This window comes from Schistocerca piceifrons, chromosome 1, assembly GCF_021461385.2.
Source record: "Schistocerca piceifrons isolate TAMUIC-IGC-003096 chromosome 1, iqSchPice1.1, whole genome shotgun sequence".
NCBI lineage: Eukaryota > Metazoa > Arthropoda > Insecta > Orthoptera > Acrididae > Schistocerca > Schistocerca piceifrons.
In genome coordinates, this window is record NC_060138.1 from 763,954,844 (window position 1) to 764,530,461 (window position 575,618).

Genomic DNA, 575,618 nt, shown 5'->3' on the forward strand with positions numbered 1-575,618 from the left:
GCAGTACGGGATACAAATTTAATGTGTGCAGACTTCTTCGCCTTCCCTAGCACTAGTAATCCTATCCTTCAGTTGACCTACGTAGATCTATTGAAGTACCGGATACAAATTTTACAGGTGTCGCATTTTTCGCATCCGCTACTACTAGCATCCTATTCTTCAGTTGGTACTAGTACTAGCAAAGGCGAAAAGACCGACATACGTAGAATTTGCCACCCATACATCAGATGACCAATATATATCAAAGGAAGAAAAGGATACTAATGCTAGCATCCTGTACCTCAGATGAACTACGCGAAGGCGAAAAAAAGCAACATAAACAAAATGTGTATCTCACACTTCAGTTGACCTGTATAGGATATTAGTGCTAGCGAAGACGAAAAATGGTGAGTGACGTAAGATTTATATCTCGTCTTTAGTTAACCTATATAGGTACAGGATGCCAATGATGCATATGTCGCTTTTTTCTTCTTTGCTAGCACTATAATTCGTTCAACATAAGACTAAACCTGATGTAAACATTGTACTTGTAGGAACCGCCTGGTGACACAACGAAATCGCACAGTGGCCTTTGGCGTTTATTCTGTAAAGAATGTTATTTACGATGTGTTTATTCCTTGGTTTTGTTCTAGCGGTATGCCGCCTCTTTTTATATATGTTGAGTTTGGTATTGTTCCAGTGTTCAACGACATGCAAAAATAAAGTTATATTCTTGAACGCATTACTCTCTCTCGAAAATAATTATTAATTAGCCTCAGTGGCTTTAGTAGTGACCCCAAACACTGAACAAGAAAATTACGATGTACAAACAAGAGAATTCAGCGACTTCAGAAAGTTCACGGAGGAATGAAGAGATGCAGCTGGTGAACCTTCAAGAACGTGAACAACTGAAGCACTGAAGTTAGCATTGGAGACGCCTATACTCCAACGTCAAACACGCGTGCGGCCGTACAAACCAACACCCCGAAGGAAAACATGCAGCACGTAAAAATTCGAACACGGCAGTTCCTGCCGGACAAACTGCAGCTATGGTTTGCAATGATTGAGCTCACGTTTGCCCAAAGTAAGATCCACCATGATCAGACGAAGTTCACGATAACGGTGAATGTGCTGGATGCTAGTGCAGCAACCGCAGCAAAAGATGTAATACTCCGGTCTCCAGCAACGACCGTTCGCGGCGTTGAAAAATGTATTAATGCATTACTCGCCAGAATGCGTAAACCGTTAAATCGACGCATACGACAGGTGCTTAAAGAAGAAGCTACTGCTGACAGGACACCGTCGGAAATTTGAAGTATTTGCGCTGTATCGTCAACGCAGAAAAATTCTCAGATGCGACGCTCAAACACATCTGGCTAGATCAATTATCAAGCACGGTAAAAGCCGCACTAGTAACTCGTGAAAAAGACAATATGCAGAACCTCTTGCAGAAAGCAGACAAAGTCCATGAGACCATAGGCAAACCACAGATGGCTTGCAGGGCAGTCTTTAACGGGGAAGAAGCTTCAGAAGTGATAGCAGCAATACAGAAGACTCAGCATACGGACGTCAACAAAATAATGCAAGAACTAACAAGACAGATGACATTATTGCAGCAACGTGTTCAAAATGGTTCAAATGGCTCTGAGCACTATGGGACTCAACTTCTGAGGTCATTAGTCCCCTAGAACTTAGAACTAGTTAAACCTAACTAACCTAAGGACATCACAAACATCCATGCCCGAGGCAGGATTCGAACCTGCGATCGTAGCGGTCTTGCGGTTCCAGAGTGCAGCGCCTTTAACCGCACGGCCACTTCGGCCGGCGCAGCAACGGGTCTCACAATCCTTACAGAACGGAAACAGCAAGGCCAACGGCGAAATTCAACAAGGACGGGTATGTTGGTACCATCAACGCTTCGCGGGCAGAGCAACAATGTGTTCGCAGCCATGTGTGTACCCAAACGTGAGCGGCGGTCAGCAGTAGGCGCAGCGGGCCGCGGTAACACAGAAACGCGCCTTGCAACAACGAGGTGAGATCGACGCAAAATACGGACGGGTAAGTAACATCAATAATTTTCTTACCACCTCCAAACGGCTTTAGTTCAGAGATTTCAAGTCGAACCGTTGCTGCCTAACAGACTCGGGATCTGATCTGAGTGTGCTCCTCTTTACTGACTATCAAGGAACGGATGGCACTCCACTGATGCAATTAACTGCAGCAAATAAGTCGCCCATTGTTGCTCATGGCACACGTAAAATCGAAGTCGCTTTAGGTTTCTCACAAAGCTGTTAGTGGACCTTCATTCTGGCAGAGGTGCCAGAGGCGATATTGGGTTCAAATGGCTCTGAGCACTATGGGACTTAACTTCTGAGGTCATCAGTCTCCTAGAACTTAGAACTACTTAAATCTAACTAACCTAAAGACATCACACACATCCATGCCCGAGGCAGGATTCGAACCTGCGACCGTAGCGGTCGCGCTGTTCCAGACTGCAGCGTATAGAACCGCTCGGCCACTCCGGCCGGCAGGATACTGGGTGCAGACTTTCTTTGTGAAATGCACATTACTGTAGATCTTGCTAATGCACAGATTAAGTGCAATCAAGAGACAGTAGATGGCATCACAGAACGTAACACTTACCGCGCTGGCACTGTGAGACCGAGTGAGGTGGTGCAGTGGTTAGCACACTGGACTCACATTCGGGAGGACGACGGTTCAATCCCGCGTCCAGCCATCCAGATTTAGGTTTTCCGTGATTTCGCTAAATCACTCCAGGCAAATGCCAGGATGGTTCCTTTGAAAGGGCACGGCCGACTTCCTTCCGTAATCCGATGAGACCGATGACCTCGCTGTCTGGTCTCCTCCCCCAAAAACAACCCAACGCATAACAGTGACGCGGTGTCATAAGCCGTAAATGATAATAGGGTCGCAGAAAAATCCGCAGTAACTCACAAAACTGTACACCACATTTACACCACGGCCAGTCAGCCAACACATCAACGACCGCGCAGTTTAGCACCCAATCGGTATGTGGCAGCAAAAGCAGAATTCGGGGCATTACTGGCATTAGGTGTCATGCGTAGATCAGACAGCCCATGGGCGTCACCCATACATTTGGCGAAGAAAAAAGATGGGTCGTGGAGACTATGTGGCAATTACAGGAAGTTAAACGCACGTACTAGACCAGATCGTTACCCAGTGCCTAATATTCGCGTTTTCACAAATCAATTAGCTGGGGCAACGATCTTTAGCATTATTGATTGTAAAAATGCTTATCACCAGATACCGGTCGCAGAAGAAGACATACCGAAAACAGCAGTTACAACACCTATCGGTTTATTCGAATATGTCCGAATGCCATTCGGGTTAAAGAACGCAGCTCAAACATGGCAACGATTTATTGATGAAATGCTGGGCGGGTTGAAAGGATGCTTCGCTTATTTTGATGATACATTAATTTCATCAACGACGGCAGAAGCACACGAGAAGCAACTGTCCGCAGTGTTCGCCCGCATAAACCAGTACGGGATAGTAGCCAACAAAGCAAAATGCGAACTGCGAAAACGGTAAGTGACGTTTCTAGGATATGAAGTTTCGGCGGAGGGCATACGCCCGCGAGAGGACAAGGTAGCAGTAATCGACAAATTGAACCGCCCCGAGACTTACCATTAACTCAGAAAATTTTTAGGTGCGGTAAATTTCTATAGACAGCATTTGCCGCTAGCTACACTAGTACAAGCGCCCTTGACAGACGCTCTCGCAGGTAAAAATGCAAATGGCAAACGACCGTTGCAATGGAACGTGGGCATGGAGAGAGCATTTCAACACATAAAGCAGTACTCATTACTTAGCCGGTAGCAAAAGCACCTCTGTCAATAGTAGTCGATGCCAGCCAAGACGCGTTGGGAGCCGCACTGCACCAGAAAGTAAACGACAAATGGCAGCCTTTGGGTTTTTTCCTCACGAAAACTTACAGACCCACAAAGAAAATGGAGTGCGTACGACAGAGAACTATTAGCGATATATGAAGCTATCCGGTACTTTCGCCCGTATGTAGAGGCAAGAGCATTTGCTGTATACACCGACCATAAACCAACAAGCAGGATAACTGTTCGCCATGTCAGTTTCGCCGCTTAGAATATATCAGTCAATTTCCTACATATATCAAGCATATAAAGGAAGCCGAAAACATAGTCGCTGATTTCCTGTTGCGGGTCTTGGTTATTTCACAAACCACAGACTACAATAAATTAGCTGCAGCATAAGCTAATGACGCACAACTCCAACAGTACTTACAGGACATAAGAACCTGACTTCAGTTAAAATTGATCTAGCCAGCGGGCACGAATGTGAAGATATGGTGCGATATAGCTACGAACAAACCCAGGCCTTTCATCCCAAGGCAACCACGGAAAGAGGTTTCCGACAGCATTCACGGACTCAGTCATCCAGGTAGCAGAGCATCTATCAAACTACTCACGGAACGTTTTGTCTGGCCGAGTATAAGGAAGGATTGCCGTGGTTGGGTAACAACATGCATGCTGTGCCAAAGAAACAAGATTGAACTGCATGTACATAAAACAGTTGGAGATTTTCCCCCAGCAACAAAGAGGTTATCCCACGTTCATTTGGACATTTTGTCTGGCCGAGTATAAGGAAGGATTGCCGTGGTTGGGTAACAACATGCATAAGGTGCCAAAGAAACAAGATTGAACGGCATATACATAAGACAGTTGGAGATTTTCCCCCAGCAACAAAGAGGTTATCCCACGTTCATTTGGCCATTGTGGGCGCTCTACCACCTTCGTAAGGCTACAAGTATTTGTTGACATTGGTGGACCAGTGTACAAGATGGGCAGAAGCTTCTCTACTGTCGGAAATTTCAGCTGAGGTGGTAGCTCGAGTATTTTGGGCTTCTTGGATCTTCCGTTTTGAATGTCCACTATACGTGACAACTGATCAAGGACGACAATTTGAATCCACTTTGTTCCAACAATTAGCCAAGCTCTGTGGATTCTGACGTCACCGCACAACCGCTTATCACACAGCGAGCAATGGCTTGGTTGAGCGGTGGCACAGGACATTAAAGACAGCATTGATGTGCCATAAGGACAGCTGGACTTCAGCGTTGCCAGTGGTGCTGCTAGGTCTTCGAACTGCCTGCAGATCAGACCTAGATGCATCCACGGCTGAACTGGTTTACGGAGTGAACCTCAGGCTGCCGTCAGAATTTTTCGTTGAACCGACAGAGGCAACAGCGGGCGACATGCCTTCCGTCTAACAACAAATCCGCAACCACATGGCACAGCTATGACCGACACCTGGTTCTCGATATGGTACCAACATGCCAATCGTTCACAACCAGCTTAGCGATTGTCCTTACGTGTGGCTGAGGACAGACGCTGTATACTGGGTCGTATAAAGTACTCGCAAGAGATGAACATGTGCTGCAGATAAATCATGACGGGAAGCAACAAACAGTTTCCACTGAGAAAGTTAAACTGGCGCACATGTGGCCACCAGTTGACGAAGAAAATCAAGACACCACTAAAGAACCACCGCCTATACAATATGACGAGGAAGTGTTGCCCGCAGAGAGCAACACGCCAAGCCAGAAGCAGGAAACCACACCGGAAGACCCACAGTTCTCAGAGAAGCGCTCTAGGGCGGGCAGAGTTATAAAATACAACTATCCTTATGTGCCACGAGCTCTGTTCTACAAAGGGGGGGAAGGGGGGGGGGGCTGTGTAGGAACCGCCTGGTGACACAACGAAATCGCACAATGGCCTTTGGCGTTTATTCTGTGAAGAATGTTATTTACGATGTATTTATTCTTTGGTTTTGTTCTAGCGCTATGCCATCTCTTCTTATATATCTTGGTTTCGGCATTGTTCCTGTGTTCAACGACATGCAAAAGTAAAGTTATATTCTTGAACGCATTACCCTCTGTCGAACATAATTATTAATTAGCCTCAGTGGCTTTACGCTATGTATTCTTCCGCGTTTGCTGGAACCTCATTGGATTTCCGTTTCACATGGGACTGCAGCCAGTCTGTCTCGAGTTCTGTCAAGTACAATAATAAGGGTACGTTTTGTGCTGTGCGTTACGCGCATCGACTTAGCGATAATACGGGACAACAGCTTTACCGGCGCATCAGCCGGCCAATGAGTACAGTTAGCCCACAGTGACGTGGCCAGCTGCAGTTCACACGTACAAAGAGACGAGTAGAGGAGCAATACAGCTTCGAGTGTCATTTAATTTTTAAGCAAAATGAAACAATACACTACAGATCTCCCACAACACGCTCCTTACACGACTAGACGAAAACTGCAACACGTTATCGTTTTTAGCTAATGTACTATTGTGATTAAAAACAAGAATGATGAAAATTCCTGACTTACTCATAGGGTAATTTTTCTGCATAAGCTATGTGTAACGTAAGAGAGTACTGAAGGACTTCAGCGTATAGTTAAATGTTGAAGCCATTGAAGGTGTTACAGTCAGTCGTCTGGTAATCTCTTAGCTCCTTCCTTATTCGAATCCGAGAAATACACTTCCGTTCTGGAAGTGGTACCTGCTACACTGATAACGAGCCTATCAATAACAGTATCAACGAAGCCAACCAGATGCAGCATTTTCTCTTCTTTTATGACGAGCCGTTCTATGTCCCATCAGCGTTCGGCAGTGACATGTGAAAAAGCTGTGTGCGTTAGTTCCAGTAAGTCTGGCACCATAACAGTCTTGTTACTTCTCGGGCCAAATCCTGCAGCTTGATTCGAAATCAGTCCTGTTGGGTTCATATTGCAATGGTACAGTAGCAAATGTAAAAATGCAGCATTTGAATGGTGTTCTCGATGCTGTGAAAATGATTCTTTTTCATGTTTCTACGATACTTATCTACCTCTGCGGTATAAAACGATGGACATAGCCCAAATAAAGAGGATTTGGTTTTTCATTTTTGCCTTAAAAATTGAATTGTTATGTTTTCTTAATTTAAACAACTTTTGTGAGCAGTCATTCATAAAACACCGATAATGAAGAATTTGTATTTGAAATGGAAACAGGAATTTCGCATCCAGTATGTAATTACAAACAAGAAGTGGTGTATTATTCATAAAAAATGATGGTGGCTTTTATACTTATGTAATGTAGGTATTTAAAATTGAACGAGAAAAAATTATACTGGTGAGATTTCAACCAACGCACGATTTACTGTACATAGTTCACATTTCATTATGCTACATCTACATCTACATGCACTGATCCTCAACACTATCTGTAATTGAGACAAAACTTTTGTGTTGAGCCATCAAGTACTCTGAAATTTGCTTTTTGTCACTTTTGCTAAACAGAAAATTTTCCTACCTTTTTTAATATTTCTATTTACAGCTGAAATCATCGATGCAGTAACTGTTTTATGATCGCTGATTCCCTGTTCTGCGTTAACTGTTTCAAATAGTTCAGGTCTGTTTGTCACCAGAGGGTCTAATATGTTATCGCCCTGAGTCAGTTCTCTGTTTAACTGCTCAAGGTAGTTTTCAGACAAAGCATTTAAAAAAATTTCACTGGATTCTTTGTCCCTGCCACCCATTATAAACGTTTGAGTCTCCCAGTCTATATCCGGCAAATTAAAAACTCCACCCAGAACTATAACATGGTGGGGAAATTTACTCGAAATATTTTCCAAATTTTTCTTCAGGTGCTCTGCCACAACAGCTGCTGAGCCAGGGGGCCTATAGGGACATCCAATTACTATGTTTGAGCCTGCTTTAACCGTGACCTTCACCCAAATTATTTCACATTTTGGATCTCCGTCACTTTCCTTCGATACTATTGCACTTTTTATCGCTATAAACACGCCTCCCCCTTCACTGTCCAGCCTGTCTCTGTGGTATACATTCCAATCTGAGTTTAGAATTTCATTACTGTTTACATTTGGTTTCACCAGCTTTCTGTCCCTAGTACTATGTGGGCATTGTGACCGTTCATTAATGAGAGAAGTTCTGGGACCTTCCTATAGATGCTCCTGCAGTTTACTATTACCACATTAATATTGTTATTCCCTGTTGCGTTTTGCCTACTACTACCTTGCCGCGTCGCAGGAGGCGTCTTGTCAGGCCACGGGGGGGAATTCTCTAACCTAAAAAACCCACATGTGCATTCCACACGTACTCCGCTACCCTTGCAGCCGCTTCCTGCGTGTAGTGCAAGCCTGACCTATTCTGGGGGACCCTACATTTCTCCACCCGATAGTGGAGGTCGAGAAATTTGCACCCCAGATCTCTGCAGAATTGTCTGAGCCTCTGGTTTAAGCCTTCCACTTGGCTCCAAACCAGAGGACCGCGATCGGATCTGGGAACGATACTACAAATAGTTAGCTCAGATTCCACCCTGCGAGCGAGGCTTTCCGCCTTCACCAACTCCGCCAACTGCCTGTATGAACTGAGAATGACCTCTGAACCCAGATGGTAGGAGTCATTGGAACCGACATGAGCAACAATTTGCAGTTGGGTGCAGCCAGTTCTCTCTATCGCCGCCGGCAGGGCCTCCTCCACATCTCAGATGAAACCCCCCAGCAAGCAGAAAGAGTGAACACTGGCCTTCTTCCCCGACCTTTCTGCTATTTCCCTAAGGGGCTCCATCACCCGCCTAACGTTGGAGCTCAAATCACTAATAAACCCCTCCCCCTGTGTGCCTGCTCAGACCTTGCTGAAGGAGCAGCCACATGCCCATTCACAGGTTGAGCGGGCGATGCCATACGGCCAGCCTCCACATTGACCCTCCGCCTCGTGCGCCGCGAACGCCACTGAATCCGCCATTCCCCTTGGGGAGAGGGTGGCCCAACCACGCCCAGACAGTGGGTGAAGCATGTAACACCTGGGGTGTACCATGAGATGCACCAGATTCCCCACTGCAGCTACACTCCCAGGCAGCAGCCTGAAGACGGCTGACCGTGGCCTTCAAAACGTTCAGCTGTTCGCGCACAGTGGCCAGCTCCTCCTGCGTCCGCACACAGCAGTCACACATCCTATCCATCCTAAGAAATCAATTTACTGTAGAGAGTTAATCAACTTTTAACTAGACTGCTAATTCACTAAAGGCGGCTGATAGCTGACTAAACTGTGGTTACTAGACACTTCTTGTTGAAGACAATGAAAATAGCACTACCTGTCTCTGGACTGTATTTAAAACAAACACTAGCACTACTGGCACTATAGCTGACAAAAGGAACTCTCTCTGACTGTATTCAAAACAGACACGAAATCTATGGAACATTATTACTAGCACTCGAATATTAAAGCTTCCTAAAAGCAAAAACACACGGAAGAAGAAGTGACAAGTAAGAAAAATACAGTTAATACTTAAATTAACGTAGCTCGCTGCACAGCAGACGTGATGCAGACAGCAGTTACGACGACACTGACACTACTGGCACGCTACCGACTTCGCTACACATTCAATCTAGATAGATTGATTAACTGTCGTATATACAACGGTGGTAAAGCTTCGAAGCCGGTTATCTTAGTAAATTTATGTGAAACATTAAGAACAGCCTATTTCTCAGCACTTTTTAACCGTGTTCTTCGCGCGTGTTTCACTACAGAACAGAAAGCAGCCTCAGTCATTTTCATACTGCGCATTAACAACGCGACAATCAGAGCACAACACTGCAGAGGCTGTGACTGTACACGATTTTTGAAATAAGAACTACGTAGCTAAAGCGTGATTAAGAAAAAAGTTGATGACTGTTAATACATCTGAGTATCGTAAAGTTCCATTTAACGTAACTTAGTAATAACATATCTAATACATCAGTAGGACCTACTTCCAAGAGCGTAACACCACCAGCTTACGCGCGCTGTGGCTTGTGACCAATCATCGTATTTGTGTTTGTTTACATCAGGTTTATTCTTATGATGAACCGATTATAGTATCTTATTCTTCAGTTGACCTACGTAGGTCGACTGAAGTAAGGGATACGATTTTTTCGTATATAGGTCTTTTCGCCTTCGATAGGACTAGTGTCGACTGAAATATATCATAGTAATACTAGTGCTAGCGAAGGCGAAAAAAATGTGACAATTGTAAAATTTTTATTGTGTTTGCAGTTGACAAACCCATTTCATAGGAATAGCTAAATCCACACCTACAAACGAAAATCAAAAAGTAAAAATTGTCCAGACTGAAAAACAATTGTTCCAAAATTTCTAAAACTCACTAAGAATGAAAATGAGTATCGACTGAATTGGAACGAACAGATGATTTAAATTAACACAAGCTACAAAAATCGTACACAATGTCTAGCCTTGTCTTCTAAAAACACATATATTTATTTCAATTTACAGTGATGACACCTCGCCACATTAGATAACGGGTTTATTATCTTTTTTTTTATTTTTTTTATTTGGCCTGTGAGTGTGTACTCAATTTAGCCATCGGCAACACAGTGACAATGTACACATAATTGAAGGTTTATTATCTATGGCTCTAAAACAAAGACTTAAGTATCTATGAGAAAACTAAGACGTCTTTTGTCAAAGCCGACGGGTTGTAGCCTATTCTTCAGTTGACCCCACTTACGTCTTCGTTCTCTACTATACACGCTACCCCTGCAAGATGCAAGCCATTCGAGTCCAATAAATGTCATTTCCGTACAAATATGGACCCCAGGATCCACTTATATAAGCTACCGTGTTGTGTCTGTGCACTTCATGCCCAAAAGTAGTTGAAAATCACCCGCGATGAAAACAGTTGAGGACAGCTATGCGAGCATAGACCATATACATGGTCTGTTGTCTATGCATGCGAATTGAGATCCAGTGACCTTAATTGACGTGACGTGACGTGACGTGACGGACAGTGTGAATACATCTGACATGTTCCACACCCAGGAGGATTCACTCTTTTATGGGTCTATGGAATGAATAATTAATCTAATCTAATCTCATCTAAACGGTGCCGTGACATGGAGGTGCTGTGATGGCCAGTGTGAACTGGCCTGACTACTCCGTCAAAACTTTCAAACCTTGACGTGATCTGACGTGACGGACAGTGTGAGTGACGCCATTTGGAATCCATTGTGGGCTGTTTTACGTGACGTGACGTGACATGACGTGACAGTTAATTTAAAGTTACTGTAAATTGGCCTTGAGGCAGTGAAGTGCACTGATCTTATATTCAGGATGAAGTAGTTGGCTGTATCCGGCCACTCTGATTTATGTTTTCCGCGGTTTTCCTAAAGAATTTCGGGCAAGTACTGCGATGGGCGACCACCTGTCCTATCCTCATAAAAGTGTTCTTCCTTCTTATAAATTCTGTGTGCGAGCGTGCATGTATATGTTTGTGTTCAGCTACTTATTTTCTTTGAATTATGAGAAATTCTTAATTATTGTGAGATGATCCCTGCATAAATCATAAAACAGTCATGTACAGTATCTTTGGTCACCAGTGATTGCTAAATATAAATATTAAAAGCAGACGCGCTACGAACAGATGTGCTTGTGCTAGCAGTCAATAATGTTGGTGTTGTGGTATGGATAGGAAACAACTGCATTTGGGTTGACGTAGTTGATGTTAATGCAGTATGGTACTAAGTACATGACATTTTGATATACTATGGGTAGTGCAGATAGATGTCTGCAGTTTTCTCGCTGTTATCTTGGAACTCTTTTTAAGGATGTACAACCCTCTTTTGTACCATCCATTAATTTTCGGCAACTAACCACTGCAGAAACAAGACGAAATGCGCATACAGGTAAACTGTACTTATTAATCGTGCGGTTAAATGAAAGGAGGAACTGTTAATTTATGGCCACTTACGCAGGGCTAAATGTTTCATTAGTGCATTTTTCACACTATCGTTGCACCAAATAACCATCTATCCATTTTTAGCGGAAGTTTAAGACTGTTTAGACGCTGTAGGTTAGAGAGATCCTGTTACTTTAGGAGTCTATTTTCGATACGATACAACATTGTGACTTGGGGTCGTCGTAATTAGTCTGCCATGCATTTTATAGTGGCTTGCAAAATATAAGTATAGACACACGCAATACAGCAAAAATATTAAAGCATCAAAAATCTGGTCGATTATGCTTGATGCGGCGTTCAGTAAAGTCTTTACATATGTACACTTACTCATTCACACGTTCGTGATCCTTAAATACCAACATGAAAGGGAGCCTTCAGGAATGTGAAGCAAGTTATATATTAACAGCCACAATTAGCTGTTTATGTAAAGTGTCCTAACAACATATCACCAGTGCTATCTATTCACACTGACATTTATGATACGTCCTCGAAATTTACTTAGTAACCCCAGTCTTGCTTAACCCTATCTGTCTTAACCCAATGTCACATTGCTACTAAACCGTCATAAATTTTACTGCTACAGATTTATTCAATGGAAGTCACATTTTAGAGATTAAGCATTAGTTAATTATAGTTATTACATCACCAGTGGTATGTTTCATACCAAATTAAGTACAAAATACCTTGTTTTTATACTCTGCTGTAAACGGAAATTTTAGGAGTGTTTAGTAATCTAGGGCTAAACTCGGTATATTTTGGGATACCACAGGGTGCTATTTGCTGCAAGATTATGCAAAAATATCAAAATAATTGTGTAATTTAGATGTAAATGGAAAGAAATGATGGAAGAACAGTAGATTCTTATATTTAGAAAGAAGTAGGTTCAATTGCCAGTACTTGCTGAATGGTGAGAAACAATGTTTTTTATGTGGTACAATAATACACACCCTGGGTGAAACATAAAACCCATCAGTACACTTTACATGGGAATACCACATGCTGGCTGAGCATAAAAGTGCCAATTTACACTGCCAATTATGAAAACCTGTACATATATTTTTATTCTGAACAGTCACCAGTAAGAAATGAGGAAGTCTTCCTCAGAATTGAGGAAGAAATGAATAACTTATTTGGAAAATACTGACTAGGAGAAGAGGCATGTTAGACATCTGTGAAGAGCTACTGTGGTGCAGGAGAGAGTTGTAGGATAAAAGAATTGTCATGCACAGCAGAGCCATAGTTGGGGACATAAGGTGCAAGTGCTACTCTGTGATGAAGAGATTGGCTTGGGAAAGCAATTTGTGGTGACAGGCATCAGATCTGTCAGAAGACTGATAGCTAAAAACAAATAATCTTGAGCTCTGGTGATGCACTTCTTGTTGATTTGGATAGTCATGAGGAAAGGCCAACCTCTATTCAAAATTCAGTCTCATTCTCAGTGTAAAGTATGTGCTCAAGGTGTGAATTAGTGCATAGGTGATACACTTGATGTTATACATCCTGGACGAGCAGGCAGCTGCACATGTTGTTACAGGTATTTAGGTAATTGAGGCCGTGCCCTGAGACTTTCCTTTCATATTTGTATTATTGAAGAAAACTATAATTTTTGAAGTAGGCCTAAACAAAGTTAAAGGATTTCTCACTGACATTCAAATAGAAAAAAACAACAGAGCACAGAAGGGTCAGGCTGCAGCCTTAGGCAAAAGCAGAGTAATTCTCATCTTATAAAAAACTCAAACAGTCTCTTCAGTTGGAGGTATGGACATTCATCATGATCTTCCCTAGTAGTGTTAGTCACTGCCGCATCAAATGGTGGAGGGATGGAAGGGATGACAGCTGTCAAAATGTCACCAGTACCATCAGTGCCTGCATTTTGACATCTGTCACTCCTTTCTCGGGGGGGAGGGGGGGGGGGATATTGCTCCTGTAGAGCCTGGCTACCTCTGGATGGCATATTTGCAGTGATGAGAAGACCCTCACCCTGTAGGCTGAAGGTCTCGCTAGGGCCTTCACAGACAGGCACTGTCCCCCAAGCCTAGACCACGGACAGAGTTCCCATGCCATATCCTCACACGCCTCTAATCCTCCCACCACCCCAAAAATCAGTACCTGATATCAGCCTGGACGCCAATAACCAAACCGTATCCTTCATCTGAGCTTTGATTATTTGCCATCATGCCCAAAAATAAGGGGCATCCTGCTTAAGGTCCTTCCCTTCCCCCGCCCCCCCCTCCCTCCCTCCCAAATGTGTTATTCTGATGTCCAACCTACACAACATTCTGGTTCATCCCTAAGCCATTCCCAACCCCTTGTCAGACATATACTATCCCTATGAAAGACCCAGGAACAAGACCTGCCCAGTCCACCCGACCAGCACTTCCTACTCTAGTCCTGTCACGGGCTTATCCTATCCCATCAGAGGCAGGGCCACGTGTGAAAGTAGTCATGTCATATACTAGCTGTGCTGCAATCACTGCAGAGCTTTTTATGTTGATATGACAACCAACCAGCTAACCATTGGAATGAATGGCCACTGCCAAACTGTACTCGAGAACAGAGATGACCACTCAGTGGCATGACATGCAGTTGAGCACAACTTGCTCAAGTTTATTGGTTGCTTCACAACTCAGGCCATCTGGATCCTTCCTTCCATCACCAGCTTTTCTTAATTTCGCAGATGGGAGTTCAGCCTACAACACATCCTTTGCTGTCTTAACCCTCCTTGCCTCAATGTACGTTAACCCAAGATGCCCCATACCCTCTAGCCAACAGTTTCCCCTTCCTCTTTCCTGTCCGGCCCCTCCAAATCCACAATTCCAAATGACCATCATGTGCCGCCCCCCCCCCCCCCCCGGCACTGGTACTTGTGTAGCCCATGCACCTGCCACCCCTCCTTCCCACATGCCTAGCCAGAAAACCTGCTGCCTCCCACCAAGCTGCAAGCTACATGCCCCCAACCTTTCTTCCTGCCTCCTGCTCCTCTCTCTACCCACTGCACCTGGCAACAAATTTTCTTTTTCCTTTGTGTGTGCCTTTCGACATCCCAGAGCATCTACCATTCTGTAAGTGGTCTCCTTTATCCTTAAGTATTCACAGTCCAGCAGAATTTTCCTCACTATATAAATGTGAATTAGGATTTCTATAGTTTTCAGAAACCACTTCAGGCAAATGCTTTGTTATTTCCTATGATAAGGCAAAGTCTCATGCCTTTTTGCATCCTCTTTGAACAGTCCTCATGCTCAGTGTCTTAGAACCTTCCTTCAAATTACTCTTAAACAAATTCACACTTGAACTCTCAGGTCTATGTGTGACTGATTAACAGTTTTCTTGTGGGCATTAATCTGAGTTGTCATTTCCATTTTATGCACAATATTTTGATTGTGAAAATATTGTGCATAAAGTGGAGACAATCATGTGGCTGAACACTTTTAAGTACAACATACACATTTTTAACCTATCTTCTTCTTCTTCACTTAGCGCATCGATGGCTACTGTCCACAAGCATGTATTTTTTAAATGTTTTTTGTAATTTTAATTAATTTCCACGCCCATTTTGATATGTTTAGAATTATTGTATTTTGAAATTACCTCTTGCCCAAAATATAGAAAATTATTTCTCTGTGAATAGAAAGAAGAAAGTATTGTTTAATGTTGCAGCCACTGGTGATTTTCCATCTAAATATAATCCCAAAGATGTGGAAACTGGTCGATACGATTGGTGGATGAAACATAACTGTTTCTCATTAGTGGAAACTCCTCGTGTGCCATTCAGTATTCTTTTACCACCTCCAAATGTAACTGGAACTCTACATCTTGGTCATGTTCTAACAACAACTGTACAAGATGTTTTTGCCAGGTGGTAAGTGCTTACTGAACCTGTTTATTTTTGAGATTATTGGTATATTACATCGATAGAGCTGTGGGCTCATCATGAAGTCTTATTATTGGTGCTGTTGTTAATTATACACTTAAAATATGAATCACTTGTTGCCATTAAAAATTAATTAAATGAAGGAATATATGAGGTTCAACATAATGGCTGTTCATAATAGGTAGTAGCAGAAAAATAATGTCCGTTAATAAAAATTGACAGAGTGAGTGTAAGCAGGAAAAGAAGAAAAATTAACCAAAAAACGTAAATGGGAGAGGTTGAAGAATGAGTAGAAGGGTAACAGGACAAAAAAGTCAAAAGAAGAATTTTTATAGTCAAGAAGAATATAAATTCATAAGTTGAAGAAAAAAATGAAGACTTGCAGAAAAAATGATGGATTGAAAAGGATAGGAATAAATATTACAGAAAAATATGTCGTCATAAAATGACATTCTATAATAATAAGGCTAATGGAGTGTTATCTTTCCAGATTTGATTATGTTTATCTGCAAAATATTGAAAACTACAAATAAAAATAGCAGCTAGATATTAATATCTGTTAGTGTATCCTGATAAATGTATCCATCTCTACAGTGAATCTTGACACAACAGGGGCTTAGTGCTAAACTCATCTCTAACAGTGACGGTCTGCATCTCATGAGCACTTCCCCAAATGTGTCCAGAAACAAATTTTTTGTGTTATTTTGAGTTCAGTGGTAGTTCCTTTACTCAGTGGTAAAGGAGGACTTCTGTCTGTAGCCTGATGTTATTTGGACAGTGAATTTGTAATATCAAGTCTTATTTCGTGGTTATGGTAGTGTCAAAAATTTCTGGGATTTGTTTTGACATTGTGGTAAGTAAACTTTAATATTGGTAACAAATATAATTTAAAAATTAGTTTATCATTTATGGTTTGTTTCACTGTTATTCAGTTTTTTAGAAAAAGTCAAAGAATTATGTCTATGCAAAGAAATACACACCAGAAGAAGCACTGTAGTTGTTGTTTGCACTACCTAGCGATCCTGAGGACTCTAAAACAGAAAGTGATAGAGCTACAGAAGATGAATTCGATTTAGACATTGTGCAGGACCCTGATCCTTGTTTGGTTCCACAGCCCGATATCAATAATAGAGTAAATGGTTCTTGTGCTCTTCTGCTGATGGTGCCATAAGTGCAGAAGAAGAGCCATTGACAGAAGATGAATGATCTGATAACACTTCTGTTTTTGCCTTGCTTGATGTTCTTACATAACAAGAACCAGTTGTCGACCACCCATTGACACAGCACCGAGAAAGACTCCTTCCCTTCTTTATTTGCGACTCAGATGTTAGAGCATGTTGTTCAGCAGACAAATCTGATTCAGAGCAATTCAAACAAAAAGGTGACAAACAACTGGACAAGTTTACCTATAGACGAGTTACAGGTCTGGATTGGAATGAATATCTTGATGGGTATCATTGTGTTGTGAGGAATGATGACTACTGGAGTTCAGAACCTGCTTTAGGTCAGCCTTATATATTGCAGCCTGTGACTCTAAACGTTTCAGAAATTTGTGTGAAAATATTCACATAAATGACAATATGCAGAATCCTCCAAGAGGGCATCTGAACAATGATAAACTTCATAAGGTCAGATCTCCGATAATCTTTCTGAACAACACAGTTCGTAGGCCTTACATTGCCAGTGAATTATTGGTTGTGGATGAAAGCAAGATACCTTTCAATGGAAGGACATCATTCAAGTGGTACATACGTTTGAAACCAGTCAAACAAGGATACAAGACGTGGTGTTTAGCAGGCCCAACAACAGGCTATGTCACACAATTTGATATTAACACAGGAAAATCAGACAATGGATCTAGAGAAAATTCTCAGGGAGAGTGTGTAGTCATTAGCCTAACCGAAGACCTGAAACACAATAACATTGTGGTAACATTTGACAACTTCTACACCACTATGAATCTAGCGCAAATGTTATTGAACAATGGCATATATTCTATAGGCATTGTAAGAACAAACCAGAAGGGGCCACCTCCAATGATTAAAGATAAATGAACCATGAAAAGAGGAGAATTCAAGTTCCAGTGCAAACGTGGTATTGCAACTATAAAATGGATGGACATAAAACCTGTCGCTATTCTGACAACTTTGGATAACCCTAGAGACACCAGATTTGTCTCAAGGAAGAATAAGTATGGTACTGCAAGCAATATTACTTGTCCAAAAGCTGTAGCAACATTCAATAATGTAATGGAAGGCATAGATCACTTCTACCAATTTGGAGACCATTATGCAACTGGTCGACATTCTCTTAAGAGGTGGCATTGGATTCTCTACTTCCTACTAGACATGATGATTGTAAGTGCATTTCTATTGTACAATAACTGATACAGGACAAGGAGGACATGAAAATCAATTGAACTTTTCACAAAACAGTTAATAGATGGGTTCACATCCTGCATAAAGAAAGGCTGACCAGTAACCCTGCTAACCAAAATGAACACTGTACCAGATGATGTTTGACTGGCGAAAGTAGGAGATCACATGCCTATTTTGGGAAAAACATACAGACAGTTCTGAAAGTGTTCTAAGAAAGTTAAAGACAAGAGAATAAAATACGTTTGCTGCTCCTAAAAAGTGTCCCTGTGTATTGAACTATTTTTGTGGCAGTTTCATGGAAAATAAAGAGGATTGTGACAGCCATTTGAACATTTGTTTGAGAAAGAAATATTGCTTGTAAATGAGCATTAAATTGATCATGCTGAATATAAACCACTTGTAAACTTGAAATGTAATTATTTTTTAAATAAAGTAAAAGAAAACACAAATAAAATGAAAAACACTATTTATTATTTTTTTATGTGTAATGGCAACACACAATAGCTCACAAAAGGGAAGTGGGAAATCCATTTACCATCATAGCTTTAATAGCTCACAAAGGTGTCATGGTGATATATGTACTACCACAGTTTTTGGTCCTAAATCACAAAAATAAAATTATCAAAAAATAAATATAGTCAGTTGATCACAGTTCTAATACTATAGCAAACAAAATATCTTCGCTAAATTGCTACAAAAAATGCGTCCGTGTAAGGGTTAGTGTTACACCACAAGAAGAAGCCACACATTGGCAGTTCAGGGGATCTTGGAGCCCATAAATGGCACGGTTTTTTAAAATTATACAGTTTCTGAGCAGTTGGAGTGCAGCAGCCATCAATATTCATGCTGTGTGACAAGCTGATCCATTGTGCTGAAACATCCATTGTCAGTAATTAGTGTAAATATCTAGGTTTTGTGCAACAGTGTTTAAAGCATGACGACATAGCTATCCAGTGTGACTGTAGTTGCAAGGCTATTCTTGTCCTCAAAAAAATAAGTGCCTATTGCGCCCTATGTTGATACAGCACACCACACTGTAACCTTGGTGCTGTGTAACGGACATAGATGCAGCTGAGTTAGGTTTTCTTCTGCCCAGTAATGAACATTTTGTTCATTAACAAATCCATTAAGACACAAAAGGGCTTTGTGCAGCACCCACAGGTTGTCAACAAACTGATTGTCGTTGTTTACCTTTTCAAGCATTTATCAAAAAGCTTTCATAGGGCAAGCACCTTGCCGCTACCCCAAGTATACATGTTAACTATCTGGCAAGATGGTGTGAGCTGGTTTCTATACATCACAAGTTTCAGAAGTTCTCATTTCTCAAATGACCCTATGCAATAGATATTCAGTCAACAACAGTTTCTCGTGTATTTTAATCTGAATTCACTACTACTACTACTACTACTACTACTACTACTACTAATAATAATAATAATAATAATAATGATAATGATAATGATAATAATAATGATAATAATAACAACAATAATAACAATAGACTCATTAAGTCCTTTCTGGTCCTGCCTTGCTCTGAACCCACTATCCAACATGCTAAATAATACAAATAATGGATACAATATTACTGGAACATACCCACACAAAATCACACATTTGCTATACATGGATGATCTAAAACTACTGGCAGCAACAAATCAACAACTCAACCAATTACTAAAGATAACAGAAGTAGTCAGCAATGATATAAATATGGCTTTTGGAACAGACAAATGTAAGAAAAATAGCATAGTCAAGGGAAAACACACTTAACAGGAAGATTACATATTGGATAACCACAGCGACTGCATAGAAGTGATGGAAAAAACAGATGCCTATAAATATCTAGGATACAGACAAAAAAATAGGAATAGATAATACAAATATTAAAGAAGAACTAAAAGAATAATATAGACAAAGACTAACAAAAATACTGAAAACAGAATTGACAGCAAGAAACAAGACAAAAGCTATAAATACTTATGCTATAGCAATATTGACCTACTCATTTGGAGTAGTGAAATGGAGTAACACAGACCTAGAAGCACTCAATACACTTACACGATCACAATGCCACAAATATAGAATACATCACATACATTCAGCAACAGAAAGATTCACATTAAGCAGAAAGGAAGGAGAAAGGGGATTTATCGACATAAAAAAACCTACATTATGGACAGATAGACAATTTAAGAAAATTCTTTCTAGAACGAGCAGAAACTAGCAAAATACACAAAGCAATCACTCATTTAAATACATCGGCTACACCACTGCAATTTCATAACCACTTCTACAACCCTTTAGATCACATAACATCAACAGATACGAAGAAAGTAAATTGGAAAAAGAAAACACTACATGGCAAGCACCCGTATCATCTAACACAGCCACACATCGATCAAGACGCATCCAACACATGGCTAAGAAAAGGCAATATATACAATGAGATGGAAGGATTCATGATTGCAATACAGGATCAAACAATAAACACCAGATATTACAGTAAGCATATTATTAAAGATCCCAGTACCACAACAGATAAATGCAGACTTTGCAAACAACAAAAAGAAACAGTAGATCACATCACAAGCGGGTGTACAATACTAGCAAATACAGAATAGCCCAGAAGACAGGACAATGTAGCAAAAATAATACATCAACAGCTTGCCTTACAACATAAACTTATAAAACGACACGTTCCCACATACAAGTATGCACCACAAAATGTACTGGAGAATGATGAATACAAATTATACTGGAACAGAACCATTATAACAGATAAAACAACACCACATAACAAACCTGACATCATACTCACCAATAAAAAGAAGAAATTAACACAACTAATCCAAATATCCATACCCAATACAACAAATATACTAAAGAAAACAGGAGAAAAAATTGAAAAATACATCCAACTGGCTGAGGAAGTCAAGGACATGTGGCATCAGGATAAAGTTGACATTATACCAATTATACTATCAACTACAGGAGTCATACCACACAATATCCACCAGTACATAAATGCAATACAGCTACATCCAAACTTATATATACAACTACAGAAATCCGTAATTATTGATACATGTTCAATTACCCGAAAGTTCCTAAATGCAATATAACATATACCATACAGTTAAAAGGAAGTCACGCTTGATCAAGGTCCACGTCACTTTCCATTTTTGACCAGACATAACATCTGAGAAAAGAAAGAAATAATAATAGTATGAGCATGGGATCACTAATGGAGAATTGTTACCCTTGGCTTTCCATACAGAAATCAGGACCTTTATATTAGAACAGAGTCACATAACTAAGCTAATGGCAGGAGTTAGTAATGCTAGGTATGTTGGCTTCAGCCTTTTACCTTTGCTAGGTATGTTGGCTTCAGCCTTTTACCTTTTTTTTTCTCCTCATATGGGCTGAATTGTTTTCTACCCACATCATTGCAAAATAAACTGAGAGAAATCTATGTCGCCCGAATGGAAAAACAGTTTTCATGTTTGATAGTGCGATTATGTGCAGAGCCATCATAGAAACTCAATTCTTAAGCCAAAATAATGTATTTTATAGCACAAAGCACTGATTTGACATTGGGAGAAATGATAGGTCCTCTGCTAAGAATACAAGGATTTTCACAACTCACCTAAAACAGAGACTTCATACAAGGTCCTTCCACCCACCTCCTACCGAGCGAGGTGGCGCAGTGGTTAGCACACTGGACTCGCATTCGGGAGGACGACGGTTCAATCCCGTCTCCAGCCATCCTGATTTAGGTTTTCCGTGGTTTCCCTAAATCGTTTCAGGCAAATGCCGGGATGGTTTCTTTGAAAGGGCACGGCCGATTTCCTTCCCAATCCTTCCCAAACCCGAGCTTGCGCTCCGTCTCTAATGACCTCGTTGTCGACGGGACGTTAAACACTAACCACCCCCCCACCCACCTCCTGCCCCCCTCTCGTGCCCTTCCCCCAAATTGTTTCCCACTTCTCAAACTTGTTACTGCATGGGATTTGTAGATTATGGAGATATGTTCCATTTGTGGAGGAGAAACTGTGTCTTTATGGCATAGATGTAGCATATGACAAGACCTTTTGTGTAATATTTTTATATTGTTATTCCTTCTGATTATCCCACACAGAAGCTGCAAACTAAGGTTTTTCAGTTAATTTAAATCTGCAGTGGTTCAGCAGAAAAATCTGTATTCAGAGCAATTCCAACAAAAACGGCTGTCTGGCCAGACTGTAAGTGAGGCGACAAACAGGTGGACAAGTTTATCTGTAGATGTGTTACAGGCCTGGATTGGAATAAATATCTTGATGGATATCATTGTGTTGTGAAGATTGGTGCACTTGGTTGTTGCTTGTTTTTTACTTTGGGTTAGTTCTGTGCTTTTGAGTGATGTCCAGTCCATTTGCAGTAGAAATAGAGAAATATGAGCTCAAATGCAGACTAATTATAAAATGCATGTTACCAGACTTGGAATTCGCGCTGTTGAAGGTTTTGTCAATAAGGAAAACTGCAAACCCTTGAAAATGTATCAGAGGATTTTTTAATGTAAAAAACTGCAATTTGTCTGCAGCATTGCCATTCATGCTGACAGTCTATAGATCAGCAAGATTCTGTTGTTTGACTGGGCTGTCTGAGTGCTGGGAAGGGGGCACTTGCTTCTAGAAAGTATAGGATGCAGTGATATTGTCGTCAGGTAACCAGGATGTGTCCTGTGGCAAACTGTGGACCGAACCACATTGTGTCGTGCACAGTGGTGTCATAAATGAAAGGTAGTGGCTTCAGTTTAATATGTAATAAATAAACAAATATTCTGGAGAGCATTTCAGGATACGAAAATGAAAGGAATCACAAATAATGTGACAGAAATGTAAATCAGGCATGTTCAACATTTAATGAAGAAGATCGTTACAATGACCTTAATTGTAAGTAGATTATAATCTGTAAAAATGATCACAAGTAGTAATGGGATAAAATGAATGCAACTACAAATTAGATGAGTATGCTAATCAGTGATCACTATATGTAACAATCAGCAAATTGCAATGCAGCACTGAGGAATCAAGACACAATGTAAACACACAACATTAAGTGTTACAACTTTCTATAATGCACTTTTGCTGAGTGAGGTGGCACAGTGGTTAGCACACTGGACTTGTATTTGGAAGGAAGACGGTTCAATCCTCACATCCGGCCATCATGATTTAGATTTTCTGTGATTTCCCTAAATTTCTTCAGGCAAATGCTGGGATTCCTTTGAAAGCGCATGGCCGATTTCCTTCCCCATCCTTCCCTAATTCGAGCTTGTGCTGCATCTCTAATTACCTCATTGTTGACGGGGTGTTAAACACCAGTCTCCTCCTTCCTACTTAAAACATACTTTTGTCTTTTCTATGCAGTACCTTCATTGCTTGGGATCATTTATAAGCACAACTTAGATTCATCTTTGACACAGAAATATGTGAAATTGGCATCTGGAAAATGTGTTCACAATCTACCCAGCCTGCCACTGTGACTGAGCTATTCTAGGCACTTCAGTCCGGAAACGTGCGACTGCTGTGGTTGCAGGTTCGAAGCCTGCCTCGGGCATGGATGTGTGTGATGTCCTTAGGTTAGTTAGGTATAAGTAGTTCTAAGTTCTAGGGGATGTTAAGTCCCATAGTGCTCAGAGCCATTTGAACCACAATCTACCCACAGAAAGAAAACATCTGACAGGTAGCAGAAGCATTTTCAAATAAAGTTTAAAGATATTTCCCCTTAACAACTGCTACACCATAGAGGCAACCTTGTACACACACACACACACACACACACACACACACACACACACACACACACACCCCCCCTCTCTTTAAAGCTGTGTTGTGCTGGCTGGCTGAATACACAAGCAGGGACTCCAGTAATCCAGGTTGATAGTTGTGAAACGTTGTGTCAACTGGAATGTGAGAAAGGGAGCTCTAATTCAGTTTCTGCACAACATTCTTTGTGGACATGACCACTAGCCAGCTATCTACTTGAATGAATAGCCACCGCCAAACTGTAGCATAGAGCAAAGTTGACTAACCAGTGCCAGAACGTGCTGCTATACCTGTACTCGTCCGTGAACATAACCTGGGACCACTGTTCCAATGACCATGTACTGTGTTCTTGACACCAGGCTTTACGGGCTATCCTGTGACAGGGGTCAGTGAAATGCACCTTGCAGGTCTCTGGGCGAATAAATCATGTCTGTTCAGTCGTCTGTAGACTGTGTGTTTGAAGACAACAGTTCAAGTAAGGTCTCGAGCAAAGCTACCTATAGTACTCCGTGGCCGTCTGTAGGCCCTGATACTGAGATATCGGTCTTATTGTGGTGTTGCACACTGTGGACATTCCGTACTGTAGCTCCTGGACACATTTCCTGTCTGTTGGAATCATTGCCATAATCTTGAGATCACACTTTGTGGCACATGGAGGGCCCGTGCTACAACCTGCTGTGTTTGACCAGCCTCCAGTCGCCTAGTATTCTACCCCTCACAACATCATCAATATGTGTTCTTTGAGCCATTTTCAACACACACTCACCATTAGCATGTCTGAAAACGTCTGCACACTTAGTCGTTGCACCATGCTCTGACATGCACCAACACACCTCTGCGTATGTGCACTGCTGCCAGCATCACCATGCGACGACTGCAGGTCAAATGCACCACATGGTCATACCCCGAGGTGATTTAAGCCCGCGAACTGCCCACCAGAGCGTTTTTCACCATTTACCAGCATTATCCTTAATTTATGAGCATGAGTGTACATCAAAACATTTACTGTGAATATGATCTATGCACACATAACTAATTAGTGAACTACACATTTCATATGTAATTTGTAAAGGAGGATATCGGTTTTGGTTTACACAATTTCACAAGAGAAAAGAACTATTAACATTGAGTGTTGATCCAAAAAGTCTATGAAGTCTTAGGAAATGTTTTCAGATTAAAGTTTCATAGAAATCATGTATAGTCTTGCTAGTCTGATGCCTGTCTTTTTAATTCAGTATCACACTGTTCTGACATGAATGCTATTTGAATGTTGTGCAGAGGCAGTTGAATTTAGTGAAACTAAACTTCAAATTGTTGTTGTTTATAGGTCCCCTAACTCCAACTTGAGCATTTCTGCTCAAGCTAGAGAGGGTTCTTGATTCACTTTGTAGGAAGTACCAGAAATTAGTTATATTTTGTGACTTCAATATAAATTTTGTAGGTGATGGTGCAAGAAAAAGGATGTTGGTAGATGTCCTAAATTCACATGATCTGATTCAGACTGTGTTTTTTTCAACAAGGGTGCAGGAGAACAGTAGCACAGCCATAGACAATATTTTTATTCATTCTTCATTACTAGATGGGAATTCTGCTAGTAAAAGGGTGAATGGCCTTTCAGACCATGATACACAAATTTTAACACTAAAAGACTTTTTTTTTTTTGGTCATCAGTCTACTGACTGGTTTGATGCGGCCCGCCACGAGTTCCTTTCCTGTGCTAACCTCTTCATCTCAGAGTAGCACTTGCAACCTACATCCTCAATTATTTGCTTGACGTATTACAATCTCTGTCTTCCTCTACAGTTTTTGCCCTCTACAGCTCCCTCTAGCACCATGGAAGTCATTCCCTCATGTCTTAGCAGATGTCCTATCATCCTGTCCCTTCTCCTTATCAGTGTTTTCCACATATTCCTTTCCTCTCCGATTCTGCGTAGAACCTCCTCATTCCTTACCTTATCAGTCCACCTAATTTTCAACATTCGTCTATAGCACCACATCTCAAATGCTTCGATTCTCTTCTGTTCCGGTTTTCCCACAGTCCATGTTTCACTACCATACAATGCTGTACTCCAGACATTCATCCTCAGAAATTTCTTCCTCAAATTAAGGCCGGTATTTGATATTAGTAGACTTCTCTTGGCCAGAAATGTCTTTTTTGCCATAGCGAGTCTGCTTTTGATGTCCTCCTTGCTCCATCCGTCATTGGTTATTTTACTGCCTAGGTAGCAGAATTCCTTAACTTCATTGACTTCGTGACCATCAATCCTGATGTTAAGTTTCTCGCTGTTCTCATTTCTACTACTTCTCATTACCTTCGTCTTTCTCCGATTTACTCTCAAACCATACTGTGTACTCATTACACTGTTCATTCCGTTCAGCAGATCATTTAATTCTTCTTCACTTTCACTTAGGATAGCAATGTCATCAGCAAATCGTATCATTGATATCCTTTCACCTTGTATTTTAATTCCACCCCTGAACCTTTCTTTTATTTCCATCATTGCTTCCTCGATGTACAGATTGAAGAGTAGGGGCGAAAGGCTACAGCCTTGTCTTAACCCTTCTTAATACGAGCACTTCGTTCTTGATCGTCCACTCGTATTATTCACTCTTGGTTGTTGTACACATTGTATATGACCCGTCTCTCCTTATAGCTTACCCCTACTTTTTTCAGAATCTCGAACAGCTTACACCATTTCATATTGTCGAACGCTTTTTCCAGGTCAACAAATCCTATGAAAGTGTCTTGATTTTTCTTTAGCCTTGCTTCCATTATTAGCCGTAACGTCAGAATTGCCTCTCTCGTCCCTTTACTTTTCCTAAAGCCAAACTGATCGTCAACTAGCGCATTCTCAATTTTCTTTTCTGTTCTTCTGTGTATTATTCTTGTAAGCAGCTTCGATGCATGAGCTGTTAAGCTGATTGTGCGATAATTCTCGCACTTGTCAGCTCTTGCCTTCTTCGGAATTGTGTGGATGATGCTTTTCCGAAAGTCAGATGGTATATCACCAGACTCATATATTCTACACACCAACGTGAATAGTCGTTTTGTTGCCACTTCCCCCAATGATTTTAGAAATTCTGATGGAATGTTATCCATCCCTTCTGCCTTATTTGACTGTAAGTCCTCCAAAGCTCTTTTAAATTCCGATTCTAATACTGGATCCCCTATCTCTTCTAAATCGACTCCTGTCTTCATCAGACAAATCTTCACCCTCATAGAGGCTTTCAATGTATTCTTTCCACCTATCTGCTCTCTCCTCTGCATTTAACAGTGGAATTCCCGTTGCACTCTTAATGTTACCACCGTTGCTTTTAATGTCACCAAAGATTGTTTTGACTTTCCTGTATGCTGAGTCTGTCTTTCCGACAATCATATCTTTTTCGATGTCTTCACATTTTTCCTGCAGCCATTTCGTCTTAGCTTCCCTGCACTTCCTATTTATTTCATTCCTCAGCGACTTGTATTTCTGTATTCCTGATTTTCCTGGAACATGTTTGTACTTCCTCCTTTCATCAATCAACTGAAGTATTTCTTCTGTTACCCATGGTTTCTTCACAGCTACCTTCTTTGTACCTATGTTTTCCTTCCCAACTTCTGTGATGGCCCTTTTTAGAGATGTCCATTCCTCTTCAACTGTACTGCCTACTGCGCTATTCCTTATTGCTGTATCTATAGCGTTAGAGAACTTCAAACGTATCTCATCATTCCTTAGTACTTCCATATCCCACTTCTTTGCATATTGATTCTTCCTGACTAATGTCTTGAACTTCAGCCTACTCTTCATCACTACTATATTGTGATCTAAGTCTATACCTGCTCCTGGGTACACCTTACAATCCAGTATCTGATTTCGGAATCTCTGTCTGACCATGATGTAATCTAATTGAAATCTTCCCGTATCTCCCAGCCTTTTCCAAGTATACCTCCTCCTCTTGTGATTCTTGAACAGGGTATTTGCTATTACTAGCTGAAACTTGTTACAGAACTCGGTTAGTCTTTCTCCTCTTTCATTCCTTGTCCCAAGCCCATATTCTCCTGTAACCTTTTCTTCTACTCCTTCCCTAACAACTGCATTCCAGTCGCCCATGACTATTAGATTTTTGTCCCCCTTTACATACTGCATTACCCTTTCAATATCCTCATACACTTTCTCTATCTGTTCATCTTCAGCTTGCGACGTCGGCATGTATACCTGAACTATCGTTGTCGGTGTTGGTCTGCTGTCGATTCTGATTAGAAAAACCCGGTCACTGAACTGTTCACAGTAACACACCCTCTGCCCTACCTTCCTATTCATAATGAATCCTACACCTGTTATACCATTTTCTGCTGCTGTTGATATTACCCAATACTCATCTGACCAGAAATCCTTGTCTTCCTTCAACTTCACTTCACTGACCCCTACTATATCTAGATTGAGCCTTTGCATTTCCCTTTTCAGATTTTCTAGTTTCCCTACCACGTTCAAGCTTCTGACATTCCACACCCCGACTCGTAGAACGTTATCCTTTCGTAGATTATTCAATCTTTTTCTCATGGTAACCTCCCCCTTGGCAGTCCCCTCCCGGAGATCCGAATGGGGGACTATTCTGGAATTTTTTGCCAATGGAGAGATCACATGACACTTCTTCAATTACAGGCCACATGTCCTGTGGATACACGTTACGTGTCTTTAATGCAGTGGTTTCCGTTGCCTTCTGCATCCTCATGTCGTTGATCATTGCTGATTCTTCCGCCTTTAGGGGCAATTTCCCACCCCTAGGACAAGAGAGTGACCTGAACCTCTATCCGCTCCTCCGCTCTCTTTGACAAGGCCGTTGGCAGAATGAGGCTGACTTCTTATGCCGGAAGTCTTTGGCAGCCAATGCTGATTATTTATCAAAATGTAGGCAGTGGCGGCGATCGAACCCGGGACCGAGGACGTTTTGATTATGAATCAAAGACGCCACCCCTAGACCACGTAGTTCACTTAGTACTCAAATAAATGTCACATTTAATTACAAACTATGTAGGAACGTTAATCCAACAGCAATAGAGAGCTTTTTAAACCTTGTCAAGAAACAAGAATGGCAGGTGTTTATAGTGCCAATAACATAGATGATAAATATAATGCTTTCCTTAACACATTTCTCATGCTCTTTGAGAGTTGCTTTACATTAGAACTTTCTAAATGGGGTACTAGCAATAATAGACAGCCCAGGTGGCTGACTAGTGGGATAAGGATATCTTTTAGAACAAAGCGGGAATTATATCAAAGTGTTAGAAGTAGTCACAATCAAGCTCCAGTAGCCCATTACAAACAGTATTGTAAGGTGCTTAAAATGTAATTAAGAAGGCAAAGAGTATGTGCTATGCAAATAGAATAGCTAATTCACTGGATAAAATTAAAACCATATGGTCATTTGTGAAGGACGTGTCTGGTCAGCAGCACAAGGTTGATGATATAAAGTCAGTTCGCAGTAAAAATATTTCTGTTACTGATAAATCAGATATACATACAGTATTTAACAATCTTTTCTGAGCATTGCTGGTGAATTAAATAAAAATTTAGTTTCTACAGTGAATCATATGACTTTCTTGGCAAATCCGTTTCCGAGATTGATGTCTGAAATACTGCTCTGTGATACAGACAAGAGGGAGATTCAGTCAATAATTAAATCACTGGAGACTAAGGACTATCTTGGATATGATGGAGTGCCTAGCAGAATATTAAAGAACTGTGCTGCACATGTTAGCCCAGTATTTAGCCATAATTGTAATTTTTCCTTTAGGAATGGTCAGTTTCCTGAACAATTAAAGTAGTCAGTAGTAAAGCCGCTTTATAAAAAGGGAGAAAGGGATAATGTAGATAATTTTAGACCTATTTCTATGCCGTCAGTGTTTGCAAAATTTAGTGAAAAGGCTGTGTATGTAAGTATAATTGATCATTTTATATCACACGATTTGCTGTTAAATGTACAGTTCCGCTTTAGAAGCCATTTAATAGCTGAAAATGCTATATTCTCTTTTCTCTGTGAGGGTCTGGATGAGTTAAACAAAAGGTTTCAAATGCTAGCGTATTTTTTGAACTGATTGTGTTGATCACAAAATATTCCTCCAGAAGTTGGACTATTATGGAATATGGGGAATAGCTCACAATTGGTTCACCTCTTACTTTAGCAACAGACAGCAAAAGATCATTATTCACAATGTTCAGAATGGCTGTGATTTGGGGTGTTAGTGGGGTACAGTCAAGTGGGGGGGTGGGGGTGGGGGTGGGGGGTGGGGGTGCCCCAAGGATCAGTGTTGAGGCCACTCCTGTCCTTATTTATATAAATGATATGCCCTCTAGTATTACGGGTAACTCTAAAATACTCTGTTTGCTGATGACACTAGCTTGGTAGTAAAGGATGTTGTGTGCAACATTGGCTCGGTTTCAAATAATGCAGTATTTGACCTAAGTTCATGGATCGTAGAAAATAAACTAACACCAAATCGCAGTAAGACCCAGTTTTTACAGTTTCCAACTGACAGCTCAACAAAACCCAAAGTTTTAATTTTACAGAATGGGTATATGATTAGTGAAACTGAATAGTTCAAATTTCTGGGTGTTCAGATAGATAGTAAGCTGTCATAGAAAGCCCACATTCAGGATCTTGTTCAAAGAATTAATGCTGCCATTTTTATTATTTGAATGGTATCTGAAGTGAGTGATCGTTTGACATGAAAATTAGTCTAGTTTGCTTATTTTTATTCACTTCTGTCATATGGTATTATATTTTGGGGTAACTGTTCCCACTCTAAAAGGATATTTTTGGCTCAGAAATGGGCGGTTCGGGCAATAAGTGGTGTAAGTTCACAAACCTCTTGTCAACCCCTGTTCACGAGTCTGGGTATTTTGACATTGGCCTCTCAATATATATATTCCTTACTGTCATTTCTTGTTAACAATATTAGCTTATTCCCAAGAATAAGCAGCTTTCACACAGTTCCAGAAATCAGACCTGCATTTGGATTGGACTTGCTTAATTCTTGCGCAGAAAGGTGTGAAGTATACTGCTGCATCCATTTTCAATAAGCTACCACTCGAATTAAAAAATCTTAGCAGTAATCCACGCGCTTTCGAATTGAAACTAAAGAGTTTCCTCATGGGTCACTCCATCTATTCTGTCGAGGAGTTCCTTGAAAAATTAAGCTGATTCTTATTGTGTTGTTGATTGTGTTTACTTAAACTTATGGACTGACTTTTTTGTGGGTTCGTGAACATTTATTTTTATCTGTTATTACTTTTATGTTGTAATTTCATATATTGACACATTCCATGACCTTGGAGATTTGCTCCTCAATTTGGTACTACAGAACTTGATGTGTAAATAAATAAATTAATTAATTAACCATACATGACTCAGAGAATCAGTATTCACAATGCACAGTTAGGCAAAAATATCTCAATTTTCTTCTAGATGTGGTATGCTTGCAAACCATGTTTTAAATTTGGTATGTGATTTCCTTAGAATGTGTAGTATAGGTTTCATTGAGCCTCCACATTGTGAAGTTAATTAATGTTAATTACATTTATTAATTATGAAATATTTTTTGCATTCACAATCAACAACAAATGAAAGGATTAGATGTGTCAGCTGTATGAAGTTCAATTGCATTTATTACAGTTGTTTCATTTCCTAAAAATATGCCAGTAGTTTATTTCCTCCATACTTTACCAAACAGATAATTTCTTTCCATCCCATGCTACGACAAAGAAAAGGTAAAACAATAACTTGCCTGTTGTGTTAATTCTCAGGGTCACTTTTTCAAGATTTGGTTATTGCTGATAGTGAAACAGATCATTGGCAGGCAGACTTTTACTGGAGTTCATTAGTACCTTTACCAGGTGATGACTTGTTGGCATGTTGAATGGCTACACATAGAAACTGGCCAGAAGGTCCAGTAGGGAGGTGTTAAAGCAGTGGTTGGATGGTGTGTGGAGGTAGATGGTTCTGACAGACACTGTGCTCAGAACCAAAGTATTGAGCAACCTCTAACCAGTATTTGAAATGCTTCACGTCAGCTCTATTGGTGAAATGTCTCACACTGGTTTTATCATTTCCTGAATGTTATACAAAAATTGGATTGGGCCTGTCCATCCTTTTGATGGTCCAGATTGGAGTCTTCATATCACCATTGGAATTATTTGGTTGCAACTCTTACTGCTGTTCCACGACTCTTTTCATGTGTCTAAAGACTTGTACTCACTAAGAATGTTCCTCTCTAGAAGCATTTCTTCGTAATCTTGAGTACTGTTTAGTTTTTCTGATATCAGCAAAATTACATGTCCTGCTGAACCATCAATTTTTCAGGTCCTTTTGATAGCCTCCATTGTACATTACTTTAACTTAGTCAACATGTGCTGAATGCTCATCTGGTCCACTTCATCCCACAATAGCTGAGGATAGTTTGGAAGCATTCCTGACATTGTCAAATACCTTGCTCACTCACTCTGTCTGTTAGTCCAGATGACTTAGCATCACATCAGGTGTAAACATCACGAAAGTTTATATACCCTAGAAAAATGCAGCAATTGCAGTGTTGTTTAAAGTCAAAGTTTCATAAAATTAAAGGTCTCTCTGATCTTGTCTTTCCCAAAGCAACTCTTTCAAGTTGAATACCTAAAGAAACATGGGGATGTTTTTGTTTGAAGTGACACATTAAACTTGCTTTAATGTGAGTTAAAAGGCATTTCTCCATTCATTATTGTCGAAGAAAAGATTGATAAAGCAGTACAGCACTTTGGCTTGTAAAAATGTAATAATGGTGTTTCCAAAGAAGACAGGCGTGAATATTATCAATGCACAAGTTTGCAAAATATTGAAATGAGTTATTTACAGAAGAATAGGAAGACTGGTAAGTTTTGATGATAACAAAGATGAGTTTGAATTTTGGAGAAATGCTGTAACATGCAAGACAGTGCTGACCCTAAGACATGTCACAGAAGGTAAGTAGAAGAAATACAAACTGAAATTTATAGCAGCCTACATTTAGAAAAGGCTTTTGACAATGTTGACTTGAAAGCACACTTTGAAACTCAAAAGGTAGAAGAAATAAAATAAATGGAGTGAAAGGGGAAGGGGAAGCTTCTGTTGGGACAGGGTTGTAGCCTATCCCCAATGTTATTCAGACTGTATATTGAGTGCACCAATCAACACACATTCTTGAACGCAGCACTACACAGTAGACAACTGTTGTGTGCTCCAATGTTGACCTAGTGACATAATCAATTATGATTGCAGTGTGCTTGAGGTCATCAAATTTAGATTGTGGATCAAATAAAATGTGTTGCCTGGTCAGATGCACCATATTTCTTGTTACACAATGTTGGAGGTTGTGTCTGATTAAGCTGTCATCCAGTTGGAGCAGTATTGTGCCAAGGGGACATTGCCATGGGCTTCCATGGGACATAGTGATAATAACTGAAGACATCATGACAGCCGTGGCCCCCATGAACATTATTCACATCATTACATGCTTGATGTCTTCCCTAATGATGATGGCATCTTTCAGAAGGAACGGTCTGTGTTACAAGTTCATACTCATGCTACAGTTGTTTGAGGAGCATTGTAGTAACTTCACATTGATGTCTTTGCCACCAAATCTGCATGATCTGAATCTTGTCAGAACCATCCACTCGTACTAAAACTCCAGAAATGTCTCAGTTAAGCCAATGAGTCTGTAGATGGTGATATGAGGGGTATAACGGGCCACACTTTCCCACCCCAGTTTTGCAGTAATTAAGCCAGTCTGTCCTTGAACTGACTTAGTGAGCCGCCACATAGAAATTCTTACTACCTGTTGTGTGGAGATGCTCTTGTAGTTTTATGTCCACTTGCAGAGCCGTCGCAGTGTCATCAAATTCTGAAAGTGCAGTAGTTGGGATGCCATTATGGTATGTTCATTTAAGAAACTCTGTAAAATGAACTTGTTCACACCGATTATAAGCTATCTATTAATGGCCAAGAGCATGGTCTATTGCATGACTAGATCAAAAGGCATCCATACAATTTTTATATTTACATAAGATCATACACATGCCAAAGTTATTCATTTATTAATATCAACATTTCCCAGCGTTACAAAATTATTGAAATATAGTACTTATGACCTGTATACTCCTTAGGAGGCAAAAGGAAATTTTGTTAGCAAATATTTATTAATAACAATTACTTGATTCACACCAGAATAAATGTACTTTCCCTACATATCTCATTGCTGACGTGAGCGATTGCCTTGGCACCTCATCCCACTGGCTCTGAAAGTGCCAGGTGGCCTCTCCTAGCCAGCGTGTGAACCTACCGTTCACGCCTGACTGCAGTGCTGATACATAGCTAATAAAGTAAAATGTGCTCTTATCTACAAGTAAGGAGTGCCTTACAACCTGATGTAACTCATGTGAAATGCTATCATGCATCAGATCTTTGCCCTAAAACTCATAATTTACAGAATAGCAATGAATGAAAACCTAGTTAATGATTATAGTTCTTCTAATACTATAGCTGACAGATAAAATGAATCCCAAAGCATGGTCCTGCCTTGAGGATAATGCATAACTGCATGTCACATGCAAATCGATATTTGTTTCCTGTATTACTATGTTCTCATCTCTATCCATTATTGAATGGTTACTGATGGTGTCTAACCATATTATGAAAAGAAAAGTTGCCACTCACCATATAGCAGAGATGCTGAGTCGCAGATAGGCACAACAAAAAGACTGTCACAATATAAGCTTTCACTCACTTTAAAGTGTGGCCCCAGCTGCCAGAGGCTGCAGTTGTGTGTGTGTGCGAGTTGCATTTGTGCACATGAGCTTTTGTGTGTGTGTGTGTGTGTGTGTGTGTGTGTGTGTGTGTGTGTGTGTGTGTGTGTGTGGTTTGTCTATTTTCAAAAAAGGCCTTATTGGCCAAAAGCTTATATTGTGACAGTCTTTTTGTTGTGCCTATCTGTGACTCAGCATCTCCTCAATTTGGTGAGTGACAACTTTCCTTTTGATAATATTGCTACATTCCATCCTGGATTTTCCATTGTTTGATTACAGACAGCATGTCATTGATTATTTTCAAATTTACACACTACAACAGTTTATACAAATGGTGAAATTCATTTGTCCAAAAACATGTTCAGCTGTGCTGTAAGAAATCATATCTCAATAAAAATGGTCATTTAAAAGTATAATTGCTTCTCATACCTGAACTACAATCATAAACAGACTTGTCGATTATGGCGACCATTTTGCATTGTCGAATTTACAAGTATTTTGTTAAAACACATTCTTCTCTTTTTATGTTATTCTGCATTTTCATCATATTTTTTTTGTTCAGAATAGAGTAGATTTTTCACTTTATTAACAGAGAACAATGTTATACTGTTTTTCGTGTTCTGTTGTCACGTTATCTTTTTCTTATAGGCACAGAATGAGTGGGAGACCTGTTGTATGGATTCCAGGAATGGATCATGCAGGAATTGCTACTCAAGTCGTGGTAGAGAAAATACTTTGGCAAAATGTAAAGAAATCAAGACATGATATTGGTAGACAAAGATTTTGTGAAGAAGTTGCACTCTGGAAAGATGAGAAGAAACTGAAAATTAAACATCAGCTTAAAAAAATTGGAGCTTCATTAGACTGGTCGCGTGAATTTTTTACACTGGATGCTGTAAGTGTAGTAATATAGAGGAGTATGTTGTTTCCCTCCCAGTGAAGGTTTAACATTAATGATGTTTTACAGAAACAGTCATCTGCAGTTGTGGAAGCTTTCATACAGCTGTACAATAATGGACTAATATATAGGAATGAAGCCTTAGTAAACTGGTCTTGCAGTTTACAGACAGCAATATCTGATATTGAAGTGGATCATCAGTTGATAGAAGGGCGAACTAAGGTCATTGTTCCCAACTGTGAGGAACCTGTGGAATTTGGTGTGCTTCATAACTTTGCATATCAGATTTGTGGGACAGGTGCGTAGAATTAACATAAGTTACTGCTCTGGATTAAATTCCTGTGGTGTTAAAAGAGAATAATTACTCTTCAACAATATTATGAAAAGAGTGGTTGCTACTCGTCATACAGTGGAGATGCTGAGTTGCAGATAGGCACAACAAAAAGACTGTCAGAAAGTGGGTTTTTGCCCTACAAGTCCTTTATTGAAAAACACACACACACAAAAACCAAGGTTTCCAGCCACTAAAACCAGACTGCCAATCAGTGACCAGAGACTGTGGTCGTGCATGTGCATGTGTGCGTGGGCGTGCATTTGTGTATTTTCGACGAAGGCCTTGGTAGCTCACTTTCTGGTTGTCTTTTTGTTGTGCCTATCTGCAACTCAGCATCTCCGCTTTATGGTGAATAGCAACTACCCTTTTCATAATATTGTTACATTCCATCCTGTCATATTAATTGTGCCTGTGGTACATAAATGTGACGACAGTAATAACAATTATGATGAACTCGTGTAGAATATGGCCTGGTGCAAGTCTGTTTTAAATGACACCACTGGCTTGACTTGTATGTCATGTGTTAAGTGTAATTCTCAATGTAGGTGATTGTAACGGTGTGTGCATAAAGCAGTGTATTGCTTGTGAAGTTGTTATAGAGATAAGGTAGAAGCTCAAACCACAGGGCTGGTTCTTAGCTTCCATGTCTTGAATAGCATCAAGGGACACACAAACTTAATGTAGCCATCCAGTGGCCAGATCATCATCATCAATAATTTAATGTGCCCCCGCTCCTAAAAAGATTGTGGAGAGGTTTGGCTTTTGATCCAGAACACTGATGAAATCATGGTGACACCTCAGAAGTACATGTGTGATGGGCCTAGTGCCACAAGATATTACATCACCTGCTTCCTTTCTTATGCTGCAGTTCCCACCTCTGACTATACCAAATCCTCTTTCTTTCTTGTGGTGGTAGCTTTCGATGTTGACCTAGGTATTTCCATAGGTTCTTCTTTCTTTCGCCGTTGTCTTCATTCTTTTTCCTTACATCAGCTTTTCAGGTGAAGTAATTTTGTTCCCCTTCTGGGTTTGACCACCATACTGAAATTTTTCCTCTTGTTGGGTCTGACTGGAGAACACCTCAAATAGTGCTGTTGCCTATAGTGTTGATGACTGTCTGTGCACAGTAACTATGTAGACTCATACGTGCTTAAAAGTCAATGCTGTAGCCAGTTTGACAAGGTGGGCTTATTATGTACCCCTTTTGGTAGAGGCCCCTGACAGAACCAGGGTGACTCTTCTAATGCCTGAGCTGTAGCTCCCCATGCATGCCAAGAAGTACATGCTTGACTTCAGAGGTATCAAGATGGCTGTCGTGCCATATAATGTTTGCTGTGGCTAAATCATGCACATGCGGAGAGTCCTGGATTGGAATATCTGGTATCAGGGTGGATGTTTCACTCATAAGCTATATCAGATTGAACCAACACAATGGTTATTCTGATTCGACCTTCTCAAAAGACAGGTTTAGATATTTCGGTGTGGACAATGAAAATTCCATTGCTTTCCCCATGATTGCTATCCCATAGGGAGAGGGATAAACCAGACAAGTCAGAGTGAAATGGTTTATTCAGTATCTGGCATGTACTAGAACAGATGGAGATACTTTAACAGTGACAAAACCACAGAAGGCAAATTTGGACGAGTCAACTTTTGGGAAAAATGTGCAGTGGATCACTACTGATTAAGGTCCCCTCTGCTACACAGTGTCGAGCTCCACAGGCATTTGAATGACTGGGTGAAATACCAGTGACCACAGTCCCACATAAAACTTTGAGTGTAGCGCAGGGAGTTAGACTTCAGACAGACGAAGAGCTCCTACCTTATCTCGAATAGCGAGGTACACATTTCGTCTGATACATACAAGAAGTCCCAAGGATATCCAAAGGCACTTTCATCTTACACTTTGAAGGAAATGTCCTCCCAGAAAAAGTCAGTTAGGGTGTACAGATGTGACATGAAACCTTATGTCCCACAGCCTATGAATTGTTTCGAATGTTTAAGCTTTATTCATGTGCCAACCCGGTGCAGCAGCAATACTGTGGATGATCACTCCACGATCCTTGAGTGTTACTCAAAGACTACATCTACTCAGTATCTGCATTGGACTCAAATGTGTCTTTCCTTCGCAAAGGTGAGATAGTATGAACATCCTAATCCTTAAGTCATGCATCGAAAGTCTCTTGACAATTTCCAACCAATTAACCTCATCAACATGCTTTGTGCAAACTGCTTGAAAAGATGATTGCCCATAAATTATGTTGGGTTCTTGAATCTTGGGACCTATTGTTCCCCCTATCAGTATGTTTTCCAGGAGGGACGATCCTCAACCTACTATCTGGTAGGTTGAAAACGGTAATCCAACAGGCGTTTTCAAAATATTATCACAATACTGCTTAGTCCCATCACATTTTACTTACCCTCCATGACTGTGACTTTCAAGGCTCCCCACAAAATTTTGTCAGTTTTTATCCCACTGGGTGTTCTGGATTAGAGATGGTACTTCACTCAGCTTTCCTTGGATCCAACTAACAGTGTTCCTCAGGGTTTTGTGCCAATTGTCACTCTTCTTCATCACCCTCAATGGGCTAATGACCTCTGCCCTGTTCATCTCCGTGCTGTACATTGGCGACTTTTGCATTTGTTACAGCTCCCACTCCGTATCCATATTCATCAACTAAAGACTAGCTGCATGCGGAAGCTTAATGCCCTTTATTTCCTTGCCCAACCTCTTGGGGTGTGTATTGTGCTACTCTTCTCCATATTTACTGGGCCTTGGTCTTGTCTCAGCTGCACTGCGGTTGCCAGATTTATGGTTCGACAGACCCTTCAGCTTTGAAATTGTTAGACCCAGTTTGTCATTATGGCATTCGAGTGACCACTGGTGCCTTCCAGTCTAGTTCTGTTGACAGTCTCCTTGCTGAAGTGGGAATCTTCCCTCTTCAGCTACAGTGGTATCAACTATTGCCCACTTATACAGTCACCATCCAAGAGTGTGCTCATTATCCTATGTACTGCTTTCTTCTTGCATACGAGGTGCATCAAATTCCTAATGCCTGCCTTCAGGTGGGATTACTATTTGCAATGTGCCTCGCAACCTTTTGCTGGGGCTACACACACACACACACACACACACACACACACACCTGTTTGTTGTCCCCATGACCTTTCAGCATCTGTTCCTTTCAGTTCTCCAAGAGTATCAAGGTACTACTGTCATTCACACTGATGGCTGTAAAACCATGGATAGAATGGGACATGCTTTTACATCTTCCATCAGTCAGGAACAACGTTCAGAACATCTAGTGTTTTTACAGTAGAATTGATAGCCATCAGCAGTGCCCTAAATTTTTTTTTAATCAAGCCTCCCTTGACTGTGTTTTAATTTGCAGTAAGTACATGAGCAGTCTCACTGTTATCATCCTGTGATGTCTATTATTCATGATGTTCCCTCTGGCTTCAGTCATATTGGCTGATCAGTTGTCTTTCTGTGGGTCCCAGGTCTTTCTGTGGGTCCCAGGTCATGTGGGTATCCCAGGGAATGAAATGGCCAACTGTGTTTAGCTAGAGAAGTGATTACCCACATCACATTCACTTTGATGATCCTAGGTTTGGATTTGCAGGTGTAAGTAAGGTTTCTGCTCACTCATAGATTGAACGACATATAGTGGTCTACTGCCCCCTCTAATATACTCTTCACTCTGCACTATCGAGGAGACTACTGCTGCATGGCACTCCTCTCCTGCTCCTTCCGGAAGGAATTCATCATTCTGTACTGTTTAGGTGTTGGTCATACCAGCCTAACCAATAGTTTTATTTCATACACACATTAAAAAAGTTTTGCATCACCTCGGTTCTGAGAGTTCCACAACCTGCACAGAAAATTGGAATAGAGATCAACGTAAATTTCATTTCCGCCCTTTTTATTGCTCATGAAAACCATGCATTGCATGTTGTACTACCATACCGAAAGACCTTCAGAGGTGGTGGTCTAGATTGCTGTACACACCGGTGCCTCTTAATACCCAGTAGCACGTCCTCTCGCATTGATGCATGCCTATATTCATCGTGGCATACTATCCACAAGTTCATCAAGGCACTGTTGGCCCAGATCGTCCCATTCCTCAACGACAATTTGGTATAGATCCCTCAGAGTGGTTGGTGGGTCACATTGTCCATAAACAGCCCTTTTCAATCCATCCCAGGTATGTCCATAGGGTTCATGTCTGGAGAACATGCTGGCCACTCTAGTCAAGCGATGTCGTTATCCTGAAGGAAGTCATTCACAAGATGTGCACAATGAGGGCGTGAACTGTCGTCCAATATGCTGCCGATATGGTTTCACTAACGGTCAGAGGATGGCATTTACGTATCGTACAGCCATTACAGAACCTTCCATGACCACCAGCGATGTACGTCTGCCTCACATAATGCCAGCCCTGTTCAGCAGGGAAGCTGCGCTTGCTGGACAGTGTGTTTAATGTGTTCAGCCTGACCGGGTTGCCTCCGAACACATCTCCAATGATTATCTAGTTGAAGGCATATGTGACGTTCATCAGTGAAAAGAACATGATGCCAATCCTGAGTGGTCCCTTCAGCATGTTGTTGGGCACATCTGTACCACACTGCATGGTGTCATGGGTTAAAGATGGATCTCGCCATGGACGTTGGGAGTGAAGTTGCACATCATGCAGCCTATTGCACACAGTTTGAGTCATAAAACATCATCATGTGGCTGCACGAAAAGCATTATTCAACGTGGTGGCGTTGCTGTCAGGGCTCCTCTGATCCATAATCCATAGGTAGCAGTCATCCACTGTAGAAGTAGCCCTTGGGCAGCCTGAGCACAGCATGTCATCGACAGTTCCTATCTCTCTGTATCTCCTCCATGTCCGAGCAACATCGCTTCGGTTCACTCCAAGACACCTCGACACTTCCCTTGTTGAGAGCACTTCCTGTATCAAAGTAACAATGCGGACATGATCGAACTGCGGTATTGACCATCTAGGCATGGTTGAACTACAGACACCACAAGCTGTGTACCTGGTTCGTGGTGGAATGACTGGAATTGATTGGCTGTCGGACACCCTCCATGTAATAGGTGCTGTTCATGCATGGTTGCTTACATCTTTGGGTGGGTTTAGTGACATCTCTAAACAGTCAAAGGGACTGTGTCTGCTATACAATATCCACAGTCAATGTCTATCTTCAGGAGTTCTGGGAACCAGGGTGGTGGAAAACTTTTTTGGATGTGTGTATAATGAACCTCGCCCACATTGTAGTTGTGGAGCCATGTGGACAGTAGTTCATATCCTGCTGGAATGGCCCCCTCCTTCAGACTCTCCATGCTAAGTGTGGTTTTCTGAATTCTTTGCCCCTAGTATGGTGGATGGTTCACGAAAAGTTCAACTGGTTCTCTGTTTTGTCTGTCAAAGTGGTTTTTATTCTCAGATATAATGTTTTATGCTACCTTCGGGGCGGGAGTGGGGTGGTTGGAGTTGAGGTATCTCCTGCTACGTGTTGGGTCTGGGGGATCCTCAACCCTACTTCTTTGCCAGCTGTTGCTTTCATACCTCATTTACTCTCCTTTAAGTGCTTCTAGATGCTGTTTGCCTCTTGTTTGGGCACACCCTAATTTGCACTGTAGGGGCTGCACTCTGTGAAACAGTGGGTGCTGTTTTAATGCCTTGTCTCACAAGGATCACAGTTGAGGCAGCTGTGAATGGGATGGCTCCTATTGCATGTAGAGCTCCAGGGACACCTATCTGCTTCCTTATCTATTTCTCTCGTCTTGTTTTTATTATTGATGGTCCAAGTGATGTCCATTACATTTTTAGCCTTCTCACTTTTACTGTTCTAATGACCTGACTGGAAAGCATTCTTTGCTCTGTAATTGTGCTCGCCCTTAATTGGTTTGGTGGTGGTCAGGTATGGGTGGGGTTTCTCTTGCCATAAGTGAGCCCTGGGAGACTTCTCATCTGCTCTGACTTACACACCAGTCTGATACATATACAACCACATAAATTGTAAATAATTTAGGCGTAAAGGAGAACACTCACTGAATAGCAGAAGCATTGTGTCATTGACAGGCACACACAAAATGGAAAAACCTGCTAGCTTTCAGAGTGAAACCTTTCAGGACCCATAGTACAAAACACACACACCACACCACACCATGTCTGCGCCCCTACAAATTGCCAGATGGATGCACAACGCTGTTATTGCAGTTCAGCAAAGGACTAAGTGGGGTAGGAGTTCTGTCAGGTGGGTTGGGTAAAGGGAGAAACAGGCAGGAGGCAGGAAGAAGTGTTGGAGACGGGGGGGACGGGGGGGGGGGGGGGGGGGGGGTTAGCTAGTTGCTTGGAGAGAGACAAGCAGTTTGCTGCTTAGAAATACAGGAGGGAGGGGTGGCAGGTTTATGGGCTAGACATGCACTAGGCATGTGATGAAAAAGTGCCGGAGCGGGTGGGGAGCAGTGCATGATGAAGCTGATGTGGAGTTGTGAATTGGAAAAGGCTGTTAGGACAGAGAGGGGGGGGGGGGGGGACTGTTTGATGGAGGGTGTGGGGTAATGAAGATTGAGGTGAGGAGTGCACTCTTCCCCAACTGTTTCCCTTTCCTCTGTCCTATCACCATCTTCCAAGTCATGTCTCCATATGATGTTCTTTGAGTATCAGTCCCCACTGCCTCCAGTAGCTGTGTCTAATGTTCAAAGCCTATACAACTGTCACCGCTTCCTCATTCCTAGCCAGAAAATGGATACGTAGGTGGATGTAATAGTAGAAGTGAAATAAGATGAATAAAATGCTGCAAGGCTGGGGGAAAAGTGTTTTAGATAACCTGTTTAGTTCTATCCGTTTACAGCATCCAATGAAATATTCATGGTATTATTAAAGATTACTCTTATAGTGTCAACAATGTTCTTGCAAAATTTCCAGTAAGTTTTTTTTTGCCACACCGGAAACTATTCTAGGTATGAAGTTTGGCTCATGAGTGTGGAGGAAAGTTAATTTTTAATGTTTATGTCTCAACATACAAAATTTCATTGTGTGCTGGGTAGTAAATGCACTTTGCAGATGATGAACACACATTTGTTGTTTCATGATGGCAATAACTGAGAAAGTGGGAAGACAAGTACAAACTAAAATAGTTACATACAGGATTGGGTATTTTTTCCCAGTACCAGGAGATGGAAAACATACAGAAATCATTGTCCATGCCCTTAGATTGTTTGTGTGCAGCTGTCCTGCAGGAGAATTTTCAGCTTTATGGAGAGTCTGATGAAATGCGGAATGTACTGAAAACAGAATAGGTGACAGTAGACAAAGTTGATAATTCTGATGTAGATGGATAATAAATCAGATTCTTGCAAAAAAACCAACACACATGATTTTGGCACATCGCAACTCCAATTAGACAACAGGCTCAAAACTTATTCAAGGCCTCAACTATCTTTCATCATGTCCTGAACTGAGGAATACCTCCTCAAAAGTTTTCCTCCTGGTTCACTTCAACTGTTTCTGACCCAAGATATCTTTCTTCCTCTGCCCACAAAACACATGCCATTGACTACTGACATCTCTGAATTTTACTTATGTTAACTCTCTTTATACAGCTTTCAATCTTGCAATTCTTTTGCTTCTTTATACCATAGATCCAGGGCTCCCCCTGCTTCTGTTCTTCCCTCCACCATTTGTCATTGTTCTCATCTCATTCTCTCCTCTCCCCTTTCCTTCCACTAATTGTGTGCTTCTGCCTGCCACATACATCAGTTATGTTTTGTCCCCATGACATTCAGTACTCATTACCATTTATGGGTCCATTCTGCGAACTTAAATGGTTGGATTATTTTCTGGTAGTGAAACTTTAATTGTATCTACTTTTGGATTATGATATAGCTACATCACTTTCAGAATTTAGATATCGATATATTAGAATATGTTCTTCTTTCCTTTGAATAAGGTACTGTGGCTTGGAAATCTACAGTAGAAGCTGAATGAAATTTGATCTGACTAATAGGTAGCAGTTAAAAACATATTTCTTAATTTCAAAACTGTTTGCAGAGTCCCTTCAGCCCCTTTTTCCTGTTTGTATTTCAGATGAAGAGATAATTGTATCAACAACAAGAATTGAAACCATGCTTGGTGATGTAGCTGTTGCTGTACACCCTGAAGATCCCAGATACCATCATGTAATTGGTAAAGAAGTTTGGCATCCTTTTAGGGAAGAGAAAATTCCAGTCATAAGTGATGATTTTGTAGATCCTGAATTCGGAACAGGTATTCAAATCATAGGATTGTAAAATTTTGTAGTTTTAATAGTATTTTTTAGGAAAGTTGTGGTAGAATATTAATACTTGTGTATTGAAGTAGACCATTTATCGAAACGCAGAAGCATTGAGTCATTGACAGGTCCTCTTTCTTTCCTTCTTTCTTTTTGTGTGTGTCTGTTGATGATTCAGTGATTTATAATAGTCAGAAGTCTTTGATAATCCATAACAAGAGTCAAAATATGATTTCAAAAGGGAAAAAAATTGTGATGCATATTGTCTGAATGCATTAATTCAGTGCTGCAACCATTTTCAATCAAATTAGTATTCGACTTATTTCTCAAAAGGAGAATACTTGAAAGGGTGGTGTCTTGGTTCAAGATGATAGCATAACTTAATTTACCATCAAGAAATAGCTCTGAAATGTAATACTACCCCTTTTTCTTACTTTTTGGTCCAAGTACATTTGGATGAATCAGGTTAGAGGGAGGAGAAATGGGCTCTTAGGTATTCAGCATTGCCTAACTCAGTCCACTTTGAGCTCTGGGAGCATCTGGATGACTGTTTCAAGTGAGCCTGAAGGTAGTGCATGTCACAAAACAGTGTAGAGTCAGTACTTGAACAATTACATATGATAAAGTTCTTTGTTAAACTCAACAAAAGTCTTGCCAATACCTGACAAGGCTTATAGGTAACTCGAGGGGGAAGAAGAAATGGACAATGAATGTAATACTGAGTGGCTGGCAATCAGCAAAAGTAACAAAAAAGTGTTTCATGTTTGTGATCTTTTGAACAATAGCTATTGAATCAGCATGTAGATGATAGCAGAGTCTCTCATTATTGCAAAAAATAACAGTGCTCAATATTGTTAGTTATAGTTTGAACATGCAGAAAGTATGTGAGAAGTTGGGCCTCAAATGGTTGCCTTATGACTCCAGGAACAACCAAGTGTCTATCGAGTGTGACTTTTGGAATGTGTTCAAATTTAATCTCATTTTTTGTATACAGTAATAACCAGTGATGAAACATGTAAACAGGTTACAAAGTGCCAGATTTCAGAATGGCACATATCAGAGCCCCTCATCCCAAGGAGGCAAGAACAAACAATTTGAAACCTGAAACCATAAATTGTTATCTTTTTTTTTCACTGTAACAGTGTGACTCAGAAAGAAATTGTATCATAAGAACATACAATTGATGCTTCTAACTACATAGATATGATGGATGGATTAAAGAGTGTCCAGAAAGTGTTGCAATTAAATCACTAAAAATTTTTATTGAAAGGGTTGTTACTAATGTGAAAGAAGGTTGGCGATACCTGGCAGCTGCACCATAACAGTGCTCCCTATTACATCATTCTCTCTTTATATGTGTTGGAGTTCCTGACAGAGCCTGCATTGGCAGTGCTGCTTCGGCTCCCTTACTGTCCTGACCAACAATTGGCGGACTTTTTCCCAGGAATCAAAACCAGTGTGAAAGAAGTCCATTTTGTGAACATCAAAGTGATTCAAACAAATGATACAAAGGTTGTAAATGAGGTTCTTGCCAATGCCTTAAGGGGTGTCTACAGTGCATGGTGGAATTGCTAGAAAAATGCATGGATGTTAAGAGGGCTGCTTTGAAGAAATTTAAATGTTTATAGTGATATGCTGAGTAAAAATATAATAGACCTGCTTTCCAGACAAACCTCATATAGTATTGATTAAAAGACTGCTCTATATAAATCATCTTTTTCTGAATCATGTATTAAGCACTAATTTTCATCCTGACTTAAGAAATTAACATTCCAGGTGCTGTCAAAATCACTCCAGCACATGACCGTACTGACTATGAAGTAAGCAGGCGACATGATTTGCCAGTGTTGAAAATAATATCAGAAGATGGAAAGCTAAATGGAAATTGTGGCAAGTTTGCTGTAAGTTCAAATTATTTTTAAAGTGAAAGTTCACTGTCTTTTAACATGGAAGATACAGATTTTTCTGTTGTAACTTGTTTGTTTCTCTTACAGGGGATTGGAAGATTTAATTTTAGAAGAATGCTAGTTACTGAACTAGAAAAAAGGAATTTGCTGCGCAGTAGCAGTGATCACAAAATGCAAGTTCCATTTTGTAGTCGGTCAGGTGATGTTGTAGAGTTCATACTGAAACCACAGTGGTATGTTATGAACTGCTTGCATTTATTTCTACTATAGTTCATAACAAACTGTACTTCCACATAAACTGCATTTATAATACAGGTATATTAATTGTCAGGAAATGGCGGAGAGAGCTGTTCTTGCTGTACGTGAAGGAAGACTGAAAATAGAACCTCAAAGCTTTGAAAGAGTCTGGTTCACTTATTTGGAGAATATTCGGTATGTATTACATTGCTGTTTAAAGACTGTACATCTAAATCAGTACCACTGGGTTTCTTTTTTTGTACCCATGCCTATGTGAACAGTCTTCTAATCAGAAATATCCAGCATATATATAATTAAGGTATTTCCACTTGTTGATCATGATTTGAAGTAAAATCCTATCCATTCCTTGTGCAACTCTCTGCAACGAGATTGTGATTTACTTTTTTGTGAATTTCCAATCGCTTTACTTTTTTTGTTCACTTTCTTTCAAAGAAATGTGTGAATTTTTTACGGTCTCTATATTACATCTACATCTGTACTCTCAAAGTCACTTTACAGTGTGTGGTGGTGTGTATTTTGTGTAGCAGTGGCACTTCCCTCTTTTCCTGTTCCAGTCACATATGGTTTGCGGCAAGACCAATTGCTGCTAAGCCTCGATGGGGGCTTGACTCTTATAATTTTATCTTCGTGGTCTTTTCACGAGATATTCATTTTAGGAAGCAATATATTGGCTGACTCTTCAAGGAATGAAAGCTCTTGGAACTTTAACAGTAGACCATACTGTGATGCAGAACATCTGTCTTGCAGTGTCTGCCAGTGGAGTTTGCTGAACTTATCAGTGATGCTTTTGTGCTTTCTAAATGAACCTCTAATGAAATGTGCTGCTCATCCATGTATCTTCTCTATTTCCTTTATCAGTCCTATCTGGTACAGATCCTAGAGCAATATTCAGGTATTGGACAAAATAGTGTTTTATAAGGTACCTCCTTTGTGAGTGACTACATTTTCTGTGGATTCTTCTAATGAATCATGGTCTGGAATCTGCCTTACTTGTGATTAATTTTATGTGGTCATTCCACTTCAAATTGCTCCTTACACTTAATCGTGTATATTTTAGTGAAGTAACTGCTTTCAATGGTTGTTATGCAATCAAGAAGTCATACAATAAAGGGTCTTTCTGTCTGTGTATTCACAATACATTACATTTATCTGTGTTGGAGGACAATTGCCACTGCTAGCACAAATTGCCAGTCCTCTGCAAATCTTTCTGCATTTCGCTACAATTTTCTGTTGTAACGACTTCTCTGTGTACAATGGCATCATCCGAAAAAAGCCTCATGGGGCTTCCAAAGCCATCTAATAGGTCATTTATATGTATTTTGAAAAATAATGAAATGAAATGAAGTGATTGTGTGGGATTGATGGCCGGAAGGCCCCATCCAGGGAAGTTTGGGTGCCAGGTGCAAGTCTTATTTCATGTGGCGCCACATTGGGTGGATTGTGCATTGGTAATGGTGATATGATGATGAGGACAACACAACACCCAGTCCACAGGCAGAGAAAATCTCCAACCCAGCCGGGTATTGAACCCAGGCCCACTGCATGGTAGGCAAACACATTATCAATCTGTTAAGCAGGTGGACTTTAAAGTAGCGATGCTATAACACTCCCCTGGAGTGCACCCGAAGTAACCCCCCCACCCCCACGCAGGGGCTCACCAGTGTTTGGCAGGTTCGTGCTTGGCTACCATGGGGCCACAGCCTTTGCAGCGTTTTTCACTTTCGTGCTGCATGTCTAGACTCAGCCTCTTGCTATTCTTTTTACCCTCCCTTGGGGAACATGTGTAGGATGTTATTGGAAATGTTCTGCATTGTCTGTCGCTAACATAAGAACAGTCTCACCTTTGTTTTTCACTCCCTTTTCCTTCCTTCGTTTCCCCTCTCCTCTTGTTCCTCTACTTTGGCATTTTAGGTTCTGCTTTTTCTTCTTCCTCCCTGTGCTCTCCTGAAGGCTGGCCCATGCGTCTGACGCACAACAGGTGACTGGGTAACACATAATTCCCAGTCCCGGGTCAACAGGTAGGGTTCGCACATATCCCCTAGTACAGGCCAGGCCCAGGGAGGGGTGATTACCTGAGCTGCAACCTTCCCAAATTGTCGATTGGTCCCTCTGTCAGATGTTCGGGAGCTGTGACCTGAGGAGTGAACATTCACCTAAGCTGGGTGCATCCCCTTGTCAAGGGAGCCCCCAGTTGCAAGGTGTGTGCCATCCATTAGAGATTCTGCCAATCATGGGAGATTTTCTCGCAGTGAGTCAATCATCTTCCAGTCAATGTCTACAAAACGTGAACGTAATGAGGCTAATGATTCCCACTGCACCACGGTTCACCATTATTCAGAAAGGTATTGATGCAATTGCTGGCCCTGTGAAATCCTGCTCTCATTTATGTAAAGGCATTTTGCTTTTGGAGACTGCTTCTGATTCTTGAGCATGACAACTGCTTGCTGCCTCACTTCTCCATGGCTACCCTGTTTGTGTCGAGGCCCATAGAACTTTGAATTCTTCCCGTGATGTAATTTATGCCAGGCTGCTCAACAGACTAACAGAGGCCGAAATCCAATCTTACCTCTCTGATCAGGGTGTCATTGCCGTCCATCGTAATGAAAAAAGTAGATTCCTCCTTAGTGCCCACCCACACTCTTTTCCTCACCTTTGATAGAGTGGTGCTGCCGTCCAAGATTAAAGCAGGCTATGAAATTATCACAGTTTGGCCGTACATTCCGAACCCGATGCACTGCTACCAGTGTCATCGTTTCAACTACTCTTGATCTTGAGCGTCTTGTCAGCACCCAGCCAGATGTGTAACCTGTGGTAGGGATGCACATGAGGGCAATTGTCCCCCCCCCCCCTCCCCCCCTCCCCCACTGTGCAACAAACCACTGAACTCTCGCCTCAAGGGACGAAGCCACCAGCTACACAACCAGTAGGCAGGAAAGGACGGAAGGAGTACTCCCGTGAAGACTTCCTCCAACCCTCCAGCCAAACACGACCCAAGTCTTCCTCTAACCAGAAAGGCTCGAAGAAGTCCACCAAAGGCAAACGGTCTTCTCCTTTGCCAACTCGAAGATCCTGTTCGGTGGTGTCGCCACGTGGTACCTTAGCCTGGCCGGCCTCTGCGTTGCCGATGCGCACCACCAATTGTTTTTCAGCGTTGGACTCCTTGGACCGACCGCACAAGCAAGCCGAAGCTTCTGTGGACCCCCATGGAGCAGGATCCTCCAGTTTCTGTGCCTTGTGGTAGTGACTCTACACCGGCTGTCACTTGGTGGCTGCCGATTTGACACCCCTACATCTCTTCCTCCTCATGACTGTCCTCCCATGGAACTTTCTCGGCCTTTGGTCCCACAAAGAGGATTTACAGCTGCTTTTAGCATCACAGCATCCCCTTGTACTCTGCCTTCAGGACCGAGCGAGGTGGCGCAGTGGTTAGCACACTGGACTCGCATTCGGGAGGACGACGGTTCAATCCCGTCTCCGGCCATCCTGATTTAGGTTTTCCGTGATTTCCCTAAATCGTTTCAGGCGAATGCCGAGATGGTTCCTTTGAAAGGGCACGGCCGATTTCCTTCCCAATCCTTCCCTAACCCGAGCTCGTGCTCCGTCTCTAATGACCTCGTTGTCGACGGGACGTTAAACACTAACCACCACCACCTCTGCCTTCAGGAAACAAAATTGTGCCCTCATGACTGCTGTGGGCTTTCACATTACTTACCAATTCGCTTTTACCTTCCACCTGAGGTCAGCATTCCATCTCATGGGGGTGTCATGCTGCTCATATGGGATGACATTCATAGTCAACCCATCTCCCTGACTACCCATCTTCAAGCTATTGCAGTTCACCTTTTCCTTCCCTGCCTGACTTTTTCCATCTGTACCATTGATGTACCTCCATCATTCAATGTCACCAGGGCAGACTTCCTTCATCTTATGGGGCAGCTACCTCCCCCATTCCCCCCATTTTTGCTACTCAGTGGCTTTATTGTGCATCATACCCTTTGGGGGTTCTCCCAGGACCTAACAGAGAGGTGCCCTCTTGGCTGACCTTCTTAACAAACTTAACCTCTTATGCCTCAACTCAGGAGCACCCACTTTTCCTTTCTGACTCCTCGCACACCTATTCCCATTTGGACTATCCTTTTGCACTGCCCAGCTTGCCCATCGTCTTGAGTGGTCTGTTCTTTCTGACACCTACTTGAGCAACCATTTCCTGTGTGTTCTCCGTATGCTGACTCCTACCCCATCCACATGCACACCCAAATTGCAGCTTACTAAGGCAGCTTTACCTGGCGACCTTTGAAGAACAAGATTTCCCCAGTTGTGATGACCAGGTGGACTACCTCACCAATGTTATCCTTACTGCTGCAGAATGTTCCATTCATTGTACTTCCTCTTTACCACATCATGTCCCTTGGTGGACTGAGGTATGCCACGATGCAATTCGCGCATGGAGACATGCTCTCTGCATTTTTAACTGTCATCCTATGATGGCAACTTGTATTCATTATAAACAGATACATGCAAAGTGTTGTCTCATTCCTATGTTATCGTGGACCCTATTGCTGTTTCCAACACCTTGTGCCACCATTTTGTGAAAGTTTCGAGCTCTTCCCACTTCCACCTGCCTTCCTCCATCGGAAACCAGTGGAGGCGGCTCAGGCGATACCCTTCTCTTCTCCAAATTGCGACTGCTACAATGCTGCCTTTACTTTGAGAGAACTCTATCATGCTCTCAGTTTATCCCGATCCTCCATCCCAGGGCTTGACGCCATCCACATTCAGATGTTGCAGCATCTTTCTCTTGTGGGCAAGCACTTTGTACAACCACATCTGCACGTTTTGCGGACTCTGGTGTGAAGCCACCATCATACCCATACCTAAGCCCGATAAGGACAAAAACCTTCCTCGTATCTACCGCCCCATCTCTCTTACCAGCTGTGTTTGCGAGGTGATGGAACGTATGATTCATGTCCAGCTGGTGTGGTGGCTTGAGTCTCGCAATTTATTGATGGATTCACAGTGTGGATTTTGAGCATGGCATTCTGCAGTTGACCATCTTGTTACTTTGTTCACCCATGTTATGAATGGTTTTCTGCAGAAATCCCAGACTGTGGCCATGTTTTTCGATTTGGAGAAGATGTACGACACCTGCTGGAGAACTGGTATCCTTTGTACTCTTTACACATGGGGATTCCTTGGGTGCCTGCCCTGTTTCCTTCAGGCATTTTTACAAGATCAAGTTTTCAAGGTGCATGTGGGTTCTGCCTTGTCGGACATCTTTATCCAGGAAAATGATGTGCCTCAGTGTTCCGTCCTGAGTGTCGTCCTCTTTGCTATTGCCATTAACCCTATCATGGCCTGTCTCCCACTGGGCATCTCCGGCTCCCTTTTTGTTGAAAATTTTGCCATCTATTGCAGTTCTCCAAGGACCTGTCTCACTGAGCGGCATTTTCAGCAGTGTCTTGATCATCTTTACTCCTGGAACATTGACAATGGCTTTCGCTTTTTCACTGACAAAACCGTCTGTATGAATTTCTGGCGACGCAAGTGGTTTCTCCTACCACCTTTACATCTTGGGCCTGTTGCCCTTCCATTCGGTGAAATTACGAAATTCCTGGGGCTCGTGCTCGATAGGAATCTCTCTCGGTCCTCCCATGTATCTTACCTGGCAGCCTGCTGTTCCTCAATCTCCTACCTGTCCTCAATGTTACTTCTGAGGTACTGATCGAACCACCCTCCTCAGTTTGCCCCAGTCCCTTGTCCATTCGAAACTCGACTATGGGTGCTTTATGAGTCTTCATGCCCATCCCTATTAAGCCATCTCAACACTAGCCATTATAGTGGCATCTATTTGGCCACGGGTGTCTTTTACACCAGCCCAGTTGAGTCTGTATACTGAAGCTGCTGAACTACCACTGTCCTACGGCCGTGACTTTCTCCTCAGGAGGTATGCATGCTGTTTATCTGCCATGCGTGCCCACCGATTCTATGCCTCCATCTTTGATGATTCCTTTGATCGTCAGTATGGGCTGGTCCTCCTCCTTCTCTGTTACCTCCTGGAGTCTGCTTTCGGCACTTGCTACGGCGGCTTAACTTCACACTACCTGCACCTTTCCCAGTGGGTGTGAACCCTTCACCACCTTGGCTTCGTGAAGTGGCCCATGTTAACCTCAGCCTTCATTCGGTTCCTAAGGAGACTACTCCAGCCTCGGTCTATCACCTTCAGTTTCATGACCTTCGCATGTAACTTTACGATAGTATCTTTGTATATACTGATGGCTCTCGGACGGACCGTGGGGTCAGGCGTGCCTTCGTCATTGGTACCCATGTCTTTCGATATCAGTTTCCAGCACATTCCTCAGTATTTACAGCCGAGCTCTTCGTTTTGTATCAGGCCACGGAGTACATCCGGTGACACAGACTTTTCAATTGTGTACTATGCTCGGACTCACTCAGTGCCCTTCAAAGTCTATGTGCGGCGTACATTGCCCATCCCTTAGTGCAGCATGTCCAGGAAAACTGTCAACTGCTCACTCTTGGTGAATCCAGTGTGATGTTTCTGTGGGTTCCTGGTCATGTCGGTCTGCCAGGAACTGAGGCTGCTGACACTGCTGCCATAGCTGCAGTCCTCATACCTCAGCCCACAAGTACCTCTATTCCCTCTGATAATCTCTCTGTGTGGCCATCTGTCAGGGGGTGGTGTCCCTTTTGCATCGTCAATGGTCCTCCCTTCAGGGGAATAAGCTCCGGCTTATTAAGCCTCTCCCAGTGGCTTGGACGACCTCCTTCCTGCCCTCCCACCGGGAGGAGGTTAATTTAACTTGGCTGTGTATTGGGCACTGCCTTTTTAGCCATCGTCATTTGCTAAGTGGCGCTACCCCCACCACTTTGTGCACATTGCACTCATGTTTTAACTGTCCGCCACTTCCTGACGGCTGTCTGAGTTCTCGACCGTTTTAGCAAATGACGCATGGGCTGTTGATTGCATCTTACTTTTTATCCGCCAAAGCAATATGGTGAAGCCCATTTAATTTTTAGTTTTGGGCCTCCGTTTCTGTATGGTGTCTTTTTTTAGACCTTTTCCCACGTGCCTGTTTTTAGCTGTCTTCCATTACGTCAGTTGGGACCGATGTGTAGTCATTTTTTAACTCCTCTCTGTCTTTATGTTCTGTAGTTTTGACTTGGGGGATTATGGCTCCAGTTGTTTTTGCACCCTAAAGCAAAACAAAACCAAACCAACCTGAAGTTACTTTTATGTTTGAAGACTTCTGTCTGTTTAGAATGACATGCTGTGTTCTGTTTGCCAGAAACTCTTCAATCCAATCACACAGTTGGTCTGATATTCCATACACTCGTATTTTGTTCATTAGGCAGCAGCATGGATCTGTATCGAATGCCTTGCAGAAGTCAGGGTACATCGGATCTACCTAGGCGCCTGTCTCTGCTGCTTTGTGTCTCTTGTGGATGAGCAGAGTGAGCTGGGTTTCACATGATCGTTGTTTTCGGAACCCATATTGGTTCCTAAAGAGATTTTTGGCCTCCAGAAATGTCATAAAATGTGAACATAAAACATTCCAAAATCCTACAACATACCGACATCATAGATACAGGTCTATAGTTTTACACATCTGTTTGATGACCCTTCTTGAAAATGAGAATGATCTGTGAATATTTCCTATCCTCGGGAACACTTTGCTCCTCTGGAGCCCTACGGTTCACTGCTGTTAGTAGAGGGCAAAGCTCTTTCGTATACTGTTTGTGGAATTGAATTGTATCTTGTGAGGTCCAGTGGTGTTTCCTCTGTTGAGCAATTTAAGTTGCTTTTCTATCCCTTGGTAACTTATTTTGATATCTGTCATTTTGTCATTCATCTGACAATTTAAAGGAGCGGCTACATGTGATCTTCCTCTGTGAAACAGTTTTGGAAACAGACATTTTGTATTTCGATCTTTTCTGTGACTTTTCTGTTTCAGTGCCATTGTGGTCACGGAGCATCTAGATAAATGGCTTTGGACTATGTACTGATTTCATGTAAGACTAGAACTTTTTAGGATTTTTTGTCAAGTTGGTGGTGAGAGTTTTACTGTCATATTTGTTGAATGCTTCATGCCTAACCCTCCTTACACTAATTTTGGTTTTGTTAAGTTTTTGTTTGTCTGTGAGGCTGTAGCTACATTTAAATTTGCAGTTAAGCTCTTTGCTTTTGCAACAGTTTCCAAATGTGGTTATCAAACTACAGTGGGTCTTTACCATCCCTCACAGTTAAGTTCGGTACATGTTTGTCTAAAACATATTGTACAGTGCTCTTGAAATTTGTCCATTGATGCTCATCATTGTCAGTGCTGGATGTAGAATTTTTGTGATGAGCTGTCAGATAATTTGAAGTCTGCCCTTGCTAAACTGAGAGATCTTTCTGCCTTTCTTTGTATTCCTATTTACAGCCATATTAAATGATGCTGTAATGGCCTTATGATCACTGATTCCCTGTTGTATGTTAACTGAGTCGAAAAAATCAGGTCTGTTTGGCACCAACAGGTCTAAAATGTTATCTTCATGAGTCAGTTCCCTGATTAACTGCTAAAGGTAGTTTTCAGAGAAGACATGTAGAACTGTTTCCCAAGATTCTCTGTCCCTACTACCTGTCCAAATCATTTCAGTCTCCCAGTCTATAGCTGGTAAGTTAAAAGCTCCACCCAAAACTATAACATGAGTAGTAAATTTACACAAAATACGTCTCCCATCTTCACCAGATGGCATGGCCTGTGAAGCAGACATTGAAATCGAATCTGTTATGTGTAGCAGCATGTTCTACCACTGAGTGTTCAACTCTTCTCTTGGCCACAGTTTGCTAGTGCCCATTCCTTTGAGTGGCCGCTAGTTGGTGGTCGTGCCTACATAAAATTCTGTGCAGAAATTACAGCAGAGCTGATACGGGGTATAACTGCTGTCATAGATGATCGTGCCTCTGATAGTCGGATAGAATAAGATAATGCTGTGACTGGACTGGATTAGGACGTATTGGGTAGGAGTACCAAACAGTTCCTAAATTTGGGTCTTCCACCTGTACAACAAGGGATTGGGAGTAGGTAGGGAGCACGGATGAACTAGGATAATGCACAGATTGTGGATAGGTTTTTCATTTCAGGGCTCAATGATAAGTACTTGAAGCACTAGCAATGGATGTTGTCAACTTGTTCCAGTCTGGCATGGTATTTGGTGATGAGAGAGATGCTTCTTTGTATTTGGTTCCTGTAAAAAGGGGGGGGGGGTGAGGGGGTGAGATTGGAGGATTAAGACCATATGTTAAAATATATAGGGAATTCTGTTTGCAGACTAGGTATGGTAGTACCGCCTGTCTGTGAAAGCCATTGCCCAGTACGCTGAAGATGTGAACAGTATTTCTGTGGTAGGATTTAAGCCAGTGGTACCATGAAAAAATATACGCTGAGGTGACAAAATCATGAAATACCTCCTAATATTGTGTCAGATCTCCTTTTGCCCAGCACAGTGCAGCATTTCGATGTGGCATGGACTCAACAAGACATTGGAAGTCTCCTGCAGAAATATTGAGACATGCTGCCTCTGCAGCAGTACATAACTGCAAAAGTGTACATGAGTTGACCTCTCGATTGTGTCCCATAAATGTTTAATTGGATACATGTTGGGTGATATAGTTGGCCAAACCACTTGCTCCATTTGTCCGGAATGTTCTTCAAATCAATTGCCAACAGTTGTGGTCTGGTGACATGGCGCATTGTCATTGATAAAAGTTCTATCATTGTTTGGACACATGATGTCTATGGGACACATGATGTCTGTGAATGGCTACAAATGGTCTCCAAGTAGTCAAACATCCAGAGGACCCAGTCCATTCCATGTAAATACAGCCCACACCATTATTGAACCACCACCATCTTGCACAGTGCCATGTTAACAGCTTGGGTCCATGGCTTTGTGGGGTCTGCACCACACTTGAACCCTACCATCAACTTTTATCAACTAAAATTGGGACTCCTCTGAGCAGTCTAGTTTTCCAGTCATCTAGGGTCCAACTACTATGGTCTTGAGCCTAGAAGAGGCACTACAGGTGATTATGTGCTGTTAGCAAAGGTACTTGCATCGGTCATCTACTACCGTAATTTATTAATGCCAAATTTCGCCACTCTGTCCTAAGGGATACGTTCATCAAACATCCCACATTTATTATTCAGTCTTGACGTAAACAATTTTTATACAGTACAGGAAAATTGAACTGACCAATTAATGATGGCTGCTACAGTGTTACTGTACATGATATAGTTTGATCACTAATATCGCCAGTGAGCTGACACCAAACACTAGTTACTCAAAGTCTTCAAACTTCTACTAGGGCAGAAGTAGGAAGTGAGCCACTGCTCCACAAAAGCTTTGCAGATAATGGTCACTGGTATTTTGCATAAAATGGATAAATATATCCTCATGCAAGATGTTACATCCTTAGTGTATCTTTGTGTATGTGGAGCTTTGCTGGGACAAGTTGCCTGCAGAGTTTACAGTCTGCATGAGAGGAAGCAGGTCTGGTTCAGTGATCAACATTTTGTTCCATGTAACTCACAGCTGATATCCTGGAAGGATCCAAAATGTAGATTCACAGTTATTGAGTAATAAGTTTTTTGCCAATTTTTGGTGTTGTAGTGGATGGATATCGCTCCGCCTATGGTGGTTGTTTTTGATTCATCACTCCTAAAAGCAAACTGTACTATATCATAAGCTACTCTCTTGTGGGAGGTGAACATTTTTAATCAGTCACATTATTCACAGTAGTAGATCTCATTCAGATAGCTTTGAGAATGTTTTCTCCTCTCCTAATCACATGGTTTTCCTTTAAGTCTCTCTTTCTACTGATGGGCTCTCTGATACACCAGGGACATTGCAGGCCAACAGGACATAAAACAACTGTTCATATATGGCCAGTTATTTGTAGACACGAGTGTGACTGAACAAGTAAAAACTCAATTCACCTGCAATTATAGGCTTTGGTAATCACATTTCAATTCATTTTTATGTTGGTTGAATAAAATACAGGAAGCATCTTTGGGGAGTAGAATCTACTCTTATTCTTTCCTTTTCTAGTTTTCCCACGGTCCGTCTTTTACTATCATACAATGCTGTGCTGCAAATGTACATTCTCTGAAATTTCTTCTTCAAATCAAGGCCTGTGTTTGACACTACAAGGTGTACAACTTTGCTTCCGCCATTTCTTTTCCCACAACATTTGAGGCTTTAATGAAACAAAATGGTTACATATGTATCATTCGAAGTATTTTCCATTGCTGGCTACTACTTTCTCCCATCTTTTGGGCAGTGTATGAATCCCGTGTCGAAAAAATTGTTCATCTTCTGAAGTGATCCATGAATCGATCCAATTTGTGACTTCTTCATGAGATCGGAAGTGTTGGTCAACCAGGCCGTGGGCCATTGATCTAAACAGGTGATAGTCAGAGGGAGCAATGTCTGGAGAATACAGTGGGTGAGATAGGACTTCCCATTTTAATGTTTCCAAATACGTTTTGACCTCTTTTGCACTGTAGAGTCGAGCATTTTCATGCTGCAAAATCACTTTATCATGCCTCTTGCTGTATTGCGGCCATATGTCTTTTAATGCTCTGCTCAAACGCATTAATTGTGTTCGATAATGAGCATCTGTGATTGTTTCACTTGGTTTTAACACCTCATAGTACACAATGCCGAGCTGGTCCCACCAAATGCGGAGCATGATCTTGGAGTCGTGAATATTTGGTTTGGCCATCGACGTGGAAGCATGGCCGGGATATCCCCATGATTTTTTGCATTTGGTGTTGTGGTAATGAACCTATTTTTCGCCCCCAGTTACAGTGCGATGCAGAAATCCCTTCCGTTTTTGCCTCTGAAGCAACTGTTCACAAACAAACAAACGCTGTTCAACGTCTCTTGGTTTCAGCTCACACGGGATCCAAGTTGCTTCTTTCTGAAGACATTTTGAAATGGCTTGCTGTGTCACTCCCACTAATTGTGCCAATTCCTCTTGAGTTTGATGCGAGTCTTCACTGAGCAATGTCTCCAATCCTGCATCTTCGAAAGCATTCTCTCTTCCATCACTATACCGGTCTACGACATTAAAATCACTATTCTTGAAACATTGAAACCAGTCACAACATGTTCTTCCACTAATAACATCCTTCATATTGAAATGAAACAGTAATACATCCTGTAAATGACGAGAATTAGGCTTGTGAACTGACATTTTCAATCAAGAACAACTTTATGATGTAGACACAGATCGACTAATGTTTGAATGATGTTATGTTGACCGAGGTCCAAGCTAACTGCCTGATGTCTGCGATCTGTTTCTTTTGACCGCTACTTACTGTTGTCGCCAGCTATCGGCAAACGGTGGAAGCAAAGTTATACACCTTGAAGTTCACTCCACTTAATCAGAAATGCCCTTCCTGCAGTGCTAGTCTGCTTTTGATATCCTCCATGCTCCATCTTTAATTGGTTATGTTGCTGCCTAGATAACAGAATTCCTTAACTTCATCTATTTCTTGACCATCAATTCTGATGTTAAGTTTCTCACTGTTCTCACTCCTGTTACTTCTCATTACTTCTATCTTTCTTTGATTTATTCTCAGTCCATATTCTGCACTCATTAGACTGTTTATTCCGTTTAGCAGATCCTTTTAATTCTTTTTTGCTGTCACTGAGGATAGCAATGTCATCAGCGAACCTTATCATTGATACCCTTTCACCTTGAATTTTAGTTCTACTCTTGAACCTTTCTTTTATTTCCATTAATGTATAGATTGAATAGTAATGGTGAAAGACTACATCCCTGTCTTAAACCCTTTTTAATCCAAGCACTTCGTTCTTGGTCTTCCACTCTTATTATTCCCTCTTGTCTCTTGTACACATTGTATACTATCCATCTTTCCCTATATCAAACCCCAATTTTCCTCAGAATTTTGAACATCTTGCACACCATTTTACATTGTTGAATGCTTTTTCTAATTTGGCAAATCCTATGAATGTGTCTTGATTTTTCTTTAGCCTTGCTTCCATTATCAATGGTAACATTAGAATTGGCTCTCTGGTGCCTTTACCTTTCCTAAAGCCAAACTGATCATCATTTAACACATCCTCACTTTTCTTTTCCAATCTTACGTATTATTCTTGGCAGCAACTATGATGCACAAGCTTTTATGCTGATAGTGTGGTAATTCTTGCACTTTTTGGCTCTTGCAGTCTTTAGAATTGTGTGGCTGGTATTTTTCCTAAAGGCAAATAGTATATATTGCTAGTCTCTCACATTCTGCACACTGTAGTGGTATATGTTGCTATAAGCATAGTATCACGTCTCTCTTTCCTTTTACTAGACCAATGAAAGATGTGCATGTGAAAAACATGATTTAATTAGTAGAAGAGTAAAATACATCTACTGTGCCCAGGTTTGTTGGAATTTATGTGCAGATATGAGAGAGAAAAATGCAGACACAGCACAGGAAGTGACGACAGATCTGTAATTTGGACTGGCCAGTGAGAGATCATTTAGACTTTGCAGTCATGTTTAGGGGGTGCTGTGGACTCCAAAGAAGAAAGGCACATGACAATGGTAAACGCTAATGAAAAAATAAGTGGTATTATACAGAGACTATTCCAGGGCTGTCTTGAGTAAAGTACTGACTTACGGTTTTGGTGAAACACTGAAGCATCATGTATGAACTTCTTGTCTGAAAAGCTTTTTTAATGATCATGTGCTGGGAGCTGATAACTTATTTGAATATAGAAGAATTATGGAAACCATGTTTTGCGATTTCTTGGTGCGTTATTTAAATGTAGAAGCTTTCTTATAGGCCTTGCCACTCTGCAATTGGAAACAGAGTCATCTGTTAAATACATGGGACTGCATAGCAGGAGCACAACATCAAGAGAAAACAAGATGGTGACCAGGAAATTCAGAAAAGAAGGTAGCTGTTTATACATGGAAATGAGTAAAGACGTGACATCTTTCTATATATCGGTCACTAAAAGTTAACCCACAATAAGACAAACACCTCAACACCAATGTGAATAATCGTTTTGTTTCCATCTCCCCCAATGATTTTAGGAATTCCAGTGGATTGTTATCTATCCCTTCTGCCATATTTGGTCTTAAGTCTTCCAAAGCACCTTTAAATTTTGATTAAAATAGTAGATCCTCAGTCTTCTCTATATCGATTCCTGTTTCTTCTTCTATCACATCAGACAAATCTTCTCCCTCATAGATGCCTTCAGTGCACTCTTTCCACCTACCCACTCTTGGTTAAGTCCCATAAGATTTCACACACACTATCCACTCTCTCTTCTGCGTTTAACAGTGGAATTCCTGTTGCACTCTTAATGTTATCACCCTTGCTTTTCATTTCATTGATGGTTGCTTTGACTTTTCTGTATGCTGGGTCAGTCCTTCTGATAGACATGTCTTTTTTTGATTTCTTCACCTTTTTTATGCAGTCATTTCATCTTAGCTTCCCTGCACTTCATATTTATTTCATTCCTCAGTGACTTGTACTTCTGTATTCCTGAATTTCTCTAAATATTTTTGTACTTCTGTCTTTCACTCACTGACTGAAGTATTTCTTCTGGTGCTCATGGTTTCTTTGCAGTTTCCTTCTTTGTACCTATATTTTTCTTTTCAATTTCTGTGATTGCCCTTTTTAGCAGTGTCTATTTCTCTTCAACCGAGCTGCCTACTGAACTGTTCTTTATCACAGTATCTATAGCCTCAGAGAACTTCAAACATAACTCTTCATTTCTTAGTAGTTCTGTATCCCACGTCTTTCTAAATTGAATCTTCCTGTCTGGTCTGTTAAATTTCAGCCTACTCTTCATCAATACTAAATTGTGATCCAATTCTATACCTGCTCCTGGGTTCGCCTTACAATCCAGTATCTGATTTCAGAATCTCTTTCTGAGCATGATGTAATGTAACTGGAATCTTCCCTTATCTCCCTGCCTTTTCCAAGTATACCTCCTCCTCTTGTCCTCTTGAACAGAGTATTTGCTATTATCAGCTGACATTTATTGCAGAACTCAATTAATCTTTCTCACTCCCAGAACCAAGCCCATATTTTCCTATAACACTTTCTTCTATTCCTTCCTCTACAACCGCATTCCAGTCCCACATTACTATTATATTTTCATCTCCCTTTATGTACGGAATTACTCGTTCAATATCCTCATGTACTTTCTCTATCTTTTTATCTTCAGCTTGTGAGGTCGACATGTACCTGAACTACTGTTGTCATGTTGGTTTGCTATTGATTCTGATGAGAACAGCCCTATCACTGAACTGTTTACAGGAACTCACTCTCTGCCCTATTCATAAGGAATTCTACATACCATTTTCTGCTGCTGCTGATATTACCCTATACTCATCTGACCATAAATCCTTGTCTTCTTTCATTTTGCATGACTGACCCTCACTATTTCTAGATTGAAACTTTATCTGTCCTTTTTTCTTTTGTGAGATTTCAATTTTTTTGTCCTGAAGTACATTGTTAATTTTTACCCGATAAATTGCTTTTGTTTGAGTTTAAAAACACTCAAATCTTCATTGTGTTTGGAGCCACAGATTGTGGTGCGGGTCCTCTTAACAGCTACTGTTAAAATAACTTTGAATGTGACGATATGTAAATTAAGAACATTGCTCCCTCCTGTTGTGTGAAATGTTACAGAGAATCAATTGGGATGCCTTAATTAGCCCTTTTGTTTTTCATAATCTTTGCCATTCTTATTTGGAATTTGGTTAAGTCTGTAGTTTGTCAACTACAAACTTTTTTTAACTAACTCTTCCAAGGTTACACTTTATTTCTTTATTTATTTGATCATAACTAGTTTTAAGGTTGAAGTCCCATTATCACATCCTCATGCTTGCTGAAGACTGATACAAGCTGTCTTTGTACTATCTGGTCCAAGAACCAGATCACATCTGACATGCCTCTCCTCACTGTCTGACTGTTCACTAGTGAGGAGAGACATGTTAGTTTTGATCCGACTTGTACATCTGTTGGGTAGCATGATAGCTTATGTCAGCTTTCAGCAAGCACGAGCATGTGATAATGGAATTTCAACATTGAAACTTGTTACCAGGTAAATAAAGAGATGAACTGTAGCTGTGAAATAGCTATTTCCGGAAAGCGATTCAAAATGCCCGACTAGGTGTGAACTACACAAGGAAAAAGAAAAATGATGGGTGAAAGAGAATTGGTATTCCAAGAAAAACTTAGATGCTGGACAAAACTGCACAGTCACACTGAGTTCAGGGACAGGGGAAGAACAGTTAGATTTAATTATGTGCTTTTTCCATTGCCGATAGTGGCAATCTATCATTGTGATATGGAACATTTCAGTTAGTTTACATTTGTAAAACAGTTTTTCAGTAAAATATTCTGATCATATACATGGCTATCATTTACATTAATCTTAAGATGCCACCTTTAGAACAGAGTGGAATTTATAGGGTTTCTTGCAATTTGTGTGGTAAACTTTATATGTAGGTCAATCAAGTAGGTCTATAACTACTAGACTGAACATGAAAGAAATTGGGGACTGAAAAAGAAATATTTCACCTTTGCTGAATATGCTCAGAATGAATGTCATTCTTGCAATATTAAATGTAATGTTCCCATACAGGAACTAAAGACAGAAAACTAATGCTATTCGAAATTCCAGGTATCAATAAACACCAATCAAAACTAAGGACTTAATTCTCAGTGGTCAAATACTGTTCCATTATTCACCCTTACTAAAGTAACAGCAGCCAGTTAATATTTTTCTCACTGTACGACAATGTGTTGTTGTAAATAGTGTAATTTTTTACCCAACCGTAATCCATTGATTCATTCCTTCCCTTTGTTGCGCGGCCATTTTTTTGACCTCTTCATCATATTCACCAGTCAGTTTGTCAATGTAACATAGTTGTCTGTGGAGTTACTCATTTGTGTACCATTTTTGTCCTTTACACTCTTATATTTTTTATCTTTTATGAAGGTTATTCAAATGAAAACCTCAAAAGTGCTATAATTTTTAATTGTCACAATGAAAAAAAAACTTAAATGTCATTTTTCGACTTAGTCTCCCTGATGTTGAAGCTTTTTATTCCACCTCTTTGGACGTGCATAGATACCATGTTGAAAGACTTCTTTTGGTTGTTTGTGTATCACAGTTTTCACATCTTCATCATTTCTGAATTCCTGCTTCCCATTTCTTTATTGAGTACAATGAACAGGTAAAAGTCTCTAGGGTGAGAACCGGCTAAATAAGAAGGATGTGCCAAACATTCAAATTTAATTTCTTGAATAGTCTCAACTGTCTTACAGGCTGTACGCGGTTAGATATTTTACTTTGTCATTCCGTCATGCCATTTCTTTGTTTTTCATAGTTGACTCTGTCCCCACATAATTTATACTTTTCACAACACTGCCTGTCATAGTGTATCCCACTCTTTGTTTGCAGACTTCATCTCTTCTTTTGACAGATTGTTAACTCGAAATATGTGTGAAATTGGGTATCAATATATCACTGAAATGAACTACATTTACTGTGGATAACTTTGGCAACAATGGTAAAAGTGCCTAAAGAATCTAACTTAAATGGTCATGTCACCTGTAAATTATCTGACACATTATCTGTGGCAACAGTAAGAACTAAATGTACAGACAGTGAAGAGAGGTTTTGACAAAGAAGAGAAAGGAAACAGCTGTGTCATTTTTGAAGAAAGCATTGCAGCGTTGATCTTATGATTAAGGAAGTACATCTGAATCCTAAATCTGGGCAGTTGTATGAGAATTTAAAATTCGATCAAAAACAAATTGTATAGTCTCACTATGTTCGTTATTTTGAGTAAAACTCTCAGGAGAGAGAATACTCTTAAGACGGTTATCATAACTGCATAACAGTGTCCCACAGCAGGTTTATTGCATGCTCCACTGGTAGTCTGATTACCAATCATTTCAAATTTCCTTTTTCTCAGTTAAATATGACAACACTCAGAATTCTGAGTTAAATATACTTGCAGAGATAATGGCTATAATCAGAATGTGCACAAATAAAGTTTTCCTCATTAATTAGGCAGATTATGATGCTTCAGGAGTTATAGGATTGTGTTTGATGACAAGTTTGAACAATGAAATGATGAGTAGTTCATTAGCTTTTATTTTGTTCGAGAGTATCAAGACTTGATTCCCACTCAGGATCTTCTAATTTTGCTCTCCTTTTTTTTCAAGTGATGTATTTGAATGCTGGTATACTGATGAGGACTTAACATGATAAATACAGGTATACTGTAACTTTTGTGATTGAAATTTTGCGTTTCATAATCAGAGGTTTAATACTTCATATCTATCTTCACAGTCTCTTGGTTTTTCACAAATTCCTCAGACTGTATTGTCTTAAGAAATAACTATGCTGTTTACCAGTTCCCTTATTTTTGTTTTATCCTTATACATTATCATAAGATGCTATTTATTTGTTTTCTCTTTTCTCGCACACGGGCGCGCGTGCTCACGTGTGTGTGTGTGTGTGTGTGTGTGTGTGTGTGTGTGTGTGTCAGTCAGGATCTGTGACAAATTTTCACTGTTACAAACTGGGCATTACATAAAATGAAATAACAAACTCTCCTTAATCTGGCTGGAAAAAAAAAAAGATAATGGAATGAAGCTGAATTAAACCAGGTGATGCTGAGGAGGTTACATTAGGAAATCAGACAATAAAACTAGCAGATGAGTCTAGCCAAAGTAGAGAAGATGCCACTGGCAGTGGGAAGAAAAGTGTTTCTAAAAAAGAGAAATATTTTAGTGTCTAATATTAATTTAAGTATTTGAAAGTTGCTTCTGAAAGTATTTGTCTAGAGAGACAATAAGAGAATAGAAGCTTCTGAAATGTGGTGCTACAGAAGATGGCTGAAAAGTAGGTTGGTAGACCAGGTAACTAATGAAGAGGGACTGAATTCAAATTGGGGAGACAAGAAATTTATATCACAACTTGTCGGTCAGGGGAAGGGATTGGTTGACGGGACACATTTTGAGGCATCAAGTATTAGTCAGTTTTGTAATGTGAACATGTTTGTGTATGGGGGGAAAGTGGTGGGGTGGTGATATTGTAGGTGGAGACCATGGCCTCACTACATTAAGCAGGTTAAGTGGATGAAGGTTTCAATAGTTATGTAGAAATGAAGAGGCTTGCACAGGATACACTAGGATGGAGAGCTGTATCAAACCAGACATTGAACTGAAGGTAACAACAACAACAACATTCATTACATTATGTTTGTTTATGTTTAGGATCAGCTGTCAGTCTTTGCACCAGGCACCAATCATGTGCAAGCCTCTATGCAAGTTGTAGCACATTTCTAAACTTGTCATTTTCCTGCACACAACTGCATTATGTGTGAACAGACTCATAGGGGAACAGGTAATGCACCGGGTTGTTTATATACTGCTGCCCATTAAAACTGCAGCACGATGTAGATGGCATGCAACAAATGTCAAAGAAGTATGCTAAATGCATGGATATGTAAATGATTAGCATTTCAACATAATTGCCAAAAGTAGATAGGATAATGCCATCAACATTCTGTATATAAGGAAAGAATGCACAGCAAGTTTCTCGTATAAGAATCACAGGTTGGTGTTGTTTGTGAGAAGATAATGTTACGCCTTGTGTAAGGAGGAGAAATATACGCAACCACGCCACAATTATATGCAAATATGGGAACTGTGGGGCCAGGAGAGACATACTCAGCACCATGCAGGATCTCAGCAGCCCCACTTAACATGTCCAAGAAGACAGAGCTTTTGTTTGTTTGGCTGTGAAGGTTTATACAACTATGTCATATAGCCTGAAGAAGGAAAATGGCTTGCTTGCTGTTAGACAAGTATCCACACGGATGATGTAACAACTTCTCGAGTGCCATGGACTATCGGTGTGATGACCATTTTTGAGCTTCCCTTGACACATCAGCAGAGAGAGGCGTACTGACAATGTTACACCCAACGATAGCACTGGTTATAGTAATGAAACCAAGTCATCTTTTCAGCCCATGTCTTGGTTCTGTGTATATCATGATGATGAATGTATTTGTTTCTGGAGGATTTGGGGAGAACGAGTGTTACCCGAGTACATTCATCTTCGTCACAAGAGTCCAGCATTTGGCATGATGACATGGAGTGCCATTGAGTATACACATAGCTGGTTATTTGGACAGCAACCATTATATTTCTGAAGTGTTACAGCTGGTAGCCATGCCCTACCTTTGAGGTCATGGTGACATTACGATTATGTATTATAGCAAAAGACTACATGTTGTCCTTTCCGTTCTGAACTACCACAACCAGCGGGTACTTGGCAGTTGCCCTGGCTAGCACATTCTCTAGATCTGTCACCCATTGAAAACTTCTGGTTATGAGTCGCCAAGAGACCAGCATGCCACTACTTCACAGCTACTTTGTTGATGAACTCTGACATAGACTTGAAGTAGCATGGAATGACATGCCCCTATCCGTAATCCAAACTTAGTTCAACTTGATGTCTAGCTGGGTTAGATCTGTCCCTGCTTTATCCCAAATTATTACAAATTTAATCAAATATTCTTCCTACTGTAATATGTATACACCCAGTAAGAAAAAATTCATTATTTGCTATCCTCCCAAGTATTACAGTTCTGATGGTCAGTAGTGTATATATATTACTTTGTATGAAAATTGAAGGAATTATATGAATCACTCCAAAATTGAAGGATGTGTATAACAGTGGAACCATAATAAGTGACTAAGAGTACACAGAGATGGCATGCACATAGGCCCAGCAGCTTCCTCTTTTGTGTGTGGACAGGCCATTGTTACATCACACTCAGTTGGTGTAAAGCACTCAAACCACATGAAAACATGAGCATTCAAATGATGTGAAAACATGCAAGCAAGTGCAGATATGCCTCGTCAGTGTAAAAGGACACGGTATCAGTATCTGAGTGAGTTTGAACGGAGTTGAATGATTGGTCTCTGGGAAATGGGTTTGTTGTACTGTGACATTGTGACTTGTCCAGTGTGTGTGTGTGTGTGTGTGTGTGTGTGTGTGTGTGTGTGTGTTGTGTGTGTGTGTGTGTGTAAACAGTAGCTAGAAGGCAGCTGTACGCAGCGGTGAGAGGATACCAGACCACACAATTTGACCACAGCACAAAATAACTGCCATCTTGTCCATATGACTGTAACCAATGGAACAGCCTTGTCCACAATGTTGATTTGAAGTTGGAGCACTGCAGTAGATGTGAACATGCCTGTGCCAATAGTTCAATGCTTTCTGCTGAGGACTGGACTTCTGCAATGCATGCCATTGTGTTGGTTTCCATTGACCACAAACCATCAATGCCTACTATGGTTGACTGAATGTCATCAGTGGCATGGTAAATGGAAAAATTTAGTGTTTTTGGATGAGTACTGCTTCACTGTATGTGATGTCCTCCTTCAGAGGACAATGGGTATCACTGCTGGTCTGCCATGGATGTTTTCCTGACATGTCATCTATGGAATATGCCTGGGATATGGCCTACTGGCAACTTGTTTGTTTTGGCCCTCTTGCAACCACTTGTCCAGGTTCTTTTTGATTCCATGCCACAACATCCAGAGACTCAGATTGCAGCATGTGGCAGCTTGACACTATACTGAATTCTACAGTCAGAGTGCTTGTACAGTTATGTAATTCTAATAGCTTGTGTATTGTCATGTCCCTAAATGTGGAATTAATTTCACTGTAATCATATATCTTCTCCTTACTGTTGCAATTTTAACAAATTGTAATGTATCATGAACTGCAGCAGCACTATCTCTACCTTGAAATATTCCACACAGTACCTTTGCTTCTGACAATGTCTCTCAGTTACGAACAATACTTGAATTCAGTTTTCTTAATTGATCAAGGTGGCACAGTGGTAAGACACTGGGCAAATTTAGGTTTTCCTTGGTTTCTTTGAATGCCAGAATGGGTACTTTCAAAGGGCTGTGCCAATTTCCTTCTCCATCTTTCCCCAGTCCAAGCTCGTGCTCCATTACTAATAACCACATTTTCAGTGGTGCATTGAACTGTAATATTCCTTGCTTCTTTGTACTAATAAATCTCCAATCAATCATGTATTTGTTCAGATATTCTGTTGGTCTTATTTTGTTCATTAGTCACTGCTGCAAAATGATATCAAAGGCTTTATTAAAATCAAGAAACTCAGCATCAGCTTGAAACATTGGTCTTGCGGAACCTCAAGTTTATTGGGATGATCTGCACTCTGTGACGTATGTGGGTTCTTCCCGTATGTTATGTTTTTCTTCTCTCATAGATAACCAAATATTTTTCCCATTTTTTTTTTTTTTTTCAATACATTTGTCTGCTGGCATATAACACCTGCAGGAAAATATCAAATTCTTATTTACATTGGATTTAACTGGAATTTACTGTTCAGGCTATTGGCTGTTCTGATTCCATTGGTGTAATTACTTTTCATAGGACACTCATAATTAAAAGTAGCAACTAATTGGTGTTTATAACATAGTGCACTATATGCAAAACTTTAGGATGTGATACCTTCTTCTTCTTCTTCTTCTCCTTCTTCTTCTCCTCCTCTCCTCTTTTTTTGAAAGGTGACCTACACCACCTGAAAGTTAAATATTCAGACTTTCCTGTAAAGTATTTACATTATCTTCAGCAATAATTAGCATCAAAGATTACAAACATACTCATTTTTGTCACAGATTTTGTAATAACCACTTTTTGTTTCCTAACGTGGGCTACATATTGTTGTTACCTTAATTTTTCTGTACAGTATACAATATGGTCTTCTTTAATGTAAACAAGGGGATTCACATTGTGTAAGGATAATAATGACACAACATTTTTCAAAATTTTTGATGAACAATGTGTGTATATATCAAAAACACATTAGGCCTTGTAGTTTATCAAAAACATTAAAATCCAAGATAGCCAAATTTCAAAGCATTATATTGTTTGTGAGCAGTTGCAAAGGGTCACAGAGTATGTCTGTCTAGGTCAACTGCTAAATATGAAAGGAGAAGTAAAACCAGAAATATTTTGACATATTGAAATAGACTGGTTATCTTATGGAAAATAAGCTTCAGCATTGAAGGCTTAAGAATTGGCCAAGATGAAGAAAACAATTTTTGACCAGTAATAATTGACTAGTAACGACATATGGCTTTGAGACATGGACAGAAAATGAATTCATTTTTAGAGAACTAATAGAAGCCCAAAGAGAAATGGGAAAATGGAAGACAGAAAGATAGTAATTGATGTTAGACAGACAACAAAGGTCAGTGACATAATGGAAAGAGTGAATACTTTGAAGAGGCAGGGGGCTGGTCGAGTTTCTCAAAGAAAAGTTTGCAGGTGGTCAAAACACACTCAACTGGGACCCTAAAAACACCAAAATGAAGAACACTGGACAGATGGGACTGAGACTTAAGCCACATTGAATTACCAATGGAAATCTCAAGATTGGCAGAAATGGAAGAAAATGCAGGGATCCTATGTTGCACATGACTTAGAGGCCACATCACAAACTGATCGAATTGGCTGATGATGATCTTGGTTTCTAAATGATGCCTGTTTATAAATGGTTGGATGTCAGCCAGCATTGGCAGTTTGTAGTGTGAAATTACACAAGTAACATCTATGTGGGTGTGCTCTCTGTGTTGACTCATGCCACAATTATGAACATTATACATGCAAAAATACATGCACCGACAACTGCAAAACTCAGTAATATTGAAGTGTAAAGACTTTTAAGTGATTACAGGGCCTCTAATTAACCAACATTGTGACAGAAGTGCATTGCGGTTGACAGGTACTGTGAAATGTTGTTATACTGGAACTAATGATTGTTGGATATGATGGGTCTAATTATGTGCTGACTTAAATGAACTATTGCAGTGTACTTATATCTGATGAACTACTAAAGGATTATGCTAAGTGCAAACTGTGTCGTGTTTCTGTAACTGTGAACACTGTTTTTGTGCCGTGAAAGAACAATTAACTTCACCACTGGTTAGTTACTGTTGGTATTATGGGACATGATCCAGATATCTGTGCTAATAACTTTTTGTAGTGTAAAAGCTGGTCACTGCAATTAATAACTGAACTTTGAAAGGAATAAAATGTGGCAGTGTCAACCAAAATATTGTGTGTTTGCTAATTTAGAAGCCAGACCCACTAATATTCTGCCACACAAACAATTGCTTGTTAGGAGTATCTCCCTCTCTCGGTTTGCTCTCCTGACATATTATGTGTACTGATGATATTTTTGGCTTGTATATGGTTTCACTTGGTTTAGTTCTTTGTATGTTAGAACACTCGCTGTTGACAACATGCTACAGCCCAGGCAGACAGCTGTTATTACCCCATTTGGAGATGATGCTTGTAAAACTGGTCTCCACAAATGAGTTGTAATAGATGCAGCAATGAGTCTGGCTTACATGTGTATTGGTTGTGTTGCATTATCATGGATGACTGGTTTATGTAATTATGGCGGCTGCTGCTGCAAATACAGCAGCAGCAGCAGCAGCGGCAACAGCATACTGAGCTTCTGCAAGTGTGGGCATCTCGAGAGCAACCATGGCAACATGTGCCACCCCACCTACCCCCACCCCCCTACCCCTCCTTTCTGGCATACTTACAGAGGCGGAACAGCTACCTGAAACATTTATTGCTCTACTGCAAGATAAGAAGAGTTAGTGACCCTGTAGTTTTAATTGCAATCCTCCTTTCTTAGTGTTCCTTTCTTTGTAATTTTGTGCAAGAGCTTTGCTCACATGTAGACTCCACTTTGTTGAAGTTTGATGAGTTTAGTATGGTGTTGACTGCATATTTTAGTGTGAATCGCTTGTTGTGGCAGTGCGCCTTATGTTCAGTCAGTGATGAAAGAGTTAACAAGTCAAACGCAGAATGGATGGCAACGTTACAGGGTTTGTCTAGAGATGGTAAGTTTGATTGTAGTCAGTTTGGCATATCTAATGTGGATTTCTTTGTCTGTGATGTAATTATTTGATTAGATCTAGATAAGTCGTTTCAGACGAAGTCCTTAGTCATTTGACCCATCCCTGGCTGATGTGACACAGTTCACCTGGTCATATGAGCTGTCTGTGGAGGCCCAGGAAGCCTTTGTTGATGAGTGCCACAAAGCGGAAGTGGATTGTAGTTCCTCCTCTAGTACGTTGTCAGATGACTCAGCAGGGTCTCGTTTACTAGGGGCAGATACGCCCAGGCCACCCTTAGTTGTCCAAAAGCAGACTCACTGCCACTCTGTTAAGGAACTTAGTGAAGATGGCATTAGGAATAAGCTTTTCCCACATTGGACTGGCCTTCACATGAAAGGCACTGTGGTTGTCATAATTCCTGGCCCAGTACGGCAGACAGTAATGGCCATCCCTTCTTGGCACTGGTGGGAAGTCAGTTAGATTATAGGGCTTGCGCCAGTTGCCACAACCCCCGTAAGTGACAGAAATGTCCACATTTAAATAAAATTTGTTTCAAGTGCAGCCAAAGTGGCCACATTGCTGCTGTCCGTGTTTCGCATTGTAATGACACGGTATTAACCAATTGGCTATTAGTTCACATATTTAGCAAACAGCTGATAAGCTTGTGTTGCAATTGTCTATTTGGGGAACCACAGATGAGTTCTGGGGCTGCAGTCTAATTGATCAGTTTGGCTATATATCATGAACTGGGTACACCATAACAAGCAGTTAACAAAACAGTAGTTTCCTGCAGTTGCTAATGAATACCGTCAAGAGTTGAACTGGTTGTGGCAGCATAATATAAGAATGCGGAGGGCCAAGTAACATTATTAGTGGTTGAGTCTACTTTGGCATAAAATATTTTTGAATTGGATGATTTTTCAGTATTTGATTTCCAAAGTATTGCATAATGTTAATTTAGCACCCCAGTCATTCCTTTTCATGGCCTCACGTTGCTTTTTGAGTCCCATAAACAGCTGTGTGAGCCAACATTGGGTAAAGCAAGGGATTTTCTGGCTCTAGCTCACATTCAGCTTAAGATGTCTACAACTTGTATGCAGCTTCATGCTTGTCTTATGCCATTGCCAAGAGAAAGATGTAGTTAAAGCTGAATTAGACAGACTATGGGAATTAGGAGTGGATCAGTGGGCAGTGCCGTTAGTAGTGGTTAGAAAAGCCAATGGGGTAGTTCAGTTGTTTGGCAATTTTACAGTCACAATTAATGCCCAGAGTGAGGTGGAAATGTATTCAATTCAGTCTCTCACACCAAGGAGTTCGTGGTCAGGTTGTGTTGGCTGGTGGACAACATCTTTTGAAGATTGATTGGAGTTTCCCCTCGATGCTAAGTCACAGCATTTGCTCATTATTAATTCAATGTTTGGCCTCTATCAGTTTGCCAGATTGCCTTTGGTATTGCAGCAGCCCCATGATTTTTTTAGCATTCTATAGAGGAGAGAGTTTGCTTTATCTCAAAGTGTGCAACTTATGTAGCTAGTTTGTCACAGGTGCCACGAGGAAAGAACATTTGCAAAACTTAACAGGGAGTGCTGCTTCAGGCACCAGTGAACAGTGGTCTTTATTGTAAGTTGCAAAAGTGTATGTTTTCTGCACCCAGTGCCAAATATTTAGGGCATGTCTTAAGTAAGGTGGGCATCAAACGGCTCAATGACCATGTTGCAGCAATTGATAAGTTGTCTGTTCCTCAGAACTTTAATTAGCTGCAGTTGTTCCTTGACAGGGTGTTGGAGGTTCACATCCTCTAAATCAGTTTTGTAAGAAAGGTGTGAAATTTGTTTGATCAGATACTTATCAGCAAGTTTTTCTGCAACTGAATCATGTTTATGCTGTGCCTTGATACCTATGGTCCAAAGAAAATGGCTAATGGCTACTGAAGCATCACAGTATGGATTGGTGACAAACTGTCCAACAGAAATCCAGACAAATCAAAACAACTGACTGCTGTTGCATCTAAGATCCTCTTGCCTGCCCAAAAGAATTACTCCCAGATAAAGAGGCACTGGCTGTTATGTATGGTGTTTCATGTTTTCCTGTGTGGCTCCAAATTTCACTTGTCCATGGATCATAAACCAATGATGTCATTGTTTAATCCTCAGCCTGACTCCTTGATAAGACAGCTCAGAGACTACAGCATTCTGCATTACTTCTCAGCATTTATTTTTACTATATCCATTTTCAGTCCACAGAGCATGCTAATGCTGATGTGTTGTCCAGATTGCCTGTGGGTCCTAGTAAGGAGTGACAGGAAAGAAACTGTTTTGTAATTGATAGTGCTTTAGAAACAACACTGCAAGAGTTTCCCATCACCACCAAATAGTCAGCAGTAGCCACAAGTCATGACTCAATGTTGCACAGCGTTGTTGCAGCAGTCCAAATGGGATCGCCTGCACACTTTCCTGACATCCATCTCAATTTTTTACCTTCTTTTGGTGTGACAGAGTGGCTCAATGTATGTCAGGGAATGGTGTTACTTAAACAGATAATGATGAAGGATGATGATTGCCACACTGTACTCCCATCTTCACACTGTCCACTCGTCCATCAGTTGTTGCATTCTTCTCACTGGAGGATGTCTCACATGAAAAAGCATTAGCTCAACAGTATGTATATTGAACTGCAATAAGTACTCATATCAAACATGCAGTGAGGCAGTATCAAGCCTGTTCGCAGAACCAAGTGCTCCCCACCACAGTTTTTTCCCCCTCCCACTGTGGCCTCAACTGATTCGACCATGGAATAGGATCATATGGATTTCACGGGTTCCTTTCTTGGAAAATATGATTGATACTGGTGGGCCCCCTTTCCAACTTCCCTTATGTTGCATGGATGTTCTCCACACTAACGAGATTCACCATCATGGTGCTCATAACCACATTTGCAGTGAGGGTGCACCAACCATACTGGTCTCAGATAATGACTTCCAGTTTATGACATTGGAGTTTCAGGCCTTCTGTCACTGCAGTGGTATCCCAGGCTGACAATTCTTCAGGAAAACCTGGAATTCTTTGGGAATTACAGTTCACCTGGAAAAATCAGGGAAATCTCAGGGAATTTCAGGAATTTTGTAAACTCTCAGGGAATTCTGTGTTTTTGACCTAAAATTGAAATTTAATTTTCTTGAGATTTATAAATCAGAAATTTTAAAATACATAATATTTCAAAGTGTGTTAATTATTTGAATGTCCATGTAAATTATTGAAGTTCATTGACCATTATAATCTTCCATATTAAGACTACTTTTGAGTCTTAGCACAAATTAACATTTCATTCCACTATTTCTGATAGGTATGTAAAAAATTAGTCCTGTCAACAGCAAACTAATATATTGGGTCATTATTACCTCATTTTCTCCACTATGATTATGCACTGCTTTGTTTGTCTCTTAACCCCAAAATGTCAGATTTGCATCATTTTTACTTCTTACAGCTACCAAAAGACGTAAACATTATCCCTCCAAATGTCTGTTATGTCTTTGAAAGTTTCGGAAAATACTCAATTTACCAAAAATGTTTATATTGTGTGCATAGATCACTTGATAAGGCTTTCTCAAAGATTGTCAAAAATTTGAAATTATGTCATATATCTACATCACAGTCTGTAGGACCACATCACAAATTGTGTGTCAGCTGCACAAATGTGTGACAGTTTGAGTGTCAGCTTCTCTCCCTGGCCTCGAGGCAATGAACCAACATGATTTGCTGCTTCCATCACAATATTAAATATAAACTTTATTTAATAAATGCTTTCTTATCTGGAGTACATACTTCTTGTGTACAAAAAATAAATGATCTAATTGTAAACTTAACTCAAGTCCAGTATAATTAAAGTTGAAGTAACTGGTAATATGTGGATCATATATCTTGTATTTCTATATAATGAAGTTCCAACATCCACTTGTGTATCTATGATGTGCACTACCAATACACAAATAGAAATGGTCAGTAATTGCTGAAGATAATAAATTTCTGTTAGTAGCAGGTGCTGGTAAAAGCTCTGTGGTAGTAATAGCTCCTAAATTCTCAGTGGTAATCGAAGGAAAAGTCTTAATATAGATGACACAAAGTTCTCAGAAGGAACACTTGATAACAATTAGTCTTTAGCATCTGAGCCTATCTTATTAGTATTAATAGACCATGGCCTATTATGTAATAAATCTGCATTATGTGTACTCGCTTCACTATCAAAGGAGCCTCCCATAGTTTGTAAACTGACTAATGGTTGCATATTGTTTCTAATTAATGTAACAGTTCTCACATTTTTAATTATTACTTGATTTAAAAGTTTGTCATATAGCTCCTTATTATGATTAAATCTAACAGACATATCAGTGTTTATTTGTAGTTCACGTATATACACTTCTGGGGAAGCCTAAGAGTTTTCTTCTCCATCATTACCTTTATTGTGAACTGTGTTACCTGTGTTGCCTCTGTTTTGTGTGGTATTCCTCCAGTTTTGCCCTGAATTGTTGTATTCATGGCTATTGTCCCTTTCTCTATCAGTTTGTGGGCTTCTGTTACTCCTATTTCCTTTTTGCCATTTATTGTTCCATCATTGTTACTATTTTTTTTTTTTGTTATTACAGTTATTGGCATTGTTATTTTGCCAACTGTAGATAACTGTTCTATGGTCTGATTTGCTCCAAGTATATATAATGATAACACTTTTCCAATCTTTTCCTAGCAGCTTATCCTTGACCCTCTAAGGTAATCTACTAATGAGTATCTCAAGTAAATATTCTTTCCTAAATGGGTCATCTAAATACTACAGAGTCTCTGTATCCTTTCTAGATACCATTACTGAACGGTTTAGAATCTGATAATTCCAGGCTTAATGTCTTTTTGAACACCTCTGCTGAAGTATTTAAACACAGTTTCAAAACCATTTTAAGTGGTGAAATCTCGTAATTGTAACATGCCTCATTGTGCTGTGTCACTGTTGAGAAGGATGTATCCTCAAAATATCTTTAGGTTTACTGTATGTTTCATCAAGGAAATCTTTGTTTATTATGTATTTTGCTAACTCAATGTTTGTTCCCATTTGAATTTCATTAATCTGAGTTCCATCTTCACCTGCGTTCTTATTGGTGTACTCTTGTAAAATATTCTTAATTTTCGATAACTATTTCTCTAAAACTTTGATTCTTGCTCTTAATTTATTTTGTTCCAGTTTAATTGTGTGTACATGTTCAGCTGTACTAGCTAGCTGTACTTTTTTAAAGGCATTCATTCATTTCTGCCACATGTTTCAATCTATCATGTATCTAATTGTTTTTTTTTTAATCTGTCCATCCTACCATTTAGATTGAAGGTGCAGTTACATTGACGTGTCTCCATGACATATTCTGGTACCTAATCTACCTGTACCTAATCTAGTTTAAGTTTGTATAAATTTCTTATTCATAACACCAAAGTTGTGTTCTGTGAATCTACTTTGTGTTGCCAAAGTTGTTTAATACTGTGTGTATAAATTTTTACATAGCCAATTTTTCCTTCACCAAACCCATGTTCATTCACTGGATGATTATTTAGTAAAATTGTTTAACAAAGAAATATTGTAATTGACATATACTACTTGTAACTATACATTTATCTGGTTTTGCTCTGAAGTTAAGATTTAAATGGAAATTATTGTAGTATTTTAATTATCTGTATGATTCAGCAGTGCCTGTACAATCACAAATCACTTCACTTCACCCAATAGAAATGATTGCACCCACCAGGCTTATCAGAACTGGGCGAAGTCGCTTTGCATTATGTTGTTTCGTCTGCTCCCGTGATTGCTGTTCATGCGGCTGCTTGCTGGTATCCTTGCTGTGGCAGCTGTGTATTGCCAGTGTCATATCATATTACTGCCTGGAACTGCGATCTGGTAGGTGAAAGCTGAGTCTATGTTGGACTGCAGCTTGAGTCATGATCATAACCTGCGCTGAATTCTGACTCGGCAAATGAGATCCAAATCTGCATTGTAATGTAGATCAATGTATGGCTGCCAACCTGCACTGGACTGCAGCTCTGTGAACAACAGCTGAATCTGGTTTGACTTGGGGCTCAAGTTGCATTGAACTTTGCAAAACATGGGTTATGCAATCTGGTTCTGCTTCTGCTAGGTCTTGTTAGTATGTAATTTGCTTGTGCGTGCTTTCACTAATGAATCACAAGTTATTGATTGTCATTCTGTAATTTGTTTTGTATAATTTCTTGAACCACTCAGATTGTCAGTGGATGGTTCTGATGCAGTTTGTATTGTCTATTTTGATTTATAAGCAGTTGTAGAATATTAGTATTTCATATTAGTGTTGGTGTTTATTTGCTTGGCAATCTCTTGTTTATTGTGATATTGAGTGCCTGTTTTTGTCAGAAATATGATGCAGTATTCCCTACAGCGACTGCAGCCATTATGAATTACATGAAATGTATTCTCAGTTGCAGATATGGACAACCATCAGCTATATAATAGAATGAAGACAATAAAAATTTGTGCTAGACTGGGACTCGAACCCAGATTTCCTGCTTATCATGAGTGGTTCCTTACCATTAAGCTATCTGAGCATGTCCCACGACCAGACCTAAACTTCCATATATCTTCAACTATGTGTCTACAACCTACACTTCTACACCCATTACATATGTATATTCCCTTACAGGGCAGACATTTTAATTGAAAGTCACTTGTCCGATGTTGACAAATAAATAAGTATGTACCCACCGACACCAGGCAAGGGACTTCCAATTAAAATGTCACCCATGTAAGGGAATATATATAATGGATGAACGAGTGCAGGTTGTAGACACATGATTGATGGACATATAAAAGTTCAGGTCTGATGATTGGGCATTGTCAGGAAGCTTAATGGTAAGGCAGCTGCTCATGATAAGCAGGAAATCTGGGCTAAGTCCCGGTCCAGCGCAAATTTTCATCGTCATTATTCCATTATACAACTGACAGTTGTCCGTATTTGCAACTGCAAATACATTTCATATCTTGTTTATTGGGCTGCTGAGCAGAATTGCTTCATAATTTTTCTCGTAAATTGGTAATAAATTGTTAGGTTCTTCTTTCTCAACTGAATGCAGTATGTTTTTTGATGTCCAGACAGCCTCTTCTGTAATTTTAGTTTTGTACAGTTGCTCAGCTTTGAGCACTATATGTCAGTGTTGTCACTTGAAATGATGACTGCTACTCTTTTTTTCTTGTTAGTTTAGTATTTTGTCTTGTTGCTTATGTTGGTTCTCATTGACAGAGGTTATTTAGTGTCCCACTCTTCAAGTATGCTTCTTGGCGTATGATATCTTCAAATTTGTGATGGATAATTTTCACGTTTTCGAAGCCGCTAGATATTCTTGGCACTGACTTATTTTCCTGATGCGGAATTATTTTTATAATATTGTCACCATGTGCGATAGTCGAGCAGGATGAACTTATATGTCATCCGGTCCTGCAGAATACTTGTCCACTCTCTTCTCCTCAAATAGACTTAATGAAGTCACTTGTGTTTACTACAATGAGTAACCAAGGAATTTTGTATAACAACAGGTTTATTGCTGTATTTTTGGATACATAGATATTTTAGACTTAGTCTTCCTCACAACTGACTTTGTCTCTTAGCTAAAATTCCATGCAGCTAGAAGACCCTATTTCGCACTTTCTAGCCATGTACCACATGGGCATAGTCTAGTGGACTGGTGGAGCTTCTGCAGATATGATGGCCCTGTATGTTTTTGGATGTCTTGCATCCTATCCCCAGCCCCAGCTCTCATGTTTTATGCTCCGTTTCCAGAAGGTAATGTTGGTGTAGGCCGCATATTTGGGCATTGGCTGGGGTGGACAGAAGGGGTGATAGTCCAACACAAGGGTCAATAACCTCGTGAGGTCATGGTTGGAGACAATAGATGTACGAGACACAGGAACCAAATAATCCATGACATGAGCATAGCCAGCTGCCACCTAAGGGGCCAATTCCTGGACCTACAACATGTATGGGTAATGCCAATATTTCTCCTCAGTGTATAAGGCAAGGGGACTTGCTACCCTCGCACCATATTTATTACCCACGGTCACAGCAGTGTTCATCTTCCACAGTGCTGGAAGAGCAACCATTGAAGCTTGAACTGCTACCTCTGATCTCAGCAGCCCATTGAACATGTCAAATGTTGTATTTTGAGCCACCCATGATGATACTGATGTCTGGATGGAACCGTTGGCTGGAGTTCCGGCATCTCTCTTTCTCTTCCCCCTACCTAAACATTTAAGACATAGACCTGGGCACTGCTGTCCTTACATGCCAATTAAAAGGGAGGGGGATGTGGTATCTGTGCCTGCCGATAGTGACATGTAGTGGAGGATGCGGAACCAGTGATGCTGGCAGCCAGCGAACTGGGTACGGCAACTGCTGACGGAGCATGCCCATGCCATGTGTGTCTGAAGGTAAAGTTGCTAGTGACTCAGTTCAGTTGTTTGCTTGCAGGGTTAGAGGTCAGACCTGCTAATATTCAGTCACATGTAAACAGTAGCTTGTTTAGGGGTATCTCCCTCTCTCAATTTGCTGTCTTGACATGTTACATGTACTGTTGAATATTTGGCTTGTGTATAGTTTCAGTTGGTTTAGTTTTTCGGATATTAGAACACATGCTATTGACAACTTGGTACGCCCAGGCAGAGTGCCATGTATTACCCCATTTACGAGCTTATAGTTGTAAATCTGTACCTTGAGAATGATTTGTAAAACTTTTAGCTTCAAGGAGATCAAGATTGGAGCTACTGAGGATGAAACTACGAAATCCAGATCAGTACTATCCCAACTCTTTTGATCTGACAACCTACAGTAAACTGACGATAAAATTAATGTCAATTCCTCTGCATAGACAATATAAAATCTAACAGGCATTCTATTGTGAAGTGTGATTCATCTTTTGTTGGGGTCAGTGCCATTCTGTGCTTACCTTTCCAAATAGTATAGTGGTGGGTGATTGTACTGCCTAGTTTCCACTGTGAATGCTCATGAACTGCTGTAAAACTAATTCAGAAATTTTCTGGTGGCAACAGGGCTAAGATGTATGTATACATCTAAACTCTGCAAACCAGTACCAGTGTGAAGTGCATGGCAGAGGGTATGTCCCATTATACCAGTTACTAGGGCTTTTTCCTGGTCCATTCAAATGTGGAGTGCGGAATAATGATTTCTTTAAATGCCTCTTTGCGTGCTATAATTAGTGTAGTCTTGTTCTTGCAGTTCTTATGGGAGTAATGTGTGTGGCATTGTAGTACAGGGTGTCCATAAAGTCCCTTTACAACATCAAGATTTTATTACAACAGCAGTTGTTGAAATATTTTAACAAAATTTCTTTTATTGTAATCACTGCTTACTAAAGTTTTTATATATACTAAAGTTTTGTGTTTGCAATACTCTGTTGATAGAAGGAACTGAACCTCTATAAAATGGCAACTCCTCAAGAGAAGGCACAATGTGTGTCGTGGTTTATTGAGACAAAATCCCCGGATGTTCAGACTCAACGAAACTTCAGAACGAAGTATGGAAGAGATCTACCATCATGCCCTTCAATCCGTGCATGACACAAAAAATTTATGGAGACAGGGACAGTGTTGGATAAAGGTAGGAGTGGGCGACCAAGAACATCTGAGGAAAACATAGATCGCATTTTAAACGTCTTCACTCGTTCACCTACGAAGTCCATCCGCACTGCTGCCAGACAGTTTCAACTACCACATTCAACTGCGCATAAGGTCCTCCACAAGAACTTATGGTTGTACAGTTACAAAGTCCAACTGTTACAGACACTTGAGCCAAATGACAAGCCAAAATGGACAGAGTTAGCACTCAACTTGCTGGAACGCCTTTCAGAGGGTGAAGCATTCTTCAAGCGAGTTTGTTTCAGTGGCGAGGCAACTTTTCATGTTTCTTGGACATTAAACAGACGCAATGTGTGAATCCAGGGATCTGAGGACCTCCGTGTGACTAGGGAGCTTCACCGAGATAGTCAAATCTGAATGTATAGTGTGGAATAATGTGCAACTGAGTCAATAGTTACTGCAGATGTTTACCTCAACCTTCTGACCGAATATGTAGCACCATAATTGATTGACTTACAACCAACTATCATTTTCCAGCAAGATGGTGCACCACCACATTGGGGACTGCATGTTCGTCTGTTCCTCAATGAAACATTTCCAGGCATATGGATTGGGAGGGATGGGTCAATTCCTTCGTGTTCACCAGATATCACTCCACTGCACTTTTTTTTATGGGGGTATGTAGAAGATATCGTGTATCGAACACAGATATGGGACTTTGCTGACTTGAAGCAAAGGATTTGTAATGCAATTGCCACCATTGATGATGCTATGCTACAGCGAACATGGCAAGAAATCTTGATGTGCTTCGTGCAACTAAAGGCACCCATATAGAGGTCTATTAAACACTGTCAAAAAAAACTTTTATAAACACTGATTACAATAAAAGAAATGTTGTTAAAATATTTCAACAACTGCCATTGTAATAAAAATTTGAAGTTGTAAAGGGACTTTATGGACACTTTGTATATTCATAGGTTCATCACTTAAAGTTGGTTTTAGAAACTTTCTGTCTAGGTTTCCACAGAGTAGTTTGCATCTATCTTGTGTGGCGTGGGCTGGGCGGTTTTTTAGGTTAGATGGCCTTGGGCAAGTACAGAAAGGGCAACACCCTCAACGGGTGCGGGGCAAAGTCAGGACATGCGGGGACCAAGCAGCAATCGGTATTGTAATTCTAAACTGTCGAAGCTGCGTTGGTAAAGTACCGGAACTTCAAGCGCTGATAGAAAGCACCGACGCTGAAATCGTTATAGGTACAGAAAGCTGGCTGAAGCCAGAGATAAATTCTGCCAAAATTTTTACAAAGGTACAGACGGTGTTTAGAAAGGATAGATTGCATGCAACTGGTGGTGGAGTGTTCGTCGCTGTTAGTAGTAGTTTATCCTGTAGTGAAGTAGAAGTGGATAATTCCTGTGAATTATTATGGGTGGAAGTTACACTCAACAACCGAGCTAGGTTAATAATTGGCTCCTTTTACTGACCTCCCGACTCAGCAGCATTAGTGGCAGAACAACTGAGAGAAAATCTGGAATACATTCCACATAAATTTCCTCAGCATGTTATAGTCTTAGGTGGAGATTTCAATTTACCAGATGTAGACTGGGATACTCAGATGTTTAGGACGGGTGGTAGGGACAGAGCATCGAGTGATATTATACTGAGTGCACTATCCGAAAATTACCTCGAGCAATTAAACAGAGAACCGACTCGTCGAGATAACATCTTGGACCTACTGATAACAAACAGACCCGAACTTTTCGACTCTGTATGTGCAGAACAGGGAATCAGTGATCATAAGGCTGTTGCAGCATCCCTGAATATGGAAGTTAATAGGAATATAAAAAAAGGGAGGAAGGTTTATCTGTTTAGCAAGAGTAATAGAAGGCAGATTTCAGACTACCTAACAGATCAAAACGAAAATTTCTGTTCCGACACTGACAATGTTGAGTGTTTATGGAAAAAGTTCAAGGCAATTGTAAAATGCGTTTTAGACAGGTACGTGCCGAGTAAAACTGTGAGGGATGGGAAAAACCCACCGTGGTACAACAACAAAGTTAGGAAACTACTGCGAAAGCAAAGAGAGCTTCACTCCCAAGTTTAAACGCAGCCAAAACCTCTCGGACAAACAGAAGCTAAACGATGTCAAAGTTAGCGTAAGGAGGGCTATGCGTGAAGCGTTCAGTGAATTCGAAAGTAAAATTCTATGTACCGACTTGACAGAAAATCCTAGGAAGTTCTGGTCTTACGTTAAATCAGTAAGTGGCTTGAAACAGCATATCCAGACACTCCGGAATGATGATGGCATTGAAACAGAGGATGACACGCGTAAAGCTGAAATACTAAACACCTTTTTCCAAAGCTGTTTCACAGAGGAAGACCGCACTGCAGTTCCTTCTCTAAATCCTCGCACAAACGAAAGAATGGCTGACATCGAAATAAGTGTCCAAGGAATAGAAAAGCAACTGGAATCACTCAACAGAGGAAAGTCCACTGGACCTGACGGGATACCAATTCGATTCTACACAGAGTACGCGAAAGAACTTGCCTCCCTTCTAACAGCCGTGTACCGCAAGTCTCTAGAGGAACGGAAGGTTCCAAATGATTGGAAAAGAGCACAGGTAATCCCAGACTTCAAGAAGGGTCGTCGAGCAGATGCGCAAAACTATAGACCTATATCTCTGACGTCGATCTGTTGTAGAATTTTAGAACATGTTTTTTGCTCGAGTATCATGGCGTTTTTGGAAACCCAGAATCTACTCTGTAGGAATCAACATGGATTCCGGAAACAGCTTTATTTGTTCATGAGACCCAGAAAATATTAGATACAGGCTCCCAGGTAGATGCTATTTTCCTTGACTTCCTGAAGGCGTTGGATACAGTTCTGCACTGTCGCCTGATAAACAAAGTAAGAGCCTACGGAATATCAGACAAGCTGTGTGGCTGGATTGAAGAGTTTTTAGCAAACAGAACACAGCATGTTGTTATCAATGGAGAGATGTCTACAGACGTTAAAGTAACCTCTGGCATGCCACAGGGGAGTGTTATGGGACCATTGCTTTTCACAATATATATAAATGACCTAGTAGATAGTGTCGGAAGTTCCATGCGGCTTTTCGCGGATGATGCTGTAGTATACAGAAAGTTGCAGCATTAGAAAATTGTAGTGAAATGCAGGAAGATCTGCAGTGGATAGGCACTTGGTGCAGGCAGTGGCAACTGACCCTTAACATAGACAAATGTAATGTATTGTGAATACATAGGAAGAAGGATCCTTTATTGTATGATTATATGATAGCGGAACAAACACTGGTAGCAGTTACTTCTGTAAAATATCTGGGAGTATCCGTGTGGAATGATTTGAAGTGGAATGATCATATAAAATTAATTGTTGGTAAGGCGGGTACCAGGTTGAGATTCATTGGGAGAGTCCTTAGAAAATGTAGTCCATCAACAAAGGAGGTGCCTTACAAAACACTCATTCGACCTATACTTGAGTATTGCTCATCAGTGTGGGATCCGTACCAGATCGGATTGACGGAGGAGATAGAGAAGATCCAAAGAAGAGCGGCGCGTTTCGTCACAGGGTTATTTGGTAACCGTGATAGCGTTACGGAGATGTTTAACAAACTCAAGTGGCAGACTCTGCAAGAGAAGCGCTCTGCATCGCGGTGTAGCTTGCTGTCCAGGTTTTGAGAGGGTGCGTTTCTGGATGAGGTATCGAATATATTGCTTCCCCCTACTTATACCTCCCAAGGAGATGACGAATGTAAAATTAGAGAGATTAGAGCGCGCACGGAGGCTTTCAGACAGTCGTTCTTCCTGCGAACCATACGCCATATGCGACTGGAACGGGAAAGGGAGGTAATGACAGTGGCATGTAAAGTGCCCACCGCCACACACCGTTGGGTGGCTTGTGGAGTATAAATGTAGATGTAGATGTAGATGTATCTTCATGCATCTCTCAGTTTAGTTCTTTCAGAATCTTCACACATCAGTCATTCATGTTAAAAGTGTTTTAAAGTGACGTGGAAGATATACTCCACAGATATAAAGTAAAAACTGTCCAGAACAAAGCAGACTGTGCACTGTTATGGGTCTCTCACCAGGAAAGAAAAAGAAAACTGCAGTCAAATATTGTATCACTTAAAGAATAGAAGGAACTGCAGACAATTGGAGACCATTTCATTGATCAAATTTATATTGCCAAAACATTTTAAAACTGTGTTGATTACATAAAAGAAATAATACAAGTCACATGTACTTATTTCTAGAATGCTTCCTGTTGTGTTTTTAAATAAGTATTAATGAATAATATTGAGTATTACACATACTGTTAATTTTTACAGAGATTGGTGTATATCACGACAATTGTGGTGGGGACACCAGATCCCCCTTTATAAATGTCAAACAATGGATAACAATTCTACATGGATTGCAGCAAGAAATATTGAGGAGGCATGGAAAGAAGCAGCTGCAATTTTGAGATGTGGTTTGAAAGATATGTCTGTAATTCAAGAAGAGGATGTGTTAGATACATGGTTCTCTTCAGCACTATTACCATTTTCTGCTCTTGGTTGGCCACACCAGGTACAGATTGATAAGTATTTGATATATTTTTTTGTCAACTGTATGTTAAAATATAAAGAATTTTGTGATCTGCTTTTAACTTCATGCTATCATAAAACTTCAAGTTTGAGAATGAGCCAGTTGCACAACTGTGAAAGATGGACATAATTAGGATATGGCTCCATCTTCAGTGCTATCTTCTTCGTGGGTCACATGGGAGGCAAGATTTTATAAATCTGGAGCCTGTTACTTTGTATCACATGAATGTCCAGCAATTCATGAATGTAATTTACTTTATTCCTTCCCAAATGTGAAGCCTCATGGCAATCTCAGTTGTTGTGAATATTTAGTCTATGTTCATCTCTAGTAAACTGATGAAGAGTACCCACACTTTTACACTTTGTATCTATTCCATTTGGAATACACAGTTCTCTTTTGTAGTGGACAGCAAACAGTTCTGTTCCATTGTTGTATGCTTCAGTGATGTAACTATTGTAAGAAAACAGGTGTCATCTCATGCTCAATGCAAATGTTTGTTGCAAGCAGTTTTAATACAGTATTGAGCTGCTCAATAAATACAATGAGGCTTTCTAATAATGTAAACCTGGCTGCTGCGCTCCTGAAATTTTCCAAAAGCAGAAGTCTGAATTCATTGCCACAGATCAAATATTCATCGAAAGAATTCCATTCTTAAACTATCTGTACACAAGTATTCCAGATGCTCATAGTCTTGACATCATCAAACACAACTACTGTGTTAGGTAAAACAAATCTGCACCACAGTCTTGGGAACTCACATAATGTTCTTATGCAACAATCTGTTTGTGAGCCACCAGCAGAATGCTTGCTGGTGTCCTGAATCAAAAAACCGTTACCTGGTTCATGTTCATTTATGATGTATTTATGATCTGGTCACAATGCCATGGTCTTTACATTCGGTCTCATATCTGTTTCATCCAATACTCTTTCAAGGTGTTTATGTTGTTAGCATCTTCACGGACAATTACTTTCACCTGCACTTTTTTCACAAAAGGTTCTCCCGTATCATATACCCTTTAACTATCTGAGAGCAGAAACATTTTATTAAAGGGAAACGTGATTTGTCAAAATTATAAAACGTCTTAACAAACCAAACAATTTATTTTAGTACAGTTTTTCAATCTTTTGCTTAATTTTTTTAATTAAATTGTTACCGCTGATAACAACCTGCCATAATACTATTTATTTGTTGAATTTATTTGTTGACATTTTTTGAAAGGTAAAATGAAACAAATTTCTGTGGAAATTGTTTACACAACCAGCTCAAGTACTTTATTATTGGGAATGAAATCTCTGAAAGCGAGTTTTGCATTATCTGAGACAAAGATGTTACATATGTTCTAACAGGAACTGCACATGTGGTGCATATTGTACTTCGTCTATATGCGACCTGTTTTGGTTGATGTATACTACCTTCCAATATGATGTGTTTGTCCACATGTGGTTTATGTTTACCAAGAGTTATGCTGTTCTTGGACAATCACTTTGTCCTGCTGTCCTTTGTACACTTTCCTAGAAGTCTTTATTCATGAATTGCTCCATCTCAGTTTCTTTGTGGATGATAAATACATTCGCTGCATATATATCAATAAAGTGAAAAAAAAAGAAAAAAAGCCTATGACACCATTTTCTACTTTTGCAGTCACAACCTGAGCCTCACTTTAGATGATCAGAATTGTCAATAAAACTCATGTTTATATTAAAGTCACTCAGTACACAGTAGTTGATCCATCTTTTCCCTTCCTGTATACACTTTTGGTGTTACTTGGATCATGTATACTTGAGATCAGGTTCACAGTTTGTTTGTCCATCCACTTGTAAAATGGTACACCATGCTTGCTAATTCTGCTGTGAAAGTCCCTTTGTTTCATCCTTTTATCTTCCTTTGGTTTTGGGAAGAATTTATATGTAGGATTCACAGTTCCAACTGCAAACATTTTCTTGGCTGTTAGTAGGATGAAGAGATTATAAGATGTGAACAAATTATCCATAAAGCAATATAATTTTTACCATAAAGTTCTTCACATAAATCTCTCATTACCCATGCACCCTGTTCCATTGCAAACTATATATGTAAATGTGAAACTTCAGATCATATGCAAATTCATCACACAGCATCCTATTTTAAAGCCTCTCTTCATAGGCTTGTCCCTTGTGTACCATTTCATTGAGCCTCTGCCTTTAAATTTTACATCTCTGTAAATTACCATCTGATTCATTCCTTCTTTGTTTGGAATGTTATAATATAATATAGGGTCACTATCAGAGTTCTGAAACGAAATTGGTCCACTATCTGAGTCTGATAGAAGGTCCTCAAAAAGAAGTTTTTGAATTTCATTGTAACTAAGACTTTTTCTAGCCATACTGGATGAAAGTTGTATCCTAGAGACACAGTGGTTAGCAGCACTAACTGAGATTAAGGTAACAAAAATATGAAATATATAAACTTGCTTCACATAACTGTTGCACTGTAGCTCATTAGAATGAACATACTTACTTGAAAATAAAAGTGGTAAATACATGCCAAATTTCATCTTCAAAATGTACAACACTTAAACTGTGTGAAACCGCTGCAAGCCAATAAACAAATTGTATTCTACTGAAAGCAAAATGGATGATATCCAATGTCAAGCCATCTAAGAAAAACTCCCTTAACTAACTGTATGACTCTCAGCAAAAACTACTGCCCCATTTGACCATCAGGTGTCATAAAATAAGTGGTTAACATTGATAACCACAACCCTTGAAAGAGTTGACAACGAATACAGGAGCAGTCCCATATTATCCAGTATCATCCCAAACTGAAACAGCTGAACTACTCTTTACAAGAATTGAACTATTGTTCATAATGTGCCGAAATGAAGAATATGCTTCCCAAATCCATCCCACCTTCTCCGAAGTGGTATTCCAATAACTTCTGGATCTACAAAACATTCTGACCCACCCTTTTATATCACTTACTTCTGATCCCGAGTTTCATGGGTAATATCCAAGTAAAAGACCCAGGTCCTAGACCTCTATCGCATAGCCATCTAGCTCCTCCTGTTAGCTCTTACACTTCACTCTTTCCATTTACTGTAGTTAGATTGCAGGTCTGTTGAGCTAATTTCTGCACGATTTTAATTAGCAGTGTTCCTCTCTTCGTTGTGCTGCTTTGCCCCTAAATCTCACTAAATCACTATCCCCTAAATGCAGAATGCAACAGTCTACTTCTCCTACTCGCACCAGGATAAGTGTTCTAAAGCCAAGTTCCCTTTCATTGATGTCTCTCTCTCTCTCTCTCTCTCTCTCTCTCTCTCTCTCTCTCTCTCTAAGTCTAGGTTGTTCCTCTCTTTTCTTTACCTTGCCACTCCTCCCATTTTCCTTTTTCATTTCACTTTCTGTAGCTATCATGGCTGTAGTTCATGTTGTGATAAAACAACACAATCATAAGATGACTTGTATAATCTGTTTATGTACTTAGCTTTGGTCCAACACCTTAACTATATGGAAAGTGGTGCTCTATTTTCATTCCATCGTTTGTGTGCCACCTAACATTTTACACCCTTTGTGTGTTGTTAAATTGCATGTTCCCAAGGGACTGCTTTTTTAAAGACTGATATAGATTTATTAAAATAGTTCTGTTCCCTCTCCATGCTTCTTCTGCAAAGGCTGACTTACCAAATAGTAAAATCAATCATAGGAGTGAACTATCTGGAGACATTATGCACTGACTTGTGCTAATGCAATAAGCATTCACATATATTATCCTACCTGAAATACACTCCTGGAAATTGAAATAAGAACACCGTGAATTCATTGTCCCAGGAAGGGGAACTTTATTGACACATTCCTGGGGTCAGATACATCACATGATCACACTGACAGAACCACAGGCACATAGACACAGGCAACAGAGCATGCACAATGTCGGCACTAGTACAGTGTATATCCACCTTTCGCAGCAATGCAGGCTGCTATTCTCCCATGGAGACGATCGTAGAGATGCTGGATGTAGTCGTGTGGAACGGCTTGCCATGCCATTTCCACCTGGCACCTCAGTTGGACCAGCGTTCGTGCTGGACGTGCAGACCGCGTGAGACGACGCTTCATCCAGTCCCAAACATGCTCAATGGGGGACAGATCCGGAGATCTTGCTGGCCAGGGTAGTTGACTTACACCTTCTAGAGCATGTTGGGTGGCACGGGATACATGCGGACGTGCATTGTCCTGTTGGAACAGCAAGTTCCCTTGCTGGTCTAGGAATGGTAGAACGATGGGTTCGATGACGGTTTGGATGTACCGTGCACTATTCAGTATCCCCTCGATGATCACCAGTGGTGTACGGCCAGTGTAGGAGATCGCTCCCCACACCATGATGCCGGGTGTTGGCCCTGTGTGCCTCGGTCGTATGCAGTCCTGATTGTGGCGCTCACCTGCACGGCGCCAAACACGCATACGACCATCATTGGCACCAAGGCAGAAGCGACTCTCATCGCTGAAGACGACACGTCTCCATTCGTCCCTCCATTCACGCCTGTCGCGACACCACTGGAGGCGGGCTGCACGATGTTGGGGCGTGAGCAGAAGATGGCCTAACGGTGTGCGGGACCGTAGCCCAGCTTCATGGAGATGGTTGCGAATGGTCCTTGCCGATACCCCAGGAGCAACAGTGTCCCTAATTTGCTGGGAAGTGGCGGTGCGGTCCCCTACGGCACTGCGTAGGATCCTACGGTCTTGGCGTGCATCCGTGCGTCGCTGTGGTCCGGTCCCAGGTCGACGGGCACGTGCACCTTCCGCCGACCACTGGCGACAACATCGATGTACTGTGGCGACCTCACGCCCCACGTGTTGAGCAATTCGGCGGTACGTCCACCCGGCCTCCCGCATGCCCACTATACGCCCTCGCTCAAAGTCCGTCAGCTGCACATACGGTTCACGTCCACGCTGTCGCGGCATGCTACCAGTGTTAAAGACTGCGATGGAGCTCCGTATGCCACGGCAAACTGGCTGACACTGACAGCGGTGGTGCACAAATGCTGCGCAGCTAGCACCATTCGACGGCCAACACCGCGGTTCCTGGTGTGTCCGCTGTGCCGTGCGTGTGATCATTGCTTGTACAGCCCTCTCGCAGTGTCCGGAGCAAGTATGGTGGGTCTGACACACCGGTGTCAATGTGTTCTTTTTTCCATTTCCAGGAGTGTATGATTGTACCTAGAAGAAATTGCCCTTGTGAGAAGTTAGTAATGCATTAAAGCTTCATTTTCTAAATTTCTATAAATATCTTTCACCTTATTGTGTTAGAATTTACGTTTTCCAAAAGATTTGCATTACGGAAGTGCTGCCGCACAGGGTTCCCATGTAATCTGGTGGAACCAAATTCTTGTAATCAATTGTTCCTTTTGATTTCTGTGTTCTTATTTGTGATCCTCTCTGTCTCTAACAATGTCTTTCTTCAAAGAAATTATATATTTGTATTTGCTCAAATATGTTTCACCACAGTTGTGGCATCTTCAGTGGATGTTTGTTTATTTTCTCTTTAGATTATGTTATTTCTCAGTGACTGTTTACTTATATCAGCTACTGATCTGCACTTTATGTATTGTGCTATCGTGGTTAAATTGGACCTGTTCTGAGCCTCATGAGTTTCTTAAGCCCTTGTGCTTATTCAGTTTTCCATTTGTATGCATTAGGCAAGGCTACTTCAGTGTGCAATTGTTGTTATCCTTTGTATAGTAATAACACAGAATCTAGTGAAGTCCTATTCATTCAACTACATATTTGATGAGGCATGGACAGTTAAGACATGGACATATACGCCATACTGCTGTCACAGGTACCCATATAATTGCTGGTGGCTCTTGTACCATAGTTGACTTTGCCAGTTAGCAGAGATCATTTGTCTTTCATAAGCTTCAAAGTTTACACTGCACCCTACAGCTTGGAATACAGTAACAACATCTGGATGACCCATGCCATACCATGCCAACTGACTGCAGGAAGACAGAAGATTGGCAAGCAGGACTTTTCCTTCATGCTTCCATAAGGAACCTATAATCCCTCAGATCCTCGGGAAGCAGCTGGTCATGTCCACTCTATGTGTACTGAAAGTGAAAAATGGTGAGCAGTTACATGGTGACTGATATCTCACCACCTGAACCACGCCTGACCTACATTGTCCCACACACTGCGGACTTGTAGCTCCAGAACAAACTTTTAAAAAACTGCTCTCTGCACACCACCTGGATTTACAGAATTCATTCAGTTGCTGTTCAAGTTATACAATGCTGCATAGACATTTCTGTCCATAGACAGAACAACTCATGCTCTTGATTTGATTTGTGATATGTTGACAGTGATAACTTTCACATTAAGTCATGAAACACTGTACTTCAACCATATCGAAAGGTTATGCACTTGATTATTCGTCTTTGCATCTTTGGAGTGAAAGTAGGTACATGATCAACATGCAAGAAATTCGGCTGCCACAAGACAGATTAAAAGCATTTTCAAAACAGGTTGCAATATGTGAATTGTGAATATTTTTAGGTTTAATTAATTTCTGCTGGAAATATATTCACACCTGTGCTCTCAGCTCTGCACTACTCAATGAGTTTCTGAAAGGCTGTTTCAGAGGTGGAGGAATCATTAAAGTTGATGACCTAGGGAGACACTGCCTTTGTGAAATTAAAAAGCCACGGTTGCAGAAACAACACTGTTAGCCCGCTCCTCAGCATAAGTCCTTATATCTCTTATGGTGGACGCATAATTGAATGTGACTGGAGTCATATTCCAGGAGGGAATCAATTATCAGTGACAGCATCTTCCATCCTTCAGTCAGAAATTGTCTTTCTTGCAGGGGAACTGGCCAGCATTTGACAAGAACTCTATGCAGTCTAGGCTTCCATAAATCAGTTTCAACATATGCTTGAAGGTTGACAAATGACACTTTTTATCAACCACAGGCCATCAAAGTTGATCCTATTTCAGAAGCTGGAGTAAGGATTGCTGCATCATGTATGACACTTCAACCTCATCCTTCAGTTTACAATGACTGTCAACATATTAACAATGAAAAAATTTGCCAACAGACAACTTGGCCTACATCGACATCATAACAAAAGAATTGGTTTTTGAAGTTCTTGTCCATACTCAAGATGTAATTGGGGAACCTAAGTCATTCCTTGCTGCAACATCTGAACTGCAACTCCATAAAGATTTCCCATACCAAATTGAAACTGTATTGTGATTTTACTGTGTTGAATGTACACTCGATTGTCACACCTGAGTTTTGACAGAAGGCCATCACTTCACTTCATAGCTTGTAACTATACAGAGTAAAAGTCATTACACTCTTGGTAAAGAAAGCATCTGGTGAGTTTATCACAGTTAAAGACTGCAGTAGCTTTATTGGTCAGTATAAAGCTTAGTAATGCAACAAGTGTGTGTTTTCGACAGTGTCTACAGTAGAGCTTCTTAGCATATGTTGACATTCATTTGTTTGTTATTGTAGTAAGTTTTCCACCGTCTTTATTACGGGTAGGGACTGTAATTGCTGTGTGTGGATATTAACTGAGTTGGTGACACTTGGCTCTCAGCTCCAGGCTGTGTTGGCTTCAGTTACACAGCCTGGGGCTGCAGTGGATGGGCATCACAGTTGTGGATCGAGCATTGGAATCCAGGGGATGTCCAGAATGACTCCAGAGTCCACTGATTGGTCCACACTGACGGCCAACCCAGTTACTGCTCAGATTGAGGTTGATCTCTGAACTGTGGTAGCATGGCAGGCTGTGAAAGACTTCTCAGGGAAGAAAAAAAAAAAAAAAAAAAAAAGTAAGGCAGCCCTATCCCTGGTTAGCCTGACAAAAAGTTCCAGATGCTAACTGTGGCTGACAATGTTCCTCAGCCAGATGCAGTCACTTGTCCTGTTTCAGAGAGAACTTCTCAGCCTGCAAGATTCAGGCATTCACAGATAGTGGGATTATTTTTAGCTGGGAAGTCCAATGTTAGGCACGTTATGAGGCCCCCATAGGGACATGGCTGCCAAGGAGGGGAAGACTGCAGTAGCTTTATTGGTTAGTATAAAGCTTAGTAATGCAACAAGTGTGTGTTTTCGACAGTGTCTACAGTAGAGCTTCTTAGCATGTGTTGACATTCATTTGTTTGTTATTGTAGTAAGTCATTCCACACATGGAAGGATCCTTTCTGGATGCTATGGAGAAAACAGGTTGCAGCCAACTGCAGGTGGTGGCTCATGTCAGTATCAGTGATGTGTTCGCTTTGGCTCAGAAGAGATTATCTGTGGTTTTGAGTGGCTATCAGAAGTGGTAAAGGCTGGCAGCCTTGCTTGTGAGATGAAAGTAGACCTCACCATTTGCAGCGTAGTTGACAGAACCGATTGTGAACCTCTGGTACCGAGTGAAGTGGAGGGTATGAATCGGAGGCTCAGATGGTTCTGTGACCACGTAGGCTGCAGATTCCTTGACTTGCACCATAGGATGGTGAGGTTTCAGGTTCCACTAAATATTTCAGGTGTCCATTACATGCAGGAGGTTGCTACATGGGTAAGGGGGGGGGGGGGGTGGCATGGACTGGGCAGTTTTTTATGTTAGAGAGCCTCAGGGAAACACAGAAAGTACTTAGGTCTTAAAGGATGCAGGTCAAAAACAGGAAGCACATAGATGTAGGAACCATTAGTATAACAGTTGTAAATTGTTTTAGCTGTGACGGGAAAGTACCAGAACTCCTAATGCTAATAGTAACCACTAATGCTCAAATCGTTATGGGCACTGAAAACTGACTAAAGCCATATACAACATCAGCAGAAACTTTAGTAAAAGACTTAATGGTGCTCAGAAAGGATAGGCTACACACAGTTGGTGGTGGCGTGTTTGTTGCTGTTAGAAGTAGTTAACCTTGTAGTGAAATTGAAGTAGATAGTTGCTGTGAGTTAGCAATGGCTAGACGTCATTCTTAGCAACCGGAATAAAATAATAACTGGATCCTTTTAATGACCTCTCAATGCGGGTGATGCAATTGCTGAAAGGTTCAAAGGATATTTGAGTCTAATTTCAAACGTGTACCTGACTCCTACAGTTATACTTGGTGGTGACTTGAATTTGCCCCCAATATGTTGTCAAAAATACATGTTTAAATCTGGTGGTACACATTAAACATCATCTGAAATTGTGCTAAATGCATGCTCTGAAAATTATTTCAAACAGTTAGTTCATGAAACCACTCAAATACTAAATGTTTGTGAAAACGCACTGTACATCATAACAACAAATAATCCTGAGCTAATAACAAGCATTAAAATGTATACAGGGATTAGTGAATACAGGGTTATCATAAGTGACACCAAATACCATATCTCCCAAATCCACCAAAAATAAACAAAAATATATCTGTTCAAAAAAGCAGATAAAAATTCACTTGATGCCTTCTTGAGAGAGACAATGTAAGTGTAGCCCAGATATGGCTTGAATTCAAAGAAATAGTATTGTCAGCAATTGAAAGGTTTGTACCAAATACATTAACAAACAATGGAGCCAATTCCCCATGGTACACAAAACAGCTCAGAACACTGTTGCAGAAACAACTGAAAAACCATGCCAAATTTAAACAAATGGAAAACCCCCAAGTTTGGCAGTCTCCTACAAGAGCTCGAAATTTACTGCAGACTTCAGTGTGAGGTGCTTGTAATAGTTTCCACAATGAAACTTTGTCTCGAAACCTGGCAGAAAATTTAAAGAGATTTTGGTTGTATGTAAAGTATGCTAGTGGCGAGACATAATCGATGCCTTCTCTGGATGATAGCATTGGAAATACATCGACAACAGTGCTGCTAAAGCATAGTTACTAAACACGGCCTTCCAAAGTTCCTTCACCAAAGATGATGATGCTAATATCAGAGAATTCGAATGAAGAATGGATTCCAGCATGAGTAATACAGAAGTACACATCTGTGGAGTAGTGAAGCAACTTACAACACCTAATAAAAGCAAGTATTCCAGTCCGGCTTGTATACTAGTTAGGTTCTTTTCAGCATATGCTGATGCAATAGCTCCATACTTAACAATCGTGCACAACCGTTTGCTTGACAAAAGAGCCATACCCAAAGACGGGAAGATAACACAGGTCACACTTGTTCACAAGAAAGGTAATAGGAGTAATTCACTAAATTATGGGCTCATATCATTAACGTCAGTATGCATCAGGATTTTGGAACATATCTTGTATTTGAACATTGTGAATTACTTTGAAGAGAACGGTCTATTGACGCATAGTCAACACTGATTTAGAAGACATTATTCTTGTGAAAAACAAAGTGTTGAGTGGTATTGATAAAGGATTTCACATTGACTCCATATTTCTAGATTTCCAGAAGGCTTTTGAGAATGCACCTCACAAGCAACATGTAATCGAATAGTGTCGTTATGGAATATTGTCTCAGTTATGTGACTGGATTTGTGACTTCTTGTAAGAGAGGTCACAGTTTATAGTAGTTGATGGAAAGTCATCGAGTAAAACAGAACTGATTTCTGGCATTCCACAAAATAGTGTTTATAGGTCCTCTGCTGTTCCTTATCTTTATAAATAATCTAGGAAACAATCTGAGCAGCTTCTTAGGTTCTTTGCAGATGGTGCTGTCATTTATTGTCTAGTAAAGTCTTTAGAAATTGGCAATTGACCCTAAATAATGAAAAATGAGAGGTCATTCATATGATTGCTAAAAGGAATCCATTAAACTTTGGTTTACATGATAAATGAATCAAATCTAAAGGACGTAAATTTAACTAAATATGCAGGAATTACAATTGCAAACAACTTAAATTGGAAAGAACACGCAGAAAATGTTGTGGGGGGAAGGCAAACTGAAGACTGTTTTATTGGCAGGATATTTAGAAGATGCAACAGATCTACTAAAGAGACTGCCGACACGATGCTTGTCCATCCTCTTTTGGTGTAAAGCTGCACGGTGTGGGATCCTTACCATATAGGAGCAGCAGAGTACATCGAGAAAGTTCAGAGAAGGGCAGCACTGACCTTCATAGGGGAAATGATCATCATAATAAAATAAGGGAAATTGGAGCCTGTACGGGAAGTTATAAATGTCCATTTTTTTCCATGCACTGTTCGAGAGAGAAATAATGGAGAATTATCGTGAAGGTGCTTCGATGAACCCTCTGCCAGGTGCCTGAGTGTGATTTGGAGAACAGCCTTGTAGAGGTAGATGTAGAGGATGAGCCACCTTGTTTCAGCTCCACTTTCCATATTTGTTTTGCTGAACAAGAAGTTTCAACATGGGGACACTGATGTTGTGGATCTAGTTCTGCCATCTGAAGAATATCTGTACCATTTGACAGAAGTTGGTAGATCAAGGGTGCCACAACAGAAACGGATGCTAAAGCTCCCTTTTTTTGTGGGTCTATTATGTGGTTTCGTGTATCACTGAACGACAGTAGACCAAAGGAGACAGTTTGAATACTGCCTATTTGAAGCTCTAGGAGTATCACTTTGTGCAACCAGGATCTGAATAATGACTTCCAGCCCACAAACCAGTGGTTTATTGAAATGGCTACTCTAACAACTAAAGACTGTGCTAAGATACTCTGCCCTGTCCACTGAACAGGGTATTCACTTATTATCATAATGAGTTTACAAATTACTTTCTGAGATGACTTCAGTGCAACAACTGCTGAACTTGTCAAAGGTCACACATTACACCTGCATGGATAAGATTTTTCCAGTACATCAGATAATCAGCTGAAGTGTCAGATCTTGTTCATCTGTTGTGGTCACAGTCCAAAACCTGAGGCCACCTACATCAGAGGTATATGGCAAGAAATAATCATTCATCCTCCTAAACATACAGAACAGACTTTTAAACATGTTTCATTTCGTCATGGTGCTATTTAAAAGCCACTTTAGTCACTGTATAATGGCCCATTCAAGGTAGGTACTTGTGAAATAGTGTCCAATGTTGGTAAACATGAAATGCCCACCACAGTCTCCATTGACAGGCTAAAGTCAGCTGTTAATGGCATCATAACCAATATTCCTGTAACATAGAAGAATAGCTGAATTTAATCAGAAGTTGTATTTAAGCTGCAAATGTATATTTTCTACCATGATTTATTGTTATTTATAAAATTCTTTTTCAGTTGAAAAGTTAAAACTTTTGTTTTATATCTTATTTCATTCAGTCCTTGAAGAATACCTGACTACAGTTAAAATTTCTCTTTATAACCATTGTTTTTAAATATGTTACTCTCATCAGAAATTATTTATAAAACATTAATTATATTTGCCACTAAATTTTGTTGCATATGATTTGTTTTACAAGCAAATTTATATTTGTCATATAAGACTGTTTCATCTGAGAACTCTTAAGTCTGTATTTACTATATTGTAACTGGGTATCTCTGGATAAGCGAGATTCTGACATGACATGTTGTAGAATCTCAAACATAAATGAAATTTATTGATGGACTGATGGCAATCTTCACTATTGCAAGAACCCCAGCCTTCCAGAGAAGTAGCTCAAACTTTTCCAGTTTCATTTTATTTTATTTTATTTATTTATTTATTTTTTTTTTTCCACTGTCTTAAATTGAGTGATGTCTGTCTTTTCTACAGTTAATGAGATGATTTTCTGTTGATAACTTTCACATTCTTTTAGTGCTGGTGTTCGTCAGAGCTCGAAGATTTGTTGTCCATGCGAGTAGTTACAAGACGGAACTCTTGTCTGTATAAATGGAGTTCAAAATCTCCACATCTCTAATGTGTTTACAAAGTTACCACGAATAATTTTAGATGAACAGTGCAAGGATTTTTACTACAAGACCACATTTACTTCTATCATTTTCCACCCAAACTATTACTCTCTCTCTCTCTCTCTCTCTCTCTCTCTCTCTCTCTCTCTCTCTCTCTAGCTTGAATAAATAAACTTTGTGTTTGACAGATGTGCAGTGGTGGACAAAATGTTGACAGCATGTACACAGTGCTCCTTGTACTAATGCAGTCAGTAGTTGGGTGTACACTACAAATGAAACAAAACATACTTCCAGATTGTTGCTGTTTCTGTTGGTAGTGGGGAGGACAATAGTGATGTTGGCAGTGGGAGCAGCAATTTTGATCACTATAATATGTAGATCCATATCATAAAGACACGTTTAAAAATGAATAACACTCCTAAGACGAGTATTCATCCACAGATGGGAAATGTCCCATTTGAACAACCCCCCCTCCCTCCAGCTGTTCTGTGCAATTGAAATGGAAGTGATATGGTGTCATTCTCAGAAATGTATCAAACAAATAATTCACTTGTCTTTCCCATTATCTAATAAGTGAATGCTGATTCGCTTCAACCAGCCAAAAATGTTATGTTCTGTAGGCACCTTATGAAAGATTGTTGAATGATGAGAGACATTGTCAGTCATAATTACAGAAGGTGGTTTAAAATTTCAACAGTGAGTTCTCAGACCACCACTAAAAAGCGTTTCCATTCATTTCTTGTTCATAGTTGGTGACTTTTATTCCTATGAACTACATACAATTTTGCACAAACTCCATGTGCATACACGGAGAAGAATGAACACACTAGCTTGTGGTGGTAATGTCATATCAGTAACAAAATACACATCCCAGTGAATACCTAATATCTTCAGATCCCAGTTCAGTAACTCATCCCAAATACTTAACTCAGAAGTGTTGTGACTTTAGCTGTCTCTGGATCAAAGACAGTCAGTCACTAACCAACTGATTCCTGAACATAAAAAAAAAACAGGCAATACAGTGTGTACTTTTACCGTCAGTATGAGCCACTGGGAACCATACTCAAAAGATAGACACAAAAAACACAAATCAATTTGCTATAATGAGGAAAGAGCACTCTGACCTGATGTACTGCCACTATTATAAAATACATTACACTAGAATTTGAAGGTCAGTGCTCACCCATCAATTTTGTAAAAGAGTACAATGCAGTTTGAAAAAACACTTGAAATTATAGTCTTTGAGGATTAGATTTCAGAATGCTGTTAAGTTCAAACATGTCCAGAACTTTCACAGAATTGCTGAATCCAAGTGCATAATGTGCAATTCTTGTAAGGAGAACTCCCTGTTGGACTCTCACTAGTAACTTCTTTTAAAAATTCTGTATTTTGCACACAATGGATATGTTAATGGAAAAATATTGAATCATAATTTTTCATATTTTTAATCATTAATCACAAGAAAATAAATTAATTTTTGTTACAGATGTGTGAAATTAAATTGCATATATAAATAGTACTGTGATGTAATTTCTTAGACTTTCCCAGCAATTTGATGACATCTCGTGGAAATCGGGTTTTCTGCCGGATATCAGGGAACACCTGATGAAGACGTCAAGTAATGACGTCGAAATATCGTGTTTGGAAGACGCTGATATCCGGCAGAAAACCCAATTTCCACAAGATGTCATAAATAATACTGTTCAATCTGTAGAAACAAAAAGTATTTTCTGTTTAATGTTCCATATTTTTTCTACCAAATTTAAAGTTTTTGTGACTAATCATAATTGGCATATGATCAGTAATTAAAAATAAAAAAGATGATATTTTTAAAAATATGATTCAGTATTTTGTTAATTAACATTACTATTTGATAATAAGTGCAGAATTTAAATAAAAGTTCTAAAAATATTCCCACTATCAAGAAAACAGACCCAACCAGGGGCTGGAAACTGGAGAAGAAGAAGAAGAAGAAGAAGAAGAAGAAGAAGAAGAAGATGATGATGATGATGATGATGATGATGATGATACTATCAATAATCAGACAAGACTAATACACAATGCTGGCTGCTTTGTTTAAAGTGTTTTTGAGAACTGTATCATAGTGCATTGGGAAAGTAGTATGTGGACACTGACCTACAAATTCAGAAATATGAAGAAAATCAAGAAGAGCTAGTCCATATGATCCCTTTGTAGATAAAATTCTCCTATCAGTTTTAAAATTAGTTTCAATATGTTAGTCACATTTTGTGCACACCAACATACGACCTAAAGTACATTGCACACAAAAGTACCTATTGACCTAGTGATTAAATTTTAAACTGGAAACCCTTCTAGTTAAGAGGGGTAGGTTGGTCAGGAGACTTCTGGAAGAATGTGAATAATTTAGATGTAAAGGAGATGGCTATCTGAGTGGTTGAAAAGAGGGTAAAACTTTGTTAGCTTTTAAAAGAATCTGTTAATTCCCACACCCACACAAGTTTGTTTGTCTGTGTGTGTGTGTGTGTGTGTGTGTGTGTGTGTGTGTGTGTGTGTAAGAAAGATACAAAAAATAAATCTTTTGAGCTGTATAGTTTGCTTAATATTGTATGATGAAGACTTCACAGAAAAGACAACTTAAGGTTTAATAAATTGTGGTTTTCAAAGAAAATGCTTAAAACTAAACTAACTTCAGAAGTGGTTTATCTACTTAAAAAATATTTAAAGATGCAACCAGTGCCATAGAATCTCTCAGTATTGGGTGCTCTGCTCTTTGCCTTGAGCAGCCAGCAGTGCTGAGTTTTTGTGCAGAAATGTAGTATTCTTTGCTAATATTACTCAGGAGAACTACTGTTATAATAAGCTGTTGACAAAACACAATTTGTGAATCTTTCATTTTCCAGTTATATTTATGCCACTTAGATTGACTGCAGTTAGTTTGATGTCTTAACAGTTTTCTCTGAATAACAAGGAAAAAGAGAGAAGTTTTTCTCTTACTACATTTTATATTGCAAAATTAAATAATTGTTTCTTTTCAGATGTGTCTGATATTGTGTAAAGTAGTATAATCTTTTCTAATAATTACAAACAAAGATTCAAAAATTGCCTTCGTCAAAATATTTTTGTTTAAAGTGTGTTACTTGTGATTTCAGAATGAAGACATGAAAACTTGTTACCCTTTAAGCATAATGGTGACAGGAAATGACATTCTGTTCTTCTGGGTTGCCCGCATGGTTATGCTCGGAGAGAGGCTGACGGGGCAACTACCATTTAAAGTAAGGCAGTAATATCATTGCTACTATATATTTTAGTATACTGCTTGATTTGATTTTTGTAAAAGTTAAATGAATTCATTGACATGGTTTTATTCTGTCACTTTCAGAAAATTTTCTTACATGGAATCATTTGTGATGCTCATGGAAGAAAAATGTCAAAGAGTCTGGGAAATGTAATAAACCCTGAACATGTTTCGGATGGAATTTCATTAAAGGTACAGAAATTTTGTCTTGCACAATATTTGATGAATTAACTTGGTCATTTAGTTTAGCATGCAGTGTGGTAGGATGCAAGATAGGGAGATTACTCAGACCCAGATTAAATCTGCATGGAAGATTAACAATCATTGCACTGGTGCAAAGACAAACATACATGTGCTTTTAGATGCTTTTTCTCACTTGTGTAGCAACTGCTGGGCTGGTCCTCAACCTCCGCCTCAGAAAATGTGATGCACAGACAGTTACACGACAACACACAGAACAAAGTTGACACAATTCATAAAAAATTCGTACACACCACTTCCCAACATTAGGTTAACTGGCAGTTACGGTGAAAAGGAGGGCATCCGGTCACACGGTTAATGAAAATAAAGTTGCCAAATCTTGAAAGTAGAATTAATCCTAGAAAAGAGAGAATATTTCATGAAATCTGTTTGTGGGTTGTGGCTATTTTTTGTGGTAGAATGACTATAAGATGCTAGTTACTATAAATTTATGTGATGTGTGGATATTGATTAAAATAACACAGCTCCTAAAAATGATAGGACACCACTTTCCTTTTTATTCTTGGTGAGGCTGAAAGGCAAGTTTATGGCCCACTGTGCCTTGTATGAGAATCTGTGGCAGAAAAGATTAATATTTTCAGTGAAATATGTTGCCTGGATCACTGGGAAAACCATAATAAGGAAATTGTTCTGAAGTGAATTTTACCATAAAAAACTACAGATTAGTAAGCAGTAGAGTTTTACTTTTTTGCGTACAGACTATTGTTTGTAAGTACCTATGTTGATCATTTATAAAAGAGCATGAAATGCGAAAAAGTGTAACTGAGGAATGTGTTACTCAACCTTTCAAATGACAACACCAAATCTGAGGTCTATTATATTTCTTACTGGAAATATTACTTCTTTTCATTTGTCTTTAAATGGTTGTGGTATTTGTGCAAATACCAAAATCCCATAATTGTACTGTTGTTATCTCTCTGTTTTGCACTATGATAATGTGCCATCCTCTCCAGTACCATCTCCAAATACTGCAACATGAAATTTTAAGAGAAATATTATCTCAGTGCAGTAACATGTACACTATTTTTGGAAAGAATGACATTTCTGTCGAGCTGGAAACAACAATGATTGATTGATTGGAAAACAGTGTAATTATTCAACACATTCACATATATTTCTAATAAAATGACTGGTTTTGGCTGGCATTTGCCATCTTCAGATCATAAAATACAGACCATGGTTCAATTCCACCTCTGTGGAAAACATATTTACAGCTTATTTCCACAGTGGTAAGATTGAATGATGACCTTTATTTCATCATCTGACAATGACCAATGCTGGTGGAAACCTATCATTTTGTTAGGAATAGATGTGATATGTGATTGTGCATGGTAAATTATTTTCAAAGGTTTTCTTCTGGTACTCATTACGTAAAACAGTACAGTGTGGTGGTGGTGTGTATGTTTGTGCGTTTTACCTTTTCAGAGCTCAATTGTGTGGTTATTACAGTGCGGTTACACATCATTATCAATGCTATATTCTAGGAATGAAACCCTACTCCCAAAAAATATTTAAAGATGATACAATAAAATTTCTTAGGTTGGCAGTGAAAGGAGGGTAACAATTTACATATTATTTTCAACATTGTTCCCTTTTAAGTCAGTGCATTTTCTCCCAGGGTTGTCAAATGGAGTAAGATTCTTGAAGGTCTGCAACATGTCCACCTATTTTTGCTAAGAACATTTCTCCGATATATAGGGCATTACAAAATGATACCAAAAGACTTTGAGGGATTGTAAGAGGGTGTCTTGAGGAACAAATTGAGGATAGGAATGCATGTCCAGTGATGTCATCCAGTGATGCTACAGGGTGTCAAACTTATAGTCACCAGTCTTGCCACTGCGACAGCCCTTTGGCAGCAAGTGTGACTTTGTATGCTACAGTGTTGTCTGTCACTCAGTGATCACGACTCATTGCCAAGATCATCAATGGAGAAAATGAAGCTAGCTGCTGTGTAGACAGGCCTTGTCTCCAATGTAGTAGTAGTAGTAGTTTGTTTTTCTTTTGGCCCTTAGACCTTTGACAGGTAATATTTCTTGTTTCTTTTCCATTTTATAGGACTTGCAGGAAGAAGCACATGAAAACTTCAGGGCAGGACTTTTATCTGAAAATGAACTTCAGAAAACACTTGAAGGACACAAGAAACTTTTTCCTGCAGGAATTCCCGAGTGTGGAACAGATGCACTTAGATTTAGCCTTTTATCACAAAATATTCAAAGTGAGTATGAAGACAGTTTTCCACTTATTTCTAATATTTTAATCTTGTTTCATATCATACGAAGTATTACTCAGTCATTGAGAGTGCTGAAGCACATAAAGAAGTTTAAGAATGTGCAATGTTCTGCCAGCTTTGAGAAGCATATGGGAGTTAAGCACAAAGACTTGGTGTAATACAGCAGCCAAAATGACCTAAAACATATCTGTGGTCCCACTCAAAGCAGTGACTCACACTGAGGCACATGGCCAAGTTTAGTTTACAGGATGAGTGGGTGGAAGTGAAGAATGTTGGCATAACTCCTACCAACCATGAAAATTAAATACAATGATTTCGACACACCACCTTATTGGTTACTGTTGTCTGGTATATGGTTTCCTCTCTCTGCAATAAATCCTACCAGTGTACAATGCTTGTGGATGACAACAGTATGCCACATTTTGCAATTGTGTATTGTTTGTCCATAGTTTAGGTGGGGACTTGCATTTAGTTCGGGTGCCAAACACTTATTGACACTAAGTCCAGCAACCTCGCACTCAAATGTAGTTTCTTTGAGGAAATGCTGTGGCACAATCAAACCCTGGATGAACAAAGCCACTATAAGGATTAACCAAGAACCGGGGTGCTGCTGACTTTGGGAGGAGCTCACTATGGTGCTGTGCCAATTGCTGTTATTGGGAGTGGAAATAGACAAGACATGATCTACTCCTTAACAGAATGGGAAAAAGGTAGATTCACTGAACTGATAAGTAAAAATAAAGGGGGAGTGCTGTCATGAGTGATAGAATTCTTGTAATTACTGGGTTTACTGCTGTGATTACTGATGTAAGGAGTAAATCTTTTTTAAGACTAAGTACATCATTATGGCAGACTACTATGAAAGAAGTGTAGATGAACCAGGAATGTCACACAAAAGAAACTTGTTTGAATAAGCTATCCATGCTGGATTGGACTTATAGTAGACTGAAAAACAAAGTTATTGAACTTTTTATTTATTTACAAAATGTAGAACGTCAAAAGGAAGATGTTATATGTGTCTGAGAACTATGTAGATACAGAAATCAATATGTTAAACAAAGAGGAGTATAAATTAGCAGCAAATTTTTGTAAGGAAAATACGAAGAAAGGAGGAATGTGGGGGGGAGGGGGAACATAAAGTTAAAATGTATTGAAACCAGTAGTTTCTGCTTAAATCGACAATTGGGAGCCCATTTATTGGTGCTGTTGGAAGAGTCATTTGCAGTTATTACAGTGTATGGTTCCCAAATAGGAAGTTTTCAAATATTCTCACTAAAAATTGTGTCACCAAGCAGACAGAAGAAAGCAAATGATGGCAGAGATTTTAATATTTATTTTCTGAAATATTCAGTTAAAAGGAACAGTTTGAAAATGTTACTTAAAAAACTGAGTTCATATGCAGCAGATGGCTGACACTAAAGATAAACAACTGGGATGGCTTGAGATGTATCACTTCATGTGATGCTGAGGTTTTTTTTTCTCTCTGTCTTCATATTTATTTCATGTTTACAATACATTTGTTTCACAGCAGCGTACACTGTGCTGCAGATTGAAAATTCATTCTGGAAATAATCCCCCAGGCTGTGGCCAAACCATGTCCCCGCAGTATCCTTTCTCCGAGGAATGCTAGTCATGCAATGTAAGTGCTCAGGAGAACTTCTGTGAAGTTTGGGATGTAGGAGATGAGGTCCTGGCAGAAGTGAAACTGAGAGCGGGTCATCAGTCATGTTTGTGTAGCACAGTTGGTAGAGCATTTGCCCACGAAAGGTAAAGATTCTGGGTTCGAGTTCCTGTGCAAAGTTTTAATCTGCCAGGAAGTTTCATATCAGTGCACAATTGTCTAATTAACATAAATGACATGATAGGTGTAATATGTAACAAATCGTACATTCAGTATTAGTGTATTGTGTTGTTAACTAAAATGATTTGTCATGCTCTTTTCTAAAAGTGAGTGTAAGGAATTGTCCAGTTTCATTACAAGTCCAATGGAGAAATTCAATGTTGGAAAATGTAGATAAAATGGCCTTGAAAATTAACAGGTTCTCCGCAAATGGACTGTAACTTAACATAGGTAAAACACAATACTTGAACTTCTATTGATAGGGGGGGGGGGGGGGGGGGGTGGCAAAATAATGCCTGAGGCTAAATCAATAAATGAAACAAATTATTCAAAATTCTTAGTTACTGTAATTCCCCCCCCCCCCCCCCTCCCCCCATGAACCATGGACCTTGCTGTTGGTGGGGAGGCTTGCGTGCCTTGGCGATACAGATGGCCGTACTGTAGCTGCAACCACAATGGAGGGGTGTCTGTTGAGAGCAGACAAACGTGTGGTTCCTGAAGAGGAGCAGCAGCGTTTTCAGTAGTTGCAGGGGCAACAGTCTGTGCTGATACTGGGAACAGCTAAAAGCAAGGGGAAACTACAGCTGTAATTTTTCCCAAGGGCATGCAGCTTTACTGTATGGTTAAATGTTGATGGCGTCCTCTTGGGTAAAATATTCCGGAGGTAAATTAGTCCCCCATTCGGATCTCTGGGTGGGGACTACTCAGGAGGATGTCGTTATCAGGAGAAGGAAAACTGGCATTCTACGGATCGGAGCGTGGAATGTCAGATCCCTTAATCGGGCAGGTAGGTTAGAAAATTTAAAAAGGGAAATGGATAGGTTAAAGTTAGATATAGTGGGAATTAGTGAAGTTCGGTGGCAGGAGGAACAAGACTTTTGGTCAGGTGAATACAGGGCTATAAGTACAAAATCAAATAGGGGTAATGCAGGAGTAGGTTTAATAATGAATAAAAATATAGGAGTGTGGGTAAGCTACTACAAACAGCATAGTGAACGCATTATTGTGGCCAAGATAAACACGAAGCCCATGCCTACTACAGTAGTACAAGTTTATAAGCCAATTAGCTCTGCAGATGATGAAGAAATTGATGAAATGTATTATGAGATAAAAGAAATTATTCAGGTAGTGAAGGGTGATGAAAATTTGATAGTCATGGGTGACTGAAATTCGAGAGTAGGAAAAGGGATAGAAGGAAACATTGTAGGTGAATATGGATTGGGGGGAAGAAATGAAAGAGGAAGCTGTCTGGTAGAATTTTGCACAGAGAATAACTTAATCATAGCTAACACTTGGTTCAAGAATCATAAAATGAGGTTGTATACATGGAAGAATCCTGGTGATACTGGAAGGTATCAGATAGATTATATAATGGTAAGACAGAGATTTAGGAACCAGGTTTTAAATTGTAAGACATTTCCAGGGGCAGATGTGCACTCTGACCACAATCTATTGGTTATGAACTGTAGATTAAAACTGAAGAAACTGCAAAAAGGTGGGAATTTAAGGAGATGGGACCTGGATAAACTGACTAAACCAGAGGTTGTACGAGGTGCAATGAAGTTCTAAGGCCTCCGATTTTTTATCTAATTAACTACTCACCCGAAATCGATGAAACTGGCGTTACTTCTCGACGTAATCGCCCTGCAGACGTACACATTTTTCACAACGCTGACGCCATGATTCCATGGCAGCGGCGAAGGCTTCTTTAGGAGTCTGTTTTGACCACTGGAAAATCGCTGAGGCAATAGCAGCACGGCTGGTGAATGTGCGGCCATGGAGAGTGTCTTTCATTGTTGTAAAAAGCCAAAAGTCACTAGGAGCCAGGTCAGGTGAGTAGGGAGCATGAGGAATCACTTCAAAGTTGTTATCACGAAGAAACTGTTGCGTAACGTTAGCTCGATGTGCGGGTGCGTTGTCTTGGTGAAACAACACACGCGCAGCCCTTCCCGGACGTTTTTGTTGCTGTGCAGGAAGGAATTTGTTCTTCAAAACATTTTCGTAGGATGCACCTGTTACCGTGGTGCCCTTTGGAATGCAATGGGTAAGGATTACGCCCTCGCTGTCCCAGAACCATAATTTTTTCAGCACTGGCGGTTACCCGAAATTTTTTTGGTGGTGGTGAATCTGTGTGCTTCCATTGAGCTGACTGGTGCTTTGTTTCTGGATTGAAAAATGGCATCCACGTCTCATCCATTGTCGCAACCAACAAAAAGAAAGTCCCATTAATGCTGTCGTTGCACGTCAACATTGCTTGGCAACATGCCACACGGGCAGCCATGTGGTCGTCCGTCAGCATTTGTGGCACCCACCTGGATGACACTTTTCGCATTTTCAGGTCGTCATGCAGGATTGTGTGCACAGAACCCACAGAAATGCCAACTCTGGAGGCAATCTGTTCAACAGTCATTCGGCGATCCCCCAAAACAATTCTCTCCACTTTCTCAATCATGTCGTCAGACCGGCTTGTGCGAGCCTGAGGTTGTCTCGGTTTGTTGTCACAATGATGTTCTGCTTTCATTAAACTGTCGCACCCACGAACGCACTTTCGACACATCCATAACTCCATCACCACATGTCTCCTTCAACTGTCGATGAATTTAAATTGGTTTCACACCACGCAAATTCAGAAAACGAATGATTGCACGCTGTTCAGGTAAGGAAAACGTCGCCATTTTAAGTATTTAAAACAGTTCTCATTCTCGCCGCTGGCGGTAAAATTCCGTCTGCTGTATGGTGCTGCCATCTGTGGGATGTATTGACAATGAACGCGGCCTCATTTTAAAACAATGCGCATGTTTCTATCTCTTTCCAGTCCGGAGAAAAAAAATCGGAGGCCTTAGAAATTGAATGCACCTTGTACAGAGTTTAATGGAGAGTGTAAGGGAACAATTGACAGGAATGGGGAAAAGAAATACAGTAGAAGAAGAATGGGTAGCTCTGAGGGATGAAGTAGTGGAGGCAGCAGAGGATCAAGTAGGTAAAAAGACGAGGGCTAGTAGAAATCCTTGGGCAACGGAAGAAATATTGCATTTAATTGATGAAAGGAGAAAATATAAAAATGCAGTAAATGAAGTAGGCAAAAAGGAATACAAACGTCTCAAAAATGCGATCGACAGGAAGTGCAAAATGGCTAAGCAGGGATGGCTAGAGGACAAATGTAAGGATGTAGAGGCTTATCTCACTAGGGGTAAGATAGATACAGCCTACAGGAAAATTAAAGAGACCTTTGGAGAAAAGAGAGCCACTTGTATGAATATCAAGAGCTCAGATGGAAACCCAGTTCTAAGCAAAGAAGGGAAAGCAGAAAGGTGGAAGGAGTATATAGGGTGCCTATACAAGGCCGGTGTACTTCAGGACAATATTATGGAAATGGAAGAGGATGTAGATGAAGATGTAATGGGAGATACGATACTGCGTGAAGAGTTTGACAGAGAACTGAAAGACCTGAGTTGAAACAAGGCCCCGGGAGTAGACAACATTCCATTGGAACTACTGACGGCCTTGGGAGAGTCTGTCCTGACAAAACTCTACCATCTGGTGAGCAAGATGTATGAGACAGGCGAAATACCCTCAGACTTCAAGAAGAATATAATAATTCAAATCCCAAAGAAAGCAGGTGTTGACAGATGTGAAAATTACCGAACTATCAGTTTAATAAGTCACAGCTGCAAAATACTAACGCGAATTATTTACAGACGAATGGAAAAACTGGTAGAAGCCGACCTCGGGGAAGATCAGTTTGGATTCTGTAGAAATGTTGAAGCATGTGAGGCAATACTGACCCAACGACTTACCTTAGAAGGAAGATTAAGGAAAGGCAAACCTACGTTTCTAGCATTTGTAGACATAGAGAAAGCTTTTGACAATGTTTACTGGAATACTTTCTTTCAAATTTTAAAGGTGGCAGGGGTAAAATACAGGGAGCGAAAGGCTATTTACAATTTGTACAGAAACCAGATGGCAGTTATAAGAGTCGAGGGACATGAAAGGGAAGCAGTGGTTGGGAAGGGAGTGAGACAGGGTTGTAGCCTCTCCCCGATGTTATTCAATCTGTATATTGAGCAAGCAGTAAAAGAAACAAAAGAAAAATTTGGAGTAGATATTAAAATCCATGGAGAAGAAATAAAAACTTCAAGGTTCGCCGATGACATTGTGATTTGGTCAGAGACAGCAAAGGCCTTGGAGGAGCAGTTGAACAGAATGGACAGTGTCTTGAAAGGAGGATATTAGATGAACATCAACAAAAGCAAAATGAGGATAATGGAATGTAGTCGAATTAAGTCGGGTGATGCTGAGGGAATTGGATTAGGAAATGAGACAGTTAAAGTAGTAAAGGAGTTTTGCTATTATGGGAGCAAAATAACTGATGATGTTCAAAGTAGAGAGAATATAAAATGTAGACCGGCAATGGCAAAGGAAGCGTTTCTGAAGAAGACAAATTTGTTAACATCGAGTATAGATTAAGTGTCAGGAAGTCGTTTCTGAAAGTATTTGTATGGAGTGTAGCCATGTATGGAAGTGAACATGGACGGTAAATAGTTTGGACAAGAAGAGAATAGAAGCTTTCGAAATGTGGTGCTACAGAAGAATGCTGAAGATTAGATGGGTAGATCACATAACTAATGAGGAGGTACTGAATAGGATTGGGGAGAAGAGGAGTTTGTGGCACAACTTGACCAGAAGAAGGGATCGGTTGGTAGGACATGTTGTGAGGCATCAAGGTATCACAAATTTAGCATTGGAGGGCAGCATGGAGGGAGACCGAGAGATGAATACACTAAGCAGAATCAGAAGGATATAGGTTGCAGTAAGTACTGGGAAATGAAGAAGCTTGCACAGGATAGAGCAGCATGGAGAGCTGCATCAAACCAGTCTCAGGACTGAAGACCATAACGACAACAACAACAACAACAACAACTACTACTACTACTACTACTACTACTACTACTACTACTTCCACTACTACTTCACTTACTGTATTTATATATATAAGAATATGAACTAGAAGTCAGATGTGGCAGCGCCTTTTTTATATCTAATCTGTGGAACTCTTATATTACAGACAATAGTATATGTCATGCTTTTTCTGTTTTCACTCATCACTGTCTTATGCCGTCATATTGCTAAGTAATTTGTCATTGAGCAAAATAGTGTTTGTTGCACACAGTGTGTAATAAGGATATTATGTGGTGCCCACTCTACTTCCTCTTGTAAACAGTTGGGTATTCTGACAACACCCTCACAGTACAATCGTTCCCTTATGACAGTTTTTATCATCACTCATCCACAGTTTGGAAACAAGTAAAATTTTAAGTATAATACTAAAAAGAGAAATGATTCAGACTGTTCATCTCTCAGCCTTAGAATGGAATGGGGTATTCAGTCATAACAATTTTTGACTACCTACCTGTATTGGAATAGACTGCCATCGAGAGCTACAGCAAACCAGTCTTTAGTCTGGAGTCTACAACAGCATTAATAAATTAAGTAGTCCTTACTACATGAAATATTATTGAAGACAGGATATAACAACTTGGGTCTGTTGTATGGAGCATCATTTTAATCATTCTCTTAAGAGATAAAACCATTATTAATCTCAGTGTAATCAGTTTTATAAGTTGGTGCCTTGTTTATTGTGCAAAGAATTCTGTATGTTCCAACGCTCTGTTGCCCTTCTCTTACAGTTTTCTGTAAAAGTAGTAAGTAATGTTTTCAGTTTTCCTTTGCAAAAATGTAGATCATTTTTGTATTGTATTTTTGTTTGGTTTGTCTTTTCAGACATGTCACTTAACTTCGATATTGCAACTTGTCACACCAATCGCCTGTTATGTAACAAGATATGGCAAGCTTGTAGATATGTCCGTACTTTCCATGAAAGTGTGTGGGATAGTGCAAAGGATGACACACTTTCATCACTGTCCATTTGTGATAAGTGGATACTAAGTCGCCTTTCAGTTATGATAAAGGCAGTGAATGACGCTTTCAAGAATCAACAACTACACCTTGCCACATCCTCCTTGAGATTGTTCATATACACAGATTTTTGTGACACATACCTGGTACGTAGCTTTCCAATTAAATAACACCAAAGCATCTTCAACATTCTGTATTGGTAATAATTTGAATGAGTTTCTCTCATTTACTAATAACAAATAATATAACTATGTAAGCTAAAGAGCATTGTTCCATTGTAAACACTTCAGTGATGAAAAGTAAATTTGTAAATGCTGTGGCTTCAAGAGACTACTTTTTTTAATATACTTGTAACATCTATAGCTCTGCTTTCTGAAAGAACAATTTTGAATTCACCTACTTTTTAACTTTTATTGTTTGAAAAATGAACATTTACACAAATAATATTTTGATATTCTTCTTTTCCAATCTTTATCATTGCCAAAATTAATTTTAGTTTCACTTGTTATTTATAATTTTAATTTTACGATTTTACTAGAACTTTTGGAGCTTAGCCTATTACTGTATGTACAATTATTGTTTTTTTAGTCAGGCAAACACAGTACACTTTGCTTTTCACAGCTTTGTAAATCTTCCAAACAAATAATCAGCTCATCTACCTTGTTTCTCATTCCCCTGATGTTCTAATTAAATAAGAAGAAAATAGCTCCTTACCTTCATATCTCCAGACCAGTTTCCACTTTCATCACAACTCACTCAGATCCCATTCACTAAACATGTACCATGTCCTTATATTACTGTCTGTCAAGGGAAACTTGCAAACACCCTAAAGGCAGTCTTCATGTGAAATGATCAAACAAGAAACCAAAGGGACAACCAATGCTTACAGAAGCAGGGTATGCAGTTGTGGTGTTTAAAGTCATATGTGTTGAAGTGTTTAATGGCTCTGGTTATAGTTTGTAACTGAACCAGCAACTTCACTAACAATCTGTCTGCCCCCGGTAGCTTAGTGGTCAGCGCGACAGAATGTCAATCCTAAGGGCCCGGGTTCGATTCCCAGCTGGGTCGGAGATTTTCTCCCATCAGGGACTGGATGTTGTGTTGTCCTAATCATCATCTTTTTCATCCCCATTGCCGCGCAAGTCACCAAAGTGGCGTCAAATCAAAAGTCTTGCACCCGGCAATCAGTCTACCGACGGGAGGCCCTAGTCACACGACATTTACATTTATTTACTAACAATCTGTCACCTAATGTTGTTGTTCATGAGCACTTTTACCTTTATGGTGCCTTCTCATGTTTCTTTGATATAGTGGACCTGCTATGCCTTGCCACTAGTTGTGCTGTGGGACTTCGTTTCAACTGCAGAGGGCCAAGCCCTGTAAGAGAACTCACCTCTACGCCAGCTCTCTAGTATATGACGTAACTGTATTTTAGAGAACTCTTCTGGTTTTAATTGTTCTCATATACAATATTTACAATGTTTGGTGACAAATCTCCTATTACTCAGAACAACATACCTGAAGCAGCACATCACGTAAAGGAATAACATCTCTCTCTCTTTCAGCTGTTTTTGGGTGTTTACTTTGTCATCAGATGTGCTTCCTCTGTGCTTTCCAAAACACTGTCAATCCAAGATGTCAAAGTATAAATACCACCTCCATAGCAGGTAGATACTATTGACAGCATCACATCTTGCTGATGTACTGTGCTCAAGCTTATCGCATTGTCTCTACACAGAGCAAAATCAAAGTGTGCACAATGGAGATTCCCTACATGCTAATTATCTAAACAACATTTTTACATGAACTTCTTTCATCTGGTTCCAAGGAAGAGATGGAAAAACCTGTTACACCACAGTATATAAATATAAGGAACTAGTAAGTGAGGGTAAATTAGAAGTAAAGTTTATAAATTGTCAACCATTATGTGGAGTTATACAGAGGAAGTCCAGAATAATTTTAGCTCAAAATGAGGAAATCTATAACAATTTCATTTATGGAGAAGAGATAAGTGTATCTAAAGGTTGACTTTCTGAAGTTAGTTAAACGTGATATTTGTGTCTTATTAAGAGACTGTGTGAACTGGTTCAACATTTACAAAAAACATGACATTATTAAATATGAAGAGTGAGTGGTAATGGTCTTTGAAACAAATTGTGCCCATATGTGCGACATGTGGGTTGTGTTCCTACAGTGCAGCTTCTTCACCACAATATTCCTTGATATTTCAGTTGTGTATGACAGTACACAACTCTCTTCACTTGCACGTGGGCTTCACACCCTTGGATTACCAGATATATTCAGTTCCTTCCAGCAGCATCCCAGCATATAGGAATGTGACCCCTGTGTTGAATGTAGTATACCATAATGATGTATTAGGCTGCTTGGTTGTCATTTGTTGTGCTCTACGTATCACTGGTTCAGAAAAGGAATACTTTCCAAACAACGTGGGTTTGGACTGATCATCCTGTAGGATGTTTTTAACATCTGTGATTTCTTTCTTTACAGCATAACCCCATCTGGATGGATCCTTACACCCCCCCCCCCTCCCCCCCACCGCTCTACAGTTCAGTTTCTATGGGATCATCTTTTTGAAAGTACAATAGGCTTGGACACAAGTTCATCCTGGTTCTGTGTGACCTCTGAAATATTCACCATCTCTGTAGTGGTAGCCTTTTTGTCTTTTGATATTTTGTTCTTAATTTCCCTTGAAAATTTTTCTGCAGCTTTTTGTATCCTGGTATTTAACATTTGTACCATTTGAGTGTTCTTTTCAGATGTCCAGGCTGTGAGTTGTGCGAAGCAATTTCCCTGCATTTTAAATTGCTCGTACAAAGCTTGCTATTGTGTTGTCGCAAAATTATCAATCCTGCTTGAAAACAGGGTGTACTCAGCCCTTGTGAAGCAAATTCTACTTGATTGAGAAGTAGCACCTCCAGCCATGAAAATTAACAGTGGCTGGGAGAGTGGTGTGCTGATCACCTGCCTCTCCATATCCACATCCAGTGACACCTATGACTCATGATGACTTGGTGGTTGGTTAGTACTGTTTGATCTTCCGAGAGCCTGTCAGACGGAGTTTAGTTTTCAGCTTGAAAGCAATTGGGCATTTTGGCAGAGTGTAGAATGCTATTGTTGTAATCCATTAACCTTTTTGGTTAATTTCCGCACTTCCCGCAGAATACCTCTATCCTTTTTCCTTTGTCCTGATACTTGGCAGTTTTTCTTTTGCCAAGTTAGTCTGTTTTTTTGCAAGTGCAGTAAGCATGATGCAAGCTCTTCCTGCTTTTGTGATACCTCTAAAGTCTTCAGCGGTTCTGTAGCCATAGCCTTCCGGTCTTTAGCGGTTCAGTCACAGCTGTAAACATTAACTCAATATTTTTCAGTAATTCAGTCATTGGATCTATCGACCATAATTCCTGCATACTTGTTTCTCCTAATTCAAATTTCAAGGTGACAATGCTGTCGGTGACCATGACCGATGTATAGTTGTCTGGCAGTCTTTTCAATAACCTGTATTTATTTAAAAATATTAATATGTAATTAAATGTAATGTCAAGGTATTTAATAAGGCTATCTATTGCCCAGTTATGACTACTGCAGCTTTGACAGTTACGTCACAATCAGTTAACAAGAAGAAACAGTGTAACCGTGCTTCTGCCTATTGTTGCATTAGCTGCTGAGTTATCACAAATTATGTTCTATTTTTAGTCATCACATGGAAATTACTTTATTCCCTACTTGAACTTTGATCTATTCTAAGTCCTCAAACCTTACACAAGAAGGTTAATGGAAGTTACATGAAATTTGCCTTTTTTTTCTGCTCCACCAACGTTCATTTCTCTCTCTCTCTCTCTCTCTCTCTCTCTCTCTCTCTCTCTCTCTGTGTGTGTGTGTGTGTGTGTGTGTGTGTGTGTGTGTGTGTGTGTGTGTGTGTGTGTAACCTCCCCATCCTGTCCTGTCCCACCACTTTGCTCGGAAGGACATAAAACATAAGAAACAGACACAAATTAGGTATAACAGTACATTAGATTCCATTAACAAATGCCCTGTCAATGCAGACCGGTATAGTATATAGGACACGTATTACAGATGAATGAAATGATACTGTCTTTGCATTAAGTATCTGGTGGCACACCGCCAATCAGAAAGTTAATTCCTTTAGTATTGCAATAAAAGATAACGTTTGAATTAATGGAAAGGGCACCAGCCTCATGTTTTGCCGTATTTAAAATGAGCATTGAATTCTTGTCTTGTGTAACTACCTTTCCAGATAAGGTCAATTCTGCACATATTGTGTGTCTGTAGTTAGCCAGAACCTGATTAAAGATCATCACTTCTTTAAACTGATGTATTTGTTGAACTGGAAGGAATGCAATAAGAACATGGTACATAAAGATATATTTTAACACACAATTATTTTTATTATTGCAAAGCCTACAAGTACCTTTATATTATGACTATTGTACTATACCAGAAAATAAAAAATGAGTGGGCTTTTAAAATGACTGTAATTAATTTTATATTATTCTTTAGTGACCACCAAGTCATGTCAGTAGTGGCACGGATTTATATTTCGCACCACCAATTCCTCTGCAACATTACATGGTCTCTGACCACAGCCATAGAGAGAGAGAGAGAGAGAGAGAGAGAGAGAGAGAGAGAGAGAGAGGGGGGGAGAGAGAGAGAGAGAGACTGGAGAAACCTTTTCTAAAATACAAAACAATTTCTGATTTCACCCTATAATGAAAGATACTAACTAGGAATAGTCCAAATAAATTAGAAAATCAATTACATACAAAAAAACTAAGCACAAAATTAGATCTGGTGTTATATCCTTTAAAACTGAGGGCTATCCTTTCACTTTTATGAAAATGCAGTTTATACTCACGTATGTTAACAGTAATTAGTCAAAACTGAATAAATGAATTTTAAGGAGGCAGATGGCAAAACAAAAGGGGAAGAAAAAATATCCCAGCTTGCTTTGTCACAAGGTGCTTAAACTTTTTATACTCTAGCCATTTTTGTGTATCTGAAATGTCAGTCTATACCTGGTTTTGGATGCGGTTATTTTAATGTTTTTTGCAAAACATGACTTTGAACTTGTAAGGGACTATCAATTAAGTTTATCAGTGTTTTATCCAATTTAAGTTGATTGACTTTGTCTAGCATGGTAGATCTGCCTATAGGAGGATATGTGGTTTGGAAGTCTGTGAAGATTATGAACAGTGTTTTGAATAGCCTACCCAGCTTTCTCATCTGTTCAAGAGCTTTAATTATTAACTCAATGGCATATAAAACTAATTTTTGTTAAACATTTAAATATTTGAACTATTTGTATTAATTTAGTTTATTTTATGTTTTTTTCCCCCAGGAAACGACCAAACCTCTCTTGAAGTCACCAAAAAGCACTTCTGCTCAGGCTGCGTGTTGGACTCTTATGCAGTGCATTGAAACTTTTTTACAGACACTCTGTCCATTTATGCCTTTTCTCACTGAAGCTCTTCACTGTCACATGCAAACTGCAACACAGGGTCAGCCACTTATGCTAGCTCCATACCCACAGGAAGACCAAGTAAGTTATGCTTTTTAATTGCAACAGCTTAAAAATAATGTGGTAATTGTGGTGGAATGGAAAGAATGAAATGAGTGAAGACACCACTCAAGTTGGACATTGCCTAAGTACATTTATGTTACATTTGAACATAACACCTTCCTTTACTTTTCTTTACTACTTCCACAAAAAAAACGCTTACAGGAAACATGCCATAGTTTTACAACTGTTTACAACTGTCATTTCTAACTAGCACAAGTGTTTTAACTCTATCTGCTGCATGTGTGTGTGTGTGTGTGTGTGTGTGTGTGTGTGTGTGTGTGTGTGTGTGTGTGTGTGTGTGTGCGTGCGCGCATATGGAGGGGGGGGGGGGGGGGGAGATGAAAGTAGATAAGTGTTGGTATGGCACAGACCAAATCTATGGGAACTCCCTTATTATGTACTCACAGGATATGAGTGGTTGAAATAGATATAACGTGGTAAGAACATCTAAATATTTCTACAACATTGTATCCCTGATCATCATTGTTGTTATGTACTGTGTGTTGTCATTTTGCTATTTGTATTCTGTAAGATCTTTGTTGTGGTAGTGGCGGCATGAAGAAACATGTATGAGAAGTGATTTTGTGTAAAATGGTTTACTTGTTGCTGCGGGAAAGTCTTTTACATGTAGCTGCAGTGTATGGAAGCAGAGCTATGGCAGGAGGGCTGTTCAGAGCCAAAGATGAGGGATAGGAATTGATTATGAATTGTTTCACATGGAAATTGCACCACAGTCTATAGTTTGTCAGATAGAACATATGAAATTTGATAATATGGGAACTAATTGATACAAGGATTTCTGTTTTCCTCATAATCACCACTATCATAAATGTAATATTCCATATTGTGCCATTAAATTACATGAGGGTTGAATGGAATTACCTACATAATGTATGTTTCAGTGGCGGTGTTCTGATATATGAAATGCAGAAGTAATCTTCAGATTGTGCTCTTTAATTACCAGTATTGACTTTTCCAAATAATCACTAGCCAATTGAATACACTTCTTCGGTGATGAACAAGCATTCTGAAGCTGTCAGGGAAGAATTTGACACACTGTCTCTGCAACCAGCCCATGCAGTTCTCACAACTTCATCAGATCCATAGTTATGTTCCTGGAGATCTTCCATTATCAGGAAAATATGGAAATCAAATGGCACAAACTCATGGTGGATGCTGTGTGATGGTGAGCTTCAATCTCTGATGTTATACAATGGTGGCATGTGAAATGAAATGCTTGGTCTGGCATTGTCATGTTGTGTACAAATCTTCAGATAAGCAAGCAAAGCAACAGTATGTCTCACATGTTCTTGAGGAATAACTGTTATGTTTGCAATTTCCCTCTGAGTGTTGGGAAATCATCCTAAGCCAGACTGTCAATGTTTTGCATACTCAACTCAGAAGTTGGTGAAACAGGTGTCCAACTCTTTCATTCTCACACAAGTCACATCTCACAAGCTGTAAATTTACTGGACCAGTTACACGTAGTGCTCGCATAAATACAGTCACCATAAGCAGCCTTGCATATTCTGATGGATTTCCTTTAGAGTCACATTCTGCTGCCAAGAATTCGTTGACAGCATGTCATTTAAATCACATGGACTGACTGACTGCACAGGATTCTATTTTTTACAATATAACGATTCACTTCTAAAGCATCCCACCAACTGGAGCTGTAGAGGAGAGAGTACTGAAAAGTTGATACCTACAACGTAGAAGTGTTGCCATTTGCTGAGGAGCTACAAAGGTGGAGACATTACTTTCCATTCATCACTTGTTAAACAATGTGATTATTTTATTAACCCTAACCTTGCACTGTACACAGCATTCTAATTTTCAAATAGCTTCTGCCATGTGTGTGTATTTAACTTAGATAACATGTGAATGTTGTGAGCAGTAAGATATGGATATATTAAAAATCTGGAGCTTCAGTTGATGTAGTGTGTAATAACTTTTATGTACGGGTTCTGTTACCCCATGATAAATCCATAATTAATGTTTAAAAATTTACAGTTTTAATGTGCACTGTTAAAATTTAAGACATGAATGGTTTTTTTAGGCCATCACCCCACTTTTTTTTACCTACCCTCTTTGTCAGTGTTTTACTTTTTTTTTAGCTCATTCGCAGTTCCCAGGGTCTGGGTGTTTGTGTTTTCCTCATCACATCATCTATTTTATTTCTTTATTTATTCACATGTCAAGTTCTGTAGGACTAAATTGAGGAGCAAATCTCCAAGGTCATGAAACATGTCAGTACATGAAATTGCAGCATAAAAATAATAACAGATAAAAATGAATGTTTATGAACCCAAAAAAGGTCAGTCATAAGTTTAAGTAAATGCAATCAACAATACAACAAGAATCAGCTTAATTTTTCAAGAAACTCCTCGGCACAATAGAAGGAGTGACCCATGAGGAAACTCTTCAGTTTTGATTTGAAAGCACGTGGATTACTGCTAAGATTTTTGAATTCGAGTGGTAGCTTATGGAAAATGGATGCAGCAGCATACTGCACACCATTTTGCAAAACAGTTAAGGAAGTCTGATCCAAATGGAGGTTTGATTTCTGGAACTGAGTGAAAGTTGCTTATTCTTGGGAATAAGCTAATATTCTTAACAAGAAATGACAATAAAGAATATATATATATATATATATATTGAGAGGCCAATGTCAAAATACCCAGACTCGTGAACAGGGGTTGACAAGAGGTTCATGAACTTACACCACTTATTGCCCAAACTGCCCATTTCTGAGCAAAAATATCCTTTTAGAGTGGGAACTGGGAGAATATCAAGGAGGATTTAGATCCTGGAGAAGCTGCCCAGAACAGATAATCACCTTGAAGTTAGTTATGGATGTCTACAAAAGAAGGCAAAAACAACTAGTCATAACCTTTGTAGATTTCAAAAAGGCGTATGATTGCATCTATAGATCTTCAATGATGAAAATATTAAGGAATTTTGGACTTCATCCTAAATTAATAAAAATGATACAGTTAACCTTAACAAACACCAAATCCAAAGTAAAATTTAGAGGAGAAATATCTGAACCATTTACGATTAAAACAGGGTTGAGACAGGGAGATTGTTTATCACCATTGCTATTCAATTGTGCTCTTGAATATGTAATGAGAGAATGGTACAAGGAAAATCCTATGAATATTAAAATTGGAACTAAGAAAGATAAAATAAACCTAAATTGCTTGGGATTTGCTGATGACCTAGCATTACTAGCTAATAATATTCAGGAAGCCACGAAACAAATAACAAGCTTACAAAATATAGCACAAAAATTAGGACTCCAGATATCATTTGAAAAGACTGAAATAATGGTAACGGATCCACTTGTAATAGATCACATCACAGTGAACAATAGGGAAATTAAAATAGTGAAACAATTTAAATACCTGGGTGAAATTATAACACATAAATTGGACGAGAAACCTGCATGGCGAGCAAGAACTAATAAAATGATAAAAGCTCAAAAACTAACATGGTCTACGTACAATTAAAAATGTCTATCAATTAAAACAAAATTAAAACATTACAAGACAGTGGTTCAACCAGAGGTTACATACGGAAATGAAACTCTTTTTAAAGTCACCCAGAAAAACAGAATTGACAAAATTTTAAAAGTAGAGAGAAGAATTGCTAGAACATGCATAAATAAGAAATATCAAAAAGCTGGGCAATGGCGGATAGTTCCAAATGAAGTGGTATACAGAGAACTGGAGCCCATCACTGATACTATACGAAAGAAAAGGATCTCTCTTTGTGGTCACATTCTGAGGACACCAGAAACCAGATTATCAAGGAAAATTATTGAGAAACTCTGGAATTTGAAACAACAAGGAGGATGGCTTAAGGAAATAAGAGAGGATATGGAATAACTGGAAATAACTCTGGATGATTTGCAGAACAAAACGCCAAATTTAAAGAAGTTGAGGGACACAGAAATAAGATTTAAACCAAAAATTGACAAACGACATACAATGAAAAGGGTATTTACAGATAAGGAACGACGAAAAGCATCGGAACGAATGAAGAGATACTGGGCCACTCGGAAGGGGAAAATACCAAAGAAGAGGACCAGAAATGATTGACTGAAGTGGTCCAATGAGGCCGTAAAAGCAGAAGAAGAAGAAAGAAGAAGAAGAAGAAGAAGAGTGGGAAGAGTTACCCCAAAATATAATACCATACAACAGAAGCGAATGAAAATAAGCAAAGTAGACTAATTTTCATGTCGAACCATCACTCACTTTAGACACTGTTTGAATAGTAAAAATGGCAGCATTAACTCTTTGAACAAGATCCTGAATTGGGGCTTTCCATGACAGCTTACTATCTATCTGAACACCTAGAAATTTGAACTATTCAGTTTCACTAATTATATACCAATTCTGTGAAATTAAAATGTGAGGTTTCGTTGAATTGTGTGTTAAAAACTGGAAAAACTGAGTCTTACTGTTATTTAGCATTATTTTATTTTCTACAAGCCATGAACTTAGATCATGAACTGCACTATTTGAAACTGAGCCAATGTTGCACACAACATCCTTCATTACGAAGCTAGTGTGATCAGTAAATATTTTACAGTTACCTGTAATACTAGAGGGTGTAACATTTATATAAATAAGGAAGAGGGGTGGCCCCAGCACTGATCCCTGGAGCACCCCCCACTTGACTATACCCCACTCATACCCCACATCACAGCCATTCTCAACTTTTGTGAATAATGCCCGGCATTAAAGTCTAATGTTAGTTCCATTACAGCTTGCTGCCTGTCCTGTTTTACCAATCTGCCCAGCCTACATCATCAGACATCTGTAATGAGGGGTGGCCGTCCCACCCCACGACATCTGGACGTGGTTTCACCTTGGTTTCTCCACGTGTTGAAAATGCTCACCACAGCACTGCTCGAACACCTGATAAGTTATGCAGTTTCCAAAATGCTCATGCTGAGCCTCCAGGCCATCACAATCTGTCCTCGGTCTAACTCAGATAGGTCGCGTGCTTTCCCTATTGTACACACAGACAGTGCAATCAGTGGTACTACATGCACCGTGCTTGTCTGACTAGCAGTCATTCCTCGCCAGGTGGTGATGCTATCGCCTGGATGGTTTATATCAATAGCAGGTCGGTGGTATATAGGTGCAAAAATGATAGACACATAAATAAATGAGTGCAGAATTTAGAGACAGCTCTAAGCACTCAATAAAGGAAAGGGCACAGGACCTGATGATAGGGTGCCCATTAGATTCTACTGGAATATGAGAAGGAACTTTAGCGTCAGTTTACCGTACATTGCTGGATCAATAGAACTTGCCTACCTTGTGGCATATATTGTGCTTGTTATTGATGACTTTCTGGTGACCAAAGCCAGTTTTCTCTGGCCATTCACTGAGGAACATGGTGCAGTGGTTAGCATACTGGACTCGCACTCAGGATGACTATGGTTCAAACCTGCATCCAGCCATCCAGATTTAGGGTTTCCATGATTTCCCTAAATCATTCCAGGCAAATGTCAGGATGTCATATGAAGGGCACTGGAAAAATTGAGCATTATCATATGCAAACATTCCTTATGTGCATCAGCTTTGTGTGTACACAGCTATTCATATCACATCTCTTGTGGAGAATCAATACCATTAGAATCTTTCCCTTACTAAAGAGACAGTGAAAAGAGGAGTCATTATGTTAGGTATGTAATTGTGTAATTAAACAAACTGAATAGCCACTAAACCACCTTCACACAGCAGTTCACACAACTGCATGGATTACCCTCCTCAAGCCAAATTCTCACTGTCACCTCTGTCTACTTTAAATTTCCCCTTACACATGAACAGAATTGCCTAGTGAGCAGGAGACTCCAGTTCGATCCCAGACCTTGGTATAAATCTTCACTTGCCACTTCAGCCTATATACATGAAATCGTGTGTATGAGACCAGTAACGTCTCTGAAATTATGTCATTTCAACTGAATAGTGAATGTGACAACCAAGAAAGATTGCATAGGACACCAGTGGTACAATGTGCTATTCCTCTCAACTGTTATCATAGTGTCAGTCCAGTGTAATGTGCCACCGGAAGAAGGAATGGCTTAACAACAAAGACAAGATGATGTATTTGGTGAAGTCCATCATATGATAGCAACATATTACTTTATTGTTCATAATATGGGACGAGGAAATGCTGACAGCCTTCATGTAGAGCATCATTTGCATACATGGGTGAGAGCAGCCTATAAATGTATTGTACATATAGCAATAAGTTTTAGTACATTAGTCTGACTACATGCTGGTCGGGTATGATTTTAATTTATGATATGGCACGTATAGTAAAAGCTCTAAAATTTTGCTTAATGATAAATATATTTGCTGGATTTCTGTGGAGGTGGAGGAGATTAGTTACATATTTTGTAATGTATGGTCAGTGAATCCTTTTTTTGTATACGGGCTTCACATTCTGCATTTCTCTTGTACTAATTTCTAAATTAACAGCAGATGCAATAGGGAGCTGAAGTCCTTGCATTGTAGTTGTACTTGAAAATGTCAGAAGTCAAAGTAGTCTCAGACTCAGGGAATGAGTATTGGAGAGCAGACACAAGAATGCTGCATCATTGTTCTAGGCGAGGTCCAAGTGGAGGCGGTTTGCCATTGCCTTTCTCTGACTTGTTATATAGTGTCAAATGTGCATCTTTGTTGTATCAAAATGTCTATGACAGTACATTGAAAAGCTATGCTGAAAACAGTAAAACTTTGTCATTTAAGTTCACATCTGTTTCTGTTCTTGGTTGCCTAATAACTGCTACTAAAAGCTAGTGGTGTTACGAATTGCACTGAAGTAACAGAAGAGTGATTAGGATATAAATGTATTACAGGAACGTGGGATGATTCATGTCGCTGGTGAAAGGCTAAGTTGTGAAAACTTAGTCATATCTACACACGTAATCTGCAATCTACAGTATGGCGGATAGCCTATTTACAGAAATTAAAAATACATTTCCAAGACATTAACAAAATTATTCATGTGTTAAGGAATGTGGAATTAATCAATACACAAAGAAAATTAGGACAAAGTGACAAGAAGTAAGAATAATCATGACAAAATTGAGCCAAAAACATGTACAGTTACTACAAGAATACTCTTGGTGGTGGGGGAGCAATACAAATGGTTGTTATACATTGTTTTTATGATGCTGAAAAGTGCTGGGAGTAACATCTTCAGAGGTGCGAAGGAAGATATCACACTTTGATTAGAGTGGTGTAGTATTTCATATAAACTAACCATCTTATTGGAGGCTGTGGCTTAGCTTTTGAAAGTGCTTTCTCTTTCATAGCATGCACTTCCAGTATTTTACCACAAGTGAGAGAGTGGTATCACATGGGATGGGTTGAATGAAAGTGGAAAATACGAGGAGTAAGGTGATGTGAGATGTAGAAAGATAGCAACAGACAAGGGGAAATACATATGTAATGACAGCTTTGACAGGGAGAGTAAAAGGGTTGCCTGTAGAGCAGCAGAGGTGCAGTCCAGTGAATCAACTGAATGCAAGATATAAAAATACCTGGTGAAAGTAAAATAGAAAGAGAAAAGTGTACAGGTCCTTAGCGTGTGCTCATCATCTTTTCCCCTTTTTATTACATTTGACAAATGTACTACAAGGGAAAAACTTGTTTTTCAAAAATGTTATTTTTATTTTCAGTGGATGCAGTGGTACAATGGGAATATAGAAAAAGAATTCAACAAGGCCATTTCTTGTGTTTCTGCTGTTCGTCGAATAGTGTCACTTTGTGATATCAGAGGTCAAAGACCAAAATGTAAGTTCATTATAATACAATGTAACTAATTAAAAATAAATGAAGTGACCCACAAACACCGCTAACATTTTATCTGCTTTTTAAAATGGAATTTTAGATTACATATAGTTTTTGGTACTAACTTTTGCCACACTGTTTAACTTCTACATCAGTATTTAGCAAGAAATTAAAAATATTAATTTGGCAGTAAAGTTTTTGGATTTTGTGTGCCCTGTTTGCAGAATTCATGTAGTCACTGTAATTGAGTGCTTTGTTTTTCAGCTGTAAAATAGTGGAAAGAATGACAAAATAATAATTTGCGCTTTAATATTATGAAATAAAATCTCTTAATTTTATAATCTGTGGAAATTGTCTGTTGAACCAAGACTGTATTCTTAACTAACAGTTTTGAGACTATATACTGAGAAAAGTATGTAAAATAGTGTGCATATTTAGTCTTCAAGTAGAAAATGCTGAAATAGGCTGTAAGAATAGTTCATTCAGATAAGTGGTACTCAGGTGGCCTTAGGAGAATCCCAAAGAAAATTAAAATTGTAAGTAAGAAACAATATAATTGTTAATTAAGATAATGTGCATCATATAGCTCATTTAGTTGCCAAGGTTCCGGCTGAAACAGAAGAGCTGTGTTATACAGTATCTGATTCTGATGTTGCCACTATAATCGGAGGAACAAATGACAATCATGAGAACAACAGTCGGGACATAAAACATGGTTTAATAAGCACATACCCAGAGAAATTGCTTATAGCATTCCAGTTGGTTGTGTGTAGATCCAAAAGTAATGAAGATAAACAAATGATTGCACAACTTGTGCTCAAAATTCAAAAACATCACAGTTGGAAAAGAGAGCAAGTTTTGTAGGGAGTGGTACGTGTGTCAAGGATTTCATCTGAGCAACATCAGAAGAACATCTCTCTGAGACTGTGCTCCAACAACAAGCTTCATCTACAGTGAACATAACAGTGTGGAGTAGGAAAACTTGTAGAGTCTTCTGGACAATCAGATCAGTTGATCTACAGATATGATCCAGCAATCACAACACAGTTTAAAATTATCCACCAAAACTTTAGAAGCCTAGGAAATAAGCAGAATGGTCTGGACTCCATAGCATGTATTAATAAACAAAATATGTTAGTTATTACTGAGCAATGATATTCTGAAAAAAGATCACTTCTCAGCCAATAACAATGAGTCTTTGCTCAATTTTGAGTAGGGAGATCAAACCTGATCATGGTGGTTTAATATTTTGCAAAAGGTAGTAGTAGTAGTAGTTAGTGTCATAGATGTAAAGTTATTTCAGTGTTGAGGATGTCATTGAACTTCTGTGCTATAAACTATGTTGAGGCACAGCAGTGTTGCTCCAGGTATCTTGGTTTGGAGAGCCATAGCATATGACGAGGTCACAACTAGTTGTGATTGAGGGAACTGAAAGCACAACAGTACATCATGGACATCCTCTGTTGTCATGTGTTATCTCTTGTGTGACAGTACCATGGTGCCATTTTTCAACAGGACAGTGTTCACCCACACGTCACACATATTCTGTGAAATTCCTGCATGATGTTGAGATACTCCCATGGCCAAGAATATCTCCAGTTCTGTCTTCTATAGAACATGTTTGAGACCAACTCAGATGTCAGTTCTGTCCCATTGCCAGTAACCACTGTATCGTGGACCAGTTAAAACAGTTGTGGGCCAGATTGCCACAGAAGTGAATACAACAGCTTTTACCCTTCCTGACTGAATCGGTACATGTATCTGGGCCGGAAGGAGTGCAACGTAATATTGCTAAGTGAGCTCACATGCGAAATTCTTTGTCAATTTGGTTTGATTGTGTAATCGCTGAAATAAAGTCACATTTAATCTGATCCTATGATGATTCATTTCGCTGCCTCCTCCTCTCCTGGGTGCTTCACTATTTTTGTCACGTAGTTTTATTTTGCCCAGCTTGTGTTATTACAATGTAATACAATTAAATAAATGTATAATCTACTGCATAAAAGCCAAGATTTATCAGGGTCAAGATGTTCCTAATAAGTTACCCATTTTTTTTTACACATTTTATCTGTTCTCTGCAGTTTTTAATGGTTTCTGGTTACAGTGTTATCTCTCCTCATATAGAATATTCAGGCAATGTGTCTCTCTGTATCTGGACAACACCTACTTTAGATACATCCTTGAATTGTTACGCTCTAAAGTACTTCAACTTTAGAGCAGTGTAGGCAGTTTACACCACAAACAAATCAAATAATTCTTTGACTCTTCAACTTACTTTAATTGTGAGGTAAGATGCAGACAGTATAACAAAATTGTTATACATCATTTTTTTTGAATAATACTGTGCAAGTTATTAATTATAATTTATTGTAGTTTCATTAGAGAATTTAAGTTTTTGATTAAGATTCTTGCATGTTGGATCTTAAGTTTTTCAGTCACTGAGTAGTTGTGCAGCATAGAACATTTGTTCCTTTATGTGAGCTTAGAATTTTTAAACTAAAATCATTTAAAAGTAAAAAAAAAAAAAAATAAAATAAAATAAAAAAAATAAAAAAATATCTGAATAGGAAACTTTCACCTGGTTTTTATAGTCTTTTTGGGATGAATAAGATGCTTAAAAAGTTAAGTATTTTACTCCACCCCTCCACCTTTTCTGTCTGTTGCCCTGCTTCTTTTTTCTTTTTTTCTTTCAGAAATTGATAAAGACCCACTCGTCACTTAATCTGTGTATGATTAAAGTACTTATGAGTTGAGAAAAAACTATCCACCAAGCACCAATTGATGTAAACATTTAAACAAGCATAAAATTACTAGTGCCTGGAACCCGGTGCTCCTTTTTCTAGCAGCAAAGTAAAGGATGGTAAGAAAAGTAGTTCAGGAAAGTAGTTCAGGAAAGGTCAGCCAGAATTGCAGTTAAGTGAAAAGCTACTAGACAGGACACAAGAGAGAATGAATATTCAGTAACAGATAATACGTGAAAACCTGAGAACATAGAAGTGGCTGAGAGAGTAATTGGCAAATCAGAGCTGAGTGGAAGAATATAATAAACAAGCCAAAAAGGGGAGGAAACAGAGTGCAGGGAAAAACTGGTACTGACAAGGAGAATTCAAATGGCACACATGGTAAAACAGAGGCAAGCTCACAACTATCGTGTTGCAGATCATGCTCTGTAAATGGGCAGTGTGTGTTACCAGAATATACCGGGTGATCAGAAAGTCAGTATAAATTTGAAAACTTAATAAACCACGGAATAATGTAAATAGAGAGGTAAAAATTGGCACACATGCTTGGAATGACACGAGGTTTTATTAGAACAAAAAGAAAAGTCAGACATGGCGCTGGACAGCAAAACGTCAGTGACTGCGCATGACAATTGTGTATAAAACGAGCTGAAATCAGAGAGAGAATCAGATGCGTCAGAAGTCGCAGCATGTTGACGTTACCTGAAAAGGCGTTTCTAGTGAAACTGTATTATCAGCATGGGGAATGTGCTAGTTCAGTGTTACGATCCTATCATCATAGGAAGGGGATTCGAACGGGTAAAGGTCCATTGACAAAACGCAGCTGTGGCGTGAATGATTTCTAAGTTTGAAGCCACGGGTTGTTTAGACGATAGACCCCATAGTGGCCGACCGAGCACAAGGCGTAATGCTGCTGAGACAGTTCAGGAAGAAATGGAGATTTTAGCTGGTTCGTCTATGCACGGGGAAGTCAGCACTCGTGCAGTCGCATGTCGCACTTAGGCATACCCTATGATGCTATCCGTACAAAATCCACCGGCATCATGAACTGTTACCTGGCGATTTAGTGAAGCGGAGGGCATTTGTGGTGTGGGCATTTCAAAAGATGGCGGAAGACGATGATTGGTTGAGTAACGTGTTGTGGACTGATGAAGCTCATTTCACGCTCTGAGGGTCTGTCAACGCCCACAACTGCAGAATTTGGGCTACCGAAAATCCTAGAACTGTTGTGGAAACTCCATTGCACAACTAGAAAGTCACGGTATGGGTTGGATTTACCATATCTACCGTTATCGGGCCTTTCTTCTTCACGGAAATGCGTCATTCTGGTTTTGTAACTGCTACCATGATGGGTGAGAGGTACGCCGATATGTCCCCAGCCTGGCTGATAAACACCTGCTGGAACATACAATGTTTATGCAGGATGGTGCTCTACCCCATATAGCTAGATGCGTGAAAGATCTCTTGCGCGCGTCGTTTGGTGATGATCGTGTGCTCAGCTGCCACTTTCATCATGCTTGGCCTCCCAGGTCCCCAGACCTCAGCCCGTGCGATTATTGGCTTTGGGGTTACCTGAAGTCGCAAGTGTATCGTGATTGACTGACATCTCTTAGGGATGCTGAAAGACAACATCCGGCACCAATGCCTCACCATAACTCCGGACATGCTTTACAGTGCTGTTCACAACATTATTCCTCGACTACAGCTATTGTTGAGGAATGATGGTGGACATATTGAGCATTTCCTGTAAAGAACATCATCTTTGCTTTGTCTTACTTTGTTGTGCTAATTATTGCTATTCTGATCAGATGAAGTGCCATCTGTCGGACATTTTTTGAACTTTTGTATTTTTTTGGTTACAATAAAACCCCATGTCATTCCAAGCATTTGTGTCAATTTGTACCTCTCTATCTACATTATTCCATGGTTTATTCAGTTTTCAAATTTATACTGACTTTTTGATCACCCGGTACTCTCCACGTGTATTGGAAACTTCCAGTGTACAAGGCTCGATAGTTCTTACAAATTAATTGGTGCTATGACATGACTTGTTTCTCTCTTTGGTGGAACATATCTTGCCAATAACCAGGCTGGTGTAGAAACTGATAGGCAGATGCGTAACATAAATTTTACATTGGGCATGGTTACAAGGGCAAGGAATAAAAACAAAAAGGCAAGAAAATAGTTTCAGAAGGAGTGTAGAATGTCAACAGGATATTGCAGAGATTGTGAGAAAAACAAAAAGTTTTTCTAGGTAGTGTGGGAGAATATTAGTTAGGATGGACCTCATTCCAGAGCATAGTCCTGTGGAAGGAATAGGTTAATGAATTCTAGACTGGGATAGTGCTGAGTAATGTGAGGTACACAGCTTAGCATGTGTTTATGTTCTTCTGTATCCCTATTACAAATATTCATCACTATTCGTCAATATGAAAGGTTGTTTATGGTATTACTGTTTGAATTTTCTCACAATCTGTTTATGATGTTCAGCAGTATGGATTTAGGGCTTTAAGGTCAGATCAGTGGCTCGAAATTGAAAATTAGGTAGTCTGTTGTATATATGGTGAAGATGTGGTAGTTTCTGGAGAGATGGAAAGATGTTATTTTTGAGACATCTAATTCACATTCAGTTATCATACTTGTTCATTTCCTTGTAATCCTTCAGTTCTTACTCTCTAATTCCTCCTGATTTACTTTCACTATGCGCTTCTGTCTTATTACCTAATAGTTCACCTTATGTTGCATCTTCCAAAGAAACTGTGTTCTTTATTATTTTGGTTTTGAAGACATGAGCTTTTTGTGAAATTCTGTTTCCTTGTAAATTAATCCTGTGTCTACTACTCCCCCCCGCCGCTGCTGGCACCACCACCACCACCACCACCACCACCACCACCAGGGGCCTGGGATGTTAGGGTGGGGAAGGGGGCCATTACTGATGAGAGTTTATGCTTTCTGTTCTCCTACATGAGTGTTAAACTCAATTCAGAGTTTTCCAGTTTGCTGAAAAGCTGCCTGAAAGAAATTTTGCCATATGCCATCGCTCCTTGTCTGTATTTTCATGCCATGAATCAAAGCTTATTTCTTAGTTTCTTGAATGCCTGTATCATTGAAGCTACATACTCCACATTTGGCCACTGATAAATTCCTCCCTTCCTACACACAGTAATCTACCCCTCTCCCACAAAATTTGTTGATTATCACTGTCTTTACAGTTAACTCTTTTAATAAGCTTTGAGAGGAGTAAGATTTACGACAAACTTTGTACTCATCATGTAGTTGGCTCCAGTTCTTCACGTCTAGGAGCTAATTCTTGAAGCTGAAATTTTTGACATTATAGGTTTTCGTGGTTCCACTTTGAAGTGATCATGCACTGTATTTTTTACTCAAAATTTTATTCTCTCACATTTTTCTATGTCTCACTGTCTTTACAATTTCCACTTCAACAAAGCTGAAAATTACATTGGCCTTCCAAAAAATAAAAACATGTCCAATCACATCAGAGGCATACCCACTACTACTTCATTCTGTGGTAACAACAATATTCCAAAGGGTTTACAAATTCTCTTGACAAATTAATTTCCACCAATTTATATCATTATTTTATAAATAAATCCAGAAATAAACATAATAATTAGTGTCAGGTTGTGTAATTAATAATAGAAATTTTAAGTGTGCCAAATATTTTGTAATTTCTAATGTTTCTAAAAGAAAAGTAATTTTAACTGTACATTCAGAGCTCGTAGGTATCAATTGTGGCAAAGAAAACAAAGTAATTTCTTTGTATGGATTTTAGCCTGAAATGTAATACATCATGTAAAAAATCATATGAAGTTCTTTTAGAAAAACAGCTGAGATAATATTAACCTATTCAAAATTCGGAAAAATATTTTTGGTATCGATTACTTCTGTTGAGGAAAGGTAATGCTAGAGGAGGGTATCTCCCAACACGCTTTCATATGCGCTCACACTCTCACCCATCCCTCTGCCATAATATGGTATTTGTTTCTGTTTTCCGTTTGGCACATTATTTTTTTCAGTGGCTGTTACTTGTGGCTAATTGTAACGATTTGATTACTTTTTTTTTCAGTATACATTGAGACTTCATCCAATAAGGAGCAAGTAACTTATGAAAAGTTAAAGGATGTTGTGGCTACACTGGGAGACTGTGCAAGTGTCACAGTAGGGATTGCTGTCCCATTAAAACTTCATGAGACCTATCTCAAGGAAAGTCTGAGTCCAGAGTCCTCCATTTTTGTAATTTTAGAGGTACTTGACTGACAGTTACATCTGTATCTTGTACTTCTCAGTCCTGTTTCTTATATGTATGACAGTTTTGCATGAGTTCAATTACTGTAACCATGTGTTTGTTAAAGTTCAAGTTTCCTGCTCAGTTTGCTCTGTGGCATCAGTAACATATAAATGTGGTAAATGAGATTTCACATAAGTGAAATATCATTTCTTTGCTTTTACTGATACAGTGCAACTAAAGTGAAAATTTAGAACTTTAACTATGCTATAAAATTTAAATAAAAAACTTATTTTTGTATAATGTGTATTACATTAGCATTACTTGTTTTGTCTTTTTGAGAAGAGTATACTTTATACTTACTTAACAATGAGTCATTAAATTACACATTTAGAGTTTGCCATTATTATGTAAATGTAAGACCGAAATTTTAATTACAAAATGCAGAAATTGAAATTTCTTGATGTTACAGATATGTTAGATGCCTCTGTTAAACGAGTTAAAGAAAGACTACAGTTCCAAATGTATAGGGTTCAACTCCCAGAAGGTTCTAGTATTGTTGTTGTTGTTGTTGTTGTCCTCAGTCCCGAGACTGGTTTGATGCAGCTCTTCGTGCTAATCTATTCTGTGCAAGCTCCTTCATCTCCCAGTACCTACTGCAACCTACATCCTTCTGAATCGGCTTAGTGTATTCATCTCTTGGTCTCCCTCTACGACTTTTACCCTCCACACTGCCCTACAATACTTAATTTGTCATCCCTTGATGCCTCAGGACATGTCCTACCAACCGATCCCTTCTTCTAGTCAAGTTGTGCCACAAACTTCTCTTCTCCCCAATCCTATTCAATACCTCCTCATTAGTTACGTGATCTACCCATCTAATCTTCAACATTCTTCTGTAGCACCACATTTCTAAAGCTTCAATTCTCTTCTTGTCCAAACTATTTACCGTCCATGTTTCACTTCCATACATGGCTACACTCCATACAAATACTTTCAGAAACGACTTCCTGACACTTAAATCTATACTCGATGTAAACAAATTTGTCTTCTTCAGAAATGCTTCCCTTACCATTGCCAGTCTACATTTTATATCCTCTCTACTTTGAACATCATCAGTTATTTTGCTCCCGTAATAGCAAAACTCCTTTACTACTTTAAGTGCCTCATTTCCTAATCCAATTCCCTCAGCATCACCCGACTTAATTCGACTACATTCCATTATCCTTGTTTTGCTTTTGTTGATGTTCATCTAATATCCTCCTTTCAAGACACTGTCCATTCCGTTCAACTGCTCTTCCAAGTCCTTTGCTGTCTCTGACAGAATTACAATGTCGTCGGCGAACCTCAAAGTTTTTATATCTTCTCCCTGGATTTTAATACCTACTCCGAATTTTTCTTTTGTTTCCTTTACTGCTTGATCAATATACAGATTGAATAACATCGGGGAGAGGCTACAACCCTGTCTCACTCCCTTCCCAACCACTGCTTCCCTTTCATGCCCCTCGACTCTTATAACTGCCATCTGGTTTCTGTACAAATTGTAAATAGCCTTTCGCTCCCTGTATTTTACCCCCTGCCACCTTTAGAATTTGAAAGAGAGTATTCCAGTCAACATTGTCAAAAGCTTTCTCTAAGTCTACAAATGCTAGAAACGTAGGTTTGCCTTTCCTTAATCTTCCTTCTAAGATAAGTCGTAAGGTCAGTATTGCCTCACGTGTTCCAACATTTCTACGGAATCCAAACTGATCTTCCCTGAGGTCGGCTTCTACCAGTTTTTCCATTCGTCTGTAAATAATTCGCGTTAGTATTTTGTAGCTGTGACTTATTAAACTGATAGTTCGGTAATTTTCACATCTGTCAACACCTGCTTTCTTTGGGATTGGAATTATTATATTCTTCTTGAAGTCTGAGGGGTACTTCGCCTGTCTCATACATCTTCCTCACCAGATGGTAGAGTTTTGTCAGGACTGGCTCTCCCAAGGCCGTCAGTAGTTCTAATGGAATGTTGTCTACTCCTGAGACCTTGTTTCGACTCAGGTCTTTCAGTGCTCTGTCAAACTCTTCATGCAGTATCGTATCTCCCATTTCATCTTCATCTACATCCTCTTCCATTTCCATAATATTGTCCTCAAGTACATCGCCCTTGTATAGACCCTCTATATACTCCTTCCACCTTTCTGCTTTCCCCTCTTTGCTTAGAACTGGGTTTCCATCTGAGCTCTTGATATTCATACAAGTGGCTCTCTTTTCTTCAAAGGTCTCTTTAATTTTCCTGTAGGCTGTATCTATCTTACCCCTAGTGAGATAAGCCTCTACATCCTTACATTTGTCCTCTAGCCATCCCTGCTTAGCCATTTTGCATTTCCTGTCGATCTCATTTTTTGAGACATTTGTATTCCTTTTTGCCTGCTTCATTTACTGCATTTTTATATTTTCTCCTTTCATCAATTAAATTCAATATTTCTTCTGTTACCCAAGGATTTCTACTAGCCCTCATCTTTTTACCTACTTGATCTTCTGCTGCCTTCACTACTTCGTCCCTCAGAGCTACCCATTCGTCTTCTACTGTATTTCTTTCCCCCATTCCTGTCAATTGTTCCCTTACGCTCTCACTGAAACTCTGTACAACCTCAGGTTTAGTCAGTTTATCCAGGTCCCATCTCCTTAAATTCCCACCTTTTTGCAGTTTCTTCAGTTTTAATCTACAGTTCATAACCAATAGATTGTGGTCAGAGTCCACATCTGCCCCTGGAAATGTCTTACAATTTAAAACCTGGTTCCTAAATCTCTGTCTTACCATTATATAATCTGTCTGATACCTTTTAGTATCTCCAGGATTCTTCCATGTATACAACCTTCTTTTATGATTCTTGAACCAAGTGTTAGCTATGATTAAGTTATGTTCTGTGCAAAATTCTACCAGACAGCTCCCTCTTTCATTTCTTACCCCCAATCCATATTCACCCACTATGTTTCCTTCTCTCCCTTTTCCTACTGTCGAATTCCAGTCACCCATGACTATTAAATTTTTGTCTCCCTTCACTACCTGAATAATTTCTTTTATCTCATCATACATTTCTTCAATGTCTTCGTCATCTGCAGAGCTAGTTGGCATATAAACTTGTACTACTGTAGGAGGCGTGGGCTTCATGTCTATCTTGGCCACAATAATGCGTTCACTATGCTGTTTGTAGTAGCTTACCCGCACTCCTATATTTTTATTCATTATTAAACCTACTCCTGCATTACCCCTATTTGATTTTGTATTTATAACCCTGTATTCACCTGACCAGAAGTCTTGTTCCTCCTGCCACCGAACTTCACTAATTCCCACTGTATCTAACTTTAACCTATCCATTTCCCTTTTTAAATTTTCTAACCTACCTGCCCGATTAAGGGATCTGACATTCCATGCTCCGATCCGTAGAATGCCAGTTTTCTTTCTCCTGATAACGACATCCTCCTGAATAGTCCCCGCCCGGAGATCCGAATGGGGGACTATTTTACCTCTGGAATATTTTACCCAAGAGGACGCCATCATCATTTAACCATACAGTAAAGCTGCATGCCCTCGGGAAAAATTACAGTTGTAGTTTTCCCTTGCTTTCAGCCGTTCGCAGTACAACAACAGCAAGGCCGTTTTGGTTTGTGTTACAAGGCCAGATCAGTCAATCATCCAGACTGTTGCCCCTGCAACTACTGAAAAGACTGCTGCCCCTCTTCAGGAACCACATGTTTGTCTGGCCTCTCAACAGATACCCCTCCGTTGTGATTGCACCTACGGTACGGCTATCTGTATCGTTGAGGCACGCAAGCCTCCCCACCAACGGCGAGGTCCATGGTTCATGGGGGTGGGGGGCTAGTATTGATGTGAATTTTAAAACTTTCCCGGCGAATTGACTGTCCAAACAAATTTCGGGCTTGCAGCCGGTCGTCGTTCAATACCTCGCACGATATTTCAACTGGGCACCTGCCAGTCATCTTCAGGTGAGCGATCGTAGACTGGCGAAAATGTCCTCCGTTCCGCAATATACAGTGCACTGTAACTATTCTGTGCATGTGTCGAAAACTTGATAGATGGACAACACTGCCTGCCAGCAGCGCCATCCCAGGTGGAATAGCGGAACTCTCTGCATTGCTGTTTGCCACCACCGTTGGCACACTCTGTCGTTTTCAATTTGAGCAAATTGGGGAGATGATGGGATTCCATGCACTGTCCAGTTGGTAGCCGCTGTCACGTTTCAATAGATTTTCCGCCAGGCATATTTTTACGGATTCTTTAATAATGGAATCCCAGAAAGATGTTGCTGTGTACAAAATCATTGTTTTCTCATATTCCATTGAATGTCCAGTGGAAATACAATGTTCAGCAATAGCGAACTTGCTTGGCTGCAAAAGGCGGGTGTAACATTGATGTTCAGTGCAGCGTTCTTTCACGGTATATAAGCCATACCACATTGGCATGGTATCTTGTAAATTCTGGCCTTTCATAATAACAGATTGTCCTTTACTGATCCCACAAGGCCCGGAATCTTCGATGGTGGGTCGAAAACCACTTTTACCTGAAATTTTCAGAGGGTTCTTGCTATTTTAAATGGAGTGTTGCCACGAAAGGAAGGAAAGCTAAAGATTGTTCCGGCATGTTCTCCTCTATACCCACTTCCTGCTTCTTAGTTTTAACTGTTAGTGCCCTGTTAATCTGCCAGATAGAATACCTATTTTCGTTGAATACTGTCTTCAGATGGGCGAGTTCTTGAGGTAAGCTTTCTAGATCTGAAACAGTATGAGCTCTATGAACAAGTGTTTTAAGCACACTCATGGTTTGTGATGGGTGATGGCAACTCGATGTTTGCAGGTACAAATCAGTATGAGTGGGCTTCCGATATACTGAATGCCCTAGGGAACCATCATTCTTCCTTCGAACCAGGACATCCAAGAAAGGCAAACAACCATCTTTCTCTATTTCCATGGTGAACCAGATGTTGCTATGAATGGAGATGAGGTGATGTAGAAACTCCATTAATTTGTCTTCTCCATGAGGCCACACAATAAAGGTATCACCCACATACCTCCAAAAAACTGTTGGTTTCAGGGCAGCTGATTCAAGCGCTCTCTCCTGAAAATCTTCCATAAAAAGGTTGACGACCAAGGGAGACAGTCTGTTCAAAATATTCTTGATTAAACATAAAATAAGTTGAGGAAAGAGCGTGCCTAAACAAAGCAGTGATATCAACAGGAAACATGTTACCAATCAGTGTCAAAGAATCTGCAAGAGGAACTTTTGTAAAAAGTGAGACCGCATCAAAACTTACTAGAAGGTCTACACTGCTAAGATGAAGAGCCCCCAGTCTATTGATAAAATCAGCTGAGTGCTCACATCAGCAAGTGCTCACATCACATACGAAACTCAGCTGAGTGAGTCACAAATTTCAAGTTTTATGGTTCGATTACATATACATTTATCTAACTTTTTTTATAACAAACCAAATATTTATTTTGTGAATATTTGCTAAGTGCTTAATGTCTATGTTTTTACAACAAAGTGCACTTTAATGATACAGTACACAGACTTACCTGTGATCCCCACTTCATATCTACCGAGCTGCTTCTTGTGTGACGTGCAGTTGCTTTGCATCACCTGTATAAATGTAATATTGCAGTGTTTTCTGCTGTAGTACTTCTTTATTTTAGGATATGTTTTTCATAATTGTTGCTTAGGTTTGTACAAATTATGTTGTGATAATAATATACTAATTGATGGCCAAAATTAACAGAAATAAGTTGTGTGAAATTATCTTCAATGCAAGGTTGACTGGATGAAAGAATGTACAGGGCTATTACAAATGATTGAAGCGATTTCATAAATTCACTGTTGCTCCATTCATTGACATATGGTCACGACACACTACGGATACGTAGAAAAACTCATAAAATTTTGTTCGGCTGAAGCTACACTTCAGGTTTCTGGCGCCAGAGCGCTCGAGAGCGCAGTGAGACAAAATGGCGACAGGAACCGAGAAAGTGTATGTCGTGCTTGAAATGCACTCACATCAGTCAGTCATAACAGTGCAACGACATTTCAGGACGAAGTTCAACAAAGATCCACCAACTGCTAACTCCATTCGGTGATGGTATGCGCAGTTTAAAGCTTCTGGATGCCTCTGAGGGGAAAACTGATGGATCGGTCGTGGTGGAGATCATGATCACCAATTCATGTCATGGCCTCCATGCTCTCCCGACTTAACCCCATGCGATTTCTTTCTGTGGGGTTATGTGAAAGATTCAGTGTTTAAACCTTGTCTACCAAGAAACGTCCCAGAACTGCGAGCTCGCTTCAACGATGCTTTCGAATTCATTGATGGGGACATGCTGCACCGAGTGTGGGAGGGAGGAACTTGATTATCGGCTTGATGTCTGCCGAATCACTAAAGGGGCACATATCGAACATTTGTGAATGCCTAAAAAAACTTTTTGAGTTTTTGTATGTGTGTGCAAAGCATTGTGAAAATATCTCAAATAATAAAGTTATTGTAGAGATGTGAAATCGCTTCAGTCATTTGTAATAACCCTGTATATTTGTTAATATCATCAGTGTGTAAGAATCCAGGTCAGTATACACCATATACCCATGTGTTGTTACAGAATGGTAATCCTAAGGGTGATATTCTTCACACTATGTTTAGGAAATATTGGTTTAATTCCTCCTAGCCTTCCACTTCAGATGAAAAAACAGGTATTGCCATACTGCTCCTTTTTCACACTAGCAACATCCAGGCAGCTTGTCAACAACATCACAGTTCATCCATTAAATTGCAATATTGTCTTTGGTGTGCACCAGATGAATGTACAGTGAGAATCACACTCTACTCTAAATTAGTACGCATCCATATACAGGACACTGTGCTCCTGGGCAAGACACCAAACCTGCCGATACATGCGTTGCACTTGTGTGACGAGGAATGTCTGTGGCACGCAGCCACATGTAATGTTGCCCAAATATATTTACTTGCAATCCCATTACTGTGTATCGCTAATGCTGTATAATCCCTCCCCCCCCCCCCTCCCCCTGCCCCCACACACACAGTGAGTTCTTGCACGGAGGAGTATATATCAAACAAGAGATTGCTTCAGGGATATGGTGACATTTTCAGTGGAAAAGCTCAGACAATTGGAGTATTTTGATGGCTACATCTAAAAATCTTTTAACATCTATACTTAAAGTTATTAACCATCCTAGTCAATATTTTTCTAAGTGTATGTTTATGACTTCAACCACTTTGTTGCAGAAAACCCAAATAACTGAAAAAATGTGGCTTCATATAAACAAAAAGCAAAAGAAACTTGCATCAGAATTACAGAAAATGCAGGCAGTTGTTTCAGCAGATGGTTATAAAAGCAAGGCAGCACTTGTAGTGCAGGAACAACATGCTGAAAAGGTAATTCATTTTCATTTTTGTGCATGAGTCTGCCAATGTAATTTCAGATATATAGGTAACATTAGTTTCCATGTAATTGAATGCCATTGTTAATAATTTGTAATTTGTGTGTGTGTGTGTGTGTGTGTGTGTGTGTGTGTGTGTGTGTGTGTGTGTGTGTGGTCCAGACTAATCGTGTAGTATGGCACTTATTGCTTTAATGTTTGCAAAGATAGTAGTCTTGGTATCTGGTAAAAGTTGGATTAATACATGCATTTGTTTTATCATCACTCCTATCCACATTCGTATTTGGTATTTATTGTGATGTATTATGACATCGTTAAGTTAACGTAAATGTTTGATCACTGTTTTGTTTCTGGCATGAAGTAATAGATTGACATCTCCCCTCCAGTAACAAATCAATGCACAAAATTAGAGGAATCTTATTAAGACATTGGCAGAATGCAAGTGTCTACTAATTATGACTGTGTCATAGAATGTGATTGGGACTGTAATAAATGAAAGTTGACAATGTGTCAATCAAAGGAATGTCATTACCTTGTATCTTCAGATGATGTTTTCTCTACTTTGTCACGTAGTCGCATACCATCCCTGTTTATTTGGTAGATGGTACCAGCTAGACATTTCTTGTGTGTCAGACTGGAGCTCCAATCCTGAACCTTGCCTTTCGTGTGCAGTGCTCTTTCTGACTAAGCTATCTGAGCTTGCTTGATTCACAGTATGCCTTCACAGCTTCAGTTCTTCAAGAATGTGTTCCATTTTGGGAAAATCATTGCTTGTTAAATGCAAGAGTCTGTATGTGAACTGTAGCTCAGCACGCAGTTTCAGTTTGTCCAGAAGTTTCACTACAGTGTCAGACTCTTTATGATCAGTGAAATACAGTGCCTGACAAACAAGTGAAGTACTGATAAAACTGCCCCCCCCCCCCCCCACGCTCCCCGCTCCACACACACACACACACACACACACACACACACACACACACACACACAGTCAGCAGGTAAGTAAATGATTAGAGTTGGAACTCTCTGTTATGGGTAGAATAGACACCAGAGTGCATTAGTCTTGTTTACATTTGGTGTTGTTATCAGGTCTGGTAGGGAATACATTGAGTTGACATTTGTCACGGGATAGTGATATGAACAAATCCAGATGGCAGTAGTATCGTGTACATTAGTTATAAAAGGACAATGCATTGGTGGAGCTATCATTTATATTCAGGTGATTCATGATAAAAGGTTTCCAATGTGATTATGACTGCATGATGAGAATGAAGACTTTGGATGTGGAATAGTAGATGGAGCTAGATGCACAGGGCATTCCATTTCAGAAATTGTTAGGGAATTCAGTATTCTGGGATCCACAGGGTCAAGAGTGTGCCGAGAATACGAAATTCTGGCATCACCTCTCAGCATGGACAACACAGTGGTTGACACTTCACTTGAGAGCAGCAGCATTTGCACGTAGTTGTCACTGCTAATAGACAAGCAACACTGCATGACATAACTGCAGAAGTTAATGTGGGATGTATGATGCACGTACCTGTTAGGACAGTGTGGCAAAATTTGCTGTTAATGGTCTATGGCAGAGGTGATAGATGTGAGTGCCTTTGCTAATGGCATGACATTGCCTGCAGTGCCTCTCCTGGGCCCATGGTCATATCGGTTGGCCCTAGACAACTGGAAAACTATGGCCTAGTCAGATGAGTCCCAATTTCAGTTGGTAAGAGCCGATGGTAGGGTTAGAGTGTGGTGCAGGCCGCATGAAGCCACTTACCCAAGTTTTCTGTCACACACTGCGCAAACTAGTGGTAGCGGTGGCTCCATTGAGATGTGGGTTGTATTTACATTGAATGGACTGCCCTCTGGTCCTACTGAACTGATCATTGACTGAAAATGGTTACATTCTTGTACTTGGAGACCATTTGCAGCCATTCATGGACTTCATGTTCCCAAATAACAATGGAATTTTTACGGATGACAATGCACCTTGTCACAAGACTACAATTGTTTGTGATTGGCTTGAAGATCATTCTGGGTAATTTGCACAAATGATGTGGCCAACTAGATCACTCAACATGAATCTCATCGAACATTTATGAGACAGTTGAGAGGTCAGTTTGTGCACAAAATCCTGCACTGGCAACACTTTTCCAATTATGGATGACTATGGAGGCAGTGTGGCTCAGTATTTCTGCAGGGGACTTTGAATGACTTGTTGAATCCGTGCCCTGTTGAGTTACTGGTCGAAAAGAGGTCTGACTTGATGTTAGGAGGCGTCTCATGACTTTTGTCATCTCAGCTTATCAGGTTTGTGAACAGTCACAGATGAGTGATCACTGTGAAGGACACAGGCTGCATCCTCACATGAGACACAGTTTGAAAGGGACCTCATTTTTGGTCACCATTTGGCTGGCTGGTCAAATAGTGCAGTATCTAAATTTGTGGGACATTCTGGTGTGATAGTGGCCCAGTATTGGACTGCATAGGAATGCGACAGGTGGCATATTTTTTATCAAAATTTCAATTGACCACATCTGCCCATCACAAGGGAGGATCACTCTATTGTGCACCACACACGTTGTAACCCCTTGACATCTGCACCTGCTATTTCAGAGGTGAAAGAATAGCAACAGCCAGACTAGGCAATTACAGTCACACATCTAGGCTACCCTTAACACAACAACACAAATGGCTGCATTTAGAGTGCTAATGTGCCAAGGAAGCATGGACTGCTGATGAATGGCACTGCATTGTGTTCAGTGATGAATTGCGGTTCTGCACTGCCCTGGATGACCATCATCAATGAGTAAGGTGGCGACCTGCAGAGAAACACAGTAGTGTTAGTCCTCGTATCATGGTGTTGGGTGGCCATCGAGTATCACTTCAGGTCGTGGTGGGTAATGATTGAGGGAACTCTGATGGCACAATGGTACAAACAGATATCTAGCATCCTCGTGTTACCTTTTATGTGACATGATCATGGTGCCATCTTTCAACAGAACAGTGCTGATCCACATATGGCACGTGATGCTGTGAACTGTCTGTGTGATGTTGAGGTACTCTGATTGCCAGTAAGTTCCCCAGATCTGTCACCAGTAGAACGCATGTGGGACCAGTTTGGATGTCAGCTCCATTCAGTAGCACTTTCAGGGATATGAAGGACCACTTGCAACAGTTGTGGGCCAGCTTGTTGCAGGAAAATGGCTTTATAACACCTTTCCAAATTGAAACAGTGCACAAATCCAGGTCAGAGGGATACTAATGAGTGGGCTCATACTGCCAAATTCTTTGCCAATTTGACTTGATTTTGTAATCAGTGAAATAACAGCACATACCCTTTCAACCTGTGTAGTTTTATTTTGTTTCCTCCTCCCCTTCCAGGTACTTTCTTTGCCATGCAGAGCATTTGTGGCATGGAACAGACATCTGCTTACATACTGCCAAATGAGAAATAATTGGAGCAGTTCGGACAGACCTTATCCTTTTGCTGTTTAGATTAGATTAGATTAGATTTACTTTCATTCCAATTGATCCGTAGTGAGGAGGTCCTCCTGGATGTGGAACATGTCAGAAAAACAACAATACCTGACAAATATTTACAACTAAAACAAATAAGCTAATGTACCATTGCACAGGTCCCAAGTGGAATGATCGTCATTTTTAATGAACACTAAGAGTCATTTTACAAATACTAATGCACTGAATTTAAAATAAAAAACGTTTTTTATTTATTTATAAGGTAATAAACATGTAATACAACTACTGTAATACTTATTTACAATGAACACATTACTGCACTGAAATGGTGCAGAAGTTAGATTATACTAACACACACACACACACACACACACACACACACACACACACACACACACACACACACACAAATTTTCAGTGAACACATTACTGCACTGAAATTGTGCAGAAGTTATGTTGTACTTATATACAAATCAGTTGGTTTTACTAAGAAATTCATCAATGGAGTAGAAGGAGTTGGCCACCAATAAATCCTCTAGGCTTCTCTTAAACTGAATTTCATTGGTTGTTAAGCTTTTTATGGCTGCTGGCAAGTTATTGAAAATGTGTGTTCCTGAATAATGCACACCTTTTTGTACAAGACTAAGTGACTTTAAATTCTTGTGAAGATTATTCTTATTTCTAGTATTGATTCCATGAATTGAGCTGTTGGTTTGAAAAAGTGATATATTTTTAATGACAAATTTCATTAAGGAATAAATATACTGGGAAGCTGTAGTTAGTATCCCTAGTTCCCTAAACAGGCTTCTGCAGGATGTTCTTGAGTTCACACCACATATAATTCTTACTGCACGTTTTTGTGCCCGGAAAACTTTAGCTTGGCTTGATGAATTACCCCAAAAAATAATCCCATATGACATTATGGAATGAAAGTAAGCATAGTATGCCAGCTTTTTCATTTTTATATCCCCTACGTCTGACAAAATTCGCATTGCAAACAGAGATTTGTTAAGACGCTTCAGCAGTTCTGTGGTGTGCTCCTCCCAATTGAATTTATTATCAAGCTGTAATCCCAAGAATTTAACACTGTCCACTTCTTCTATCTTCTTGTCATCATATGTTAGACACATACTCTTGGGACACCCCTTACAAGTTCTGAACTGCATGTAGTGTGTTTTTTCAAAGTTTAGTGACAAAGAATTGGCTAGGAACCAGTGATTAATGTCCACAAATATTTTATTGGCTGATCTTTCTAAGACTACACTTGATTTGCTATTTATTGCAATGTTTGTATCATCGGCAAACAAAACAAACTTGGCATCTGGTAATGTTACTGATGAAAGGTCATTGATATACACAAGAAAAAGTAAGGGCCCCAAAATGGAACCTTGTGGGACCCCACATGTAATTAGTTCCCAGTTGGATGATGCCTGATAGACATGTATCAAGCTCTTTCCTAATAACACCCTTTGTTTCCTGCCAGAGATATAAGATTTGAACCATTTTGCAGCATTTCCTGTTACACTATAATATTCTAGTTTACTTAAAAGGATATTGTGATTTACACAGTCAAATGCCTTTGATAGATCACAAAATATACCAGTTGCCTGCAATTTTTTGTCTAATGAATTAAGCACATTTTCACTGTAAGTGAAGATAGCCTTCTCAATATCAGAACCTTTTAGAAATCCAAACTGTGACTTTGACAGTATGTTATTTGAGATAAGATGGTTATAAAGACGACGGTACATTACTTTTTCGAAAATTTTTGAGAATGCTGGTAACAGTGAAATTGGACGGAAATTTGATGCTATTTCTTTATCTCCCTTCTTAAACAGTGGCTTAACTTCAGCATATTTCAGCCATTCAGGAAATATTCCACTGATAAACGACTGGTTACACAGATAGCTTAATATGTTACTTAGCTCAGAATCACATTCTTTAATTAACTTTGTTGATATTTCATCATACCCACTAGATGTTTTTGATTTTAAAGATTTTATGATGGACATTATTTCTGTTGGGGTAGTGAGGGTCAAATTCATATTATGGAAATTACTTGAAATGTCTGGTCTAAGGTAATCCATAGCAGCATCTACCGAACCTGACAACCCCATCTTTTCAGTAACAGTTATAAAATGTTTGTTAAAAAGTTCTGCAACACTATACACATCTGTCACCAATGTATCATTTACTCTTAATGCTATTTGTTCCTCTTCATGTCTGGTCCTACCGGTCTCCTCCTTCACTATATCCCATATTGTCTTTATTTTGTTATCTGATTTGACTATCTTTTCCTTGTAATATATTTGCTTTGACATCCATATTACAGTCTTTAATATTTTGCAGTATTTCTTATAATGTGCTATAGCATCAACATTGGAAATGTTTCGGATTGACAGATACAGTTTTCTTTTTGTTTTACAAGATACCCTTATTCCTCGAGTAATCCATGGCTTCTTTGTAGATTTTCCTCTAACCTTGGTAAGTTTTGGGGGAAAGCAGTGTTCAAATAAGGTAAGCACTTTATTAGCAAAAATGTTATATTTTTCATTCATGCCATGAGCACTGTAAACATCAGTCCAGTGAATGTCTCTGAGGAGTGTCCTAAAATAATCAATTTTTGGCTTACTGATTACCCTCTTGAGCTCAGATTTAACAGATTTTATATCCTGTTCAGTATTAACATTTAACAGAAGGAACTGCATGTCATGGTCTGAGAGGCCATTGGCTATTGGTTTTGTAATATAATTTTGTTCATTGGACTTTTCTATAAAGATATTATCAATGGCTGTTTGTGAGCAAGTGGCTATCCTAGTGGGGAACTTTACTGTGGGAATTAAGTTGAATGATAGTGTTACTAACTCAAATAAGTTCTTATTCGGAGAGTCTTTAAGGAAATCTACATTGAAATCACCAGCAACCACTATTTCTTTGTTTTTGGTTATTAAATGGGCCAGTACAGCTTCAAGGTGGTTTACAAACAGATTAAAGTTACCTGCAGGTGCTCGATATACACTTAATATTATGAAAGATTTTTTGTGAAAATCTAATTCTGTTGCACATGCTTCCATATGCTGTTCTAGGCAAAATTTATGAATGTCTATGTTCTTAAATTTATGACAGTTCCTAATGAATGTGGCAACTCCTCCTTTCTCCATTTCTGATCTACAAAAGTGAGATGCTAACCTAAACCCTGTAACACTTAAAAGTTCTATACCAGTGGTCACATGATGTTCAGAGAGGCAGATTATGTCAGCTGGGTTTGAAGACTCTAATTCATCTATGCATATAGTTAATTCATTAATTTTATTTCTCAGTCCTCGAATATTTTGATGCAATAAAGATAGCTGACATTTCACATTGTCTGAGTTAAAATTGGGTGGAGTTAAAATATCTGCTGACAGTTGAAAATTCTTAACCAATGGCTGTTTATGCTGATGTAATAAGCTGGAATTATGTTTTTTGATTTCTTTTTCAAACTGAAGGTTTGTCTCAGTTCTAACCTCTCTTAAAATTTGCTTTCTTTCTGTCCTCCCTACCCTAAAAAAGGGTCTTTTCTGAATCCTATAACCACTGGTATTTTACCACTCATGACAGTGCCTCCCCCCTTTAACTTTCCTGCTATTTCCCCAGCCAATTTACCCTTCCCCTTCCTGTTGAGGTGAAGGCCATGCCTAGTATAATCCCACCTACTGAGAGAATCAACATGAACCACACCAATGTGTGACCCCGCACCCGACATGAGCAGCCGTTCCAGCTCCAAATTAACTCTCTTGACAGAAGAGTTCAAATGAGGTCGGTCATGGCGCCCAAGAACAGATACAAACTCAACACTAGTATGCTTCGATGCTGATGCAATCTTCGCCAGGTCACACTCTATATTGTACCCAGGATTTCTGTCAATACTGTTACCTGCCCCACCCACTATAACCACGGTGTCTTCCTTAGTGAAATCTTTGCAAAGTGATCCTAAATCCTCTGTCACCTGCTCCAGACCAGCACTAGGTTTAAAAAAATTGGTGACCTGGTATTCTGATCCTAGTTCATCCTGCAAGAGTTGGCCAACACCTCTTCCATGGGAACTACCTAACAACAACACTTTCTTTCTCTTTTCTGATTTCCCTACATTCATACTTTTCAATCTGCTGCTGAAAGTTTGTTGTGCCCTGTCTACACCTGCAACTGCTTGAGGCTCACCAGCTTCTAACTGAAGCAACAGGTCAAATCTATTTTCCACATTCACCATAAAGCTGTCAGACAAAGTTCTAGGCCTGTTCCTCCTGTTGCCTGTTGCCACTTCCCACCTCTCTTTACCCTTCTCCCTCCTTAACCTGTCAAGATCTCCCCTGGCCTTGTCTAATTCAGCCTGAAGGGCAGCAATTTTCCCCTCCTGTTCCAGTATCTTCCTATCTCTACTACAAATCCTACAAAACCACTGATGAGTCTCATTTACTTCCCCTATTCCCACGCCACTACAGTCACCCACATGGAAAAAACTACAGCACCCATCACACCAAAGCCTCGACCTAACAATTCTACGGCAAGTCAAGCACTTTTCACTCATGATAAACGTAATAGTTGATTAAGAATAAGTCAGTTAAATTACAGATAAATACGAAAATATGGTTACACAAATTTGGCCTATACGCAACTGTGTGTAAACAAAAACAAAAGTGCAAAGTTTCTGAAACAACAAGTTAAACTTTACGCTACTTTCCGGAAATGCTAGTTAAATAATGAAGAGGTAAGCTAAGTTAAATTGCTGGAGAGAGCAAGGAACAACTAAGCGAAATTCTATAGATTTGCTGCAGCAGAACGTAAACAAAAAATACGACTGTACGGTCTTTTCGCGTTTTCTGCTATATTACGTAAAGAAAAGTGAAACCTTTAATGGTACACTTAAACGGCACACTAATACACTTATTTACCACGTAATCAGTACTAATCTATATGTTTTATAATCTAAAATAACTTATCTTTACGAGAACACCAAAACTCGCGCTAGTCGCCTGGCTGCAGGGCTGTGTTCCATGTTTACCTCAGTGGAGAATTTTTGAAAATTTCAAAACCTACAAATTTACTGTGATTGACTGTTAAACAGAATTGCCAAAATGAAGTATGACCACTGAAATCAAGTATTTGTGTTGAAGAAGATTAGTAATTTGTTACCATCCTTTTAATCTGAAATGAAGTGTGAAATTCTTCTCTTGTTTGTGCCTACTTTTTTGTAGTGCTCATACTCTGCTTAATGTGCACTTTCATAAGCAAATTTGTGGCTCATATAGCACTGCAATTTTTGAATTTTTTTTTTTTTTCATTGCTTGCTAAGTAAGCTTATTCACCCTCATGTTCTTTTTATTTCATTTCACAGATCAAAGACTTGGAATCAAAACTTACAACACTGCAACAAATACACAGATCATTGGGTAAGGTCACATCTGAATGGCATGATGTGCAAAAATAAAGTAGCATGTATATTATTTTTATTTTGTACAATAAATCAACTAATTTAGGTATACCCTGTTTCCACTGTGTTTTTTTTTTGCCTTGGGATGTGTGAAATATGCAATTCCCTTAAGAAGATCCAAAATATTCACCAACTGCTAGTATTTCTCACATATTAGTAGCTGTCTGAATGTGCTACTGTTAATACTTTAGTGGTATTTAAATCAAGGAAGATGTGAATTATCAGTTATTTTAAAATAGGTAATATGTGAATAGGTTCTGTTTTACTGAAAAAGAGTTTGTAAACTGAAAATTCATGACAAACTTTATAGGAAGACTCCTGGGAAAATCTCAGGAGGATGTTTAGTTAAGCATGAATTAAACATGCATTTCTTGATTAAAATTTTCATTGTCAGAATCTTTTCTGATTATGGTTTTCATGGTGAGTTGAACCTATGTGCCAGACTGAGATATGCACCTTTACTTTTCACAGCCAGAACTGCAAAAATAAAGCTACACAAATTCCCCATGCATCCTTACTCAAAACCTTAATCCAGCAGATCCTGTTTTGTGCAACTTGTGTGGTTACATTGCCCTGTATGAACTTCAGGGAAGAAAGCCAAGAATCACAAACCACTGAAGTTCTGAGCTGCTTGGATTGTAACAAATTTTTGTATGACTGGGTTAATAGTGTTGCATGCAAAATGCAAACTCATACATTAGAATCGTGATGTGGCATAGTTCGAAATTATCTAGCAGTTGTAAAAAATAGTTTTCATTTCCTTTTTAAGAATTTAAATAATGTCCATTTTGTGGCAAGTAAAGACTGGGTGCCTGATTGGGTCTTGTCGCAGGATTTCTGTGTTCATGTACTATGCTATCCCAGCTGAGCCATCTGTCCACACCTAATAAAACTATCTCATGTCAGTAATTATCTGAGGCTGTGGTCAAGTTAAAATCTAAATTGTTTGTTAACTCCCTGCTGTATTAACCACATAACATGATGCGAGAACCTTTGTAGAATTAAGAGTTTGGAGAGTAACTAGTGGTAAGTTTACTTTGAGTCAGTGTATGAGATCCCAACAGATGTTCTTCTTGAAAGAGTACTTCCTGTAAAAGACAAGTGTCCAGCTTCAAAGACAGCCAGTTGTGCTACTATCTAATTACAAATGTCTGGCACTCTGCTAAAGAGTGAAACATGTCTCCAGAACTGAATTGTTGACCACATTTTACGCGATTAGTTACAGGATTTGGACACACATTTATTCGAAGTCCAGGAGAGTAGGTAGTGATTACAAGGCACTCTCATCATTATTAGTCATACTTTTGAGGGATTGTTATTATTATTATTATTATTACTGTTTGTTGTCACTCTTCAGTTTTAGGACTGCTCTTAAGTCTCAAGTGGATGCAAGGTTACTATATGCTAGATTTTCTGCATGCTTATAGAACCTGATTGATATCAAGTTTCATAGAGACCAGTGTTCCAGTGTTTATTTGCTGACAATGTGTGTGTCTCTAGAAAACTGCATGCATGAAACCAGGCACACTATCAGAACATAAATGTTGCTATCAAGAAAATGTTGTATCATATATGAAATCATTATTTGTCATCTTCAAATGGCACATAGAGTGCAACTGAACCTCTTTCAACAAATAGAGAAAGGATGTAACTAACGAAATATTAGAGTACTTGTTGCAGGCAGTTAGGAACATTGTCCCATAACACCATATAATTGTACTCCTATTGGTGCTCCAGCTGTGCTTGTTGTCTATAAGTTATTAAATTTATTGTGCATGTGTGGAGTACGTCAGGTCAGGTAAACAAGGAGTGAGCAACTTTACATTGTGTTCAAATAGAAAATAGTTTCTGTGAATGCAATAAGAAGTTTTTTCCCTTGTATGAATTACAATTGGGTGTGTCCATGTTGGTCTGCAAAGCTATCAGCCAGTCTTAGCAAGGCCATGAAGTGATCACCTTAGAAATGAAATGTTGCCTTTTTAGAAGGTCTGAGGAAAACACTTCCTAGTTAGCAGGTTGTTTCTGTAAGAGAGAACTTGCAGCTAGGCCCAGTGCTGTTTCGCCACAGCCAGCAGGCAAAACTCGGTTCCTCCCGTGCTTTCCCTATTGGCTGCACATAGCTACTGCAGAGGGAACAAATTTGTTGCCAGCAAGGGAACAAATTGCCTTTGCTGTGATGACATACCTGCTTTGTATGGAGGACACAATGAATTATAATTGAGCAATACAAGATAACATTTTTAAAGGCTAATGTGAGGTGATATGGTCAGATGGGCAACCTATACATCCCTCTCCCTTCTCTATGGACAACATACCATAGGAGAGGAGGGGGCATGTCCTGCAGAGGGCTCATAACTAGGGGTAACACAATATAAAACGTTCTTGATGGGCTGACAATTTTTACAATAATTATTCCTTTTTTCACTAGTCTTTACAATGGGCAGAAGGCAATGTTGTTGAGGATAGAACTGAGAGATGTGGAGGAGTCACTTCCTACAGTCCGCCACAGGTGAGTGCCGTGAGTACCAGGAGCAGGTGGTTATAATGTGTAGTGTGAGCACGTCTTCATTAGAACACAAATAAGTATTATCTGGCTGTAAAACCTGAGACAATTGTGATCCTACATAAAGTCACTGAGCTGGTTGAAGGCTTCCATTCACTCACTCATCAACCAGTCTGGCATGGCAATAAAAAAACAGCAAATAGAAAGCTGAAGTTTTAAATTTTGCATTTAAAAATCATTCACACAGGAGGATTATACAGACATACCACCATTCGAACATCATACAGACTCCAGTATGGATGACAGATATCCCTGGTGTTGAAAAGCAACTTTATAAGAGTTTGGTTTTACAGGTAGTACTCTGTGGCATTGGCCCCCAACTTAACTGGCATTTATCGAGAATCTTTCACCCAGCCTAAAGTCTCAAGTGACTGGAGAAAAGCACAGGTGACTCTTGTATCTAAGAAGGTAAAAGAACAGACATGCAAAACTACAGACACACATCTTTAACATTGGTATGCTGCAGAATTCTTGAACATATCCTAAATGTGAATGCAATAAATTTCCTTGAGAGGAAAGCTTCTGTCTACAAATCAGCACTGATTTCGAAAGCGTCACTTGTGTCTAACTCAGCTTGCCCTCTCCTTGCAAGATATCCTGTGAACCATGGATGGACATATTCCCAGGTTTCCACAAAGTGTTTGACACAGTGCCCCACTGCAGACTATTAACAAAGGTCTGAACGTATGGAATACATTGCTAGATATGTGAGTGGCTCGAAGGCAGCTTAGATATAGAACCCAGTATGTTGTCCTCAATAGCAGGTGTTCGTCAGAGACAGAGTATTGTTGGGAGCACTCCAGGGAAGTGTGATAAGATTGCTCTTGTCCTCAATATACATACATGATGTGATGGATAGGGTGAGCAGCAATTGGTGATTGTTTGCTGATGAAGCTGTAGTATACAGGAAAATATCATTGTCAGGTGGCTGTAGAAGGATACAGAAGCTCTATTTGAGGTGAAAAATGAGTTTCTAAATGTAGAAAAATGTAAGTTAATGCAGATGAGTAGGAAAAACAGTGATATTATGTTTGAATGCAGTATTAGCGACATGTTGCTTGACACATTCACATCCGTTAAAAAGGACATCAGAGTAATTCTGAAGCATACTGTTAGATTTGTTACCGGTAGGTTTGATCAACATGTAAGTATTGTGGAGATGCTTCGTGAAGTCAAATGAGAATCCCTGGAGGGATGATACATTTTCAAGAAAGTTTAGAAAGCAGGAATTTGCAGCTGACTACAGAACAGTTCTAGTGCTACCAATGTACATTTCACGTAAGGACTGAGAAGATAAAATTAGAGCTCATATGAGGCATATATAGTCATTTTTTTCTCACTCCATTTGTGAGACGTATGGGAAAGGGTATGACTAGTAGTGGCACGTGGTACCCTCTGTTATAAACCATACACTTTCTTGCAGTATATGTATGTAGATGGAAATTATGAAATATTGGAATGTTTTTCTTTTATATGACAATCTCCTGTGAACATAAAATATTTTGCCTTCGGCACCAAATGATTAGATCCCATTGTGCTGGCAAGTTCATGCAGAAAAATGGAACTTAGGTGGTAAAATACTCATAACATGGAATTAAATCTCGAGTTAGTTTTCATTAAACACAGGTTGTCAAATAGGGTTAATTGCAAATACTGAGAACTGGAACATAAGAAGAGTCAGGTTCTGTAGAGGTGAAATGTAAATCCCCTTGATAATGCACATAGTAAAGGTGAAACAGCAAACATTTTTATGAAAACCCCATGCCAGTGTCATGAAAACTTCAGTATTCTGGTACCTATGTATTTATCCAAAGGATTTTGACTGTGCTCTTATGAAAGGCATGTACTTACATTTAATTACAAGAAATCTTTTCACTGAAGCTGAATCAGTGAATGTTGAAATCAATACAAAGTGCAAAATATAGCACATATCATTGATTCTTGAGTTTTGCTACTAAGAAATTTTAGCTGCTTGGAAGATTATTTTATGTGGTTGCCAGAATATGCAGCAGCCTTCCTATGCCAGGAACTTTTGCGTGTAACTAATGTATGCAATCAAGTCAGAACATGATTCTTTTGCAAGTTCTTCTTTTCAAATAGCTGTGTTAGTAATGAGAACAATGGCAGGTCCATATTGGAATATCAACAATGTTAGGAAAAGTATAGCTTGCTACTCACTGTAAAGATGACCCATTAAGTTACAGACAGGCACAGTGAAAAGACTGTTTCACGATAGCTTCACACACACACACACACACACACACACACACACACACACACAAAAGACCACTACCACCAGCAGATCCAAAGCCCTCACTTTCAGCAAAACGTAAGTGTGTCTTTGAAATCAAGTATGAACTACATCATTTACATTTAAAACTCTCAGATCAGGCACAACTTTTCAAGTTCGGTATGTGTGCCAATAATATTAAGTACCAAGGATAGTTCTACCACCAGTGAATTGATTTGGACCATGAAGTCAGTGATTTTCAGTTACTCTGTGGATTTATCAAGTGATATTTATAACATTTTTAAGGTGATGTTCCCTGATAGTGTTGCTGAACATTTTTCACTTGTGTCTAAGAGAATGCATACCCAATACCTGATGCACTGGCACCATATTTCCAGGAACATATCTTAGAAATATGTTCATCATATTACACATTGAGTTTAAATGAAACTACCAGTGTTAACGATAAAAAGGAATTACAAACAATCATTACGTTTTGGGCAGAGAGTAAGTATTGCATAACAATGCATCACCTAAGAAGTTTCTTTATTGGAAAAGCAGATTGTGAAACATTACATCAGAAATTATTTGAAGCACCTTTGGAAGTCAGCTTGTCCCTAAGTAAAAGCCCTCTGCTGGGATCAGACAGACCTAAAATGAATAAAAAAATGTTTAAGGTTTTAAATGATGATGTCCCGGTGATGTTAGGTAGGCAAATTATAAACAGAGGAACTTGCAACATTCATGCAGTGCATAATGCCTATGTAAACATTTTGGAGTTTTTAGGTGTAGTAGTAACTGAATTTCCCGTCAGTAATTACTATTACTTTGATGGTTGGCCTGTTTGCTGGGAAAAATTTGAAGGAATTCATTTAACATTCTACTTCAAGTTTTTGAGGCATCGAACCACAAGGAAGCTTACTTTAAGACCTTCAGCCAGCAGGATTTTGGATCAGTGGGATGATATGAACTGATATGGAGCTAGAATCTGGGAGGAGTAAGATGCTGAGTGAAGATAAAATATTAGAAGTAACACTCTTTATTAATTTATCCCAGAGGGAATTTTTTTAAATTACAAAAGCAAGTGCTATTTGTTCGCTAAGTTTGAAAATAAATGGTTAATTTCTGTGAAATGCCCAAAATTTATCAAAATTAGCTGACACAGAAAGTAACACATGTTTATACACCATGAAGCAGATAGGATACAGAATAGCCACTACTGTTAGAAAACACCAAACACTAAATAATAAAAAAAAAAAAATTACAAACATAGCTGAAAAGAAAGAATTATCTCACTTATCTGGACAATCAGTGAAAGTAAAATATTAATTAATGTACATATTTGTGAAGCAGGCATTAGCACCTACAAACATCAACCAGAATTTAGAAGTTTCCACAGACAAAAAATTATAACTTTACATACACGGCTGTGAAACAGCTGAAGCAAAACGTTTGTTTCATAAATATGAATAATCATAGTAGGCAGTGAATTTAAAATAATATATATATATTTTACATTTGTGAAGCAGACTTTGCGTTTGACTTTATACAATACAAATCAAAAAATTTAAAATGTACTTGTCTGTGAAGCAGGCTGGGGGCTTTACAAACCCACATAAACAATGAAATCTCAGGCTGACAAAGGGCCTGTTGGCTCAATTTTGACTGACCTCTCGCACGGTAGGTCAACAAATTCTAAAACATACGCACAATGTACAAATTACATTTACACAGCAGTTAAATTCAATAGAAACATGGAGGCATACAACAGTCCATTTGGCTCACTAGAATCAAAAAAGAAAATATTAAGAGACACTAAAATGAAGGAAACAAACAACAGACACTGATATTTGAATACGTTGAGTCCTGAAACGGACATTCTCTTACAATCAAATAACTATTTGTCTTAAATTCTTATTGCCAGGATACTGATCCACACAAAGGCATTGGCCAAACACAGTCAGGAGAATGATCTGAACATGTTTAATGTCAAAGTAACAAACGACACTCTGAAATAACTGCACTGGGAGGGGATGTTGTCTTGCAAATTATGACGAGAATTTAAAAAACAATGTTTCTCACTTTTGTTCCTGCATTAGGCCAAGGCCAGGAACACACTCAAAGTCCAATCCCAAAATATGGCCCATCACTGCAGAAGCAGGGTAAAGTTGCAAGTCACCAGCAGGCGATGGCTCAGCCTGTAGAATAAACATCAATTGTGCAGACATGATAAGCAACCATCACAGCTCCGAGTTACAAGCTGGTATTCTGCATGAGGTTCCATCAAACCAGTCAAACCCCAGCCAAACAGGTCTGAGCTGCATGCTTGCTTAAATCCCTTGTAAAGTTGCCCTCGGGCTCCACCGCTTAGGATACCAAGAAAGTATTACCTAAGCAACACTAGACAAAGATTTTTCTCAAGCAAGGAATTGATACCTATCAGCATGTGCATGGCTCACAAGGAACCCCTTGAGTGCAAGGCTGCAAAAATCAGTGATGCTTATGGCATTCGACACCCCACATACTGTCTTCTGTGCAACCAGAATACCGGCTGCTAATGGCAACATGGAGCGGGACTGGAGGTATTACATGGTGAGCACAGCGCGATGCTACAGAGCATAGTTGACGTGCTCAGTCAACGATTAACTCATAAAAGTGCTACAGTGCTAGTGGTGGTGTTATAGTGCAGAGCAATGTCAACGATAAAACAATGGAAACACTGCAGTATATCTACAACAACAGTTGCCGAAGTTGACATTTTGTCAGAAAGGAACCCAAGGAATTTCACAGAGTGAGAAAGAAGTAACTGACGAAATGTGAGCATATCTGCGAGATAAGTCAGTGGAATGTGTACTGTCATATATGCTCAACTGTGCGGATAATGCAAATGAGGACTACAATGGTGATATAAAAGCTTAAAAAGTGAAAATGATATCGAAACAGGTGTTGAACCATCCTTGTCAGACAGGAGGCCACAAGTCCATTCTCCAGTGAAATGCAATAAGGGACAATCATTGTCTAAGGATGGTGTACTAAACATAACTATGTACATGGAAGATCATCCATAGCATAGTAAAGAAACAATTCTTGTTACAAAAACTGGTATTTGCACATTTCAGGGATCTTCGATACGATTTACAGGATGCGCATGATAGAGACCATCTATGTTATGTGGCTCATATTGTGCACGATGTAGATTATAGTGATTTCAAGGGAAGCAGTGGATGGTTGCATAACTTCAAACCATTCTACAGAACTGGAATACATAAGGTAATGAAACTTCAAAGAGAGCGTCAACTTGACGATGAACCACAAACTGCAGAATTGGCCTGAAAATTTGTAGATGTGGTAAACAGACTTATCCTATCGTTGAGTAAGGAATTTGTTTTCAACTCTGACCAGTCAGGATTTGAAGAGAAAACACATATGAAAAGAACCCTGGAAATTAAAGGTACATTGAGAGCTGTATCAAGATCAGTCAACATCAATGCCTCAACGCATTTGTTTACAATTATGCCGACTGTTGATCTGGATGGTAAATTGGCAGGAAAGTTATTTATTGTGCTGTGAGAAGTTGGAGGTGACCTACCTCCTATTCTTCTTCCTCCTGTGTGTGATCTTGCAAGGGCAGTAGGGAATATTTATGTCACAGCAAGCAAGAGTGGGAAAATGGGCATCAGAGAACAACTACTATGGTATGTGCACTGCTTTTGGCCAATAGCTGGTTAAAAGAACTTGCTTTTGCTTGATTTCTGGTCTGCGCGTAAAAATAATACACCTTTTAGAGCAAACTGCCCCTCCTGAAAAGTGTCGACATGGCAGTCCATACAACATGGAATCACTGTACAATTCAGCCTCCGGATGTCTCTCTCGACTGTGAGGGATGCTTGGGGTCAATACCCTCATTTACTTTCTGTGCTCTTTGACTCAATACTAATTAGGTACAGACAGCAAGCACATGCAAATTATACTGCTTATCGTGAAGAATGTGAAAGGAGAAGACGACTTGAATTAGAAGAAAAGCAAAAAGAGGTAAAAGCATCTTCAGGAGGAGATTAAAAAGAGGAGCAACATGGAAAAATCACTTGACTATGAGACAGCTGCTCTGAAAGAAAAGAAGAAAGCACACTAATTATTTAATGATGTACGAGAAGAATTTCTCTCTCAAGCTTCAGCTAAACTAAAGCAAGCAATTGATTTTTCAAGATCGTATCGTGTCCTCTATGAACTTTCAAACTATCAGAATCTTTTCAAACAGTTAGCCTCTTCCCCCAGTTAGTTTTTGCTACTGTACTTGCATTATTAATTTTAGTACATACCTGTTCAGGACAGGTAGCTGATTTTTGGAAGACTGTATCTACCTTCATTACCTTTTTAACTTCATCGCAGCAGGTTATTAATTTTATCTTTTGAGCACTCTTAAACATGACCTGGTTCTCATCTCAATGCAAACATTTAAGAGCAGCCCATATAAGAGAAACCAGTAATAAGTTTTCATTAATGCAAGCACAGCTTAGGTAAAGTTACAAACAAAAACTTTATGGATTATATGAACATGTGGTTTAGGAATTGTTAATAGGACAACCTATTGTTGACAACACCATTTAAAGAAATTGCACAATGAATAGGGTAATGCATTCCAAAGCGCTACTGGGCGTGCTGTCCATTGGTTGTGTAGAAAAACAGCACTGGTGGAATCTGTGCACTGTGTGCAGTGTTCGTCACCACACATTATAGCATTCCTGTTAATATTAAACAAGGAAAAAGGTATGTAGTGGTAATGGTATATGGCAGAGCATACATTTTGTACCATTAAAAGAGCCCCCAACCCTGTTCCACTCATAGTGCTTGGGAAGAATGAGTGTCAATAAGCCTCTGTATTGGCTTTAATTTCTTGAATTTTCTCCTCGTGGTCATTGCACTTAAGACAAATATCAGTGGAAGTAATACGTTGTCCGACTCTTCCCAGAAAGTGCTCTCACAAAATTTCAATAATAAATCATCTCTGTTTGTAGCCAAATTGAACATAAGACTGCAGTTGGGGGTCCCTCCTTTCCCCTCAGCACTGTGGGGCCGTTATTTATGCCACTGAGTAAGCAGTATTCCTTTGGTTAAGACACTAAATTTCACATTCACAAGTAGTGCTAAGATCTCCCACCAGCCATACTGATGTAGGTTTCTCTAAATCATTTCAGGTAGATACTGAGATGGCTACTACCGTACACTGTGTTCTGTAAATCACATCATGGACATCAAGGATGATGAATGAATCAAGTTATACATTAATAAAACAGCAGCAGCCACTGTAGGCTGCTTCTGCAAGATGTACTGATAACCAGTTATGACTAGATGACTAGTAACAATAATAGACTTACACTGAGAATCATGTGAATTACATAGGAGAAACTCAGCTAGTTTGGGGGGAAAAAAAACCTGCTTTTCCTCCTCCATTTCTGAATGCTGTTTTTATCAACTATCTCATACTAAGTAGCTATGTAATTTTACTGACTGCAAAGAACACTATTAGCTGTCTATGTAATGCAAAAGCTGATACTGTTTAATATGAACTGAAGTTTTAATTCAAATTACATTTCCAAATTCAAATATGATAAATTATAGAAAGAATGCCCAATAAGGTACTCTTTATTAGTGTGCTTTTTTAATGCTTGAGGATTACCAATTTCCTATTTGAAGTATGCTGACAGCCTTTTAAACACTACAGAAGAATGTAAAACTCTGTTCTGAACCCTATACAATGATGCCTATGTTAAGTGAAAAACATTCTTATCGTGGCTGTTAATTTCACAGTTCAACCTAAGCTGACTCTTATTAACCACAAATATCAATAAGAAGTAAATATTGTGTGTGAGTGTATAACATTTCAGGAATAATGACAGTTATTCTTGTCTGATCATGTTAAAAATGGCTCATTACTCAGTTACAGAAGTGGATTTAATTCATTCAGTGTTCAGTAAATAAGTAGAAACTGCTTTAGAATATCCTTTTTACCCTGACAGAAGTAACAATTTTCCACTAACATACAGTTACATAATTGATTAGGATGTTAGTTTCATGTTGCATGGGTCATTTTGCATGACAGATTGTAATTATGTGAACAAATCACTTTATATTCACAGCACAAATTAATTTGTACATATGGTTAAATTCTGAGCATTTCCAAGTTTTTTTAATGACGAAGAGAAAAAATATATACTGATGTTTGTTAGTAATTCCTACCAACCACCTTTTACACATTACAGTAATAGAAATTCTTGTACAGAATAATCTAAGAGAGACTTTCTCAGTTTGTTTACAAATTTTACTTTGCCATCTGTAAGACATTTTATATCACTGGGTAAGCAGTCAGAAATTTTTATTGCAGCATTATGCACCCATTTTTGTGCTGAAGACAACCTAAATGCAGAGTAATGAAAGTCATTTTTCCTTATGGAATAGCAGTTATGTACATTTTTGTTCCAATTTGAACTGTAGTGGATTATTTACAACAAACTTCATGAGGGAATAAATATGGAGTGAAGCAGTAGTCAGAATGCCAAATTCCTGAAACATACGACTCCAAGAAGGTCTTGGGTGTGCACCACATATTCTTACAGCAATTTTTGCACAGTGAAGACTCTTAAAGATGATTTACCTCAGAACATCATTCCATATGACATTACTGAATCAAAATATGCATAATACATCAACTTACTGATTTGTCTCTCCCCAAGATCTGCCATGATTCCAGGTGCAAATGTGGCTGAACTAAGTTGTTTTAGGGGCTCAAAAAATGTGCTTTTCACCAATTTAAATTCTCATCAATATGGACACCTAAGAATTTTGAGGTTTCCATCCTATTTACAATTTCCTCACCCTGTGTTACACTCGTCATTGGTGTAGTAAGTTGTCAAGTTGAGTAACTTTATTAACCTTCAAAATTATTTGTATATTGCAATAGAATCTCGTTCACTTGATAACCAGAATTTTGTTATCCGTGCATTCTTTAAAGTTTAAATAGTAGGTGGCAGAGCACCATAGGACATTTTTGTTGTTGTATTTATGAGTGCTATGGTGTTTTTTAATAATGATCGACTGCTAAATGGCAAACACCAGTAAGATGTGTACTTTGGTATGTGGAAAGTTTTACAACCTGCAAGATTTATCGAAAAAGCTTCAAGACAGAGAGAGAGAGGGAGAGAGAGAGAGAGAGAGAGAGTGTGTGTGTGTGTGTGTGTGTGTGTGTGTGTGTGTGTGTGTGTGTGAGAGAGAGAGAGAGAGAGAGAGAGAGAGAGAGAGAGAGAGAGAGAGAGGGGGGGGGGGGGGCTACTATTTCCCTCTGTTCTTTTACCCCTTTACAAATACTTAATGAAGTTTCCTACATATACAAATAAATATGTGGCTGAAGTCTATTTAGTGCTTCCATCATGTGTGGTTTAAAAATACAATGAAATTGTTAGGCTTAATTTTCTGCTTTGTCATCAACTTCAATACATATATCATCATACCAGACTTCAGTGTTTCAGAAATACCACAAAATTTTCATGGTGTCAATACAGTACAAGATTAGACTGCAGTGGCTTGCAATATATTCCCAAATCAATGACAGGATTTTTTTTTTTTTTTTGGGGGGGGGGGGGGGGGAGGAGGACTGGTTGCTGCTTTATTTTATCCATACACCACACAAATGAGTTTCTAGAAGAATTTAAGCACTATTGTGTTATCTTTCACACAAAACAAGACAAATATTAGCTTGTGGTGACTTCAGTATTATTTTCTTGAAGACTTCATTATAAAAACACGGAGTTGAAACACTACCTAACACATTCAGTCTACATTAGTTGTACAATTCTGATGGAACAGTTTTTAAACATTTACAGATACGCTCCTCTCCAGTCTTAAGAGGTGTTCACCAATGAAAGCTACAACCTGGCATCAGTGAAGTCACTGGCAGACTGAGCTGCCCAGCTGTGCTGCAGGGAAAGTTATCTGTACTGAATAGCTATGCAACTGTTCTCTCATTAAAGTGATAAAATTCATAAAAAGAAATAAATAAAATGTTAGGGTAATATATCCAGAATTAAAAGCAGAGTAGTCAAAAGATAAACTGAAAAGGTACAGCACTTTTGCTTACTCCAAAATGATAAGTGATACATGATAACTCATACAGCAAATGTGAAAGCCTATGGGTCCCATACCAAAGAAGACTAACAGAGGATCCTGAATGTATACGAAGAAGAGCAGAACAAATTGCCATAGGTTTGTTTGACACATGGGCCAGCACCAAGGAGATGCCACAAACTTGAACTGGCAGGGACTTGAAGATAAGGCACCAGCTATTGCTTGGAAGCACTACAGTTTCAAGAACCAGTAACCAGTTTTGAATGAGGAATATAAGAACATACTGCAACCTCCCTATGTATCGCTCCCATAGGGACCGTGAAGACAATATTAAACAAATAACAGTGTACACACGTTGACCGCAGCATGCATAGTGATCGAGGTTTCACAGCCAGGTCACATTGTCAAGCGTGAGGCTCTACTGTGGCAGCTTGTTAACCAACCATTTTCTTTTAATTTAAAAACACTTATTACTTATTTTAATTATCTGTTTCCTCAAATTTCTGTTTTAGTTTATTATATTTATCTTTCTGATCTGTTCGTTCTATCCCGTGAGATTTTTTTTTTTAAAAGACAAAAAACACTAATCAGCTACTGAAGCATCTTTATCTTCTATGGGTTGCAGGGGTTACGACCCCTGGGGAGGTGGGTGGGTATTCATGCATGGCTGTCTTCACTTACACGTTGTAGCTACACAAGGCGTCTAAATTTGTTTATATTTAGTTTCCCAGCCACCCAAAACACCCCATTTCCCGCGCTTGTCCCGTTAGTGTCATTAGGCTTCTTGTGGAAAGTGTGTGTGTTTGTTTTTGTTTCCGCCATATTTGTGATGTCATGGGTCAAAGCAGACGGGTGGGATCGGACACTTCCGTATTTCCCTTTCCACACACAGTCCAGAAACTGAACCTGAAAAAACACAAATATTTTGCACAATGGGAAGGACACACTAAAATGCACATATCTAGTCTGCAGAGAATGAAGGTATAGGCAAACATTCGGGGGGGGGGGGGGGGGGGGGAAATATTATATACATACATTCCACAATGCTGAAATTAGTGCCACCAGTTCAAAAGAAGAAAATGCTACACTATTTCTTAGAAAATTAATATCAATTACCTCCCTAAAGTAAGACAAAATTTCAAGCAAAATATAAAGTGCCTGTTCCATTCACAGCTGCTGTATTTTCTTTACTTTCCAGAAAAGGTGCAGTACATTATTGTTAGACCTCTCAAAGGAGAAATGGATTCAACAGATGCCAAATTATTAATACGTCTCATTAATACATCTTGTTTAACTACTGGTAAAAATAATCTACTTCATTTGCAAAAATAAATAGTCTTGAGTCCAAATTTATATTTGAAAGAATGTTCCCACCAAATGTGCTGTCTAACTCACAAGTAAAATAAATGTTTAAAATGACAACCCCCCCCCCCCCCCCCCCCCCCCCATTTAAAACTTTGATTGTGGTGACAGACTGACTTGAAGTATAGCTTGAGGTGTAGGTTAGGTTGAAAGATGATAATCTCGCCAACAAATGTGAATGCCAAATAAAGGTTGTGGTAACTGATTGACCTGTGGTCTAACACAATGTTTTCATTCACATATTTAAACATACTATCATGTTCAATTCATTTTGCATCATAAAAACTAAAACTGCAAAGTAAGTTAGATAACAGACAAGTCTATGACGAGTATTTTGATGCAAGTTATGGAAATATATCATAAATAAACTACAAAAATTGGAATAGGGGCTGGGTCTGTTACATAACTCTCACTGGAAGTTGATCAAAGTTAAATATTGTGAACATGCTCAAAGAAAAATGAAGAGGAAAGGGGTGGATGTGGAGAATATCATCATCTCATTTAGGCCTATCTGCGGTTAACTTCTGTCTGTAAAATATAAATGATCTTACAGCAACTGCAACTATTACAATTTCACTGGATAACTTTAGCTGGTGCAAAATTAAAACCTTTTCTTTAGTAAAAAGTACATTTTTCTATATTATACAAACATGCCTGTCACCACCTGTGAAATCTTCTTTCTAAAAGACTAAGATGTTACATATGTCATACCTCTTCAGCTGGTAAAATTAAATTGAATCAAGTTTCACATATACTGTTATAAGACACACAAATGCTTCTGTCCTAGCTATAACTGAGATTCTTTCAGCTGGGTTGCAGTTTACCTTGGGTGGAACATATGCACCTGAAAACAGACCTAATTTTTTTCTGCAACCTCACAAAGGTAATAGTGTGACTATGTTCACATGAATATGCAGCTTCCCTTATTTGTAAACATTATTGCTTCAACATAGCAATGTGATAGGTTTTCATAATAAATTACTTTGAACCATACCTTAAAAGTTGCAAAACACTGTTTAGAAAAGTCGATTTATTAATTTACGTTTCAGTGAGGCAATTAGATTATAGTTGCTGTAATACATTTATTTTACTCAGTGGTTGGGAATACTGAAAATAATAAACCATCTACAGTTTAAATCCTTTAATGCCTCCTTTCTCCATTAACAAAGACATCTAACAAACAAAAAAATAATTTTACACACAATAAATGTGCAACGTTATTACAATGCTGTACAAGGAGATAACGACTAAGCTACAAGGTCACACAGTAAGTCTCCATTCTCCTATAAAATCAGCCTACTCCTTTTTGAGCTCTGGTGGAGCCCAGTTCAGGTAAATAAGGCCAGATTGTTGGGCAAATGCGAGCGTGAAGAGCGAGACGACTATGCCGGCCGCCAGATGCATATTGTACTTCCGCTGCTTTGCGTTGTAATCAGACTGCCACGAACCTTGCGGAACAGGCAATTCATTCATCGTCGGCGGCTTCCAATTCGCTGGCGGCGAACCGTAGTTCCGAACTGCACGCCGGGTGATCATTTGAGCAACCCTTGGGATCATCTTCAGTGCTGTCACAGGTTGGCCGTTCTACCGTCACACCCAATACTCCAACAGGTTACCAGTAGCACTGTGCGTGGCTGTCACGTTATATATAGATCTTGTTTACTCTTCGCAACGTAGGGCTTCCAGCACTTGAGTGCGCAGCGTTGTCAGATTACCCATATGCGTTGTACTTGTCTCCAAGAGACGGAAGTCGTCAGTGGTGACATTTCGTTTTTTTAAATAAAAATTAACTTAAGTGAAACTATGTAATAATCTATACCGGCATCAGACTTTTGACATAATTTCAATATGTATTTAACTATATTTTATCCTTTTCCACTTCGTTCGTAAATGCACTGATATAAAGCGGCGGAGAATCGTTGCCTTTTTCCAGTTTTCTCTTGGCTCACCGCAAATATTTCTGTGATATTTCCTTTCGTCTCTTAATATATCCTTCGCCCTTACATTTGTTTTTTAGTTTAATTGCCCTTGAAAATGATTATGGACAATGTATGAAATGTAGCATCACGTAGTGCCATATCATCCGCTGATTAAGCGCGGGAAATACAGTGGTGTATATGATATTGTGCTCGCCGTATATAATCTATTAGATTAAATCTAATAAACACCAGCGGGTACATTATACTCTCCTCTGGAATGTAAGACGTCATGAACTTCTTACGTTATTTTCCATGAGATGAACCCCGTCTCTTTCAGAGGCCTGTCAATTCCGATACAGCTGTTAAGCGTTTCGGTATTACGCTAGAAAAGTTAATTCATTTCTCCTTATTTTCTTATTAAATTTTACAAAGCAAGAGAAGGTGTCAGGGCCGTGCATCATGAAACACAATTTGAAAAGTCCCCTGAGACGAACAGCGAAATTCTTACTATTGTGAAAGTCTGTCAAAAGAATAATATACATGACAATGTGCATAAATCGTGAAAGTTATAAATATATAATTATATATTGTTCAACTATTACAAAACTTTTACCCTGTCTACTCTATTTCTCAATAACTTTTTAGGAATGTTCCTCCGCCCTCATTAATGACCTAAACCCCCAAATAAAAGTGTTACGTGGTCGTCTTTTTTTCCCCTTCCCTTCCTTTTCTCCTTTTTTTTCTTTTTTGCATTTGGTATCCACAACGTAACACATTGTGGAAACCTTTCAGCTCTCATCCTTTTGTCATACTAATACCAATGTGTCAATCTGTCAGTACAGCAACATACACAATAAAGTGCAAGCCTTGTACATAAATAATTCGGATGAGTTATAATGAGATAATAATGAAAAGTTCACAATTTTGCCTCGAATTCGTATTTTTAGGCTCATTGCAGGACTGTACCAAGGGATGTATTATAACATTTCCACTAGCAAAATACAGCCATTACCCTGGGAGATGAGACCAAATGAGATGGCATAATGGTTAGCATACTGGACTCGTATTCTGGAGGATGATGGTACAAATCCATGTCTGGTCATCTAGTTTAGGTATTCCATGATTTCCCTAAATTTCTCCCAGTAAATGGCAGACTGATTCTTTTGAATGGGTAAGGCCGGTTTCCTTCCCCGTCCTCAAAACATTTTGAGCTTGTGCCCCATCTCCACTCACCTCAGAGTGCTTTGCACCTGACAGTGTCAGGTTTTGCAAAGATCACACTTAACTGTACACTACAGCATCATCAGCAATCAGAAAACAGTCACAGATTGCTTGCTTATCCTGTCAGATTAGATTCCAGGGGGCACTCCTCACAATTCCCTTGTCTCTGATGAACACTCGCCATCCAGGACAACATAATGGATTCTATTACTTAAAAAGTCTTTGAGCTACTCATGTATCTCAAAACCCATTTTGCATGCTCAGACATTCATTAACAATCTACAGTGAACCACTGTGTCAAATACTTTCCGGAAATCTAGAAATATGAAATCTGCCTGTTACTCTTCACCAATAGTTTGCAGGGCATTGTGCGAGATCGGGGCAAGCTGCACTTCGCATTGGCAGTGCTTTCTAAATCATTGCTGATATGTAGACGAAAGCTTGCCTGTCTTGAGTAAATTTATTATATGTGAACTTAAAATATGCTCAAGAATTCTGCAGCTAATCAGTGTTAAGGATATTGGTCTATAATTTTGTGGGTCCGTTCTTTTACCTGCCTTATATGCAGGAGTCACCTACCCTTTTTTCTTGTTGCTTGGGACTGGGCACTGGATGAAGGATTTGTGAGAAGTGCAAACTAAGCCAGTGCTGTAGAGTACTTTCTGTAAAACCAAACTGGAGTTCCATCCGAATCTGGTGATTTATTTGTTTTCAACTCTTTCACTTTCCTCAAACCATGGGTGCTTATTTCTATGTTCTTCAAATGGAAGTCTGTGTGATGGTTAGATGTGAGTATGGTCCTCCTGATTTTTTAATGATGGAATTTAAAACATCATCATCCTTTTTTTTATGCCTTCTATTGTGCCACAGAACTGGTTGATGAATGAGTGAGTAGATGCCTTCGACCCACTTTATGATTTCATGTTGGATCAGAATTTTCTTGGGTTCCAAGCAAGTCATTCACTAATGTATGACAGCAGATGTTGTTGTGTGCTTCACACATTGGTTCTTTTATAGACACATGGGTTTCTTCTAATTTTTGCCTGTCAACATTTCTACATTCTTTCTTAACCTAGAGCAACAGTCTCTTTGTTTCCTCTGCATTTTGTGAATTTGCTCATTAGACTACAATGGGTGTTTTCAATTCTCAATCCACTTACTTGGCACATACTTCCCCATGGTGTAGTTTACAACCCGTTCAGATGTTGCTCATCATTCCTCTTTGTCAATCGTATTAGAACTGAATATTTACTGTGTAAGTCAGATGCCAACAACTGCTTATCTACTCATTACAGCATAAAATCTCTCCTATCATTCTTGATCGATTTATTAACTTTAGTAACTGTCATTACTGCGATATCGTGATAACTAATTTCTGTCTCTATACTGACATTGTCGGTAGGGTCAGGTATGTTTGTAGCTGCAAGAACTAAAATATTTCCATTGTGTTTCCATTTTTGAACAAATTTCTCAAGACAGATTTTGGAGAACATATTCAGAACTACTTCACAAGACTGCCTGTCCATACCTCCTGCAATGAATCCATAAATATGCTAGTCTAAACTCACCAGGTTAAAGTTACCTCCAACTAATATTGCATGATCAAGGTACTTTCATATACATTCTTTGAATGATTCTACAACTGTTACAATGGATTAAAGTGACTGATAAAAACATCTAATGATTAACTTGAGCTCAAACATAAGACAGTTGCTTGCTCCAGATAACTTGACAGTTAGACTTGTTTTGGTCTCAGTAGACACAATATTTTTGTCTATTACAATACATACTCCTCCGCCAGTAACATCTACTGTGTCTTTTTGATACATGTTCCATGCCTCAGGTTTCATCCATCTCCTAGACCAAATATAATTTCATTGTGATAGCTTTCCTGTAGGTTGGCAAATTCAGGGACTTCATTGTGAACACTTTATGAATTTACTATTAACAGTCTTGACATACAAAATATCTTTACTTTGTACATGATCCAGTTTCACTCTGCATATCAGCTGGCTAGTATTCATCAGAGGACCTCAAACTGTTGCCTTGCCTACAAAGCCATGTGCGCCCAACATGTACTATGCTACCTGAATAGCTGCTTCCTCCTTATAGTGCATCCCTTACATATCAATGGGAATTCCTCAGTTATTCATCCCATAATGCAGGTCGAGAAACCTGCAGCCTAGACCATCATAAAATTGATGGAGCCTCTGCTTACACCCTGTGAGCTGGGCGAGCATTCGTAACCACTTCCGTCAGCGACTTGTTTGAACTGAGGATGAACCCAGAACCCCAGTAACTGGCATCATCTGTGCCAGAATGAGTCGCAACCCATGGATGACTGCACAATGCATCCTTGATAGTCACAGGCAGGGCCTCCTTCACATCCTGGATGAGGTCCCTGGCAGAAATACTGTGTGCACATTGTACTTTCCAGCCCTGGGCACTATTTCCCTAAGGGGCTTTCTGACATACCTAAGACTGGAGCTCCCTGTAACTAGCAGATCCCTCCTTCCGTCTGTCTTTCCAGGTCCTGCTGAAGAAATGGCCAATTGTCACCTTGTAGGGTGAATAGGTGATGTTGGACAGCTGTTCCCAACCTTCACCCTTCACCTCAAGTAATGCACAGCTGCTATAACCAGCCAATCACCATGAGGTAAGCACAGTTTACCCATATTGGGTTCGCTGGAATGAGCCTCAGTATCAGAGCCCATGGGTAAAACAAGCAACACTTAAGGTGCACCATGGAACACACCAGTTTACCACCACTGATATACCCCAAGATAGCAGCCTGCAGACATGTGACCATGGGCAACAAGGTCTTCAGCTGTTTATGAACTGCGGCTAGCTCTTCCCGCGCACTCCCAACCTATGCTACTTCAATGCTATTTCAATTAAACAATAGATACAGAAAAATTAATACAAATCAATGAACATACACTTCTACAACCAAATTTGTTAAAAACACAAATGCAAGCTACTACACTGAAACTATCACTGACACCACTTCCCTTCATGCTGACAAAGAAGGAAATGCGTGTGTGAGTGGTTGTGTTGCTGCATTCGAAACTACGAGTCTGTGGCACTACAGATGGGACTAAGCTACACTACAAAGCTACAGATGGCACTAAGCTACACTACAGAATTACACTCTACAAAGAATGAAGACAGTAATAACTGAGCCTTGTTATCTTTTATATATGGATTTGCATTACCAAACTTACTGGGAACACAAACATAAGCTACAACATTGATACTAACCACTGCATGCTTGCAGAGAAGGATTGTATGTTTATATGTACTCTAGCTCAAATAAGGATTTGTCCAAAAGCAAATAAAGTTTTCAGTCTTGTTTGTGTGCCTATTGATGACTCAGTGCCTCTAATATAGGGTAGGTTTTGAGAAGAAAATAGCTACTTTGTAAAAAATGTCTCTGCTTACTGTTCAGTTGCTGTTATTATCTAATACTTAAAATAAAGTATTATCCATGTAACAGACATTTCGACTCGCAGCTTTATCTCCAATAAAGTATTTACTTTATACTGACTACTCTTAGTTTTTGCCATCTAATTCTGACGTAGGCCTTACTGGGCGAAAGCTGCTATTTTTGTTACAGTCTTTTTGTTGTGCCTGTCTGTGACTCAGCATCTTTGCTATATGGTGAGCAGCAACTTTCCTTTCCACAATATTGTTAAATTCCATCCTGGATTTTTCATTGTTTGATTTTTGCCTGACAGCTTTTCTTCAATCCGAACCCAGTTTCCTTGTCACCTTACAAGCCACACTGCACACTCTACTTACGAGCTTCACTGTATCAACCATCTCTGCTGTGTGCAACAGACAGCTACGAGACCACGCTGATTGTTGGTGCAGCATCTTATGTCCCACATCACTCCTGCCGATATCATTAATCCATACTGTCTAATTTATCACTCTCCCTATGCCTATCTCTTGTATTTTCGCATGTTATTTCCCACACCTTTCTGGTGCCACACAATCTTGTATCTCGTCCTGCGAACCCCTCCCCACCCCCCACTCTCTTCTATCCCAGTTCACACTCACTAATTCCACCTCATCCAGTCACATCTGCCAACCGCCTTCTTCATAGTTATCCATCCTACTACCCACAGTAAAATATATTGGCATAATATTTATATCTTTTCTTTGATCTCATTGTGACTTCTCACCAATTTTAGTGAGTTTTCACCTTTAGCTGTCATCCACTCCCACAGATTTCATCTTGTTTACCCCTTTTGCCTCCATTTCACCCTTCTCATGATTTTTCATGTGTAATTGGGTGTATTTTTTCAGATGTAATTCTACATTATTCATGTAATTTTTTGCATTTTTTCCATCACCATGGATCATTGCTCCTTCCATCTGCATCAATACAGAAAAGTTTTCTTATCCCTAGCCAGAAGCCAGTCCCACATACTATTCCTGCATTGTTGCTTGGCTCATGGAATCCATCCAAATGGCCTTACCATCAAATTACCCAACTCTGGCTGCCATCCGTCCTTCTACAATGACCTTTACCTGTTCAGATTCTGCCAATCCTTAGCCCTCACCAACATAGTCCTGTGTAACCATATCAACCAAGCCCAAACCTCCTTGCAGTCCCTTCTCTCCATCCAAAAAATTCTCCTGCTGTGCAATCCCACATTCCTGGAACCTATAACACACATTGAAATTCTTGCCCTCCAGAAACTAGAGCAAAATGCACAGTGCCACCTCAAAAAGCTCTCCACCCTGCTCACTTCCTACTCCTGCCTCAGAGTACCACTGTCTACCCCCTTTACAACAACCTCCAAACCTCCTCCATGTCCCCTCTTAGCTGACAAACCCTGTCTCGCAGAGCTACAGTTACCCCACCCTCCAAAACTCCCTCCCACCACCACACAGAATCCAGAACCTAAATGGACCTGAAACACAGTCATCAACCTTTCTTCCAGAAGTCTTAGGCCCACAGAAATATCTTTTCGAAAGGCCTCACTTTTTGCCCAGCACCCAAATAATGCAGGACTTGTTAAGACCTTCTTCCTTCTCTCCTTCTCCCAGTTCCTACAGTGGAAACACTTTTTTGCCACCAACCCTACCAATCAGACTCAACCAGAGACCAATTTTGAACTCTGCCTAACTCAGTTCACTCCTCCATCCAACCGTAATCCACCCCCACTGCCCCCAAACCACCCCCTGTTAACTTTCCAGAATTTATTAACCTTGAGTCTTGCCTCACAATTATTCCCCAAGTGCCTCAACATGCAAACCAACCTTATATCCACAGAAAGAACTGCAGTCCACCATCTTAAAATTGATCTCAATCTTATAATCCCACCTGCAGATAAAGACGCCACCACTGTTGTTTTGGACCGTGACGGGATCTTCTCATGAAATTTCAATCACCAGTTTTCTCCTCTGATTGTGAAAACATTCTGTTGGCACCCATCTACATAGGGAGAAATGATCATTGCAATAAAATAAGAGAAATCAGGGCTTGCCCAGAAAAATTTAAGTGCTCGTTTTTCCCACGTGCCATTCGAGAGTGGAACGATAGAGAGACGGCATGAAGGTGGTTCATTGAGCCCTCTGCCAGGCACTTTATTGTGAATAGCAGAGTAATCACGTAGATGTAGATGTAGATGCAAGGATTATCTGGTAGAAGGACTCCATCAGCTGTCAGTTACATTACCTACAAACCTTGCCACAGTGACCCCATTCCAGAAATCCAGCAGGATCTCTAGCCACTGCTCAAATCCTTAGGACCTTCCCAGAACCTCTCCTCGGATTCCATCTCTCTACTCACCCCTACCACTCCCTGCACTCCCACCTTCTACATGCTTCCTAAAATCCATAAACTAGGGTGTATATGACCCGGGACATCCGGAAAAAACCCGGGAATTTTTTTGTCTGGGAGAAAACCGGAAAAAACCTGGGAAGTTTTTAGAATTCCGGGAACTTTTCCTTGTCTTAGCTACCAGTTACATTTTTGTGATTTTGAGTGGTAAGAACCAATACTCTAACGAAGGATATTACTGTATCCCACTTCTGCAGAATAATGCTGCAGCAAAAAAACATGAACGAGAGGAAAAAAAAAAGTAAATAAAATAAAACCTAAGCCACAAAGGAAATGCGCCATATACAACAACAAAACACAGTGCTCATACAAGCGTCTGCCAACCAAAGTGTGTCAAAGGCTTTAGGAAGAATATGCAGTGCTTCCTGACAACAAATTGCCTCTGATGAGCGTGACATGACAGCTGTTCACATCTGATTCATTTGAGCAGTTGCGGGCGGGCTCTTGTGCATGCACAGTTGAATCACGTATGAGTAGTACCTTCTCCCACTTCTGGCTACAGATATGTGGCTGGGCGCCACTATCTAAATTGCTCTGGTTCGGAAATATCGTAGATCCAGAGCTGATGCACAGAGCAGTCTGAGTTGTAGTGGGAAGGTTCGTAGTCTCCACGTGACCTGTGCTTACATTTAGTGATTTTGCTGTTTCCTCTTCGTTTATTGCTCTCACATTAAATGAAAACAAAACAGATTTCTGTGGCTGGGAGCTACCAAATGAATTAAAATATGTTCACATAATTACAGAAGGCTAAAATGTGTTGTTATTTTCAGGTTTTATTTCCACCTTTCTGACAGTCAAGCATTAACCACCTTGCAGAAGAATGAAGTTATTTTTGTCGGTTTGCTAAAGAGATTTGGCTTTTATTAATATTTTGCGCTGAGGCAGTCAATTCATTTGAAACAAAGTGTTTAATTTCACACTGTTGGCTAGTTTCAACTGTTCGCTGCATTTCAAGTGCACGTTTTCTACCTTCTAGCTTGTATGGCATTATGCTATAATAAAGAACCAAGCATGAGATAATACAGTACTGGTACTCAAGAAAATTTACATCCGAATCTGGACATACGATTGTGCACTTTAAGCTGCATTATGCATTTTAGTATAGTTCATGGAATTCCGATGCTCCTGAAGAATCTTTTGATGTCTTGTTTCTTTTATGACAGAATGCTAGATCTTTTATGTTTTACACATACAAACATGCGAGCTTCCTGCGTTATCGTAGCTGCACAGGCGCAGTGACACCTGTTATCTGGTGCTCTCTGGCAACTGCTGAAACAAACCAATTTCTAACAGGTCATGGGAAAATATTGCAAATGGTGATTTGAAAAGAGTTACTTTCAAAGTAAATTTCCTTTTACACAAGATGAACTATGTGCGAGAATGTACGATGAATTTCTTAAATCACACAGTGTTTATTTATTTACTAAGATGGTATCTGTTCTTTTGGACATGTCCGAAAGGACAGATACCATCTTAGTAAATATATAGTTAAGGCTCACCGGCCACTTGACCATCTTCTTCTTCTGTGCAAATGCACTAACAGTGCCCGAACTCTTACGGGAATCGGCAACGCGCCGCAAGTAATGAGTATAATGGGCGGGGGCACTACGAATGTAGTACGGGACAATACATTGAGAATGTGGGTTTCGCGGGAGGCATGCCAGGGATAAATCCCTGCAGTTGCACTATCCTCTGTGTCCTCGGTGGCTCAGGTGGATAGAGGGTCTGCTATGTAAGCAGGAGATCCCGGGTTCGAGTCCGGGTCGGGGCACACATTTTCATTTGTCCCTGTTGACGTATGTCAACACCTGTAAGCAGCTAAAGGTGTTCATTTCATTGTAATTTCACAGAGCATTTGACTGTCATTTAAAAATCAACTCTTTGAGGATGACCATCTAGAAGAATTTCAAGCCCAGTAGATCAGACATTTACGTCGTCATTAAAAATTTTACTGGCACATTTGTGTGATGTATCTTAAAGTGTAACACGCGCAAAATGATCAGAATTATATGTGGAAGCTTAGCTTCTCTTGCAGCTTATTAATCTTCGAGACCAATATTATTTGTGAAAGCTTTGTTTTTCTTCTAGCAGAACTATGTATATTAATTTAAACCATTAACTTTTCTTTTTGTGTGTTTGCGCTACTTAAGAGTGATCTTGCTATTGGTTGACTACACTGCGTGTCCTGTGTTGTCATCAGCTGCTGAGATCACGTGACATGAGCTATGACTCTCAATTTCATTGCTTCGGAAAGTAACATGCAGTGTTTGGTGGAATTCGAATTTATACTTCCGTAAAACGAAGAAATGTAGCGTACATGTTGCTGCACATCAAAGACCTTTCCAAAACGTGTTTTTTTCCCCCCTGGGTTTCGTTTTCTAAAGTGCTGGCAAATTCTATGTCTGTGTAGAAAACCATAAACATTCTAAGGATTGATAAGCTTTACAGTGCCGAGGAAAAGTATACTGTCATTTAACACGGAAAAAGTGTATTTTCACTCGGGAGAAAGTGTATTTTCAGTCAGGAAATCCAGCAATTTTTTTTCCTTGTCCACGTATACACCCTGTAAACCCAACCACCCAGGACGCCCCATTGCGGCTGGTTACTGTGCCCCCATTGAGAGAATCTCTGCTCTTGTAGGCCAACATCTTCAACCTATTACCTGGAACCTACCCTCCTACATAAAAGTTACAAACCATTTCCTCCACTGACTCTCCACAGTTCCTGTCTCTTTACCACCCAATATCCTGCTCGTCACTATTGATGCCAACATGAGTAACATAGAAGTAAATACCCTCGGAGTAGTGAAGCAACTTAAATCACTTAATAAAAGCAAGTCTTCTGGTCCAGACTGCATACCAATTAGGTTCCTTTCAGAATATGCTGACGCATTAACTCCATACTAAACAATTGTATACAACCGTTCGCTAGATGGAAGATCTGTACCCAAAGACTGGAAAGTTGCACAGGTCATACCAATATTCAAGAAAAGTAGTAGGAGTAATCCACTAAAGTATAGGCCCATATCATTCACACTGATATGGAGCAGGATTTTGGAACATATATTGTGTTCAAACATTATGAATTACCTTGAAGAAAACGATCTATTGACACAAAGTCAACATAGATTTAGAAAATATCATTCTCGTGAAACACAACTAGCTCTTTATTTGCATGAAATGTTGAGTGTTAATGACAAGGGATTTCAGATAGATTCCATATTCCTGGATTTCCATAAGGCTTTCAACACTGTACCACACAAGTGGCTTGTAGTGAAATTGTGTGCTTATGGAATATCATCTCAGTTATGTGACTGGAGTTATGATTTCCTGTCAGAGGGGCCACAGTTGTAGTAACTGATGGAGAGTCATTGAGTAAAATAGAAGTGATTTCTGGCGTTCCCCAAGGTAGTGTTATAGACCCTTTGGTGTTCCTTATGTGTATAAATGATTTGGGAGACAATCTGAGCAGCCGTTTTAGGTTGTTTGCAGATGACGCTGTCGTTTATCGACTAACAAAGTCATCAGAAGATCAAAACAAATTGCAAAACGATTTAGAAAAGATATCTGAATGGTGTAAAAATTGGCAGTTGACCATAAATAATGAAAAGTGTGATGTCATCCACATGAGAGCTAAAAGGAATTCGTTAAACTTCGGTTGCACAATAAATCAGTCTAATCTAAAAGCTGTAAAGTCAACTAAATACCTAGGAATTACAATTACGAAAAACTTAAATTAGAAGGTACACAAAGAAAATGTTGTGGGGAAGGCTAACCAAAGACTGCGTTTTATTGGCAGGACACTTAGAAAATGTAACATATCTGCTAAGGAGACTGCCTACACTGTGCTTGTCCGTCCTCTTTTAGAATACTGTTGCATGGTGTGGGATCTTTACCAGATAGGACTGAAGGAGTACATCGAAAAAGTTCAAAGAAGGGCAGCACATTTTGTATTATCGCGAAATATGGGAGAGAGTGTCACTGAAATGATACAGGATTTGGGCTGGACATCTTTAAAAGAAAGGCGTTTTTCGTTGTGACGGAATCTTCTCATGAAATTCCAATCACCAACATTCTCCTCCAAATGCAAAAACATTTTGTTGGTACTCACCTATATAGGGAGAAACAATCACAAAATAAGGGAAATCAGAGCTCGTACAGAAAGATACAGGTGTTCATTACTTCCTTGCGCTTTATGAGATTGGAATAATAGAGAATTGTGAAGGTGGTTTGTTGAACCCTCTGTCAGGCACTTAAATGTGATTTGCAGGTATCCATGTAGATGTAGATGTAGATCTCCATTTACACTAACATCCCTAATGCCCATGGCCTTACCAATAATGAACACTACCTTTCCCAGTGCTGGACAGATTCCCAACCAACTACCTCCTTCCTAGGAGGTGTGGCTATGGGCACCCACATGGCACCATCCTATGCCAACCTATTCATGGGCCATGTAGAGGAATCCTTCCTAAACACCCGGAATCCTAAACCCCTCACCTGGTTCAGATTCACTGATGACATCTTTGCTATCTGGATTGAGGGTTAGGACACCCTATACACATTCCTCCAGAACCTCAAAAACTTATCCTCCATTTGCTTCACCTGGTCCCACTCCACCTAACAAGCCACCTTCTTAGATGTTGACCTCCACCTCAAAGATGGCTACATCAGTACTTCCATCCATATCAAACCTACTAACGATGAACAATACCTCCACTTAGACAGCTGCCATCCATTCCTACCAAGAAGTCCATTCCATACAGTCTTGCTACCTGTGGTCATCGCGTCTGCAGTATGAGTGGTCCCTCTCGAAATATACTGAGGGTCTCACTGAAGTCTTCAGAAACCGTGATTATCCTCCCAACATTGTGCGAATAAAACTACATCTCCCATGCTTTATATTTCCAGTCTCCCACAATCTCACAAAGTGTCACTGTCCCACCACAGAGGGACATTCCCCTTATTACTCAGTACCACCCAGGACTGGAGCAATTGAATTACATTCTCCACCAGGGTTTTGACTACCTCTGGTCATGCCCTGATATGAGAAATGTCCTGCCCACTATCCTTCCCATCCCTACCACAGTGGTATTCCATTGTCCACTAAACCTGCACAATATACTCATCCATCCCTACACAACCCTTGCTCCCAACCCCTTACCTCATGGCTCGTACCACTGTAATAGACCTAGATGGAATACCTGTCCTATACATCCTCCCACCACTACCTACTCCAGCACGGCCACAAAAATCACCTGTACCAGCAAAGGCAGGGCTACTTGTGAAACCAGGCGTGTAATCTACAAGCTAAGCTGCAACCCCTGTGCTGCATTCTGTGTGGGCATGACAACCAACAAGCTGTCTGTTCGCATGAATGGCCGTCGACAAACTGTGGCCAAGGAACAAGTGGAGCACCCTGTTGCTGAGCACACTGCCAAATATGACACCCTTCATTACAATGACTGCTTCACAGGCTGTGCCATATGGATTCTTTCCACCAACATCAGATTATCTGAATTGCACAGGTGGGAACTTTCCCTGCAATATATTCTACGTTCCCTTAACCCTTCTGGCTTCGACCTTTGTTAGTCATTGTCCTCTCCCATCCAGTCCCTTCTCTGTTTCCATTCCAGCACTATGCAGCCCTCATTCCTCCATTGAACATAGTCTTTTTACTTCTTTTCTTTTCCAGTTTCTGCCCCCTCCCCACCTCTCCACTCTGTCCGTCTAACCTCCTGACTGCACATAGCTGCCCTACCCTCTTTCCACCTCTGCCCTCTGTGCTCCCCAACAGCAGATCACTATCTGCCATGCCTACCGTGCTATCCCTCCCTGTCCGAGCCCCAGTCTCCTCCTCACCCCACCCAGTCACTGCTCTCATCGTACACCGATGCTGCTGCTCTCAGTGTGGCCTCAGTTGCCTAGGACTGCAGTCGTGTGTGTGTGTGTGTGTGTGTGTGTGTGTGTGTGTGTGTGTGTGAGAGAGAGAGAGAGAGAGAGAGAGAGAGAGAGAGAGAGAGAGAGAGAGTGTATGTGTGTGTGTGTGTGTGTGTGTGTGTGTGTGTGTGTGTCCTGTCTAATTCTGACAAAGGCCTTACTGACTGAAACCTATTGTGATTTGTGACAGCCTTTTTGTTGTGCCTATCTGCGACTCAGCATCTCCGCTATGTAGTGAGTAGCAACCTTCCTTTTCACAGTGTTGTTACAGACCTGGTAAATATTTATAAGACTGATGTGGAATTGATCCTTCTTAAAGAACAGGGGAACAGCTTATCCCAGAAAAAAAACTGGAAACCATGACTTTGATGCACAAATCAATGGCTGTCACATGTCTCTGCTTGCAGGTAGCCTGCATGCTCTGCCTCGAGCCCTTTGCTGTGTCAATATGTTTGAGGGAATGAGAGGTGCAGACATTTTTAGTGAGTATTTGAATGCAACATGAAATGGTGTTCATGATAAAACAGTGTTTGTTCATTGTCAAGTGTTATGCGAAACCATTTGCTCGAAAGTTGAAGACTAGCTCCAGTGAAGTCTGCAATGCAAAACTTAGTGTAAAAATTGGCGCAAAACAAGCTCTGTAGTGAATAGAGACCATAACTATATAAAGAGAGTTCAAACATTAGAAAACATTGTTGGAGTGAAGGAAAGTGAAGTACAAAGTCTAACAAAATCCCAATGCTCTTTATCTGTGCAAGTGAAAATTAAGAGATAATTGAGTCAAAACATTATCAAGAAGACCTGCATCTGTATGCTCATAAATTTACTGTTGTGCATTGAGTTAAAGTGTCCAGACAAACTTCCACACTTTTGAATTCTGGCTATGGTTTCTCAGTGAAGTGAAATCGGGAGTTTTGGATCCTCACTGCTTCATTTCTTCAGATGAGGCCTGATTCAGCCTGTCAAGGTATGCGAATTCACAGAACATATGCCATTATGCATCAGAAAATCCCCAATAGTACTGCGAACAGTCATTGCATAGGCTCAAGATTGGTGTTTTGTGTGTGGTGTTTGGTGTCCACATTGTAACACAATTATTTCACCAAGTTGTTTGTGCTAAGTGGTATGTCTAAAAAGTGTTTAATCCCTATGTCAATCAGCTTAGAGAAGATGAGATTGTATGGATATTTTCAGCAAGATAACTAACAGCAAACACCACCTTAAGACGAGTGGGGGGAGGGGGAAGGGGGGGGGGGGCAGATAGTGTTTAACGAGGAGAGGACAATCAGCAGAGGCAGTGCAGTCTTCTGGCCACTTCGATCACCTGATCTCTTTCCGTGTGATTTTTACTTGTGGGATGAATAGAGGGGCCAAGTGCACTTAAGTAATTCTCACACATTGTAATAGCTACAGTAGAACATTGAAAATGCCATTTATTGCTGCTGTCCCTCAGGCACAACTGCTAGCATATCTCACAGTTTGATATGTTGATCTCAGCACTGCATCTTCATCAGTAGTAGTCACTTTCGGTGTCACCTTTCATGTTTATTAACATGGGTCAAACCCATGTCAGTCTTTTTGCAAATATTTTCCAAGATAATTTTGTTTTGCCCACCCTGTGTAACCAATGAACTGGTGCTCTCATTCAAAGGAAACCAATGGGAAGAGTACTGGAAAGGGATTTACAAAGCAGACAGTACTGACAGAACATTTAACTCTTTTTTTTAAAAAATTTCGTCCAGTGCCTTTTAAGCACTTTTTCCTAAACAACAAGTCAAAGAAAATCAAACCAAAGCTTTGAGAAGGGGTGGATAAGATGTGCAATTAAAGTATGTATGCTGGGTACAGAAACATCTACCTAATTCAGAGGACAAAATAACTGTATAATATCCAGTCTGCTATGAAAAAAGAAAATATGTGTAGTATACTCAAAAGATAAAACAAAAATAAACCAGAAACTTTTTTAGAAACAAACAAATAAAAAACAATGAGTTAAATCAAATCAAGTTTCCAGGCACTGTCTGTGAGATAGAAATCATTGGCCATAATTTCCTGGATAACTTATGCCATATGGAAACAACAATAAATTGCAATTAGTAATAAATGACAAAATATAGAGGCATTAGATTTGCCCAAGCAGACTGAGTATTAGGGTTAAATTAAAAAAAAAAAAACTACTTCCAAGGATGAACTTATTAAAATGTTAGTGATCAATTGCCAAAGCATTTACAACAAAATGTTAGAGTTTGATGCAGTCCTAAAAAAGCAGTGGAGCTCATATAATACTAAGTACATAAAGCTGGCTAAAACCCAAATTTGACACCAGGTAGATTTTTGGGGTAAATCAAAGTCTATGATGGAAGTATTGGCTAATGGGAAGTGGAAGTGTTGTATTTGTCATAGTAGACAAGAAACTCAAATCCACCAGGGTAGAAATTGTACTACACACAAGGTTGTGTGGTGAAGACTCAGTATCAAGAGCCTTCAGTGACTACCATAGCAGAATCTTTTTGCAAGATATCTCATGAAACCCAAAGAAATTCTGGTCATATGTAAAGGCTCTTAGTGATGTTGAAGTTAATGTCCATATGCTAACAGGTGGCACAGAAAATGAAATTGGGGGTAGAAAAGCAAAAGCATAAATTCTAAATGTTGTAACCCTACAGTCATTAATCAAACAGCTTGTGATACAAGTGCCTCCACGGCTGGCCTAGAGAGGTCATCTCACAACCTGGACAGATGGTACAGATGGTACTATCTGTTAGAGGAATTCTTCCTAACATCGTGACTTTCAACAACTGTGGATGGCCAGAATGTAAAATAGTTTGTGACAGTTTTTTTTCAGCCATTTATCTTCTCACATGCTGGCATCAAGTCTTTACAGCAGCATGCCGATGCCATTACAGCTTTGCTGCACCCTGTTCATATCGAAGAGTTGCAAACCTTTCTCAGAAAGAATTTGTACTACCACAAATTTCTTCCCCCCCATGAACCATGGACCTTGCCGTTGGTGGGGAGGCTTGCGTGCCTCACTGATACAGATAGCCGTACCGTAGGTACAACCACAACGGAGGGTATCTGTTGAGAGGCCAGACAAACGTGTGGTTCCTGAAGAGGGGCAGCAGCCTTTTCAGTAGTTGCAGGGGCAACAGTCTGGATGATTGACTGATCTGGCCTTGTAACAATAACCAAAATTGCCTCGCTGTGCTGGTACTGCGAATGGCTGAAAGCAAGGGGAATCTACGGCCGTAATTTATCCCGAGGGCATGCAGCTTTACTGTATGATTAAATGAAGATGGCGTCCTCTTGGGTAAAATATTCCGGAGGTAAAATAGTCCCCCATTCGGATCTCCGGGCAGGGACTACTCAAGAGGATGTCGTTATCAGGAGAAATAAAACTGGCGTTCTACGGATCGGAGCGTGGAATGTCAGGTCCCTTAATCGGGCAGGTAGGTTAGAAAATTTGAAAAGGGAAATGGATAGGTTAAAGTTAGATATAGTGGGAATTAGTGAAGTTCGGTGGCAGGAGGAACAAGACTTCTGGTCAGGTGACTACAGGGTTATAAACACAAAGTCAAATAGGGGTAATGCAGGAGTAGGTTTAATAATGAATAGGAAAATAGGAATGAGGGTAAGCTACTACAAACAGCACTGTGAACGCATTATTGTGGCCAAGATAGATACGAAGCCCACACCTACTACAGTAGTACAAGTTTATATGCCAACTAGCTCTGCAGATGACGAAGAAATTGAAGAAATGTATGATGATATAAAAGAAATTATTCAGATAGTGAAGGGAGACGAAAATTTAGTAGTCATGGGTGACTGGAATTCGAGTGTAGGAAAAGGGAGAGAAGGAAACGTAGTAGGTGAATATGGATTGGGGCTAAGAAATGAAAGAGGAAGCCGCCTGGTAGAATTTTGCATAGAGCACAACTTAATCATAGCTAACACTTGGTTTAAGAATCATGATAGAAGGTTGTATACATGGAAGAACCCTGGAGATACTAAAAGGTATCGGATAGATTATATAATGGTAAGACAGAGATTTAGGAACCAGGTTTTAAATTGTAAGACATTTCCAGGGGCAGATGTGGACTCTGACCACAATCTATTGGTTATGACCTGTAGATTAAAACTGAAGAAACTGCAAAAGGTGGGAATTTAAGGAGATGGGACCTGGATAAACTGAAAGAACCAGAGGTTGTACAGAGTTTCAGGGAGAGCATAAGGGAACAATTGACAGGAATGGGGGAAAGAAATACAGTAGAAGAAGAATGGGTAGCTTTGAGGGATGAAGTAGTGAAGGCAGCAGAGGATCAAATAGGTAAAAAGACGAGGGCTAGTAGAATTCCTTGGGTAACAGAAGAAATATTGAATTTAATTGATGAAAGGAGAAAATATAAAAATGCAGTAAATGAAGCAGCCAAAAAGGAATACAAACGTCTCAAAAATGAGATCGACAGGAAGTGCAAAATGGCTAAGCAGGGATGGCTAGAGGACAAATGTAAGGATGTAGAGGCTTATCTTACTAGGGGTAAGATAGATACTGCCTACAGGAAAATTAAAGAGACCTTTGGAGATAAGAGAACCACTTGTATGAACATCAAGAGCTCAGATGGAAACCCAGTTCTAAGCAAAGAAGGGAAGGTAGAAAGGTGGAAGGAGTATATAGAGGGTCTATACAAGGGCGATGTACTTGAGGACAATATTATGGAAATGGAAGAGGATGTAGATGAAATGGGAGATACGATACTGCGTGAAGAGTTTGACAGAGCACTGAAAGACCTGAGTCGAAACAAGGCCCCCGGAGTAGACAACATTCCATTAGAACTACTGGCGGCCTTGGGAGAGCCAGTCCTGGCAAAACTCTACCATCTGGTGAGCAAGATGTATGAAACAGGCGAAATACCCTCAGACTTCAAGAAGAATATAATAATTCCAATCCCAAAGAAACCAGGTGTTGACAGATGTGAAAATTACCGAACTATCAGTTTAATAAGTCACAGCTGCAAAATACTAACACGAATTCTTCACAGACAAATGGAAAAACTAGTAGAAGCCGACCTCGGGGAAGATCAGTTTGGATTCTGTAGAAATACTGGAACACGTGAGGCAATACTGACCTTACGACTTATCTTAGAAGAAAGATTAAGGAAAGGCAAACCTACGTTTCTAGCATTTGTAGACTTAGAGAAAGCTTTTGACAATGTTAACTGGAATACTCTCTTTCAAATTCTAAAGGTGGCAGGGGTAAAATACAGGGAGCAAAAGGCTATTTACAATTTGTACAGAAACCAGATGGCAGTTATAAGAGTCGAGGGACATGAAAGGGAAGCAGTGGTTGGGAAGGGGGTAAGACAGGGTTGTAGCCTCTCCCCGATGTTATTCAATCTGTATATTGAGCAAGCAGTAAAGGAAACAAAAGAAAAATTCGGAGTAGGTATTAAAATCCATGGAGAAGAAATAAAAACTTCAAGGTTCGCCGATGACATTGTAATTCTGTCAGAGACAGCAAAGGACTTGGAAGAGCAGTTGAATGGAATGGATGGTGTCTTGAAGGGAGGATATAAGATGAACATCAACAAAAGCAAAACGAGGATAATGGAATGTAGTCTAATTAAGTCGGGTGATGTTGAGGGTATTAATTAGGAAATGAGACACTTAAAGTAGTAAAGGAGTTTTGCTATTTTGGGAGCAAAATAACTGATGATGGTCGAAGTAGAGAGGATATAAAATGTAGACTGGCAATGGCAAGGAAAGCGTTTCTGAAGAAGAGAAATTTGTTAACATCGAGTATAGATTTAAGTGTCAGGAAGTCATTTCTGAAAGTATTTGTATGGAGTGTAGCCATGTATGGAAGTGAAACATGGACGGTAAATAGTTTGGACAAGAAGAGAATGGAAGCTTTCGAAATGTGGTGCTACAGAAGAATGCTGAAGATTAGATGGGTAGACCACATAACTAATGAGGAGGTACTGAATAGGATTGGGGAGAAGAGGAGTTCGTGGCACAACTTGACCAGAAGAAGGGATTGGTTGGTAGGACATGTTCTGAGGCATCAAGGGATCACAAATTTAGCATTGGAGGGCAGCGTGGTGGGTAAAAATCGTAGGGGGAGACCAAGAGATGAATACACTAAGCAGATTCAGAAGGATGTAGGTTGCAGTAGGTACTGGGAGATGAAGAAGCTTGCACAGGATAGAGTAGCACGGAGAGCTGCATCAAACCAGTCTCAGGACTGAAGACCACAACAACAACAACAAATTTCTACCTGGTGCAGCCAAATTGGCCCAGTCACTTCATACTCTCTTACGTAAAGATTTTCCTTTTCACGTGTTGCACATGTGAGTGTGCTTCTACCCTATTAAGGTCAAAATTACACTTGGAACCTTGCTTGCTTACCTTCCAATCAGGCCATCCGCTGTTGGCCATAGATGCCTCCCAGTACAGCCTTAAGGTCATTCTTGTGCACAAATATGAGGATAGTTCCAACCACCCTATTGCATATGCTTCCAACACTCTGAATCAGGTGCAGCAGTGCTACTCATAGATAGAAAATGAAGCCCTTGCTATTGTGCACACATTACAGATATTTTCATGTCTCTAAGTTTCATTTGTTTCCTTATCTTAAACTTTGGTTTCTCTTTTAAATCTTTCAGAATCTTTACTGGGTAAAGCTCCCCATTGCCAGCAATGCTTGGCTCTCTTTTTGTAATGCTATAACTGTAAGATTTATTTCCAATTCACAGCTCAACACACCAATGTGGATACTCTTTCTTATTTATCAACTGGCATTTGATCAGGATGAATTGTTGTGTTTCCATTTGGACATTGAAGCTACATACACTTTGGGTGGTTTTCCCATGACTATTTCTTGGATTTTGGTGGCTGTCATGGCCGATCCTGTGTTATGTCAGTGTGTTCAATTTGTCCATCATGGTTTGCTGGGAAAACCACCAGGCCAAGCATCAGATCCTTTGTGTAATTAGTATGCTCTCTGCCACCACATCTCAGTTCTTGATGGCATGTTACTGTTGGCTACTTATGAGTTGGCACCAAGGGTTGTGATCCTGTTTGCATTGCGGTGGCACATGATGCGCCTTCTCCATCTGGACCATTGGGGCCTTTATCAAACAAAATTGCTGGCATGTTGCCATGTGTTTTGGCTGGGTATTGACAATGAGATCATGCATGTTGTGACAACTTGCCTGCAGTGCATCACCCAGCAAGTGGCACCAAGGGCCTCTCTTTCCCCATGACCCACACTTCAGTGTTGATCTTGTGGGCCTGTTTCTTATCTCCTTTTGGCTTGAAGTAGTTGATGCATTCTCAGAATTTCCTTATGTGTTTCATTGCTTATCCACATCTTTTTACCTTACGCATTTTGCCATGTATGCTTGTGACGAACAACTTCCCACAGTTTGTTTCTCAAGATTTTGAAGACTTTTGTACAAAGAGTGGCACCTGGCATATTACAGCCCCTCCCTTTCATCCCAATCCAATGGAGAGGTGGAGTGGCTGCTCTCTACATTCAAAACCCAGATGAAAAAAAAAAAATATCACTCAATCTTCTCCCAAGGAAGCCTCTGATAGGTTCTTGAGTTCATATAGGTTCAGTCCAGTCAGCAACCATAGCCTGACTGAGCTACTCACAGTCACCAGCTCCATACACTGCTTCATCTTCTGTGACCAATGCTCAGCCACCCACTGGCATCAACCTCTCAGAGATTCCATCCAGACATCACCATCAGGGCCTGTAGGTTTGGCCAGCACCATAACTGGATACGGGGGTCATACATCAATGCCAAGGCCACCACCTCTGCATCATGCTCACTTCCATTGGCTTTGTGTCACTGACGCTAGAACCGCTCCATACATACGTGATTGACTGTGCACCAGGGAACCCTCCACCCCTGCAGCTGCATCTGTGACCTGCACTGGTCCCTGCACCATGGTCCACACCTCTTCTGGCTTCAGCACCATTGTCACTCTGTGTCCCACTGCCACAAGGTGGAGAAGTCAATACCAGGACACCTCCATCTTCGCACCCTCATTGCCAATTCCACTGCTGTCTTCTCTGCTGCCTCCATCACCATGTGCCTGTCCATATTTGGACATAAATGCAGCACCATCATCACCAGTGCTCCCGTATGGTCTCTCATGGGGGAGTGGGCACTGTGCCTGCCAGCATCTGCACCATTTCAGACCATATTCTCCTGTGACAGAACGACACCTGGTCCAGCAGTATTCACTTACAAATGAAGGCATGGACATCTCTATAGTGAACACTTTTCCCCAAAGGTTGAGGAGTGTTGTAACCCTATAGTGTGAGCACATACAATCAAACAGTACATGATAAAAGTGCCTCGCCAGCAGGCCTAGGGAGTTTGCCTCATAACCTGGACAGATGGCGTAGCAACTGCTGTACTGTGTGCACAGCAGCCCAATATAAACCTGGTGCACTGGGCCCTCAGCCACAGTTATGTTTGCTTGCTTTTTGTGTGCTTACCTACAATAATGTATATTGATGTGCTCTATGGTTATGTGACTTTGTACTTTTCTGTACTTCATTCAGTGTTATTGTGGATCTCTTCATGTGGCAGCAGACTAAAAATTGGTCAGTATTAGTTCTGAGATTGCATCTGTACAACATTACAATAGTAAATTAATGCGGTTTTACAAAATTACAGTGATGTATGAGAAAGTCTGATTTTCAACCAGCTGATCCTCAAGTACCAAAAATGAATTAGATGTTTTACTTACTCCCACTGAGGATGTGAATCTCTTGCCCAGCACAAAGTCGAAGTGACTGAAAAAAGGTGCATGTGACTCCTGTGTATCTGAAGAGTAAAAAGAATGGACTCGTGAAATTACAGCCCAGTAATGTTAACATTGTTTTACTGCAGAATTCTTTAGCATATTCAGAGTTTGAATATAACAGATTTCCTTGAGGCAGAAAAACTTCTGTCCACAAATAAGCAAATATTTTGAAAGCATTGCTCATGTGAAGCTGAGCTTACTTTTTCCTCGCATGATATCCTGTGAATCAGGGATGAAGAGCAACAGGCAGATTCCATATTCCTAGATTTCCGACAAGCATTTGACTCAGTGTACCACTGCAGACTGTTAACAAAGCTTCAAGCATATGGAATAGGTTATCAGATATTTGAGTGGCTCGAAGCCTTCTTAAGCAATAGAACCCTATACATTGTCCTGGATGGTGAGTGTTCATCAGAGACATGGACATCATCAGGACTGCTTCAAGGGGGGTAGGACTGCTCTTCTTCCGTGTATATGAAAATAATCTGACAGGTGGGGTGAGCAAGAATCTGAGATTCTTTGTTTGATGCTGTTTTATATTGGAAATTATTGTTATTGAGTAACTATGGGACAATACAGGATGATACAGACAAAAGTTATATTTAATGTGATGAACAGCAGCCTGCTCTAAGTGTAGAAAAATGTCAGTTAATGCAGATGAATAGGAAAAACAATCCGTTAATGTTCAGATACAGTTTTAATAGTGTGCTGCTTGACACAGTAACATCAACTAAATATATAGGCATAACAATACAGAATGATGTGAAATGGAATTAGCACATAAGGATGGTGGTAAGGAAGGAAAGTGGTCAACTTCAGTTTATTTGTACAACGCATCCTTGAGTACTGCTTAAGTGTTTAGGATCCCCCCCATGACTGATTAAAAAGACATGAAAACAGTTTGGAAGCATGCTGGTAGATCTGTTAAAAGTAAGTTCGCTCAACATGCGAGTATTGCAGAGTTTCTTTGTGAACTCAAATGAGAATATCTGGAGAGAAGACAATCTTCTTTTCAAGAAAAGGTATTGAGAAAATTTAGAGAACTAGGATTTGCAGCTGACTGCAGAATGATTATCCTGCAGACAATGTACATTTAAAATATAGTCTGTGAAGGCAAGATAAGAAAAATTGGGAATCATATGGATACATATTGACAGTTGTTTCTCCCTTTCTCTATTTACAAGTGGAAAAGGGAAGGAAATGACTAGCAGTGGTACATCGTACTCTCTGCCATACACCATACAGTGGTTTGTGGAGTATGTATGTAGATCTAGATGCATAAATGCCACAAGTGCTCCATGAAGTGATCAGTATTTGAGGTCACTACTGTCGTTCCCATGATTATCTTTCTTGCAGAAAGAAAACTTTCATTGCACAGAATAATGTTGTAATATGGAGTGCTCACCTTTGGTAATTGCACAAACACCTGGGGACTTCTTCATTGAAAACAGTTTAGTGGCCACAGAATCAGACTTACTGTGAAGAAAGGAATATGTCATGTGTAACCTGTGAATGTTCTCTTTAGGTGAACAGTCAGTCAGTCACTTGTCGATGTTGGTCAGTTCTTAGCCCACACTAATCATCTTACCTGTATTGATGCTCCTCTGACAATGCTCCTAGTGCAGTTTTAATTAGCACTCTTCGTATGTAACTTTAATCAAAGAAGTTGACAAAGGCTGGGCCGGCCGGAGTGGCCAAGCGGTTCTAGGCACTTCAGTCTGGAACCGTGCGACCGCTACGGTTGCAGGTTCGAATCCTGCCTCGGGCATGGATATGTGTGATGTCCTTAGGTTAATTAGGCTTAAGTAGTTCTAAATTCTAGGGGACTGATGACCTCAGCTGTTAAGTCCCATAGAGCTCAGATCCATTTTTGACAAAGGCTGGCCATTCAAAAATAATGTACAGGTTGCCTTTTAATATGAATCAAAATAAACAGCCACTATAATAAAATCAAAAGATTCATCTTGCTTACCTATTTCAGTTTATAGACAGTGCTTGTGATGAAGTGATATAAATACAACTGGAAGGCTACCCAAAAGTTGGTATGAGGCATAATTTTCTGAATTGTGTTGTGGAAACATAATAGAAGTGACTAGTTACAGTAATTTTCATTTTCAGGTGATATTTACAACAATCTCAGTCAAGACTAACCTGTGTACCACATGCCAGTATCAGGAGTGAGAACTGCGTTAAAAAAGTGCAGTATGGTTGCTTAACATTTATTTATTGAAGTTTTACAATGATAACAAATCAAAATTTAAATAACTGTCTGCCACAGCTTTTTCACCCATTTGAAAGAATGTTCCATCATTGGTTACGGTCAACCAATACTTAGGGTCATTTGTAAGCACTCACTAAATGTTATATACAATGGATACTCTAATGAGCTGCAAAATAAATCAGATAGGACTTGACCATGACAAATGGTTATAATCTGTGGCCTTTACATGTGTGACATTAAAATTCCTCCTACACTGATAATTAAAATAGTTTATAACACACTCCGGGCTTGGAGTTTTAAGGAAAAACAACATGCTAGTGAACATCTAAATAATACTTCTGAAAATGATTAGCATGTGGAGGAGGACATGGCTTTAAACAGCACCCTACTAGTTCAGAGTTTAAATTTTAATTAACATAAAGAAGGAAAGCAATGAGGAGGTTCCATGAAGAATCAGAGAGGAAAGGTATATGTGGAAAACACTGACCATAAGAAGGGACATAATGGCAAGACATCTGTTAAGACTTCAGGGAATAACTTCCATTGTTCTAAAGGGAGCTGAAGAGGCTAAAAACTATAGAGGAAGACAGAAACTGGAAAACATACAACAAATAATTGAGGATGTAGGTTGCAAGTGCTACTCTGAGACGAAGAGGTTGGCACAGGAGATGAAGTAATGGTGGGCCACATCAAATGAGTCAGAAGACTGATGACTCAAAAAAAAAAAAAACCCTAACATGTGGAGCTTTTCTTAACTTTCAAACCCCCAAGACAACATCGTATATATCATATAACCTGCCACATTCTCAAATTCTATAAGACCAAAACAGAAAAAACTTCATAGGAACTCTCAACACAAACACTCTCTTCACAGTAGGTAAGCTCAAACAACTCACAAATACCATTGAAAAATTTCACATAAAAATCCTTCAGATTCAAGAAACACAATTTATGGATGAAAATCATTTTGATTCAGGAAGCTTCAGAATCTACAAAGGAAAACCTGCAGTCCAGCTGAACAAGGGACCCAAACAATTTGGTACAGCTTTTGTTGTGCATAAATCGATTATAGACTCAACAATAAAGTTCCATTCAACATCAGAAAGAATATCGACAATCTCAGTAAAATCTGGAAACTAGGCATACACACTGATAAATGCATGTGCCCCCACTAATGATTACAGTAGAAAAGATCCACAGGCAATAGATGACTTCTGGGAACTACTGGAGGAAACCTCAAATAAAATCCGTACTCATCATGTGAAAATTATGTTAGGAGGTTTCAATGAACAACTCGGCAAAGAGAAAAAATTCAGGAAAACAACAGGAATTCATAAAGCTCACAAGAGAACAAATAAAAACGGTGAGAGACTGATAAACTTCTGCGAAAATTTTGATCTTAAAATCATGTCTACACAATTCCTTAAACCTGTAAACAAACTTACAACATAGAAATCACCAAATTCAACTTTGGGTGAATTTCAGTTAGACCATGTTGCCATATCTAATAAGAATACCAAAGAAATACTCAACATACGAACAAGAAATGGGATTTTTTGAGTCAGACCACCATCTGCTGCAAATAAAGATTAGATTTCAACCCGACAGGAAGAAACCACCAATGAACAAAACAGTTAGAATTGATCCAGAATACCTTAAACTTAACAAGAGGGAAATTCTCCAGGAAATTGGGCAATTAAATGCAACGAACTGGAAGGAACTTTCAGAAGAACACTATGAAATCTGGCAAACCTCCAAGAAAGAGAAAACACAGATGGTGGAACAGTGCATGTGATCAAGCAATAGAAGAAAGAATACAAGCTTGGAAAACTTTCAGCAGCAAAAAACTACAGAAAAATGTCAGGAAGTTTTGAGAATATGGAAGAGTTCATCCAAGGCAATATGAAGAGAAAAATGTAGATATGATATAAGCCTGCTTAAAGAAATTGAACAAGAATTTATCAAGAACAACACCAGAAATTTTTACAAAATTTTCAAAGAAAACCTAACAGGGAATCAACCACCTAATCTATGCTTTTGTTGGCCCGATGGATCACTGGAAACCAACCCTGAAAAGAACTGTCAAATTTTAGCTAAATATTTTCACCCACTTCTCAACTGTGAGCCTCCGACAGAACAACTAGATTTTGAAAAACCCACATCCAATCTTGATTCAAATCCGCCATCTCTTAAAGAGATAAAGGAAATAATCAATTCTTTGAAGAACAAGAAGTCTCCAGGGGAAGACAGAATCATTGCAGAAGTATGGAAATTAAATGACAATAATCTCACACAAGCAACCCACAGAATTATATCAAATATTTGGGAAACTGAAAAAATACCTGCAGCGTGGAAATGTGCATTAATTCACCCTCTCCACAAAAAAGGTGCAATAACTGATCCAAATAATTACAGGGGAATTTCACTGCTCCCTGTAATATACAAAATTCTTTCAAAGGCCCTGTTAAACAGACTAGAACAACAAGCGGACCAGTTAATAGTGGAGTATCAGACAGGGTATCGCAGAAGTTGATCTTGCATCTAACAGATATGGAACTTAAAAAAAATTTTGCAAATGAGAAGATTTAGAAATACTGTGGTAACTTTTGTCGATTTTAAAAAGGCTTATGATTCAATAGATACACAAACATTATTTCACACTTTAGAGGAGTTCAGGATTGACAGGAAAACAAGGTCAATTATTCAACAGGCATTAACAGATACAACCTCCAAAGTTAAATTCATGGGAGAAATATCAGAAGCATTTCATATCCATACTGATGTTTGCCAAGGAGATGGAATGTCCCCCCTTCTGATTAACATGGTTCTGGAAAAAATTGTGAGGACATAGGAAAATGAAATAAAAGGAATTCGGCTTGGGATTAAAAAAGATCAGAGAATTAGGGTGAAGTGTCTGGCTTTCGTGGACAATCTTGCCATTTTAATGAACAATAGGGAGGAAGCCAAACTTGCATTGGAAAAGCTACATGAAATCTCACAGAAAACTGGGCTACAAATCTCCTTCGAAAAAACACAGTATATGGAAAACAAACCTGCAGATAATCTCCCCATTACTACTCAATACGGGAAAGTGGCACAAGTTGCCCACTTCAGATATCTGGGAGAGATAATCCAACCATCAGGACTGAACTCAATAGCCAATAAAGATAGAATCTCCAGATTACAAAAAGCATATAAGCTCACCTGGAATCACTATAATAAGAAATCTATTTCTGTCAATGCGAAAATAAGGCATTTCAGCACAGTAGTCCTACCAGAAGCACTTAATGCTGCAGAAAATACAGTGATTCATGGTCACATGAAGATCAGAGAAGTTGAAAAGCAGGAAAGAAAAATTCTGAGGAAAATATATATACCAGTGTTTTGGGAAGGAATTTTGATGAAGAGGCCAACTAGAGAGATTTACAAAGATATAGAAACAATAACAGACACCATTAGAAAGAGAAGGATGAAATTTTATAGACATATCAGTAGGATGAATAAAAGCAGGTTCACAAGACAAATCTTTGAGATAGTAAACAAGAGCAAAAACAAGACAAAGTAGATCATTGAAGCAGAAGAAGACATTAAAGAACTGGGGATCACACAAGACAACATAAACAATAGAGAACTGTTTAGAAGCATCATAAAAAAACACGCACTTAAACAAGAACATACAGAGAACAGAATGGGAAAAAGATGGTCGGAAGAATGCGAGAGAGAACATAGTGAACATATGAAGAGAATTTGGGAAGAATGAAGAAAGAAGAAGAAATCATGACTACTCAAGTTCAATCACTCTCTCAAAAGGGAATAATCGAAAATAATAATAATAACCTGACACATATAATTGTACTTGTTTGAATTAAAGACTAATATTACACTTGCTGGTCACACCCTCATGGTTCAGAATTTTAGATAATTTTAATACAGGGGGCACCAGGTTGAATCTTCAGCTAGTAGACCACTTCGTACAAATGGACCATGTGCCATCACACACCACACCCACAGCAGCAACGAGCTCCATCAGTACTGACCCCAGTGCCTACTTAGTTCCATCTGTAGCGCCTGTAGCCAGGTCAGAATGGAGCCAGCTGTGATCCAATCTAGTTCATTTGCCCAAGCCAAAACACCAGGGGTCCAGAAATGAGCCCTTGAAACACACTGGCAGTTCCAAGTTCACAAGGTATGAGAAGCTGACCTGTCTGAAAAACAGTCTAGAATTAAGGTGGCCACAGTAGAATACAGTACTGCTTGCATTCTATATTTCACTGAGTAGTGTGCATCTATCCACAACACATTCGCTGCTGAAAATTCGAATATTCTCAAGTATTTGAATCAAGATATCATTGAGAAACTTGTTTTCAAACATAGATAGTGCCAGTTGCTAAGCAGAATTCCTGAACAGAAGAGACCCAACTCTCTGATGCAGGTACCATCATAAAAAGTCACGCCACTGTGCTGTCAACCTTTGTATGTAGACAATTTCTGTTGGAGCTCACAGTGACAACTCCCACACTGTACTGTCACCTCAGATCCTTCCTGTTCATAGGCTCACAAGCGCCAGGCTTTGTAACTGACATAAATCCATCTTATGATAGGCCGCTCTGGCCTACCTCCTTGACTTTGGCACAGAAGGGGCGCCACCACGCAGAGCCAAAGATCACACAGCTCACATCAATGACAATGTGTCATGAAGCTGCACACCTAAAAGTTTGCATTTAATGTACACTGCATTACCTGTAAGCCAAAGAATGACAATAATAATAATAATTCTAGTAGATGTGGCCATTGACAAGGTCTAGTTTGACACCTTATCTGCAGGTGAGATTTGCAGCATGGAGAAAACATGTTCGACTATGGCTAATAGAAATTTTTATTCTGGTGCTTTCTCAGAATAATGTCTCTGAGTATGCAAATACATAGTGGAAGACATCTACAGGTTGCAAATTTGATGTAGCATAAATATTACATCCCCTTTAAAATGGTAGTTTAGTACAGTTTCACAGTACATATATTTTCTAATGAAACGTGTTGTACCTGTATATAATACCCCACACTTTGAAAGGTGATGATAATACCTTAAATCTTAAAATAGACGGAACACTGAAAGTTAGTGCTTTCAGTTTTCACTCAGAAAGTGATGAATTATACTGCAATCAAAGTTTTGAGTCATTTGACTTATGCCTCAAATTACCTGGCAGATACCATAGGTAATTTTTAAAAATATACTAAAGATCTTGTTTCCTGTATACTGAGAAAGAATAAACAATAATGTATTTACTTGGTGTTGTCAAACTGAAATATTTTCTTTGTTTCATACACTGATGAGTCTAGTGCTGGTTGCAAGATTTAATGCTAGCTGGTGGCATTCTGGGTGCATGATGTGGTAGGAAAACCCTGTAACTGGAACAGGAACAAATGGTAAAACAACACAACCATTACGTGTTCCCATGTTGACTTAATGACATTTTCTATTATAATTGCAGTGGGCATGTTGTCATCAAAATGGAACATGTTGCCTGGTTGGATAAACTGTGTTTCTCAATACACCTGGTTAGTGGTCATGTCTGGATATGCGTTCATCCAGGTGAAACATGAAGCCTGCAGTGGATACAGACCAATGGTATGCTACGGGAACATTCACTTGGGCTTCTGTGGGGTTGGTGGTAGTAACTGTAGGAACCATGACAACTGTGGTCTATGTGGACATTATTGCAAATGACCTGTATCTGTTAGAGACTGATGTCTGCCCAGACAGCAAAGGAGTTTTCCTGGAGGATAACTGTCCATGGAAACATGCCAGAATTGTGCTACAGTACTTTGAAGAACTTGAGTGACCTCATGTTAAAGCCTTAAGCACCAAATTTGTACAATCTGAACTTGATGGAACACATATGGGAGACTATGGGGCACCAGTTCCATGTCCACAGACCACTAGCCCATAATTTACAGGAGTTGCATGTTCTGTGCATAGATATCTGGTGATATATATCTTCAGAAAATTGTTGAATCCATTCTATGCAGAATCACTGCTGTGGTTTGTTTCAAAGATTGACCAACATGACATTCAGCAGGCGATCATAATGTTTTGGATCATATATAAATTAACAGTGTTTACCTGTACATAGAAATAAATTATGCTAGGAGCATGTAAATTGATTTGTTCAATATCGTTATGGTATGTCACTGAAATCATCTAAGGAATATGTAACTACACTCATGCTCATAAATTAAGGATAATTGCAGAATGTGGTGCCACACAACGTGGCACTACACAAAACTGGCGCTAATAGCATAAGCACATGGGGGACACACACAACATGGATCTGTAAGTCCACGGTGTTGGTGATAAGTTGAGAAAACCGTCCCAAAACACATGTGCTACAAAACGCCACTGTTTCCTGCGCAAGTATCCCGACATCAATATGCGATATGATTACCATGCACACATACACAGGTCATACAATGGGTTGGCATACTTGGGATTAGGTGTTCGATGAGCTGCTGTGGTAAAGCCTCCATTCATGCACCAGTGCCTGTCAGAGCCCCTGAAGTGTCATAGGGATTTGAAGACGTGCAGCCATACGTCGACCGGGAACATCCCAGACGTGCTCAATGGGGCTTAGGTCTGGAGAACAGGCAGGCCACTCCATTCGCCTGGTATCTTCTATTTCAAGGTACTCCTCCATGATGGCAGCTCGGTAGGGCCATGTGTTATCATCCATCTGGAGGAAGGTGGGATCCACTGCACACCTAAAACGGCAGCCATACTGGTGCAAAATGTCATCCAGATACACCTGACCTGTTACAGTTCCTCTGTCAAAGACATACAGGGGTGTAAGTGCACCAATCATAATCTCACCCCACCCCACACCATCAAATCACAACCTCCATACAGATCCCTTTCAAGGACATTAAGGGGTTGGTATCTGGTTCCTGGTTCATGCCAGATGAAAACCCAGCGAGAATCACTATTCAGACGATACCTGGATTCGTCCGTGAACATAACCTGGGACCACTGTTCCAATGACCGTGTACTGTGTTCTTGACACCAGGGGCTTTATGGGCTTTCCTGTGACCAGGGGTCAGTGGAATGTACCTTGCAGGTCTCTGGACAAATAAACCATGTCGATTCAGTCGTCTGTAGACTGTGTGCTGGAGACAACTGTTCCAGTGGCTGCAGTAAGGTCCCGAGCAAGGCTACCTGCAGTACTCCATGGCCGTCTGCAGGCACTGATGGTGAGATATCGGTCTTATGGTGTTGTACACTGTGGATATCCTGTAATGTAGTGCCTGGACACATTTCCTGTCTGCTGGAACTGTTGCCATAATTGTGAGATCATACTTTGTGGCACACGGATATCCTGTGCTACGACCTGCTGTGTTTGACCAGCCTCCAGTCGCCCTAATATTCTACCCCTCATAACGTCATCAATATGTGTTCTTTGAGCCATTTTCAACACACAGACACCATTAGCATTCTGAAAACGTCTGCACACTTACTCGTTGCACCATGCTCTGACATGCACCAACACACCTCTGCGTATGTGCACTGCTGCCAGCATCACCATGCGACGACTGCAGGTCAAATGCACCACATGGTCATACCGCGAGGTGATTTAAACCCGCAGACCACCCACCAGAGCATTGTTCCACCATGTATCAGCATTATCCTTAATTTATGAGCATGAGTGTAATAAAAGAACATAACCTTCATCTGAAGCAACAGTTGAAAATTTGCACTAGTTGCTGAACACTTACATCCAGCTGTTGTCTCTTCACAGGAGTAGCACCAATGCAAACAAATGTAAACAGAGAACTTGTCTTTGTTACCGTATTGATCATCAACTGTGTGATATCTACTGCTGGGTAAAGGCCCCCGTCAGGCACTTCAATGCCTTAGAGTCTTAAGCCATACGCATTGGTGCTTCCATTAGGTTATTGGGCTTCCATTTAGTTATTGGAATCCATCAGAATACTTGACTGGTCCATCTGCCATCCATTTTCCTGGCAGCTTGTTCCGCTTACATCCATGTCAGTTTCATTAAGAGTTGAAATTATGACTTCCACTTCAAACTGTTTCTCTGGTCTATTTATTGATTTTTCCTGTGTCTATTAGTAATTCCCATCAACAAGACAAGGGTAGATTGTTACTAACCATATAGAGGAGATGTTCAGTAGCAGAAAGACAAAATGAAAAGACAGCTACAAATTTTAGCTTTCGGCCAAAAACACACACACACACACACACACACACACACACACACACACACACACACACACACACACACACAGAGCATATTACCATTGTCTCTGGCCCATCACATATTCGTCGATTGCTCACTAAGTAACCCTTAATTTTGTTATGGTTTTAGCCTTTGAAGGCCATGTATCACTCTGATAAGTAAAAAAACAGTGATGCACACTGATTGTAAGCCTTTTACTTCAGACAGAAAGAAATCTTCCTTTTGGATATTCTGTAATTTATGAAAAGCATTCAGTGTCATTGTTACTTCTGTTTATTTCTTTTACTGATCATCCAGCTGCCTTCATCTACCATAAATACGAAAACTCTTCACTTGGTTCTAAAACTCCATTCTTAATATTCACTGTTTTCTTTTTAATGTGTTGGGATTACATTCTATTTTAGGCTTATTATGTCTCATTTTCTGGGCTACTTTCAAACGTTGTTGGTCAAGTTGTTCCAATTGTTGCTAAAGTTTATCAGCATTAGAGGCGAACAGCGCAATGTTAACAGCAAAACAAACATGGTTAAGGATTGTAATGTTTTGTTAAGTGACTATAAACAGCCATTTTTAACCATCAGCTGTTTCTTTTAAAACCTATATGTCTACTTGCTTTGGTCATGGAGCATCTTCATAGAACATAAAGTGAAACCAGATCACTAAAAAGCAAATTTCATGTTCCTTTTTGGCTGACACAATCTCATAGCTGTCATAGTAAGAATCCACAATCAGTAGTCAAATGCTGCTCTTCCAGTAGTAACGAACATGCGTTACAGTGATTAATGGTTCAGGTGTGTATCATTAACACATATTCCTTCATCTTTTCCCTGTTTAGAGTTCCAGAAACTTCCTCTGTGACCACTGAGAATAGTTTTGATGATGTGGAAGATGTTTGAATTTCTTACTACCATGAAGAATTCTAATGGAGTCTGCAGCACTGATGCAAGTATATTCATTATTGTGACATAGTTTTGCTTTTTAGCAAGGGCTGTTAATATAAATTTTATTGAATATGAGTTAAAAGCTTTTTCAAAATTTATGAAATTGAAGCAAAACACAATTCACACTCAATTTTCTATACTATAATTTCATTCTCCACTGACAAATGGTCCATTGTGCTTCTAAAACTAGCCTTTCGATTTGTTTTATTAAACTCAAGTAGGTTTATTGTATTTCTCTCTTTGATTGGTAACAATGTTAGCAAATTTTAGTACATTACAGAGAGAGGGCTATAAGCCTATGGTTTTTATTTCTTCTCTACCACTTTTTTTGTAAGGTAGAAAAATCACAGATTTATTCCAGGTCGTGGAATTATTTTACTTTATAGACATTCAATAAATAATACTGCAAGTTTCTTGTGCATTACTTTGTCTCTAGCTTTAACTACTCATATTCAGGGGTGCCGACTTATAAAAAATATTGGGGGGTCCAAACTGGGGATTTTGTCCCGGGAAATTTTTCTAAATTTTAAATGAAAAATAGTGAGTTTTAAAGTTTTTTAAGCATTTTAGAATCATATGATCAACATTATAACCCAAAAAACTTGACTCTCAATAACTCGACACTCTGGGAAACTTAACACACCTGACATTTTTTGGCTTTGAAAAAAGAAACAAAGCATAAACACACACGGTATTTTTGTAAAAAGCTAATTTAATTTACAGTAATAATCGTGCTTATAGACTATTACAGAGCAGTTAATATATAGCTCTGAAAAGATTGAAATTATATTCAAATAAATCCTAAACTATCATTAAAAGAATAAAACATAAAATATTGCTGTTACACAGTAACAGCACTTTGATTAATAAGTGAAATAGCTAATTTAAGCTTACTTTGAATAAGATGCATGGTTGATTAAATAAAAACAATATCTCAAAGTTAATGCTTTAATACAATTAATAAAGTTAATACAGTATGCCTAATACTCTCAGTCAAAAAGTATGTAAATAGCAGATTTTAATTGGGTCTTACACCCTAAAAATATTTAAGTATTTGAAAATAACTAATATAGCACTGTAGTAATATAGAAATACAGTACTAAACTAGTACTAATATTTCAAAACTGAAAATTTAACATTGTGTATGTATTTAATTCTCTATTTTATAAAGATTTTTAATATTGCTCTAAATGCCATTATTAGGGCTAGAGTGTCTTTAGAAAGGTGCAAATGTTGACCTTCTGACTGGATTACTGAATATGAAGTCATTGATGACTGGTCAGATATCCAATTCATCCAAAACATCTCGGTGGGCATGAAGAAAAGCCAAGTTGTTCAATCGCTTCTGTCCCATTTTTGATCAGAGATATGACTCCAGATGTCTAAGGGCACTAAATGACTGTTCTGCTGTTGCTGTCATGATTGGAACTACTTGGAGAAGCTTAATGCATTTCACTACTTCACATAACATTTTCTCCAACTGCAGGCTTTTGTGTAATGTACTTTCTTATATCACACATGTTTTTTAAGAATTGTTATTTTTTATTAGGGATGTTGGCTAACATATTCAAGTGTAAGCTCTGTCTCTCAATGTTTAGGTCATTTTTGAAAAACTCATTTGATTTTTCCAAATTTGTTTCACCTCTGTTTACTAAAAGCAAGCACTCTTGTTCAACTGCAATGACCTGTGTGAGTCCAGTTGAAGCAAACTGCTCAGTAATGCAAGATTTCACTGTTTCACAAACTTCAATGTAAAGAGCTTTGTAGTATTCCATTGGGGTTTGAAAGCGTGCAATGAGCTGGATTCATTGTTTTCATACTTCTTTGGTATACTTTGATTCCAAGGAAGCGAAGGATCATCAACTTGTGAAGGTTTTTCTTTTGAACAAAGTTCCCAAAAGTGTTCAAAACTATCATGCCTTCCATTCAATATACAAATTAAGCCTTCATATATTTTTTACAGATCAGCAACATTTAGATGAGGGCACTGAATTTTTTTCATTGACATCCTCTACTGGGTTCATTGAATGGCAATAAAGATGTTAAAAGAAGTAAGACTTGAATTGTAACATTGTCTCAAGGTAGCCTGCACATTTGTAACCGGCCACTGTTTTGTCTTCTGCAGAAAATGTTTCAAAAAACTCTAGACGTTCTTCAAAGTTTTTCAATATGCTCAAGATACTAGAAGCTCGCATAGCCCATTGAGTCGGGAAAAGGGGTCATAGACCAGCGTATGCTTCTGAAAAGTCCCATTCTTTTGTTGCATTCCCTTATGGTGTTTATTAAGTCCTTGGCTAAAGCCATAACATCCCTCATACATGTAAGATGGCGGAAACTGTCTACAACTGCCAAGTCTAAACTGTGAGCAATGCAGTGCACATAATGTGCTTTGGTTGTATATCCAAAATTAACTTTTTTAGTCCTTTGAACTTACCTCTCATATTAGAGGCACCATTGACAAATCAAGATGACAAAAATGTCTTAAAATACTAAACAGTTTGTGATTCAGTGTTGGGGGTCTCATATAAGCCAATAAAGCCTTCATTGATTATTAAGAAATCATTTACAGTACGAATACAAAATGACACTTGTTCATGAATCAAAGCATCATTTGATTCATCAACCATAGTAGAAAAATGTTCAGTCTTCTTGACTGAAGCCAATACCTTTCTCAACACACCTTCCTAGTAGGTCAATGATCTCGTTTTGAATATCGTGGGACGTCCACTTATACCCCAAACGCCCCAACCAATCTTTAAACTCAGGTATGTCATTCTTTCGGAGTTCCAACAATTGAAAAATATTTAAGTTTACACCTTCGTGCTCTCTAATTGCTGGTCCTTGTCGGCATAGAAATTACGCCATAGTAAAAATTGCCTCAAGAGCTAAACGGCCTTTCTTCATATCACTATCTAACTGTTCATTCAATTGGGAGGCCACACTTCTGTTAGTGATAGAATTTAGTTTCAGAACACCTTCTGTATGCGTAAACGTATTTTCATGAAAACTGAATTTTTCCAAAGCCTTTTTCCAGTTAGAAAACCCTATGGAAGTAAATGCATCTTCTTTTTGTTGAAGAAAATTGTAATAGATTTTTAGCATCTGCCTCATCACAGGTTTTGCAAAAAACCTTTTTTGGTAGATGCTTCATATTCTAGCCATATATATTTGATCAGCTGAGACTTGTGAAATGATATTCTCATACTGGATTGTCCAGGTTTCAGCTGTGAACAGTTCTTGCCTGAAGACAATGAAGCAATTGACAGCAAAATAATTGTTGGAGGTTGACTTGCAGTATCATCAACTTCCAAGCACACCTTTCTGGTAACAAATTTATCCATTGCAAACTTAATTCACAATACGCTAAGAAACTAAAATAAGTGAATAAAATATACTCATATAAAATAGTCCACTAGACAATGAAGTTGGAACACTAAACACGCCTGCAGCATGCGCTGAACGAAACTATCCACACTGAATGACTGTGGCAGCAGGGTGGGTTTTATATAGTCGTGGTGTCGTAATGTCTCGAAGCATCAAGGCAATGTGAGGCGGAAGGTTCCAGGCATTTCTGCTCCAGTTCTTTTGATGTTGCCGCGGCTGCAGCACTGGCCTGCTGGTGCCAGACTTTACCCGAAAGTTTGCGCACCCAGACAAATTCTAAGTGTGTCCGCAGCACCACAACACTATCATGATTCACACCACTCTTTTTCAGGTAACCTGCTTACTACCATAATAATTATTTGTTTTAACTCATTACTAAATGTATTTTAAAAGGCAGCTATTGTCAAACAAGGAAAAAAAATTACAACATAATTATGTGATTCTACAAAGCATAATATAACTAATAATTTTCTTAAATTATTGGCGGGGGGGGGGGGGGGCACTCTGTCCCCCAAATGAATTTTTGAGTGAGTTCAGGTCCTCCAAGGCCCCATGGAGTTGATGCCTGTGCTCATATTGAAACATCATCATCTTCAAGCACTATTATTTTCTTTGTACCTCAAATTATTTTATGCACCTCATTTGGTGCTACTTTCTGACTGTAAATTTTTATTGGTAACTGTCTCCTGAACCACAACAACATTTTCAAAAATCTTCAAATGTCTGTGCAATAGTCTCTCTGTTGTTAGTTACTGTTATTATTGCCATTTTAATTGGTGAAACGTAATTTCTACACAACGTAAGATTCCGTTTTTCTCATACTCGTATTATTTTTGTAATTTCTCTTATCAAAGTTTCATTGTAACTCCTCACCTTCTTTGAGATAGTTCCACATACTTTTGTTCAGCTCAGCATAAGTTAAAATATGAAAGCAATATGAAAGTAATAGCATTGCCCTTGTGCTCAGATACATGTAAAGGACAAAACAGAAACTCTGATTTCAGTTCAGTGTATTTTTTTCATGTGGAAAAGTGAAAAAATGGTACATAATTGATCATACATTTATACTTACTATATTTGCTTCTGCAGAATATTACATTCTTAATTGTAATTTTGTGTTTAAATTTGATATAGTTACAAATAATGACTTGTCCAATATCTAATGTGCTGTATGGTACACGTGAGATTTACTGGACTAAATACTGTGCAATAAATATGATGGTAGAATAATAGAAAATAAGGTACTGGTACCAGTAACTTAGCCAGATAATGAGTATTAGTTGATTTTATCTGCGCGGAAACAAAATACAAGATTTGATGAATGGGCACACACGATGTTCAAAGATATTTTTAAAAACACTGTTGCAGCTACAAATTGATGACATGGAAAAAAACTAACTGGTGCAATGTTAAACAGTTTTTTATTAATTGAAGAAAACTGACTAAATGAGCATAAGCTGTGTGTGTGAGTGAGTAAGTTTCATCTTTGAACTTCCATCATCCATATGATGCATAATTTTAGATGGGTGTCAGTTTTTACCTTGGTCCCAGTATTCTAAAATCGTAAAAAGATAGAAATATTTTCTGATACTGCAGTGTATGTTAAGCCTTATGGGGACTGGGATCTCTCTGCTGTGTAGTGGGATTGGGTCAGGAGGCCAATAGTTCACCATCCTGGGTGGGGTAGCAATGGAGAGGATGCCGGGTAGCTGTTCAGCATTTCATCATGAAAACGTCATTGTTAAAACATTCATTTATTGCTCATCAGCTACAACAATGAGGATGATACTTGGAGAGGCCAATGTCCTATGGGCGTAAGCAGTAGGCAGCCTGCAAAATGATGTGACCATCAGGAGGCAGCACCCCAGTAGTGTGAAGTGTCGTACTGCTGGTAGAGTGATAATGGCAATGACTGAGGAAGGGTGTTGTTCACAGTAGTGGGTGGTGGCCCATGATGCAGGCTAGGGGCAGCCTGGCTTCACAGGGCTGCATGTGCCGAGGTGCACTGACTCATGCCTGGACCTGATGTGGTTGAGACAATTCACAGTAGTGGCATCTGTCCACACAAGCAGAGGCTGGCAGCAAGGAGTTTGCCTGCACACAAGCTAAAGTCACTGAGTGGCTGCAACACCCCAGGCTTGAAGTATAGGCTACCAGGTGGTCCACCAGTTGGAGAGCACTAAATCCACAGCGTTGATTTCAGTGTGAGCAGCAGGGCCACAGCTAGTAGTGGCAGACTCCGGAGGTGGAGTCTGGTTGATCCATGTAGATTTTTAGACCACTGTAGGCCCCTCTCAGAGCTGGTGGCTGCCAGACTTATATGGACTTGGCCCATCCTTGTTTTGCTAAAGCATCAGTTTCTATCACATAACCCATAACAGAACCATGGCTCAAATCTCAAGTAATCAGGTCACCCATGCTGCAGTGGCCTTGCCTTTCTGCTGCATCAATGCTATTATGCCTCAGCCTATCTGTTTGGATGCAGCATGTGTAACTAACTCGATGCCTCAGACACAGTACTTGTCATATCAGCAGGTAGCTCCCAATACAATTTCGCCTGGCTGGTCTAAACTGTCCTGCTTCTGCCACCACTAGCATTATCATGGAAGATGTCTCAATTTTACTTATTTGTGCCACAGCAGCTTAAATAACATGTAAGTTCTACCGAAAATAATGGAAATTAAAAGGAAACACACAGGAATGATTCCAAGGTAAGCTAGTAATCCTGGTAATTGTATGTAAATCATTGTTTTGTATGTATTTTCTATGAGAAACAACAAAAATTCACTCCTGCAAAATTCTGTCTTGGACATATACTATTTTTTTAAATTTTGTGAATACTTTGTACAAGGTATATTATTTAGATAAATACAGTAGAAATACTTCTTTTAGTAGTAATGTATGTAATTCATGCGTTAGGTACGTTGTCACAACACCTCGAAGTGTTCAGTGAAATTGTAATAATACTTGCTAATGTAGATAACTGTGGGTGTGTATGAAGCTCAAAATTTCTTTACCTCTTTAGAAGTTGTACGTTCCAAATTAGTACTGAGGCTGTATTCAGTTCACTCCATACTGTTATGGCATGGTTTTCTATTTCAGGTTAATATATTGTTTCTTTTTCTCCATTGTAGTGACTCAGTATTCATTTGCAGTGGTGTCATTACAATCATGGGAAACCTCAGTCTTTGTTATTTTAATTATTTATTCACACATTCATTTTGAGTAGCTGTAAGTTTTCTCATTGTTTCACGGTATTTGCATAGGTCAATATTTTTAAAATTTTCTCTATAGTAAAGTTCAAGACAGACCAGATAGCCAAGCATGCCCAAGTACCCACTTCCAGGTCACAGGGAGGTGCAATGACCCCGAATTGAATATGCCTCGTAGATTAACAATGGTGTTCACTGTGCAAGCCAGCCTGAATGTAGTTTTTAGATGATTTCCCTCATCCACTTTGGTAAATACAGGTTTGATTCCCAGGTTTTGCCTCAGTTACTTTATATGCAAACACTGTGAGAAAACAGTGTCACATTTGGCCAACAAGTACGGGTCTCCACGAAGTTGGAGATGTAATGCACAAATCATGACCCTACAGTGGCTGGATACAAGACATTGGAAAGGATGGGAAGTGGCAACAGGCAACAGGAGGAACAGGCCTAGAACTTTGTCTGACAGCTTTATGGTGAATGTGGAAAATAGATTTGACCTGTTGCTTCAGTTAGAAGCTGGTGAGCCTCAAGCAGTTACAGGTGTAGACAGGGCACAACAAACTTTCAGCAGCAAATTGAAAAGTAAGAATGTAGGGAAATCAGTAAAGAGAAAGAAAGTGTTGTTGTTAGGTAGTTCCCATGGAAGAGGTGTTGGCCAACTCTTGCAGGATGAACTAGGATCAGAATACCAGGTCACCAATTTTTTTAAACCTAGTGCTGGTCTGGAGCAGGTGACAGAGGATTTAGGATCACTTTGCAAAGATTTCACTAAGGAAGACACCGTGGTTATAGTGGGTGGGGCAGGTAACAGTATTGACAGAGATCCTGGGTACAGCATAGAGTGTGACCTGGCGAAGATTGCATCAGCATCGAGGCATACCAGTGTTGAGTTTGTATCTGTTCTTGGGCGCCATGACCGACCTCATTTGAACTCTTCTGTCAAGAGAGTTAATTTGGAGCTGGAACGGCTGCTCATGTCGGGTGCGGGGTCACATATTGGTGTGGTTCATGTTGATTCTGTCAGTAGGTGGGATTATACTAGGCATGGCCTTCACCTCAACAGGAAGGGGAAGAGTAAATTGGCTGGGGAAATAGCAGGAAAGTTAAAGGGGGGAGGCACTGTCATGAGTGGTAAAATACCAGTGGTTATAGGATTCAGAAAAGACCCTTTTTTAGGGTAGGGAGGACAGAAAGAAAACAAATTTTAAGAGAGGTTAGAACTGAGACAAACCTTCAGTTTGAGAAAGAAATCAAAAAACATAATTCCAGCTTATTACATCAACATAAACAGCCATTGGTTAAGAATTTTCAACTGTCAGCAGATATTTTAACTCCATCCAATTTTAAGTCAGTCAATGTGAAATGTCAGCTATCTTTATTGCATCAAAATATTCGAGGACTGAGAAATAAAATTAATGAATTAACTATCTGCATAGATGAATTAGAGTCTTCAAACCCAGCTGACATAATCTGCCTCTCTGAACATCATGTGACCACTGGTATAGAACTTTTAAGTGTTACAGGGTTTAGGTTAGCATCTCACTATTGTAGATCAGAAATGGAGAATGGAGGAGTTGCCACATTCATCAGGAACTGTCATAAATTTAAGAACATAGACATTCATAAATTTTGCCTAGAACAGCATATGGAAGCATGTGCAACAGAATTAGATTTTCACAAAAAATCTTTCATAATATTAAGTGTATATCGAGCACCTGCAGGTAACTTTAATCTGTTTGTAAACCACCTTGAAGCTGTACTGGCCCATTTAACAACCAAAAACAAAGAAATAGTGGTTGCTGGTGATTTCAATGTAGATTTCCTTAAAGACTCTCCCAATAAGAACCTATTTGAGTTAGTAACACTATCATTCAACTTAATCCCCACAGTAAAGTTCCCCACTAGGATAACCACTTGCTCACAAACAGCCATTGATAATATCTTTATAGAAAAGTCAAATGAACAAAATTATATTACAAAACCAATAGTCAATGGCCTCTCAGACCATGACATGCAGTTCCTTCTGTTAAATGTTAATACTGAACAGGATATAAAATCTGTTAAATCTGAGCTCAAGAGGGTAATCAGTAAGCCAAAAATTGATTATTTTAGGACACTCCTCAGAGACATTCACTGGACTGATGTTTACAGTGCTCATGGCATGAATGAAAAATATAACATTTTTGCTAATAAAGTGCTTACCTTATTTGAACACTGCTTTCCCCCAAAACTTACCAAGGTTAGAGCAAAGTCTACAAAGAAGCCATGGATTACTCGAGGAATAGGGGTATCTTGTAAAACAAAAAGAAAACTGTATCTGTCAATCCGAAACATTTCCAATGTTGATGCTATAGCACATTATAAGAAATACTGCAAAATATTAAAGACTGTAATACGGATGTCAAAGCAAATATATTACAAGGAAAAGATAGTCATATCAGATAACAAAATAAAGACAATATGGGATATAGTGAAGGAGGAGACCGGTAGAACCAGACATGAAGAGGAACAAATAGCATTAAGAGTAAATGATGCATTGGTGACAGATGTGTATAGTGTTGCAGAACTTTTTAACAAACATTTTATAACTGTTACTGAAAAGATGGGGTTGTCAGGTTCGGTAGATGCTGCTATGGATTACCTTAGACCAGACATTTCAAGTAACTTCCATAATATGAATTTGACCCTCACTACCCCAACAGAAATAATGTCCATCATAAAATCTTTAAAATCAAAAACATCTAGTGGGTATGATGAAATATCAACACAGTTAATTAAAGAATGTGATTCTGAGTTAAATAATATATTAAGCTATCTGTGTAACCAGTCCTTTATCAGTGGAATATTTCCCGAATGGCTGAAATATGCTGAAGTTAAGCCACTGTTTAAGAAGGGAGATAAAGAAATAGCATCAAATTTCCGTCCAATTTCACTGTTGCCAGCATTCTCAAAAATTTTCGAAAAAGTAATGTACAGTCGTCTTTATAACCATCTTATCTCAAATAACATACTGTCAAAGTCACAGTTTGGATTTCTAAAAGGTTCTGATATTGAGAAGGCTATCTACACTTAACAGTGAAAATGTACTTAATTCATTAGACAAAAAATTGCAGGCAACTGGTATATTTTGTGATCTGTCAAAGGCATTTGACTGTGTAAATCACAATATCCTTTTAAGTAAACTAGAATATTATAGTGTAACAGGAAATGCTGCAAAATGGTTCAAATCTTATATTTCTGGCAGGAAACAAAGGGTGTTATTAGGAAAGAGACATGTATCAAGCTATCAGGCATCATCCAACTGGGAACTAATTACATGTGGGGTCCCACAAGGTTCCATTTTGGGGCCCTTACTTTTTCTTGTGTATATCAATGACCTTTCATCAGTAACATTACCAGATGCCAAGTTTGTTTTGTTTGCTGATGATACAAACATTGCAATAAATAGCAAATCAAGTGTAGTCTTAGAAAGATCAGCCAATAAAATATTTGTAGACATTAATCACTGGTTCCTAGCCAATTCTTTGTCACTAAACTTTGAAAAAACACACTACATGCAGTTCAGAACTTGTAAGGGGTGTCCCAAGAGTATATGTCTAACATATGATGACAAGAAGATAGAAGAAGTGGACGGTGTTAAATTCTTGGGATTACAGCTTGATAATAAATTCAACTGGGAGGAGCACACCACAGAACTGCTGAAGCGTCTTAACAAATCTCTGTTTGCAATGTGAATTTTGTCAGACATAGGGGATATAAAAATGAAAAAGCTGGCATACTATGCTTACTTTCATTCCATAATGTCATGTGGGATTATTTTCTGGGGTAATTCATCAAGCCAAGCTAAAGTTTTCCGGGCACAAAAACGTGCAGTAAGAATTATATGTGGTGTGAACTCAAGAACATCCTGCAGAAGCCTGTTTAGGGAACTAGGGATACTAACTACAGCTTCCCAATATATTTATTCCTTAATGAAATTTGTCATTAAAAATATATCACTTTTTCAAACCAACAGCTCAATTCATGGAATCAATACTAGAAATAAGAATAATCTTCACAAGGATTTAAAGTCACTTAGTCTTGTACAAAAAGGTGTGCATTATTCAGGAACACACATTTTCAATAACTTGCCAGCAGCCATAAAAAGCTTAACAACCAATGAAATTCAGTTTAAGAGAAGCCTAAAGGATTTATTGGTGGCCAACTCCTTCTACTCCATTGATGAATTTCTGAGGAAAACCAACTGATTTGTATATAAGTACAACATAACTTCTGCACAATTTCAGTGCAGTAATGTGTTCACTGAAAATTTGTGTGTGTGTGTGTGTGTGTGTGTGTGTGTGTGTGTGTGTGTGTAAGTATAATCTAACTTCTGCACCATTTCAGTGCAGTAATGTGTTCATTGTAAATAAGTATTACAGTAGTTGTATTACATGTTTCTTACCTTATAAATAAATAAAAAACTTTTTTATTTTAAATTCAGTGCAATAGTATTTGTAAAATGACTCTTAGTGTTCATTAAAAAGTGACGATCATTCCACTTGGGACCTGTGGAATGGTACATTAGCTTATTTGTTTTAGTTTAAATATTTGTCATGTATTGTTGTTTTTCTGACATGTTCCACATCCTGGAGGACCTCCTCACTACGGATCAATTGGAATGAAAGTAAATCTAATCTAATCTAATAATCCACAACACAGAAGTAAATTGTCTATAAAGTTAAAAAACTAAGCTTTGTGGTACTGTAGTCCATATAGGATCTTAGCTTGCAGACAAACTTATACTTCATTCTCTGCATTAAGCATGGTGTGGATGTGGTACTTGAAAGACATATAGTCAGCAGGCCATATATCCAGTCACTTTTGACAGCTTACAAAACTGAAGATGCTGCTGCTTAATAAGTTACCTCTTAACTTATTAACCCTCAGGATTTTTTATCTGAACAAATTGTGCTGAAAAGTAATGCCGCCAATTTTTTTGTGAAAACTTGTAAAGGTTTTTAAGTAAAACAAACATGATTAACATTCATATTTATATTTCAACATGGTCACCCTGGCAAGGAACACATTTCTTCCAACAAAAGACCAGTTTGTTGATACAATCAGTGTAGAATGTTCAACTTTGTTGGTGGAGCCACACCCTCACTTCTGCCTGCACTGCTTCATCACTATCAAAGTGAAGTCCTTGAAGGCATTCTTCAAGTTTTGTAAACAGGTGAAAATGAGATGGGGGCTAGGTCAGACAGTATTTAGCATGATCGATAATAGTGAACCCGAGGTGTCAGATTGTTGCAGATGTCCACAGCACTTGTGTGTGGTCTGGCATTGTCACGCTGAAGGGGAGGGCACTCCATTTGTGTACAAATTCTTCAAATTAAAAACTTGATTACAACACACTGTTTTTCACACACCAACATAGTTATGTTACAGACTACCATGTTCCACGCTACAGTTCAGAGCCCACAAGTGGCAGAGAGCTGCAAATGTGTAGACATGAAGAATAAAGGTGTAGAGTGATATTAATATTTTCTTTGTTTAAAATGCCATGAAATTTTAAAAGTGTAGAATTTCTTCATTTTCTGTGAATTTCTCATGTCTGAGAGACCTCTTCTTATTTGTTCACTTCTCTTTTCCCCCTTATCTGTTTAGTCCTTCGTGGCAAATTTTTAATACCAAGATTTTACAGTTTGGTATCAAAGTTGTAATTCTCTAATAAAATTATCAAATTTACACTGTCCAGTCATATTAATGTGACATGTTTCAAAACACTGAATAACCATCTTGTGCAGCATGGACTGCTATGAGACATGCAGGGAGAATCAGTAAGGTTCTGGCAGGTACTGACAGGGATGCCAAGCTACGCTGACTCCTGTGCAGTGACCAGTTGCCCTAGGTATCTCAGTTGAAGATATGTGGCTCGAATAGCCTGATCGAGGTGCCCCCCAAATTCTTGATTTGGTTTAAATCTGCAGAGTTTGGTGGCCAGTGGAATACGGTAAGTCATCCTAGGAAATTTTGGTCTTGTGTCAAAGCGGTAGGTGGATCAAAACAAAATGTTCAGACACTCTGTGATCAAAATGGTACTGAAACAGAGGATGACAGACTAAAGGCTGAAATACTAAATGTCTTTTTCCAAAGCTGTTTAACAGAGGAAGACTGCACTGTAGTTCCTTCTCTAGATTGTCGCACAGATGACAAAATGGTAGATATCGAAATAGACGACAGAGGGATAGAGAAACAATTAAAATCGCTCAAAAGAGGAAAGGCCACTGGACCTGATGGGATACCAGTTTGATTTTACACAGAGTATGCGAAGGAACTTGCCCCCCTTCTTGCAGCGGTGTACCATAGGTCTCTAGAAGAGCATAGCATTCCAAAGGATTGGAAAAGGGAACAGGTCATCCCCGTTTTGAAGAAGGGATGTCGAACGGATGTGCAGAAATATAGACTATACCTCTAACATTGATCAGTTGTAGAATTTTGGAACACGTATTATGTTCGAGTATAATGACTTTTCTGGAAACTAGAAATCTACTCTGTAGGAATCAGCATGGGTTTCGAAAAAGACGATCGTGTGAAACTCAGCTCGCGCTATTCGTCCACGAGACTCAGAGGGCCATAGACACGGATTCCCAGGTAGATGCCGTGTTTCTTGACTTCCGCAAGGCATTCGATACAGTTTCCCACAGTCGTTTAATGAACAAAGTAAGAGCATATGGACTATCAGACCAACTGTGTGATTGGATTGAAGAGTTCCTAGATAACAGAACGCAGCATGTCATTCTCAATGGAAAGAAGTCTTCTGAAGTAGGAGTGATTTCGGGTGTGCCACAGGGGAGTGTCGTGGGACCATTGCTGTTCACAATATACATAAATGACCTTGTGGATGACATTGGAAGTTCACTGAGGCTTTTTGCGGATGATGCTGTGGTATATCGAGAGGTTGTAACAATGGAAAATTGTACTGAAATGCAGGAGGATCTGCAGGGAATTGACGCATGGTGCAGGGAATGGCAATTGAATCTCAAGGTAGACAAGTGTAATATGCTGTGAATACATAGAAAGAAAGATCCCATATCATTTAGCAACATTATAGCAGGTCAGCAACTGGAAGCAGTTAATTCCATAAATTATCTGGGAGTATGCATTAGGAGTGATTTAGAATGGAATGATCATATAAAGTTGATTGTCGGTAAAGCAGATGCCAGACTAAGATTTATTGGAAGAATCCTAAGGAAATGCAATCCGAAAACAAAGGAAGGAGGTTACAGTATGCTTGTTCACGCACTGCTTGAATATTGCTCAGCAGTGTGGGATCCGTACCAGATAGGGTTGATAGAAGAGATAGATAAGATCCAACGGAAAGCAGGGCACTTTGTTACAGGATCATTTAGTAATCACGAAAACGTTATGGAGATGATAGATAAAGTCCAGTGGAAGACTCTGCAGGAGAGATGCTCAGTAGCTCGGTACAGGCTTTTGTTGAAGTTTCGAGAACATACCTTCACCGAGGAGTCAAGCAGTATATTGCTCCCTCCTATGTATATCTCGTGAAGAGACCATGAGGGTAAAATCAGAGAGATTAGAGCCCACACAGAGGCATACCGACAATCCTTCTTTCCACGAACAATACGAGACTGGAATAGAAGGGAGAACCAATAGAGGTACTCAAGGTACCCTCCGCCACACACCGTCAGGTGGCTTGCAGAGTGTAGATGTAGATGTAGATGTCATAATGGGGCATTTCGAACCACACACATACACTGCAAATTGTGTGACGTGTTGCATTGTCCTGGTAGTGGATGCCATCATGCCAAGGAAAAACAAACTGCACATAGCAGTGGACATGGTCCCCAAGGATAGGTGCATACTTGAGTGAATTCATTTTGTCTTCCAGAACCATAACACTCCCTCCTCTGGCCTGGACCCTTCCAATGGTAGTTACAAGATGTTTGCTTTCATATGTTTCATGCTGTCCACACCAGTGGAACGTAAAATGTGATTCAGACTGAAAAGACCACTTGTCACCTCTCAGTGGATGCCCAGTTATGGTATTAGCATGCAAATTGCAGCCTTCATCACTGATTAACAGCCGTCAGCATGGGTGCATGAACCAGGTGCCTGCTGAGAAGGTCCATATGCAGCAACATTTGCCAAATGGTCATTGAGGAGATACTGTTGGTAGCCCCTTGGTTAATCTGTGTGGTCAGTTGCTCAACACTTACATGTCTATTTGCCTGTACATGTCTCCACAGCCACCATTCACCCCTGTCCTTCATTTCCCATGTCACACCAGAATTGCCTTGGCACTGGTTTTGGATAGTGCCATTTTGCCATGCGTGGTATACTTCAACCATAATAGCATGTGAACAGTTTACAGACTTAGCTGTTTTGGAAGTGCTTCCATGCCTCATCTGAAAGCCAATGATCATGCCCTATTGGATGTCAGAAAAGTTGCTCTATTTTCATGTAATGAGGAAGACAGCACTGTTTTCCATGTCCCCCCCAGCACTTTATATACCCTCCACTGCTAATACTGCTGCCTGCTGTCTGTGAGTGCCTATTGCATGTTGACATTGAACGTTCTTGGTTGTCACATTAATGCGACTGTATCATGTATGTTGTTTGTGATCTATCATATGGTACTTGGTGGAGGGTACCTTGTATCACTATTAGTTATTTTCTTTCCGGTCTCACTTGCATTTAGAGTGAGGAAAAAATGACTATGTGCCTTCATATTAGCCTTAATTTCTCTTATTTTATCTTTGAAGTCCTTATGCAAAATGTACATTGGCAGAAGCTGAATCGATCTCCAGTCAGCTTTAATTGCTTGTTCTCTAAATTTTTTCAAAAGCATTCCATGAAAAGAATGTTGTCTTCCCTCCAGGAAAGCATCTTCATAATACTTGCATGCTGATCAAACCTACTAGTAATACATTACTAATGCTGTGTTCAAACATCATGAGATTGTTCCTCCTACTCATCTGCATTAACTTACATTTTTCTACATTTACAATAAGCTGCACACCATCTGTAGATTTTGTCAAGTCATCTCGTATCCTCCAACAGTCACTCAGTGATGATGATCAGCTTCATATACCCTTCCTTGCACCATTTACTTTTTTGACATACTTATGTAGCTTAACATAAAGCACGCTAACTTCTGATATAGGGTGGTGAGCCAGACCTGGAACAAATTCACACAGCAGATTAATAACTTTTTTACTTCCCTGACTGAATGAACAGACATTAATGGCAATTGAGAGCCATCCAAAATTAATTCTAAATAAATTAACTGAATTCAAATATCTTGGCGTTGGCTGTGTTGTGTGTAGATGTACTACCTATTAGTGACATATGAAAATTTGTACCAGACTGGGATTCAAACCTGGGCTTACCACTTATCACGAGCAGTCACCTTGACCGCACTGCCTATCCATGCATGCCTGTCGAAATGACCAAAACTTCCATATGCCACAATGTCTGCTTCCCTATACCACGGCCCCCAACATTGATTACTAATGCTCACAGCTTTACTCTGTATTCCTGCACCAGTGAGAACAAGACTAAGAAGGATTGAGACCCATGATATTATTGTCTTGTACCCACTTCAGCATTTAATATTTACTTGCATGTCTAAATGACCAGACATTAACAACAAATGACAGCCACCCACAAATAAATATTATGTACTGTGGCAGGCACAAGACAGTAATTTCATGGGTCTTGATCCCTCTTAGTCTTGTTGTCACTGGTGCAGGAATACAGAGTAAAGCTGTGAGCATTAATTGATGGTTTAGGGACGTAGCCTTTGTGATATGTGAAAGTTTGAGTTAGTCCATGAGGCAAACATGGATAGCCAAAGTGATTAAGATGACCGCTCATGATAAGTGGAAAATTTGGGCTCGAGTCCCAGTCTGGCACAAATTTTCATACTTCACTAATAGGTAGTACATTTGTACCTATGGCAATTGATGCCAAGATATTTGTGTTCAGTGAATTTATTTAGAATTAATAACTGTTGGTCTGGTAGATCAGCCAGCCTGGGTGTTGTTCTTATGCAATCTTCTTAGGTTGCATAGACAAACACTGGATGATCTCAATGTCCACCCCAGAAAATACAGTGCACAAACAGTTAAAATATGGAAACAGGCAGAATATAGTAATGTCCCCCAGTGAACATGATCAATGGTGGATCAAAGGGACCACTGTTATTATCTGTCAAGTGCTACCAGAGGCTCACTCACAAGGTCACATAGGCCTATAACAGCTTAATTATAGTGGCATGAGCTCAGTTAAATCTCTTGTGACTTCTATTTGTATATCAACCCTGCTTTGGACATTGGCTTTGTGGCTTACATTGTTGATGTTTATACCAGGCTCCATTCAGGATAACCTCGGCTTTGTTCACAGACATTTTAGTGATGATGAGTTCTTACCCTATTGTGTGTTCAGTGGTGTATTCAGCTCCAGTTCCTGTGTTATGGACCCCAAGTTGCAACAGCAACAGTTTGCAGCTCAAGAGTAATGGCAAAACAGCAGCAGGCATGTCTTCTCCAGATCATGCCTCAGCAACAACAAACACACCAGTCGGTGGTTGTGGCTGTGCCCTCGCCACCATTTGCTGATCATTCAACAAGTCATCTGAGAGCTGGAAATATACCTCCAGCATTTTGAACTACACCATTTTGCTTATAACATTTCTGGTTTGTGGCAATGTTCTTTATCTTTTGTCATCTACTAGCTCTTTATACAAAGCGGTGTACAAATTGAAACCACTTTTGGACCCTAGTCAATTGTTTTTCAATGTGTGGTCTGTTAATTAAACACTATGGCCAGCATATGCCTCTTGTTGTGTCTAGGCTCCAGTTTAATCAATTTCCTAAACAACATGGGCAGCTTGGACCACTGACTTGCAGAGTCTTGCAAGCATGTGTAATTTACAATCGGGACTGTACAGTGTCCTGATTTATTTGAGGTACAACTGGGTGCCTTACCCCTGTCAGGAAGGTCACCACTAAAACTTAATCTAAATCTGAGCCTGGGAAGTAGGATATACAAGATTATTCATAAGTACCTCCAGGATTTCAGAAGACGACAGTGCAAAAACTACAAGACATAAGTGGACAGAGCATCTCGCCAGGTTTGTAACTCACACTACAGGTACTCATTATGGGCTTTGTTTGTAATGTGGCAAGCATCAATTTGCAGGTGCAAGTCATTGATACCATGTGTCCAGGCAGGCACAAAAGTCCCTTTGCGAATCTGGTAATTGGGTTGCCTATCTACAGCAGGGAACTAATTTGGTGTGACAATATGGTGATAAGGGTTAACAATGAAACTTGAGGACAGTACTGCTTACAGGTGAAGTCTGTAGTTATAAGAATTCTGCTAACCAACTGTAGGCTTCCCTTTACCAGCAGTAGGATGCTGATACATAGAAATAACAAGCAGCAAATTGCAATTGGTTCTCTGATATCTTATCATGGGACACGTGTTCTGTTGGTAGTGTAAAGATTAAGGACGGTCTCATGGTGGCTCTGTGCCTGATGCCTTAAACACATGTTATGCCACTGTCACTCACAGCGGATGTGTCCCTGTAAGGCATTGTGGCCATTTTTTTGCACACGTTTTCAGGTGGTTTGGAGCACCCGATTGCCTTAACTTACAAAATGTTAAAAGACTGTGCAGCTCAAGTATTTGAGCATCAGTCTAAACTCCTGGATAAGACAGGCACAGTGCAAGGGAGAATACTCACCTGTCATTAGAGGCCAATGCAGTGATTATCAAAAAATCACAGGACAAGGACTCAACAGACCCATATGCATATAGACCAATCTGTCTACTGAATGTACTAGGCAAGGTCCAAGAGAGGCTACTATGTGATAAACTACAATCACACAGACAGCTTCTGGGCCTCTGTCCACATCAGTATGGGTTCAGGCTGCACACATCTATCAACAATGCAGTAAATAGGGTATTACACATAACTCACAGCACACAGGGCAGGTATGTGACGGCAATATTAATTGGTATATCTGACTTTTTGACTATTTTTGGTGGCATACGCTATTTTGCAAAGTTAAGACAAATGCAAATCTCAACAGCTTTATGTAACACAGTGTTTCCACAAGTTCTGGAAATCAGGGAATATGAGGAAATTTCAAACATATCAGGGAAATCAGGGAAATTTGAAAAAAAAACACAGGAAAAATCTCATTTTTATCTCAGTAGATAAAATGGTTTGTTTACTGAAATGTCATGCTTCGTCACTGGCTGGGTGCAGCCCAGTATGTGTGCCGCTTCCCTACTCCCTCATTCTTACTGCTTCTCCCCTTCCTACCACTCCCCTCCGCTTGCAGTCAGCGCTGCCACCACTTCTTGTCACTAGCTTAACAGCTGCCGATGAGAGCCAGGGGGCATGAGGAGTGGTTTGTTTGGATCTGATTCTCAGAGATTGTTGATGCAGCGATCATGTGTGCATGAGTTGTGTCTGTGTGATTGTATGAATATGTGTGTGCTCTCGTTTTCTGACAAAGGTTATGGCTGCAAATTTAGTTGTGAGAGTGTGATTGTCTTTTCTAGATGCCTGTCTGTTGCTCAGCGATCATCTTTACAGTGAGTTGCTATGTAACCTCATTAGTATTGATTCTCAGAGTATTTGCACAAGTTATCTGTCGCATGGACTGATCACTGCAGTCTCATTTCATCAACATGGTGTCTCTGACATATAAGTAGCTGGCCACATGAGTGGAGTTCCATGATGGGCCAAAACCGTACGCCAGTTCTGTGGGTATCTCTACCGGATCTGAAGCCCCTTGTTTCACACTAATGTGGAGGCCCTGTCCGTTAGATCTAGTCTTGAAGGAATGATTTATGTTCCCTTCTATACACCTAACGGGCGCACATGCATAAGCAGTTTGCTAGTTAAGAAAACAGCAATATATGATGACATGTGCTGGAAGGGCCACATGGCCTGGTTCTAACATATTAACCCAAAAGCTAACGAATACAGTAACATTTGAAATGAGCTAATACCTCTTGATTGAAGAGGGTCTGTACTGGGTGGACCATGGGTGACTTGCAACCTTTGTTCGGCATTGTCCAGCAGCATGGGAAAACTGCTTCAATGGTGCACTTGGTGGCAAAGGTGTGCCAAAATGGCTGGGGATAGAATAATAATAACTGACCTGATAGTACTGGTGTGGACTGCACTTCACTGCAGTATTTGCAGTACACTGCATGCAGTATTCCAATTGCTGATACTGGGAGGACGAGCTGGGTGTCCAGCACCAGGCTTTGTACTGCTCTGGTCAGTAGAATCACCTTGAGAAGACACAGCTCTGGAAGGCGGCATGAAAAAAATGCAGTAGCACTCCTCTTATTAAATGGACTGTGACAGGACACTGATGGTGAGCACGGGATAAGAATACTGTGGTTTGTTCATACCCCAGTGAAAGGTGGCGAATGATGATGCAGACCTTGTTGCATTGTGTGGGTTAGCTGCCAAGAGCACAACCGGGGATGTTGCCTCATCAGAGCAGAACAAGAGAGTGGTTGAGCAATGGTTTGGCATGCCTAGTGTCCAGAAAGTGTGCCATCTAAGTTCTCCCTCTAGTGGAAGTGACCAGCGAGTGTGTTGTGTGGCTTGTTTCTGGTCTACGCAGCCCATTGTCTGCTGCTACAGATGGAGGCAAGGGAAGGAGTCACCACAGTCTCACCATTCTGCCCACAGGCCAGGTCTGTTTGTGGCATAATGCCGTGGATTTTCATGGTATTTCCATGGAACAAGGACTGTGGTGCTCCTCAGCAGGCCAGAGGCCATGGGTGATGGATTTCAGAAATTGTAATGGTCTCACCACAAGTACATTATAGAATGCAGTGTTTTATAGACATTTTATTTATTCTAGTACATTTTATCACTTCAAAAGTAGTTTGTATATTAGAAAGTATGGACGATAAGATGAAGAAAATTGTGGCAGTCATTGGCGGCTTGTATGCTATGTACTCATATATTTCTCAAAAGAAAAATCACACAATACATGTAAAATAATAGACATAACACAATGGGTAATAATTGGCAATAATGAACATAGTAGAACCAACACTTTATTGGCAGTCACCTATGGTCTTGGTTTACTAGTACTGGTTTACACAACTCTTCCCCACCTTATACATTTCTTTCAAGAGACCTACTTTTTTCTGAGGTTATTTCTGAAATAAGTGAAGGTATTTTAAACCTGTCTTGTGACACCAAGGAAATGTGTATTTTTGTCACCAAATGAATTTCATTTTATTGAAGTAAAATAACAACAGTGGTCTTAATGAAGCACATACACAATTTGGCTTGCTTCCTCCATATAAAAGCAGTTCATTACAAAAGATGTTGATGTTATTACTTAAGATTTTTACCCACACAGGGGAGAAATACAGAAGTCCTTACATTTTTCTGTCAACTTATGTCTTTACTTATCTCTGAGATCTCAAATTTTGTCAAGGAAAAATGCTAAAACTTGCCTAGAAATCAGGGAACTATCAGAGAATTTCACTTGGGAAGACTTGTGGCAACCCTGTAACAGCTATCTCAACTACTGCAGAGACAGAGTTGTAGAACAGCAAGTCGGCCACCGAAGAGTTGTCAAGAAAATAACCAAAGGGTGCTCACAAGGGTTCATATGTGGACTCATATTCTGAGAAATTGCTATTGAGCAACTGACAGACAACCTAGACAGATATGACAGAGCAAAGAGGATAGTAGTGTATGCTAATGATTTGTTCATAGTGATATTGGGAATCTCAAGAAGACACTTACAACAAAAAGCTACACAGCTCCTCATAGACATCAATGAATGGTGTAAGACCAATAAACTAACAATTGCAGCTAATAAAATGGACTACTTACTACTAAAAGGTGAACTGAAAAGAAACCCCAGCATCAAGATAAATAACACAGCCTCGCAATGCACAAGAGTGATGAGATATCTAGGTTTACACATTGATGACTAACTGAAGTCCACTGAACATACCAGACTTAAATTGACAAAGCACTGACAATAATGCATAAATAAGCAAGACTAATACAACAAAATATAGCCTACCCATAAAGATAATACATACATAATCATCTCACACTACTGGAATCCACAATATACATTGCAGTGAGTGCCTGAGTGCATCAACTGAAATTTGCAGCACATAAAATCATTGTGAGGTGTGGCAAAAGAAGTGCTCTTTTCAGGATGTCAGGGGCCTCCAGCACATTATCAGTGGAGGCACTATGCGAGGTGATGGGAGTGTGCCCCATTGACATCACAATCCATCAGAGAGCAGGAGCATACTAATTGAAGAAAGGCAAATGTGAGAAGGTATTTGAAATTGTAGGAGAGGACATCACAGAAAGGCACCGAATAAATCACTGACAAAATGATATCTGGCAGTGAGAATGGGATTTGACAGAAAAAGAGCATCACGTCTATATCTTTTTCTCAAACATTGAGGAACGAATGAGGCCCAAACATATAGATCAGGCCAAAACATATAGATCCTGCATGTGGCATGGTCTGTTTTCTCAGGGGCCGTGGTCCATACTCAGAACACCTCCATCCATTTGGTCTCAGCTAAAACCTGTGGAGAACTAGAAACTCCTGAATATGTCACTTTACACTATGGCAGACTCACACACAAACAGCTGATCATAACAACATAGGATGAAGTCTATGACAGACAGGTGATTGGAGCACATTGAATGACGTAACTGATAATACATCACATATATTATATGAATTATACAAACAACAACAAATGTTCACAAACAAGAAAAAACACAGGAACAGGATACTTGGAATGACTCAGACAATAACATAGATGCTGAAACAGATACAAATAGAGGATTAATTTACAGAACTAGATGTAAGATAAGATTAAATTAAGGCACACAAAAACAGATTGTCATTTTCATATCTGTAGAAAAGCTCAGTAATAATTTAATTCAAATTATATAACTGTTATTAAGCTTAGGTAAAATAATAACTGTAATGAAAATCATGCAATTTGCAACTCAACTTAGATAAGTCAAACAATGGAAAATCCAGGATGGAATGTAGGCCCATCCCAGAACCTCTCCCCAGAGTCCGTCTCCCACCTTGTACATGTTTCCTTAAGTCCATAAACCCAACCACCCAGGATGCGCCATTGTGGCCGGTTACTGTGCCCCCACTGAGAGAATCTCTGCTCTCGTAGGCCAACACCTTCAACCTATTACCCGGAACCTATCCTCCTATGTAAAAGATACCATTTCCTCGACCGAATCTCCACAGTTCCTGTCCCTTTACCACACGGTGCCCTGCTCATCACTATTGATGCCACCTCCCTGTACACTAACATTCCTAATGCCCATGGCCTTACTGCTGTCGAACACTACCTTTCCAGACGCCCTATGGATTCCAAACCAACAACCTCCTTCCTAGTCTCCATGACCAACTACATCCTCACCCACAACTACTTCTCTTTTGAAGGCATTACCTACAAACAAATCTGTGGTATGGCTATGGGCACCCGCATGGCACCATCCTATGCTAACCTATTCATGGGCCATTTAGAGGAATCCTTCCTAAAAACCCAAAATCCTAAGCCGCTCACCTGGTTCAGATTCATTGATGACATCTTTTCTATCTGGATTGAAGGTGAGGACGCATTATTCACATTCCTCCAGAACCTCAACAACTTCTCCCTCATTTGCTTCACCTGGTCCTACTCAATCCAACAAGATGTTGACCTTCACCTCAGAGATGGCTACATCAGTACCTCTGTCCATATCAAACCTCCTAACCACCAGCAATACCTCCACTTTGACAGCTGCCACCCATTCCATACCAAGAAGTCCCTTCCTTATAGCCTAGCCACCCATGGTCGTCGCATCTGCAGTGACGAGCAGTCCCTCTCAAAATATATCGAGGGTCTCACTGAAGCCTTCACTGACCGTAATTATCCTCCCATCCTTGTACAAAAACAAATCTCCTGTGCCTTATCTTTCCAGTCTCCCGCCAATTCCCACAGTCCGGCCACAGAGGAGCATTCCCCTCGCAACTCAGTACCATCCGGGACTGGAGCAACTGAATTACATTCTCCGCCAGGGTTTTCATTACCTCTCATCATGACCTGAAATGAGAAACGTCCTGCCCACTATCCTTCCCACCCCTCCTACCATTGTATTCCGCTGTCCACCAAACCTACACAATATACTCGTCCGTCCTTACACAACCCCCAATCCCTTACCTCATGTCTCATACCCCTGTAATAGACCTAGATCCAAGACCTGTCCCATACATCCTCCCACCACCACCTACTCCAGTCCGGTCACTAACATTACCTATCCCATCAAAGGCAGAGCAACCTGTGAAACCAGTCGTGTGATCTACAAGCTAAGCTGCAACCACTGCGCTACATTCTATGTAGGCATGACAACCAACAAGCTGTCTGTCCGCATGAATGGCCACCGACAAACTGTTGTCAAAAAACAAGTGGACCGCCCTGTAGCTGAACACGCTACCAAACAAGATACCCCCATCTCAATGACTGCTTCACAGCCTGTGCCATATGGATCCTTCCCACCAACAACAGCTTTTCTGAATTACGCAGGTGGGAACTTTCCCTGCAATACATCCTACATTCCTGTAACCCTCCTGGCGTCAACCTTTGTTAGTCACTGTCATCACCCATCCAGCCCCCTCCCTGTTCCCATTCCAGCACTACACAGTTGTCATTTCACCGCCACACCCAGTCTTTTAATTTCTTTTATTTTTATTTTTATTTCTCTCTTTTCCGCTACTTACCCTCTCCCCCTTCCACACCTTCTCTCCTACCCTCCGTCTAAACTGCAACGCTTCACTGTCTGCCACTCTCACCATACTATCTGTATCCCTCCCCTTCCCCGCCCCAGCCTCCTCCTACCCCCACCCATTCGCCACTCCCATCATGCACTGGTGCTGCTGCTCGCAGTGTAGTTTCAGCTCTCTGAGACTGCAGATGTGTGTGCAAGTTGTGCTTGCATGTGTGTGTGTGTGTGTGTGTGTGTGTGTGTGTGTGTGTGTGTGTGTGTGCTGCTGACGAAGGCCTTAATGGCCGAAAGCTATGATTGTGTGAATCTTTTTATTGTGCCTATCGTGGCTCAGCATCTCCGCTATATTGTAAACTTAGATAAGGTTTTACCTTACAGGCACCGTAAACAACATGAAGAAATAAGGAAGTCAGAGACGTACAAATAATGTGCCAATTACTTCCTTGTGTAAAGCACATATGACCCGTAACAAATGTAATATAAGAGTAATACAACAAATATTTGTACACATAAATTTATCAAGAGTATTAAAGATATTTTGTACACTACATTGAATGTGACCAGCTCAATGACTTGCTGAACTGTCACACCTGAGATTGGTATATAGTTGGATCTGTAACACAAATCTATGTACTTTGTGTTATATTTTATTTCTCCTTCTTAAATGCAAGATTGTTGTTATTTTAGAAACTTTTCCCAAATTTACAATGTCATAAGGTGATAATTTGTCATAACCTCTATCTATTGTAAATTTCTCTCTTCTATTCATAAACCAATAATTTTAAGATCTTCATTCTGTAATTGCTTTTGAGTCTATAAGTATTTAAAGTTGCAATATTATTAATCCTTATTACAAATAAGAAATATAAAATAAATTTCACATCCTGTACATGTACAATTTCATATCATGAAAATGCAACCTGTCTTAGTAACTAAGTGACAGGCCATTTATAAAATAAATAAATAAATAATGCCTGCAGTGCTGGGTGTTGTTTTTAAGGGCATACCATTACAAAACCCATTTTCATCCCGCTATCCAATGCATATCCAATGCCAATGCATATGCCCTATCCCGCCTCTTTCTTGGTCCTATCATGGAATTTTATCACCAGGGAATTATTTTGCCGTCGACCAACAACTGCAAACAGCTTAGGACAAATTCCTGCTGATGGTGTGCAAGGTCACCTCGGCATTGTCCTACAATCTAGTCCTGTGCAAGGTTTAGTTGGCAGTCCAAAGGTGCTGGCTAGAGCATGTTTCCTGCCAGGCTAACCCAGTTTTTTTTGCAATTATTTCACGCTGTACTACCAGCTCATTGCCATATAGGGTGTCTTAAAGTTGGTCACAGAGGACTCTGACTGCCAGGATGCCATTTCATTCCCACTCCAACCCTGCCTCCTCCAGCTCCTTCATACATTGCATTGGGGGCTGATGAAAATGAAGATGTTGGCTAGTTAATGGCCCAGCATGGATACAAAAATAGATTGCATGTGTTGCTCCTGACATGCCTGCTCTCCCTCAATGAAGGATCCCCAGTTCTATATTTTACCATGTGGACCCAGTCTGGGGAGGGATACATGTTGAGTTCACAGGGGCCATTTCAGGACACAATGTGGTTTCTAGTGGTAGGTGCCCTCTCAAACTTTCCACCTGTTGCATGCACACTGTCCACCATCACCCTTACTACCATCTGTGCCCTTGAAAAGATTTTTACCATTAAGATGATACCTTGCATTCTGGTGCTGGACGGTGGGCCACAAGTTATGTTGAATCAGTTCAAGGCTTTCTGTCACCACAGTGACATCTACCATCTAAAAATTTCACACTGCCGCCATTTCTGAGCAGTTGGTTCGCAACTACAAGACAGATGTGGAAGGCATTGCAGATGTCATCGACTGAGTATGCCTTCCTCATGATGTATTGGTCCACCTGTGTCATAAGGGTCAGTCCAGCCAAAATCTTGTATGAGCACAGGCCCTCTGTTAGACCTCATGCGTCCTGTACAGCATGCCTGCACTGCCCTGTGTCTGGGCACGCATTGTAGTCCAGCATCCTGGGTTGTCTGAAGGAATCATTGTAGGCCACAGGGGCCATCGGCTGTTTGACTTGTGACTGGAAGTGTTTACCTGATTGACCACTGTGACCAGCTCTGTCCACAACCGCAATCGCAGTTGGTGCCCTTGTTCTTCTGTCCACCTCCAATCCAAAGCCAAACACCAGGGTCACTGCCAGATGGGTCCTTTGCCCTCTCCTTGAACCTCTGGTGCCAAGGTATGACCTCCATCTCTGCTCAGTTGTGGGTAGTTGACGGGAACTCAGTTTGGTAACCTGCGGATGGGGAACCACTCTCTATACCAACTGTCCATTACCAGAAGAATCTCATGCTGTAGGCATGCTGCTGCCTCCGTTGCCACCCTCAGTCCTTGTCTGATGCTCCTGCCATGTCGCAGCATGAGCCAATGGTTCTAGATCCACTGGTAGAGAGATTGCAGCCTCCCCACTCTCCCAACCCTATCGGCACCAGCATCAACCAGGAAATTTTCAGCCCTACATGCTGATTTTAGGATGGAGTGATTTAATATCCCTACCAGTGGACATGATCAATAATGGATCAGAGGAACTACAACTCGGTATCTGTCAGGCACCATCAGAAGTATGACTGCATGCTTTTGTGGAAAAGGCTGATAGCAGCTCAAATCTAAGTGAGCAGCTGCGAGCCAATCTTTTTTAGCACACTCCCTAAGCTCAGTTAAATCTTGCCTAGCTGCTATTCAGATGTCAACCCTGCTTTGGACACTGATCTTCTGATTTATGTTCTTGAGGTTATACAGAGCTTCACTCACAACCACCCCAGCTTTGTTCGTGGATTATGCATTCATATTAGGTGCAGCACTTTATGCAGCTTACGTGATTCTCCTCCCTTAGGTTAACTGACAACTGATAGGAAGGGGATCTAACCATAAAGGTAAATAAAATAAACCAGCTAAATGGTCAAATCAGTGGCCCTGTTATGAGAAGATAAACACTAGGAAAGGGGTGCATCATTTACTTTTTCCTATTTCTTACTATAAATGCCCTAAACATTTACAAGATTACTAGGAAAGTTTTACAATACAATGCAACAATAAGTCACTGGAAGCTGATTGTGGCTGTGTTCTGAGAATACTTTATACTTACATTGTAGCTGCTGTGCCAAGTCCGTCGGAGCAGTCGTTCACTAACAGGGTTAGTTTGAAGTGCTTCACCGTGGTTACGAAGTAAGATTCGGGCAGCTTTGCAGTACAACTTCACACATGGTTTAAACATAGACCAGTGCTTTGAAGAAATGACACTTGCACTTGGTGAGTGTGTCCACATTGTACAACTATATTCAGGTGGTACAGAGAATTCCAAAGAGCAAAGTTCAGTCTGGAGGACGCTGAGAGGATGGGAAGGTCACGATCATGTTACAGAGGAAAACACTGATGCTGTGAAAAAAAATGCTGGGCAAAGACGGGTGAGTGGCCTATAGGCAAATAGAGGATACCTCAGGGCTAACTTCACCAGCAATTTGTTTGATTCTGCACTATCATTTCCAAATAAAGAAACTTTGTTGTTTCTGGGTACCGCATAGATTGACAGAAGAGCAGATGACACGATGTGTGACTTGGTGGTGGGAGATGTTAAAGAAGTTTTCTAAGGGACAATCTCAGTATATGAATAACATCATGACAGGTAGTGAGGCTTTGCTGTACTATTATGATGTACCAACGAAGTCTCAAAACAACATTTTATGATGTACCAGCGAAGTCTCAAAACAACATTTGGGTCTTTGTAAATGAAGACACACTCATAGCTTTCAGGAAATCCTGATCAGTAAAGAAGAAAATGATAGCTGTTTACTTTCTTCTTCTTTTTTTTCCCAAATCAAGTGGAACTGTGGAGCGTGAAGTTTTGGACACACAGAAGACAGTCACAGCTAAGTGTTACACTGAGAGGTGCCTGCTCAAAGTTATCGAGTCTTTGAAGAATCTGCGACTGAAGTTAAGAATGGACACTTGGTTCCCCTGTCACAACAACGGTCCATCTCACCGCACCAAAGCATGCACCGAATATTTGCAAGGTACAGGACTGAAACTTCTTGAGCACACTCCTTACAGTCAAGACTTTGGTCCTTGTGGCTTTGTACTTTTCTCACATGTGAAAACAAAGCTGAAATGAGTACAGTTTTCATGTGATGAGGACCTCCTGAGGGCTTGGGACAACAAGTGTGCCTTACTCCCTATAGAAACTTGGGAGAACTGGCTTAGGGATCAGTTTTGGAGGATGGAGAGGTGTATTCAGTGTGGCAGAAATTACTTCAAAAAATTAAATAAATAAAGCTGTATTGCAAAACTTTGCAGGTAATCTTTGTAACATGAAACTATAGTCACCAAAATATTTTGTGTTAAACAATTGACATGGGGAAAAAAGAACTGTGTTTTTGATCTCATCAAACAGTACTACAGTGCAGTAATTTGATTTCCTGTGAAAATTTACCCTTGTACGAGGACACAATACATTGAAAATCTGTATACAGCATATTATTGTTGTTTGGAAAAAAAAAATATTATTTTTTGCTGTATCTTGTTAAGCATCAAAGTTTTGACAGCTCATTTGAGAATGTTCCATTATTGTATCCCTTTACCATTCAAACGCATATCTAAATAGCTGTGCTAACATTTTATGGTTTTTAGTATTTCTAAAATAATGGGGGCAGGTACTGCAATGCCAGTCTCATAATCAGATTCATTGTTGTTACCTTTGGAATGAGATCTTTTGATCTCTGAGTGATCTTTAAATAGTCTTGGACTTCTATAATCCACACTATACACACATCATCATTATCAGTGACAGCAACAAATTTGTCCAGTTGTACTATAAGACAGTCCATTAATGTTGATATTATCCCAGACATTTCATTGAATGGCTCAGTTTCACTATCTGCCGATTTTTTACATGCCTAAAAATTGAACTTGGGAGACTGTTGTGTGGTGAAAACAGTTTTCAGTTGTCTTTAGCAATATCAAACTCCATCCACAAGTCATACGTAATACATGTAATAAACCGACAGAAAAATCTTCAGTTGTAACTAAATATTTTCAGAGTGGTTGTTTTTTATAGCGAAATTTAATGTTTTGTATAGTACATTGACCTCACAGTTGTAATAAAAGATTTGTGGTTTTTCCGAAGCAAAAATATAATCTTTTTAGGTTTTACTTTAATATATGGTTCTACCAGAGACTTATCAACAAGTATGAGTTATGATTTTCTCTTAAAACTGCATATCCTGTGGACTGGAGATAAAAACTGAAAAAATTGCAAAAAGGTTGGATATTAAGGAGATAGGACCTGTATAAGTTGAAAGAAAGAGAGGTTATTGAAAGTTTGAGAGGGAGCATTAGACAGCAATTGAATGAAACAGGAAAGTAATACAGTAGAAGACGAATGGGTAGCTTTGAGGGGTGAAACAGTGCATGCAGAAGAGGATGAAATAGGTAAAAAGACAAGGGGTAGTAGATATCCATGAATGTCACAAGAGACACTGAATTTAATTGATGAAAGGATAAAATATAAATCTACAGAAAATAAAACATGATAGAAGTAATATAACTAGGAGAAAGATAGCTATTTCCTACAGGAAAAATAAAGAGGTTTTTGGTGAACAGAGAAGCAGCTGTATGAATATTGAGAGTTTATATGGAAAACCAGTAATAAGCGAACAAGGGAAAGCTCAAAGGTGGAAGGAGTGTATATAGGGGGTATACAAAGGAAATGGACTTGAAAGCAATATTACAGAAAGGGAAAAAGACATATGGGAAGATGAGATGGGAGATACAGTACTGTGAGAAGAATTTGACAGCACTAAAAGGCCTAAGACAAAACAAGGCACCTGGAGTAGACGGCATTCTGTCAGAACTACTGATATCTTTGTAGAGCCATGACAAAATTATTCCACTTGTTTTGCAGGATGTATGAGACAGGGAAAATAACCTCAGATTTCAAGAAAAATGCAATAATAATTCCATTTACAAAGAAAGCAGGTGTTGGCAGGTGTGAATGTTATCAAAGTTTAATTTTAATAAGTCATGGTTGTAAAATACTGACATCAGTTATTGACAGAAGAATGGAAAAACTGTTCTAAGATGACCTCAATGAAAATCAGTCTGGATTCCAGAGAAATGTAGGATCAAGCAATGGAATACTGACCATACAACTTTTCCTAGAAAACAGGATAAAGACATGAAAACCTACATTTATAGCATTTATAGACTTAGAGAAAGGTTTTGACATTGCTGACTGGAATACATTCTTTTAAATTCTGAAGGTAATTGGAGTAAAATACAGGAAGTTGAAGGCTATTTACAACTTTTACAGGTACTAGAAGGTAATTATAAGAGTTAAGGGGCATGAAAGGAAAGCACTAGTTGAGAAGGACATGAAGAATGGTATTAGCCTATCCCCAGAATTATTCAGTCTGCATATTGAGTAAGCAGTAAAGGAAACCAAAGAAAAATTTGTAGAAGGAATTAAGGTTCAGGAAGAAGATATAAAAACATTGAGGTTTGTTGATGAAATTTTAATTCTGTCAGAAACAGCAAAGGACTTGGAAGAGCAGTTGAATGGAATGGACACTGTCTTGGAAGAAGGATATAAGATGAATGTCAACTAAAACAAAATGAGGGTAATGGAATGTAGTTGACTTAAATCAGGTGACACTGAGGGAATTAGAGCAGGGAAGGAGACAGTGATTTATTTTGAGTATTAGGATAGAAAATAAAATGATGGTCAAAGCAAAGAGCATAAAGTGTAGGCTGCCAATGGCAAGAAAAGTGTTTCTGAAAAAGAGAAATTGGTTTGGCATCAAATATAGATTACTCAGTAGAGTGTGAGGTGGATAAAGTGGGTATTATACAGTCATCAGATGGTTTGTTTTTCATTATTGACCTGTGGAACATTACTCTGATAGCATTTTTAAATGTGAATAACACTTACACTTTTTATAATACAATGTTCCACCAGTTGCGACATAGTCACGTATACAAATAGTGATCCAATACTGTCAAATGTTTTTTATTCCAGTCTTTGATCACAATATCAGTTCTTTTGACGATGACCAGTTTCAGTACGTAATGACATCCTAAGATCTTTTTTACGCCTTATCACTTTAGGACATGGTGTAGAAAAGATCTGAGGATGGTCATTACATACTGAAACCGGTCATCGTCAAAAGAATTGATATTGTGATCAAAGACTGGAATAAAAAACATTTAATACAATGTTTGTTGATGTCTTCATGTCTATTGCCTTTTGTATTTACAGAACACTTTTAAAGATAAATCATCAAAAAAACTGATTTCATGGGCACTAAGCCAATATAATACATTTATTTACACAACTGTGAGTGCTGCTACATTTATTCGGATACTGAAACATGTTTTTGACACACATTTATTCATACAAAAAATGAATTTTAAAAATAGCCATTTAATGGCTCAGTCATTGATGTGTATATAAATTAACAACAAATATTTACATTTTCTTACTATATAATGATAACTTGTGATATAAAAATAAGTTTTTGGTATATTGTGAAACTTATATGTTCTGTGGCATCAGTCAGATATTATAGAAGATGATATTATACAATGTTTAAATTTTAAATACAGTATGCATTTGTTGTGCTGTATTACACTTAAAACTGAAATACTTTTCAACTATCAGACATCATGATTGTATTTTAGGCATCAAACCCTGAGATAAATTCTATTGCATTACTTATGATGTTTGATGGTGATTGATACTACTGCACTAAATGATACTGTAAACTCAGTGATAAAAATATTTAATGATGATATAAATAGAATGAGTTATTTACAGAGTGAAATTATGTTCTATTATCTCTGTTCGCTACAGATTATTTACACTGATAATCTGATTAATCCAACCAATGAAGGAGGAAACTTTCACATAGACACCTGGGACATCAGCTCGGCCACATCCAAATCCCCAAGATACCAAACCTGCTAGTTCATAAAATCCATCATCTTGACAAACCAGTGGCCCACCTCCATCTCCCTACAAGACAGAGAAATGAAACAAATAACTTTTCATTGTAAATACTAAACAGACCCACATGGCAGATTATAAGATTACATTAGTCTGGAAAAAAAATAATGAAATAAGTGAGTAGTAACAAATTTTTCCTGTTGTTAATTTTGGAGGTAAATTAGGCATAATGTCTTTTTGATATTTAGACTTGTCTTTTGAGCAGTTTGGTTAATGGTCATCTTGCTTGTGTGTCCCTGGAGACTAAATTGTGCTGGCACTGCAGCTCAGTTAGAATGGGGGTTGTGTTGGGTGGATTGGATGAGGGTCGGAAGGAGGTGAGGAGTGGAGGGATGGATGGATGGCAGGAACAGAAAGCAGGCATATGAGATAAGGCTGTGCCATTGGTGAGATTTCTCTCGCATAGGCAGGGGGAGTTGGCTGTTGAAAGTGAATTAGGAGGGGAAATAGAACACAGGAAGAGAGAGTCTACAGTGAGGAGGATGTGAGTATAGAATGAATGGTTTGGGGGTCATGAAGACAGAGGTGGAAGTGGGTAGATGAGAGGGATAGGGTAAATTAAGGCCGGGAAGATTACAGGATCAAATGATTTGTCGCAAGGACAGTTCTTATATATGTAATTCAGAGGAACTGTGGTCGGGGGAGAGGGGGTGATCCACATGGTGGGGGCCTACTGAAGATGAACTTGGTATGGTCAGCAGCATGTTCCACCACTGGGTGGTCGACTCTGCTTTTGGTCACATTCATGCATTCAGGTGGACAGCATGTTGATGGTCACTTCCACATAAAATACCGTGCAGACGTTACAGCGAGCTGGTGTACATTGTGATTACTTCCACTGATGGACTTGTGTCTGATAGGATAGGATAGGATATGCCTGTGATGAGAGATGGAGCATAGTGTGCTTGTTGGGTGCAATGAACAAGTCTTTCATCTTGGTCAAGGGAAGATAATGTTAATTTAAAGTATGTGTATATAGATGTCTGCCTCTCATGCATGTCATCCTGTGATATGAATCAACTAGGAAAGAAGCTAGTAAGTCTCATTCTCATCTTGATGGCCAATCATCTCATTTAAAACTCAAAGTTTGTCCTTTTTTACATGTCTATAATACCATTGTTTTTTCAGTTTCAGCATCTGGTTATTAATGTGTCAATCCCATGTGAACAGAACAAGCTGTGCAAAATCTAGAGATCAGAGAGCATTTTTTTTAATATACACAAAAACCTCTCCTTCCAAGCATCCTAGTTGCAGGACTAATTATTTGCACAGTACACGAAGCATTTTTAGTGCAGATAATTTTTCTATGCCCATCTGATTAGACTGTCAGTTTAGTGGTGTGTGTGTGTGTGTGTGTGTGTGTGTGTGTGTGTGTGTGTGTGTGTGTGTGTGTGTGTGTGAACATGAAATTCTGAACATAACTTGAAGATAAGGTGGTAGATCAACGGTATGGTGTGACAAGGCACCTTTTCCTTGATAAAACGTTTCGGCATTGGTTGTTCCTGACATTATGCCACTTGCAGGGCACATAGGGTAGGCTTTACAACCACTCACATGGGTAACAGTGAAGGGAAAACTGAACAAAATAGTGTGTTTGTGAAATATTTTACAGTTGTTGAATCAGTGGTAGCCATCTACTCTGTGGGGATGGAGGGAGCGCATTAGAAAGGGTTTTACATAGCTTTGTTTGTTATCTGATAAGTAGACATTTGGTAGAAGAATCATAAATTTAAAGAACTTTTACCAATTAAAAACTTATTATTTTTCTGCAATATGTGCTAAATTTGCAGAACTGTTAAATATGTATGTCCAGTTTGCAAACAGTTTAGTTGAAAACTGAAATCTCATTTCTTTAAATTTTGGTTTGTAGATGTTTCCTAAACCTGCTACTACTTGCCACGTCTGCCTCTGCTACTACTTGCCACGTCTGCCTTGTGTAATGTGAACAACATAGCCATGTTTTTCCTCAGTTATTCTGTAAACAACTTTGAGCTAACTATCAAGAGTCTTATATGACTAGTTCCTCATCAGTAGTCTGCCACTGGGTAAGTCAGTATATTTGCAACACTGAAATATAATTGGAGAACAGAATGAGATATTTGACTCATAGCTTCACATAGACTATTTTTTGACAAAACAGATCTTACCTGACATGCATCGTTTCCTTCTTCTCCACCAGCACAAAAACTGCTTGCTGGAAGGATAAAGATTTTTTCTGTAACTGCATTGATTTTTCTTATACATTCTGCATCACTCACAATAGGTATTTCAGCTTCTCGGACTCTCAGTGGGATAGGACCAGCTGAAACAATAAATTTTTATTATTCAGTTTACATTATGAAACTGAAAAAGAGTTACAGGAAACTAAGTGGGTTGAAATAATGAACTCCTTTGGACTACATATATTTTTTTTCTGCAAGCCTTCAAAAACAAGTATTATATGGTCTATTTTGTTTTATTTTCCCACCCCAAAGAGCTTATTTAATCACTCTTGTCCAAAGTAGTGTATATTTCTTCTTGTTTATCTTGATTGTATTCTTGAAGAAAGATTATCCTTGTACAGTTGAACAATATTTGTGTCAGGTTCTGCAGCTGATATTTCTCCTGGTTCAGTGTCTTCTCAGTTCATTCTGGAATGCAGCAGCTCCACTTACATGGATTTTGTCTGTTATCTGTAGAAGAACTTCTTAGAACTTCTTCCCATCACTACTTATTGCATGTAACGTGATATGCAGATTTGAGACAGATAATAGCATTATTTATGGGGAATATGTAAAATGCTTAGAAGCACAGAACATAGTGCCAATGAAAATTTACTGCCATTTATAGTGATGTAAAACCCAGATGTCATTAATAAGTTGACGTTGCATTGTCGAAGCACGTAAGTTTTGGTTGGTCAGTGGAAAGTCTTATGGTGATTGTAATGGATGTCCGTACCTCATCAGTGAGGATCACTGAGGGAAAGTCATAGTGGCAAACTGTTACATTAAAGGTACTAAATGTAGCAGTGTGAAAATATCAATTCTTGTAATTGCAATGGACCTTTCAGAACAAGTTGTGTTAGGTGTTGCGTATGGGTGTGTTTGATAATTGACAATCCTTACCTACAGATAACTTAAGGTGAGTGCCATTAAAATAGAGAAAAAAAGTTTTATATATTGTAGCTGGGGTTGCATAGGGAGGTGTTTTGACCATCCATATTACAATTCTCATCTTATTCCCAATTATTTCTATCTTTTGTTGCACCTATCAAAGTTATTGTTGGATCAACATTTTCACATAATGATGAAGTGATGAGGTATGTGTTATGCTCTAGTTCCAAGCCATGATGGCAAACTTCTGTGAGGCAGAAATACAGAAATTCATCTCAGTGTACAAAAAGCATCTCAATTGTGACTGTGCTGAGAGGTAGCTCAACAATTCCTGCATCTGTTGCAATAAATATTCCCAACAAACAATGTTTCCTTTTTGTTTGCAGTCCTAAGGAAACTTGTTTCCAGGACAATTCTAGAATTAAAAAGTACATGAGAGTTAGGCTTGGCAACATTATTCAAAGTTTCTGATTGAATCTGTATCTCAATGTATATTCCTAATGTGGGAAGTTGAAATATTACTAAGTTTCTCAATTCAGTCAGCATTAATTTTCACTATGTTTATGAAATGAACGTGACAATAAATACTTTATTACTGTATTGCTTCAAACACAACTTGTTGTGAGAAGCACACACATCTCACTAGATACTTCTTACAAAGTTATATACTCACTCTCTCCCATATATCCATATCCCGTGACAGTGCAGCGCTTTCCAGCTGCTTGACTAACTCCTCTGGCAGGCAAGCAGACTAGACACACACCATCCTTGAGCTCAGCTTGTCCATGTAACTTCAGCAATGCTATGTCATTATCCAGGGTTTGGCTGTTATGGTTGTGATGGATGTATGTTGTTGCTACACGCAATGTCTGTGCACCTGGGCTTCCATATTTACGTGTCAAATCATGGTCACCAACACGCACGTAGATAGCATCACCAGATCTCACAATACTGGAATGAAAATGAACTGTACTGTGAAGTTTGATACCAGAATTCAACAACTAAATTTATTATTGAAGTTACTAAAGAGCTAATTGGATATGGCAGTGAATAAGGCATGATGTCTTAGTTCATTTATTCAATTGGAAATGATAACTATGTACCTTAACAACAACCTGTGCATCTATAACAAGTGATTTGCATGAAGCATACAGCAATTTTTAGAATTAGATCATGGCAAGCTGTCTTTCAAAAAAGCCTTGGACACTCAGTCCTATATGCAGTAAATCCATGGATCAAATTCTCCATCCTGCCTGATGTTGAAACTACAGGCAATATACCAACAATGTTAAATTGTGCATTTAAATTCACACTCTTGCATGAGGAGCCTGTTACTGTACCACTGTACCATCATTTGACCATCATACAAACTCACATACTGATGATACTCTCATATGGAAAAAACAGTTCTGACTATTCAATGCAAACAAGGCACAACATCATGATAGAATTCTACTTAATTTTACTTTGAATACGCTGTGAAAAAAGACCCTTTATTAAATAATATTTACTAACAATCTCTTGTGCAGTGAATAATACTTTGTAACTGTAAAAGAGGATGTCATGACAACACGTGGACCCCTTTCACCTTGGGGTCTCGGTGATCTGTCTTTCCTTTCTGTCATTTCTTGACTTATCCTTCTTTTCTCAATGAGAAAGCAGCTGATAGTTCCAAAACTTAGGAATAGTTTTTTTCCACTTTTAAATTTATCTTTTGACAGTTCTGGAACTTCACCTCCTGAAGATAATTTACAGCCAGATCATACTATCTGTTTATGACACAAAGATTAGTGGGATATAAATATAAGGATTACCTTCACAAATATACTCTTGACTCATAAATGTTTGGAAAATAGATCCCACTAATTATACAGTGCACAGTATAACACAGAGGTATTTGTCAGAAAAGATGCGAGCAAATGTTCAACAGAAACAAAAGTAACATTGAGTGTGACTGAGGAAAGCTTTACAGCACTCCTGATGTTCTCCACCCACTTAAAGAATTTATCAGATGGGATTAGCAGCACTCTCAGGTAGCTTGTAGCTAATGCTGTTCTCTCTAGGAAAATATTGTCACTGAATGATAGTAAGGAAATGCTGAATAACTTAGCAATATTTCCATTTAGTATATTGAATGGCAACTTCCTTAAATGTGAATAAATGAAAGATAATACCCTTAACAAACAGAAAAAATATTGATAATATCTGATCACCAGATCATAACTTCTGAAGCCCTTCACATTGTTAAAATACCTAAGATAATATTACAAAGCAATATGAGATAAGATGCACACATGAAATTAGCAGCAGAGAAGGTGAATGGAAGGCTTAGATCTACTGGTGTGGTACTGGGAAAGTGTGAGGCATCTGTAATGAAAATAGCATATTATGTGCTAGTGTGACCAAGTATAGAATGCTGCTTCAGTATTTGGTGTTCTTATCACATAGACATGATACACGTATCAAATTCATAGACATGCTGCTAGGATAAAAACATGTTGGTACACCTCATATGAAAGTGTAACGAAAATACTCATATAATTTTATTGGGAATATTTGGATGAAGCATAGCTTCATTATTGCAAAACCCTATTGGGAAATTTTTGATAACCAATGTACAAGGCAGATTGTATGGCAGTTCTATTATCTCCATGCTTTATCTTGTGAGGAGACCTTGAGAATGATATAAGAGGGATTATGTTGCATGCAGAGGCACGGGACGGTTTTTTCTTTTCCTTTCTGTTCCCTACCTGAATTGAATATGACAAAAATTCTAATATTGATACTGCTATCTAGATTGCTGTTATGTTCAAAAGGACCAATTTTTTGTGTATTCTAATATTGTATTGTATTGTGTATTCTAGTATTGATAGTGCTATCTAGATTGCTGTTATGTTCAAAATGACCAATTTTTTGTGTATAGACATTCATCCTAAAGCTTAAAAAATGTTAGCACCAGTGAAACATTGTTGTAGTTTGTATTGGAGTGAGTAAAGCTGGTGTAACCTTCTTAAGATTGTGCACATATATAGTTTCATTGACAAATATTTAAGATGAATTAAAAATTACTTTGCTAATGAAAGTCATTGTCACAACCAGTTTTGTAAACCAAAACTGGTCCACAAGATAACTATATACTTTATAAAATCTGAAGTTTACATTATTATTGATGAATATGATAGTGTTTTACCAAGCAGTGACAGAACAATCCAGTAACACCACTATCAATAAAAATATGCATCCATTTCTCAGTAGAATTACCAATGATTTTTGATAATGAATACTAACACTAATAATACTATACCCTATGTGTACTATACATTCTGACAAAGATTACCATCAGTTTATTGACATAATTTTTGACAGGAAATATGCACTTTCATGTATACACAGTTAATTTTGAAAATGTGCTCCACAGAATGACACATATTTCATATTATCTTTGTATCAAGAATTTATTATTGTAATGTATTGGTATATGTATAAGGAAAACCAGGTATGTAATCCTTTTACTTTTATGGATTTTCATACAAATATAAATAATATATAAAATGCATATTAGAACCATCAGTTGTTTTTATTTTAAACCGAAATTCTACCAGTTTCTGTCTTGGACTGTCATCACAGATGAAGGTTTAAAATGGTTTAAGCCACCATATTGTGCTAGTCATTACTTAAAACGTGCAGTGCATTACATGAATATAAATATATGACATAGGACTTTAAAAGCAAACATCCAAATACAAATTGTATACAGAGACTATGTAATTGAAAACTAAAAAATTCTTATTTTTTATTTCAAAGACATAATTTTATGTTGTTAAAGATTGCTACCATCTGGTGGCACTTCAAAACATGATGTTTTCCATTTATTGTCTCATAAATGTTTCCTATGAGATGTCAACAAGACACAACATGAAAACATTTCATACATGTCCAATGTAAAGGGTGATTATAATTGAAGTTAAACTTTGAAAACGCTGTAGAAATAACACCTCTGATCAGAATGACATCAAATTGCAATGGAATATTATCAAAGAAGTGGGAAAAGGTATGGCAGAAGAAAAAAAATTGCGTGAAAATTGATCAATAGATGGTGCTGTATGTGTCAGAATACATAAATGAAAAAAACCTGTCATACGCATGACCCACTGAAGCTGGCATAAACATGCCGGATACATGGTTTTTCCTCCTTTCGTGTCTGTGACATTCACCATGACTTGTCTCAATGCTGGATCGTGCTCTGCTTGCAAAAATGTATTACAAGAATGATGACACTGTGCATACATCACTCTGCAGAAGTTCTGGACACTGTAGGGTTTTAAAAAAAGGCATTGGTCCGATGACTACTGTGGGTCTGGAGGAAATGATTCAGAAATTCGAAAAGACAGGTTCTCTTGGTGTGCAATCTGGTAGAGGGAGGAAACAAATTGATTCAATGTCAGTGGAAGCAAAGGCCACAGCAATGCAGGAGGAGACGAGTGGTGGTGTGCAAACATGTAGTGCACAGAGAGTTGCCTGAACATTGGAAATACCCGTGACCACAGTGCGTAAAATCCTGCAAAACATCCTTCTTTGCTATCCATTCAAAATTACACATGTGCACAAGTTGCTTCCTGTTGACCTGCCAACAAGAGAGACCATTGCTTTAGAATTTCTTGCTTGCATGGAAGTGGACAATGATTGGCCGTGGAATATTTTATGGACAGACAAAGCCCACTTTCATCCGACAGGATATGTCAATACACAGAATTGTCAAATATAGGCAATGGAAAATCCACACGCAAATCAACTAGTACCACTTCATCCTGAAAAGGACACTGTATGGTGTGAGTTTAGGGCATCATTTAACATAGGGTCATATTTTTTCGAAGAAACAGGTGCTACCATTCCTGTTACCTGTACTGTCACTGGTAAGCGCTATGCGTGTCTTTTGTGCAACCATGTCATTCCATCTCGCCAACAGCATGGATGTGTGGATGGGAACATTTTTATTCAAGATGGCACACTTCTGCACATTGCAATTCCAGTTACGCAGCTGCTGAAGTGCCGCTTCAGAAATGCTAGAATTATCAGCCACCATTTCCCTACAGCCTGACTGTCCTGATCATCTGATCTTAATCCATGTGACTTCTAGCTGTGGGGCCATCTGAAAGATGTTGTGTTCAGTGTTCTGCTTACAAACTTGGCAGCATTGAAGGCACGCATTACGCAACATATTCTGAATGTGACCCTGTAAACACTTTGAGCAGTTGTGGAACATGCTGTTTTTCGATTTCAACTTGTTGCGAAAATGTTGAACAGCACAGTGAACATGTTTTGCACCAGTCACACAGAAATCAATAACCCAATTTGATTTTGACAGATGCTTTTTATGCAGTTTTTGGCATCAGGACAATTAAAAACTGGTGTGAGTGATGCTTTTTATGTGGTTTTTGGTCTAAGGACAATTAAAAACCAATTTTTCCCATCTGATATGGTATGACCTTGCCGTGGCGGATGGACTTACATAACTTATAGTATCACACCTGTACACCCCTGCACACTGAGTAGTGCAGTTTTTTCAACATCAAACGTACACCTTAGGCATTGTTGTATGATTCATTTGTCATTTGTAATTGACTACTACTAAATTATGATGCTTACAGTGGCATCTTTTGCTGCATTTTGTAACTATTTATTTTTCTTCTGCCATATGTTTTCCCCTTCCCCGATAATATTCCATTGCAATTTGATGTCATTCTGACCAGTGGTGTTATTTCTACAGCAGTTTGAAAGTGTAACTTTAATTATAATCACCCTGTATTTTATTTGTAACTACTGGGCACTCAGCTATTGTGTTATTGTATGACAAAGAGGGTACCGTGGAATGTCATCTCTATAAGGTATGTTTACCTTGAATTTGCAGTTTCTGTTGGTTTGACATTAGAATTTTTCATAACTGTACCTCCATATACATTACAGTTGTATCCAATTAATGTGAACACTCTACAGCACGGATTGGTTTAGAAAAAAAATTTTCTATGCATATGGTCTGAAGATGGTGGTTTAATTATGCTGAAACTAGTAATCATTGTGTATTTTTCTGCAAAGTGGGCAAATAAACTTCTCTTATAAGAACAACAACTTTGTCTGTATATTTCATACATAGAATATACACATGTCTGTAGCAACACTGTCCACATTGGCTATGTGTATTATTATCCACAGCATCCTTGCCATACAATAATATGTTGAACATTAAATCATTCACCAGTTTAATTTTTGGCGAAGCACCTTCAAATCAAGTTGGGGGAACCACACATTTTCATATTCCTAGAACTCATTCCATATTATTGTAGAATGACACTGCCTTACCACCACATTTTTAGCATGTATTATATTATTGTGTATCAGTTTTATATTAGGTACTTGTTATAAATGTTAAGCTGAATCATATACACTAAAGAAGATTAGCATATTCATGTTCTGGATACTTTGTCCATTTGAAGTGCAAATGGGAATAATTTTACCATTCACCTATATATTATGGATAACCTTCAAGATATATAGACACAATGAACAGTGTGACAGAAGTTAGATACATTTTATGAGCTGTAAGTAGGCTGTTTATGTTTTCTCTATGTAAGTAGGCTGTTTATGTTATCTCTATGTAAGTAGGCTGTTTAGGTTTTTTTTTTTGGTAACGCCACCTCTGTATGAAAATCACTGGCTGTGCTCTGTGCAATCTGTGTCTGCTTTGCATTGTTGTAATACTCGCCATTGTAGTGTTAGGCAGCTGGCTGTGAACAGCGCGTAGCATTGGGCAGTTGGAGGTGAGCCGCCAGCAGTGGTGGATGTGGGGAGAGAGATGGCGGAGTTTTGTAATTTGTCATGAACTGATATATATTATGACTTGTGATGATATTAAGGTAAATACATTGTTTGCTCTCTATTAATATCTTTCATTTGCTAACTACCCCTATCAGCAGTTAGTGCCTTCAGTAGTTTGAATCTTTTATTTAGCTGGCAGTAGTGGCGCTCGCTGTATTGCAGTAGCTTGAGCAGCGAAGATTTTTGTGAGGTAAGTGATTTGTGAAAGGTATAGTTTAATGTTTGTCAGGGCCATTCTTTAGTAGGGAATTTTGAAAGTCAGATTGCGTTGCGCTAAAAATATTGTGTGTCAGGTTAAGCACAGTCCTGTATAATTGTTCAAAGGGGACGTTTCATATGTCGACCCTTAGCCTAGGATACCTCACTGGAATCTTCTGATTTTTTCTTGTAGTTTGTGTATTTAGTGTAGCTTTTGTTTATTGCTAGCGCGTAATTGTAGAGAGAATTTCCTTTGTAGTTGCAGTCTTTCATTGTTGTATAGTAAAACAGTTGTGGCATGCATGTAGATTTGCACCAAGTATTTTGCAGCTGCGCTTGCAATTAACTAGATATTATTTGAGTGCTATGTTAATGTGTTCTCTTATTTTTGATCTTCAAATTCTGTTTTTCTGTGTTGTCGTGTGAAATACTGTGACAATAATGGCGTGTGAAAAACGTAACACTAGGCTCCAAACTAAACTGAGAAATAATAGTGATGACGAGCGTAGCTTATCAGCGCCGCCGAGTAATGAATTTACTAATGTTCAAAGTAGTAATTTGGTAACTGTGCACAGGGAAATGGAGCGGGCGTCAAACAATGGCGTGGACAGTGAAACAATTAGTGAAGAGGGAAGCATTATCGATCGACCGGTCGGCAATAGCTCGCCTCAGGAAGCCGAAATGACACGACACGATCTCGCAAATACTGTAGATTCAGGTTTTGGATCCTCACCGTTTTCTCAAATAAGTCAAGACACATTTTCAGCTTGTCAAAATGTGAATGTTGCCGGTGCAAATGCACTGCCGAAAAGAGTAGAGGAACAGATTCCAGACACTAATGCATTGTTATTACAATTAATACAACAAATGGGACAGACACAGCAAAAGCTTCAAAAGTTAGACACAGTGGAACAAAATCTTAAAAAGTTAGACACAATGGAACAACACCAGAGACAAACACAGCAACAGTTAGACACAGTGGAACAAAATCTCAAAAAGTTAGACTCATTGGAACAAACTCTCGAACAAACACGTGAGGATTTAACTGCTGAGTTACATAACATTGAATCGAAATGTCAAAAAGTCTGTAATGACGTAAAAACTCAAATTTGTGAGCATTTTCAACCTATTTTTTCGCGTCATGAAAATGCATTACAGAATCACGAAGCAGCCATAAAAGAACTGCAAACTATTGTTCATGAAAATCACAACACCTTGCAAGCTAAAATTGACGCAGTTGCATCTACCGATTCGGTTACACAACTTGCAAAAAGTCAAGAAAACTTAAAAGACACAGTAGATACGATTTCAACACAAATGGACACTCTGAAACTTGGTTCAGAAAAACACACTGAGGAAATAAGTACACTATCGGATAAAGTAGCCGAACTTTCAGATCAGTTCACTAACTTATCTACAAAGGTAGATGATGATCTGAATGACACAACACCTGTAGCCTTCACTGACACAGAAGAGTACGAACAAATTAGGAAATTCAAACAAAATCAGAATCGAATTAATACACAACACCAAAGAGAAATCCGGGAAGTACAAGATCAGCTGACACAGGTAATACAAGAATTACGTATTTCAGAGAACACTCGCGCTCCAACACGGGAAGAGGGACTTAGAAACACGGAAAAGCTGCAAAATAATAACACAGGGCATTTCGGAAGTAATGAAAGAAATTGGGAATGTGCACCGAATTTTGAGATGGAACGGCCGACACGACCTAACAATGACCGATATGCGACTCGCCGACATGATGATTTTGACTATAAGCTGTTCATTACTACACGTAAATTCAAAACATTTAAGAATTCAGGCAACGACATTCATCCACAAGCATGGCTCCATCAATTCTCTCATTGTTTTCCTCCCAACTGGTCGTTAGAACACAGATTAGAATTTATGTGTGGCTACTTAGAGAATGAACCAGCTGTAAGAATGCGATCGGTCATTCACGATTGTCACAGTGAAGGAGAATTTTATCATGCCTTCCTCTCAGCATATTGGTCTCAAGCCACACAAGACCGCGTAAAACATGGCATCATAATGATGAAACATTTCGAACAATCTGAATTCCCCAGTCTTGTGAAATATTTTGAAGACATGTTGCACAAGAATCAATATCTTTCAAACCCATACAGCCCCTCAGAACTCATCCGCATTTGCTTACTCAAATTGCCTGAACATTTACGACATATTATTTTAGCAGGACATTGCAAAGATGACATTGAAGCATTTCAGGGTCTGTTACAAGAATTGGAAATTGACACTGATAATCGCGGAACGCGAAAACAAGGACACAACAATTACAGGTCACATCCGTCACAATTCCGTGACGACAGAAGCAATAACTGGACACGACAAGCCTATTCTTACAACGCAAATCGTGACCAAAACAGACACCACCCATATGACAACCACTGGCAGAGTAATAATAGTTACAGAGAAAGATCACCTCTGCGTGGTAATGACTATCACAGAGACAATAAGAGAAACAGACAATATGGAAACCAAAACAATTATTATCAAGGGAGACAAAATAACTTTAGACGCAACGGACCAGTGCGCAGTTACGACTCAGGGAGAAATTCTCCACCATGTGACCGACAAGAAAGAAACTACGGAACCTACCGACATGACGACAGACGATATACTCGTAACGACAGGCCTGAATTGCATCAGAACTGGCGGGATTCAAACAGAGCAGGGCCTTCTCGTCAGAGTGAATTTGTAGAAGTTCGGTCTCCTAATCCCAATAACAACGCGCGCCAACAAAGAGACAGACAATGACTCGCACCGCAGGCAGCCGCGTGCGCCGGCTGGCTCAGAGAAAAATAACATAGACGCTAACCTTGAGAAAAGATTTAGCATTCCTTACCGACGTGTAAAACATGACAATTGCTTTGCAGTTGAAAGTCTGCGTACTAGGAAGAGTAAAGGTTTACACCACATTTCACATGTAAAACCGTTTATTGACAGATAATCTGCTTTTTAACTCTGTCTTTGCCATAAAACTTTTCACTTTACATTACTAGTATGCTTTGAAAGACTTAAGAATCTGTTAACATACAACAATGTTTGAAGTTAAATATCCAATCAAGAACCAAGAGAACTTATTTAAACAGAAATGACGAATGCATTGTTATAGTAAACAGACGTCACAGTGTTATTGTGTGTGTACATTCTTGCTTGTTTGTTGCACGATTACGTAACGACTATAAGGCTCACATACTTAGAACATTTACCAATACTGCTAATGAGATTTTAATGCAACATTTTGGTTTATTTGAAAATACATTCTGAATTTAAAGTGCTTTCTGAGAGATATCAGATGACACAGAGGTTAGTTTATGTGACAGCTACACGATTTTTATCACGACGCTACTAATGAGTGACAATTTACAATGTTGCTTTTGCGGTGTATCTGTTTTATATCTGCACAGTCGGCTGAATTCTTCTGGAAAGAAAAACATGTTTTAGTAGTAACTTTTGTGGTATAGCAACAATGAGACAGCCTTTTTCGTGGCACAACATTACGTTACTGTACAGTACTTTCTTCATCACGCCAATAAGCATAATAACTACGATATCTATACGCAAAGCATTTCACTTTTGTTTATCATGAGATAAGTACATTGGCTTCTGCAGAACTTAGCTTTCGGAGGAAAATAACTACGACACTTCCACAGAGATTATCTTACAACAAGATGCACATTTAGCGCTACAGGACACGCATTTCAGTGATCAATTTTATACTTAAAACATTTATTTTTAAAGATTTTTTGAATTACAAAGAAAGTTTTCCGTGATACATTTCATTCCATTGGTGTAATCTGTAACACCTGAGGGTATAATTACATTAATCCTCAGGGGGGTACACGCTTACTTTGTGTACCATGTGTTTGGCAAGCACAAGGAGCCCTAGCTAATATGGTATTTGCTTATACAACTTTACACATCGGTACCATATTTCTCTAACACACAATCTACACAGCTATCTGATCATTTAACTGAGAGAGACAAACATTTATTTTTACTACATCAGTGACACATGTTTACGTAATTACACCGTTGGATAACTTCACACTTACGAAATTGTATTTTGTCTGTACTGTGTGAACTCTTCATATTTTTTTTGGAACCATTGTGATACTATGAGAGCTTTGAATGATGTATTTGGTAAAGGGATTATGATTTTTAAAGTACGTTTGAGGCAGATGACACTTTTGACATGAGCAGAGAATTTTTTTAATTATTGGAGGAAGCTACGACGATTTTGAGATTTGACCGAGGTGTTATGATGTTATTTTTACGACGACGATGTGTATTATGCTGCTGAGGTATGTTTACGATTAATAGGCTGAGGCTATATGAGTTATTTGATTATGCTTCATATTTATAATGACGAAATATTGACGAGTGTCGATGGATATGTATATGTGTAATAAGGTAAGGAGTAATGAATAGTGATTAGGGACTCTGACTTATGGAAAAGGATGTTGGAAACCAAGAATCATACTTTAGAATTATGAAATGTGTGTACATGTGTGAATCATGTGTGAATGTATCACAATGCCACTGAAAATTTTTTTGGACACTGTTATATTCATAGGATTTTCTTTCTACAGATTTGCAATGCTAATTCTTGACCTGCGAAATATTTTTATGTGAGACTGTCACTGTAGCGGAAACTGCTGTCGTAAATATTTCCGTACCGTACACCTGCACGTAATGCGTCGCGGGCACCCACCTGGGCGACAGCCGCCCCCAAAAAAAAAAAAAAAAAAAAAAAAAAAAAAAAAAAAAAAAAAAAAAAAAAAAAAAAAAAAAGCTATTAGCCTTTCAGCGGCACAGGTAAAAAAAAAAAAAGGGGAGGCCATTGTCCGTGCTACTGACATTTTGACATTTCCTTGTTGAAAGCATACTGTGGAGCTCGTAATTTATGATATTTACTGAAATGCCTAATGAAATGACGAGAAATATTTTTACATCTGCACACCTGATTACGACAAGCGTCTTTCTACGAGAGTTGAGAGCTACTGACACGAAATGCCACATAGCTATTGAATGATGTTTTTATGCTTTGGTTTGCGTAATTGCTTATTTCATTTGACATCTGGTTTCCAGCTGTGTTGCAGCATTGCTTTTATAAAATAAAATGCATTTGCTAATGTGAACACTTTCTGTCAACAGATCTATTAAATAATTATTTTATGACCCACATTCTTCGATAAAGGAGCTCTTGGAAAGGAAAGAACAATAAGAAGGGACTAGTAACAGTACCTGGACACATAATTTTCTTTTCAAATACTTGGTAACTTTTTGGCAGAATAACTTCTTGTGGTGCACCACTTTAATTTACATAGACATTAAGATGTGAATATACATTTCCCTTATCTGCATTGTTATCTTTAGTGTACTATTTTTTCTGCTTGAGCTATGTCATGTTTAGATATAAGTTTTTTCTGCTGCTATTTGCCAGGCATAGTGCTACTAAATTTCACTTTGTATTACTCTGTTAAGCTAGTTTTGCTATTGATTTATTTTTATTGTTGCTGCACATTGGCTCATATTAGTTGTAATTTTGCATTTTATCTGTTAATTTAGATTTGCTGCTGCTTGCTTTGCAAATTGGCATTTTTTTTGTCATTGCTGTTTGTGATAATTTGTTATGTGATGCTGCATTGCCTCGTCCCTTAGTTCAGCATCTGAGCTCAGTAGATTTAAGTTAGCTTAAGAGGGGGTAGACTATATAAGAAACTAACTATGATGAATTTATAAGAAATGCATTGAGAAGCTATCAGAAAATGGTCAAAAAAATAAATAAATAAATAAATAAATAAAGGATACTGTACAGTGGAGAAAAACTATTTTTGACAGAGGATGTGAACAGAATACAGAAAGCAGGCTTAGATAGGACTTTTTGGGAATAATGATGAACGAAGGGAGATCTCCATGCAAAATACTGCAGTAAAACAAACCCTGTCCTTTCCTTTTGTGTTATCCCACTATGTGTTTGTATACCCTTGTGTAGTTGTTTTCTTCCTGTCTCGGTGTAGTTTCATAGAATTTTTTTCTTCTTTTAATATTAAGCTACATTCACTATGATGAGGAATACTGTTATCCTCAAATATAATTGGCATTAATAATATGTTATTTACTTTGTAAAGATATTAGACATTATTCATTCTGTTTAAATGCTCGTGTGTGAAGTTGATGTTTCGCACGTTATTCTGATCTTCTATGTATGTACTCATGTCATAATTCCTGTAACACTGATGTATATGTCTATTTCTATTCTTTTGTAAAGCCTGCACTACAATTGTTATCTATATTGTTATGTTTTTAATGATGTATTTTGTACCTTTGTTATTGTATTCTTATGTTATAAAATTGTAATTGTCACCAGTTCATGATATTATTAACTTGTTAGTTACATTTCACTGCACACGTTTCTGTTGGTCATAGTATATGGACAATATGTGAGAAGTAGGGACTGATAGTGTTTGCACGTGTGTTGGTAATTCAGCAAGGGACTGGATAACAGCATTGCTGGTTCTAAGGACAATTAAAAGAAAAACTTTCTGAGTGCACAAGTGGTGGTTTATGGACTTGCTATATTCTCTGCAAGACTCTTCGATGGTGATTGTGCACCTGCACAGTCGCAACAGATGGCTGCTGGCCATTTCTACAAGGACTACAGTGGGTCTACATCTTTGGTGGCCCACCAACGCCATTATTTCTACAAGGACTACAGTGGGTCTGCATCTTTGATGACCCACCAACGCCATTATTTCTACAAGGACTGCAGTGGGGTCTGCACCTCTGGTGGCCCACCAATACCGTAATCTCTACCAGGACTACAGTGGGTCTGTTCTGTGATGACCTACCTACCAATATTCTTCAAAACGTCGAATGACTCTGCTGTGGGTTTGCTATGTTGTGGCCCATTACCTGTCTGCATGTCAAGTCAGCACTGTCTTTCCGTTGGAAGGACAACACTACTTCTTCAAGATTGCATGGAAATCCACTACTTCCGTGTGCATTTTCTTTTACTGCTCAGACTTTGAGAAAAACACTGCTATTCTCCTGTTATGTACGATTAGGACTGTCTTTATGGACTGTGAGACAATTTTAGCTTTTGACCAACATTGTATCAATAAGTGTGTGCATTTGATTTCTTTGTTATTGTAATTATGAAAAATTTTATCAAATCATTATTGGCCACTGCCCAAAAATATTTTGTAAAATTTTTTGTGGGGAGCATGGGGGCTATGTAAGTAGGCTGTTTATGTTTTCTCTATGTAAGTAGGCTGTTTATGTTATCTCTATGTAAGTAGGCTGTTTAGGTTTTTTTTTTGGTAACGCCACCTCTGTATGAAAATCACTGGCTGTGCTCTGTGCAGTCTGTGTCTGCTTTGCATTGTTGTAATACTCGCCATTGTAGTGTTAGGCAGCTGGCTGTGAACAGCGCGTAGCATTGGGCAGTTGGAGGTGAGCCGCCAGCAGTGGTGGATGTGGGGAGAGAGATGGCGGAGTTTTGTAATTTGTCATGAACTGATATATATTATGACTTGTGATGATATTAAGGTAAATACATTGTTTGCTCTCTATTAATATCTTTCATTTGCTAACTACCCCTATCAGTAGTTAGTGCCTTCAGTAGTTTGAATCTTTTATTTAGCTGGCAGTAGTGGCGCTCGCTGTATTGCAGTAGCTTGAGCAGCGAAGATTTTTGTGAGGTAAGTGATTTGTGAAAGGTATAGTTTAATGTTTGTCAGGGCCATTCTTTAGTAGTGAATTTTGAAAGTCAGATTGCGTTGCGCTAAAAATATTGTGTGTCAGGTTAAGCACAGTCCTGTATAATTGTTCAAAGGACGTTTCAGAGCATCATATGAAGAACATGCCTAGCTTTCACATGGAACCAGGAATTTAAAGAACTAAACTATAACAGTCAACATTATCTAGTGATAAATGCATAGTCTGTACTCACTTTGTAACACAGTGTGCAGCTGTAAGAACCCACTGAGTGCCAATGAGTGCTCCACCACAGAGATATTGGTTTAGGGAATTTATGAGAGCGACTTGCCAGCACCATTCACCAGGATCCCCATCCTCTCCACCTACAACTCTACCATGGCGTGCTGTACCCTTCACACCACATACATACTTGCTGTAAACTGGTGGTCTTGTTGTTGAAGTGGTAGTTGTTGCAGCCACACCTATAGGAGAAAATACTGCTTTGCATTTATTGTGATTAGCACTAATTAAAAATGAATACATGTGAGCACACTTCTGTACTAATATCATGTCATCCAATTCCAAAAATGTAAGATAAGCATTATTTAAAGATAAAGATGTGACACAGACATAAGTGTTTAGACAATTTCAAATGATAAAGGTGTGGTGGCAACACGAGGGTCTGTTATTAAGCATTAGGATTCTCATCAGTTATGTTTCCTTCATGCCTATTATGTATTAATGCTAAGTACCGGAAAAGTAGACACTGTTGTGGTCTTCTGTTCGAAGACTGGTTTGCTGCAGCTCTCCACTCTAGTCTATCCTCTACAAGCATCGTCATTACTGCATAACAACTCCAACCTACAGCCACTTGAACTTGCTTACTGTGTTCATCTCTTGGTCTCCCCTTATGATACTTTGATGTCTCAGGATGTGTCCTATCAACCAATCCCTTCCTTTAGTCAAGGTTTGCCACACATTTCTTTTCTCCCTATTTCCATTCATTACCTCCTTAGTAATTAATTGATGTACCCATTTAATTTTCAGTGTTCTTCTGTAGCATCGTATTTCAAATGCTATTAATCTCTTTTTGTCTGAACCACTTATCATCCATGTTTCACTTCCATGTGAGGCTACACTCCACACAAATGCCTTCAGACAAGACTTCCTAACACTTAATTTATATCATATGTTAAAAAATTACAGTTAAAAAAATTCTTGCTATATTTTATATCATCTTTACTTTGGCTATCATCATTATTTTGCTGCCCAAGTAGCAAAATTCATCTATTGCTTTTACTGTCTCATAATTACCTCAACATCACTTGATTTAATCTGACTACTTTCCATTACTCTGATTTTACATTTGTTGATGTTCAACATATATCCTCTTTTCAAGACACTATCCATTGTTAATCTCCTCTTCTAAGTCCTTTCCCATCTCTGTCATAATTACAATGCCATTGGCAAAACTCAAAGGTTTTATTTCTTCTCCCTTGTTTCCTTTACTGTTTGCTCAATGTGCAAACTAAATAACACCAGGTATGGGCTACACCTCTGTCTCACCGTGTTCTCAACTACTGCTTCCCTCTCATGTTCTTTGACTCTTATAACTGCTGTCTGGTTTCTGTATAAGTTGTAAGTAAATGTTTGCTCCCTGTATTTTACTCCTTGTACCTTCAGAATTTCAAAGAGTGTATTCAATTCAAAACTGTAAAAACCTTGCTCTGATCTATAAATGCTGTGAACATTGATTTGCCTTTCGTTAATCTATCTTCTAAGTTAAGTAGCAGGGTCAGTTTTGCCTCTTGTGTACCTACATTTATCCAAAACCCAAATTGGTCTTCCACAAAGCTGAAATTAATCAGATGAGGCCCATATAAACTGAAAGAACCAGGTATTGTTGATAAATCCACGTGGGAACAATGACAATGTTATGAAGAGGCTAGACTGCTACTCACCTTATAAAGGAGATGTTGAGTTGCAGACAGGCATGCATTTGAGCTTTTGGCCAAAAGACCTTCTTCTAAAGTAGAAAACACACTCACAGTCACACAAGCACAACTCGCACACACATAACCACTGTCTCTGGCTGCTGAGGCTGGACTCATACAATCAACTGTGCCTGATGGAAGAAGCAATCCATGGGTGGTGGGAATGAGGAGGCTGGGGTGGGGAGGGGGAAAGATAGCAGCATAGGGGTGGAGAGAAGGTGTAATACTCCTTGTAGGAGTATGCATGGATGTGATGGGGACAGGGTAGGTACTGAATGGGAGGGGGGGAGGGTGGGAGGGGAGCAGAAAAGGAGAGAAGTAGAGTAGGGACAATAGACTAGTGGGGGTGTTGGTCAAATAGAAGGTTTTGTAATGCGGGAGTGGGAGCATGGAAGGGGGTAGGCTGATTCCCACTTCAGCACTACACAACCTTCTGTTCAATTGAAACACCCACTAGTCTATTTTTCCCTCCTCTACATCTCTCCTTCTCTGCTCCCCTCCTGCATCCTCCACCCCCCATCCCACTCACTAACCTAGCAACCCTACCCTGTCCCCATCACTTCCTTCCACACTCCCACAAGCAGCGTTACATGTTCCCCCAGCCCTATCCCGCTATCCCTCCCCCTCCCCACTCGAGCCTCCTCCTTACCCCCAACACCCATGAATTGCTACCTCCATCAGGCACAGTTGGCTGCATGCAGTCCAGCCTCAGCAACTGCTGATATTACACTATACTCCTTAACCCAAAGTCCTTTTCTTCACAGATGTTTGAGACTTGAAAAGGCCTCTGGAACTATGAGGTGCTATTCAAAATTTTCAGGACTGGTGCTGCCATCTGTTAAAAACGTTACCTTTGGACTAATGGTCACCGTCACCCTCAAAGTAGTTCTCATCCGCATGTATACACCGGTCCCAGCTCTTCTGGCACTGGTCAAACGGTTTCTGGAAGTCCTGTTCTTTGAGGGTGTTTGCCACCACCTGTGATGCTTCTTGAATCCTCTCTAGAGTGTCGAACCGATGGCTTTTCAAGTTGAGTTGCAGTTTTGCAAATAGTGTGAAGTTGCAAGGTGCCAATTCTGGTGATTACGGTGGGTAGGGTCCGACCGCCATGTTGTTTTTTGCCAAAAAGGTCCTGGTGAGCAATGACGTGTGACAAGGCGTGTTGTCATGGTGCAGCAGCCAGTTCCTTGACACCAAAGTTCGGGCCGTCATCACCACACGTTTTCACAGGGCCATCACAAAACATCACGGTAGTATGTAGAATTCACTGTTTGGTTGGGTGGGACAAATTCTTTCTGCACAATTCCCTTGGTATCAAAGAATAACGTGATCATGCTCCTCACTTTGCTCTTCATCTGTCTCGCTTTTTTGGATCTTGGACAGCCTGGGCTCTTCCACTGAAATGATTGTACGGCTCATGCTCTGTCCCTGAAACACTTATTGAATCTTTGCAAGGGTCTCTGTAGCACTTTTCCCAAGATTCACACAGAATTTGATACACACATGCTGTTCTGTTTGCAGATCCATCATAAAATCGCCACACACCAAACATAGAGTATTATGGAAATAACTGTGGACACGCAACACGTCCTCCCAACTGAATGCTACTCCGCACACTGACTCATCAGATATGCAGCTCTCGCCACCTAGCAATGCAAAGGTCTACTACTCCTTTGTTCCAGATGGCAGCATCAGCCCCGAAAATTTTGGATTCCACCTCCTATGTAGTTTCATTTGATTAAAGTGCATATGCCTGGGTTCCAAGGAGAATCTCCTATTTCATTTGATGTTGAGGTGCTATTCCAATGCAGCTGGAGAGCCTCCACAATGCTGTTCAAGTTTAGGGGGAGTACCAATGCGTGAATAGAAATTTGGATTGAGGAAGAAGGCATGCTAGGGTAGTCCAAGGAGCTGTGCAAAGCCACTGTGCCAGGGTGCTGTAGTGGTTAATGCATCCACCTAGATAGCAGGAGACTTGGATTCAAATCCTGGCCTTGACACAAATTTTCATTTGCTGCTTCAGTCTGCTTACACACATCATAGATGTTTGAGACTTGAAAAGGTCTCAGGAGCCATATGGTTCACTTGATTTTATGTTCTTCTTCATGTAACTGAATTGCAGTAGCTAATTATTATTTTTTAAAGAGCCTTCAAAATCTTGTAATCTACTATACATTCATTTTGAAATTTATTGACTACATAAACATTCTCACTGCATGTATTCCATTGATTTTACAGTGGGTTAAATATAAAATTTATTTCTTGTTGGAAAACTGGATGATGTTCCCTTGGTACACAAAATTGACTGTTGAGGTTACAAATGCTTCTAGACAGGAGACATTGGCAGATAGAGTGAAATTAAATTTAATAAATCTCCATTTGTGACCATATATACACAGAAACTGCATCCTTGTGAAACTGATAAACAGTATAATTATGGCAAATTGATGTAATTATATTTTTCTAAACAAACATCTACAGAAAATGAAATTAAATTGTAAAGGAATTTGCAGGCAACATTTAACAGATACAAAGACACAAAAAACCACAAGAGAAAGGAAAGAAAAAGAACTCACTTGTTGTATATGGGTTGTGTGGTGCTGGATGGTGTGATGGCCTTAAAGTTGGACGATATGGTTCAACTGCAGTAACAGTATGGTTCTGGTCTGACGAATGCCCTGATTTCTCTTCAATTGTTTCACGGATGAGAGTTTTTGATGCACAGCATTGTGTGCCAGACTTACGGCACTTGAAGAGATCTGTCATTTCTGCATTACCTGCAATATACAAGTTTTTAAATTATATTTATAATATTAGAAACCATAACAATTGAATAAATGCTATTCTTTGAACCCACTGAAGATGCTAGCTATACCAGTACCACAAATTCTAATAAGTTCACAGAGGCCAGTGATATTCTGTTTGAAAAGTGGCTTGAGATGTAATGAATTTTTAGTAATTCGAGATCATCTAGATCTACATGGTTACTCTGCAGTACAAATATAAGTGTTTGATAGGAGGTGCATAGAACCACATTCAGTCCATTTCTCTACCATTTCACTCTCGAACATCATGTGGGAAAAATGAATACCTGTATCTTGCTCTGTGAGCTCTGATTTTTCTTATTTTGTCATGATGGTCATTCCTTCATATGTGGATTGGAACCAACAAAATATTTTGTCATTCTGATGAGAAAGCTGGGGACTAAAATTTCGTGCAAAGACCTCAGCACAATGAAAAATGCCTTTCTTTTAATGGTTGCCACTTTAACTCCACGACACTCTCTCCACTGTTTTGAAATAATACAAAATGAGTGAACTTTTCTGATGTCCTCCATCAGTCCCATTTCGTAAGAATCCAACACTGCAGAGCAGTTTTGGAGAATAGGATGGACAGCTTAGTGGAGGCCATCTGTTTAGTTGAATTGTTGTACCGTCTAAGTATTCAGCCAATAATATGCAGTGTTTGATTCATCTTTCCCACAATGTTTACTCTGTTATGACTCAGTTTCAGTTGTTCACGTTTGTAATCCATAGACACATAGTTACAGAAAGAACCTTTAAATTGATGGTTTATCATGTATCAAATTTTAACAGAATTTTTTTAGTACTCACATGAAAGACATCACACTTTCTATTATAGAGAGTCAAATGTCATGTTTTTTGCACCTTGCAGACATCTTGTCTAAATCATTTTGTAATACATTTGGATCTTTTAATGATTTTACTAGGTGGTAAATGATGGCATCATCTGAAAATAGTATAAGACAGCTACTGAGATTGTCTCCTAAGTAATTTATGTAGATTAACAATAGCTCCCTTGAGTAATGTCAAATAAAACAGGTATCACCAGATGACTTCTCATCAGTTACAACGAACTGTGTTCTTTCTGATAAGAACTCATGAAACCAGTCACATATGTGATATGATATACCACAGGCACACAATTTTATTAGAAGCCTTTTGTGAGGAACAGTGTCAAAAACCTTCTGGAAACCTAGAAATATGGAATCAACTTGAGACCTCCTCTCAATAGCACTCATTACTTTGTGTGAATAAAGAGCCAACTGCACATCACAAGAACACATTTTCTGAGTCCATGCCGGTTCTGTGTATGTTTATGGTATTTTCTTTGAACCATTTCATTTCATAATGTTGGAATACAAAATCCTACAACAAATGTGTCAGTGATGTGGATCTACAATTTAACAGAATATTCATAATTCCTTTCTTGAGTATTGGGGCTATTGGTGTGACCTGTGGAGCTTTCTAGTTTTTGCGTATGGATTTTTCATTTGTGTGCAGTTGTATATGGAGCTGTTTCACCAGCATACTCTGAAAGGAACTTAAATGAGATGCAATCTGGACCAGAAGACTTTTGTTTGTTAAATAACTTAAATCCATTTGTTGTACTGAGGATATCTACTTCTAAGCTGCTCAAGTCAACAGCTATACTTGATTTGAATTCTGGAATATTTAATGCATTTTCTTTGGTGAAAGAATTTTAGAAAACTGAGTTCAGCAATTCAACTTTAGTGGTGATGTCTTCAGTAACATTACCATTGCTATCACAAAGTGACATGATTGTCAGTGTCTCACTGCTGGCATACTTTACATATTAGCACAAGCTCTTTAGATTTTCTGCAAGACTTTGAGACAAAGTTTTGTTGTGGAAACTGTTAAAAGCATCTCACACTCCAGTCTGTGCTAAGTTTTGAGCATATGTATATCACTGTCAGTCTTGGAGATTTTGTGGTCTTTTAAATCTAGCAGCTTGCCTCTTCTGTCCATCACTGGCTGTGCCCATATCCCATCATAGATCATGGTATCACACCATAATTTTGTTATCCTACATTTTAGTGCAGAATTTCTTAAAAAATGTCCTAGCTCGACATAAATTGTCCTGGAGAAACTAATAGTGCTGCCCCAAATATTATATACTGAAGCTCCTAGCATCTGTCAATAAGATGTAGCATATAATGGCAGCTTTTATTTGTAAATTCATTTATTTTTCAAGTCACACATTATATTCTGTAGGTTCCAGTGTAACTGAGAACCCTTAGGGACATAGACACCAAATTTCTGCAACTCACATCTAACAATCTCAACACTAGGAGTAAATTTATACATGGTATGGAATTTGTCAATGGAAATACCTTGTGAGGGGGCAAATTGGTTAAAACATAGGTCTTATATGAATGATGAGCAGAGTTCATACGTCTCTGGAAAAAAGTGAAACATCATCAAGTGCTCTGTTCATTGGCACCAGAGTATAAGATGTGCATATTGAGGGGTCGAAGTGTTAGTGATTTATTTGTCACAGTCATCAGTGATCATATGGTGCACAGAAGGCCCGAGTTTAGATGTGAGCAGTGTTTACAACATTAATTCTAGGGCACAACCAAGTCCCACCAATGAGTTCTTTCTGCTGCTGAACAGCTTTAGCCATTTGAGCAGGGTTGCTTTTTGGGCCTGTGGGAAGCTGGATGGATGTATCAATGGATTTCTGCACATGTTGGGCACAATGTGTCAGTGATGTTTCACTGCTTTCTATAGACAATGTTCTGGATGCTCACATAGTACAGACACACATCAAGATTGATGGATTGTGCGAGCAGCGGTGGCTGACTGCATATCGTTGAGGGACAAAATCTGGGTACACGTCATGCTGCTGTGTCATCAGGGATCATTAGGAAACATCTGCTTGCAGTAAAATTAAGACCACATGTGCCTCTGGCCAAGCTATCACTCAAACAACAACAACAACACCAAGAATGGCATCTCTGATTTCATGAAGAATGGAAAGATTCTCTGTTTTTTCACTGATGAAAGAAAATTCTGTCTGTACGCAAGTAATGGATGTACATATGTATGGGGTAGACATGGTGAAATAACAATTCCAGAGTGCATTTGCACACAACACACAGAGACCATTCCAGGTTTTATGGAGTGGAGGTGCAACTCACAGTCACATTTGGTGTTTCTGCAGGGTAAAATAACCAGTGCCCACTACATTGCACAGGCTGCTATTCCCATGCTACTGCCACTTCTTTGATAGGAAGGTGATGTACTTTTACAGCAGTACAAAGCAAATCCCCATATGTCCACAGCAACAACACATGCTTTTTATGGTGTACAGAAACTGCCCTGGCCAACAAAACCACCAGATCTCTCGCCAGTTGAACATGTATAGCACATGATGAAGTGGGAACTTATTTGCTCTTCAGGTCCTACAAGAACCATTGCTGAATTGCTACAAAGAGCACAAGATGCTTGTAGCAATCTGTCACAGGATGCCATTTGGCACATTTATGACCATTTGCGTGCAAGTATATGCATATGCATTGCCACCAGAAGTGGCTACACTGTGTAGTGATGTGACAGTTTGGGCACTCTTTACTGTAACACATGTTTAATTTGTCTTAATTTGTTCTCATGCACTCTTACAATGATGAACTATCTGTCGCCTCTCAATGAAATGACCTTGTTCTTGAGGGTGTTCCATGGCCTTTTTTCAAGTGGTGTATATCCTTAGGTTTTGCATTTCTTCCCTAAAATCACATATGGCAAACATTGTGATGATTTATCTAACAAAGCCACTGTAATTACTTCATCAGTCTTCATCCAGCAGAGCTAGAGTGCCAAATAGCTTTCAGGCCAATAATGTGTTAAAAACTGTAACATACTTTCCATCCCCTGATGGAGACAGTGATGACTGAACCCCTTGAACATTCTAACATCTTTGGCATCCAAAATGTGAGCTTGGCAATATTATATTAAGGTTGTAAAAGATTACACAAATGAATCACACTGTAGATTCAAACTGTGTGCTGGACGAGACTCCAACTGAGATCCTCAATTTTGTGGGAAAATTTATTCCTGTCTGAAATACTCAGATATACTTAAGGGGTTCAAATCCCACTTTGTTACACACTCCACTTAAGTGAAAGATTCATTCTGGAAACAATTTGTGAGCTCAATTTTTCCTAGTGATGCTAGTCCAACAATGGAGGAGACAGGTCCGTTTATTAAGAGGAACGAACATATGGCATTTTTGTGCATCTTGCGAAATGCTTTTTGCTGTAGTGAATGATACCTCAGTGAGAAATTCTCTGTGTTGTAGTACCTGTCTTTCAGCAAATTTGTTCAGCTTGACCCTGGCTGTCTTGTTGTTTGTTACATTATAGGCTTCATGTCACCAGAGGGCAGTGAATTCACTTCTCCCCACTGCACTGCAGTGAGCACCCCAGAGCACTCCTCTTCTCTGGGGCAGTTTCGGAACAGTGTCTGACAAACACTGTCATGGTCAACACAATCAGGCAAACTGCTTTGTTGAAGGGACGTGCCAAATGTGATGGTTTGGAATGCCATTGTGTACAGCATGTGATCTCACCTCCTAAGTACTAGGGACAATTTGAACAGCCACTGCTACCTTAGAGATGTTTTAGAGTCTGACACACTACCCCTCCTGCAGCACCTGCAGCCAATTCCATATGTATTTTGATGCCTGGCCACATGTAGTTACAAATCTGTGGTTGCCACTACTATCTTGGCTTGCGTGGTCACCTGACATATCGCCCTTCGAACTTGTCTGTGACATGTCGGTCAGCTACTTACTCATTCTGGTCCTTCAGCAACCATTGTCGATGCTTCGTGAAGACACCTACAAAACTCATGGCATTATATTCCCCAGCATCATAACAAGGCGCATTATGATTCCATGCCACAGTGTCTAGAGGCTATGATACCAACATTGTATCGAATTATCATGCTCAAAGCACAGGTACACTTCCATAACACCAATCGAAAAAAAATCCCAACACCAAGAAATAATTAATGTAGAGCACTGAAATTTTGGTAATACATTTGTCTAGGTAATATATTGAAGTCATTAACATTAGAAGATGACAAGTTAATGTAAGTGTAAGAAAAGCCATTGCAAATGTGAAATGCTGGTACATTAATAACCAGTGTAACTGCCAGAATGTTGGGCACAAGCATGCAAATGTGCACGCCTTGTGTCGTACAGGTGTCTGATGATAGTTTGTAGGATGAAGTTCCATGCCTGTTGCACTCAATCAGTCAGTACAGGGATGGTTAATACTGGTTGTGGGTGACGTTGGATTGTCATCTGAAGATGTCCCGTATGTGCTCAACTGGAGACAGATCTGGCGATTGAGCAGGCCGAGGCAACATGATGACACTCTGCAGAGCAAGTTGGATTATAAAAGCAGTATGCGGGCGATTGTTATCCTGTTGGAAAGCACCCCTGGAATGCTCAGTACAACAGGTTGAATCATCAGACTGACGTATAGATTTGCAGTCAGGGTGAGCAGGATAACCACGAGGGTGCTGCTGTCGCACGAAATCGCACCTCTGACCGTAACTCCAGGTAGGTCCAGTGTGTGTAGCACGGAGACAGGTTGGTTGCAGGCCCTCAACTGACCTCTTCCTAAGTTGTTCATAATGGTATCTTTGTCGTCTCAAAGGCATTCTTGACTAACATCATTCAGGACGTCCAATCTCAAAGGTAACTAACGCTCGAGACTGTTACATTTTTTTAAAATCAAATCTGAATTGGGATATACGGAAGCGTCCGATCCCACCCGTCTGCTTTGACCCATGATGTCACAAATATGGCGGAAACGACCATAAACCACGATTCCAATATGACGCATATAAAGTCGTTACGTACACATTATGAGGACGAAAATACATCGAAAAACACACACACACACACACGTTCCACAAAAAGCCTAATGACACTAACGGGACAAGCGCGGGAAATAGGGGGTTTTAGGGTGGGGACAAACTAAATATAAACAAATTTAGGCACCCACCCCCATACAAAACCACGCAAAACGACGAAAAAAACCGACATCACAAAACTCCCCAAATACCACTAAACACAATATCATCTGGAATCAGACACTTCCCTTGACCTATATAGCTCAACAGCAGTTCCCGATCCCATAAATTGGGATCGAACACTTACCTTGACCTACATAGCTCAACAGCAGCTCCCAACATTCACAGCCACACATTGGGATCGAACACTTCCCTTGACCTGTTGTCCTTATGACATCTCCACATACAGCCGTCCCTGATCCGAGACGCCGGAACTTTAAGTAAGCCTCATTTCTTCACGACATACTGAACACTTCACGACTTCATCCAAAAATCCGAATAGTTGAAGAAATTTTATTAGAGACAACGCATAGCCAACAACTGAAAACTGTTGACCCTGTCAGTCATATCCATACCTACCAAAGACATAAAAAAAGTAATTTACCAAAATTCACACACAACGGCACACTCGAAAACTAAACCAAAAACATCACCTAACACCACCAGAGAGCACCACCGATCGCATCAAAACGACACCTACAGACACGCCACTCTCACAAACTAAATTCCGCAAAGTCGTGATGTCACACACCACAACAGCCTTACGTGAACGGGTCAAAGCCGACGGGTGGGATCGGACGCTTCGGTCGACCCCTGAATTGCATCCTCATAGTGGCGCTACTAGAGCCACTCTTATGCGACTGGCGCGAAATTTTAATAGGCATTCTCTTGAAGATGCAGTAACACGCCTACCAACTTTCATTTATGTCACACAACTCCTTCTTGGTACTGCGAGTTTTTTGTTTCGTCGGTGTATTTCATTGTAATCCCATGTCTCCTCCTCAGCGTTGCATTTTTCGCAAGCAGTAGTGCAGCTTGCCAGCCGGCGAGTACTCACGGAAGCAGGTGAAGGAGAGGTAGGAGACGATGCAAGAGCCAGGGCAGTCGGGCCGCGGGTCGGGTGCCGCCGTGGTGCTGGGCTGCGGGAGCGGCGTGGGCCGCGGCCGCGGCCTGGCCGGCCGGCTGGTGGTGGGCGGCTGGCGCGTGTTGTCGCAGCACACCGAGTCGCGGCCGCACGTCGACGTGTGCGGGATCACCACGGCCGGCCGCTCGCACAGACCCGACATCAGCCGCAGCAGGCAGAAGCCCGGGCACCGCGGCAGCGCGTGCGTCGACTGCAGCAGAGGCGCCGTCACCATCTCCGTCGTATGCAGTTTACCCCAGACAAGTTAGTAAAAAAAACACAGCAAATGGCGGAAGTAATTTATAAAGTTTTGGAACTTCGGAAAAATATTCCTATGGGGTATAGTAATGAGAAACAGAAAAGTCTCCTCCCATAGGGGAGGTGCGTCCCTCCTCCCCCCCCCCCCCCCCCATCCCCACCAAAAGTCAATTTATTCCATTTTCGCACAAAATGGTTCATTTTTATAAGAGAACTGTATCTACAAAAAAAAAATATTCCTATTTCAATTCTACGCAAAAAACAAACAATCTTGTTGGAGGAACATACGCAGCTGAGCGTTATACCAGATGTTGATTATACCGGTACAGTTGCAAGTTTCTTTTATTTAGAACACGACTGGTTTCGGACTCTTACAGCCCATCTTCAGGTGTTATTAGTTCGTGTTGTGACCCCGAGCGCCGCGGTGACGGAATGCTCTGCGGTCGGTGGAAATACAGCGGGTCCTGTACTAGTCCACCGCAGTGCTCGGGGTCACAGCGTGAACTAACACCTTTGAGATGGGCGTATAAGAGCGCGAAAGCGGTCGTGTTCTAAATTAAAGAACGTTACAACTGTGGCGGTATTTTCAACCTCTGTTACGCAAGAAAGGTCTTGTACATATTTTAAGCCAGGCTAATAACTTTAGAAATATGAGAGTGGGAATAGGATTCTGTTAACGCATAGTTTTCGCAGCTTTCTTGCGTAGTGACTTCTGTAAATGAAAAATGTCTCGAAATATTTCGTATAATTTCAACCAGATAAAATTTCTTGTGTCTTTAGTATTACTGAAATCAGGATTAAGTGCCAAACAATGAAAACGTCAGGTTCCTCTTCCCCATTCACTCACCGCTCCCCTACCACTTGCAACTGTACTATGGCTCGTTTACTACCTATTTTTCACGTGGCTCATTTGCAAAGGGGGTTGGTAGTAAACGGTTTCATTTGCGCCCCTATTATTGAGTCAGATATTGGCTGGCTTTCGAAGAGCAGTGAATTGAACTATACACGTTCAGACTGAAACTTATTTATTCAAAAGAAACACTTTAACGTTGTGACCATGCATTTTTAAGTTCACAGATAATAATCGGTGCAATTCGTACACTGTTTGTCTCACACCCACACACTTTCATTTTGTTCCTTCGCATACACTGCCGTCCATGCTTGCACTCGCGGCACTTTTCCGCTCCCAACTCGCCACCACAACGGCCAACGACAAAAGGCCTCGTTTTCCCGCTCATCTCCACAGTCCTGAGTCGGGTCACATGACACCACACTAGTCAAAATAATCCCTAAACATGGCCACAATTCGTTTACAGAATTTTATAATATTTAAATACTTAAATCTAAATATATTATATAATTTTACACATTTATCACCAAACTTTTATAATTTGTTGCAATTAATAGAAAACCAAAACACTATGCAACAGAAATACAACGCCCATCAAAACACAAAACAAGTATTTTCCGGTCTATTTTGCCCAGTATATTATCTCTGTTGCCTTACACACTGTTGCTGCCGTTTTTTCGTAGACGTGTCCAGCTTAGCTAACTCTATGTCGTGAACTTATTAAAGCTGTGTGGGACACTTCACTTTGTTGTGTTGCGCAGTGTTCCTTCATACTCTCTTTTCTTCTATATCGACTCTGAGAAAAATAATGCTGGACCTTACCTGTTTTTTTTTGTTTTACAGTAAGTCTCTTTTGGAAGGAGAGACATTAAGAGTGATGAAGGGGTTGATAGCTTTGATACGGAGAGATGACGCTCACACTATTCTACAAATGCTGGAATGACTGAATAGCGTAAGGTATGTCGACGTGAATATGTTAAGCCACATGAGTAAAGAAACAAATTAACCAGAAAGCTACACAAGCAATAGAAGCTTAACATCTTCTTCGTCTTATTCAGTCAGTTTCAAATATTTTAATCTTGTTGTGAGTCAGGCAAGCAATACTGTCACACTCTCTCGTTTGCCACCCACTATTGACCCTGCATGCCTCCACGCCTACTGAGTGTAACTCCATCTATGGCTGGGAACAGCTTGGACTCTAGAAACAAGAGCTGGAGGGAATCAAACGCATCCCTCTCTCCAATGCACATGAAACGACCACCAGCTTCAGGCAAGATATTACTTCTAGTTTCATGTGGTTGAGCTCAAGTTTGCAGAAGAAAATACAAGTTTGTGAAGGCTGAGTTACACTGCCCAAAAACGTCTAAAGACAGTGAAAACAAAGCTGCACTAACGTGGCTCGCAGTGATTTGACAGAAGATTTGGAGAATGGTTTGCTGTAAACAGTTGTGTACAATAGCTTATTTATTAAGCAGATGTTGTTGTATTTTAGTTGCTTGGTTGTACATGATGATTGTATATGCGTTGTAATGCAATAATTGTTAATTAATGCTTAATACTTAATTCTCATTACAAATTATTTTGACTCCAGTACAAATATTACGGTGCACAGTACTGAAAAAAACTGTAAACCAGGATTGTTCTGAACCAATAAATGCGAATTTTAAAAGGAATTTCACTCTTTTTTTACTTTCAAATTTTAGTGCTAAAAATTATATGCTACATAAATATTTCTATACGTACAAAAGGTAAGTATCTGTGGAGAAACAGAAGAAAAATTTAACTGAACTGAAATCGAAGTGAAAACCTATGCCAAACTCATAGGCTAAGGGGTTTTTAACATTCCATATAGCATGTCTCAAAAACTGGATAACTTGCTTAAGACGTGGATATGAGCTGCTTTGAGCATAATTTCACAAGAAATATTTTTCTCATTACAGATGTCTTCGAAAAAATGAAACCTTTTCAGTAAAAAATTGAAAGAAGGTAAAAAAATTGAATCAAGGGAGTGGGAGTGCAGAGGTGTTGCTCATCCTTTAGGTGAGGAAGTGTTCCTGTTTCTTACTACTTCCTCCTCTATGAGTGTTTTCCCAAAGTTTCAAAACTTTACAAATTATTTCCCTCATTTTTACTGATTTGCTTTGGGTAATTAGCAAGATATGTATTTACATGCACAACGAATTTACAGGTTGATGTTTGAATTTGACGACCAGATTGCAGCACAAGGTGTCATCTCATGTAAGTCTTTCACAGCTCCTTTAAAAGTATGGATTGAGCATTTATCTACATTTGCATCATTACAGCTGACTGTTGTGATTTAGACTACTAGTCACGCTTTCTCTTCTACTCAGCCCTGTAACTGAAGTTTAATAAATTTTCTTCTTCCATTTTTAAATTACAGTATCCACATTTTGTGTTTTGCAGTCTTTTCCTGCAATTAAAAAATTTACTCCAGAAAAGTAAGTTTTCCCAAACGTGAAAAAAATGTTCCACAGTACAACATGGTTATGTAGGTAGGAACAAATATTCTATTAAAATTCAAAAGTATTGCACTCGATAAATTCTTGTCAATACAGTATATAATAGCCTCTCTGTTACATTATTAGTCAATAAATGAAATCAAATTAAATACAAATATTATCAAAAACCAGTTACAAGTCAAATACAATTTGAAATAGAAGCTATTGCAAACTAACACAAACTTCTGTTTGAAGGCTGATAATGTTATCAAGACATTAAAGAACCTCAGTTTATTTACAAATATCTCATGTTCCATGGTAAAAGACCCTCTGTTTCAAGATACGAGAAGGTGCACGACTGACGAAAGATGGCTTAACTGTCCACACGTTATACAACTGGTTTTTTAAAAAAGAAAGCTTAATTATACACACCATAAAATTCTTTAATTGAAGAATTAACAATATCTTGGAAATGGCTTTGATGTTTTATTATACAGTACTTAAATGTTTAGAGCTCGAAATATTTACAAATGCTGAATGCAATATAACCTCGTGTCTGACATCAACAAAAGCAGTAGAAAATGCCGCAAACTATTCATGGTGGTTTCTATGTCTTCGTGTGATTCTAAAATCGGTCACTAGATTGCGATACTGATCAAGATCATCATGTGTTAGATAAACTATCCTCAAAGTACAGCACTCCGGCCTACTCTGCAGTTCACATTTACATGCCTGACAGAGTGTGCGAAGCAACAATTCCAGACTATTCCTCTACCATTCCATTCTCGAGTAGTACGTGCAAATAATGAACACCTAAATCTTTCAACGCGACTTCTGATTTTGTCACAATGGTTATTTCTCCCATAGCAGTCAACAGAATATATTAGCATCCGGAGGAGGAAGTTAATGATTGAAAATGTCTTGAAAATATCCGGCTACAACGAAAAACGCCTGCTCTTAATGATTACCACCACATCTCGCTTATCATATACGTGACACTCTCACCAATTTGGTGTTACAATGGGACTTCGTTTATCCATCCGGCATTAGTTTAGATTTCCAGTTCATTGGGTCAATTTTTTAGTACTGTTCCTATATATTGTTTAATATTCTGGACGTAATATCAGCAACAATGTTCTGTGAGGACCATTAAAGTTAAATTCAAGCAACCGCAATGCAGAAATTCTCGGAAATGTGTCATTTAACAAGTTGACACTGAGTTGTAAGGTATTGTATGCTCTCGCAAGTTGCGAGTGTAAAATGACAACAATGGGAAAGAAGGTAGTAATGTTTATGGACAAAAAGTTACAGGCACTGACAGGATAGATAAAAGAGAAGTGCTGAAAAACATTGTTGCTGAATTTGATGTTGGGACTCCAACGGTGTCGGAATGGAAGACTAGTAGTCCATAATTCTCAGACAGGTGTTAACGACATGACTCACTGGCTGCGAAATTATTTCTATCGTCGTTTGTTCGTCTGGAGATAGTGATGATGGATTAGTTGATGAAATTGGGGCTAAATATGAAGACATTATGCCACACTCAGAGGCAGCAACACAGTTGCACAAAATAATTGTTTATTTAGAAACCCAGGCGGAAACAACTTCAGCCGAACTATTGATGGTGAAATGTCTCGTACGTAGTCGTGCTACACATAAACGACATACGATGCTGGTTCAAAAGAAACTCACTGATTATTTCAGTGCATAAAACTCACTGTTTTCTTGCAATATCTAGTCACCATTTATGTGAAAATAATGTATAATTTGTTCCTTATGTGAAAATAACACAACTGTGTTTTTAGCAACGAACCCATGTCATCCTATTTTTTCTGACTTTCCGGTTTATCCACGTCTTCGATTTCACGGATGACGAAATGAATTGCTATTGATTGAATTTTTGCCCTGTTCTCCTTCAATCCTTTTTGATAAGAATCCCATACCGCGCAGCAGTATTCCAGAAGAGGACGGACAAGGGTAGTGTAGCCTAGGCTATTTTTTTAATAGAACTGTTGCACTTTCTAGGTGTTCTGCCAATAGAACGCAGTCTTTGGTTCGTCTTCCACCAAACATGTTCTACGTATCGGTTCCAATTTAAGTTTTTCGTAATTTATTGCAAACCCTAGGTTTTTAAATGAGTCGACAGTCTTTAAATTTGTGTGATTTATCATACAACTGAAAGTTAACGGAATTTTTTAGTACTCACTTGGAGGAACAGTTCGTTTTTATCTTCTGACGACTTCACCAAACGGTGAATGACGGCATTATCTGCAGACAGTATAAGAGGGCCACTTAGGTTGTTTGCCAAATCGTTTGAACAGTAGAGGAGCTATGACGCTTCCTTGAGGATGACTTACCGTCATTTACTACGAACTGTGAAGTTTCTGACAGGAAATCGCGAAACCAATCGCACAGTTGAGACGATACACCATAGACACACTATTTCATTAGAAGTCGCTTGTGAGGAGCAGTGTCGAAAGCCTTCTGGGAATCTGGAAATACGAAACGAACTTGAGATCCCCTGTCGATAGTTTTCATTACTTTCTGGGAATGAGAAGCCAGTTTTGTTTCACAAAAACGATGTTTTCTGCGTCCGTACTGGTTATTTTGCGATAGAGCTTTTCTTCGAGGTGTTTCATAATTTGAAACACGGTTTGGATTACAAATATAATACCATTAATGGATGTCAATGATACAGGTCTAAAATTCAGCAGAATATTTCTATTTCCTTTCTTGTGCATTGGTGTCACCTATGCAACTTTGCAGTCTTTAGGTACGGAGGTTTCGACGTTTTAGAAATGCGGAGACGAAAAAAAAAAAACGAATATGGCATTACGTGAACCATCTATTTTGCAACTGTACACTGATGAAGCAGAACATCATGAGAACCTAACTAATAGCCGGTATGTCCAACTTTGGCACGAATAACACCGGCGACACGTCGTAGCATGGAAGCAAAGAGGCCTTAGTACGTCGCTGGATGGTTGGCACCACTTCCGCAAACAGAAGTTACCAAATTCCCCTAAATTCCGAGGATGGCAGCGATGAGCTCTGATGCCACGTTTAGTCGCATCCCAGATGTGTTCGACCAGGTTCACATCTGGCGAGCTGGGGGACCAGCTTTTCTCCTTCCCGCAGTACAGGTGTCAAGGAGTTGTTCCCCTGGAAGTCGACGGATTCGCATCCTCCCATAGGCATGATAAAGAAGGTATCGGGATTCATCAGATCATGCAACGATCTGCCACTGCACCAACGTCCAGTGTCGATGGTCACGTGCCCATTTCAGTCGTAGATGCCGATGTTATGGTGTTAACATTGACACATGTATGGATCATCGGCTGCCGATGTCTATTGTTAACAGTGTTTGGTGCGCTGTGAGTTCGTCCACACTTGTACTCTTCCCGGCGTTAAAAAAAAAATGGTTCAAATGGCTCTGAGCACTATGGGACTTAACAGCTGAGGTCATCCGTCCCCTAGAACTTAGAACTACTTAAACCTAACTAACCTAAGGACATCACACACATCCATGACCGAGGCAGGATTCGAACATGCGACCGTAGCGGTCGCGCGGTTCCAGACTGAAGCGCCTAGAACCGCTCGGCCACCCCGGCCGGCTCCTGACGTTAAAGACTGATGTTAGATTCCCCACAGTTCGCCGCCTGTCCTGTTTTACCAATCTGCCAAGCCTGCTGCTTCCGACACCTGTAATGAGAGGTGGCCGCCCAATCCCCCGATGTCTGGACGTGGTTTCATCTTGGCTTCGACACTTGTTGAAGATACTCACCACATCACTCCTCGAATACCCGACAAGTAGTGCAGTTTCCGAAATGCTCCTGCCAAGCCTCCGTGCCATCGCAATCTGCATCGGTCAACAAACGTTGTTGTTATTGTTTTTGGGGGAGGAGACCAGACAGCGAGGTCATCGGTCTCATCGGATTAGGAAAGGAAGTCGGCCGTGCCATTTCGAAGCAACCATTCCGGCATTTGCCTGGAGCGATTTAGGGAAATCACGGAAAACCTAAATCAGGATGGCCGGACGCGGGATTGAACCGTCGTCCTCCCGAATGCGAGTCCAGTGTGCTAACAACAGCGTCACCTCGCTCGGTGGTCAACAACGTGATCGCGCGCCTTCCCCATTCTACACACGGACAGCACGCTCACTGATACTACATGCACCACGTGTGTGTCTGACTAGCAGTCACTCCTCGCCAGGTGACGCTGCTATCGCCTGACCAGGTTTATATCGATATTAGGTCTGTGGTCTTGATGTTCTGGCTGATCACTGTACACTTCGTAGCTCCAAGTTTATAACCACTACACCGCTATGTACTCGAAAGATTTCGGCCATTTTTGTGTAACTTACATCGCATCCCCTCAGATTTAGTTATAAGTTGGCACAAAGGATAGGCCTTGAAAAATTGAACGTAGATCAATCGAGAAAACAGGAAGAAGTTGTATGGAACTATGAAAAAAATAAGCAAACTATACAAACTGAGTAGTCCATGTGCAAGATAGGCAACATTAAGGAAAATGTGAGCTCAGGAGCGCCGTGGTCATAATCAACTCCGCTCTGCAAAATTCCAGGACATGTTCAGATTTGCTTGGACATATGCAGGATTTGACGGTCTACACACGGAAAAACTTGAAAACGTTAAAAACATATGTTTTGACAGAGCACAGGGAAAACTGTGCGACTGTGAAATTGTTGCATTCAGTTGTTGCAGTTTATGTGACAAACTCTTATGTTTTCATCACTTTTTTGGGAGTGATTATCACATCCACAAGAAAACCTAAATCGGGCAAGGTAGAAGAATCTATTTACCCATTCGCCAAGTGTACAAGCCTGGGTCGACAACATATTCCTGTCATGTGACACACATGCCGTCACCAGTGTCGTATAGAATATATCAGACGTGTTTTCCTGTGGAGGAATCGGTTGACCTATGACCTTGCGATCAAATGTTTTCGGTTCCCATTGGAGAGGTACGTCCTTTGGTCTACTAATCGCACGGTTTTGCGGTGCGGTCGCAAAACACAGACACTAAACTTATTACAGTGAACAGAGACGTCAATGAACGAATGGACAGATCATAACTTTGCGAAAATTAAGAAAGCAAGGACCTCTCGTTTCGCATCTGCTCACGCTAACCACGGGACCACGGCGCTCCAGAGCTCACATTATCCTTGATGTTGCCTATCTTGCACATGGACTACTCAGTTTGTATATTTTGCTTATTTTTTTCATAGTTCCACACAACTTCTTCCTGTTTTCTCGATTGATTTGTGTTCAGTTTTTCAAGGCCTATCCACTGTGCCCACTTATAACTAAATCTGAGGGGGGTGCGATGGGGATGTTTCCTTGTTAGATCTTGTGAAGGTTCAAATCGTACCAAGTAAGACGTGTTTTTATGAATCTTCAGTGTGCCGTTGGCCTGAGGCGGCATACTTTCACAATACCCAAGCTATGATACGAAAACTATCGACTACAGAATCCGATATGATGTCTCCCAAGCACTCGGCATCGAATGCTAATAGAAGGTCATAGCGGTACCTGCCGTGTCTGATAGCTCCGTATGACGTGGAAATGACGCCACGTGTGCACGAAGTCTTGTGAACTGTAGGTTAGCGCAGCATTTACGGTGCTAGTATTCTAGACTCTTATAGGTACCTGCGGCGGCGCCGTGGTGGTGGTGCTGAGAGGTTTGGGAGCCGGCGAGGAGGGCGCCAGCGGGGAGTAGTAGGTGACGCAGCAGTTGCCGTCGTCAGGGCACGTCGCCTCGGTGTCGATGTCTTCGCAGAGCAGCGCGAGGAAGCTGCCCACGCACTCGCCGCGGCAAGGCTTGGGCACGCGCTTGGGCGGCGGCGGCTGTGGCGGCGGCTGCTTCGGCGCCGCGGGCGACGGGGACGGCGACGGGGGAGCGCCGGCGGGGGGCGGCGAAGAGGGCGTGGGCGGTGGCGCCGTGGGGCGGCTGGCGTTGCGCTCGGCCAGGCTGGGCGGCGGCTGAGCTTCGGGGAAGGCGTCGCGGGACACGCAGCAGCGCATGCCGGCGCCGCACAGCTCGGCCGCCTCCAGCACCGCGTCGCAGTACTCGGCGATGCGCTCCGCCACGCACAGGCCCGGGCAGGGCTTCACTGCGGACACCGGTGGCAGCTTCAGCCACGGGGAGGGCGCAACAATATCTGACAGCTAACGAGAACTTTTAAAACGACGACACGATCACTACCGGGTGGTTATCATTAAAATACAGCTACTCACGGAGATCCAGTGTGGACCGTATTTATCTTATGGCAGCGAAACATGGTAGATAAGATAATGCCTTAATACGGTACAGATTTACGCTGGGAAAAAATTAGTTCCAGTTTTGGCCACCAGGTGAAAATCTGGCGTTGTACAATATTTGTATGACGTTATGACATCTACGCTGTCATTTCACAAGAACAAACGCGAATGAGCAGTATGGCTACGGAGAAGAGAGACCGTGCGCTGTTGATGAAACTGTTTTATGTGTACAGTAGCAATTAACGGTAGCATTGAGAGAGTATTGCCGACTGAAAGGTTTGAGGAGAGGCCCGATGTCATTAAATAGTTTGAAAAAGATGGTAATGAAATTCGGGAACATAGTTGCACTTCTTGATGCAATAATTTACCAACTGCCGTATGTATTGCAGAAATTTATTTTATTTTATGAACTTCTATGTGCTACCAGTTTCGGCATTACATTGATGCCATTTTCAGGCCCCACTCTTCATAGCCGTAAAACCGCTATACACGGAAGGAACCATATAGCTGGATCCGTGACTCAATCGTCCTGCAACAGCTCTTGGTTTTACGGCTATGACGATTGGGGCCTAAAGATGGCATCAATGTAATGCCGAAACTAGTAGCACATAGAAGTTCATAAAATAAAATAAATTTCTACAACACATACGGCTGTTGGTAAATTATTGCATCAAGAAGTTCACGCCAGCCGTCGTCCCACGATCCATAATGGATCAACGAAGATAGTTGCACTTGGTGTGGTCTCCTAAGTGGTGGAAGCTATTGACGAGGTTGCTGTTGCTGTAATTGAAAAATACAGCACGTACCCCGAGCAGTGCTAGTGCTCGTGCCGTGTCACAATAATTGAATATCCTACGGTCAGCAGTACGGAAAGTTTTGGTGTCTGTTTTACACTGGTACCCATACAAGATCCAGACGGTGCAGCAACTGAAACCTTATGATCCGCAGCAACGTTCTGAATTTGCTTTTCAGTTTCTGGGATGCATCGAAGTTAATGACGTGTGGCCGGCAATATGCTATCGAGTGACAAGGTACATTTTTCGCAAAAGTGTGCACTGAATACCCACAACTGCCGAATTTGTTAAACCACGTTATGCGAAGTACCCATTGCACTCGCTGTATGTGACTGTCTGGTGTAGATTCACAAGCACCTTTAGTCTCCGTCGGTTCTTCTTTGAAGAGAATGCAACCAGGGGGCCTGTCAGGTGTACCATGGCGTCCGCACGTTATCGAGACCTCCTTGTACAGCACGTGACTCCTGCTTTGAGAGAGTGCAACTGCGTGGAAACCACTGTTTTCTTGCAAGATGAGGCAACATGTCAAGTCGCTCGCCCAGTGAAAGATCTGCTTAACGGAACCTACCGCAAACATTTTATTACCAGAGGTTTTCCACACGCATGGCTTGCAAGATCACTTGATTTGAATCCATGTGACTTATCGCTCAGTGAACATGCAAAAGAACGAGCTTACGAGGGACTCGTTTGGTCTCTACCTGATCTGCAGGCCAGTATACATGAACACGTCGCTCAGATCCCATCAGAACTGCTGCGAGCAAATGTTAATCACGTTGTTTCACGGATACAGCATCTCGTCGACGTCCCCGGTCCTCATCCTGAACAAAATGTGTAAGTTGCGGTTAGTAATAAAATCGAAATTACGTCTGTCTCACGTGCTGGACCTTTTCTGCCAACGTCCCATTCCTAAACCAATACATGCGGACACATTTCTATAAGTCTTTCTTGCATTTACAGCGCGAGATTTACACGTGGCGGCCGAAACTGGAACCAATTTTTTCCAGCGAAATCGGCTCCGCATTAACACATTAGCATATCTATCAAGTTTCGCTGCCATACGATGATTATTATACAACACGCACTGGACCTCTGCGAGTAGCTGCACTTTAATTATAACCACGCAGTATATTTGAACTGCAATTCGTGGTTCATTGAGTGGACACATTTCAGAACGATTACAGTAAGCTCAGCAGACCAAACAGCAATTACCTCCTCAAACGAACTCACGGATAGTTTTGGAGTGCTGTAAATGATCCAGAACTGGTACCAAGAGATATGACCTCCCACCGCTGTAATTATGGCAGTGAAATAGTGTGAATGTGCCAGTCGGTTGTTTGGAATCGCGCAGTCACGTAGGTCGACAAGGATGCTTGACAATATGGGAGGAAGGAGCTGTCGTCTTTGGACGCGTCCATGATCACATCGTGAATAAAGATGCCTGATTTACTGGTGTTCCGCGCCGTCTAAGGGGCCTTGACAAGGTTTGCGTGGCTCCCCACGTCGGAGGTTCGAGTCTTCCCTCGGACATGGGTGTGTATGTGTGTGTGTTGTCCTTAGCGTAAGTTAGTTTAAGTTAGATTAAGTAGTGTGTAAGCCTAGGGACCTATGACCTCACAGTTTCGTCACATAGGAACTTACCACAAACTTCCAAAATTTACTGGTGTATCGACGCATACAGTCCAACGTGTGTACAAGTAATGGTGTGCCCCTCGCAGCCATGTAACGCAAACATACTAACCGACGGGGACCAGAGACAAGTGTCACACGTTGTTAATGGGTATCTACTCGGGACCCAAAAGCAGCTGCTACTGTTAATGAATGCCGGTCCATCTCAATCGGTTTCCGAGTGAAAATTACGAAAGGAACTGCATGGAATCGACATTGGTGTCGGTACCTTGCAAGAGGCCATAGCTCGCAGCGGCACATAAAACTGCACATCTTCAAGGGTCAAACATAAAAGAAACTGGGCAGTAGCTGTCTGGAGGTGTGTAGTGCGGTCGACGATTAGCGATTTTGCTTCTGTTAAATGGCAAATAGCGCTGAGTGCATCGACGGCTCCATGACGCCTTTAACCCACAGCATGTGGAAGGCATAGTTCAGGCCTGAGATGGTTATGTGATGTAATGGGAGTGTTGTTCGTACCATGACATGGACCTAGTCGTTGCGGTTACCATGACTATAGACCAGGACATTCGTTTCAAAATTGTCTGTGTTGCCCTCCGTTCTACACCTTCGTACTGAGTATGGTCACTTCAACCTTCCAATAGGACAATAGCGGTATTCACAGGGCTGAGGGCATACCTTCCTGTCTTGACTAGTACTCTGGCACTGTATCGAACTCGTCTGGCCCTCTAAACCACCGTATCCTAACTTCATAGAAAACGTGTGCGAGTATTCAGAACAGCGGGTGAACCCTAGCAATCAGTTTCATCGCATTTTGATAGCTCTGTGGGATCTAATCGACAGTGAGTGGTCTCAACCTTGAAACGTAATGGTTTTTTTTTATAAAATTTCGAAGCTAATTTGTATCGCTTGTTTGATTGTTAAGTCATTAGGTAGGACCCATATACGTAATTTCGCCTTTTGAGCTCTGCAATGTGATTTTCAACAATTTTATGGCGAATTTTTGGCTAACATTACGTCCATTCTTTGGTAGGAACATGTATCTTCGATTAAATTAATTGCAATTAGGACTTCTTACTTACAAACAATTCAATAACAAAAAAAGCACCAAATATACTGTATGTTACAATGTTAGAAATCTGTAACAACTCTGTTTGTCATACAGTCAACTTGCTATACTATTGTTTAACATAGCGGCATCTAATTATTTCGTAGTTACTGTAATTAACAACATGAAACTAACTGACGATGCAAACGAAGTTTTTATTTAGGCTACTGGACTATGTATTGAGATTCCATCTACAGTAAAAATAATGTACCAACATTTAGAGCAAGAAACATGGTAGGGATCCTTCGATAATATAGTTTCAGTGCAGTTAACAAAAATGTAATCAGCTTTGTTTATTTGAATCATTTCATTTATTTTCCCATGAAAATGACAGATATGTATTTGACCTTGGATCCTCTTTCATCTTATTCTATTGTAATCTCCGAATGATAACACTTTCTGTAATTTTGAACAACTTCTTTGATTGTTATTAACGAAATTACTGTATGCAACAATGTTCGAATTGTTAGCGAGACGATACAAGACCCACGAGGAATGGTGTGACGGACCCAGTACAAAGTGAGATGTTGAGTTACACCCGTCCAACTTCAAGAACTTTTATTTCATCCTGGTTTTTCAAGATTTACTTTCTAAAAGTCTTTGACTGACTTTTATTTGACAAGTATTTCCCCAGAAAGGTGGTTACATCGCAAAGTTTATACGGCATCCCTGAAGAAACTTATGGATTTTCAACTTCGTCCAGTCGAGACAATTATCAAGGCTAGGGGTGGAAAGACGGTATTAACCTGAGGTGATGTTTGGAGGGGGGGGGGGGGATTGATTTTATGTCCCATATGCTTATCAACATACAGCCTGTCCAAGACATAAGTACAAATAATGAATCGTTTAATCTTGTCTCCACTTACAAATAAATGTTATTATCTGAATGGAGACTTAGGTGTGTGTGGATAAATTCCGGCACCTCTGGACTACACATCTTAGAGCATGTGTACTGAAAATATTCATTATTAATTATTTTATGCAAGTAAGTTTGCACTTAGAGCTTAACACACTTTTATATATCGAGATATCTGTAAACCCTTCTTCATGGGCATTAAGGTTTTGAGCAGGATGGCTGTTGATAATGAACTTATTCCGAAACATGCTCTGTATATGAAAAATTAGCTAAAAGGCTGTACACGTCGGCTTTTAAAATAATCTGATTATATCATTAGTGCTAATCTTATGAAGCGTATCAGTTTGTTTGGATATTTGGGGATAACGCTTATAATAATAAGCAAAGGAACGAACACATGAATTCAATGAGGAAGGAGAATGGAAAACGTACAGGTTTTCCGTGATCTATAACCTGTAAAGATACTGTGCAACCTGTTCTAGAGAACTGTTTCCAATATTTGGAGACTTTATGAAGGGGGCTATCAGGATCGTAACAGCACGATATAACCCATGTGAATGTGTAACATAGAAGCTTAGTCCACACTCTATTGGGGCATAGGCAAATGGTATAGGATGGAGAAGCCCAATATTAGTGTTAAGCACCGTTAAGGTGAGCTTTATACAATAATTTGCAAAGATATAGAATGAAGAACCCAGAAATGTTGATAATAACACACGATAGTAGTTACAAAATAGAATCTATAACAGAAACCTCCCAAGAACCCAATTCAAGTTTGATTCTGGTCGCAACTTGGACCAAAATTTGACTTTAATGTGAAGTCTTTTCCTACTTGGTGTCACCACATTGTCACAGTGTTTAACTACGTCACTTTTTGATTTAAGAAAACGCCTAAAAGTATTTCACTTTGTTTTGTATTAATAAGGACGCGAACGAAATCTGATTCTGGAACACTGACGCTGAGTAATAATGTAGAATCCGTACTCGAGTCTCTTCCAGAAGATTCCAACTGAGTGTGTTTTTATTGTCACTGAATTGCATGAAACCTCCCAAGAACCCAATTCAAGTTGGATTCTGGTCGCAACTTGGACCAAAATTTGACTTTAATGTGAAGTCTTTTCCTACTTGGTGTCACCACATTGTCACAGCGTTTAACTACGTCACTTTTTGATTCAAGAAAACGCCTAAAAGTATTTCACGCTGTTTTGTATTAATAAGGACACGAACGAAATCTGATTCTGGAACACTGACGCTGAGTAACAATGTAGAATCCGTACTCTAGTCTCTTCCAGAAGATTCCAACTGAGTGTGTTTTTATTGTCACTGAATTGCATGTGAGTTGTAGATATTAGCCATGATTGAAGGAGAGACACACATTGTGTGCATTCTAGATCTACTGAAGCAAAAGTTTATTGATACATTGTGCCAAAAAATGGTAGGATTGATTCTTGAACGAAGATAAATCCAAACAATTGTCCCTTTTCTGGCTACATCTGAGTCAGTGCGATGTTGAATAATAATAACAATAATAATAATAAAACAGACATATTTACGAACGCATTATTTACCCCCTGTGTCTGATAGAGATAGCTAGTGAACTTTGTCATAAGGTGAAGGTAGGGAATAACATAGCTGTTCCAGAGCGAATTCGGGAGTAGAACAAGCAATCCTGCTTACTGCCTAGAAGTGTTATCGAGGTCACACACACACACGCTTCTGATTGTTGTGTGCGTTGCCTTCAACGCACTGTACTACAACAGTCAAGTACGGAACATAATACGAGGTGCATTCAAGTTCTAAGGCCTCCGATTTTTTTTCTCCGGACTGGAAAGAGATAGAAACATGCGCATTGTTTTAAAATGAGGCCGCGTTCATTGTCAATACGTCCCAGAGATGGCAGCACCGTACGGCAGATGGAATTTTACCACCAGCGGCGAGAATGAGAACTGTTTTAAATACTTAAAATGGCGACGTTTTCCTTACTTGAACAGCGTGCAATCATTCGTTTTCTGAATTTGCGTGGTGTGAAACCAATTGAAATTCATCAACAGTTGAAGGAGACATGTGTGATGGAGTTATGGATGTGTCGAAAGTGTGTTCGTGGGTGCGACAGTTTAATGAAGGCAGAACATCATGTGACAACAAACCGAAACAACCTCGGGCTCGCACAAGCCGGTCTGACGACATGATTGAGAAAGTGGAGAGAATTGTTTTGGGGGATCGCCGAATGACTGTTGAACAGATCGCCTCCAAGGTTGGCATTTCTGTGGGTTCTGTGCACACAATCCTGCATGACGGCCTGAAAATGCGAAAAGTGTCATCCAGGTGGGTGCCACGAATGCTGATGGACGACCACACAGCTGCCCGTGTGGCATGTTGCCAAGCAACGTTGACGCGCAACGACAGCATGAATGGGACTTTCTTTTCGTCGGTTGTGACAATGGATGAGACGTAGATGCCATTTTTCAATCCAGAAACAAAGCGCCAGCCAGCTCAATGGAAGCACACAGATTCACCGCCACCAAAAAAATTTCGGGTAACCGCCAGTGCTGAAAAAATGATGGTGTCCATGTTCTGGGACAGCGAGGGCGTAATTCTTACCCATTGCGTTCCAAAGGGCACTACGGTAACAGGTGCATCCTACGAAAATGTTTTGAAGAACAAATTCCTTCCTGCACTGCAACAAAAACGTCCGGGAAGGGCTGCGCGTGTGCTGTTTCACCAAGACAACGCACCCGCACATCGAGCTAACGTTACGCAACAGTTTCTTCGTGATAACAACTTTGAAGTGATTCCTCATGCTCCCTACTCACCTGACCTGGCCCCTAGTGACTTTTGGCTTTTTCCAACAATGAAAGACACTCTCCGTGGCCGCACATTCACCAGCCATGCTGCTATTGCCTCAGCGATTTTCCAGTGGTCAAAACAGACTCCTAAAGAAGTCTTCGCCGCTGCCATGGAATCATGGCGTCAGCGTTGTGAAAAATATGTACGTCTGCAGGGCGATTACGTCGAGAAGTAACGCCAGTTTCATCGATTTCGGGTGAGTAGTTAATTAGAAAAAAAAATCGGAGGCCTTAGAACTTGAATGCACCTCGTACAACGGTAAATCGTTTGGACAGGGTGAACAGCTATTTCCAGCGCAAGTTACATGCAGTTCCTCTGTATACTGCCAAGATATAATAACGTGGAAAAAATTATTTCCTGGTCAAAATCTAGAGACGTCAAGCTACAAGTAAGAATTAAATTGTCTCTGCTACTGGTATAAGGCATTTTCCAGAGTATTTTGAGAGGATTCCAACAGAAGATTGGCACGGGAGGAAAGTATACAGCAGTAGGAGTTTTAGCTCATGAGCGAGAAACCATGTTGACATTTCTCTGTGATGTCGGGTTGAAAATTTCGTTTTACCTCTCAGTGATTCTTTCAATCATAACATTACTTCTAAGTAATTCGTTCAACCATAATATTACCTAAGATATAACGTAAGGAACAGTGCCAGATACAAACCGTTTTCGCAACAGAGGGCATGCACCTTTATTTCGCCTCCGCCCTGTTGTAACGGCATTAATAACGGAAAGACAGTTCTCTAATAAACAAGCAATGTGAAAATGCAAGCTTCAGTAGCGACTTACAAAATGGAAAAGGTCAAAAGACCTGAAAGCATAACGCAGGATTATATAAAAGATAGGTTTCCCCTTACCCGTGTCCTTTTTGTCCGATGCTGTGGGGGGCGAAGACGTCGTAGAAGCTTCGGACTTCGATGGAGGATCTGAAGACTGCAACAAGATGCACACAACATTCGCTGTCAATACTGAAATATGCTACACTTACAGAACGTGATCTGTGTTACAATAGAAAAATGTTATCTAGCTGAAACATCTATCAAATTATTTGAAATGATAAAATAAACCCAACATAAGAACGAAACGCTGAAAGCACTTTTAAAAGCTAGGTAACATGGTTAATCAGTAAAGGCCAAACGATATTTCTCTCTATTTAGGCTCTTCGGAAAAATAAGCTGAAGCGGTTTATTCATTGCGACAGCGTTTAACATCCCCAGTCTCTACGTTATCTGCCACCGCTATTATGACATAACAAGCTCTCGAGGTGCAGCGTTCACAGTAAACTGCAACACCATTTCCACATTATGATCTACGTGGTCTGACGAGACTGCTGTGTTTTGACACATAGGCAGTGTGACGATGACAACTGATCAGCTATTACGGTTGGAGTAGCAGTCTCTTTCCTTTCACTTTAGGCAGCTTTTTGATGCAACGGAAGGAATCACATCAGAGATACGGGAACATCCCTGAAAACGTGGTTGAGATCCTCGTTTCTTACTCGTCTGCCCAAAATTTCTTTTGTATAAATTCACTTATACATTCTCGTTTTCTTATTTTTAAACAAAATTGCGCCCAGGTAAAACGAAAATGTGCAATGTATCTTTTGGTTCACACTGCAGCGGTTTAGAAAATTTTGTTTGTTCCTTTCATGGAATTCCAGAAAATGCAACTAACGAATGCGGGCACAGTCTACGAGTAATCACTATAACTTCCCATGTAATAATAAAATAACAATTTTTGGTCAAAAATTGGCACTCACATGTCGTTTAGTTTTGTTGAATTGATTTTAATTTATTCATAATTCGAAATGTACATAGGAAATGAAAAATTCGAATGAATGGATTGTGTACTAAAATAGAACAAAAACACCAAAGAAAAAATAGAATATGTATACTTTACTTTGACTTCAACCAGAAGCGTTTGAAGAATGAATTTTTCACTCTGCAGCGGAGTGTTCACTAATATGAATCTTTCTGGCGTGTTAAAACTGCGTACCGAACCGAGACTCGATGTCGGAACTTTTGCCTTTCGCAGGCGAGTCCTCTACCGACTGTGCTACCCAACCACGGCTCATAACCCGTCTTCGCAGCTTTACTTGGGCCCGTAATTCGTCTCCTACCTTCCCAACTTCACAGAAGTTCTCATGCGAACCTCGCAAGACTGGCACCACTCAAGAAACTGAGAGACATGGCTTAGCCACAGCCTTCTGTGGCGTTGGGAGGGTAGCATACGAGGTACTGGCGGAAATAAAGCTGGAAGAGGAGGTCGTGCGTCGTGCATCGTGCTTGGCTCGCAAAAAGCAAGGGCCCCGAGTTCGAGTCTCAGTTCGGCAAATGGTTTTAATCTGCCAGGAAATTTCAGATGTGTTTGAATTCAAGTTACGCCATCATCGCTCTTATCGCGAATGTTAAGCTTCGCATACGTGTTATTATGGATATCGCACTGTATTTTGAAACATGCGAGTTTTATTATAAGTAACAAAAGCGGTGGCGAAAAAGCATATTATGTTAATTCGGAAAAGAAGCTGTGAGCAGACAGTTGGTCGGAACAATTTTAGGACGGCAAGGATACTAATGTTCATTTTGCGCCATCTTCGTGTCGACCGTAAACAAACGTAACGAAAGATGTTGGCATAAAATGGGTGACTGTCTCACAGATTGATATCACACTAACTAGGGTTAGCAACGACGGTGACGTTATTGCTCACAAATGTTTGATAACAGGAATCTGCGTTGCCCATATGTGAGGCACAAATTGACTGAAATGGAAAAGGCACAACGGGTAGAACTGTGGGGAGATTTCATTGTAACGTATGATCGAAATTCTCCTTATGTGGAAATTATCGCCACAAGGAATGAGACCTGGTGCTACCTGTTCGATCCTAAGTGATGGTGACCACTGGCCCAGAAAGAATCACATCCAACTGTCGAGGATCAATACAAGACTGTCGAGCTCAAATTATTCTTGGGATCGAGAGCTGGCTGAAACCCGAGGTGGAAGGCTCTGAGATATTTAGCGAGTCGTGGAACGTACCGGGTGATCAAAAAGTCAGTATAAATTTGAAAACTGAATAAATCACGGAATAATGTAGATAGAGAGGTACAAATTGACACACATGCTTGCAATGACATGGGGTTTTATTATAACAAAAAAAAAGAAAAACACAAAAGTTCACAAAATGTCCGACAGATGGCGCTTCATCTGACCAGAATAGCAATAATTAGCATAACAAAGTAAGACAAAGCAAAGATGATGTTCTTTACAGGAAATGCTGAATATGTCCACCATCATTCCTCAACAATAGCTGTAGTCGAGAAATAATGTTGTGAACAGCCCTGTAAAGCATGTCCGGAGTTATGATGAGGCATTGGCGTCGGATGTTGTCTTTCAGCATCTCTAGAGATGTCGGTCGATCACGATACACTTGCGACTTCAGGTAACCCCAAAGCCAATAACCGCACGGACTGAGGTCTGGGGACCTGGGAGGCCAAGCATGACGAAAGTGGCGGCTGAGCACACGATCATCACCAAACGACGCGCGCAAGAGATCTTTCACGCGTCTAGCAATTTTTTTTTGTTCTAATAAAACCCCATGTCATTCCAAGCATGTGTGTCAATTTTTACCTCTCTATCTACATTATTCCGGGGTTTATTAAGTTTTCAAATTTATACTGACTTTTTGATCACCCGGTATATGGGAAATACAGATTAGAGGCCATAGGAGGGGGAGTGTTCATTGCAGTTGACAAAAATATTGCCTCTATTGAAGTTGAAGTTGGGTGTGACAGTGAAGTAGTCTGGTCGCTTGTAACAGGTGTAGGTGAAATTAAGTTAATTGCTGAATGTTTTTATTGGCCACCCGACTCTGCTGTGATAGTTCTAGAGCCATTCAAAGAAAGTCTACAGGCAATAGGACGCAAATATCCAGGTCATGCAATACTAGTTTGAGGCGACTTTAACCTGCCGCGTATAGACTGGGACGTCCATGGATTTATTCTGGGGCTACAGCAGCTAGCTCGGCAGCCCACGCGCAATGTAAATATCTTAGACCCAGTAGTTAGAAATAGGCCGGACCTTATCGACAATGTAATTATAGAAACGGGTATTAGCGGTCATGATGTCATTATAGCAACTATGATTACGAAAGTTAATAAATAAGTCAAGAAGGCTAGGAGAGTGTTTCTGCTAGATAGAGCAGATAAGGAGTTATTAGCATCTCACTTAGACAGTGAATTGGCATCAATTAGTCCCAGTAAGATGAATGTAGAGGAATTATGGGAAAAGTTTAAGCAGATTGTAAATTGTAGTTAGGAGAGTTATGTGCCTAGTAAGTGGATAAAGGATGGAAAAGATCCACCACGGTTTAATAACGAAAATGCCGAGGAAGCCGAAGCTGTTGCACACTCTGTTCAAAAGGGAACGTACAAATGACAAGGCAGAGGTTAGTAGAGATTCGTGCGTCTGTGAAAAGATCTGTGTGCGAAGCATACAGCTACCACCGTCACAGCTTAGCAAAAGATCTGGCAGATAACCCGAGGAAATTCTGATCTTACTTAAAATCGCTTGTTGACCAGTCTGGTATGACAGTTGAAGATTGAAAAACGAAAGGCGAAGTCTTAAATTTCACGTTGAAGAAATCGTTCACACAGGAAAATCGTGCAAACATACCATCATTTGACCATCGGATGGACTCCAGTATGGACGACATATTAATAAGCATACCTGGAGCAGAGAAACAACTGAAAGATTTGAAACCATATAAATCACCAGGTCTGCATGGAATCCCAGTTCGATTTTACAAAGATTACTCAACGGCATTGGCCCCTTATCCAGCTTGCATTTATCGTGAATCTCTTGCCGAGCACAAAGTGCCAAGCGACTGCAAAAAAGAGCAGGTGACTCCGTTATATAAGAAAGGTAGAAGAAAGGACTCATAAAATTACAGGCCAATATAACCTAACTTCTGTTTGCTGCAGAATCCTTGAACATATTCTCAGTTCGAATATCATAAACTTACTTGAAACTGAGAAGTTTATGTCCATGAATCAGCATGGTTTTAGAAAGCATCGCTCTGACGAAACTCAGCTTGCCCTTTCCGCACATGATATACTGCGAACACTGGACGAAGAGCAACAGACAGAGTGCATATTTCTAGATTTCCTGAGAGCATTTGACACGGTGCCCCTTTGAATGCTGTTAACGAAGGTACGAGCATCTGGAATAAGTTCACAGATATGATATGAGAGTGGCTCAAAGAACAGAACCCAGTATGTTGTCCTCGACGCCAAGTGTTCATCAGACGCAAGGGTATCGTCAGACACAAGGATACCGTCAGGAGTACCCCAGAGAAGTGTGATAGGACCGCTGTTATTCTCTATATACATAAATGATTTGGCAGACGGGGGCGGGAGGGGGGTGGGGGGGGGGGGTTGGGCAGCAGCCTGCGGTTGTTTGGTAATGATGCCGTGGTGCACGGTAAAGTGTCGAAGTTGAGTGACTGTAAGAAGATACAAGACGACTTAGACAAAATTTCCAGTTGGTGTGATGCATGGCCTCTAGCACTAAATGTGGAAAAATGTAAGTTAATGCAGATGAATAGGAAGAACAAACCTGTAATGTTCGGATACAATATTACTAGTGTCCAGCTTGACGCAGTCTAAATGTCTGGGTATAACGTTGCAAAACGTTATAAGGTGGAACGAGCATGTGAAAAGTGTGGTATGGAAGGCAAATTGTCGACTTCGGTATATTGGGAGAATTTTAGGAAAGAGTGGTTCACCTGTAAAGGAGGCCGCATATAGGACACCCGTGCAACCTCTTCTTCTGTGCTGCTCGAGTGTTTGGGATCCGTATAAGTGCAATTGAAGGAAGACATCGAAGAAATTTAGAAGAGAGCTGCTAGATTCGTTACCAGTAGGTTCGAACAGAACGTACGTGTTACGAAGATGTTTCGGGAACACAAATGGGAATTGCTGGAGGGAAGGCGGCGATCTTTTCAGGAAACACTACTGAGAAAATTTAGAGAACCGGCATTTGAAGCTGACTGCCGAATGATTCTAGTGCCACCAACAGACATACCGCGTAAGGTCAATGAAGTCAAGATACGAGAAATTAGGGCTCATACGGAGGCATATATATAGTCGTTTTCCTTCTCTCTGTTTGCGATTGGAACAGGCTTGCAGAGCATCTGTGTAGATGTAGATGTAGAGGACTGAATTCCACAAGTCAGTTTTGGAACGGCCAGTGCTACGCATCTGGCGAGTTGGACCAGGTGTGCATCGGCGGGAAAGTGGAGTCTCTAATCCTTACTAGCCTGTAAGCCAAGATCTGCGAGTTCAGTCACAGGTTTAAGCGCCCCATAAGAGTAACTGTAAGTTCATAGCTGATAAAAACATGAATCAATATGTACTTCCTGACACCTGCACAATTCTTTTCGGTCACTCGCCTCAAGCGAATTATGAAAAACAAGCAATGTGATAATTGAAATTGGGCCATCAGCTCCCTAGTTCTGACTCGGCACAAGTTGATAGAAGTGTGAAGGTTTCGGCTGGTACTCATTTGTTTTGGCTGCGGGCAACGTTACCTAGCTGACAGTACTGCGTGAGGTAGACATCGTTGTCTGCTGTTTTACTGTGTTGTGTTTCACTCTATTCCATACTGTTTCCTGTCCTTGCGATAAGCGTACGTAATTGTTGCAGTTATAATCTTTATTAAACATGTCAATACATAAGACGATTTCAGTTTCGATGACAGCTGTGACTACATGGGGTGATTCAGTTGCCCCTATCGATTCCCTTTATGTAACTCGTCTACATCGGGAATTGTATCAGAACAGGTGACAACCAGGTAATCGGTATATGTTCCCTCTCAGAACTTTCATAGACTATAAGCAAAGGGAATCACAGTGTAAAAAATACAAGTCAGGATTGGTCATGAGTTACACAGTTTTTTTGGACCAAGGTATACCTTAATGCTTCTATACTTATCCAAGTGTTTCTACTCTTTCTTTGTGTAATAAGCAGTGTAGCCATACAGATTATAGATGTATTTGTAAATTTATTCCGTTTATAGACCTTAATCTTCCGTAAATAGTTCAGAAACGTTGTCATATAAAGTGAGCTTCACCTTCGAAGATAACGAAATATACAGGAGATATCAACATGGAAGTAACAACTTTCTAGTATATAACCTCTGAACTTACATATACATCCAAATTCTGTATGACTACACCGCTAATTACATAAAGAAAGACTGGAGACACTTAGATAAGAATAGCAGAGGGAAGGTATATCTTGGTCCAAAAATACCGAGAAACTTATGACCAATGCTCATTTCTATTTTTTTACAATATGACTGTTTATTAACAGTCACCCTATGCTCTCAGACGACCTTATACTGATTGGCTGGCCGGTGTGGCCGAGCGGTTCTAGGCGCTACAGTCTGGAACCGCGCGACCGCCACGGTTGCAGGTTCGAATACTGCCTCGGGCATGGATGTGTGTGATGTCCTTAGGTTAGTTATGTTGAAGTAGTTCTAAGTCCCATAGTGCTCAGAACCATTTGAACCTTATGCCAATTACGTAGTTGTCGCCTGTCTGGATACTGTTTCTGATACAGCTGTAGTGCGGGTTGCATAAACGAATTGGTAGGGATTGCTGAATCATCCTGTATAACTTGAGTTCCTTTCGCTGTTCAGCTGGTCAAGTGAATTATGCCTTTTCCTTTGGGTAGTGGTGATTTCGGTGCAGTCTTGCAGTCATGGCGAATGTGAAGATCTACAGAACTTTACCAAAATTCATAGCTAAAACTTGGTTCAAGAATCATAAAAGATGGTTGTATACATGAAAGAAGCCTGGAGATACTAGAAGGTGTCAGATAGATTACATAATGGTGAGACAGAGATTTAGGAACCAGGTTTTAAATTGTAAGACATTTCCAGGGGCAGATGTGGACTCAGACCACAATTTATTGGTTATGAACTGTACATTAAAACTGAAGAAACTGCAAAAAGGTGGGAATTTAACGAGATGGGACCTGGATAAACTGACTAAACGAGAGGTTGTACACTGTTTCAGGGAGAGCATAAGGGAACGATAGACAGGAATGGGGGGAAAGAAATACAGTAGAAGAAGAATGGGTAGCTTTGGGGGATGAAGTAGAGAAGGCAGCAGAGGATCAAGTAGCTAAAAAGACGAGGGCTAATACAAATCCTTGGGTAACAGAAGAAATATTGAATTTAATTGATGAAAGGAGAAAATATAAAAATGCAGTAAATGAAGCAGGCAAAAAGGAATACAAATCTCTCAAAAATGAGATCGACAGGAAATGCAAAATGGCTAAGCAGGGATGGCTAGAGGAGAAATGTAAGGATGTAGAGGCATATATCACTAGGGGTAAGATAGATATTGCCTACAGGAAAATTAAAGAGACCTTTGGAGAAAAGAGAACCAATTGTATGAATATCAAGAGCTCAGATGGGAACCCAGTTATGAGCACAGAAGGCAAAGCAGAAAGGTGGAAGGAGTATATAGAGGGTCTATACAAGGGTGATGTACTTGAGGACAATATTATGGAAATGGAAGAGGATGTAGATGCATATGAAATGGGAGATATGATACTGCTTGAAGAGTTTGAAAGAGCACTGAAAGACCTAAGTAGAAACAAGACCCCGGGAGTAGACAACATTCCATTAGAACTACTTCCATTAGGGCCTACTTCAACTCTATCTTCAGTCCCATAGTTGGCTTCACAGCCAGTGTATGGGCGCATCTGCTGCAATTCGAGAACTGCCGATCCATCTTTAGACGACCGCAGATGAGCATACGGCTCAGGCTTACTGAGGTCTTCGGTACAACACATGTCGAGGCTATACTGTTAATAATGGGGGATCTTTTTCATTGACAGATAGGTACGATATACAGCAGCGTGCTACTGGTTAGGCATCTCGCATTGCCTGCTGACAGGAGCAGTTGCCTAACCATCAGGCGCTAACAACTCCCATTCCTCTTCACGTCACTCGGCTGTCAACAGCATCGCGGGGTAGCGGTGTCGTTTCGAGGAACACGAACCGAGTTGTCACACCTCGATTCGAATGTAGGTCTGCGTGATGATCACTTGTGGACATCAGCTGGAATGTGAATTTTACCAGCACTAGCTCGCCTAGGTGAATGAGAGACTGATGCATCGTAAAATATAGTTCACAAAGAGAATACACTCACTTTCCATTAATCTGTTAATTTCACTAACTGAGGTGATACTGCTTTCAAGCCTATACGAGACTTTAATAACAAAATATGTCTCGAGCAGTGATTTGCCTTTCGCACGCAATTTACTTGGTAAATTAAACGATCTATTTGTATAGAACGTATAGTTTTATTTACTGTCTTGTGTTTGGGGTATCACCCTAGCAAAATGTACTCGATCATACAATGAAACATTACAAACAAAATAAACAGAATTTTGGCTGAAAAGAAACCTAAAAAAGAATTCTACCGGTACATAGGAAGCAGTATTAAACACATTTGACTAATGCAATATAGCGAAAAGCTCCAAAATGCTACGAGGAATAGAATAAAAACAATGGAAAATGCTTCAGATTTAGATTTTAAAATATGAATTTTAGCTTTCACAGTCTTGATTTTTCTTGATAATGTAATCTGCAAAACAGCCTGTACATTCCTGCACAATGAGCAAGGAAGTGTTATTCAAGTGAAAGTCTTTCTCCGTCTAGTCAATACTGCAGTTTTCTTCTGAATAGTTTTTATTGTTTATCACATTTTATAATTCCGAGAAGCTTGAGAATGGGCACAAACATAGTTTACGAAGCGACACGGCAGCTAATTACGAGCGTTCTTTTCTAGGACAAAATATCTTCTGTGGATGCGCAAAGTCCCAGATTGCGAAAAGTATCAAGAATTGATAGTACGCGAGTTTCTGTCCAGCCACTGCCTTCCCCAACGATCGATTTATATAGGAGTTACAGCTTAAAATTGCTAAGGACAAGTACGCCTTGACAACTGGCGATTATGATTCTAGAGGTTGAACGCCAATAGTGCAGATAAACGTATCGCGTCTGTTCATCTACAGGATGTCCCAGGAGGAATGCTCAGTTTCCAGGGATATGAAAGGAACCACCATTCGAAGCAAAACAGTCTGGTAAACATGGGCTCTAAATTGCGTACCGGAACATTAAAAGCTATGAGCACTTCTTCATTTCGACAATATGAAACAAATAAATTTCTTCTAACGCAAGCTCTTCGCTTTCCACATATTGGTAGGAGGTAATACGGATCCGAACAGGAAAAAATTGTTTAGTTAATATGGGCTCTAAAGTGCATAACTTTAAGACCTAAGAAGACTTGTTCAGTAGAAGAGATTGCAGTGCTTCGAGAATTTCCGCGTAAATTTCAGAACCACTCGTCCTTCTACCGTCTCGAACACACGATATTTTAAAAATAAGTGTGAGAGAACGTACATAGTATGCGACACATGTTTGTGTGTGCAGGCTGGAAAGGAGTCACGAGCACAAGGTGGACGTGACGGTTGAACGGCATCGACAAGTGTTTACCGCTCGCGCCACGGAAGACGTATTGGAAGAGCAAGAAGTAATCATGTAATATTCCTTGCTGTTTTAGTGTCTGTGACTATTGTTAAAGAAAAATGAACAATTGAGTATAGACATTTAATTGTATTTCATGTCCTGGACTTGCTAGAAGTAAGACATGTTCATAATTATGTGGTTGCAGAAACCACGTTAAAATGTATGTAATCGAATCTATTGCTAGACGAATCGGTTCACTTGTTCAAATGATTCAAATGGCTCTAAGCACTATGGGACTTAGCATCTGAGGTCATCAGTCCACTAGACTTAGAACTACTTAAACCTAACCAACCTAAGGACATCAAACACATCCATGCCCGAGGCACTATTCGAACCTGCGACCGTAGCAGCAGCGCGGTTCCGGACTGAAGCGCGTAGAACCGCTGACCGGTTGACTTGTAAACATTCGAATATTTATGTGAGAAGTAGCGAATTTATTCTTTGTGGAAGTTGAAATATACCAAGGCTAAACTAAAAGTATTCTGCGAGTATCCAGTTATTTCAAGAGTAGAGCGAGAGATAGACAGAGAGTCTGATAAATTCCCGTAACCAGCATTATTCTTCGGTGAAAGAGGTTTTGGAGATCGACGTAGCCGGCTATCCAGAGAAGAAGATCGGCTGTCCATATCAAGTAAGTCAACTGATGTGAGAGAGGTACGGATTTTGCTTGCAATCCAAAGTCACACCGCTTCTTATCATCGCACAGCGTTAGAAGATCTGTTTCACATTAACGAAGATGAAGAAGTGCTCATAGCTCTTAACGTATGCATTTTATACCGTAAGTTTACTGAACTTTTTGCTTCAAATGATCGTTCCTGTCACATCTCTGAATATTTATTATTCCTCCCGGGAAACCCTGCACACTGAGGTGGCAAAGCCATGGATTAGCGATATACACATGTACGTCTGGTGGTAACATCGCATACACAAGATATAAAAGAGCAGCGAACAGGTGGAGTTATTATGTGGACTCAGGTGATTCATGTTAAGAGGCTCCCGACGTGGTTATGGCCACACGACAGGAGTTAACAGGCCTCGAACGCGGAATGTTAATTGGACCTAGACGCATAGGACATTCAATTTCGGAAATCGTTAGGGAATTCAATATTCCGAGACCCACAGTATCAAGAGTGTGCCGAGAGTACCAAATTTTAGGCATTACCTCTCACCACGGACAACGCAGTTGCCGGCGGCCTTCACTTAACGACCGAGGGCAGCGGCATTTGCGTAGAATTGTCAGTGCTAACAGACAAGCGACACTGCGTGAAATAACCACAGAAATCAATGTGAGACGTACGACGAACGTATCCGTTGGACAGTGGGGCGATATCTAGCATTTATGGACTGTGGTATCAAATGCCTGAAGCGATGCGTTTGCTAATAGCGCCTCTCCTATGCTCGTGACATCGGTTAGACCCTAGACTACTGGAAAACAGTGGCCTAATCAGATGAGTCCCGATTTCAGTTGGCAAGAGCTGATGGTAGAGTTCGAGTGTGGCGCAGACCCCATGAAGCCATGGACCGAAGCTGTCAACTGTGCAAACTGGTGATGTCTTCGTAATGATGTGGGCTGTGTTTACTTGTGTCATTGACTGGAAATGCTTATTTTCGGCTATTTGGATACCATTTACTGCCATTCATGGACTTCATGTTCTCAAACAACGATAGGAATTTTATGGATGACAATGCGCCAACTCATTAGGCTACACTGTTCGATTGGTTTGAAGAACATACTGGACAAGTTGAGAGAGTGATTTGGGCACCCAGATTGCCCGACGTGAATCCCATCGAACATTTATGGAACGTAGTCGAGAGGTCACTTCGTGCACATAATCCTGTAACGACAACACTTTTGCAATTATGGATGGTTATAGAATCAGCATGGATCAATATTTCTGCAGGGGCTTCGAACGACTTGTTGAATCCCTGCCACATTGAGTTCCGGCACCATGTCGGGCAAAAGGAGGCCCGACACGATGTTAGGAGGTATCCTATGACATTTATCCGCTCCCTGTATATGCACGCGCTATACTGCGTTGATCTGCGCTGCAGGGGAGGAGCCGTGCTCTTTAGCTGATCATATTCCAATCTTAGTGCGTTTCGTAACAGCTTTATAGTGACGTGATCTTACAACTGTCTCACATATCAGTCATTCTCAAAGTACCATTTTGAGGTTGTGCTGGCATCAGAGCAAGTTTAATGATTCAGTAGAATGTGAACAATATAAGTAGTGAAATGTGTCAAGTCCCTACACAGGGCACAGGGAAGACAGCAGGCTTGTGGTCAGTCTGCAATTTTCGAGCCGTGAGGAGCAAATGCAGAAAGATAAATTCCCAGTGAAGACAGGTTGACGACTTGTCGCAACACTGTCACAGGGTACCTACGAGAGGTTCGGATGCTGAAACTCGACAGGATGCTTGCAGAATGAGGTTCATGAAATTTATTTGCGATCAGACTGACTACTACACCGAAGGCTAAAACTAAAGATTAGAAAAAGCAAAGGAGGCAAATGGTTGCACAACACAAGCCATGTCTAAAGCCACGGAGGTGGGCGCTAACAGAAGTAGCGAACACTAGCAGCACGTTAAGTACCAACTTGAGAGCAGCATTCCAAGTGAGAAAAACAGACATAACGGAGCTTATCGAGGCTGGCCGCAAGTGACAAGGAGTCGGCGCCCCAGCGATCTGACTGAGAACTCTCCCTGCATACAAAAACATGGATTTTTAAAGAATCGTGGCGGCGCACCATTTCTCCCTTCTTATAGTCGACCTAACAATCCACCGACACTTAACAAGCTTCGTCCAATCTGGCGAGTCGCTTTGCACCTCCAGGGCACCTCTGGTTAGTCGCAGTTAGATTCCTTCCCTACTCCTACTCAGTGGGTGTGGATGTTTCTGAACTTTACATTAACAAGCTCCCAGTTTGGTATCAACAGCGTTCGGGTGAAAGCTAAACCTCACTACCACTCCTATTATGGCCAACAACAGCATCGGTTCACGTCGAAAGGCCCCGCCCTCTGTCCTTTTGTGGGCGGGGGCTGCTGTGGTAGCACTCTAACCTGTGTAAACCCACTGATGTTGCAGTTCTCAGGAGGAAGTGTCAAACTTTATGCCTCTGCTAAGAAGAGCCCATTCGTTACTATCTTCCACGTTGACGCCTTAGAACAGCGTCTAGGCTGTGGATGGGGTTACCTCTTAATTCTATGAAGTGAAACTTCTCCCCTGGGAAAGCTGCCGAGAGAGTCTGCAATTTGCGGGGCGCTAGTGTTACTATTTAGCTCCGGTAGCATAAACGCTACCACTGTTGCCTGCTCTCTACATTGCGTCCCGCATTTCCTACCTTGGAGTGCCCTTGATGGCTCCCAACAGTCTTAAGCGTAACAACGTAGAAATCATTAAGTCGTCAAAATATGACAAATGGAGTCCTATTATTCAAAGTGGAAATGGCGATTATGATAGTTTGCTACGGTGTAGTCAATGAATTTAATCGATAATCGCATCTCATGTAAATCAAAAACATCATAAACGCAGCATTCGACAAAAAGAGTTCAATGGATTGCTCCAATGATTTACAGAGACAAGGCATCATTTGCAAGAAGCACGACAGCTGTTAAGGGTCTCGCAGAGTTTGGACACTCTGGACGTGTAGGAGCGGCTGTTGGTCCAGTGAAACTGTCAGAAAAAAGCCTCTACCTTGCAAAAGGTGGGGTAGAAGATTTTATTTTTTTAACTCGTTCATATTGTTGGAAAGGTTACAAAACCAAGTTTTGCCAACAAAATTTCTCTTGGGAAAACTTTCTGCAGTCAAAAAACTTCGAAAATTTCGGACTTTTTTCAGTTTTTTCAAAATATCTCAGTTTCATTTGCTCCTATCGCTTTAACGTCTATTTTCTTTTTTAAAGAGCACAAAATTCTCTATAAATTTGATTCTTACCATTTTTTTCTACTCCCAGTATCTAAGGCGCTACAGCGCGTCAAAAAATACCAATTTTTCAAATTTCGAGCAAAGTGGCAAATTACCTAATTTTTGAACACTGTTATTTCAGTTTCTATTTGTGTAGTATAAACATATTACTCATCATGTTATTCATTGGAATTTACCATCTCACTCTGCTGCAGGGCCAGGACAAACAGCATCATATTCAGTAACTACGAACACATTCACGTCGGATTTCGTGAAGTTTATTTATGTTACAATATGTAATACGATTGCATGCAAGTGCCGTACATTTTCTACAGTTGATTGACGTTAATGATCAGTTATAAGAAAAAGTATGTAGGAATTGTTCTTTAGCGGACAAAAGCGTATTTATTCTTTGGCGGGCGGAAGGCGATTATCTCTGGTGATTGTTCACAGCACGCTGACAGCTATTAGCTCACAACAATAAGGCTCCTATAATTTGGAGTCGCTTCCATTCAGTATATGTTGTGGTGCTGAAAATGAGTATGTCTGACATGAATTTGTGTTTCATTTGCGAAAAACCTGTGGTGAGTGGTGGACGCAATGTGAAAAAGAAGCCGGCCGGTGTGGCCGTGCGGTTCTAGGAGCTTCAGTCTGAAACCGCTACGGTCGCAGGTTCGAATCCTGCCTCGGGCATGGATGTGTGTGATGTCCTTAGGTTAGTTAGGTTTAAGTGGTTCTAAGTTCTAGGGGACTGATGACCATAGATGTTAAGTCCCATAGTGCTCAGAGCCATTTGAACCATTTGTGAAAATGAAAGGACTGAGCATACTTATCGATTGTAGTGCTAAACGCAGGGAGTCTGCCCACCCGTTTTCTGAAAACGCTCGGTGAAGTGATGTTGCATGAAGCGTGCTACAAGAAGTACATTAATGAGAGAACGATAGCAGCTAGCCTTCGACATCCTTAGCAACCAACAGGCGTGCTACGTCGGTCGCAGCAAAAAGGTCAGTTGAATTTCAAAGAGAAATGCTTCTTATTTGCAAAAGGGAATTCTGATGACTTTTTAACCAAGCAGTTAAGATTGCCATATGCCAAACGAAATTTTGTTTACAAAGTAATGAAATTGGAAGTGCAATCGACAGTATTAGAACAGGCTAAACGACGTGGTGATGAATTTGGTCAACAAGTGATAGAGCGGATTCAAAATGTAAATGATTTGGTTGCTGCAGATGGGTGATACCACAGATTTTGCTACAGAAAGTTGTTTCACCGTGTTTCAGCTACTGGACAGAATCGAGGTTACCGACCTGCAACACAAGTAGGTGAAGGCATGGAGGCTATATTTGCCTACCTGGAAACCAATACGGAAGAATGTCAGTTTTCTATGGGCGATCTGTTAGAGCAAATACCCACGTCACCTCGTCCTGATATTCGAACTGTCAAGGTTCGCCTTTTCCGGAAATATGGTGACGATGTGGTGATAGTTGAAACACCTTTAAAGCAGGCACAAGAAGATGCTGACGTTATGATTGTAAAATCTGCCATTTCAAGAACCAAAGATTTTGGAAGTGTTGTCATTGTAGGAGAAGATGTTGACCTGCTTTTGCTAAATCAAATGGCTCCGAGCACTATGGGACTTAACATCTATGGTCATCAGTCCCCTCGAACTCAGAACTACTTAAACCTAACTAACCTAAGGACATCACACAACACCCAGTCATCACGAGGCAGAGAAAATCCCTGACCCCGCCGGGAATCGAACCCGGGAACCCGGGCGTGGGAAGCGAGAACGCTACCGCACGACCACGAGCTGCGGCCCCTGCTTTTGCTCATGACCGGTTTGGGGCAAGGCATTGAAAACTTATTTTTCTTAAAGCCAGGAAGAGGAAATGCAGAAGACAAGTGGTTTTCCACTGCATCTTACAAGTTTGACAGTGAATATATTCTGTTCACTCACGCCTTTAGCGGATGTGATGCAACATCCGCTTTTTTTGGTCAAGGAAAAATTAAGTGCTTCAATATTGTTGCGAAAAATGAACACCTAACCTCAGCGCTTTGCACTTTCAATAAACCACATGCTACCCGTGAAGAAATAATAACAGCAGGAGAACAGGTTACTATCGCATTGTATAGTGGAGGTGTCAGCAGTTCCCACACACTAGACCATTTGCGGTACCAGCTTTTCGCCAAGTCTGCCACAAAAAGTAAACTGAATCTTGCACGGTTGCCACCTACACAAGATGCTGCACAACATCATTCGTTGCGGACTTACCAACAAGTCCAAAGTTCGATGGGAAACTGGAAACCTCCTGAGAAATGGGGCTGGAATCACAGTGACCACGGTCCAATATTCGTTATAATGAGCTAAGATTCAGCACCTGAAGCACTTCTTCACATTGTTTCATGCTCATGCAAGCTGAACTGTGGCGGAGCGTGCTCCTGTAGAAAAGCGCGTTTGAAATGTTCTTCAATTTGCGAGAAATGTATTGGGGTCAACTGTGAAGACGTGCCAAAATTTTTATATGAGGACAGTGAAGAAGATGTTATGGAGGATGTTGAGGAAACGGCTGACGAAATCAACGAACTTGCTGAGGCTGACTCGCTGTTTAAAGAAGAGGTCAATCTGGGATCAACTCTATGTACAGACCCTGAATCCGTAACTCAAGGTATTTCTGGTGACACTGAGGAACCTGGCCCATCAAAACGTTGGAAGTGATGCTCATACCTGTCTCAAGTGCGCTAAAGTGATATATTACAAGTATTACACACCCAGAACTGTCAACATTTTTTAGTAACTGACAATGCATTTTAATTGTAATAAAGCTACTTGTTTTTAATGTCAACTGTGTGGCCTTTTACACAAGAATAATTACCTACCTAATTAGGTTGCCTATTGCACTAATAATAGTTCAGTTTCCTGAGACAATTTATTTTGTGTGTGTGTGTGTGTGTGTGTGTGTGTGTGTGTGTGTGTGTGTGTGTGTATGTATGTCTCTTAATGATGTATTTTTATATTTATAGTTTTACAAATACTAGGGCTGAGTTGGCCCACAGTGAACTTCAGGTAGTGATGTAAGTATCACAATAGTTGGGTGCCCAGCAATCCTCGTGTTGCATACAGAGAAACTGAATACCTGAAAGTGAGGTGGTAAATTCCAACATATAGCATGATGTATAATGTATTTATACCACACAAACAGAAACTGAAAAAATAGTGTTAAAAAATAAGGTATCTGGCCACTATGCTCAAAATTTGAAAAATTGGTATTTTTTGACGCGCTGTAGCGCCTTAGATACTGGGAGTAGAAAAAAATGCTAAGAATCAAATTTGTAGAGAATTTTGTGCTCTTTAAAAAAGAGAATAGACGTTGAAGCGATAGGAGCAAATGAAACTGAGATATTTTGAAAAAACTGAAAAAAGTCCGAAATTTTCGAAGTTTTTTGACTGCAGAAAGTTTTCCCAAGAGAAATTTTGTTGGCAAAACTTGGTTTTGTAACCTTTCCCACAATATGAACGAGTTAAAAAAATAAAATCTTCTACCCCACCTTTTGCAAGGTATATCTGCAATTTGACTGGACTATGTTGCGATCGGTGGAAGATGATCCTGAAACAAAGGTGACAAGGAGCGGGGCTGTTGAAGGCTGAAAGCACACTCTCGCGCTTTCAGTTCTGCGCGAGAAGTTGTTTCAGGCGCATCGTCACTTACAGCGTGTGCGACCTCTCAGATGGTCACCTCGCCAGACTACAGTTCTGACAATGGATGCTATGGAGGAGCGCTGAAGATCTGCAGCTCAGTGCTGGCATGTTATTTAGAAATGAGGCGAAATTCGCCCAGGGAAAGATAATAAATCACGGGAACGACGTGTCGGTAGATACAGGTGCTCGAGCAGTCGTGGAAGTAAGACATCTGGTTCGCTCTTGTATCAAAGTATTGGCAGGAACTGCGGATAACAGAATAATAACACCATACACTTTACTAAACAAATTGATAGGTAATGTTTATCATCAATTTCTGCCCGACTAATCGCCAGCGTTATTGGAGAATTTTACCTTTGCAGAAAAAACGGGTATGGCTTACGCAAAAAGGGACACTACTTCTCATTTCCTACGCCTCATGCGACTGTACGTAAACGTTTAATGAGCGATGGATTGGTCAGTGGGTCCAGTAGCATTGTATCTCCGTTCACCTAGCATTGAGCCTTTAGACTTCTGCCTATAGACACATAAAAAGTTATTGGTGTATTACATCCCCATCGATAACATGCACACGTTCCAGCAGCGTGTGTCCACAACATGTGACCAAATGAGTGGGCAGCCATGTGTGTTTGCACCAGTTCGGAATTCTTTCAGGAGGGAGGATGGTGGGTGTGTAGGAAAGAGTGAAGACCACATTGAGCACCTCCTGTCGATGGCAATCATAAAACTGAATGGCCTGTAGCTCAACAAATATTTCTTTCCGGACATACGTTTAATAGCACCTTTTTTCCTTGTCTCGACAGTACTGCTAGGGGTAATCGTAAAGTTTTAATTATCTCGAAAAAATAAGGTAGTGTAATTAACTATCTGATTGTCGTCCTGGTACACATTGAATCTCCGTGCCCATTACCGCAGAATGCCACTAGAGAACCCAAAATAAAATGGCTCAGCGCGTTGAAAACGTGCGGTATGGCACAGTCACTTGAGTTGTGCGTTTGAAGGGGAGATGATGAAAGTGTACAGCGACAATGCATCACCATAAGACACAGTAGGTAGGTGTCTCAGACTCAGTACGGTCAAACAAATCTAAAGAAGAGCGAAGAATCACAAGAATAGTGGAGGCCCTCGTGCTCGAAGGACAAAGTATCGCAGTCGACTTGACAGTGTAAAAAGTGAAAAATCAGTTTTGAATCAGTTTTCAACGTCTTGTACGACATTTGAAACACGACAACAGTCGCCGTTCGCTGGTTTACGTGGCTGCAAACACCCTTTAGAAAGGTCCGCCGAGCCGAGGCAGCAGCGGAAAAGCTGCAGCCGTGTCAGGACACTTCTTTAGCCGCATAACCACCACGAGCGTATGCTGCGTGCCTTGCTATGACTGATACAAAGGAGCAAAGCAAGCAGTGGAAACTTGTGGATTAATCACGGCCGAAAACGGCAAAGACCTAATCATCATCAGGCAAGGGGCTGCTGAGTGTTTTTTGAAACTGACGTGGTTTTGTGCAAACAAATTAAGCTCGTTAGGGACAAACCATCACAGCAGCATACTATACCAATTATTCTTGCCGAGGTTATAGGGGGCTGTCAAGATGAAGTGTCGCTGGAAGCTGACCGAGGGAGTGCTTTTGTTCCACGACAAGTCCCCAGCTCATTCTGCACCCCCAACACAGTCACACACGCTGGTTCTACGTGAGAAGAAATTTTGCCCCACTCCCCCATATTCTCCTCACATGGCCTTCACTGACTTCTTCCTCTTTCCTCGGATGAATAAATCATTGATTGGCAGGCGTTTCTAGAATGACGAGTACGTGGTGTTCGAGGTGGATCGTTTTCCTAAAGGCCAAAATGGAGACCTGTACAGCTAAAGTGTCCGCCAAGTCATACATTATTAATAAATATGTCGCCTTGAAGGGTGAATATACAGGGTGCCCCAGAGGAATGACCAATATTCGGGTATATGACACTAACGATCATTCGAAGCACAAATTTCTAGTTAACATGGGCTGTAAAATGCATACCTTAAGAGCTATAAGCATTTCTTCATCCTCGATACCGTGAAGCAAATCAGCTCTACTGCGAACTCTTTGCTTTCCATATTTTGAGAGGAGGTTGTATGGACCAAAACAAGAGAAAATTGCCTAGTAAACGTGGTCTCTAAAATGCATACCTTTAGGGCTATGGACAATTGTTCAGTAGAAGAGATGTGTTTCACAGTATCGAAGACCAACAGGTGCTCATAGTTCTTAAGATATGCACTTTAGAGCCCATATTTACCGGACTTTTTCTTGTTTTGGTCCGTACTAGCACCTATCAAAATGTGGAAAGCAAAGAGCTAGCAGTAGAAGAGACCTGTTTCATGGTATCGAAAATGAAGAAGCGGTCATAGCAGTTAATGTATGCAGCCCGCCCGGTTAGCCGTGCGGTCTAAAGCATTGCTTTCCGGGCGGGAAGGCGTGCCGGTCCCCAGCACGAATCCGCCCGGCTGCTTAATGTCGAGGTCCGGTGTGCCGGCCAGCTTGTGGATGGTTTTTAAGGCGGTTTTCCATCTGCTTCAGCGGATGCGGGCTGGTTCTCCTTATTCCGCCTCAGTTACACTATGTCGGCGATTGCTGCGCAAACACTTTCTCCGCGTACGCGTACACCATAATTACTCTATATCGCAAACATTTGGGCTAACTCTTGTCTGGTGTGAGACGTTCCGGTTAGGGGTGACCCTAGGTTCGGCGTGGGGCGATGGTGGGGTGCATGTACTGCTCTAGCCTGTTGTAGGGTTGCGAACCACTGACGGCTCCGGCGGGGACGAACCCTCTCTGTCATATTTAGGTCCCCAGTTCAATACAATACAATAATATATGCAACATATAGTCCATGTTTACTAGATATTTTTGCTTCGATTGATGTTCCTGTCATATCCCTGACTGTTGACAATTCCTCCTGGGCCACCCCGTGTACCAGATTTCATTGTCGCATTTGATAGTTTCGTGGTTCAAAATGGTTCAAATGGCTTTAAGCTCTATGGGACTTAACATCTGAGGTCAGCAGTCCCCTAAGAACTACTTAGACCTAACTAACCTAAGGACATCACCCACATCCACGGCTGAAGCAGGATTCGAACCTGCGACCGTAGCAGCAGCGCGATTCCGGACTGAAGCGCCTAGAAACGCTCGGGCACAGCGGCCGGCGATATTTTCGTGGTGATAATTAAAATTTTATGACTGCTCTTTAAAACACCCTGTGTAACACTGCCACGTCTCGGAAAGCTTCGAGGAGCTAAAACCGTTGACTGTGGGTCATTTACATACATCGAGAGCATCAACGGAGCGCACAGTGAAGTAAGCTTCTGATGAGGTCTCCTCAACCATTAAGACATTCAGAGTACTATAAGATGGGACGCATTTGCCAAGTATACGCTGAGGTGTACACTTGTAGCAAGTTAAAGCTGGGCACCTATCCGGAACTCGAACACATGTTCACGGCACTCGTGGCCGGATCCTCCATCAATAGTGCTATTCGAAAACGATCCACAGACAGACTCAAAGTGTGAACATATTAGATTGGGTCCTGATTAACTTGTCACAAATGTCCACGCACGTATTTTGTTTCGTACTTGTAGGAGACGGTGTTCCGCTGGTAGCAAATATGAATCAAGTAAAGCACGTGGAAGTGGAATGTAAGCTGGAGGCAGTCGCACCTGTGGGCGTCGCGTGGTGGAGGGCGGCGGCTTGGTGTGCGGCTGGTGCTTCGGGGGCGGTGGCGGGGGCGGCGAGGGCCTGTCGGCGGCCGGCTGGGCGGCGGTGGCGTTGCCCGGCTCCTCCAGGCAGCAGCGCATCGTGGCCGACGGGCAGGCCACGTCCTCCAGCACCTCGTAGCAGATCAGCGTCGCCCACTTGTGCACGCACATGCCCGGGCAGTCCCTCGCCTCCTCCGTGCTCGTTATCGAGTCCAGCAGCCCTGCGCGCAAACACCACAGCTCCGGTCAGCGAGCACCACTGCAAGTCATACGTACCTTCGGAGAAGTGTTATCTGCTACACCTTTTCCAATACGTGCTCCGCCATCATTACAAACTTACTAATAAGGAATGTGACATAAAAAGCGACGAAATAAGTACAAGGAACTTTTAAATTTAGACAAAAGTTTATTATGCAATATACAGGGTGTTGCGGTTATAAGTGCAGATACTGTGATCATTGGTACCCTTAATAAGTACCCACTTGAATGTGTTGGTTCTTTTTTCTCTGCTTCTAACAGTCTTCCCTCAAACATGTCACATAATTTACTACTTCGTGCTTTCTCTACGGTCGTAACTGCACCACTAACGAAGAGAACACGGCAAATTCCATAATCTGACTTTCCAGAAACTTCACTCAGTGGAAGAGGCTTCAAAATAAGCGAACACGTGTCTCAGCTTACCAGTTTCTGAAAAAAAAGATAGTCAAAATTTTTGAGATACTTTCCAGGTACGCTGTGTGCCTCGTAAGATGCGCTGTCTTCAGACGAAGAGGTCGCTCATTGGTTAGCGTCGTGGGGTGTTAATTTTACACCCCTTGTTCTAAACTCGATTATTACTTTAATTTTTGTTTTTCATTTATATACCAATGTCTGTAGAAGACTGCTACACGAATTTTTTCGAGTGTATATTGCTATATTGTTGTCGTTATTCGTCTACTGCTTGCATGTCAGATGAATGAATTTAAAAAGAAAAAAAAGTATTTGAAATTGTTTTCGATGAAATTCTTCTAGTGTATCTTTATTTATAATCAGTTACAAGCTCTAGTTCTCTTAAAAGTGATCCGTTATCAACGGTTTTCCGCGAAATTATTGCTAACGCGCGAAACATTCATCAGTGTTAACGACGTTTCTTTCTCGAGTAACATTCGTACGAAGAAATGTCACTGTGGCAAACCTGCATTTGCGCGATGCTCGTGGTGTTCGGGATATCCGTGTTTCGAATGTTTCTACGACCGGTATCATCCGGAGGAATGCACCAAATCGTCCTGAAGAATAAACATATAAAAAAAATATAAGAATTAATGTAAGAATTGATAAGAGAATGAAATATCAGACTAAGAGAATTTAAAAAGATTATAACCCCTCAACGTAGCATACACACATATATTATACAACAAATTTTTGACATTTATTGTGAACGCCAATTGTAATTTTACAGCTAATGTAACGCTCTTGTGTCCCCTAATTTAATAAGAAAAATTTGTGAAGTAACCTTCTACGGACTTGTGTAGATAAATGAAAACAATGAAAATAAAGTAAATAATAACATTAGTCGGGTTTCGAACACGGGGCGCAAAACCATTCATCTACCATTTCGTCTGGAAATACTGCACGGTGAAAGCTACATAAAGCGCCTCGGAAATACCTCGAAAATTTTTACCGTCGTTTTTTCAGAAACTTAAAAAACTGAGCGAAGTTTCTGGGAAATCGGGTGATGCCGCTTGTCTTGTACTCCTCATAAGTGGACTATACCTGTCAGTAGGCCGGCCGGTGTGGCCGAGCGGTCCTAGACGCTTCAGTCTGGAACCGCGCGACCGCTACGGTCGCAGGTTCGAAACCTGCCTCGGGCATGGATGTGTGTGGTATCCTTAGGTTAGTTAGGTTTAAGTAGTTCTAAGTTCTAGGGGACTGATGACCTCAGCTGTTAAGTCCCATAGTGCTCAGAGCCATTTGAACCTGCCAGTATAGACCAACCGCTTTGTGCCCACGCTTCGACACCTGACCTGCTGACCAGGGGAAAATAGCATTAATGGCTTGCTCTTGCCACATGTACTTGAAGGTACTGACAAACCTGAAGACATGTTACTCCTAACAGCTGTAATTATTAATCTGCAAATGAAGTACATACTGATGTAGTATTGTTCAGTACACTGACCTCAGTCACCAATAAAAATTTGTGCACTTATTTCCCCAAAACTCTGTACAGAAATCCACAGATAGCATCTCTTTCCCTGTGTATTTCATCCCAGTATACATCCAGTATAATATTCTTAAACTTTGTATCCTCTTATCAGTAACGAGCCCCACTATTTTTCATGGACATGCCTGAAATAAGTTGTCCAATTTTTGTGAATAGTTAATTTTCAATTTTTGCCCGTCGAAGTCGATTAGAACTAACAGGTCTTCAGCTTGCATCGTATCTATAAAAAAATTCACTCGAGTATTCTATTATCCTACGCATACACGTTGGAATATTCACCGCTGAAATGAGTTTCTAACAGCCCAAGCATGTCTTCATCTCTTATTTCCTATCTCAATCAACCTACTTTGAAATCAGAGGAGAATTGTTAACTATATCTTCCATCGGATTTTGGTAGAACATTATAATAAATGAAAAGCGCTAGTTTGCTTTTGTTCTACAGTATTAATTTACTGTGTTAACAGGTTTTCGGCTTCCAAGGTCATCTTCAGACATTTACTGACTATAGTCAGCCGAAAACCGGTTAACACAAAAAATTAATACTGTAGAACAAAAACAGACTGAGGAGAATTAACTGTTTTCTACTGTCTAAGGTTTACTGCAGGTAGCTGGTCAAGGAATGTAGATTTGTCATAAACTCCTGGAAGTTTTTCAGTGAGAGTGGGTCCGTTGTTACAGTTACAAGAACTGTGTTGTCGGTGTCATTGTTTGGTTACTGGCAATTCGTTTAAATAATAACAACTAAAATGAAATAACGTATTCTTACACGACGTTGAGCTGACAGAAAAGAAAGGCTGTTTCATCAAATCACACATCAAGTTTCCGTTGTTCTACGTTCCGATCATCGTTTCCGTCACAACTTGAGCCCTTAGTGGCAGTGTCGTCGAGCAGACATGTTGATCATCTAGTACGGGATCCCACCAGCACCAAAGTGTATCGCAACATTCTGCTTTCTGCAGCACTCTGCTACTCTCTCAGCTGGATTAAAAACAACCATCGGTTCTGTTCATACGAAATAAGGAAGTCGCCTACGACCGCAGTCTTGTTTAGCTGCCAGCATCCAATGCTTGCTCCTTTGTTATCAGTTTTAGTACTAGACCGCCAAAAGTCAACGAGCCTCGCTGTATCTGTGACACGCTTTATCAGTGAGTTGCGCCGTTTTGTGTCGGTCCTCTAGTGGCTTGCTATGGTACTATAGCGTGGGGATGTAAGTGTGTAGCGGGACTGCAGACATGTAAAGAGAAACAAAAGTTAACTTTTTTTTCGACTTAGGCCTCACATGTAACCATTTAAATTCTGGTACCCTAATAATTTTTTATTCGATCTGAGTACTGTTTTCGAAATTCTGACGAGCTCCAGTTTTCTTTTTCGGTTTTCTCTGGAGATGAAATTCTAAAACTTTCTTTCGAAACGTTTCTCTGTTCAGAATTTTGTTTTCTCCAGTCTCAATTTTTTTTCAGATCACTTCTGATTTCCTGGAGCGCATTGAACAGATGGGCGTGTGACGTGACTGGGACATCGTCAGAACACGACGGAGTAACAGCTGATCGAAGGACGGGCAAGACGTGAAACTTCAGTGCTCGCAGCCGGATTATGGATGGTGGATGCTTGAGATACTTCGAGGCCATTCAGCCAGGGAGCCTTTTATGTTCGACAGTATTAAGCACGCACCGCGAGTGCCTCAATTTGACTGTCAATATCACCTGCAATGGGCAACAACTTACGGATTTCAAGGGTCGCTGTCGACTCTCGCGGATTGTAGCAGGGATAGAAGAGCAACAGCGCAGCATATCACTGCCACGCTATGTCGAAGACTGTTTCTGAAGTACAAAAACCACCGCTTTGGACGTGTACTACTTCTTGCGAAGCGTCAGGAGTTACAGACATTAACATGGGCGCAAGAACTCCGACATATGACATTTGAAGGGCGGAGAAAGGTTTCCTCCACAGATGAGTAGCAGAACCCACAATACTCGCCGAAGGTAGGGTATGAGGACGTCTAAGACCTTTGAAGCATGTGGTGGAGGTGATTTCGTGTGGAGGATACTTACGAGGTGCATTCAAGTTCTAAGGCCTCCGATTTTTTTTCTAATTAACTACTCACCCAAAATCGATGAAACTGGCGTTACTTCTCGACGTAATCGCCCTGCAGACGTACATATTTTTCACAACGCTGACGCCATGATTCCATGGCAGCGGCGAAGGCTTCTTTAGGAGTCTGTTTTGACCACTGGAAAATCGCTGAGGCAATAACAGCACGTACACGTACGTGAATGTGTGGCCACGGAGAGTGTCTTTCATTGTTGGAAAAAGCCAAAAGTCACTAGGAGCCAGGTCAGGTGAGTAGGGAGCATGAGGAATCACTTCAAAGTTGTTATCACGAAGAAACTGTTGCGTAACGTTAGCTCGATGTGCGGGTGCGTTGTCCCGGTGAAACAGCACACGCGCAGCCCTTCCCGGACGTTTTTGTTGCAGTGCAGGAGGGAATTTGTTCTTCAAAACATTTTCGTAGGATGCACCTGTTACCGTAGTGCCCTTTGGAACGCAATGGGTAAGGATTACGCCCTCACTGTCCCAGAACATGGACACCATCATTTTTTCAGCACTGGCGGTTACCTGAAATTTTTTTGGTAGCGGTGAATCTGTGTACTTCCATTGAGCTGGCTGGCGCTTTGTTTCTGGATTGAAAAATGGCATCCACGTCTCATCCATTGTCACAACCGACGAAAAGAAAGTCCCATTCATGCTGTCGTTGCGCGTCAACATTGCTTGGCAACATGCCACACAGGCAGCCGTGTGGTCATCCGTCAACATTCATAGCACCCACCTGGATGACACTTTTCGCATTTTCAGGTCGTCATGCAGGATTGTGTGCACAGAACCCACAGAAATGCCAACTCTGGAGGGGATCTGTTCAACAGTCATTCGGCGATCCCCCAAAACAATTCTCTCCACTATCTCAATCATGTCGTCAGACCAGCTTGTGCGAGCCCGAGGTTGTTTCGGTTTGTTGTCACACGATGTTCTGTCTTCATTAAACTGTCGCACCCATGAACGCACTATCGACACATCCATAACTCCATCACCACATGTCTCCTTCAACTGTCGATGAATTTCAATTGGTTTCACACCACGCAAATTCAGAAAACGAATGATTGCATGCTGTTCAAGTAAGGAAAACGTCGCCATTTTAAGTATTTAAAACAGTTCTCATTCTCGCCGCTGGCGGTAAAATTCCATCTGCCGTACTGTGCTGCCATCTCTGGGACGAATTGACAATGAACGCGGCCTCATTTTAAAACAATGCGCATGTTTCTATCTCTTTCCAGTCCGGAGAAAAAAAATCGAAGGCCTTAGAACTTGAATGCACCTTATACAGGAAGTGGAATGAGGCCGCCAGTGCATCTGTCCACGTCTCTCACCTACGGACGATCGTGTACATCCATTTGTTCGCTTATAGCATACCGCAGGCGAGCCGCACTTTCGGCAAGATAATGCGCCACCATCACTCTCAAACTCTGTCATAATGATTTGAGGAACGCTCCACAGATGTAAGAATGCTCGAATTGTGCCACAAGTCACCTGACCTCAGTCCTTTTGATTACATGTGCGACTCCATGGGACGAGGTGAGAGTGTCTTGGACTCGTCTCCGACAAATGTCCCTGAGTTGTGGGCTGCAGATGAGCTGTCATGGATCTGGATTGCTCCCCTAATTATTCGGTGTCTCGAGTAGTCCCTGGCAAGGCATGTCACCACTGTCATCGTCGTGTAAAGGAATGCACACACTACTAAGCAAGTCTCTGATTCAGTTGTTAAGAAGCGCATATTTCATTATGATGAGAACAGCAGTTATTACCATCTACAACTTCAATTGTTGTTTGAAACAAATGTAGCAAAGTCTTACAAAAATATAAATGTCTCCACGATTTACAAACCGTGACAGTTCTATGGTGAAATATATGCTCGGGTGTATGAAGCGAAAATTTTCTAAGAATGAAGGAAACGTTGATGTGCCATATGACCATACTAGAAAGGTATCGCCTACATATCTCCAAAAACATTTAGATTTCAAAAGTGCCAACTAAAGTGCTTTATTCTCAGATTATTCCAAAAGAAGGGTAGCTACTAAGGGAGACAAGAGCTACCCATAGCAACACCGTCTGATCCCTCAAAATATTATTCGTTAAATAAAAAGTAACTTGAAGTAAGCACATGTTTGAAAAAAAAGTAAGATGTCCTCCTGGAGATTATCTCCTATGTGTAGTAGTGAATCGGTCAGTGGCACTAGTGTGAACAAAAAGACAACATTGAAACTCATTAATACGTCGGCTGGTTTGAGACGCAGATTCTTCAAGCACCGTATAAAATCTTTTGAATTTCCTGTGTGGTGTTCAGATTTCCCGATCAAAGGGCTCACATGAGAAGCAGATGTTTATGTTAGGTAATATGTTGGGATTCCTATAGTGCTAACAATTTGGAGAACTGGAATCCGTTCTTTGTGTATCTTTGGCAGGCCATAAAATCTTGGTGGAACTGGCGTTCGTACTCGTAGGCTCTTTTTCAGATGGTCAAGAAACTGACTGTGCTTGAGAAGGGAGGAGTTAGTCCCTTCTGGAGATGAAGATACGCTGACTCTTGCAGTAAATCCATCATATTGTCAAAATGAGATGTTACAGACTGGAGAACAACAGTACTTCCATTGTCAACAGGTAAAATAACTATTTGTATTTTCTCTTAAAGGTCGGGGCGCTTTTCTTTCATGAGTGGTGACACACTGTTTGGGTGCGGGCATCCTACTTATGACCTTGCAAGTCTCTCGCCTTATTCTCACTGGGAAGTTTCAAGACACCTCGCTCAACGGCGATGATAAAATCTTTTATGGGCAGAGTCTTTAGAGTGGTAGGAAAATTTAGTCACTTTTCCAGCACTGATACCGCAGCGTCACTCAGTGGCTTATCTGTGAAACTGAAGATAGTGCATCTACATGGCTCATCTTCTTGCGAAGATAGGCATTTAAGGCTATGGGCGTTAGTTAGTTGATTAGTTACGTATTCCATAGATCATTTTCTTTCAGCTACCACATTTTAAATAAAAATTTTATCAGGGGAATACAAAGAATTGTGCAGCAGAAATGATTTTAAATTAGATTTAAAACTTGCGTTGCTACCTGTCAGACATTTTATGTTACTGGGCAAACGATAAAAAATCTTTGTTGCTGCATATTGGAGACCTCTCTGAGCAACTGACAACTTTAACAATGGGTGATAAAGGTCATTTTTCCTTTAGCGAATTAGCGAATATACACTCCTGGAAATGGAAAAAAGAACACATTGACACCGGTGTGTCAGACCCACCATACTTGCTCCGGACACTGCGAGAGGGCTGTACAAGCAATGATCACACGCACGGCACAGCGGACACACCAGGAACCGCGGTGTTGGCCGTCGAATGGCGCTAGCTGCGCAGCATTTGTGCACCGCCGCCGTCAGTGTCAGCCAGTTTGCCGTGGCATACGGAGCTCCATCGCAGTCTTTAACACTGGTAGCATGCCGCGACAGCGTGGACGTGAACCGTATGTGCAGTTGACGGACTTTGAGCGAGGGCGTATAGTGGGCATGCGGGAGGCCGGGTGGACGTACCGCCGAATTGCTCAACACGTGGGGCGTGAGGTCTCCACAGTACATCGATGTTGTCGCCAGTGGTCGGCGGAAGGTGCACGTGCCCGTCGACCTGGGACCGGACCGCAGCGACGCACGGATGCACGCCAAGACCGTAGGATCGTACGCAGTGCCGTAGGGGACCGCACCGCCACTTCCCAGCAAATTAGGGACACTGTTGCTCCTGGGGTATCGGCGAGGACCATTCGCAACCGTCTCCATGAAGCTGGGCTACGGTCCCGCACACCGTTAGGCCGTCTTCCGCTCACGCCCCAACATCGTGCAGCCCGCCTCCAGTGGTGTCGCGACAGGCGTGAATGGAGGGACGAATGGAGACGTGTCGTCTTCAGCGATGAGAGTCGCTTCTGCCTTGGTGCCAATGATGGTCGTATGCGTGTTTGGCGCCGTGCAGGTGAGCGCCACAATCAGGACTGCATACGACCGAGGCACACAGGGCCAACACCCGGCATCATGGTGTGGGGAGCGATCTCCTACACTGGCCGTACACCACTGGTGATCGTCGAGGGGACACTGAATAGTGCACGGTACATCCAAACCGTCATCGAACCCATCGTTCTACCATTCCTAGACCGGCAAGGGAACTTGCTGTTCCAACAGGACAATGCACGTCCGCATGTATCCCGTGCCACCCAACGTGCTCTAGAAGGTGTAAGTCAACTACCCTGGCAAGCAAGATCTCCGGATCTGTCCCCCATTGAGCATGTTTGGGACTGGATGAAGTGTCGTCTCACGCGGTCTGCACGTCCAGCACGAACGCTGGTCCAACTGAGGCGCCAGGTGGAAATGGCATGGCAAGCCGTTCCACAGGACTACATCCAGCATCTCTACGATCGTCTCCATGGGAGAATAGCAGCCTGCATTGCTGCGAAAGGTGGATATACACTGTACTAGTGCCGACATTGTGCATGCTCTGTTGCCTGTGTCTATGTGCCTGTGGTTCTGTCAGTGTGATCATGTGATGTATCTGACCCCAGGAATGTGTCAATAAAGTTTCCCCTTCCTGGGACAATGAATTCACGGTGTTCTTATTTCAATTTCCAGGAGTGTATGTATTGTGACGGCACAGTTAAAATACTTAGTTCCTTTAAGAGGTACCTACATGACGTCCGTAGGTGAACACCACATATTATTCTTACTGCTTGCTATTGTGGAATCAATACTTCCTTTCTGAGTGTTGGGTTACCACAGAAAATTATGCCGTACGACGTTAATGGGTGGAAATATGCAAAATACGTGAGGAGATTAATACGTTTGTTTCCAAGATTAGCATTTTTATGAAGAGCACAAGTAGCTGAACTTAATAAAGAGACTCAGTAATAATAAAAAACCTCAGTAATATGCTTCTTCCAGTTCAAGTTTTCATCAATATGAACACGTACAAATTTCGAGCGTTCCATCGTATTTGCTGATTCCTGTTTGTGTGCTACATCAGTTGTTCGTGTGACTATTTGTTGCACAAAACTGGATGTAGTGAGTTTTTTTCCAGTATTTAGGAAAAGTCCATTTTCAGAGAACCACTCAATAGGTCTTTGAAAATATCACTACCAACTCCTCTGTTGCTTTTTTTCTAATCGGATTTACTATAACAGTAGTAGTGCCTGCCAAATTTTGCTTGTTGAACGTTCAGTGGAAGATATATAAGAAGTAGGAGTGGACCCAAAATTGAACCCTATGGGATTCCCTTTGCGACTTTCTTTTTTCCCTAGTCACTAAAATTTTCTACCTTTCCAACATTGTGTGAACTATTCATCATAACTTTTAGCATTCTGTTTGTTAAGTGTGATTCAAACCAGCTGTGTGTGAAGCCATCAATTTCATACAACTTGAGATTTTCTAAGAGAGTATCACGATGTAAACAATCAAACGACTTGTAAAGGTCCAATAAGTACCAACTGGCGATGTACTATTGTTTAAGAAATTGCTCTGAGCACTATGGGACTTAACATCTGTGGTCATCAGTCCTCTAGAACTTAGAACTACTTAAACCTAACTAACCTAAGGACATCACACACATCTGTGCCCGAGGCAGGCTTCGAACCTACGACCGTAGCGGTCACGCGGTTCCAGACTGAAGCGCCTAGAACCGCACGGCCACACGGCCCGGCCTTATTGTTTAAGACATGGCTATTTGATGAATGAATGTATAAATAGCATTCTCAGTCGAGTAACCCATCTGGACTCCAAACTGTGGCCTGCTAACTAAATTGTTTCCACTTAAGTGCGTGACTGATCTCGAGTACAATACTTTTGCGAATATTTTGGAGAAAATATGTAAATAACGAAATTTGAAGATGATTTTTAAGTCTGTCTTTTCACCTTGATGATGGAAATTTAACGTGCCATGACTTTCTGCCACGTCCAATCCGAAAACGACCACGTAGCGCTGTCTACGCACTTCCCAGAAGTGATGGTCAGTTCAGTATGTTCCAAATGTTCCAAGATACTTCCCTGTGGCAAGCTTCAAATGACTTACTTCTGTCGATGAACCTCCATCCAAGAGAACGTGCTACGTACTCACTATCAAGCAGGATAACAACAGCATGGTCAGCAGACGGAAAAATCGTTAATAGATACCTAGCCTGAGGGCTCACGCACAGCGCAGTGGGCGCAGAGAGGTGTGGAACGCTACAGGTGAGCGGCTGTGTGGGCAGACGCTGCGTCGGTAGCGCACCACGCGGCCGGCTGTTAGCACTCAGCGGCAGGAAGGAAGAGGCAGCCCTGCCGGAGCCTGTCGCTGTGACGTAGCGAGTGAGCCGGGCCGGCCGCCGATGCGGGTGACCCGTTAGGCAGGAGAGGCGCCGTTAGCCGCCGCCGCGGCAGCGCCTGCGGGTAAGTCACGGCGGTGGCAGGTGGCTGATGGCTGCCGCAGCAAGGACGGCCAAGGCCCAGCTCCAGGCTGTGTCTCCCCCCCATCGAACCTCATTTCCGCCGCAGCTACTCTATCTGATCAAGAGTGCCCCGACACACACACACACATAATGCGGAATTCACCATTAGATGTCACGAGAGGCGGATGTTCCAGTATAAAAGGAAGCAGGGAGTATCGTGTTGTCAGTAGAGAAGCAGTAACCGCAGGCATGAATGTCCAAACGAACATTGCGTCATAATCCTTTATAACAAAGACACTGCTGTTTCGTTTTTATTCACCAATGCCAGGCCCTCGACTCTCAGTGAATATTTCCTTCCTGGACGGGAAAATACGTAACGTAGGGGTACAGGTTGTGACACATGGACGATGACATATGGAAGTTTGTGTGTGGCCGTGATTCGTACACGGTTAGCAGAAGCGGTTAAAGTGACTGCTCACGCAACGTGTGAAATCCGGATCAGAGTCCCGTTCGGGCTCAAATTTTCATTGTCATCATCCCAACATACAGCCGAAGGTGCTTCATATTCGCAATTGCGAAGACATTTCTTTCTAAATCTGCCCAAGTCGTTTGTTACTGATGGCGCTGTGAAGTGGAAACGCAGAAGGAACTGCCGCAGCTAAATCAAGACCAGGCAGACCTCATGTACTGACGTTCAGATACCGTCGAGCAATGCCGAGGGTGGATGTCGTAAGAAATTGTATGAAATCAGCGTGAGTTCGCCGGCCGGAGTGGCCGAGCGGTTCTAGATGCTTCAGTCTGGAACCGCGCGACCGCAACGGTCGCAGGTTCGAATCCTGCCTCGGGCATGGATATGTGTGATGTCCTCAGGTTAGTTAGGTTTAAGTCGTTCTAAGTTCTAGCGGACTGATGACCTCACAAGTTAAGTCCCATAGTGCTCAGAGCCATCCCATCAGCGTGAGTTCCGAAGTGTTACCAGTAGTCCATCCAGCACAATGATTGTGAGTAGGGTTTTAAAAGCATTGGGGGTACAATGATCGAACAGCCCTCACAGGCCACATATTTCCGTACTCAGAAAAAATTATACAGTATTGTGAACTACGTACATCAGAGGAACAGTTCGGAGATGATGGCTCTTTGGATCAACATGACAACACACCCTCTCCTAAAGCAGCATCTGTGAGGCATTATTTGTCGATAACAGCATCACTGAAATGGACTGCTCTGTCGAGAGTTCCGACTTCAACACAATGGATCACCTTTGGGATGAGGTAGGACGTAGACCGAGCTCCAGACCCCAGCGTCCAACATCATTACCTTCTCTTGTTTCGGCTCTTGACATAGAATGGACTTTCATTTCTCCACAGACATTCTGACACCCCACTGAAAATGTTTCCCAGCTGAGTTCAAGTCGTCATAAATCCGAAGGACAGATTATTAATTATCATTAATGTCCACTAATAGATGCTGAAAACTTTTGAACAAATAGTACATATTCAGTGACACGTCAATTATGTGCTGCTTTTCTACGATTGGTTCGATGACTGCTTTGATGATGTCTCTTCGCCTCCGTGTAACTATTGCTACCTACGTCTGCTTATAAATAAAGTCCCTGTGATTACTGGAGTCAAAGGGACACATTTTTTAGATTTGAGTCGGGTTACAGACAGACTGGATTGACAGAAATTAAAGCACAACAGGACCATAATACCGGGGGTTAGCCGGCCACTGTGGCCGAGCTGTTCTAGGCACTTCAGTCCGCAACCGCGCTGCTGCTACGGTCGCAGATTCGAATCCTGCTTCGGGCATGGATGTGTGTGATGATCTTAGGTTAGTTAGCTCTAACTAGTTCTAAGTCTAGGGGACTGATCACCTCAGATGTTATGTCCCATAGTGCTCAGAGCCATTTTGAACTGGGAGATTATAATTAAAATGAGGTGTTCCAAGTGCTGTAGAGCGCGTTGTACACATCGCGGGACGCTGCAACACCGCAGGTATGTTCATTAATCGGTGGGCTCGTGGAGTTGCTGAAAAGAAATAATAGGTTTCTGCCACCATGTGAAAATCAGCAATCAGAATATGGCGTGGATGCAGGAAAAGGGGAAGAACGATCAAACACATGACAACGGTGATTCTGGCACGTTTATTAGGCTGCGGTCGCAAGTTACAATACGTTTTCGATATGGTCTCCCGACTCAGCAAAAAGCAGTATGGCTGTAAGCAGTATGGGACTTAATATCTAAGGTCATCAGTCCCCTAGACTTAGAACTACTTATACTTGGCTTAACCTAAGGACATCACACACGTCCATGCCCGAGGCAGGATTCGAACCTGCGACCGTAGCAGCAGCGCGGTTCCGGACTGAAGCGCCTGGAACCGCTCTGCCACAGCAGCCGCCTCCTACTCAGCAACTTATTGCATCCGTAACACAGCATGATCAACAGTTGCTCACAATATATCAGGTGCAATTATAGCGATATGTCATCTTATGCTATCCTTCAGGAAGAGATCAGATACATTCCTGATACACATGAGCTTTCAGATATCCCCATAACCAGAAGTCACATGGATTTAGGTCGGGGGATCTGGAAGGTTACACATCTTGAAAGTGCCTGGAGACGGCGGTCATCAGAGAACGTTTCTCGAAGCAAATCTTTCACCTGACAAGCGACATGTGTTGTGGCCCCATCTTGCATGAAAATAGCGGTGTCGACACAGTTGCATTCTGGCAAAGCTGGGATCACATGTTGCACAAGGAAGTATTTGTAATGTGCAGGTTATTCATTAAAGGCCCGCGAGGCGTAATCTCAAAAAGAAACGGACCGCGAATGAAGGAGCTTGTGAAACCGCATGGTTTCATAAGTCATATGGTCACACAAACCGAGCGCAGTGGATGTTCCTGCACAACATAGAATGGTGTAGAACCCCATATACGACAGTTCTGTGCATTCATGCCACCGTGTAGAGTTAAATGTGCCTCGTCCGTCCAAAGAATATTCCCCAGCCACAATTCCGAAGTAACAGATGTACTTTGCTTCATTGGACACCACCTAAACACAAGGAGGGAAAAGGTAAATATTAGGAATTACAGATTAGCTTCATTTAAGTGTGAAGTTAACAAGGAAAAAGGAGGATGGTTCAAATGACTCTGAGGACTATGGGACGTAACTTCTGAGGTCATCAGTCCCCTAGAACTTAGAACTACTTAAACCGAACTAACCTAAGGACATCACACACATCCATGCCAGAGACAGGATTCGAACCTGCGACCGTAGCGGTCGCGCGGTTCCAGACTGTAGCGCCTAGACCAGCTCGGCCACTCCGGCCGGCAAAAGGAGGAGTTGCAACATGTGTAAAATTTGGGAACTAAGTCAGAATTATTGAAATAAGCCGTTTATATGTAGAATAGGATCTAGAAGCATATATTTCCGAGCTACTACTGCAGAACATTTGTGTTGTTATTGTAACTGTCTGCAATAACCCTTTAGGAAACCCAGCCGTTTAAGAGAAATCTAGATGCATTACTGAGCTAAAAGAGCAAGAAAAAGTTTGTAGTTTGTGGTGATATCAATGTAGATTTCATAAAAGATTCTAATAGGAAAAATGAAATGGAGTCTTTAGTTCGGTGTTCCAATCTAATTTCCTTAGTCGTGTGCAACAAGTTAGGAGTACAGGTGACAACATTTTCATAGACACTGCTCAGGCTGAAAAATTTAATATACAACATATAGCTAATGGGCTATCTGAACATTATGGCCGCGCGGGATTAGCCGAGCGGTCTATGGCGCTTCAGTCATGGACTGTGCGGCTGGTCCCGGCGGAGGTTCGAGTCTTCCCTCGGGCATGGGTGTGTGTGTTTGTCCTTAGGATAATTTAGGTTAAGTAGTGTGTAAACTTAGAGACTGATGACCTTAGCAGTTAAGTCCCATAAGATTTCACACAGGTTTGAACATTTTGATCATTATGCACAATGAATAGTAATAAACAATGTAGCATCTTACAGCCCGCAGGCAGGTTCATACAAAGCAGTGAGGCTTATTAATGAGAACAGGACGCAGTGTTTTAAGAGTAAGTTAACAGAGGTGTTATAGGGTGAGGTATGCACAGAAAGAAATGCTAATATAATTCAATTTATTCCATAGTAAATTTGTGTCAGTACTTGAAAGTTGCGTTCCAAAAAAGTTATCCAGAAGATCCATAAAAAAGAACAAGTAAGCCGTGGATAACTAAAGGAATTAAAATCTCTTGTAAGAGGCAGATGCCAAATTATGTAAAGACCAGAATATTTCAAGATTTTTCATTACTTAAATACTACGAGGGAGTGCTGGAAAGTAGTTCTCCGAATTTTTTATGTGAAAGCTCTTAAAGCTTCTTAAAAAAAAACGGTATTAACATTCTACATATTTATGCTTCATGTCTACATATTTATTTCTCAAGTAGTTACCCAGTTGATGAACACATTTCTCCTAATGAGAGAGCAGTTTGTTGATACCGTCACAGTAGAATGATTGACTTTGTTAAAGGAGCCACAACCACACCACTGTTTTGCACCATTTCATCACTATCAAAGTGAAGTCCTTGAAGGTGTTCCATAAGTTTTGGAAACACATGAAAATCGGATTGTGCCAAGTTGGAAGTAATGGAGTATGATCGATGACCGAGAACCCAAGGCGTCCGATTGACGCTGATGTCGCATCGCTTGTGTGTAGTCTGGCGTTGTCGTGCTGACAGGGTGCTCCATGTGTGAACGACTGTTTCAAATTCTAAACTCGATTGCAGCACGCTGATTCTCGGACACCGAAATAGTTACGTTACACACCGCCATGTTACACGCTACAATTCGGAGTCCTCTAGCGGCAGACGGCTGTAAATATGTAGACATGAAAAACAAGGATGTAGCACGTTAGTAACGTTGTTTTACTTAAAAAGCTTTAAGAGTTTTCACGTAAAAAATTCTGAGGCATTACTTATCAGCACACCCTCGTTCAAAAAAACACTGCAATGTTTTAAGGTAAGTAATTAAAATCTAAAGACGTATGTACATCCTCACAGAAATAAATAATGCAGACAGTAAGGTATGTGGGATATTGTCAAACTGGAGACAGGACGGGCAGTCAGTGTACAAGAAACCATAATTCCTATACTAAAAGACTCATAATTCACAAGCTAAGAGTACTCTTAGAAATCACTCTTAAATGTGAGAGCAAAAATAGTGTTGAAGGGGTCAGTTGAAAAAGCAAGAGAATATGTTAAAAATACCAATCCACAAAACTTACAGCAACTAGAAGTAGCACTAACATCTTTCACTGAAATTAATAGAATTATAAAAATTAAAAATTCTAAAAAACACAAGCTCATATGGTGTTAATGGAATTCCAAACAGAATTCTGAAAAAAATGTTCCAGTTTAATAAGTAATGGCCTAAGTGATACATGTAATGTATCACTGGCACAGATAATTTTTCCACACAGGTTAAATATTCAATATTTCCAAAATGTTGGGAAAAGTATGTTCTGAAGAGCAGTTTCACAGTTCGGATTTCAGAAGGGTTTCAAGACTTAGAATGCTATTTATATATTTACCCATCAAATAGTACAAATCTTAAACAGTAAAATGTCGCCAGTTGACATTTTTGCGGCCATTTCAGGGCGTTTATAAAAGTTGAAGTTTTGTGGAACTGATGGCTTTACACATTCATATTTTACAGACAGGGCACAAAAATTTGTGCTGAATAATGTAAACAATGCTGGAAGCGTAAAAAGTTTTAGTGGCTGGGAAAATGACAAAGGGGGTCCGACGTAATTCTATTCTAAATTCACTCCTATTCCTTGTATATGAGAATGACCTTCCACTTAGATTAGATTAGATTAGATTAGATTTACTTTCATTCCAATTGATCCGTAGTTCAACAAGCAGTACTGGTACTTTATACGGACGATACTAGTGTTATAATAAATCCTATTTCAGAGAAGGAAACGGAAGGGATTGTAAATGATGTTTTCCAAAGAATCATTATCAAGGGATACTCATAAAACTAACTGTTTCTAAATTAAGAAAAAACACAATATATTCAGTTCTATACAACAAATAAAGTTGTCCAAAAACTGATGTAGCACACAAACAGGGGTTAGTAAACAGGTAGGAATGTTCCAGATTTTTGGGTGTACATGTTAATGAGAACTTAAAACTGGAAAAAGTGTGACACAGAGCTTCTCAAACAATTAAATTCAATTACTTTTGTTTTTCGTATAATTGCTAATCTTGGAAACTAATCAGTTAACCTCCTGACAGATTTAGCTTATTTCCAGTCAATAATGTCTTATGGAACAATTTCCTGAGATAACTTACCTCTTAGAAAGAAAGTATTGATTGCACTAAAGCAAACAAAAAGAGTAATAAATATGTGGTGTTCATTTACGGACGTCATACACTGAAGTGATAAAAGTCATGACATACCTCCTAGTGTCGTGTCGGACCTCCTTTTGCCAAACGTAGTGCAGCAGCTTGATGTGACAGGGACTCAGCAAGTCGTTGGAAGTCGCTTGCAGAAATATTGACCCATGCTGCCTCTATAGCTGCCCATAATTGCGAAATGGTTGCCGGTGAAGGTTTTTGTGCACGAACTGACTTCTTGGTCATGTCCCATAAATGTTCGATGGGATATCGGTGAATAAACCATTCTCTCGAACTGTCCAGAATGTTGTTCATAACAATCGCGAACAATTGTGGTCTGATGACATGGCGCATTGTCATCCACAAAAACTGCATCGTAGTTTAGAAACATGAATGGCCGCAAATGTTCTCCAAGTAGCTGAAAATAACCATTTCCGGTTGGTCCAGAGAGCCCAATCTGTTCCATGTTAAAGAAGGCCGCACCATTATGGAACCGCCACCAGCTTGCACAGTGCCTTGTTGACAAATTGGGTTCGTGGCTTCGTGGGATCTGCGCCACACTCGAACCCTACCATCAGCTCTTGCCAATTGAAATCGGGACCCATTTGATCAGGTCACAGTTTTCAAGTCGTCTAGGGTCCAACCCGATGTGGTCACGAGGCCAGAAGAGGCGCTGAAGGCGATATCATGCTTTAGCAAAGGAACTCGCGTCGGTCGTCTGTTGCAAAAGCCCATTGACGCCAAATTTCGCCGCACTGTCCTAACGGATACGTTCGTCTTTCATCTCAAATTGATTTCTGCGGTTAGTTCACGCAGTGTTGCTTGCCTGTTAGTACTGTCAACTCTAAGCAAACCCTGCTGCTCTCTGTCATTTAGTGAAAGCCGTCGGCCACTGCGTTTTCCGTAGTGAGAGGAGATGTCTGAAATTTTGTATTCTCGACACACTCTTGGCATTGTGGATCTGGGAATACTGAATTCCCTTACGACTGCTGAAATGGAATGTCCCATGCGTCTAGCTACAACTATCATTCGGCGTTCAAAGTCTTTTAATTCCCGTCGTGCGACCAAAATCACGTCGGAAACCTTTTCACACGAATCATCTGAGTACAAATCACAGCGCAGCCAATTCACTGCCCTTCTATACCTTGTGTATGCGATATTAGCCCATGACTTTTGTCACTTCAGTGTATATACAGCAACGAAATCCAGCCATCTGTTTGGTTTTAAATATACCACTCGAATAACTACGAGTTAGTAGTGGTGACGCGGAATTTTTTAGTTGATCTACCTATCGTTGTTTACAAATATTTTCAGAGCGAAATACTGAAGAAAAGGAAGACAAGAGAACAATGCGTATGTGCAGCTGTTACTTTCGCTTCCATTTTCAACAGAACTGGAACGATATCGGGGGGCAAATTCTAAAATGTTGAAAATAAAATGACGTATCCGTGTTCATAAAGATTATAAGGGGTTATCAATCATCTACGGCATTTACGTACAGTTGACGGCGCTGCAAGCCTAGGCAGCTAGGCCTGCCGCGAGAAACGAGTGATGTGTAAGGAAGCTGCGCGTTTCCGCTCTGGTTATTGTCTGCAGCTTGTGGCTCCTGGTTTCTCGTCGCACACCAGCGGTAACCTACATTTTCCTCAAGATTCGTATTAAGACTTCCTTATTCTGTGGAATGTTAGTAAGAAGTATTTAGGACACTAAGTGCGTTTCTGTGAAGCCATGAAAATTCAGCGTCGGTATGGGAAGAATGAGAGCTTGACTGTCGGCATTGGTATTTATACACCGTACACAAAGTTTCGAGACTGATTTTTATTCCTGACGTATAAGCGACGTCAACGCAGCAACAAGGTGGCAGCTTGAACAAACAACTGTAAACCACAGATGTACATTCCATCTATCAGTTGTGGGCAGGCTGTATTAAGTAGTGGATGTGCGATTGCGACGTACCAACGTTGTTGTGTCACAAATCGCAATGGAGCGATATGTCTAGATGACGTGTGCAGTTCTTCCTCCAGAATGTTTTGAAGATGCAGTACTTCCTCCAGAATGTTTTGAAGATGGGAAAAGTGTGTCAAATTTGTTCCGCACATCTTAACGCCCGAACATAACCAACAACGCGTGAACGTCTGCGGCGACTTGGTTTAAATGTAAAATATGGATGTTTCTTACCTGGAAAAAATCAACGCAAGTCATAAAACTTGGTATTATCCTTGCAAATCTACCACAAAACAACAAATCGCTGGATGTGTGTGATGTCCTTAGGTTAGTTAGGTTTAAGTAGTTCTACGTTCTAGGGGACTGATGACCTAAGATGTTAAGTCCCATAGTGCTCAGAGCCAACAAATCGCTGGAATTTGCATGAAATGTAACGTCTTGACGATATAACCGACATTCGAGCCATGGTGATTTGCGAGTTGAACAACATTCCAAAGATGGAGTTTTCTGTGATATTGTTGTATGAACATTCTGTGCTTTGAGCTCAGGGGGTGTGGTTGTGGAGACAGAACACCTGAACCAATAATACCACCGTCTTGACGTTTCTTTATATTCTTATTAATCCGATCTAGAAGCATTTTGGACTGACAGGGTAGAAAGCTTACCAAGGTCCTGTGGAAGGAATCATCCAAGCATTCCCCTGACATGGTTTAGAGAATTCACTAGAAATTGACGAGGATGACCAAAGCAAGCTGGCGTTGATGCCAGAGACTGAGCAGTAGCTCCAATTGGTCAAGGCTAGGAAAGTAAATCACTCATGGTCTTGTTCAAGTAGATATTCCGTTATTTAGGGAAACTGGAACGAGCCCACGGATTCTCAAATCTCTGAATGCTGACCTATGAAAGAACCGTCCAGCACCAATAAATATATATTTCCGATGTACAGAAGTGACCACCTTGTCTTTTTTAATGACGCTTAAGCCTAGACGTCGTATCATTTCCATAGATTGTATGAATAAGGGCCGGCCTCTGTGGCCGAGCGGTTCTAGGCGCTTCAGTCCGGAAATGCGCTGCTGCTACGGTCGCAGGTTCGAATCCTGCCTCGGGCATGGATGTGTATGATGTCTTTAGGTTAGTTAGGTTTAATTAGTTCTAAGTCAAGGGGACTGATGACCTCAGACGTTAAGTCCCATAGTGCTTAGAGCCATTTGAACCATGAATAAGGAGATGTACAAAATAGGCGGATAATGAGGATAACAGTCACCGTGATAGACCTAAATCTGACAAGACTTTTGTACCATATCTGTAGTTATCTTGTAAAACCTGTTTGTAAGTATGAAAGGCAAAATGTGAAAGGATTGAGGTCGACTGTTTATTTCTGTGGAAGGCGACACTGAGTCAGTCCTGCAAATGTCCCTTTGTATCGGGACAGGTCGACAACACTTAGCTGCAGGGACCACGTCTGGTGGCAGCTGGTTCGAATTTTGGTGGCTGGTGAACTGTACATCACAGGGATTTGAGTGGCAACGGGAGGAGAACTGGTACCGCTCAGCTCATAATCGCGCCAATGTTCTAAGCTATATAAGCAATCCTACTGACATTTTCGATGGTGGTCCGCTTTGGGACTGGGATGTTAAGTTATTCCGCTCTCTTGGTGCTACTGGAGAGGAGCACGCAGTGTGCCGGAACCTGGGTGTTTGGCCTCTCATCAAAACACTGGCGCAACCAATATTCATGTACACTACGGACATATAGTCTCAAGACAGATATTAGCAGCTGTACAGCGGTCTCGACGTCAACCAGACAATATCGCCATTTTGCGTTGCTCCGCAGTCAGGTCAGTGCAATAACACCCTACCTCCATGGATATAAGCCAACTCATTTCGCGGCTCCCGCGCCGAATTTTACTACTTTCCAATTTTTTTCTTACAATTATTTAAAATATATGTGTTGCAGGACAAAAAATGGCTAAATGCTCTTCACAAAAAGAATTGTGATTTATTGAGATATACTGCATTGCAAAAGATACGCCACAAATTTGTGACTGCCACACTTTCTTGGCGACTATCACATTAACTTTGTCCTCTTAATTTGAGCGCGTTTCCATAGCCAGGAAGTAAGATTCATTTGCTCAGAAGGCCACACTGATACTGTTCGTCAATGCTGTCCTGACTCACAGTTACTTTGTCCGTTGGATTAACGAGCTAAATAATCTTCAGTAAAAAAATTAGGAACACAAACGAGTTACCATCACGTTTCGTGCCTGATATTATTTTCAGTGTTGCATGCTATTCTTCTATGAACCACAAATACGTTTGTTAGAGAAGTACATTGCAAAGATATTACAAATGTAGAGAATTTCGAAATTCAGTCGCTGCGATTTCATTCTTCTGTAAATGTTTGCACAGAAAATGCAAAAATACACTGAAGAGCCAAAGAAAGTGGCAAATCTGCCTAATATCGCTTATGGCCCCCGTGAGCACGCAGAAGTGACGCAACACGACGTGGCATGGACTCGACTAATGTTGGAAGTAGTGCCGGAGGAAACTGAGACCATGAATCCTGCAGGGCTGTCCATAAATCTGTAAGGGTACGAAGAGATGGAGATCTCTTCTGAACAGCACGTGCAAGGCATCCCAGATATGCTCTTTAATGTTCATGTCTGTGGAGCTTGGTGCCCAGCGGAAGTATTTAAACACATTAAGTGTTCCTGGAGCTACTCTGTAGCACTTCTCGACGTGGGGGGTGTCGCATTGTCCTGCTTCAGTTACCCAAGTCCGTCGGAATGCACAGTGGACATCAATGGATGCAGGTGATCAGACAGGATGCTTACGTATGTGTCACCTGTCAGTATCATATCGACACGTATGAGGGGTCCCACATCACTCCAACTACACGCGCTCCACCCCATTACAGAGCCTCCACCGGCTTGAACAGTCCCCTGCTGACGTGCAAGGTCCGTGCATTCATGAGGTTGTCTCCATACCCGTTCACGTCCATCTACTCGATATAATTCGAAAGGAGACTTGTCAGTCCAGGCAACATATTTCCAGTCATTAACAGTCCGTGTCGGTGTTGATGGGCTCAGGCAGGGCGTAAAGCTTCGTGGCGTGCAATCATAAAGGGTAAACGAGTGGGCCTTCGGCTCCGAAAGCCCAATTGATGATGTTTCGTTGAAGGATCGCACGCTGACACACGTTGATGATCCAGCATTGAAATCTACAGCAATTTGCGGAAGGGTTGCACTTCTGTCACGCTGAGCGATTCTCTTCACTCGTCCTTGGTCCGGTTCTTGTGGTATCTTTTTCCGACCGCAGGGATGACGCAGATTTGATATTTTAAGAGATTCCTGATATTCACGGTACAATCGTGAAATGGTCATACAGGAAAATCATCACTTCATCGCTACCTCGCAGATGCTGCGCCCCATCGCTCGTGCGCCGACTATAACACCACATTCAAAGTCACTAAAATCTTGATAACCAGTCATTTTAGCAGCAGTAACGAATCTGACAACTGCGCCAGACACTTTTTGTTTTATATAGGGTCGACGGCAGCGGCGTATTCTGCCTGTTTACATACCTCTGTATTTGAATACGCATGCCTATAGCAGTTTGCCGGCCGCTGTGGCCGAACGGTTCTAGGCGCTTCAGTCCGGAACCGCGTGCTGCTGTTACGGTCGCAGGTTCGAATCCTGCCTCGGGCATGGATTTGTGTGATGTCCTTAGGTTAGTTAGGTTTAACTAGTTCTAAGTCTAGGGGAGTAATGACCTCAGATGTTAAGTGCCATAGTGCTTAGAGCCATTTGAACCATTTTGAACGTATACCAGTTTCTTTGAAGCTTCAGTGTATTAGTTACAAAAAGTGAACCAAAAACCCTCCGACAAAATTGTTCGTATTGTTCAGAGATATTTTCCAAGTATTTTGGTGTAAGGTAGGTGTTCAGTGGTTAGATAGAGAGTAATAATGTAATTACAGTTTATTCGTTTGTTATTCGAATCACCTTCGTATTTGTAAAAATTCCTTCATAATAATGAAAAATATTGTAATATAAAATCGGCAAAACGTACAGCACAAAACACACACGTTCCTTTCACCCGTCCTTCTGTGCGAAGTCACAGCCGCGACAGCAGCCAGAACCCACGCACTCTTGCCGATGTGCAGCGCTAGGGACAAATTACGCGATATAAAGCTCCGCGGATGTAATTGGAAACGTTAATTGGCGGTACCGGATTAATTTTAATCACCGATACACTACCAAATCAGTATATAAAGGTCACCAGCTTTCCATTGAACTGCGACGCAGGACTAAATTACTCACGATTCCAAAGTGAATGGTTAAAATCCCACTACTTTCATGAAATTTCCGAGGTCTGACCACTGGACTGGAATATGTACACCGCTAACCATTCGTGCACGGCTTCTAACTGGCCAGACTCACATTCGGGAGGACGACGGTTCAAATCCCCGTCCGGCTATCCAGATTTAGGTTTTGCTTGGTATCCCTAAATCACTTCAGGCAAATCCGGCAGTGGTTCCTTTGAAAACGGCACAGCCGATTTCCTTCCCCACACTTTTGTTACCCGAGCTTGTGATTCATCTCTATGATCACGCTATCTACGGAACGTTAAACCCTAATCTTCCTTCCTTCCTTCTCTCTAAACGGTCACTAGCAACTCTCGCTGATGTTGCACAAGTAGGTATTTATAACGTGCAGATATAGCTGTACACATTACAGGTCCGGGAGGTGTCATCTCAAAGGAAAAAATGGACGGAGAATGAAGGAGCCTGTGAAAACACACAGTCACATAAACTGAGTGCAGTGGATGTTCCTGCACAACATATAGTGCTGTAGAACCTCATATGCGACAGTTCTGTGCAAGAGAAGCTAGCTAATGGCTCCACGTTCTTCTCTGAGGACTCTTTCGACCTAACAAGTACACGCCACTATAATAACCCACCATACTCGCAGAGTATTGGATAGAGTGCCAAAGAGGAATTTCACGCCATCGCACGGGAACACACTATATTGGCTTTTCGTTCTGGATACTTAATCTTGTTGATCACAAAGGATCGCCAACGGCACACTTTCGAAATGATAACCAAGTTAAAACACAAACTCTGCCCCAGTTCGCCCAAGAGTTGCCACGTGTATGTCACGAGGGCTGTCTGTCGGCTGCCCGCTTTCAAGAACTCCAAACTGGTGCACGGTATTATTTTACAAATGGACCTCTCAGGTAACCACAATCGGGAACAGAGTAAGGGCATTCTCACTGGCCACTTCCTGTTCCTGCTTACAGCACTTGTGTAAGGCTATGCCTTCTGACAGCACCTTAAGAACTTTTTCCTTAACGAGATGGAAAACACCGGCCGTTATGAGGAAATTACTCGGCCTTCAGGACAACACAGTCGGCTCCAATTACTACCATATAGGCGCGTTAGGGAACCCCGGTCCATCAGCTTCAGCCGAACGAAGAAAGCCTCTTTCTCCCTGGAAGTGGAAACTGGCAGCGGGGACTACATTTTTGAAACAGGATGCCCAGGATATGATACGTTACAATGCAACAACCCTCAGAAGCAAAAGTACTGTGAGGAGGTGGCCGTCATTGCGGATAGAGCTCAGCATAGTGTCATTGTCACGTTCTTCCATTGCACTCGGCGAGCCCATGCACGAGGAGCTAACTCATCATCAGTAAACCTATCCACACTGCTCAACGTATAAATATGGTTCCAGGAAAACGAGCTCCGAGGCAGAACCGCACGGTACTGACTATGTTTGAGGACGAGGGATAAAATACACATTACTATTGTCAACGGCAAATGTCGTGAGTGAATGGAACACCTGTGTTTTCAGACAAGACACACAGCACATAAATCCGACTTTTGCAGAGCAGTGCACGTACTTACAGTGCATTGCGAAGATAAACTGATGTAATAAATCAAGTTAGGTGCCAATACGCTATAACGAGCCACCAGAGACGAAGGGTCCCTGACACCAAACTTCTCAGAAAAAAATCCCTGAACAATCTCCCAAATTTTGTCTGTGGAATTCTGGTCCCCCTGCATAAATGCTAGTAGGTGTCTGAAACGTGTGCGTGAGAAAGGCATTATCATTTCTCAGAATGTTTTGTCGACACACACAGATGAGACGTGGTTACCGCGCTGCTGTACAGCAAGGACAGCGGTCCCAGACAAGCGGGCGCCTGCCGCAGTGCTCTGTCTGGTCTGGTCTGGTCTGCTCTGGACTTTCACTGTCGGCAGTCACGAAACGGGGCGGACGCGCCGCTCCACTTGCCGCCTCTCCGCACAGCACTCTTCATACGCTTGTGTAGCCACTGTACCTGCTGGATTGTTCCTACAATGCCTGCCAAAAAATGTGAAGCACTCAGAAGACATCGTTAGATGTCAACGTAGCTTTGTTCACCTACACACCGCCGGCGGGTATGTAAATGATTTAGAGTTGCAATTCTCAATGAGAAGAAGAACGGCCACCAGAGTGCATTAGTGTTCGTCTTTAGTGTTCTTAACGGGTGTGGTAGGCTACATAAAGGGCATTGTGTGTTGAGTGGTCACTGTGAAAGACACGGATATGCTGACCGTTTGTTTGAGACAGCGTTATCAGCACATAACAGATTTGAAAGGGGCCCATTCTAAGTCTGCATTTGGCCAATTGGTCGAATCGCGCAGTATACATATTTGTGGGGTATTCGGACGTGACTGTGGCTCCATGTTGCACAGCATGCGAACCTCAGGGCAGGTATACTCGTCGTTAAGACTCCGATGGAACACGTCTGACCACCACAATGGCAGATCGCCATACTGTGCACCAAGTGCGTCTTAACTCCTTCATATTTGCACCTGCACTTTGTGCCTTGAGGAGCACTATTAGCTTGGTTGGCACTATCAGGTCGAATCATAGGTTGTCTATACTTTGTGATTTTATCTCTCTAGTTGCGGAAATGTTTATTTTACGGCAGTCTGGACACGGAAGTGGTTAGTCAGTTGGTGCACAGAGCCACGAGGGAAAGCGGTTACTTGGGAGGAGCCTCGCCGCAAGCTCTGAATGTGGTTTTCTTTGCACACGCTGAGCGATTGCGGGCCTGCAGTACTGTGAATTTTGAAGCTGGTGCAGACTGAACTTACGGCAGTGATTATAGTCTGTCTACTTAGGTTTGACTCAAGAAGTGAATTCTAGTCTAATTGAAATAGGTTCTGTGCTTTGATGTGGCCATGTCGCCATTCTCTAGTTACCAATCACGTACTGTGCGCCGATATAATGTACTTAAATTGTATTTACGACTTTGGCTATACATTGTGTTCGATTAGTTCTACACTGAAGACCCAAAGAAACTGGTACACCTGCCTAATATCGTGTAGGGCCCCAGCGAGCACGCAGAAGTTCAGCAACATGACTTGGCGTGGAATCCATAAGAGTACGAGGGGGTGGAGATCTCTTCTGAACAGCATGTTGCAAGGCATCCCAGATATGCTCAATAATGTTCATTTTTGGGGAGTTTGGTGACCAGCGGAAGTGTTTAAACTCAGAAGAATGTTCCTGGAGCCACTCTGTAGCAATTCTGAGCGTGTGGGGTGACGCATTGACCTGCTGGAATTGCCCGAGTCCGTCGGAATGTACAATGAAAGTGAATAGATGCAGGTGGTCAGACGGAATGCTTACGTACGTGTCACCAGTCAGAGTCATATCTAGACGTATCAGGGGTCCCATATCATCCCAACTGCACACGCTCCACACCATAACAGCGCCTGCACCAGCTTGAACAGTCCTCTGCTGACATCCAGGGTCCTTGGATTCATGAGAATGTCTCCATACTTGTATACGTCCATCCGCTCGATACAATTCGAAACGAGACTCGTCCGACCAGGCAACATGTCTCCAGTCAACAACAGTCCAATGATGATGTTGACGAGCCCAGGTGAGGCGTAAAGCTTTGTGTCATGCAGTCATCAAGGAACATGAGAGGGTCTACTGCTCCGAAAGCACATATCGATGATATTTCGTTGAATGGTTCGCAGGCTGACACTTTTTGATGGCCTAGTATTGAAATCTGCAGCAACTTGCGGAAAGGTTGCACTTCTGTCACTTTCAACGATTCTCTTTGGTCGTCGTTGGTCCCATTCTAGCAGGATCCTTATCCAGCCGCAGCGGTTCGGAGATTTGATGTTTTACGGGATTCCTGATATTCACGGTACACACGTGAGATGGTCGTACGGGAAAGTTCCCACTTCATCGCTACCTCGGAGATGTTGTGTCCCATCAATCGTGCACCGACTATAACACCACGTTCAAATTCACTTAAGTCTTGATAACCTGCCACTGTAGCAGCAGTAACGGATCTAACAACTGCGCCAGACACTTGTTGTCTTAGATAGTCGTTGCCGGTCACAGTGCCGTATTCTGCCTGTTTACATATCTCTGTATTTGCATACACTTGCGTATACCAGTTTTTTTGGCGCTTCAGTGTATTTGTATGAACTGTAATGGACTGACGTTCATACGCTGAAATACAAGTTATAATAAAATGAGCATTTGGGACACAGCGGACGATGCCGGGGAAGTAACTGTTGTTTTTATGGTTCTATGTAAATTGAGATGTGGCACTTAAAATGTGTTGGTCTAAAATACAAAATAAAATTAAACAGAAATGTTTTGGATTCTAAAGTAAACTAGTGATTGTCATTTTAAGGAATGCTATTAGGCAGTGTTTGGTAAATATTGGAAGTACTTGTAACTGTTCGTTTTTGCTTAGCCTTAGTCTTGTGGTGCTAAATGTTGTAGATTTTTTTAGAGCGGCTTAGAACTATAACATTTGCTGTCCTTAATTTGGTTTCAATTATTAGGAAAGATTTGTTGTTCAATTAAAAATGTATTTTGGTCTTAAACTGAAATGCTAATAAATGAGTAAGTGTTCATGTGTTAACCTGAACTTAGTCAATCAATTCCACATTTTATCCTGTTAACCCGCACCAGTACGTAGCACATCCGAAAAGTTCGCGGCGATGCGCTGAGCTAGGAGGAAGGAGTAGAACATACAGTACTTAATAAATGGGTGCTCATGAACTTTGTGTTCTGAAACACACATTGGTTCTGTCAGCTGAAACTGCGAGGCGACGATTTCAAGCAGAATACCTGTGTTAAAGAGGATCGAACAGCGCTACTCTAAATTCGGTGACGAAAGCTGTTTCTGGCGAATTCTTCGAGGAGCAAGCGAGGAAACAGACTTAGGCGAAAACGATTATTAGCAGACTTGAATTAATTCTCTGCTCTTCTACATCACTAAAACGAGTTAAATAAGAATGTCCAGTGTCGCACTGACTCGCGGAGACTGAGTTAGAAATATCACTACTTCTACACCACTAATAAAGTCCTGTTACAATGTAAATCTTTAACAAAGATCTCGATATCTGATCATTCGAGTACACCGTTAACAGTTTATACAGCGCCCTCAGCTAGCTCCTAGTAACTTACACCGCTAATTACCACAAAAAACAAAACAAGATAACAGTTAAAAGCCAGTAAGGGGTAAAGTGACACAAAACAAATGCAAATGGATTTGACGCGGAAACATAATGTAATTTATTTCTTTCAGTTAGCGCTCGCCAGGTCCGGCACTTCTTTCAGACACTGCCTGCAGGTAGCGGCTGGCTCCACGATCTGATGTGAGGTTTCTTTCTGCCGAGCAAATGCTTGCTCAGTGAGCCACCAAACTTGCATAGATGTCTGGAAAGTAATTAATGGTATTTCTACCCCCGCACATAGTATCGCACTTGCAAATTCTTTCAAAGCTTTCTTTACTAGTGGAAAATTTTCGTAAACGGGAGAAAAGACATGGAACACAAGCTAGATAAATTACAGAAGGAATACACAACACGGGGACTGAAAATTAATTTCTAAAAACAGAGTACATGTGTACTGGCGAACAAGCTTAGTTCTCGAAGATGAAATTTGCTTTTAGAAAAATGTGATAGATTTAAATATTTAGGTTCTGTTATATGCAATATCAGCTCCTGTGTCAATGATATTGCCGGCCGGATCGGCCGAGCGGTTCTAGGCGCTACAGTCCGGAACCGCGCGACCGCTACGGTCGCAGGTTCGAATCCTGCTTCGGACATGGATGTGTGTGATGTCCTTAGGTTAGTTAGGTTTAAGTAGTTCTAAGTTATAGGGGACTGATGGGCTCAGATGTTAAGTCCCATAATGCTCAAAGCCATTTGAACCATGAACAATGATACTGAGACGGAAGTAGTTAAGGGTAAACCAGTGAAGAAGTCCGTACATGGAATGATCTGAAGCAACAACATTAATCAACAGACCAGAGACAGGATATTCCAAATATTATTGAAAATAAACTTACTTATAGTGAAGAAACAAGGCAACATACGGATAAAATAAGGAAGAAGAAAAAGACAGTGGAATTAGATTATATGAAAAGATACGTGCAGGTCACCCGTGAAGGGAAGAACAAATCATCAAAGGTATCGGAAACATGGAAGTAACACAATCCAAAACGAACAGAATAATTTTGTCAGGCGAACATCCCCAACAGAGGATCATATTAATGGGATAAAAATACGCGTCAGTTACAAGTAATTTATCATTTCTATGCACGACGGGTGTCAGAAGCTTAAAGCTCCATCATCAGGTGCCACTAATTTTCCTCTATAACGTGTTATTTATTCGTATAGTCTCTCACAATTTTTTCATGTTTTATTACTACTTTTGTTTGCAAAATTTTTCTAGTCACCACTCTGTTAACTATGCACTGACTCTTTCCGCCTGCCGGGGTGGCCGGGTGGCTCTAGGCGCTACAGTCTGGAACCGCGCGACCGCTACGGTCGCAGGTTCGAATCCTGCCTTGGGCATGGGTGTGTGTGATGTCCTTAGGTCAGTTAGCTTTAAGTAGTTCTAAGTTCTAGGGGACTGATGACCTCAGAAGTTAAGTCCCATAGTGCTCAGAGCCATTTGAAGCATTTGATTCTTTCCGCGACCAAGTAGCTTTGGCTCATATCGTCCCACGGAAAATGATAAGTAAATTTCTCTCGCAACAGAAGAGGTTCCCATCGCAAAAGCGCACCCAAGATCAACTTCAGGGCATGTACTCGGTCCGCCGTGAGGAACTGTGTTTTAAGCCACTGTTATTCGAGTGACTTTGTCTAAACCGACCACTCGAAACCGAGCGAAGTGACGCAAGCGGCTGGCACTCTGGTCTCGGATTCTGGGAGACGACGGTCCAAATCCTCGTCCAGCCATTCACATTTAGGTTTTCTGTGATTTTCCAAAATCGCTCCAGGCAAATGCCGCAATGGTTCCTTGCCAGAGGGCAAGGCCGATTTCCTTCCCGAGCGATTCGTAATCGGAGCTTGAGCTCTGTCTCTAATGATGTCGCTGTAGACGGGACATTAAGCTCTAAATCTTCCTTCTTTGACCACTAGTGTCAAGCGAGTCTCAGTGCAAACCAATACGCAAGGGGCGCTCCTATTGTCTCAGATTCCACGCGTAATCGGCCGAGACAAGGAAGTCACTCGTGTAAGAGCGCCTGGAACCACAGAATCCCTCAGTGTAGAAGCCCGAACGTCTCCCGCTGACGCGGTGCTCGCACGCCTCGGCGTGAGCGGCGCGTCACCGGCGTGGGCGGCGGCGGCCTTGCTAGGCCGACCCGGCCTTGACCGCGCGGACAACGACCCACCGGCGCGGGCCGCCTCCGCATCTGTCTGTGGTAACACCACAGTCCGACATCTCCTCGTCCACTGTGCATCTAGACTTTCAAGAAGCAAGTACGCTGCGAGCCGTTAAAACTGCAACACCAGGAACGACAAGAGATTTTACTGATGGTGCGAATACAGTGTAGTAGGAAGAATACGTGATTCAGTTTCTACCTTTCTTTTGCGGGTATGCACAATGCGAAATCTGTAGACAGAGCTGTCACTTCTGGCAGCAAAGGTCGCTTCAACCCTACTGGATATCGAGTCGGGCTGAGCTTGGATTCCAGACAGGAGGGGAGGGGGGACGGGGGGGTGTGCGTCATTATATTTCTGCATCTACATCATACTCCTCCAGTCACCTAATGGAGTGTGGCAGAGAGTACTTTTTGTACCGCTAATTGAGTCCTCCAACCCTGTTCCACTCGCGAACAGCGCGTGGAGGAATGATTGCCAAAAAAAAAAGTGTGAAATCTAAGGTCATCAGTCCCGAAGCTTACACACTACTTAACCTAAATTATCCTAAGGACAAACACACACACCCGTGCCCGAGGGAGGACTCGAACCTCCGCCGGGACCAGCCGCGCAGTCCATGACTGTAGCGCCTAAGACCGCTCGGCTAATCCTGCGCGGCGAATGATTGTCGGTACGCCTCTGTATTATCTCTAATTTCTCGGATTTTCTCCTCGTGGTCATTACGCGAGGCGTATGTGGGGGGAAAGTAATATGTTGTCCGACTCTTCTAGGAAAGTTCTGTCTCGAAATTTCAATAGTAAATCTCTCCGCGACGCACAATAACTCTCTTGTAACGTCTGGCTTGGAGTTTGTTGAGCAACTCCGGAACGCCCTCGTACCGGCTAAATGATCCCGTGACGAAACACGCCGCTCTTCGTTGGAACTTCTCTATCTCATCTACCAGTCCTCCCTGGCAGGGATCCCAGACAGATGAACAATACTCAAGAATAGGTCCAACAAGGGTCTTATAAGCCACTTATTTTGTGGATGAGTTACATTTCCTTAAGATTTTTCCTACAAATCTGAGATTTTTTCCCACTATTTGTTTTATAAGGTCATCCCACTTAAGGTCGCTCTGGATGGATCCTTCTAGATATTTCACGCTACATACTGTTTCCAGCGGTTTGTCATCAATAATGTAGCTGTACGGTAGTGGATTTCTTTTCCTATGTATGCGCAATATGTTACATTTCTGTACGTTCAAGGTCAACTGTCAGAGGCTGCACCACACAATTTCTGTGGAGGTCATTGTGCAAATCGATACTATCTTCTTGCGTTGCTACTTTCTTATAGACAACCGCATTCTACGCTGATTCAGTGCTGTGTCGGGAGTTCGTCAATCACACTTGCCTGCGAGATGGTGTGCCAGTCTCTCGGCAGTCCACAACCAGACACTTTCACTCATGAAAGATCCGGGGAACGTGCTGGCTGTGGCAATAGTTAAACACCACCACTATCGAGAGAGGTTAAGACAGCGCACACAAAACGCGGTCTTCGGTTGTCCTGGACCATCAACGTGTGTCAGCGTGCGGACCTTCAACGAAACATCATCGATATGGGCTTTCGGAGCAGAAGGTCCACTCGTGCACTCTTGATGGCTGTGGCAATAGTTAAAGACCGCCACTATCGAGAGAGGTTAAGACAGCGCACACAAAACGCGGTCTTAGGTTACCCTGGACCATCAAGGAGTGTCAGCGTGCGAACCTTCAACGAAACATCATCGATATGGGCTTTCGGAGCTGAAGGTTCGCTCGTGCACTTTTGATGACTGCACAACACAAAGCTTTACGCCTCACCTGGACACGTCAACACCGGCACGGGACTGTTGATGACTGGAAACATGTTGCCTGGTCGGACGAGTCTCGTTTCAAATTCTACCGAGTAGGTGGACGTGTACGAGTATGGAGACAACCTCAGGAATCCATGGACCCTGCATATCAGCAGGGGACTGTTGAAGCTGGTGGAGGCTCTACAATGGTGTGGAGCGTGAGCAGTTGGAATATGGGACCCCTCATAGGTGTCGATATGACTCTGACAGATCACACGTACGTAAGCATTCTGTCTGATCACCTGCATCCGGCCGCGCGGAATTAGCAGAGCGGTCTAAGGCGCTGCAGTCTTGGACTGTGCGGCTGGTCCCGGCGGAGGTTCGAGTCCTCCCTCGGGCATGGGTGTGTGTGTTTGTCCTTAGGATAATTTAGGTTAAGTAGTGTGTAAGCTTAGGGACTGATGACCTTAGCAGTTAAGCCCCATAAGATTTCACACACACACACACACACACACACACACACACACACACACACCTGCATCCGTTCATGTCCATTGTGGATTCTGACAGACTTGAGCAATTGCAGCAGGACAATGAGACACCCTACACGTCCAGAATTGCTACAGAGAGGCTCCAGGAACACTCTTCTGAGTTTAAACACTTCCGCTGGCCACCAAACTTCCCAGACATGAACACTATTGAGCATATCTGGGATGCCTTGCAATGTGCTGTTCAGAAGATATCTCCATCCCCTCGTACTGTTACAGATTTACGGATAGCCCTGCAGGATTTATGGTGTCAGTTCCCTCCAGCACTACTTCAGACATTAGTCGAGTCCACGCCACGTCGTGTTGTGGTACTTCTGCATGGTCACGGGGGCCCTGCACGATATTAGGCAGGTGAACCAGTTTCTTTGGCCCTTCAGTGTATCTCTTTATGTGCGAATGTAGATGACGTTACTGTTATGTGTTCTGTGCGGTTGCACTGGCATGCTAATCATTTGCTTAACCAAGCTCATAGTATACTCCATCCCAGCTTCACTTTTGTCACATGCCTTCTTAAAGGAATTCCAATCGTAATGGGCGGCACTGTATCACAATGAAACCTACAGGAAAACTTCAGCAGTTGAAAATGTATATAAAACCTTTTTGCAAATTAATAAATGGTTCTCTGAAATGGACTATCACTCCACTCGAATAAAACACAATAAATGGAATTTTAAACCTCAAAAGTGCTGAGCACAATAATAGAAATCTCGCACGGGGATAAATTATCAAATGAAACAGAATACTCCAAAATCTTTGATATTCAAATTTATCAGAACCGGAACTTGAAGTCAAATGTTACAGGTTATCTTAAGCGTCAAAACTCTGAACTCTTTACACTTTTTTTTTGCATTATCAATGTAAACACTGCGTCTGTAATGAATAAAGTTTTTCAGAAATAACTGCAACCAGTCTCCTTTTGTGATGCTTCAGATTTTAGTTATTACCACGACCCGGCAACGAATCGCCCCAATACAAGTCTTTGAACATTAACTTGAGTCACTCTATGAGGGGGTGGCAAAGTTTGTGTAGTGTGTAGATTTAATCGAAATGGAAAATATGAATTATGTTTTCCACTGTTACGTTTGTACCAGGAATAGACCCTTGATGGTAATAACAGTGACTAATGGCACAGCTCGATCTTATGATGTAAATAATCCTCGCCACATTCAGTGGTTCATTGTTTCGTTTTTTCTATCTTGCCGCAGCTACAAAGTTCCCACAGTGCTCCAAATATTCATTAAAGGTATATACCAGCTCATGATGAGTGGCTAGGTGGTTCGAATCCGGCCATCGCAAATAGATAAATATCGAAGCATCACAAAGATGGTTGCAGTTATTTCTGGAAACCTTTCTGCAACTTTTGCTTTACGCATAATGGTAGACAACGGAGATGATGATGTCAAAAATTAGAGTTACATCTACGCTTCCGTACCTCAGTCGGAAGAAATAGAACCAGTTGTGAAATAAATATATTCTTTATAAGTGAAGAGTTGCCATAAGAACATAATGCCACAAAGCATTACAGTAATGATTGGAAGTATGCCACAAGTGGTAAGTTTATTATTTTTATGCAAACAGATCAGGAAATAAGTGGTCAGCACGTCTTTTCCTTCTTGATGATGGAAACCGTCTGACATAAACGACGATCGGGAAAGAAATGGCCTACAAGTCATTTATTTCTTGATGATGGAAGCTGTCTGACTTACAAGACCTGCACGTTACATATTAGCACACGAGTTGCGAAGGAAACGTATGACATAAAGATTCTTCTACAATCGATGTTTTCGTCTGCTGGAGTAGCCTTATCTTTGGTTGAGTAGTGCAAGGCATGCCTTTAGCCTGTGTTATGAACGTAGATTCTAGCCAGCTAAGATAATGCTTGTCGCCGAGTTCGATTTCGGTAGAGCAGTGTGGACGGGCACACAAGGCACTTTTAAAGCTATGAACATCGTTCTGTCTGCCGTCGACGAGGGATCAGAAACGGGGCGAGTACGAGACTTAGCCGGTAGCACACTTTACAAATCAAGGCGCCGCTGTAGGTCAGTGCTATACCGACTTCCTTCGTTCCCACTGTAGTTGCTCGAGTATGTCGAGTCTGAGAAAGGTGGCGCTACGGTCGCTTCATACTTTCGACTATTTATCTCTAGAGAAGCTTGCAGGCGTAGAAGGTTGGTTGGTTTGGGGAAGGAGACCAGACAGCGTCGTCATCGGTCTCATCGGATTAGGGAAGGAAGTCGGCCGTGCCCTTTCAGAGGAACCATCCCGGCATTTGTCTGGAGTGATTTAGGGAAATCACGGAAAACCTAAATCAGGATGGCCGGACGCGGGATTGAACAGTCGTCCTCCCGAATGCGAGTCCAGTGTCTAACCACTGCGCCACCTCGCGTAGAAGGTTATCGTGACTTACAGTAAGGAAGCGAGTACGCGAGGTTTTTGTAAAGCAGCACTGACAAGGCGAAATTATCGACTGACATTTAACGAAGCTGTATTCTGCAAGACTTTGGAGGGTGTAAGATGAAAATTGATTGATATATACAAATGTAAATGTGTTTCATTAGAGGAAAAGTGATGTCTGGAATAAGTTCGATGCTACAGCTCGCGCTTCAAATGCAAAACATTTAAATTTCGTCCAATGCAAACAAAGTGCTAGTATTCTTGTTCATCCTCACCTCCGGCGTAAGAAAACATAACTGCTCTGTCAGACGAAAACTAGGCACAGAGCAGCGTCACTTATTTCCCGATGACCAAGAAGGGCGATTTTTCTGTGTTCTTTTGGGCATGACTACTTCTGTTTATCGATTAACAGCCAGTGTGGAACTTACCATTCATTTCTGTAACTATTTAGAACACAGCTGTAAATTTATTTTAATAATTGATTGCCATTTAGAGAATGCAGTTCACCTCGTGCCATGGTTTTTTGTACTCTCGTCACAGACTCGGTGACCCATCGAGAGCATGTGTATGTCAACGTAATTGCTGGACAGTCCCTGAATAGATATCGAATATTAAAATAAATGTATAGCAGTCTTCGGAAAAGTATATATATATATATATATATATATATATATATATATATACGAGTATATATGCCAGTAGGAACCAAAATTACTAATGTGGTGTAAGTCGAAAACGCACAATTTTTAAACTACGGAAACGTGGCGCCACGCACTCCGATTGGCCTCGGGGTTGCCCTGTTGCCGGATGCTCTGGACAACGCATGACCGCGAATGCTTTGCCTGCCGGAGATGGCGATGAATCCAAGATGTCCCCGCGCGCTCGGTTGTAGCGCGCCAGCCTTCCACTCTGGCGGCCTGGAGGCGCATTCCCCGGGGTCCCGACACATCCTTTATAGTTTTATGATGACGTACCGGGAACAAACCCGTCAACAGTTGTTAGGTCGCGTACAAAAGTATTTTGCAAATTGTGTCGACCCTGAAAAGGGCCTTTTTTGTAGCTAGTACACTGTTAAGTTAAAGCAGGTGCTCGAACTGGCGACCCTCTGACGCGACTCAAGCTTGGTAACGTGGAACGGTGTTTTGCCGAACTCTTTCAAAGATTCCTGGCATTGGCCTGATGTGATTGGTGGCATGTTGAATGCGACCCATTAATACCTCTTCGTTTCTAGGTGGTTCGCGTCCGGGTGGGTGAACTAGAACCTTGAAGAGTCCCCATCTACGCGGGACGAGACTGTTTGTACCCGACAACAAAAGCAAGTGACGTGCTTTTGGTAAAACGGGTACTAGCAGTGGCTAACAAGTCAAGTTTCCAAGCACATGGAGGCGGTGAGTTTGGAGATGACGTCACAGGACTCTTCGGCAAGTTTAAAGCGCCTATACGGAGCTCATGGGCATTTTGAAGCTACGTCGTTATTGATGAGACTCCTTTCTTACTCCCGCTGCACTGGCGTAATTCTACGTTACATGATTTGCGGGACGGGCTTTGCAATTGGGTATTCGTATAAGCAATGATGGTGTCTTTGTTAGAAAAAGTGAGGATCAACGTCTATTTTTCATACCTGCGTGTCGATCACTTCGTACAGTAGTTTCTCACTCTTTAAATAATACTATGGGGACCATCACGAATATGGGGTTATTTTTTCTGTCTTTTATAAATTTGTGGTTCTGTACTGCCACGTGGTCCGAGAGTGGACATTTGGATGTGTTATTTATGAGTTCTTTGTCTCCTTTCTGAATAATAACTGAATTTAAATTAAAATCTCTCATGAATTATTTTCCTCGCGGAAATATTTATTACTCTGTCCTCATCAGAGACAGCATTTCTAGAAACTGCCTTCAGCAGCAATATTATTTCCTGATTTATACACAATTTTCGGCTATCTAAGGTAAGTGCGGATTGCAGTGACCTTCAAGATACGTTTTGCAGCGAAGAATACTTCAAGACTTTGCTTTCAAATGAATTATTTTCCATTCGTCAAGTATTAGAAGAAGCCGTGTGCAGTTACGTCCGGTAAGGAGAGATACACTACCACTGACAGACGGTATTAGGTCAGTGCAAGATTTTGGTCGCAATTTATCTTTATTTAATTTATGTTAAAGGCACCTTTATTGTTTCATTGCGCTTGGAAAGTTAGTTCAGTAAATAATATTTCACTAAAAGTAGTCAGACCACATTGTTGTTATTCATGGATCAAATTTCATACAAAGTGGAATATTTCCAGGGCATTAAAACAGGAGACGTCATATGCTATGTACTCACAGATTAAAGTTATAAGGTAGTGACAGCTTTCAAATGATATATGAATGACGAATATTGGGGCTGTGCCACACAAAAATCGCCACTATATCCTCAAAACACTGTGTAAATCTCAACCAGATTTTATCTAACTTTTCCAAGACAACAATCTCAAGTATTGAAATCGGACTGAAATAATTTTATGCATGTTGCACACAGTGGTGCTGCCACAGCTGTTGATACTTGTCAGTTACATTCATCTGCTGTCATTATATAATGACAAGCGCCTGAGACTTCAGGAGGGTTTTGGGCACTTCTTCACCAGATGACGGTGGACGAACGAAACCGACAGTGAAAACCAAAGGACATTTATACACTTGCTGAATTGGAGATTTACTTATACCTTAAAGCAATCCTATTGGACTGTTGTGGGCAGTACAATGAAAGGTCCGGAGGACCCGTCCTGTCTGAAAATGAGACCCTTTGATTTACTAGCATCATACCTACAGATAACGTGAGCATATCTAGAGCTCATAGCGATATCCTCAATGTTCAGTTTTCCTGTCTGTGTAGTGGTGAACGACTCGTCTTGTTACTATATTGATTATTGGAGGCGAATGTCATGGTTGATAAAACAAGACCTGTAACAACAAGGTTACAAATAATTGTTACAGCTGTCGCTGTTAGTACAGTTTTACTGTTTAAGATCCATTCTTATAAAGCCTATTCATAGGACTGGAGAGTTTTAATTCTGAAAATGGACGAATCTCACTTGCCTTAACCTCCTGAAATATAATGTGCATTGTAGGAGATAGCTTTCATAAAAAGAGATGATGGGGTATCAAACGAAATTTGTAGCTGATTGAGGATTTCTTCGCAGGGAGGAGACAGCATGGTGTCTTCGATGGACAGTCTTTGATAAACGTCAGGCGTGCCTTGGAAAAGTGTGTTGGGACCTTGCTCATCATATTGTGTTCCAACAATCTAGCATAAATATTAACAGCAACGTCACATTTTTCGTAGATGATCCATTTACATATGATGAACTATTGTCTGAAAAACGCTGCACACATATTCAGTTAGATCTTGATGAAAGTTGAAAGTGGTGCAAAGTTGGAGAAGTTGCTTTTAACAGTCAGAAGTGTAAAATAATGCACTTTATAAAACGAAGAAAAAAGGTGTAGTATGCTACGACTACAATAAAATGTAGTATATTTTGACTACAATATCAGTGACATATAATTGAAATCAATTAGCTCGTACAAATACTTGGGAGTAAAAATTTGTAAGAAGATGAAAGGAAATTATCACATAGGCTCAGTCGTAGGTAAAGCAGGGAGGCTTCGGCTGGTTTGCAGGATACTGGGAAACTGCAATCAACGAATAATGGGGACTGCTTACAGCACACTCGTACGGCTCATCCCAGAATAATGTTCAACTGTGTGGGATCCATACCACATAGGACTAATCGTGGATATGGAACGTATACAAAGAGGGGCAGCATGACTGGTCACAGCTTTTTTTGTCTCTTGTGAGAGAGTCAAGGAAGATGCTGAAAAACCTGAAACGCCTCACACAGACGCATTTAAGCTACCATTCTTTCTGCGCATCATAAGCGAATGAAAGACTTTTCACAAATAACACTGTTGTCTATAAAAGCAGCGAACTGCAGAAAGACCCTCTAGGAATCGATGGTTGTCCCTGAACGTAAATAAACCTTACTTGTTGCATATAAATTAGAGAACAAAATCCACTGCTGTACGATTACACTATTGGTACCAAATCACTGGAAACAGTAACTACCTTAAAATACTTAAGAGAAACAGTGCAGATCAAACTAAAGTCCAATGGTCATGTAGAACAAATGATAGAAAAAGCGAATGGTAGGCTGAGATTCATTGGAAAAATCTTAAAAACTTGTGATTCGTCTACGAAATAAGTGGTTTACAGAAGACTTGTTCGACTGGTTCTAGAGTTTTACTTGTCGGTCTGAGAGCTTTCCCAGATCAGCCAGATCAGCTTAATAGAAGAGACAGAGAAGATTCAACGGAAAGCGGTGCATTTCGTCAAGCACTCTTTTAGGCGGCAGAAGAGCATTATGGTAACGCTCAACAAACTCCAATGGCAGACGCTAGAATAGAGGCGTTGTGCGTTATTATTGAAATCCTAGGTAGAATCGGACAACATATTAATTCCGCCCGCTTACGTCTCGCGGAATGATCACAGCGAGTAAATCCGGGAAAGAAGAACGAATTCGGTGGTTCACCGACGATTGGAGTTGAAAAAATACTGTTGGCTACTGTAGATTATCATAAATAAGTGTAGATTACGATAGTTAGCCCAGCACCTTTAGTCAGTTAAGGTTGTACCCGCATTACGTATACATCAGGTGTGTTGCATACGTGCCGGGCGTTACCTCATAACACACATGCGGTAAGTGTCTTACTTGATTCCCCAAAAAACTGCGTAGAAACTGAGTGAGGATATATAAAGGGCCACTTAACCTGTGGAACATTTTTGTTCTACATAGTTAGTCTCCTGTTTGTTACTTAAAAGTAAACAGTATTTATAATAAAAATGAAATTGTCAATGTTGAATTCAGGTTTTACTAGAAGATTGTTGATTTGTAATGTGAAACAGATGGATGTTGTAGTAAAAATAAAAGAAACAACACAGATTTATCATATAGCACCCCAAAGACGATTTCCCTGACAAAAAGTAAAATAAAAAAAGAAAAACCGCAAAACAAAAGTATATCAAACATAGCTTCAGAACTTCGTCGAACTTATATGAAATTTGTTTCTGTTATTTATAAATAATTTAAGCATTTGTCAATAATAACAGGACACTCTGGCCTTTTATTGTGATGAAGAAATTTGTATTGAGGATATATATATATATATATATATATATATATATATATATATATATATATATATATATACGTTTGTGCATGTAAACTGTACTTGCATCAAAAGTAATTGCCTTGGCTGCGTAAAAGCGGAGAAGTTACGCGATCAACTAATTTTGGTGACTCATAAAATACAACTTATATTCTGTAAGGTTATGTGCGTTTCTAATTAATTGGAAAACAAACACCCAAACAAACAAAAACAAAGAGAAGTCGTCGGCTCCCAATTTCTCTCTTACTCATTCATTTATGTTTCTTTCCCTACCAATATTAGCAGTAGTCCTGCCATTTACTACGTCATTTATGTAGTGTATTAAAACTACCGAATCGTAATTTTGGTAGAGCATAACTCTCCCAACTATCATTCGTCCCACGCGCCAGTCTCAAATGGAACAGAGAAGAGGCGAGGTGACACTTGAACTAGAAGAACCCTCCGGAGACACCATAATTTGACTTGCGAAGTGTAGATGCCGATACATACGAAGCGGAAAGAAATCATAATAAGCGGTAAAACGGTAAGTACTGTCTGCCAAGCACATCCCTGTGTTAGCAGAGCATATATGTACTCGTAGGTGCTGGTACAGGTTCCCGCAGGGGAGAGGCGGGACGAGGTGGGCAGACGCACCCCCGCCCCCGGTATGGCCTCCGGAGGATGCCGCGTGCCTGGGTGCCCCATAGCTCGGCGGGTCTCGATACCGGTTTTGGCGGCGCCGTCCGTCAGACTGGGAACGTAACGGTGCCACACCGCGCCGCCAGGTAAACACCTGCCGCGGACCCCTGCGCCACGACGCGGCACTCCCGTCCAGAGGTCCCGTGTCCACTACACGGCCGCCACCTGCTAACTCCATCAGATCCCCGCAGGATATGTTTCTACCCGAGCAAATCACTAATCGTTGCAGTTTAGTTTCCTCGCAACGTCAGTATTTGACGTACGTCTCTTACAGTTCTGAAAGTGGATCACTCTTATACAGGGTGTCCCATTTATCTTGACCACCCTAAATAACTGTTTGTCCAGATGCAAATTACAAAATGTTTCGAGCAAATGTTCTTTAGCCGTCATGGGGACATCGATCAGCATGATTGCCTTAGTTGTAGCTTTGTTTTTTACAAAGATATGAACATCGGTATGACCTTTTTAAAGGACACACTGTATTTTTTGTTCGGTGATTCATTTCCTCTCCTAAACACCTATTCAAAAATGTATCACAGTGTACTATTCACTGAAACACAACGTTATTAATTACATAACACAACACTGACTTTGAGCCCGGTTTCACAAACTCGTCCACTTGCTGGAGTTGTCAGAAAACAAATGAAAACCAAGTAAAAACACAACACAAAACTGACTTTTACTCTTCTGTTCCATTCCCCAGAAGTAGAACATTCAAAGGTGCTCGAAGTGGTGATCCTTGACACCGGTACTCTGGTGCACTCGTTGAATGAAAGAATTATTTGCTGCTTCCAGTGTTGCCTGCTGAAAAGAATTAAAGGCAAGCAAGTTGTTGGAATATCGCGATAGACAACGTGTTTAAAACACCCTCAAAGAAAAAAGTCCAGAGGATTTACATCAGGAAACCTAGCAGGCCAAGTAACTGTTCCTCCTCGACCAATCTATCTGCCAGGATACCTTTGGTAACGTAGAGGGAGACCAAGAGATGAATACACTAAGCAGATTCAGAAGGACGTAGGCTGCAGTAGGTACTGGGAGATGAAGAAGCTTGCACAGGATAGAGTAGCATGGAGAGCTGCATCAAACCAGTCCTAGGACTGAAGACCACAACAACAACAACAACCTTTGGTTCAGAACACGACGTGGACGCAAGGCATTATGAGCTGGACATCCATCGTGCTGATACCACATAAGCTTTCTGGATCTTAGCGACACTTCATCCAGAAGAGGAGGAAGAATTCGTCTGAGGAAGTTGGCATACGCTGTGCCGTTTACACCACCATTGATGAAACAAGGGCCAATAATAGTAGTACCAAGCATCCCACACCATGCGTTAACCCTCCATTGACGCTGATGTTCCACCTGTCTAAGCCATCGTGGCTTGTCACTGGACCAATAATGCGTGTTCCTTGTATCTACCTGTCCTTTGTTTGAAAAGGAACATTCATCGGTAAATAGGACATTGGAGAAGAAGTTCGGTTTGTCGAGGATTTGATACTGTGCCCACTGACAGAACTGTACACGATTATGGAAATCATTCCCATGCAATTCTTGATGTAGGTGTACATGGTAAGGATGAAACCGGTGACGTGTAAGATGTACGATGTACACTGGTTTTAGGAATTCCAATCTCATGTTCAAGCTGTCGTGTGCTCACATGTTGATTCATAACAACGGAAGCGAGAACAGTAACTTCGGCAGATTCGTCTGTGCGAGTGCTACGACGATTGCGTTGTCGTGGGTTGAAACTTCCCGATCCTGAATCGTCGCAACAAAGCGAGAAAACATCCGTCTGGAAGGTGGGTTCTTGTCAGGATGTCTCTGTACAGTTCCGCTGCCTGCGTAGCATTTCGCCTACCTTCAACAACAACAACAAGAAAAGAAACGCCATGTCGATGCAGTTTCGAGGAAGGACAGCCTTTACTGTAGGCCTACTCTACACAACAGTATTTAAAAGGACTAAACTACTTTACTAAATGTACCCGTACATAGGAAAACAGTATTACAGTTACTGTTCTGCTAACTTACCTTCCCCATAGATGAGTAGCATTCCTAGCTTCTCTTCGTTGGTGTACATTCTACTCACACAACTCTTCAACTGACGATGGTTGACGGAATTACCGGTGTGCATTCTACTTATGGTTACATATGTCCTCTGTCAACGTCAACGCGTGGGTGTATTCCATTACCCAAAATACCTGCACTAAGCGCTGGGAGCGTCAACGTCAATGTTGTGTTATGTAATTAATAACGTCGTGTTTCAATGAAAGGAACACTGTGATACATTTTTGAATAGGTCTTTGGGAGAGGAAATGAATTACCGAATAAAAACACAGGGCGTCATTTAAAAAATTCATATCGCTGTTCATATCTTTGTAAAAGAACAAAGCTACAACGAAGGTAATCATGCTGATTGATGTTCCCCTGACGGCAAAAGAACATTTGCCTGAAATTTCTGTAATTTGCATCTGGACAAACAGTTATTTAGGGTGGTCAAAATAAATGGGATACCATGTATACAGGATGTATCATAATAAACAGCGAAAACTGGCACATGTGAAAGTATACGATATTAGAAGGAAAACAGTTCCAGTAAACATGTGTCCGGAAATGAGCACTTTGGGAAATATTTGCGAATGTGATGTTACGAGCTTTGGTGACTTCGGTATGAAATACATTACCCGATCAAAAGTTTATGAACACCTCTTATTGGACATCGATATGGAGTATGTCCACCCTTCACCTTTGCAACGGTCTGCTAGGAACACTTTCAGTGTGTCTGAATATCTGTAGAATGGCAGTCCAGTCTTCCTCAAGAGCCGGAACTAGAGAAGATGGTATTTCCGGATACTAGGATCTGAAGCAAAGTCGACGTCCTAACTCATCCCAAAGATTTTGCATGGTGTTCAGGTCGGGACAGTCGGCAGACTAATCCAGTTCAGGAACGTTACTGTCCCCGAATCATTGCCTCACAGATACTGCTTTGTGACAGAGTGCACACTCAAATGGTTCGAATGACTCTGTACACTATGGGACTTAACATCTGAGGTCATCATTCCCCTAGAACGTAGAACTACTTAAATGTAACTAATCTAAGGATATCACACACATCCATGCCCGAGGCAGGATTCGAACCTGCGACCGTAGCAGTCGCGCGGTTCCAGACTGAAGCGCCTAGAACCACTCGGCCACAGCGGCTGGCAGTGCGCACTCATGCTGCTACAAAACAATAATCGCCTCCGAACTCTATTGTATGCAGCGCACAATGCTGTAAAATGTACTCATAGCCAGTGGCGGCTGTTGTGTAAGAGCACAAGAGCACGTGAACACCCTAACTTTCGATGCCTTGCGGAGTTATTGGTTATTTTTCTTTGAATACTGTCAAACATAATGTAGATGCGGTAATCTGAAATTCACGACACTAAATCTACCGCACTGAGCTACATTGCTCCTCTAGACTCGGTGAAACTTAGCATCGGGTTGCGAGCACACTTTCAGTTGCGCTCATTTTAAGGAGTTTATCGTGCATGCGCAAGTGGCGTGTCGTAATTGCTTCGCCGGCCAGATACACACCGATTTGATAAACAACGCCGGCCGCTGTGGCCGAGCGGTTCTAGGCGCTTCAGTCCGGAACCGCGCTGCTGCTACGGTCACAGGTTCGAATCCTGCCTCGGGCATGGATGTGTGTGATGTCCTTAGGTTAGTTAGGTTTAAGTACTTCTAAGTCTAGGGGACTGATGACCTCAGATGTTAAGTCCCATAGTCCTTAGAGCCATTTGATAAACAACATGTACAGTTCACGGCGTACACACAGCCTTTGCCACTAAACTTCAAGTATACATCATTGTCACTAGGTGGTAGCATACTGCAGCAAACTTTTATCCCTGTTCGCTTCGCATAAATCCTGCTAGACGCTAGCACATTCCAAAGATATGCCAATTCATTCACTGTATAGTAAAATTAGATTATACTGATACCTATTTTGTCGGATTCTGAAAGAGATATAGTGTATTCAGTTTTGATATTACCATACAGTCATCCATTTGAGGCGCTGAGAACCATAAAGCACATCATCGTCGACTGTGAGACTATAGCATTTATTCATGCTTCTGACATCTGTTGACCTTATGGTGGGTAAAGTTTATCTGTATTGTTGGCCCATATTGTATGCACCGACTGACTATAATTAAACTTCCCTATTCAACACGTTATAACAAAGAACTAATTACCGTACGAGTGCCAAACTTGGTATCATTAAAGTCCAAAATATGGGGTGCATGATTTCCATGCGTCACAGCGCCACCGCCCAGTTCCAATTATGGCCACCAGGTGCCTTGATCAGTCATCGTGATTCATAGTCTCACACACCTTACCAGTTACAGTGCATTTGCTGCCGTGTCAGCATGAGCTTGGACAAAAGGAGCAGAGCATTATTGATGAAGCTCTATTATTAAAAAAAAAAACAGTAATGCTGCAGCTGCACTTCGAGAATATAGCCGGCTGAAAGGATTACGGAAGGGTCCTCTTTCTCCGCCTGCTGTGCGGAGCGTGATGAAGACACCTGGAGGACTTCGCGTCGCTTCGGGAAGAGGCCGACGACTGTTTTCACCACAGGCGGTTGATGAAATCGCTGTTGCTATGGTAGACAACGCTGCGCGCAATTCCCGATCGTCAGGCAGTGCATGTGCTGTGTCACGACAACAGAACATCACGTGGTCCACTGTACAGAAGGTGCCTCGAACCATTCTCAAATCGTATTCGTACAAGACCCATATGGTACAGCAGCTTGCACCACAGGATGCACAACAACGTGTTGACTTCGCTCTCCACTTTCTCGGAAGGACTGAAGTTGACGAGGGCTGTCCCTGGACTATCCTAGGGACAGACGAAGCTCATTTTTCTCTGACGGGAGAGGTGAACACACAGAATTGCTGAGTATGGGGATCTTCACCTTCAGTCACTGCGCATGTCAGTGGCTTCACCACTTCTTCATTGGCCCATTCTTTTTTGAACAGGTTGGCGCTCAGGGACCAAAGACGTGCAGTGTAACTGGCTAACTTACTGCGGCATGTTTTGCCAACATCTTATACCCCCACTGAACTCAACAGTTTTCGTGCAAGACGGGGCCCCCCGCACCGCGCTCGTGAAGTTCATCCGCTTCTCCGAAACACAGTTGGAGGCGATGGAATTATCAGCCGATCGTTTTCAATGCCTGGCCGGCACGATCACCTGATCTCATTGCCCGTGATTTCTGCTTGTGGGGCTATTTCTGCAAGTGGGGCTGCCTGAAGGACAGGGTTTACCAGGGAAACATTCACACATGTGCCGATATGAAGTGCATAATCAAGAGAGGTTGCCAGCATACTTACGGACATGCTTAGTTCTGCTGGGCGGAATGCAGTTCTGCGCTTTCAGACTCTCCTGGACACTGATAGATGCCATATTGAGCCCCTATTATAGAAGTAATGGCATCGGTATGTAATGGTATCCTATACCGTACCATCAAATTAAAAGTGTTTCAAATGAACTGATTCTGCATGATTTCTCTTCCCCATGTCCTTGACTTTAATACTACCAAGTTTGGTAGTCGTACAGTTAGTTTCCGTGTTGTAAGGTGTTAAATAGGAAAAGTTTAATTACAACTTTTGTGTCGTCGTTGTTCCTGTAGAGTCTTGTACCAGGAGAAGCAAGGGAGAGAATGTTGTTTGGTGGCTGGTATCCTTTTTCTAAAACACAATTGCACACATGTATTAACGGTGTTCTTTATTAACAAGAACAAGAAAGCTACTTATCTTTAAGCTAGTCCATGTGTTGTGGTACAAGCTCTTCCATAATAGTCCACGTTAGCCTCACTGCAGGTGAGGTACAAGTCGCTCTATAAACACTACACTCTCGTAGCCGTGACATGAACTGACAGACGCCAACTAGAATAGTAAGTGAGCTGACTGCGACTGCACTAACTGACTGTCTGTCTCTGTGACTGACTGGAAGCTCCAGTCCGTGGCGGCGACGTAAATGCTGGCGGTTGAGTGGGCGTTGGCGTCTCGTTGCTTGCGAGTCTGTCTTTGGCCTCTCTCTTGATAGGAGCACTTGATTCAGTCTCTATTATCGAGCTTCTTGCAACCTCTTTGCTGACTGGTGTGCTGGCGACAGCTTACAGCAGCACAGTAACACTCACGAAAAGCTGTCTCACTAGTTTCTCTGACATTCAGTTGAATGTGGAGTCGAAGACAGTGTGCTTTTGGCTCTTATGGCTCTCATTTGTATTCTAGTCAAGTGATTTTGTTGATAAAAAGTACTAATTGAATTTAATCATTTCCCAAAACGGGAGTTTGTTTTTGGAGTCGACTGTTTACTGTGCAGGAATTGGCTTTTCTGTGCAGTGTCAACCAGAATTCTGTTGAATCTATTTTAAGCGCTTGCAGAAAAGAAAATTATCGGAAAAAGTTAGTCACAAAGGAATCAGGGCTGCCCAGACTGGATTCGTTGTCTGAGAAAATGCTGAAATCATATTAGCGTGACTACAAGCGAACAGTTAACAAAGAAGTGTATATAATGAGCGTAAAATGTTGCGTGAATGGAACGTAATAACGTCTGATTTTCAGCCTGGAAGTTAATTTGTTAACTAATAAATGTATTAGGAATATTGTGCAATTGTCCGGCAAAATAAAAAATAGCATGAATACTCCCTCTTACATAAAAATGCGAAACGGAGAATAGTGAAAGTTTAAACATTGTTTCGTTCTTGCGATAAACCGTACTTAATTATGTACAACATAACAAAATTCCACAAAAACTATTTTTTCTTTTCTCAGACAAGTTATGCATATTACTATTTCTATTACTATTACTATTATTATTGACAGCGGCTGAAGTTGTATAAATATACTGATAATTAAGCATAACTGTTACACAGCAGTTGCTATTAATTTCAAACTCTCACATTTATCTGAATTCAAAAGTTTGTGAACACCCAGAATGCAAACTTACGAGCCGCCACTGTTCATAGCCTTCCTCGTTTATCATTTTCTTAAGTACAATAAGGGGACCACAACTTAATCACGAAAAACACTTCTGCACAGTGACACCACCTCCGCCGCACTTCACCTTTGGCGCTACTATTGATGGCAGATAACGCCCTCCAGGCATTCGGCAAACCCAAACCCAAATGGCAGTGCCATCACTCCGAATCACTCGTTTCCAGACGTCCACTGTCCAGTGGTGTGGCTCATTACACCACCTCAAGCATCGCTTAGCGTTGACTGCAAAATTTGTGGCTTAGGTGAAGACGTTGAGTCATTGTACCTCACTCTTTTAAACTACCTACGCACAGTAATTGTGCTAGCTACACTGCTGCTAGCACTTTGGAACTCACGAGTCATTCCTTCCGCTGAACTTATGCGATTCATTACAATCAGCTTCCACAGTTCTAGGCAGTCCCTATCCATCAGTAAGTGTCTGCTGTATTAGCTATGGTTGTTCCTTCGCGGTTCCACTTCGCAGCCATACCACCAACAGTCGAACTGGATATCTTTTAGACGGGTTGAAATGGATTTGTTACTTAGGTGACCTCGAATGTCTATTCCACGTCTGAAGTCACTGGGCCCTGCTGACCGACCCATTCTACCATTGCTGCTGACTAGTGACAACACAACACTGCTCGTCTGTTTTTATATTGGCGGGCCCGACTCTGTTGTTATCTAGTGGTCAATAGATGTGTACGAATACTTTTGATCAGGTAACGTGTGTCCTAGTTAGTTCAAATTTATTTGAAATGCAAACTTTTTGATTATGTCTCCACCTAACTGGGGGCAAGTTTCGCACTGTGGGCAACTTCATTTTTTTAATTACTTTTTTTGTTTTTGGTGGCCTGCCTGATCAACTCAGCCAGCTTCCGATGTATGACAGGCTAGACAGTGAATGACACTTATTTTAGCAAATAAAATATGTGCTCTCTCTCCCTTCTTTCTCTCCCTGCCTCCCCCCCCCTCTCTCTCTCTCTCTCTCTCTCTCTCTCTCACACACACACACACACACACACATACATACACACACCTATGACTAGATTTGATTTTAGATTAGATTTACTTTCTTTCCAATTGATCCGTACTGAGGAGGTCCTCCAGGATGTAGAACATGTTAGAAAGACAATAATACATGACAAATATTTCCAACTTAAACAAATAAGCTAATGTAAATTCCACAGGTGCCAAGTGGAATGATCGTCATTTTTTCTTAATGAGCACTATATGAAAGAATCATTATACAAACACTCATTTACTAAGATCGCATTAATGCACTGAATTTAAAATATGAAAAAAAATGTTTTTATTTATAAATAATAAACACATGATAGAACTACTACAATGCATTCCAAGCATATGATAGAGTACTTACATTGGCTGTAAACACGACCAACAACAGCACTAATTAAAACACTGTCGAACTAGAGGTTCTCCCCCCATATTGAATGTTAAAATAACTTACGGGAATGCAGCTGTGTAACGTCCTCGACAGCAGCCACTATTTAGACAGGTGAACATCAGGTCATTTTCAATGGGCATACGAAACAAATCGCAATGCATGGTAACTTAAGCCATTGGTGGCGGGGATACGTCACGTAGGAAACAAGCAGTAGATGCAGAAAGACAACACAATCACAAACAACCAGCGTCACTACACAATCCAAGATAGCCGACACTGGATGTTACCGAGTGTGAAATAGTAATTAAAAACGGAAGAGCAAGCAGCGCTAACTTTGTTTCATTGTTGTTTAACCTCGGAGAGAGCAGGAATCTAAACATAATTTAGGCCAAAACTTCCTTCTCTATTTACAACATAACTTGCTATTATAATTTTCACAGCTACCTTAATTACAAAATCCCAATAACTGGAAGCGCACGCTAAAATAGTTGTGTTGTTACATTCCATCGGATGAAGCGATGTTCTGCAATTACAGATTTGCCCGACTATTATTAGCGTGTACAACAGTTGTGCTCTATACACTGAAGTCCCGACCCACCAGTGTACGTATGCCACAGTAGCGAATCAATAAATTCAAGGACAAGGAGAGTTCTTGAATGAGCACCCAAAGTGGTCGCACGCAAGTGTCATCGGAAACTCGTTGGACAGCACAATGATTCTGGTATACCCATGTTACTTACGTGATTCCCGTCCAGAAATTGCGATTATCCCTGAGCGCCTCAAAAAAGCACTGCTTTATTCGTATCTCACTTCCGTGATGAAGCGAGAAGCGTTATTTCAGACGTCTTTCAGTAAACTACCGTCATTATGCAGTACAGATGAATCACAGGAGAGGCTTAGTTTCACCCTCTGGCACACTTTACTTGTTAAAATGTGGACGTGTAATGGGGTGTAGATGGCAATGTATTAGGTGTCTTCGATGATGCCGTCAGCAACAGCTACATATATAACCATTTTCAATATCTTTACAAACAAATTTGATAACGCAGAATAATTAAGTCGATTAAAAAAAAAAAGAAATGAGTCACGCACTGATTTGGCCATAATTTATTTCTCCTCGGATGATCATGTCATTTTGGAATCACCAGAGCACTTCTCCTTGTGTTTCCTGATACGGAGATCTTGCGAAAACAAATCACGAACGCGGAAGTCACTGAAAGCAAACCTTAACAACACTATTAGAGCAGTGACATTTCTCGTACTAACATTGATCTACAGTATGCTGAACGTGATGGAAGGCTACGGTGTGCAGATGGTGATCAGTTACAATGCATGTTACAGGCTAATGCAATATGTTAGTCTTCAGTTTTCTTGTTGCAACTCCAGCTGCTACAGACTTGTTAAGGGAATACCATGCTCGGTTCGAAAAAGAGACATCCTTATAACCTGTATGTTCTTGCTAGCCTGTGAGTACACGTCCTCATTCATCTGGAGCATCTGGATGACTGCAGCAATAAAAACATCCTGGTCGTAATATGACCAGCTGAACAGAAATGTCATATCTCCACGAACTGCAGGACAGAGGAAATTGCTTTCGTGGTACAGTGACGCAACAGGGCAAGACTTACGCTTCACGAGTTTGACTTTCTCTGTGACGCGTGGGCCTGTTCGCGACCCGGATGTGAAGGTGGAGCAGCTACTTCTTGGAGATCCTAGTTTCAGGTGACGCATGTTACAGAAATACGTAAGGTAAGTGTGTGGCTTTTCAGGGACGTTTGCGGCAATTATGCTCCCAGAAAGATTCGAGACAACATTTGTGGTGTCACCGCCAGACACCACACTTGCTAGGTGGTAGCCTTTAAATCGGCCGCGGTCCGGTAGTATACGTCGGACCCGCGTGTCGCCACTATCAGTGATTGCAGACCGAGCGCCGCCAAACGGCAGGTCTAGAGAGACTTCCTAGCACTCGCCTCAGTTGTACAGCCGACTTTGCTAGCGATGGTTCACTGACAAATTACGCTCTCATTAGCCGAGACGATAGTTAGCATAGCCTTCAGCTACGTCATTTGCTACGACCTAGCAAGTTGCCATTATCATTTGCTATTTATCTTGTGATGCATGTACCGTCAGACCGATGTTCACCAATTATGGATTAAAGTTAAGTATTTCAGAAGCTACGTACCTTTTTTGCTAGTCTAAATACCTTGGCCTTGTTCCAGACCTCACGCCAGCCTGCGTGAGCTTAAACGCGTGCCTTTCGGCTTCCTGTCATAGTGGATTGGCTGTCTTGCCAGTCCACAACAACATTTATATGCGTTATCACAACAGCGCTAGCAATTTGCACAGCATTTTAGAACATATAAATTCAGACCAATATTCGTTTCTTTATGGTGCAAAAGGATGGTTGCCTCCCCTTCCTTGATTTGCTGGTCAGAAGGAAGGAAACTGCTATTTGTAGAAATCCATCTCACACTGATTTGCATCTCCAGGCTAACAGTTGTCATCAAGCAGGTCAGCATGAAGCTTCAGGGGGCCCATGCCATCTCAGCCTAAAGTCTGTCAACTAATGTAGCCCACCTTGACGATACTTTTCGCCAGAATGGGGAGAGTGAGAGACAAATCAGATGTGTGCTGCACTGCCGACCAGCCGTGAATCAGGAGAGTGATGATAATAACAACGTGAAACCTCAATCCTCAATTTTCTTACCATACTCAGGTGGTATTTCCAACTGCATTGGTCTTAATCGGAGGAAAAACGATTTTAGTATGTTTTTCGACAACCATCTAAGATTAGGCTCCTTTTAGGATCTGCAAAGAATGATCTTAGTATGCGTAAGGTGGAAGTATACCGTATCCCGTGCAACTGTGGATACTGATCTACAAGGTTCTTCAGGAAATAGAGACTACTGTTTCTACACTCCTGGAAATTGAAATAAGAACACCGTGAATTCATTGTCCCAGGAAGGGGAAACTTTATTGACACATTCCTGGGGTCAGATACATCACATGATCACACTGACAGAACCACAGGCACATAGACACAGGCAACAGAGCATGCACAATGTCGGCACTAGCACAGTATATATCCATCTTTCGCAGCAATGCAGGCTGCTATTCTCCCATGGAGACGATCGTAGAGATGCTGGATGTAGTCCTGTGGAACGGCTTGCCATGCCATTTCCACCTGGCGCCTCAGTTGGACCAGCGTTCGTGCTGGACGTGCAGACCGCGTGAGACGACGTTTCATCCAGTTCCAAACATGCTCAATGGAGGACAGATCCGGAGATCTTGCTGGCCAGGGTAGTTGACTTACACCTTCTAGAGCACGTTGGGGGGCACGGGATACATGCGGACGTGCATTGTCCTGTTGGAACAGCAAGTTCCCTTGCCGGTCTAGGAATGGTAGAACGATGGGTTCGATGACGGTTTGGATGTACCGTGCACTATTCAGTGTCCCCTCGACGATCATCAGTGGTGTACGGCCAGTGTAGGAGATCGCTCCCCACACCATGATGCCGGGTGTTGGCCCTGTGTGCCTCGGTCGTATGCAGTCCTGATTGTGGCGCTCACCTGCACGGCGCCAAACACGCATACGACCATCATTGGCACCAAGGCAGAAGCGACTCTCATCGCTGAAGACGACACGTCTCCATTCGTCCCTCCATTCACGCCTGTCGCGACACCACTGGAGGCGGGCTGCACGATGTTGGGGCGTGAGCGGAAGACGGCTTAACAGTGTGCGGGACCGTATCCCAGCTTCATGGAGACGGTTGCGAATGGTCCTCGCCGATACCCCAGGAGCAACAGTGTCCCTAATTTGCTGGGAAGTGGCGGTGAGGTCCCCTACGGCACTGCGTAGGATCCTACGGTCTTGGCGTGCATCCGTGCGTCGCTGCGGTCCGGTCCCAGGTCGACGGGCACGTGCACCTTCCGCCGACCACTGGCGACAACATCGATGTACTGTGGAGACCTCACGCCCCACGTGTTGAGCAATTCGGCGGTACGTCCACCCGGCCTCCCGCATGCCCACTATACGCCCTCGCTCAAAGTCCGTCAACTGCACATACGGTTCACGTCCACGCTGTCGCGGCATGCTACCAGTGTTAAAGACTGCGATGGAGCTCCGTATGCCACGGCAAACTGGCTGACACTGACGGCGGCGGTGCACAAATGCTGCGCAGCTAGCGCCATTCGACGGCCAACACCGCGGTTCCTGGTGTGTCCGCTGTGCCGTGCGTGTGATCATTGCTTGTACAGCCCTCTCGCAGTGTCCGGAGCAAGTATGGTGGGTCTGACACACCGGTGTCAATGTGTTCTTTTTTCCATTTCCAGGAGTGTATTTTTTCATGCACTCTGACGCGTTGCCTAACAAGCTGACCAAAAACGGTCGTATTGTGTAGGCTCGTAACCCGCTTGAAAGGACTGTGGTGAGATTGGTACAGATACAGCTAAACTGGCTAGACATGTTAAGAATGTGTCCCATCTTTTCTAGGCGCTTCACTCCGGAACCGCGCTGCTGCTACGGTCGCAGGTTAGATTCCTGCCTAGGGCATGGATGTTGTGATGTCCTTAGGTTAGTTAGGTTGAAGTAGTTCTAAGTCTAGGGGACTGATGGCCTCAGATGTTAAGTCCCTTTGTGCTTAGAGCCATTTGAACCATCCTTTCTCTGTTTAACAGGGGTGACTGCATAGACATACTTCATTCCACACGTAGCGAATATATTATGCGGGCACTTTTTCGATGTCATAGTTAGAGAGGCGTGGACGCCAGAGAAGCGAGCAACACCATCAATTGTAGGGAAATGCAGGCAGACCTGCAGATGATCGACACTTCGTGCAGACTGGCAGCTAACTGTCAACTTAAACAAATGTGATAGTGCAGGCTATAGGCGGAAAGATCAATAATTATTATTGTTCGATTATACGATTACCCATTATGTCAGATCATATGTAAATACGTGCTATGTAATTTTATTTTCCGACGTGTTCTATTCATCAAAGATCTACAGAATGAACAGTGTACAGAGTTTAATCTAATCTAATTTCAATCTGCGAAAACAGTCACAGCTTTTAAGTATCTGGGAGTATCCGTTCGGAGCGTTCTGAATTCGAGCGATCACAGAAAAAATAATTTATGGGAAATCGATTCCAGACTGAGATACAGTGGAATAATCCTATGGACATGTAATCCCCCCAAAGAGGATCTGCCTCATATAACACGCGTTCAATCGATTCTCAAGCATTGATCATCAGTCTGGCATCTTCATAAGAAATGATTAACCGAGAATAATCAAAGAAGAGCAACGTGTTTCATCACGGCTTTTTTTAAGTGCTAGAACAGTACGGAGATGCTCATCAAATTGCAGTGACCAACACTACAAAAGAGACATTGTACGTGGTAGAGAGTTTTATTATCAAAATTTCTGACAACGAACATTCAAAGAAGAGCACAGCAACATTTTACTTCGCCCCACGTGCGGGGTGTCCCAGGAGAAACGGTCAGTATTCAAGGATAAGATAGGAACGATCATTCGAAACAAAAAAGTCGAGTAAACATGGACTCTAAATGCATACCTTAGGAGCTATGAACACCTGTTCGATAGAAGAGACATGTTTGAAAGTAGCAAAGATGAACAAGTGCACATAGCGGTTAAGATAAGCACTTTAGAGCTCATGTTTTCTAAACATTTTGTTCTTGGTTTGGTCCATACTATCACTTCTCAAAATACGGAAAGTAAACAGCTTACAGCAGAAAAATTTTACAGTACTGAATATGAAGAAGTGGTCATAGCTCTCAAGATATTATACAGCCCATGTTTACTAAATTCTTTTGCTTCGAGTGGTCCTTCCTGTCATATACCTGAATACTGTCAATTCTTCCTGAGACACCCTGTATATCTCGCACAATGGCCATGGCTGTAAAAATCAGAGAAATTCGAATCCATTCGGTTTATCGACAGTCGTTTTTCAGCGAAGGTACTAGAAAACGAAGGGTGTGAAGGGTGGAGGATGTTATGATAAAGCATCCTCTACCACAAACCAGTGGCTTGTGGATTACATTTTAGATGCGAAAACCTGTCACGAACCATATCCTCAATATGTTCTTCCGTTCTGACGAAATAAGCCAAGGATTCAAACATAGCGGTAATTAGGAAGCCCGCTAGAAAATGTGGACGTGACGTCCTTGATGTGGCGCCACTGGTAAGCATACTGTCAGGGAAGACGACCACGTGACCAGCTCGTGAGTCGGTACTGTCACTAAACTCACCTGCCTCCAGCGAGCAACACGGTGGACTCTTTACTGCAAGAACGCCGATTAAGATCCGTTTCCAGCTGTCCAGATCTACAGTTCTCATGGTTTCTCTAAACCAGTGAAGGCAAACAGCAGGAAGGTTCCTTCGAAAATCACATGAACGATTTCCCCACCCCATGTTCCCCTAACACGAGCAAGTGTTCGGTCTCTAACGACGTCGTCGTCGACGGTATGTTAAACTCTAATCTTCCGCCATGGTTCATCCGTTCTCCCTACTAACTGATTTTCGCTGCGATTTTACTGAGGCTGGCACCTGTTGTGGTCTTCTCTTACAGTAAACTTTTTCTGACTGGCTAGTCTTCCTACAAATTTTTTACTTCATGGAGTTGATTTGGACAGGATATTGAAGCTACTGAAGTTTTGCTTTCGAGGACCCGACTTTATTTGGTTCTCCGTTTCGGTACTCTCATAGTATTTCCATGTTCATTGTGGACGTAAACAGTGATGGGCGAGATTTTTAACAACGTCACAGAACTAAGGATCGCACATATTTTGTATACTATCGACGATGTAACGATCAAGATAGAGTGTAGGTTATAAGTCATTTTTCTGTAAAGAGCCTCAGGCTAGTACTGGGACTGTTCCTTTAACGAGTACACAATCCATTTTTGTCTTTCTTTGTGCAATTGTAAAAGCGCCCTGTCTCTCAGCCGATAAGACGCTTTAACCACCCTCTGTTCCTTGCTGCTTCCAACTGCCGTCGCTAAGGCTCAGTTTAGCGTGTTGGTTCTGATTCGATAAACGTCAAGGTAAAGTTACGAGAATTGTTACGCTACTTATGAAGTTTATTATTATTATTATTATTATTATTATTATATGACGTTACAGAATACCCACTCACACATACATGTGCTCAATGAATTTACCGGTTAACGTTTAAATTTTGGAATCAGATAGTAGCACTTGGTGTCATCAGATGCAAGTCTCAGACCCTCTTTAAAAACAGAGTGGGCAGTTCTCTACCATCTTTCACCACAGTAACACGCAGCACTTTCACAATAGCCAATTATTCTAGATGTGGGCACTGCTCCCTTGTCCCTTTCGGTCGCGGTTGATTCTTGAGCATTAGCGACGGGAAGGATCAAAACCTGAAACCTGCGTAGTATGATGCTGAATTAAATGGATGTTCATTCCAGCGTCCTTTCCACTTCTCGGTGACATCGAAAAACGTTCTTGCACGAATATCGAACCAACGCCGCTTGGGTGAGTTCAGACGTGTACCTGGTGGATTCCGAAAAGCATTCCTTAGAAATTAATTCTTATGTAATACTTTCTTTTTAAGAATTTGCACCTATTCATTTAACCTATAGAGTCCTGGAGGGACAATATGGGATAGAATAAGCAACCACAGAATGGTAGCAGATCTTACTATGTCAGTTCAAAAATGGCTCTGAGCACTATGGGACTTAACATCTGAGGTCATCAGTCCCCTAGAACTTAGAACTACTTAAACCTAACGAACCTAAGAACATCACACACATCCATGCCCTAGGCAGGATTCGAACCTGCGACCGTAGCAGTCGCGCGGTTCCGGACTGCAGCGCCTAGAACCGCGTGGCCACCGCGGTCGGCTACTATGTCAGTAATGGTCTTCATGGTTTCATTCAGTTGTACGTCTGTCTTAGATGTGTGTCCTCTTTTTTTTCATTCAGGAGCACAACATGCTATAGCTGAGTACATAAGTGAGATTGTAGCATTGCGTAGCGCGATCGAAGGTTGTTGTTACGATTTTCGATCCGCAAACTGGTTTGGTTTGATGCAACTCTCCACGTTATTCTAACCTGCGCAAGCTTCTTATGTCTGAATAACCACTGCAACTTACATCCTTCTGAATCTGGTTACTGCAACTATCTCTCGGCCTCCCTCTACAATTTTTACCCTCCACACATTTCCCCAGTACTTAATTGGTAGCCGGCCGGAGTGGCCGTGCGGTTCTACGCGCTACAGTCTGGAACCGAGCGACCGCTACGGTCGCAGGTTCGAATCCTGCCTCGGGCATGGATGTGTGTGATGTCCTTAGGTTAGTTAGGTTTAAGTAGTTCTAAGTCTAGGCGACTGATGACCTCAGAAGTTAAGTCGCATAGTGCTCAGAGCCATTTGAACCAACTTAATTGGTGATCCCTTGATGTCTCAGAAGGTGTCCTATCAACTGATCCCTTCTTCTAATAAGATTGCGCCACAAATTTCTTTTCTACCCAATTCTGTTCAGCATTTCCTCATTAGTTACGTGATTTACCCAGGTAATATCCAGAATTTTTCTGTAGCACCGCGTTTCAAAAGCTTCTATTCTCTTCTTGTCTAAACTCTTTATCGTCCACGTTGTCCGCCGCTCGTGGTCTTGCGGTAGTGTTCTCGTTTCCCGCGCACGGGGTCCCGGGTTTGATTCCCGGTGGGGTCAGGGATTTTCTCTGCCTCGAGATGACTGGGTGTTGTGTGTCTTTCATCATCATTTCATCCTCATTCACTCGCAAGTCGCCGTAGTGGCGTTAAAGAACTTGTGGTGCGGTGGCCGAACCGCCCCGCGAGGGATCTCCCGGCCACCAATGCAATAAGCTCATTATTATTATTATTATTATTATTATCGTCCATGTTTCACTTCCATACATGACTACAGTGCATACAAATACTTTCAGAAACTTCCTGGTACTTAAATCTATATTCGATGTCAACTAAATTCTGTCGCGCGGGATTAGCCGAGCGGTCTTAGGCGTTGCAGTCAGGGACTGTGTGGCTGGTCCCGGCGGAGATTCGAGTCCTCCCTCGGAGATGGGTGTGTGTGTGTTCGTCCTTAGGATAATTTAGGTTAAGTAGTGTGTAGGCTTAGGGACTGATGATCTTAGCAGTTAAGTCCCATAATATTTCACACACATTTGATCATTTTTTGAACTAATTTCTGTTCTTCAGAAACGCTTTCCTTCCCATAGCCAGTCTACATTTTATATCCCCTCTACCTCGGCCATCATCAGTTAAACATGTCCTACCAACCGATCTCTTCTTCTAGTCAAGTTGTGCCACAAATTTCTCTTCTACCCAATTCTATTCAATACCTCCTCATTAGTTATGTGATCTACCCATCTAATCTTCAGCATTCATCTGTAGCACCACATTTCGGAAGCTTCTATTCTCTTTTTGTCTAAACTATTTATTGTCCACATTTACATGGTTACACTCCATACAAATACTTTCAGAAAAGACTTCCTGACACTTAAATCTATACTCGATGTTAACAAATTTCTCTTCTTCAGAAAAGCTTTCCTTGCCATTGCCAGTCTACATTTTATACCCTCTCTACTTCGACCATCATCAGTTATTTTGCTCCCCAAATAGCAAAACTCCTTTACTACTTTAAGTGTCTCATTTCCTAATCTAATTACCTCAGCATCACCCGATTTTATTCGACTACATTCCATTATCCTCGTTTTGCTTTTGTTGATGTTCATCTTATATCCGCCTTTCAAGACACTGACCATTCCGTTCAACTGCTCTTCCAGGTCATTTGCTGTCCCTGACAGAATTACAATGTCATCGGCGAAATGTTTTTATTTCTTCTCCATGGATTTTAATTCCTACTCCGAATTTTTCTTTTGTTTCCTTTAGTGCTTGCTCAATATACAGATTGAATAGCATCAGGGAGAGGCTACAACCCTGTCTCACTCCCTTCCCAACCACTGCTTCACTGTCATGTCACTCGACTCTTATAACTGCCATAAGGTTTCTGTACAAATTGTAAATAGCCTTTCGCTCCCTGTATTTTACCCCTGCCACCTTCAGAATTTGAAAGAGAGTATTTCAGTCAACATTGTCAAAAGCTTTCTCTAAGTCTACAATTGCTAGAAGCGTAAGCTTGCCTTTCCTTAATCTATTTTCTAAGATAAGTCGTAGGGTCAGTATTGCCTCACGTGTTCCAACATTTGTAAGGAATCCAACTGATCTTCCCCGAGGTTGGCTTCTACCAGTTTTTCCATTCGTCTGTAAAGAATTCGCGTCAGTATTTTGCAGCCGTGACTTATTAAACTGATAGTTTGGTCATTTTTGCATCTGGGATTGGAATTATTATATTCTTCTTGGAGTATGAAGGCATTTCACCTGTCTCATACATCTTGCTCACCAGATAGTACAGATTTGTCAGGGCTGGCTCTCCCAAGGCTATCAGTAGTTCTGATGGAATGCTGTCTCCTCCTGGGGCCTTGTTTCGACTTAGGTCTTTCATGCTCTGTCAAATTGTTCACGCAGTACCATATCTCCCATTTCATCTTCATCTACATCCTCTTCCATTTCCTTAATGTAGTCCTCAAGAACGTCGCCCTTGTATAGACCCTCTATATACTCCTTCCACCTTCTTGCTTTCCCTTCTTTGCTTAGAACTGGGTTTCCATCTGAGCTCTTTATATCCATGCAAGTGGCTCTCTTTTCTCCAAAGGTCTCTTTAATATTCCTGTAGGCAGTATGCAATGGTTACTCAGGAGATGTCAGCTCAGAGGTTGGATAAGAGTCCGTGTTTGACGCGCTGCTTTCCCGAAGAAGTCAGCACTGTGCGTTGCAGCGGGCTTTGAGGCTGCTCCCGTAGTACTTGGAATTGTTTCCAACGTGGGCAAGTGTGTGCGTCAGCGGGAGGCGCCTAGAAGCGCAGTGCGAGCTGCAGCCAGGAGCAAGTAGCGAGCAGCGAACAGCGGCCGCAGTGCCTCGGACGGCGCGTGACCCCGTTCCGTGCAGGAAGCAGCGTTAACGGTCTGACTAGCGCCGCACCGCAGTAGACGCATCGGGTATGCGACGCCCGCCGCTCTTACTCACTCCTCGGGGAAATTTCGCTCGGCTGTGGCTGAAGCAGCGTGGCGGTCTTCATCGAGAAATTCTCACCTTTTCCGAGTTCGCAGCCGACGCACGGCAATGTGACCACAGCCGGTGTTGGGAGAGTAAAAGCGTTCACACTGTGGTCGGCTGATGGGACAAGCAGGCAACTAGCAGCAATCACTCAAATCTTCTATGAGCAAGAATCATCACGATTAATTCGAAGAACAGATCCATTACAGGGACTGCAAACACCGTGGCTAACAGCTGAAAAAAAGACGATTTCCCATCATCCTTATGACTTGCATGGAGTTTTCTCTTTTTAAAAATTCTGAAACCTCTTTCTAAACACTCTTCTGATCACAGGCAGTCGCTACGTTCATCCTCTGTAATGGAGATAGAAATAGACCTCCATTCTCAGTGCCGTTCTACGTGTTCGGCGGAAACGTGGGCCGGTCGGAGTGGCCGTGCGGTTCTAGGCGCTACAGTCTGGAGCAGAGCGACCGCTACGGTTGCAGGTTCGAATCCTGCCTCGGGCATGGATGTGTGTGATGTACTGAGGTTAGTTAGGTTTAATTAGTTCTAAGTTCTAGGCGACTGATGGTTCAAATGGTTCAAATGACTCTGAGCACTAGGGGACTTAACTTCTGAGGTCATCAGTCCCCTAGAACTTAGAACAACTTAAACCTAACTAACCTAAGGACATCGCACACACCCATGCCCGAGGGAGGATTCGAACCTGCGACCGTAGCGGTCGCGCGGTTCCAGACTGTAGCGCCTAGAACCGCTCGGCCACCCTGGCCGGCGCGACTGATGACCTCAGAAGTTAAGTCGCATAGTGCTCAGAGCCATTTTTTTGAAATGTGGATCAGTCATGTTTTGGGCGTCATGTGTGGTTGGCGGACGCCTGTAGTTTCTTGTTCAGTCTCATATTCAACATTGTGGCTATAGGCAATAGTATACAAGCACAACGCCCACCTCGGGAACACATTCCTCCAAGAAGTGGGAATCAATTTAGGGGAATAGCGTTCATGCCTCCTGACATGAACCCGACTCAACATAGCTCAGAAATATTTTTGTCAAAACTATGGCGTCATCAGTCTCATTATTTGACTCTCGAGTTTTAGTCCAGTGCCTTTCAGAGTTAAAACTCCATTCTCAAAAAGCCTGCTTTGACGTGTTTTGGGCGTTACATACGCTTCAGTTAATCAGCTAGTAGTAAATGAACGATGTAATTGTCACTGTGTAAACATTCCCGGCTCATTAACTTATAATATTCTTGTCGGATCAACAGCCGGAGCATAGAATCACCTTGACACGATATTTCAACTGTCACCCTTTATGTTAGCAATCAGTCCTGGAGAGATATGGCAAACAGCTCTCTCACCTGAAGTGGCGATTAAATGGACTGCTGAAATATCGTGTCTAGATGATTTTATGACTCGGATGGGAACGTAACAAGAGTATTATCGAATAATGAAGTTGTTAGTTTTCCATGAAAAACCATCTCAGACAGAGAAACGAAATCAGTAATTGATTAAACGAAATAAATAATTATTTATTTATTTCGTTTATCTCATCCCGTATGATGATTAAACGAAATAAATAAATACATAATTATTAAATAAACAGATATTTATCAGTAATTAATTAATTTTTAATAAAATTAATAATTATTCGTTTATTTCGTTTATCTCGTCTGAGATATATTTGCGGTAAAACAAACAACTATATCGTTCATTTATAGCTAAGTGATAAACTGATGCAGACGAAACGTCCAAAAACCGTCAATGTAGTCCTTCAGAATGGATTTGTTACACGGACAGGCGTTGGACTGAAATGATAGGATACCTGTAAGTTTCAATCACAGATAGTCCCTGTTAAAGTGTTTGTCAATAACGGATGAGTGCGCTTGGTACCAGCTGGAACACGTAGTGTGTCGTCGCAGGAGTCCTCCCAACAAACTGGATGATCTCAGGAAGGGCGCAACCAAGAGTGGGGCAGATTGAGCAGTAATGTGTCGAGCACTCTATGCACAGACAGCAAACGTGTTAAAATTCACGGTGCCGATTGATATGGGAGTAAACATTACCCAGCAACAGATTTTGATGTCACAGACTTCTAAAGATGTGCGCTTCAACCAATTCCTATTATTTTGTTGTTCTTCGTAGTAATGTACTATTTTATTAGTTTTATCAGGCTTATTATTTCATTCCCCGCTCCTATTGAATCCAGGACAACACGTGGACGCCTGTAGCGTCTGTGCAGCTCTAGTAAAGTAAGAAGGTCCAGGTTTGTGATGCTTTGGAGGGGATTGTGACTCGTTGAGTCGAGATTAATTACGACTGAAGATAGGATTCAACTGACCTGAAATATTCTTGCATCTCGGATACTCCTTCATGTAATTTCAAAGATTAAAGTTACCTGTAAAACTGTCTGTCTGCATGATCGTTAGCATTAGATCTCCAAAATGAAAACTGGTGTTTCCGTTACTGCGCGATTAAGATTATTTTAGTGACAGGGAGAACGGCTACAGAAGTAACTTAGATTCTGCAAACTGAACTGAAATCGATATATTGCTCTCAAGAACAACGAAAAAAGAACATGAAACAGCCTTCACAAAGAGGGAACAGCCAAGAATCCTCAATTTTGGAATACAAATGGTTCCAGCAATCCGCCCACGGAAGGTATATACGAGAATTACAGACGTAAATAATAGGGTGAGTTCGTCTAGCCTTTAAAGATAAAACCACGTGGTTTTTAGGGGGAGCCAGACAAGGGAAGATACACATATGACCAATGAGTCAAGAGAGAGATTTAACCGAGGAAACGAAAACAAGAGCGCTTCAGTGCCTTGCTTACCATCAGTGCATTGTAATGTGGTCGACGAACCACTTTCGGGTTCGGAAACGAGTGCGTGTTGTCACCGCGACCTTGACCCTGGCGTTCATTATTGAGAAATGCAGTTGGATACTATTCACGTCTTTACTGGACACTTCTAGCTTCAAAGTAATAATGTCGAGAACATGTTGCGACTAAGGTAGCTGCTGGCTTGCATTCCGATAAACTCTAACCGATCGATCGCGACCAGAAACAGCTTCAGAGTAGGCTCCGAAGCGTACGTGTCCCGGTTTTATCACCTCGCAGGACGACACGCTAGTGTTACTGCTACTAACTAAACCCCGCTATGAGGCCGTGAATACCACGCGATGTCGACCGACCGCCGTGTCACCCTCTGTCCTGTGGCATCACGCGGATGCGGTACGGAAGGTCATGGAGTCAGCAGACCGCTCTTATGGCCTCTGTCGACTTTCAGACCTTGGAACAGCTACTTTTCATCAAGCAGCTCCCCAGCTGACATCGTGAGACTGAGTGCGCCCCTTTCCTGTCCTCCCACCAAGGAAGACTCCCTGGCAGTACCGGGGTTTGAACTCGGATCTTGCGGATGAGATAAGACGCTCTGACCACTCAGCTACGGAAGTGTTGCTACATTGGGGAAAAATGTTTATACTGTCAACGTGACTAGTGAGGTTGTCAGACGAATAGCGGGGCGATCCCTGGAGCTGTAACGATGGTCATTCTGAAGAGGTGCCAAATGGCTCTGAGCACTATGCGACTCAACTGCTGAGGTCATCAGTCGCCTAGAACTTAGAACTAATTAAACCTAACTAACCTAAGGACATCACACACATCCATGCCCGAGGCAGGATTCGAGCCTGCGACCGTAGCGGTCACGCGGTTCCAGACTGAAGCGCCTTTAACCGCACGGCCACACCGGCCGGCCGAAGAGGTGCCAGACGGGCCGTACCTCCATCACCTGAAATGTAGGTGATGGTGGCCCTACTCGAGAAAACAGCGTCTCCATCCACCAGACCGTTATTGTGTTTGGGTGTAACGAGTACTCCTTCCTCTTCTCCTTACACTATTGTAATTCGTGTCACATCGGTGTTTGCCATATTGAAATTATATCATTAATTTGATTTCTAGAATGCTGAAAATTATGCATCCCTTGTCCTCCGGTAGTTCTGTCGACCCCGATAGCCGGCACGGTACCTCTGCGTGTTCGGTCAGAGATACCCTCTGTAATAAAAGAACTGCGTGAACGTATCAACGAACAACCTGAACGGCTGTCATCGGACGTCCGCCACGAACAAATTAGACGAACAATATAGAACAAAATGAGATTAAAAAAAAAAGATAGGTGAATGGCCAGGGTGACGGACTGCCATCCTGAGGGGCCCGGGTTCGATTCCCGGCTGGGTCGGGGATTTTCTCCGCTCAGGGACTGGGTGTTTTGTTGCGTGCATCATCATTTCATCCCCGTCCGGCGCGCAGGTCGCCCAATGTGGCGTCGAATGTAATAAGACCTGCAAAAAGGCGGCCGGACTTGCCCCGTAAGGGGCTTCCCGGCCAATGACGTCAAATGCTCATTTTATCCGGTAGTTCTCAATCTTGGGAAGACATTTGTCGTTACAGAACTGCCGACCAAAAAATTATCACTATAATATTACCTGTCAATTGTATTAGCTCATTAATTATGCAAGCTATCTCCCTGAGATATCCGTGCCTCTTTCTCTGGCAGGTTGAACGAAACGGTCGTTGGCATGTCTAACATGTGTGCTCATGTGTGCCGGGAGAGCCATTTACATGCTCTGCGATGAACTGTCCATCAATTACACCCCGTCAGAGTTTCTTGCAGGCTGATTGGTACTGACAAAAATCACTTACTTTTACGGAAGACCACCTCGATACCGTGTTTTCAGGGCAACCAGTATCAGTGACACGCGTATGATAGCCGACGTTCGCGAGTCAGATGAAGAAATCACTGTTTCTGACAAGGGGACGCCACGACGTTTGGAACGCTGATTTACTGCAAACTTCGTACACTCGTAGTAATCCATGAGGACAGCAAAATGTGTAAGCAGTAGCGCGTACTTCTCAAGCGTTACTGAGAAAATTGCAAGATAATTTCGGTCGTCAAATATATATCTGTGCGTGGCCATTTTAACCATAAAGCGGCAGCAGCCGAGTGGTGCCGGCACGGTAGCTCAGCGTGTTCGGTCTGAGGGTTAGCTGCCCTCTGTAATAAAAAAATGAATTAATCGCTCAACAACGAACTTAAAGCGGTGTCTTTCGACGTCCGCCCCGAGCAGATGCAACGAACGAAAGCGAGCAAAAATGAGACTAAAGAAAAAAAAAAAAGCGTGTTCGGTCAGAACGTTAGCCTTCCTTTCTAATGAAACTCTGAGCGAACGGATGAACGAAAAACCTGAACGGGTGTCACCGGGCGTCCGCCCTGAACAAATTCAGCGAACAATATAGAACAAAATGTTTTTTCTTTTAAAAAAAAGTGGTTGGCGTTCAAGCCGCTAGATCGCTGGATCGAATTCTGTTCGTCAGTTTTTTTTATTTTAAACACAGTCATTTTCTTTACTATTTATATTACAATTGATGTAATGGGGAAAATACATGTAATCGGATGGACTTTTATTAAATTTACAATGTTATTTGGCAGTCTACTAATTCTATTATCACAAATAGTATAATATTCGTAACTATCGACTAGTAAACGACCAAACGCGTGAAGTGATACTGAAAATGTATGCTTGTCCGTGTCTTCAAAACAGTTCGTATTTAATCGAAAGAGAACGAGAAATTGCTTCTTGGAAGACGCTATTAAAATACACTCGATATTGCATAACCAATTATCAGCGCCGATTTTTAAGAAAATACTGCGTTATGCATGGTTTGCTTCCAAACTATCGTCTGAGAGAGAAGTTTTTGAAAATGTTAACGAGGTTTGTTTTTCCACGGAAAACGTCAAAAGACCTTGCGTATGCGGAAACATAGCATTTATTCAATGCATCTGGCGCCGTTTAACTTTGTTTTCCATGTTTTTACGAAAAATACCATCCTGCAACTTGTAAAGTCGAAAGCGACGATTCATTGTACATCTTTCGAAAGCCGTCTGTGCCGGTCAAAACTTGGAGGTAACAAGTCGTTTCGGGCTCCTTCCAGGTATAAGGGATTTCTCAAATTACAGACAAGCATACATTTTCAGTATCACTTTATGTGTCTGGCCGTTCACTAGTCGATAGTTATGAATATTACATTATTTGTGACAATAGAAATAATTAGACTGCCAAATAACATTGTCAATTTAATAAAAGTTCATCCGATTACACGTATTTTCCCCATTATATCCATTGTAATACAAATAATAAAGAAAATGGCTGTGTTGAAAATAAAAAAAAACTGACGAACGGAACTCGATCCATCGATCCAGCGGCTTGAACGCCAACCACTTTAAAAAAATATATTTTGTTCTATATTATTCGTTTAATTTGTTCAGGGCGGACGTCCGATGGTACCCGTACAGATCCGTTAGCTGAGTTCTTTTATTAGAGAGGAAAGCTAACGCTCTAACCGAACACGCTAAGCTACCGTGCCGCCACCACTCGGGTGCAGCCGCTTCATGGTTAAGATGGCCACGCACAGATATATGTTCGACGACCGAAATTATCTTGCGATTTTCTCAGTAACGCTTGAGAAGTACGCGCTACTGCTTACACATTTTGCTGTCCTCGTGGATTACTACGAGTATACGAAGTTTACAGTAAATCCGCGTTCCAAACGTCGTGGCCTCCCCTTGTGAGTGCAGCGGTTATGACGTTCGCAGCTTTAGCTGTGTGTGTGGTGCGGCAGGGCAGTGCGGCCAGGGGCGACCTTGCAGCGAGCGGAGGCCGGCCGCCGCGTGAGTCGCCGCCGCTGGCCGTGACACTTGCGGCGGACGACCGCAGGCACGCAAACTGCTTCCTGCCGCCACTGGGTCACTCCGGACAACGGTCCGCCGCTTCCTACGATAACGCCGCCGGCCTGCCCCACTCTCGTCGCCTATCGCCTCTCTGGTCCCTCACAAAATGATTCAGCCAGTGCGGGGGAAATCGGGAATCGCGTTGCAACGGACAGCACGTCCGGTTCAAGAGTAGCTGCCTGGCTTCCTTGAGGCCTCTTCACTTTTTGCACCCCTCCTTATTTGTCTCAAAAGGGCACCGCGTCCAGTCGTCATCTCCGATTTTGTCTTGGCTCATGGCGTGTGCCACAAAAATGAAAGTGAAGGAAGCGGCCAAGCGTTGAAAAAAAGATAAAAAAAGGAAAAAAATTGAGCTGATCGGGCGAGACATGAACCATTTATGCTAGCTCAGTTTTCAGGCGATGATTGGCGCAGAGGAAAAAGTAAAGAAGAGTATGCGAGAGGGCCGTGGAGTGGAATCCGTACGCGGAAACTTCTTTTTTATTTTCAATTTTTACTTTACTTGTACTGCATATAAACTGAAATAATGCCCATGTATTGTATTTACTGATATTTTCATAAAGGCGAGAAAAGGATTGGCAAAGGAAGATTAAGGATTGCAAATAAATTTCCAGGAAGGGATTGTAAGGCACGCAAGAGAACTTCATATACAAAATTTGATTCTTTCATTACATTACAACTGATAATTTAAACTTGCTGGGATGACATTCATCGTAAAAGAATTAACAAACACGGGAATTGTGGTGTCACCGCCAGACACCACACTTGCTAGGTGGTAGCCTTTAAATCGGCCGCGGTCTGGTAGTATACGTCGGACCCGCGTGTCGCCACTATCAGTGATTGCAGACCGAGCGCCGCCACACGGCAGGTCTAGAGAGACGTCCTAGCACTCGCCCCAGTTGTACAGCCGACTTTGCTAGCGATGGTTCACTGACAAATTACGCTCTCATTTGCCGAGACGATAGTTAGCATAGCCTTCAGCTACGTCATTTGCTACGACCTAGCAAGACGCCATTATCATTTGCTATTTATCTTGTGATGCATGTACCGTCAGGCCGATGTTCATCAATTATGGATTAAAGTTAAGTATTCCAATAGCTACGTACTTTATTTGCTAGACTCAAATCCTTTAACTGATCCAGACCTCACGCCAGCCTGCGTGAGCTTAAACGCGTGCCTTTCGGCTACCCGTCACTGTGGATTGGCTGTCTTGCCAGTCCACAACAGGAATTTATCGTAGCGTGCAGCTGCTGAGGGCTGCACGAAGTTCAAAATTGAAATAGCCGGCCGCTGTGACCGAGCGGTTCTAGGCGCTTCAGTCCGGAACCGCGCTGCTGCTACGGTCGCAGGTTGGAATCTTGCCTCGGGCATGGATGTTTGTGATGTCCTTAGGTTTGGTTTGTTTTGCAGAAGGAGACCAGACAGCGAGGTCATCGGTCTCATCGGATTAGGGAAGGACGGGGAAGGAAGTCGGCCATGCCCTTTGAAAGGAACCATCCCGGCATTTGCCTGGAGCGATTTAGGGAAATCACGGAAAACCTAAATCAGGATGGCCGGACGCGGGATTGAACCGTCGTCCTCCCGAATGCGAGATGCCCTTAGGTTAGTAAGGTTTAAGTAGTTCTAAGTCTACAGGACTGATGACCTCAGATGTTAGTGCTTAGAGCCATTTGAACCATTTTTGAAAATGAAAGTAACGGAATGCCTGTTCACCTTAATTACAGTCCCTTCTTGGAAAATTATATGCAGAACCCTGGTGGACGCTGTAAGTGGAAAAGTGCAATGCTCTCTTAGAAATTATTTGGAATCCCAACTTTTATTTTGCCTTTCCTTTTCATGTCTCTTATGAAGATAATAAATACAATATTCTCAGCATTATTTCAGCTTATTTACAGGTTAAGTAACGCAAAAATTGAAAATAAATGTATTTTACGTACGGACTGCACTTACGGACTCTCGCATTATCATTCTATACTCTTTTCGGTGCCCGAGTGGTTCTAGGTGCCCGAGTGGTTCTAGGCGCTTGAGTCCGGAACCGCGCAGCTGCTATGGCCGGAGGTTCGAAACCTGTCTCGGGCATGGATGTGTGTGATGTCCTTAGGTTAGTCAGGTTTAAGTAGTTCTAAGACTAGGGGACTGATGACCTCAGATTTTAAGTCCCGTAGTGCTTAGAGCCATATTTCCGGTGCGCCGATCACTGACTGGAAACTATTCTAAGATAAGTGGCTCTGTCTTGCCCATCCCACTCCAAATATGCTGTTTACTCTGTAAGCGCACTTTCTTTACTTTCATTTCTGGCGTAGTTCTGCATATCGGTGACGACGAGCAGGCTCGGTCCCCTCTGTTAGTCACTGGAGCTTCGATCTCTACAGCGTGTCACAGCACAAGGAAAAGAAACACCGCAGCTGCATGAAGTAACCGACTTCTTGCAGTCTTTCTTTGTATAAGGAACCTGAAACTGGAACTGTCAATGATGGTCACTTTTCACAAGCAAGTGTTTACAAAACTTGCTTGTGTTAATTTTCTGTTTTTTCACTGAAACTTTTTTTTCCGGATCGGCATTACCGTCTATCATCTGTGCGTAGACTACGTACGGTCAGTGAGTATTAAAATTCATTATCTGTGTAGTCTCTCATTATAACCAGTTATGCACAGTTTCTTGGATAGTGGTATAGGAAACAACATGCTAGAAAGTTATCGGACTATGGTTCAAATGGCTCTGAGCACTAAGGACAGCAAACACATCCATGCCCGAGGCAGAATTCGAACCTGCGACAGTAGCGGTCGCGGGGTTCCAAACTGAAGGGCCCAGAACCGCACGGTCACAGCGGCCGGTCGCCTTCTGTTAGACCGGATAGGAGTCACAGCGAGCAGCCCACAAATAGCGGCGGCCTACCCGCTGCTTCTTTGATCCAGCCATTGAAATTTAATGAGCTGTTTCAGGTATTCGAATAAGGTTTTCGTTTTAACATTTTTATTTATTTAACACTCATTTTCTAAATGTACCAGCAAAAGGAGGCTTAAATAGTTCGGCTGGAGAAGCAAGGGAATATATTGAAAATGCCATTCCAAAACACATTGAACAACTAGAAGTAGCACCAACACTCTTCACTGAAACTAATAGAATTCTATATAAAGCATTTTCTCTGGTGTTTCAGCAGATATTTGCAACTTCGTTCTTGCATTGTGGAACTGGAGCCGTCCAAACGGTTACTGCTCATCACGTCTTCTACCTAACACCCAGTTACAACCAAAATGATGTTTAAAGCGGAATTTTACGTGCCCATTCGATAGAGCGGTTCCACATTAATCAGTAAAACATGAAGAATAAACAGCAACCCAGCGGCGACTCAGTAACGCTGCATGCTTGGCGGTAGCAGTGAGCGCGGGCCAGGGCAGTGCTGTCGCTGCTAGATAGATGTTTATTCTTCGTGTTCTACTGTCCTTGTTAATACATAACGCTAAAGCTAACATCGAACTAGATTAATGTGGAACCGCTCTATCGAATGGGCAGTAAAATTCCGCTTTAAATATCATTCTTTTTTTTTTTTTTGTAATGGGAAACAAACCTACGTTTTCCGTCGACACTTGGCGTCACGCGAAAGAACGTGATGAGTATTGGTTATCTGGGCTGACTCCAGCTACACAATGCAGATACGAAATTGGAAATATCAGATACGAAACTGTAAATATTTGTTGAAAAAAAAAACAGAGAAATTGCGCAAATGGGCCTGACTACCCTTAGAAGGACACCATATATATTAGGTCTACAACTTTGCTTCCTCCGTTTTGCAATAGACGGCAGTAGCGGCAAGTGGGGTTCGAGTGGTTGGTCATAGGTGTAATACAATAAGGTTAGGCATCTGTAATCATCACGCCGTAAAAATATTAGTCGATTTGTGACTGCATCATAAGGTTTTTCTCGATTAAGTACGTCAACTTACGTACCAATTTCTCGCCATTTGCGGGAAGTTTTAATTTTCTGCTTTAAAATAAAGAAATCTGGGACTGTGGTTCTTAAAATGCTCGGTAAGACCAATGGTGAGGGAATTATTAGTGGAAGAACGTGCAGAGAATTCAGCGTCTTAAGAACGGTGATTTTGATGTCGAAGATCGGCATGGCGGTGGAAGACAGAACGTTTTCGTAGCTACTGAAACAGACGAAGACAGTCACAGGACATCATTATCGAAAGCAACTGATGTGTTCGAGCGCAGCAATGAAACATAAACTGCCACAGTACAGCGACAGACACGTAAAGATAATTTTGCAGCAGGTCAGTGCTCCCCCATGTCGCAAAACCCGTCAAAATATACGTGGAAACGTTGAAATGAGAAGTCCTACCCCTCCCGTCGTATTCTGCATACGTTGCTCTCTCTGACTACCACCTTTATCGATCAGTGGCATACATACGAACAAGTGCAAAATTGAATCGGTTCACGGATTCCCAAAAAAGACGCCCAGTTCTTCCGCCACGGGATTCGTATGATATCCGAAAGATGGTAGAATGTAGTGACCAGCGATGGGCAATAGTATGAATCATAATTTTTTGTAAGTTTTTCACAATATAGTCCCGAATTTCGAGAAGAATCGGTGGAAGCAAAGTTGTAGACCTAGCATATAAAGTCACAAGTAGGCGTTGCTATAAAAAACCCGGGCGGATGGCTAGCTACACGTACCGCGAAATGGCTGAAATGCATTTCAGTAATGGCGTGTCCAACTGCAGTGGGTGAGAAGCGGTGCGGTTGTATCGTGGGAAATATCGCGACAGAAAGGTGCCGTGCCACACATTATTCGCCACCCTGCATTGACGATTATATGAAACCGGCTCGTTCCATGTGAACAAGTCTGATACTGGTCGCCAACGAACGACACGGAGAGTTGTGGCGGAAGAAAGCGTTCTCGAAAGGGTGCAGCGTACGCCACCAACGAGGACGCGAGGTGTGCCCCTCGCCACTGATATCCTCGAACCCTACGTCTGGCGCATTGAACACGATGAAGGACTACATCCGTTTTATTTCCAACACTTCCAGGCTTTTCAGCCGGGAGCTACAACAAGCGCATCGGATTTGCGAGGTGATTTCTGCATGAGTCTGCAACAGACCGAAACTTCACAGCGAGTGTCCTCTTCACCGATGCGGTTGCTGATGAATGTTCACAACCTGTAAACGCGGGTGGACGTGAAGCCACTTGCTACACGTACACGTGCCTCATAACGCAAATTTACCAGGTATCTCTCATTCTTGCGAGAAGTTCTGTCGGACCTGCTGAATGATGCTCCCATCCCTATTCGTCGCCGCATTGAATTTCAGCACACGCAGCCGCAGCGCATTTCAGCAGACCAGTGAGAGCACACCTGCAGGCAACCTTTCCCGACCGCTGGATTTGTCGCGGTGGGCCACTCGCATGGCCACAACTATCGCCCTATTTGTCACCAATCGATACTTTCCTGTGGGGGTATCTGAAGGGCTTTGAGTATGAAACAACTGTTACATCGCCGGAGGAGCTAGTGGGCAGGATTGTTGAGGCAGCCAGATGTCTTCGAGATGCACCAAGTATCTTTGAGATTGTGTGTTCTTCAATTCAGCGTCGATGTCAGGCGTGTCTAGACGCATCTGGACAAAAATTTGAGCATCTCCTGCAGTGGGCGTCCATTTGTAGCCCGTGACTTAATAATGCAACAACTTTTAGTTGCCCCAGATGGCCTTTGCGACCACCGGTTCCTATGTGATTACTGATCCTTGTTGTATGCCCGATGTGCCATGTCAGTTCGCAAAACATTTTCTGAATCACATTACATGGATGCCGTGTAGGTATCACTAAGGAGATTACTTATTAAGTTGGAACAACTTTTCAAAATTCTGTTTCAAGCCATCAACATCACACGACTATATATGTAATGATCTGCAAGGCATTACTGGCACCGAGAATTTTTCCAAACAGGTCAAAAAATGCAATTGTTAAATTCCTTCATAATAAGGGTGACAAGACAGACTTAAATAACTATCATCCTCTTTCCTTACTGACATAATTCTCCAAAATATTAAAAAAAGTAAGTAAGAGTAGTCTCACACTGAAGTGGAAGAAATTTACTTTGCTTATCGCAGTTTGCATTCCAGAAGGCTGCTATTGATATACCCACCCATCAAAATTACAATCCTTGTACAATAAAATACCTCATATCGAATTTTTTGTGATCTTTCTAAGGCGTTTGATTGTGTAGATCATGTTACTCTCTTAGAAAACATCGAACTTTATGGACCCAATGGCTTTACGCATAACTAATTTGAATCATAATGAATAAACAGAAGGCGAAATGTTATGTTGAACTACCCAAATAATGTTAGAACGGTAGAAAAATGTTATGACTGGGGAGGAATCTCAAAGGGAGACAACAGGATTCAATTTTACGTCCACTCCTTTTCCTTATGTATAGGGTGTCCCATTTATCTTGACCACACTAAATGTTTGTCCAGATGCAGATTACAAGATGTTTCAAACAAATGTTCTTTAGCCGTCAGGAGGACATCAATCAGCATGATTGCCTTCGTTGTAAATTTGTTTTTTACAAAAACATGAACATGGGTATGACTTTTTTAAATGGCACTCTGTATTTTTTATTCGGTAATTCATTTCCTCTCCTAAATATCTATTCAAAAATATTTCACAGTCTACCATTCACTGAAACACAAAGTTATTAATTACATAACACAACACTGACTTTGAGCCCGGGATCACAAGCTCGTCCACTTGCTGGAGTTGTCGAGAAACAAATGAAAACCAAGTAAAAACATAACAAAAAATTGGCTTTGACCCTCCTGTACCATAGCCCAGAAGTAGAACATTAAAGGTGCCCAAGTCACTCCAATGGCAATGTTCCTGCGCCGACTCTTAATCTTTATATTTATACAAGTCGTATAGTGAATAGTCTTTTGCAACTGTAGTAAAATTCTTATTAAGACCAAACGCGTTTCTCTTTATTGGAAAGCATCTTCAGTGGTCACTGTAACAGTATGGCGTTTTTATCAAACAGTTTTGTTTGGTAGGATCACAAACAGTTCACATGCTTTACTTAATAGTGCAAGTTGTGTTAATTCTTATATTTACTCACACATTATCCCTTTTTCCACTTGTATACTTTAGATTTCAGCACACGGTACTTTCACAACACTAAATATATTCACGTTTCTGTGTTGTGAAGAACCACTATCATCTCGCCTTAACTATCTGAATAATTTCTTTTATCTCATGATACATTTCTTCAATCTCCTCATCGTCTGTGGAGCTAGTTGGCATATAAACTTGTACTACTGTTGTGGGCGTGGGCTTCGTGTCTATCTTGGCTTAATTAGTGGGTTCACTATGCTGCTTGTAGTAGCTTACCCGCATTCCTGTTTTCCTATTCATTATTAAACCTACTCCTGCACTACCCTATTTGATTTCGTTTTGATAACTCTGTATTCACCTGACCAGAAATCCTGTTCCTCTTGCCATCGAAATTCACTAATTGCCACTATATATAACTTTAACCAATCAAATGGCTCTGAGCACTATGGGACTCAACTTCTGAGGTCATTAGTCCCCTAGAACTTAGAACTAGTTAAACCTAACTAACCTAAGGACATCACACACATCCATGCCCGAGGCAGGATTCGAACCTGCGACCGTAGCGGTCTCGCGGTTCCAGACTGCAGCGCCTAGAACCGCACGGCCACTGCGGCCGGCTAACCTATCCATTTCCAATTTTAAATTTTCTAACTTACCTGCCCGATTGAGGGATCTGACATTTCACGCTCCAGTCTGTAAAACTCCAGTTTTGTTTCTCCTGATAACGACGTCCTCCTGAGTAGTTCCCCCGGAGATCCGAATGGGGAACTATTTTACCTGCGGAATATTTTCTCAAGACGATACCATTATCATTTAACCATATAGTAGAGCTGCGTGCCATCGGGAAAAATTTTGGCTGTAGTCTTCAGGAACCACACGTTTATGTGGCCTCTCAACAGATACCGCTTCGTTATGGTTGTACATAGGGTACGGCTGTCTGCATCGCTGAGGCACGCAAGCCTCCCCACCAACGGCAAGGTCCATGGTTCATGGGGGAGGGGGCGGGGAAGGGGGGGGGGAGAAATCAATGTATATTATAAAATGGATGTATGAATGTTTCATATCTTATCTTAAACCACCGGACCGATTTCAACCAAGCTTCTTACACATATCCCATACTGTCAGGCAACAATGGCTTTGTTGGTAAGTACCATCTATCCATCATAGCTCAGGAGATATGCCGTCATAAACAATGTGATGCGTGAAATAATGCCGTATAATGGCTGGCTCTGAGCACTATGGGACTCAACTGCTGAGGTCATTAGTCCCCTAGAACTTAGAACTAGTTAAACCTAACTAACCTAAGGACATCACAAACATCCATGCCCGAGGCAGGATTCGAACCTGCGACCGTAGCGGTCTTGCGGCTCCAGACTGCAGCGCCTTTAACCGCACGGCCACTTCGGCCGGCGCCGTATAATGGACTAAGTTCTTATTCATTTATTCTTTAGCACTAAGACACTATTACAGTTAACTTAAGAGGATCCCTGATACCTGGCAGCAATTTTGACAACTTTCAGATTCGAAGCGCAAACGCCTGTTGGCGAAAACAATAACCGTCAATAGACCTATGAATAGGAGTTGCCACAGAGATGTTTACAAAATCTCGTTGGCACGCGAAGCAGCTACGCATAGTGTACAGAAACTGTTTCACAATTTAAAAGGTGTTTTCAAGAATACATGGAAATGCATTTTTTTCGGTATTACACAACAAACAAAGTTAATTTTTTTCTTTCTTTTCTAACAGATAATTGGCAAAACAAATATCTGGGTAATGCTGGGTCGTCAGTTAGTAAAAAATGAAGTAGACGATATTACCGTGATGCCTCCTGGGCTGACAAACACGTAGGTGAAACTCATAAAGGTGTTTGTGGAAACACTCTTATTGGCTTGTTTTTGTGGGACTTAACATCTGAGTTCATCAGTCCCCTAGACTTAGAACTACTTAAGCCTAACTAACCTAAGGACATCACACACTTCCATGCCCGAGGCAGGATTCGAACCTGCGACCGTAGCAGCAACGCGGTTCCAGACTGAAGCGCCTAGAACTACTCGGCCACAGTGGCCGGCGTTTCATAGTCATCATAAGTTGGTTTCATCACAGTGTGTACTTAGTGACGACTCCTGGTTTGTGTTGCACTCTTTGAACTCGTATTCTCATTGCGTTCTTCTCGCGTCCTTAATAGTGGATAAAGTATATGATTCGAAATATGGTTTTGTTTCATATAAAACAGAAGCTGCTTTTATCGCATGGTGTTCAAATGGTTCAAATGGCTCTGAGCACTATGGGACTTAACTTCTGAGGTCATCAGTCCCATAGAACTTAGAACTACTTAAACCGAACTAACCTAAAGACATCACACACATCCATGCCCGAGGCAGGATTCGAACCTGCGACCGTAGCGGTCGCGCGGTTCCAGACTGTAGCGCCTAGAACCGCTCGGCCACTCCAGCCGGCCTCGCATGGTGTTCTGCGGACTTCCGTGTATCTGTTATTGCTTACGAATCTGAGAGTAAACTGCTCTATTTAAATGCATTGTACGAATATTGCTCGTATTCTACGTTATTTATATTTGCATCCGTTTTCCATACTTTCTCCGATTTAATTGAGAACCCCATTTAGCATGTTTTGACCGTACTGGTATTCAACCCAATTATATCTTGCGACGGAATGAATATGGATTTCTGCTTTAATTGGTGTTTTTTTTTTTTTTTTTTTTTTTGCAATTGACTGCCACGCATTTCAGATGGTTCAAATGGCTCTGAGCAGTATGGAATTCAACATCTGAGGTCATCAGTCCCGTAGAACTTAAAACTACTTAAGCCTAACTAACCGAAGGACATCACACACATCCATGCCCGAGGCAGGATTCGAACCTGCGGCCGTAACGGTCGCGCGGTTCCAGACTGAAGCGCCTAGAACCGCTCGGCCACACCGGCCGGCCGTCACGAATTTCACCGTGTCTTGCAAGGTATGGCTGTAGAAGTAAATGAGCAGGTATTCTTCCTTGCAAATGCTAAAAATGCGATAGTAGTTACGCAAATGTTTTCACACGATGTTAATAGGTACAACAAACAGTACATTTTAGCACAAGTCAATGAAAAGCCAGGGGTCTCCATTAAACGCGGGAGTTGAAAATAGTGATGATGTCCCATATTCCAAGGAGCGTAGGGGGAGGACGCGGGAGACCCGCACCGCCGTACTAGACAAGGTCCTAGTCGAGATGGTTTGCCATTGCCTTCCTCCGACCGTAATGGGGATGAATGAAGATGATGAACACGACACAAGAACACGCAGTCATCTCGAGGAAGGGAAAATCTCTAACCCGGGACCCCGTGTGCGGCAAGCGAGAAATCTACCGCAAGACCACGAGCTGCGGACGTTAAAAACAACGTACAATATAACATGTATACTGGCAGTGCAACGGAAGTGAGCAGTTTACACATGGATTCGAAACAGTAAGAAATAGACCTGAGACCATAGAATACCATATGATGAAACTAGTTTCTATTTCGTATGAAACAAAAACAAATACTGGAATTATTTACGCCGTCCATTATTATGGATGAGAGCAAAAATTATGCAGAATACGAGCAACATATTTACGCTGCAATTCAAAGAGTGCAATACGCACAGGTAGGCTGTAACAAGGAACATAACCGACACTTGATAACAGACACACAGTCGAAATTGCAATTCTGGATTTTACAAATAAATACACTTTACCCCCAGACTACCAGATCCACTCATAAAGTATAAATGAAAATACGAGGGTCACTCCAAAAGAAACACACACAATTTTTTTAAAATCCATCTTTTATTCTATATGTTTGATAGTTTTACAATGTATAGATCCATCCTTTAGGAACAATATTTTCATTTCTCCACATAATTTCCATCACTCTCAACTGCCTTACGCCACCTTGGAACCAGTGCCTGTATACCCGCACGGTAAAATTCTGGACCAACCTGTTGGAGCCACTGTTTGGCAGCGTGCACAAGGGAGTCATCATCTTCAAACCTTGTTCCACGAAGAGAGTCTTTCAGTTTCCCAAAGAAATGATTGTCACATGGAGCTTGTACTGTTCCAAAAGTTCGCTGCATACCGTTTTTCTTGTTTCTTTGTGAGCCACTGTCAACATCCTGGGAACCCACCAGGCACAAACCTTTTTTAACGTCAACACTTTCAGTATTCTGCAAACACTTCCTATCTCAACGTAGCGTGACAATTCGTTCACTGTGATGCGTCTGTCATCAGTCACCAATTCGTTAACTCTCTGCACACTGTCTGGAGTGTGTGCAGTACGAGGCCTGCCGCTGCGGGGGGAATCCTCAACAGTGCCGGGCCTACTTTCATCACATAACCTGCTTCCCCACCGACTAACTGTACTGCGATCGACAGCAGCATCTCCATACACCTTTTTCAACCTCTTGTGGATGTTTCCTACTGTCTCGTTTTCACAGCACAGGAATACTATGGCAGCACGTTGCTTCTGACGAACGTCAAGTGTAGCAGCCATCTTGAAGAGGTGCTGTGACGGCGCCACTCACGGGAACAGGTTGAACTAAGGTTCAAAACAAGCTGGAAGGATGCATCTACACACTGTAAAACTTTCACACGTGCAGAATGAAAACTGTACTTATACAAAAATAGTGTGCATTTCTTTTGGAGTGACCCTCGTAGATGATAAATCTAGTACTCGTATTCCGCAAAGCAATAATACGGATTTCCGCGCCGCATTTCTCGTATACAGTGTTCACTGCCACGCCACTTGGAGCGCTGCTGTCGTTCTCTGTTTCCGTGTCGTAACACAGGTCTTGCACTTCTGATGTTTCGGTGTTCTACAGCGACAAATCATTATTTATCCATACAGTAAAGCTGCATGCCCTCGGTAAAAATTTTGACAATGTTGATTGGAATACTCTCTTTCATATTCTGAAGGCAGCAGGGGTAAAATACAGGGAGCGAAAGGCTATTTATAATTTGTACAGAAAGCAGATGGCAGTTGTAAGAGTCGAGGGGCATGAAAGGGAAGCAGTGGTCGGGAAGGGAGTGAGACATGGTTGTAGCCTATCCCTGATGTTATTCAATCTATATATTGAGAAAGCAGTAAAGGAAACAAAAGAAAAATTCGGAGTAGGTATTAAAATCCATGGAGAAGAAATTAAAATTGTGAGGTTCGCCGATGACATGTGTCAGAGACAGCAAAGGACCTGGAAGAGCAGTTGAACGGAATGGACAGTGTCTTGAAAGGAGGATATAAGATGAACATCAACAAAAGCAAAACGAGGATAATGGAATGTAGTCGAATTAAGTCGGGTGATGCTGCGGGAATTAGGTTAGGAAGTGAGACACTTAAAGTAGTAAATTAGTTTTGCTATTTGGGAAGCAAAATAACTCACGATGGTCGAAGTAGAGAGGATATAAAATGTAGACAGGCAATGGCAAGGAAAGTGTTTTTGAAGAAGAGAAATTTGTTTTGTATGGAATGTAGCCATATATGGAAGTGAAACATGGACGATAAATAGTTTAGACAAGAAGAGAATAGAAGCTTTCGAAATGTGGTGCTACAGAAGAATGCTGAAGATTAGATGGGTAGATCACATAACTAATGAGGAGGCATTGAATAGAATTGGGGAGAAGAGGAGCTTGTGGTACAACTTGACTAGAAGAAGGGGTCGGTTGGTAGGACATGTTCTGAGGCATCAAGGGATCACCAATTTAGTATTGGAGGGCAGCGTGGAGGGTAAAAATGGTAGAGGGAGACCAAGAGATGAATACACTAAGCAGATTCAGAAGGATGTAGGTTGCAGTAGGTACTGGGAGATGAAGAAGCTTGCGCAGGATAGAGTAGCATGGAGAGCTGAATCAAACCAGTCTCTGGACTGAAGACCACAACAATAACAACAGCGACAAATATTTCTCCAGTCAAACGCTGCCGCTGCGGAGGAAGGGAGTCTGTGAGGGTGGTCAGTGTGCCGGTTTTCTCGCGTCGGACCGTCAAGGAGCGGTGCGCGGGGTGTGGTGGGTGCGGCGTCACCCGCGGTCGCGTCACAGCCGGCGGCAGCGGGGGCGCGCGGCCTCACCAGCGCTGAAGGCCGCCGCTGCGTAGCGCTGGCCGCAGCGCCGGCTGGGCTGGGCGTGCCGCCCTTGACCGCAGCACCACACACCGCGCCGCGCCCCGCCGCACCAGGAAGACGTCGCCGCCGCCGCCGGCTGGCTGGCCTCATTCCCGGCAGACACGCCGACACTCAACAGCGACGCAGGCCCTCCCTCCCTCCTACCGCGGCCGCGTCGGTGAGCGACAGACTGACGGACTCGGCGAGCCCCTCACTCAAACCTTGAACGGAGGACGTCAACAGTCGCTAGCGACAGTGGCGCCAACTGGCCTGCGGCTGACGCAATTCGTACCTCGTGGTTTTTTTCTCCCAAGTTATTGGCTTTCGATTCGTGCCCATTCATCCAAAAATGGAAAGACGAAAAAAATGGCTCTGGGCACTATGGGACTTAACATCTGAGGTCATCAGTCCCCTAGAACTTAGAACTACTTAAACCTAACTAACCTAAGGACATCACACACATCCATGCCTGAGGCAGGATTCGAACCTGCGACCGTAGCGGTCGCGCGGCTCCAGACTGAAGCGCCTAGAACCGCTCGGCCACACCGAGTGGAAAGACGTTACGATAGTATAATGGAGACGAATATCTTGTCAGTTACGACGATACGAACGTAAGGACAACACAACACATCGCCCCGAGAGAAAAAAACCCTCCGTCAGGATTAGGAATCGAACCCGGGGCCCTTCTGTCAGCAATCTGGCGCGCTAACCTTGCTCCTACCGAGGTGGACTTGTACCTCATGTTGGAAGCACGTGAAAACAGACTGTCGTAAGGTACTCTGATTTGTAATAATGTTTATGGAAGTTTGTGACGGTTCGCATATGCCAATGAGATCATAACGTAATGATAACTCAAGAACACTACACTAGCCAAAATCGCTAAAAAAAGAATTTTATTGGACGTCTGATTCTCACAGAGCTATACTGTCATCATCGGATCTGTCCGCCCCGATATCTGAGCGGTCAGCGTGACAGATTGCCGTCCTACGGGCCCGGGTTCGATTCCCGTCTGGATCGGGGATTTTCTCCGCTCAGGGACTGGGTGTTGTGTTGTCCTAATCATCATCATTTCATCCCCATCCGGCGCGCAAGGGGCCTCCCGGCCAATGACGCCACACCCTCATTTCCATCATCGGATCTGCAAGAGTATGAACGGAGTTGATGGAAAAACTTTACAATCACGATACTGAAACTTGATAAACTATCTTATTTCATCGCCTACGCTTTTTACAAAATTTTGTCCACCAATGTTGCAAGTTGCTTTGCATTTCATATACACTTCGCAATACCATGAAGATCACTACAGACTGAGGTAACAGAAGTCATCGCACGGCGATAAACACATACACAAATGGCGGTAGTTATCACGTACACGGGGTATAAAAGAGCAGTGCATTGACGCAGGTGTCATTCGTTCACAGATGATCCACGTGAGAAGGTTTCCGGCGTGACTGTGGTTCAAATGGCTCTGAGCACTATGGGACTTAACTTCTGATGTCATCAGTGCGCTAGAACTTAGAACTACTTAAACCTAACTAACCTAAAGACATCACACACATCTATGCCCGAGGCTGGATTCGAACCTTCTACCGTAGTGGTCGCGCGGTTCCAGACTGTAGCGCCTAGAACCGCTCGGCCACACAGGCCGGCGGCGTGACTGTGGCTGCACACTAACTAACAGACTTCGAAGGCGTAATGTCAGTTGAAGCTATAGTTGGAGCTAGACACATGAGAAATTCCATTTCGGAAATCGTTAGGGAATTCAATATTTCGAGATCCACACTGTCGAGATTGTGCCGAAAATACCAAATTTCAGGCATTATCTCTGACTATCGAGAACGCAGTGGTCGAGGGCCTTCGCTTAAGTTCAGAGAGCAGCGGCGTTTGCATAGAGTTGTCAGTGCTAACAGACAAGCAACACTGAGTGAAATAGCCACAGAAATCAACGTGGATCGTACGACGAACGTATCCGTTGACGAGAGTGCGGCGAAATCTGGCGTTAATGGGCCATGGCAGTAGACGATCTACAAGAGTGCCTATCGTCGCAGACGAGTACGAGAACCATCACTTGGACGCACCGGACGCAGTGCATACGGTGATATCGCAAATTGCTATCAGAACGACATCGCCTGCAGTTCCCCTCATGCGCTAGTGACCATATCGCTTGGACCATAGACGACTGGAAAACCGTCGACTAGTCAGATGAGTCCCGATTTCAGTTGGCAGGAACTGATGGCAGACTTCGAGTGTGGCGCAGACCCCACGAAGTCATGGGCTCAGGCTGTCAACAAGGCACTGTGCAAGCTGGTGGTGATTCCATGACGGTGTGGGCTGTATTTACACGGAATGGACGGAGTCCTCTTTTCCAGCTGAGCAGATCGTTGACTGAAAACGGTTATTTGCGGCTGGCTGGAGGCCATCTGCACCCATTCATGGACTTCTTGTTCCCAAAGAACGACGGAATTTTTATCGATGACAATGCGCCGTGTCACCAGGTTATAATTGTTCGGGATTGGTTTGAAGAAATTCTGGGCAATTCGAGCGAATGAACTGGCCACCCAGATCGCCGGAAGTGATTCCCATCAAACATTTAGGGACATAATCGAGAGCTCTGTTTGTGCACAAAATCCTGCACCAAAACTCTTTCGCAATTATAGATAGCTATGGAGGCAGCACGGCTCAGTATTTCTGCAGGGGACTTCCAACGACTTGTTAAGCTCATGCCACGTCGAGCTGCTGCACTATACCGGGCAAAATGAGGTCTGACATGATATTAGGAGGTATCCCACCTCAGACTACACTTGCGTCTCAAATGTAAAATTATTATCCACAAACATAAACGGAACTATATTGCTCCAACTACAAGTATCCATGTTCATCACCAGCTAGATACTGACATAGTGGCGCAGACACAACGACCACTATGAACGTCTACCAGGTGGCACTATGACGGTTCGCAGATTATCTTCTTTTACATAGCATAAAACACACACATACTTTCATATAATTGGTAATACTTTATTAAGGACCTTTTTTATTTACATTATTCTTTAATCCATAGCAGAAAATATAGAAAGCTTGCATATGATTAAAATGTTTACTTTTGATAATTTTACTGAATAAAATATGTTCGACATATGATAGGAAACGAGCAATACGCTAAATATGCTTGATATAGATAAAAACTTAAAAAATAAATTCTTCAGGCAGGATGTCTGCATGCTGGTATACTCTGTGCCATGTTTACAGTTTACATCTGAATGTCCATAATTAGAATTTCTCACAATAATGGCTAGACAATGTACTTTTTGTTTTTTACTTTTTAGAAAACATTGCTGTAAACACGATATTACAGACATATCACTGTTAAGAATAACAACCGTATTATAATTTTAACCATGGAATTACGGTATTGTCTGCATCACCTATGTCGCCTGATATCTAGGAGCTCGATGGAATTATGATTGGAACATCGTTCATCATGATCTATCTCATCAAACGGAATTACAATGATGTTTACTTGTAGATAGAACGTATACAAGAAATAATATAAATCGCAGCAATACATCGAAATGTAGAACAATTTTTTACCAATCATGTCGAAAAAGGAGTACACTGCCCTTTCTCAGATGATTTCAATAACCGTTTAATACATTTTGTGTATCTAAACCAATGTACCAGCATTACTGCATAATATTTTTTTCTAAATTTATTGGGTCATTAAATTAGTTAAACTAAAGTTTCTATACTTCTCTCCTTTGATTTGTAATATAATGTAAATAAAAAGATCCTTATTAACGTGTTATCAATTATACGCGTTTTATGCTATACAGGGTGTTAAAAAAAGGTACGGCCAAACTTTCAGGAAACATTCCTCACACACAAAGAATGAAAATATGTTATGTGAACATGTGTCCAGAAACGCTTACTTTCCATGTTAGAGCTCATTTTATTACTTCTCTTCAAATCACATTAATCATGGAATGGAAACACACAGCAACAGAACGTACCAACGTGGCTTCAAACACTTTGTTACAGGAAATGTTCAAAATGTCCTCCGTTAGCGAGGATACATGCATCCACCCTCCGTCGCATGGAATCCCTGATGTGCTGATGCAGCCCTGGAAAATGGCGTATTGCATCACAGCCGTCCACAATACGAGCACGAGAAGTCTCTACATTTGGTACCGGGGTTGCGTAGACAAGAGCTTCCAAATGCCCCCATAAATGAAAGTCAAGAGGGTTGAGGTCAGGAGAGCGTGGAGGCTATGGAATTGGTCCGCCTCTACCAATCCATCGGTCACCGAATCTGTTGGTGAGAAACGTACGAACACTTCGACTGGAATGTGCAGGAGCTCCATCGTGCATGAACCACATGTTGTGTCGTACTTGTAAAGGCACTTGTTCTAGCAACACAGGTAGAGTATCCCGTATGAAATCATGATAACGTGCTCCATTGAGCGTAGGTGGAAGAACATGGGGCCCAATCAAGACATCACCAACAATGCCTGCCCAAACGTTCACAGAAAATCTGTGTTGATGACGCGATTGCACAATTGCGTGCGGATTCTCGTCAGCCCACGCATGTTGATAGTGAAAATTTACAATTTGATCACGTCTGGATGAAGCCTCATCCGTAAAGAGAACATCTGCACTGAAATGAGGATTGACACATTGTTAGATGAACCATTCGCAGAAGTGTACCCGTCGAGTCCAATCAGCTGCTGATAGTGCCTGCACACGCTGTACATGGTACGGAAACAACTGTTTCTCCCGTAGCACTCTCCATACAGTGACGTGGTCAACGTTACATTGTACAGCAGCAACTTCTCTGACGCTGACATTAGGGTAATCGTCAACTGCACGAAGAATTGCCTCGTCCATTGCAGGTGTCCTCATCGTTCTAGGTCTTCCCCAGTCGCGAGTCATAGGCTGGAATGTTCCGTGCTCCCTAAGACGCCGATCAATTGCTTCGAACGTCATCCTGTCGGGACACCTTCGTTCTGGAAATCGGTCTCGATACAAACGCACCGCGCCACAGCTATTGCCCCATGCTAATCCATACATCAAATGGGCATCTGCCAACCCCGCATTTGTAAACATTGCACTGACTGCAAAACCACGTTCGTGATGGACACTAACCTGTTGATGCTACGTACTGATGTGCTTGATGCTAGTACTGTAGAGCAATGAGTCGCATGTCAACACAAGCACCGAAGTCAACATTACCTTCCTTCAATTGGGCCAACAGGCGGTGAATCGAGGAAGTACAGTACATACTGACGAAACTAAAATGAGCTCTAACATGGAAATTAAGCGTTTCCGAACACATGTCCACATAACATCTTTTCTTTATTTGTGTGTGAGGAATGTTTACTGAAAGTTTGGCCGTAACTTTTTGTAACACCCTGTATGCAAGACGATAATCTGTCAACCACTATAGCTCTACCTGGTGGGCGTACATTGTGGTCGTTATGTTTACACCACTTCTGTCAGCTGGTGGTGAACATGGACACTTGTAATCGGCGCAATATAGTTATGTCTATGTTTGTACACAATACGTTTACATCTGACATGCCGATGTATAGTGATCTTCATGGTAGTAGGAAGTAAGTATGCAATTTGAGGCAACTTGCAACACCGATGGGAACATGTTGCAAAAATTTTAAAGCGCAAAGCACGTTATAATTGCATATCTTATATAAGAAGACAGTTTATCAGGTTGCGATATCATGATTGTAGCATTTTTCTATTAATTTCTGTTCACCCTCTAGGAGATCCGATGATAACAGCATAACTCTGTGGAAACCGATCATCCAATAAAATGTTTTTTTTTTAGTGATCTTGGCCTTGAAGTTTTCTTCAGTTATCACGCATCACCGATAGCCCCCAGACATGAGTACGTTAATCCTCGTGTACATTGTAAAGAGAGAAAGTTTTATCGATTGATATTGCTGAGCGGATAAGCGAAACTACAAGTGGAGGAAATGTCATGTGCATCTGTTTGCGAGAATATGTTGCACAAGCTAATTATTGTAAGGACATCACACAGTATCTAGAGGTGCTGGAGAAGATGAAATACATGGCACCCGTCTGAGTGAGCAACGACTGCAAGGCGACAACATACCGGGGCCAAAGAACGTTGGGACACAATTGCTGCAGAGGGTAGCACTTCTCGCTTTCCTCGAGGAGGTTTAAGCTGTCCTAACCATACATTCGGAAATAACCACATATTCATAAATAAAGAGCCAAATATTTGTGAGAGGCAAGAATATGAATTTTATTGTTGGTCGTTTCAGTCGCAGCAATTATAACTAATCTCTAAGGTTCCTATATAACCAAACACTTGGAAATTTCCAAACACGAATTTCATTCTTCGTTCTCTAATCGGACGGAAATGTAAATACCAACGAATATTGCAGAAAATACTCGTATTAAATTCATAATAAAGTCCCACGATGTGGTAACAACGCTAAGACGAAAAAAAAAAGAAATTGCATATTGGTGAGTGCGAATCACAGCCTTCGAATCCATAAACCGCGAAACTATGCATTACACTAGCACTTCGTCATCTGTTATTAGTCTCCCGTTTTAAAGTCTTACATCGTCGATACATTGTTAACTGACATTTAACGATAATGGTGGAATGTTTGTAATAAATTTTCAATGCACCATTCCTTGAAACGGCGTACTGCAAGTTATAATACAAGTGTTTTCATGTTTAATTTGTAAATCACTAGCCGGCCGGTGTAGTCGAGCGGTTTTAGGCGCTACAGTCTGGAACCGCGGACCGTTACTGTCGCAGGTTCGAATCCTGCGTCGGGCATGGATGTGTGTGATGTCCTTAGGTTAGTTAGGTTTAAGTAGTTCTAAGTTCTAGGGGACTGGTGACCTCAGAAGTTAAGTCCCATAGTGCTCAGAGCCATTTGAACCATATTTTTGTAAATCACTGACGATAAGAACTCAGTCCATGCACTCTAATATGAAAGCAATAACATTCGATAAACCATTACGTAACGTTTAATTATAATAATAATTATAATGAATAATAATTATAAAGAACGGCGTGTTTTTATAAATCTCACATACGCGTGCAGGAAGTCGTGGTGAGAGGTCCGTATCGAACGCTATCGAAAGTCGATAGCAGTTCCAGCAGTTGTCCATATTATAAAATGAGTGTTACCCTGCTGCAGAACGTAAAAGTGATATTTTTATATGCCAGTCTTAGTCATGTACTCTTAATCGATTGACGTAATTGCTATATACTGCACTAGATCAGTTTTTTATTGAACTTATATTTGATTTTAATTATTTGAAACGCCTAAGGGATAGTTAGGGCAACACGGTGCATTTCATGTCCTTGTTTCTCGGAATATCTGCAAGAATTCGTAGAGCATTTATTATCTTTGTGATTTGTAGTACATATTTATTGAAGCTATAATATTTGCAGTGCCTATTGATTGAAGTTTCGGACTGAACAGTTTCATTTAATTTATTGCTTGGAAAATAATTACGAACAGTGTGTAACATTTACTACCTGGAAACTATAAACTCTTAAATTCAAATTTTTTACATCTCGCATGTAGGGACGAACTTCTAATTTAACGCAGTCAGATGCAAATTATTATTCGGAGCCATCATTTTAATTTATCACTCCGCATTCACTGGGAATTTATTTTAGGCCTATAAAGCGACTGATTGCACCTCGAGCAGGTTTTAATGTCCTTTGAGTGCCCAGGATCGGGATGATGAAGACAGCATGGCCAAGTGAAAGTAGGACTCGTGCACTGAGGGTTCCGTGTAAACTTAATTATGTGGATATACAGTTCGTTCATCCTGGTAATCGAGAATCTCAACGATTTTTGCATGTTTTTGATGCAGATACTGCCAAGCTCTTTGTCCTGGTAATTCCAAGACCGTTCCAAAATCTCAACAGCAATTCCTCAGACTAGCTTGAACATATAAAAAGAAGTGAAAAGGGACTTCAGTTTACATATTTCGATATAGATGATTTAAGAAAATATGGCAATAACTTACATATTATGTTTGCAGTGAATAATGTTCGTCTATTATGCTTCTTATGGATGATAAATGCAATATATGTTCTAATGGGAAAAAGATATTTTTGTGTGATACAATTACAGTTTAACAATTTTAATTTTTTTACTTTACTTGGACAGTGAAACCTTGCTTTTGCCAAATTTCATGGTTCTAGATCAACAGGAAGTACCCTATAAATTTTGATGAGTGAGCTATCGAGTATCAAAATATACGACATGAGTGACTGTGCCTTTTGATTGCACAGACTTGCAATCTCAAAATTTTTACACTGACAAGAGACCGTAGAACTTAATATATGACATAAACTTGAACTTGATATGTCTACCCGTTCGTGAGAAAAACTGTTGGATAGACAGACTTAACTGTTGGATAGACAGATAGACACAGACAGACAGACGAACAACAAACGGTTTCTGTAAAAGTTTCGTTTTTACCGATTGAGGCACGTTCACCCCAGATAGGCAGGCTTCTACAAGTTGCAACTCCCGGATAGAATGGTCCGAATGACTCCATAGTCGCAGATTGCGCAGTTAAGTGTACTAGCAATCATTTATTAAATTTATCAAATCTACTAACTCAAATGAACATGAAATGATGGTATGGCATTGGTGGCTAGGAGACCCCTCCTGTGGTAGTTCGGCTGCCGAGTTGTTGGTTTTTTCAGGTGACGTCACATTGTGCGACTTGCGGGTCGATGATGATGAAGTGATAATAAGGACAACACAACACCCAGTTCTCGATCAGAGAAAATCTCCGACCTGGCCAGGAATCTAACCTGGGCCCACTGCATAGCAGTCAGAGGCACTGAACACTCAATAAAGGAGGCTTTCTTCTTCAGGACAGTTAATAGAAAGATAATTCACATTCACAAGGAACAGATGTGGACCCAGTATTGAACCTTGTGGGAGTCCGTTTATGAACGAGTCAAAGCCAACGTTTAGTGTCAGTGGGTTCAAAACACCCGGAATGTGCATTCTTTTTTCGAAGGATACGTAATAGCACTGTTTCAGTGTCCTCTTTATTCATTTGACTTGTCGGTTATCGAACATATCTGACAAAAGTTAAAGAAATCATACATCATTTTGGCATTGCGCTTACCCACAAAGGATGCACTAGTAATGACTCGTGAACTGTTTGAGCTTTCACCCTGTTCTCTTTACAGCATGAATCTTGTTTGTCTGACAGATGAAACAGGAGAGACCATCATAAATATCTGACCCTCTATTGAAAGCTTCTTTAGGTGCTTCATTTTGAATTCCTATTGGATCCACTTTGTCAGGAACAGTTGTCGAAATAGTAACTACATTAGCAATATTCTCATCGTTCTACTGAAACAGCAACAGTTCCGTAACATGTTAGCATGAGGTGTCCAGCCGGCCGTGGTGGCCGAGCGGTTCTAGGCGCTTCAGTCCGGAACCGAGCGACTGCTAAGGTCGCAGGTTCGAATCCTGCCTCGGGCATGGATGTGTGTGATGTTCTTAGGTTAGGTAGGTTTAAGTAGTTCTAGGTTCTAGAGGACTGATGACCTCTGATGTTAAGTCCCATAGTGCTCAGAGCCATGAGATGTCTAACTTTGTCAAGAATTCATTCAAAATTCATATTCTTGGGCCCACGAGGTCTTGAGATCTGAACTTCAGAGTTTCGGATTGATAGTTCGAATTTTACTCACTAAGGCACAGATTCCTACACTACACAAGTGCAGATATGTGACACTTGGCAGGAACGTGCTAATCTCAACTTGTTGGAGTGTGGTGTCGTGCTGCGAAACGCTCTTTCAATGTAAACGCAGAAGGGGAACCAACAACCGCCGGCCTCGAGAAATTCAGCACTAGTGAACGATAGACAGTATAGAATTATTGATATTCTTTCTGAAAATTACATAACGATGCTGTAAATTGCATTCGTGATCCGCTTTTGCCTCTGATATTTTGAAATAGTCCTCAAAGAGCTGTTGTAGAAATGACGAACATTAAGGAGAATACTGTTTCTTAAAATATGGTACAACAGATTCACAAATCATTGATAAAGTTTAATAAAATTGTACCTTGATCCAGTAAACGTTATTCCCGGGCATGTTTAGAAGAACAACATGTGTCATATTCTCCAGATCCAACAGAAACTGCATAGTACACACCCGAAATTTTACGTTTGCAGTATCTGACAGACGAATGACCGACGTTACTATGACTTATAAAATAGTAATTACCTTGAAGTGACAAATGTACATAGGACTTAATATGAAGCTTCCTGAAATATGCATGGTATACTTTTTCCGCTTTGCTCTTTCGGGTTAGGGTGGTTTTCACATGTGGCTCTCTGGATGAGTACCAATGCACGCAGAGAAGTCAGGCGAGACTGAAGGGTTGGCCTAAATGTCAGGAGATTCACGTAGCACCATGGAACTTTTTCTGGTACTTAGTATGCAAATTATAGTTATTAGACTCCTTCGGGAGGCAACACGTTACCCCAAATGGAAGCAATGCCAGCAAAAATATTGATTTATGTGGCAAAAGCTAGTCATTTTCTAGCTTGATGCTAATTGGTCGAACCCTCAACAGGTTTTCGAGTTTTCTCTGGATGGGTGATGGTTGGAAACATTTGCAGGATGAAGATCATGTGCTCCTCATTGCCTGCAGGACACTCAGGAGAAGGCAGTCATTTTCGGCAGGTTATTCAGTGACTAAAGCAGAAAGACGTCATTCATAGCGAATGGCGAAGATGCAATTCAAACGCACGGACGTAATAGGAAGCCACAATTACGCCCCTTTCTGTGGCCACATTCTATTGGTAGACTTAGTTTTCGAAGGTGAATGTTGTGATTTACTATAGGCGGCCGTGACTTGTCGTTGGTAACTTTATATTCAGTAAGAAGGAATTAAAGTAAAAACTGTCCTTGGAGTGGCAATTTAACATCAAAGCGACGTTTTTAACCATCCTAAAAATAATTTTACGAATTTTGGGGAGCGATCCCGATCCCACAGTAAAATTACTTCTTCAGCAACAGTGGCACAGTTACATGGCGTGTACCTGTTCTTACTTTGGGAAGTCGACAGCAACTGTAAAAATTTCTTAAAGACTTTGTGAAAATGTGAAGAGAAGGAACATTATAGGATATACAAAGAACACGGTCTATAGAAAAGCTAAACGGATGAAAGCAGAGGTTATTGGGAAATGGCGAAAATCATGCAGGAAAATATTTAATTTAACATCTAAAGGAGTAATATAAATGAAATTACGACAGCTGTAAAATGTTTAGATATGTAAAATGGTTTAGATTATGAAAAGCGTTGGGTACAGAAAATATGTACAACCAAAAGGTTAATCATAGTATGAAGGCTTTCACGACCGGATGACATATCTTCTGGTAAACCTTGCGGGATGTAAGGTCGTGGTCCATGAAACTCTTCAGCTCCTAACGTTTCGTCCAGTGCTTCGCTGGACATCTTCAGAGGGGTGTTTCTCCTCCGGTGAGAAACACCCCTCTGAAGATGTCCAGCGAAGCACTGGACGAAACGTTAGGAGCTGAAGAGTTTCATGGACCACGACCTTACATCCCGCAAGGTTTACCAGAAGACAAAAGGTTAATATTATAAGGATGAGACGGAGAACTGACTCAACACTGCGAAAAATATTGATAACTGTAAAAGATCTTCATGATTGTCTAATGAACAATTTTCACACTAGAGTGTTATTTAAAGTCAGAGTGGCCAGTGAAAGTACATAACCGTAGAATAGCGGGTAGATACAATTTATCAATAACCATTGTCGGATTTGACGTTTGACAGAATGAAGTGTGTCACGTCATACATGCGCGAACAGGAATACAACAGAACACTGACAATATTCATTTTTTTCTGCAATATTTTTGACATTTGAGGTTTGTTGACGGACTGGGCTGCAGGGTACACCAGGGTCTAAGTTAGATCTGAAGGCGACAGTTTGTTTGTAAGTTGCCGATGCCGACGAATCTGAATGTAAAATCTTCTTTGAGATGACATACCGGCTTGTAGAGTGGCCGAGGTTAGAATAGGATAGGATAGGATAGGATAGGATAGGATAGGATAAAATGTGGCAGTTTGCTTGTGAGACGGACGAAGCTACGTTATAATTTTTGTCATGGTGAGTATTTTGCTCCTGTTGTATGCTGATGAGTGGCTTACGTCCGTCATTTTGGTGACGGTGTATGTCAATGTAGACAGTTGGTATTGGCAGGTTCAGTATTTTCGAATAATATATGGAAACAGGAACGCAGAATGAAACCTGAGAGTGGCTCATGAAACTGTTTCCCAAGCCATTGCCATTCCGGCACACGTTTAACACTTCATCATTATACCGACTGAAGCACTATTCTAAAATTAAATTTTCACTCTGCAGCGGAGTGTGCGCTCATATGAAACTTCCTGTGTACCGGACCGAGACTCGAACTCGGGACCTTTGCCTTTCGCGGGCAAGTACTCTACCAACTGAGCTTCTGCGAAGTTTGGAAGGTAAGAGACGAGGTACTGGCGGAATTAAAGCTGTAGGGCGGGTCGGATAGCTCAGTTGGTAGAGCACTTGCCCGCGAGAGGTGACGCACTATTTCTTACTATCGACGGAAGGCCTGGAGCGGGCTATTCACCTGATTGTGTTAGCTGAACACAAGAGGTTCAAGCCTGTGGAGCCTTTGAAACTGTCTCACTGATCGATTAGAATGTGATTGGAGATTCAAGGGCCGTACGGGAAAAGAAAAAGGTCACGGTCGTGCGGAAACGCGTTTTCCGCCGGAGCAGCGGTGGGCGGTCCAGCGAGGTTCCCACAGTAACGGAGCGGGGTCGGGAAGTTGCGTAAAACGACCGGACCTGACACGGATGCTCGCCGTGTGGCTCTGCCGTAACGGTGTTGAATAAGAGGCGAGCGCGGCGCAATTACGCCAACTGGGTCGCGGGGCGCCGTCTGTGCCCGCGCAGGGCCGGCAGCCGCAAGGCGCACCCACCACGGCGGAGGCCCGCACAACTTGGCAGTTTCTCCTTCACTGCCGCGTGCACTTCGCATAACAGTGCCGTACCTGACTGGCGCCAGCAACTTGGGCCTCACGTGTACCACATTTACAGTCTTTATTTCAAACGATTTCGACACTAACATTAACAAGCGTAATTAACCCACAATCTCCTAAGGAGCCTGATAAATAAGAGTGCCACTACATGATTTTCCAAGTGTGCCTTCTCTGGTGTTTCTGGACAGTGTTTCGATAGCGATTTTTGCAATACTCTGCCTGAAAGAAGTTAGTACACCTGGAAAGACGGCGTCAATGTTGATCCGATGACGGTGTATGCCACCTGTGGAATCGTAGATATACTGATAATGGTTTCAAAGTCGTCCCCCAGTTGATAACGTAGAGGCATAGCTGCTAGAGTGCCATCTGTATCTATCCTTTAATAAGGAATGCCCACTGCCAGCAGACTCAGTGTAGTGAAAATATGTGAACCAAGCAGGCAACCCATGCTACGGAGATGAACTCGTGCTTCCTACAGCCAAATGATGGAGGAGTGAGTTGGAAAGTGGCAAAATTGGGAACATCCGGGTGCCTCCAATCGAGCACGAGTGGGATATAATAGGACGATAAATGACTTGTGCGACTCGTCGACTAACAACTCTTATAGAACTATTGGAACAGGTCGAGTTAGCGTGGCATGACGTGTCCCTGAACATTATTCGTCATCTGTATGATCGACTGAATCCAAGAACCAGCGCCTACATTGCCGCATTTGAAGGCTACACCACGTACTAATATGAGTGTATCAGAGTGGGTCTATACCTGGTACCTCAGAACCGCTATTGCTATTGATATGTAAATATAATCATTTCATTTACTTCATATGCACTGTTGCAACAATAAATTTGAGTGAACTGGAAACTTCTAAAAGGGTTTAGTAATTTTTTTTCCGCCAGTATGTTTCCTGCACAAAATGTCCTACTCATTTTTCCTCTAGGACCAATAGTTACAATGTTGCAGCGGATGGAAAAATCGCTTATTATTGAAAATAGTGTTTTAATGATATGGAATTACTATTTACTGCTAAATGAAGTGCCGGCCGCGGTGGCCGAGCGGTTCTAGGCGCGTCAATCCGGAACCGCACTGCTACTACGGTCGCAGGTTCGAATCCTGCCTCGGGCATGGATGTCTGTGGCGCTCTTAGGTTAGTTAAGTTTAAGTAGTTCTAAGTCTAGGAGACTGATGACCTCAGATGTTAAGTCCCAAAGTGCCTAGAGCCATCTGAATCGTTTGTTAAATGAAGTAGGTCCAGAACAAATATTAACCCTGTGCACCACGTGTAAGTGCATTATAGCGGTATTAAGGGATAAATTGTGTTGTGGCGGTGTAACACGGTGGAGGGGGAGTTTGGGGGGGGGGGGAGGTTAGGGGTGCGAGGGAAGGTTCGTCGCCGGACTGTGGTCATAGACTTTCCTCCTTCATAGGGCTGCAGGACTGATCAGGTGATTCCTCACTCCAGCTACGTCAGAATAAGCAACTGCAGGGTATTTCACAAAGTCATGCCGACCCTCAGTAGTGCGCCTTATGGATCACTAGTGGCGCAGTGGGCAGACATGCCCGGGGTGGTTTGTTCCCCACTAAATGTATCAACACTACATGGAATACAGATATGAAGTACTAATAATACTAACGCAAAAAACACATATGGGTAAGATCTACATAAATCTGTGCATACTATTCTACACTATTAGAGGGAAATTAATTCTTTTTTTTTGTGGTAAGATCTTATGGGACCAAACTGCTGCAGTCGTCGGTTCCTAAACTTACACACTACACAATCTATCTTAAAGTAACTTACGCTAAGGACAACACACACACCCACGCCCGAGGGAGCGGTCGAACCTCCGACTGGGGGAGCCGCGCGGACCGTGACAAATTGATTCTTACTCAACCTGTGTGGCAGCTGTAGCGTTCTTCCAGGAAACACTTCTTCCCCGAACACGAGTGTTACTCGTTTTTCATTTTGCAAACAGACAACACCTCACCAGCACTTCCTGTGCAGTTTTCTTATGTGAGTAGACAAAATAACTCCACTGAGCTCATGTTTACATAGTGGAGTGATTTTCAGTTTATTAAATGACTAGTTCGTTCCAGTTGTTAAGTGATCTGTTACGCAAAAAAGTTCAACAGCTAGAGGTATAAACTGTTTACCACACCGAAGAGCCCTTCCCAAGGGTAAGACGCTGTCAACACGTATTCGAAAACGTCGATTTCATTGTCTTCGCTACCAGTGCTTGAAATACTGTTCACAGCATCAGGGATATCAAAAGCATCCCTCCAAGCTCAGATATCCCAAAATCTGAAAGGCTCACAGGTTTAAATTGTCTTCCTTTGTAACATAAGTAGGCAACCCACGTGCTGCGGAACTTCAGATTTTCAGTGCAAGTCAAGCAGTGCATTGCATCAGATTATTGTTCTAGACTTGAACGTGATCAATTGCATCCCATCAGACATATTCACACCCATCTTGGAAGATATACTATGGTTCTGCTCTACAACTCACAGCAATTTCTGAACGAAAGAACAGACACCATGCAGAACCGCAGCTGTGAAACATATTATGTAAACTGGAGGAGGACGGGGCAAAATGGAAAGGAATGGGAAGGGATTTTGATATCAGCTGCATCAGGATTTTTGTGGCATCAACGGCGACAAGTGAAAAATGTGTGCCGGACCGGGATTCGAACCCGGGATCTCCTGCTTACTACTTTCGCTCGTCGCCGCTGATGCCTCACAAAGTCCTGATGCAGCTGATATCAATGATCCCTTCCTTTTCCTTTCCGTTCTTCCCTGTCTTCCTACGATTTACACAATTACACGGCTTTAGAACATGCTGGCAAAGACAGTTAGCTGCAAGATGCCATACTTACCAATCCAGTCCGTTTCCCGACAACACGCAAAGTTCACTGACATCATCACACTTACAAATTATAGCCTCTCAGCCATTGTTTGTAGGAACATATTATACATAAAATCTCAGTTAACAACTGCAAATAAGTACTCATCTAATAAACTGAGAATAACCCCACTATATAAGTATGACTTCAGTGAAGTTATTTTGTCTGCTCATATAAGCGAATTAGACAGGAAATGCTGAGGAGGTTTAGTCTGTCTGAAACTGAAAATTGAGCAGCGCTCGTGGTGGGGGAAGTTTCCTTTTTAGGAAGAACGCTACAGCTGCCGTACAGGATGACTAAGAATCAATTCCGCTCCAGCAGCGTAGAAAAGTGTGCAAAGATTTTCGTCGATTCCGTCCTTATGCGTTTCTTGCGTTAATATCACTAGTTCCCCACATCTGCATTCCATGTAGTGTTGATAAGCTTACTGAAAATAACACCCCCCCCCCCCCCCCCCCCAAAGCATGCCCGTGCACGGCGTCGCCAGTGATCCATATGGTACACTGTGGAGGGTCGGAATAACTTTGTGAAACACCCTGTAGCTGCTTCGTGTGACGTAGTAGGGTAGATTGAGAGGGGAGTCATGTGCTAGTTCTTCAGGTCACGGTCCTATGAAGGAGGGAATTGTGTGACCACAAGCTTCCTCCCTCTGCTCCTCCACCCTTCGTCAGCTCCACTAGTGAATTGTACGTAGGAAGAACGACTGTCTATAAATTCCAATATGAGCTCTAATTTCTCTGGTTTTATTGATGTGGTCATTGAGCGAAACGTTGTCCACGTATTCTTGGAACTTACGCTCTCGGAATTTCAACAATAAATCTCTCTGTGATACAGAAAGCCTGTCTCGTAATGTCTGCCATTGTAATTTGTTGAGCACTTCCGTAACGCTCTCGCGTCGACTGTACGATCCCGAAACGCTCCCCTCTTCGTTGAACCGTATCTGTCTTTTTCTATTAACCCAACTTGGAAAGAGTCCCAGGCTGGTGAACACTAATCAACAATCGATCGATCAATAATTTTGTAAGCCACTTCTTTCGGAGATGTACTACATTTTGTCAATACTTTTCCAGTGAATTTCAGCCCAGTATCTGCTTTTCCTACAATTTGTTTTATGTGGTCATTTCATGTGAGAAAGCTCCGTACGGTTACTTCGGTAGTTTCTGATTCCATTGATTTGTCACCAATAGCAATATTTGTGGATGTCCTTGCCTGTTCATATGCAGTACGTTATATTTATTGACGTTTTACACACACGAAGTGTTGAGTGCTATTGACAAGGGATTTCAAATTGATTCCGTTTTTCCAGATTTCCAAAAGGCTTCTGACACTATACCACACAAACGGCTTGTAATGAAACTGAGCGCTCATGGAATATCGTCTCAGTTATGTGACTGGATCCGTGATTTAATGTTAGAGAGGTCACAATGCGTAGTAACTGACGGAATGTCATCGAGTAAAAGTGATTTCTGGCGTTCCCCAGAGTAGTGCTATAGTCCCTCTGCTGTTCCTTTTCTATATAAAAGATTCAGGAGACAATCGGAGCAGCCGTCTCAGGTTGTTTGCAGATTATACTGTCGTTTATCGTCTAGTAAACTATCAGAAGGTTAAAACAAATTGCAAAACGATTTATAAAAGATATTTGCGTGGTGTGAAAATTGACAATTGACCCTAAATAATGAAAAGTGCGAGGTCATCCACATGAGTGTTTAAAGGAATCCGTTAAATTTCGGTTACACAATGAATCAGTCTAATCTAAAGGCCGTAAATTCCAGTAAATACCTAGGAATTGCAGTTACGAACATTCTGAATTGGAAAGACCACATGGAAAACGTTTGGGGGAAGGCACACCAAAGACTATTTCTAAAAAATGTAACATTTAGAAAATGTAACAGAATTACTAAAGAGACTGCCTACATTACGCTTGTCCGTCTTCTTTTGGAGTACTGCTGCGCGGTCTGGGATTCTTACCAGACAGAATTAACGTAGTATATCGAGAAAGTTCAAAGAAAAGCAGCACGTTTGGTATTATCGCGAAATATGGAAAAGAGTTGACGGACATGGTGCAAGATTTGGGATGAACAACATTAAAATAAAGGCATTTTTCGTTGCGGCGGAATCTTCTCACGAAATTCCAATCACCAACATTCTCCTCCGAATGCGAAAACATATTGTTGACGTCGACCTACATAGGGAGAAACGATTATCATAGGACAATAAAGGAAATCAGAGCTCGCACGGAAAGATGTTCGTTTTATCAGCGCGCTGCTCGAGAGTGGAATAATAGATAATTGTCGTGAAGGTTGTTCGATGAACCGTCTGCCACGCACTTAAGTGAGATTTGCAGAGTATCCATGTAGATGTTCAAAGTTATCTGCCAGAACCTGTATCAATCGCCGATCCTCTCTAGGCATTCCTGTGTTCTGGTACACTCTTCCGACGTAACACCACCCGCGAATAGTCTGACAGAGCCTTCAACGTTATTGTCTAAATCACTAGTTTAAAATGTAAACAGTAATGGCTCTATAACAGCCTCTGGAGATACTCATGAAATTACCCTTACATCTGTCGATTATGTTGTGTTAAGAACGACGTGTTGATTTCTGTCTTCAAGGAAGTCCTGAAACCGATAACAAATGTGTTCCGATACAAGGTAACACCGAATTTACTGTAGTTCACCACACGACAGTGTGGTACTGTTTAGAATTCCTTCCGGGAATCGAGAAACACGGAATCAACCTGAGCACCTTTGTCTACGTCGCTCTGGATCTCAAGAACGAAAAGAGCGAGCTGACTTTGCAAGATCAGAGTGCAGAATACGTCTAGATGCACACTTACGTTTTAACCACCTTTTCATATTACTTCCGGAATACTGGCATCTCTCTACTGGGATAGTATTTATAGCCAGACGCACTGATGGAAGACGGACTAAGAAAAAGAAAAAGATTCTGGAAATCTCGGCGTAAGCCACGAGCTAGACAACAGTGTTACTAAATATGGGTACAAGACAGCAAGCAGTGCCTAAGATGAGCCTACTAAGATGTGTAAGACTGTGATACGTGGAAGAGACTGGAAGTAAGCTTTATCCAGCAGCGGGAAACATTGCTGGCGATGAAGGTGACGGATGCTACCTGCTCCCGGTATCGCTGAGGTCGTGCCTGGTGTGTGGAGCCGCTACCGATACGGCCGGCGACCTCGGGGTGCCTGCTCCCTGGATGAGCCCCTGCGCAGCCAGCAAGTGGGTCAGCGGCTGCGTGACCCCTGTGGAGCTGGAGCTGGAGCGGCGGCGGCGGCAGCCACCAGCTACCTGTTGTACCTGCCTCTGGACCCGGCCAGGCGCGGGGCCCCAGCGCTACGCCTCACGCGACAGGGCAAGGCTGCTGTGAATGGTACGTATTCACTGCTGAGCAACGGCTGTCCTACGTGTACAGATCCGACGACACTTCCGGCGATTAAAGTTGCAACATCGTGAAGGCAGCACACAACAAACGTGAAAATGGCATAATACTACACGCGTAAATAAAAGATTAACGTTTCACTACAAACAGAAAGTGCATAGGAGGAACGCCATCCACATTCCGTACGGAAGGAAAAATTACGCAGCGGACTTCTCGTACAGAAATCGCATTGGAATGTTGGTTGTTTGTGAAAAGATCGTGTTACGCTTCGTGCCAGAATTCGACAAAAGTAGAACTGCAGCCAATTGAGATAATGCTTTCCCGTCTCGCGAAACTCCTCTTCGCATTGCTCGGGATTCGAAGACTGTCATGTAATTATGGAGTTCATGGGTTCAGGAGGCCTTATTCAATCCCTCGAGGAATCTCAGTGGTCCCACGCGACTAGCACCCGAGAGGACAGACATACTTTCCGCTCAGCTGTGTAGCCACTCACGTACCTAGAGTCAAGAAATGGTCTCCTTCACAGCGAGTAGAGTGTCCACACGAAAAGGTAGACAAAGTCTGGAACACCACGAACAGTCAGCATGGTTACCATTGCTGCAGCTTCCCTTGACACGTCACAGAGAGAAACGTGGGACAGCGGTGCGACCAGCCACATCATTGGACACATTCATGTGAATATGGAGGGGGGTTCAGGAGGCCAAATTCAAACCCTTGATGAATCTCAGCGGTCGCCCGCGACTAGCATGCGAGAGGACAGACATACATTCCGCTTAGATGTGTAGCCACTCGCGTACCTAGAGTCAAGAAATGGTCTTCACAGAGAGTAGAGTATCCACACGAAAAGTTAGACAACGTCTGGAACACCACGGACTGTAAGCATGGTGACCATTCCTGCAGCTCCCCCTGACATGGCAATAGAAAGAACCGTGCCGACATTGGTGTGACCAACAACAACATTGGCACTGGTGTGTCACCATGTCGTCTTTTCAGACGAGTCCCAAATCTCGTAGAGCATCACGATGGATGTGCACCAACACACGCACCCAGCATCTTGTGTGATGGTATGGGGTGCCATTGGGAGCACAACACGATCACCTCTGTTTCGCACAGAGGTAATTTCGTCAGCAGGTATCACATCTCTAATGTGTTAAGACCACTACTGTACCCCGTCTTCAAGGTCTCCGTGAAGATATAATACTTCAATAAGATAAAGCAAGACTGCATGTTGCTTGCTGTCCTGATCTTTCTAGATTTAGAGGGTGTTCAACTGTTTCCATGGCTACCGGCTTTATTCACATCTCTCAGCAGTTGAAATCATCTGCTAATAGGTTGCAGAGAGGCTGGTGGGCCACAACTCGGCAGCCGCTAAGACTGACGAACTCTGGCATAAATTGAAGCAGAATGACCTGCTCGTGTCTGTCATCCAAGTTTAATTCGACTCGATGCTCAGCAAGGATTGAGTGATTGTTGCTGCCATAGATGGCAGAGCTGTATACAAAATTTCGCTTTCTGTATACTCCCAAATCACCTACAAAATTAATGACGTTTTCTTCCTACTATTCTGTACACGGTTTCGACAAAAATATGGAAATACTGTGAGAAATGAATGCTTCAACATAAATGCAGATGTTAGCCGAGCCTGTAGGTTCCGCTGCTGTGTTTGACCACCAACACCACCTGTGAAATGTCCTCGATATGTTGCAAGTGCCAGTCACGATCAGAACAGTGTTCTATGTATTTGTGACTGCATCATGTCGGAGTAAGTGTACTCGAACGCAGGCGGATTGTGGGTTCCTGTGCCGTGGGTGCTTCCGTAACCAAGGTAGCCGAAGTATTTGGTGTTTCAGGAGGCAATGTATCGAAGATTTGTAGCGCATACAGGGCGAGCGGAGAAACGACCTAGTCACAACGCGGAAGAAAGTATGTGTGGAGCTATCGTCATTGAAGAGGATTGTGACGAAAAATAAGAGGAGGACAGATGTAAAAGTCTCCGCAGAACTGCCTGTGGCACCCGCGAACTCTGTCCGCACCAGAAAAACACGGAGGTAACTCCATAAGCACGGATTTTCAGGGCGAGTTGGAACTACAAAACTGCTCATATGCGATGCAAATGCCAGTAACAGGAACACGTGGTACCAATGCCATAAAATCTAGAGTATGGAGCAATGGAGGAAATTCATTTGGTCGGATGAGTCTCATTTCACACCGTTTACAACTTCTGGCCGAGTCTATGTCCCAAGAGTGACACGGGGCGTGGTTCGGTGATGATGTGGGCACGCATATCGTCGCATTCCATGGGAACAATGGTTATTTTGCGAGGTCTCATTACTGCCAAGGATTAGGTGCTCATTTTGACTGTTCAGGTCCATCCCGTAGTTCAATGTTTGTTCCCTAATGGTGACGCTGTGCTCGAAGACGACGTGGCCCCTGTTACACCTCACATCGTCCAGAACTGGTTTTGTTAGCAAGAGGATGAATTGTCGTGTCTCCCCTAGCCACCACAGTCACTATATATTAATATTACTGAGCCTTTATGATATATTTCGGACAGCAGCTTGCGTAATCGCTATCCACTTTCATCATCCTTACCTGAATTTGCCACTATTTTGTAGGATGAATGGTATAAGATTCCCTTGAAAACCATATACGACCTGTAATTTATCCATTCCGACACGACTCGAAGCGTTTCGAACGCAATGATTTTCCTACACAATATTAGGCATGGTAATGTGTTGCGTTTTTGTAATTCAATATTTTTGTCCGCCCATAGTATACGCACAATAAATAAAATTTCGTTGCTATGCTTTCTGATATCGTAATTATAATGGTCATCAGTATACGTGCGTAGGCTCCGCGGCCGGAATCAGTTGACATAACAGTATTCTGGGTGTAGAGAAGCGTCAAGTGTAAAACTCAGTTGATAGTTCGCAGTGGTGGAAGGAGTGTGAATCTGCTACTGACTATTGCCACATTTAATATAAGCGACGACTGGCTGTCATTCTCGAATAGGATGTTCACTGCTGTTGTCATGCGAGAGATCTGAGGTGCGGCGGCAGTTCCTCGCCGTTAGCTTTCCCGTGTCAAGTTGTCTCGTGTCAAGTTGTCAGTACGATCAGTTGGACAAATCAAGTTTTCTACGAATTTCAACAAACGAAACCAGTTAAATCAACAGTTTTTAAAATTTTGATGTTATATCATTTGCGTAAGAAGGACTGTGATGAAACATAAGTGGACCCTCGCTAATGAAATAGAACAGTTTCTTCGTTAGTAGACCCACAACGCTACGGTTGCAGGTTCGAATCCTGCCTCGGGCATGGATGTGTGTGATGTCCTTAGGTTAGTTAGGTTTAAGTAGTTCTAAATTCCAGGGGACTGATGACCTCAGAAGTTAAGTCCTATAGTGCTCAGAGCCATTTGAACCATTTTTAGACCCAGTAAAGGTGACTCCAACCGTAACCGGACCGTTGGTTTCATTCACACAAAAAAATGGTTCAAATGGCTCTGAGCACTATGGGACTTAACATCTGTGGTCATCAGTCCCCTAGAACTTAGAACTACTTAAACCTAACTAACCTAAGGACATCACACATCCATGCCCGAGGCAGGATTCGAACCTGCGACCGTAGCAGTCGCGCGGTTAAGGACTGAGCGCCTAGCATTCACACAGTGATAGTTATTTTACAACGTGATGCAGCTCTACATCTTGAAAACTTTTATGCTAATTTTGCAGTATGTTTTGCTGGTCGTACATGTCTTCCTGCCCGCAATTCATTTCCGTCTCTGTAGTTTTCAAGGCTCAGTGGCTCAATGATTAAAAAGAAATGTGATTGAGTGCCAGACTTCGAATCCAAAGAGTTCATCTACATCTACATCATACTCCACAAGCCACCTAATGGTATATGGCTTAGGGTACATTCTGTACCACTAACTGAGCCTTACAAGCCTGTTCCACTCGCGAATAGCGCTTGGGAAAAGTGATTGTCGACAACGCCTCTCTTGTAACGTCTGCCAATGGAGTTTCTTGGGCGTCTCCGTAACGCTCTCGTGCCCAGTAAACGATCCTGTGACGAAACGCGCCGCTCTTTGTTCGATCTTCTCTAGCTCTTCTATCTTCTCTATCTCTTCTATCTGACAGGGATCCCAGCTAGATACAATACTCAAGAATCGGTTGAACAAAGCGCCTTATAAGCCACTTCCTTCGTGGGTGAGTTGCATTTCCTTAAGATTCTTCTTATGAATCCGAGTCTGGCGCCTGCTTTTCCCACTGTTTGTTTTATGTGGTCATTCCACTTAAGGTCGCTCCGGTTAGTTACCGGTTATTTTACCACAGATACTGTTTCCAGAGGTTTGTCATTAATAGTGTAGCTATGCAGTACTGGATTTCTTTCCCTATGTATGCGCAATATGTTACGTTTATTTACGTTCAGTGTAAACTGCACCATTCATCAATTCTCTGAGGGTCATACTACAAATCGTTACTATCTTCTGGCGTTGTTACTTTGTTATAGACAACCGCACCATCTGCGAACAGCCTTAGGGAACATCCGACGCTTTCTACTAGATCATTTATCTATAATGTAAGCAGTAACCGTCTTATCATAGTTCCTTGGGGTACTCCGAAAATTACCTTTACGACTGTCGATTTTGTTGCGTTAATGGCGTGTTGAGTTCTGCCTCCAATCCAGTCACAAATTTTCTCCGATACTCGACAAGTTCGTATTTTTTTCACTAAACGGCAGTGTGGGACGGTGTCAAATGCCTTCCAGAAGTCAAGGAACAGAGCATCAACCTGAGTGCCATTGTCTACAGCGCTGTGGATCTTATGGAGGAACAGAGCGAGCTGAGTTTCGTAGCATCTCTGTTTGCGGAATCCATGTTGCTTTTATATAGGAGATTTTCCTTCTGCAAGAACTTCATAATTCTTGAGCATGAAGCATGTTCCACAATTCTACAATAGATTGACGTCAACGATATAGGTCTATAATTGGGTGTGCCTGTCCTACGGCCCTTCTTAAAAACGCGAATGACTTGGGTTTTCTTCCAGTCGCTAGGTAACCTTCGTTGCTCAAGCTCTTTACGATAAATTATTGCTAAAAGGGGAGCAAGTTCTTTCGCATAATCTTTGTAGAACCTTACAGGTATCTCATCTGGTTCTGACGCCTTTCCACTACTAAGTGATTGCAGCTGTTTTTGTATTCCACGATCGGTTATCTCAATATCTACCGTTTCGACGTTCGTGCGACGAGTGAAAGGAGGGGCCGTGTTACGATCTACCACCGTGAAACAAGTTTGGAGGACTAATTCAGTATTTCAGCCTTCTTTCTGTTATATTTCGTTTCGGTGCCAGTACAGTCACTGAGTGAATGAATAGATGATTTTGACCCACTTACTGATTTTACATACGATCAAAACCACTTAGAGTATTTACTCATATTGGTTGATAAAGTTTTATTTTCAAAGTCATTGAACGCTTCTCTCATTCCCCTCCTTACGCTCATTTACGCTTCGTTCAGCTTTTGATAGTCAGCCAGTTTTTACTCCTCTTAAATCTGAGATGAAGTTCTCTTTGTTTACGGAGCAGTTTTCTAACACGGCTGCTAAACCATGGTGGGTCTTAAGACTTTACTCGGAATATACTTGTCTAGGGCATATTGAACGATTCCTCTGAATTATTCCGTTTATTTTCTACATCTTCGTCCTCATCACACCATATTTGTCGTTGACTGCTCAGGTACTTTGAAATTTGTATTCTGTCACTTTTGCTAAGCAAAAATACACTGAAGAGCCAAAGAAACTGGTACACCTGCTTAATATCGCGTAGCAGCGCAGAAGTGCCGCAATACGACGTGGCATGTACTCAACTAATGTCTGAAGTAGTGCTGGAGATAACTGACATAAATCCTGCAGGGCTATCCATAAATCTGTAAGAGACAAGGGGGTGGAGATCTCTTCTGAACAGCACGTTGCGAGGCATCCCAGATATTCTCAATAATGTCTGGGAAGCTTGGTGGCCATCGGAAGTATTTAAACTCAGGAAAGTCTTCCTGGAGCCTCTCTGTAGCAATTCTGGACGTGTAGGGTGTCGCAATGTCCTGCTGGAATTGCCCAATTGCACAATGGAAATGAATGGATGCAGTTCATCAGACAGGATGCTTACGTACGTGCCACCTGTCAGAGTCGTATCTTGACATACCAGAGGTCCCATATCACTCCAACCACACCATTACAGAGCCTCCACCATCTTGAACAGTCCCCTGCTGGCATACAGGGTCCATGGATTCATCAGATTTTATCGAATTCTTTACTGCAAGAAACACGCCGCCACCATTGGCGACTAACCTATCCTTACGATAAGTATTGCAGTCTGAACTTAGAATTTCGTTGTCATGAACGTCTGGTTTCAACCAACTTTCTGTTCCTTTGCATCATAACCTTCTTCAGTAAGAGATACAGTCCCAAAATTGATTGTACCGCTTCGTTGAAATTGCTCTCCAATTGCTATCATCGTAGCTGGTGGTCCGTTCAGCATGATTCACGTAATAATAGGCTGCGTTTTCCAAACATGGTGCATTGGTAATACAGAATATTTGGACGAATGTGTGCTTGCCTATGTGGAGCTCGATTCAAAAGTAACAAGAAAAGTCGGGAATAAATTGGATAGCATTGCCAGTATCGCAATGTGGTTTACGCAAAAACGCGCAGAAAAACATGGGATATTTTTTAATTATGAAAAGAGATTATTGCTAGTAAAGTTACATCTTTCATCGTCACGAGGAGCTGTAGCATTGTCAGAGATTCTGGAAACTTCCTTTAACTTCATGTTTTACAAAACAGAAAATAATTCAGATGGGCTGTTAAGTGTCTTATAGGTGGACATGGTTCACCTTGCACATAATGGACGTTTAAACATTCCTGTGCTACGTCAATGTACAAACCACATATTTATTTTAAGCTCCTTCTGTAGGCGAGAATGTGGCTCAACGAGATATAGTTTATCCCTACAATGAAATGAAATCCTAGATATTCTGTGTATTTCCGCATGAGATGTGTAGCTTCACTGAGAACAATTAATATTATTGATTTTTTTAAAATATTGATTTCATTTCTGGATTACCAAGTACTTTCGTTCTTGCAGAAAATGCAAGCATAAATCCTGGAAAAGTACATTCAGCTCATCGCGCTGCATGAAGCTTTTAGAAATAACAGCTCTGTAGTTACGCAGACAACACCAAACGCAACGCCCGCCTGTCGGAGATTTTCGATGTGTAGATTAAGTTTTTACTCATGTTTATACGCCCCTTGACACGAACACTGCTCGATAATTAGACTGCAACAATTATTTTATTTTCTTAAATTAAACTTTCTCTCAGAAACGAAGGTTATTTTATAATGAGGCTATGTAGCAGATATAAAATGTGCCGGAAAGGCGCTCCTAGTCAGACATTTTACATTAGTCAGAGCTTAAAACAAAGAGACAGATGCCAGAGGGTTGGTCCCTAGATATCATGCGTTCATACTGCAACACAAATTAGCTACGCGAGCATTTAGTGCACAGGAACGGGATGCAGGAGAGAGACAAGAAGAGACTGGCAGCTGACCCCACCCTGCCGGCTGCTAACGGTGACCGCTACCAAATCCGTGTTAAGACGTACATCAACTCATGCCATTTACATACAATGTATACAGCGAGCATCTCATGTCGCACTGTCGGAACGGCGTCTGTCGGAGGGTTTATGTGGACAAGGTGAGTGCCCTCGCACTATTGCATTACCTTAGGGACCTTGAACTGAACTTTAAGGCAAGATATTTTCGTCTTCTTATTTGATTTGGGTGAATGACGATGAACTATTAAACACACTCATATTGATCTAGGGACAGCGCTCTGTGCGTTTGGCAAAACAATATCGTTTGTGGCAGGAGTGGAGTGAGACTTCCTTATACAACTGAATATAAGTAATCTGCCGCAGAGTAAAAGTTATGCGACCGACGCGGTACAGCATATACCGGATTTTTGTGCGTTAAACGCAGAATATACGCTGATCAACCAGAATATTACGATCACCTGCTTAGTAGCGGGTATGGCACAGATAAAGCGGCGACACATTGTGGCATGGAAGCAAGAGGCCTTCATAGGTCACTTGAGGGAATTGGAAGATGTGGTCGATCAGGTTCAGATGTGGCGAGCTGGGGGCCCAGTACATCAACTACAAGTTGCTACTGTGTTCCTCGAACCGCTCCATCACACTCCTGGTCTTGTGACACGGTGCGTTATCTGGTTGAAAATGGTGTCAATTCTAGTGTCCGATTCCACTCGTTGGCTTTGAGCAATGACGTCATACCTAAGGCGAAGACGCTACATAGAGGCAATCTTTGAAAGCAACTGATTATATTCGTAAACAAACGAATGTAGCGTACGATAAAATTACGAACACAGTTCACGTGATTAATTACTTAGCCACAAATTATACCGACAAGAACTAAAGGTAACGAAAATAAGAACAGAAAAAGAAGTATACATGTCTGAAATAAGTTATTATCATAATTTGTGTGAGTAAGAAAAGCACAGAGAACCTTTAAATCCAGTACAGTATAGCGCTTAGTAAAGTCACAATATAACGAATCAGCGTTAACATTTAATACTAATTGTTAAATCTAACGGGACGAGTACAAAAGTAACGAAAACTGACAAAAAGTAAGGTTCTAACAAACATTGGCATCGGTAAATCTAACTGACCTATACAGGTTAATTCTAGTTACCTATTCCAACCATTCCACGGTTCGTTATTTAGATCGTTTTAACAACAAGTGTGTGCACTAAAGTGTGCAGAATTTCTGCATTTGGTGTTACTTTCTTCATTAATGTGAAAAAGAGAAAAATTTGGAAGCTGTACCTACAACATGTGTAAATTTTTCGTAGTAGTTCTGAGATCAATAAGAAATCTAGAAATCCTACAAAAACATAGTCCACATACACTACTGGCCATCAAAATTGCTACACCAAGAAGAAATGCAGATGATAAACGGGTATTCATTGGTCAAATATATTATACTACAACTGACATGTGATTACATTTTCATGCCATTTGGGTGCACAGATCCTGAGAAATCAGTACCCAGAACAACCACCTCTGGCCGTAATAACGGCCTTGATACGCCTGGGCATTCAGTCTAACAGAGCTTGGATGGCGTGTACAGGTACAGCTGCCCATGCAGCTTCAACACGATACCACAGTTCATCAAGAGTAGTGACTGGCGTATTGTGACGAGCCAGTTGCTCGGCCACCATTGACCAGACGTTTTCAATTGATGAGAGATCTGGAGAATGTGCTGCCCAGGGCAGCAGTCGAACAATTTCTGTATCCAGAAAGGCCCGTGAAGGACCTGCAACACGCGGTCGTGCATTATCCTGCTGAAATGTAGGGTTTCGCAGGGATCGAATGAAGGGTGGCCGGCCGGGGTGGCCGAGCGGTTCTAGGCGCTACAGTCTGGAACCACGAGAACGCTACGGTTGCAGGTTCGAATCCTGCCTCGGGCATGGATGTGTGTGATGTCCTTAGGTTAGTTAGGTTAAAGTAGTTCTAAGTTCTAGGGGACTGATGACCTCAGAAGTTAAGTCCCATAGTGCTCAGAGCCATTTGAACCATTTGAATGAAGGGTAGAGACACGGCCCGTAACACATCTGAAATGTAACGACCACTGTTCAAAGTGCCGTCAATGCGAACAAGAGGTGACCGAGACGTGTAACCAATGGCACCCCACATCATTACGCCGGGTGATACGCCAGTATGGCGATGACGAATACACACTTCCAATGTGCGTTCACCGCGATGTCGCCAAACACGGATGCCACCATCATGATGCTGTAAACAGAACCTCGATTCATCCGAAAAAATGACGTTTTGTCATTCGTGCACCCAGGTTCGTTGTTGAATACACCATCGCAAGCGCTCCTGTCTGTGATGCAGCGACAAGGGTAACCATAGCCATAGTCTCCGAGTTGATAGTCCATGTTGCTGCAAACGTTATCGAACTGTTTGTGCAGATGGTTATTGTCTTTCAAACGTTCCCACCTCTTGACTCAGGGATCGAGACGTGGCTGCACAATCCGTTACAGCCACGCAAATAAGATGCCTGTCGTCTCGACTGCTAGTGATACGAGGCCGTTGGGATCCAGCTCGGCGTTCCGTATTACCCTTCTGAACCCACCGATTCCATATTCTGCTAACAGTCATTGGATCTCGACCAACGCGAGCAGCTATGTCGCGATACAATAAACCGCAATCGCGATAGGCTATAATCCGACCTTTGTCAAAGCCGGAAACGTGATGGTACGCATTTCTCCTCCTTACACGAGGCATCACAACAACGTTTCACCAGGCAACGCCGGTGCACTGCTGTTCGTGTATAAGAAATCGGTTGGAAACTTTCCTCATGTCAGCACGTTGTTGGAGTCTCCACCAGCACTAACCTTGTGTGAATGCTCTGAAAAGCTAATCATTTGCATATCACAGCATCTTCTTCCTGTCGGTTAAATTTCGCGTCTGTAGCACGTCATCTTCGTGGTGTAGCAATTTTAATGTCCTGTAGTGTATTTACTGCAAGAATGTCCAAAATTATGAACCATCGAAAAGTTAGAATCGGTAACTAGAACAGACCTCCTATATAGGTCAATTCTAGTTACCGATTCCAGCCAGTCTAAGGAACCGCGACTGTATCCAGGCGTGCGTCTCAGATGCCACCAGTTGTTCTGACTAAGCTGCAGAATTTCACTGTTCACTGGCACCCCCCCCCCCTCCCTAATAAAAATAACAAATTATTAAAGCACCACAAAATCAATAATGAGGAAAAATGAGGTAAATTTGGTAGCAGTTTCTCTAAGAACAGATTTTAATTCGTCATTTACACTATGTGGTCAAAAGTACCCGGACACCCCCAAAAAAATACCTTTCTCATATTATGTGCATTGAGCTGCCGCCTACTGCAGGTACTCCATAGCCGGCCGCGGTGGTCTAGTGGTTCTAGGCGCGCAGTCCGGAACCGCGGGACTGCTACGGTCGCAGGTTCGAATCCTGCCTCGGGCATGGATGTGTGTGATGTCCTTAGGTTAGTTAGGTTTAAGTAGTTCTAAGTTCTACGGGACTGATGACCGCAGAAGTTAAGTCCCATAGTGCTCAGAGCCATTTGAACCATTTTTTGAGGTACTCCATATCAGCGACCTCAGTAGTCATTAGACATCGTGAGAGAGCAGAATGGGGCGCTCCGCAGGACTGACGGACTTCGCACGTGGTCAGGTGATTGGGTGTCACTTGTGTCATACGTCTGTAAGCGAGATTTCCACGCGCCAAACATCCCTAGATCCACTGTTTCCGATGTGATAGTGAAGTGGAAACGTGAAGGCACACATACAGCACAAAAGCGTACAGGCCGACCTCGTCTGTTGACTGACCGAGACCGCCGACAGTTGAAGAGGGTCCTAAAGTGTATTAGCTAGACATCTATTCAGACCATGACACAGGGATTCCAAACAGCGTCAGGCCCCACTGCAAGTACTATGACAGTTGGGCGGGAGGTGAGAAAACTTGGTTTTCATGGTCGAGCGGCTGCTCATAATCCACACATCACGCCGGTAAATGCCAAACGACGACACGCTTGGTGTAAGGAGCGTAAACATTGGACAGTTGAACAGAAGAAAAATGTTGTGTGAGTGACGAATCACGGTACACAATGTGGAGATCCGATGGCAGGGTGAGGGTTTGGCTAATGCCGGGTGAACGTCATCTGCCAGCGTGTGTAGTGGCAACAGTAAAATTCAGCGGCGGTGGTGTTATGGTGTGGTCGTGTTTTTCATGGAGGGGGGCTTGCGCACCTGTTCTTTTGCGTGGCACTATCACAGCACAGGCCTACATTGATGTTTTAAGCACCTTCTTGCTTTCTACTGTTGTAGAGGAATTCGGGGATGGCGATTGCATCTTTCAACACGATCGAGCACCTGTTCATAGTGCTCGGCCTGTGGCGGACTGGTTCCACAACAATAACATCCCTGTAATGGACTGGGCTGCGCAGAATCCTGAACTGAATTCTATAGAACACCATTGGGATGTTTTGGAAGGCCGACTTCGTACCAGACCATACCGACCGACATCGATACCTCTCCTCAGTGCAGCACTCTGTGAAGAATGGGCTGCCATTCCCCAAGAAACCTTCCAGCACCTGATTGAACGTATGCCTGTGAGAGTGGAAGCTGTCATCAAGGCTAAGTGTGGGTCAACACCATATTGAATTTCAGCATTACCGATGGACGGCGCCACGAACTTGTAAGTTATTTTCAGCCAGGTGTCCGGATACTTACGATCAACTAGTGTATGTCATATATTCTTCTTATAACTGATATGGTAGACAAACGAGCAGTTTCGATTGCTGATGTCTTTTCTTCACACATCTCTTCGATAGCAAAAATGAAATTGACATGTTTCACTAGAAGATTACACAGTTGAAAAACAAGATAGTTGAGCTTATTGTACGCTTAGTTGTTTTGTGCCTCCCTGAACACCATGTAACCACTGTTAAATATCAGGGATTATAGACTCGTATCACTTTCGTGTAGGTTTAACATGCAGAAAGGAGGAGTTGCAACAGATATAAAAGTTAGAAACCAAGTTAAAAGTATTTAAACAAATAGTTTGCGTCTTGATCAGAACCTGGAAGCATGTGATTATGGGTTGTTACCGCAGAATACTTCTCTGTTAATTGTACCAGTGTACAGATTTCTTCTAGGAAACTTTCAGCTATTTATGAGAAATCTAGGTGCATTAGTGAGCTACCTGTCATAAAAGAATATACCTTTCGTAGTTTTTCAATGTAGATTGCTTCAAAGATACGAACAAGAAAAATTAACTAGAATTATTTTTTGGATGCTTCAGTCTAATTTCGGTACTTAATTTTCCAACTAGTGTGCAGGAAAGTAGTAGGACACTGACTGACAACGTTTTTATAGACAGTGCTCAGGCTGAAACAATTAATGGGTACCTAATTTCTAGTAGACTATCTGATCATGCAGCCCAGATAATGGAAATAAACAGTATGGCACCTTACAACACGGAGGTAGGTTCATACAAAGCAGTCAGACTTATTAATGAAAACAGGATACAATGTATTAAAAGTACTATAAGCTAAAAGTGATGAAATGGGACGAGGTATATGTAGAAAGAGATGATAACGTCAAATTCAGTTTACTCCATAGTAAATTTGTGCAATATGTGGAAGTTGCATTCCCAAAAAATTAGCCAAAAGAACCATTAAAAAACAAGTAAGCCGTGGAAAACTAAGGGATTTCAAATCTCATGGAAGAGAAGTCACTGCTCTTTTAACGTTTAGAATATGGTAACAACAGTGCTGAATAAAACTCGTCTGGCATTTTCGATGACTGCAGAGCAACTGGAGGAAATGAGACCGTTATCCGAAGAATAGACGCCTCTGTAGATTCCTAAGCGTAAAATTTCACGTGCTCCACGACGAACACCGAACGAATGCAGGACGTGGCTAGCTTATGCAATTGTGTCGTTGTCCAGGCCACAACAGAAGTGATGTTCCCGCTCTGCGATGTGACCAGCAATATAAACATTGAGTAGTTGTTAACATTAAAACACGCTGACCGTTTTCGAACTACCAGCTTCACTTCCTAACTGGTTGTTCTGAAACAAGAACTATAAACACACAAAACTCTGGTAGTTTATTCCATGCATCATGGCAATTCACTGATGGATTTGCTGGCCGCATGAAGTGCTTTTGCACGCCACGGTTGTCGATATTTCAATCTTTTAACGCTTGAGTTATTAGTGTTGAAGTAGTTCCTTTCGCACGTCGAGATTAGCCAGCGTGTCATTAGTAAAAATGGAAAAGAAGATTTGTAGGTATATGGGGGAGAGGGCAATCAGATCATGGTAGTGACCAGTGTCTTATAGGAAATACTGATCGAGAAGCGCATGTAGGTCTGCAGCGTCCGCCCGAAAAGTTCGGAGACTGATTTTATTCCCGGCGTATAAGTGAGGTCAGCGCAGTGCCTACGGTGGCATCTTGAACGAACGACTGTAAACAGATGGGCATTCGATCAGGTAGTTGTGAGCAGGCAGTGTAAGTGGTGGACGTGCGACCGTAGTGTGTCAACGTTGTAAAAAATCGCAATGGAGCATCATCTGTAAATCAAGTGTTCAAGACGTTCTCCGTCATGTCCTGAAGAAAACAGAAGCGTGCACAAAGTCGGTCCCGCACACCTTAACTCACGGACAAGAATACCAACGCATGAACGCTTGCCACGGCTTGACTGAAATGCGAAACGGTAAGTGGGGCACAGTTACCCCGTCTCAGTTCCAGGATGCCTATCTAAAGCCTTTCAGAGACAACAAAAAATTGATTAATAGTTTTTTATATAATTACTGACCGTATTTAAAAATTAAAAATGCATTCGCAATCTGCTCATTAAAACGTGCAACAATCTTATGTTAAACTTTGACACAATAAAACAAGTATTATAGTTAGAAGTACGAGTAATGAGACAGTGTAAGTCAAGGCACGCAAATTACCCAGGTTCTATTCATACAGTATTTGAGATGAAAGGAAAGAAATTTATCGCTTACTACATATTTACTGTTCATGCAGTAAAACTTCAACATCAAAAAAGATGTTTTATTTAATTACTTCTTCACTACCAACTCTAACCGCAACATATTTTGCAGACACTATCCGCATGTACCACCGAATGTACCTGCAAAATTATATCATTGCACCACACACTGATCAGGAGATATGACATTGTAACCAATGAGGTGCTTGAAAAACTAGCCTTTGTTTAAAACGGAGTTTATATTACAAACAATATACTCACCCAGTGTTTGATAATGACAGCATTTAGCAACTTCTAAGTTAAAACATAATTTCAAAAAATTTCTAAACTTTTTCTCCCTTACATGCTTAACGTCAAATATTTAACATTAACTCATCTGTAAAGTAGTCACGCGTTGAAAAGAGTCTTACACATAGGAGTTCGATTGTTCAAGGAATCGGTGTTTACTGGTATTATACTAAACTGCAAAGCACGATGGGTGCATTGTAAATATTTTATATAATTTCACACCGTCCGTAACAAAGGTTGGTAACCCGTGCAAATGCGATGGAAGGTTAATGTTTGATATCCGGTCGGCGATGACGCCATCAAAGAAGGTGCAGAAGCTCGTTTTGTACGAGAAACTGGCAACGTTATTTTTAAAGGAATCGTAGTTTTTACTTTGGAAACACCGTAGAAAACCCTGAAACTGGATATCCAGACGGGGTCTGACTTTGATTTTCGCAAATGCGAATGCATTGTGCTAACCATTGTATCATATGGCTTGGTATTTGGGATGAAATCTGAGATGGTGAGCTTCTTCACCAAGAGAAAGTGGTTGGTATTGTAGATTTACTAGTGATGATTCGATACATTGATAACCAGTTCAAAATATATGAAAACAATATCGACGAGCCGCTTGGTGCTATTTGAGAGGAGTAGGCTATGAATGAGGGGGACACACCGCCTTCGCATTATCTCCGTATTAACCCATAAATCCAAAACCGTAATAACATTTGACGCAGTATGCCATTCATTACGTCTCACGAGCATCCTATAAAGTGGCTCAAAGCTTTCGAGATAGAATTGAGAACTAAGCATACACACGCTGGCTGTTTAATATCCGCCGGCCGTAGTGGACGAGCGGTTCTAGGCGCTACAGTCTGACACCGCGCGACCGCTACGGTCGCAGGTTCGAATCCAGCGTCGGGCATGGATGTGTGTGATGTTCTTAGGTTAGTTAGGTTTAAGTAGTTCTAGGTTCTAGGGGACTGATGACCACAGAAGTTAAGTCCCATAGTGCTCAGAGCCATTTGAACCATTTTTTTGTTTAGTATCTCAGAAGTGTCAACAATAACAACTACAGTGAAAAACTGTTGCGTTTTGGACGTTTTTGATATTTGGTTCATTTACCCATGTCGCTGACTGTCAGTCCTAGCAGTGAGGGCACCAGGACGGTGAAAGTGAGGCTATGAGGCACTATCTTTTCTACTAAAAATATCCAAATATAGTAACGAAAAGTGCGAACAAGCAACGATAATCGAATTTATTAATGACCAAGACGGACGTTCTTGTGTGGTAAATTCTCTACACTAATGAAAAATGAAAAAATAAAAAAGTGTTGTTTAAACATTTCGAAACACACACATTTTTTGGCTAGAGAAAATACACTCTAATACAGTAAAACGACGCGCCATCAAGGAATCATCCGCATATGACAGAAATCAGTAGATGCGATGAACATGTACAGAAAAACACATAATTACAATTTGACAAAGACTGCGTGATTTATTCAAGAGAAACAGCTTCACAAATTAACCAAGTCAATAACATTGGTCCATCTCTGACCCTTATGCAAGTAGTTACTGGCCGTGGCGTTGACTCATAGAGTTGTTGCACGTCGTCCTGAGAGATAGCGTGCCAGGTTATGACCAGTTGGTGCATTATATCGTCAAACTCTCGAGCTGGTTGGAGGGACCTGCCCATAATGCTCCACATTTTCTTATATGAGAAGATGTCCAGCGGCCGAGGTTGAAATGGCACTCGTGGTTGTTCGGCCATATTGTGTACGAGAGTCACGTTGGTATCCCACATCTGTCCACAGCTGCACTGGTCATTGGGTCTCATTTAGAAGCATGACTCATCACTGAAGGCACTTCTACACCAATCAATGAGACTCCAAGCCGAAGACGTATTTGGAGACGCCCCAGACAGCAATGGGGTACCAGCCTGACTGTTGCTCGCCATACTGCCCGACAACCGGGAGTGATATATTGGTGATCTTGCAGCTCTCGTAGAATGAAATTACAATGAAATCTGGTTACATGCGTTGGTAAATATCGACGAGGACAGTTGAAAATGTGTGTCCTGACTGGGCCTCGAACCTGGGATCTCCTACTTACATGACAGACGCTCTATCCGTCTGAGCCACCGAGGGCCAGAGGATAGTACGACTGCAGGGACTTATCTCTGGCACGCTCTCCGTGAGAGCGACAGACATGTCCGAAAGAACAGATACCATCTTCATATATATTGGCTTACCGGCCAATATCTTCTTCAGCGCGGATGCACTCGCATTGCCCGATGGGAATCGGTAGATTGACTGCCGCGAATAATGAATATTGTGGGCAGGGGCACTACAAATATGGTGTGTGGACAGTAAGTTGGGAATGTGGGTCTCACGGAGAGCGTGCTAGAGATAAGTCCCTGCAGTCGCGCTACTCTCTGTGTCCTCGGTGGCTCAGACGGACAGAGCGTCTGCCATGTAAGCAGGAGATCCCGGGTCCGAGTCCCGAGCGGGGCACACATTTTCAACTGTCCCCGTTTATATTTATCAACGCCTGTAAGCAGCTAAAGGTTTGGATTTCACTGTAATTTCGTTCCGGGAGTCATGGTCGGGGTTGCTATTTCTTTTCATGAGCATTTGGCTGTCATCCGCGGCCACCTTAGAGAACAGCAGTACGTCGACGACATTCTACGCCGCGTTTTGTTGCCCTTCATAGCAAACCATCCTGCACTTACATTTCAGCCTGCCCGCATATGGAGAGAGTTTCTCCTGCTTCTCTTAATGCTCACCAGACCTTACTTTGGCTAGCAAGGTCGCGGGATCCATCCATCCATCCATCCATCCATGCATCCATCCATCCATCCATCCATCCATCCCTCCCTCCCTCCCTCCCTCCCTCCCTCCCTCCCTCCCTCCCTCCCTCCCTCCCTCCCCAATTGAGAACGTTTGAGGCATTATGAGCAGGGAGTCCCAACCATCTCGGAATTTTGTCGATGTAACGCGCCAATTGGACAAAACTTGCGACGGTATGCTTCAGTAGGATATTCAACAACAGCATCAGTCGATGACAAAGCGAATAACTGGTTGCATAATTGTCAGAGGTGGACCATCGCGTTATTGACATGCTCAATCTGTGAAGCTATTTTTCTTGAACAAATCATCCAATTTTTTTGAAACTGTTATCACTTGTTTGTTTCATGTGTACATCACATCTATTGACTTCCGTCTTATTCGGACAATTCCTTCGTGATGCGTCGCTTTTTTTGTCGTAGAGCGTATGTAGTGCCAGACAAACAGTATGCAGAGCACAGTAAATGGCGCCTTTTTACTGTATCCTTCATATCTTGTTGTATTGCTAAGAGCCAAATAACAATAAAAACTGTTTTTATCGACTAATATTTCTGACTTTGTCCCTACTGAAATAACATTAAAACACGTTTACGTATTCACGTTGTTACTATGCATAGTGCAGACTTCTCCTCTGTAAAACGTAAATATCTTTCAGCTTTCAGATATTTTGTCTCTCTTGAGGGAGAATACTAATAGAAAAAATATGGAGACCTCGTGCAAGCTTCTCAGTGCGTCACTAAAACAAAGAAAGCAACACAATAAGATACTTAGAAAAACTGTCTATATCGCACAAATCATATTTATTGGTGATCTGTTTCAATATAAAGGCACACCGGTCACCAATAAATGTGATTTGTGCAAGACGGCCTGTTTTTCTAAGTACAATTCCGAAATTGATCGCTGTTTTACGAAAATGATTTCGAGAATATAAGAGACAGTATACATTACCGAGCGGTGTAAGGCGCTGCAGTCATGGACTGTGCGGCTGGTCCCGGCGGAGGTTCGAGTCCTCCCTCGGGCATGTTTATGTGTGTTTGTCCTTAGGATAATTTAGGTTAAGTAGTGTGTAAACTTAGAGACTGATGACCTTGGCAGTTAAGTCCCATAAGATTTCACACACATTTGAACATTTTGAGTATACATTAAGAAAGCCGGCCGCGGTGGTCTAGCGGTTCTAGGCGCTCAGTCCGGAGCCGCGCGACTGCTGCGGTCGCAGGTTCGAGTCCTGCCTCGGGCGTGGATGTGTGTGATGTCCTTGGGTTGGTTGGCTTTGAGTAGTTCTAAGTTCTAGGGGACTGATGACCATAGATGTTAAGTCCCATAGTGCTCAGAGCCATTTTTGAACATTAAGAAGGCACAAAAGCTTTTGTAGGCGAACACGAGTAGAAAAAATACCAAAACCTCGTGCAATATATTCAGCCTGTCACGAGAACAAAGCAAACAACATAGGAAAAATTGAGAAGACACGAAAAGCACAAAATCGATTTCTTCAATAGGAGTGGGCTCCGCCAGAATAGGATGACTTCCGATGTTAGTAGACGCCGCCACAGTCGGCTGTTTCTGCGCGTGTGCAGTGTGCAGCAAACTCAGAAATTCAAAACTCCACACTGGGTACAACTATAGACCGTTGACGTCATAAACACACTCACCACGTGATTGGCTCCTGATCTACGCGCAGGCACGTAAGGCGCACGCACTGTTACTGGTCGATTTTGACCAGAAAGTCGTTTGTGTAAAACTAGCTTATGGGGCGTTAGTGATTAGTCAGACGAGGAGTGGCGCTACTTTCGCCAGGTGTGAGTCACGAGCGCCCGCGACGCAGGCGTCCCGGTGCAGCGACCCTAGCTGCCGGCTGCTGGCTGCTGGGAAAGTATGCGGCGGCGGCCGTAGCCACGGCTGCGGGCGTGGCGTGGCGTGGGTGGCGCCCCCCGGCACATCACACCGCGCACGGCAGCCGGCGCTGCGGGCACCTGCTCTGTGCTCTTGTCCTCTCTCTCTCTCTCTCTCTCTTCTCCTCTCTGTCTCTCTCTTCTCCTCTCTGTCTCTCTCCTACGCGATTACTCTGTGCCCGGAATTTGCCTATCGTTAATTTTTAGCAACAACCTTGTCTGACAAAAAAAGTGAAGCACCCAGAATGGGAGAAGGAAAAAAAGGAAACTGCACGGTTTGACTTGATATGTAATATTTCAGTGAATACAATATGCAGTCAGATTTACAAAGAAGTTCTCAGTATGAGCCCACTTATCTGTATGACGTGGATCCCTCTCTGGCATGGACGCATATATTGATTCGGTTAGGAAGAGGGCGTTGGATCCTCTCCTGAGGCAAATTTGCCACCAACTGTTGTAACTGGCCCCTAATATCCTGGATACTGGCACTACGACTGTGTTGATGTCCGAACTGGTACCACACATGTTCTGTCGCAGACAGCTCTGGAGATCCTCTTGACCACGTGAGTACCTCAACATCATCCAGACAGTTCACAGAGACACACGTGCCATCTGTAGACGAGGACTGCCCTGTTGAAAAATAGCACCACGGTACTATCGCTTGCGAGGTAACACATAAGGACACAGGACGTCCGTGACGTACAGCTGTGCCTTCAGAGTTCTCTCAGTCACTATCCATTGTGACCTAAAGTCATACCGGTGGCCGACAACACCATAATGTCAGGAGTAGCATCGCTGTGCCTCTCCAAAACATTGAGAGAACGGGACCTCACCCCAGGTCACCGACATACCTGCCGTCAAGCGAGAGCGGAAACCAAATTCATCGCTGAACACAATATAAAGCCATGTATCAGCAGTCAACGCTTCCCGCTCACGTAACCTCCCGAAACGTGGCGTAAACGGCAGCCTACGCATGGGGCACTAATTTCCTAATCCGACTGCAGCTAGCCTCCAAAAAACGGTGCGGGATGACACAGAATTTTGGGAGTCCATTAGTTGTTCTCAGATGACAGGCGCATTTGAGAAGGGAATACGGTGATCCTCTCTTGTGATGATCAGACGTAGTCGACCGGAAACTTCACAAGGAGCATGACTGTCGTTCCCATGAAGTATAACATCGGACCAGTGTCATATCCGAATGCGCCATAAATAAGTACCGTGCAATATTCCACCTGCCGCTCAAATTGAGACCCGCAATGAGGTCCCTTACAACTCTGTCACGATCTAATAAACCAGACTTAAACTAATACGAGGCGTCTACGAGTCCTCCGCAGTGAGCACTCAATATCTGACGCTGTTCATGCCAGTTATATACACTACCAGGTCTGATAACACCACTACACACGAACAATAGTAAAGCACTGTGGTGGCCGTACTACCTGTTACAGGGAATTGCAACTCTATTTATGTACACACCGATGGCGTGTACGTCTGAGACACTGGCATCCGATCATGTCTTCCGAATTCATATTTTGTCAGGCAGTGTATGTAGATAATGAATATAATTATTACGTCGTACAAACAACGATTCCTAAATATTCGGCGACCCGAGATAGCCCCACAAATGTTTGTCTACGAAACTACCATATGAGTCATTTCCAACTCATAGCACCTTGCCTCAATTCTATACAGTTTCCATTCTTCATCGTCCCTGAAAGTTTTATCATTATCACAGGAATCCACTGTATAGTGGACTATGCTGCAGAAGTTTCACTGAGAATCCCTTACACATCTTCCACATAGTCCCGATATGTGATCGTGCGATTTCCAAATTTTTTGACCCCTGAGGAAAAACATTCGTAGTCGTCGATTTGCTTCGGACGAAGAGGTGCACGCATGAATACAATCACGGCTCCGTAAGCAACCAGGAAGATTTTTCTACTAAGACATTGACCTTATCTCACAGTATGATATACACCGATCAGCCAGAAAATAATGGCCACCGAAAAGGCGGTACTAGCGTCACCTGGCCAAGATGACTGCTAATCAGACACACGCACGGTGCACGTAGTACCAGTGAGTTTGATACCCGTGTGTAAATGGGGAAGGAGCGCGATCTATCTGAGCTGGACCGAGGGCAGATTCTGATGGCCCGGAGGTTTGGCGCGAGCATTTCGAAAAATGCACGAATTCTCGGGTGTTCGAGGAGTGCTGTGATGAATATCTTCAACACATAATGGAACGAGGGTAAAATCATGTTTAGGCGTCGTAGGGTTGGACGGCCACCCCTCATTACAGAAGACGGACGATATAGGCTGGGCGGACTGGTAAAACAGCACAGGCGGCGAACTGTGGCGGAACTAAAATCGGACTTTAATGCTGGGCAGAGTGCCAGTGTGTCTAAACACACAGTGCACTGAACACTTCCAACGGTGGGGCTCCGCGGCCAATGACCCATGCATGTGCCAGTGTTAACACCACGACATCGACAACTGCGACTGAAATTTGTACTTGACCATCGCCATTGGACGTTCGCGCAGTGGCAGAGCGTTGCATGGTCTGATGAATCCCGATACCTTCCTCGTCATGCTGGTGGAAGGACGCGAATCTGTAGTCTTGCAGGAAACAGCTCCTTGACACCTGTACTGCGGGACGGAGACGAGTGCCACTTCTTTTAGTTATTAATTACAGGTCAGTAATGTTTATATGGTGGCTTTAACTTTTCTTCCTTCATTAAGTCTTCACTTTCACTCAAAAAAAAAGAAAGAAAAAGAAATTGGCTCAAATGGCTCTGAGCACTATGGGACTTAACTTCTATGGTCATCAGTCCCCTAGAACCTAGAATTACTTAAACCTAACTAACCTAAGGACATCACCCACATCCATGCCCGAGGCAGGATTCGAACCTGCAACCGTAGCGGTCGCGCGGTTCCAGACTGTAGCGCCTAGAACCGTTCGGCCACTCCGGCCGGCCACTTTCACTCGTTCACAATAAAATTTGTTGTTAAAGCTAAAAAGTTTTTCTGGTGTATTTTTGAGGCTGAATTCAGGTACAGTACGTAAAATGTTCTGTTACATGCACATTTGACACAAACTCACACGTTCTGTGAGATATCGAAATTAGTCTACACTGGTGTTGTTTTGCCGTGTCAAATGGTTCAAATGGCTCTGAGCACTATGGGACTTAACATCTGAGGTTATCAGTCCCCTACAGCTTAGAACTACTTAAACCTAACTAACCTAAGGACATCACACACATCCATGCCCGAGGCAGGATTCGAACCTGCGACCGTAGCGGTCGCACGGTTCCAGACTGAAGCGCCTAGAACCGCTCGGCCACATTGGCCGGCCTTATGTCGTGTCATCTGCTATGAAAAGTTGTTTTATTTCATAGTTTGTTATACAGTAATTTTCCAGTTGGACAATCGGGCAAAATATCCAGAAAAATGTGGCCAAGAAGAGCACCTAAAGCTGGAGGGGAGAAACGTCCTATTTGATTCTTCAGATCACGTCCTCCGCCCCCCCCCCTCCCCCTCCCCCTCAAAAAAAAAAATAACTTCTGCCTATACTTCACATAACATCCGAAATCATGAAACAGCTTACTAAAGCCTTACCAAAAGATGGTGCCAGTTTCAAGTATGTGAGATTTCCGTGGCTATCAGAACCAAAAGCGAAAGGAGAAGTTTTCATCGCACTAACTAATGAAAGACGAAACATTTGAGCATACGTGGGTTGCCCAGAAAGTAATGTACTGCATTTCTTTCTCAACCGTAAACAATGCTACGAATTCGTAACGGTATGTATGTATTATTTGAAGCCTTCTGAGTGAACACGCCAAGTTTCCTACAGATAGTGTAGCTCAGGACAGTTTCAAAATGGCATCTGTAGATGTACGTTACAAGCAACGTGCCATCATTGAATTTTTCACTCCAGAGAAAGAAACAGTGGGGAATATTGATAAACGCTTGTGCAAAGTCTATGGAGCACCTGCTGTCGAAAGAAGTACAGTTAGTCGCTGAGCGCGGAGGGTGAGGTCATCAGAAGGCAGTTCAGCGGAGCTCCACGATTTGCAGCGGTCGGGGAGACCACCCACGGCTCTCACACCTGACCTAGACCCCTCGGACTTCCACTTGTTTGGGTCATTAAAGGATACCATTCGTGGAAGACATTTTGAGGACGATGAGGAGGTGATTCACACAGTGAAGCAATGGTTCCGCCACCAGGACAAGGATTGGTACCGACAGGGCTTACACGCCCTTGTTTCACCCTGCAGGAAGGCCATAGAACGGGATGGAGATTACTTGGAGAAATTGGGTGTGTACTCAGACACTAGTTTTTCTTGTGTGTAGTTCTCAATATGGTCAACAAAGAATTGACGGAGAAAAAATATGCGATGCATAACTTTCTGAGCAACCCTCGTGAAATTAAAGACACCAAAATATCAACTTGGCTATGCCTTAAAAAGTTATCAACAAGTAACGCTGGGTCTACGAAGACTGATTACGATGATACAGTAACATGCCATATAACTTCAAAATACTGGTGCCTCAGCGAGCTTGAAGTTGCGCATCCTACACTCCTCATGTCAGCTGTTTGCCAGAAAATCCTTCCGCCCCGATAGCAGACTGCACAGCGTGACGGACAGTCGTCCTCAGGGACTGGGTGTTGTGTTGTCCTCATCATCATTTCTTCCCCATCCGGCGCGCAGGTCGCCCAGTGTGGCGTCGAATGTAATAAGACCTACACCAAGGCGGCAGGACCTGCCCCTTACGGGGCCTCCCGGCCAATGACGCCCAACGCTCATTTCCATTTTGCCAGGAAGTCTAGGTGCTGTGAGTGAGAAACAGGGGTAAAGGTTCCATCAGGAAATTAAGGAAATATAACGGAGGTACCAGGGCCAGCAGCATGTCAGCATGATAGCTGACTGTTGCCGGACGCTGCACGGTGGGTGCCTTCAAGCATTACCCGAAAGGAAAAATTCGAAACGGGATTCTGAGGGAGAAAAGAAGAGACGATAAGAGTTATACTTTTGTGTTACTACCGAAGAACGTATTACTTCTTTACAATGTTAGGAGTGGCGCATTGCAGCGTTCCTTTTTTGTAGTAAGTTTTTTTGAATATACATTACCGGAGGAAGGTAGTACACCTGGAAAGACGAAGTTGACTTTGAATCGATGACGGCATATGCCACCTTAAGGATAGTAGATGTACTGGTAATGGTTTCAACGTCGTCCGCGAACAAATAGCGTAGTGACCCAGCTACTAGAGCGCCATCTTTATCTACCCTTTTATAGGAAATGTTCACAGCCAGAAGTTTCAGTGTGGTGAAAACATGCGTAGCAAGCAGGCAATCCATACCACGGAGATGCACTGGTGGCTCCTATACTTTGAAAGTCGAAAAATTGTGGACTTCCGAATGGCGGGGTGGTCCTTTCGGAGAACTGACACACAAATTGAACGTGCTGCACCAGTTATGCAACGATGCTGAATCAGTTGTCGCGTGAACATTCTCGCAGCCGTGGACGACGTTCTGGACGTCAATGTAGCACAGACGCCCGCCAGGACCGTCGTATTGTAAGGGCAGTGACAGATTTTACAGTCACCACACCACAGGTAGGGGGCTTGTGAATACGGATGTGCCACATGAACTGTTGCGAACCGGTTATCAGTAGTGGGGCTACGGGCACGCACACCTCTATCCGGCCTTCCAATTCATGCCACGGTATCGACGTGCACCGTTCGACTGGTGTCCTCAGAGGATCACTTGGAAGATGGTCTTCAGGGATGAGAGCAGAGTCTGCCTGCACGCAAGTGACTGTCGTTTGCTCATACGACGCGGACTTGGTGAGTGCTGTCTCGTAAGAGTCCACTTGTCCAAGACACACTGGCCGCACCCCACGCCTTATGGTCAAGGGTGGGATAAGGTACGACTGTTCTTCACCTTTCGTGTTTCTGAAGGGGACACTAACCAGCGCTCCATGCATGCAGAATGTTGTTAGACTCATTCTTTGTCCGCTCTTGCAACCGAAGGTGATGTTGTTCCAACAGGATACTGGTCGCCTACACACTGCCCTTGGAACTCAACATACTTTGTAGGACGTGCAGCAATTTTCCTGGCCGACACGATCTCCGAATTTGTCTCCAATTAAGGACATGTGGGATATGAAAGGACTAGAGCTGACTAGTGTGACTCGTCCATCAACAACTCTTACAGAACTATTGAAGAGGTCCAGCAGGCGTGGCATAAAGTATCCCAGGACAGTATTCTCTCTCTGTACCATAAACTTGATACCAGAGTCAGCGCCTGCATTGCAACCAATTGGGACTACATCACATACTAATACGCTTGGTTTAGCATGGCTCGATACCTTAGAACAGTCTGTGCTATTGATTTGTAAATTTAATCATTTCGTCCACTCCATATGCATTGATGAACCAATAACTCTTGAGTGAAAATAGTTCAGATGGCTCTGAGCACTATGGGACTTAACATCTGAGGTCATCAGTCCCCTAGAACTTAGAACTACTTAAACCTAACTAACCTAAAGACATCAGACACATCCATGCCCGAGGCAGGATTCGAACCTGCGACATTAGCGGTCGCGTGGTTCCAGACTGAAGCGCCTAGAACCGCTCGGCGACAACGGCCGGCTCTTGAGTGAATTGGAAACCTCTAAAAGAGTGTACTAATTTTTTTTTCCAGCAGTGTATGTGATTAGTATAAATTTTGTGAATCTTCATCATGGCTTTGTGAGAAAACCTTACGTGACAGAGGAAAAGTCTAGGCGTTTCTGAACTTAGCATAACTATAAACATTAGTATCACCCGAATTAATTAAAAAAATTGGAAAATATACATTTGTAGACCTATAGTTCTTCCTGTTCTAGCGCATACTGCGTGCAGTTTACAAGCTCATCTATAGTCGAGGAGCGCCGGAACAAAACCCGATATATCCACTTTTGTTGTATTCGCGTGTTTGAGCTGTAGGGGGGAGATACGGGAGTAATAACACATGCTGCCACAAAATAATTTTCAGACAACGCGACATCAAGTGTTTTGTGGTGTGTTTCTTCTTTTTATAGCTTGTGGAGCCATTTAGAGATCACTGTTTGTTGCTTCCTGTATTAACAGCAAATACGGATTTATCTGTTTTTGTTCCGGCGCTCCTCAGTTCTCTAATTTATCCGCTTGCACGGTGTTCGGTTATATCATGATACTGATTTTCGATACATTTTGGACTACAAATGATGTAATATTTTAATTCATGCATCTGTTTACTACGATGTGATTTTAAATTGTGGTAGCATACGTCGAAAAAACATCTTTGATTTTCCTATCAATGCCCTTGGAACTGAGGATAAGAGGTACAGTTGTAGCTGTCGCTTTGCATGTTACGGTTTTCGTCTCTGAATAGCTGACACAATGCGGAGTGAAAGTTGGCGACCGCATTCTTCCTTTGTTGTTGTCTCTGGGTCCCACCGGCCTGTACCGTGGTACCGGCAGTAGATGTTCGTGACTCCGGCCACTCGATTCCGCAGCCGGGACAAAAGCCCGGATGTGCATTTCTCGTGCCGGCGCGAGACGCGGCTCGGCGCGGCCCGCTGGCACTTTCGCTGTGTGACGCGGCGCGACGCGTCTTCCGGCGCTGACCGAGTTCCGGGCCCGCATCCTGGACAGGCCAGCCGCGTCACCGTGCCGGGTCAGCCCGCGGCTCGCAGCCCCGCACACCTGTGCCGCAGCCACTGTCACACACTGGGCAGTAGGCTCACCGCAGCAAATACTCACCACCCCTTAAAAGAGCACGCTGCTCGCTCTGGATCGCTGTGGAGGACGTCGAACGAGTAATAGGCGGTAGTGTTGACTCTGTAACGCTGACGTAAGTCATGGCAGTGAAGTCACGTGTGTGTTTACAAATGGTTCTGAGCACTATGGAACTTAACATCTGAGGTCATCAGTCCCCTAGAACTTACAACTACTTAAACCTAACTAACGTAAGGACATCACACGCCGGCCGGTATGGCCGAGCGATTCTAGGCGCTACAGTCTGAAACCGCGCGACCGCTACAGTCGCAGGTTCGAATCCTGCCTCGGACATGGATGTGTGTGATGTCCTTAGGTTAGTTAGGTTTAAGTAGTTCTGAGTTCTAGGGGCCTGATGACCTGAGAATTTAAGTCCCATAGTGCTCAGAGCCATTTGAACCAATCTGACATGACACACATCCATGCCCGAGGCAGGATTCGAACCTGCGGCTGTAGCAGTCGCGCGGTTCCGGACTGAAGCGCCTAGAACCGCTCTGCCACAGCGGCCGGCGTGTGTTTACAAGCTCTCCTATAGTTCTCTAATTTATCCGTTTGTACGGTGTTCGGTGATGTCATGATACTGATTTTCTGGAAAGCTGTCGATAGATCTTCTGTTCGATACATTTTGGACTACAAATCATATAAAATGTTAATTCCTGCATCTGTGTGCTACGACGTGATTTTAAATTTTGATAGCATACAGTCAGTTGTATGGAACCAGCGCAGAAAGATGGGTCGATCTGGAGGCCTGACAGAATGGCGGAAAGGAGTTACCGTGTCTGGACATGCTCACCATCGAACTATGAATGAAGCTGCCTAATTTCTTGGTGTATCAAAGTGGACTGTCCAACGAGTCTACAGGGAATGGTGTACCCCTAGCACCCATGTAAAACGGCATAGAATAGTGCTCTTAAAAAAATCCTAACCGACGCTGACAGTGGACGAGTCTTTTGTTACAACCCCAACGGGAATTGTTGCTGTCAGCGAATGCAGGTCCATCATAACCAGTTTCGAGCAAACACTGGGAAGCGAATTGCATCCAATGGACATTTGGTGTCCGGCCTCGCAGAAGGCCATTGCTCATGGCGACACATAATGCTGCATGGCTTCTCTGGGTCAAATGCCACAGAAACTGCACAAAAGCCTGTAGTACGGAACGACGATTCGGAATATTGACCTAAACATGAGGGCCGAATGCACCGATGGACCAATGAAATGTTCAACACGCTGACGAGTGTGTAGAATGTAGCTCTGCCAATAGAATTACTATGAATTGGGGCTCTCTCAACCGGATTACCGTCTAATCATTAAGATATGTACATTTCAAAATTCTCGATGATCAAGTGTTGCCCTATATTCTACATTTTCATGATTAGTAGGCAGTGGTCACTCCTGTTTTTGGCCGGCCAGTGTGACCGAGCGGTTCTAGGCGCTTCAGTTTGGAAGCGCGCGACCGCTCCGCCGCAGGTTCGAATCCTGCCTCGGGCATGGATGTGCGTTCAAATGGTTCAAATGGCTCTGAGCACTATGGGACTTAACATCTATGGTCATCAGTCCCCTAGAACTTAGAACCACTTAAACCTAACTAACCTAAGGACAGCACACAACACCCAGTCATCACGAGGCAGAGAAAATCCCTGACCCCGCCGGGAATCGAACCCGGGAACCCGGGTGTGGGAAGCGAGAACGCTACCACACGACCACGACCTGCGGACATGAATGTGTGTGATGTCCTTAGGATAGTTAGGTTTAAGTAGTTCTAAGCCTAGGGGACTGATGATATCAGATGTTAAGTCCCACAGTGCGCCAACCACTGACTGGAAACTATTCTAAGATAAGTGGCTCAGTCTTGCCCAACCCGCGCCAAATATGCTGTTTACTCTCTAAACGCTTTCCCATCTGGAGCTCCCAGATGGGAATATAAGAGGACCCTCGCCAATAAAATACATCAGTTTCTTCGTTAGTAGACCCAAAAAATGCGACTCCAACCGTAGCCGGAACGTTGGTTTCATCCACACACTGATAGTTATTTTACAGCACGATGCAGCTCTACATCCTGAAAACTTTTATGCTAGCTCTGCAGTATGTTTAGGTGGTCGTACATTTCTACCTGCCCGCAATTCGTTATCGCGAGTCAATGGCTCAATGATTTAAAAAAAAAAGTGATTTGAGTGCCAGACTTCGAGTCCAAAGGGTTCACCTACATCTACATAATACTTCGCAAGCCACCTAATGGTATGTGGTGAAGGGTACTTTTTATACCGCTAACTGAGCACTCCAACTCTGTTCCACTCGCGAATAGTACTTGGGAAGAATGATTGTTGGTAAGCCTCTGTATAAGCGAGACGTATTTGGGGGGAAATAACATGTCCGTTTCTTCTCGGAAAGTGCTGTCTCGAAATTTCAATAGTAAATCTCTCCCTGATGTATAACGCCTCTCTTGTAAGTCTGATGATGGACTTTGTTGAACATCTCCGTAACGCTCTCATGTCCACTAAACGATCATGTGACGAAACGTGCTGCTCTTCGTTGGATTTTCTCTATCTCTTCTAGCCGGCCGCGGTGGCCGAGCGGTTCTAGGCGCTTTAGTCCGGAACCGCGCGACTGCTACGGTCGCAGGTTCGAATCCTGCCTCGGGCATGGATGTGCGTGATGTCCTTAGGTTAGTTAGGTTTAAGTAGTTCTAAGTTATAGGGGACTGATGACCACAGATGTTAAGTCCCATAGTGCTCAGAGCCATTTGAGCCACCCGATCTTAATCCCGTAGAAACTGTCTGACTATTTGGGACAGTGAGTGAAATTCTGCAGTCATTGTCCCCAAAGTTTGGTAATCTTACGGGTTCTTACCATCAGTGACTGGAAACGACATCTTATAACACATTAAGTTGCTGTTCAAGCTATTGTTTAATAATCGATCAATTTCGGTCAGAGATCACTTCCCAGCGCATCCTGGATCAACAGTAATCAGTGCTATTGGGACTCTTTACGCGATGTGTCACATTGTATTTGCAGACGGAATCTGTCCTGTCTAGTATTTTGTGTAGCACCCATCTGCATCTGTAAGCCACTAAATTTTTTTCAAACTACGTCTGCTCTTCGATTATATTATCATACCAGCTAAGCACCGAGCGTTGTCCGGGTCTGTATTTATTCCAGTATACTATTAGCTCATCTCCTCTCCCACCCTCACTTCCTGTCCATCTCCCCCTGCCCCTGTCTCTGTCTATCTGCTCCTAGCTCCACCGTCCACATTCTCCTCCCCTCTACCATCGATTTCCTTATACCCCTTTGTCTGTTCATCTCCTCCTCCCTCCTCTCTCTATTAATCGCCACCTCTCTTCTTTCTTTGTCCATCTCCGCCTATCTTTTCTTTCTCTGTCCTCTTTTCTTTCTCTGTCCATTTGCACATCTTTTCTCTTTCTGTCCATCTCATCCTCTGCCCTCTCTCTATCCATCTTCTTTTCCCTTTCTGTCCATTTCCTCCTCCCCCCTACCTGCGTCCACATCCTTCCTCCCCTCCCTGGATGTCCATCTCCTTCTAACCCCCCCCCCCTTTTCTCTCTACGTTATCACCCTCACCTCAATAGCAGGTTGCTGGGTCTTATCCCCCCCCCCCCCCCCCTATTCGCACATTATTTCTTTACAGACAGTAATATGTGCCTAACGTTATTTGGAACCCCAGTACATCAGCTGGAACTCGCCACTGTGTTCCTCAAACCACATCTTCAGGCCTTAAGTGACGCTGAGAGGGTAAACTTCAACCGTATAAGAGGCCAACAGCCAAGAACTCGCAGACTACCTGTAACAACGATGTTGTGTCTTCAACAGCATCGTTGTAGACACGATAAGATCGCTCTCTGTGATTTGCGCGGTAACCAGAACTACAGCACCTGAAGTAAAATGATCTGAAAGGGACAAACCAATAGCAGACAAGGTGAAATCGTCAAATTTTGAAAATAACTTTCCACCCCGCCCATAAATCGAAATCTATAAAAATGTATTTTTTCTTCGACATAGTCCACTTTTAGGTTCATGCCTCACGCCCAGCCTTTTTTTCCAGTGAGTGTGGTGCACACCTAAAGCGTCATTTTGGAAAGTTTACAAAATACTCATCTACTGCTGCCATAAGTTCCTTGTCGCATATGAAAGTTTCCTAATGGCAAATTTCTATACGTGTGGGACTTCACGATTGTTGCATGGCGCTTAATTTGAGACTTAAAATTCTACCACACGTTGCCAACTTCCGAAACACTTTTGCAGGCAGGTATGTTGTACTAAAGAAAGATGTTTTTAAAATTCTAATTGGCAATCCAAGAATGTTATATGTAATTTTTCTTACAATTATGGAAGAAGATTTGCGTTTCATACACAACTTAGGGTTTACGCCTCGTACAATATCATTTCCATCACAGAAAACATTCTGGCGCATAGATTAGACCTCATCGTTTTCTTGTGCTGGGCCTTCGCCATCCGTCTACTTTTTTATTGCTAACTTGTCTTCTCGTGAATTGATTGTTTTACGTCTTATCCATAGCACCAAATCGGAAACAAAAATTCGATCCAAGGACTTGTTACCACACAAACAATTCTTACAGTTAATTTTTTATGTAAAAGGAATGATACTCTTCGTTTTGTTATGTCTACGTGGTCAACTATACCACATATTTTCAAACTCCGTTCATCTGATACTACATACCGCACTTTATCGACGTTTTTACCAATTTTAACGACCTTTGCTGGATCATCTTCAAGACAAAGACGACCACGGTTGAACTCAATCATATGTTCTTAACCATTAAAATTCAAGAAGTAAATTTTTATAAGCTTTTACCAATTTTGGAGAATCTTCCTTCAATGGTACACTGCTCAACAAGTATAATTTGATGGGCAATAGCTAACAAGCCGATGCAGCCCTCTCCTTTGACCTGTATGTCAAAAAAGTGACGGTCATAAACATCTCATAGAAATCCGATGTACGTAAAATATGCGCCATAAGTTTTTTCTAATGGCGTTAGCTTCGTCGACGCAAAATCAGAGTGTCACTTTTAAGTCTAACCTATACTCGAGGACATGTTACAGATCACTTTGTCATCACATTGTCCTTAAGAAATTTAAAAATTGTAACAAAAGAAACTTGGTCAGTTTTTTCTCTGTTTGCGCACTCTGACGTCACAAATCACATTATGCCACGGATAGAAGAAGCGAATACAGTATTAGTTGTGTGCTGGTTGACACAGTCACGTCTTTTAAATATCTAGGCGTAAAATTACAAAACCATATGAAATGGAATAAGTTCCTGACGTCGGTAGTAAGTAAGGCGAACGGTCGACTTCGATTTATTGTGAGAATCCTATTCTTTAGTACTATTTGAGTGTTTGGGATTCCCACTAGGTGACGTTAATGGAAGACATCGAAACAATTGTCCGCCCCTTGTAACTGAGTAGTCAGCGCGACTGAATGTCATACCTAACGGCCCGGGTTCGATTCCCGGCTGGGTCGGAGATTTTCTCCGCTCAGGGACTGGGTGTTGTGTTGTCCTTATCGTCATCATTTCATCCCCATTGACAGGCAAGCCGCCGAAGTGGCGTCAACTCGAAAGACTTGCACCAGAAGAACGGTCTACCCGACGGGAGGCCCTAGCCACATGGCATTTCCATTTGTATCGAAACAATTGAGAAACGTTTAACTAGATTTGTCACCGGTAGGTTTGATCAACGCGCGATTATTACGGAGGATCCTGAGGATCTCAAATGAGAACTCCTGGAGGGAAGACAACATTCTTTTCGAGAAACACTGTAGAGAAAATTTAGAGAATCAGAATTTGCAGCTGACTGCAGAACGATTCTACGTCCGTCAACGTACATTTCGCGTAACGGATTGCGAAGATAAGATAAGAGAAATTAGGGCTCGTACAGAGGCGAATACACAGTTGATTCTCCCTCGCTCCATTTGCGAGTGGAACAGGAAGGGGAATAACTAGTGGTGGTACAAGGTACCTTCTGCCATGCACTGTATGGTAACTTGCGGTGAATGTATCTAGATGTAGAAAGACGACGCCCGGTATCGGTAGGTTGAACCTACCCCTTTTCATGACGGTACATTTTTTTAACCAAACACGTACATCACGTGGCTGATTTTAAGTGCCGTATTAACGGCATTCTGCTGTTGATTAAGTGATGATGTGACTTATGGTTTCGAGCTGCACGTACGAGCATAATTAAACCTAAATTCCATTGAAATCAGCCTCTTCTCTGTGTCAAGCTTACAACTCTTGCCGTTTCCCTCACAGTTAGACGAAATGTCGGGAATACCTAATCGTGGGAGAGACTAGGGACTGGACCGTGGAAAGTCCCGGCTGGTATCCAGTCAAACGAGCGACGCACCCACCGTCGGCCTGAGCGACGGCCACAGCTTCAGTTACGCGTCGCGCCTCCTCCCGCCGACGTCACGCGGCAGAGGAGACCCGGATAAGGCGTCAGGTTTGGCCGCGGCCCGGCTAGCGGCTCAGCAGCTAACGCAACGCAGCGTAACGGCGCGCGGCAGGCCCAGGAATGCTGCAGCTTATACGCCGCCACACCACGGCCCTGCGTCGCGCAACGCAGGACCGTGCCGAGCAGTCCTCTCATACACCGAAGTGACCAAAGTCATGGGATAGCGATGTGCACGTATGCAAATGGCAGTAGTACCGCCTGCACAAGGCGGAGCTGTCATTCGTACGGATGCGACTGATACGAAAAGGCGTCCGACGTGATTATGGTCACACGACGGGAACTAACAGCCTCTGAATGTGGAATAGTAGTTGGAGCTAGACGCATGGGACGTTCCATTTCAGAAATCGTTAGGGAATTCAATATTCCGAGATCCACAATGTCAAGAGTGTGCCGAGAATACCAGATTTAAGGCATTACCTCTCACCATGGATAACACAGTGGCCAATGGCCTTCAGTTAACGGCCGAGACCAGCGACGTCTGCAGTACAACATCGCCTGCAGCACCTCTCCTGCGCTCAATACCAAATCGGTTGATCCCCCCCCCCCCCACACACACACCTTTTATCTCCAGTCATCAGTTTTCTGACTGGTTTGATGCTGTCCGCCACGAATTCCTTTCCTGTGCCAAACTCTTCATCTCAGAGTAGCACTCACAACCTACGTCCTCTATTATTCGCTGGATGTATTCCAATCTCTGTCTTCCTCAACAGTTTTTGCCATTTACAGCCCCCTCTAGTACCGTCGAAGTCATTCTCTGATGTCTTAATAGATGTCTTTATCATCCTGTCCCTTCTTCTTGTCAGTGTTTTCCGCATATTCCTTTCCTCTCCCATCCTGCACAGAACCTCCTCATTCATTGCCTTATCAGTTCGCCTAATTTTCAACATTCGTCTGTAGTGCCACATCTCGAATGCTTCGATTCTCTTCTGTTCCGGTTTTCCCAGAGTCCACGATTGGCAACCATACAATGCTGTCCTCCAAACGAACGTTCCCAGAAATTTATTTCTCAAACTAAGACCCATGTTTGATATTAGTAGACTTCTCTTGGCCAGGAATGCCCTTTTTGCCAGTGCTAGTCTGTTTTTGATGTCCTCCTTGCTCCGTCCAGCACTCATTATTTTACTGCCTAGGTAGTAGAATTCCTTAACTTCACCTACTTCGGAACCATCAGTCCTGTTTTTAAGTTTCTCGCTGTTCTCATTTCTGCTACTTCTCATTACTTTCTTCTTTCTTCGATTTAATCTCAATATACACTCCTGGAAATGGAAAAAAGAACACATTGACACCGGTGTGTCAGACCCACCATACTTGCTCCGGACACTGCGAGAGGGCTGTACAAGCAATAATCACACGCACGACACAGCGGACACACCAGGAACCGCGGTGTTGGCCGTCGAATGGCGCTAGCTGCGCAGCATTTGTGCACCGCCGCCGTCAGTGTCAGCCAGTTTGCCGTGGCATACGGAGCTCCATCGCAGTCTTTAACACTGGTAGCATGCCGCGACAGCGTGGACGTGAACCGTATGTGCAGTTGACGGACTTTGAGCGAGGGCATATAGTGGGCATGCGGGAGGCCGGGTGGACGTACCGCCGAATTGCTCAACACGTGGGGCGTGAGGTCTCCACAGTACATCGATGTTGTCGCCAGTGGTCAGCGGAAGGTGCACGTGCCCGTCGACCTGGGACCGGACCGCAGCGACGCACGGATGCACGTCAAGACCGTAGGATCCTACGCAGTGCCGTAGGGGACCGCACCGCCACTTCCCAGCAAATTAGGGACACTGTTGCTCCTGGGGTATCGGCGAGGACCATTTGCAACCGTCTCCATGAGGCTGGGCTACGGTCCCGCACACCATTAGGCCGTCTTCCGCTCACGCCCCAACATCGTGCAGCTCGCCTCCAGTGGTGTCGCGACAGGCGTGAATGGAGGGACGAATGGAGACGTTTCGTCTTCAGCGATGAGAGTCGCTTCTGCCTTGGTGCCAATGATGGTCGTATGCGTGTTTGGCGCCGTGCAGGTGAGCGCCACAATCAGGACTGCATACGACCGAGGCACACAGGGCCAACACCCGGCATCATGGTGTGGGGAGCGATCTCCTACACTGGCCGTACACCACTGGTGATCGTCGAGGGGACAATGAATAGTGCACGGTACATCGAAACCGTCATCGAACCCATCGTTCTACCATTCCTAGACCGGCAAGGGAACTTGCTGTTCCAACAGGACAATGCACGTCCGCATGTATCCCGTGCCACCCAACGTGCTCTAGAAGGTGTAAGTCAACTACCCTGGCCAGCAAGATCTCCGGATCTGTCCCCCATTGAGCATGTTTGGGACTGGATGAAGTGTCGTCTCACGCGGTCTGCACGTCCAGCACGAACGCTGGTCCAACTGAGGCGCCAGGTGGAAATGGCATGGCAAGCCGTTCCACAGGACTACATCCAGCATCTCTACGATCGTCTCCATGGGAGAATAGCAGCCTGCATTGCTGCGAAAGGTGGATATACACTGTACTAGTGCCGACATTGTGCATGCTCTGTTGCCTGTGTCTATGTGCCTGTGGTTCTGTCAGTGTGATCATGTGATGTATCTGACCCCAGGAATGTGTCAATAAAGTTTTCCCTTCCTGGGACAATGAATTCACGGTGTTCTTATTTCAATTTCCAGGAGTGTATATTGTGTACTCATTAGATCGTTCGTTCCATTCAGCAGATCACGTAATTCTTCTTCAGTGTCACTCAGGATAGCAATGTCATCATCGCCTTTCTCGGGGTCCGAGGCTCGATTCCCGGCGGGGTCACTCTTCATCATCATCATTCATCCCCATTACTGTCGGAGGAAGGCAACGGCAAACCACCACCATTAGGACCTTGCCTAGTACGGCGGTGCGGATCTCCCGCATCGTTCCCCTACTCCCTGTCAAGAAGCGTGGGACTTCATTCCATTCCAATCCTATTTCGCACAGTTTATAACAACGGGTGTGATAATCAGGAGCGCTGCTATAGACAGCATTTCTATATGCGTTTTGAAACTGCAAAACAAATAGCATAAATCTGCAGTTAAACTACAAGACTAATGAATGAAATAGAAATTGTGGACTATATATGAAAACTGTAATCAGTAATCGGTGTCATGGTAACGTAGCAGACTTGGTACAAAGTATCTGATCAAACTATCCGATACCCTTTGTAATGCGGAATTGACGTCACGAGAGACCGACCCTCCAATATATAAAAGAAGGCGGGTAGTATTGCGTTGTCATTAGAGAATCAGTAAGAGCAGAATAAGTTGGTAGAAGAGCTCAGCGGCTTCAGACATGAACTAGTCATGTCACCTGAATAACAGATCCACCAGGAACATTTCATTTCAATCATTTTAAAGCTGCCCAAGTCAACTGTTGGTGATGTTACTGCACAGTGGAAAAAGGAAGGAACAGCCACAGCTAAACTATGACCAGGAAGACTTCGTTACAGAGTGTTACCAGTAGTCCAGGTAGAGCAATGCCCGCCCATGCGCAGGGAGTTAAAAGAATGGGACACAATAGTCGGGCACCTCCTCATAAGTCATACTTTTCTGTAGTCAGTGCTAAGCGACATTAAAGGGGACGAAAACAGCGACACCACTGGACAGTGGATGACTGGAAACGAGTGAGCTGGACCGATGAATCACGCTATACCCCGTGGCAATCCGATGGAATGGTTTGGGTTTGGCGAATGTGTGAACATGACCTGCCGGCACTCGATAGTGAAATACGGAGATGTTACTGTGTGGGGGGTGTTTTCGTGGTTTGTGTATGGCCCCTTATTGCACTTAAGAAGACTCTAAACACGGAACAATATGCATATACACTACTGGCCATTAAAATTGCTACACCACGAAGATGACGTGCTACAGACGCGAAATTTAACCGACAGGAAGGAGATGCTGTGATATGCAAATGATTAGCTTTTCAGAGCATTCACACAAGGTTGGCGCCGGTGGCGACTCCTACAACGTGCTGACATGAGGAAAGTTTCGAACCGATTTCTCATACACAAACAGCGGTTGACCGGCGTTGCCTGGTGCAACGTTGTTGTGATGCCTCGTGTAAGGAGGAGAAATGCGTACCATCACGTTTCCGACTTTGATAAAGGTCGGATTGTAGCCTATCGCGATTGCGGTTTATCGTATTGCGACATTGCTGCTCGCGTTGGTCGAGATCCAATGACTGTTAGCAGAATATGGAATCGGTGGGTTCAGGAGGGTAATACGGAACTCCGTGCTGGATCCCAACGGCCTCGTATCACTAGCAGTCGAGATGACAGGCATCTTATCCACATGGCTGTAACGGATCGTGAGTCAACAGATGGGGACGTCTGCAAGACAACAACCATCTGCACGAACAGTTCGACGACATTTGCAGTAGCATGGACTATCATCTCGGAGACCATGGATGCGGTTACCCTTGACTCTGCGTCACAGACAGGAGCGCCTGCGATGGTGCACTCAACGACGAACCTGGGTGCACGAATGGAAAAACGTCATTTTCTCGGATGAATCCAGGTTATGTTTACAGCATCATGATGGTCGCATCCGTGTTTGGCGACATCGCGGTGAACGCACATTGGAAGTGTGTATTCGTCATCGCCATACTGGAGTATCACCCGGCATGATGATATGGGGTGCCATTGGTTACATGTCTCGGTCACCTCTTGTTCGCATTGACGGCACTTTGAACAGTGGATGTTAGATTTCAGATGTTTTACGACCCGTGGCTTTACCCTACATTCGATCCCTGCGAAAACGTACATTTCAGCAGCATGTTGCAGGTCCTATACGGGCCTTTCTGGATACAGAAAATGTTCGACTTCTGCCCTGGCCAGCACATTCCCCAGATCTCTCACCAACTGAGAACGTCTGGTCAATGGTAACCGAGCAACTGGCTCGTCACAATACGCCAGTCACTACTCTTGAAGAACTGTGGTATCGTGTTGAAGCTGCATGGGCAGCTGTACCTGTGCGAGGTGCCGGGGCTAGCAGTGTATTTAACACTAAATTCTAGAATCTACACATGTAAATGATGCTCTAAGCCCCCGCTATTCTAACTCCGACTTTTGCTGTTGCACAATGATTAAAAAATATACGCGAACTGACTGTAATCAACCCTGCAAGTTGAGTAGAAAAGAGTTTGGCACCTGCAATAATTTAATTTGATAAATAAGTTAAATAAAGGGAGGTTTCATTAACTTAGTGAGAAATGATGGGTTGCTCTACCGATTAACAGAATGAAAGTTCTGTCCAAAATAACAATATGATTTATTAAGACTAAACACAAAATAATAAACAAAAACACATGAAACATTTATAATACATCAAATTGGCTCAAACTGGATACACAAACAAACGCTGTGAAGGTGAAGTTGTCCCTAAAGTAGATTGTGAGGTTTATGACGAAGTGGTATGTGGAGCCAATTCCTTGCCACTCAAATCTTAAGAGAGACACACAGCTAACCCAACATTAATTGCTGCTACTCAAGACAGAACAAAGTTAGAAAAAGACGAACAGGCGCACTCTGCTGGGCTCTGATTATCACCTAGGAAAATCCCTATCTGCCAGTGCTGCGGACATACATTACCAAACTGTCTTCTTAACTGCACGATCTGGCGTACCGGAGGCGAGGGCTGGTTGCTCGACCGAAAGGCGAGAGCCGACTCCCCTGAGCACCCGTACAGGCCGAACACAGAACATTCCCACCCCCACGACAGTGGCCGTGGTTAAACGTTCCAATCAGCAACTCTAAAACCGGCGGAAAATTCCACTCCATTGCCAGAGCACTACCATTCCACCAATGGAGATTCTTGGCGCCAATTTCTGCGCTGATTTTGCTACGTCACGGAGCTATGCCCTGAGCAAGCCAATCACAGTTACTATTTTGCAGAAAGCGCGGGAATTTTCCCGCCACAACTGCCTGGGTACACAAGTCATTCCCACGCCTCGCTGGTAGCCCGCCAGAAAGTGTTTTCGCTAAGTTTCTGCGAAGTAACGGAACCTCTAGCCCAGCCGCTACTTCAGACCCCGGCGGGCGTGTCTCTTGACAATGTATGCGTCTGGAAAGCACACACTCGACTGCCTCACACCCGTCGGCTTAACCCTCTCGAGATCAGTGGAGCCCGCCTGTCACCGGACCACCTGGGTGACGAGAGACGCTGCGTGGGGAGTCCGCGTGTGAAGGAATAGCAACTTTCCACCGCATGCAATTAGAGATAGAAATATGAGAGGGGGCTCATGCCACCTCTCACCTGTACACGCCATCCAAGCTCTGTTTGACTCAATGCCCAGGCGTATCAAGGCCGTTATTATGGCCAGAGGTGGTTGTTCTGGGTACTGATTTCTCAGGATCTATGCACCTAAATTGCGTGACAATGTAATCACATGTCAGTTGTAGCATAATATATCTGTCCAATGAATACTGGTTTATCATCTACATTTCTTCTTGGTGTAGCAATTTTAATGGCCAGTAGTGTATTTTACAGTGTTTCATACTGCGTAAAGCAGAGGAAGGATTCGGAGGCGATGACTGTTTGTATTAGCATGACAATGTATTCTGTCATAAAGGAACATCTGTGAGACAATGGTTTGTGGAGTGACCTGCCCAGAGTCCTGACCTGGACCATACGGAACATCTTTAGGATGAGTTAGGACGTCGAATTCGCTGCAGAACACAGCGTAGAACATCACTACATATTCTTGGTTTCGGCTCTCGAGGAAGAGTAGGCTACTGTTCCCCCTCTGTGATCCAGACACCTCATTAAAAGTGACGCCAGTAGACTTGAAGCTGTCATAAAGGCGAAGGGTGGACACAAGGCGTCTAGATACTTATGATCAGATAGTCAATATGTGGGCAGTTACTCTAAGGAAAGTCGTTACTATCGCGAGATGAGCACACATACTGCCCTTATATGAGCTTCTTTTGGCCAGTGGCGGCAGTGCTGATGGCTGTAGAGCACCCAAGGCGCTTTGTGGTGGACGTGCGAACAGAATGAGACTCTCGATTGCCGAGTCGTTATCTTCAAAAAACTGAAGTCCGTATTTTTTGACCCACACTTATACCACTGGGCTAGCGATCTGTCAGTAATGACAGCTCTGCTCTACTTCCCCCTTAATCAAGAGCAAGTAACGCTAATCGGCGACTGGTTAATTTTAACAAAGAAGATAATGGTAAGATTTTTTCCCGAGACGTGGCAGTACTTCTCCTGATCCGAAACCGTGAATTCAAGCACATCAAAATTATACGTTCCGCTTGCCTTTCCTCCCTAAGAACTAAGATGATTTACCAAACCCCTTCCTACTCTTCACCGTCTCGTGTTCCAATCATCTATTATCCTTAGGACCTTATTTCTCTTCAACAAAGTAAATCGTAGATTCGTTTCAATGTCGATATGCAGGAAAACACGTGAAAAGTAAAGCATGTAAGGCCAGAAGAATGTAAAGTTGCAACTCATTTCTTTCCGTAAAATGAGCGAATATGGTCGGAATTGTGCAAATAGTAACACTGTATGTACAGGAGACCTGCAAACTGCGTTGCGGTGGCAGAGGCACGATTGTTACCGCAAGCTGGCCCTGTCCGCCTCTGTAGCTACGCCCTCAGCAAGGCGGATTGCTACCCGAAGGGGCCCATGTTCGATTCCCAATCGGCTCGGAGATTTTTCACCCTTCGGAGACTGGGTGTGATGTATTGTCCACACGTTCGTATCGTCGTAATTAACATTCCGCTGCTACTGACATGGCCATGTTGCGAAAGCTAAAAAAAAAAGAAAAAAGAAAAAAAAAGAAAAATGAAAGAAGATGAAGAAGAAGAAGGATTGGCCGACAAGCGAGAGAGATCGACTGACAGCTTCCCCACTTCATTGAGATAATCTTCCTTACGAAAAATTTACAATACATGCAAGTCTGCGAAGTATACTTTTTCTTCTCGCATTTTATTTATATGGTAATTAGTGCACGACTTTGAAATATTTGATTAATACACGTGAACACAGAACTTTATGCTATTCCAGATGAAAAAAGCTACTGAAGATGTTCATGTCGATGGTCAGCCGTCAGAAGAAGTGTCGATTATCAAAGGAGTTTGCCAGTACTGCATACCTTCCATACTAGTTTTCATCATCTTTACGGAAAGTATCATGGAGTTATGGTTAATGGAGGTATTGAGCATTTACCGCAGTATTAGATAAGAAACTGTAGAGCGTGCTGGAGAAATTTAAGGATACTATGGACAGATAATATTAGAAATTCTTATTACTATCAAGTAAATAAAACTCGAATGTTTTAGCCATTAATGCGCAACAACGAATACCACCGGTTCACGTGTTTCGCTTGAAGGAAAGATTCATGTCAGACTTTGTCCTGGACGTAGAAGATTATCCAGGCTGACGAACTTGAGCCACTGGCTTGCACTGAGCATAGAGTCGCTGTTCACAACGGACAAACAACAGATCATGATACCGATCGCCATTGTTCTTGGAAGACGAGGCACTTAAGAAGATGAATAAAGTTGTGACTTGCAATAGACTGTGCTTGTACAGCTGTCGAAGTTGAATACCGCGGAAGACTGGAAACAGAGGGCGGCCCACGGTGGACAGGAAGCTGCGTGAGCTGTCAGTGAGCGCGTGAGGCAGTGGCGTATGCGCAGGTGCCGGGGGTCAGCCGTCCATTCGCACTGTTCTCCGCTAACAGGCGGGCGCCTGGGCTCGTGCGTTGGCAACACGCGTTCACTGGTACCGTTCTCTTCTGTTCCGTCCCTGCTCCTACGTTGCTGCAGGAACGGCGCCACGTGGTTTCGCGGAAATGGTGATGGCGCCGCCACTTCGTTTCTCACCTCATTTGCACGCATCAGTGTTAAACAGTCCCCCGACCGTATAGCGTAACGCGCCACCGCACTGGATTGTGCGTTGAACCCTCATTGAATCCGCGCACCAAATTATTTGTCGTTCGCGTGCTATACTAGAGGGCCCACAGCTGCTTACAGGGGAGGCCATGACGTTGGGTTCACAGATTTACTTCAAACTTTGTACACCTTTATCAGGATATTACAACATAAGGTGCACTACTCAGGCAACTACGAGAAAATCGTAAGAAAAGTTTTACACGTCTGATAGGTCGCTTATGTATCTGTGCGTGGATCCTGGACGCTAGAGCTCATGGTGCTCAAGCGATTTGCGTTAGAATTTCGTCAGACGCGAACGTGTGTGAGGCGATGGTTCGACTCTCGCTCAAACTTACTTATTAACCTTTTTTTTTAAATTCTGGTCATATTATTTCATTTATATGAGATTTGAGAGATATTAAAATTAAAAAAAAAACAGTATTTGCAATAAGTTTTAGTGAATTTCATGTTATTTTACTACTTACTATTTTTAATGAAATTTAATTATGGGGACAAACATATTTATAACTATCGACAAGTAAACGAAGAAACGGATCCTGATTTATACGATGATATCTTTACCGATGACGCAGGTCTTTCTACTTATACAGTTAAATTCATGCCCTCAAAATGTACTCCGATTTGCCAACCATGCGACCTTTATTTCTATCTGAAAGTAAAAAACTTCGTCAATCGCGTTAAAAACTGTTCATTTCTGACTGACAGCGTGAAGATACGATTAAAATCCATTCTATCGTACAGCACCTATTTGCCAAAATGTTGCGCGACGCATGGTTTGCATCCAAACTATTAAAAGAAAGAGAAATTTTAAAAAATGCCAACGAGGTGTGTTTCCCCTTAGAAACGCTGGAGATTCCCTGTAAATACAGGAAAACTGAATTCATTCGATGTAGTAGATGGCGTTTCAATTTATGGTTTCCATGTTATATGACAAATGCCATCCCGCAAGTGTGATGTCGAGGGCACACCAGACGAGTAATTGTACATTAATCTTGTGGTCTGGCACATTGTGACTTACTATATTACTGACTGTGAATAACGTCATTCGAATCATTATTTATAGAGGTTTGGCTTTGCCTTTCCAAGCCCTCGTCCATGAAAATTGTAAAATAGCATATTAAATTCACTACAATTTCGTGAAAGTGCTCGTGTTTTTTCATTATATTACCTCTCAAATGTCATATAAATTAAATAATTTGACCAGCGATGAAAAAATGTTTATTTAAAAAAGGATTAGCAGGTTTCGAACCGTCGCCTCATGTTAAGCGCAAACGCTAGTCACTTGACGACAGTGACTTCTTAGTTCATTATCTTCGCATAGATACATCACATACATAACAGATCCGTAAAACCTTATTTGCGATTTTGTCGGAATTGCCAGAGTAGTGTACCTTATTACTCGTATATTTTGTTGTTAATGACCTGCTAAAGGTTTTCAAAGTTTGAAGTAAATCCGTCACCCCAACGTCGTGTTAGACAAACATCGAGCCGTTCTTAGGATTCCATAAATCAGTCGGTAAAAACGGAACCCTTATGTGATCACTTTCCTTCCATCCGTTTGTCTGTCTGTCTGCCTATACGACTTTTAAGACCCCTTTTTCCTAGGAACGGGTAAATGTATCAAGTTGAAATTTAGGTCGCATACTAAGGTCTATGGTCCCTTGGCGGTGTAATAAAAATTAGCTTCTAACTCAATGCAATCGAAAGGTGTGGCTATTTATGTCGCATACGTAATTTAATACTCGCAAACACACTCATCGAAACCTGTAGGATTCTTCCCGTTGATCTAAAATCATGAAATGTGGAAAGAAACAAGATTTCACAGTCAAATAAAGGAAAAAATCAGAAAAAATGTTAATATGTAATTATTTCACAAGAAAAAAATATTTCTTTCGTCATTTGTTATTCAGCTTCAAACTTGAAATTAAAACAGTCTCGGAAGTCTTGGAATCCCTGGAACCTCTATCTTGGCAGATGTAATGTCGATTTCCGGTATGGATGAAGTGTTATATAAGTAATTCAGTTTCTACGTAACCCTCAGAACACTAGTCCTACACGCACCTGGCCAATTTTGTCCATTTAGATTCATTAACAATGACAATACGCAAACACAAAGAATAGTGTTCACACAATATGTACGTGGTAGGCGTAAACGACACTACCCCCCTCCGACATCAGGAAAATAGTGCGCCGCAGGAACAACTGTTAGGTCAACGATGAAGACTATGAAACTTTGCTCCGTATCCAGACTCTAACGCCGAAACTTACCTTTCTTCGGCAATGCTCTTACCGACTGAGATATCCAGGCACGACTCGCGTCCCAGGTTCGCAGCAGGAAAGAGCGAGTCGTGAGGCAAAAGGCAAGGCTCTGTGTTCGAATCTTGGCCCAGCGCACAGTTTTAATCTGCGAAGAAGTTTCAAAACAGTGCACACGCCGCGGCAGAGTGAAACATTGATTCTGGATGAAGACTGAATTGTACCCGTCGGTGAGAAGTATCATTAGAGATAGAGCACAAGCTCCGAACTGGGAAGCGTGGGGAAGGTAACCAGCCATGTTGAAGTGAAAGGAACTATCCCAGCATTTACCTCAAGCGTTTCAAAGAAGGCACCTACATCTAGATGGTCGGACCTTGTTTTCACCCGCCATCCTCCCGAATGCGACTCCAGTGCATTACCACTGCAGCACGTCGCTCGGTTTTGCGTTCAGCTGATGTATCGTGTGCATCCAGCAATTCTATCAAAGCTTTATAGTTACATAGACTGCAGAGTAGCCGTCAATGAGTACTTTGATATAAGGAACTAACGCTTGCAAGTTGCTGCTCAGTTATTTATTGGCATAAAGAATTAACGCCTTATAACACCAACTTACCCCCACGGAAACTTGTTATCGATTACGTCACATAGTCATTCTTGTAGGAAATGATCTGTAATTGCAAGTGTTGCAATCTTCTCATACAAATACTTAATTGGCAGAGATCGCAATTTATGATAATTTTACTCACAGTATAGGTAAATACTATACAAAGTTCCATGAAATTTCGCCAATTGCCATGGAACGTTATATAGCGCTAGCTGTAGTCTGAGTAACATTATACCATTACGACAAAGTGTCTACCCATAATGATCGTTGTAGCCGTTACTGTTCCTACTAACGTGGTTTGAAGATGGCAATTCAGATTTGCCGAACTAGTCATCCTGTACAAACCATTGCGATCTTGGTGAATAAAGTGTTCATAGAAAAAGAGTTCAATATTTACCCATATCAGCTGTTGAAAGTGGCGATCGCGAGTTTCTATGCTGGATAAGACAACGACAGACCAGACTCATTGTTTGTCTATGACGAGGGTGCAAATGCTGCTCCATTCGCATCCGTAGCCGAAGCTGTCCACGCACTCCTGTGGGGTGGAGGGGGGGAGGGGTGGGAGGGGGGGGGGGAAACTCTTTGGCCAGCGAGGCGAGGAGAGGTGGTGCTGATTCAACAGACAATGGTCCAATCTCGAAGATTAAATTCGAACCTCTCCAAAGGAATAGAATGACGGCACTTAGCACTGTTGATGGAAGTCTGCCCACTGAACGAGAGCGTAAAACTTTACGGCCTACTTGGCACTATTCGAGAGGAGTACGCCATATACCGGCAACTGGTTGCAGTATCTCCCTACTCTCGTCATCACACAAAACAAACCTACAGGGTGTCAATTGTTGACCTACATGAAAAAGAAACGTAAATTAGTTACAAACTTCGGTGTGCACACACTTTATTCAACATGTAAACGTCACTACAGGTATTCGGATTTATGTTATCGAATGTTCGACAAGCCTGCCATCATTGCCGATGATGTGTCGCAGACGAATAGCGGAATTCCTGCATGACCCGCAGAAGTGTCGATGACCTGCTGAACGGCTGTTTTCAGCTCAGCAGTGGTTTTGGGGTTCCTGCTGTACACTCTTTAACATAGCTCCACGAAAAGGTGTTTCGTGTCTTCAGATCCGGAGGATGTGGCGGCGAATCGAGGCCCATGCCAGTGGCCTCTGGGTACCCCAGAGCCAGAATGAGGCCTCCAAAAGTGCTCCTCCAGGACGTCAAACATTCTCCTCCTTCGATGGGGTCGAGCTCGGTCTTGCATGGACCGCATCTTGTCGAAATTAGAGTCACTTTGGATAATGGGTATGAAAACATCTTTCAAAACTATCACGTATCGTTCGGTAATCACCGTACCACCAAGGAATATCGCACCGATTATTCCGTAAATGGACATTGCACACCGAACAGTCAGCCCGTTGAGGGTTAAGACACTTCTCGATCGTGAAATGAGCAAGCTCAGTCCCCCGAATGCCCCAATTATGCTTAATGAAGAGCGCATCCAAATGAATATGGGCTTCGTTACTAAACCAAACCGTACTAATTTCCAACATGCCACGCAGTCAACCGTCCATTTTGAACATCCTAATGCAAACCGTTCAGAAGTTATGACGAGGACATCTCATATAGTTGAATAATTGTTACTCTGTAACACCACATTATGTACACACCTATTGCAATCGCCTTGTGGATAGGTGGAACCACTTTCGCAGCTATACGGCTTTTAAACAAGCACCTACTACCCCCCCCCCCCCTCTCTGTCCCGAAAAAGCCTAAGGCAATGAATTAATTTCTTACTACAGGCGTCATTCGACACTGTGTACGGGACCAAGGGGAGAAGGCTCGGCATAATAATAAATTAACGACAGAAGGAAAACAGGATTAGTGTTTAACGTCTCGTCGACAACGAGGTCATTAGAGACGGAAAAATATGGTTCAAATGGCTCTGAGCACTATGGGACTTAACTTCTGAGGTTATCAGTCCCCTAGAACTTAGAACTATTTAAACCTAACTAACCTAAGGACATCACACACTTCCATGCCCGAGGCAGGATTCGAACCTGCGACCGTTGCGGCCGCGCGGTTCCAGACTGTAGCGCCTAGAACTGCTCGGCCACTCCGGCCGGCTTAGAGGCGGAGCACAAGATCAGATTATAGAGGGATGGAGAAGTAAATAAGCTGTGATCTGTCAAAGGAACCATCTCAACATTTGCTTAGAATGATTTAGGCAGTGCCCCTTTTTTTAAAAAAAATAGGTTTGGGGTACTCCCACACTAGATATAATGGACGTCCGGAGATATGCGGACATGGAGACTTGCGAACACCGGCGATTTGCGGCCACATAACAATATACTGCGAGTGCAGGCTGCAAGTGGTACTGTTGAAGCTACAGGTACATACAACCGTGACTTCCGAGCTCACTCCTGCATGATTAAGACGGATACATAATTACGCGTCATGAAAAAAGCAAGTTTTTCAAATAGTACTCTACAGTTTCTAGTCTATAAACAATCAGGAATAATTGTTTAGCCTCAGAATGTGACTGAAGCAGCTGTATATGCACCTATACTTGTCTTTGCACAACACACTTCAGTTCGCGGAAGTAGGTTGTTTTAGTAGTATATTAATACAAAATGCTCAAGTAGCATACATCAGTGGAGTAATAATTATGTTTAAGACTTCGAATGTGGTCAATAAATTATTCTCTGGGACATTGCTTTCTTTTTAAGTATTAGCATAGTTTCGGCACCTCGAATTAAATCACAGCTGTGATGTTGCACATTGCATCTGCGGAAAACTGCTTCCACTTCGCACAGCCCATCGCATTTATATAGTAACTGGTAGTATGTAGAATGCACGTTAGTCTAACGAAATTAGATCACAAATGATGTCCGCCTCCGTAGCGTAGCGGTAGTGTTACCGCCTACCACGCAGGGGGCCCGGGTTCGATTCCCGACAGGGGACTGGGTGTTGTATGTCCTTCATCATAATCATTGACTCGAAAGTCGCCCATGTGGCGTCACCTAAAAAGGACTTATAATACGGCGGCCGAACTCCCCCGAATGGGGCCTCCCGGCCAACAATGCCATATGATCATTTCATCACAAATGATAAAGCAATCCGGATATCCATCTCTAAGATACTTTGTTATGAACTGATGAAACTCTATTTCTGTAAATATTTAAGACTTTTATCCCTATTTGTTCATAAAGGATGCGGTAGGAACAATGACCTATTTTAAATTGCGCGCCATTGTTGAACACGGCCTCTGCCTCACAAAGATGCTGTCCACAAATCTCCGGTGAATTCTGCTGACAGCATATCTCTGTGTCCGTATTTCTGCGGCATATACATAATGCAGTGGTAATTACTGAAGTTTTCAATATAGCTGATATTTTATTCACTATAAAACTACACTTAATTATCGTTACCTACCATTATAACAGTTTCCAAATTGTCATCAGTTGAAGGCTGCTGTAGTTTCCACACCTTCATACCTGACTCTTATCAGCACCAAGGCGTCTACCTTTCATAAACCAAGAGCGTGCATATCCCCCAGATTGCGCTGACATTGTTCATATTTCAATTACTAACATGAAAAAAAATGAAGTAAATCCGATTTACGTCCGTAAAACAAATCGTCGGCAAGCTTATAAGTTCTCCAACATCGTAAAGAAATTACTTTGCGGACAGAAAAGTTTAGAACTACGGGTCCCCCAGCGTTTCCTCAGAAAAAGACACTGAATTTGAGGAAATCACGGAAAATCTAAATCTGAATGGCCAAGCGGGGATTTGAACCGCCGTCCTCCCGAATGTGAGTCCAGTGAGCTAACTACAACACCATCTCGCTCGGTTAAGGAGAGAAGATGGTACACAACTCTACTGAAATAGTAATCAACAAAAGACTATTTTCAATAGGTATAATTTGAAGTGAAAATGCCACCGCTTCGTCAAGAATGAAACTTACATAATGTCGAAAGGTACTGAAATCGTTGCCAAAAGTATCTGGATAAAAGACAGTGATTACAGGGCCTGGAGGTTACATCCAGCAAGTCAAGATCAACTGGACACATAAATTATTAGAGAACACCTACAAAAGGAAGAAATACAAAATGTAAATGAGGACGAGCGAGAGAGATACAGTCTAATAATGGCACGCAGGAGTACACGACACAGATTACCTTAGCGGCTGGATGGCAGTGTCGGTGGTCCGATTGCGATCGTAATTACGAGTGGCCATCGTAATTTCAGATGGTCAGATCGTCGCAAATAGCTGGCAAAAATACCATGTATATTTTATTCTCCGTCCAACCTGTCCCTATAAGGGGCAGTCAACTAAAAATAAGACAGATGGAAAAAGTAAGTAAACTGTTTATTATTCTAAAAGCAACCGCCGTAACTGTTGGATGGGGAGACATCAGGACTGTATGAATGCCGTATGTAAAGACTTCCCAGCGAAACTTCTGCAGCGTAGTAAAAAAACCTTGGGCAACATGTGGGTCCGCCTGTCCAGTTGCCGAGGTTTTCCCATTACGCTTCAGAAGTTTCGCTGGGAAGCCCTCACACGCGACCTCCATACAGTCCTGATGTCTCCCCATCCGATTACCATATTTTTGTAGCACTGGAGGAAGACATTCGTAGCCGCCGATTTGCTTCGGACGCAGAGGTACATACCTGGATATACTCATGGTTCCGTTTTTTCCATGACGGCATTCACCGTCTTGTCTCACAGAGGGACAAATCTATTATCAGTTATGGCGATTTCTCTTGAAATAATAAACAGTTTACTTACTTTTTTTCTATCTTTCTTGTTTTCACGTGAATGGTCCTTACAGATCCAGTTCCCGCTGCCTCTAGCCCTCAGTTAAACTATCTCTACAGGGATCTTTAAACGGTAGCACGATGTGGTATGGAGACTGTACCGGCCACGGAGACATGTCTTGATTATAAAGAAAACCGGGTCCTAATGTGGCAAGGCTCTTGTCGTGGGGGCTATTTAAAGCCTCGGACTTTGGAGAAAACGTCCCACTGCGTGGAGGGCTCTACTTTTTACTGCCAATCCAACAATGCTTCTTTGCAAAGTATTTGGCACTCTACAAAGTTCACAATGGACACTGGCAACAAATCTATAAACTTCTTAGATCTCACCACTGACATCAACATACAGACACATTGTGTAAAAATTTATGGGAAAACTAGAGCTACAGACACAGTAATGCCTTCTTGCTCACAACACCCCATAGCTCATAAACATACACTTTCCACTCAATGATACACCGTCTCCTATCTATCCCCTGTCCTCAGACGATTTTAAAACTGAGTTAGACGCAATAAAATTTATTGTCTGGACCAATGGCTGCAGTCCAGTCCTGATTGACCACATCTTGCATTGGGAAAAAAAAACTGAAAATTAGTCCCTTCTCTTATGTCCCATCTGCGCCCCTTCCGCTGACTGTAAGAAGTGGTGTACATTACCATATCTAAGAGAAGTATCACAGATTGTAACAACAACACTGAAATCCTGCAAATATAGGCTTTCCTACTATGTTAAGAACACCATAGTCCAGTGTATTTTCAAAAGCAAAGATATGATCCAGTTATTAGCCAACAGTGGGGTATAGCAAATCACCTGTTCTGATTGTGACGAGTTTTACATTGGTCAGTCTGGTAGAGACATAGCAGGCAGGCTGTCTGAACATGAACGCTGCTGGACGTTGCAGAATTCTGACTCCACATTTGCTGAGCATGTACTGAGTGAGGGCCACAACTACCAGCCAGGGTCCCATGTCCTTCACTTAACAAACAAAGGCCCAAAAGTCAACCTGCCGGAAGTGTTGGAAATTAACAAACATTTAGCTCACAGTCCTGATCTAATCTTAAATGACCGGACACAGCTTAATACTTCCCACCTCCTAAACTACACTTAATCCTGTCAGTTTTCATTACTTCCTACACTGTCTGTTCCTAAATAGTCCCCCATTCTCCTATTTTCATTGAGTTCTTTTATTTTATTGAAATCGTCTAAGTAATCCATATAGACTGTAGTTACAGTTGTTAAGTCTTCCTTTAACTGGTACTTGTATTACTTTCCCTGTTTAATACCTCTTGAAGTTGTCTCATCAAGTACCGTTTTTGTTTTTCTTGTTTAATTTATTTAATGCAAACTGTTACATAGACACAATGTTGAGTATAATGTTAATAGTGCCCTGTTTGATTCTTTTATATTTGCATATTGTTCAGCTTTTTAAAATGCAATAACACCACACTCTCAAAGATGGCATTTACTGTATGTTCCCTCACGCACCTCCATTTTTCTGCATTTCTTCATTTCCGTTTATCATATCGATATTGCTTAAGTTCCTCATATATTCTGTAGTTACACCGATAATTCTTTCTTTTAATTGGTTCGTGTATCACGCTCCATGTTTTATTCTGAAGTAGCCTTGTCAAATATTAATTTTATATTATTTTATTGGTTTTGTTTATTAGTGTAAACTGTTACGTTGGTTTGCTGTTCCAGTCTTGTGCTAACATGTTTCTTGTTTACTCCCTTTATATTTATTTGCTGTTCAACTTTTTACTTTTTACATTGGATTGCTATCACACTGTCAAAGATCTTATTTACTGTACGTTTCTGCTTTAATCTAGATGTGTAACTTTTTTTCCAGTGTCGTTTACAAACATTCTAACTTCTTTCGTGGCAGTGAAAGTAAATGTTGGAAGATGGCCTTGTAAGCTGAAAACCAGTTAACACAATAACAGTAATACTACACAACGGAAGCAAGGTAGCCCTTTTCATTTATTACTACAGAGTTAAGTTAGGTTGGCAAGGACTGCCTTCCGCTGACAGTCAAGATCACTTCTCTGGCGTCTCTCTGATGTATCCATGCATTAAGGACAGGCCAAACGTAGCTACAAAGAGCTCCCTTGCAGAGGAAAAAGCCATCTAGGGAGTAAATTACCAACTTGTGAAGTAATAGCAAGCATGACCGCAAAATTTATGAACAAGACTTCTAGTATCACACAATTATCAGTATCTTTTGGCACCCATGTCCGCCGTCGCAACACACATAAACAGCCAGTAAGTTTTTAAAAAAATATTAATCACTTTATGTAGACAAGATACCCTCTGCCACGCACCATACGGTTGCTTGCGGAATGTGTAATTAGATGTATGTAGTTGTAGAAATATCTTACGCAGACTCAAGAGCTTGCTTAGCTGCGGTCACCCAAATCGAAACGTGGCGATAATTGTATGCCGTTCTTGGAGAATGTATCATCACATCCTACACTCAACAAATTCGATTAAGACAAGTTTCACACTCGGCGAGGAAGGGGAGCTTCGTGCGCGTACGAAGAACACCCTTTGTGATTAGGCGCCCAGGACGACCACTCGAGGTGGTAAAATAGTGGTAATTTTCTCTCTTCCGTATTGACTCTATCGATGCCAGTTCCGCTGTTAATGAATCCCTCGACACCACTTTTTGCCGACATTTGCGTAAGTTTCGGTGTTTTGCTGAGATGCCGCTGTTTATTGTATTTATTCACTATTTCTATTGCTTTATTCTAATCGATGATTATGAAAATACGTAGTATGCTTCATATATAAAAATTTGTACATTCTGTAAAACTAGTCATCCAGATACTTTTACGTTCAGATTGAACAAAATCTGATAATAATAATTACTTGTTTTAATACAGGTTTCATTTTACAGTAATATGTAGAACTCTATTTTTTCTAATGAACAAAATTGTCACAGAATTTATCAGTATAAAACTTCTTTCAAAATCATTTTTGATATTTGCGAGTCTTTGGTTGTAAGTTGATTCCATGCGCAGGAGTCTGTGTTTTGTCTCTGGGGTAGTCTGTTAAGTTATGGTTATGCCGCACTCTGTTAAGCTTCGTCTCTGTTTGTAAATTGATGCCGTGCGTTAAAGATATGAATCTGATCCGAAGAACTTTGCGATGAAAAGTGTGTCAACTATTCATTTTGGAACTGAAGAAAGACGGTGGAATAAATCAGTAAGAGTAAAAGAAAATGAGTATTTTGGACTTCTCGTAATAAACCGGGATCTCGTTTTTGGACTGTCCGAAGGCAATTAGTTGCTCCTGGACACTGACGGCGAAACAAGACAAGTTGGAATGATCTTTTCTGTTTTCCATCGCCGCTAATTTTATAATATTCAGATCATTGTAATAAATGTGGTAGACATATGGTACGCAATGCTACTAATTTATCTTCACAATTCATTGTTAATAATTGGTCAACAGTAGTAGTGGTTTTAGAGTAGGGTGACCATATTTTCTTCGGACAAAAGTGGGACTTTCATACATTTTCTTGGCCAAAAAGTGGGACAATTTTTATTTCTCGTTAAATATCACTTTTAATGCTAACATTTCTTCTTCCTCTGCAAATGTAGCCTTAACTGATATTTGTGTGTGTGTGTGTGTGTGTGTGTGTGTGTGTGTGTACAAAACCAAACAAAGAATGGATAGACTGGAAAGAAGTACGTTTCAAGTTTTCAGAAATTTACTTATTAAGAAATGTAACATTTATAACACAGACTGTAGAAAGACATACAGTAACAATCACCACAAAAAGTTCTTAGTGAACACAAGGAATTTATGGTTTTGTGGATTCCACACTGCAATCATATTTCTTCGAAGATAAATTTCATCCAGCAACTCACGTTTGCCTAATAGGTATGAATAGAAGCCAGGGCAACTGTATTGACTGAAGTTTAAACAGGTCAGTAAAATACACTTAACGCTCCTCTCATCTGTCCACTGTGACGATAGTAAGCTGAAAACTCTTTCAACATTTGCATTGTGGGCAGGGAGTGCAAAAAAGTACTGCGCTATATTAAGCGATTCTCTGAACTGTTCATTACACTGGCAAGATCTGAAAAACCTACACCATTTTTCATGTGCCATCAACTGATTCCATTGTTCACTGTCTGTTTCCATTTGTTGTTTTACAAATGACTGTATATGAACTATTTCATTAAACAAGAGGCTGTCATTTACTAGAATGCCCTTTTCATTTAGCCACATTAAAGTATTTTCAACTACTGATCATTACGGTGGTTCTCTGAGCATCATCCATGAGAATACAGAAAACTCAGCTACTCCCTGTAACCATGAGGATAAATAGTCTACTGAAGCATAATAAAACGTTGATACTGCTATGTCAAATTTCGTAACAGACTGGACATCACAATCATTCTGCAGTTTTTTTACACTTAGTGGTACAAAATGTTCATGTTTCCTAGAATTTAGACTTGTCAAAGCTTTATTTAAGACTGCTAATACTTCACATATAGAATTATTCTGTTTCTCAATGCTCAGAATGGATTGTTGGAAAACACTCATTTGTGAATGTACAAAAAGTAAATAACATTCATTTATAGGATCACTGAAAAAACTCTTTAAGGGTGCAGAGCACTTTGAGTTAAACTGTGACAAAAAGTACGATTTCAAAGGTTCATACATTTTCAAGATCCTTTCTATGGCTGGCAACAATGAAAGCCATCTTGTTCTGGAAAAGGAAAGTAAATTTTTGTAAGTAACACCAACAAATTCACAGAATTCAGTAATTTCTGCAACACGAATAGAAAAAATATGAAAATGGTTGTACAACTTCTTGGCAATGCAGTCAATTTCAACAGGTAAAACATCACAAGCAGTTTGAAGTGTGTTATGAACAACATGTGCTGGACAACCTATGCCAACAATGTTAGAGTTTTTTAATTTTTCTTTCAGATGTGTGAAAACATTACCCTCTTTCTTCATTAACCCCCCAAAATTACAGTTAGTATTGTCTGCACCAAATGCAACACACTTTGAGATGATACTGAATGACTGTATAACATGAGAAAGACAACTGTAAATTGTTTCGGACTTTCCGTTCTGCAATTCATCAAGATCAAGCAATTTTGTCTGCAGTCCACCCTCACTTACAGAAAAATATTGAACTATCACAGGAAAAATTTTCTGATGCCCATGGTTGCTAGCATCAATAGATATTAAAAGTATTTTGCACTGTTTACAGCAGCTATTACCTGTTTCTGGCAATGCGGAGCTATAACATTGTTGATAATTTCTTCACACTTTGTTCTTCCACACGAAACATTTTCTGCAATCTTAAAATCAGGAAATTTTTTTTGTTTAGTTGAACACTGCAGTCATTAGAACGATAGCTTTGGTGGTGTTTAACAACATGGAATGACAGGGCTCCTTATGCTGCAGCTACGTTTTTCTATTCCCGTGTATTTGAAGATACAAAATATCTCGTCTTTTTTGCGAGGAACCTGCCGACCGAAGATTCTTCCTTTGTTTCTCTGATTCCATATGATGCTTGAGATCTGCAGCACCACCATGAGACACGGATACAGCACAGTTACATACGTTACATTTTGCTGAACAGTCATTGTCTGTATCAGTGAAGCAAGGAAATTTCCTCTGAAGATCTTCCCAAAACGTTGATTTTCGTTTCGGCATCGCCACGACGTGCTAGCACTTCACGAAACTGATACTGAGTGCTGACAACAATGGCAAGCAAAAGCAAAGAAAATAACAGTATGCAACAATTATAGTGTTTAAGCTGCACATTATCAGAGGGTACCAACGTACGGAATGTCAGTTTCAATTGATAGTTTATAAAATCGACACTCAGAAAATATTTTAACCACTTTGTAAATGTATGAAAATAATCATTGAAAATCGGGACAAATTGCTTGCTTAAAAAAAAAAAAGTCGGGACAAATTTTTGAGCCTCAAAAAACGGGACAATCCCAATTAATCGGGACGTATGGTCACCCTATTGTAGAGGTCTCCTAATCAACAATGGGCCGGCCGGAGTGGCCAAACGGTTTTAGGCGCTACAGTCTGGAACCGCGCGACCGCTTCGATCGCAGGTTCGAAACCTGTCTCGGGCATGGATGTGTGTGATGTCCTTAGGTTAGTTAGGTTTAAGTAGTTCTAAGTTCAAGGGGACTGATGACCTCAGAAGTTAAGTCCCATAGCGCTCAGAGCCATTTGAACCATAACTAACAATGTCATACGGTTCTTTCTTTTCCCTTTTTCTGCTCAGCAGTCGTTTGCTCATCGCATTCTTTCCCGTGTGCATTTCACAGGCAAGCAGACAGATGCTCACTGATAAATCTTCTCCAACACAATCTAACACCATGTCCTCGAATTCTATTGAGCAAATAATTCTTGGTCAACTCTTTGTGGCTTCAGTCACCCAGTTTCTCGTATGTTTCTATCCGTGGCGACGAATTTCTTTCCATTAGAATGACGCATATTGCGAAAATATTCTCAGTATGTTCGTTAGACTTCCCACGCACTACATCCGGCTGCGCTATAAACGCATGCCTCTGTGTTTTTGTAATGAACAATGCTTCATCGTCAACAACTAGTCAGCGAATATTAAACGGTAGTAAAGTTCAACATAGACATATCGCAGACAACTGTATATTGGTTTTCGAGATAGCGTTGCCATTCGTCGGTGCAGTAAGTATTTGTTGTTATAGAACATAAACGCTTTACAAAGATGTCCCTCATATGTACTGCTTACTCAAGACCTAGAACCGCTTGAAGAATTCAGTTTCTTCTCATGATTCCTGATCTAAAATGCTCAGACCGTGACCATCTACGACTGTATAATTCTTACCCTAAAGATTTGAGATAACCGTGCACACTTAATTATTCCACAACTGACTTTATTAAGCGTTTTTATCGAACTACCCTTAGCTCCATTATATTCCGTTTTCATCATAATATAGACATTTAATAAAGCTTACGAATTTATAAGCTTGTGATGTCACTCCCCGTCTCGCTGTTCCGAAGCTGCCCAGGAAACGACGTCTGGCGCAAGCCACGTGCTCCACGCGAAATGTGGCGTTGACGTTAAGTTCACTACACTGCGTAATTACGCCTCCATCGCTGGAGCAACAGTAATAGCCGGATCCGGACGAAATTGAAATTCAAGTTTTCTGAGTATCGTACCGCGTCATCAGGTCAAAAAATTACTGTGGGAGAAACCAACGTTTAGGTCCTTGTACCAGTGGCCGAAACGTTGGTTTCTCCAGCATAGCTTTTTACATTATGACGCGGAACGATTCTCAGAAACTCTAATGGCAACTAATTCTGGCCGCAGAAGCGTACGTAATTATATTAGTAGCCGGTTGAAATTGTTGCACTCCTCTATTTGTGATGCAGTTTTCGTTTAGGATCTTCGGAGTAGACCGGCGAGGCAAGATTAAACTGTCAGAATTTGGACGCCTGTAGCAATCTCATTGCACACTGACAGACTTCTGAGTCGACCACTGGACTGAGAACCAACGCCACAAAGAGTCTCCAGGTGAACCCGAAACTGGTTCCTCCCATCGTCTTTCTGGAACCTAGAAAAAATCTCAGGGTAAGAATTCTAAATGACAGGAGTCAAACAGGGGCATAAAATCAGACACTTCAGCCCAAAGCTGTCGCCAAATAATCACGCGCGCTTAACGTGGGATCACAAGTGTCTAACGGCCAATTTTACACGATATACAGCACTCCAAATTCACCAATGTGTTCTTTTAAAGTGGTAGCTGATGTTTTTCCAGTGAATTTATCAGCTTGTGTGTGTGTTTTGTTCAAATCGAGTAACCGAAGTATCTTGCACACATAAACATTTCTGATTTGGTTGGTTCATTGTCAACATAAATAGAGGCTATGGCCCTGCATAAAACTACACACAAATTTACTTCTCCGTATGAGGGACGGACATTGTCAGTGATAAGACATTGTGATGCACTTTAAAATAAGGCTCACGCAATTGCCAGCATGTCATCGTCGAAAATGCCCCCCAGAGGCGGGGACGAATAGTTAGTGAATCAGTTAAGATGAGTACTAGAAATTCATAAACGAAGCCTTCGCTCATTGGCTTCTTGAAATGACAATCACCACCACAGCCCAGCTGTATATTAAGCATAGTCATGTTTCGAATAATATGTCTTTCCCTCCGTGGATTCTGTGAACAAACTCATCTATCTAATTATAGAGACCTGTAGATGGTGTGCCACTTGACCTTTTTAACTTTCTCAAAGTGTTGCCAATTATGCAAACTTCCGTAAGTGCCAAAACACATGCTAAACGAAAGCGGGGGCGAAACGCCTATGACCGGCTGCTGTGGCCGAGCGGAGCAAGGTGTTTCAGTCCGGAACCGCGCTGCTGCAACGGGCGCAGGTTCCAATCCTGCCTCGAGCATGGATGTGTATGATGTCCTTAAGGTTAGTTAGGTTTAAGTAGTTCTACGTCCAGGGGACTGATGACTTCAGATATTAAGTCCCATAGTGCTTGGAGCCATTTGAATCGAAACGCCTATCTTCATCTTGAAGCCTGACACTTACTCGACTTTCACATCCACCATAACACAGAACGCCCTTCACATTTCGCGTGTCCTTGTTTCGGCAACGTTGCAGCTGCATTTCTCAGAACGTAAACAGCTTTTATTGGAAGTGGGCACTATAGTTCAAATGTTCAAATGTGTGTGAATTCCTAAGGGACCAAACTGCTTAGGTCATCGGTCCCTAGACTTACCCACTACTTAAACTAACTTATGCTAAGAACAACACACACACCCATGCCCGAGGGAGAACTCGACCCTCCGGCGGGAGGGGCCGCTACAGTATATTGTGTTTCCCTCTCTCTCATAAGATTCGCAATGTCAATTTTCAAAGTTTCGTTTTGTTCTAAAATACCATTGGTCTGTTGTAGAGCAGACAGAGGGTATGTATGGGGAACAGTTAAGGCACTGCAATACATTGCGTTTCTCCTTCTCTCATAAGTTTTGCTATGACAGTTTTCAATGTTTCATTTTGTTCTAAAATATCACTGGTCTATTGCAGAGCAGACAGAGGGTATGTATAGGGAACTGTCCATGCATTAGAAAGCTGGCAGATAATTGGTAACTTAGTCGCAATTGACGAAATATTTTTAAGGATATTATTTTCCTTCTAGTAGTTTCGGCAGTGTGGCATCAGTTAGGCTTGTGCAATTTGTTGAGAATTTCGCAGCAGTGCCCCGTGAAGTCGCTGCCCAGTGGTTACGTCCTTCATACGTGGTACGTCGCGCTAGTATGGCTGGCAACCAAGACGCCGGGTGCCTATAGGCGTCCTCTCTGTATGAGATTTTGGGCTGCTTCAAGACTCTGTTTACCTCTCTTATTTTGCCTTTGCGGTAGCACAGCTGTCTAACCAAGAAGGTAGCTCGCAGATGCGATGGTGTTCCGCTAGTGCCACTCTGCTGTATTTTCGCAGTCGAACATTACATCCGTATTCTGCTCTGCAGTTGCGGACAAGCTTTCCAGTTTGGTCGATGTAGGTGGCACGTCATTCGCAATATAAACAGCTCACAAAAAGATTTTTCACCACTGCATATCTGGTAACAGGTTTGGCCATAGATACGAGGAAAGCAGGGAACAAGGGAATAAACCCTACGAAACTAAAAAAAAAAAGACTGTCAAGGTGCAAGTATGATTCGCACGCTGAGGGTTCCGTGCCAACTTCATTACTTTTACAGGCAGTACATCCATTTTGGGACTCGAGAATCTCGACGATTTTTGCCTGTTATTGACACTGGTACTGGCAAGATGTGGGTCTCGAGAATTCCAAGACTTGCGAGAATGTTTTAATTTTAAATTTTATGTCGGATAACAAAACGACAAAAGAAACATTTTTTGTGTGGGATAATTACAAACGAACAATTTTCAGATATTATCCTTTACTTGAACTGTACTTGTGAAAAGATATTTTTATGTGATATAATATAAATTAAAATGATTAATGGAAGATCTCATACAAAGATGTGAAACAAATATTAACAAAGAGATAGAGGGGCTGGCCAGTACTTAGCTCAGCTCAGTACAGCCGATAGGGAGGGTAGCAAGGATGGAGGCATCGTTGTCCATCCTTGCTACCCTCCCTGTTTACCTTTCCCTGTTGCTTCATAACCTGGGTTGTGAGTAACTGAATCCACTTTCCCTTCTTCCCTTTCTTCCCCTCTCTCCTCCCTGACGAAGGAACAAAGTTCCGAAAACTAGGAACGTAAATTTTCTGTTCTGTTTTGTGTATCTATCGGCTGTACTGAGCTGAGGTAAGTACTGGCCAGCCCCTCTATCTCTTTGTTAATAATATAAATTAACAATTTTCGGATATTTTCGTTAGTTGTACTGTGATACATTGCTTCTTGCCAAATTTCGTGATTCCAGGTCAATGAAAAGTACCTCATAGGTTTTTATGGGTGCCTTTGCGAGTATCAGAATATGTGTCATGAATGGTCGTATGTCTTCATTGTTTTCACTTAGAAGCTTCAAGGTTTTACAGCGTCAAGGGAACGTAGGCCGTAGTATTTGGCCCAAATTTCGATATGTCCTCCCATTCTTGAGAAAAGGGTTTTTAACAGTGGGAAAAACAGACAACAAGTAATCCTATAATTACGATAGTCATCGCCCATCGGCTTGAGAAACAACTGGAATTGCTGATGTCGGTGAACTAGATCTGTCTTAATTGTCTTCCGAGCGAAGACTGGGAAGGAGATTGGATGCAATGGAAATCTGGAGTTGTTTACCTCGAAAGATGTACGGCCCCAGCGGGCCAAACAACACAAAAACTCGATGGTAATTGATTGGAAGCGTGTATTTTAAATGGTGCAAGGCGTCGACTGCACTGGCGGTCTAATGAGACATTTAATCTACAGTCAGTGGAGGATTTTCAAGTCGGAGGTGGTTCTGTGATGTTTTGGTGGTGTTGTTTGTTAACATTGCCAGTGACCAACGGTTGTTCTTCCTTCTATCTCTTCATGATGAGTATGTTGTCGACACTCGCATCTTCCAAGATGACAACAGTCGTGTTCACATGGTGTGGCTAACACTTAGACACAATATCGCAAGTAAACTGGCCCGATAGTGAGACTTTTTTAAAACCGGTTGAGACGTCGCAGTCTTTGCTGTTGGTAACTACATGGGGATTAGTCATTAATAAGTGGCTTGAGCTGGGTAAGACATACCTGAAGAAACTGGAGGACCGTCTTCCTTGCCGAATAGGGTTTCTTACCAGGGTTGGAAGCGGTGTTATGGAGTATTAGCGTGATGCCTCCCTTAGATGACTATGTTTCTTACTGTAAGAAAAGCAGGAACCAATCACTTTTTTATGTATTTTCATTAGTACCAATACGTGTTTCGTGTTTTCGGCCATCTTCAATTGGCTCAATAAGTACAGGGTGGCCCAGTCAAAAATAGCCCCCTCCCCTTTGAATGTCAATGCAATATTTCGATTTCTGAAACAAACACCTACAGCAATGGACGTTTTATATAGTAACCGATTGTTAATATTCGTCTGTCAGCATTTCAGTTTATTTCTTCAGTGAAGTTAGACGTTTCTCTTTGCTTCCTGTAAAAAATGTTTTTCTCCATAGAAGAAAGAATTGATATTGTGGAAGAATATGTAAAAACAAGTTCGATTAAGGAAACTCGCGAAACTTTTGGGCTCAAGTATCCGGATATACGATTACCAGCAAAGAGATCAATAAGAAACTGTATAAAAATTGGTACACCTACGGATCTGTGCAAGTTGTAAAACGACAAGAATTCCTCAGTTCGCACACCAAAAATAATTTCAGACATTAGCCGTAGAATTATTCAGATACCAAAGAAGTCTACACGTAAATTGGCCCGTCAAGCGTATGTAAATAGGAGGAACTGCCAGCGGATATTGAAAAGTCCTAATTTGAAGCTATGTAATGTGACTGATGTGCAGCAATTACAGGAGGGTGACGGTCAGAAACGTGGCTTTTGAATAAGATCAACGATGGTTTGTTAGACTCTTTCCACTTCATCACTCAGTTTCATCTTTACAGCCATGTGGATTCACAGAATACGAGGTACTGGACAACGGAGAACCCTCATATTGTGTGTCACTAACTACACCATGATGAAAAAATCGAAGTTTGGTGCGGTGTAACAGGAGCGCGCATCATTGGACCGATATTTTTTGACACCACCCTCAACATGGTTGCATACATGGATATTTTTAATACATTTTGTGCACAACTCATTGAAATGAAAGACAATACTGCTTCTTCCAGCAAGATAGGGCAGCGTGCCATACGTCAACGGTATCCCTGGAACGAGTCCGTGATGTCCTCACTGAAGAACGAGCTGTCGGCAAACATTTATAGCCATCACGTTCGCCGGATCTAACAGCATGTTATTTTTTTTTCCTGTGGAGACACTTGAAGAGCAAGGTCTATGAAACAAATCCACACACAATACAGGGACTGGAAGACACCATCAGCCTGAAGTTGCCGCCATCGACATTCGATCTTTACGCCGGGTGTATCTGAATATGCTTATACGTGAACAGCTGTGCACTGATGTTGCAGGGGATTACTTTCAACATTTTCAGTAAATATATTTTGCTCTGTAAATAAATGGCAAGTCCACTTTAGCTCTTCGTTTATGTGATTGCACTGCATTTCCTTTATACTTGCAAGGACAACTTTTATTTGCGCCACACTGTATTTAAATCTTCAATTAGCACATTGTTAAAAACTTAGAATGTAATGTGGATGCTCCAACTCCTCTATGCAAAATAAAAACTTTGTCTATCTATTTCACTTCGCGAGTTGTATATTTGCAATATACGAGGCGCGTTCAACGAGTAATGCAATATATTTTCCTGTAATTGCGTTGTTTCCGTTCTGGATTCTAATACATTATAATATTCTACATTATAATATTCTACCACTGTACTTGTAGACATCTGAACCAACATTTTGCTGCATCAGTAACCTCCCCATCATTCACGCACTGCTTCCCACGGAGTGCGTCCTCCATTGTGCCAGACAGTTGGAACCGGAAAGTGCGAGATGCAGACTGTAGGGTGGAGGAGGGAGAACAGTCCACTGAAGTTTCGTGAGCTCCTCTGAGTGCACAGACTTAAGCGAGACCTTGCGTTGCCTTGGAGGAGGAGAAGTTCGTTTAAATTTTTGTGACGACGAACAGGCTAATATCTTTAGTTTCTTGAGGGTAGCACAACACACGTCAGAGATGATCGCTGCTTTATGAGAAAGGGCATCAAACAGAATAACCCTCTTAGAGTCCCAGATACCGTCACCATGACTTTACCGGCGGAGGGTGTGGCTTTCAGCTTTTTCTCCGGAGGAGAATGCATTGTCGTTGTTTCCCTTTCGAAGTGGTGAACCCGTGTTTCACCGACTGTGACGACGTTCGACAAAATATTGTCACGATCAGCCTCGTAACGCACAGGCATTCCCGCACAGATGGACCGTCATTCTTCACGGTCTTCTGCTAGGCGGCGAGGAACCCAGCTAGTGCAGAGACGTCCAGTTGTGCAGCGAGGTGTTTGATTATAATCCGTCGATCACCTCCAATGAGAGTGTCCGCAAGTTCCAAAATTGCAAGAGTCAGAGCTGTGTGTGGCTGGCCGGCACACGGGAGATCGGTCAGGTATGCGCGACCTTGTCAAGATGATGATAAACCCTTCGCCCAACGACCCACCGTGCTTTTGTTCACTGCCAGATCTCCGTAGATATTCTGCAGGCGCATATGAATGCCTCAGATGCTCTGGTTTCCAGCCAAAAGACACTCAATCACAGCTCTCTGTTTGGAACCCATCTCCGTTTCAGACGCTATTTTGAAAGGCTACTTACAGCACCGCCACCTATTGGAACTTCATGAAACTATAGGGGCTGACGCGGGAATAATCCACCATGTCCCACAACAAATTTCGCATTTTTTGAACCGAAACTGCCCGAGGCGAAAAATGTGTTCCATTGCTTATTGAACGCCCCTCGCATGTCTACAGTCAAACTTACAGTTTTTTTACGCAAACAAAATTGTTATTTTGCAAAGGGCAGGAGCAGAACCCCAATTTCAGTCGACGTTTTTAACGATGTGTTAATTGAAAATTTAAATATGTAGTACGGCACTTGAACGTGGACAAAAGCGCCAATTGCTTTTTTGGTATAAATAAAAATACATAAAACGTGGCTGGTTCCTGTATTTCTTAAAGTAATATAATCCGCAGCCACGGAGATCAGCTACAGGAAAACGTTTAAATTAATGTTAAGACTAATTTTTGTCTGGTGTCCTTACTTTAAAAAGCCATACATACGAAGTTATTCTTTAGATCAAGTTGAATTTCCCTCACAGTAATATGTAACACGCACAATTTCATTGATATGATGCCTACTGTGTACCAGGCCAACAAATGTTTACCTTCAGCCCTCGTCACATGGAACGAGGCAGCTAACGTTGATGAGCACGCAGACGTGACATCCGACGTCAGGCAGACACGGCGCAGACGGCACACGAGACGATCTATTTAATGTGATTTTGTGCTCTCAGCACTCTCCAGCGGCAGTTGGCAGCTTTATTTGGGTCGTAAACAATACAATGGACGCGCATTACATTGCTACGTTAACTCTATTAAAACGCATATTTCTTCCCTCATCCATATGCTAGTCATGTTGTTCTGTCTGGTATACATGAATAGGAACTTCAATATCCATCAATATGTAAAAAAAAAAAAAAAAAAAAAAAAAAAAAAAAAAAAAAAAAAAAAAAAAAAAGGAAAGATTCATGTCCAGTCAGTAAGGCCATCAGCTTATAAAAGTTCACCAAATCGAACAAACTTCCTCCTGACAGAGAATGCACTTACATTTACGTAACATCAGGTATTACGTAAATTATTTCGATTAATTTCTTGAGGAAGTCCAAAACGCTTTATAAAACGCGTAGGTGAAAAAACAGTTAGTTTCAGCAGGAATCGAACCCTCTTTCATACGAAACTCTGTTCCGTTACACGGCACCTCTTCTCACTATGCCACACTGTATCTTTCTTCTGAACGACAATGCATTTCATTTTATAGTCTCGTATAACGATTCGTTACCGAGACATTCAAAATGATGGTGCTTAGAAGCAGTATATATTCACGGAGTGTAAGGTATAACACAAAACCTCTTCTACCGGGCACGACAAGTCCAGGGTGCGGCGCTTAAATCTGGACAAGTTTCAGTTTGAATTTTCCTCCTTATAGTAGTTCCACCGGAGATCACGATTGGCGTTCTTCAAAGCCATAGGCATCTAGTAAACAGTCAAAACCTCAAAATGGGCGAAATGTTACGGACAAGTGTGGAGTAAAACCGAAGAGCGTGACTACCGAAAGCCATCGCGCTGGGCGTTCGACCACTGGAATAATTCGATTCTTCGGGTACCCAAGATCAACTTTTTACGATTTTGAGGCCAAGTATAATGCTTCGGAGGAGTCTGGGGAAGGTTCCCCTAACCCGGCGAGCAAACTTCATTCGAGGAGACGCGTCTCACGAACTGCGGCAGTTATCGAAAAGTCTCAGGCACTGATTTGGAGGACCCGGGGCAATCGCTGAGGTAACTATTGTCAGCGACCGAACAATGCGTCGGATGACGGAGGAGGACCTTATACGAGCCATTTAGTGCAAAGCTGGCTATTGGATAGCGATGGCATGTTCTGCTCAAAGGAGTTCAAAAATGGTTGAAATGGCTCTGAGCACTATGGGACTTAACATCTGAGGTCATCAGTCCCCTAGAACTTAGAACTACTTAAACCTAACTAACCTAAGGACATCACACACATGCATGCGCGAGGCAGGATCGAAGCTGCGACAGCAGCAGCAGCGCGGTTCCAGACTGAAGCGCCTAGAACCTCTCGGCCAAAACGGTCGGCCATTGCGGCTTAAGGGGTTTACATCGAGTAACGTTGCTCTTGAAAGATACCACAACTTATAAGTAAAAGGATTTTCATTTTCCTTTGTATTTTGTTTTAGTAAATTTGGTTTTAAAAAAGTTTCATTTGTCCGGATTAAGCGCCGTACCCTGTACAATATGCCATATTGCTTTCTGCGAGCCTCATGTTTTCTGCTTGTTACATACGGAGCGTTCTTGCTTTCTGTTGGTTCTACTTTACGTGGCGCGTCGCCGAAATATTGGAGAACTTATTTTGAGTTTCCCGTGACGAAGTGGCTCCTCAACGTGAAGTAGCAGGAAGTGAGGTCGCAAAACGCGTAGAGCGTCGCGTCGACGTTGGCTTACTCGTCCCGTGTGCCGTCGCCTTTAGGCTAGTGCGAGGCCTACGAGAAAGACAGGCCGCGGCGCTTACGTCACGAAGATAGTCCTTAACTCGCTCGCTCGCTCAGCTCAGCAGGCAAAATGCGTTTCTAAACCCGTTAACTCGCAGCTGGACGTGTAAGTACTAACGAGAATGGCATCTTCCATTGGAATCTGCTGTTATGAAGTCTTACTAATTAACAGTAATACAGTAAAATTTAATTTAAGATCAATACTCGGTATAAATGGTATAACCCGCCAGGGTAGCCGAGAGCGCTGATGCGCTGCTTCCTGGACTCGGGTAGGCGCGCCGGCCCCGGATCGAATCCGCCCGGCGGATTAACGACGAGGGCCGGTATGCCGGCCAGCCAGGATGTGGTTTTTAGACGGTTTTCCACATCCCGCTAGGTGAATAGGGCGTTGGTACCCAAGTTCCGCCTCAGTTACACGACTCACAGAACATTTGAAAATGTTCACACTATTTCATGACTTACACTAGGCGCAGAGAGCTGGGGTACACTACTTCCGTCCCGGGGGGTACGGGATGGCGGCAGGAAGGGCATCCGGCCACCCTCTGCAGTTAACACTGCCAAATCCGTAATAACAAAGCCGACCCCGCGTTGGAGCGGGACAAAGGCCCCGAGCATGAAAGAAAGAAAGGCTCGATATGAATGGTATAACGACTTGTTTATAGCATTTAGTCTCTTCTGATTAACAGTACTCATTACATGCTGGAAGTGGTGCCTTATGCAACTGATATTTTAGCATGATTTTATTTTATTGTACGCCAGTACAGCCGTAACAAATTATAAGTAGGCCCATGCACTTCCCATCATTATAGGACTACTATCAGTAAGAGTCCATAATAGCGGATTCCAGTAGAAGATTCCGTTTTTGTTCGTACGCACACCCCTAGTTACGAGTTGACAGGTGTGGAAACGTAGTTTGTCTGCTGATTTCAGCGAGCGAGCCCAGGACTACCTTCGTGACGTACGCTCCGCGGCCTCTCTACCTCGTAGGCTTCGGGGCTAGTGCGAGTGACGCGCTACAAGCGCGTGCAGCTGATCCGGCTGGAGGCGGCGATCCACCTGCACGACGGGCAAGCTCGGCCCTCAGCAGGGGAAGCGGCGGCGGCGGCGGCCGCTCCGGCCGAGGCTCGGAATATTAATTGGCCAGCGGGCTACCGTTAGCGCCGCCGCCGCCAGCAACGGGCGGGCTTTCCGGGCTACATATATGTCATACGCCAGCCAGCAGCTGTCCCACTGCCGGCGCGTCCTCTCGGCCAGGGCTCAGAAAGCGGAAACTCCCGTTACAGCTCGATTATGCGACTGCCCAACAATTGCCGGTGGAAACTCATCCGTTAAATGTCTGCGCGTACTCGTACGGAGCGATTTAAAGTGGAACGGCCACTTAAAACTAACTGCAGGAAAATAGATATCAGACTACGATTCATTGGAAGAGCCTTACTGCGTAGGATTCTTAGAAGAAATAGAGAAGATAAAGAAGAACGATGGTTTCCATTATACGTTTGTTTAGTAAGCGAGAAAGGCTCACGGAGATTCTCATATCAAGTCCACTGGCAGACTCTACAAGTTAGGAGTTGCGCATCAGGTTGCCGTTTATCGTACGTCCTTAGAAGAGTCATCCACCATGCACACTATCTGATCAAAAGTATACGGACACCTCTAGGTAATGCGGAATTGACCCCTAGACGTCAAGAGAAGTAGACCTGCCAGTTTAAAAGAAAGAGGGGGGAGGGGGGGGTCATTGTGTTGTCAAAAGAGAAGGGTCGACTGTTGGTAATGATACTGTGAAGCAGTTCATGAGACCCAGTAAATATTAGATTCAGGCTCCCTGGTAGATGCCATTTTCCTTGACTTCCGGTAGGCGTTCGATACAGTTCCGCACTGTCGCCTGATAAACAAAGTAAGAGCCTACGGAATATCAGACCAGCTGTGTGGCTGGATTGAAGAGTTTTTAGCAAACACAACACAGCATGTTGTTCTCAATGGAGAGACGTCTACAGACGTTAAAGCAACCTCTGTCGTGCCACAGGGGAGTGTTATGGGACCATTGCTTTTCACAATATATATATAAATGACCTAGTAGATAGTGTTGGAAGTTCCATGCGGCTTTTCGCCGATGATGCTGTAGTATACAGAGAAGTCGCAGCATTAGAAAATTGCAGTGAAATATTGGAAGATCTGCAGCGGCTAGGCACTTGTTGCAGGAAGTGGCAACTGACCTTTAACCTAGACAAATGTAACATATTGCGAATACATGGAAAGAAGGATCCTTTATTGTATGATTATATGATAGCGGAACAAACATTGGTAGCAGTTACTTCTGTAAAATATCTGGGAGTATGCGTATGGAACGATTTGAAGTGGAATGATCATATAAAATTAATTGTTGGTAAGGCGAGTGCCAGGTTGAGATTCATTGGGAGAGTCCTTAGAAAATGTAGTCCATCAACAAAGGAGGTGGCTTACAAAACACTCGTTCGACCTATACTTGAGTATTGCTCATCAGTGTGGGATCCGTACCAGATCGGGTTGACGGAGGAGATAGAGGAGATCCAAAGAAGAGCGGCGCGTTTCGTCATAGGGTTATTTGGTAAGCGTGATAGCGTTACGGAGATGTTTAGCAAACTCAAGTGGCAGACTCTGAAAGAGAGGCGCTCTGCATCGCGGTGTAACTTGCTGTCCAGGTTTCGAGAGGATGCGTTTCTGGATGAGGTATCGAATATATTGCTTCCCCCTACTTATACCTCCCGAGGAGATCACGAATGTAAAATTAGACAGATTCGAGCGCGCACGGAGGCTTTCCGACAGTCGTTCTTCCCGCGAACCATACGCGATTGGAACAGGAAAGGGAGGTAATGACAGTGGCAAGTAAAGTGCCCTCTGCCACACACCGTTGGGTGGCTTGTAGATGTAGATGTAGAAAAGTGAAAGAACAACCACAGCTAAACCAACATCAGGCAGACCTCATGTCGTGACGGACAGGGACCATCAAGCATTGCCGAGAGTGCTTGTATAAAACTGCATGAAATTAGTGAGTTCTAAAGTACTACCAAGAGTCCAGATAGCAGAATATTTGTGCATTGGGAGTTAAAAAGAATAGGCAACAATAGTCGAGCAGCTCCTCGTAAGTCACACTTCAATATAGTCACTGCTAAGGTGGACAGTGGGTGACTGAGAGCGAGTGATTTGGAGTGATGAATCACGCTATACTCTTCGACAACCAGATGGAATAGAGATATTCAGTCTTTCCACCTAAAGTGCAGCCACCGAACTTGTTTTCGATGCTATCACGTTGCGTACAGTGGTTGGTGGAAGGCGGATAGGTTAGTATAATTTCATAAAACTGGAAGTGTTACTGTACTATGTACCGATATGCAGAGTTCGTTTTCACCGTTTGGTACTGAATGTGAGTCGTAAATACCATAGTAATCGATCTCAGATTATCCACAGATTTAATTTTAACGCTTAAATCCACTTCAAGGGACAGAGCGCTGCTCTTCTATTGTATTCGTTCTATAAGATAAACATGTGAAAATTCCATGAAAGTCAGTACCTTTTATTTTTCTGTATTTTTATTACTACAAAATTTTGTTACTGGGGCAACCTGTATACAAAAACGTAACAATACTTACTCATAAGAAATGATAACTCTGGAAACTAGTTTATCAACAGGAAAAGAAAACCGTGCATGAAGAGGTTTCTCCGTTGGAGAGGTGGAAGTAGCGAAATTGATCACGTTCGTTCGAAAGTGGACAAGTTGGCGTATTTTTCCGTATCATCTTTGCATCAGGTTCATAATCAGATGTGGGAGGAAAAAAATAATAAAGGGAGAGAAAATTTTATCCAGTAGGCGATAAGTGGGCTATGTACTGGCTCTTCTCTTTCATGATAGTGAAGAGTGTAAACACGAGACTATAGTCTGAAAGTAAAAATCGCGGTCATTCACACCAAAACTGCTACGTAAACAACCACTATGCGTGATTGTAGGAGCGAAGGACGTTGTAAAAAGTGTAATGAATGCAAGAGTATAAGACACGGTGTGTTACATAACTTGCATAACTTGCACAACTTGTGTTCGGTGAAGGCCCGTTACCTACCTTCATGTGCAGTTCCAACGCTGAAGTACGGAAGACGTGGTGTCAGGTTGTGACGGTGTTTTGCGTGTTTAGGGTCTGTTCCTCTTATTCCGCTACAGAAAACGCTTAAAAAATGGTTCAAATGGATCTGAGCACTATGGGGCTGAACATCTGAGGTCATCAACACCCTAGAACTTAGAACTACTTAAACCTAACTAAGCTAAGGACATCACACACATCCATGCCCGAGGCAGGATTCGAACCTGCGACCGTAGCGGTCGCGCGGTTCCAGACTGAAGCGCCTAGAACCGCTCGGCCACACCGGCCAGCAGGAAACTCTAAATACGGATGAATGCGAATGTATTTTGCACCACTGCGAACTGCGTACAGTAGTTTTGTCAGCGTGACAATATACCCTGTCGTAAGGTATCATCTGTGCTGCAGTGACTCGTGGACAGTAAAATTCCTGAAATCGACTAGCCCGGCCAGAGTCTGAACTTTCTGAATGAGAGTGTCTACTTCGCTCCAGACCCCAGCGTCCTACATCATACCTTCCCTGGTTTCAACTCTTGAGGAAGGACGGCCTGCCATTCGTACACAGACATCCAGACACTTCACTGAAAGTGTCTCCAGCAAAGTTTAAGCCGTCGTAAAGGCGAAAAGTGAACATACTCCGTATTAATGTCAAGTATTAACCTTCCAGGACACGTTTGATCAGCTAATATATGTTTCTTGTTAATATTTTGCTTTCGTTTTATACAATCACGAAACGCATCGAAACTTAAAAATGGTATCGGCCTACACTAGCGATCACCCGAATCATACAATAAAAGTGGGAAATGGTGAACACAACGACACTAATTATCTGTCATACATTCAGAGCATTACTTAGCGACCTTATCATCGTTTGCTGCTTCATTTGTTTATTTATTCACGCGTCTAGTTCCGTAGGGCCAAATTGAGTAGCAAATCTCCAAGGTCATGAAACGTGTCAGTACATGAAATTACAATACAGAAGTAATAACAGATAAAACAAAATATTTATGAATCCAAAAAAAGTCAACCCATAAGCTTAAGGGGCTCCGGAACGCCCTATACTTGCAATGTTAAAATAACGCTTATAAATTACATCTTTCCTCACAAAGTATTTGAGGTAGGAAGTTGAACTTTTTACAGATTATTTATTGGAATATGGGCTACAACTTAACACAGGGATTTTACAAAATTTTAGTTCAGTTATTAAAGATGATTTTTTTTCAATTGTAATGAAAATTCACAACATTTTTTTGCAATTTTTTATTTATATATTCAAAAATATACAGTTTTTTGGAAAAAGGCTGTGTTAAATTATGCAGAAGGTACTGTATAACATTTACTGAAAGTTTGAAACAAATATGTGTGGAAGATCCTTAGAAAACATGTAATTAGTATGAGAAAATAAAAGTTTTGGGAATCGAGCGACAAAGATTGGATTGACTTTTTAGTGCATTCCAGGTCCATAGGATGGATTATCTTCATCCTCTGCAAACTCCTCCTCCAGCTTCCTCTTGTTCCTCCTCCTGTTTACTCTTGCTTGTATTTCTAGACTCTTTACAGCCCTGTCTGCAGCCCGAAGGCGTTCCTTGTCCAAAACTTAGCATCGCTCGTACCATGTTAGAACCTATCTTCATTCCCATATTTCTAAATACCTTGCACCTTACAATGTTGCCATCATTGAAAGTCGCAACAGCATCATACACACCAAAGTGAAGTGTTTCTATCCCAACAAATACAGTCTTGGGGATTCTCGACCATATAACACTATTTACACTTTCATTGGGGTTTTGAGTTTTTCCGTGAATACACTTTTTCAACAGTTCAGGTGCTGCTAAGTCTCTGAAAATAGGTTTTATCACCTCCATTATTGCATGAGGCAGACTATGCTTATGAGTGTACACTTCACCTGTTAGCAATCCTTTGTTATATTTACACCAACTGTCTTCTTCTTTGGGACACAAGCTATGTTGGGGATTTTCATCGGTTGAAGAAGTATGAAAAAAAAAGTGCCCAAACAGCCTTCTTCATTTCGTCGACACTTTGTGTATTTTGCCTAACAGCCATTCCATAATAGTTCTGTATTTTGTCAATTACACTGTCAGTTAACCTTCCCTTCCCATCCAACCCTTTACCATCACTGAGTTTTTGTTTTTTGTACGAAGCTTTCAGTCGCCGAAGTCTTGTTCCCATTCGCTTCTGTACGTGTCCAGTACACTCAAATTTCTGCACTACAACATCATCACCATAGGGCTTCAGTCCTTGAAGATGTTTGAAACTTTTAGAATCACCGTCACCAAGGTAATTAACATATCGCACTTTATCACACGCCTCAGAACGCTGGAATATACTGGCAACGCCAGCCACTTCCATTCCTCCACTACTGCCACTATAGTTAGCTTTGCAATTATTTTCATGTGTACCTTTATATTTTTGTGGACATCTACAATACTTTGATATTACTGCTACATCTAAAACTTTACCTGTATACATACTGGTGGCAGAGACTACACCATGAAGAGATGTGGTCCCCGTTTATGCCAGGTACCATCGAACGCTGCAGTCAAATCTCTGTTACCATTATTTTCCATTACTGCCTCTTCCACAGCGTTCTTCATAGATTCTATACAGACATCTTCTACTTTAGACCCTATTAATTTATTATAGGTCGTAAACTTGGTTGGGGCATTTGGAAGATTCATGATGCCACAGAAAATTGCACCTGCAGTAGCACCCTTACCAACTGAACGCAAGGAGTAAACAAATCTAATGTTGTGTTCGTAGATTTTGCTACCATTTTCTTCAGTTGCAGTTACTGCAACACTGTTCCAAAAGGTGGTCATGTATGAACACTTATCACATTTCAGTTGTATTTCACTAGCAAGTCCTACGTGCTTTATTATGGAGAGTTCCAGACCAACTTCACTACAATGAATACATCTTACACAGTTTGAAAAAATTCCTTTGAGAACCGACATATCAAATATTTCATTCACATCCGATTCGCCCATAAAACATTCATAGTTTTCACTCATTGAACCAAGCTTCTTCTGTGAAGTATTTTCTTTCCCACTTTGACTGCTATGGGCAGTGTACTTGAGAGGTTAGGTTCACTCACTTGGTTATCGTCTTTATTGTTTACAGTAATAACACATACCTTTGGCTTTCCAACATTTCTCCTTTTCTTAAAAGCCTTCAGAGGATTTCTAATAACTTTACTTTTACTCATTATTATACTTCAACAAAACAGAGACTCAAGAAACAGAATTAATTACGAATATTTTTGAGATAACGACAGAGTAAATAAACATGAAACGATCGACAATCACATCAGCGATATGGAAAAAAGAACACATTGACACCGGTGTGTCAGACCCACCATACTTGCTCCGGACACTGCGAGAGGGCTGTACAAGCAATGATCACACGCACGGCACAGCGGACACACCAGGAACCGCGGTGTTGGCCGTCGAATGGCGCTAGCTGCGCAGCATTTGTGCACCGCCGCCGTCAGTGTCAGCCAGTTTGCCGTGGCATACGGAGCTCCATCGCAGTCTTTAACACTGGTGGCATGCCGCGACAGCGTGGACGTGAACCGTATGTGCAGTTGACGGACTTTGAGCGAGGGCGTATAGTGGGCATGCGGGAGGCCGGGTGGACGTACCGCCGAATTGCTCAACACGTGGGGCGTGAGGTCTCCACAGTACATCGATGTTGTCGCCAGTGGTCGGCGGAAGGTGCACGTGCCCGTCGACCTGGGACCGGACCGCAGCGACGCACGGATGCACGCCAAGACCGTAGGATCCTACGCAGTGCCGTAGGGGACCGCACCGCCACTTCCCAGCAAATTAGGGACACTGTTACTCCTGGAGTATCGGCGAGGACCATTCGCAACCGTCTCCATGAGGCTGGGCTACGGTCCCGCACACCGTTAGGCCGTCTTCCGCTCACGCCCCAACATCGTGCAGCCCGCCTCCAGTGGTGTCGCGACAGGCGTGAATGGAGGGACGAATGGAGACGTGTCGTCTTCAGCGATGAGAGTCGCTTCTGCCTTGGTGCCAATGATGGTCGTATGCGTGTTTGGCGCCGTGCAGGTGAGCGCCACAATCAGGACTGCATACGACCGAGGCACACAGGGCCAACACCCGGCATCATGGTGTGGGGAGCGATCTCCTACACTGGCCGTACACCACTGGTGATCGTCGAGGGGACACTGAATAGTGCACGGTACATCCAAACCGTCATCGAACCCATCGTTCTACCATTCCTAGACCGGCAAGGGAACTTGCTGTTCCAACAGGACAATGCACGTCCGCATGTATCCCGTGCCACCCAACGTGCTCTAGAAGGTGTAAGTCAACTACCCTGGCCAGCAAGATCTCCGGATCTGGCCCCCATTGAGCATGTTTGGGACTGGATGAAGCGTCGTCTCACGCGGTCTGCACGTCCAGCACGAACGCTGGTCCAACTGAGGCGCCAGGTGGAAATGGCATGGCAAGCCGTTCCACAGGACTACATCCAGCATCTCTACGATCGTCTCCATGGGAGAATAGCAGCCTGCATTGCTGCGAAAGGTGGATATACACTGTACTACTGCCGACATTGTGCATGCTCTGTTCCCTGTGTCTATGTGCCTGTGGTTCTGTCAGTGTGATCATGTGATGTATCTGACCCCAGGAATGTGTCAATAAAGTTTCCCCTTCCTGGGACAATGAATTCACGGTGTTCTTATTTCAATTTCCAGGAGTGTATATTGAACCATCACAGGTTAGCCACAACACATACTTTATCTCACATCACTAAAATGTACCTGATGAACACGGACGTTAATAATAACACCATTTGACAGCAGTTTAACAGCGCCACAGTGGGTTTCATGTAGAACACATTTCAAAAAAAATTTAAAAATTGAATAAATTATATATCTATTAAAAGGTAATAGTCTGCAGATTCAGAAAACGCAAAAAAGTAAAAATTGAACTTTTCATGATTTTGAGCCTTTCCGGAGCCCCTTAAGTAATCTTAATCAACAATGTAACATAAGAATCAGCTTAATTTTTCAAGTAACTCCTCAACAGAATAGAAGAAGTGAGCCATGAGGACATTCTTCAATTTCGATTTGAAAGCGCGTGGATTACTGCTACATTTTTTTAATTCTTGTGGTAGCTTATTGAAAATGGATGCAGCAGTACACTGCACACCTTTCTGCACAAGAGTTAAGGAAGTGCTATCCAAATGCATATTGGATTTCTGCCGAGTATTAACTGAGTGAAAGCTCCTAATTCTTGGGAATAAGCTGATATTGTTGACAAGAAACGACAGTGAAGAATATATATATTGAGAGGCCAATGTCAAAATACCCAGATTAGCGAACAGGGGCCACTTTTACGGTTCTGAAGATATCCACTGTAGACTGTCACTGGTTAACGTTTCCAGTCTTTTGTGATTATGTAAAACGAAAATAAATTGATAAAAATGCAGTCAACCAACATTCTCTGACCATCAACATTGGTTCAAAAGGCTCTGAGCACTATGGGACTCAACATCTTAGGTTATAAGTCCCCTAGAACTTAGAACTACTTAAACCTAACTAACCTAAGGACATCACACACACCCATGCCCGAGGCAGGATTCGAACCTGCGACCGTAGCAGTCCCGCGGTTCCGGACTGCAGCGCCAGAATCGCACGGCCACCGCGGCCGGCACCATCAACATTCCTTCCTCCTATATATATGCAACTGGATAAAGTGAAGGGGAAAGTCACAGTGGTACACAATGTTCCCTCCGCCCCATACCTAGTGTAGCTTCTGGAATACAGAGGTATATGTAAATGTGCCGTATAGGTAACATTATAGTGTATAAACTCCACTAAGTATTTGTATATAGTATGATTCTTCAGTCTTAGCGCGAGTACAGTGTCTAATAGGCCCTCGAAGGAAAACATAAATCGTCATAGGAGACAGAAAAACTATATTTCATATATAAGGATCTCGGCCGGACACGGACTTCGTTCTTTCAATATCCTGATAAATGTTGGATAACAAGCGTAAGTCAAGATCATATCAGCAAGGATTGTCATTGTCTGTGCTGTTTTCTGAAGTAGTCCGCTTGTAAGTTCCGTTTACGAATAATAAAGCATCTGATATTTTTCTATTGTTTCGCACAGCTTACCGTCAATAAGAAGATTAAAATTAGTGAACTTTATTAAGGAATATGCTTCTTGGTTATCAACAAATAAGAAATGAGCGACTGATTTGGAACGTGGCCATACTTCTCTTGAAGTAAAGGCATGTCAAGGAGTTTCCAAAATTGCAACCACAAATGAACGCACTGAGGAGATGGACATATTGAAGTAGACGATTGGCTGTTAAGGTTTATGAAATCGCTGTCGCCATACCAATTTCGAAAGAAATGTTGGTACGTGCTTTGACCAAGATTTGTGCCGCAATCGTTAATTAATGACCAGAATGAGAAGCGAAAATAAATTTCTCAACATTAATTGGCCTTTTAAAATAGAATCCACAAGATTTTGTGTACGATGTTAGTCCCCCCACTGCATGCCAGAAATCAAACAGCAACCAATAAGGGTGAAGTCTGTTTTATCTGCTGTAAAATTAATAAGCACCCAGTTATATGAAAAATTACGTGTCTTTGGCATGGATTCCGAAAAAAATAAAAATATTTTGCCGAGATAATAAATCCGTCCACAAAGATGCTTTGGCAGTGGGACTGTTAAGTAGAATTGATCGAACATCCACCGTAATTGCCAAACTCGGCACTATCTGCCTTTCGCCAGTACCCACAATCAAAGAAATTTTGAGACTAGTGAACCTACTGAGCCAAGGGCAGGGGATGTGTAAATTGAAGGTGAGACTGATTTGCAGACTTTGCGCTTCAGTAATTGAACCTACTTTCGGAAAACGATGCAGAAGTTCAGTGACCTAAAAGGTAAACTACATCGATTGACAACTGCATTCTTGGCGTTAACGAAAACACTTTCGTTCACTGCAGCCGATAATGTCTCTCCTTGCCGTCGTATTACTCTTCGCCAAAAAATATTTTGTCACAAGTCGTGCAATTTGCCATCACCATGTGCACTGTAATCCTCTATACATATGCAACACGCCGTGTCTTATACTCTTGCATTCATTACACTTTTTACAACGTCCTTCGCTCCTACAATCACACATAGTGGTTGTGTACGTAGCAGTTTTGGTGTGAATGGCCGCGATTTTCACTTTCAGACTATAGTCTCGTGTTTACACTCTTCACTATCATGAAAGAGAAGAGCCAGTACATAGCCTACTTATGGACTACTTGATAAACTTTTCTCTCCAATTATTATTATTTTCCTCCCACATTTGATTGTGAATTTGATGCAAAGATGCTACAGGGAAATACGCCAACTTGTCCACTTTCGAACGAACGTGATCAATGACGCTACCTCTGCCTCTCCAACGGAGAAACCTCTTCATGCATGGTTTTCTTTTCCTGTTGATAAACTAATTTCCTGAGTTATCATTTGCTATGGGTAAGTATTGGTACGTTTTTGTATACAGGTTGCCCCATTAATAAAATTTTGTGGTAACAAAAATACAGAAAAATATAAGATACTGACTTTCATGAACTTTTCACTTGTTTAACTTATAGAACGAATATAACAGAAGAGCAGCCGTCTATCTCTTGAAGTGGATTTAGCCTTGAACCTATCCATTTAAGAGTTAAAATTAAACCTGTGGATAATCTGAGATCGACTACTATGGTATTTGCGACCCGCATTCAGTAGCAAACGGTGAAAACGAACTCTGCATATCGGTACATAGTGCAGTAACACTTCCAGTTTTATGAAATTAAAGTAAAAAGAGATGCTTCATTGATAGTTTTTCTTTTTTTTTTTTTTTTTTTTTTGCGGGAATCGTTGCCATGCCATAACCCACAGAAAGACATCCAATGTATTAATGTTGTGTAAGCCTGGAAGCCTAGGAATTGGTCCACCTGTACCTTTCTGCTAACTATGGTCATACACATTAAGGCGCTTTCGAGCACACGCAATGAAACGTACAGGATCACCATCGCGCATGAAAGAAATATCTCGGTGGACTGTTAATGGTACGTCATTCAGTTAATGAGTTGGCGAACGTACAGGAAGCAATCCCAACATACAAGCAAATGAATAATATCCATGGCTGTCTGTTTTATAACCAAGAAACTAAATTTTTCTGAATCCATGTTGCGCTCTTTAGTTTTATATTACTAATCCGATTCAAGAAAATTATCCATTAATTTCGGTATTCCTTGCAAACGTTCACGTTGCTTCGTTGTAAAAAAAACAGAAACCTCTCCATCACGAAACCTATTAACTAATCCAAGCAACAGAATGCAGATTGCAAACTCACTACTTTTTTGTAAATGTTTACTGAAGTTTTTCAGTGAACTCTCGTATTTCTAACTTTTGGTGACGTCACAAAAACCCTTATTATGTTCATTATCTACTTATATGTAAATGAACTATAGCAGTCATGTAATCAGAGGTCAATTCGATCACCACAGTATTTCCTTTCGTTATAACTGTCAACCAGCAGAGCTGAACAGTTATCGGGAGGCCCACTGTTTAACGTAGAACACGAAACGCGATGTGACTGGGGATTTAGCTTAGGCAGCGCTGTGTCAATAATGAAATCCTGGTTTAAGTGCCAGAAAGACAGCCCGAAGCCAATCGCCAACTTCCTAATTTTGATATATTGATCTATCACTTAACCACTTCGTTATTCGGCTAGAAATGTATTTTCACAAGAAGAATTATATGACAACAGACATAACTTTAGATTTATTGATGTGAAGTTCATTAAATCATTTAGATTGCTAATTTGGGCTGACGCTTCTTTTGCAGTGCGTGGAGCTATGGATATAGTGTGTACGATCACTGGAAACTTGAAAAAATGTAGAATCAATAAATTATATTGGAATAGTTTTTAAAGTGTCGCTTATGAGTAGGTGCCTTGAAATCACAGGAGGTCATCTTCGAGTGTTCACTTCCGTTTCAGCACACAAGAGTGCATTAGTTACGTTCATAAGTTAATCACTGGGTCGCCACGACAATAGTAGGACTGTATTTGAATTAAGTATTACCTAACTGCATTCTCGAAAACTAATTAAATGTTCAATCCGTCCAGAAAATACCCAGAATAAGTAATTTACATTAACGAAGATTCAATAAAATTCTTCTTCTACGTTTACTGTTACGGTATATGGCTCTATGCAGCAGATGTTCACTCAAAAGAATTCGATCAAGAATAAATAGCTGTACACGAATCAGCGACAAGTGTCAGTTACGTTAATTCGATGTCCTCAGTCCACCCGTCCACTCACTGTAAGAAAAACTTAATGTGTTATTTAAAAATTTTCGCAAGGAACGGAACAGTCACATATTCATCCGCGCCGATTATCTCTAAAGTAACGCAACAAGCTATGTGGCCACACACCGGATGAAGCTTCAGAATAAATGAGGGAGTTAAATGAAACGTAAAGGTCTTTTGCTAGAATTAAACACATTAAACCAAAACGTCACATTTCTACAGAAAACCATGCGAGATTTCAGTAACTGTACCAGTTACTGGCCTGCTTCAGGGGATCCATGAGTACGAGAGCAGCAGTTTAAGTGACAATGACTAAATAAAAATTAATGTACTTAGTAAGTTGAGAAGATATCATTTATAGACCCTACGGTGAAATCTTGGTATTTGCTTCATATAGTCGACAACTACGCGACTTCTGCTTATAGAAATACAAAAATAGTTGCGATCAGGCTTTCGTTTTCGATGCACTTTTTATCACTACGGTGCAACTGTATTCTTGAGTGAATGTTCCGAACGAATGCGTATCCTGTTTACAGCCGCAAGTAGATATAACGGAGCACCGAGCACTATGTTGATTTCTGCCCATGGCGAAGGGTGCGTGCAAAAGAAGCGAAAAGTTTTAGATGCTTTGCGAAACGCCAGTGACATAAGGAAATAATTAGATGAAATGCGTGTCATAGTTTAGCGAGCTTCACCTATTATTAAGTTCACGTCTGAAGAGTAGGCACTACCCACAATTGTTCCTCGGAAGTACAAAGCGTGTGCATAAACCAGTACTGGCTTAATTTGACACATATGTGTCACAGAAACATGGGGTAAAACACCAGTACAAGTTCCAACGAGTCACTGTCGGGCTGGGAGTGGTCTGACTTCCCTCCTGCCATTTACTCTTGAGCACTCTTCGAATTTTTGGGATCCTCTTTATATCGAGTTAAAGAGAGTTTTAAAGAATACATCTGGAAACTCCCATAGAGCTAGCCCAAAGAAAAGTCACATTTACTCGGAAAAGACTGTGACGAAAGTTACAAAACTAGTACTTGGTAGAATGAACGAGTCTGCTGCTCAGCAACATATTCCGGGTTGTGACCGAAGGGACGTAACAAGGATTACGGCGCGGACAGAGGTTTATCGATGTCATTTTTTTTCCACTTCCGTTCGCAAATTGAACTATAGCAGCGTCATTAAAACTGCTGCGAAATGTTCTCCATCACGCACAGCACTGAGTTTAGATGCAAATATGGGACGCTGAAGGCTAATGTGCACGAGGAGTTCATTAGGAGAGGGCGAAGGTTAGTACCTGTTCTGTGTACGAGAGGAAACGATATTTTTATCCTCTAGAGCTATGTCATAAAACCTAATGTGTATTCTTTTCTAATGCAGGCCGATTCTGTAATCCTTCACCAAACACCTCAAACTATTGTGTGCAGATTGTTTCATCCATACGCTTATGAAGAAAACTTAATATTAAATATCCATGATCGTAGATAATAATGCACAGCCTTATACAAAAAACTAAGAATTTGTCGACTATAGATGGGAAAAAGCATGCTGGGTAGTAAACAAATGAAGTAAAACATCTACAGTATAACGTTACACTTCTTTCTGCACTAGAAATAATATTTTTACAATAATTTGTCCTACCACATTTTTAGCCAGTAAAGGACATTATGGCAGTTAAAATACGTTCCTCATTCAGCTCCGACACTGCGTATTTAGTAAACCACACAGTTAGATAGTTTCATATGCTATATTTTGTTACACTGTTGCTAATAACGTAGTTGACCTACTCTGTTGCACTACTGTTAAATAACCTACTTCTATGACCCCTCAGCCGCGTACGTAACGATATGTAACGCCTGCAATGGTAGACAAGCCCGTATTACACAGCAGAGCTACTTGTTGGCTACGAAACGCTAAGCTTGCTCAAATCCCTAACCCACTTCAGCCTTTTAACTTGCCTTTCTGTGCGACATGAACAGTTAATCACTCATCAAATGCTGAGCGGAATTAGTATAGCACAGTTGACGAATGGCAAGTGACCAGGTTCGAGTTACACACTTTAGATCTATCACTAACACTCAGAGCACTAATTGCTAAGCTAAAGACCATGAACTTCATCTAAAAAGTAAGTACAGCAAAGATTTTGAAGCTGAATTAGATAAAATTGTGATGACATTATTTATTTGTTCATACTTTCGCCAATAAAAGCTACATACCTAGAGCCTATATCCTAGAGATTATAGTGTTTTGCTGATGATAACACGGAGCTCTTGTAAGTTGAATGTGAGTAAACACTAACTGAATTTTCCTTCGGTACATGGCAGAACATGATAATATTAAATAGGTAACGCTTTCCTAATGACTTGCAAAACATTATTTATTTGGTGATAAATAAGAATTTTTCGCAGCCAAGATCGCGTGTTGAAATATTTTTATTTTCTCAATGACCGGTTTCGACAGGTCTAGCTGTCACCTTCGGTTCTTCTGGAAATAGTATTTCTGTACATGAATCGTGCATCCATGACAAGAGCGCACTCCATTTAAAACATAGGAGTGTGCTCTCGTTATGGTCGTACAATTCATGCACAGTAATAACATTTCCATAAGATCCGAATGTGATGGCTAGACCTGTCTAAACCGGTCACCGAGGATACAAAAATATTTCAAGTTTCGATCCTGGTTGCAAAAATTCTTATTTATCACTAAAGATGAGATCGCCCTCGGCAACATGTGCAACTTAAATTATTTTTTTGGTCACGAACCGGATTTTGACTTGTTAGGCCGAATCTGTTTTTTACTTTTATTTTTCTTTAATCATCGTCGCGAGGCTCTAAGTAATTCTTTTCTGCTCAAAAACCAATGCATACATTGTCAAAACAGAGAGAGATTACACAAAACATTACGAGATACGTATTTTTCACTCTCAGCAAGAACCATATAGCACTTCACGCATGTCAGTGCTGTAGTATAACAGTCGTTGTCCTCCATCCCCTTGTAAGTCAGGGATTAGAGGGTGGAAGAGCAGTTCAGTTTTAGCTCGCGTAAAATGGGCTTACTCAACTCGAAGTACTTGCCCAAAAGAAGAGCTCCTAGGAAGATTGTGCAAGCCTGATGATGGCATCGACGGTACGTACGACCGAGAGGAGTTGCTAGGCTACAGCGGCCGCTCACCAGAGATGAAGCTGTCAGCGATGCCCTGCGCACGGACGGCGGGCAGCCCGGCGGCGATCGCGAGCGCAGCAAGCAGCAGCGGCGACCTCATGGCTCGTAACCTCTGCTGTCCCGTCCCGTCCTGTCAGCCTGACAGCTGGGCGCACACTGCCCGCCGGACCACAACTGTGCCGCGGCGGCGCCAGTTGCAGCCAACGACCGCGTGAGGCGCCACTGGCGAGCTAGTCACGCATAAGCTGTACGTTTACGCCAAGTGGCAAAAATCATGGGATAGCGATATGCACATCTACAGACGACGGTAGTGTCGTGTACCTGGCAGAAAATCGAAAGAGATTCTGGTCGTATGTGAAGTATGTTAGCGGTAAGAAACAATCAACGCCTTGAAACTTCCTGGCAGATTAAAACTGTGTGCCCGACCGAGACTCGAACTCAGGACCTTTGCCTTTCGCGGGCAAGTGCTCTACCAACTGAGCTACCGAAGCACGACTCACGCCCGGTACTCACAGCTTTACTTCTGCCAGTACCTCGTTTGGAAGGTAGGAGACGAGGTACTGGCAGAAGTAAAGCTGTGAGTACCGGGCGTGAGTCGTGCTTCGGTAGCTCAGTTGATAGAGCACTTGCCCGCGAAAGGCAAAGGTCCCGAGTTCGAGTCTCGGTCGGGCACACAGTTTTAATCTGCCAGGAAGTTTCATATCAGCGCACACTCCGCTGCAGAGTGAAAATCTCATTCTGGAATCAACGCCTTCTCTGCACGATAGCAATGGAGATACTATCGAAGACGTTGCTGCCAAAGCAGAGTTACTAACACAGTCTTCCGAAATGCCTTCACAAAAGAAGACGAAGAAAATATTCCAGAATTCGAATCGAGAACAGCTGCCAACATGATTAACGTATAAGTAAATATCCTCGGAGAAGTGAAGCAACTTAAATCACTTAACAGAAGCAAGTCTTCTGGTCCAGACTGTACACCAATTAGATTCCTTTCGGAGTATGCTGATGCATTAGCTCCACACTTAACAATCATATACAACCGTTCGCTCGACGAAAGATCCGTACCCAAAGACTGGAAAGTTGCACAAGTCACACCAATATTCAAGAAAGGTAGTATGAGTAACCCATAGAATTACAGGCCCATATCGTCAACGTCGATATGTAGTAGGATTTTGGAACATAAATCGTGTTCGAACATTATGAATTACCTCGAAGAAAACTGTCTATTGACACACAGTCGACATGGGTTTAGAAAACATCGTTTATGTGAAACACAACTAGCTCTTTATTCACATGAAGTGTTGAGTGCTATTGACAAGGGATTTTAGATCGATTCCGTATTTCTGGATTTCCGGAAGGCTTTTGACACTGTACCACAGAAGCGGCTCGTATTGAAATTACGTGCTTATGGAATATCGTCTCAGTTATGTGACTGGATTTCCGGTCAGAGAGTTCACAGTTCGTAGAAACTGACGGAAAGTCATCGAGTAAATCAGAAGTGATTCCAGGCGTTCCCCAAGGTAGTGTTATAGGCCCTTTGCTGTTCCTTATCTGTATAAACTATTTGGGAGACAATCTGAGCAGCCGTCATCAGTTGTTTGCAGATGACGCTGTCGTTTATCGACAAATAAAGTCATCAGAAGACCAAAACAAACAGCAAAACGATTTAGAAAAAATATCTGAGTGGTGCGAAAAGTGGCAGTTGACCCTGAATAACGAAAAGTGTGAGGTCATCCACATGAGTACTAAAAGGAACTCGTTAGACTTCGGTTACACGATAAATCAGTCTAATCTAAAAGCCGTAAATTCAACTAGATACCTAGGTATTACAATTACGAACAACTTAAATTGGAAGGAACACATAGAAAATGTTGTGGGGAAGGCTAACCACAGATTGCGTTTTATTGGCAGAACACTTAGAAAATGTAACAGATCTACTAAGGAGACTGCTACACTACGCTTGTCCGTCCTCTTTTAGAATACTGCTGCGCGGTGTGGGATCCTTACCAGATAGGACTAACGGAGTACATCGAAAAGGTTCAAAGAAAGGCAGTACATTTTGTATTATCGCGAAATATGGGAGAGAGTGTCACAGAAATGATACAGGGTTTGGGCTGGAAATCTTTAAAAGAAAGGTGTTTTTCGTTGCGACGGGATCTTCTCACTAAATTCCAATCACCAACTTCCTCCTCCGAATGCGAAAATATTTTGTTGACCCCGACCTACATATGGAGGAACCAACACCACGATAAAATAAGGGAAATCAGAGCTCGTAATGAAAGATAGAGGTGTTCATTCTTTCCGAGCGCTATACGATATTGGAATAATAGAGAATTGTGAAGATGGTTCGATGAACCGTCTGCCAGGGCCGGCCGGAGTGGCCGAGCGATTCTAGGCGCTACAGTCTGGAAACGCGCGACCGCTACGGTCGCAGGTTCGAATCCTGCCTCGGGCATGGATGTGTGTGATGTCCTTAGGTTAGTTAGGTTTAAGTAGTTCTAAGTTCTAGGGGACTGATGCCCACAGCAGTTAAGTCCCATAGTGCTCAGAGCCATTTGAACCTCTGCGAGGCACTTAAATGTGATTTGCAGAGTATCCATGGAGATGTAGATTTAAAAGTGCAGTGCACTGGCAGAGCTGTCATATGTAGTCAGGTGATTCTTGTGAAAAGGTTTCCGACGTCATTACGGCCGCGCGACGGACATTAACAGACTCCGAACGCGCTCTATGGTAGTTGGAGCTAGATGCATGGGATATGCCGTTTCGGAAATCGCTAACGAGTTTAATATTCCGAGATCCACAGTATCAAGAGTGTGCCGACAATACCAGATTTCAGGCATTATCTCGCACCACGGGCAACCTAGTGGCCGACGGCATTCACTTAACGACCGAAGAGCAGCGGCGTTGCGTAGACATGTCAGTGCTAACAGACAAGCAACACTGCGTGAAATTACCTCAGAAATCATTGTGGGATGTATGACGAACGTATCCGTTATGATAGTGTGCGAAGTTTGGCGTTAATGGGCAATGTGAACAAACGCTCGACGCGAGTTTCTTTGCTCACAGCACGACTTCGCCTGCATGACATCGCTGCAGCGCCTCTCATGGGATCGTGACCAAATAAGTTGGACCCTAGACGTCTGAAAACGGCGGCCTGGGCAGATAAGTCCCGATTTCAACTGGTAAGACCTGACGCTACTCGAGAATGGCGTAGGCCCAACGAAGTCATGTATCGTAGTTGTCAACAAGGCATAGTGCAAGCTGGTGGTGGCTCTGTAATGGTGTGGGCTATGTTTACGTGGAATGGATTGGGTCCTCTCACCCAAATGGACCGATCATTGACTGGAAATGACTATGTTCGGCTACTTGGAAACCATTTGCAGGCATTCACGGAATTCATGATCCCAAACTTCGAAGGAATTTTTATGGGTGACAATGTGCCGTGTCACTGGGCCACAATTTTGGCAATTTGTTTGAAGAATATTTTGGACAATTAGAGTGTGTGATTTGGCCACCCACATCGCCCGACATGAATCCCGTCGAACATTTATGGGGCGTAATTGAGAGGTAAGTTCGTGCAAAACAATCTGCACCGGCAACACTATCACAATTATCGACTGCTATAGAGCCAGCATGAACCACTATTTCTGCAGGGGACTTCCACGACGTGTTCAGGTTGCTCCACTCCCCTGAGCAAAAGGACGTCTGGCACGATATTAGGAGGTATTCCATAACTTTTGTCACCTCAGTGTGTATTTACGAATCTCTGTGGAGTATATAGCAGAGGAAACTTCACTGTCCCTGCACTTGAGATACATAGCATTCATTAGTAGAGAGGTATCGAACCTTTTAGCTTACCTGTACTGGTTATTTTTTCGAAAATCTTGAATCCGATTTTCAGATTATTACATCAAATTGAAAACTATGGCTATTTATTTCATCCCGTCTGTACGATTATGTTTGCTCAGAGCGTTGAAGTGAAAAACATTGTTTGCATTTACTTGTGCTTATCATAATTTCAGTTTCATTTGGAACACGGTTATTGCTTGAAGCTCTGTACTGATCAGTAGTTTTCTACATTGAAGATGCGTGTTTAAGTCACCTGAATGGGCAGTCAAATATACCAAGAAAGCTAAATCTGCAATCCAGTTGGAATCGTCAAATTCTGGTACAGATTTGGATTTTGATATCATGAACGATTTTATTTAATCAATTATGCTATAAAATCTTTTTAAGAGCTGCCCTCGACAGAGACACCTTATTTCTGCAAAATACACGACACTGTCGTAATCAGCGTCCAAATTTCTGAGGAATTCCTGGAACTGACGATAATTCAATGCCATACGAAGCTGGTCTATGAGTTGTCGAATGAAAAAATTGAATTGAATTAAAGTTCATCTCTATGAACCGATCATCTGCTATGGTAGAAATTGCACATGAAAGTAAGAAGACTTCCTGAAAGCCCATTATAGAGACGTTCAGGATCAAACGTTGTTCTTATTGGTAGCATAGGTCATGATGTGAAATTAAAGCTGCTATAACAGAATTACGGTACTATTAGATAGGAGACATTGAAATTAATTCAATCCACATGAATATTTGCAACCTATATCGGCTTGCGATGGTCAGAACTACGGTGAAAAAAGGTTCTTTATCACAGCTGTACAGAAATAACATAGAATTTTCTTGTATTTTCATAAATTAATTTCATGATACGTCTCTAAGCCTCTAGTTTCACAGTTAAGACTGAAATAGGCGTAAGATAACAGATGAGCACTTCTGACGAATTTTCCGGTTATCACAGTGGGTTCCTTTCTTAGACTTAGACTATTACCCCTGACTGCAAGTAGACATTAGTTAGTACCCCCGCCCTTCCCCCCCCCCCCACTCCGTCTGTTGCCCCCTCCCACCCCTCCCCCACAGTGCTACAACTTCAGCAAGTAACTAAACTGCAGAATGAAAGACTTCTCTTCGAACACTTTCATTTTTAAAATGAAAGATGAATGATATTTAGTTTGCCTGCGCTTGCGGCGCTCATTAGCGTGTGAGTGTGCGTTTTAGAATGAATGACGAAGGAATTCGTGGTTCATCGCAAGTGCTACTCGCAACTCCTTCACAGATAACAAAGCTAACTGTCCACAGGAAGGATAGACACCCGTTACAAAACATACTTCCCCTGCATAACTCCTTTCCATTGCTGCACTTGCTTGACCTGCATACTGCAATCCCATTAAAAACCAATCAAGTTAAAATGTGTGCACTGTATTTACTGCTCGTAAATCATTTGATTGCTGCACTCCTTACTTCTGAACTGGCAGAAATTGGAAGACTTCATGCTGTTAATGCTTTGTGTCTGACCACAGCCACTAAGTGTAATAATAATAATAATAATAATAATAATAATAATACTGTGGACAGAATTATAGTAGCCGTTACGCTGTGTCGTGCTGTCAATTAATTCATTTATCTGTTTCGAATCGAGTAATGAAGCAATTTCTGGTCTTCTGCAGCTAGTACCTACAACTTGGAGAAGACATTTTCTTGAGATATGTCTCACATTTATCATCAGCAATGTACGGAACGAAGCACAACACAAGTACGTATTGCCTGGACTATGTTAGGAACCTGTAACCTCCATCGCATTAATGCTATTAATTGAGAAAAAGTAATTATTGGTAACATACATAATCAATATTAGAGTCTTACAAAATTGTGATAATAATACCGACTTTTTTCAAAATAATTTAGTTTCGTGACTGAAACGGAGTCGAATCGTTTGGATCTTACTCCCTAAAAATTTTTATTTCACCCCTCAAGACGGTAATTACCCCTAGGCTGGGAATAACTGGGTTATAAGAATGAGGCCCTAGTGGTTGAAGTATAGCGCGGGCGACAATCTCAAGAAGGTGATGGACAAATGATAGAATAGCGTCGGTCGGCTCGAGTTACAAATTGAAAATATTCGGTTTATCTTAACTTAAATAAATGGAATTATATGGAATAAATCAAGCCGGCCGGGGTGGCCGAGCGGTTCTAGGCGCTACAGTCTGGAACCACGCCACCGCTACTGTCGCAGGTTCGAATCCTGCATCGGGCATGCATGTGTGTGATGTCCTTAGGTTAGTTAGGTTTACGTAGTTCTAAGTTCTAGGGGACTGATGACTTCAGAAGTTACGTCCCATAGTACTCAGAGCCATTTGAAATAAATCACCTTTTTTTATTATATTTATTTATTTTTTTCTTTTTCTTTTTTTTTTACCGATCGTGTGATGGATGTTTACTTCTTGGGCCGCACTGATACTTGCGGGTTGAATATACCTTCTATAGTATATTCTTAGATTCGTCGCTTAAAACTGATTCTTGAATAATGCGTTTTTGGCTCTTGGAGCCGTTACTTCATTGTTATAGATTACACTTGAACCGAAGGAGTCTGTAATACACCTTCCGCGTCTTCCGCCTCCGTGAGTTCTACAACCGTCCGTCTCCTCAAAAAAGAGAGCTCAAATGTTGACAGCCAAAAGTAAGAAAAGCAATGCTCGAAGCACACCACAACTTCCACCAGCGAAAGATGTCGCCGAGAACCCGAGGAAAATCGTCACAGTTATAATCACTAAGCGGGTCGAAGGCTTCTATCCAGTCACTCGTCGACCAGTCTCGTGTAGTAGTAGAAGACAGCAAAAGGACACCTGGAGTTTTAAGCTTCACGTTTAAGAAATTATTCCAGCAAGAGGATCGTACAAACATATCGTCGTTTGACTGTCGTACAGTGTCCCACCTGGAGGACACAGAAATTGGCATCCGTGGCGCAGAGAAACAGCTGCAATAGTTGAAAACAATTAAGTCATCAGATACATATGGAATCCCAGTTCGGTTTTACAGAGAGTACTCTGTGGCTTTGGCCTCTTACTTAGACTGCGTTTATAGCGAATCTCTGTGAAAAGTCCCAAGCGAATGGTAAAAAAGCGCAGGTGATTCCTGTATATAAGAAAGGTAAAAGAACTGAGCCACATAATTACAGACTAATGTCCACAACACCGATTTGCAGCAGAATTCTTGAACACATTCTGAGCTTGAATGCAATCAGTTTCCTTGCGACAGAAAAACTTCTGCCGACAAATCAGCACGGATTTAGAAGGCATCGCTCGTGCGAAACTCGGCTTGCCCTTTTCTCACATGGCATCCTACAAACCATGGATGTAGGGCAGATTCCATGTTCCCAGATTTCTGGAAGGCATTTCACACGGTGCAACACTGCAGATTGCTGAAGAAAGTCCGAGCTTATGGTTAAGGTGCTCAGATAAATGACTGGTTTGAAGACTTTTTAAGTAATAGAGCCAAGTACGTTGACCTCGCTGGCGAGTGTTCGCCAGAGACACGTGTATCGTCAGAAGTGCCACAGGAAAGTGTGGTAGGACAACTTTTATTCTCTATACACAGAAAAGACCTGACCGATAGGGTGAGCAGCAGTTACTGTGGCGTACAGAAAGGTGTCGTCGTTGAAAGATAGTAGGAATTTACAACATGACTTACTTAAAATTTCTAGTTGGCGCAGAAAAATGTAAGTTAATGAGTAAGAAAAATAACCCTGTAACGTTGGAATACAGCATTAGAAGGGTGCAACATGAACACTCATTTTGAAAGCCGACAATAGGCTAAAACTACTAACTGACCGAACTTGATGTTTGCACCGCATACCTATCCTCTACATCTACGAAACTTTGATCTGACCTACCCTCTCTTATATAAGTGTAGAATGGATATCTGTCCCACCTAAGTTCTATCAACTCCTCCAAATACTTGAGCGTAAAGCACTATTCCTTGCTTCCCGCATCTGTCTACCCCCATGTGGATCCTCGACCATCTTATCAAATTCCCACCTTTCCTCAACCACACTGAACACCTCAGCATATCCTAAGCTATCCGCAAACGAGATTCCAATAACTCCATTCTTTCCTCTCCGACCACTTACCCTGGTATGCTACCGCGCCTTTACATACACACACTATGGTCCCTACAACTACACACACTCCACATCCTATCACAACGCATCAACCCACTCCCAGAAAATGAAATCGGCCCCAATATTTATCCACCCTACTAACTATAATACCCCACCTGTCTCACATCGCATCAGGGTTTTCTCCTCCCTCTACCCTTTCCATCTCTGTCCATTCTTTACCTTCTCCATACAACGATTCTACCCGCCCATCAAACCCCTGCTCCTTTTCCGTCTTCCCACTATCCATCCTAACACCTACCTTCATTCCCATAGATACAACTCAACAGCCTACATTTTTACACTCACATCCTTCATCCCTACAGAACACCCACCGTTTTTCGTCTCCCCGCATCCATTTATCCTCAGTGAAGATACTCAGCTTTTAAGTGAATGTGTAGTGCTTCTATTTCTGTCTGTGCTCATCACTGTCCTTTTCAACATGTTTTAATTACATATTTAATTTTTCTTTTATCTTTACCTGTTAGTGTTTATGTTTTAAGAAAACGACATTGTTTTTTATGTAGCTACCATCATTCAGTCTATCTTCATACGGTTTTAAAAACGCCTAGACGGGGTGAGGTGGACGAAGTAACAATAAAGAAAGGAAAAGATTATAACACTAGACGTATGACATCACATGGTGAGGTAAGGCAGCTGCAACAGATGCTGCTACTTTGATGCAGCGCTCATGGGAAATTGCGCCAGAAAACTACTTGCGCTCTTATTGGCTGTTTTAGAGAGGGTTATCCTCTTGCCTGCGTTTAAAATCGCTTGTTTTAATTTATTTACTGTAACTAATGTCCAAAATGGCATTTTGTACTGAACTATTATGAGATATTCAAACCACCGTTTTACAGTCAATTTTAGATAAGCAATCGATGTACAAAGTAGACACCAAACACTTCTCTCGTCTTTGTATATGAAGATGAAGATGGTCCGAAAGAACAGATGTGTAATTAGCCAGGGGCTCCTGGCTTAGCTGGTGAGTTTTAGTGATGAGATGATGGGGGCTATTTATAACATCCTTAAAGAAACTAATGTTTCTAGGACTTGATCTGGCCTGTAAAACTGGACTAACAGTCCTGGGCCCTCTCAGCCCACTCAAGGATGTTGCTGCCTGCACAATCCTGTAGAGGAAGACTCTTACGTCTTTGAGCCGTCATTAAAATCGCTGATGCGTCGCCAGTAACCAGCAATGGTCCTTGGAAATGAAATAATTCAGTGGGAGAAGCAGAGTCAAATCTACTCATGGTAGAGCCATTCATCTTGTCCCACACCTGTTTAGTGTCACTACACAATTAAAGATACATCATTTAAATTTATCGTGAACACTGGGCGTAAATAAATTAAGATTAAGTTCTCCCATCCTACCTTTCCATGTAGGTAAATCAATGCGATTGCATGATTGCAGTACAGCACACGTCTTTAATTCTTTTATTCACTACCATTTGGTCGTAATGGTAATATTTACAGTCACTGGCCTTTTCGAAATGTTAGTACTGCAGCCAACAAGTCGCCTCAATTTGCACCTCGTTGCCCCTATGCCTCTTCACGCCTAAGTTCGCAACGTCATCCACAGCAAGCTTTCCTTCTTGCAAACGACAAAGGAAACTCTGCTAAACGTCATATATGTGCTCCTGCTCGCTGAAGAATACCATTTCTCTTTAAAGTACACGTTTTAACTAACAAATTACGAAGACATTAACGCACAACACGTGAAATACACCTGACACCACCCTTCCCTTAACCACACTGGCCCCGGCTTTGTTTCGCGTGACGGTCGCTTGTGAGCTAGTGTCATCTGCTTGAATGGCGAGTAGAGTTCACTCATCACTGATCGTAAAGTTCAGAAGGGCGGAGGTCGCCAGATACGCAGCCCTCCCCCTTTCAAAGACGCTAGATTGCCAGACATCCTTTTGCTTCTATTGTTATTGTTGTGGCACGCAGTCTGACGACGGGTTTAATGCAGCGTTTCACGCTACTCTGTACTGTGCAAACCTTTTCATCTCCGAATAACTATTACAGTCTACATTCATGTGAATCTGTTTACTGCATCCATCCCTTGGCTCCCCGCAACGATTTTTAACCCCCATTCTGCCCTCCCCCCCCCCCCCACGTACACACACACACACACACACACACACACACACACACACACACACACTTCTCTCCACGGACGAGTCCTTTATGCCTCGGGACGTGTCCTATCACCTGATCCATTCTTTTAGTCAAGTTGTGTCATAAATTTCTTTTCTCTCCAATTCGATTTAGTATCTCCTCATTAGCTACTCGATCTAGCCATCTATCTTCAGCATTCTTCTCTAACACGACATTTATAAAGTTTCTACTCCCTTTTTGTCTGAACTGCTTACTGCTCACCTTTCACTTTCGTACAAGCCTACACTCCATACAAATACTTTTTCCTAAAAGTCTTTCCTAAGGCTTTACAACACATAAATTTATATTGAATATTAATAAAGCCCTCGTATTCAGAAATGCTTCTTGTGCTATTGTCTTATTTTATAGCCACTCTACTTCTATCATCATCAGTTGTTTTGTTGAGGGAATTGTAAAACGCGACTACTACTTTCAGTGTCTCTTTCCCTAACCTGTTCCCTCAGCTATGACTGTTTTAATTCGACTATATACCATCATCCCTGTTTTACTTTTGTTGGTTCTCATCCTACAACCTCTTTTCAAGTCACTAGCCGTTCCATCCAACTGCTCCTCCAAGTACTTTACTGACTCTAAGGGAACGACAACGTCATCGAAAAACTTCGAATATTTTATTCCTTTTCACGGGATTTCAATTCCTTTTCCTAATTTCTTCTTGCTTTCCTTTACTGCTCGCTCAGTGTACAGATTGGATGACACTAAGGAAAAGCGACAGCAATGTCTCATTTCCTTGTCAACCACTGCTTCCCTTTCATGTCTATCGACTGTTATAACTGTAATCTGGTTCCTGCTAAACTCGTAAATGACTTTCACTCCCCGTTTCTTATCCCCGTTGTCTTCAAATTTTCACGGAGCATATTCCAGTCAGCATTGTTAAAAGCCTTCTCTAAATCTACAAATGCTATAAATGTGGGTTTATTTTTCTTTGACCTAGTTTTGCCTCGTTTGTTCCTACATTTCTCCAGAACCCAAACTGATCTTCTCTGACGTCAGCTTCTAACAGTTTTTCCATTCTTCTATAAATAATTCGTGTCTTTATTAAACAAGCGTGACGTATTAAACTGATGGTTGGACAATTTTTACACTTGTCAATCCCTCCCTTATTTGGAATTGGAATTATTACAGTGCTCTTGACGTCTGAGGGTATTTCGCTCGTTTCAAGTATCTTGCGCACCAGTTGTAATTGTTTTGTCTTGGCTGGCTCTCCCAAGAATCTCACAAAGAAGTCCCTGAGTTCGAGATCGCAAGTTCAGTCTTTAGTATGGCAATTTGAAAGCATTGTTTTAACACTTATGACAGGAAAAATATTACGTGCTAATGTCTCACCAAGTGCAGTAGGAAGGTGAGAGAAAATGGCTGTCCGGAAGATGCAGAGATCAAGATTCTATGGGATGTATGTATAACACTTCACAAAATGGACATAATAGACATTCATCGAATGTTCAAAACAAACCATTAAATTGCAACGTGAACACGAAATGGAAAATGGCATGCCACGATGATCACAAACGTTCGCACAATCAAGGTCAAAAGCGAACGCCTTGGAGGTACAAACCTTGCGGGACGTTCAACTAGATATCTACTCTTAAAGAATGCATATAGAATCATATTGATGTAACGGACGGTGAGAACTAATGGAATATGGTGCCATGCAACCGAACGCAAAATAGTCTATCGTGGAGATTATCGTGATACTGGCTACCATTTAAGGTGTAGCTGCAGATAGTGCGATAATTGATTTATAGGTACTAAAAAAACAAACATCCAGAGGCTCAATTTGTTCAATGGTTCCAGGTGGTACGAACTGCAATATCACACCCTTATTAGGAGGGATAGTTTTCTCTAAAGGAGTATCAGTAATCAAGCAAAAGCAAGTTATTGCAACCAGCTACTAGTCAAAAGCAGTGCTCATACGATGATTGTAGTTCTCTTACACCCATTTTTCCACTCTGTGATGTAAATATTCCCTACTGCCCTTGCAAGATTACGAAAACGTGAAAGAATCATAGGAGCAGAGCACCTCCAATTACCTTCAGCACAATAAATAACTTTCTAGGCAATTTAACATCCAGGTCAACAGTCGACATAATTGCATACGAATGCGTTAAGGTACTGATGTTAATTTCCAGGGTTCTTTTCATATGCATTTCCTTTCAAATCCCGAATGGTCAGATTTAAAAACAGATTCCTGGCTGAACGATTGGGTAAGCTTATCTGTCTCATCTACAAATTTCGGACCGATTCCGCACTTTGCTGAGCATCGTCAAGTTGACGTTTCGTTTGAAATTTCGTTATCTTACGTCTTCCAATTCTGTAGCTCTGTTTTGAAGTTACGCAGCCATCCACTGCTTCCCTTGACACCACTGTAATCGAAGTTGCGCGCAGTTTCACGTTCATGACGTATTAGGTCAGTATCATGCACATCCTGTAAATTGTATCGAGTATCCTTGAAACGCGCAAACACCAGTTTTTGTAACGAGAGTGCCTTGCCTTCCCTTGAACATCCGTAGTTTTCCTTGTGCACTACAAGGTCATATTACTGCGAATTTATCCGAAATCTGTTCATAATTGGCTTTTTTTTATTATGCTGCAGATGATCTTTATATGTACTTAATTATATTTAATAACCACTCCCTGGACAACGATTATCCTTTACTACGTCTCACTGGAGACAAGATTTGTGGCTCCCTGTCCGACAAGGATGATGAACTACATGGCTCGATACATATTTCAGTATTACTTTCACTTGTCAAGCGCGTATCGTCATAATTGTGCTCGACATGTACATTGTACGCACAGTCGAGCGTATACGACATCACACATTCCTCTGACTCATCTTACAGAAACTCTAATATTTCATCTGCCACTTCTTTCTCGCTCTTCGAAATTCCTTGGGTTCCTTTCTGACGGAATGTCAACTTCGGCAAGTGTTGTTGTAGATATAATGCAATGTTTTCTTTGTTTATCGTAGCTGTTGCTCTGCTTTGTATCAACACCACTAGCACTGTAGCAATGTTGTGAGTTACACGTCGAGTGTGAAGTTCAACTACGCTCCGTAGCCTCATGTTGTGCTTACCAATGGATATCTCCAGTCCCGCCCCTGCTGCCATTAGCAGCCAATATTGTGTGTCCATGGTAGCCAATATTAGGGGCGTCGAACGCCGTACACACCATTGGCCTTTTGCCACCTCGCACACAGGGTGTTCATTGTCAGTAACGCCGAGGTAATGTTGTCTACCCCAGGAGCCTTGTTTCGATTTAGGCCTAATAGCGCTCTGTCAAATTCTTCTCGCAGTGCCATACTGACAGCCTGTCACTCCTTTTGGAACTGAAACTCGTTTCTACCCTCAAATATACCTTCAGGCACTGAACGTGGCCCATTAATAAAGGAATGTGACTACTAATATGTAGTTTCGGACATGATGGAACTTTCGCAAAGCGGAAAGAAACAGGAGGGAGATTACCGGGAAATAAAACATCTGAGATCTGAGTTAGAACATTAACTCTCAACATCGTACCGAACTGCCTCTAAATGCAGTAAACTCGGCCTTATAGACTCAATTTGTACAGCACAAATATGTTTGTCATTTGTAGCCTACACTGCCTAATAACTAGAAAAACTAGTTACTTGTGTGGTGGAAAAGATAAGTCTGCTGTCTCAAAATACGATACTGCCTTTAACTTGCATTACCTGAAATACTGTTAAGTTCGTACAGAAGATAATTTTAAATGCTGCTTATTTATACACAGGGTGGTCCATTGATAGTGACCGGGCCAAATATCTCACGAAATAAGCATCAAACGAAAAAACTACAAAGAACGAAACTCGTCTAGCTTGAAGGGGGAAACCAGATGGAGCTATGGTTGGCCCGCTAGATGGTGCTGCCATAGGTCCAACGGATATCAACTGCGTTTTTTTTTAAATAGGAACCCCAATTTTTAATTACATATTCGTGTAGTACGTAAAGAAATATGAATGTTTTAGTTGGACCACTTTTTTCGCTTTGTGATAGATGGCGCTGTAATAGTCACAAACGTATAACTACGTGGTATCACGTAACATTCCACCAGTGCGGACGGTATTTGCTTCGTGATACATTACCCGTGTTAAAATGGACCGTTTACCAATTGCGGAAAAGGTCGATATCGTGTTGATGTATGGCTAGTGTGATCGACAGAGTCGAGTAGTGTGGACTCGTCCTCTAGCTGACAAGTGACTTACATTCGCCGAAGCTCGAGGCAATGCGGCCGTCTTTCAATACTCCTTTAAAAGACATCATATTCGCCATTTACTGTAGAAATTATTTAATTTCACTACTGTAGTTTCGGCCTTAAGACTATTACCAAGTGGCCTGCAGCAAAATATTATACTTCAGCACATTTCAAACTTTAAAAATCTTCTGACATATACACAAGGCATCGTCGCATTTTAACTCCTATAACATAAATCCCAACAAACCACCGCTCTTGCATGCTGTTTACGTGAGACGTGTGCATGTTAGGAATTTTTTAAAGTTGAACATGTGCTAGAGTATAGTCTTTTGCAGTATACAACTTGATAATGGCTTTAACGCCGATATTGCAATAGTGAAAACAAATAATTTCTACAGTCAGTCACGAGACAATACTTTCTAAAAAGTTTTACATGACTGTGAACCCCTACAATGAGTGTTTCAATAATTCCCAACTCATCTTTACCTACTTCAAGTTCATCTCCCTTCTGTATATTCCTCCCATCTTTCAGCCTTCCTTCTTTTCTTACTACTGGTTTGCCACTTGAACTCTTGATATTCATACTGCTGCTTATCTTTTCTCGAAATATCTCTTTAGTTATTCTATTGTGCGGAATCAATCTTTCCTTGCATTTCTTGTCTATCCATTCTTGCTTTGCCATTTCGCATTTCCTGTCAAACTCATTTTCTAGACGTCTGCGTTCCCTTTTGCCTATTTCATTTTCTGCATTTTTAGGTTTTCTCCTTTCGTCATTTAGGTTCAGTATCTAGTGATATTCAAGGATTTCTACTGAGCTTTGATTTTTCTTCATGTGACCCTCTTCTGCTTCACCATTTCATAACTTAAGGTTACCCCTGATCTACTGTTGTTTTCCTTTCCCCTGTTTCAGTCAATCGTTGCCTAATTCACTCTTTGAATCTTCCAACATTCACTGGGTCTTTTAACTTACTCAAGTTCCATCTGTTTAGATTCCCACCTTTCTACAATTTCGTCAGTTTCAATTTGCAGTTAATAACCGCTAAATTATGGTCAGAGGCCACATCTGTGCGTTGAAACGTTTTGCAATTTAAAATCTGTTTTGTAATATCTTTCTTACCATTAATTAATCAATTTGAAACCTTCCTGTGCCACCAAGTCTGCTCCACATATATAACCTTCTTCTATATTTTTAAAATCAAGTATTAGCGATGATTAAATTATGTTCTACGCAAAATTCCGCCAGACGGCTTCTTCTTCCGTTATTTCCCCCCGACCATATACAACTTTCCCCTCTCTTCCTTTTCCCACCACCGAATGCCAGTCCCCATGCTACTTGTAGAACATTTTATTCTCTGAGGAAGTAGTAAGTCTTTCAATAAGAAAATCATTTGAAGCTCACGAGCTTTGTCCGTATTCGCTTAGTAACAAAGCACTGTGACTATGCAGACGAGACAAAGGCACAGACTTCTTGCCTTTTACTTTAACCCACACATGTTTCGTGCTGCTGCACTATCGTCAGTGAGTTTTATGTACTTATTAAGCATCACGTTCGGTTTACACCTACAGGAACATCTGAACTCGGAAGACACCGCGCGATGTGTGGCGGAGGGTAGATACTCTACAATTCTCATCCGTCCTCGCCTCCTTCCTATTCATTCAAGGATGGCACGCGGTAAGAAACACTGCAGATAATGTGTGTAATGAGGAGGGTCTCCTAGAAACGGCGTGGAAACTAATATATGGAAAACAATAGGAGAAGGAAGAACGTGTGAAGACAAAAGGAAATAATTTTCATGATACCAGGGGGGGGGGGGCGGCAAAGACCTCAAATATTGTACAGAAAGACAGAGACTGAACATATGAGTATCTAACGAACAGTTGACGACATTGGCTGTAACTGTTACTCCTAGGGGGAGAGATCTGCATGGGATAGGAAATCATAGCAGACCACATCGCATCAATCAGAGAGACGGAACAAAGGGAAGGAAAGGGATTCCGCTGATGGTTATGATACTGATTGCTTTTGAATACGTACAAATATTTTAAAATGTGGAATGAGAAATTCTTGTGGTAGGCTGCAGATGTGTAATTCTGAAATGTTCTAGGGCGTTCAACCGGGCTGCAACGTCTGATGCACCATTTGGACGAGGCCCCCGGCTATTTAGCTGAAACCATTTCGAAGTCAGTGCAATTGTTTGAAGACTCACGTGCCGTTATATTCTTAGAACAGCTTATATCTTGGAGACTGCGTGAGTCCCATACCTGTGAATAATAATTTCTTTGGAAAAACGGAAGTACAACTTCAGACAGGCAATACCACTGTTGTACAGTATTCATTGTGATGAGCTGTTTCAGCAGACTACGTTGCCATCGCCAGATACAGTGGAATGTACTGCAGAAGGTCAGACGATGGCAACGTAGTTTGCTGAAACAGCTGATCACAATAAATACTGTATAACAGCGGTATTGGCTGTTTGATGTTGTACTTCAGTTTCCCCCTGACTTGATGATATTAGGTATGCATTTCTATGCATTTCGTAATATACTATACGACGCGTTGCGAAGCTGTAATGTTATAACTTGTGGTTCACCATGTAGGCTCTTTGTGGTATGGTACTGCACATACTGCACACAATAATGATTGGTACTACTCTATGTAGAATAAGGAAACTTTTCATAGGGTTTTGCGTTTCATAAATAAATTACATTTACTCTAGATCTGGTAAAACTGTTGGATGTAGGGTAATCGATAATCCGTTCTCTGTGTTTTTCTCTTAAAATTCGATGTATCTTAGTTGTGTTCAGCAACGAGCGTGCTCCGGGAACGTTCCTACAACGGAAGATAATAAAATGGACCAACACGGAGACATGCTTTAGAGATGCGGAGTACTCCAGCATTCTGAATCCGCTTCTAGGTCTGGCTTATGACACCAAGGAGACTTTTCAAATAGTCCTGTGCATCTGTGTGTACCACCACTCCCAGAACAGTTAAAGCGACTAGGGATGCTCGTACCTCGAAGGCTTAATGACTTGTAATTCAATGAAAATAGATAGACTTGAAAGGAACATTTTCCTACTAGCGAGAAGAGGCAAGCTGCGCAAGATACACTGAAGAGCCAAAGAAACTGGTACACCTGCCTAATATGGTGTAACGCCCCCGCGAGCACGCAGAAGTGCGCGCAACACGACGTGCGGCATGGACTCGACTAATGTCTGAAGTAGTACTGGAGGGAACTGACACCATGAGTCCTGCAGGCTTGTTCATAAATCAGAAAGAGTACCAAGTGGTGGAGATCTCTTCTGAACAGCACGTCGTAAGGTATCCCAGATGTGCTCAATAATGTTCATGTCTGGGGAGTTTGGTGGTCAGCGAAGTGTTTAAACTCAGAAGAGTGTTCCTGGAGACACACTGGCGCAATTCTGGTCGTGTGGAGTGTCGCATTGTCCTGCTGGAATTGCCCAAGTCCGTCGGAATGCACAATGGACATCAATGGACGCAGGTGATCAGACAGGATGATTACTTACGTTTCACCTGTTAGAGTCGTATCTAGACGTATCAGGGGTCGCATATCACTCCTACTGCACCCGCCACACACTATCACAGAGCCTCCAGCAGTTTTAATAGCCCCTGATGACGTGCAGGATCCATGGATTCATGAGGTGTCTCTATACCTGTACACTTCTATCCGCTCGATTCAATTTGAAACGAGACTCGTCTGACCAGGCAACAAGTTTCCAGTCATCAACAGTCCAATGTCAGTGTTGACGGCCCCTGGGAAGGTGTAAAGCTGTGTGTCGTGCAGTCATCAAGGCACACAAGTGGGCGTTCGGCTCCGAAAGCCCGTATCGATGGTGTTTCGTTGAATGGTTCACACGCTGACACTTGTTGATGGCCCAGCATTGAAAGCTGCAGCAATTTGCGAAAGAGTTGCGCTTCTGTCACGTTGAATGATTCTCCTCAGTCGTCACTGGTCACCTTCTTGCAAGATCTTCTTCTGGCTGCAGTGATGTCAGAGATTCGTCTTTTTTACCGGATTCCTGATATTCGCGGTACACTTGTGAAATAGTCGTAGGGGGATATCCCCACTTATACGCTACCTCAGAGATGCTGTGTCTCATTTCTCTTGTGCTGAGTGTAACACCACATTCAAAAACTCACTTAAATCTTTATAACCTACCATTGTAACAGCAGTAACCGATCTCATAACTGGGTCAGACATTTGTTGTCTTACAAGGGCGTTGCCGACCGCAGCGCCGTATTTTGTCTGTTTACATATCTCTGTATTTGAATTGTTGTTGTTGTGGTCTTCAGTCCTGAGACTGGTTTGATGCAGCTCTCTATGCTACTCTATCCTGTGCAAGCTTCTTCATCTCCCAGTACTTACTGCAACCTACATCCTTCTGAATCTGCTTAGTGTATTCATCTCTTGGTCTCCCTCTACGATTTTTACCCTCCACGCTGCCCTCCAACGCTAAATTTGTGATCCCTTGATGCCTCATGACATGTCCTACCAACCGGTCCCTTCTTCTTGTCAAGTTGTGCCACAAACTTCTCTTCTCTCTAATTCTATTCAATACCTCCTCATTAGTTATGTGATCTACCCATCTAATCTTCAGCATTCTTCTGTAGCACCACATTTCGAAAGCTTCTGTTCTCCTTTTGTCCAAACTATTTATCGTCCATGTTTCACTTCCATACATGGCTACACTCCATACAAATACTTTCATAAACGACTTCCTGACACTTAAATCTATACTCGATGTTAACAAATTTCTATTTTTCAGAAACGCTTTCCTTGCCATTGCCAGTCTACATTTTATATCCTCTCTACTTCGACCATCGTCAGTTATTTTACTCCCCAAATAGCAAAACTCCTTTACTACTTTAAGTGTCTCACTTCCTAATCTAATTCCCTCAGCATCATCCGACTTAATTCGACTACATTCCATTATCCTCGATATGCTTTTGTTGATGTTCATCTTATATCCTCCTTTCATGACACTATGCATGTCTATACCAGTTTCTTTGGCGCTTCAGTGTAGAATGGGTTGTTAGAGGATCCTGCGATTGAAAGAGGGAGATGGTTGGAGGAACTATTTGTTTACTGACGTAGTCACCAGGTAGGGGTTAAGTAGGAACGTTCAAATCGTGCATTCGTGAGACGTGCCGCCACTAGTGCAACACGCACCAGAAGATATCGTCGCCATCGTATACCAAGGTTTTTTAGCAGCAGGTACTACCTACTTCAGCCAACGTTGTGGGTCAAGACACTGAATTGCCCATAAAAGGCATTGGCTGGGTTGCCAACGATGCTTTATCTCCCCAACATCCTGGATGCCATAGATACGGACAATCCATTATGATGATAATCACCGACAGCATGAGGTGGCAGACAAAATATTTTTTTCCTTACTTTTAGCTCAGAACACTTTATTGAGTTTACATAAAAATATTTTCTTCTGCCTGACACTGCTGTACGCTCTCTGCCTGAAGGTAACGGTCCGTCCCGAAATTGATCAACTGAACGTAGATGACAGTTTTCCTGTGAACAGAAAAGGTACAGTTGCTGTGTGCTTTGTTCCCTTTTTATATAATAATTATGCGTTTTTTGTACAAACAAAAATTTGTAAGCTTTTCTTATACAATCGTTACAAGAGAATGAAGAAGATGCATAACTGGCACTGAAAAATCATGCAGACGATGCAGTGAAGCGTGACGTCTAGGAAGTGTTCAAGAAGACTAAGTTGCTGAATGCAGAGACCAACTGGAAGTCTGAAGGTCAAGTTGTGGAGAATGTACAGAGCTTCCAGTATCCGTGGAAGAACATAACATGTCAATAACATGTTAGGTACAGACAAACATCATGACAGACTGGTCCCAAATACTTCAGAAACTACGATATGTCTCAAAGAAAACTTATTGAAAGAAGGACCTATCCACAAACGCCAAATTTTTGTGTTGTACCTCGACAATTAGGTGCATCCTTTAGGAAAAGGAGGAGTGAAGAAATCTTGAGAGACATCTGGAGCACGAAAACTAAAGTGAAGTTTGCATACATAGATCAAGAGTTTAATAAGCATGACACTGAAGAGAAGAATAAGTTTTTTTAAAGCGCATCATGACGATGGAGGACATGTTTTGACTATGAGCGTATGGTATACAACATGCCTGACAGAGAGAAATTGAATGAAATAAGTCAGGGAGGATGGGAAAGCAAATGGATTAATAGAAGAAATCTGTAGCAGTGCAGTACGGTTACAACAAAGGGTGGAAGACAAAAGATGCATGTTGCAGAATATTATGGTAAAAATGTTCAGGATTAATGAAACTGCTGATTTCTTTCTTGAGTCACTTCAGTAATTGCCGTAGTCTCGCCCAGCAGAATTTCTCAGTGGCTACTGCGCAGTGAAGTGAACATCGCTGTCACAGGGTCGTTTTATCTGGTGGAACAGCGCGACACTGAACGAAAAGCCTTGTATTCCGGAGCGTCTATGAGATACTGCTCCTGAGGCGAGCTCCTGGGAATCCAGTCGTCAGTCTGGCGTAAGATGTCGACACCGCAAAAAAAGGTAGGTCTGTCAGGAATAAGAGAATAAAACGGCACGCTGAGGCTAAAGCGATGGTCCTCCACGAAGCAAGATACGACCAAGTATTACGTCCACAGTGAGTAACGTCAACAGAAGTTTCTATGAACTGGTTGAAGTTTTCGAGAATAACAAGTGTGCACATATTGAACAATTTTGTAAAAAAAAAAAAAAAAAATAAAACAGGTTTGCACGGTACTTTTCTGCGGTGAATAAGGAGTGGAGCTAAATTTCTGTCTTCTAAAAGATATGATCAATTATATATATTTATATGTGTGTGTGTGTTTCCTGGAGATCCAGAATCTGTGTGGTATGATGTCTCAATGTGTCGGTAAGAGTCACAGTGCTAAAACGATGGTTCGGTTCGATCGTCATTGGTTCTAAATCGTTTCGTGGCTCGTGATGTTTCTTACGCTTAGCTTTCCGCAATGACTGACACTGCGAAATCAAAGTTTTCTGTAGTTCTGATTTCAACGAAAACTACCGATACCCCTATGATAGGTGAGTTTATTCACAAATCAAAGCAAGTCAGCCTTCAAGTGAAATATTTCCTACTAAAGTTCTGCGCCTAACATCAAATGAAGTGTGCCTACTGCATTTATGTGGAAGAAAATTCCATGCAAACAAAGTAGACCATATTTGTATAGCAGATTAACAAATGCTTCATATCACATTTCTTTCTCATGACTTGTTCGAGCTCCCGCAGATGACAATTTCGTTACTTGCATACGCTCAAACTATTGTGTAAGTTCAACCTTAGCTGCGTATACCATATCAACCTCTAATACATCATATTTTGACAGTCGTTTCCAAATATTTTCTATTAAATGTCGAGAATTTTAATCACACAAGCATATCGCGTTCGATAATCATAACTTCTGGCCTCGTGTACTAGAGAGATTAATTTCATTATTTTTGTATTTCACCAGTATCGTACAAACTTATTGTATCACTCCTTACTGGGCACTAACAATCCAGCTCTGTCTCCACTTACATTTCATCTTTCTTCACCCTATGTGTTTTTCTCATATTTATCCGCCAACTTATTTGTGCTTTCTTTCAGATTATGCAACCAATATTTACATATATCTTCTCCAATTCTATCTCCATATCGGTGTTGAGATGCCTCATTTTATCACACAAATACCATGTAATTGAACACTAACAATGTTGGTTTTTCGGAACTTAATAGCGTACATTTTGTGCGGTTTTTAGCTATTGCGACACAGCTATTTCTTACACAGCACATTAAAGAATAAATTTCATTACTACATCAACGGAAATTACCTAAAGAATTCGCTTTCATCAGCACTGCACGTTTTATCGATTTATCAACGTTGAGTACGTTCGATACTCCACAGTACATCATTGTTTTTGTCGGCCCGTATCACATATATATCAGGTTACAGTCACCCATTCCATATTTGAATTCTGGAAACAACATTTTCTAAATAGTGTACAAGTGATTCACAATACACTTGTTCACTATTGTTTCATAGTTGATAGGGAGAATGGTAAATGGATAGCGTAGAAAATGTAGAGCGAATAAAATACAGGATGCAGAATCGGATTAACGCGAAGACAGATTTTTTCAGAGGCTTCCAATTATATACACCAGTCTTTTTTTGTAGTACCTTACCACCAGTTATTCGATTACCACGTTTCTACCGATTTTTTTTCTGTCGTGCAGTCGAACGCTACATCAGGCACTTTCACATTTCTTACCACATATTATGCGTCGTGGAATTCATTGTTTTCTCTATCCCAATGTTTAAACACAGCTATTGGCTGCAACTATGTTTTTACATGTTTCATAAATACACTGTTGCTCATTGAAACTGAAACACAATGAAGGCGATATGTAACAAACATAAAATGGGCATGAAGTATACTATAGTGTTTGGATGTGCAAATTATTGGCATTTCATCACGACCACACAATGTAGTTAGAAATAACACCATCTACATTGTATATAGAAAAAAAGATTACGCAGCTGGTTTTTCATTCAGGAATCACATCTAAATGTTGTTTGTGAAAAGGTGGTATTACGCCTCGTCTAAGAAGGAGAAAACTGTTCAGGGGCAGAACCATGGCCTTTATGCTGTCGCGATACTGCAGCTCGCGTTTGGTGTCATGCAATGTGAAGTCGATGAGTTCAGGAGGGCCATACTCCATGCGGGATGTCAATGGCCCCAAGCGACTAGCTCCCGAGAGGGCAGACATATTGTTCGCTCAAACATGCAGGATCGTACGACCATGGCATGCACTTTGAGTCAGGACATGGGCTTCTCTGAGGCAAGACTAATGTCTTGTAAGTTGGCTGTTTAGGTTTTTATATTGGTAACGCCACGTAGCGCTCTGTATGAAAATCACTGGCTGTGCTGTGTGCAGTCTGTGGCTGGTTGGCATTGTTGGAACATTCGCAATTGTAGTGTTGGGCTGTTGGATGTGAACAGTGCGTAGCGTTGCGCAGTTGGAGGTGAGCCGCCAGCAGTGGTGGATGTGGGGAGAGAGATGGCGGAGTTTTGAGAGTGGATGATCTGGACGTGTGTCCATCAGAGACAGTAAATTTGTAAGACTGGATGTCATGAACTGATATATATATATTATGACTTTGAACACTATTAAGGTAAATATATTGTTTGCGCTCTGTCAAAAACTTTCATTTGCTAAGTATACCTATCAGTAGTTAGTGCTTTCAGTAGTCAGAATCGTTTATTTAGCTGGCAGTATTGGCGCTCGCTGTATTGCAGTAGTTTGAGTAACGAAGATTTTTGTGAGGTAAGTGACTCATGAAGGGTATAGGTTATTGTTAGTCAGGGCCATTCTTTTGTAGGGGTTATTAAAAGTCAGATTGCGTTGCGCTAAAAATATTGTGTGTCAGTTTAGTGTTGATCAGAATAAGTAAAGAGAGTAATGTCTGATTACGTTCAGTTTTGCTCAGCTGTTTGAAAAGCAAATAATGTAAGAGGTTTATCAGCACAGTCATTCATTAATTTTTCTAAGGGGACGTTGCATATGTCGACCCTTAGCCAAGGATACCTCACTGGAATCTTCTGATTTTTTCTTGTAGTTTGCGTAATTAGTGTAGCTTTTGTTTATTGCTAGTGCGTAATTGTAGAGAGACTCTCCTTTGTAGTTGCAGTCTTTCATTGTTATACAGTAAAACAGTTGTGGCATGCATGTAGATTTGCACCAAGTATTTCGCAGCTGCGCTTGCGATTAACTAGATATTATTTTCAGTGCTATGTTAATGTGTTTTCTTATTTTTGCTCTTCAAATTGTGCTTTTCTGTGTTATCGAGTGAAAAATTGTGACAATTATGGCGTGTGCAAAACGTAATACTAGGCTCCAAAGTAAACTGAGAAATGACAGTGAAGACGAAAGCAGTGTGTTAGCGCCACCGTGTAATGAATTAACTAATGTTCAAAGTAGTAAATTGGTAATTGTGCATATGGAAATGGAGCGGGCTGCAAATAATGGTGTAGATAGCGAAACAATTAGTGAACAGGGAAGCATTATCGATCGATCGGTTGGCAACAGCTCGCCTCAGGAATCCGAAATGACAGGACACAATCTCGCAAATACTGTAGATTCAGGTTTTGGGTCCTCACGGCTTTCTCAAATAAGTCAAGACACATTTTCTGCTTGTCAAAATGTGAATGTTGCTGGTACAAATTCACTGCCGAAAAGCACTGAGGAACATGTTTCAGACACCAGTGCATTGTTATTACAATTAATACAACAAAAGGGACAAAAGCTTCAAAAGTTAGACACAATGGAACCAAATCTTCAAAAGTTAGACACAATGGAACAAAATCTTCAAAAGTTAGACACGATGGAACAAAATCGGAGACAAAAACAGCAAAAGCTTCAAAAGTTAGACACAATGGAACAAAATCTTCGAAAGTTAGACAAGACTGAGTAAAACATAACATCATAATGATGAAACATTTCGATCAATCTGAATTTGCCAATCTTGTCAAATATTTCGAAGACATGTTCCATAAGAATCAGTATCTTTCAAACCCATACAGCCCCTCAGAACTCATGCACATTTGCTTAATCAAATTGCCTGAACATTTACGACATACTATTCTGGAAGGACGTTGCAAAGACGACATTAAAGCTTTCTAGGGACTGTTGCAAGAATTGGAAATTGACACTGACAATCGCAGGACGCGAAAACATGAACACAACAATTACAGGTCACATTCGTCACAATTCAGTGATGAAAGAAATAATAATTGCACACGACAAGGCTATTCTTACAATGTAAATTGTGACCAAAACAGACACCACCCATATGACAACCGTTGGCAGAGTAGTAATAATTACAGGGAAAGATCACCTCTCTGAGGTAATGACTATCACAGAGACAATCAGAGAAACAGACAATATGGAAACCAAAATAATTATTACCAAGGGAGACAGAATAACGTCAGACGCAACGATCCACGCACAGTTACGATTCCGGGAGAAATTCTCCACCACATGACCGACAAAAAAGAAACTATGTAAACTACCGACAAAACGACAGACCTGAATTTCAGCAGAACTGGCGGGATTCAAACAGGGCAGGGCCCTCTCGACAAGGTGAATTTGTAGAAGTTAGGTCTCCTAATCCTCATAACGACGCGCGCCAACAAAGAGACAGAAAATGACTCGCACCGCAGGTAGCCAGTGCACCGGCTGGCTCAGAGAAAAATAACATAGACGCTAACCTTGAGAAAAATTTTAGCATTCCTTACCGATGTATACAACATGATAATTGCTTTGAAGTTGAAACTCTGCGCACTAGAAAGGGTAAAAGATTGCGCCACATTTCACGTGTAAAACCGTTTATTGAAAGATAATCTGCTTTTTAACTTAGTATTTGCCACAAAATTTTTCACTTCCCACTACTAGTACAATTTGTCACACTTAGAAACTGTTAACATGCAAGTATGTTTTAAAGTTAACTATCCAGTCTAGAACCTAGGGAACATATTTAGACAATAATTACAAATGCATTGTTATAGTGAACAGACGACACAGTGTTATTGTGTGTGCACATTCTTGCTTGTAGGTTGCACAATTACGTAACGACTATAAGGCTCACATACTTAGAACATACACCGGTACTGCCAATGAGCTTTTAATGCAACATTTTGGTTTACTTGAAAATACATTCTGGATTTAAAGTACTTTCTGAGAGATACCAGATGACACAGTGGTTAGTTTATTTGACAGCTACACGATTATATCATGACGCTACTAATGAATGACACAATTTATATTATTGCTTTTGCGGTGTATCTGTTTTATATCTGCACAGTTTTTCTGAGTTCTTCTGGAAAGGAAAACATGTTTTAGTAGTAACTTTTGTGGTATAGCTACAATGAGACAGCCTTTTTCGTAGCACAACAATACACAGCAGTATAGTACTTTCTTGATCACGGTACTGTACGTAATAACTACGATATCTATACGCAAAGCATTTCACTTTTGTTTATTACGAGGTAAGTACATTAACTTCTACATAACTTTGCTTATGGACGACGATAATTACGACACTTGGCACATTTTTTACCCTTAAGTAATGACAGAGATTATCTTACAACAAGGCGCACATTTAGCGCTACAGTATACGCATTTGAGTGATTAATTTTGTACTTAAAACATTTATTTTTAAAGATTTTTTAATTACAGAGATACAAAGGTTTTCCATTATACATTTCATTCCATTGCTGTAATCTGTAACACCTGAGGGAATAATTACATTAATTCTCAGGGGGGTTTACGCTTACTTTGTGTACCATGTGTTTGGCAAGCACAAAGAGCCCTAGCTAATGTGGTATTTGCTCATACAACTTTACACATCGGTACCATATTTCTCTAAAACATAATTACAAAGCTATCTGATACTACGTCAGTGACAGATGTTTATGAAATTACACAGTTGGATAACTTCACACTTACGAAATTGCATTTTGTCTGTACTTTGTGAACTGTTCATATTTTTTCAGAACCACTGTGATACAATGAGAGCTTTGAATGATGTATTCGGTATGGGATCATGATTTTTAAAGTACGTTTGATGTAGATGACACTATTGAAATGAGCAGAGAATTTTTTTTTAGGTTTTGAAATTATTGAAGGAAGCTACGATGATTTTGAGATGTGATTGATCTGTTATGATGTTATTATTACGATGGCGATGTGTGTTATGCTGTTGAGGCATGTTTATGATCAATAAGCTGATGCTACCGTATGTGAGGAATGTGATTACGTGTTTATATGTATATGAATAATGAATAAAATTTAGGGACTCTGGTTTGTGAAAAAGGATGTTGGAAACCAAGAATCGTACTTTAAGAGTTATGACTTGTGTGTCCATCCGTGTATGTATCACAACACTGCTACTCATCAGATTTCGTCTCTACACATTTCTACTGTGATTTTTCGATCTGCGAAATTTTTTATGAGACTGTCACTGTAGCGCCAACTGCTGTCGTAAATATTTCGTTAAGGAAGGTAAGTGACCTTGACGTAATGCGTAATGGGCGTCTAGCTGTGCCAGCCGCCTGGAGAAAAAGCCATTAGGCGGAGAAAAAAGAGGCCATTATCCTCGCTATTGACATTTCTTTGTAGAAAGCATCGCAAATACGACACGCTCGAACTTGAAAACATATGATTACACTGTGGAGCTCTTAATTTATGGTATTTACTAAAATGCCAAATGAAATGATGAGAAACATTTTACATCTATTGTCTTTCTAGTTAACAGATTGCTCAATTTGTTTAATATCTCCTTTCTAGCTGCACTGCAGCATTGGTTTAAATAAAATTTAATAGATGTACTAATATAGATATTTTATGCCTACAGATCCAGTAAATAATAATTTTATGATTTACTTTCTTAAAAAAAGGGAACACAAATAGACATTTCCCTTCACAGAAATTGCATAAATATTTTTTTTTACGATTTGATAACTTGTCTACTGAAGTAAGTCAAGGTGATGCATCACTCTAGTGTAAAGATGTGACATAGTTATTAGACATTTCCTATCTTTACTGTAATATTTTTTCTGCTTGAGCTTTGTCATGTTTAGGTATAAGTTATAGCATTTGCTGCTGCTGTTTGCCAGGCATAGTGCTACTAAATTCCACTTTGTATTACTCTGTTAAGCCAGTTTTACTACTGATTTATTTTTCTTGCTGCTGCACATTGGCTTATATTAGTTGTAATATTGCAATTGCTTTGCTAATTTAGATATACTGCTGCTTGCTTTGCCAATTTGCATTTTTTTGTCATTGCTGTTTGTGTTAATCGTTTTGTGCTGCTGCATTGCCTCGTCCCTTAGTATATATATCTGAGCTCAGTAGAATTAAGTTAGCTTAAGATGGGGTAGGCTATATAAGAGAATGAGTTGTGATGAATTGGAAGAAATGCATTGAGAAGCTATAAGAAAATGGTTTGGCCAAAAAAGTTGTGTACAGTGGGGAAAAACTATTTCTGAAAGAGCATATGAACAGAATACAGAAAGCATGCTTGGATAGGATTTTTTTTTTTTTTTTGGTGGAAACAAATGTTGAAATAAGAGGAAAGATCTATGGAATGAAGTTTTGGGTTGGACTACAGTACCAAATGTCACACTGAAAACAAACCCTGTCCTGTCCTTTTGTGTTATTCTATGTGTCTGTGTACCTTATGTATTTGTGTTTTTCCTGTCTTTATGTGTTTAGCTGATAAGAGTTATGTTGTAGAATTTTTCTAATAATATGTTATTTTCTTTGTAAAGATGTTTAGGCATTATTAATTCTGTTCTGTTTCAATGCTCATATGTGAAATTAATGTTTCGAAAACTATTCTCATTATTTTATATATTTACTTATTTCATAATTCCTGTAACACTGATGTATATGTTTATTTCTATTCTTTTGTAAAGCTGGTATTACCACAAATGTTATCTGTATTATGTTTTAATGATGTATTTTGTACCTTTGTTATTATATTCTCATGTTATTAAATTGTAATTGACACCAATTCATCAAATTAAGTAACTTTTAAGCATTCATTTCACTGCACATATTTCTGTTGGTCATAGTATATGCACAATATGTGAAAAAAGAGGACTATTAGTGTTTGGGCGTGTATTAATAATTCAGCAAGGGACTGGTTAACAGCATTGCTGGTTCTAAGGACAATTCCAAAAACTTTGTGAGTGCACGAGTGGTGGTTTATGGACTTGCGATATTGTCTGCAAGACTCTTCGATGGTGATTGTGCACCTGCACAGTCGCAACAGATGGCTTCTGGCCATCTCTACAAGGACTACAGTGGGTCTGCACCTTTGATGACCCGCTAATACCATTATTTCTACAAGGACTGCAGTGGGTCTGCACCTTTGATGGCCCACCAATACCGTAATCTCTAACAGGACTACAGTGGTCTGCTCTGTGATGACCTACCTACCAATATTCTTCAAATCTTCAACTGACTCTGCTGTGGGTTTGCTCTGTTGTGGACCATTACCTGTCTGCATGTCAAGAGTCAGCATTATCTTTCTGTTGGAAGGACAACACTGCTTCTTCAAGACTGCTTGGAAATCCGCTACTTCCGTGTGCATTTTATTTTACTGCTCGGACTTTGTGGATAAAATTGTAATTAATACTGTGATGAAATATCAGGACTGTCTTTATGGACTGTGAGAAAATTTTAGCTTTTGACCATCATTGTATCAATAAGTATGTGCATTTGATTTATTTATTACTGTAATTACGAAAAAATTTTTCAGATTTGTATTGGCCACTGCCCAAAACAATTTGTAAAATTTTTTGTGGGGAGCATGGGGGCTATGTAAGTAGGCTGTTTAGGTTTTTATATTGGTAACGCCACGTAGCGCTCTGTACGAAAATCAATGGCTGTGCTGTGTGCAGTCTGTGGCTGGTTGCCATTGTTGGAACATTCGCAATTGTAGTGTTAGGCTGTTGGATGTGAACAGCGCGTAGCGTTGCGCAGTTGGAGGTGAGCCGCCAGCAGTGGTGGATGTGGGGAGAGAGATGGCGGAGTTTTGAGAGTGGATGATCTGGACGTGTGTCCATCAGAGACAGTAAATTTGTAAGACTGGATGTCATGAACTGATATATATATTATGACTTTGAACACTATTAAGGTAAATATATTGTTTGCGCTCTGTCAAAAACTTTCATTTGCTAAGTATACCTATCAGTAGTTAGTGCCTTCAGTAGTTAGAATCGTTTATTTAGCTGGCAGTATTGGCGCTCGCTGTATTGCAGTAGTCTGAGTAACGAAGATTTTTGTGAGGTAAGTGACTCATGAAGGGTATAGGTTATTGTTAGTCAGGGCCATTCTTTTGTAGGGGTTATTAAAAGTCAGATTGCGTTGCGCTAAAAATATTGTGTGTCAGTTTAGTGTTGATCAGAATAAGTAAAGAGAGTAATGTCTGAGTACGTTCAGTTTTGCTCAGCTGTTTGAAAAGCAAATAATGTAAGAGGTTTATCAGCACAGTCATTCATTAATTTTTCTAAGGGGACGTTGCAGTCTATTTCACTGACGTGTTACGGCTGGTTGCTTTGTGCAGTCATCGAGGTCGTTGTGTCACAACCGTTCAACAAGATAACACAAGACTGTTTGTCACCGATGGTGTCCTGACCATCTCGATATAGATGATGTTTGTCTGTTGCCCTGGATAGCATGTTCTCCATTGACAATACCTGGTCATGGGTTGCTAAGAGACTGGCACCGCATTTCTCAACCTTTTTTTCCTTTGGGGCACACCGAAGTACGTTTCAAACTATCGCGACACAAATACAAGTGACGAAAAAAACAAACGCATAAAGTTCACACAATTCATTTTCTACAAATTTGTTATGTAAGACTCTTGAATAGAAACATAGGAAGATAAAAGTAATTTATGACTCTTATGCAGGAACATAAAATAGTTATCATTAACATCGGAAATATAAAAAGACATTAACTTAAAACTAGTAAGATACTTGTTCCTGGAGATTTTTGCAAAGTAAATCTGTGTGCGGACGAACTCTTGACAGATACACTCTCATCTCGCAGTCTACACCAAGGAGGCGAGGCCTGTAGTCAGATTTTATGTTCTTCAATCTAGAGAATCCTGACTCGCACAAGTAGGACGTAGAGATGGGCAGCGAAAGAGGTATTGCTCTATTTGCGATATCCGGATACTCACTGTTGATTAGGATAAAAAAAAAAAACAGCTGAAGCATTTACTTTTAATTTCGATCTCAGGGCTGATTTCAATGATACACTACTGGCCATTACATTGCTACACCACGAAGATGACGTGCTACAGACGCGAAATTTAACCGACAGGAAGAAGATGTGATACGCAAATGATTAGTTTTTCAGAGCATCCACACAAGGTTGGCACCGGTGCCGACACCTACAACGTGCTGACATGAGGAAAGTTTCCAACCGATTTCTCACACACAAACAGCAGTTGACCGGCGTTGCCTGGTGAAACGTTGTTGTGTTGCCTCGTTTAGGGAGGAGATATGCGTACCATCACGTTTCCGACTTTGATAAAGGTGGGATTGTAGCCTATCGCGATTGCGGTTTATCGTATCGCGACACTGCTGCTCGCGTTGGTCGAGATCCAATGACTATTAGCAGAATATGGAATCTGTGGGTAAGGAGGGTAATACGGAACGCCGTGCTGGATCCCAACGGCCTCGTATCACTAGCAGTCGAGATGACAGGCATCTTATCCGCATGGCTGTAACGGATCGTGCGGCCGCGTCTCGATCCCTGAGTCAACAGATGGGGACGTTTGCAAGACAACAACAGCTCGACGACGTTTGCAGCGGTCTAGGGCGCTGCAGTCATGGACTGTGCGGGTGGTACCGGCGGAGGTTCGAGTCCTCCCTCGGGCATGGATGTGTGTGTTTGTCCTTAGGATAATTTAGGTTAAGTAGTGTGTAAGCTTACGGACTGATGACCTTAGCAGTTAAGTCCCATAAGATTTCACACACATTTGAACATTTGACGTTTGCAGCAGCATGGACTATCAGCTCGGAGACCATGGCTGCGGTTACCCTTGATGCTGCATCACAGACAGGAACGCTTGCGATGGTGTACTCAACGACGAACCTGGGTGCACGAATGGCAAAACGTCATTTTTTCGGATGAATCCAGGTTCTGGTTACAGCATCATGATGGTCGCATACGTGTTTGGCGACATCGCGGTGAACGCACATTGGAAGCGTATATTCGTCATTGCCATACTGGCGTATCACTTGGCGTGATGTTATGGGGTGCCATTGGTTACACTTCTCGGTCACCTCTTGTTCGCATTGACGGCAGTTTGAACAGTGGACGTTACATTTCAGATTTGTTACGATCCGTGGCTCTACCCGTCATTCGATCCCTGTGAAACCCTGCATTTCAGCAGGATAATGCACGACCGCATGTTGCAGGTCCTGTACGGGCCTTTCTGGATACGGAAAATATTCGACTGCTGCCCTGGCCAGCACATTCTCCAGGTCTCTCACCAATTGAAAACGACTGGTCAATGGTGGCCGAGCAACTGGCTCGTCACAATACCCAGTCACTACTCTTGATGAACTGTGGTATCCTGTTGAAGCTGCATGGGCAGTTGTACCTGTACACGCCATCCAAGTTCTGTTTGACTCAATGTCCAGGCGTATCAAGGCCGTTATTACGGCCAGAGGTGGTTGTTCTGGGTACTGAATTCTCAGGATCTATGCACCCAAATGGCGTGAAAATGTAATCACATGTCATTTCTAGTATAATATATTTATCCAATGAATACCCATTTATCATCTGCATTTCTTCTTGGTGTAGCAATTTTAATGGCCAGTAGTGAATTTCGAGAAGTTGCTATTTTTCAAAGTTGTTTAATTATGACTTGGATAAGTTCTCCTCGTTAGGTAAAATTAATTACTTCCAGCCAGCAGTCTAGATCGAGGGAAAGTGATTCCTTCTGCGACTCAGGTAGGTACCCTGTTATGCATTTTTTATGTGACTTTTTTTTGCATTCAACTCATTTGATGCGATAGCCGCAGTTGGAAAATCGGTTTGAGCGTTCTCTCCTATGACCGAAATCCCAAGGACGAGTTTTTTTTAGAAAATGCACTGATTTTATCAGTTAATATGGTCGTTCCATGCTGTCCCTGTGAACTTGAATTCAAAACATTAATTTTGTTGAAAATATCGCGAAGTTATGTCAGATCAGCGCACCAAACGGGATTTAAGACATTCACAGTAACCAAATTTATTATTATCATTAGTTTCAAGCAATGCAAGTAGTTCGTCTTCAGCTCTTTCACACCTGAATTATTTTTCTTAAGGAAAGAATTTTTTTCTTCATGTGGTAATACCCTTAGGTGATTTTTTCAATGGTTTTAGGTGCAAGATTTATACCAAAATATGAACCCCTTTCAAAATATGCTTTGTGGACTTGGCTTCATTATATGGACAAAAATAACTAATAACGAAATATTCTCTATTGTAAGAAACAGTAAAATAATCATTCAATAATTACCATACAAAATAAGAATATCAGTATTCAATTATACAGTCGAATACAGCGAACCAACCACATCTGTGTATTCTGGTGGTCATGAGCTGCTGCGCATTGCTACGTTGACTTGCTGATACTGGGTGACAATTATTGAACTATATGAAAAAAAAGTAAATTATTTACAAACTACTGCGTGCACATACTTTATTCAACATGTAAACGTCACTACAGGTATTCCGATTTAGGTTATGACATGTTCGATATGCCTGTCATCATTGACGATGATGTGGCGCAGACGAATAGCGAAATTCTGCATGATCCGCTGAAGTGTCGGAACATCGATGCTTTCGATGACCTCCTGAATGCCTGTTTTGGGGTTGTTGCTGTACACCTTGTCATTAATTAGCTCCACAAAAAGGAGTCGCACGCGTTCAAATCCGGTGAATATGGTGGCCAATCGAGGCCAATGCCAATGGTCTCTGAGTACCGCAGAGCCAGAATGGGTCGCCAGAGCGCTCCTCCAGGACATCAAACACTCTCCTGCTTCGATGGAGTCGAGCTCCGTCTTGTATCAACTACATCTAGTCGAAATCAGGGTCACTTTGGATAATGGGGATGAAATCATCTTCTAAAACCTTCACGCACCGTCCGGTAGTCACCGTGCCAACAAGGAATATCGCACCGATTATTCCGTGACTGGACATTGCACACCACACGTTCACCCTTTGAGGATGAAGAGACTTCTCGATCGCAAAATGTGTATTCCCAGTCCCCCAAATGAGCCAATTTTGCTTATTGACGAACCCATCCAAACGAAAGTGAGCTTCTTCGCTAAACCAAACCATACTCACATAAGAATTCCCATCGTGCCCCGCGGCATGGTGTTTGAACGTCCTAATGCAAAGCGTTCAGAAGTTATGATGATTTTATTTCATATAGTTCTATAATTGTCACCCTGTATTTTCATAATGTTGCTCAACAATTGGCAGCACTTGGGCACGATGAAAAAGTTCAACATTCACAAATGTGTACCTCAGTTTTCCATTGGGGAAAAAACATTTCCGTTGCAGCCAAGACAGAGTAAAAGTTGACGTATACAATTGTAGCCAGAGGGTCTGAAAGTATTACGTTCTAGAATTCTGGTAAGTATTTTTACTTTGGAAGATTAACGGATTTTACTGTGGAATAAAAACGCTGCAACCATTTCTTTACCTAGTTTCTCTAACATTCTCGATTTTACAAAACGAGTTTTTACATAGTTCATCATTGAAAAAACCGTTTCAATGACTTTCTCCAAACGATTTCCGTGCGTAGTCTTCAACGTTAGAGCCTTTCTATGTTATTACTGATGTGTTTTTATTCCGCACAAAAGTTAGAAAGCCCTCTATATTTCCTGTCATTGCAGCAGCGTCCAGTTGGGTCCGTAATCTTCAACGAAACTCTGAACAGCAATAAATACATCATTCCCAGTGGTTGTTTTTCAGTTCTCAACAAAACAGGTTACGCTCAATCATTTCTGTTCCGCAGACAAAGCTCAGAGAAGATAATAAATGAGCTTTTCCGCAAATGTCAGTTCTTTAATCTAAATGTAGAGCAAGTAGCGTGTTTTTTAAGTCTTCTGTAACAACTGACAAGTACATAATGCGCCGATGAACTGTTTCACTTAACAGAGGTTCTTTTGAAATATATTCAGCTGCTTTCAGTCCCAACATGGTAGCAACAGTTTCTTTACATACTGGTAAAATAAGCTCTTCGCCGATTTTATGGAGTTTCTGTTTCTTGCCATTTATTTCAGAAATTTTGCATGATGCCAGAAGAACTTCATCTGAAAGCTTTATTCATTTTCACATCTTGACAGAAGACACTTGTATGGAAGTGTACATGCACTGAAAATAACACCCTCGTAGTTTTTTAGAGACGCTGTGGTGGTTCAAATGGCTCTGAGCACTATGAGACTTAACATCTGAGTTCATCAGTCCCGTATAACTTAGAACCACTTAAACCTAACTAAGCTAAGGACATCACACACATCCATGCCCGAGGCAGGATCCGAACCTACGACCGTAGCGGTCGCGCGGTTCCAGACTGAAGCGCCTAGAACCACTCGGCCACAAAGACCAGCGTTCCAAATGCCTTTCCAGCTTGTTCAGTACCATAGACTAATTTCACACACTGAGCCACACACCAATTGTTTAGGTGTAGGCGATCTGTCCTCACATGTCCGCGTAAATGCGAAATTCAAATATTCTTCTTTATAGTAGCCGTTGGATCTTGCTCGATCTTGGTTTTACCCTTTTCTAGTACTCTTTCGAATATTAGCATATGGAGTATCGTCTCATTTGTGTGACTGGATTCGTGATTTCCTCTCAGGGAGGTCACAGTTCGTGGTGATAGACGGTAAATCATCGAGTAGAACAGAAGTGATATCTGGTGTTCCGTAAGGTAGTGTCATACGCCCTCTGCTGTTCCTGATTTACATAAATGATCTAGGTGATAATCTGAGCAGCCCCCTTGGACTGTTTGCAGATGACGCTGTAATTTACAGTCTAGTAAAATCATCCAACGATCAATTCCAATTACAAAATGATCTAGAGAGAATTTCTGTATGGTGCGGAAAGTGGCAACTGGCACTAAACAAAGAAAAGTGCTAGGTCATCCACATGGGTACTAAAAGAAATCCGATAAACTTTGAGTATACGATAAATCGCACAAATCTAAGGGCTGTCTATTCGTCTAAATACGTAGGAATTACAATTACGAGCAACTTAAATTGGAAAGACCACATAGATAATATTGTGGGGAAGGCGAAACAAAGACTGCGCTTTGTTGGCAGAACACTTAGCAGATGCGACAAACCCACTAAAGAGACAGCCTACATTACACTTGTCCGTCCTCTGCTGGAATATTGCTGCGCGGTATGGGATCCTTACCAGGTAAGATTGATGGAGGACATCGAAAAAGTGCAATGGAGGGCAGCTCGTTTCGTGTTATCGTGCAATAGGGGTGAGAGTGTCGCTGATATGATACGCGAGTTGGGGTGGCAGTCAGTGAAACAAACGCGGTTTTCTTTGCGGCGAGATCTATTTACGAAATTTCAATCACCAACTTTCTCTTCCGAATCCGTAAGTATTTTGTTGACACCCACCTATGTAGGAAGAAATGATCATCACAATAAAATATGAGACATCAGAGCTCGAACGGAAAGATTTAGGTGTTCCTTTTTCCCACGCGCCATTCGAGAGTGGAATGGTAGAGAAGTAGTATGAAAATTGTTCGATGAACCCTCTGCCAGGCACTTAAGTGTGAATTGCAGAGTAATCATGTGTAGATATTCGACCCCAACCTCCTCAGATGTAAAAGAGCAGTCAACGTCTAAAGCTTTCTTTTTTCTTATTAGAAATATGATGAAGAGAGCTCACTACCAACCAGAGAACACATGAAACTACTGAATCTGGTGTAAAATAGTACCGAGCAGCGAAACAAGATACGCGATGACTGATTACCAAAAAATAATACGACTGAGGAATTAATGTCGGCACTCCTTTAGACACTCTAAGCCAAAAAACTGTCGCACCGCGAGAAAATTATCCGATTGGGAGATGTGAAGTGTTAGTACAGAGAAACAAATGACAACTGTTTCGGAAGAAAATGGATGATTTATTCAAGAGAAAAAGTGTCTCAAACTGAGGGCTGGGTTGGGTTGTTTGGGGAAGGAGACCAGACAGCGAGGTCATCGGTCTCATCGGATTAGGGAAGGACGGGGAAGGAAGTCGGCCGTGCCCTTTGAAAGGAACCATCCCGGCATTTGCCTGGAGCGATTTAGGGAAATCACGGAAAACCTAAATCAGGATGGCCGGACGCGGGATTGAACCGTCGTCCTCCCGAATGCGAGTCCAGTGTGTCACAAACAACTGAGCAACTCAATAATTTGTTGGTATACATCTGGATATTATGCAAGCAGTTAGTCGACTTGACATTGATAGACAGACTTGTTGTATGTCCTCCTGAGGGATATAGTTCCAAATTCTGATCGACAAAATTAGATCGACAAAATTCCGAGCTGGTTGGAGGGCGCTGACTGTAATACTCCAAACGATCTCATTTGGGGAGAGATCTGGCGACCTTGCTGGCCAAGGTAGGATTTGGCAAGCATGAAGACAAGCAGTAGAAACTCTCGCCGTCTAATCTTGCTGAAATGCAAAGCTGAGATGGCTTACTGTCAAGGGCAACAAAACAGGGTTTAGAATATCGTCGACGTACCGCTGTGCTGTAAGGGTGCCACGGATGACAACCAAAGGGGTCCTGCTATGAAACAAAATGGCACTCCAGACCATCACTTGTGGTTGTGGGCCGTACGGCGAGCAGCAGTTAGACTGCTATATTGCTATCCCACCATTGTCCGGGGCGTCTCCAAACGACATCACTGGACATCGGGGCCTGGAATCGCATTGATTAAAGTAGAATTGACTTCAGTGATGATTCCCACTTGAAACTGAGTCTCGATGACCAGCGAAGATGTGAGAGTTTCTACCTTGCTGAAACCTACCTTGTCCAACAAGGTCGCTGAGTCCCTCCCCTATTGAGAATTTTTGTACCATTATAGGTGGGTCCCTCCAACCAGTTCGGGATTCTGACGACCCAGCGCGCCAATTGGACAGATTTTGGCATGTTATCCCTCAGGTGGACATCCAACAACTCTTTCAATCAATGCAAAGCCGGAAAACCGCTTGCATAGCGACCAGAGATGGACGAACGCGTTATTGACTCGCTCAATTTGTGAAACTCTTTCTCTTGAATAAATAATCCTATTTTTCTGAGACTGCAGTCGTTTGTTTGCCTGTACATGTACATCACATCTACCGATTTCCGTCACCTTAGGTTAATTCCTTCGTGGCGCGTCCCTTTTCTTCAAACCAGAATTTCCAGATTCCTCTTTGAGTATCCACGGACATTTTCTCCGACGCTACTGACAAAGCCAAAGATACCGGCATCCCCGCCAACAGTGGATCGAAGAGTGCTGCCCGCCGCCAAAAGTGGGAGTTTTTTGGTGAAGTTTTTTCGTGGAATGAGAGATCGTTCGTTTCACAGTGGAATGCAAAAAATATGTAATTATTACGATGTGGATAATCAACTACAATGATAGGCAGTTTCTTGAAAATTGTGCTATTCGTAGAAACGATTTGGCTATAATTTTTTTTTTTCATTCTAGATATTTTATCTGTGGGAGATTTAAGACATTAAGAATCTCGTGACACACTTACATGTATTCGTGACACAACAACGTTTCGTGACACATTGGCTTGAAAAACGATGAACAGGCAAACAATCACTCACTGGCCACCATAATCGTTTAACTCTGGCAAAGAGTTGAAGCAGCACTGAATGATGTACCCATATCCGTCATCCAACTTAGTCTATGTTGATGCCCAGAAGGGTTAGAACCATTGGGCTGCCTCAGGTTATAACTCTGTATATTGAATTTCGCACACTCCTACCCCCAGATCATCAACAAATTTTAATCATATATTCTTTCTACTATATTTTATACAAACAATAACTAAATCCCGTTATTTGCTGTCTTTCTTGGTCATGCAATTTTAATGACCAGCAGAGTAGAATCAAGTTTTTTACCATAATCAGGTGACTCCCTTAAATGTAGTTATTTGGGAACTTAGGAGCAAGAACCCGCAAATATCTTGCTGATTTTACGGAGATTAGTATTTAGCCGATTCACAGATGTCGTTTATTCAATCAATTTGCAGTATTCCAGTAGTGATCTGACAGTTAGTGATGCAGTTCTCCACGTTTAGATAAATAGATAAACTGATAAATGGAATGATGATCACTGTGCATGGTGACGTGGTCAGAACTGGCAGCACTGGATTGTTAATGAATTCGATATGGTAGACTAATATCAGGTTGCATAAAACCCTCACTGCTTGATCGTCAAAACCTTCACCTAACTCACAGATTACGCATGTTTCAACCACACATACTTCCTGATTCATATTATGATTTAACGTTAAGTTTACGATTAAGTCATTAGAGATGGACCATAAGATCAGACTGGGGAATGGTAGGGAAGGAAATCGATCATTTCCTTTCCACGGGAACCATCCTAAAATTTTTCTTAAGAAATTCGGGGAAATCATGTAAAACCTAAATCTGAATGGCCATATGCGGACTTGAACCGCCATCATCCCGGAAGTAATTCTGGTATCTTACTTATGTTCTATACCATTTTGTTTATTATCTATATGAAGTTGTATATTTCCAAAAATTCTTCACCAGTTACTTTGAAATGTTGACACAATGCTGTATACGAATACGCTCATGTTTTCACACATAGGAAAGCGCCATATGATATATATATATCATCTGACACTGAATCATACACCACATGTTTCGGTGTAGGCTTGCTGTCCTCACCTGTCCACGTAATGCGAAATTTATATATTCTTCTTTATAGTGGCCATTATGTTGGACCTTGCTCGATCTTGGTTTTATGGTTTTCTGGTTCTCTTTCGAGTATTAGTATTGTCGACCCCACTCCCCTCAGATGTAAAAGAGTTGTCAACGTGTAAGGTTTCTTTTCTCTTGTTAGAAATCTGTCCATGATGAAAAGAGCGCACTAGTTGTAGCGTCCCAATTTGTTCCGAGCGAACATTTGTTTTAGGATAGCTTGCTGCATGCAACGTCGGAGGCTGACATCTAGCGGCCTACCCGGGAGGCACACGCGCATCTGTCACTGCCTGTGGTGGGAAAGCTATTCAATGTCTCTTACTGAACCACCTATAAGCACCTAAATAAACGATATTAAATATTATTCAATCATTTTCAAAATCGGTACACTACCTTTTGTTATTCAGGAGAAGAATGTATAAAAATTTCAACATTGTAACTATCATAATTTCGGAGATAGAAAAATTACTTAAGAATTCAAAAACCGACACTTAATGAATTAAATTCAGTTAGGAATTATAATAGCTTATCTTTTGGTATCGTTTGGAAACACAAGCAGAACTCTCGGTGTGCAGAATTAATTAATTGAAATGTTCATATTAAAACTTTAATTATTTTTCGTTTTCGTAATATAAAAATCAGATAAAATTATTATTTGCGCCTAATATTGTTGTGGAAGTAAATCTGAGTAAATGAGAGTGTGTATGTGGGACATTCGTTAAATTTAAATGTTGCATTATATACCGTCTTAAGGAACCTGCAAGAATTACAGAAGCCTGTCGTGAGAAAATGATACTAGGGGATTTACCCACTTTGCTGATGACGCAAGTCGAAGTATGATTGCTATTGTAACAGAGCAGCCAGAAATTCAGCTGGAGTAAAATCTGTATCTAAAGAATATTTCCAGAATTATTGTCTTTTCGTATTTGTTTATTAAACGTTACTTTAATATTTGTATGCCAGATTGACGCAAATGCGTGTTTGTGTTAGGATTGGTGCAGGCCAGTTTTGGCGCGAGTATGATCATCAGTGAGCATTCTGATTGGCAGCGAGTATGGTCAGCCAATCGAAATTGAGACGATTCCCACTCATTACCTAATAGTTATACAGGGAGTGAGGCTGGAAGAGAGTCACTCGCTAGCTTTGAACGCCGATGGTCATGTTACTAGTGCCAGTCAAAATAATGTGTAAGATGAAGAATTACTTAGTGTTTGAGTTATTGCAGTTGTTGTTGAGGACTGCTTGGCAAAATTTCAGAGATTTTGACTAAATCTGTTGGACAGATATTCGCATGTGAAATGTTGGCCTTCATAGTATCCGCGTGGCATGTGTCAGTATTCAACCACTGAGCATTTTTTGGCGAGCAGTTTCTTTTTTTTTTTTAGAAATCCAGAAGAAGAGCCAAATGTAATAACTGATATTAGTGGTGAGATTAATGACTGTGAAAACGTTATTTAATTCATGTCGGGTTTGGATAGATTTCTGGCTGCTGTGCATGTGAAATGTGTGTATGAATTGTGAACTGGAAGGAAATAGCCAACAGTTTAAATGTGGACTGAATAGCATCTTATCTTTGGCTATCAAGGACGAAATAAACATTTTTGTATGGAAATTTCGGACATTATTTTCCAGAAGTCAATCCATTTTCTTACCACCTGATAAAATTTTTAATACTGTATTTCTACAGAAATTTCTTTCATAACTAGAGTTGCGTGGCCTCAGTGATTGTAGATATTAGGTGGTGTTTTTCATCAACGCTGTTTTCACATCATCTTGTAAGTATCTACATTGCCGAGTGAAGGGACACTAAGCAGACGCCGTTCTGAGGTACGTGAGTTTTAATTTGCAGCTTGCTTCACTCAGTTCTGGCGAACATAATAAAACCCCGCCACGCCGCAAAGTAACTAGCAAACTCACGAAACTACTGGTGTAAAATTGTACCGAGCAGCGAAACAAGATACTTGACGACTGATTACAAAAAATAAAACGACTGAGAAGTTGATGTTGGCACTCTAAGCATAAAACTGTCGCACCACAAAGAAATTATCGGAATAGTAGATGTGAAGTGTAAATATAGACAACTATTTCGGAAAAATATGGACGATTTATTCAACAGAAGTAATGTGTTGGTCCACATCTGGACCTTACGCAAGCAGTTATCCGACTTGGCATTGAGAGACTTGTTGTATGTCCTCCTGAGGGATGTAGCCCCAAGTTCTGTCCGACTGGTGCCTTAGATCGACAAAATTCTGAGCTGGTTGGAGCGCCCTGACTATAATGCTCAAAACGATCTCATTTGGGGAGAGATTCGACGACCTTGCTGGCCAAGGTAGGATTTGGCAAGTGTGAAGACAAGCGGTAGAAACTCTTGCCGTCTACAGGCTGAACTGTATACACATATAGAAACACGTATGTATTCAAATGCAATGTTGTTGCAAAATTTTGAAAGCAATCACTGTAGAATTTTCGGAGATTTAAGATTTTGAACAAAGAACACAAGATTCTTGCTAACTATGTGTCCCCTTTATATATTACATACATATGTTTATATGGACCAATGGCACTTCAGTACATATATAAAAACACGCGCATTTTCGATTGCAACACCGTGTCGAAATTTCGAAGTAACGGTGAAGAACTTTTAGAGATTTCTGGTTCTGTGCAAACGAACATTTCGTTCAATACAAATGAAAATATAAATGTTCATGTATTCAAAATCTTAGCTCTCCAAAAGTTCTTCAATAACTACTTTGACGTTATGACACAACACTGTATCTGAATACGTGCTTGTTTTTATGTATCCACTGGAGCATCACATACAATATATAAATATATATATAATACTTGCATGGGAAATCTGTATCAACATTTAAATGTTTCAGAAAGATATTCACCGATTCCTTGGAAATTCTGACATAACATTGCATTCGAATATGCATGTTCTTTTATGTAACACATTTTTATATATGTAATTCATTAATAAATATGTAATATATAAAGGGAAAACTTTATTACCAAAAATCTCGAAGTTCTTGACCGATTTACTTCAACTTTTTACGTGTTTGGACACACACGCACACACACACACACACACACACACACACCACACACCACACACACACACACACACACACACACATATGATCCAGCAATAAAACCTCCTGCATTTGACGTAGCCGGCGTGCGAGCTGCAGTGAGGATACTGATGTGGTGTGTGTTTTGTTCAAAAGCAGTGTACGTGTCATTTTCAGTGTGCGCCGTGGCATGGCCTGATGGGCATCGTGCGTTTGTTATGGAGGAATTTATTTGTCATAGTGGTTCCGTGATTGGTACTCAGCGAGCATTTGGGAGATGATTCGAACTTGGCCGACATGATCGTGTCCGGATGGAAAAACTATTCAACTGTGAATGCCAAACTTTAGAAAGGCAGGTTCACCACTGAAAAGAATACCCACTGGCCGTCCTCGAACTGCAACAACGCCGGAAAATGTGGCACGTGTGAGAACGTCTGTGCAACAATCACAAATACGTTCAGCACTTAAAACATGCAGCTGCCCTGGGATTATCTAATAGGAGTGTAAGAAGAATTCTTCATCGAGAACTTCATATGCACCTCTTAGAAATGATGGTTATCCAAGAATTACGTGAAAGAGATCTTGAAACTTACAGAGCTGCATGTGAGGAAATTCTTCAAAACATCCCACCTAGCACTTTGTTTCTTTGGATGAGGCCCATTTCCACTTATCAGGAACTGTAAACAAACAGAATTTCCGCTATTGAGCTGCAGAAAACCCTCGTGAAATTCGTCAGTGACCACTACACAGCCCTCATGTGACAGTTTGGTGCGCTGTTGCTGAATGTTTTGTGTGGGGACTGTATTTTTTCGAAGAAGGTGGCTACACGATAACGATTAATTCAAACCGTTATTGTCACATGCTAGAGACCTTCCTCCAGCCTAAGTTAAACCATTTTATTACAGGTCATGAAGATCAAGAAGTGTGGTTCCAGCAAGACGGAGCAACATCCCACGCCTCTCGGCGTTCTATGGAAATGTTGCGCGAGTTGGTTCCTGGTCATCTTGTCTCTTTGCGAGGAGACATCGCGTGGCCCTCAAGGCCGCCTTGTGATTTTTTTGTTAGGGACACTTATAGGCTCTAATGTACAAACATCGTCCCACAACATTGAAAGAACTTAAAAGAGAAGTGGCAGCCATTCCAAGAGAAATGGCACGAAGAGGTATGGAGCACTTTTGACGATAGTCTTCGTCAATGTCTCAACAATGGATGATGTCATTTAGCAGATATAATTTCTAAAACCAAATAATCCAAAATGGCAAACTATGTATTTTTCATAAGTAAAAGTAATTTTTCTCTATCATATTTAGTTTCTGTGTGACACCTATGAAAATGTAGAGGGTTTATTGCTGGACTGTGAAACATTGTTTGCAAAGAGGAAAGTTGTATTTATGGCTTATCGGATTATGATTACAATACTACTACAGAATCTGAATTTGCAATAACAATAAACAAGACTCAGGTACAGAGAGGGGGGAGAGATAAGGACAGGGGGTGGGGAAGGAGGAGATAGAGAGGGGAGGGAGAAAATCGACACAGAAAGGTGGGCAGGTGATAGAAAGAGTGGGAGAGAGGGGGACCAGGAGAAGATAGCCTGAGGGGACAGAAGAGGATATAGATAAATGGGGGGATGGATAGAGAAAGGGGAAGGAATGGATGGACAGAAAAAGGGGAGGAAGAGGAGGGGCAGGGGAAGATGTAATGGACAGAGAGAGGAGGAAGGAGGAGGAGGAGGAGATGGACAGGTAGAGGGGGAGAAAGAGATTAAGAGGTATATCCAGTTCCCATACCTATTGTAAACGTGTGCTTTTCCTTTTCTTTCTTTTCCATTTAACCAGACTGAGCCACAGCAACGCTTGGCTGAGAGCTGGTAGTCCTCAATAAATCTATTGAAAAGTTTGGGAGACAAATGCAAACACACACACACACGTGGCCTGAGTGTTAATGAACCGACTGTATCCCTGAAGTAGCATTAGTAATTGGTTCTTCTATCAATGATACCTCACTCTTGCAGTCTTAGTTTTTCACTTTGTTTATATTTTCAACAAAATTTAAATTACCTTAAGCATTATTGGTATGTCTTTCATCACTACTCCTCATTTTCTGAATTAATAATCCCTGTCATGGGTTAACATGTTTCATCTGAATTCTGCTAACAAGAGTTTTGAGTGATAATGACAGTGACGTTTAGGAAGTGTCATACTTCTAAAACATCAATGTATCATTACCCAGTCCTGCTATAATCAAAGGTCTCTTCTAAAACATTCATATTTTCTCCTCTGGAGTTTCCAACATTTCTTTTAGGGGTCTAAGAGCTTGGAATAAAATAGGAATTCAGATAATCTTTAGCATCAACTCAAGAGCCGTTAGTGTAGTAAGTACTAGTACCCAACAGTCATTCAGTGTAAAAAGAAAGGATTCTCTTTGTTTTTGAGACACACACCATTTCCTTTCAGGCCCTGTCACTGTATCTATCTCATGGCTCTTACGCACATACGTTAAGAAACACCTATTTTCACATAGATATATGTAAAAATGATTATTAACATTACAAAATAGCAAGTAGCGAGGCGACGCTGCTGTTAGCACACTGGACTCGCATTCGGGAGGACGACGGTTCAAATCCACATCTGACTTTCCAGATTAAGTTTTTTGTGATTTCCTTAAATTGCTCTAGGCAAACGCCAAGATGGTTCCTCTGAAAGGGCAGGGCCTGTTTCCTTCCCCATCCTGCCCTAATCAGAGCTTGTGCTCTGTGTTTAATGACCTCGTTGTCGATGGGATGTTAACCACTAATCTTACTTCTTTTCCAAAAAAAATATAACCATGAAGAGGATTCAAGGACATTGCCACTGTAAATTAAAGGTGTGCAAACATTTGCCACGCAAGACATTTGCACACCGGACATTTGCCACGATTTTACCTGCTCCAAAGGGTTGGGTCCCTTGTCTCCCCCTAGGGAAAGCTGCTTTCGAAGAACTTAGAAGTGTTGAATGTATTAGAACATCTCTGTGGACCACCTGACGATGCGGCTCTGGAAGTGAGAAACTAAGTGGAAAGGGCGAAGAGAAGGTTTCGAGAAGAAACTACACAGTTATCGGAGATATACGAGGATGAAATGGGAAATCTACATAATAAAGGTTATGACTTTGTTACAGTGATGCCTATTTCAGAATCTATGAAGAGAACCATGTGTTGTCGACAGAGTCAAGTGCAGGGGAACCAACAAGAGCCTAAGAACTCTTATGAAATTGATCTTCATGAAGATAAACTGGGAGATGGCAGTAGTTTTCTTCTAGAAGACAATAGATTAGATGATAGAATAATGATTTTTAGTGGAAGCAAAGGAAAACAAAGTTTTAAAAAATTTTCCCATTTTTTTATGGATGGAACATTTAAGAGCTGCAGCAAGCAGTTTGCACAAATCTACATGATACACTTAGACTTAGGAGGCCCGATTAAAGAAACAAACATTCTTCCTACTGTATTTTCACTGCTCCCTAATAAGAAGAAAGACACATATGTTCGTCTGTTTCGTCTGCTAAAACAGGCAGTTCCTGAGTGGTGTCCTAAAGAAGTGAATGTCGCGCTGGAATTTGTAAAACCAGAGGACGTAAGCAATGGATGGATTGAGATTCATGCAGAAGCTCCTGATAACGGAAGGCTCTCTCAATTTTTTGACTACTTTGTGGACAACTGGCTAGAGAATGAGGATATCCCAATATAAATGTGGAACTGCTATGGAAAAAGGCACCGAACGACGAATGCTGTTGAAGGCTGGCACAACAAAATAAATAGTATAATTGGAAACTCTCACCCTAGAATCACCTATTTGGTGGAGTGCTTGAAAAAGGAAGCAGAGCTCACAAACTGCATGTACATGAAATTGGAAATGAATCTTGAAGGTAAGAAGAGGAAGAAGAAGTACTTGAACCTGGACGACAGGATAGAGAGAATCGTAAAGAATTATGAAGAGACTGGCAACATTATGTCTTGCTTGAAAGCGATTGCCCATATTCAGAAACTGGACTAAAATACGTTAAAAATAATGTATTAAAAAACTATGAAGACCACTGAGTCCTCGCAGGTTACTGAGTTAAAATTATTGAAACATTGAAGCAGCATTATCGGCGCTAATATTAAGTTGTAATTGTAAATAGAGTGTACATTAGTGCAGCCTGTTTAGACTGATTTTAAACACTCCAACATGGTAAATGGTCATCTATCATTTTGACCGTCCAAAGCCTGTGCAAAGTGTGATGGGAATCAGCCTTTACTGTAAAAATTAAAGAGTGTTTCAAGCCTCACAAAAGTATCCCTAAATAGTTTAACGATGTAACTAACTGGTCCCAGCTCGGTTCACTAGCGCGTAATCTAGAAGCAGTGAAATTTGGCTTAACGAAGCCAGTATTAAACATCACTCAAGTGATCATCCTGTAACCAGAATTTACAGTTATATCTAACCTTTTTCAATAGCAATTACCTATTTAAGGAAGGGCTCCTACTATTGTCACATTAACTTTTCCCTACCTTCTAATATTATGGCCATATTATTAAATAATTGTGAGTTCTAAAATTATTTTCTGAAGCTTCAGAGTCGCAACTATCACCTAAAATATCATGGTTTGTTAAACTGATAGTATACGCTTTTGTAAAAGAAAATGGGAACTGAACCTTTCAACTGCACCTAAAATTGACATCCCAAAACTGCTCTGATACTAAGGTTGACAATTTTGTAACCTCAAATATTTTTTAAATTTAAATTTAGCTGCAAACATATACAATAGATGTAAATCTACTTAAGTACATTTAGATACACTCCTTTAAAAATTAAAATTCCTTACTAAATTGTTGATTATCTTTAAACAGGCAAGTAAAAGAAACTGAAACTAAGCAAGGAGGTTACAACTGAAAATTAATTGTTACTAAAGAAAATCAGAAACAAATGTATTAGACCTACTTTTCTTATACACTAGAGATTTTTTGAAAAGATATTTGATCATTTCCTCTGTCACTGACAGTTCAGGCACCTCTGCAACATCAGTTATTTGATAGTGTAATTTGAGTTGCTTTGCAACACCAGGGATTTCTACTTCTATATTATGTTTGCAGCTATTGTCATTTCGATTTCTGAAATATTTACTTCATATTCTTTGGTGAAGGAATTTCGGAAAACTGCATTTAGTAACTCCACTTTAGTGGCACTGTCGCTGTCGCGTAGTAAAGGTACTTACTGCGCCTTTCCGCTGGTTTACTTAACATGGGACCAGAATCTCTTTGGGTTTTCCGCCACATTTCTAGAGAGAGTTTCGTTGTGGAAACTATTAAACGCATCTTGCATTGAAATCCGCACCAGATTTCGAGCCTCAGTAAAACTTGGTCAGTCGTGGAGATTTTGTGTTCGTCTAAATTATACATGCCTTTTTCGGTGCTGCTGCAGCACCTTTTTGTCGTGTTTTGTGTACCATGTGTTCCTCCTCTTATTAATTTATTTGGTATGAATCTCTCGAGTGCTGTTGACACTGTTTCTTTGAATTTAAGCCACATATGGTCTTCACTTACATAGTTTGGAAGGATTGGAGACTGTCTCTTAGAAAGACGTCAACCGAATTTGTAGGTGTTTTTATAAATAAATATATTTCGCGTTTAGTTTTGGTGAATTTCTTTGTTACGGAATTGCGTCTCACTACGACTGTGTGTTCACTAATCCCAGTATCCGTCGTGATGCTCAGGATTATTTGTGGCTAAGAGGTCAAGTGTGTTTTCGTAACCATTTACAATTTGAGTGGCCTCGTGAGCTAATTGTTGAAAATAATTTTAAAAAAACATTTAGAACAATTACGGAAGTTGTTTTCTATCTACAATAGGTTCTGAAAATGTATTTTTGTCTACATACGGAAGGTAGATTGAAGTCACTTCCAACTATAATTGTATGAGTAGGGTACCTATTTGTGATGAGACTCAAGTTTTCTTTGAACTGTTCAGAAACTTTTTCATCTGAGACCGGGGGTCGGTAAAAGGAGCCAGTTATTAATTTGTTCCGGTTGTCGAATATAACCTCTGCCCATACTAAGTCACAGGAACTATCTGCTTCAATGTCGCTTGTGAGCTGGAACATACATTACCTTATTTTTCCTTAAGTTGTGCTTCTTGTTTCTGTTGTAGTGCAGATCATTACAATTACTGCTTTTCCCTCCAAAACCTAGGATGGTTTCTCTGTGAACCTGTAAATACCAGAGCTGAGCAATGTACAACAACAATGTACGTTACAAGCATAGAATTCTGTATTACTTCATTTCCTTATTTCTAACATTTTAAATTTGTACGTCGACTTTAGATGACATATCATAGATGTTCTGATCTTTATTTAGTGAACGTATTTTCAGTCATGTTTTGAACATTGTCCTGCTACACTTTACTAACTAATGTTTCGCCGCAAGGGATATCTGATTTTAGAGAGTAAATTAATATGGAGTATGTCGTTCTTCGACTGATGACCTCAGATGTTAAGTCCCATAGTGCTCAGAGCCATATGTCGTTCTTCTTTTCAAACATTCACATAGCCATTTCTTCTTTCCTTATTGTCTTTTGGGCATGCAGTTGTAGTGATTAAAGTAGGCACAAATGCAGTGACCAAAAAGAAATGATTAACGTAAATTCGCATTCTCTTTACATCGTTCCTTTCTTGTTGCTCCCATGGCGATGGACTGTTTCTATCGCAATCAGTAAGCGTGAAAGGAAGTTACCGTACAGACAGAGGGATCTATATTTGTACTTGGCAGAACTAATTACATACTGACAATCGTCGGTACTGCTTTAGTTTCCCAAAAGCTATAAATATTTCAATTTCGGAAAACAAACTCTATATTTCGCCACGTACTGGTTTTATCGAGTAAAATGTAGAGACGGCGGGTTGAAAGCGAACAGAAGTACGAGGAAGGGCGTCCCTTACCTGGGGGATCGCTACTTAAGGTACCTGGCGAAGGGGCAAGTGTGGCAAATATCCGGCGTGGCAAATGTTCGGCGTGGAAAATGTCCGGCATACAAATGAAAAGCTAAATTGTAAGTACAGCTAAACATCCTAAAGGTTCAATTACAGGTACAGTACTGGCTACCAGACGTGCATGAAAAGTGGTAATTTCTGTAGTTCACCTGTCACAGCTCACTGTGATTCACTAACGCATACGACACGAAAGTGTAAATGCCTTTCAAAGCACAAACTCCCTGCACTGCTCGTGTTGTGAAGACAGTTTGATGTACATTGTGAAAAACACTATTGCTTCATTATTTTATTTAAAAGTTTAGTATTAAATGCTCGTGTTTTTAAGATAATAGAACAAGTGTCCTAACGGTTTCCAAGGGCTCCAGCCGTTACAATGACAATATAGTCGCATTGTCACTACATGGCTTTGAGACTTCGCTTTATAGTAATTTCACTCCTAAATGTCCCAATATGTCCACACAACTGCAAATTAGAGACAATGAAGAATGGTAGTGTTAAAACTTTCGTCATTACTATACTATACTTATAAAAGTTATTTCCTTCATTGCTTTCTCTTCATACAGTTGATGAACTATGGCAAATACAATGTTCCTAAATTCTTCGATTCACCTTACATACTTAATGAAATTCTTCAGCTATTCCGTATCACATTTATCTGTATACGTCAAGTCCTTTTGAATTTAGTTGCTTAAATGCTTCATTCTGTTCCCGATTTCATGTCCAGATAAATCTTTCATTTTGTGTCAGTAGCAGAGCGTAATTTGAGAAATGGGTAGATAATTACGTTGAGATATAACATCAGTCTCTATTACATATCTCATTAGATTCACGTCAGACCTATATCATAGTTGATACATACATCTGTCTCATTCACACATTTCAGAGCTCAGTATCAGGCTACATTGCTGAACAGTGCCTTTATTTTACAATAACGAAGTGTAACACATCTACACTGCCTGACAAAAAGAATGAAGCATTTAGAAGGGGGAAAGGAAACGAAACGCAACTTCACGGGTTGAGAGTGTATGAGGTGTTATATTTGTGATTACAGAATCGAGTCACATTTATAGTGTGAGTCCACTTATCAATGTGACATTGCTCTCCTTCTGTCCTGGATACATACATCGAAAGGTGTCTTAAACCCACTGAATGACCTCTCGAGGTAAAGTGGCCCTCAACAGTTGTAGCTAATCCTTCATATCATGAATACTACCTAGTGATGTGGTGTAGTAGTTACCACAATGGACTCGCATTCGGGAGGACAACGGTTCGAATCCGCGTCCGGCCATCCTGATTTACGTTTCCGTCATTTACTTCAATCGCTTCAGGCAAATGCCTCATGGTTCTTTAGAAAGGACACGACCGACGTCTTCCCCATCATCCGATGGGACCAATGACCTTGCTATTTGGCTCCCTCCCCCCAATCAACCAACCAACCATGAATACTGGTACCAGTACAGAGCTAACGTCCGAGCTGGTCACTCGTATGTTTTATTGGGCGGAGGTCTGGGGGTCTGGCAGGCCATGGGAGTGTCTCAGCATCACGCAGACAGTTCATAGAAACATGTATCATGTGTGGACGAGCATTGTCCTGTTGGAAAATGGCACCCGGCACTGTTGCGTGAGAGATAACGCATGAGGATTCAGGGAGTCCATGATGCAGCATTGTGCGATCGGAGCTGCTTCAGTCACTAACAGCAGTGACCTGAAGTCATATCCTGATGCTAGGAGTAAACCTGCTGTGCCTCCCAAAACATTTTAAGAATGGGACATCTCCCCAGGTCGCCACCATGCTTGCCACCAACGGTCATCCAGGGTAGTACTGAACTGCAGTTCATCACTGAACAAATGTGATGTCATTCATCAGCAGTCCATGCTTTCTGGTCGTGGCACCAGTCCAAATGCAGATGCAGCCATTTCAGTTAGTTGTTGGGCTAGAACAGTTTCACGACAGCCCACAATGTTGTCAGATTTCCCCAACTCCCTCTTCCCTTCCCCCTCCACACTCCTCAGTCTCTGCTGATTTAATACAATATTTGGTAACAAATTATTCATAGTATTTGATTCCCCATGAACACCTCTACAGTTGTCATTCTGTTCTTTATGCACAGCCAAGACAGTGGAACAGTCTTAACAGTTTCGCTGTTGCAGTGTCGTCTTATATTTAGTTGTTGTAACATTACAGCTGTCATTCTTGTTGCAATGTTAAAAGACAGACTCATTATGGGAAACACATGATACTAAAGAAGTAAAGATCAGGATAACTAGCAGCAGGTCAAACAATTAAAAACTAATGAAACTGTGTATATGAACACACACACACACACACACACACACACACACACACACAGAATAAGACATGCACCATTTTTCCAACATAATACATACAATTTACATGCACTGATAGTGTGCCATCAGTTCACACACACATAAACATACATATTTGCATATCTATTTACTCTATTGCAAATACATTCACACATCTACACAAATGTTATTTACAAATAAATACGTCCAGTGCCTCACTAACATAAAAGTGAGTATGTATGGTAGGGTTTAGGTCCCATCAGCACAAATTACCCATTTGTTGTTGTGAGGAAACAGGGAAGTTTTCACATGTGATAGAATGTGTAGCATGTGGTCTTGTGGTTGAATAATAACTTGTTGCGCTATATGCATAAGAGAAGGCGGAGTGCTACGAACACCACTTCTAGAAATCTTCCACGAAGAGAGCCACTGAGGCTACCTCTAAGTGCCAAATGTCACTGAATAGTATGTACATATTTTTAATCTATGACTTACAAACTGTGACCCATTTACCTACTCTCTCATTAGTCTGATAACCTTAGTGATTGCAGGCGTTATGCCATATGGACTACTGGCTATACATCCAGATATGTCGAATGCATTGGGGTGGCACGTTGTGGATTGGAATAGTTCGCCAAAGAGGTGAAGTTGTCCGTATTGGGTCTACAAAATGAGTTTTCTATATTTGATAAAGGACCTGGTACATGTGGAGCTAGGATAGGTCCGATGTCCATAAAACAACATAAACAGGTTTCGAGAGTTCTATCGTCTTCTCCAGAGCGACAAATTCTTCGTTGAAAATCGTGGGCAGCTTAAACTTTGGCCTTGCGATATGTTTCACTCCATAACGCCCATCCCATTTAGTTGTAAGAAAATTTGGAAGTTCTCTCTACATTCTCTGTTCTTTTGTCGAAAACTGCATTGTTCATAAGTTCAAAAGAATCTTTTTCGAAATCACATCTCACGAAACACTCTTATTGCTTGTAGGGGGACTGGATCATGAACACAAGAGCAAAGCTTGAAAAATTTGTCAGTTTTCTAAATAGTGTAGCTCGTAGAATAAGAGTTGTAAGCCAATGTAATGCTTAACATCTTTTAATAGAGTTTTAGAGAAAAGCTCCGTGAATGAATCACAGCTTTTGGCCTCATCAGTTTTTCTGATTTTTTTTGTGTTGCAAGTGAAATAAAGCATGGTAATTGTTTATTAACAGTGAAAGTACACATTTCCCTAAATAAGAACAAAGTTGAATCTTATTTCTTCATCTGGAAGTGATTTACGCCATTATTTTTAAAGCAGGATTTTAAAAACGTGTTGCTGTCATAAATTATGGTCCAGAAATGTTAAATAATGATTATCAAAAATTTCAATAATGAACTCATAGTGTTCCTTTAAAAAAAGTGTTTAATTTTCAAATTTAAGTCGTAAGAATAATCAGTTTTTTAGTGAAGCATGTTTTAAGGTAGTATATAAAATTTCAGCCGTCTATCTTTAATAATTTTTAAGCAATGTGTACCAGAACATCAAGTTAATTTCTCAAAAATTCAAGATAAAGTTTGTTTCTCTGCTTACCCTTCATAACAGTCCCAGTTCCATATTCATCTTGTTTGTGGTGTTGTTCTTCCCCCTTTCCTTTTTTAGACTTCATCTTTTTATTCTTGCTTCTTTGGTGGTTTTCAACACTGATTTCTCTACTTCAAAAAGTCCCCTGAGGTTAATGGCAATTAAAGCTCTTTGGGTATTTGGTCTACCAGGCACTCTCATGAATTCCATTACCTTAGACCTTTACACTACACCATCACTGAAACATAGCAGAACATGCAACAAACTTATTTTCAAGGTATTTAGTTCTACCAGAACAGTTTCTTGAATCTGTTACCATATACAGTTGCTAAAACTCTCATTTGGGTTTTGAGTCCTACCATGAAACTGAATTTCTAATAATCTTGGGTCACTAAGGCACTGGACAATAAAAGCCATAAAAAAAACAAACAAGTGAGAACAAAATTCTGTTGCAACAGAGTTGTCTGTGTGTCATGGGGGCTTTGTCATGTGTGCAGACACTTTTAAATTCGTCTATATTTGGGGCTGTCTTCGGTAAAGTTTCGTTGAAGTACACTTTTTCTTGTTCCAAAAACTACAGAGAATTTTTTAAGACAAAAAAACCAGTTGTTTGACACTTATTCATGTATCAGTCCCCTTAGTGTCAATGTATTCCTTTACCCAACATGACTGGCCAAATTGAATAGCATGGGTAACTGTGATCAGTTCCATTTCCGAACTGTGACATTGCTGAAGATTCCTATAATGGATTATATATAGCTGTTTATCTGCTAACCATTCCGCAAAACTCGACTCCCTGGATATAATGGTAATTCACCATCGGCATCCTGCAAATTATTAGGATATGCCTGTCCACATTATGACATATTCTACACCAGAGCCCACTGCCAAATTTTTAAAATCACCTAATCTAATGAGTTCTTTATCAGACAACCATTGAAACCCTTCAGTTGGTCAGGGACTGTTGCATGGCATGCCAGTATCAACTGTTTACATTCAAATAGAGGATGTATCCCAAATTGTAGGATTGTTTAACTCAGCCATTCATGGGTGATTTGCTTTGGTGTTATGACTAGATGCTTGTGATGCTAGTATAAATTTGTCAAAATTTTTGCGAGTATTACTTTGTAAGAAAGATCGGTGGTAGGGAGCCAGATTGGGTTTGTCTTCATCACTTTCGAGACGAGTATAAGAAGTTTGAATCTTACATGGTAAAGAGATAATATTTTGTAATATAAAAGAGTAGCTTATGCTATTATTGAATGTAATGATCCATGAGCTACTCCAAGTTTTTAAAAATTAACGGAATTAGAATCGAAACTGTAGAGAAGCGCAGAGCGATTTCCGATTGGACGAGATGGGTGGCGTCCATTGGTGGCGTGTGCAACCCTAGTGGAAAGGCAGAGCCTTGATGTGAAAGGAACTGTTGCTCATGGCTGTAGTAATAGTAGCAGTAGTAATAGTAGTAGTTCAAATGGTTCGGAGCACTATGAGACTTCACTGCTGAGGTCATCAGTCCCCTAGAACATAGAACTACTTAAACCTAACTAACCTAAGGACATCATACACATCCATGCCTGAGGCAGGATTCAAACCTGCGACTGTAGCGGTTGCGCGGTTCCAGACTAACGCCTAGAACCGCTCGGCCACTCCGGCCGGAAGTAGTAGTAGTAGTAGTAGTAGCTTTATTCATCTGTAGATCTCTTTTTACAAGGATATAGGAGATGTCAAAGTATCTACAAGTTTAGATCAATTTAAAGTAAGCTAATTCGTATACACATACATTTACAGACTTCTAGTTAGACATAATCATTAGATTTACTCCTGGTATACAATATTTTTTTGCAAATAACTTATTAAAATAATGTAATGCCACACCATTCACTCATATCTCACTATCAGTCATGTCTCACACTACCCTACACACGCATTGTTTCATAACACTTCACTCACTACACACACACACACACACACACACACACACACACACACACACACACACACACACACAGACACACACACATACTCTGGCGATCTCTGGGCCATTTTCTGTACTGCAACTTCTCATTTGCTATCCTGAAAAACTGAGTCAGCATGCCTTCACAATGAGCGAGATGTTGAGCTCAGAAAGATGAAGAGGTGTTTGTATTGTGCTATGCGTGGCTTGGGTGTAAGTATTTCTAGAAAGGTAACAAGAAGGAAAAAAACATAAAGTGAAGGTGTTATGTGGAATGTTCGATGTTTTATAATTATTATTATTACTATTATTATTTATTTGCACAACATTTTTATCGAACTCCTACTCTGTTTTATCTAAATAATCCTTCAATGTATAAAATGTACTGCATAACAGGTACTTTTTAGCTGTCTTTTTAAGGAAGTGTAATTCTGCAATTTCTTTAATCTCTTTTGGTAATTTATTGTACAGTTTTATTCCTTGGTAGAAAATCCTGTTTTGAGTTTTATGTTTATTTTTTCTTGGTAAATGTAAGTTGAGTCTATCTCTTGTTGCATGGTCATGGACAGAGCTGTTTGTGCAGTAATTACCAACGTTATTTTTTATGTGTACAACTGACTGGTAAATGTATTCACACGGAGCAGTTAAAATCCCCAGTGTTTTGAACAGATCTTTACAAGGAGCTTGATTAGTGTTTTTGGTTATTATTCTAATGAGTCTTTCATGGAGTTTGAAAACTGTGTTCATGATTTGTGTGTTTGTTCCCCAAAAAAGAATGCCATAGCTAGGAATTGAGTGTACATATGAATAATATGTAACTAAAAGACACTGTATGTTACATACTGATGATAGGATTCTAAGGACATAACATGTTGATGACATTCTGTTTGCAAGTACCTTTGTGTGTTCACACCACTTCAGCAGAGAATCAATATTCATCCCTAGAAATTTTGCATTTGTTACACAGTCTATATAGGTACTACCTACATTTAATTTAACATTGTCATTTTTCCTCTTCAAACTGAAATTCATGGCATTTGTTTTCTTTATGTTCAATGTCACTTTATTGCTTACTGATCAATCATAAAGTTCCTTGATAGTTTCATTTGCTTTCTCGACAAGGAGTTCTCTTGCTTTCTCAGTGACTATAATATTTCTGTCATCAGCAAAGAGAATTTTTTCACCATGAATAACACTGTTGGAGAAGTCATTGATGTATATCAGGAATAATATTGGTCCTAATATGCTACCTTGCGGAACCCCAACATTAATGTATTTTGGTTCTGAGAAGTGTTTTACTAAATGTTTAGATCTATTTGAAGTATATGTTATCTCTACTCCTTGTACCCTATCTGCTAGGTATGATCAAAACCAGTCATTAGCTACCCTTCTTACTCCTAATGCTTCTAATTTATTTAGCAGAATTTTGTGGTCGACTGTATCAAACGATACAAAAATATGCTGTGACACACTCATCTTTATCAAGAGCATCAAGTACAACTTTTGTGATTCTGCTATGGCTGCCTGGCATATTTTTGCCACTCTGGAAACCAAACTGTGATTCCCTTAAAAGATTGTATTGATTCAGGTAATTCATTAACCTGTCTTTCATAATTGCTTCTATTATTATTGAGAATGCTGACAGCAGGGAAACTGGTCAGTAATTTTCTATGTCTTCTGCATTACCTTTCTTAAGCAAAGGTACAACTCTTGCCTGTTTCAACTGCTCTGGAAATGTCCGTGATCTGAAGGATTCATTTATTATATTTGTTAAAGGGCCTTGTATAATCCCTGTGCATTGTTTCAGTACACACATTGGTACTTCATCTAAGCCTACAGACTTTATATTTTTTAGTTTTTGAACAGTTTTATTGACTTCATTCTCTAAGGTTGGAAGTAATATCATTGTATTTAGTGCAACATTATTTAAAGGTTTTATGTTTGCTTTTGATGAATTTTTGCTGTAACTTCTCTGCAATACTTGAAAAATGCTCGTTTACATAGTTTGCTAAGTGTTGTGGATCATTTTTTACCTTATCACCCTCCCTTAGCAGTATGTCATTCTGCGATTGTTTGCCTCTCACTGTTTCCTTTTTTACAACATCCCAGACTGCTTTGCTTTTATTCTCTGCATTATATGTTAATTTATCATTAAATTACTTTTTTGCAGCAATCAACACCTTCCTATAGATCTTTTTGTATCTGTGATATAAATTTAACAATTCTGGATCATTGCGAGTCTTTTTCATGGAACTGAGGTGTTTAATTTTTTGGGAGGACTTCTTAATACCTGCTGTTATCCATTTCTTTCTGTGAAATGTTGATACAGACATGCATGCTTTTGGAAATGCCTTTTCAAAGTTCAATTTAAACAATGTGGAGAATTTATAGACTTTCGTATTCACATTGGTTTCCTTATACACTTAATCCCAGCTTTGTTTTTCTGGTTTTTTTGAAAAATATTTTATTTTGATTTCTGATAGATGCCATTTGTAGGATTGTAGTTTAGGGCATGATTCAGTGCTTGATTTTACTGTTGTTATTTGACAGTGATGGTCTGATAGTCCAAGATCTTTTACAGCTACATCACATTTTCCTAGTCTATATTTGTGGCCACATTGTCAATTACTCATGCAGTCATCGTAGTAACCCTTGTTGCATTATTGACCAATAGGGACATGCCAAAAGTTTGAAGGATGTTAATGAAGGTTGTAAGAGGTCTATGACTAAGGAATTTATTGTTAGCGCACTCGAGTAGATGGAACTTCGATGGATTGCTCAAGTGCTGCCTGTGATATGTATACTACAATAGAATCGCAGACCAGAGAGCAGTGTCAGCAGTAGTAGCAGTAGCTCTCAGTCAGGCAGTTGGGTCAGGTCGCTCTTAGAGAGCAGTTGTCCAGTTGTATAGCTCACAGAGAGCACTTATGTCCTGCATGGAACTACCAAGGCCGGTCGTAGAGAATGATGGCGGTGCCTGAGCGATACAGTATAAGGTAAAAGCAAAAATTATTATTACTTATTGCCATGCGTATATGAAATTTGCAACAACTCATTTTGTACTATTGTTATATCAAAGTCACATATAAATAATTTTTAATAATTTTTCACTAATAATCTTTCTTATAAAGGTAACTTTTGACAGTCATTCATCTGAATTTAAAGTTTTTACTATCCACAGTCATGCCAATTATCGTAAATAAAATCATTTTTTTACATACACAACAAAATCTAGTGGCCAGTACTGCACTGAACCGTACCAGAAAAATTTCTTATAGGAATAGATACATACGTGTTATCCGACAGCTTGATCGAGGTAATAATTTTCGGTTTATTCAGAATGGCTTTTCAGGGCCATGACGCAGCATTGCTGACGTCTAGATTTACCAGTTTAGATTCACAGTCAAATAATTATTGAAAGGTTATATATGAGAGACATTTTTACTGGGAGCTTTGTCACCATCTTTATTGTGAGGTTACAGAATTTAAACTGTTGGGAGATTACACTGTTTTGTAGGTGGTGATTAAAATGTTCGTCAATTTGGCTGTTCTGTGCAAATTTCTTGTCGGCTTTCGCATCCAGAGTACGTGAAAGTTCTGCTGACATTAATTTAAACTTGTCGCGTAACTGTGTTGCGTTTTCTGAACATTGTTTAACGACTGCACTGATTTCATATCTAAGTAATTTCGTTGTGTCTGCATGTGTAATACGTAATTCTTGTGAAACAGATCTAATTTCTTTACTACTGTTCCTAGCACAAGCCTTAATTTCCTTGTGTAATAGTTCTTTAGTCTTATAACATTGCATGGCAATGGCTGTAATCTGTTCACTAAGTTGTTTGCTCGGTGCATTAAGTTGTCTATAATTGTTGTCTTGTTTTTCATTCGACTGTTTGGGATTTTCATTAAGTTGTAGCAATACTGCCATAACTTGATCCATGCCAAAATTAGCGACTCTGTTCTGTGTGCTGTGTGATGATGTATCCGCATTTGTCACGTTTTGTGTAACCAAATCGGGAATCAGGCTAGTCGTTATATAGGTTTACAGTCTTATTTGGAATGTCATCTTGAACATGAGGATGTCTGCAGTCCTCATCATGCTCTACAGATCGATTAGTGCTGATGATAACCTCGGCACTGGGCGGTCGTAAGCACCATCAGATCGATTGTGAATGATGAGTAGTAAGACTAATACTGATGTGAAATCAACTTGTGTGGCTGTGTCCACTGAGGTTGAGGAAGGATGCACAAACATCTGTCTTGTGTGGATGTATCCATGTAACCAACAGGATAACAGCCACTGAATTTCCCACCAATAGACCTAGAGGATGGGAGGGGGGTGGGGAAGCAGGTGTATCTGCTTGCACAGCTACGCCAGCCAGTCCTTGAATATCTAGACACTATGAATTTCATATGTTTTGAGGTTATACTACACTACTGGACATTAAAATTGCTACACCAAGAAGAAATGCAGATGATGAACGGGTATTCATTGGACAGATATATTATACTAGAACTGACATGTGATTACATATTCATGCAATTTGGGTGCATAGATCCTGAGAAATCAGTACCCAGAACAACCACCTCTGGCTGTAATAACAGCCTTGATATGCCTGGGCATTGAATCAAACAGAGCTTGGATGGCGTGTACAGGTACAGCTGCTCATGCAGCTTCAACATGATATCACAACTCATCACGAGTAGTGACTGGCGTATTGTGACGAGCCAGTTTCTCAGCCACCATTGACCAGACGTTTTCAGTTGGTGAGAGATCTGGAGAATGTGCTGGCCAGGGCAGCAGTCGAACATTTTCTGTATCCAGAAAGGCCCTTAAAGGACCTGCAACATGCGTTCGTGCATTATCCTGTTGAAATGTAGGGTTTCGCAGGGATCGAAAGAAGGGTAGAGCCACGGGTCGTAACACATCTGAAATGTAATGTCCGCTGTTCAAAGAACCGTCAATGCGAACAAGAGGTGACCGAGATGTGTAACGAATGGCATCCCATACCATCACGCCAGGTGATATGCCAGGATGGCGATGACGAATACACGCTTCCAACGTGCGTTCACCGCGATGTCGCCAAACACGGATGTGACCATCATGATGCTGTAAACAGAACCTGGATTCGTCTGAAAAAATGACTTTTTGCCACTCATGCATCCAGGTTCGTCCTTGAGTACACCATCGCAGGCGCTCCTCTCTGTGATGCAGCGTCAAGGGTAACCGCAGCCATGGTCTTCGAACTGATAGTCCATACTGCTGCAAACGTCGACGAACTGTTCGTGCAGATGGTTGTTGTCTTGCAAACGTCCCCATCTGTTGGCACAGGGATCGAGACGTTGCTGCACGATCCGTTACAGCAAAGCAGATAAGTTGCCTGTCATCTCGTCTGCTAGTGATACAAGGTCGTTGGGATCCAGCACGGTGTTCCGTATTACCCTCCTGAGCCCACCGATTCCATATTCTGCTAACAGTCATTGGATCTCGACCAAGGCGAGCAGCAATGTCGCGATACAATAAACCGCAATCGCGACAGGCTACAATCCGACCTTTATGAAAGTCGGAAACGTGATGGTACGCATTTCTCCTCCTTACACGAGGTCACCACAACAACGTTTCACCAGGCAACGCTGTCAACTGCTGATTGTGTATGAGAAATCGGTTGGAAACTTTCCTCATGTCAGCACGTTGTAGGTGTCACTACCTATGCCAACCTTGTGTGAATGCTCTGAAAAGCTAATCATTTGCATATCACAGCATCTTCTTCCTGTCGCTTAAATTTCGCGTCTGTAGCACGTCATCTTCGTGGTGTAGCAATTTTAATGTCCAGTAGTGTACCTAGACCCAAAATATCACATTTCTAGATATTATACTGATTTCTGGGAATTTTTCTTAGCATTTCTCTGCAATATTTTAAAAATACTCCTTCGCCAGGTTTGTTAGTGTGGATAATTTATTACTTTATCTCCATCCTTTATGTGTATGTTATTATACATCTATTTGTCTCCCAATTTCTAGTTTCACGACATTCCAGAAGACTTACTTTTATTCTCTGCCTATTATATTATATTGTCATTAGAAGGTAGTTATGTAGCGAACAGTACCTTCCTGTAAAACATTTTGTATCTGTGGTAAAAACTTCAGCACTCTGGCTCGCAATTATTCTTGAAGGTGAGTTGCCTAAGCATCTGGGAGGACTTTCTGACATTTGCTGTTATCCATTTATTATAGTAAGACATTACTACAAAATGTTAGTTTCAATACATGCTATAAAGAATAAAATACCTTGCCTAAGTTATAGGAAGTAGCATAAACAGAGCACTTGTTATTTAATATTGGAAAACACATTGTACAACAACACCTGTCTCTTTTACAGTAGACAAGAATAATCTAAGACATTTTCGAACTATCCAAATAACTGGTAGTAAATTGAGGAATTACACAGCTAAACTTGGGATGTAGAGGATTCTCCAACATTATATTTGACTGCCCCATCCCAATTGTTGAGACAGGGATTCACTCATACCAATGTGCATTTTTCCCAGTGAGATCAACAATAGATCAGTTCTTTATTCTAAGATAAATTTTAGAAAAGACAATTGAATTTGGGATTGGAATACTTCATCTTTCCATCCACTACAAATCAGAATATGTCATGTTCTGACTGAATTAAGAACATCTGGAAAACTGTTAAGGCTTATTAGAATGACAATGACTGAGATGCAGAGTAGTATATGAATGAGAGGAATGGTGTTTGATCCACTAGACATACAAGATGATGTTAGGCAAGAAGATGGGTGTATTGCATCATATTATTTTTCTTTCTTTTCTTTTCTTATATGTAAGCTATATGTAAACTGAATGAGCTATAAACCAAAGACACCGCCAAAAGTAAATTAACGAGGTGTTTTGTTTCAAGGAAAATGTTTTTATGCATCGTTAAAAATCTGTATGAAAAAGTAAGAAATGCGCTCTTCAGTTTATTAATTCAAGTCTCTTCCCCCTTTTGTTTTGGGAAGTGGTAGCATACATACATATGCTTGGATCCGTCGCACCAGCATTTGCTAAAAATGTATAGTTTAACCATTCATTAAAAGCGTTATAAAAAGTTATTGGAAAAGGAATATTTATTCGCATGGTTATAAGTTCAACTCCTATCGATTCACCATTTCGCTCGACGCTGAGGTCCTGAATCAAGATCAGTGCAGATAAGAATAATTAACGCCATATCTGGAGGAGCGTTCTTGCATTGACATTGTCACACTCAAGACTAAACACACTGAAACTAATGTGAAGATGATGACTCAGACACGATAGGCACCTATTGAACATGGTTTACTTATAATAAAAAACATTGTGCTTCGTTTGTTTAAGAACTTATAGACAGATCGACAATTTCAATGGTTGTGGTGATTATTTGGTATCGCACACTACTGGAAGCAGTAGTACATAATGCAAATTGCGGTTATCGACCTTGAATGTAATGATATTCAAGGTCTGTTGACACTGGTATCAGTTAAAGTCCACCCATGGTTGTGCACAGATTCATAAATTACCTTCAAAATTTTCTCAACTTCTTTTCAATCAATTTTTCAATTTGTTCAAGTAATTATTAATCCATTTCCATTTACACATTCATATTCAATGGCAACCGCTTAAAGGACAGCGCTGAGCGAAATATGAACAGACCTTTCAATTGTTGAGATAAAATTTTTTTAAGTAAATGATTCATATTGTTGTTACAAGGACCCAATGAAACTTTCATTGTATCTGTTACATGTCCACGAGATTGGGAATGATAAAACCATTGAAGGAGCAAATTAAAATCATATTCTGCCTACAAATGAGATGAGCCTTGAATGCTGATTTCAGTGGAAAAGGTAGGAACCTGCTACACTGCTTGCTTATATGGCCACACTTGAAGCCGTCTGTCTGGCAGCAGATAATATCTTTTCCTTCCAATTAATATCCTTTGTGGGTAGTGCATTTCTACAGAAAAGACGAAAATTTGTACGAAGTCATCATTAAATTGCAAGATAAGTCATTTAAATTCTATAAGATTGTGTCAGATAATAACCAGGTTCATTAGTGAACACGCAGCTAAACCGAATTTAATTGAAAAGTACCAATACATACAAAGTTTCATTCTTAAAAAATTTTATTCATACTTTTGTTAAAAACTATTCACAATGGAGTCAAAGGAAACGGCCATTTTTGAAAATTCATTACAAAATGTAATATACCAAAATGTCGGAAAAACCGAGCTTGGCAACAGTTGAAGGTAATGTACCAACTCGTGAACTAGCCGATGGCAACCAAAACAACGAGTTTGTCGTCCCACTATCAATAAATGATGACATTGGTAAAATAACTAATCATAATTTCACTTTTATGACGCTAGATGAGACAATTTCTCTGTTCTTACCGACAAACATTTTTCAAGCAGTGAAACTGAAAAGCGGGACAGAGAAAATTCCTTTGATTAGTTGCTACGACATTGCGAACGCAAGTACAGGAAACAGATCGTAAAAACAATGTAAATACTAGTGAGATACACAATTTGATACAACTCATGCAACAATTAACACAACAGTTTACAAAACAACAGAAATTTCTTGAAAGTGCAAGACAACAACTTAAGGGTATGGCACAGCAGTTCACAGAACATCAGGAAATTATAGGACAACAGTTTACACAGCAAAATCAGGCATTTAACAATTTCAAGAATAGTATTAGTCAACAGTTCAGTGAGGTGAGCAAAGCTACACGCACTGAATTATCTGACGAACTATCTGGGAAGTTGACAGAGCTGGGTAAACAACTGAAACAAGAAATAATTGCCGACATACCCCGCAATATAAATACGTCAATGGAAAGACTATCATCCATAGTCAATAAACAGGAACATCTTGTAGCTGAGTTAAAAAACCTTAGTGAAGCATATTCTCAAATTCAGGAGACGCAATCCCAAATGGATGTGTCGGTTAAAAATGTGACAGACGGAGTCAGTGAGCTACAAGACGTGCGCAAAAACTAAACTACAGAAGTACAAAAGTTAAGTCTAAGAGTGGACCAATTAAGTTTAGAGTCAAAATTTGCCAAAAAAAAAACAGAGAGATAAGATATGTGCAGATGTAAAGTGAATAACTGAAAAAGCTGAAGCCAGGATGCTGGATAAGGGCAGTATCTGTGCCGAAAAGATAGCTTCAGAATGCAAGATTAGTGTAGATACTGTAGAAGAACCTCTAAAAGAAAAAGAAAGTCAATATTTAGCTAAAATAGATTCGGGTTCAAAGGAAGCAGAGGGAAGGTTGCAAGGCAGTGTTGCTAAATTACTGACATTCCAATACATCGCTTGACAGTAAACAAACCCATGCTTTTAGAGAAGTTAGATACTTTCACTGGTTACCCACAATACACGGCTAGCCCGTCGAAGGAAAATAGAGAATGTTGCAGAATGCAACAACACTTGCAGGCAGCTGTACCTGTCGAGCAAGTGCAGTTGCCATGAGCTACACCACAAATGAATATAAACACGCCTGTCACTGACAGTGCAGGGCTTTGTCAACATTGCTTGCGGATGAAGGATTACTTAGGCGTCAACAATTTCCGGTATTCACCTCTGAAGGGAAAAGAACTAACCCAGTGGTCTTTATCAAAGCATTTCGAAATGTTTTACCTCGGACAGAAGCACAGAAAATTAGATTTCTTGGTGGATACATACAGGGTGACGTTTTGCTATGAGCTACAGACATGGCGGAACATTGCCACTGCTATGAACAGTTTGAGAGAGCTCTTTTGGATAAATATTGGTTTGTAGCCGTACAAGAGAGGCTCATACATGAACTATTCAACCCAGCTACATTCAATAGCAGACATGGAAGTTTAAGGGGCTATTTTGGAAAATATTTGAATAAAACCAGATACCGGACCAACCCAGTATCTCAAGAAGACATGGTGAAAATTTTAAAGAGCTGTCTACCTGTCCACATTAGGGAAAAACTCATTACAATTCTGGAATATGACAATGAATACTTTCTATCCGCACTGGACTCAATAGATTTGATATACGAAGAGAGACCAGCACAACCCAAGCCTGTTAATATGCAGATACTACCACAGGGATTTACAGACCAATGAATGAACCATGGATTCGTAGTACAACATGGACGGCAACCTTACCGCACACAGACCTATGGTAATGGTAATGGTAATCAAATTGGCAATGGCAAAAGTGGTTAATTCAAGGTCAGATACAAAAGAAATGGACAAAAATTTAGCAAAAGCAACTACAAGAGCCAAGTAGCCTATGGTCAGCCTGTACAACATGTACAGATCCAAGCTACTGGCAATAATCGGCCGATCTCTTGGCAAACACAAAACAATACCAGACAGCTGAATAATCCACAGACAGCGGAATTCGACCAGCAAAGTAATGCATGTATGCCAAATAACAAGCAAAGGCAAAGAGAATTTGAGTCGAGAGCCTCACATGATACTAACTGGCATAATCAAACACCAACAGTCCATATAGTAGAAGTTATGCCTAACCCAGAGACTGATGCCACCGCAAGACCGGTAAACTTGAACCGGTCAGGGTAGGCCCCTGTTCTGTGACCTGGGAGGAGAGTGGAGGTATGAGCTTGATCGACAGTTGCTTCATCAGATACGATGAAGGTAGTGATATGAAAGATGATGTGTATCAAAGTAATAAGGATACACAGCAAAACTTGATAGAGGGCAAGGTACAAGCTACTATTAAAGCCAAAATATTTGACCTTGATATACCTATTGTGCTTGACACAGGTGCTACGACGAATTTGATTTCACAGGGATTATTTCGAAAACTGAAGAAACGTGGGTATATCCCACACTGACAGCGCAAAATTGGAAAGTACAAACGGCGACTGGTCAGAAATCGATAGGAGTTAAAACACAACCTTTAATTACCATCCAATTAAGACAATTTTCTGCATGATGCAATTTTTTCATGGTAGAGAAATTAATAGTTGACTGTTTAATCGGTATGGATAGATTTAAGATATACCAAGTACAAATTGATATAGGCAATGGCCAATGTCCTTTCACAATAAATAACCAATTACTTGCAATAGACCTAATCGTGGGAAGTACTGATAGACGTAAAACTGAAGTTACTCACGACTTTAGGCTTCAATTGGAAAATCCCAGTCATGTTTATCAACACATGCAACAACGAACAGTCGGCAGCAGAAGGGGTAAACGCTGACACAATAAACACAAAGGTAAATGAATCAAAGTGCTTGTCCCAGAAACAGCAAATGGAACTTAGGGAACAGATGCTTGATAATAGACATGTATTTGAGAAAAGACAGGTAACATTAAGGGTTTAGTGTGCAAAATGGAAGTATATCCTCAAGATATTTTTTGTTCTAGTTCATACCCTATAATATGGACAAAGAGGGAAGCAGTAAGAAAAGAGATTAACAGGATGCTTGAATGAAGCATAACACAATCATCATTTTCCTCACATTGTAGTCCTATTTCAGCCAAGAGTAAGCCAGATGGCAAGGTGTGCTTGGCTCTCGACGCATGTAACATTAATAAGGTTATTGTAGCAGTATGAACACATCCAGACAATTTAGTGGAACAGTTTATGAAATTCCCTAAAGATAAAATCGACCTCCATCTCTCTTATTGGCAAATAAAACTACATGAAAGAGGCGGGAGTATACCACCTTTGTATGTGATGGCAGGAACTCAGAATTTTAAATATTACCATTGGGATTGAATGTAAATGTAGGTGTATCTATCTCTGCTCTGGACAAAGTGCTAGGACCCAAACTTTTGAGTAAGATAACAATATATGTGGACACCCTTTTAGTCACCACACCCGCTTGGGTAGAATACTTAAGATTAATTGAACAAGTACTGAAGTGCTTTTCCAAACATGGAGTAACAGCAAATCTCAAGCAATCTAATTTTGGACGAGAAAAGGTAAAATTTTTTGGACACATAATCTCCTTGGAAGACATACTGCCAGATCCTTGGTACCATTAGGAACTGTCCTGTTTCTCAAAACAATAAGCAGTTATAGGCATAGTCTCATTTTTCAGGAAATTCATCCCCAAATTATGAACAGTGATTCTTTAATAAATCTTCTCTGGAAAAACTGACCTTGGTTATGGGACAATCAATGTCAAACCGATTTCTAGAACATCAAGCAGCCGTATTAAATGCTAACATTTTATCTCAACCAGACATGAAGAAGGATTTTTGCTTATGCACCTACACGTCTTCTCAAGGTTTTTGTGCATGCCTTTTTCAAATGGTAGAAGAAGAGGGAAAACTCATCCCTAAAGTAATTACCTTCACCAGCCGCTGAAGCTGAAGCTGAACGTTCATATTGAGTTACAAAGTTGGAGGGTTTGGCTGTAATTTGGTCCTTTAAAAAGTTTAAATATTTCCTTTCAGGTAAACACACGAAAGTATATTGTCACCATCAGTCCCTATCGTTTGTGTCAACTTGTAAATTTCTACACCAACAGATAGCCAGGTGGTGTATGTATCTTCAAGAATTCTATTTTGAAATAGTGTACATAAAAGGAAACCAGAACATATAAGCTGATGCTCTTTCTCGATTACCACAAGGCTTAGGGGAATTTACGATCTTTTATAGCAGGAAGGTGAAATAATAGATATGTTTGTGGAAGGCTAAACACTCTCACCATACTATGTCCATGTGTATAAACATATGGAGCAATTACAGCAGGAAGACACACGCTGGAGTAAGGTAAGAGTGAAACTTATGCAAAACGGTCATGAAAAGTTAAAAAGGTTTTCTACTATTCACAAAGGTGTTCTGCTCCATTCCGAATAAGAACAGTGGTGCGTGTGTTTGCCAGAGGAATACGTGGATGAGTTCATCTTGTACACACAATACTTGCAGCCATTATGGCACTGCAAAGTGCACTGTCAAAGTATTGTTATTTCCCCAACCTTAGATGAAGAGTGCTACAAGTGATAAGAAAGTGTATTGACAGCAAGAAAGCAAAAGATTCTAACATCTCCAAACAGATTGAAGTACATCCCATTGTCGCTCAAAAGCCTCTAGAAAAGGTATCTTTGGATGTGACTGGACCCTGTTCCATAGTAAGGATGGCGTAAAGTACATAGTATGTCTGTATGATATTTTCACCAAATACACAAATTGTATGCCATACAAAACACTACTGCCAGTTCAATTATAAGATGAATCAAAGAGGATTATTTTGCAAGAGTAGGAAAACCAGAAGTCATGTTAACAGATAATACATCATATTTTGTTGGATGTAAATAGAAAGAGTTTATAGATTCTAACCACATCAAATATATTTTAGTATCCAAACTACATCCTAAAGCATCCTTCCTAGAAAGGGTGTTTAGGGAATTCAACACTTTTGTAAGAACCTACATACCTCATAAACATACCACATGGATTGAATATGTCACTTTCTTCTTACAAGTTGTTAACAATCTTCCCCATAAATCAACTGGTTTTACACCAAATGAGCTGATGTTCAATTGTGAACATGTAGATGAGTGGGAGAAACCTTTGCCCAAGACACCGATATAGGAATTATCATTAGACAATAAAATATGACAAGCAGTATTCAACCTTGAAACTTGATCTAAATACAGGAAAGGAATTTGTGACAGAAAGCTGAAATGTACAACACAGTTTTGTATAGGACAAAAGGTTTTACTTAGAACACATCCCAGACCTACAAAAATTGGAAAACTGAACAAAAAGTGGCAACTGTTATATATCAGACCATAAATAATTACTAAAATCTTCTACCTGGGAGCATACAGATTGGTACACGCAAACATGGGTAAAGACAAAGGACTATACCCACACAAAGACTTGAGAACATTTATATATTGAAGAAGGGCTGTATACCCTCTAAGTTGTATATATGTATTATAATATTAGATTTAGGCCACTGGAAAGTTACATTCCAGAATTTACGTTGCTATAGAAAATTTTTGTTTGTATTTTCTCTGTTTTGTATTGTCAAATGTGTAACTGATGAGTTGTTGTAACAAGGAAGAATTTTACTTTTATGTGTCTAGAGATGACGATACCCTAAATACAACACTTCACATTGCACGTAGCCCAGTTGTAAACAAATAAATGAACTTCTTGATGCAATAATTTGCCAACAGCCATATGATTTGTTGAAGTTTACTTTATTTTATGAACTTCTACCAGTTTCGGCATTATATTATGCCATCTTCAGGCCCCACTCGTCATAGTTGTAAAATAGCTATACACAGAAGGAGCCATATAACTAGATCTGTGAATCAATCGTCCTGCAACAGCTCTTGTTAGCTGGTTGGTCAAGAGCTGTTGCAGGATGATTGATTCACGGATCCAGTTATATGGCTCCTTCCATGTATAGCGATTTTACGGCTATGACGAGTGCAATGTAATGCCGAAACTAGTAGCACATAGAAGTTCATAAAATAAAATAAACTTCTACAAATCATATGGCTGTTGGTAAATTATTGCATCAAGAAGTTCGTTCCAGCCGTCGTTCCACGATCCATAATGGATCAACGAAGAATAAATGAACTTGTGGAACACATGGTAGCATGCAATGCAATTCAAAACTCGCCATGATGCAGGTGGTGTCAGAGCGCCTCAGTGCATGTGCATTGGGGAGCAAGCTAGTCAACAAACCACAAGAGCGTGCACGCCATACAGCCACAGGTGAAAGTGTTGCAGTGCACAAAACAAACAAACCTGACGAGCTGCAGCCTGCACTAACGTTTGTATAGGCTATCGAATAAACAGAGACATAGTGTCTATACTACAACTATGACTATCTATACAATACACACACACAAAGATGAGCTAAGGGATAATATACAAAGGAAAGGGACCATAAACTATGAGATATTTACTTCCGCTACTCTAATATATACATTATATCTATATATGTACAATATTACAAATTTAAGTGTGGAAAGTGCACGCACTGATCATACTTGATAGACGAGAAAAGTCTTGCTGAAGGTAAATAAGCGAGTACAGTACAAGTGACAAACTGAATAAGAGGTCGCACCATGCCTCTAATACACTTTACCTTTCAGATTTATAAGATAAGTAGAGATGCACACATGACATGAAATAAGTTTTGTGATAACACTACTGCACACTAAAGTGAATGAATACATGGTTGAATATATGAAGAAAATGTTAGCAGCCATTGAGCCACTATACACGTATCTATAAAGATTTACTTTTAAGTTATTATTAAGTTTTTTCTTCCAGGGGCATCGACACATCCTAAAGTGAAGAAAGACAAATGCTAGTAGAATGTTAGGTACCATATTAACATAAAAAAGGACTGCATCACAGGCAAATATTGTTGTACGTTTATGATACACATGAATGTGATAGTGTGAAAGTATGTGAAGAAGAAAACAGTTACAGTACATCACATATCACGATGCTGAACTAAGGTCAAGCACTACCAAATAATCAAGGGTCAAAACCTAACTACTGTGAGTGTTGACTACCCATGAAAGCGTCAAACACCTGAATTACATTGAAATTTTTATGCACGTTTGTTACCTGAGTGTGGTGTGCGCTCTGTAAGACCTTCGGTACACACACACTCAGATTATTTGACTTGTCGCTCTAACGAAGTAGGCGAGTGTCAGCAATATGTCTCGTGGTCTTATCGTGGCGTGTTTATCTTCTGCCATTAGGTCAGACGATAGAAATGCCACTTGCACGCTTAGAGTAGCAGATTGACAGTGACCAACTTTAAACAGAACTTGATTAATTTTCACACACATTTATTAAAATAATATCAAGCATATAAATAACTTAACTTGGTTCTGGATGCTATTTACAATTGACATTCTGAAGTTCTTTTGGTCTTGGTATGTTAATCTTATTCTCACATATCTCTGATACTTGACAAAGGCCGGCCGAAGTGGCCGTGCGGTTAAAGGCGCTGCAGTCTGGAACCGCAAGACCGCTACGGTCGCAGGTTCGAATCCTGCCTCGGGCGTGGATGTTTGTGATGTCCTTAGGTTAGATAGGTTTAACTAGTTCTAAGTTCTAGGGGACTAATAACCTCAGCAGTTGAGTCCCATAGTGCTCAGAGCCATTTGAACTTGACAAAGTATCTATTCATTTATCTTCATGGCTATGTACAGGAATATGATAATCTTATTAGGCGCAGACTGAAACTTGACTATAGACTGATACAGACAAATCCAGACTAATGCAGACTGACTAATCAGAGGTCTGTACACACGTTATAATACCTCTAGCATTCAGGTATGACTGTGCGAGTGTGACCTGCGAGGAGAAAAGGTTCTACGTTAGCAGCAATCTCATTGGCTGCGTTACATATTAATATGCGGATCGGCGGAAGCAGAATTTGGTCTGTCTCTAAGACAGCACCATCTCGTAGTGGGAGATGGACGAGCACTGCACCTGCACTGTTGTGCTTAGCGGGGCGCGCTCTAGTGGGAAAGTTGTGTACGCGCTGACTATGCGGAACTACACTCCTGGAAATGGAAAAAAGAACACATTGACACCGGTGTGTCAGACGCACCATACTTGCTCCGGACACTGCGAGAGGGCTGTACAAGCAATGGTCACACGCACGGCACAGCGGACACACCAGGAACCGCGGTGTTGGCCGTCGAATGGCGCTAGCTGCGCAGCATTTGTGCACCGCCGCCGTCAGTGTCAGCCAGTTTGCCGTAGCATACGGAGCTCCATCGCAGTCTTTAACACTGGTAGCATGCCGCGACAGCGTGGACGTGAACCGTATGTGCAGTTGACGGACTTTGAGCGAGGGCGTATAGTGGGCATGCGGGAGGCCGGGTGGACGTACCGCCGAATTGCTCAACACGTGGGGCGTGAGGTCTCCACAGTACATCGATGTTGTCGCCAGTGGTCGGCGGAAGGTGCACGTGCCCGTCGACCTGGGACCGGACCGCAGCGACGCACGGATGCACGCCAAGACCGTAGGATCCTACGCAGTGCCGTAGGGGACCGCACCGCCACTTCCCAGCAAATTAGGGACACTGTTACTCCTGGGGAATCGGCGAGGACCATTCGCAACCGTCTCCATGAAGCTGGGCTACGGTCCCGCACACCGTTAGGCCGTCTTCCGCTCACGCCCCAACATCGTGCAGCCCGCCTCCAGTGGTGTCACGACAGGCGTGAATGGAGGGACGAATGGAGACGTGTCGTCTTCAGCGATGAGAGTCGCTTCTGCCTTGGTGCCAATGATGGTCGTATGCGTGTTTGGCGCCGTGCAGGTGAGCGCCACAATCAGGACTGCATACGACCGAGGCACACAGGGCCAACACCCGGTATCATGGTGTGGGGAGCGATCTCCTACACTGGCCGTACACCACTGGTGATCGTCGAGGGGACACTGAATAGTGCACGGTACATCCAAACCGTCATCGAACCCATCGTTCTACCATTCCTAGACCGGCAAGGGAACTTGCTGTTCCAACAGGACAATGCACGTCCGCATGTATCCCGTGCCACCCAACGTGCTCTAGAAGGTGTAAGTCAACTACCCTGGCCAGCAAGATCTCTGGATCTGTCCCCCATTGAGCATGTTTGGGACTGGATGAAGCGTCGTCTCACGCGGTCTGCACGTCCAGCACGAACGCTGGTCCAACTGAGGCGCCAGGTGGAAATGGCATGGCAAGCCGTTCCATAGGACTACATCCAGCATCTCTACGATCGTCTCCATGGGAGAATAGCAGCCTGCATTGCTGCGAAAGGTGGATATACACTGTACTAGTGCCGACATTGTGCATGCTCTGTTGCCTGTGTCTATGTGCTTGTGGTTCTGTCAGTGTGATCATGTGATGTATCTGACCCCAGGAATGTGTCAATAAAGTTTCCCCTTCCTGGGACAATGAATTCACGGTGTTCTTATTTCAATTTCCAGGAGTGTATGTACACAACACTGTTTAAACATTGTGTTATGCTCATTATACATAACATATCGTATTGATGATACAGCTCTGTAAACCAGCACATGAAATGCTTATCCTTTATACAATGATCATAACAAATAAATACTGAGTTGCACTTTTAAACTCTGAGTAACTATTTGGTTCTTGGGAACACAATTAAGTCTATTAATGAGACGTAACTGAGCACATACAAGCCTTTCCGTGTCATTCTACAACACTGTAGTGTGTAGATCCTTCCTGAAGAATGCTAGAGAGGCGAAGCCATGCGTAATTATCCGAGCAGCACTTTGTATCTACTGTAGCGAGTATTACTTACTTCTTTGATTCTTTTAGAATTGATAAACATGCTCCAACAAGAAGTCACTGCAAACGGAAATGAAATGTATGTCAATATAAGCCATAAATGAAAAAGGAATCTAATATTACATGCATGTTATGTGGATCATTTATAGCCAAACGAAAGTAATATGTGTACTCCTATAACTGGAACTGATAATGTAATGAACATGAAATCTGACAAAATATACTAAAACCAAACAACAACTAACGACCCCACGTATAAAAAGGGCAGAGGGTATGTTACAGACTATAATGTATATGAGCAATGAGAATGGTATGTCAGCAAATGAATAGGATAAGTGTATTTTGTAACTGTATTTGTATTTTATTATGTTATATGTACAGTATGTGGAATGGACAGTACAGAAACTTTATGCAATGCAACACTCAAAAATAAAGCGCAAAAACATACGGAACCTGGCTGCAAAATGTAAAGTGTATGTGTGTTAAAACAATATGTGGATGTGCATATGATAAACTAAAAATGGCAATACTTCATGTAACATGACTTTCTGTGCTCCACAATGTCGTAAAACTATCAAGGACCTTACCTTGTCGACGGATGCCAGGTGTACGGCAAGTGAGGGTGATGAGGTGAAATAAATTCCTTAAGCTGCTGATATGGAGAACAACTGTCACCACATCGAAGGTTTCACAAAGGATTACACCACTGAACATGAGCGTCACGAATTTGTACAGTGAAAAACCACTGTAAATGCATGACATGGATACTCTGACCTCATACTGGACATGTGAGCATGAACTGTGATGATAACAGATGATGCACTGCAGGCACGTACTTTGCAAGCTAAACATTGTGCAGATGCTGACTGACAATAATGGAACTATGTGGTTACAGCATGCACTTTGTTAGGAGCGAAAACTTATCATAAAACTTGATTTCTTCAAACCTTCATATATATATATATACTTACTTACTTACTTACTTATCGCGAATGGACCCAGAAGGATCACGCAAAGCTTTCTGACGTCGTTTCTTCCATACTTCTTTCATTCGTTCTCCATGTTTTCTTTTTCTTTCTTCTGTCCATTTTGTTCCTGGTCTCTTTAGTGCTTCCTTCTCCGACAATACAATCCACTTTTCCACCTTATTTCTAAAAGTTTTTCTATCTTTGACATCTTTAAGTTCAATATTTGCTTTTTGTAAATCTAATTTTACTTGGCTAATCCATGGTTCTATTGATTTGACTTTTTCTATGTAAGTGAGAATTCTGTTGGTGAGTCGTGTGGGGGGAAGTCTAGTGACATGTCCATAAAATTTTAATCTTCGCCTTCTTATGTCTGCTGCCAGGTTTGATATAGTTTCTGTGGTTCTTCTTGATTGTATCCGGTATCCTTCTTCTGTTAATTTTGGACCTAAAATCTTTCTCATAATTTTGCGTTCTTCTTTTAGTATTTTTTCTAAATCACATTTTGTGTGGAGTGTGAGCGTTTCACTAGCATATAGTGCTGCTGGCTTAATTACTGCGCAGTAGTGTCTGATTTTTGTGTTCGAGGAGATGCATTTTTTATTGTATATTTCACGTGTCATACCATATGCTCTCTTCATTTTCTGTTGTCTGATCTTCTGTGCAACTTTCTCTCCTCCGGTTGGCTCCAAAATTTCACCTAGGTATTTAAAATGTTTTACTCTATTTATTTTTCCATATTTTGTGTTCAAACTGTGTATATGGAATTTCGTACAGAAAAATTCTGTCTTTTGAAACGAAATTTGTAAACCTACTTTATCCGCGCATTCCTTAAGGATCTCTATTTGTTTGGTGGCGATTTCTTCATCATCTGCAAGTATGGCCAAGTCGTCCGCGAATGCTAAACAAGATATCTCCACGTTGTCTTTGGTTCTACCAAGATGGATTGGTTTCCAGTAGGATTGATTTTTTAATTCTTTTTCCCATTCCTTAATGACTTTATCCAGGACTATATTAAACAGAAGTGGAGATAGCCCGTCACCTTGACGTACTCCAGTTTTTATGAGAAAAGGTTCAGAGATTTCTCCCCTGAATTTAACTTTAGATACAGTGTCTGTCAGTGATTCTTTGATAAGCCTTAGTGTTTTGGAGTCAAGTCCAAGTTCCTCTAAAATGTTAAACAAAGATTGCCGGTCAATTGAGTCATAGGCTTTCTTAAAATCTACGAATGTACAAATTATGGGGGCATTTCTAATTGCTTTGTGTTTTAATATTGTCTTTAAATTAAATATTTGTTCTATGCATGAGCGACCGGGGCGAAAGCCTGCTTGATAATCACCAATTTGGCGTTCCAGCTGCTCTTGTGTTCTTTTCAGCAGGCATGTTGAGAGAATTTTGTAGGTGACTTGTAAAAGTGAGATTCCCCTGTAGTTATTGACATTTGTTCTGTCTCCTTTTTTATGTAACGGGTGAATAAGGGCACATTTCCAATCCTCTGGTAATTTTTCTGTTTCCCATATTTTTGTTATTATTTTTGTGAGCTCTTGCAACGTCTTTGGTCCTAGGTTTTTTAATAGCTCTGCAACAATGCCATCTTCGCCAGATGTTCTATTACTTTTTAAGTTTTTAATGTGACATTTGATTTCTTCCTGTGTTGGTGGTAATGAATCCGGTTGAGCGTTGGCACTGATTTCTTTGGGAAACCTTAAACTAGGTTCTGGGCAATTTAGTAGGTTAGAAAAATATTGAGCCAATACTTGACAGTTTTCCTGGTTTGTTAGGGCTAATTTACCATCAGGTTTTCTGAAACATAAATTTTGAGGGATATATCCTCATATTTTATCTGCGAAAGTTCTGTAGAAGTCTCTTGTATTATAGTTTTGGAAATTTTCTTCTATGGCATCCAGTTGTGCCTTTGTGTACTTCCTTTTTGCTTGCCTAATGGATTTTGAAACCTGTTTTCTAACCTCGTTAAATAAATGTAGACTTTCTTGTGATTTTTTACTGTTATATTCTTGAAATGCCTTTTTTCTCCTTTCCAATGCATTTTCACAGTCTGAATCCCACCAAGGGTGTTTGAATATCTTTTTCAAGGGAATAGTTTCCTTAGCTATTCGCGTGATTTTAGAATGAAATTCTTCCCATGTGTTTGCCTTTTCCTTCTCCCATTCTTCTTTTACTTTAGATTCTTTAATCTTCTTGGTGTCATATTTCTGTATTTCTGTTTTCTTCTGATGACTTCTTCGTGCTGTAAACTTGATTTTAATTCTAGTTAGGTAATGGTCTGAATCAATGTTTGCTCCTCTGCGTACTTGGACGTCGTAAATTTCTTTTTGTACTGGGTATGAAATCGCCACATGATCTATTTGAAACTCGCCAATTTGTTGTATAGGAGATCTCCATGTCTTTTGTTTTCTTGGACATTTTCTTAGAGATGTTGACATTATCTTCAGGTTATTCTGCTTACATAGTTCGACGAGCCTTGTACCATTTTTATTGGTAAATTTATGTGCAGGATATTTGCCTATGGTTTTTTGGTGGATTTTCTCTCTACCAATTTGGGCATTAAAATCGCCGAGTAGAACTTTTGTATCATCTTTTGGAATCTTGGCCATTATATTCTCCAAATTTTCCCAGAACTTTTCTGTTTCTATGGGGTTTTTCTTGTTGTCTCCGTTTGTGGGAGCATGAACATTAACCATTGTGTATGTTTTGTTGGCACATTGTAAGCGCATCGTCATTATCCTATTATTTACGGGAGTAACTTCCTTGATGGAGCTGAGCACGCTCTTGTGTATGATAAACGCCATCCCGAGATGGGGGGCTCCTCTTCCGATTCGTTTATCCGTCTTGCTCTTAAAGATGCGATAGTTGCCATAATCTGATGTTTCTTCATCTGTAAAACGTGTCTCCTGTAAAGCTAGTATTACTATCTTCTGCTTTTCAAGTTCTGTTGTAAGGTTTAGAAGTTTTCCTGGTTGGATTAATGTATTTATGTTAAAGGTTCCAATGTATGTAGGTGTTTTAAGTGGAAGTTTGCCAGAGAGCTCCGACTTTCTCTGGTGTAATCGTGTAAGTCCAGGTTCCCCAGAATCCGAATTCCTGGTTGCCATCTGTTGATGGGTGGATTGGTTACCACCTGGGGTAATGTTGTTATTACTTGCACGAGTCATACTTGCTTGTAATCAAGTTGGTCCAGTGTTTCCACTGGGTGTTTAGAACCAGGGATTGTTAGTTCCTGGCGCATTATGACCAGCCGCACATTGTGTGAACAGACGCTGACCAGGATGCCAATGGTTCCCACTTCAGACGCGTCCTGGATTTGGGTGTTGACAGTGCTTATTGTAATGGCGGCACTTACTCGCCATGACACAGCAACGTCTTCGGGTTCTGTGGTTTTTGAATGAGTGTGACCCTTGCCAAAAGTCACCCTCCCACACCCTCGTGATGCTGCCGCCTCGGTCCGGGACTGCTTATTTGGGTTTCCCCTTATTCGCAGCTGTCCACCATATCTGATGGATCGTTCGCTATCCGCCACCTGCGACCCGCCCTGTACCTGAGGCTCGGCTAGGGCATATATATATATATATATATATATATATATATATATATATATATATATATATGAATGAATGAGTGAGTGTGTGTATTAAAAGAAGCTGACATGCCCATATAAATTGATAACCATTCAGGATAATTCCATTGGCCAAAAATAAAGGCTATGCCTGTACCAGCCAGAATTACCAAAACTCAAAAAAGGAAATAAGCTCAGCCACTGGGCACCTCCGTATGTCCTCAGTGCACTGTGAGGGCTCATTGAATTGAATTATATTATTTTTATTTCTTTTCTTGTATATAGGTTATACGTAAACTGAATGAGCTATAAACCAAAGACACTGCCAAAGGTAAATTAACGAGTTGTTTTGTGGCAAGGATAGTGTTTTGATATATCGTTAAATATCTGTATGAAATAAAGTAAGAAATGCGCGATTCAATTTATAAATTCAAGTATCTTCACCCTTTTGTTTCAGGAAGTGGTAGCATGTGGATGTATGTTTTGCTCCGTCGTACCAGCATTGTTAAAAATGTGTATTTTAGCTGTTCATTAAAAGTATTATAAAAAGTTATTAGACAAGATATATTTATTCACACAGTCATAAGTTCAACTCCTATCTGTTCATCATTTCAATTGGTCCCCAGATCCTGCAGCTAGAGGTTTGGTGCAGACAAGAATAATTAATGCTGTATCTGGAGGGGCATTCCTGCATCGACATTGTCACACTCAAGACTAAACACAATAGAATTAATGTGAAGGTAATAACTCAGACGTGATACACACCTATTGAACTTATACTAAAAAATACTTATACTTTACTTTACTAAAAAAATTGTGATTCATGTGTTTAAGAACTTATAGACAGATCGACAATTTCAATGGTTACAGTGATTATTTTGTATCGCACACTACCAGAAGCAACAGTACATAATGCAAATTTTGTTTATTGACCTTGAACGTAATGATATTCAAGGTCTGTTGATATTGGTATCAGTTATAAAGTTCACCAAGATTGTGCACAGATTCATAAATTGCCTTCAAATTTTTCTCAACTATTCTTTCCATTCAATTTTTCCAATTATTCAAGCAATTATTAATCCATTTCCATTTGCACATCTCTATTCATGGGCTGGTATATATCCTTCTTAATGTTGCCTAGGAGAAGGTTATAAGGGAATGAATTTTTGTAAATCAGAGTAGATACTACCAGATATCTCAGCATCATTTATTCTCTACGCAGATGACATGGCAATAGGCTCAGAACATGCAGAAGAACTCCAAGGGATCCTCAACAGGCTCATGTTGGAGGGGGGGGGGGGGGGGGGGGGGGGGAAGAAATGAGTTACAAATAACCCACAGCAAAACCAAACAAATGACTTTTTAGGAAAGAAGGGAAAAACGCTCCCAAAACCTTTTGAGGTAGAGCCAAAATTGTATGTTAGAGTCATCCTACAAACCACCTTATGATCCGTCAGTAACCATGTCAAAGAAAGAGTGACCGCAGTGATGAGAGCCATCTACCACACCCAACACCCTCAACAAATATCACTGGATACAGCAGTTTAACTGTTCAAGAATAATATGGGAAAATTTCACCCTAAGCGACCTGATAAAATAGAAAAAGTCAAAGCTCGCTACATGAAAAGGATTCTAGGCATTGGGAAGGCTAACATATGTATTAACCAAGGAAAACTACTTCATCGACGACATCAAAATGCAGTTTCGGCTACCAAATACTAAGCCCTACGAGAAAGCACGTCAAACCTTCTCCGAGAAGTGCAGAGCCATCTGGCCCAATTCCTACCCCACAGACGGCATAATGACAGACGAATGGAAAAAAACAAGCTACAAGCTACGATACATTGTAACGCATTATGTCACACATGGATTTCACCATAAACTCTGCCAAAACAAGAGATTTCACCAGCTGAATGAAGACTGTGTTTGTGGTATGTGTAAGAAACACTGAAAGAGATACCACGTTCAAAACTGCAAAATGAGGCAAACCTTAATTATAATACTTGCCTTGGAATAGCTATTCAGTTATAATTTGTAATTTCTCTTTGCATATTGTGTGCTTTTCAGTTAATAATACTACCTTGTGCGAGTGACATAGACATAGTTACAAGAACTAGGAAGGCAATGGAGGAGACCTTCATTTTGTCACACTTGAGCAAGCTAGTAGGAGTACTGGTCTGAACATCAACCAACAGAAAATATATGGCTGATGGAAAAGTATGCAAAGAGAACATACCAACCTCACCAACATTAAGAGATTTCACTTTTGAGAGATCTGAGTAGTTACCACGTCTAGGATTGACAGTCATCCACTCAAATGACACCCTCTATGAAATTAAACACTGATTAATTTGCAACCAACGGAGCCTTTTTATATATTTTTTTAAAAATATTTTCCTCAAGGCTTTTAACATGTATTACCAAATTAACTATTAATAAGACGCTTGGAAGACAAGTGGTTACAAATGCCTCAAAATCTTGGACATTAAAGTCAAAAGATATTGGAATGCTAGATGCCTTTGACAGAGTGCCCTTGAGCAAACGAAAGAACCTAGCGCAGTGAGGTAGCTAAATGAAACAATCGTAAGAAATATGACTCATAGAATTATGAGTGTAGATTGGAATTCCACTGTGATGCAATCTAACTCACTGGAGTATCTGAGTGCTTCCTATGTAATATTATAAATATCTTTAATGAGTGTCGCCCACTCAAAACAAAATTGAATTGGGTGCAGGCCAAAAAGTAGAAAAAAAATTACACCAAATTGGTACACACCTTACCTCCATAGATTAAGGATCCTAGTAAGAATATACACTACTGACCATTAAAAGTGCTACACCAAGAAGAAATGCAGATGATGAACGGGTATTCATTGGACAAATATATTATACTAGAACTGACATGTGATTACATTTTTATGCAATTAGGGTGCATAGATCCTGAGAAATCAGTACCCAGAACAACCACCTCTGGGCGCAATAACGGCCTTGATACGCCTGGGCATTGAGTCAAACAGAGCTTGGATGGCGTGTACAGGTACAGCTGCCCATGCAGCTTCAACACTATATCACAGTTCATCAAGAATAGTGACTGGCATATTGTGATGAGCTAGTTGCTCGGCCACCATTGCCTAGACGTTTTCAGTTGGTGAGAGATCTGGAGACTGTGCTGAACAGGGCAGTAGTCGAACATTTTCTGTATCCAGAAAGGCCCGTACAGGACCTGCAACATGCGGTCGTACATTATCCTGTTGAAATGTAGGGTTTCGCAGGGATCGAATGAAGGATAGAGCCACGGGTCGTAACACATCTGAAATGTAATGTCCACTGTTCAAAGTGCCGTCAATGCAAACAAGAGGTGACCGAGACGTGTAATCAATGGCACCCCAGACCATCATTCAGCGTGATACGCCAGCATGGCAATGACAAATACACGCTTCCAATGTGCGTTCACCGCGATGTCGCCAAACACGGATGCGACCATCATGATGCTGTAAACAGAACCTGGATTCATCCGAAAAAATGACGTTTTGCCATTCGTGCACCCAGGTTCGTCGTTGAGTAAATCATCGCAGGCACTCCTGTCAGTGATGGAGCGTCAAGGGTAACCGCAGCCATGGTATCCGAGACGACAGTCCAGGCTGCTGCAAACGTCGTCGAACTGTTCGTGCAGATGGTTGTAGTCTTGCAAACGTACCCATCTGTTGACTGAGGGATCGAGACGTGGCTGCACGATCCGTTACAGCCATGCGGATAAGATGCCTGTCATCTCGACTGCTAGTGATACGAGGCCTGAACACATCGATTCCATATTCTGCTAACAGCCATTGGATCTCGACCAACGCGAGCAGCAATACAATAAACCGCAATCTCGATAGGCTACAATCCGACCTTATAGAAAGTCGGAAACATGATGGTACGCATTTCTCCTCCTCACACGAGGCATCACAACAACGTTTCACCAGGCAACACTGGTCAACTACTGTTTGTGTATGAGAAATCGGTTGGAAATTTTCCTCATGTCAGCACGTTGCAGGTGTCGCCACCGGGCGCCAACCTTGTGTGAATGCTTTGAAAACCTAATCATTTGCATATCACAGCATCTTCTACCTGTCGGTTAAATTTCGCATCTGTAGCACGTTATCTTCGTGGTGTAGCAATTTTAATGGCCAGTAGTGTATTATGAAAAAACCTGTGTATATATTCACTCTAAACCTGTTGATGACAAACTAAAAAGGTAACACAGAAAAGAACTTTAAGCGCAGACAAAATTAATGATTACTTCATAAGTGTTAGAAAATTTTCTTCAACAGATGAAGTCAAGATAAATCATTAAAAAGCAAAATGACTGCTTGTTTGTTGGAAACATGGAGCTAACGTTAGTTTAGAAACTTTTCAGTGGAAAACCCTAAGGACGTAATAGAGTAGACCTGCAGCTGAGTAACTCTAGAACAGTGGATAACTGTGATTTGTCTAACTTTATTCTGAAAAAGTAGTAAATACAACCATTCAGCCCCTAAGATCTCTTCTAAGTTTGATGTATGTAAAAGGTGTATTTCCAGACAGCTTCAAGTTAACCACCATTTTGCCTCTGTACAAAAATGGAGACAGAAACTTATCTGAAAACGATAGACCTATTGCAATAGTGCCTATGATATCTTAAAATTATTGAACCCTTAGCAAAACAATCAACTGAATGATTTTTTTAAGGTAAAAACATTTTAAGCAAGTCCCAACATGGCTTTGGAAATGGACTGTTACAATTAAGGCAGTTCAAGATGTTGTGTTATGTGCCTTACATTGCTTCAAAAATAGACAAACCCCACCCCCTCTATTGGATTTGTGCAAGCCCTTTAACATTGTTTCTCATAATATCTTAATAAACAAAATAGACCTTCTGGAGTGAAATGCAATGAACTAGCACTTTTGAGACCATACTTATCTCGCAGAAAACAAATGGTGATCATAAGCCGATGCAAAAAATTTGATATTTTGAATGTAAGTTATGGAATTTCACAAAACTCTGAGCTAGGACCTTTCCTGTTTTTTGTACATGTAAATGACTTGCCAAGTCTAGTCCATGCAAAGCAGTGATGTATGCAGATGACACCACCTTCATCACGTCTCATACAGAATAAAAGGTACAGTACAAATGAATTAAATCATGATAAAGAGGCGTTTCAGCAGTCCAGTGACAACAAATTAAAGCTAAATGATGATGAAATAGAACATACACTTTTCTCTCTCAGAAAACTTGAGAATGACAGGCACAGCCTCAAGGAACTGTCATTAACATTGTTAGGCACTTGTCTCGACAGAAAATTATGTTCGAATACTCAGAAAAAGTTCGCAGTAACTTATCTAGAGTAGTGTACTTGATAATAAAATTAAAATCTGTGTCAGTCTAGACCTCCTCCTAGTGGTCTATAATGAATTTTTCCATGTACTCTTGAATTATGGGCTGATACCTTGGGGAAACTCTACTGGAGCTAAGTATGTCATCTTCTGGAAGAAGAAAGTGTTAAAATGTATTTTTGGTCTATGAAACACAACTTCTCGCAAAAAAATTCACTGAATACAAAATACTCACTGTTCCCAGTATGTACATACTCCAAGACTTTGTTTATGCCAAAGAGAGTGCACATGTAAGACTAGGGCTAATATCCCTACTTACGAAACCAGGAACAAAAACCTGGTAAATGCCCAATGGACTAGACCATCCAAGATTAAAAATAATTTTCCATGTATAGGAATGGTGTTTCTGAATAAGATTCCACGAAGTAACTACAATGCAATAAATTTAAAATCGTTATGGAATCATGGAAAAAATAGGGCCTCTATAGTGTGGAGGAATTCATAGGTGGTAGTGTAAATGATTTAATAATTTAATTGTAATGTGAACTAAGTTATGTACATTATAAGTGGTGTACATATGTAAGTTAGCATTCGTCTAAATTAAATATGTAATAATCCAAAAATGGGTCAAATGGCTCTGAGCACTACGCTACTTAACTTCTGAGGTCATCAGTCGTCTAGAAATTAGAACTAATTAAACGTAACTAACCTATGGACATCACACACTTCCATGCCCGAGGCAGGATTCAAAATATGTAATACTATATCTTGTTGTAACAATATATTCCGTGAAGAAAAACTTATAGAAGACGATATTTCATGCAACAGCAACGTTGTCTTCTGACCAATAAAAGGATTTTATTTTATTTGAAAGCTCCTTCAGAGGATTGTTGGCCTAACCTGTGATAGAGAAAGATGGAAGCAGAGGTACAATCATTGCTTTATTTGTGAAAAAGAAAACGGTTCCGCAACTGTGACCCTCCAGGGGATGTTTTTCAAATTTAGACTTTGTAAAATATTATGTTAACGCTTTTCTGGGAATTTTGAAGGTGTACATACAACATCTGTTTCACATAGCTTCAAATGCAGAAAAAGTTATATTGTACCATATTTCAAAATCAGCAATTCTGATTTTTTTCTTGTCAGGAGTACCAGTCCGTACTGCCACAAATCAAACACTGGAAATCCACCAACTGGAAGCCTATTGGAATCAGCCAGATTGAGATAGGGCCAGGTGAGGTGGGCGACTTTGATTGGGGGGGGGGGGGGGGGGAGGTGGGGGAGAGAGAGTGACAGGCAGGTATGAGTGATACGGAAGTAAGTAGAAGGATATGCAATATGCATATTATATGCATATTATATGCAAATTCAGGGCGTCAAAGAAGATGTGGTCGGCCGAGAACCATAGAAAGTCATGGAGGGCCTGCAGAAAAAAGGCTGCATTATATGGAAAGCTCGAGCGTTGTCTTGGATCATAGTAAAACCTTTTATGCATTATTACCAATTTGAACACTATTTTCTGCATCATCACTTGAACTCGATTGACTGTAAATTTCTTTTGCTGTGTAATAGTGGCTTCTTTTTTTTATTTGAGTAACTGTGCATTTCGTCATGTTGCCAAGGGGATAGATTATCCCGAGTTGTATGTTCCGGTAAGCGTTTTCCCACACTGGTACAACACATTTTTCGCGCTATTATGAGATTAGGCATAAGATTAGTTCGAACTATTTCCATATTTTGTTCGGTAATTTCCAAGAATAATTGCCTATGAAGTCGCGGGGTCCAAACGATACTTATCGAACGATGGATCCTAAATCGATCATGCGGCTCTGGAGGCGGGCGTTATGAGTATGTTTACGGTGATCACTACAGTCTATAAAGTCCCTCGTTTCCTCTGGAGTTAGCCAGACGCGCGTATACAAAGCTTTCACTAAGTTAAGTGATTAATATTGAAATAAGGGCTGATTTATTTAATTTGACATTTTAGACTAGTGTATATGCTTCTTCTCTAGGCTATCTATTTCTGACCATATTTAGATTGAAGAGGAAGTATTTCGTAAAAGGCCGGCAGTCGCTGGTTTTGTTTACGTTTTTTTAGGCGTAAATTTCGAGCGAGCGTAGATTTTCGTTTTTCACAAGAGTTATCGCTTCAAAGTCAAATTAATTCGTGTTGGTCATACAGAGTTTAGGCAGTTAAAACTTTCGGAAGTAAGTCTAAAGGTTTGTTTGCATTAGTGTTTATTTACAGGTTAGTAGGCTACAGGTTATGAAACAACTGTGGCCTTGTGCCAGCTTATTCTCTGCTTTTGTGTTAAGTTTGTCTATCAAACCATGTTTGACAAATATGGTGCTTTCCATAGAAATTTGAAAGAGGAGGTGTTCTGTGTGGACTGTAAGCTATGGTTTCATTGGGGTGAATGTAGCGGTGAGGATACGAGGCTAGAAAATGAGGCTCTTCCATGGCAGTGTAGGTTATGTAGAAAGGACAGAAAAATCGCTGAACAGGAGGCAAACATTTGTGCCCTCAAGGCTGAATTAGAAAATGCGAACTTGGAATTATGTAGGTTAAGGGAGGAAAAAGAGACTGGGAACTGGGAAAATGTAGCAAGCAACAGGTGGAAAAGGGAAATTCTTGAAAAAACTCCAGAAATCAATTAGAAAACCAGTTTGGCTTGCTATCTGAAGTGGAGGAAGAGCTTCATCCAGATGTAGTTGAAAGTACATTGAAGTAGAATATTAGCTTAAAGAAAAAAGACAGGTTGGGATCAAACCCGAATAGGAAAAGAAGAATTCTGCTTACAGGCAGCAGTCATGGGAGGGGTGTGGGCCAGCAGCTTCAGGAGAAATTAGGTGCAGGGTACTAGGTCACAAGTTTTGTGAAACCAAGTGCTAGCCTTAGCCAGGTGATAGAAAACTTGGGTCAGTTATGCAGGGACTTTGAGAAGGAAGATAAGGTAATTATAGTTGGGGGAGCAGGGAGCAGCTTGGCTATGAATCCAAGGTACAATATTAGGAGTGACCTGGATAAAATAGGAGCAGAAACTGAGCACACAAATGTGGGGTTTGTGGAGGTTTTTCAGCGCCACAATCAGCTCTGGGTAAACACTGCTGTAAGGCATGTTAACACTGTGCTGATGCTCCAGACACTGGCAAAATCGCACACAAGTGTTGTTCCATAAAATGCTATTGGTAGGTGGGGATTCACTACACATGGCCTGCACCTGAATAGGATGGGGAAAAATAAGTTAGCTTCTCTATTCGCAGAACCTGTATAGTGGGCCAGAGTCACACAAGGGGTGCTCCCCTTGGTTAATGGGTCCACACAGAGAGGTGTTTTAGGTTAAAGCCAAAGTCCAGACAGATGACAATCAAGATAAATAGAACAAAAGATACTTCGAGCCGGGCCTAACAGAACTCTACCATCTAGTGAGCAAGATGTATGAGATGGGTGAAATACCCTCAGACTTCAAGAAGAATGTAATAATTCCAATCCCAAAGAAAGCAAGTGTTGACAGATGTGAAAATTACCGAAGTATCGGTTTAATAAGCCATGGCTCCACAATACTAACATGAATTCTTTAAAGATGAATGGAAAAACTGTTAGAAGCCGGGGAAGATCAGTTTGGATCCATAGACATGTTGGAACACGTGAGGCAATGCTGACCCTACGACTTATCTTACAATATAGATTAAGGAAAGGCAAACCTACGTTTCTAGCATTTGTAGACTTAGAGAAAACTTTTGACAATGTTGACTGGAATACTCTCTTTCAAATTCTGTAGGTGGCAGGGGTAAAATGCAGGGAGCGAAAGGCTATTTACAATTTGTACAGAAACCAGAAGGCAGTTATAAGAGTCGGGGGGCATGAAAGGGAAGCAGTGGTTGGGAAGGGAGTGAGACAGGGCTGTAGCCTATCCCATATGTTATTCAATATGTATATTGAGCAAGCAGTAAAGGAAACAAAAGAAAAATTCGGAGTAGGAATTAAAATCCATGGAGAAGAAATAAAAACTTTGAGGTTCGACGATGACATTGTAATTCTGTCAGAGACAGCAAAGGACTTGGAAGAGCAGTTGAACGGAATGGACAGTGTCTTGAAAGGAGGATATAACATGAACACCAACAAATGCAAAACGAGGATAATGGAATGTAGTCGAATTAAATCAGGTGATGCTGAGGGAATTAGATTAGGAAATGAGATGCTTAAAGTAGTAAAGGAGTTTTGGTATTTGGGGAGCAAAATAACTGATGATGATCGAAGTAGAGAGGATATAAAATGTAGACTGACTATGGCAAGGAAAGCGTTTCTGAAGAAGAGGAATTCGTCAACATCGAGTATAGATTTAAGTGTTAGGAAGCCGTTTCTGAAAGTATTTGTATGGAGTGCAGCCCTGTATGGAAGTGAAAGATGGACAATAAATAGTTTAGACAAGAACAGAATAGAAGCTTTCGAAATGTGGTGCTACAGAAGAATGCTGAAGATTATATGGGCAGATCACATAACTAATGAGGAGGTATTGAATAGAATTGGGAAGAAGAGAAGTTTGCGGCACAATTTGACTAGAAGAAGGGATCAGTTGATAGGACATGTTCTGAGGCATCAAGGGATCACCAGTTTAGTATTAGAGAGCAGTGTGGAGGGTAAAAATCGTAGAAGGAGACCAAGAGATGAATACACAAAGCAGATTCAGAAGGATGTAGGTTGCAGTAGGTACTGGGAGATGAAGAAGCTTGCACAGGATAGAGTACCATGGAGAGCTTCATCAAACCAGTCTCAGGACTGAAGACCACAACAACAACAACAACATGTACAGTAAAGAGGGGTAAAGCTAAGGGCAGTATCAACTTACATCATCAAAATATCAGGGGAATAAAAAATAAAGTAGATGAGCTAATAGTGTGTTTAGATGATCTCAAAAATAAGAATGAGATTGATATACTCTGTCTGTCTGAACACCATGTAACTGTGATCATGGATAGTGTCAGTATAAGTGGGTATAATTTAGCATCTTACACTTGTTGATCTAGAATGGATAAAGGAGGAGTTTCCATTTTCATAAAACAAGGGTATATATGCAAAACTGTAGGAAAAAGCAAATTTTGCGTTGATCAGCACATTGAAGTTTGGGCATGTGAAGCTAGATAGTGTAGTATTGATATTAGCAACAGTGTACAGGACCCCATTAGGAGACTGGGAGCTGTTCATAAAAACGTTTGACTCCATATTATGCTGTATGTCAGACAAAAAGAAGAAGTTATTAATCTGTGATGATTACATTGTAAACTTTCTAAGTAACTCTGATAGGAAAAGGGAACTAGAAGCGTTATTAACAACATATAACTTATAATCAGTGATCAAATTCCGTACACATATAGCTCAAGACAGTATCACGCTAATAGATAATGTATTTGTACAGAAAGATGATGTAAAACAAACACATGCTTTCCCTGTGGTAAATGGATTGTCACACTATGATGCACAACTGATTGACTTACAAAACCTAACAGGGTGTATGGTTTGGAAACCATTAAGTAAAAGTGTGAGGTCGCTCAACCCAGTATCTATAGAGCACTTCAGAAAAAGCTTAAGAAATGTTAATTGGGGAGATGTATATAATGAGCCAAATGCTAATGATAAATGCAACAGATTTCTTGATAAATATATATCCCTTTCTGAACATCGTTTCCCAAAGAAAATTACTAAATGTAACACCACACACTTTTCAAGGAAACCTTGAATTACTACAGGTATTTAAGTGTCTTCAGAAAGAAAAAAAACTGTATGAGACAGCAAGAACGTGTAAAGATCCAGAAGTAGTTTTGCACTATAAAAAAAATAAAAATTACTGTAACATACTGAGAAAAGTTGTAAGAAAGTCAATAAATATGTATGTTAGAGAAGAAATTAGCAACTCTGGCGATAAAATAAAATAAATATGGAATGTTGTTAGAAGGGAGACAGGAAAAGTAACCACTGGAGTAGTTAGTATTACCATTAAAGAGAAAGAGACCATCCCAACCAACAGTACACAAGTAGCTAATGGATTTAATGTGTAGGAGAAAAAAATTGGTGAGAACAGTTCAAAAGAAAAAGCCATTCAGTGTGTGGAAGAGTCTGTTTTTGAAAAAAATTAGTCAGATTAAGGCTCACCTAACAACCTCTTGCGAAATAAGTAAAATTATTAACTCTTCGAAAAATAACTGTTATGTTGTAGTAGATGACATCTCTAGTAAGATATTAAAACAATGTAGAGCAATTACAGGTGATGTTCTGAGTCACACATGTAATGCATCACTGCCGGCAGGAGTGGCCGAGTGGTTCTAGTTGCTACAGACTGGAGCCGCGCGACCGCTACGGTCGCAGGTTCGAATCCTGCCTCGGGCATGGATGTGTATGATGTCCTTAGGTTAGTTAGGTTTAAGTAGTTCTAAGTTCTAGGGGACTGATGACCTCAGCAGTTAAGTCTCATAGTGCTCAGAGCCATCTGTAATGCATCACTAACTCCAGGTATTTTCCAAGACAGGTTAAAATATGCCATTTTCAGGCCTCTCTAGAAAAAGAGGGACACCACAGATGTCAATAATTATCGGCCAGTATCCTTGCTTACAGCATTTTCAAAAATGTACTCTAGAGTGAATAGCCATCTCAGCAGTAATGGGATACTTAGTTAATCACAGTTCGGATTTCAAAAATGCTGTTCCACTGAGACAGGAATACACAATTTCACTGTGCACATAACAGAGTATTTAAATAGCAAAATATCACCAATAGGAATTTTCTGTGACTTGTCCAAAGCATTTGATTGTGTGAACAATGACATTATGTTATAGAAATTAAAGTTCTGTGGTATAAATGAAATAGCATATGAGTGGTTTAAGTCATACCTACAGAACAGGAAGCAAAAAGTTTCCTTATATGGGTCAAGTGATTTAAATAAGTTTGCCACTTCATCTAACGGGGGTGAAATTACATAAGATGTTCCACAGGGTTTAGTCATGGATCCCCTTCTGTTCTTGATATACGTGAACGACCTCCCTTCCTATCTGAAACAGGAAGCTGAACTGACACTGTATGCTGATGATACAAGCATCATTATTAATCCCGTAAAAGAAACTCCAATTGAAAATGATACAAATAAGGTCTTTGGAAAAGTCATTAATTGGTTTTCTGCAAATGAGCTTGCTCTAAACGTTGAAAAAACACAGTACATCCGATTTTCTGCTGCAAAAAGTACAGTTCATTCAATAAATGTAACACATCAACAGAAGTAAGTAGACAGGGTAGAACATACTAAGTTTTGGGTGTACATATACATGAGAAATTTAATTGGAAAATTCATATTTTGGATCTTCTGAAGCGACTGGGTCCAGTAACTTTTGCAATCAGAATAATTGCCAATTTTGAGGATAGAGAAATTAGTAAGCTAACATACTTTGCATACTTTCACTCTCTGATGTCATATGGAAAAATATTTTGGGGTAACTCAACATTTAGACGAAAAGTATTCATTGCTCAAAAGAAAGTGGTTAGTATAATGTGTGGGGGTCAATAGTTGCACATCTTGTAGGCATCGTTTTAAAAGATCCAGAATTCTTAAAACAGCCTCACAGTACATTTACTCACTAATGAAATTTGTTCTCAACAACATGGACCAGTTTAAAAACAAGTAACATTCTTGATTATAATACCAGAAAAAAGAAAGACTTACACTATTCTTTACTTAACCTATCTTTGTCACAGAAAGGGGTAAAATATGCTGCTATAAAAATTTTCGACAAATTCCCAGATGAAATAAAATGTCAGTCATACAGCAGTAACAGCTACAAAAATAAATTGAAATCATGTCTCCTTGACAACTCCTTATATCCCATAGATGAATTCTTGAATAGGACTAACTAAATCTATAAATACAGTATATGCATTTTGTGCCATTTAAGGGAATGGGGTAAATAATAGAAATATTAATCTTTAACACTGTATTATTGTTTCATATGTGCATTTCTTGTGCACCTGACACATTTCACATCATAACTGCTACCGTACCGTGCGTTTGATCAACGGAACACGCAACCAACTAACTAATTAACTAACTACTACATATTTGCGACAAAAAGTCAAATAATTTTCTACGCTGGATAAGCATGGAATTAGATTTTCCCATGTTCGAAGAAACGTCAAGAACACCAGACATCCCACTCACTACCAACATACATCGTCTGGGTTTCCCTTGCAACTCACGAATAATTCGCGGAGGTATGTAATTTAGAGCAACTGAGGGAACGACGAAAAACAGATAAAAATGACGATCACAAATAATTGATCATAACGCCCGTCACCACAGCCGCATGATCGATTTACGAGCGCTCCTTCGATATGTATCATTTGGGCCTCGCGACTTCGAT

The 575,618-nt window shown here is 41.2% G+C and overlaps 2 protein-coding genes across 3 annotated transcripts; one reads left to right on the forward strand and one right to left on the reverse strand.

Annotated features, from left to right (window-relative positions):
• Positions 1 to 11,440: 11,440 nt before the first annotated feature.
• On the forward strand, positions 11,441 to 148,723 carry LOC124788533 (valine--tRNA ligase-like). Of its 2 annotated transcripts, XM_047255806.1 has the most exons (18): positions 11,441 to 11,738; positions 15,449 to 15,650; positions 35,286 to 35,532; positions 35,605 to 35,833; positions 43,969 to 44,148; positions 45,929 to 46,053; positions 46,147 to 46,292; positions 46,375 to 46,491; positions 85,334 to 85,574; positions 101,482 to 101,604; positions 101,712 to 101,819; positions 103,947 to 104,106; positions 111,743 to 112,023; positions 117,252 to 117,452; positions 125,179 to 125,293; positions 132,119 to 132,297; positions 139,567 to 139,716; positions 148,570 to 148,723. In XM_047255806.1, exons 1-18 carry the CDS (start codon positions 11,600 to 11,602, stop codon positions 148,660 to 148,662), a joined length of 3,036 nt encoding a protein of 1,011 aa, XP_047111762.1. In that variant the 5' UTR covers positions 11,441 to 11,599; the 3' UTR covers positions 148,663 to 148,723. The 2 variants fall into 2 exon arrangements, with proteins under 2 accessions (XP_047111762.1, XP_047111770.1); XM_047255814.1 differs by lacking the exons at positions 139,567 to 139,716; positions 148,570 to 148,723 and adding an exon at positions 137,136 to 137,303.
• An 81,425-nt stretch (positions 148,724 to 230,148) lies between these two features.
• LOC124794226 (protein masquerade) lies at positions 230,149 to 483,288 on the reverse strand. The gene is made up of 10 exons (XM_047258081.1): positions 483,177 to 483,288; positions 299,305 to 299,564; positions 278,271 to 278,346; positions 269,577 to 270,040; positions 260,276 to 260,576; positions 253,108 to 253,308; positions 248,791 to 249,019; positions 234,391 to 234,668; positions 232,773 to 232,927; positions 230,149 to 230,634 (listed from the first exon to the last, which is right to left on the reverse strand). The coding sequence occupies exons 1-10, from the start codon at positions 483,265 to 483,267 to the stop codon at positions 230,467 to 230,469; spliced, it is 2,223 nt and encodes a 740-aa protein (XP_047114037.1). The 5' UTR covers positions 483,268 to 483,288; the 3' UTR covers positions 230,149 to 230,466.
• Positions 483,289 to 575,618: the final 92,330 nt, after the last annotated feature.

Coding starts and splice junctions, on each gene's coding strand:
- LOC124788533 (XM_047255806.1), top strand. CDS start 11,600: ATGGGTAGTGCAGATAGATGTCTGCAGTTTTCTCGCTGTTATCTTGGA. Junction 11,739..15,448: donor AAGACGAAATGCGCATACAG/GTAAACTGTACT, acceptor TTAATGTTGCAG/CCACTGGTGATTTTCCATCT. Junction 35,533..35,604: donor AATTTTTTACACTGGATGCT/GTAAGTGTAGTA, acceptor GATGTTTTACAG/AAACAGTCATCTGCAGTTGT.
- LOC124794226 (XM_047258081.1), bottom strand. CDS start 483,267: ATGAGGTCGCCGCTGCTGCTTGCTGCGCTCGCGATCGCCGCCGGGCTG. Junction 299,565..483,176: donor CGCTGACAGCTTCATCTCTG/GTGAGCGGCCGC, acceptor GTTTGCGCGCAG/GGCTGCTGGACTCGATAACG. Junction 249,020..253,107: donor ACACAACCCATATACAACAA/GTGAGTTCTTTT, acceptor TTTCTCCTATAG/GTGTGGCTGCAACAACTACC.